Consider the following 555,250-nt stretch of genomic DNA (forward strand, 5'->3'; position numbering starts at 1 on the left):
AAGTAAACCCACGCCTGATCATTTACCGCGACTTTCCCTGAAGGCGCCACCTAAGGAGAAGGAGGGAGCAGCCCAAACCCTCGGCAAGCGGTGACCCCCGCAGCCCTGAGGGCGAGGACACCGCCACGCGGGACAGCCACTGGCGAAAAAGAGGAGCAATTGACCACAACACAGTCCGCGTCGGCTACCACCCCCAACGCACGCGTTGGCTAGGGGGAGGGGGTGGAACGGCCTGACTCCCGCAGCCAATAAAAGGGGTAGGTTCCTGGTCCGATCCCCGGCGTGCCCCGCCATTGGTCGCCGTCCGGGTCTCGGCCCACCGAACCTTTGCGACCCCAGCCAATCGCGAGCCGGAGGGGCGACCCCCACCCCACCCCCCCGCACCAGCCCCTTCTCCAACCCGGCTCCCTGGGAGCGGGCGGTAGCCGCGGGCGCAGGCCAGGCGTGCAGTGGGTGGCGGTGACAGGCAGCGCGCTCCGTCCCGGAGGCCACCGTCCGAGCGGCGCGATGGAACCCGCCGTGTCCCTGGCCGTGTGCGCGCTGCTCTTCCTGCTGTGGATCCGTGTGAAGGGGCTGGAGTTCGTGCTCATCCACCAGCGCTGGGTTTTCGTATGCCTCTTCCTCCTGCCGCTCTCGCTCATCTTCGACATCTACTACTACGTGCGCGCCTGGGTGGTGTTCAAGCTCAGCAGCGCGCCGCGGCTGCACGAGCAGCGGGTGCGGGACATCCAGAAGCAGGTGAGCGCGCCCAGATCTGGGCTCCCGGGGCTAGCGGGGGTGATTGGAGCACGTGCGTTAATAGCGGAATGCGACGCGGAGGATGGAGAGTACAGCGGCGCGAGAACCCGCTAAGGAGGCGACACTTCACGGAGGAAGTGGTGTTTCAGGGGGCTGTGAACTACAAACATGGTGGGGGTGGAAGGGCTCCCAGGGGGAGGGAACGGAATAAGCAAAGGTAGGGAAGGGACAAACCATTTCTCAGATGTTTATGGAGTGCCTTCTACGTGCAGAGAATCAAAAGATAGCAGATGAGCAACACCCATATAATGGGGCCTGAAGCCGGGCAGGCAAAAGTTGAGAAGAGGGAAGGCTTCCTGGAGCTGGAGCTGGGTTTGAAGATTGGGAAGTGGGAGGAGTGATGGGGCGAGGGGTGGCAGATAGATGGACTGGTGTGAACGAAGGCAGGGGAGGAGAAAAGTGCAGGGCAGGTGGAGAGCAGGTTGAAAAAGTCAGTTTGGAGCTGGTTTTGGTGAGGGGGAGGCTTGATGTCCCGTTAAGGAGTCTGGAGTTTATTTTTGTAGCAGGGAGGCGCTTTTGAGGCTTTTATAATAAAGTGAGGAGCCTCCCAACCCCTGGTGACACGGCAGCCGGTCCATCTCTTTGTAACGGTATCTGCTCCCCCGTGTCAGGTCCCACAGAGTCTCGGACTCTTCGCATCCTGGTATGGGGCCGGGGCAGTGTCTTTGCTCCCGCTTCCCCTCCTTCTGTTCCTCTCAGTGGCATCAGGTTGCGAAGTGCTTATGTTTCCTCCTGCCACCTCGCTGCAGGTGTAAGCAGCCTCCATGTTCTGTTTGCTCCCAGTTGGGTACTTCAAGCAAGGGCATGAAGGAGGATGCAGTAATATCCCTACGAGGGGCTGGACCTTGGGCCCGGTGGGAGAAAGCAGTGTCTGGTAATGGCTTTGCTTTGGCTGCCCTGAGTTTTGCTGATCGCAGTCATGCCAGAGCCCTGACTAACCTGCACCTATCCCTGTACCTGCTTTCCCAGTTCTTTCCACCTTGTATTCAGTGTCTCTGATGAACTGCTCATCTCCCCCATCAGACTGGGAGCTTCTTGAAGGCAGGTACTGTGTCCCAATCACCTCTGGCCTGTGAGCACTTATTACCCTAAACTAAGCTGAAGAGCTCACTGTGATGAGAAAGACAAGGGACCCACCATATCAACTGTGGCCATATCTTGATGGCCACATGGGACCAGCCCACCACCCTGGACTTGCTGTGTGCCACACCCTGTGCCACTAACGCCCCTTATTTCCAATCCTTACATAATCCTGGTGGGTTTTGCAGCTGATTTGCAGTTGGGAAAATTGAGGCTCAGACTGTTAAGTTCTGTGCCCAAGGTGGTATAGCTAATGAATGGGACTGGGACCCAGATCTGCTGGATTTTGGAGCCCTAAATCTTAACGTTTCTTCTTTCCCAATCTTAACATTTCTTCTTTCCCATCCCTTTCCATTACCCTGTGGTCTGGCTCTCTTGTCTCCTCCCTTCTGATCTGTCGTAATAGTTGCCTGACCAGTTGCTCTTCTTCCAGGCCCTCCCCACCTCTCCTTGGCCTTGCAAGTACTCACAAAAGTGACTTACCATGGCAGAGCCTCCCCACCAAAGATCCAATCCAACCAGTGTTTCAGGCTTTTTGGCTTCCAAATTCACTTCCTGTGGCCTGGTCTCTAGCCAGAATTCTCCCATCCCCTTCTCTCTCCCTCTTCTGTTCCCGCACACCTCTGGTCTTTTAGCAAGTGCTAGGGCTACAGAATTAGGCAGGTGGCAAGGCCTGATTGGTCCCAGGAACCCACCACTCATCCCTTCACCCCCACCCCTCAGGAATCCCTTCCTCAGTAACTCCCTATCTGCCTGAATACCTCCCAGCATGGGGAACCCATCACTTCATGGGGTCCCTTGGCTCTGATCTAGCAAAGTCCTCCCCCATGCTGAGCTGTCTGAAATTCTTTCCCATGCTCAGCTGTCTACCCAATGTGCTCAAATGCGGCAAGGCTACTATTTCATTGGACTCTTGGTTCCAAGTGATAGAGACACAACTCAAACTGGCTTCAGGCACCTGAAAAGTCTAGGAATAAAGCCCATCTCCAGCTCTCCATCCATCTGCCATCTCTTGGTTCTGCTTTCCTCTAGGTTGGCTTAATTTTCAGGAAGGCTCTCTCCCCATGGTAGCTCCAACAGCTCTTGGCTTACATTAGCTGGCTTGGCAACCCCCAGGAGAATGGGCATCTCCAGAACAGGTCTCATTGGCTTGACTCTGGTCTTGGGCTCGTCTCTGAACCTGTTATCGTGGCCAGCAGGATGGAATCAGACTGAGGTCAGGTACCCACCTCCTGGAACAGAGGGAGTAGAATCAGCCTCACTTAAATCAAAGGAAGATGGAATTGCTAGAAGCAGACGAAGAGGGAATAAATGGTAGCGGATCAGAACAACAGATATCTACCTCCCCTGCCCTCTTCCATCTCAGCAAGAAGAAAAGGCTTCCTCCTCTATTCCTGGTGGGTTTGTTATCTCCTGGCCGTTTATAACTCTTGTCAGTTATAGTTGAGGTTTTGCAAATGCCCTTCTTTCTGCTAGCTAGGCAGTCTTCCCCTACCTCCTTCTCTCGCTCTCAAATTGTAATACATCAGTTAATGCCTGTAAATGCTTGGCACATACTAAACCTCAATAAATGTCAACTGTTATTCTTTTGACTGTTAATAAAAGCCCTCTGTCCTCACAAGCTTGACATGGAAGTTTCTTCCACAAACCAAAAATCAGACAGCCCTGACTGTGAATCTGGGCTCTGCCATTCGCCACTTATGTGACCTTTGGCAAGTTATTTCATCTACAAAAGGAAGTTGTTATCTTGGCCTCCTGGGGTTGTTATGAGAACTGAATGAGATAACAGGCACATGGCACGGGTGTTGGGGCACCCAGGTATGGCTATTCTTGCCATTCTAAAACCTTTTTCTGGACTTCCCAGTTGGAATTAATATTTCCCAAACACTTTGATCCTGTGTTCTAGCTCTTTCTTCGCTCTGCTTTGTGGTATAGCCACCTGTTGACTTTTCTGACACTCTTACCAGCTAGGGTATCCTCAGAGGACGAGGCCAACAGGCCTTTACATCGCCCCAGTGCCCGGCAGGATGTGGTGGCTGAATAAATGTTTGCTGAGAGGTAAAGGCGTCTTTTTCAGATCCCTCCTCCAGCAGCTGGGAGCTGCTCTGGGGCTCCCCGGCTCAGCCTCTGTCCCATGGTTGCAGGTACGGGAATGGAAGGAGCAGGGCAGCAAGACCTTCATGTGCACGGGGCGCCCTGGCTGGCTCACCGTCTCGCTGCGGGTCGGGAAATACAAGAAGACACACAAAAACATCATGATCAATCTCATGGACATCCTGGAAGTAGACACCAAGAAACAGGTGAGAGCAGTACTGTTCCTCCCTCTGGGAGCCGGTTTCTTGCCCCCGGTGGAAATGACTCACAGGAAGATGAGTCAGGGGCCTGTCGGCAGGCAGGACAGAGGCCCATGGGTATCAGGGAAGGCCCTTTGCCTTTGCCATCCTCTAAAGCCTCACAGCTGCCCAGGGGAGAGATTGACCACAGCCCCATTTCACAGGCAGGCAAACCGAGAGCTCAGGGAGATTCATAGAAAATCAGGAATGGAGAGATCATATCAAGTTTGAGGGTTAAAAGGGGACCTATTTACCCCTTTCCAATAAGGAAATTAAAAAGCAAAAAAACAAGAGCTATGGAAGTGTCCAGGAGTGGTGGCCATTGTTACAAGTTTCCTGGGGACTCTTGCCTATAGTAGCAATAATAGCCTTAGAAACGCATCTTCTTTGGTCCATCTAGTAATTCTACTTCTTGAAACCTGACTGAGGAGAAAGGAAGTAAGCCAGAATGCAATCAAAGGCGCACACACAATAATGGGAGAAACGGTATCACAATTTGATTTCTAAGTAAAGATCACACAGTATCCAATGATAGAGGATCCATTGAATATGGTATATCCTTCTGGTGGCATTTTATTGTTGTTATGAGACCTTGGCCACGTTCCTTAATCTCTTTCTACCTTTTTTATTAAGCAGCTTTATTAAGGTACACTTGCCATATAATAAACCGCACATATCTGAAGTGTACAATTTGATAATAAGTTTTGACATATTTGTACCTGTGAAACCATTACCACCCTTGAGGTAATGAATCTCCCTTAAGACAATGAATCAGGGATTCACAACGAATCACTGTGCTTGTTTGTAATACCTCCTCCCTGCCTCTCTCCCCTCATCCCCTGGCAAACAATAATGTGCTTTCTGTACTAATAGATTAGTTTGCATTTAGAGTTATATATAAATGAAATCATACTATATGTACTCCTTTTTTGTCTGGTTTCTTTTTCTGAACATAATTACTCTAAGATTTATCCATGTTAAAGTGTGTAATAGTACATTCTGTTCTTTTGCTGAGTGTTTTTTTCATTGTGTGTATATATGTATGTATATATATATGTATATCGTAGTTTGTTTATTCATTCACTTATTGACAGACACTTGGGTTGTTTCCAGTTTTTAGCCATTACAAATAAAAGCTGCTAAGAATATTTCTGTGTACGTCTTTGTATGGACAGTGTTTTCATTTCTGTTTGATAATACCTGGGAGTAGAATAGCTGAAGTATATGGTAGGTATATTTTTAACTCTTTAAGAAACTTTTAACTTTTTAAGAAATTCCCAACCTGTTTTCCAAAGTGGTTGTGCCATTTCACATTCATATCAGCAATGGGTGAGAGTTATGTTTCTCCAAATCCTTGTCAACTTGGTATGTTGGTCTTTCAATTTTAGCTATTCTAATAGGTGTGTAGAGTTGTGATTTTAATCTGTAGTTCCCTAATAACTAATGATGTTGAACATATTTTCCTGTATATATCTGCCTTTTGAGTATCTTTGCTGAAATACCTGTTTTAAATCTTTTGCCAGTTTTTTTATTGGGTTGCTTGTTTTCTCTGTATATATTCTGGGTCCAAGTTCTTTTTCAGGTACATGACCTGTAGATATTTTCTCCTAGTCTATCGTTGTCTTTTTTTTTTTTTTTTTTTTTTTTCTTTGCATGGGCAGGCACTGGGAATTGAACCCGGGTTTCCAGTATGGCAGGTAAGAACTCTGCCACTGAGCCACCATCACACCGCCCTATGGTTGTCTTTTAAAAGCAGTTTTTAATTGTGATGAAAGTTCAGTGTATTCGTTTCTTCTTTTATAGATCATGCTTGTGGTGTCTTATCTAAAAATATCTTTGTCTAATCCAATGTTACAAAAGTGTTCTCCCATGTTTTCTTCTAGAAGCTTCGTAGTTTAAGGTTTTACATTCAGAACTGTGATCCATTTTGAGATAATTTTTGTATATGGTGTAAGGTATGAGTCAAAGTTCATTTTGTTTTTTGCGTTTGGTTATCCAACAGTTCCAGCACTACTTGTCAAAAAGACTACCATCTGTCCACTGAATTTCCTTTGTACCTTTATTAAAAATCATTTGTCTATGTATATGTATGTGGGTCTATTCCTGTGCTCTTCTGTCCTTTTGATCTGTTTTTCAGTCCTTATGCCAATACCATACTGTCTTGATTACTGTAGCTTTATAACAAGTCCATAACAATAAGTTGAGAAGTATTCCTTCCTTTTCAGTTTTCTGGAAGAGTTTATATAGAGTTGATGTTATGTGTTTCTTCAGTGTTTGTCAGAATTCACCTTGGAGTTTTCTTTTTTTTTTTTTAATTTTTTATTAATTAAAAAAAATTACAAGAAACACAAACATTTCCAACACATACACTCAGCAATTCACAATATCATCACATAGTTGCATATTCATCATCATGATCATTTCCCAGAACATTAGCATCAATTCAGAAAAAGAAATAAAAAGACAACAGAAAAATATAACAAACAGAAAAAAGAAAAAAAAAATTTTACAGGCCATACCCCTTACTGATCCCTTTCATTGATCACTAGTATTTCAAACTAAATCTATTTTAACATTTGTTCCCCCTATTATTTATTTTTATTCCATATGTTCCTCTCATCTGTTGACAAGGTAGATAAAAGGAGCATCAGACACAAGCTTTTCACAGTCACACAGTCACATTGTGAAAGCTATATCATTTATACAATCATCATCAAGAAACATGGCTACTGGAACAAGCTCTCCATTTTCAGGCAGTTCCCTCCATCCTCTCCATTACATCTTGGATAACAAGGTGATATCTACTTAATGCATAAGAATAACCTCCAGGATAACCTCTTGACTCTGTTTGGAATCTCTCAGCCATTGACACTTTGTCTCATTTCACTCTTCCCCCTTTTGGTCGAGAAGGTTTTCTCAATCCCTTGATGCTGAGTCTCAGCTCATTCTAGAGTTTTTCTCAATCCCTTGATGCTGAATCTCAGCTCATTCTGGGATTTCTGTCCCACGCTGCCAGGAAGATCCACACCCCTGGTAGTCATGTCCCACGTAGACAGGGGGAGGGCAGTGAGTCTGCTTGCTGTGTTGACTAGAGAAAGAGGCCACATCTGAGCAACAAAAGAGGTTCTCTTGGGGGTGACTCTTAGGCTTTATTTTAAGTAGGCTTGACCTATCTCCTGTGGGGTTAAGTTTCATATGAACAAACCCCAAGACTGGAGGCGCAGCCTATAGCTTTGGTTGTCCACACTGCTTGTAAGAATATCAAGAATTCAACTTGGGGAAGTTGAGTTTTCCCCCGTTCTCACCATTCCCCAAAGGGGACTTTGCAAATACTTTTCCACTCACTGATCAAGTCACTCTGGGATTCGTCAGGGCATCACCTGGACAAACCAACAAAATCTCATGTCCTATACAAAGTTCCATGTACTTAAGGTGTTCAATCAACTATCTACATAAGTTATATTAGGAGATGCACTAGTCAAAGTATAGATTTGTACCAAATAAACATTTTTTGCTTTAGTCTCACACATTAGTTGAAATTTTAAGATATTAAGTATCATCTATTTTCAGCACACTGCAGTAATGACATTCTTTTGTTCTTCCTCACGCAAAAAATTTTTTTAAATTTGTACATTTAGTCACTATCATTATACACTCTAGGCATTCCTAGATTACACCATCTCAATCTTTTATCGTCTATCTTTCTTTGTGATTTCATTTATGCCCCAGCCCTCCTCCCTCTATCATTCTCATATGCAGCTTCATTCAGTGTTTTAACATAATTGTATTACAGTTAGGTAGTATTGTGCTGTCCATTTCTGAGTTTTTATATTCAGTCCTGTTGCACAATCTGTATCCCTTCAGCTCCAATTACCCAATATCTTACCCTATTTCTGTCTCCTGATGGTCTCTGTTACCAAGGAAGTATTCCAAGTTTATTAACTAATGTCAGTTCATATTAGTGAGACCATACGGTATTTGTCCTTTTGTTTCTGGCTAATCACACTCAGCATAATGTCCTTAAGGTCCATTCATGTTGTTACATACTTCATAACTTTATTCTGTCTTACAGCTGCATAATATTCCATCTTATGTAAATGTCACAGTTTGTTTAGCCACTCGTCTGTTGATGGACATTTTGGCTGTTTCCATCTCTTGGTAATTGTTAATAATGCTGCTATAAACATTGGTGTGTAAATGTCCATTTGTGTCCTTGGCCTCATGTCCTTTGAGTAGAGACAGCATATAGATGGGTCCTGTTTTTCAATCCATTCTGCCAGACTATGTCTTTTGATTGACATAGAGTTTAATCCATTAACATTCAATGTTATTACTGTATGGGTAGTACTTTCTTCTACTATTTTGCCTTCTGGATTTTATATGTCATATCTCATTTTCCTTCTTTTTACCTTTACTCATAGTCTTCATTTCTACACTCTTCTCCACACCTCTCTCTTCTGTCTTCGTATCTGTCTGTAGTGTTCCCTTTAGTATTTCTTGCAGAGCTGGTCTCTTGGTCACAAATTCTCTCAGTGACTTTTTGTCTGAGAATGTTTTAATTTCTCCCTCATTTTTGAAGGACAATTTTGCTGGATATAGGAGTCTTGATTGGCAGTTGTTCTCTTTTAGTAATTTAAATATATCATCCCACTGTCTTCTAGCTTCCATGGTTTCTGCTGAGAAATCTGCACATAGTCTTGTTGGGCTTCTCTTGTATGTGATGGATTGCTTTTCTCTTGCTGCTTTCAAGATCCTCTCTTTCTCTTTGACCTCTGACATTCTGATTATTAAGTGTCTTGGAGTATGTCTATTTGGATCTATTCTCTTTGGGGTACGCTGCACTTCTTGGATCTGTAATTTTAAGTCTTTCATAAGAGTTGGGAAATTTTCAGTGATAATTTCCTCCATTAGTTTTTCTCCTCCTTTTCCCTTCTCTTCTCCTTCTGGGACACCCACAACATGTATATTCATGCGCTTCATATTGTCTTTCAATTCCCTGAGTCCCTGCTCATATTTTTCCATTTTTTTTCCCTATTGTTTCTGTTTCTTGTCGGATTTCAGATGTTCCATCCTCCAGTTTAGAAATCCTATGTTCTGTCTCTCAAAATCTACCATTGTAGGTTTCCATTGTTTTTTCATCTCTTCTTCTGTGTCTTTCATTCCCATAAGTTCTGTGATTTGTTTTTTCAGACTTTTGGTTTCTTCTTTTTGTTCTTTCCTTGCCTTCTTTATATCCTCCCTCAATTCATTGATTTGGTTTTTGATGAGGTTTTCCATGTCTGTTCATACATTCTGAATTAATTGTTTCAGCTCCTGTATGTCATTTGAATTGTTGGTTTGTTCCTTTGACTGGGCCATATCTTCAATTTTCCTAGTGTGATTTGTTTTTTTTGCTGGCGTCTAGGCATTTAATTACCTTAATTAGTTTATTCTGGAGACCGCTTGTACTTCTTTTATCTAGGGTTGTCTTGCTGGATGAATTTGTTGTCTATCTGTTCTTTGACATTCCGTTCAGCTTTATCTGGACCTTTAGCTTAAGTTTTGTTTAACAGAGGAGAATTTTTCAACTCTTGTTTTCTTGTTTCTTGCCCTGCTTGTGTGGTGCCTTTCCCCCACACACACTTAGGAGGGTCTACTTAGATATTATAGACCCCAGCCAGATTTTCCCAGACCAAACTGACCTCCTGTCAGGAGGAAAGAGTCACCTGCGTTGGTTTTCCCTGAGGGTGAGACCCAGCAGGTTGAAAGACTTTCCTGTGAAGTCTCTGGACTCTGTTTTTCTTATCCTGCCCTGTGTGTGGCGCTTGTCTGACTGCAGTTCCCACCAGCCTAAGATGATGTGGTACCTTTAACTTTGGCAGACTCTCCCTGCTGGGGGCTTGGTGGAGACAGAGGAGAGGTTGTAGGCTGGTTTTAATGGCTTCAAATTACCAAGCCCTGGGGTCTGAATTCCTTGATGGAAGGATTCCACCTGGGTGGGGTTTCACCTCTCCCCTGGGGAAGGCACAAGCTCCAGATAAGCCCCCCAAAGAGCTCACTTCTGCCTATGCCTGGGGCAGTTGCAGCCTGAAAAGTCCTGCTGCTGTATCCAGAGGCAGTCAAGCCTTTGTAGATACACAGACACAAAAACCTCTGTTCCCTTTTTTTTCCCTCTTTTTCCATCAGTCCTGCCCCCGTGGCACCGGGGCAAAAATGAGCAACCTCTGCTTTGATCAGGTTCACCTAAGCTGGGGGCCTATTTTTAGTAGTCAGAATTTGTTAATTAGTTCCACAATTGGCGTTTGATTGTGCCCAGTCCCTGCTGCTGGTAAAGTCCTTTCCTTTCCCCTCTGGGAAGCGGCCTGTGGGGGAGGGGCGCTGGCCGCCACAGCTTTGGGAACTCACGGTTCTAGGGGGTGCTTACAGCCAGTCCAGCTGGTCCAGACTGGGGTACGCTGTGTGTCTTGTCACTATCGTGGCTCCAGGAGCTGTTCTGTACTGTTTCTGGTTATTTAGTAGTTGTTCTGGAGGGCGAACTAAAACGCGCCATCTTGACCCAGAAGTCTGTCTTTGTGAGCAAGTTTTTAACAAAACTTTTAACAGATTCAGTTTCTTTACTTAGATATAGGGTTCTTCTTGTTTATTTCTTTTTAGGTAAGCTTTGATAGTTTGTGTTTCTGAAGAAATTTTTCCATTTCACGAAGTTACCTAACTTATTCGCATAAGGTTGTTCATAATGTTCTTTCAGTGTCTTTCAATACCTTTAGAGTCTGTAGTGATGTCACCTGTATTGTTCCTGATTGTTTATTTCTCTTGAAGTTTTGTCATCTTCTGGTTCATATTTTGAAGCTCTATTATGAGTTATGTAGACCTTTACATATTAATTTATCCCTGTATTTTTCTTTTCTCTTTATTTCTTTTTTTCTGTTTATTTGCTTATTTAATTCTGCAGATTTTGTCGAGATATACTCACACAGCATATATTCTATCCAAAATAAAGTGTCTCCCAGTATCCTCACCTAGTTGTACAAGCATCATCACTCTCAATTTTAGACAATTTTCATTGCTTCAAAAAGAAAACTAATAGATAGCCACACCAAAGAAAAAACCCAAAACACCCCATAACTCTCATCTCCCCCAGTTGTTTACCTATAGTGTTATTGTGTTCTAGTGATGTATTCCTGTTAGAGATAGTCCAGAGTGCAGTAGGTAGTTTTTCCCGTATACCACTCTATTAAGTTTTTGTACAAATGTCATACCTTTAAAGTAGTTCATGCAAGAACTTATTTATATTTGTAGTGCTAAGTGGTGAGATATATAACTTTAAACAGCCCCTTTCAATCTTATTCATCTTCAGTATGTCACTGTTACTTATAATTCCACTAACATATTACCAACACCTCTCTCTATTCCCATACATTTAAGTTCAACCTTGTTAACTAGTCGGTTCATATTAGGTAACCGCTCCTCCTTCTCTAGCTTCAGTCTACCTCTAAGTCCCCTATAGCTACCTTTTAAGAGTCTGAGTTTATATTTTCTAGAGGGTTCATATTAGTGAAATCATACAGTATCTGTCCTTTTGTGTCTAGCTTATTTCACTCAGCATTTTGCCCTCAAGCTTCATCTATGTTGTCATATGCTTCAGGACTGCATTGCATAATCCTCCATTGTATGTATACACCAAAAATGTGGTGTATGCATGTCCGTCTGTTGATGGACGCTTGGATTGGTTCCATCTTTTGACAATTGTCAGTAATGCCGCAGTGAACATCAGTGTGCAAATGTCTGTTCTTGTCACTGGCTTTCAGACCTTCTTATATATCAAGTAGTCGAATTGCTGGTTTGTAGGGTAACTCGATACTTTGTTTTCTGAGGAAAATCCAAACTGTCTTCCACTGTGGCTCTATATCCCCAACAACAGTGGCCTCTGCATCTTTTTTTTTCTTTTTATTTTTTATTATTATTATTTTTTGCATGGGCAGGCACTGGGAATCTAACCTGGGTCTCCAGCATGGCAGGCAAGAACTCTGCCTGCTGAGCCACCGTGGCCCGCCCGCCTGTATCATTTCGAAGTGACCTTTTCTGTATCCCTGGTTAGATTCTTTGCTCTGAAATCTAATTTGTCTGATATTCACAAAGTCACTCCAGCTTTCTTTTGATTAATATTAGCGAATTACGTCTTTTTCCATTCTTAACTTTTAACCTAATTGTACCTCTATATTTAAAGTTATTTCTTGAAGGTAGCATAGAGTGAGATCTTATTTTTCATTTTTTTTCCAACTTGACAAATCTGCCTTTTAGTCAAGGTGGTAAGTCCATTTCCATTTAATGTTATTATTGATACAGTTTGAATTAAACCTGGTATCTTGCTGTTTGTTTTTTCATTTGTCCCATTTGTTCTCTGTTTCCTTTTTCGTGTTTTTTTTCCTTCCTTCTTTTGGATTGGTGAATAATTTTTAAGATTATTTTAGCTCCTCTGTGGGCTTCTTAGCTGTGACTCTCTGTTTTTTTATTTCAGTGTTTGCTGTAGAGTTTATAGCACACCCTTAAACTTACCACAGTCTATGTCCCAGGACCATTTCACATATAGTAAAAGAATTTTGTGATAATGTGCTTTTGTTTCTTTTCCCCCAATCTTTGTACAATTTTTGTCATGCCTTTACTTGTACTTATGTTATAAAACCCATATTGTTATTATATGTAACATTGTTTACACTATTATTTTTTAATAGTCAATTGTCTTTTAAAAAAATAAGAAAAGCATCTTATATGTTCACCCAGGTGGTTTCCATTTCCCGTGCTCTCATTCTTCATTCTGCAGATTTGAATTTCCATCTGGTTTCATTTTCCTTCTACCTGAAGAGCCTCTTTTAACATTTCTTTTATGGTGAGTTTGCTGATGATAAATTTTTGGACTTCAGTATGTCTGGAAACATACTTATTTCACCTTTATTTCTGAAAGATATTTTTACTGGGTATGAAATTCCAGGTTTGACAGTTTTTTTGTTTTTTCTTTCAATACTTTAAAGACGTCACTTCACTGTCTTCTCAGACATATTGTTTCTGACCAGAAACCTACTGTCATCTTAATTTCTGTTCCTTTGTGTATAAATGTCTTTTTATTTCTGGCTGATTTTAAGATTTCCTTTCTATCACTGGTTTTTAAGCAATTTAGTTATCATGTTTCACAGTATAGCAGTTGTTTTTTTATCCATATTTCTTGTTCTTTGGGCTTGTTGAGTTTCTTGAGTCTGTGGCATTATAATTTCTCATCAAATTTAGACATTTTCCAGCTGTTATTTTTTCAATTTTTTTTTATGTCACCTCTTGTCATTCCTTTGAGGACTCCTATTACATGCCTGTTAAGCCCCTTGTGTTTGTACAGCTCAGCTCATTGATGATTTGTTCAATTTTTAAAATTCTGTTTTTCTCTGTCTCATTCCTTGGGTAGTTTTCTTTTATTATGTGTTCAATATACTGATCTTTTCTTCTGCAAAGTTTAATCTGGCATTAATCCCACACCCGTGGTACTCTTTACCCCAGGCATTGTGGTCATTTTTAGATGTTTAATTTGGGCCTTTTTAATATGTCTCTACTTAACTTCTTGAACATAGGTATTATAACTGTTTTATTTCCCTTGTTTGGTGATACTAGTATCTGGGTTAATATAGGGTCAAGTTTGATTGACTGAGTTTTCTCTTCATTGTATGTTGTTTTTTCCTGCCTCTTGGCATTCCTGATAACCTTTGAATGGATTCTAGATTTTTAAAATTTTACCCTGTGTTCCTATAAATCTTGAGCATTGTTCTTGGATGCATTGAAGCTTCTTGGAAACAGCTTGCTCCTGTTGGATCTTAATTTTTAGGTATTTTAGGTGAGAACAGAGCAGCATCTATTCTAGGGCCAATTATTCTCTACCCCTGAGGCATGACCCTTCTGAGTCCTATACACAGTGCCCTGTGACTCATGAGGTTTTCCAGTCTGGTTTATGGGGACAGACATTATTCCCTGCCCTGTATGAACCCCTGGAATCGTGGCTGGTTATCCTTTTGGTGGTTCATTCCCTGGCCTCACATAATTTCCTCATGTGTGTGCACAACTCAGTACACAGCTGAATATCTGAAGGTCACACTCTGCATAGCTCTCTGTGGAGCTCTCTCCTTTCTAGTACTGCCCTGCCAGCTAGAGCCCCAGTGGTCTCCTGAGACCCTCATCTCCATCTGTTCCACTCAAGAAGCCTCTTGGACTCCCCCTCCCTGCACTGAGACATGGAAGCTCTCCCCAGGCAGATGGCTGGGGTTCTTAGAGCGCCCTGCCTTTGTTTCCTGTCTCTTAGGGATCACTGTCCACTATCTCAGAAACTGTTGTTTTTTATATCTTATCCATTTCTTGTTGGTGTTTTATGTTGTTTTTGTTTTTGTTTCTTTTTCCAGGCAGCAGGATAAATCCAGTCCCTGTTGTGTTATCTTGGTTAGAAACAGAAATCCACATGATGGCATATTAATATGTCCATTCAAATCATGTTTTCCAAGAATATTTAATAAGGGATAGAGGTCACTGTGTTGTGTTAGATGAGCAAATTAATGTAGATAAGCAGGACAGGAAAATGTGTATGTAGGAGGAGGGGTATTAAAATATATCAAGTAGCAATACAGGTATGCTTGCAGAAAAAAGAGAAACTGAAAGTCAATACACTCCACTATTAACATTGGAAACTCTAAAGAACTAGAATGGATGAATTTTTTTGTTTGTTTGTTTTTGTTTTTGTGTAGGCAGTCTACTGGGAATCGAACCCAAGTCTCCGGCATGGCAGGAGAGAACTCTGCCTGCCACCGTGGCCTGCCCGACGATACTTGTTTTTATCTTCATATATGCTGTATCTTCCAATTCAATATAAGTATTTCTTCTATTCTCAGAAAAATAATAAAGTAAGCATCAAGTATAAAAATAATTGAAAGCTCAACGCTAGTGAACCCAGCACCGGAAGTCACCTTTGACTGAATTGAAGGCGATGTCACATCCTAGAAAGTGCCGGGAAAGGCTGCGCCAGAATCCCTGCATTGAGAGGAAACTCTGCATGCAGGAGCCCCTGTTGGGCTGGCCGCCTCCTTGTGACCAGGGTTTCTCTGCTGTGTCAACAGATTGTCCGGGTGGAGCCCTTGGTGACCATGGGTCAGGTGACTGCCCTACTGACCTCCATTGGCTGGACTCTGCCCGTGTTGCCAGAGCTCGATGATCTCACAGTGGGTAAGGACTGCCTGTACTATTAGGATGAACAGAATTGACAGTCCTGGGAGGAGAGAGTTGGAGGCATCTTGGCCCCGCTGTCCTGCCAGTTTGACCTGTAACAGGGGTTACCCCCTTCTGCTCGCCCAGTGCCAGCCACAGAGCACTCACTGTCTACTGTGCCATCTTGGAAGAGCTCAGGTTACCAGAAGGCACTTTTTAATGTTTGCTAAACTCCGCTCTCTATAGCCTACATCCATTCCTCTTAAATTCTACCCTATAGAACACACAGAATAAGCCTCGTCTTATCTGCAGGATTCCTGGCCCCCAAAGCCAGTTTTCTTTTCTAGGGGAAACGCCTTCGATTCCTTTAGCTGTTCTTGTAGGACATGTTTCCTACCACCCAATCCCCCTCTTTTTGGTTAAGAGTCCTCTTAAAATGAATGCATACAATGTTTTGGGTTGGGTTTGGCCAAAGCTGAGAGCACCCTGGCAGGGTCTCCCCATCCAGGCAAGGTCCAGGCCTACCTCCACGTCCAGGCTTACCTCCAGGCAAGCCTTCAGGCTCCCGTGCCAGCCCTTCCTTCTCTCTCCTGCTCTTCAGATCAGCCTGTGGGAGCTCTTTCCTATGTCCACAGCCCCATTTCTTCCAGCCCTGTTCAGCCTCCCTTGTGCTATGAGCACCCCCATCCTGGAGGTGACCCGTTTGCCCAAGCCACCCCCCACCCTGCACCCTGCAGTTCTCCCTGGCTAACACTTGTGTGTGCCTCTACAGGGGGCTTGATCATGGGCACAGGCATCGAATCTTCATCCCACAAGTATGGCCTGTTCCAGCATATCTGCACAGCCTACGAGCTTATCCTGGCTGATGGCAGCTTTGTGCGGTGCACACCGGTGAGTTCAGAGATGGGGGTGTCTCCACCATCCTGCTGTGGGCATCAAGGATCCCGAGGATTGGGATGTGCCCCCCACCCCTGCCCCAGGGATGCTTCGTTTCAGATGCTTCAGGGATACGTTGAATGCCTGTTCAGCCTGGATCTGGATCTATTGACATAACAGCACCTTATATAGCCACTTATATGTGCTCAGACGCTGTCGTCAACTGTTGTAAATGTTTTAATATGTATCAAGAACCTTATGAGATAGGTATTGTTATTAACCCCATTTTCCAGATAAGAAATGAAAGCACAGATAGGTTAATACACCTATGCACACAGCTGACAAGTGGCTGAGCTGACATTCAAACCCAGGTCCTCTGGTTCCCAGATCCATTTGCCATTTGCCACTGATTATACCTTGACTTAGGAGAAGTCAAGCCTCAGCATCACAGCTCTGTGTCAGATGATGTGAGGTGTTGCAAAGTGTTAAGTGGGCCTGTTTTGTAGAAATAAAAGACAATTCTGCCAGCCAAAGTGGGGCACAAACCTGTAAAGACTTTTTACATCAACCCTCATCCCAGCTCGTGTGTTTAAGAGGCCCCTGGGATGGGAGGGACTGTCTGGTCCTTTGAACTGGATGTTTCAGAGAGTGCGGCCTCACAGCACAGAGCCCAGGGAGGGACTCCTGGCTTGGGGACCTCGGTCTGGAACGAGAGCCCCCTTTCAGGATTCCCATCAGTTCAGCACTAAACTGATCCCTAAACGCGTGCCTGTGGTTTCTTCCAGCGTCTTCTTCATGTGCAAAGTAAGGGGACAGACACTCATGTCTTACCCCCACTTCCCTGAGGCCCGGTTTCTTTGTCTGCCAGATGCGTTGTCGGGAGGAGTAAGCTGATGCCCTCTCTGCAGCTGCTGGCATAGAGCCTGGCGCAGGGGGCAGCCGCCTGTGGCCACCTGGCTCCTCACCGCCTGGTTAGGTGGTCCGTGGGGGTGGGGGGGTGGGGGGGGGTCAGGCGGCCCAGCTCTGCTGTCCCAGGGGCTTTGGCCGGTCTGCTGTGGAGCTCCCCCAGCCCGCCGCACCCCACCAGGCCCATCACCAAAGGCGGGCAGATTTAGCAGAGGCCATGCACGGCCGTCTTCTCTTGGCAAAACTAAGACAAAACTTTTTCATAAGGAGCATTATCAGAATCAAAGCGTCTGAGTTGTCTGTCTCCAAGACAGATGCCAAAAGGAAAAAATAAGGAAGTTAAAAACATTTACGGAACCAGGCGAGGTGTGGTAGGAAGAAGGCTGGATGGGGAGTCAGGCTGACTTTCTGGGGGGTGGTGCTTAGGGGAATCGTGTCATCTTCTGGAGCCTTATTTTCCTGACCTGTCCGATGGGAATTGTTAATGCTGTCTCTACCAGGGCTTTTACTGGGAGAGGTAGTGGAGTGGAGGCTGCAGGATTACACAAGCTAAGGGGCTAGAGAAAGCTTTGTGAGTTTTGGTAATGGCCCAGAAAGGAGACAATTTAATGTTTCCTAGTTACACTGACAGCTCAGTGAGGGCTCAGCACTTTTTTTTTTTTTTTTTAGCTCGACCTGGGTTCCTAGCCCATTAGTCTCCCATTTTGGGTCTTTGGGCCGTGCTGGTGGTGGCCTCTGTCCTGGCTAGCCTGTGGTCCTGGGGCTGCACCTGGGTGGAAAGGGAAGACGCTCCCTCAGTGAGGATCCCTGATATGGAGGGCTATATACGGTCAAGTACAAGGTCAGTATAAGGTCCATAGGTAGCCCCATTCCACAGAAGGGAAAACTGAGGCCCAGAAAGTGCAGTTAGTAAAGTTCCTTGTTTGGGTTTACACAGCAGGACAGCGACACACCTGGAACTTAGCCTAGGCCTCCTGATTCCCAGGCCACATGCACCTAACACCCTGTTGCCCCGACGACAGAAGGTGGGAGTTCAGGGTTCAGGCCCTCCGCACGTGTCCTCTCTGCTTCACAGTCTGAAAACTCAGACCTATTCTACGCGGTGCCCTGGTCCTGTGGGACGCTGGGCTTCCTCGTGGCCGCCGAAATCCGCATCATCCCCGCCAAGAAGTACGTCAAGCTGCGGTTTGAGCCCGTGCAGGGCCTGGAGGAGATCTACGAAAAGTTTGCCCGTGTGTCCCAGCGGCTGGAGAACCACTTCGTGGAAGGGCTGCTCTACTCCCTGGACGAGGCCGTCATTATGACGGGGGTCATGACAGACGAAGTGGAGCCCAGCAAGGTAGGGCTGCGCCTGGGTGGGGCGGGGGCGGGGCTGCATCCAGCCTGTTTCCCCGGGCCTGAGCCTGGCAGCCCCCTTGAGGCTGGTCAGCCGACCCGTGCACGAGCACTGGGCTCTACGGGCACAGCTTGCTGGGAGGGTGATAGAAACTTCCATTTACACTGCCCCTCCCACCTGCCAGGTGTGTGCTCGCCTTTAACAGGTGGTAACTCTGATCCTCCCGTAACCCAGCTCTATAGGTGACAAAACTGAGGCTCCGTGAAAGTCGTATAAACATCCACGAATGCCAAAGGCAAGAGTTGAGTAATTGACTTGTTGCCTCAGAATCCAGCTTGACCGTCTATTTCAATTATACCATGCGTGTAAATTTTTTTTTTTTTTGTATGCTCTGTGGCAGGTGTTCTAGTTTGCTAGCTGGCTGAATGTAATATACCAGAAATGGAATGGCTTTTAAAAAGGGGAATTTAATAAGTTGCTATTTTACAGTTCTAAGGCCGCGATAATGTCCCAATTAAAGCAAGTCTATAGAAATGTCCAATCAAAGATATCCAGGGAAAGATACCTTGGTTCAAGAAGGCTGATGAAGTTCAGGGTTTCTCTCTCATCCGAAAAGGCACATGGTGAACACAGTCATGGTTTCTCCCTCGGCTGGAAGGGCACATGGCAAGCACAGTGTCATCTGCTAGCTTTCTCTCCTGGCTTCCTGTTTCATGAAGCTCCCCGGGGGGCATCTTCCTTCTTCATCTCCAAAGCGCTGGCTGATGGACTCTCTGCTTCATGGTGCTGCAGCATTCTCTGCTCTCTCTGAATCTCCTTCATTCTCCAAAATGTTTCCTCTTTTATAGGACTCCAGAAACTTATCAAGATCCACCCAAATGGTTGGAGACATGTTGCTACCTAATCCAGTTTAACAGCCACTCTTGATTAAATCACATCTCCAGGGAGAGGCTCTGATTACAGTTGCAAACATAGAGTATTGATTAGGGATTATTTTACCTTTATGAAATGGGATTTTGATTAAAATATGGCTTTTCTAGGGTACATACATCCTTTCAAACAAGCACAGCGGGGGTCACATATCATTCTTTTTCCATGTGAGTATCCCGTTATTGTAGGACCATTTGTTGAATTTTTGTTTTCTTTCTTTGTTTGCTTGTTTGTTTTGGGGGGGAAGTGCATGGGCTGGAATAAGAGCCCGGATCTCCCACATAGTAGGCAAGAATTCTACCACTGACCACCCTCACACCCCTACCAGGCCATTTTTAATAGCACTTTCTTCCCCCATCTGGAAAGAATTTGTGTTTCTTTTGAGACTTGCAAAGTGTAAACAAGTGAAAGGAAAGAAAAGACTGGATCTGCTTATAAGCCTAACCCAAAGCCAGCTGTCACATCTGTATTTGTTATATTTCCTCTTTTCGTACAAATAGAATTTTTTTTACATCTTTAAATTTCAAAAGTAGTTTTAACAGTGCTGATATATTTAAAGTGAAAGTGCATCTCTTCATCCCAGCCCCCCTTCAGGGAAACCACTTGTAGTTGTTTAATTTGTACTCTTCTGGGCCTGTCTCTCTGTGTGTGTCTATGTGTGTTCATACCCTCATTTCATTTCATAGTATCCTAGTGTCAGACATAAATAATCCACTAAACCCTTGCCTACTGATGAGCATTCATTTTGCGTAAAATATTTTGCTCTTACAAGTAAGATTGCACTGGAGATTGCTTCACAGTGGCCCTTGCCCTGTGTGTAAACATTTCTGCAGGATTGAGTCAGAGCATGGAATTCTGGCCCCGGTGTTTGAGCAGAGCAAATATTGACAGAAAGGACCAAAAAACCCTCCGGAAAAGCTGTGCTTTTGTCTACTTCCAGCGAAAGTATATGAGAGCACCCTTTTCCCTCTGTACTTGTCACCACGGGATAGTATCACTCATGAATTTTTGCCAATCTGATAGGGTTAAAAATAGTATCTCATGGTTTTATTTTGCAGTTCTTGTGTTACTTACGAGCTTGAACATCTCTTTGGACAGTTGTTTAGTTGGTTTGTCTGTCGGTTGTAATCACCTCTTCAAATGTTACCCTGTTTCTCTTGTTTGTGTGATATCCATTTCCCCATGTTATTACATTGCCGTCATAAACCATCCTATTTAATGTCTGTGGAACATTCCATTGAGCACATGTCCCATCATTTACTAAACCACTGCTCCATTGTTGGCAGTTTCAGTGGCTTCCAGTTTTTCATTCTTTTAATTAATGTAGGAATGAACATCTTTTGTCTATAATTTGAACACTGGCTTAAAGTCAAATTAGTTGTGCAAAGAATAGGTACCTCTTAAGGCCCTTGAGCTATGCTTATGTACTTGCAATGTTTTAAAATCGGGAAGGACTCAAAAGTCATTGGGGATAATTCCCTTTCCAGATAAGGAAACAAGACCCAAAGAGGCAGAGACTCCTCTGAGGACTTGCAGCTAGTGCAGGGAAGATTTAAATTCCTTCTCTGACTCCTGGCTCAGCGTTCATTCTCCTCCATCTCAGCTTCTAGATTTATCATCACCGACAGCACTGATGGGGTACCCGTTCCTGTTGGAGGATGGGGATCCTGGAGCAAGGCTGGAAATGCTGGGGTTTGGGAGCCAAGTGTCTGGGTTCAAGGCCAGACCCAGCTCTGGCACTGCCCAAGCCCTGGCCCTGCCTGACCCTGGGGAGCCCACTCAGAGGGCATTAAATGGCATTCACCTAGCAAGGATGTCTTTTTTTTTTTTTTTTTAACATTTTTATTGATAAAACTTAACATACAAACATTCCATACATGGTGTACGATCAATGGCTCACAATATCACATAGTTGTGTATTCATCACCATGATCATTTTTTTGAACATTTGCATCACTCCAGAAAAAGAAAAAACTCATACACACCATACCCCTTACCTTTCCCTCTGATTGACCCCTAGGATTTCCAATTTATTTTAACCTTTGTTCCCTCTGTTATTTGTTTATTTTTTATCCATATTTTTTTACCCATTTTTCCATTCCCTAGATAAAAGGAGCATCAGACACAAGGTTTCCACAATCACACAGTCACATTGTGAAAGCTATATCATTATACAATCATCTTCAAGAAACATGGCTACCGGAACACAGCTCTACAGTTTCAGGCAGTTCCCTCCAGCCGCTCCAGTGCACCATAAACTAAAAAGGGATGTCTATATAATATGTGAGAATAACTTCCAGGATAACCTCTCAACTCTGAACTCTCTCAGCTACTGAAACTTTATTTAGCAAGGACGTCTTGACAGAAGTTTTCCATCTTACCTGAGGCATCTCCTGAGAGCTTACCAGTATTGCTGAGAGAGGGGACATAGGGGATGGGAGACCCCACCCCACCGTGCCCAAAGTGGCTCTGCTGTCATCTGTTTGATGTATTGGATGCCTCTAGAAGTTGTCCTTGGACGAGGGATTTGGACAGTTTTTCAAATGTGTGAGCACCGTGACCTGGTTCCCTTATTTCCCAAAGAGAGGACTGAGGCCCCGGTGGCCTTACCTAGAGACTCCAAGTGACTTGGCAGAGGGGCCAGACCCCAAGGCCACAGATGTTTGCCAGGTGCTGCGAAGAGCCAGACCCAGATGCCTGGTCAGAGCAGGGCTGGGGGACAGACATGATATATGCCAGAAAATTTGTGACCTTTTCATTTTAGGAACATTTCTTCCAAACATTTTTGCTTGGAAGGCTGCTCAGGAATCTGCGTGCATGCATATGTGTGTGTGTGTGTGTGTGTGTGTGTGAGTGTGACAGACCTTCCCCAGCCCTGGGAGGAGATGGCCCGCCTGTCCTACTGTGGCGGTCCAGAGAGAGAGTGGCTTGCTAAGTGTTAGGGCTGGGATGGGGGCACTTGTGGCCTCCTGGCCTCACCAGCCAAAGTGTGTTCTGGGAGATGGACGATCTGGACTCTTTACCTTCCTGGGCTTCCCTGGCACAAACAGCTCCTGATGTCCTGGCATATCGATTGCATTATGTAGCTGGTGCCATTGCCAGGTGTGTGGGCAGGCCTTGCCTGGGGTTAGATCAGGCAGCTCTGTTTTCTGTTGGGTTTCATTCTCCTTTGTGCGACTAGGTGGAAACCAGCGTGGGCTCTCTTGCCTTGCCCACACTGAACCTAACTGGAGCCAACTGATTCTTCCGCCCCAGTTCCCTGGCACGCTGGTGTTATCAGCACAGGGGACAGGCACAAGAGGGTGACACCCAGATAAGTTGCAGGTGCAGTGTGCCAGAGATCAGGGGCAGCAGGTAGAGCGGTTGGCCCGGGGAGAGATGGGCAGTAGGCACTGGGCTTGCTCTTTGTACCTTCTCTCTTTTCAACCTCCTGCCACTCCAGAGGTCAGTTAACATCCCCATTTTGCCTGTGCAGAAAACAGGCTTCAGAAAGATTACGTAGCCTGCCCAGAATCTAAATGGCAAACTGCCAAACAATACAAAGAGTGCTGTGGTCCCACTTTTATAAAAAGTGCGTGCGCGCACATATGTGTGTAGAAAATAAAGCCTAATGAATATATATCCGTTTCAGTGGTTATTCCTGGAGGGTTGGTCTGTTTCCAAGTGACTTGTCTCTCCACCATTGACAGGTGGACAATGCCTTCGGAGTCAGGAAGAAAATCAGTCCTTTGTGGGGTTTTTGTTTGTTTGTTTTCTTAAATCATGGCCACATCCCTCAGCCCACGGTTCAGGGTTCTTTGCCGTCTGACTTTGTCCTTGTGTTGCAGCATGTGCGTTTGTGTCCTCGTCCTGGCCCTGGACAGCCCTGTGTCCTCGGGCAGTCTGATCAGCCTTGACCACCCTAGCTTTCCTGCCCAGGGAGGCAGGGACAAGCCTGCCATGCCAGGCCAGGGAGGGGCTCAAGAGTCAGGGGCCGGCGATGTCTGCCCCGAGCGTGGGTGCCAATGTGACTGTGTTTGCTTCCGAGGTCTCCTCAGCCTTGCTCCCGCGGTGGCCCTGGTCCCTTGTCAGCAGACCACCTGTCCTCCGCAACCTCTTCTACTCTCTGCTTCCTCTCTGAATCTGGGTGTGAGCTCACCTTCCCCATACAAGTCAGCACCTGTCTGACATGGGGCGTACACATCTGCAGCCAGAGTGGGGACACCCCCAGCTCTGGGTGGGGCTGCCTCCTCAAGGTTGGGGTTTTGGAGTTGAGAACAAGAAGGAGCGTTCACCAGCACGAGGCTGGGTGATTGATAGATGCAAGTGGTGTGTGTGTGTGCGTATGTGTGCATGTGTGTGCACACGTGTGCAATTTCTAATAGCCACCAGAAATCTCCCTCTAAGTATATACACTTGTACTGTCATTTTGTACATGAAAAATCAGGCTCCGAGCAGTAGGAGGTGCCCAGGGTCACACAGCTGGTGGCGGCTGGGCGAGAGTTCGGCCCCAGTTGCCCAACCGAGAGGCTGTGATCTCTCCAGGAGGCCACCCTGCCTCGGAGCATCGGCTCAGAGTTCCTTTCCGGGCTGAGGAAAGGGAGGCCCAGAGAAGCCGAGCAATCCCAGGGCACATGACAAGTTAGGTCCTCGGAGCATTTTCTTGGACCGAGGAGGACGGACACCAGCTAATGTGAGGAGGAGAGGCCACAGGGTCCTGGGCCAGGGTGCCTCGGTCCATGCCCAGAGGATGGTGGTGCCCAGGTAGGGCAGCAGGGAAAATGCCGCGTGCTGTGGGCTCCAGCAAGGGGTGACGACCCCCACCCGCTAGTGAGGTGGAAGGGACTGGGAGGAAATTCATCTGCCCTGAACGCTGCACTGTGCCAGACACGGTTCAACATTTGCCCTTCATTTCTCTCCCTGAGAAGGAACACCAGGCTGGGAGTGGGGTAGGGAGCACTGAATTCTCTGGACACTCGGGAACTTGCTGATTGACCCTCTCTGTTCTCTCTGCTAGAGAATCCGTGCTGGGCTCTGCTTCACTGGGCTCTCAAGAGTCTCAGAGGCAACAAGAGACATGAAAGAGCTTTGCAGAGGCCGGGAGCGCTGAACAGACCGCGGTGTCACTGTCACAGCCTGGTGGCATTTGATGCCGGGCTGTGGGCTGACTGCCGCGCCCTCTGTCCTTTCAGTTGAATAGCATCGGCAGCTACTACAAGCCGTGGTTCTTCAAGCACGTGGAGAACTACCTGAAGACAAACCAAGAGGGCCTGGAATACATTCCCCTGAGACACTACTACCACCGCCACACGCGCAGCATTTTCTGGGAGCTGCAGGTGAGGCTCGGGTTTCCCAGGAGTCCCGGCAGAAATCCAGGTTGGTTAACGTCACAGCCACGTGCTCTCTCCTTTCTAAGGATAAAGGGCAGCTGTTGTCCTGAGGAACTAGAATGCCTTCTTAGGTAGCCACAGAGTCATTTCCTTCTGAGGGAATGGAGCCCCTGCGGGTAAAGCGGCAGGCTGTCACTGAGCACCTCCTGAGTGCCGGGTACTTTGGGGGTCACAGAGCTGCTTCTGTCGTTGAGGTTAAATCTTAACCAAGCAGACGGGTTCTGGAACTGTCAAGACCACAGGAACAAGAAGAGAGGGAATAGCTAGTTCTACCCAGGGTTTGAAGTCGGAGTCAAGGTTGGCCTTGAAAGGGTATAGAAATGTGCAGTTGTGTGTAGGGGGTGAGGGTGGGTGGAAGGATGAGGGCAAGGGCATTTCCAGTAGGAAGGTCAGGGAAGGCCTCTCAGGAGATGACCTCTGGGCAGGGACCTGAGCAGCAGGAGAACATGCCATGGAGAACTCTGGGGAGAGTGCCCAGGCAGAGGAACAGCCAGAACACAGGTCCTCCGATAGGCTGGGGGGATTAGGAAAACTGGTAAGAAGGCCCCTGAGCAAGAGCCAGTGTAAGAGTGGAGAGCGGTGGAGATGAGGTTAAACAGCAGCCGGGGGTAGACCGTGTGAGATCTCGTAGGGCAAGGAAGGCCACTAGAGTTTATGCCACGTGTGATGGGGAGCCAGTGGAAGACTGATTTTTGTTTAAAATAATGTCGCTTAAAATAACATCTACTAGAGTGGATGCAGGGTGGGGCACGGGCAGGAGTGGAAGAGTAGAAGAAATAATTTCAGCTTGTCCAGCAGTAGAGTGGCAGCAGTGGAGATGGAGAGAGATGTCAGAGCTGGGAGATAACTGTGAAGGTTGAACCAAGGGGTCCATGAGGTTTCCCATTCAGCCTGGATGTTGGTGTGAGTCCAGGATTTGGGGTCCAAGCACCTGGGTGAACAGAGCTGCCACTTGACTGCACGGGGGGATGTGGGAGGAGAGGGCTGAGGAGGGAAATCAGGAGTTTGGTGTGGGGCATATCAGTGTGAGGCATAGGGGCAGATGTCGGGGAAACAGCCGCATCAGGACAGAAGTCAGAGCTGCAGATAGAAACACAGACATCATCCACAGAGAATTGTTATTTATAGCCACGGAAGTGCATGAATGAAGAAGGAGGCAAGATCCAAGAACCGAGCCCTGGGGCCCTCCAAAGGCTAGAAGAGAAGAAGAAACCAGCAGAAGAGAAAGAGGAGCCCAGGCAGAGCGCATAAAACCAGGAGAATGTGGCGTCCCAGAAGCCAAGAACTGTCAGATGCTGCTGAGTGATTTGAGGACTGAGACTTGACCTCTGGTCTTGGCCATGAGAAGTCATTGGTGACCTTAAGTGGTAGGAGTGAAAGCCTGGCAGGAGAGGGTTCAAGAGAGAAGGAGACGGGAAAGCAGAGGATATGAAAACAGTGAGATCTGAGGAGGCTGACTATAAAGGGAAAGAGAAATAAGGTGACAGCTGGAGAGAGGGGCAGTGTAAGATCAAGAGAAGGTATTTTTGGTGAGATTGTTTTAAGAAGGGAGAGGTTTCAGGATCTTTGCGTACTTATGGGAATGATCCAGTAGAGAAAGGAAAATGACAGTGCAAGGGGAGATATATTCATAGGGTAAAGTCTTCACTGGAGATGGGCTCCTGTGCCCATCACTGGAGGAGAGATGGCCTTTTGACGAGCATATGGAAAGTTCATCCATTCCACACGAAGCAACAGGTGTAAATGGGTAGAGTTGCTACAAATAGGAGGACCATTTGGTGGTGGGAGAAGGTGGGAGTTCTCTTCTGATTCCTTCTCTTTTCTCAGTGAAATAGGAAGCAAGGATTTCAGCTGTGAGGGAGGGGGTGAGCGGGTGTTGAAGGTTTGAGGAGAGAAGAGCTGTGGAATGGATTCACTTGGAGAGATGGAGGTGAAGTAACTGGGGAGATGAAGTGGGCTTCTAGGAAGCACTGGGTCCACTGAAGCTCATGGCCCTGTATTTACAGTGAGACCAGCCATCGTGGTGCTGGGTTTTCACACATGCCATGCAGGTGGCAGCCCAGAACGGGTGAAGAGCTAGGATTAAGCAAGGTCGAAGTTTGATAATGGGTAAGAGAGAAGGTTGTTGAAACTTAAAAGGCATAATTATAATTAAATCTAAGTCAGCCAAGGAAAGGCATGAAGATGTAAGGGGCTCACAGATCCTGAAAAGGTATTAGGGCAGAATGGATGCCCCTTCGGGGTAAAGAATTGAAATTGGGGTACTAGAGGGTGTGACTTGGAAAGAGAGCCAGTCAGAAGGTGAATGCTTGAAATTGAAATTATGGAGTCCATGTGACATCCAGGGGTCAGCTAACTTTTCCTGTCCCGGGCCCGCTGGAAAATATTTTAGGCTTTGTGAGCCATAGGTCTCTGTCATAACTACTCATCTCTGCCGTTACGGTGAGAAAACAGCCATCAACAGTAAGGAAGTGAATGGGTGTGCTGTGTTCCAGTAAAACTACAGAAACAGGTTGGGGGCAACATGTGGGCAGGCTGGATCCCTGCAGGCTGTATTTGCCCCGCCCTGCTCCAGACTGTGCCATGAGAGCCAGGGCTGAGGTCGGGTGGAAGACAGGATCCCTGGAGATCGAAGAGAGAAAGCCAAGCAACTTGGAGGCCAGCAGGACAGTCTCGGCAGATATTAAAATGTCCCCAAATTATGAAAGGATTGATGTTAAAAAGGTGACAGTGAGCTGGGAATGTTGGGGGGTGGGGTGGCAAAAGGAAGGGAGGGGTTGAGCACTGCTTCAAAGTTGCTGGGGGTTTTTAGGGAAGGGGCGTGGACTGAGATGTGGAAGCCGTAAGGAGGGTCCAGGAGGACCCTTTCCTCTCGGGCAACACCCTGGGGGCAGGAGAGTTGTGGGAGAGAAAATGATATCCCTTAAGAGGGCTGGAAGCCAGCTTCCAGTTAAGAGCAGGGAGAGGAAAAGAACGTCGGGAGAAGAGATGGAGAATGGAAGGGATCTTGCTGATGTCAGGCTTTGGGAGCTTGGGGCGGGGGGGGGTGGGCGCAAGGTGAGGGGGCAGCATTGCTGCAGCCGGTTAAGGGGCCTGGATGTCCCTGGTGACTGACGGGCATGACCGGGGACCAAGGCGTGATGGCTTCACACCCGGTGCTGGAGGGGACTGATCAGCTCCTTAGGCTCGGACTCTTAGGCGGCAGGGTTGGAAGGATGGGGAAGGGGAGGTCTGCTCCAAGCAAATGTGGAAACTGAAGTGGAAAGGAAGTGAGGGAATAAGGGATGCAGGACAGGGGTGGAGAGCAAATCCTGAGTTGTGACGTAGTTGCAGCAGAGACCTCCGCCAACCCACAGGGAGCTCTAGAGCTAGGTTAGCCACCCCTCCCCCCCAGAGCTGTCCCACCTCGAGGCTCATGCCAGCACCACCACCACCTGTTGGCCAGGCCTTGGATGCCGTGTCCTCCGGTGAGCCTCCCAGCTGGGTCCCGAGTGTCTCCCTGGAGGGAGACTCTCGACATAGCACCATAGCACCCGTTGCCGTGGACCTGCACAAGCTAAGACATTCCCAGAGAGAGGGAGTGATCAACAATTTCAGATGCCTGTTTTTTTTTCCCTCTCCACTGGAGTTACTCCTTCATCCTGGCCTTGCCCCCCACGTTCCTCCCAGCTGAACCTGGCCCTTTCATCAACCAAATGTGACCTGGCCTGTGCTGAACCCCTAAGAAGCTGTATTCTAGGTGCTCGGTCCACCGCCGGCTCACCTGTGCCAGGCCTGGCTGATCTGGTCTCTTCGCCTCCCAGCATACCCAGTCAGCTGGCTGCAGAGTTTATAGGGCCCAGAACAAAAAGCAGAGAACAAGTGCCACTGAAGGTACTAAGAGCTAATGCTTTTTCCTTTCGTCCTTGAGCTCTCACTCTCTCTCTCTTTCTCCCTCTTTTTTTTTTTTTTTGCTGAGCAACTTTTTTTTAAATGTATTTTATTTATAAAACATACCAAAATACAAACGCAAACATTCTTACCATATGATCATTCCATTCTACATATATAATCAGTAATTTACAATATCATCACATAGTTGTATATTCATCATCGTGATCATTTCTTAAAACATTTGCATCAATTCAGAAAAGAAATAAAAAGAAAACAGAAAAATATTCATATATACCATACCCCTTAACCCTCCCTTTCATTGATCACTAGCATTTCAATCTACTAAATTTATTTTAACATTTGTTCCCCCTATTATTTATTCTTTTTAATCCATACGTTTTACTCATCTGTCCATAAGGTAGATAAAAGAAGTATCAGACACTTTACTTCTTTTCACAGTCACACAGTCACATTGCAAAAGCTATATCATTATACAATCATCTTCAAGAAACATGGCTACTGCTCTATATTTTCAGGCAGTTCCCTCCAGCCTCTCCATTACACCTTAACTAAAAATGTGATATCTATTTGATGCATAAGAATAACCTCCAGGATAACTTCTCGACTCTGTTTGGAATCTCTCAGCCATTGACATTTTATTTGGTATCATTTCTCTCTTCCCCCTTTCGGTAGAGGTTTTCTCAATCCCTTAATGCTGAGTCCCAACTCATTCTAGGATTTCTGTCCCACGTTGCCAGGAAGGTCCACACCCCTGGAAGTCATGTTCCACATAGAGAGGGGTAGGGTAGTGAGTTTGCTTGTCATGTTGGCTGAGAGAGAGAGGCCACATCTGAGCAACAAAAGAGATTCTCTGGGGGTGACTCTTAGGCCTAATTTTAAGTAGGCTTAGCCTGTTCTTTGCAGGGTTAAGTTTCATATGAACAGACCCCAAGATTGGGGGCTCAGCCTATTGCTTTGGTTGTCCCCACTGCTTGTGAGAATATCAAGAATTCGCTGAGCAACTTTTAATATAACTTGCTTATATAAATTGTAATTTATGAAATTACATATGAAAATTAGTAATTTATGTAACTGTAGTAATAGCAATGTGATCAAATTTTAAAATTATTCAAAACCTCTTTTTCCAGTAAAAGTAAAACAATTGAAAAATTTCTTAAAAATTATTTTTAGTGATCTTAAACCTAAAAGTTAAGTTTTGCTTGATACAAGAAAATAACTAGCTGCTAGAATATTCATTAAAATGTTATTGACATTTTTTCAGCACTTGACATAAATGATGAGTTGAATAACTTTTGTAGAGTTAAGTATAAATTTTTAGTTTAATTGTAAAAGTCCAAGTCACACATAAAAGCACTGAAGAACATAAAAATCTCCAGTAGCAAGGGGGTGCAAGGGTAGCTCAGTGGTAGAGTTCTCACCTAACACGCAGGAGACCTGGGTTCGGTTCCCAACCCGTGTACTCCCCGCCTCCCGCCCCCCAGTTCAACAAATGGTACTTCAGTAAAGGGATGGTCTGATGCAAAAAGATTGAAGCATACAAAAAATATCCAGTAAGAACACACGTCTACCTCAATGAGCTCTCTCTTGACTCGTCATAAACATTTGATATTTAATGTTGTTCTAAATCATGTAAAATTAAGAACAAATTATCAGCATGAATTTACTTTCATCTTTATGTTGTGTGATGCCAGTTTTAAATGCATATATAAGAGCATTAAGTCTTGATGCATATGTACTTCGTTCTTACCGGAACAGTGGAAATGTTGCACAAAACTAAGCCTGCTGTTTTCGTTTCACTTATTGATATGCTCACATTCTACCAACACAGATAAATTAGAAAGGCCTGAAAAGTCAGGGACGTCCGGGAAGACCTATCTTTCTTTCCCTTTCCATCTGTCATCATTTTCATTGTAAGCAGCTAGATAACACAGGGAAATATCCCCAGCAAGAAAGAAGGTGATAGGCTCCCTTCACTGCTCCTCTTTCTTAGAACACTTGCCCCAGGGCCTGACTCTGGGATTTGGGCTCCTGGCTGAGGTCACGTTCCTTGGATCTGCCATGGGTCCCTGCTGCCCAGCAGAGCAGAGGGGGCCAGTAGCGGGCTGGACACAGGCTGAGGACAAGGGCCCCTGAAGAGGAGAGGGCCGAGGAGCGGCAGGGCTGAAATGGAGTGACTCACCTGAAGGTGTTGGCAGGGTAGGGACAAGAGTGACCTTAGTGACCCAAAGTCCTAATAGGCAGGACGGTAACAGAGGCTGGGAGGGGAGGACAGGGCAAAAGTTGAAAAGGAGGACTTTCTGGGGCTGAGACTTTGGAAGTAGACTGATTTCAGCTGATACACTTAACTAACAATTGACTATTTCCGGGGGAAAGATGTAAATGGCTTTTAAACATGTCTCACTCAGAATTGAAGAGGTGTGAAGCCAGGAGTCTTATTTTTCACTTATCAGAATGACTGAGATTCAGAAAAGTGAGTATACCGGTCAGGGTGTGGGGAAACCGCATTCTCCTTTGTTGTTTGGAAGGAATTGTATCCATTTTAATTGCACACACAGTTCGAATAAGAAATTTTTCACTTCCAAGAATTTTTCACAACAGGCAAATATACCTATAAGTGGACACAGACACGCGTACCAAGGCTATTCATTGCTATAGTTTGGGAATGATCTAAATGTTTATCAGGACAGAGCTGATTAAAGAAGTGCTAGAACATCAATACAGTAGAGAAGGGGCAGCAAATGTTTTCTGTCAGGTGCCAAATAGTCAATATTTTGTGGGTCATACAGACTCTGAAAACAGATCTGCCATTGTAGCCTGTCTGTCGTCACCACGACGATAAATGAACAAATGGATGTGACTGTGTCCCGACACAATTCTGTTCAGCTGGTGGTGGGCGGGATTGGACCTGTGGGCCACACATTTGCCAACCTCATAGGACAGCGACACACCCACTTTGAGTAAAATGATGAGGCAGCACTTTGTCTAATGGCTCGGAGTGGTCTCAGGATGCAGCAATAAGCAGGACCGTAAAAGATGCTGCTGCGTGTGTGTGTGTGTGTGTGTGTGTGTGCGCGCGCGCACGCACATGTGGTGTTTGAAGATATACACTTACTATGCCTACAGTTACTAGAGTACACAAATAATCCATAACAACAAGCGTCTTTGGAGAAGGGAAAGGTTGGAATGGAAAGGGGAAACAGATGGTGGGGGGAGAATGAGGTGGGGTCAGGGCTGGGGGGCACCAAGGATGTGAAGGGAGGCTAAGCCTTTGGGCTGTTGGCATTTGTTTTTCCTCTGGGCACGTGTGACTTTTCCAAAAAGCCAAGGAAACAATAAAAAGTTGATCTCTATTGCGCTCCTGTGACCCCGTGACAGGCCAGACATTGTTGGCGGTGCTGGGACCTCCTGGCCCTCACAGAGCTGTGTCTGGTGAGTAGTGGAGGTGATTCCAGGGAGTGGTAGTGAGATTGTCTCAGGTCTCAAAGCCCAGCATATGCGAGAGCTGTCCCTGTCTGGATGACCTAGGGGAAAATTGCTTAACCTCTCTGGGTATCCCTCATTCAACAGCGTTGGGTTCTCACACACTCATGAGATGCTTCTGTGCCAGCCACTCTGCCCCCTGCCAACAAAAACAGTAATAGCAGCTCTGGTATTTTGTGCCAGGCACTATGCTACGTGCTTTCCATTTCGTATCTCGTTATCATCAGCGTGCCCTAAATAGATCATTGCAGTCCCCATTTTTCAGATAAGGAAGCTGAGCTCAGAGAAGTTAAGTATCTAGCCCAGGGTCATCATAGTTGGTGATGTGCCAGTGCAGAGCAGAGACCTACACCCAGCTGTGACTGGGAAAGTCCTGGGTGCCACTGTGCCCCGTCCAAAGCAGGAGGATTGCGCCCAGGCCACGCATGGCATAAGAGCACCTGGTCCCCGGCATGTGGCTGGCGTTCAGTCCTTGGAGTACCTTCTCTCCATCCCCATGCTTCGTCTTTCAGGACATCATCCCCTTCGGCAACAACCCTGTGTTCCGCTACCTCTTCGGCTGGATGGTACCTCCTAAGATCTCCCTCCTGAAGCTGACCCAGGGCGAGACCCTGCGCAAGCTGTATGAGCAGCATCACGTGGTGCAGGACATGCTGGTGCCCATGAGGACCCTGCCACAGGCCCTGCACACCTTCCACAATGACATCCACGTGAGCCACGGGCAGCCGGGCCCCGCCCCACCCGCAGCCTGCTCCCCTGCCCTTGCGCACAGCTGCCAGCTGGGCCTCAGTGTTCCCCACTGTAAATTGGGGGCATTGGCTCCTGTTGGCCTTCGGAGACCTCGCCCACTCAGCGGTGGCCCGATGGTAGAGAAGTCCCTGAGCTTGTGACCTGCTCTGACTGTGTCCTGTAGGGTAGCAGAGCCGGGGTGTTCTCATCCGGGGCTCAAGGCGAGGGCCAAGCTGTGTGCAGCCCATGGGCATGGGGATGGGGCCGGGGGGTTGGTCCCTAGAGAATGCTGCAGAGCCTCCCTGTGGGTGAGGAGGGCGTAGAGACAGGGCGGGCCCTCCATGAGGGTCACTTGTTGGAGAAAAAGCACCAACTCCCCACTCCCTGGTCCATGCAGGTCTACCCCATCTGGCTGTGCCCATTCATCTTGCCCAGCCAACCAGGCCTGGTGCACCCCAAAGGAGATGAGGCCGAGCTCTACGTTGACATTGGAGCCTATGGGGAACCGCGTGTGAAGCACTTTGAAGCCAGGTGTTGCATGAGGCAGTTGGAGAAGTTTGTCCGAAGCGTGCATGGGTGAGTGGCCTGGGTGCTGCTCTATGGGGTGCAGGGAAGGCAGTCAGCTCTGAGTTGAGAGCTGGGACCCCCGGGCCAGATCAGCTGTGGTTGCAGCAGTCTCTGATTCAGGAAGCAAGCTGTGAAAGATGGTGAAGAGGCAGATTTACAGGCCTTCTCGACCCCTCTCTTCCTGCATTCCCTTCTCCACATTACTCATCAGTATCCCAGAAATCCAGAGTCACCCTAAATGCTCCCCACGAGGCAGATGATGAGTTTGACTCCAGACATGTTCAGAGGTTACTGCCCACTGAAGCCTCTTCAGACTCAAAAGGCCAAAGTTCAGGACTGAGCATTGCTCAGAAAATAGCGTGGAACAAACTACTGATGAACACAACACCGACGAATCTCAAAATACTCACACTGATGGAAAGCAGCCGGAACAAAAAGAGTACAGACTGCATGAATCCATTTATATAAAATTAGAAAATGCATATGGATTTATAGTGAAAGAAAGCACTTTTTTTTTTTTTGCCTGGGGATGGCAAAAGACAATAGATACCAGAGCGGAAGAAGGAAAGCTTTGGATGTGGATGTGTTCATTATCTTGATTGTAGTGATGGTTTCACGGTTATAGAGATACATGAAGATGTACCAAGTTGTACACTTTAAGCATGCACTTTATTGAATGTCAATAAAATTTTTTAAACCCAGCCCCACCCCTCATCAGTGGGACAGCACATGTAGTGGACCGAACACTGTGGGGAGAGCCCAGGTGTCTTGAGTTCTACTCTGGACTTTGCCTCCACCGCAGAGCCACCTGCCTCCCTGAGCTCCAATTCCCCATCTGCAAAACGGGGGTAAGAATTCCTGCACTGCCCTCCACACTAGGTCGTTAGGCAGATTGACAGGATAAACCCTCCAAAAGCACCTCCTAAACTGCAAAGGCCATTGCATGTTAGGGATGGCTGGGTTTCTCTCATGTCTCCCCTCCCTTTTCTACCTCTGCAGATTCCAGATGCTGTATGCCGACTGCTACATGAACCGGGAGGAGTTCTGGGAGATGTTTGACGGCTCCCTGTACCACAAGCTGCGGAAACAGCTCAATTGCCAGGACGCTTTCCCAGAGGTGTATGACAAGATCTGCAAGGCTGCCAGGCACTGAGCTGGAGCCTGCAGGGAAGGACCTGTGGGGGGATCCTGTCTCCCTGGGCTGGTGGCATCTTCCCTTCATGCAAGCTTGGCTGCTCTCTCAGATCTAATTTTCAGAAAGAAACCCCTCCAGAAATCCCACCCACACAGCCCCAGCAGCTTCCTCTCAGCTTCGGGGCAGCCTAGTGGAACAGAAAGAACGTGGGATCTATAATCAGACCAACCTGAATCCAGTTCCCAGTTTAGCCATTCATTAGCTGTGTGCCTCTGGGCAAGTCACTGAACCCCTCTGAACTCCCAGTGCTTTCATCTGTTGAGGGGACAGTAACACCTTTCTGCAGGTTGTTGTTGTATCAGTCAAGCACCTGCCACCTTGTCGGTGCTAGATAAGTGGTAGCTATTACGATTCTTTCCCATTCAGCATTACATCCAACTAGTATGACAAGGCCCCACCTTAGGGCACGTGTGCACAGGTTTGGCTGGAATTATGAAGGGGGTACCCTGGTTGAACTCCTCAAGGGGAGAAGGAAGGTTCCTGTCCATCTCTTGGGGTCTCAGGGGGCAAAAGATGGGGTGGGCAGGCCCAAGAAGTGCTGTGCCAAAGCCATGTCCCATTCCAAAGTTCTCTTTGCAATCCTTGCTGATGTCCTTCCTGCCCCTTCCTCATTCACCCAGGGCCACTCCAGCCATTTCCGAGTCCATTCAGAGAGGACTGTGTTACTGGAGAAGATATTTCAAGGTTGATTCCCATCCAAGCCTATGTCTGGGACACCCAGGCGAACTGAGTGGTTTCCACTCAAAATTTGATCCCGGTGCTCCAACCCTCCAGGCCTTTTGTCCCCAGAGCCCACTTGATCATGGTGGGGGTGCCGCCATGCTGCTCTGTGGCACGGGGGGCAGGAGGGGGCAGTGGTGGGAGACTGGGCCACCCCAGGCAGGAGAATGGAGCCTACTCTGCTTCCTGTGTGGTCTCCTGGTGGTTCTGAGAGGAAAGAGCATCATCAGCTTTTTCTGTTTCCCCAGCTACTCGTCTCCCTTTTTCTTTTCCCTCAGCTGTAGTTTCAGTGCCTTAGCTCCAAAGCTCAGAGAAAAGCTAGCTCTGTTTCCGTTCCAGAGGGAAGTGAACCTCCCCAAGGGTCTTCCTCACTTATTATTCAAGCTTGATTGTTTATGCAACTCCATCTTAAGAACTGTCCAGCTTCAGCTAAAAACCCAGAAGCTAAGAAGGAGTTCTGTCATGTAAAGGAAGGTAAAATTAAGAGAGCTGTGCCAGGCAGTGTGACATTCGGAGAGAGCGACCACTGGACCAGGTGTCTGGAGTTTTAACCCCTGCTCTGTGGTCAGCAAGCTGTCAACTTTTTACCTCGGGCAAGTCACTTGTCCCCTGTGAGCTGCAGTTTCTCATCTGCCACATGGGTGCACACAAGAGCTTCCCAGATCCTTTTGTTGCAAGAATCTACCATGGTTGCAAAACCCATGGAAAGCCTTGTTTGGGTTGAAAGAAAATAAGAGGAAAACTGTGACCAAGGTGGATGCCTGATTGGCTGTCATTTATGGTCCTTTCACCCCCAAAGCCACCTTCCATCTCATTTTCAGAAAGATGCATTTGTGGCTTGCAGGGAAATGTGAATCTTGTCACTCTAGAGTCCCAGAATCCTCTTGTCTGAATGCTTTGTCTGAAGGATGCTCACTCATTCCACCTGGGAATTGTCATGCTGCAGTGTTTTAATGTGATCCTGTGAGTGTTGGGTACCTCCATGGCACTCAAAAGGCAAAGAACCACCCTTACCAACTTGGCCTCTGGAGGGGACATAAGAAAGAAAAAAAAGAAACCTCATTCTCTAGCTTGTATGCAAAGCACGTGCATTCTGGCATTAGCTCCTATTAGGTCCATGTGCTTCCTTGCTCGGTGCTAAACTGATGATTCTACTTGCTGTAGAGGAATGGTTAACACGAGCTAGATTAACCCTGCAAGAATGCTCCACTTCACCTGTGGAGCCTCCATCCCTAAGTCACAGGGAGTATGGCCAGATAGGCCAGCAGCTTCTGTCGCTTTTGTCCCGTAGACCAAAATCCTGCCCTTCACAGACCTCACCCCACACCCTGGGTCTTGGAAGGGAAGGTATTTGGGGTTCACACCAGCCTTGGAGGTGAATGTTTTGTTCTGGTAATATCTTGCCTGGAAAGAGGCAGTCTTCCAAACGTGGTGAGCTGAATTACCAGCACTTTCTTGTAGCCAGTCCTGGCACTGTCCATCAATGTAGTAGCTACAAGTGGAGTTAAACTTGGTGCCAGGGGCCAGTGCATGTGGGAAGTGAAAGAGCAGGCCTCTCCCCTCCAGAGCCCCGAGTTTCTTAGCTGTATGAAGGTTTTCTGTAAAATCAGGATTGCAGCCAGTTTCTTTGGCTAGAAGAATGAACCATGTAACTGATATTTCCTGAAGGGGAAGGGAGGGGTTTAGGGGATGGAAGTGGCAGTGTATGCTGTAGGGTTTTTATTTTTGTTTTTTATTTTCCTGATCAAGGGAACCGAGGAGAAAGGCACGAGACATCTCTGCCAGGCTCCTGGAATTGCAGGCATTGTGCCTCCTGTCCAGAACATATATGTCCCTGTGACTGTGTGCCTGCTGCTTCTATGAAAATAAAATAAAATATGACCTGGAAACTAGCCTTTGTCGTTTCCTGCTCTGTGGCGTGTCTCCTGGGGACCACTGAAGGCGTCTGACCTGGGCTTGAGAGAAGGCTCTGCAACTCACCAGGTCAGTTTCCCATGGCACCCCCGGGCCCACGGACAAGGGCTGAAAGAGAACATGGGGAAAGGACAAGTTTGCTGGGGTAGTGAGGTTGTGGGCTTGCCCCATTAAAAAAAAATTTCTATCACCATCACCTGCTTAGGTGTTAATAGGATCCCTCTATCTGCAAGGTAGAGAACAGACTGCAGGGGAAGAGGGTGGAAGGGTGGCCACTGAGGAGGCCATTGCAAGAGTCCAGGTGAGACGTGATGATGGCTTTTTTTTTTTTTTTGATTGTAGAACCTTAACATACAAACATACATTCTTGACATAAAAACATTTCATACATGGTCCACAATCAGCGGCTCACAGTATCACATAGTTGTCTGTTCATCACCATGATTATTTTTTGAACATTTGCATCACTCCAGCAAAAGAAAGAAAAAAGAAAAAACTCATATATGCCATACCCTTCACCCCTCCCTCTCATTGACTGCTAGTGTTTCCATCTACCCAATTTATTTTAGATGGTGGCTTGTTAAAGTGTTTTCTTTTTCTTTCTTTGATGGTGGCTTATAAAGCAGCAGACATGGTTGTCAAATTTCTGAGTATACAGCTGGAAACTGCATTTCCCAGCCTCCCTCGCAGTCCTTGTGCCAAGAGGAATGTGAGCAAAAGGAAGATGGGAGCTTCTCCTGGCTCTTTCCCTGCCTTTAGCTAGATGCAGGTGACAACCACATCATATGTGGTGGCAGAGTAACAAGGTGGAAGCAGCCTGGATCCCTGAGGCACTGTGGTGAACTGCCAAGTGAATCTGTCCTGGATTATTAGGGAACAAGAATAAGCTTTTGTTGTGTCACTACTTATTGGGACTGTCTGTTACAGCAGGTTAGCTTATCCTACAGTTACAGGGCTGTGAGGCTTAAATGAACAACAACAAAAAAAGGTTGAGTTTGGTTCAATAAAACTATGCAAACGAAAAAAAGATTCAACAAATGGCGCTGCAATAGTGGGAAAGTCACGTGGAAAAAGAATGACATGTGACCCCACCAATACAGCACCCAAAAGAAAAACTTCCATGCAAATGAATGCAGGCATGAGTATATACATAATGCACATTTTCCTAAAATGTGTGAGAGGTGGGTCCCATCCTAAAGTTATTTGAAAGACACCTTGCAATTCAGTTTGCTAAATGTGCTGGAATGCAATATACCAGAAATGGATTGGCTTTTACAAAGGGAATTTATTAGGTTACAAATTCACAGTTGTAAGGCCATGACAGTGCCCAGATTAAGGCATCAACAAGAGGATCCCTTCACTCAAGATAGGGGTTTCTCTGTCACATGGGAAGGCACGTGGTGACGTCTGCTGTCCTGCCCTCCCAACTTCTGGTTTAAGTTTCTGATGCCACGGTCCTCTTTTAGCTTCTCTGGGGCAAACTCTGGATTTTACTTCTTAACTTGGCATCTCCTGGGGGCCCTTTTCAGAAAAAGAGCCTATCACCTGGTTTCATCTCTCTGCTGTATCAGCTCTGAGCTCTCTTTGCTCTCTGTCTTTATTCTCTTCATAGAGGACTCCAGTAAGTGGATTAAGGCTCACCTTGAATTGGGTGGGCCACATCTGCATAGAAATAACATAATTCAAAGGTCCCACCTTGAATTGGGTGGGTCACATCTCCAACCTAATTAGGTGGAAACAACCTAATCAAGAGGTCCCACCCACAATAGGTCTGTTCCCACAAGATTGGATTAGGAGAATATGGCTTTTTGGGGCATGGGGGGCGGGGTGGTACATAACAGTTTCAAACCAGCACACTTTGGAAAGGAAATTCCCTTTCCAAGTGATCAGTTTTCCCAATCCGGATTTTGTGTATTAGCTTTACTTGAAGGAGGAGAAATGTCTAACATTCCTTAAAACAGTTTTTGCAGCTTAACCCTTAAATATCACCTTACATTTGAATACCACGACATAGAATATCTTGCTTAAACCCTACACCCTGGTAAGAAAAGCAGTTCCTTTTTTTTTTTTTAGCCCCATTTTACAGATAGGAAAGTGAGGCTGAAGAAAGGTAAGCAATTTGCTAAAGGCCACATTGAAACTATTAATGAGTGAAACAGAAAGACAGACTCACCATCTAGTCTTACAACAGCAAAGTGCTGAAAGGGCCTTGGCCTCAGCAGACAGTAGCAACTCCAGACCTAGAAACAGTGATGTGAGGCTCTGTGGCTGAGTACCGCATGCACGTGGCAGGTGCTCAGGTTCACTGAACTGAACTTGGCTCAGAAGGTGTTCTAGCTTGCTAGCTGCCAGAATGCAATATACCAGAATTGGAATGGCTTTTTAAAAGGGGGAATTTAGGAAGTTACAAGTTTACAGTTCTAAGGCTGAGAAAATGTCCCAATTTAAACAAGTCTATAGAAATGTCCAATCTAAGGCATCCAGGGAAAGATAAGGTTGGTTCAAGAAGGCCGATGATGTTTAGGGTTTCTCTCAGCTGGAAGGGCACGTGGCGAAGTCTCTCAGTTTTCTCTCCCAGCTTCTAGTTTCATGAAGGTCCCCGGGAGGCGTTTTCCTTCTTCATCTCCAAATGTCTCTGGCGGCATGGGTTCTCAGCCACGTGTGGTTTTGCTCGGCTCTGCTGTGGCTTTCTCGTGGCTCTAAAAAGGGACTGTCTCCAAGATGTTTCCTGTTTTAAAGGATTAATGGCTGGAGTCACATCTCCATGGAAGCTATCTGATCAAAAGTTACTACCCACAATTGGGTCGGGTCACATCGCCATGGAAACAATCAAAATGCCCTCTTGCCAGCAATACTGAATGAAGATTAAAGGACATGGCTTTTCTGGGGTCTACCACAGATTCAAACCAGCACAAGTGTTGTCTACTATACAGGCAGACCTGGGAGATATTGTGGGTTTGGTTCCAGACAACTGTAATAAAGTGAATGTTGCAATAAAATGAGTCACATTTTCTTTTGTTTCCCAAGGCATATAAAGGTTATGTCTATTAGGTGTGCCTTGTGTCTAACCAAAAACAATATATACACCTTAATTTAAAATACTTTATTGCTGGGTGATGCAACAGTGGCTCACTGGCAGAATTCTTGCCTGCCATGCCAGAGACCTGAATTTGATTCCTGGAGCCTACCCATGTGAAAAAAAAAAAAAAAACCCTCTCACAGGATTTTGGAATGGCAAATGACATTGGCTTCCACTGCAAGGCACCAGCTGCATTGGCCCCTAACAACAGAACCAGCCTGTCCTTTGAAGCTTTGAAGCCAGGCATTGACTTCTCCTGTCTAGCTATGAAAGTACTAGTTGGCGTCTTCTTCCAGTAGAAAGTTGTTCCATCTACATTGAAAGTCTGTTGTTCATCATAGCCACCTTCACAAGTATCTTAGCTAGATCTTCTGGAAAAATTGCTACAGCTTCTACATCAGCACTTGCTGCTTCACCTTGCATTTTTGTATTATAGAGATGTCTTCTTTCCTTAAATCTCATGAACAACCTCTGTTAGCTTCCAACTTTTCTTCTGCAGCTTCCTCGCCTCACTCAACTTTCAAAGAATTTAAGAGAGGGCCTTGCTCTGGATTAAGCTTGGATTTAAGGGAATGTTGCAGTTGGTTTGATCTTCTATTCAGACCACTAAAACACTCTCCATATCAGCAATAAAGATGCCGTCTATCTTATCATTTGTGTGTTCACTGAAGTAGCACTTTAAAATTCCTTCAAGAACTTTTCCTTTGCGTTCACAATTTGCCTAACTGCTTGGTGCGTGAAGCCTCGCTTTTGGCCTATTTCAGCTTTTGTCATGTCTTCCTCACTAAGCTTAATAATTTCCAAATTTTGTTTTAAAGTGAGAGACCTGCGACTCTTCCTTTCACTTGTGCACTTAGCAGCCATGATAGGATTATTAATTGACTTGATTTCAATACTGTTTTCTCTTGGGTAAAAGGGAGGCCTGAGGAGGGGGAGAGAGCCAGGGGAACAGCTAGTCGGAGCAGTCAGGGCAAACACAACACGTATCAGTTGCATTTGCCATCTCATATGAGCAGAGTTCGTGATGTCCCAGTACAATTCCAATAGTAACATCAAAGATCACTGATTGCAGATTACCATAACATATCATAAAAATGAAGGACTTTGAAATACTACAAGAATTACCAAAACATGACACAAAGACGCAAAGTGAGTACATGCTGTTGGAAAAAGTGCGCTGATAGACTTGCTCCTCACAAGGTTGCCACAAACCTTGAATTTATAAAAAATGCAATATCTTCAAAGTGCAACAAAGGAAAGAACAATAAAATAAGGTATGCATGTCTGCATAGACCCCTGTAAAACCATCACTATAATCAAGACAGTGAACCTATCCATCACCCCAAAGGTTTCCTCATGTCCCCTTCCCTTTGCCACTGTCCCCAGGCAAACACTTATCTGCTTTTTGTCACTCTAGATTAGTTTTCATTTTCTAGAGTTTTATATAAACGGGATCACAAAATATGTATTTCTTTTAGAGAGAACAGGGTTCAATTCCTGGCCATGCACTCCAAAAAAAATTGAACAAATTGTGCGTGATAATGGCATATTCACATGGAATATTCTCATTTCTTTCATTCACAACTGTTTTAAGACTCATCCATTTTTCAGTGTGTATCCATAGTTCATTCCATTTTATTGCTGTGTGGTGTTCCATTGTATGGGTATACCAAAGCTTATTCATTCATTCACCCATTGATGGACATTTAGGTTGTTTTCAGTTTTCAGTAATGACAAATGCTAGGAACATTTGTATACAAGCACATTGAAGCATACTTTCCTTTTCCTTCCATAAATACCCAGAAGCGGCATAGGTGGATCACATGGTAGGTGCAGTTCCAACTTCATAATTTGTCTAACTGTTTTCCAAAGTGGTCGTAGCATTTTATATTCCCACCAGCAGTGTGTAAGCGTTATAGTCTCCACATCCTCACCAATATTTGGTATGGTCAGTCTTATCAATTTTAGCCACTCTAAAAGGTGTATAGTGGTATCTCATTGTGGTTTTAGTATGCATTTCCCTAATATCTAATGATGTTGATCGTCTTTTCATGTGCATATTTACCATTCATACATGTTTTTGGTAAAGTACCTTTATATCTTTTGCTCATTTTTTATTGAGTGTTTGCTTATGGTTGAGTTTTTAGAGTACACACATATACATACATATGTATCTTATAGTCAGAATATGATTCAAATCTATATGTGTGTATGTACATATATGTAGATACATAATATTCTGGATATAAGTCCTTTATCAGATACATGATTTGAAAATATTTTCTCCCAGTTTGTGACTTGGTTTTCATTCCCTCAATAGCATCTTGAAAAGGGCAAACATTTTTAATTTTGATTAAGTCCAATTTAACAATTTGTTCTTTTATGGATCACATTTTGGGGTTGTATCTAAAAATTTTTTACCTAAGTCCTAAGTATTTTCTCCTCTGTTTTCTTCTAGAAGCTTTATGGTTTAAATCTTACATTTAGATCTATGATTCATTTTGAGTTAATTTTTGTATATGGTGTGTGGCATTGATCACAGCTCAATTTTTGCACATAAATATCCAATAATTCCATCACCATTTGTTGAAAAGACTATCTTTTCTCCACTGAATTACCTTTTTGAAAATCAGCTGTCTCTATATATGTGGGTCTATTTCTGGATTCTCTCTTCTGTTCCTTTGATGTATCTGCCGATCTTGACAAAATTCAACACTGTCTTGTTAGTTTTATAAGTCTGGGTATCATGTAATGATAGTCCTCCACTTTGTTCTTTTTCAAAGTCTTTTGTTTTGTTTTTTTTTGTTTGCTTTTTGGTTTTTTGTATGTCCAAGTAAGTTTTAGGATCAACTTGTCAATTTCTACAAAAATATTGGGAGTTGATTGGTCTTGCATTGAATCTACACATGAATTTGTGAAGAACTGACACCCTAACAATGTTGAATCTTTTGCTCCATGAAAGGGAGATATCTCTCCCCTTATTTAAGTGTTTAATTTCTCTCAGCAGTGTTTTACAGATTTCAGTGTCTAGATCTTATACAACTTTTGTCAAATTTAATAGTTTTGATGCTATCACAAGTGGTATTTTAAATCGTTAATTTTTGCTTGTTGCTAGTATATAGAAACAGTTTTTTATATAGTGATCATATATTCTGATACCTTCTTAACCTAATTTACTTAGATCTAGTAGCTTTTTTGTAATTCAGTAGGATTTTAACGTAGAGGATGGATCATTTTGTCTGTGACTAAAGGCGATTTTTCTAAAGGCGATTTTTCTTCCAAAACAGTCATTTTGACACATGTAGGAAAGTAAACTATTGTAAGATACTCATGCTATGAAAAAAGTGCTTGAAATTTTTTTTATCATAATGTGATTTTTGTGGCTGAGGTTGGGGCGTCCCAGCCTACCCTCCTGTTTTACTTAGCTTGGCTGCCAAAATGCAATGTACCAGAAATGGGTCGGCTTTCACAACAGGGATTTATTAGCTTACAAGCTTATGGTTTTGAAGCAGTGAAAAGTGTCCAAATCAAGGAATTACCAGGTGATAGTTTCTCCCTGAAGACCAGCTACCAATGATCTTGAATTCCTCTTTCATATGATAATGTCTGCTGGTCTCTCCCTTCTCTCTTGGGTATTGCTCAATCTGTGGCTTTTTTTCTCAGTTTTTGTGCTTCTTCTCTTCTACTGTCTCTGAATTTCCTCCTCTTATACAGGACTCCAGTAAGAGTGTTAAGACCACCCTGAAGGAGGTAGGTTATGTCTCAAGATCCTACTCACCAAAAGAGCCTACTTATAATGGATCCACACCCACAGGAAGGATTCAATTTAAGAGCACGGTTTTCTGGGGTACACACAGCTGCAAACCATCACATCCCCTTAGGGACAACCCACTCCCCTCAACCTACCCAATCTCTCATGGACAATGAGCAAAGATGCTCAGGACATTGTGGCCCACCCCTTCCCACACAGACCTGACACTAGGGGTGGAGCGATTGTCCCCAGTGGCAGGACATTGGAAGTTAGCAGCCTCCTCATGGCATCAGGCCCCACCTGCTTCCAGAATCATTCTTGAGGGGGCCCAGAGCTGCCATATGAGACATGCTACACTCTCCCACCTCTTTTTGTACTTTAATGAGCCGGGTGTCAAGCATTCTATCATTTAAATAGAAGGCATTCCACACCTTCGGTCCATCTGATGTCTGGCTCCCAGGTTGATGTTGCTGGCCAATTTGAATTTTCAGGATAATTGATTTCTTGTATCAAAAGATATCTGGCTCCAGCTGTCCCAGCAGACACACTGGCAACCAGGTAGATGATTCCAGCAAAGGTGATTCTGTCACATGTCTCCCCTCTAGCAGGCATCCTCATGTCTCCTTTCCCCTTTGGCCCTCTGTTCGCTGCTGGCATCCTTCACACACAGCTTTAAGGAGTAGGATCCGAATTGTAATCCACTGTTGAAATGCACCTCCCTTTAGTAAAAGGTGTGATCCTTTCCCTTTAAAAGACAAAGAAAGATAAAATGAAGCTGGGCCCTTGAGAAGGAGTGAGACACCCATCCCTAGAGGGCATTCACAAGAGGTAAAGAGGGCCTGCCAGACGTACATCACGGGGGACCCGACACTGGCTGAGAGGCCAAAATTGGTGACCTCCAGAACTTTCCTACAAAGCAGCCCGGTTCTAAGATGCAAATGCCTCCGCTTTGCATATGGTTCACTCATCAGAGGTCCCTAGCTGGTTTGTAAGAACTTCAAATACAAAATCTGAGCACCTAAAGTTCATCTAGCCCAACTCTGAGAGGGGGAATGAGGGCCAGCGAGAGGCAGGCGCTTGCCTGAGGTCACCCCAATGGCCAGAGGTCAAGCCCAGAGCTCCTGCCTCAGCCCAGAGTTCTACCCACTGCTCTTACTCTCTCCTGACTCTTTCCTTGCCGGCCCCTCTAGGCACTGGGAAGTCGTTTCTAAGTACCCCTTCCTATGTGTCAAACCTGGTCCACCAGCCACTACGTCACACACATTTCTGTATTTGTCTGTCTGTCTTCCCCAGCAAGATGGAAACTCTATGAAGGCAGTGACTTTGAGTTCTTCTTTAGTATTTCCCTGTGCCTAGACCATTACCTGCTGCTTAGTAGACACTGTAATACATATCTGATAAAGCACTTCTATCTAGAACATATAAGGAAATCTCAAAACGTAATAAGAGAACAAGCAACTCATTCTTTTTATTTTACTTTTTAATTGTTTCATTTTTAATATTCTTATTGAGATAATTTCACACACCATACAGTCCATTCAAAGTATACAATCATTGGCTCACAATATCATCACATGGTTGTGTATTCATCACCATGATCATTTTTAGAACATTTGCATCACTCCAGAAGAGGAAATGAAGAGAAAAACAAAACAAAATCATACATCCCATACCCCTTACCCTTCCCTCTCATTGACCACCTGTATTGCAATCTACCCAATTTTTTTTACCCCTTATCCTCCCCCTCTACTATTTATTTTTTGCTCATTTGTCCAAAGCCTGGATAAAGGAAGCATCAGCCATAAGGTTTTCACCATCACATGGTTACTCTGTAAAAGCTATAAAGTTATACAATCGTCTTTAAAAAAACAAAGCATTTTTTATTATTTTTTTATTTTATTTTTCTTTGCGTATTATTAACATATACGCAAAGAAAAAAAAGCAATGATTTTCAAAGTACACTTCAACAAGAGGTTACAGAACAGATTTCAAGTTTGTTATGGGTTACCATTCCACTATTTCAGATTTTTCCTTCTAGCTGCTCCAAAACACAGGAGGCTAGAAAAATATTTTTTTTCTTTTTTTGTGAAAAATAACATACATACAAAAAAGGTGATAAATTTCCAAGCATATCACAACAATTAGTTGTAGAACAGATTTCAGATTTCAGAGTTTGGTATGGGTTACAGTTCCACAATTTTAGGCTTTTACTTCTAACTGCTCTAAGATACTAGAGACTAAAAGAAATATCAATATAATGATTCAGCAATCATATTCATTGGTTAAACCCTATCTTCTCTGTATAACTCCACCACCAACTTTTTCTTATTGTAAAATATAACATATATACAAAGCAAAGAAAGAAAAAAGCAATAGTTTTCAAAGTACTCTTCAACAAGTAGTTACAGGACAGATCCCAGAGATTGTCATGGGCTACCGTACCATCATCTCAGATTTTTCCTTCTAGCTGCTCCAGAACATTGGAGGCTAGGAAGAATAAATATTTTTTTATCATCACAATCGATTTTTTTCTTTTTTTGTAAAAAAAATAACATATATACAAAAAAAGCTGTAAATTTCAAAGCACGGCACAATAATTGTAGAACAGATTTCAGAGTTTGGCATGGGTTACAATGTCACAAGTTTAGGTTTTTATTTCTAGCTGCTCTAAGATACTAAAGACTAAAAGAAATACCAATTTAATGATTCAGCAATCATATTTGTCTGTTAAACCCTACCTTCTCTGTATAACTCCACCATCACCTTCAATCTTCCTATCCCACTCTTCAGGGGTATTTGGGCTATGGCCATTCTAACTTTTCATGTTGGAAGGGGCTATTGTTAATATGGGGTAGGGAGGTGGAACTAGTTGATGTTCTGGAGAGGCTGGACCCTCTAGGTTTCAGGATTTACCTGGTCCAGGGACCCATCTGGAGCTTGTAGGTTTCTGGTAAGTTACCCTAGTGCATGGAACCTTTGTAGAATCTTATATATTGCCATATGTGTTCTTCAGGATTGGTGGAATGGTTTTGGTTGGGGTTTGACCAGTTATGATCAGTAGCAATGTCTAACTGAAGCTTGTATAAAAGTGACCTCCAGAATAGCCTCTCAACTCTATTTGAACTCTCTCAGCCACTGATACTTTATTTATTACACTTCTTTTCCCCCTTTTGGTCAGGATGGCACTGTTGATCCCACGGTGCCAGGGCCAGACTCATCCCTGGGAGTCATCGCCCATGCCGCCAGGGAGACTTTCACCCCTGGATATCGTGCCCCACGTAGAGGGTAGGGCAATGATTTCACTTGCAGAATGGGGCTTAGAGAGAGTGAGGCCACATCTGAGCAACAACAGAGGTCCTCCAGAACTGACTCTTAGGCATACCTGTAGGTAGGCTAAGTGTCTCCGCTACCTACATAAGCTTCACAGGAGTAAACATCAAGATCAAGGGCTTGGCCTATTGATTTGGGTGTCCCTAATGTTTGACATAGTATTAGGGTTTCCCCGGTGGTAAAGTTTGAAAGTTTCATATTTTTCTTCCCCATCCCTCAAGGGACTTTGCCAATACTTCTTGATCATCTGCTTAATATAGTCTAGGATGTATCCAGGCATTACATTAAGCTATACAGAATTAAAAGCCCTCATTCTTATTCTGAGCTCCCTGTGTTTTGAGTGTTCAAATGAACTATCCAGACAGGTTGAGTTAGATTACATGCTATGGAAAATTTAGGTTCTGGACAAATAAACCTTTCTTCTTTTGCTATCAAGGTGTACGTGCAGTTCTAAAATACAGACAATGTCTTCCTTACCCCTGTGTTTGAATTACCTTAATCCCAAACTGATTGGCTCTGCTCTTATCTTTAAATGCCAGGATATATATATTTAAAAGCCTCTCAAAATTCAGAAATAATAATTACCACTTCAGACTAAATGTGTCTGCTATAAGAGCTTACATTCTAGGCCCATTTCTTATAGGCATTTTCTAAAGGAGACCATACCACTGTTGTTCTTTCATTTTTGGCTTATTTTGCCTCACCAAATGTTCTACAGGTTCATTCACATCATTGCATGCCTCACAATTTCATTCCTTTTTGTAGCTGCACAATATTAATCATAAGTATACACCATCGTTCACCAATTTACTTCTCAGTCAGTGCATCCTTGAGCCACCGTGGACATCAAAGTGCAGTCACAGTATCTGTCCTTTTGTGTCTGGCTTTTTCACTCAGCATTGTGTCCTCAAGGCTCATCCATCTTGTCATGTGGTTCGGGACATCATTTCTTCTTACTGCTGCATAATATTCCATCATATGTATATACCACACTTCGTTAAACCACTCGTCTGTTGATGGGCATTTGGATTGTTTCTATCTTTTGGCGATTGTGAATAATGCTGCTCTGAACATCAGTGTGCAAATGTCTGTGTCGTTGCTTTCAACTCTTCTGGGTATATACCAAGTAGTGCTGTTGCAGGGTCATAGGGCAACTCGATATTTAGTTTCCTAAGGAACCACCAAACAGTCTTCCATTGCAGCTGTACCACCAGAACACATATTCCCACCAGCAGTGCATACGTGTTCCAATTTCTCCACATCCTCTCCAACATTTGTAGCTTCCTGTTTGTTTAATAGCAGCCATTCTTACAGGTGTGAGGTGATATCTCATCATAGTCTTGATCTGCATTTCCATTATAGCTAATGAAAATGAGCATCTCTTCATGTGCTTTTGAGTCATCTGTATTCGCTCTTCAGAAAAATGCCTATTCACACCTTTAGTGTATTTTATAATTGGGTTGCTTGTTCTTCTGTTGTTGAATGTCTGATTTCCTTATGTATATAGGATCCTTTGTCCGATGTGAGGTTTCCAAATATTTTCTCCCATTGAATTGGCTACATCTTCACCTTTTCTTTTTTTTTTTACATGGGCAGGCACCGGTAATCGAACCCGGGTCCTCGGGCATGGCAGGCAAGCACTCTTACCTGCTGAGCCACCGTGGCCCACCCATCTTCACCTTTTTGACAAGGTCTTTTGAAGTGCAAAAGCATTTGATTTTAAGGAGTTCCCATTTACCTATTTTTTCTGTTGTTGCTTGTGCTTTGGGTGTAGAGTTTAGGAAGCTACCTCCTATTACTAGGTCTTGAAAATATTTCCCTACATTTTCTTCTAGAAGCTTTATGGTATTAGTTCTTATATCTAGATCTTTGATCCATTTTTAGTTAATTTTTGTATAGGGTGTAAGGTAAGGGTCCTCTTTCATTCTTTTGGCTATTGATAGCCAGTTCTCCCATGCCCATTATTGGAAAGACTATTTTGTCCAGTTCAGTGAATTTGGCCTTGTCAAAAATATTTGACCATAGATTTGGTGGTCTATTTCTGCACTCTCAATTCAATTCCATTGGTTAATACTTCTCTCTTTGTGCCAGTACCATACTGTTTTGACCACTGTGGCTTTATAATAAGTTTTAAAGTCAGGAAGTGTTAATCCTTCCACTTCATTCTTCTTTTTTTTAGAGTGCTTTTAGCTATTTGGGGTCTCTTTCCCTTTCAGATGTATTTGGTAACTGGCTTTCCCAAGTCTTCAAAGTAGGTTGTTGGAATTTTAATTGGTACTACATGGAATCTGTAGACCAATTTGGGTAGAACTAAAATCTTAACTAAATTTAACCTTCCTATCCATGATCAGGGAATGTCTTTCCACCTATTTAGATCTTCTTTGATTTCTTCTAGCAATGTTATGCATCTGTGTACAAGTCCTTCACACCCCAGTTAAGTTCATTCCTAGGTACCTGATTCTTTTAGTTGCTATTTTTTTTATTTTTAACATTTTTTATTGTTAAAAATAAAAAATTCGTATACAATATGTATACAAAGCAAGAAATAAAAAAGCAATAGTTTTCAAAGCACTCTTCAACAAGAAGTTACAGGGCAGATCCCAGAGTTTGTCATCAGCTACCATACAATCCTCTCATATTTTTCCTTCTAACCGCTCCAGAATATACGAGGCTAGAGGGCTTAAATATTTTTTATCATCATAATCGACTTTTTTCTTCTTTTTTTTTTTGTAAAAAATAACATATACAAAAAAGCTATAAATTTCAAAGCACAGCACCACAATTAGTTGCAGAACATGTTTCAGAGTTTGACATAGGTTACAATGTCACAATTTTAGGATTTTACTTCTAGCTGCTCTAAAATACTAGAGAATGGAAGAGAGATCAATTTAATGATTCTGCATTCATATTCATTTGTTAAATCCTATCTTCTTTGTGTAACTCCACCATCATCTTTAATCTTTCCATCCCTCTCTTTACGGGTGTTTAGGCTATGGCAATTCTAAATTTTTTATACTGGAAGGGTCTGTCACTAATATGGGGTAGGGAGATGGAACTATCTGATGTCCTGGAGAGGCTGGGCTAGGTTTCAGGACTTATCTGGACCAGGGACCCATCTGGAGGTTGCTGGTTTCTGGAAAGTTACTCTAGTGCCTGAAACCCCTGTAGAATCTTATATATTGCCCTAGGTGTCCTTTAAGATTGGCTGGAATGGTCCTGGTTGGGGATTGGCAGATTATGATAGGTAGCAAGGTCTAAGTGAAGCTTGCATAAGAGCAACCTCCAGAGTAGACTCTCGATTCTATTTGAACTTTCTCTGCCACTCATACTTTATTAATTATAGTTCTTTTTCCCCTTTGGGAGGAAAATAGTTGTTCTTTTGAATGGAGCTGTTTCTTTAGCTGACTCCTCAGTTAGGTCACTGCTTGTGTATAGAAACATTACTGATTTTTGCACATTAATTTTATATCCCCCCACCTTGCTGAATTTGTTTATAAGCTCAAGTAACTTTGTTGTAGATTTCTCAGGATTTTCCAAGCATAGTATCATGTCATCTGCAAATAATGAAAGTTTTATTTTCTACTTTCCAATTTGGATGCCTTTATATCTTTTTCCTGCCTGGCTGCTGTAGCTAGAACTTCTAGCACAATGTTGAATAACAGTGGTGACAGAGGACATCCTTGTCTCGTTTCTGATCTTAGGGGGACTGGTACATGATGTGTGTCTGGTCACTGAAGTCCCTCCAACAGTTGTTCCATACAGTTCCTGGCTATTTACTAGCTGCCTTGGAGCACAAACTAAATTCCATACCTCACTATACCACCATCTCGCCCCAGTGCCTTTTCTTGTTCAATATCCTTAGCTTCAAGCAACTCATTTTTTAAAATGTGCAAAAGATTCTAAGCTACTTAGAAGAGATAGGGCTGAAACACATGAAAAGATGCTCAACATCATTTGTCACCGGAGAAATGCAAATTAAACCCCAATAAAATATGCCTATTAGCAATGCTAAATTTTAAAAACTAAAAAAGGTGATAATACCAAGTGCTAACAAAGATGCAGAGCAATTAGAACCTTTATACATTGATGGTGGGGATGCAAAAGAATACAGCCATTTCAGAAAGCAGTTTGGCAGTTTCCTATCAAGTTAAACACATACTTACCACATGGCCTATAAATTTCACTCCTGGATATTTACCCATGAGAAATGAAAATGCATGTCTGTGCAGAGATCTGTACATGACTTTTTATTGCAGCTTTATTCAAAATCATCAAAACTAGAAAAGCCCAAATGTCCCTCAACTAGGGAACAGAATAACAAATCGTGGCACACCCAGGCAATGGAATACAACTCAGCATTCAAAAGGAACAAAGTGATGATACTTGCAGCAATATGGGTGGATTTTAAGAACATTAAGCAAAAAAAAAATGAAAGAAGCCAGATACAAAATTTCACATATGGCATGATTTCATTTGTAAGACTTCCCAGAAAAGACAAACCTACAGGGTCAGTAATCGTATCAGTTGGCAGGGACTGCATTAGAGAAAAAAGACTGACTGTAAATGGCAAAAGGAAACTTTTTGGAGTGATGACAATATTATATCATGCATATGGTGGTGTAATCACCACTATATACATTTGTCATGATTCAGAGAACCTTATAAGTTCTAAAAAAGGGTGAATTTTCCTGTATATAAGTTATAGTATTATAAATATGACTTCTAAAAAAAAATCCTTCTATGACTTCTCACAGGCAGGATACTGTTCAAGCAGTTTAGCTCGGCATTCAAGACCTCCAAGGACTGACCCAGCCAAACCTTTTGGCCTTATTCTCTACCACTCCCCTTTACACACTCCATATCATCCAAAATGAACCATTTATTATATCCCATTCATATTCCTATATATTTTTTACTTCTTTCCCTTTGCTCATGCTCTCCCCTTTGGCCTAAATTTTTTCCTCTTTCATGGAAGAAGTAAATCTTCATAGAAAGAAAGCAGCTTTGGAGCCAGCTAGACCAGAGACCCAATCCTTCCCTGCTAATGTAGTAAACAGACAGGAAAAAAAGAGCCCACCTCCATTCCTCCTCGTATCCATGCCTTTTGCAGTGTGACCTGTAGCTTCTCACTTCAGAATGTAGAACCTACTTCTCTTCTCCTTGAGTCTGAGTGGCCCTGTGACTTGCTTTGGCCAATGCAATGTGGAGGAAGTGATGATATGCCCTTTGCAAACCTAGAACTCACGTCTCTCAAACTTCTGCTTCTTTCATGAGAACAAGCCTGGGCAGAATTGCTAGAGGGTGAGAATCCATGTAAAACACGGCCTGGTTGTCCTATCCAAGACCATCCTAGACCAGCTACCCTCAGACTCATGAACAATGACAAATGGCTACGATTTAAAGTCACTGAGTTTTGGGGTGATTTGTTATGCAGCAGGAGCTAATTGATAAAATCAGTAACTCACTGTGTGACCCTAGGAAGGTTGCTCAGTTTCCTCATCTATTACGATAAAGGTAATAATACATACCTAATAGGGGCTGGTGGGGCCCACCAGTGATGATGTTCATACAGAGCTGAGCATATGTGTCTAATGCACAGTCAACCCTTGATGAATGGTCATTATTGCCTTTTCAAGCCCAACTTTTACTTTTGAGAGCCAGTTCAAATGCTACTTATTCCAATTAGCCTTCCTTGAATATCCAGGTTAAATGTACTCTTTCCCTTCTTTGAATTCCCATGGCACTTTCTCTATCCCCCTCAATGCTCTCTATCCTCAAGCATGAGCACTTTGGAAACATAGCCATGTTCTCCCACACAGGTATTCAGTAGAGGTCAACTCGGATTGAGAAAAAGATTTGTACAGACCTGGAACAGAAAGTCTATTTTTCTGCCTCCCAGGCCATTGTTTATCCAACCTTTATACCTCTTCCCTTTCCAAGGCCATTATGTTCTGGCACATAGTTGGCACTCAATAAATGTATCTTGAACTAAGTCTGCTAGACCAAGGGTTGTACTTGTCCACTAGCGGTAATTAGAAAGGTGCAGGAGAGTGTGCAACTGCCACAAGGACTGGGGCCCGTGACTGGCACCCAGGGGGTTGACACTGGCGATGCTAAACATCCTACCATGGTCAGAGAGTCCAGCACCATGAAGAAGTGGCTCTTACAAAATACCAACAGTGTCCTGCTGAGACATGCTGGGCTCTGGGGAAGGAGCGAGGTGGCAAACCTATCTTCTAAAAGACCACAGCTTCATCATCCCCATTCTACAGCTGAGAAAATAAGAGACTTGCTTAGTAGCTAACCAAGGATCACTGAGCTAGGAGATGGCAGAGTACAGACCTACACCTTATCCCAAAACTCACAAATTTATAAGAGCCTTCAAACTGTTTCAGCCAGGTTAGGAAGTCCTGCTGATCTGAACAAGGCTGTCAGCGAGCCATACTCTACAGTGCTAAGTCCAGGCTACCCACTGGGAAACGGGATATAACTACTGAGGTCATTTGGGGAAGAAACTGTGCCTCAGGAAGGGCAGTGACTTGTCAAAGGCCACACAGCTTATAAGCAATAGAACTGCAGTCTCCTGGCCCCATTCCAGGGCTCCAATTCCATTTAAAATTGGACACACCATGCTGTGTGCGGTTTGTAGGATGGACTCTCATGTCTCAAATGTTGCACGAACCCTGAAGGGTTCCCTGCCTTAGCAACTGGTGATTCAGACATGGTGAGGCAAAGCCAAGTCCTAACCTAACAGTACATCCTCCAAGCGGCCCTTTTCAAAAGATTTCAAAAGATCTCCTACTGTGTCAATTGCAGGAGCGTTCACTCGCCATTTTATTTGCAGGTAGTTGGTGGCAAAAAGGCCAAACCCTTACGCTGAGGCACTGCCAAGCCTGCCCTGCCTGATGTGCCTTGCCTCACTTCTTGCCACATTCTTTCCCATGCCCCACCCTCCAACTTCTCACTCTCAAACAGGCTTGGCCTGTTCCGCCCACCTCCCAGCACATCTAGGCCGGCAGCCTGGGATAGCCGGCAGCCTGGGATAGCCGCCATCTCTCTGCTCCACCTCCCCAGGTGGCCTTGCGTACCTCTCCCTCTGTACCCCAGTCCCTCACAGCAGCTTGCTTAGCCCTGTGTCACGTACCTGACTCTAAAGCAATTCCCCTGCCCCTTTTGCCATGATCTTCTGAGGGCAGGAGTCCTGGCCCCTAGCAAATGTTCGCTAAATTTAACTGAATCATCAAGCATTTTGTTGTTTCCTCTCCAATGCCAACATGTCTTCCTGTGCTTTGGGGGACCAGTCCTCCAGCCCATGCAAGGAACTTGTCCCAACACCTCACAACTGCATCTCCTGCTTCTTCCTTGCTCATCATTCCAGAAGTATGCTCAAGTATCTTTCCACACCCATCCCCACCCAAAAAGAAAGGAGGGTGAAAAGGAGGGATGGATGGATGGACAGAAGGAGGGAAGGGAGGGAGGAAGGAGAACAAATAAATTGTATAGCCTTCACTCTACCTAAAGTTGGAGCTAAGGCCCTGGCCTGCCCTGACACAATGCTGTGTCTGTGGCAATCACCTGGCTTCTGTATTGCACAGGAAGTATGGGGCTGTTGTCTCCTTGCTGAACTTCCAAAGAATCCCTCTTTCCTGCCCAAACTTCCAAATCTCACCAAAAGGTCCAGGAGGAAAGAGGAAAGTGATTGGCTAGCATATAGGGAGAGGACAGAAATAGGGGTTGTGGTAAACCCTCTGCCTTTACCTTCCTAGGTTCAAAGAGCCACCCCTCCTGTTCTAGAAAGGTGTTGGGGAAAGAGTGGAGAAAACATGCTGCATGCAGACAGAGAAGTCCCACCTGCCCTCACACCTCTTCTCAGGCCGCCTGGTGACCAGGGGGAGTAGGGGGTGAGTGCTTCCCGGGAAGCTGGGAGCCACTCTGGGGCAGCAGGGCCATGCGGTTCTCATCTGCAATGCCCCACTAGCCACACAGCGCCCGGCACATGGTACGTACTCAAGTTTTGAGGAACGTGTGCATGAATGCTGTTTACTACCAGCAACTTTGGGAAATCACTTTCTCTCTCTGGATTTCAGTTAACCTAACTGAAAATCTTTGAGAATAATAATCCCCCCCTTTAAAGTTACTGCTTACTTTTTACATTGTAAACGCGCTCCGAAGATATAAGAATTCATTACTATTATTACAGAGCTTGGACATTTATGATTTTAAGTTCATATTTCTAGATAAGAAACATGGTTTTTAGTTTAAAAAAAGCTAGAGAGGTAATATGCATGCTGAAATATTTAGGGGACGTGTACTGATGTTTGCCACTTACTTTGAAATTTACCAAAAATATGAGAGGATTAATAGATGAATCGAGGGATGGAGAGGTAAAAAGATGGATCACAAGCAAGAAGAGTAAAACATTAGTGATATAATCTAAGGGATGAGTATATAGGTGTACACTGTAACATCCTTTCAACATTTCTGTATGCTTGAAAATTTTCATAATAAAATGTCGGAGGGCGGGCACTTAAAAGGAAAAAAACAAATCTCTGCCAAGTCACACTGGAAGTTTCTCACATGGACTTATCCAGGCCCTGGGCCATGTCATTAATTAACGCACTAACTCATCATTTAACAAATGTTCATTGCGCTCCTCCTGTGCTTGACAGCCGGACAGCTCTATAATAACAGTAATAAATTCTTATATCTTCAGAGTGTGTTTACAATGTAAAAAGTAAAGAGTAACTTTAAAGGGGGGTTATTATTCTCAAAGGTTTTCAATTAGGTTAACTGAAATCCAGAGAGAGAAAGTGATTTCCCAAAGTTGCTGATAGTAAACAGCATTCACACATGCATTCCTCAAAACTTGAGCACGGACCGTGTGCCAGAAAATAGAGAAATCTCGCTTGCTAGGGGTCAAAGACTTATGAAGAAAGTATTACAATACAATGGGGAAAGTGATCCAAGCAGAGGAGCACAGGAGACGGAGAATACAGACACTGCCTAGAAATTCAGGGAAGTCTTCATATTTAAGCAGAGCTGCGGAAGATGGGTAGGAGTTTCCAAACAGAAGCGAGGGGAATGTCGTCCTAAGGACAGGTGACGGTGTAGCCAAAGGACCAGCGGGCTTGGAGAACAAGGAAGTGGTGCAAAGTTCGCACGGCTGGAGCATAACATGCTCATGTCCACATGGTCAGAGGGTGGGCCAGATGGAAGTAAAAGCCAGAAAGCTGGCCAAGATGTAAAACCTGCTCCATTGGTCAACCGCATTCACAAAGCACCTACTGCAGGCACCACACTAGACAATGAAAAACAAAGGGCTACTTCCCCCATGCAGAAGGAGTTAAATCCCAGTCCTTCTGGCTAGAAGCCTGGAGTACTGTGGTTTGGCAGGAAGAAGCAGGTGAGGCTTGAGAATGAGGGGTGAGAAAGATGAACTGCAATTACATATTCGAGAAGGAGACTTTGCAACTCTCTCACACACACCCTCCCCAAAAGACTGCACACTGTGCTTTGTTGGGTTTTGCTAACACAGGCCACCCCCCAACCTGGCAAAGGAGGAGAGGTTGAAGCACAAGCCCAGAGTGACTGCCCTGCCTCTGTTTAGCTGCAAGACTGTGGGCAAGTGCCATCACCCCCAAACCCAGTTCTCCAAACCTCATTTACATATACATGTATATGTATGAGGGGGAAGAAAACTATCAATCACCCTTTGCATTTCAATAGCTCTTCTGCAGTCTGCAAAGCACCTTTACATTCACAAGCACATTGGACTATGACTACCACCGCTGGAGTGGAAGGCAGGCATGCCCCGGCATTAGCACCAGGATGTCAGCATTAAGAAGTTGGGAGGAGCCAACGAGAGCTTTTCGGTCCATCCAATCTTCATTTTTTCAATCCTTCCCTCTGGCTTTATTTTTATTTCTTTGGCCTTTTTAAAAACTTCTATAGTTGAATGATTGCTTCTTTTGTTTTCAATCTTTCTTGTGAAATAATACAGTAGTTAAAGCTGTGGATTTTCCTCTAGTAGGTGCTTTGACTATATTACATAAGTTGGGTTATATAATTTTCATTGTAATCAAGTTCTAAATAGTCTGTCATTTAAATTTGATTTTATCTTAGGCTCAAGACTTATATAGAAGATTGTTTTCCAATTTCCAAGTACTTGGTTTGGAAGTTAGCGCCTTATTTTACTTATTGTATTATGTTTATAAAAAGTGACCTAAATATCTCTACTTAGGGTTTTTAAAAATTGTCTTTTAATGAGATTTTCTCAGAGAATTAATTTTTGTATATGTTTCATGAGTATCTGGAAAAAAAATGCAAAGTCATATAAGATCGAAATACACCTATTCAAACCCTCCAAATCATCATTTTATATCCTTACCTGTTAAACTCTCAGACAGGTATATTGAGAATTCCCATTTTTATAGTGGGAGCTTGTCACTGTTATTTTGGATGTGCAAAAGTTCATGGTTATTATAATTTCTTCATGAATTTTATTGTTTATAATGATTAAATACTCATCTTTGTCACATTTAATATTTTTGCCTTGAACTCTACTTTGCTCCATATTTATATTACCACTTTCTCTTTTAGTTGTTTATATATGCTCTGAATCCTTTTGTTTCTCCTCTGTGTTGCATATGAATGATAGCTTGGTTACACAGAGAATTCTACATTCTCAATTCTTTTTCTTGAGAATTCTATGAAGTGTTTTCTGTCATTCATGTTTCAGAAGAGAAGCCCAAAACATATATCTCATTGTCTTTTCTTTAGGTTGCAAGTTACTTGCCTTCTGAAATGTTTACTTGGAAGATTTGTTTTTACCTTTAAAACGCAGACATCTCACGACATTTCCAGTGGACTGAATGCATACATTAACCTCTCTCCCTCCTAAAAATCCACCGAAACAGCAGGATAGAAAGAAAAATTAGAAAAAAAAAAAAAAAAATATATATATATATATATATACAGACAAGGACAAAAAGAAAAGGGATAAACAGAACAATAGGAAAAAATATTTTAGAAGCTGAAAAGTAGATTGAAGAATGATAACTGACTTAGCAGACCCTAGAAAATGAAGCCATAAGCCAAGGAGAGGGGAAAGCCAAGGACACTTCCCCTCGAAAGACTGAGAAATTGGCAGCACTAGGTACCTCTGGAAGAACAATTGAAGGTGGAACTAAACAGTGATTAAGAATTTGTTTAATATCTGTTTCCCTTTTCAACCTCTGAAGCCAGATAAGTATACCTCATTCAGCCCAGCAGAAGGCTGGAGGTTTATTTTCTGGAAACAGTAGGACAGGGTCTGTGTACAGGATGGCATCAGGCACAGTGGAAATCATGTGTACGATATTGAAAATAGGGAATTAAATGAAAGTTTAATCACTAAATATTGAGACCTCTAGCCATTTGCCCACCACTTAGATTTTAGAGCTCTGGCAGCCAGGCCTGGATTCCCCAGAAGTGCTTTTTCTGGCCAAGGCCAAGAGAAAAGACTTAGCCGTACTGACTTTGGGAGGTCCCCCAAATCCCCCAGCTTGATCATCTTATGGTGAAGTTCACCATCTAAAAGTGCCCCAGGGCCTTCGTAGGACTTTTTAGGGCCCCTCTTATGAACATCAGTGCAGAATCAAGGATCAACAGACCTGTGAGAAAAATCTCTGATAGGGAAGATGGGGGCCAAAATACATGCAGGGTTTGGAAAACAGGAGACCATGCCAGGCATACTTGTTTTAATCAATAACATCCTCGAAGAGATGAGAAAGCATTGCAGCATGAAATAAGGTGTTATTAAAAGGATCAATCAGAAGACAAAAAATAATTCTTAAATTTAAAATATGAAAGAAAAAATAAAAATCCAGGAAGTGAATGAGACATCATTTTTGGTCAGCTGGAAAGACTCAGCAGTTCAGAAGTGTCCAGCACAGAACCAAGCACAGAGCAGGTTTCCAAACGAGTCAATCAATGAAAGGGCTGCATAAGGGAATCCTTCTATCCCACCACACAGTCCTCCTGACCCAGAGAGCAGGTGGCGCAATCCGACACCCACAGGGACCTGCTGACTGTCTTTCATGCAGAAGCATTAATAAGCCTTAATTAAGTCTTAAAGTGTCCCTACAGGGTATAAATTATTCTCCTTTTACAGGTGGGAAAACTGAGGCCTGGAGGACAAAGGGTGACCCTTGGCTGGAGATAAGTCTAAAAGAAGAACCCATATTTATGAAGTCTGTCTCAAGAAGTCTTATCCTTCTCTAATGGTTTTTATTTTTCTGATAACAAAAATAACGTGCATTTCTAAAAATTCAAACATTTCAGAAATAAAACAAACAAGGTAGAATGTGAAAGACCCTGATTATCCCTTCCTCCAGAGGTATAACCATGGCCAACAATTTGGTGCCTAGTCCTTCTATTTTGTTATCTAAGTTTATGTCTGTTTTCATTTGCTAGGCTGCTGGACGCAATAAAATGAGTTGGCTTTTAACAATGGGAATTTATTAGCTTACGAGTTTATAGTTTTGAGCCTGTGAAAATGTCCACATCAAGGCATCATCAAAATGATGCTTTCTTCCTTTCACTCCCTTATTAGCTTAAAAATTTTTTTATTAATTCTCTTGGATTTTTAACACAAATATCATTATAAATTGTGGCAATTTTGCTCTTCCTTACTATTTATATTTCTTATTTATTTTCTCGTCTTACTGCACCGACTAGGACCTCCAAGACAATGCTGAGCAGTGTCAGTGGTGTGAGCATCTTGTCTTGTTCCTGACTTTAAGGAGACGTCTCTAGCATTCTACATATATTCAGTGATTTCTCCTCTTTCAAAACCCCCATCCTCCTCTTCAAGGCTCAAATTCCCTTCTACTTCTTCCTTCATCTCTATTCCAGAATCTCCATCTTATAGGGCTTTTGGGTCTTTGACAATCATGAATAAATTTAAGCCATTGTAGTTTCCTTTCCTGGATGGTCTGCATTTTAATATTCTGCAAAGCAAAACACAGAGCTCTGCTAAGACATAGGCAGCTGCTAAGAAAGGGTAGCTATAAAACATCATCCACAGGGCAGAACATGCTCATATGCATAATCTCTCTTGGTTCTCACAACAGACTCTGCTAGTTGGTTATTTTATATATCCTCATGTTTTCAGACAGGAAGGTCTGTTTCCAAGGATCTTGCCCCAGGTCATACCACTACGTGGTAGAGGTGGGATGCTGAGCCAGATTACAAGGAAAAATCCTGTATCCCCCAAAGGCCTGAGTGTTGGATATGATACTGGCAGTGAAATGAGAATTTTGGAACCAAGCAGGAAGTAGATATTTTAGTGGGAGAACGTTGAGGGTCTAGTAGAAATGGGACAGCCTTTCCTTCCTGAGTGCCTTTGCTGAGCATACTGCATGTAAACTGGGGATTTGCTAAAAGAGTGGCTGGGATTCCTGCAGGAACCAGGGCACGGCACTCTTCCTAACGTCCCCAAAGACTCACATGGGCACTGGTGTATGGAAAAGACCCTGTCAAGGAAGCGGGAAGGGCTGGATTCTAGGCCCAGCGCTTATCATATCACTCACCAGCTGTGTGACCTTGGGCAAGTTGCTTTCCTTTCTCCCCACGCTGGGTCTGGTTTAACACCTGTAAAACAAGGCTAACCACCTCGGAGAGAAAGGGGAAATAAATGTTTCCGTATACTAAAAATACGCCATATGACTTACAATACAACTAGGCAGATGAACACATGCGTTTATCTCTATTCCCTCTACCACACACTAAAAGAAGATAACACATGTTGGTGAGGATGTGGAAAAATAGGAACCCTCATTCATTGCTGGTGGAAATGTGAAATGGTACTGCCACTGTGGAAAACAGTCTGGCATTTACTCAAAAAGTTAAATGTAGAATTGCCGTGTAAACTGGCAATTCTACTTCTAGGAATAGATCCAAAAGGTTAAAAGGAGGGACTCAAACAGATACTCGTGTGCCAATATTCGTGGCAGCATTATTCACAATAGCCAAAAGGTGGATACAACCCAAATGTCCATAAAGAGATGAATGGACAAACAATATGTGGTATATACATAGAGTGGAATATTATTCAGACATAAAAAGGAGCAAAGTGCTGATGTATGTTACAACATGATTGAACCTTGAAAACATGTTAAGTGAAATAAGTCAGACACAAAAGGACAAATATTATAGGATTCCACTTAGATGAAATAGCTAGAATATGCAAATTTATATAGAGAGAAAGCAGACAGGGGTTACCAGGGTTGGGAGAAAGGGGAAATAGGGAGTGTAATGGTTTAAGTTCATATATCAACTTGGCTAGGTTATGGTGTCTAGTTGTTTGGTCAAGTAAGCACTGGCCTAATTGTTACTGTGAGAGTATTTTGTGGATTTATACCACCAGTAAGTTGATTGCATCTATGGTTGATTACATCTATAATCAAGTAAGGAGACCTCCTTCAGCAATGAGGGAAGTCTCATCCAATCAGTTGAAGGCCTTAAAAGGTGAACCGATGATTTCAGCTCAAAAAGAAGAATTTCCATCTCTACTTTCACCAGCCAATTTCACCTGGGGGAATTCAGAGAAGACTTTCAGTGGAGTTGCCAGCTTGCACCTTGTCCTATGGAATTTGAACTTGCCCAGCTCCATGGTCAGGTGAGCCAATTCTTATAATAAATCTCATAATATTTACATAATGCAATGTCAGATCTGTTTCCCTGAAGAACACTGATATGAGAGTTACTGCTTAATGGGTACAGAGTTTCTGTTTGAAGTGGTGAAAAGGTTTTGGAAACAGTGGCGACTGATGGTGGCACAACATTGTGGATGTAACTAATGCCATTGAATGGGACGCTTAAAATGATTAAAATGGCAAATTGTGTTTATATGTCTTTTACTACATAATATCTTTTTTAAAATAGACACAAGAAAAAGAGAGGAGACACGAGGGACATGGGATGTCTACCTGTTTTGGGAAAACAAAAGTAGAGGAAGGTATCAGCAGAACTGAGACAGCTTGCAGTAGGGGAAGCCAAGGAGAAGCTCGCCAACTCCCGCCACGAAATTCCAGAAAGACACAGGAATAGGAGGCACCAGGTATTCTAAAAAGGAGACGAAAGACCCATAGCTAAAACACGGGGGAAGTCTGACTGTCACCTTTGGCTCCCTGCCCACCCAGCAAAAGCCTGGAGTTTTAGTAGGTGGAGATGTCCCAGACAGGAGCAGGCAGGCAAAGTGGAAGGAGGACAAACAGCACTAGAGTGAAGAGGGAGGGCTTAGGCGGTCGTCCATAAACTAAATGTTGAGACCCTCCAGCCTCCTTTCCCCAAACAATAGCACCTACACTTATACCCCTAGATGGAGGAATCTTTTCTAGAGAATCTGGATGGTTCCAGAGAAAGTACCTAGAAATTATTGGCAGTCAAGAGTCTCCCAATGGAATGCCCAGTGAAGCTCCCAATTGACAAGTCCCACCCAGGCAAATAGCATTTTAGTGCTTTCCTCTTGTGAGCAAAACAAGCAAAAGGAAAAAAGTGAACTTGGAATAATAGGAGGCAACACGAGGAGTGAAAGAAAACTTAAAACTGTAACATACTTAGATAAAAGAACAGGCCAAATACATGACAAGAATTGGGGGGATTTTTTTCTAAAAAGCAGTCCATAACACAAAAGAGCAAGGTTAAATTTAAAAATATGATTTAAAAAGTCAATATATCCTAAATACTTACACCCAAAGCACGAGCATTGAAGAAAGAAAGAAAGAAATGGGAACTCCTGAAAATTAAACACTTTTGTGCATCAAACATCTTCGTTAAGAAAGTAAAAAGACAGCCTACTCAAAGGGAGACAATATTTGGAAATGATATATCAGATAAAGGTCAAGGATTCAGAATAAATAAACAGATTGTTCAGCTCAACAACAAAAAGACAGACAACTCAATTACAAAATGGGCAAAAGACAAGAACAGACACTTCTCAGAAGAAATACAAGAAATACAAATGGCCAAAAGGCACATGAAAAGATGCTCAACTTCCCTGGCTATTAGGGAAATGCAAATCAAAACCACAATGAGATATCATCTCACACCCACCAGAATGGCCATTATCAATAAAACAGAAAACGGCAAGTGCTGGAGAGGATGTGGAAAAAGAGGCACACTATCCACTGTTGGTGGGAATGTCAAATGGTACAACCGCTGTGAAAGACAGTGTGGCGGTTCCTCGGGAAGCTAAGTATAGATTTGCCATATGACCTGACAATACCATTGCTAGGTATCTACTCAGAGGACATGAGGGCAAGAACACGAATGGACATTTGCACACCAATGTTTATAGCAGCATTATTTACAATTGCCAAGAGATGGAAACAGCCAAAATGTCCATCAACAGTCAAGTGGCTACACAAGCTGTGGTATATACATACGATAGAATATTATGCAGCTGTAAGACAGAATAAAGTCATGAAGCATGTAACAACATGGATGGACCTTACGGACATTATGTTGAGTGAGATTAGCCAGAAACAAAAGGACAAATATCGTATGGTCTCACTGATATGAACTGACATTAGCAAACGAACTTGGAGAATTTCAGTTGGTAACAGAGACCATCAGGAGATAGAAATAGGGTAGATTTTGGGTAATTGGAGCTGAAGGGATACAGATTGTGCAACAGGACTGATAGCAAAAATTCAGAAATGGATAGCACAGTACTACCTAACTGTAATACAATAATGTTAGAACACTGAATGTGAGAATGATAGAGGGAGGAGGGCTGGGAGCACAAATGAAATCAGAAGGAAAGATAGACAATAAAGACTGAGATGGTATAATCTAGGAGTGCCTAGAGTGTATAACAATAGTGACTAAATGTGCAAATTTAAAAATGTTTTTGCATGAGGAAGAATAAAGGAATGTCAACAATGCAGGGTGTTGAAAATAGATGGTAATTAATATTTTAAAACTTTAACGTATGTGTGAGACAAGCAAAAATGTTTATTTGCTACAAAATTTATATTTTGACTAGTGCATTTCCTAACATAATTTATGTGGACAGCTTAATCGAACACCATAGTACTTGGAACCTTGCGTAGGGCATGAGATTTTGTAGGTTTGTCCAGAGTGATGCCCAGATAAATCCAGAGCAATCTGAACAGTGAATAGGGAAGTATTTGCAGAGTCCCCTAGGGGGAATGGTGGGAAAGAGGAAAATTCAACTTCCCCAAGTGGAGAATTCTTGATATTCTCACAGGCAATGGGGACAACCAAAGCAATAGGCAGAGCCTCCAATCTTGGGGGTTGTTCATATGAAACTTAATTCTGCTACTAAGCCTACTTAAAATTAGGCCTAAGAGTCACCCCCAAGAGAACCTCTTCTGTTGCTCAGATGTGGCCTCTCTCTCTCGGCCAACACAGCAAGCAAACTCACTGGCCTTCCCCTCTCTACATGGGACATGACTCCCAGGGGTGTGGACCTTCCTGGCAACATGGGACAGAAATCCTAGAATGAGCTGGGACTCAGCATCAAGGGATTGAGAAAATCTTCTTGACCAAAGGGGGAAGAGCGAAATGAGACAAAATAAAGTGTCAGTGGCTGAGAGATTCCAGAGTCGAGAGGTTATCCTGGAGGTTATTCTTACACATTAAATAGATATCACCTTTTAGTCAAGTTGTAATGGAGAGGCCGGAGGGAACTGCCTGAAAATGTGGAGCTGTGCGCTGGTGGTCATGTCTCTTGAAGATAATTGTATGATTATATGGATGTCGCAGTGTGACTGTGTGGTTGTGGGAGCCTTGTGCCTGATGCTCCTTTTGTCTACCTTGTAGATGGACAAGTAAAACATATGGATTAAAAGCCAATATAGAGTTAGAAGATAAGGCCAAGGAAATTTACCTTAAAATACAACAAAAAAGATAGAGATAGGAAAATAAGAAGAAAAAGAAAAAGATGAGAAAATTAGGGCATTAAACCAGAGCATCTGTCATCTGAAATGAATTCCTAAAAGAGAGAAAACAGAGGGAAAAAAATCATCAAAGGGAAAAAAAAAAAACTCAAAAAAAAAGTTTTTCCAGAATAGAAGGTTATGCTTCCAGGTGGAAAGGCTCACCAAGTCCCCAACACATGGGAGAAAACAGACCCACACTAAACCTATCAAGAAACTTTAGAACACACAGGACAAAGAGAAGGTCCTAGGAGCTTCCAGAGAGAAAAACGCAGGTCACGTACCAAGGACAGAAAGCCAGAAAGGCATCAGACTTCTCAACAATGACACTTGAAGCTAGAAGGCAATGGAGTAAAGCCTCAAAACTCTGAGGGAAAATTATTCCCAACCTAGGATTTTATTTTCAACTGAATTATTGATCAGATGTGGAGGTAGAAAAGAAAAACATCTTCAGGCATGCAATCATCAAAAATGTTAACTTCCATCATCTTTCTCAGGAAGTCACCAAAATGTGGGAGTATATATTAAAAAGGTGGAAGACACAGGATTTTTTCGATAAAAATAAAATATTAAACAAAAAACTACATTTCAAAGCTTTTTTTTTTCATGAGCAATCCCCAGAATCTGGTTTTCATCTCTCTCACTCCTCATCCTCTTTTACTTTTGTCTAAAAACAAAACAATACTGTATTTTATCCATTCTACAATATCATTTCAACATTTCTGAAATTGAGATTATATTGCGTATCTTAAATCGATAAAATTAGCAGCAGCTAATATTTGCAAGTTGTTTTACAGTTAATCACGGACTTCCATGTACATTTTCTTCCTTGGGCTTCATAACAACCTCCTGAAATGAGTTTTATCAACCCCACTGGGTCCAGTGAAAACCGAAGATTCAGTTTGGTAAAGCCACCAGGGGAGAGCCCACACTGCAGGGGGTGTGGAAGGGAGGCTGAGCACTGCTTGGGCACCTTTTTCTTACCAGCATTTTAGATAGACCATCTCATTTAAGTCTGCTCACGTGACACTGAACTGAGGCCCAGAGAGGTGACACCACGTGCTCCACCCCACAGCCAGCGCAGGCCAGAGCTGGGATCTGAACTCAAAGCCTCTCTCCACTGCCTCTGCTGTTTGGCTGGGAGTTATCCCCCCACCCCCACCCCATGTTTCCACGGAAACCAAGCCCAGCCCAGAGCAGGCCCTTCCCACCCCACCCTCTGTCTCCGGGCTCCAAGCTCCAGATGCACTCACTGCATGATTGCGTCCCGGGCCGGGTCGGAGAGGTAGCGCTTCGTTCCCCCCAGGAACAGGGATCCGTATCGCTGACGACTGTCCTTTGTGTCCTTCAGCCAGGTGTTGAGGTAGCGGCCCACACCTACGGGGTTCTGCCCCAGGGAGAGGATGACAGGCACTAACAAGCTGAACAACTTCCCCTTCTTAGATTCTTTCCTGCTCCATCCCACCTACTCCGGGGTCGGAGGACCAGAGCCATCAACAGCAGGAGATGAAACTCGCCCAAGGTCAGGGGAAGATAAAGGCGGGAGAAGAACCCAGCCATCCAAGCAGAGAGCCAGGGCTGAGGGGCAGGCTGGGGAAGTGTTAGGAGCAAGAGGCCAGGTTCCAGACCGAGGATAAGAAGCATTTGGGGAAACCTAGGCATGCAGGCAGAGGGGCTTCCTGCCCTGGCGAGAAGGGCGGGCTGGGCCCCTGCATCCGGGACCCCTCATCAGCCCTTCACCCCGTAGTCGCAGTGTATATCTAACTTGTACCTAAACATTTTACTTGGGGTCCCCAAGTGGTGACCCTCTCCCTTGTAGGGGGTGCAGGCTGGAGGTGAGAAAAGGAAGGATTTCGAGGACTGGCTAGCTGGTTCTTATGGGAATCGAGCAGTGGAGGCTGGGCACGCAGGGGACCCTGCTGTCCCTCCGGAGCGAGGGAGAGGTGGCTGGCCCGCTGCTCCCCGCAGAGGAGGGAAAGCTCAGGGTGTAGGGGTGCAGAGCGGAACAGCAGCAGCAGCACATACTGGGAAGACAGGTGAAGTTATAAGCAAAAGTTACCCAGGGAAACCCCAAGAGACCCTAAAAAAACAAAGCTGCTCAAAACCAGGCAAAGGTAGCCTATTGGAAGCCAGAAGGGGTCACCTGACTGGGATGGGGGAGAATGTGAGGGGATTCCTGGGGCGCTGGAAATGTGATATTGAGTGCTGTGGGTGGTGGTGACACCCACTTTGTGGTGAATGCACTTTGTGACAACTCACAGAGTTGTTCGCTCAGGATCCAGGCACCTTTCGGTGGATTATTACGCTCTGATAAAAAGGTGCACTTAAAAACAAGGGGGTAGGGGAAGAACAGAATAAGGTTTATGCCCCAAACCATTTGTGTACATTCAGAAGATTTGCACAAAAAAAAACCACAAGAATTTGTCTATCTTAGAACGCTAGCAAACGAAAAGTTACATCACACACAGGGGAGGGCTGCCTCTGGGGAGTGGGGAGAGAGTGAGAACAGGAAAATGACAGACTGGGATAAATGACACAGGAGAGGGCTTGCTCAATGAGGGGTGCAAAATGGGCCACCTCCACCGGCTGTCCTGGGGGTCCCAAACAAAAACAAAGAATGGAGGGAGCGTTTCTTCTGGGAAAGAAATAGAGAGTGGAATGGCTACAGGGTGATGACCCTTGGCTCAGTGGTTCTCAAGTTTGTGGTCCCTGAAGCAGCATCATGAGTACCACTGTGAACTTGTCAGAAGTGCAAATTCTAGGGTCCCATCCCAATTCCAGCCTGCTGAATTAGAAGCTCCAGCCTAGGGCCCAGCCATGTATGTTTCATCCAGCCCTCCAGACGATGCTAATGCACTTAAGCTTCAGAACCATTGTCTTAGAGAAATGAGGGGGTAGAGGCAGGTGTCAGGTCTGTTGAAGAAAGAGAGGTAGGATCCAGGCTCACTCTCATAGCATCAATTCCCGGGGGCAAGATGGGTTGGGGCTGTCCCTAGAGGCAAGGAAGTTTCCCTATCCATCGCCAGGTACCTCCCGCCCCAACCCATCCAGGCAGACCAACTCACCCAGTTTCCCAAAATCATCTGGTAGGCCTTTACGCCCGCCCGCTTGGAGGCCAAAAGGAAGGGTGGCTGGTTGGCACTTTTACACTCCTTCTCCTGTGGAAGCCACATACCAGGACCAGACGTGGCCTAGGGGTAAGGGATTACAGCTGAAATCAGGAAGAGGCTCTGGCAGTGGTGAGCCCCACCTGGACCAGACAGGCGAGGGTTCCTGGCAGAAGACCTTCCCCACCTGGTAACCCTAGACTGAGTCTAGGATGGTGAGAGGTAGCCAGCCACCTCCAACTCACCAGGGACCCATTCTCCAGGATGAAGGGGCTCTGTGGTGACCTCATGGCCCATGCCACCCACTCTAACCCCATCCATCTGCCTGACACTTCTTTCTAGGTTCCCCAGGGTCCTTCATGGGCTGGCAGGGTCCAGAGAGATGCTCCAAACCCCAGACAGGAGAGGAGAGAGTACACTGGCTTTGGATCCAGGCAGGCTAGTTTCTATCCCAGCCTCTTCTCACCTTTACTGGGGAATCTGGGCAAATCCCTTTCCATCTCTGGGCCTCAGTTTGCTTATGTTAAATACAAATGATAATCCCTCCCTTTCAGGGGCTGGAATGTGCCTAGCCCAGAGCAGACATTCAAGAAATGATGGTGTCCTTCCCTTGTACCCCACTCCTTCCCAAGCCCTTAGCCATTCTTTCCCATCTTGGGGTGGGGTGGGGTGCAGACCCTGCTTGGGGTAACCAGTTAAAGTCCAGACCACTGTTGCTGCCACCCCAGAGGACTCCCTTGACACCAGAGACGGAGACCACCATTCCTTGGGACAGAGCAGGTGAGCAGGAAGAGCTTTCTGCATACTCTTCCCTGACCCAGCTTTTCCTCTTGCCCTTTATGGGTGGGGTGGGTTTCGGGAAAGTCTGGCAGGGGGTGGGGAGTGGATGGAGCACTTCCTGCAGCCAGGCTCGATGCTACTGGCTCTGAGTACATAACCTCCTTTAATTCTCAACACTGCTTCATGAAGTAGGAGCCATTATCCTTATAGGTCAGGCATGTAACTGAGGCTCCAGGAGTGAGAGGGACTTACCCAGAGTGGCTGATACGTGCAAGACCAGGATTGGAAATCAGATCGGTCTGAGTCCCAAGACTGAGCTTTGCCCCTGAAAATAGTCACTCACCCCACCCCATCCTCCACCCCCAGAGGAGAGCAGCCTTCCAAAAGAGAGGAAGCTCATGGGGAACACTGACTAGTTTTCGGGGGCACTGGCTAAGGGTGGCCCAGTAAATCCTCTCTGAAGGGGTTTCTGGGTAACGGGGCAGTTTTGAGAAAACCCCACGCTTCTTATTGTTAGGTGAGTTAAGTTCATCCACAAAGCTCTTGAAATTCATCAGTTCCCTGGGCTTTTTATTCTGAAAAAGAGAGAGAAAGAGACCTATGACATCAGGAAAATCAAGAGGATCCTTTCTTGGTCCTCTTCAGCAATCAGGGAACAGCAAGCACGAACAGCAGTGGGCTTCACTGCCTCCCCTGCCATCACGCCGCGGGGCCGCCCCAACAGCCCTCCACCCCACAGCGGTTCCAGGCTGGAGTCCATCTAACAGAGTCTCCTGCTACCCCCACCAGTGGGCCCACACCCCACAACAGACAACTTGTGTTGGACCATTCATTCTTTTCCCTTCATTTATTATTGAATCATGAACTGTTCTAGGCAGGATCGATATTCAAAATATTTTTAAAAGCAGGGTAGTCTGGGCATTGGCCAATGAGAACAGGCCAGAAGAGGGTCCCCAAGCTCCTACTATGCTGCTCAAGGGGGGAGGTGGCGTGTGCCTCAGAAGTGCCAGAGGAAAGACCAAGTCCGAAGGCTCAGCCAGGAGCCATTTACCCACTGGTCCAAAGTATTTCAACATTTAACCACTGCCACCCCCTCTCCAGCTCCCTGGATGCCCTTTACCATAGCACTCATTCCTGCTAATGCTCTTTACTTTTCTTTTTTAATATGTCCACTGATGGTTGTGTTACTTTTTCCGTTAAAATGTAAGTTCCACAAAGGCTGGTTTCTCCAGCACCTACACTATTACCTGGCCTAACTACTCACTGAATGAATGCATGGTGGGAGCAAAATAAACAAGTAATTGGACAAATGCTTACTTCATTCCAATTGCTATGAGCATGAAGAAAGCAAAGCACAGCATAACAGGAACTTGATGGGGAAAGGAAGTGTCAAGTTAAAATCCTTCCTCAGTTTCCTCTCCTGGCTTTCCAGTGCTCTGCCTCGTTAAGAGAGCACTGCCACAAACCCAACCAGCCTGGCTGGTCTGTGATGCCTGGATGGTGTTTGCAAAAAGTCAGGACATTCAAGGACCCTGCAGCCTTATGGCCAGTCTCCCACCCAGCACTGGCATCGCACAGTATCTGCATCTCCTTGTTCACTGCCCGCCAGTGCAAAGGAGAGAGATCTAGCCCCAAAGCCAGCCAGGCTGACTCAGGTTCAAATACAAACTCTGCCCCTGACCAGCTGTTTGTAACCAGCCTCAGTTTCCTCATTTAACCCAGGGAATCACAGCCCCGCTCTTGCTGTGAGGGTGAACTGAGCAGGGTGTGGAAAGGGCCCTCGCTGTGCCTGGCACAGAGCAGAGAATCAGGCAGTATTAACTGTGCCTGCTACTAAGTGTGTCCTATCATCTTGCTGGGGAATGAAACCCCCTCTGCCCCTTGGCTCTGCCCGGGCACACACCTGCCCAGGGTAATGTCCATAGGGCTTGGGCTTGCTGCGGTCGCTGGAGAAGATGTCATAGGGGCCACGGGTTCCGACTGATTGGGCCAGGTATGTCTCGATGCCACTTTTCAAGTGGTAGGTCCCTGGCGCCAGACCGCTCCCCTAGAGCAGAGCACAGATGACAAGCCCAGCAGAAGAGCTGCTGAGGCAATTCCAAAGCCCTCTGGGGTCTCGGTCTCCCCACTTGCCCTGGAAGTTTCCCTCCAGGGCTGTGCAGGACAGTGAATGAGGCCTGGCCAGGTGAAGGGTTACCTGATGAGCCAAGGGGGGTGGCTTATTGGTCATCCTGCCCATGAGGCCCTCCGAATGGGACCGGTTCCATGCATTCTCCTCCAGCTGCGTGTAGGGATTGCCCTTCTCCCCGTAATTTCCAGGGCCCGGATAGAAGTTCTGTAGTGGGGAGTGGGGGGTGGAGGGAGTGTAGGCATAAAAGCCATCAGTCCCACTCCTTGTGCTGAGTGCATCTAAGAAAGAGACACCTGGAATCCCCCACCCCCACCCCGAGAAGGGAATGGGACTTGCAAGGCCCCTGAGTGTTAACTGCCCCCCAACACACCCCATAACTGACCTGCAAGCTCCCCCCCACTGCTCAAACCTTCAGTTTCAAGTTGAGCATTTTCAGCAGGGCCCCACTGCCTGTCCACCTTATCTCCTCCTGCTCCCTTCCTCCACCCTACACCTCGGCCCAAATGGGCTTCTCGCTGCTCCCCAAACACCTACCACCCTGTCCAACCTCTCTGTCTTTGTGTATGCTTTTGCTGCCACCTGGAATGCACTTCCGGCCTTCTTGCCCTTGGAATATTCTACTGATCCTGCAAAGTCAGCTCAAATATCATCTCTCCCAGCAATGAAACCTTCCTTCTCCTATCACCCCAGACAGGAGCTTGCTTTGACACCACAAATTCCATCCCTTACACCCCTGCATAAAGGCCTGAATTTGCACAAGTAGCTTTTTCACTCTGCTGTGAGCAGTGCTGTGACCTGGAAAGATCTGGAGTCCGGGGCTCACATCCTGGGTCCTAGCTGAGAGATGCTGGGCTTCTTTGGAGCTTCATGGTCCAGATTTGTGACTTGCGGATAATAATACTTTCCTCCAGGATAATGGAGGTGACGTTAAATTATGTCCATAAAGACCCCTGCACAGTGCTTGGCACATGGTGGACACCAAAATATAAGTCAGAGTGGGGTGGCTGTAGGGGGGTGGGGTGGGCAGGAGACTGAGAGATTGAGAACTGTGGCTGGGATCACCAGCTGGGGGCTGACTGCAGGTGAGAAGGTGGTCTTTGTACACGGAGGGAAGAGGGTGACTGCAGTGCCATTGGGTGGATGGGTAGGGATCCAGGAGGATGCTCGCCATGGTGCTGCATCTTTTAGCCACACGGGGTCACTGCCACTCCACAGATGGCTTGGTCCTACCCACTCCGGGGGCCTTGGAACCTGGCCCTGGGATGCAGCGGAGAGCCCAGCCCAGAATGGGATGTGCTGGAGGGGCCAGGGAGCTCTGCTGGGGAACCTGTTCACCCTCAAGGAACAGGATGACACGTTACCTCCTTCCAGCACCCAGGAGTCCCCAGGCGCACTGGGGAGAAAACTCGCGAGGGCAGGAAGGTGGGTTCCTGTACCATGTGTCAGGTGCTTCGCAAGCCTTATTAACATCCTAGGGGCGTCCCTATAAAATGGGGGAAAATGAAGTCAGGGCCACAGGCAATTAAGAGATGGGGAAACTGAGGCTCAGAGAGGCAAACCGCGTGGCTAAGTTCCCACCTCTGTGAAAAGGGCAGCATGAGGGTTTCAGTTCCATAATCCATGATCTTTCTGAGTCTCTACCATTTGCCAGACACTGTGGTGGACAATGAACAGCCCCCACAACACCGGGAGAAACGAGGGCTCTAACAAAGTAAGGAGAGCTGCTGCTCCTCGAGTTTACACCCCAGGCCCTGCTTGCTGGGCACTCTGCCAGCATAATCTCCTTTCTTCCTGAAAACCTTCAGGAATACCCTGGGTTGATGTGAATGCCCTTTATTTTAACCGAAAGCTATATTGCTTTTGGGTCTCAGGCAGGAGTGATTAGTTCTGGGGTTGGGGGGAGTATGGGAATGGAGCAATGGTCACTTCTAAGATTTGTATTTAGCTGGACCCTGAAGAACGAAGAGGCTCCCAAAAGATGGGTGTGGGGGAGGGTGGTATGGCAAGCAAAGGCAAAGAGGAGGGAGCAGAGTCTTTAGAGGTGGGGTTTGGGGGTGGGGGGTGGGAGGCACACGGGAAAAGAGCAGGGAGTCCTGAAGCCTAGAGCAGGGCGTGAAGGTGTTCAGGGAGGTGAGTCTGGCAAGGTCCAGGAGACCCGAAAGCGGTGAGAAGGCTCCCCACCTGTAGGCAATAGAGGTGGCCTGGCCCAGAGCAGAGACAGTGAGGACAGAGGAAAGAAGTATGTTCAAAGCTAAAGCACAGTTCCCTGTCACTGGATGCAGAGGGAGAGAGAAGAAACGAAGTGCTGCCAGGTTTCTGACTTTGGCAACTGGTGGTGCCATTTCCAGGGGGAAGAGCAGACCTGGGGAGATGCTGGCCCATGGTGCATGCAGAGTGTGAAGTGCCTGGGGGGGCCTCAGAGCAGGGGACCTGGAGGCATTCACATGGAGAAGTAGTTGGGTGCAGGAGATCTCCTCAAAGAGAGTGGGGTGAGAAGGGTAGGTGCTGGGAAAGAAGGGCCATCCAGGGAAACTGGTGGTGATGAAGAGAAAATCGTAGATTGTGGGATTCCAGACCCCAAAGCCTAGAGGCGAAAGTGCACAGAGGGAAGGGGTTTCAGCAGGGGGTGGGATTGTCTTCGCCCTGGGGTGTTGGAGGAGAGGTCTCAGTGTGGGCCCACGGCCCTGTCCTTTCTGCAGAAGGAATTGTGGGGCCCCAAAGTCATGCCTGCAGTTTTGGCATTGGCACTGGGGAAGGGCCTGTTCAGATGGCGTTTTCAGACTGGCAGCAGAGGGGGACAGCTGGTCACCAGAGACCAGAGGAAGCCATCAGTGCCCAGGTCAGGTCTCATGACCAAACAACAACTGAGCAAAACAGCAACTGGTGCAAAAGTCCAGGACTGCTTTTTGCACCCTTCAGTTGATGTTGCCTGACCATTCCTGAGACGAGCAGAACAACTCTGAGAAATCCTACAGTATCTAGCTGAGGTTACTGCAGGAGTAGATACAGGGACCAGGGAGAAGCAGCAGCAGATGGAAGGGAGGAACAAGCCACAGCACCTTCACCCCACTCAGTATTTGAGCTTGCCCTTTGCCCACTCACCCCTCCATTCATTCAACAAATATCCACAGATGCCCCAGTACTGGGGCCTGGGGACACAGGAAGTAAACAGACAGCTTCAGACTGGGCTGAGCTGTGACATTAGACCCTGTCCTCCACTCAGAGTCAAGGAACAAGATCCAAGAACTAAGCAAGCCAAACATATGGGTAAAGTGCAATGAGTATGTGGGTGGCACCTTGGATTCAGTTCCCACTTCTGGCACTTACTAGCTCTGTTCCCTTGGGCAGTTGCTTAACCTCTGTGCTCCCAGTTTTCTCATCTATAAAATGGATGCAATGACTGAGGCTACTTCATAGAGTTGCCATGATAATTAAATTAATGAGTGCACAGTGCTCAGAATATAGCTTGGCACGTGGTAAGTACTGTGTAAGTATCAGCTATTATTACCTTAGATTTGAAGGTAATGACTCATTTTTAAATGCTTCCAGGCATCCCCCGTTTCTAAGCTAAAGCTTCTGCACCTGAAGTTGCATCTACTCATCCTCTGAACGTGGCAAGAAGTAGTTTCTAGCCATCACAGAAGGTTTCACATCGGTGAGTTGCGAGGACAAGCCTGGCCTTGGAGTCGGACATTCCAGTGTTTGGATCCCAGCTTCCCAGCTTGCCAGCTGTGCAGCCTGAGGCAGTGTTTACCCTCTCTGAACCTCCAGGGCCTCACTGGAGTGGTGGTAAAGAATTAGAATGTTTTGGAGCCATTGGCACTTTGTAGGCATGCATGCACTTATTCAGTCCACAAATACTGACTGTGTGCCTACTGTGTGTCAGCCACAGCTGGGCCCTGGGGATTCCACACTGAGCAAGCCAGGCAGACATGGTCTGCCCTCAGGAGTTAATGCCCAGGAGTAGAAAAACACTACATAACTACAAGAGGGACTCCTGGGAAAGGGAGATGTCACCCAGCAGAGGGTGAGGAAAGGTTCCTGGTTGCCAGATGATTACAGGTGCTCTAGGTGAAGGGGCTGGAGGTTATGGGTGTCACTCCTGCCTGCTCCCGCATGACCTCACTGACCTTGAACCTTGGTGTGCTCTTCCTGACCCGCAGTGCTGCCACCGCAGCCTTCCAGCCAGCATCACCTCCTGCCTGAGTGTGATCCTCATCCCCACAACCAGAGTGTTCCTCTAAAAATGTAAATCAGGCTCTTCTCCTGTCAAACCCCCATACTGTCCCCCTACAGCACTTGGAATAAAACCCAAAGCCCCTACCTTGGTGGCAAGGTCCTCAGACCCAGCCACTCACTCCTCTGCCCTCTGGCTTCCCCTCACCCTCACCCACTCCTCTCCAGCCACACTGGCCTCCTGACTGCTGGTTGAAATTGCCAAGCATGTTCCCACCTCTGGGCTTTAGTCTTTGCTGTGTCCACTGCCTGGAATGCTCTCCTTGCAGTCCTGCAGGTCTCAAATGTTACCTCCTCCAAGAGGTCTTCCCTGACCACTCTCTATAGATTGCCCCTCCATCACTCTCCATCCTTTCCCTGTCTCACTTTTCCTTATTGCACTGATTAGATATGTATTTGCTTCCTTGTACTGTTGTCTCCACCACTAGGACATCAGCTCCACAAGGGCAGGGACCTTGTCCTCACCTCTGGTAGGTCCCCAGGGCCTAGAACAGCTTATGGCACTCTGCAGTGCTCATTGTTAATGTCTTGATGGATGTATAGATGGATGAAACTGTTAAGCGTGTAATGGGTGCCAGGCTCTGTGCTGGAGACTCAGAGATAAATCAGACTCACTCCTGCCTGCAGGGAGTTCCTGTTATGGTAAGAAAGACAGATGCAAGAATATATGATAGCCAGTGGGCTCAAGCTCTGGATATAGGCAGCAGAAGAGAGAATCAGAAGAAAGCCTGGGCAAGCTTGGGGAGCAGAGGGTACAAAGAAGGCTGCTTCCAGCCCACTCAGGCTGAACTCCTGCAGACAGAGAGCGGAGCTGGAGAGAGCTTCACTCCATACATAAGAACACCTACCCCAATGAGTCCTCGGAAGCGAATCTCCCCAGAACTGAGCAGTCCACGGGTGCTACAAGGTTTCTGCTGCAGCTGTTCCAAGAAGTCCTTGAAGTTGTAGGAGCCAGGCCCCAGATTTGCCTCCTGCCCAAGAAAAGAAAGGACAGAAAGTGAAAACTTTTAACTTGGGAATGAATGTCCACATGGGAAAGAGCCCAGGGGATGGTGGTCTTCCTTAAAGCATGAGATCCACCTGGACCTAGGAGGACAACACCAGTGGTCACACTGGACAGGAGGACCTGGCACCTAGAGGTAGAGAGGGGGCATGGCCACAGGGACCTTACCTGCAGTCTCTTCTCTCTTACGAGGGCCCTGTACTGGAAGTGGGGCAGCTGGGTGAGCCGGGTAGCTTCCTGGGCTTTGGCCCAGCCTGTGCCTGCCTCCTTCTTCAGCTTCTTCTTGCTGAAGCAGGTCTCCCTGGAGCTGTAGGTCCCAGGTCCTATGTGGGACTAAGTCAGAGCCGCATCAGCCTTACCCACCAGGTTCACCCATGCAGCAAGCCCCCACCAAGCTGCCGCCCCGACCTGGGGCAGGGGATAAGCAATGCCCCTCTGTGGCCCCCACCCACAGTATTGGGCCTGGCACCAAGGGCTTGATGCGCAAGGTGCACCCACGACATCTTCATCTCATCACATGACTTCCACCCTTTGCTACTCTTTTCTTTCATTCTCACAGCAATACTAGGAAGTTCCCGTTATTGACCTGATTACAGGTATGATAACTCATTCAAGGGCTTCAGCTAGTCTGTGGAAGAGCAGGGAAAGGAGCCCAGGTCTCTGTGGCCCCAATCTCATGCTGGCTCCAGTACTCCCTGTGTTTATCAAACCGTCCTGAAGCCCCGACTCTGAGCATGCTCTGTGCTGTGGGCCACACTCAAGGAGCTCACAGCTCCCCGGGGTGGGCAGAGAGGCCATCCACCACGCTAGGGGCCCTTGGAGGGGCCGCAGTTAGACTACAGGGGAGGAGTCAGAGAAGCTGGTACACTCACCACATCCACGGAAAAATGCCTGGAGTACGGGGCCTCCGTGAAGGTGCTAAACTTCTTCCGGTTGGGATACACACCGGAGACGTCAAACCTAGGCAGGGATGGAGGCCCATTGAAACCCCAAAGCCTGTCTCCAGCCTCTGGCTTGGGCAGTTCAGGGACAAGGAAGGGGAGTGGGGTGGGAGTTGACTTCCTATGACAGATGGCTTTAGAGCTGGTACACAAAGAATGAGCTGAGTTGCAGCGGCTGGGAGCATTTCAGAACAGGGCTTTTGTCTTTGCTGGTTCCCTTTACCAAGATATCCCCCCTTTTGCCTGCCTCCTCTCTCCTAAACCCTTTGCTCAAAAGTCACCTTCTCGGTGCAATCCCCACCCTCCAGAATTCCCCAGTTCTTCCTCCCAAATTATTTTTTCTCAGTAGCCCCTATCACTCTCTCACATTTTATATATTTTCCGTTTTTGTCTGTTAGCCACCCTCAGCCACCTCTTCCACAAGAGTGTAAAGTCCCTGAGAACAGAGTTTTGCTGTTTTGTACACCACTGTATGGCCAGACCTTCCAACAGTGCCTGGCACACAAAGGGTACTTAGTAATTTTTTTTTCTCTCTTAATGAATGACTGATATCCCAAACGTGACTTTTTGGCTGAGTGACCTACTATGGGCCAGGCCACTGGGCCTCTCTGAGCCTGGCCCATCCATAGTGGGTGCTCCTGAAATGGTTACAAATAACTCAAAGGAACTCGGGGCGCAGAAGAAAGAAAGTCAAACCTTCCCCTGCTTGCCGCCCCGGTCCCCTCCCACTGCAGGCCCCAGGTCGGGTGGACCCTCTCTCCCCTGCCCTGGGTGACTGGGGAGGGGGCCGGGTTCCCCGGGAGTTGAGGGAGGGCGGCGGGATAGCAAGCGGGGCAGGGGTGGCCGTGGACCCAGACGGGCTGTCCCCACCACACACACACACCCACACACACTCCCGGACACCCGCCCCACCTGGCGCTCTGCACCCCAAAGGGCGCCCCACTGAACCACTTGGTGGTCATGGCGCCGGCCGGCCCGGAGCCGGCGAAGGGCCGAGGGAGCGCCGCCTTTTCTCCCCGTCGCCGGCCTCCTCCGCGCCCAGCGCTCTGCACGGTCCGCGCCGCTGCCACGGCAACCCGGGCCTTGTGATCCGCAGGGAGCTAAGCGCGCGTCCAGGCCTACGCGGCGTCCCCTGATGGCACCCGGCTCTCCGCGCCTTCCCCTGCCTTTTAATTTTTGCACCTTTTCAGGGTTACCCTGCCTGAGATCCTTCTCTGATCCCTGCAGCTGTAATGGCCCCTCTTGGCATTTACTGTGGATGCCATTGGGTCGGGTTTTAGAGTCATCTGGTGAAGCTGTGTTTGATTTCCCGCTTTATGCCAGCGCCCGGCACGGGGTCCCGTAGAGCGAAGGCGCTGGAAGTGCCTCTTAATGTTCACCTTGTACTGACGGGAAAACTGGAGAGCACAGAGAGAGCATGCCTCAAAAGGGGCATCCTCTCAGAGCTGTAAGGAGAGCTGCAGGAAGGGGAAGAGAGATGGGGATGGGAGAGTGAAAACGCGGATGGGGCAGGAGTAAGGTTGCAAAGGATCAAATCAGACTCATCCTTTCCCCAGACACCCCCTGACACACACTCTGGGCAGATGCTGTGTGGGGTGTCCAGGACCCTGATGTGGACCCTGTCCTCCAGAGTCTTGTGGAGGAAACAGTGACCAGGCCTATAAGAGAGAGAGAGGCCTTGGACCCAGACTATGGAAGGATAAGTCAGGGAAGGCTTCCTGGAGGAGGAGACTTATGAACCCAATATATGTACAACTTTGACAGCTGAAGAGGGGAATTAAGGGTATGTGCCCCCACAGAGCAGGGTTTGCTTTCTCTTCCCTCATCTCCTCTCTGCCCTGCCCCCCACCCACACACTAGGGCCCCATGATCTTGCTATGAGATTGTCTAGTATCATCTCTCATGATCACCTTCGATCCTCCCAAAGGCCTTATAGGAGTGGGCAAGAGTGGGAAAGAAAGCCACACCCTATTCAATGATAAAACTGTAGCAAAGAGAGGCAGGACTGGAGTCCTACATCCAGCTGGTGGTGGAGCTGGACCAGAGGGACGATGGGGCTTCTTCCAGGTCCTACGCAATGCCCTCTGACACGCCATGCTGGCATTTATATATGAAATGCAGACCCCAGCACAGCTGAGAGCTAGACTCTTGAGTTCTAGGCCTAGCAGAGCATCCACACCACTCTGCTGAGCTGGTGGTCAGAGGGGTCAGACCTCAGGGACATGTGTGCAACAGAACCCCCCCCCCCCCCCCAGTCATTCAAACACTGGCCCTGCCCCTTCCCAGTTGTGTGACCTTGGACAAATCACTTCATTCTCTAAGTCTCAGCTTTCTCACCTATAAAATGGAGCTAATCCCTGTCTCTCTAGATTGCTGAGGATTAAAAGAGATAATTTAGGAAAAGCTCTTTGTCTTATTGAGGACCTATCCCTAAATAGGTCAAAGTTGTACATATATTGGGTTCATAAGTCTCCTCCTCCAGGAAGCTTTCCCTGACTTATCCTTTCATAGTCTGGGTCCAAGGCCTCTCTCTCTCTTATAGGCCTGGTCACTGTTTCCTCCACAAGACTCTGGAGGACAGGGTCCACATCAGGGTCCTGGACACCCCACACAGCATCTGCCCAGAGTGTGTGTCAGGGGGTGTCTGGGGAAAGGATGAGTCTGATTTGATCCTTTGCAAACTTACTCCTGTCCCATCCGCGTGACCTATCCCTAAATAGGTCCTCAATAAGAGGTCACACACAGCCCTTGGAAAGGGACCTTTCAGAACACCTGAGAGCAGGATTGTGTCTCATTCACTGTGTGTGTGTGTGCATGCACGCACGCGAGCGTACAACTCCCCAGGGCCTGGTGTGGTGCCTGGCACATAGCAAATGCTCAACAAATATGTACTGAAGGACAAGTTAATAAATAAAGTAATCAAGTTCAACTTCCCTGTGATGCATAAATCCTCAAAGAGATTCTGATTTGAATCTTGGCTCTGCCATTTCCTAACCGATGGCCTTGGGCAGGTAACCCTGGCCCAAGCTTCAGCTTCCTCATCTGAACATAATGACTCAATTCCTGGAGGAGCCGTTTCCCGGTGGCGCTGAGGTGTGAATGTGTACAGTACAAAGTCCTGTGGTCTGGGGAGGCCCTTCGGCCAGCCCTGGTCTGCTCTGGGTGTTCTCAGACTGGGCCACACTGGCCTGAGCCCCTTGGTTCTAGGGCTCATGGAGGAGTGAGCAGAGAGAATAGACCAGGGTCCTTTAGGCTGGATGTTCTGGCTCTCAGACAGGCAAGAGCAGGCCAGGTGAGTCAGCCCTGCAGGAAGGCAGGCTGACCTGAGCAATTAACTCCCCCTCTCCTGTAGGTACCATGGTGACCCCTTCCTGCCCCCATTATAAAGAAGAAGAAACTGAGGCTCAGACAGAGGGAGTAACTTGCCCTGGTCACATTTTAGTGAGGTTTAGTGTCAAACAACAGATACAAGACTTAAAACTAGGTTTAGAAGCTCTGTGGCTGCAAGAGACTCCAGAGCCTACTGTTGTGTCAATGGAGGCAAATCAAGCTTTCTCAGCTGCGATTCAGGCCTCTGTGATGAGGTTTCGGTGACTGCCTCCAGCCCTCTTTTGCCATCTCTTCCTCATGTTATATAAGCTCCAGCCACATGGGGCTGCTCTGTCCCCAGGATACACCCTGCACCAGCAACCCTCTGGGCTTTTTTATATGCCTTCTCCCATGATGAAATGTCCCCCTGTCTACCCTCCCCACCCAATTCTTATTTATCTTCTCAGAGTCAGACCAAAAGCCAAGCCCTTTAGGAGTGCATTCCTGATCCTCCCAAGCAGGTGAGGGCACAAATTTCATATCAGCAGCAGCAATTTTCAGGAACAATTTTTTTATTATAAATTATTAAATTTTATTTTTAAAAAACTGACAGGTGAAAAATGGCACCAGAATGTTATTATTAAAATCAAATATTTTTCCAAGTTGACTAATTGGCTATTTTTCTCCCCTTTTTAAAATGCAGGTATATTTGGGGGCTTTCAGGAGTCCAGCCCAGGGGGAAGAGCAAGAGGGACTCGAAAGTTCAGACCTGCTACAGGACCAGGCAATCCCTGCCACAGGAGCCCAGTCCAGCCTCCAGGCCAAAGGTTAGTGGATGGACTCTGGTCCTAGCCAGGAAGACTCATAAGAGCAAGAAAACTGGATCATGGGTGGAGGGCCAGGATGCCATGGCACTGAGAGGGAGGTGTGAGAGCCGATATTTATCCAGAGGCAAAATTCATCAGGGTCACCCATGATATCTGCCCTGCCCAGGGTGGAGAGTTTTCATCATCACCTCATAGATGAGGAAAGTAAGGTACAGAGGGATGACAACTCATCCAAGGTCACAATTCATTGGAGATGGAAACAGGGATTAGAACCAGCTCACAGAACCCACAGTCTTTCCACTGCTGAGCAGAGAAGAGGCAAAGAAATCCTAATTGGGGAAGCCTGGTAAATAATGGTCAATGGAAAAGAGGAGGGAGATGGCAGGCTCTTTACAGAGGGAGAACCCTGAGGAACTGTGAAGGAGTCTGAAGGGGAGTATGGAGAGGATGGGGCAGCAGCAGGAGGGAGGGCTGCTTCTGCAGCAGGAAGGGCCATTTCTAACTCTTCTGTTAGTCAGTGAGCTCACACAGAGAGGGTAGGGCAGCGCCCACGAAGGAAAGGCCTGGCTGGGGTTCAGCAAACTGGGGATTCAGGCCTGCCTCAACACGCCCCAGCTCTGTGACTTGGGCAAGTCCTTTCTCTCCTCCGGGCCTCTCCCATCTGCTAAGCAGAAAAAGTAAAAACAAACCTTTTGCCCAAGCATCCGACTTGGCGCGCCCAGCATTTGCGAATGCACCTGTTTTTCTGGCGCACCTGGTTGTGCAAGGCAGGCGTCTAACAGCCGTTGAACAGCGAAAGCGGAAGCACCAGGGCACCCCGGTAGCCGATGCTCGGACCCACCCACCTGCGGGAGGCGGCCCGGGGACTGGAGGCGGCTACGCCCTGGGCCTCCCTGCACTGACCCTTGCGCAGCCGGGCTCCTCGGGGAGCGCCCACATCCACTGCTCTCTGCAGCCTCTGGGACCAGGGCGAGGCCCGGAGAGCGGAGGGGCGGCCATGGAGGAACCCGAGGCCGCGGCCGAGGACCTGGACGCTCTCATCGACGACCTGGACTACCTGCCCGGCCACTTCCACCTGGAGATGCAGCTGAACTTCGAGCCGCGCTCGCCGGCCCGGTTCCGCGCCCGGGACCTGAAGTTGCAGCGGGAGGGCTTGCGGCAAGAACTCGAGCTGGCTGCTGCCCCACAGCGCCCCGCCGTGCGTCACCTCCTGGGAGCCTTCGCCTTCTACCTGGAGGAGCTGGACGAGGCCCGTGAGCGCTTCCTCGAGGTGGCCCGCGAGGACCCGGGCAACCTCAACGCCTGGGCCAACCTGGCACACGTGTACGGGCAGCTGGGGCAGGAGGAAGAGGAGGAGGCTTGCGCCGGGCGGCTGGCAGGACTCATGGGCCTGGAGGCCGGTCCGGAGGCGGCCGGAGAAACGCAGCTCCGGGCGGCGCGCTGCCTGGCGGAGCAGGGCTATGCACACGGCTTCGACGTAGGCTGCGCCAGCCCGACGGAGCGCGCGCGAGTGCTGGAGGCAGGCATCGCACTCTACGATAAGGCGCTGGGCTACGGGCAGCAGGTGGGTGACCCCCTCCCAAGGCCAGGAGACCTGAAGTTGTAGGCCCTTCCGTATGCAGGGACCCCAGGTGGGCACGCCCTGCACCCCCGCCTCTCCCCAAACCCTGGCCCTTCAGCCTCCGGAATACTTTTCCTATCTGCCTCTCCTCTCCAGCGCCCCCTGTCTGGGATCAGGCCTGCAACTTCTTTTTCCTGGGTTAACAGGTGGATCAGCTTCCTAACGAGGCTACCAGCCTGGGTCTTTTCTGACAACTCCACAAACTGAACCTGGCCGACTCATCCCCTTACCTTGCTCCTCCCAGCCAGTACCGGTCTTGTGCCCGTTTACACCCACCTAAGTAAGGGCACAACCAGAGATCACCACCAGAAACTTGGGTGGCATTTCTGCCACCTTGCTCTGCCTCACCTCACTTCCTCACCCAGTCAGGCCCCAAATCCTAGCCCTTTCACTTCCTTATATCACTGAGGTCTGTCCGCATCTTCCAGACTCCCTCTACTGGCCCCACCTCCCTCATTTCCTGCCTAGGGTAGCGTAGTAGCCTTCATCTTCCTTGGCTTCCTGCCCTCCAGCTTGACCCTTTCCCTCATCCTCCACTGTGCTGCCACTGCCGTGTTGCCCAGTCTTGCTGGCCATATTCCCTCAGTGGCTCCCCAGTGCCAAGCAGATAAATCCCAGCCTTGTGTCTGGGCGTTTGAGGCCCTGGGTGGTCTGCCTCGCCACCCTCCCTCTGCCATGGTCCACCTCACCGGCCAGGCTTTTGCCACATTCTCCTTCCCCTTGTTCCCTGGTGGGCGAGTCCCCTCACAGCCTGCCTTGCCCCTTTCTTGACCTCCTCCTAAGGTACCCTTCTGCTCCACCTTTGCCCAGAAGGTTCTTCCCAGTCTCGGGTTTGTCCCAGACATTGCCTAGGCTGGGTCAGATGCCTCCCCTGGGCCCCCTTAGCTCGCTTCATTCTGTCTGTCTGCGAGTCTGACTCCCCAGCTCAATCTCAAGGTCTTCGGGAGCAGGGACAACGCCTGTCTGGTTTATCAGTATAAACTCAATACCTGGCGCAGTGCCTGGCACTCAATAAATGTATCCTGAATGAATGTACATGCAGCCTAGAGTCTCGCACTAATAAGACGAATACTTGGAGTATTTGTTATTTATTGCTGCATAACAAATTCCCCGAAACCTTAGCAGCTACAAACAAGACCTTATTATCTTAGTGTGTCTGTGGACTGGGAATCTAGGCCTAGCTTAACTGGGTGCCCTTGGGTTGTGGCCTCATCTGAAGGCTTCCTTGACTGGGGGAGGGAGGCTGTGTTTCCAGGCTTATTCAGTTGGCAGGGTCCAGCACCTCACTGGTTGCTAGCCAGAGGCCTCCCTCAGTTCTTTGCCACATGGATGGCAGCTCCCAGCGTGGCATCTGGATTCTCTCAGGGCAAGTGAGCAAAAGAGTGAATGAGAGCTGAACAAGAATAGGTGCCCAGGATGGACACTGCAGTCTGTTTTGCAACCTCATTTTGGAGGTAACATCTCCTCACTTTGCTATATCCAGTTCACCAGAACCAAGTGAGTAGGTCCAACCCACATTTGGGGATGGGGGTAGGGATTGCACAGGGCATGCACACCAGGACGCAGGCGTCACTGGGGCCATCTCAGGACCACGCTAGGCACTGGATGACAGAATGAGGGTGTGGAGACCATTTTCCTCTTGTTCCAGAAGGGGAACAAGAGGGGAACCGTGACTTTCCCATGAAGGCACAGCACCGGTGGGGTTGAGCTAATAACTATGATGTTTTAGGTTTGTAATATTTACATAGCAACAGGCCCTCACCGATGGGTAGCACGTCCCCTTCACAAAATCTGTGCACACCAGCCAGTGCTTTTCCATCAAATCTTATTGTTCCTGTAAGAGGGAAAATGGGAATCAAGACATCAGGGAGTGCGAGCTGGTGAGCATGGGCTTGACTTCAGGGTGGGCAGTGCCGGATAGAGGCTAAAAGGGTGGACTCTGGCTCAGCTGGTCCAGTCCAAATCCAATTCTCCCTTGCTCTCTTACCTCAAATTGACACTGTCTCTAAGCTTCAGTTTCCCTGTCTATAAAATGGGGAGGACAACGGAACTGGTGTCATAGAGTAATTGTGAAGAGCCAATGAGCTGATTTACAAAGAGACCCAAAGCCAGGCCTGGGATGGGAAGCTTCCATATGCGGTAATATTATTAGGACTCATTATTGTAGTTCCAGAGACTCTGCAAGGCTGAAAGTGTTGTTTGCATTCATCCTCTCAGTAGAGTTGAGATTCACCTTTACGTATCATCTCATTATGTTCTCCTAACAGCAGCATTATTAATGGTGCATGGAGGAGGTGGCTTATTTCCCGGTTGAGAGCATTGGTTCTGCAGCCAGGGTCTTCACTATATGATCCTGGGCAATTGTAGAAAACTTTCGGAGCCTCAGCTTCCTCATCTATAAAATGGGGCCATCCCTCATTTGGCTGTCATCATAATTAAGGGTTAAGATTTGTAAAGCACCTAGAACAGCACCTGCACAGTGATGAGCAGGAAATCAGAGACCAACCCCCCACCCCCACCCCCGGCTGTGGCTGTAAGATCCCTTCAGTACTGCCTGGGAGAGCCTCCACTGCTCCAAAGCTGAGTGTGCATGTGGCCATCAAGTGAGACCCGACAGGGACCAGGGCTCCTCTTTTAAATCCTGAGCTCAGGGCCTTGATGGCCAGGCCACCCTCAGGAGGCCTGGGTTCTCATATCAGCTGCAACAGTGGCCCGCTGTGGTCCTGCTCTTCTCAGGGCTGTGCTCTCCCCATCAGTAAAATGGGTTGGGGGATGGACTGTATGGTCTCCAAGACCCCTTCCTGCTTTCAGGGTGGGGACTATTGGGGAAGGCTTCCTGGAGGAGGTGAGCAGGAAGGCTGAGTCTTAGGGACTAGGGATCAGACACAGGCTGGCTCCCTCCCTGCCACTAGTCAGCATAGCTTCAGTAGGTGACACTCATTTTGAGGAGGCGCCAAGCAAGGCACTGCCCTGATGCCCCAGGGAGAGGGGCCGATGATTCAGGTAAGTAGAGGCTGTGGGCTCTGTGCTAGGTCCTGGGGCTTTGCCCAGCAGCTGCTCCCAGCTCTGGACAGAGCAGCCTTCGTCAGCCCCCACACAAACCCCAGGAGAAAGTTGGGGATTTGGAGCCCATCATCTGAAAAATGGTATTACAGTGTCTGTTCTACATCTTATTAGATAAGATCATATTATAAAGTCTTTGGCACAGAATATGTGCTCAAGAAACAATAGTTGCAGTCAGTATGGCGTTTCATTATAGTTAGACCAGGAAGCTTGTGTTCCAACACCCAGCTCTGTTATTACTTTGTTGTGTGACTGTGGACAAATCGCTTGTGTCTCTGGGCCTAAATGTCTGCTTCATAAACCTCACATTATAATGTTCTCTGCCTCAGGTTTACTGTAAATAGCCAATCAAACTTTGGGGGGAAAGTGCCCATAAACTGGTAAATTTTGGACATGTCTGAGTGGCATTTACTCAACATCTTAACATTTATTGAGCACCTATTGCATGCCAGCCTCTGTGTTTAAGAAGTTACTGCCTTTAAGAAGCTTGAGAACAAAGGGAGAAGCAAAGCATTTGCTTAACTAGCTAAGCAACTAGTCTTACCTGAGCCACTCTCCTGGCAGCAGAAAGCAAGGGAAAATGCTATCAGAGTCATGTCCACACCGGCTGAAGTCACAGGCATTCTTTACATGGCTTGTGTTATGTGATGAGCATCTCTGAGTGTCACAGGCCCAGAGACCAAATTTTCTAAACCAAAAACCAGGGCTCCAGAAGTGGACAATAGAAATACACTTTGGGGACATCTGACCAAATGTTGGAGTCAGCTCTAACTGGGATAGTGACAGTGACTGAGTTTCAGGGAAATGCTCCCTTCAGCAGAAGTGACTGAGGGAGATTCATGGAAGAGGCAGGAGTGCACTGGCAGGAATAAGGGAGGGGGTATTTCTTATCTCGAGGTAGGATCTTGCAGGCACTAGAGCCTCAGTGATAGCTGAACTGGAGGAGGGGGTGAGTCTGGAAGGAGGGCAGCCAGAAGCTTGACTGGGAAGAAACTTCAGTGCCACAGGATGGCTCTGAGCTGCTGCAGACAGGGACTCTGAAATCTGGTTCCCACCTTCCCCTTTAGCCACGTTTCCTCTTCCCTGTTGCACCTTACTTCCCAGAAATTCCAAACTACTTCCAGTTCTCCAAACATGCCTTGCTGTTTTATGTCTCCCTATGCAGGTACTGTTCCCTCTACCTAAAAAACAAATTCTGACCCACCCATCAAAACCCTGCTCAAATATCACCTCCTCCTTGAAGCCTTCCTTCCTACAACACCCCAATAATATTAATGATTTGTCTTTTCTGGGCACCTTCCAGACCTTATCTTAGTCCTCACAAGAACCCTATGATCCCATTTTACAGATGTGGGAACTGAGGCATACCAAAGTTAGGGGACTCGTCCAAGGTCACAGAGCTAGTAAGTGGCAATTGAAATCCATTCCACTCTGCCTGCCTTCAAAGCCTTTGCTCTTTCTGGAGAGGTCTGAGAAGTGGGGATGCGGTAGATGTAGCACAGATGGCTGGTAGGGTGATGGAGGGAGACCTCTTGCAGGTGGCCTCCTGGAAATCTAGGAAGTAGGAAGCGTCAAGACAAGGAGGGGGTTGCCATATATAAGGGAGAGGATGAGAGCAAGAATCAGAGTCAGAGGCAGGGCCAGCAGGGAAGGAGGAGTGGGGCAGTGGAGGCAACAATCCTAGGACCTCTCCCCACCATAGGGAAGATCACTAACAGGAGCACAGCTCGGGGTGGCTGGTGCTCTGGCCCCCCCCCCCCCCCCCCCCCGGGCTGCAGCTTTACTCCCAGCTCCAGGCTGGGATGGTCCTTAGCCTGGAAGAGCCTCTGAGCTCAAAGGATAAAAAGCTTCTAAAGAACCATAATCAGCAGTTCATCTAACTAAAACTTATAGAAGTAAACATAATAAAAGCTAATAATTCAGCCCATAATCCAAAAATAGGCAGGGTGTTTGTGTGTGGGTGTCTGAGTCTTTGTGACTTCCTTTCTGTGCTCTCCTGCGACTCAAGGCACAGATCGCTTCCGTCTGTCATTCCTCCCTCCTCCCATCACACCCCCCGCCCCGTGCATACACATATACACACAGCCACAGATGGACTCCATGGCAAGTCTCGAGGTTCAGTGGGTCTTCAAAGCATAAGCTCTGGAACTAGAGTGATTTTAAATTGCGCTCCCTCACTGGGCGGCTGCAGGGAAATCACTTCACTTCTCTGAGCCTTAGTTTCCTCATCTGCAAAATGGGATGTTGGCATGGCTCTCACAGGGCTGCTAGGAGGACTCAGCGAGAGGACATGAAAAACTCAGGCAGGGGCTCAGTGTGGCTAGCCCTCCTTAGCCGCCACCCCACCCTCCCCTACAGCCGTTCGTTGATGCTCTGTAACAGAGCCAGCCTCTGGCTTACCTCAGAGTGATTTCTGCCTTGTCCCCAGAGGATAAGACCCCTGTCTTGGGCCTCTCTCTCTCCCCCCAACTCCCATCCCACACACATACACTTACAGGGTGTGTAGCACAAGGCTGGAAACCCAAGAGGAGCTTGTGACCATTGTTGAATTTATTATTTTTGAATAACTTCAAGGTCTTAAAATTCCTATTTTTTTTTTTAAATAAGGTAACTTGAGCTTACATTGTTCTAAATATATAATATGGGTGGCTTAACCCATGCAATGCACATGCATACTCACAGATCTGTGCCGCATACACATGCATACATGTGGATCTCCACGGCCCAGGGCAGGCCCTGGGTGCAAACCATGACCACTGTGGGTACCATCTATTCCATGCCGGTGAGCCCAGCACCGACCTCAGAATTTCATGTCTGTTTGGTCGTTATTAAAATTCGCTCTTTATTTAAATCTCACAGACACGCTGCCAGTTGGGTGTCATTATACCCATTCCACAGAAGAAGTCACTTAGGCTCAGAGAAGGGAAGGTGACTTGTTCCAGGTGACCTGGTAATCCAGGAGGGCCCATCCCCGATTTCACCAGCCAGCTCGGGCCGGCCAGGGAGGAGAGCAGTGCTGTCAGGCCTCAAACAAAGGTGTGACCATTCTGGTCGACTGCCAAGCCCAGCGGGGCGGGGACCAGCAGGAGAGGCTGTGAGTGCCAGCGGGTCAGCCGCCCAGGGTCATACCCCGCAACACTGCCACCGCTGGCGAGGCCAGCTCCAGGGACGTGGGGACAAATCCTATCCTCAAGGAGCTGTACCTCCCCTCCAATAGCTCTTCAGCCTCCCATACCCCTCCCCCACTTCGATCTTCTTTTCCTGCTCCCCCCCAGCTTTCCTCCAGAACCAGAGCTGCCCCAGCCCCTGGCGACTTAGTAACACTGAGCAGGCAGATGCACTGGTTGTGACCCCGCAGTCAGAGCATGGGTGTGGGGGTCTGCGGACTGGGGGCAGTCCCTGTTCTGTTGGCACTAGCTGGGTGATCCTCTCTGAGTGTCCGTGTCCTCCTCTGTGCAGTGGCACCAGTCTGACCCAGCTGTGGGAGGCATAGCTGTGGCCCCCAGAGAGGGAAGGGCCAGCCCGTGGCGCACCGAGGGGCACAACCCTTCTCATCTGCATCCGCATCCCCTGGGCAGCCCACAGGACCACAGATGCGAGGGAACCCCAGGAACTCTCCTTCTAAGCGTCTCCCCTCCACCCCATCTCCCCCCCACCCCGACCCACCTCCTTTCTGCAGTCTCCTTTCACCCTAGCCCAGAACCAGTCTTGGGAAAAGAATGGTGAATTAGGGAACAATCGAGGGCCAGGCTTTGCGTTCTTGTCCCAGCTCTGCTCCTGACTGACTCCCTGTGGGATGGTGTTGAGCAAGTCTCCCTGCTTCCCCGGTCCCTTTCTCCTCCTCTTTTAAATGAAAGGACTGGATATGGTGGTGGCTGAGGTCATTTCAGGGGCAGGAAGGGCTTTGAAAAGCAAAGATATGGGGAAGGAGTGAACCTCCTGGCCAAGAAAACTCTTAAGCAAACAGATGGAGGTAGGAAAGCACAGGAGCTAGGGATATAATAGAGACAGTATTTTAAAAACTTAAGAGTTGATTTCTAAATTTAACTGCAAACTTTTTGAAAGTATGGGCAAGGTTTCTCTGGGTGCTTGCGAATATCACCTCCCCTCCCATACACAGATACATACATGACTCAACAAATACGAGTGGATGAAACTGTATGGTGATCAAGGCATGTGCACTCATGTTCACTTTTCACGAATTATCTCACTTGCTCTTCATAGAAATGCTGGACAATAATAGCAGAGCTGTTATTAACCCCATCCTGCAGATGGGCAAACTGAGGCTCAGAGAGGCAGAGTGACTTGCCCAAGGGCACACAGCCATCAAGTAGCTGGCAGGAACTGAACTCAGGCCTGCCTATCATCAAAGACCTGGCTTAGGGACAGCTTCCCAAGATTCTGGCTCCAGTGTCTTCTCAGGACCTTGGGACCACTCACACTTGCATCTACCATTGCCTTCTGTTTTAAAGAGTGTGCTGCTGGCTTCTTTCTCCTTACAAGTTTGAACCCTGGTCCCCTCCTGTCTTTGTAGACACAGGACCATAGAATCAAAGCTGTCTTTAGCATCATCTGGTCTGTTTCAGATTGCTAAAGCTGCCAGAATGCAATATAACAGAAATGGGTTGGCTTTTACAATGGGAATTTATTAGTTTATAAATTTACAGTTCTAAGGCCATGAAAATGTCCACATTAAGGAATCAAGAGGAAAGTATCATCTCTAAAGAAAGGCTGCTGGCATCTAGAGTTCCTCTGCCACATGGGAGGGTACATAGCCGGCATCTGCTGGTCCTTTTTCTCTCGGGTTCCATTGCTTTCAGCTTCTGATTCCAGTGGCTTTCTCTCTGAGCTCTCTCTCTCAGTGTTTTTCTCTGAGTTCTCTCTGAGCTCTCTCTGTCCTTTTTCCTCTCATAAAGGACTCCAGTAAAAAGGATTAAGACCCAAATTTAATTGGGTTGGTCATATCTCAATTGAAGCAACCTAATAAAAGGTCCCACCCACAGTAGGTCTGCACTCACAAGAATGGATGAAAAGAACATGGCCCTCTCTGGGAGACATAACAGCTTCTAACCAGCACATGGCCCAACAGCCTCTTTTATAGAGGAAAGACAAAGTGCAGTAAGTGCTGAGCGCAGTAAGCGCTGACCCACCGGAGAGGCTGAGAAAGTTCAGCCATCACTGCTATTATAATACAGAGGGTCAGAGACCTTTTCAAACCCACCGCGCCACCACTGGTGGTAGAGTAGGATTTGAACCCAGGACTAGACAGAGGATGGCCCCTGTTTTCTAGGGACAGTAGAAAAGGGGAGTTGCTCAGCATAAGCCCAGAGGCAGAAAATCTGGGAAAACAGCAGTAGGCAAAGAAGACCCACATAGGGTCTGGCCTAGAGGAGAGGCCCGGGGACCAGAAAAGGGGTGACAAAGGGCAGCTGCAATCAATCTGCTGCTCAGAGCTTAACATCCATGCAGAACCCTGGATTTTACCCCAGACACGGCTAAAGAGATGATGTACTTTGAGCACCCATCCCTCAAATTCTCACCATATGGTGGCATTTAACCCCTTGACAACATACCTGTGAGCCAGGTAGGCCAAGAGGGATTGTTGGGTTTATAAAAGCAGTAGCTGAGGCCTGGCGTCTTGGGGATCCCTCCGAAAGTCCCTGAGAATGAACACCGGGCAGCTCGGTGAGGGAAGGAGACAGCCCCTTCCCTTGCCTTTGTTGTGCACGCCCGCACGGGTGGCAGGGCAGATGCCAGCAGGGCCACTGCCTGGTGCGGCAGGAAATAGGCCGTGTCATCACAGAGGACTTTCCAGTTGTGCAGGAAGAACCCAGTCCTTGACGCCTGCCGCCTCGTCACTTTTATTTCTGCAGTGTCAGCCTTCACAGGGACAGTGTGATGAGGCAGAAAGAACAGGGGCGTGAGAGGGAGACAGATTCGGATTTGAATCCTGGCACTTCTACCCTGGATCGTGGTGTTGGGCCACTCGCTTTTTTTTCTCAGCCTCTGTTTCCTCACCTGTAAAAGGAGGAGAAGGCATTACGCATTCTGAGGCTACTGTGAAAATTCAGGGCCAGGAGGTACCAACATACCCAGTGGCTAATCGGTGTTCGAGAAATATTCCTTCTCTTTCCTCTTTGTCATACCGTCCCCATCCCAGGAAAAGAATTAGCGCTCAAGAACTGACTCTGAAATGTCAAGTACAGCCATCATCAGGGGCAAAGTTCAAACTGCAAGGCAAACCTTTTCCTTAAGTACCAATAAGATCTCTGCACAGCCTATTCAGAAGTGTACAGATTTGTAAACCTTTGGCACATTGAAAGATCTTCTAGCAAAATCCCTTAAAATAGCCAACGTCCTCTAAAATGACCTTTTTTTTGCGGGGGGGGGGGTAGCTTTTGAAGTAAATGGAATGTGTGAAATCCATTCTTGTACCTGCCTGAGGTAGCAGATATCTGCTCCTGTGATGGCTTATCTCAATCCTAGTGTATCTGCAGATTCTGCTAAGTCACTGACCTTTGTCACTTACCTGTCCAGCTATCGGAACCTGGAGCATCCGGCTTTCCTGAGGAATCACAATTCCTGATTCCCTTACTAATTGAAAAACAAATTAGGTAGATAGATGATTCATAGATTGACCAATTGATAGAATGATATAACTAATATGCTAACATGTTAAAAGTTAGTAAATCTGGAAATCTGGATATTTGGGTAGGGGTATATTGCAACTCTCTGCATTATTTCGGTATTATTTTTGCAACGTTCCTGTAAGTTTGAAATTAATTCAAAATAAAATGTTATAGCAAAAAAGAAGATCTGCTAGCCCCTTTTTACCCCACTCTGAGCAGTGCGGTATAGGGGAGAGTCTAGTGCAGTGGTTCTCCAACTTCAGTGTGTCCTGGAAGACCCTGTTAAAACACAGATTGCGGGGTCCCACCCCCAGAGTTTTTGATGCAGTGGGTCAGGATTTTGCATTTCTATCAAGGTCCTAGCTGCTGCTAGTTAGAGACCACACCTTGAGAACCTCGGTCTAGTGTATTAGACACAAGGATTCTGGAGCTGAGCTGCTGAGACCCCAGCTCTCCTGTCTTCTAGCTGGGTCACTCTGGGCACCCTATCTTACCCCATCTGTTACCACAGTTGTTTCATCTATAAAGCTGGGTTAATAATAACCCTTACCTTTAGGGTTAATGGAAGGGTGAATGGGTTAACACATGTAAACTGTGTGCCTGGCACATAGTAAGTACTCTGTGAAATTTGCTCTTATCACTATAGCTAAAAGAGTACCATCTCCAGGGTTCAGCCCAGGCTTTCACACTAGCCATGTGACTTCGAGGACATCAGGTCATCTCACTTTTCCCATCCGTACCAACAGGGTAATGATACTCATTTTACATTCCTCATAGGATGTTCTAAGGATCAAACAGCATCTGTGTCAAATCACTTTGTAAATGGTAAATGCTGTACAAACACTAACTCCTTGCAGCCAGATGTTGTGAGCAGAACTTGAAGTCAGGTTAAGTAAGCAAGTGCCTCTGCTTCTTTGAGGCTCGGTTTTCCCATCTCTAAAATGAGGAAAATAAGAGTGATGACGTCAGAGGGGCTGGGAAATGTCTGAGCACCCCTCCCTCGCTCTGACTTGCAGCTAGTTCTAGGGTCTACGGATTTCACTTAGGGTCCGTGCTGGGGACCGGTCCTTGCCCAGTTGCCTCCCACCCATCTGCCGCCCAGCAGAGGCCTCATTTGAGGCTCCTCCAGCTTGAAGCCTGGACTGACTCACACGCTGGCCACCCCCTTCTCATACACGCCGGAATCCCCAGCTCTCGAGGTTTTGATGGGGATTCAACAAGAGAAAGCATGAGGAGTACTGCCCAGAGCCCACACCAGGGGGTCCCTCAGCAGACTCCCATCTTCTACTGGCAGAAGCCCTTTGAGCTGCCTTCCAGGCTGCCTTCAAGCACCTTGCCGCTGGGAGCCCTAAGCTCTGTAAGTGAATTCCTTGCAGCCAAAAGAGGTTTCACAGCAACTTTATTCTCCAGGAGAGAGGTAGAACAGCTCCCTCCCTTCTCCAGGAGGGGAGGGGGCATTCAGGGACTTGTTTAATTTAATTTAACACAACAGCACTCTGGCTTGCCAGGTTGCCCCTGGTAACAGCTTCAGCTGCTGCTTCAGTTACAACCAGAAGGATTTTTAAAGAGACAGACCATTTTAAGGCCAGAATTGGGCAGCAGGGTAAACAGCCTCCACCAGCCTCATCACAGGAAAAAAGGATTAAAGCCCAGGCATGGGAGACCGCAGGCCAGCTCTGTTTATACCACTAACTCCATTTCATATCCATCAACCCCATCTGCAACCACATAAGCCTTCCTGCAAATGTTACTCTTAAGTGGGATCTGATGAAGGGCTACGTTTGGGATTTGACACACAGCTGTCAGTCGGCTGTTATTTTAAAATGCAATTTTAGTCTTCAAAGTGAGGGAGAGGATAGTCTTAGGAGTTGCCCCTGTAATTCAGGAACACCGCCACGAGGTGGTGGTGTTGTTTGGTAGGGCAAACTGTAACCAGGCTCTTAACTCATTCGATGACTACTAAATGGTGAGCAGAGTGGTGGTGAAATGCCAGATTTCAAGCCCCGATGCTAAAACTAGGGTGTGGCTTTGGGTCGTACTTCCTCTCTGGTCTCAGGGTCATCAGATGTATAATGAGATTGATCAGATAACTGAGTGTTGTAGACAAAGCTTGGGGCTAGGACCATGAAGACATAAACTTAATTCTCAGCTCTGTAATGTACTGGCTGTGTGGTTTGGGGCATGTCATTTAATTTCCTGCAGCCTGAGTATCAAACAAAAGAATGGCTGGGAACACCACAGAGCCAGGGAGAGCTTGAGGACAACATATTACCCCAACACAGGGGACTGTGCAGGCAAGAAAGTGCCTGGGACCAAAAGGGGCTCTGTGGTGCTGAGAGCACAGTGGGGAATGGAGAGCAGGGCAAGGCGGGATGCCTCTGGACTCCAGGGCTGGAGACCTCGTTGCCCTACAGGGAACTGAAACATCTCAGGTCTCCATGGACCAAGCAGCCCCCTAGACAGTCCTAACCTCGCTCAGCTCTAACCCGAACCAGAAGGGATGAGACATTCATGGAGCACAAACCCTGGGTGGGGCACTGCTCTCACATCTGCAAGGCCAGCATTATTCCCTTTGCAGAGATAAAGGGTAACTCCTTCACCCAGGGCAGTCCCCCCTTATTACGGCCAGGCTTGTCAGACATGGAGCTTCTGCTCTTTGTGTAATAACCCCCAAAGTCTGCTAAGCCTGCTCCCACTTATGGCTACACCTCCACATCAAAAATATAAAGGGAAAGGAGGCTCTGTTTCTCCCCACCATGATCCAGTTTAGCCAGGCACAAAGAGGGCATGGGGACAGAGGTCATGAGATTGTACAGATATAAGTGACCAAGGAACCTCACATGGTACAGTATTAAATCTGAGTCCACTTCCTGCATCAGATAAGATTAGGTAGATAAAGTAGATAAGGTTAACCCATTCTTTTGCTTTGGTGAATGTGCTCCACTTCTCGAGGATGCCCTTTAACCCCTGGGAACTGTTCTTTAGACAGCCCTATCCTTTGCTCAAGTCCCAATATGTATATTCCCACCTAAGCGACAGGACTACCCCTTGAAGGTGAAGTGAAAGTATAGCACTGCCAGTCATAATCCCTTCCATGGCTCTCCACTGCCCTGTAGGTGAGGCTCAGGTCCTGAGCCCTCTTGACCTGCCCCTGTTGGCTCATCCCCACACCTGTAAATCCCCCACCTCGTGTTCCAGCCACACAGGGCTGCAAACATACCCTGATGTACCATGCTAGCTCACTTTTCTGGCTGAGTGATCCCTACTTACCCTTGAAGACCCTCCCCCTGCCCCTGCCCCAGCACCTCCTCTTCTGGAAAGATTTGAGGATGCCCTTGGATTGGGTAAGATTCCTCCTCTGGGCTCCTATAGCCCCTGTTATTCTTTCTACTGTAATTATGTCTTTAAGTCTGGTTTCCCACCAGACAGGGTGCCCCTGAGAGCTGGGCCTGCCTTATTCCTCTCCTGTCCCTCATGCCCAGCCCTGGATCACACAGGCTGAGGAATGCAACTAGTGGGGCTTCTTCTGGGCAGTCTGGGTTAGGTCTGGGTTCCAACCTTTGCCTTAATAATCAGTCAATACTCGATGGCTCTGACCCAATTCCTTTAAAGGCTAACTCACACAGCCCCATCCCTCATTCCCTTCACACTCCTCAGTGAGCATCCAAGGCTCCGCCAGAGCAGCCATGGCATAACCTGCCAGCATTTGCTCCCACCGGGTCTCATGCTCACCAGGCTGCCTCTTCCCACACATGCCCCATACTTCCTTGTCTATATGCTTCTGCTGAACCCTCCATCTGGAATCCCCGCCCCCTTTCTGAGATAACACTGACTATTCAAGATCATCTTAAATGTCACATCCTTTTCTGGCTGGGAGTGGTCTCTCCATTCTGCTGCACTTTTCTGCATCACTTTATGGCCTCAATCAAACTTTGCCTTGTACTATAGTTATTGGACACCCAGCATGGCGAAGGGAACATGGGCTTTGGACCTTAACAAATGGGGCGCAAATTCCAGCTCTGACACTGGCAAGTTGCCTGACCACGGGCAAGTCGCATAACCTCTCTGAGCCTCAACATGCCCATCCATAAAATAGGGATAATACTTAACCTCATAGGTTTGTTGTGAGATTAATGAAATGATGTATGTCAGGACCCTGGCACCTGGCAGGCACGCAGTCAGGTCTTTTTAATTATGCCTGGGTTGTTTCGCCCGCTGGGTTGTAAGTAAGTTTGGGTCAGGGTGCAAGACCCATTCATTGTCACATCCCCACAGCACCCACAAAAATGCTGGCTGAAGGAATGCACTCACTCCAGCTGCGGGGAGTGGGGGTGCAGGGGTGGGAGCCCTGAGCTGAGGAGGCCGTGGTGGGGGTGGGGGGAGGTGAGTGCAGAATTGAGCCTTGAGATTAACAACAGGAGATGAATGTGGAGGGAGGGGCCAGAGCCCAAGGCAGAGCTGCTGATATGCACTGGGGGTTTTATTGGTTTTCATTAAAATTCCTTCCCGAGGCAGGAGCAGCTACTCCCATAAATAACGGCATAAATATTTTATCTAGTTCCCTAGTCGGCCTAAATGCACGGCAAGGTTGGCAAGAATAATAACAGGAAAACAGGTTCAGGGGGGTCCTGGGCTTCAGCTGAACTGGACTCACTTAATATGCCCAAAGGGGCTTTCTCAGGAAGATGGAGGATGAGGGAAGGCGCCAAAGGGGAGCAGTAGTGGATGGTGGAGAAAAAGAGAGTGGCCAGCGGAATGGAGGAGGAGGGAAACGGGAGCACGGGTGGGAAAGTCAAGGGGAGGGGAGCTTAGCTTGCACAGCAGGATGGAAGGGAAGGAATTCAGGGAGGGAAATGTATTTCGCATCTGCTCTGAGATGGGCGCAGAATTGGGTTCTGGGGCATCCACTCGGGTTATCTTTTCAGAATCTCTGGGGTCAGAGAAGGGAAGTGACTAGCCCACAGTCACACAGCTATTTTCAATAGCAGAGCCAGGACTAAAATCAAGGGTGTTAATGGCTAAAGCCTGTGCCCCTTCCACTGTACTTGTACTTCTTGGGGCCACAGAGGGGGAAAGTGTGGACTCAGGTAAAACCTGAATGTATGAATGAGGGCCTGAGTACCTCACTCCCAGCAGCGTCTGTGGTTATTTCTTCCCTAGATCCCGATGGAGGAGAAAAGGGGCTGGTACTTCACCATGGCAACACTCTTCATCAGGTCAGGCCTGGGTGGCAGTGGATGGGGGGTGGAGGGTGGAGGGAGAGATTTGGCCTGGGAACCCAGGCTGGAGGGGGTGGGGGAGGTAGCTGAGCCCATCTCCATGGCAAGGGTTTCCCATGGCCCCTTCCCTGCCATCAGCCTGGAGGGGGCTCACGGCAGCCTGGGGGCAGCTGGGTGGGGCTACAGGCAAGCCACATTCCCTCTCCGTCACAGGTTAGACGGCATCTTCTTGGAGCTGGGCAGTGAGGAGCAGAAGCGGCTGCCCGCCTTCAACCGCACGCTGGCCCTGCTCCGGCAAGTCCTCAAGTCCTCGGACCCCCACCACCGAGGTAGAGGCCCTGGCGTCTGGGTAGGAGAGCAGCCGCTGCCTCAGTCTCCTGCACCCCTCACTGGGCTTGCCCGCCTCTAGCGCTAGCTCCCTTTTCTGGCCGCCGTTTCTGTTTCTCCCTTACCGTCCATCTCACACATTCATCTGCTCACCTCAGAGGCTCAGACTCATTGAACAAGTGAATATACCAACTGCAGATCTCTTGACCTGGAGTTTCAGAGATAGAGAGGACCTCCGTTTTCCCCTATTTCACCTCACCAGCCCCAGGTTTTGGTGGGGGACATGGGGGCTCCGTTGGAGAGGAGTTGAGTGATTTTCTCACAAGGCCACAGGGCTAGAACGGGGACTAGAACTATCAGAGCTGATGAAGACTTGAAGTCAAAAGTGCCACGCACTTTAAGTGAAGTCCCCTAAGTGGCAGATTAAGCACAGAGCTAAGCACTAAAAGCATGTCCATTCATTCACTCACATGTCCCTTCAACCCCCCCTCTGTCCCTGGGTTGCCCTGAGTGATTTCACATCTCTGACCCTTTCTTTGTCTTCATGGGACCCAAAAGCCTTCCGTGTAGCTCCGCCCCCCTCCCATACCCCTGCCTCCTACAGACTCCTCTCCCACTCCTCACCCGCAGCTCTGGCCTGGTGCTACCTTGGGATGCTGCTGGAGAGAAAAGAGACCTTCTCCACCACCCCCATGGGCGTCCACGACTGCGGTTACTCAGGGACTGACTCCCTGGACTGCTTCGGTAAGGTACGTGCCATACCTTTTCTCCAAACCAGGAAGGACCCTGACACCCCAGTCTCCCCTCCCAGAACCCTCTGCTTCCCTGAGTATCCTCTTCTGTCTCCATCCTTCACCATGTGCCCCGCCCAGGATGGACCCTTCCTTCAGACCTTTCTCTCCATCCTCTCTTTGTTCAAAACAAAACAAAAGTGCTCCCTTCTCATGGTTCCTTTTTGCCTATGTATAAGATCCTTCCAACCCCTAAACTGGCCCAAGTTCATTTCTCCAGCCTCATCTTCTAAGCTTGTCCCCATTCCCCAAATACACCCCAAACTTTCCCCCCTTCAAGCCTCTGTTCATACTGTTCCCTTTGTGGGGCATTCCCTCCCTTTCCTGCCCCCACTGACATAGCGGAAAGAAGATGGGAGTAGCTGGGCTCCCTTTGCCAGCTCTGCCCAATTACGGGCCATAGGACTTTGGGCAAGTCATTTGGATCTCTGATCCTCAGTTTCTGTCAGCTTATTGAGAGATTCAAAGGAGGTTATGCATGAACTATGCACTGCGAACTGTAAAGTGCTGTTCGATTATTACTGGCACCTTATTTATGTGGCAGCATCTACACTTAGCACAGTTTTGAAGTCTTTTCTGGAGGCCAAGGACAGGTGTTATTCATTCATCATAGGAATATGTATTTACCTGCATGGGGCACATTCCTTAATATCGCTGGTGGGTAGATTAATAAGCACTTTCTTGATGAAAGATCTTAGAATAGGACGGAGCAAAAAAAACATTCTGGGCGGTGCAAGGGCAGTTCAGAGGTAAAATTCTCACCTGCCATGCAGGAGACCCAGGTTCAATTCCCAGACCATGCAACTCCCCACAAAAACAAAAAAACAAAAAAAACCATTCTGGTTCATAGTTTTCCAAAAGTTATGTCCAATTCAATAAACACACTGCCTTCATGCCTCCTTGGACTCCTTCTTCACCAAAGCACAGAGATGACTAGACAAAGACCCTGCCCTGCAAGAGGTCACCATCGTCAAGGCAATAACAAACACACACCAGGCAGCAGTCAACAGATTAAGGTGATAAGTGCTGTAGCTGCATAAGTATGGGAGAGGCAGAGGTTGGTTCTGAGCTCCTCCTCCCACCTACCCTGGGAAAATGGGGGAGCACATATTGGGATGTGTCTGAGGAGGAGAGGTTCACCTGGGGTCTGAAAGGATTCACTGGATATAACCAGTGTGCGTGGCAAAGACCGTGAGAGTGAGTTGAGCTCTCAAGAGCTGAGTGCCCAAAGTGGGTCCCCTAAAACGTCTGAACTTCCCAGCAGGTGGATATGGGGAAGAATATAGCTCCATCCAAAGATGGGGTTCCTGTAGGTTAGACACCTGTTAACTAGTTGTGGCTAACCACTAGATGAATGGTGTGCTTTTCCCTCTTCCTTTCCCAGGCCATCGAGATTGCCAAGGACCATCCTCCCATCCTGAATCGCCTGGCCAAAATCTTCCACTTCCTAGGAAAGCAGGACATGGCCATTGGAACCTGCAACATGGCACTAGATGTCCTCCGAAATCCGGAACTCAACTGGCAGGCATACTGCACTCGTGCCAAGGTGGGTCAGCCCGCAGCCCATCTCATCCTAGAGGGCTGTCGCCAAAGCACAAAAGTCATGGAACCTTCATGGTAGAAGGAACTTGGGAGACATCGAGGCACCCAGTTTGTGTTCTGTAAGGCTGTTGAAAGAAAGAATAAAGGAGCCTCGCACCCACTGCAGAAATCCCTACTACAACACCCTGGTCAGTGCCCCTCCAGCCTCTGCTTACCCATGTTGGAGTCTGACTAGACTGAAATCCAATCTGGCTGAAATCTGGCCCCTCCACGTATTACTGTGGAACTTGCAGCATGCCACTTACCCCTCCAAACCTCAGGTCCCAAATCTGCAAGAATGGATAATAACACCTATTTTAAAAGACTGTCAGAAGACTAAATGAAGTGACATTGAAAGCACAGTGCTTTTGAAAAGCAGGAGAGCCTATCAGTAGTTTAATGTAGAATACCATAGTGTTGATTCTGATCATAGACAGACAGTTCAAATCCTGCTTCACCACTTAACATATCATGGCACCTTATGCAAAACACTCCTACCCAAGTTCTGAACCTCAGTTTCTTCATCTGTAGAATGGGAATAGTAGAACCTACCTCCTAGCTAGGAGAGTTAAAGTGGATTCTGTGTGTAAGCCTCAGCACCTAACACACACTAAAGCTCACTAAATGACTGCTGTTATTAGGTATATATATATTTTTAACATTTTGTTATTGTGAAATATAACATATATATAAAACAAGAAAGAAGTAACTTTCAAAGCACACTCCAACAAGTAGCTAAAGAACATATTTCATAGTTTAGAATGGGTTGCCATTCTACATTTTCAGATTTTTCCTTCTAGCTGCTCCAAAACATTGGCAGCTAAAAGAAGCATCAAAATAGTGACTCAGCCTTCATACTCATTAGTTAAATCCTATCTCCTCTGTTATAACTCCTCCTTCTCCTTTGATGTTTCTCCCACTCTATAAGGATCTTTGGGCTCTGCCTTTTCTAACACGTCCATGCTGAAAAAAGGTGTCAAAAATGCAGGATAGGGATATGGAATTAGTTGATATTCTTGGAGAGGCTGGCCCCTCTGGGTTTCAGGCTTATCTAACCTAGGAACTCTTGGAGGTAATGGGTTTCAGGAGAGTAAACTCTGTGCATGAAACTTTCATAGAGTCTCAGTTAGACCCCTGGGTATACTTTAGAGTTAACAGGCATGATATTGGTTGGGGTTTGGCAAACTGAGGTGATTAGCAGTTTCTAACTAAAGCTTGTAAAAGAGCAGCATCCAGAATCTCGATTCCATTTGAATTTTCTTAGCCTGATATCTTGTTCTGTTATCTTTCTTTTCCCCCTTTTGGTCCAGAAGGCATTATTGATCCCTCAGTGCCAGGGCCAGGCTCAACCCTGGGAGTCATAGCCCATATTTTCAGGGAGACTTTCACCCCTGAATATCATGTCCCCTGCAGCAGGAAGGGCAATGATTTTCCTTGCAGAGTTGGGCTTAGAGAGAGAGAGAGGCAACATGTGAGCAACTAAAGTGGTTTCCTGGAAACAACTCTTAGGCATAATTATAGGAAGTCTTAGCTTCTCCACAACAAAAATGTTTACACTATCATCTTTTGCCCTGTATTCTAATTTACCTTAGTCCCAACAAGATCAGCTTCATTTTAAACTCTAAGTGAAGCTTGATCTCTTTTTCTATTATCTTAACTGTTATTGTATGTAGCAATGCTGACTTTCAGAGCTGTAGATCTCCAGCTCTGAATCTTAAGTATCACAGAGGTATTCAAAGGTCCAGGAAAATACCAGCTTATACACATATAGCTATATCTCAGAATCTAGAAATACACTTACAACTTTGGACTAAGTATGGTTGCTATAAGGGTTTACAATCTAGGCTCCAAATTTCTTATAAGGATTTCCTGAAAGAGACCATAGCGTATTTATTCTTTTATTTCTGGCTTATTTTGCGCATTGTCCTCAAGGTTCATTCAGTTCGTCGCATGGCTCATGACATCATTCTTTTGTAAAGCTGCACAGTATTCCCTCATATATATATGTATAAGAGGATTAGTTAGTTTGCCTTTTGGCTTCTCAGTCATTGTACTCTTCGACCCCCTTATCCATTGGGCATCATAAGTAATGTCCAAAATAAACAAACCATGTCCTACAGTGTCCTTATCTCTTTGTACAATCATCAGCACTTTCAATTTAAGACAGTTTTCATCGGTTCAAAGAGACAAAGAACCAATAAACACAGCCCCACCAAATATCAAATCAAAACCTTCTGTTATCTCTTGTCCCCTACCCCCACCCCCAATTATTTACCCCTGGTATTGCTTGCTGTCTTCCTGTTAACTACAGGCCATAGCATGCAATATTAGCTTTCGCCCAATATTCTCTTATTAACTCCTTGTACAAAATCAAACCTTTGAAGGAGTTCATGTGAGAACTTATTTATAATTGTAGAGTTAATCAGTGGGATGCTTGACTGTATACAACCCCTTTCAATCATATTCACCTTGAATATGACAAAGTAACTTATAACCCCATGAATTAGCTACCATTACTTCTATCCATTCCCTTATATTTAGGTTCATTCTCATTTTGGGTAGTATTTCCCCTGTCTCTAGCTTCTATGTAACCCTAGGTCCCCTATATTATACATGTCAACCTTTGAGATTACCTTTACCAGAGTCATTACAGCAAAATCATACAGTGCTATCCTTTTCTGTCTACTTATTTCACTCAGCATTACGTCCTCAAGGTTCATCCATGTTGTCATATGCTTTGGGACCTCATTTCGCCTTACTGCTACATAATATTCCATTGTATGTGTATTCTACATTTTGTTTATACACTCACTTGGGCACTTGGATTGTTTTCATCTTTTGGCAATTGTGAACAGTGCCACTATGAACACAGGTGTGCAAAGGTCTGTTTGTGTCACTGCTTTCAGTCTTCTGGGTATATTCTGAGTATTGGTATTGCTGGGTCATAGGGCAACTTGATATTTAGTTTTCTGAGGAAATGCCAGACTGTTTTCCATAGTGGCTGTATCATTATATTTCTGACCAGCAGTGAATAAGTGCTCCAATTTCTCCACATCCTCTCCAACATTTGTAGTTTTCTGTTTGTTTAATAGCAATCATTCTTAGAGGTGTGAGATGATAGCTCATTATCATCTCGATTTGCATTTCCCTTATACTGATGAAGAGGAGCATCTCTTCATGTGCTTTTTAGCCATTTGTATTTGCTCTTCGAAAAAATGTCTATTCATATCCTTTGCCCATTTTATAATTGGGTTGTTCTTTTATTGTGCATTGTATAACTTCCTTATGTACACATGATATCAAACTTTCATCCAGTATGTGTTTCCCAAATATTGTCTCCCAATGAGTTGGGTGCCTCTTCACGTTTTTGACAAAGTCCTTTGAGGCACAGAAGCTTTTGATTTTAAGGGGTCCCCATTTATCTATTTTTTCTTTCTTTGCTTGTACTTTGAGTGAAAAGATTAAGAAGCTACCTCCTAATACTAGATCTTGAAGATGTTTCCCTATATTTAATTCTAGAACTTTTATGGTACTGGCTCTTATATTTAGGTCTTTAATTCTTTTTTTATTTGTTTGTCTGTTTACAATTCCACAATTTTAGGTTTTTATTTCCAGCTGCTCTAAGGTACTGGAGGCTAAAAGAAATATCAGTATAATGATTCAGCACTCACACTTATTTGTTAAATCAGATATCTCTGTATAACTCCACCATCACCTTTGATTGTTCTCCCACTCTTTAGGGATATTTGGGCTATACCCATTCTAACTTTTTCATGTTGGAAGAGGCTGTCAATAGTATGGGATAGGGGATAGACTTAGTTGATGTTCTGGAAGGGCTGGCCCTTTTACATAGGTCTTTAATCCATTTTTTAAAATTAATTTTTCTATAAGGTGTAAGGTAAGGATCTGCTTTCATTCTTCTGGCTATTGAATCCAATTCTTTCATTTATTGAAAAGACTGTTCTGTCCCAGTTCAGTTTTGGGGGCCTTATTGAAGACAATTGACCACAGATTTAGTCTTCTATCTCTATACTCTCAATATGATTCCATCGGTCAATACTTGTGTGTGCCAATACTCTGTTGTTTTGACCACTGTGGCTTTATAGTAAGCTTTAAAGTCAGGAAGTGTTAGTCCCCCCACTTCATTCTTCTTTTTTAGGGTTTCTTTAGCTATTCGAGGTCTCTTTCCCTTCCAAATAAATTTGATAATTAGCTTTTCCAAGTGTTCAAAGTAGAATATCGGAATTTTTATTGATATTTTATTGAATCTATACATCAATGTGAGTAGAAGTGACATCCTAATGACATTCGACCTTCCTATCCAGGAGCATGGAACTTGTGTCCCTCCCCTTTGTTGAATTTATTAGCTTAAGTAGCTTTGTCATAGATTTCTCAGGGTTTTCCAAATATAGCATCATATTGTCCGCAAATAACGAGTTTTACTTCTTAGTTTCCTATTTAGATGCCTTTCATTTCTTTCTCCTGCCTGATCTCTCTAGCTAGGACTTCCAGTACAATGTTGAATAATAGTGGTGACAATGGGCGTCCTTGTCTTGTACCCAATATTAGGGGGAAGGCTGTCAGTCTCTCACTGTTGAGTATGATGCTGGCTGTGGGTTTTTCATGTGTGCCCTTTATGACACTGAGGAAGTTTCCTTTGATTCCTACCTTTAGAAGTGTTTTATCAGAAAAGGATGCTGAATTTTCTTGAATGCTTTTTCAGCATCAGTTGATATAATCATGTGATTTTCCCTTTCAATTTGTTAATGTGCTGTATTATGTTAATTGATTTTCTTGTGTTGAACTACTCTTGCATTTCTGGTATAAACCCCACTTGGTCTTAATGTATATTTCTTTTAATTTGTCATTGGATTTGATTTGCTAGTTGTTTTGTTGAGAATTTTTGCATCTATGTTCATTTAGGGACAAATTACATTGGTCTGTAATTTTCCTTTCTTATAGTGTTTTTATCTGGTTTTGGTATTACAGTGATGTTAGCTTCATAAAGTGAGTTAGGTGCCATTCCTTTTTCCTCAAAATTGTGGAAGAGTTTGAGCAGGATTGGTGTTAGTTCTTTGCAATGTTTCATAAAATTCCCCTGTGAAGCCATCTAGTCCTGGGCTTTTCTTTATAGGTAGTTTTTTTGATGACTGATTGAATCTCTTTACTTGCAATTAGTTTGTTGGGATCTTCTATTTCTGTTCAAGGCAGTGTAGGTAGTTCTTGTGTTCTTATGAATTTCTCCATTTCACCTAAGTTGTCTAGTTTGTTCACATATAGTTATTCATAGTATTCTCTTATGATTTTTAAAATTTCTTCAGGACTCATGATAATGCCCAATCTCTCGTTCATGATTTTATTTACATCTTCTCTTTTTTTTCTTTGTCAGCCTAATTAGAGGTTCATCAATTTTATTGATTTTCTCAAAGAATGAACTTTTGGTTTTCTTGATTCTATTTTTTTGTGTTGTTGTTGTTCTCCAGTTTGTTAATTTCTGCTTTAATCTTTATTATTTCTCTTCTTTTATTTGCTTTAGGGTTAGTTTGCTGTTCTTTCTCTAATTTCGCCAGGTGAGCAGTTCAGTCCTTGATTTTTGCTTGTTCTTGTTTTTTAATATAGGCATTTAGGGCAATAAGTTTCCGTCTCCACACTGCCTTTGCCACATCCCATAAGTTCTGATATGCTGCATTCACATTATCTTTCATCTCCAGATATTTACCGATTTCTCTAGCAATTTCTTCTTTCGTCCACTGATTATTTAAGATTATGTATTTGTGAAAGTTCTGGTTCTTTGGTGATTATTAATTCCCAGCTTGATTCCATTGTGGTCAAAGAAAGTGTTTTGGATAATTTCAGTCATTAAATTTATAACGACTCCATTTGTGTCTCAGCATATGATCTATCCTGGAGAATGCTGCATGAGCACTAGAGAAGAATGTATATCCTGGTGTTTTGGGGTATGATGAGCTACATATTTCTACTATATCTAATTCACTTATCACATTGTTTAGGTTCTCTATTTCCTTGTTGATCCTCTGTCTGGTAATTCTATCTATAGTGGAGAATGGTGTATTGACGTCTCCCACTATCATTGTTGAAACATCTATAGCTCCCTTCAGTTTTGCCAATGTTTGTCTCATGTACTTTGGAACTCCTTGACTGGGACCATAAACTAACTTATTATTGTTGTTTCTTCTTGGTAAATTGGTCCCTCTTATTAATATATAATGTCCTTCTTTGTCTCTTATGATGTCTTTACATTTAAAGTTTTTTTTTATCTGATATCAATATAACTACTCCTGCTTTCTTTTGGTCACAGCTTGCATAGAACATTTTTGCATCTCTTATAAACAACATATAGAGGGATTATAATTTTTAACCCATTATGCCAATCTGTATCTTTTATTTGGTGAGTTTAGTCTGTTAAAATACAAAGTTATTACTGTAAAAGCATTTATTGAATCTATGACTTATCCTTTCATTTTTATTTGTCAGAGCTATATATTATTTTCCCTCTGTCTCTTTTTATCCTTTAAATCACCCTTATTGGTACTCTTCAATTTGTGCCCTCCTCCAGACCTCTCTCTCCTATCTTCCTTCTTCAGCTGACAGGACTTCCTTTCTTGTAAGGGAGGTCTCTTGTTCACTAGTTCTCTCAGTCTCTGTTTATCTTTGTAGATTTTAATCTCTCTAACAATTTTGAAGGACCAATTGGCTGAATACAGAATTCTTGACTGGAAGCTTTTCTTGTTCAGGATCTTAAGTATATCATACCACTGCCTTTTTGTCTTCATGGTGCCTATTGAGTAGTCTGAACTCAGTCTTATGTGGTTTCCCTTGTATGCAGTAGAACACTTTTTTCTTGTTGTTTTCAGGACTTTCTGCTTCTCTTCAACATTTGCCAGTCTGATCTGTATATGTTTTGGAGTAGGCCTATTTAGATTTGTTCTGTTTGGGGTTCACTGGCCCTCTTTGATTTGCATTTTTATGTCTTCTGTAAGGGTGGGGAAGTTTTCTCTGATTATATCTTCAACTAACCTTCCCCAGCCCTTTACATTTCACTTTACCTTCTGGGACACCAGTAATTTTCATATTTGTGTGCCTCTTGTTATCTATCATTTCCCTTGATCTAGTTCCAATTTTTCCATCTTTCTTGTCATTTGTTCTTTTGCATGCTCTAGTTCAATTGTTCTGTCTTCTAGCTCACTTATTCTTCCTTCTGCTTCTTCAAATCTGCTATCATGTGTTGCTAGTATATTTCTAATTTGGTCTACGGTATCTTTCATATCTATGAGATCTGCTATTTTTCTATCTAATCTTTCAAGTTCTTGTTTATGCTCTTCTAGTGTCTTCTTGATATCCTTTATTTCTTTATAAATATCCTTGAATAATTGTTCCATATTCTGTGTCCCCTCCAGTGTTTTGGTATGGTCATTTACTGGTCTATTTTTGCCTGGATCATCAGGTGCTTTGTGATTTTCTGTTGTGTTCAGGGCATTCAATTATCTTCAAGTTATTTTGCAAGTTGGTTTCCTTCACTTGTTTAAAGTTTTGTATTTACTTGAATTTGCATTGGAGGTCTCCTTTTGCATTTGGTTTCCCAGTAACTGCCCACCAAATCAAGGCCCAGAGCTCATGTCGGGGCTGTAATTCTACTTCAGCGCCTATTGAAAGCTAGGCAGGGGTGCACGGGTAGTTCAGTGGCAGAACGCCCACCTAAATTTGGGTGACCCAAACTTGACTCCTGGCCCATGCAGCCCCCGAAACAAGAAATCCAAAGCAAAACAAAAAACAAAAACACCTCAACCATAGTTAGCCCCGAAGCCAGAAGGAAATACCCCAAGACATATTGGGAGTGAACTCCGACTGGTGCCCACAGAAGATAAAGAGAAAAACATATATAATAAAAATTTTAAAATAAATTAAATTAAAATGTAGGCAAATAGGGAGTTTGCCAGTCTGCACTTACCACTTTTTCCCAGTAGATGGTACTCTTGAGCCATCTCCTCCCCTCAGTCCCACCTCACCCAGACCATAGCAGCAAGCTGGGCAAGATGGTATGTGCAGGGGGGGCTAGGTCCCAATGCATGGTGGCAGGAAAGCTAGTCCCAGCACATGAGACAGGGCAACTGATCACAACACCTGGAGGAGCAGCTGACTGCAGTGCTCAGTACAACTGCCACTCACGACACTCAATGGATGACCAGTCATGGTGCCCAGTGGAACTATCGATCCCACTGTCTGGCAGGCATGACTTTTCATGGTGGGGGGCTAGGTGTGCCTCTGGGCTCCCCATGGGTGCTGCCAGATGCTAAGCCATGCAGGAAGGCCTTCCCAAGAAGCCACTGGGGCAGGCTGGAATGGAGGGACAGTCCATTTCCTTGGATCTGCACTTCCTCGTGCACCACCACCAACCCTCAGTGGGCTCATGGCTGTACAGACTCCCCCTGCTGTCCCTATTCTGATCCCACTCCTCTCTCTACTAGGAACTTCCCATGAAATGCTGAAAACCCTCTTTGATCACTCACCGCCTGGACTGCAGTCCTGGTCATTTTTTCTGTCTTCTCTCTTATTGTCCCATGGTGCCGGTGTGAAACCAGCCTACCCTACTCAACCATCTTCCCAGAACTTCCTGTTATTAGGTATATTTTAAAAGTGACTCACTGTCTCTTGAGGCAGGACTCTACATTGTCATTCAGCTATGCACATGACATATTTAACTGAGTGCTGCCTCCTTTGAGCTTCTCTCTGGAGCCCCGACTGAAACCTTGGAGCTCCGAGTTTACTTTGCTCCAGGATGAATAGGCCCCCTGTCTTCTCCACTCCCTTTCACAGGATGTGGTGGTGAATATGCTCCACATTTTAGTCCCCATGACATAATCATTTCGCCAGCAGGCCCTAGGCAGGGAATTCCATCATTGCAGTTGATGAGGTTAAAATTGATAATAAGCATTTCTATAACTCTCTGCATTGCACCAAGATGTTCATGTTAATGGTCCAATTTAATGCTCCCAAGAATCCTATAAGAGAGGTCAGATATGCTATTCTACAGATGAGGCAACAGAGGCTTAAAGAGGAGTGAACTTACCCAAGGTCCTGCATGCAAGTAGTGGGAACTCAAACCCTGCTCTTCTCACTCCATCATTGTTTTGTGTCTTCCAGTATGCTCACTGCCTCCCTGTTACACCTCCTACTCAGATGACCAGACCAGCAGCAGGATGGGGGAGAGGGGATGGAGAGGAGGAAGGAACCAAAAAGAAGGAAACCCGCATTACCTATGTAAAAGCCTCAGCCCATGCCGTGACCCTTACGTCCTGACAGGACCTAGCCCCATGACCTCTCAATCACACATTCCTCTGCCCTCCCGTAGTCCACTCTTGCAGCCACATTGGCTACTTAGCTGTTCCTTATTTCATGGAGCAGGAGCTTGCCTCAGGATCTCTGCTAGGTTGCTCTTCTCCAGATATCTGATTGGCTTTCTCCCTCACTTCCTGTAGGTCTTGGAAAATGTCAGTTGTCAACCCCTCACCGACATTTTATATCCTCCTTTCCCAATTTACTTTTTTTTCTTAGCACTTATCACTCCCTGAACATGCCATTGACTATATTTATCATGTTTATTTGTCTCTCTCCCCCACTAAAATATAAGCTCCATGAGCACAGGGAGTTTTGTCATTTTGCTCTCTGCTGTATCCTCGGCTCCTAGCACATAGTGGGCTCTTGATGAATAGTTGGCGAATGAATGAATGAACCAAGCACTTACCATATGCTAAGTCCTGACTAGGATCTGTTCACTCACTTGTCATGGTCACTCCCCAAGAAGATATGAGTGTACTAACTTTTCACATGTGGGAAATTAGAGGTTGCACAATTCCCCACGAGGCCACATGGCTAATAGGGGAGAAGGGCACAGAGCTGGAATTCAAACCCAAGTCCAGTCAGGGCTTTCCCCACCCTATGAGGCTGTCATAACCAGAACCCACTTGATGGCTGAAAAGCAAAAATACCTGCCACATCAGTGACCTTTTTTTCTTTACTCCCTCCTGCCCACTGATCCCACTGTCCCTGAACCTCTGGAGTTCCTAAATGCTCCAAGGTGAGGAGAAAGGGTAGAAGTGAGGATGAAAGCAGGGAATCATTCATAGTTTGACAATTACAAGTTGGGACCACCTGCTATCCTTCTTGTTTATACAGACTCTCAAAAGTCCATGCTGTCATCCCATCTAAAATTACCCCTTCCTCCAGTATCTTTATCCCATTGCCGTTTATTTTTTTCAGAGCATTTATCACTTCAAATGGCACTGTTTACTTGTTTATCTCCTACTAGAATGTTAAGTTCCACCAGGACAGGGACCTCGTCTTTCTTGTTACCACTGCACCCCCAGTGACTAGCACATGGCCTGGCATACAGTAGGATCTAAATCACATTTGGTGACTGAATAAGGGAATGAAATGAAGGGCTCTTACTTCATCCAACCTACCCATTGTACAGATGGGGAAACAAAGGCCCAGTGAGGGGGAGTGGCTAGCTCAAGTTGGCACAGGACTAGTTCCTAGGCCTCCTGGCTCCCAGTTTGAAAGGCTTTCTGCTGCACCACAGAGCCTCTCTGAGTGGCAGCTGAGAACAAGATTGCTTTCATTTAAGGCAGAAAGGAGGGTGGGGGTCCTTGCTTGGCGCATCTTCCTTGAGTGGACTCTCTCTGTTGGCAGATCCACATCAGAGCCTACCTGCATGACCTGGAGCGGGCCAAGATGGGACTTGGGGGCATGCCTGACAGGAAGCACCTGGCCTGTGCCAAGGCCGACCTGGAGGAAGTGGTCAAGGTGTGCCCAGGACTTAAGACCTACCTGGACATCGGCCAGGTAAGGCAGCCTCTTGACCTGGCTAGCCCATGGCTTACTAAGAACCTATTTACTTTGTATCAGACAGGCCTGGGCACTGAGGACACAGAAAAGAACAAGGCACAATCCCCCTGTCTGATGACAGTAACCACCTCCCATAGCCATGGGGAGGATAAAATAAGAGAATAGTGTATACAGCTTTAAAACAGGGCCTGGCCCCTTCTAAGACATTAGTAAGTGCTTTCTGTGCTCAGGGATTGAGCACGAGGAGATGACATTATCACGATTTTACATATGGAGAAACTGAGTCCCAAAAGACGGACTTCCTCAAGGTCATATAGCTAAGCGTGGAGTACTGTCTCTCCTTTTTTGTTCAAGGCACCTTGCAAGGTGGCAGGGAAAAAAAATCTGCGATTAGTAACTGTAGGAGGGAGGGGAGGAAGGAGGGGGATTGAACTTAATGCATGGAATTCTTTTTTAAGTAAGTGTGGAAATGGAATGCGCCGGAAGCAGCGACTGGTGGTGGGTGGATGGAGGCTCACCCCCTGCCGTCCTGCACCCCAGGTCTACTACTACATGGGCGTGGACGCGGTGCAGGAGCTGATGGCGGTGGACGAGGGGGCCCTGAACCAGGCGCTGGTCTTCCTGGCGAAGGCTGGCGAGTCGGAGCTGGGCGCGACCCTGCCGGAGCTGCAGCTGCTGCGCGGCAAATGCCTGCGCATCAAGGGCGAGGAGGCCAATGCAGCGGCCTGCTTCAAGCGCGCTGTGGAGCTGGACGACGCGGGCTCGAGCCACACCGAGGGCTTCGGCTGCCTGCTCGAGGCGCTGCTGGCGCAGTGGAGCCAGGCGCAACTGAGCGACGGCGAGCTGGGTCACGAGGTGGACGCGTGGCTGCACCGCGCCCAGAGCAAGTACCCGGCGGCGTGCCTGCGCCAGGAGCTGCAGCGCTTGTGGCGCGGCCACACGTACGAGGTTCTGGGGCTGGCCCGAACCCTGGTGGCCCAGGGCCGACCGGCATTGGTGCGGCTGCTCTTCGAGACCATGGAGTTCATGGGTGAGAGCGCACCACGGGGTCGTCGGGCGCTCTCTTTCTGAGGCGCCAGCGCACAGGCCCGAGGCCTGGAGGAGCCGCAGCTCCATGTAATTGGACCAGGGTTCGGCGCTTGAGACCGGGCGGCCCTGCCATTGGCTGGAGTGTGAGCGGAGCCAATCAGATTCTCTCTCGGGTCCCATGAATGGGCAGTTTGAGGTGCCCGCGGAGGCTGGAGGGTTTGAGTCCGGAGAGCTGATGAGGTTGGAAAACAGGCGTGAGAGGAACTAACATGCAGAAAAGATAAGATGGCTGCTCGGCTCAGGGGAGATAGCTACCTCGTTTGTGGCAGTTTTTCTAGTCCGGGTGCTCAAACCTTGATGCCTGAGTACTATTTTTGGATTCCCATGAACCACACCCTGTCCTTCAAATAAACTCTTCTTTAAGTTGACTGGTGTGGAACTCAGGTCCTGCAACCCGGAAAGCCCTGGCTGGAAGAGAGGGCAAGGTTGTCCTGTGAGCAGGACCCGAGCATAAAGCTGGACGTTTAGGGCTCCTTCCTTCTTCTCTAGGAATTTTCGGGCAGGTCTCTAACCCTTTGCCAGCTTGGTCAGAAAGAACGCCCAAGCTCTCTGAAATGCAGCCCGTAGAGAGAACCCTTGCCTCTCTCCCCCTTCCTTGGGAGAACCTACAAGCCTGCGCCCCATTTTGAACCTTCTGCAAGAGAATGAAGCAAATCTTGAATTTTTTATCTCTTGGAATCATGGTCATAAAATTTTAGATAAGGAGTTTTCTTGCCAAAGACTTCGACACAGATTGCCACCAAATCTTACAGTGGCTAAATTGGATTCTTGTGGCCCCATTCATAAGAGCCAATTTAGCCCAAAATTCCAGATTAAGTTCTTGCCAGACTCCAGGAATATCACTTGTATGTAATTGCAAAGGCAAGAACCCCTACAATAGTTCTGTGATTTGTTTGACTTTTCCCCCCTTTCATTAAAGAATTATATCCACTGCTTTACTCAGTCCCTGATCTTCATATTTACCAGGGACGGGTCAGCCCCTCTGCATTGCATCTTGTATCTCCATTGACAGATGGGGAACAGACAAAAGTGCACTTGCCCTAGAGAGCATACCCTTCAGCCTCCTCATTGCACACATGAGAGCCACAGAAGGGAAATGGCTTGTCCTGCGATAAAGTCAAAGGACTTTATCATGAAAGCAAAACAACATCACCCATCCTCCTCACCCCGTTCCTCAGACTTACTTTCAGCATTTTTCAGGTTTGAAAAAATACTATAAACCCATTAATACTAAAGCATTAATGACTGATAAAGGTTTGTGTGTCACTTGTCACATGGGCACTCTGATATCCATTGGGACAATGCTCTAACTAAAGGTGATGTCCTATGTACCTGAGAGAGGGGAAGAAATCTGGGAGGTGAGACCATACACTGAGATCCTGCATCCCACCTCATGGACCACTTTGGGCAGTGATCCTCTCTCTCTCCCTCCTCACCTCTATTTACAAAAGAAGCTAGGAGGTGACTCAACAGCAGGCAGTAACAGCTCTGTCCACTCCTTCCCCCAACCTACTCCCATCTCTTCGCGAACCAAGACCTGCGACCTTCTCTAAATTCAGACCCTATTCCTTTCTCCTGCTTCCCCAAACAGACAAACTGAATACAAAGTGGTTGCTGGCAAAATTGGGAAGTCGTTGTGTTTATCTGGTTTCCCCCAGGCTCCTGGGTAGTTTGTTCTTTCCTGCCTTTCAGTCACCAAATTCATGCATTTCTCCCCTCTTCCCCCATGGCTTCCCCCTCCTGTCAAAACCTTTTCAATAAACTTTCTTTCTGGTAATCCATTCACACTAATGGTATAAATGACTAACAAGGACCCACTATATTTCCAACAAAAGAAAAACAGAGAAATGAGACCTCATCAAAATTAAAAATGTTGTGCCTCAAAGGACTTTATCATGAAAGCAAAACAGCAACCTACAAAATAGGAGAAAGTATTTGAAAACCACATATCCGATAAGGGTTTAATATCTAGAATATATAAAGAAATCCTTCAACTCAACAACAAAAGGACAAATAACCCAATTAAAAATGGGCAAAAGACTTGAATGGACATTTCTCCAAAGAGAACATACAAATGACCAAAAAGCATATGAAAAGATGCCCAACATCATTGGCTGTTCTAGTGTGCTAGCTGCCAGAATGCAACACACCAGAGACAGATTGGCTTTTAATAAAAGGGGATTTATTTCATTAGTTCTTCAGAGGAAAGGCAGCTAACTTTCAATTGAGGTTCTTTCTTATGTGGGAAGGCACAGGGTGATTTCTGCTGGCCTTCTCTCCAGGCCTCTGGGTTCCAACAACCTTCCCCGGGGTGATTTCTTTCTGCATCTCCAAAGGCCTGGGCTGAACTGCGAGTGCTGAGATGAGGTATGCTGAGCTGCTTGGGCTGTGCTATGTTGCAAAGCACCAGCCAATTAAGTCAAACATCATTCACTGCAGCGGGCACACCTCCTAGCCGACTGCAGATGTAATGAGTAACAGATGAGGTTCACGTACCATCGGCTCATGTCCACAGCAACAGAACTAGGTGCTATCACCTGGCCAAGTTGACAACTGAATCTAACTACCACATTGGCCCTCAGGGAACTGAGCATCAAAACCACAATAAGATATATTTCACACCCACTAGAATGGCTGCTATTTTTTAAAAATGGAAAATTACAAGTATTGGAGAAGAGGTGGAAAAATAGGAACATTCATTTTATTGCTGGTGGTAATGTAAAATGATGCAGCTGCTGTGGAAGACAGTTTTGCAATTCCTCAGAAAGTTAAGTAGAGAATTACCATATTACTTGGCAATCCCACTACTAGGTATATACCCAAAAGAATTGAAATGGGCTTGAACAGGTATTTCCACACCAATATTCATAGTAGCATAATACACAATTGCCAAAGGGGTATGTATGGAAGGAACCCAAATGTCCATCAACCGATGCATGGATAAGCACACAATGGAATATTATTCAGCTGTAAAAACAGAATTAAGTTCTCATACATGTGACCTTGAAAACATCATGTTGCATGAAATAAGCCGAACACAAAAAGACAAATATTGTATGATCTCACTGATAGGAAATAATCAGAATAACCAAACTCATGGCATCAGAATCTAGAACACAGGTTACAAGGGGAATGGGTTGGGGGCAGGAGATAGGGAGTTAAGGCTTTAAATGTACAGAATTTCCATTTGGGATGATGGAAAAGTTTTGGTAATGGATGGAGGTGATGGTAGCACAACAGCACTGAATTATATATTTGAATTTGGTAAAAAGTGGAAATGTTGGAATGATCATATATTAAGAATGTTTGTGTTTCTTTCTTGTCATGTTTTTTTAAAAATTTAAAAATTAATTTAAAAAAGAAAAAGAGGAAATATTAGGTTGTATATATATTATTAGAATTTAGAAATCTAAGAAACTGCACAACACAAATAGTGAAACCTAAATTAAACCATGGACAATAGTTAATTGTACAGTGATAAAAATGTACTTTGATCAATTGTAACAAATGGGCCATGCCAGTGCAAAGGGCTAATAATAGGGTGGTGTGCTGGTTTGAAAGGATTTATGTACCCTAGAAAAGCCATGTTTTAATCCTAATCAATCTTGTGGGAGCAACTGTTTCTTGTAATCCCTATTCAATAATGTAGGTTGGAAACTTGATTAGATTATCTCCATGGAGTCCATGGAGATGTGACTTACCCACTTGTGGGTATTAACCTTTCATTAGAGGGAGATGTGACTCCACCAGTCCAGGTGGGTCTTGATTAGTTTACTGGAATCTTTAAAAGAGGAAGCATTTTGAAGACAGCTTGAGAACCATGAGATAGCCACAAGGACTACCAGAGCCCACACAGCCAGAGACCTTTGGAGACTAAGAAGGAAACCCCCCTGGGGGAGCTTCATGAAACAAGAAGCCTGGAGAGAAAGCTAGAAGACGTCACCATGTCCGCCATGTGTCTTTCCAGTTGAGAGAGAAACCCTGAACTTTATCGGCCCTTCTTGAGTGAAGGTAACCTCTTGTTGGTGCCTTAATTTGGACATTTTTATAGACTTGCTTTAATTGGGACATTTTCATGGCCTTAGAACTGTAAACTTGCAACTTACTAAAATCCCCCTTTTCAAAGCCGCTCTGTTTCTAGTATAATTGCATTCCAGCAACTACCAAACTAGAACAGGTGGTGTTTTAGTTTCCTAGGTTGCTCAAGCAAATACCGTGAAATGGGTTAAGTTAAACAACGAGAATTTATTTGCTCAGGGTTTGAGGCTGAGAAAAAATACAAATCAAGGCATAGTGAAGGCGATGCTTTCTTCCTGAAGGCCTGGGCATTCTGGGGATGCCTACTGGCTGTCTTTGGTCCTTAACAAGCCACATGGCAAGGCACAGCCTCTCCCGCCTTCTCCATTCCCTTCCAGGTTCCCTTGATGTTCAGGTTCTGGCTGCAGCCTCTGGCTTTCCCTTCTGTCTGCATTTCATTGTGCTTATAAAGGACTCCAGTAATAGGATTAAAACCCATCCTGATTGGGCTGAAGTAACTTCATCAAAAAGATCCTACACACAATGGGTTCATGCCCACAGGAAGGGATTAGATTTGAGAATACGTCTTTCTGGAGTACATGGAGCTTCAAACCACCACAGTACTATACGAGAACCCTGTATTTTATGGATGCTTTTTCTGTAAACTCACAACTTCTCTAATTAAAAAAAAAACAAAAACCCTCTGTACCTGCTCCCAGAGTTATCTGCATATTGACCAAAAGCCAAAACCAGATAGACTCTCCACTTCCGCCACTGCTTACAGTGTGCTAGGCATATCACATATGTAGTCTCCTTGAATTCTTTCCACAGCTCTGATGGGTAGGCGCTATAATCCCCCTTTTACAGAGGAGGAATCCAAGGCACAGAACAAGATCGCAGGTGTGAATGTAAAGGGTCAGGTTCGAACCAGACCTGCCCCACGCTGTGCGGCCTCCTGAAAGCCAGCCCTGGTGGGGGCCTGCCCCTTTGGCCTGCAGTTAGGTGCCCCTGGTGCCCTGTCATCATGCGCCTTCTCTCTCACTTCACCCCGCTCCCTCCGCCGCTGTTCTACATCTCCGTGCCCCCAAACTCTCTCACCTCTGGGCTTTTGAGCATCCTGTTCCTTGACTGGCTTCTTTTCTGACATTTCTTTCCCACAATGCTCAACTCAAAGACACCTTCCCCAGGAAGTCCTGCCACATCTTCCCAGCTCCCATTAATTTTTCTCTTTTACATAAGGAGTGCTCTCATGGCATTTTGTCCCACTGCCATTGCGTTTGTTTCCTTCTCCTTGTGTCATAATTATGTCTGCGTATCTGTTTCCCCCCACCCACCCGCACCCGACTCTAGGTTCTTTAGGGCAGGATCCACATCTGATTTGACCCCATGACCCTGCAATGAACTTGGCATTGAAGACAGGCTCAGTTGGGGTAGTTGAGTTGAGTAAACTCATGGCAGTGATGTGCCACCACGATCTCACCCAGGTGACTCTACCACTAGGTTGCAAAGGCCAAGGTTGGGACCAGGTCTGCTGTTCAAGAACCCTTGAGGCCTAGAGCTGGACAGGAAAGCATGGGCTCCCCTACCACCCCCCTCCTACCTTGGGCTAATTCACCAATTCTGTAATTGAGGCCCAGAGAGCAGGGACTTTCCCAAAGTCAACCAGTGAGGCAATGATAGACAAAAACTTGAACCCCACCTCCAGTTTCATGGTTCAGTACTCTCTCTTCTCTCAGGGCTGCCTCCTTTGCCACATTTACTTCCATCAAATCCAGAAGGACTCCGGGTCTTCCATTCATTCACTCAACAAATATTGACTGAGCCCTGGCCAACTGCCAAACATAGTGCCAAGCTGTAGAGAACAAAACAGAGCCAGTCCTTGCCTTCGAGGAGCTCACACTCCAGGCTATGCTGAGCAAGTTATATAAGCCTTGGGGGCCACCATGGGGACTTTCAAAAGACCAATAGGTTTAGCCAACAGAACTGGCTACCCCAACCCCTTCATTCCAGCCTGGATGCCTACACCAGCCATAGGCATCCTGAGTCAATGGTCTTTCTGCAGCTCAGAGGGAAGAGAGCATGGCTGTCCTTGGGGCTTCGGACCTGGCCCCTGGCTGCCCCTCTTCGGTGAGCCAACTGCAAAGGCCAGGCCTGGCAGTCCCCCAGGATGGAGGGTCCAGCTGGTAGGAGGAGGCCAGTGAGTGGGTGTTCTTAATTTAATTACAGCTCTGAACACTGTGTGACACACCTGCCCATGGGGCTGCTGGGAAGACAACTGTCACATAGTGGAAGCAGCAGGAGTTCCTCGGGGAAGCACTGCAGAGTGAAAGCCATAAAACCCCATAATTAGAGTAATGAAGATGAATCACACCTTGTGCAGCCTGCCCACTCCTTCCTCTATACCCAGCAGCCAGCATCAGCCACCCAGAAACCCCTGTTTAGCTGGCATGAAGGCTTATTAAAGATCATGAAAACAGGTAAAATTTCTGTTGTAGTTTTCTAGAATCTCAGAGTTGGAAAGAACCTTTGCCATGACCTCTTCTAGCCTCCTCATCTAGAGCCATGCTCTTCTCTAAAGTGAGAGTTCTGAAAGGAGCGTCTAAACCGCTTGCATGCCTCTGGAAGACAGGCAGCTCATACCTAATGAAAGAATCAATCTGATTTGAACAGGTCTACGTCTTTTGAGTTTGTCTTGCTATTGAGTCGAAATCTTCTTTTCTGACTCAAGTTCACCTTCTGGGGCCACACAGAAAAAACCTTAATAAGAAGAGTGACCTTGAACAACTCACTTTCCTCTGACACCCCCTGCTTCCTTTCTTTCATGACACCTATTGCAGTGCATGAGATGTTCAGAGGAGTGGTTGCCTACGTCCTCAGCAGCCAGGCTGAGCTCTGACCTGACCTCCAGCTGCCAGATCCCAACCTGGGGCCAGCACAGAGTGGGTGCTAGCCGCTGAAAGCAGAATAGAAGAGGGCTTTTCCCCATCTCTAATCAGGCCCCAAGGGAGCACCCTGTGTGGATGATGGTGGCTGGATGCCAAATGAAGTGAAATATCTCCTTTTCTCAGGCTGTTAACTTTTTTTCTTGTTTAAGGAAGGGGAGGATAATGACACTTAGCACTTTACAACTCAGCAGTAAAATGAGCAGATGGTAACAGATCCCCAGCATTGCGGGCTCCCTTCCCAGTGAGCAATCCTCCCAGCTCTAGGGGCCAAAGTCACTGGCCGGGTTTGCTGATGGGGTTAGAAACCCAGCGGCTTGCGTCCTCTTTCCCACACACAACCACCACTCCAGGCAGACCTCCCTGACCTGCACTTCCCACTTCCTGGCCTTCGCTTACTCTGTTCCACATACCTAGATCACGCTTCCCACCTCCTGGGTTTGTTGGGAATACAACCCCTCTAGGATTTAGACGAGGGGAAAAGGAGGATGTTCTTGGTGAGACTGGTGAGCAAAGACGTCTGTGGAGCTGTGGAAAAGCTCACATTTGCCTCCAGGCAATCATGGAAGAATAATTGGATTGAGCAGGGAAGTTCCCGGAGGTCGTAGAAAATCATCCTCAGCAGCAGCAGCATCAAAATTGTTTACTGAGAGCTCCCCCTGGGCTAGTCACTGTGGCATGTGATTCAGTTAACCCTCAGAAACCCCGTTGGTGATGCAAAAGCCTCGTCCCCATTTCACAGATGAGGAAAATCAGGTTTAGGCAAGTTTGTAACAACCCTGAGGTCTGCCACACTGGGAAGGGCAGGTGGGTGAAGGGGTACTAACAAATGGCTTGTTAGCTATTTAGAGTTTAGGTTACTTTATCTTCTATCACCCACTTTGCTCTCTAAACTGAGCACTTAGGGATTTTTCAAGTTTCTGTTTTCAAACCAGTCGATAACTCTGTGCTGAAGCTTGTTCTGTTTTGGCTTGTCAATTGTTTCATTAAACTGCTGCTCCTGTGGGACAGAAATCCTAGAATGAGCTGAGACTCAGCATCAAGGGATTGAGAAAATCTTCTGGACCAAAAAGGGGAAGAGTGAAATGAGACAAAGTGTCAATGGCTGAGAGATTCCAAACAGAGTGGAGAGGTTATCCTGGAGGTTATTCTTACGCATTAAGTAGATATCACCTTGTTATCCAAGATGTAATGGAGAGGCTGGAGGGAACTGCCTGAAAATGTAGAGCTGTGTTCCAGTAGCCATGTTTCTGGAGGATGACTGAGTAATGATATAGCTTTCACAATGTGACTGTGTGATTGTGAAAACCTTGTGTCTGATGCTCCTTTTATCTACCTTGTCAACAGACGAGTAGAACATATGGAATAGAAATAAATAATAGGGGGGACAAATGTTAAAATAAATTTAGTTTGAAATGCTAGTGATCAATGAAAGGGAGGGGTAAGGGGTATGGTATGTATAAATTTTTTTTTCTGTTTTCATTTTATCTCTTTTTCTGAATAGATGCAAATGTTCCAAGAAATTATCATGATGATGAATATGCAACTATGTGATGATATTGTGAATTACTGATTATATATATAGAATGGAATGATTAAAATAAGAATGTTTGCATTTTGTGTCTGTTTGGTGTTTTTTGGTATTTAAAAAAAATAAATAAATTTTTTAAACATTTTCTTGTTTTTATTGTATTTTGTTTTTCCGTTTTTTGTTACATGGGCTGGGGCCGGGAATCGAACCGAGGTCCTCCGGCATAGCAGGCAAGCACTTTGCCCGCTGAGCCACCGCGGCCCGCCAATAAATTTTTTTTAATAAAAAAAAAACAAAAACTGCAGCTCCTCTGTGAGTTTGACTTGTCATCCACAAAGTGAAAGAAACAGTTAAAAGAATTCCAACTGTTTCATCTGCCCACCTCCCCTCCCTGCTGGAGGCAACTAGGGAGACCCTTCTTTGGGAGTACTCATTGCTCCTCCCCCAACCTCTGAGTGGTGTTAGAGGGCTGCCAATCAGAATATCCCACCCCCATGACCACAGAGGAGAACATCGGGCCCAGGCTGAGCCAATCAGAGTCTTTCCCCGAGAGTTTTAGGACTGGGTCCAAGAGAAAGAAAAGTGTTCCCTGTATTGCTGTTGGCACAGCTATTAGTTACGGTATCCATTGGATTAGGCTTAGCTACGAGATTCAAAGACCTGAAAAGTAGTATCTTAAACAACGTGGAGGTGTATTTATTCTGCAAGACCAGCTCGAGCATCACCTCAGTGCCCAGTCCGTATCCCCTCTGCCCTTTCCCATCAGGTACAAGCCAAAATAGTCCTACTGCAGGCACCCATCACACTGGTGCCTGAGCAGCCCAAGTGCAGAGCAGTCAGGAATAGCCTTCAGCCAATGGTGAATGAAATTGGAGGATAAATACCTCAGCCTTTTAACCCTGGGGATAGGACAAATTCTGAGGAACATTCCACACTGTCTCGCAGAGGTCTCCATCGGGATTGAGCCCCAGGTGCCTTTGGCAGTAGCCTGTGTGTATTATCATACCCTGTATTCATTCCTGTCCTGTCTCACTTCCCCACTCCCCTACCTTTGCTTCTTGGCATCACCTCTATTTGCACTTGAATCCTTGCCTCGGGGTCTGCTTCTCTGTGAACCCAGCTTTTGTAAATAAAGTTTTATTGAGACACAGCTGTGCCCATTTATTTACATATTGGCCATCACTGCTTCTATGCCTCAGCAGCAGAGCTGAGTAGTTGTGACAGATATGGCTCGCAAAGTCCAAAATATTTATAGCTGGCCCTTTACAGAAAAAGTTTGTCAAACACTGATCTAGACACTGGAGATGCTGCAGTGAACAAAACAAATGACCGTCCCTGCCCTCATAGAGGTTACCTTCTAGTGGAGGGCAGGAACAAATAAATGAAAAAATTAATAAGATAACATGTTAAGTACTGTGAAGTACTGTTAAGTACTGTTAAGTTACTGTTAAGTTACTGTTAAGTACTGTGAAGTACTGTTAAGTACTGTTAAGTTAAGTACTGTGAAGTACTGTGAAGTACTGTGAAGAAAAATAAAGTAGGCAGAAAGCATCAGGAGGACCAGAGGTGCTGGGGGCAGGGGTGGCTGTGCCCAGTGCTCTGCAGAGCTAACCCTAAGCAGGGGCTCCAAAAAGAGTTGTTAGTTGCTGGCTTAGCTACTGCTGAGTTTTGGTTGTATTGCATTTTAGCATGGATTCTTATCAATTGAGAGCATTAATTAGAAATATACCAATTTGGCAAATGTGTACTGAGATTTACTATATGCAAAACACACCGACCAGGGCTAGAGATGGATGGGACGTGGGCCCTCCCCTGTGGGAGCTCACAGTCAAGTGACGGGTGAAGGAACAGGACTTTGTGTTTGTACCAGAAGACCTACTGTGCACCAGGCATTGTGCCAGCTGGGGCACTTTCATCAACATTTGAAATGGTAATACTAGTGATCATAATAATGGTACAAAGTATTGAACCCTCATTATGTGCCAGGCACTGTACCAAGTCCTTCATTCACATGGATTAATTCATTTAATCCTCATCACCTCTCCAATAGATGGATGTCACGACTCTTTTTAAGGATAAAGAATCCAAGGTTCCCAGGGCAAAAGATGATAGTGTATGTACTCTAGAGCTTCACCTACTGTATGAGACCAAAGGCAGGGAGGTTGATTGTGTCTAGAGGTTCATTGTGTCTAAACTTTCTGTAACACACAATCTAAACCAACCTGTCTGGATAGTGCATTTAAACAACCCAAACACATGAAGACCAGAATGGAAATGAGGCCTTGTAATTCTGTATAACTTAACGTAATAACCAGAGACATCCCAGACGATGGTGAACTGATAATTTAAAAGTACTGGAGAGTCCCTTGAGGGACTGGAGAAAAAATATGAAAATATTAACTTTTACCATCTGGGTAAAATACCCCTGGTTTTCTGCAAACATTAGGGACTCCCAAGAAAATAGGTCAAGTCCTTGACTTGAGGCTTGCCCATACAAAACTTATTTCTGTAGCAGAGAAGCTAAGATTATGCCTGTTCTAGTTTGCTAGCTGCCGGAATGCAACACACCAGAGACAGATTGGCTTTTAATAAAAGGGGATTTATTTTGCTGGTTCTTCAGAGGAAAGGCAGCTAACTTTCCACTGAGGTTCTTTCTTACATGGAAGGCACAGGATGGTCTCTGCTGGTCTTCTCTCCAGGCCCCTGGGTTCGAACAACTTTCCCCAGGGTGACTTCTTTCTGCATCTCCAAAGGCCTGGGCTGAGCTGCAAGTGCTGAGATGAGGAATGCCTAACTGCTTGGCTGTGCTACATTGCGCTCTCTCATTTAAGCACCAGCCAATTAAGTCAAACGTCACTCATTGCAGCAGACACACCTCCTAGCCGACTGCAGATGTAATTAGCAACAGATGAGGTTCAGGTACCATTGGCTTGTGTCCGCAGCGACAGAACTAGGTATGCTCACCTGGCCAAGTTGACAACTGAATTTAACTAACACAATGCCTAAGAGTTGCTTCCAGGGAACCTCTTTTGTTGCTCAGTTGTAGCCTCTCTCTGTCTAAGCCCTACTCTGCAAGAAAAATTATTACCCTCCCCCCTACACAAGACATGACATCCAGGGGTGACAGGGATAAGCCTTGTCCTGGCACAGTGGGATCAACAATGCCTTCCTGGTGTCAGTGGCTAAGAGAGTTCAAATAGAATCGAGAGGCTATCCTGGAGACTACTCTTGTGCAAGCTTCAGCTAGATATTGCTAATTGCTATGGTTTGCCAAACCCCAACCAACGTCATGCCTGTTATCCCTAAAGAACACCTAGTGCTCTAACTGAGACTCTACAAAGGTTTCATGTACTCAGTTTATGTTCCTGAAACTATAGCCTCCAAAGAGTTCCTAGACTAGATAAGTCCTGAAACACAGAGGGGCCAGCCTCTCCAAGAATATCAACTAATCCCATCCCTCTATTCTATATTGTTGACACTCCTTTTCAACATGAAACAGTTAGAATGGGCATAGCCCAAAGACTTCTATACATTGGGAGTAGAAACAAAGGAAAAGGCATGGTTGTAAGAAAGAAGATAGGATTTAACAAATGACTGTGACTTCTGAGTCACTATAATATTTCTTTGAGCTTCCAGTGTTTTGAAGCAGCAAGAAGGAAAAATCTGAAAATGTGGAATGTTAACCCATACCAAACTTTGAAATCTGTTCTGAAGCTATTTGCTAAAATGTACTTTAAAAATTATTGCTTTTTTGTATATGTGTTATATTTCACAATAAAAATATTTTTAAAATTATATAACAACTTTGAAAGAGGGTCTGGACAGACTCTCATAAAACTAAACATAGTCTTATCAGATGATCCAGCAATCACAGCCAAGGTATTTACGCAGTTTAATTGAAAACTTATGTCCACACAAAAGCCTGCATGTGAGCAGATGATGGTGGCACAGTGGCAGAGTTCTCCTGCCATGCCAGAGACCTGGGTTCAATTCCCAGTGCCTGCCCACGCAAAAAAATAAATAAATAGAAATAAAAATGAAAAATAAAAAAAAACTTGCATGTGAATGTTTTTAGCAGCTTCATCCATAGTTGCCCAAAACTGAAGCAACCAAAAAGTCCTTCAGTAGATGAGTGGGTGGACTGTGATACATCCATAAAATGGAATATCATTCAGTGATGAAAAGGAATGAACTATCAAGTCATGAAAAAGAAATGGAGGAAATTTAAATACCTATTGCTAAGAGAAACAACCAGTTTGTAAAGGCTACATGCTATATGATTCCAAATATGTGATACTCTGGCAAAGGGAAAACTATAGAAACAGTGAAAAGGGTACTGTCAGGGGGTTGGGGGGAGGGGTAATGGATAGATTAAGCAAAGGGGATTTTTAAGGAGGTGAAACTAATTTATATAACACTGTAGTATATGACATTGTGCATTTGTCAAAACCCATAGAATTAATTGTACAACGCAGAATGAACCTTAATATAAATTGTGGACTTTAGTTTATAATGATGTAACAATATTGGTTCATTAATTGCAACAAATGAACACAAGATGTCAATGAGAAAGGGCCAGGGGAGGGAGTGTGAATGTGGAAACTCTATGTTCAATTTTTCTGGAAATGCAAAACCATTCACAAATAAATAAATAATGTCTCACCCGTGAAAGTATACTAAGTGGGTAGAAAGGCGGGGATTGGCAGGCAGGTGTGTTTATCCTATCGCATGTGCACATGGGACTTTAATGCACCTCAGAGTGTGAGTGGGGCCAGATGAGAGACAAAATTCTGAGGGGAGGAAAGGAACAGCCCCTCAGTGGGGGTGTCAAGGACACTTTCCACAAGGGGGCAGCATTGAGCTGGACCCTGAGGAGCCGGACAGGGGGCAGCGCCACACAGAAGGGGTCAGTTTGTTGTTCACACACTTCAGCCAGGGGTTCAAGACCTGGCTAATGCAGATAAGTTGCCATTGGAGGGTGTGAGTGCAGAGACCAGCCGTGCACCAAACAGGCCAGGGACTGAATCCTTCTTCTCCTGTTTACTGGCTGTGCTCCCCATGGACAAGCTAACCAACCTTTCTGAGCCCTGGTTGCCTCAGCTGTGCAATGGACACAATAGTATCACGGACTATAGTTAATAGTATAATTTTAATAGTGTTTCATCAACTGTAACAAATGTATGGCACGAATGTAAGGTGTCAATAATAGAGGCGGTATATGAGAACTCTGTATTTTCTGCATGATTTTTCTGTAAACCTCCAACTCTAATAAAAAAAAAATCTCAAAAAAATCAAGCATACTGATACTTATACCCATGGGGTCGTTGAAAGGATTTAATGAGACATGGGTATAAAGTGTTTAATATGGTCCCTGGCACATAGCTCGGGCTCTGTAAGCAACAAGGATGATGAAGATGAAGAGGATGATGGTGGTAATGATGATGATGATGGGCATAATCATTAGCTCTGAGGACTCTTGATCAAAACAGAGCCCCACCCTCCTGTGTCTGTCCAGGGCCTCAACAAGTGAACCAGTGGCATGTCCAGGAGAAGGGATCTCTGGAGGCTATGGGATTTGCACCCCATTTGGGGGTGGGGGGAGCGGAGAGTCCTTTGGAACCAGAAGCAGTTGCAGGCAGAATGACGGCTCTCTCCTTGCGGTGGCGAAGGGAGCCATGGGGCTCCGCAGCAGGTATGGGAGAGAAAAATAAGCATGGGGTGAGGGCCTTTGTGTGCCCGGTGCTGGGTAAGATGCTTTCAGTTGCATCTCACTGAAGCTTCACAACAACCCCACGTGGCGGTATGATTTCTGCTTACCGGTGAAGAAACGAGGACTCAGCGAGGGTGAGTCATTTGCCCAAGGCCTCCGGGACTGGGAAGCCTCCGTACCTCCAGTCCAGTCTGTCTGGGCAGAGATGGGTTAGGTGTGTGTGTTGGAGGGGCAGAGGGATAAGTCAGGAGTTCATCAGGTGGATGTCTCTGAAGCCTGACCCTCCTCTCTGCCCTACTGCCCCAATCTGTAGGAATCCCTTTCTGGCCCCATCCTCTTTCTCCTGAGGCTTTTTCAGTAGCGAAGGTGGCTTGGAGTGCCAGTTATGCTGGTTTTTGAATTCTAACCAATACGTGTTAGAAAGAGGAATGCAAAATGTCCAGGAATTTTTCTCAGAAGGGGTATTTAGCTTTGTGATAAACCTGCTAAAATGTGTGTGAGGCTGGGAGTCGCTCTTCACTGGAAAAGTCTCACTGGCCTCAAAGAAGGAGGCCAGCCTTGCAGCTCGGTCCAGCAGGCCCTGCCTCTTCTGGTGCCTGCAAGCTCTCCCGCTGTCCTGCCACAGTACCTGGGTATCCTCTGGGCTCCAGGCTGTGCAAATCTCTAGGTGTTCTTCCTTACATCCTGTAAAGAAGGCCCCTAGGCTTCTCTGCCTGAAATGTCTTTCCACACCCATTTCAGCCTGGGAAACTCCTGGTCATTCTTTAAGGCCCAATTCAATGTCACCTCTTCTGACACGCTCTCCTTGATCACATCCTCACCCCATGGCTGGATCTTCACTGCCTCCCTTCCTTTCTTTGCAGGGCTGCTCCCTTAGCACCTTGTTCTCTCCTACTCAGTGCTTCTACCTCAGTCACAGTGACCACTGCCTTGAGAAACTGCCTTCAGGAGGAAATAAGCTCCACGAGGTCAGGGGATTCACCCACAACTCTGCTTTTATTGGTTCATTCAACACGTACTTGAACCCCTCTCTGTGACAGGCACTGGGACACAAGAAGGACTCAGTGTGTCCTCAGAGGGGCTCACGATCTGAAGGGGAGACAAGCCATTTATTTATTGATTGATTGACACATTAAGAGAACAAGCGAACAAACCAATAGCAAAACCCTTTGCTGATCCCTGACACTGAGCTGGGCCCTCTGCTCAGGGTTGCAGATACAAGAAAGAGAAAAACCTGTGCCTACCCTCCAGGCTCCTGGGCTTCCAGTGACCAGTAGGCGTGCATGGGGTGTCCCCAAGGCTATGGGGCACCCAGGCAGTGGGAACCCTGTTTTGTTTTGTTGTTAAGAATTAACTAATCACCCTAGGTGGGAAAGTTTTGGAAATGGGTGGTGGTGGTGGTGGCACAACGTTGTGAGTGTAATTATTAGCACTGAATTACATAATTGAATGTGGTCAAAGGGGGAAATTTTAGATTATATACATGGTACTAAAATAAAAATTGAAAAAAAAAAAAAAACGCAAAACCATAGGGCTATACCACACAAACAGGGAACCCTAATGTAAACCCTGGATGATAATTAATAATACAATTATAATAATTTTCTTTTATCACATATAACAGATGTACCACACTAGCGCAAGATGTTAATAATGGGGGCGGTATATGGGAACTCCGTATGGGAACTCAATCATTTCTGAATGATTTTTTGGTAAACCTACAACTTCTCTAAAAATAAATTAATTTAAAATATGGGTTTTAACCATGAATGAGCTCTGTGAATCAACATGCCCAATAAATGACCGATCTGGTGATTGATTGAAATGTCACGCAGGAAGCTGCCAGCACCCACAGCTCTGGATTCTGGGACTTTTGCAATAGGGAGCAAATCTACTCTGACGGTGGTTGGCTGAGGCGGGCGCTGCTGCTCCAGGCTGTAGAGGCTCCTGCAAATTCGCAGTAAAATGCGGTGTTCTCAGCTTGCCTCCCAAGGGGGTCGTGCGCATTAATTAGTTACCATTGGTAAAGTGCTCTGAAGATATGGGGGTGTATAAACACAGCAAGTCGTTAGGCCTCTCCACAGCACTGTGCTCTCCAGCCTGGGAACTGCTAATTGAGAAATAATTAACACCTCAGGGTGCAGAGGACGATGCCTGGCTTTTCCAGGATTGGAGGGGATGTAATACATGCACGGGCTGGGGGAAGAAATAGAAAGCGACTTTGGATACATGGATCCTGAAACATGCTGAGGAGTCTCCACCCACTACTTCCCCAACAAGAGGAGGGGGGAATATAGCCCCCCCCCCCCCCCCGTTACTACCTTTGGTATTGCACTCCTTGGGGAAAGCCCTGGCCACAGTGCTGGGGTACAGCCCACTCTCACCCCATGCGAGACTCTCACGCAGTAAAGAGCTCAGATCCGCCCAGCTCTGCCTGCCTTCCCAGCTGGCGGGCAGATGCTAGTTGTGCAGATGAGAACAGGTTGTCCAGGGTCCATCTTCTAGCCCAGCAGATCCAACCCCAGGGACTACAAAAGACTGATGCCTGGGTCTCCACCCACCCCCCACCCCGATCATAACCAGCTCCTCCGAGACAGGGGCACCTGATGATCCCAGTACAGCCCAGGTGGAGAGCCACTGCTCTGGCCTGTGTGCCACGCACTGTTAGGAGCTGTGTAAAACAAAGCCGTTGTGCTGGTTTGAAAGGATATTTGCCCCCTAAGAAAGCCATGTTTTAATATAAATCCCATTTCATAAAGGTAGAATCATCCCTATTCAATACTGTATATTTGAAACTGTAATGAGATCATCTCCCTGGTTGATGTGATTTAGTTAAGAATGGTTGTTAAACTGGATTAGGGGATGACATGTCTCCACCCATTTGAGTGGGTCTTGATTAGTTTCTGAAGTCCTATAAAAGAGGAAACATTTTGGAGATTCAGAGAGATTCAGAGAGAGCAACACTACAAAGCATGGAGTCCACCAGCCAGTGACCTTTGGAGATGAAGAAGGAAGACGCCTCCTGGGGAGCTTCATGAAATAGGAAACCAGGAGAGAAAGCTAGCAGATGATGCCGTGTTCTCCATGTGCCCTTCCAGCTTAGAGAGAAGCCCTGAGTGTATTAGCCATGTGCCTTCTCACTTGAGAGAGAAACCCTGAACTTCATCGGCCTTCTTGAACCAAGGTATCTTTCCCTGGATGCCTTTGATTGGACATTACTATAGACTTGTTGTAATGGGGACATTTTCTCGGCCTTAGAACTGTAAACTAGCAACTCATTAAATCACCCCTTTTAAAAGCCATTCCGTTTCTGGTATATTGCATTCTGGCAGCTAGCAAACTAGAACAGCCGTAAACCCCAACCCTGTCTCCATGCTTCCCTCACAACGGGGCATCATTTCCTGATTCTGCGCCTCTGACTGTCCTGGTTCCCTCTGCCTAAACACTCGGCCCCGCTGCCATTCTTGTCCTGGCTGGGCCAGACAAGAGACAAAATTCTGAGGGGAAGAAAAGAAAGAGCCCTTCAGTGGGGTGTCAAGGATGCATTCCAGGAGGGGCCAGCATCGAGCTGGGCCCTGAAGAGCCTGACGGAGGGCAGCACCACACAGAAGGGGTCAGTTTGGGATGATGGTTCACTTCAGCCAGGGGTCAAGATGTGGCTGATGCAAATAAGTTGCCACTGGAGGGCATGGGTGCAGAGACCTGTCGGCCGTGCATCAAACAGCCTGGGACTGAATCCTTCCTCCCCCTTTCATTAGCTGTGCTCACCATGGAATGCTAACCAACCTTTGTGAGCCCTGGTTGCCTCATCTGTGCAACGGACATGATAGTACCATGGACTATAGTTAATAATATAACTATAATAACATTGTCTCATCAAATGCACCACACTGATGCAAGGTATTTATAATAGGGGTTTCTATGGAAACTGTGTATTTTCTGCATAATTTTTCTGTAAACCTACAACTGTTGCAGCTCTAAAGTGAGTCCCTGCCCACTGCACAGAGAGTCAGCCATTAGACATGAGGATTTTGAAAAGAGAAAAAGTTTATTTGGCAAAGGATAGCCTCGTGAAGACAGGAGGGCAGTCCTCAAATCTGCCTCTTGGAAGTGGAGAAACTTTCAGTGTTTTATAGCATTCAAAGACAGGCAGGCTTAGGACAATAGGAAAAGCAGTTTGAGTTGATGTGGTAGTTAGATTCAGGTGTCAACTTGGCCAGGTGAAGGCACCTAGTTCCTTTGCTGTGGACATGAGCCAATGTACGTGAACCTCACCTGTTGCTGATTACATCTGCAGTCAGCTAGGAGGCGTGCCTGCTGCAACGAATGACGTTTGACTTAATTGGCTGGTGCTTAAATGAGAGAGCGCAACGTAGCACAGCCTAAGCAGCTCGGCATTCCTCATCTCAGCACTCGCAGCTCAGTCCAGGCATCTGGAGATGCGGAAAGGAATCACCCCGAGGAAAGTTGTTGGAACCCAGAGGCCTGGAGAGAAGGCCAGCGGAGATCACCCTGAGCTTTCCCACGCAAGAAAGAACCTCAGATGAAAGTTAGCTGCCTTTCCTCTGAAGAACTGAAAAAATAAATCCCCTTTTATTTAAAAGCCAATCCATCTCTGGTGTGTTGCATTTCGACAGCAAGCAAACTAGAACAGATGATGAGGTCAGAGATAGTCTAATTACTGAGTATGTGTAGAGTGATTACATACCTAGGATACTGGACATGTCAGGTGTGCTGACCTCGATTAGAACTGATCTGGTTCAGCAAGATAGTTTTGGAATTTGGGGTGCTTTGTTCTGGGCTGGCATATTAATCAATAAAGTGCTATGTGCAAGGGCACTCAACTGCAGGGGCTATGTACAGAGGCACCTGACTCCAGGGGACGATGTGCAAGGGCCCCTGGCTTCAGGATTGCAAAATGAGATAAGGGGATACAAATGGGGCCAGTCACAAGTTGTTTTGTTATTGTCCAGTTACAGGGTGCGGTTTCAAAACACAGCATCAGCAAAACAAGGCACCTGGGTTACAGTTCAGTGAGTGTGATCCTTGCTATTATTAGGCAAAGTTTTCTCCTAGGTTAATCTTCTTTTTAATTATGCATATCTTGGCGGTTAAATCCAGTTAAGCCTAGCCTAGTTGGAGCTGTTGAAAACATGGATTTATCTATGAAGGGTGTAGGTGGGGATTTCCAAGAGCAGAGAAGAAAACAGAAACTTTTGCAACCTAGTCAGGGAGGGAGCCACTTCAGAAAGTGGTCCTGGTGGGCGGAAATGTGTGTGGGGGGGGGTATGAAAGATGGGTCAGGGTCTGCTACACAACTTCTCTAATGAAAAAAAAATCTAAAAATAAAATGGATATAACCGTGATATTTATACCCATGGGATTGTTATAAGGATTTAATCAGACATAATTTCAATCTCTGGCACATAACAAGGCCTCTATAAGTGTCAACAATGATGATGATGATGAGTGGCCACACTCTTCAATTCTGAGGACTCTTGATAGAACCAGAGCCCTACCCTCCCAGTGCCTGTCTGATCTCCAAGCATCCTAGACTCAGGTACTAAACAAGTGAATCAGTGGCGTGTGCTGGGTTCAAGGAGAAGGACCTCTGAAGCTTGAAGGGCTTTGCATCCCACGTGGTTGGGGGGAGTGGGGAGTCCTTTCAGAACCAGAAGCAGTGGAACCCAGGAAGATGGTTCTCTCCTTATGATGGGCGAAGGGTCTCCACGGTTGCTAGGAGAGAAAAATCACTCATCCTTCAGACCCAGCTCAAAAGTCCCCTCTTTCATGAAGCCCCTTGCCCTGTCCTCCCACACGACATTTCTCAGACCCATTACACCACTGATCACATCCTCTTGTTCCTGGAAGATCCTAGCAGGCTGTGAGCTTCTTGAAACCAGTATCAGAATCACTATTGTCTTGCATTGCATTGGCAGATTTTAGGCACTTTATAAACTATACCTGTTATTACTTAAGTAGAATTATATTATAGGCAGCTCCTGTGTTGGGAAATTTGCACTTGTTTCTCTGTCTAGAAATTCTTCCCCCAGATATCTGCAGTTTTCTCTTTTACCTGCTTCTGGTCTTTGCTGAAATGTTACCGTCTTGTTGAGGTTTTCCTGATCATCCTATTTTAAATTGCAACTACTCAACTACCACCCCACCACCCTTTCCTAGTTTATTTTTTGTTCGTAGTATTTAACACCATCTGACTGATGGATCCTGTCTTTATTTAAATTTTTGATATTTTGCTCATCATGGATTTTTAGCTCTAATTTTGTTTATTTTTCAACTACTGCATTAAAATATTATGTATCTTAATTACTGAGTGTTTTTGACAGCTTTTTAAATTTGGTACCTGAGGCAAGGTCCTCATTTGCCTCACGCTAGCCCTAATCCTAAAGATTCTAATGTAGTTTTTTTTTTACATTTTTTTATTTATTAATTTAAAAAATTAACAACAAACAAACAAAAACATTAACATATCATTCCATTCTACATATATAAACAGTAATTCTTAATATCATCACATAGTTGCATATGCATCGATTTAGAAAAAGAAACAAAAAGACAACAGAAAAAGAAATAAAACGATAACAGAAAAAAAAAAGATTATGCATACCATACCCCTTACCGCTCGCTATCATTTATCGCTAGCATTTCAAACTAAATTTATTTTAACATTTGTTCCCCCTATTATTTATTTTTATTCCATATGTTCTACTCATCTGTTGATATGGTAGATAAAAGGAGCATCAGACAAAGGTTTTCACAATCACAGAGTCACATTGTGAAAGCTATATCATTGTTCAATCATCATCAAGAAACATGGCTACTGGAACACAGTTCCCTCCAGCCTCTCCACTACATCTTGAACAACAAGGTGATATCTACTTAATGCATAAGAATAACCTCCAGGATAACCTCTTGACTCTGTTTGGAATCCCTCAGCCATTGACACTTAGTCTGATTTCACTCTTCCCCCTTTTGGTCAAGAAGATTCTCTCAATCCCTTGATGTTAAGTCTCAGCTCATTCTAGGGTGTATCTCAATCCCTTGATGCTGAGTCTCAACTCATTCCAGGATCTCCGTCCCACGTTGCCAGGAAGGTCCACACCCCTGGGAGTCATGTCCCACACAGAGAGGGGGAGGGTGGTGAGACTGCTCGTCATGTTGGCTGGAGAGAGAGGCCACATCTGAGCAACAAAAGAGGCTCTCTTGGGGGTGACTCTTAGGCCTAAATTTTAAGTAGACTTGACCTATCCCTTGTGGGGTTAAGTTTCATATGAACAAACCCCAAGACTGGGGGCTCAGCATATAGCTTTGGTTGTCCACACTGCTTGTGAGAATATCAAGAATTCAACTTGGGGAAGTTGAATTTCTCCCCATTCTCACCATTCCCTGAAGGGGGCTTTGCAAATACTTTTCCACTCACTGATCGAATCACTCTGGGATTCATTGGGGCATCACTCTGGACAAACCAGCAAAATCTCATGTCCTACCTGAGATTCCAAGTACTTATGGCGTTCAATCAGACTATCTACATAAGTTATATTAGGAAATGCACTAGTCAAAATATAAATTTTATAACAAATAAACATTTTTTGCTTTAGTCTCACACATAAGGTGACATTTTAAAATATTAATTACCATCTATTTTCAGCACCCTGCAATAATGACATTCCTTTGTTCTTCCTTATGCAAAAACATTTTTAAAATTTGTACATTGTACATTTCACTATTACTATACACTCTAGGCATTCCTAGATTATACCATCTCAATCTTTAACATCTATCTTTCTTTCTGATTTCATTTATGTCCCCAGCCCTCCTCCCTCTATCATTCTCACATGCAGCTTTATTCAGTGTTTTAACATAATTGTGTACAGTTAGGTAGTATTGTGCTGTCCATTTCTGAGTTTTTGTATCCAGTCCTGTTGCACAGTCTGTATCCCTTCAGCTCCAATAACCCAATGTTTTACCCTATTTCTATCTCATGATAGTCTCTGTTACCAACGAAATATTCCAAGTTTATTCTCTAATGTTAGTTCATATCAGTGAGACCATACAGTATTTGTCCTTTAGTTTTTGGCTAGTCTCACTCAGCATAATGTTCTCAAGGTTCATCCATGTTGTTACATACTTCATAAATTTATTCTGTCTTAAAGCTGCATAATATTCCATCATATGTATATACCACAGTTTGTTTAGGCACTCGTCTGTTGATGGACATTTTGGTTGTTTCCATCTCTTTGCAATTGTAAATAATGCTGCTATAAACATTGGTGTGCAAATGTCTGTTTGTGTCTTTGCCCTTATGTCTTCTAAGTAGATACCTAGCAGTGGTATTGCTGGGTCATGTGGCAATTCTATATTCAGCTTTTTGAGGAACCGCCAAACTGCCTTCCACAGCGGTTGCACCATTTGACATTCCCACCAACAGTGAATAAGTGTGCCTCTTTCTCCACATCCTCTCCAGCACTTGTCATTTTCTGTTTTGTTGATAATGGCCATTCTGGTGGGTGTGAGATGATATCTCATTGTGGTTTTGATTTGCATTTCTCTAATGGCCAGAGAAGTTGAGCATCTCTTCATGTGCCTTTTGGCCATTTGTATTTCCTCGTCTGAGAAGTGTCTGTTCAAGTCTTTTTCCCATTTTGTAATTGGATTGGCTGTCTTTTTGTTGTTGAGTTGAACAATCTCTTTATAAATTCTGGATACTAGACCTTTATCTGATATGTCATTTCCAAATATTGTCTCCCATTGTGTAGGCTGTCTTTTTACTTTCTTGATGAAGTTCTTTGATGCACAGAAGTGTTTAATTTTGAGGAGTTCCCATTTATTTATTTATTTCTTCAGTGCTCTTGCTTTGGGTGTATCTGATGTAGTTTTTAAAATTTCACTCCTGTATTGGTTTTCTGACTGTCTTCCCCCTCCTAAAGCAACACGGAATGCAGGAATTTTTTGTTTTGTTCACCGCAGTATTCCCAGTGTCTAGGACAGTGCCTGGAATACAAGAGCTGCTCAATAATGTATGAATTATTGATCTTGTGTCTTAAAGAACTGCCTTGGCGTAAAGATAGATATGCTAACCAGTGGAATAGAATAGAGTGTTCAGATATAGACCCTCTCATCTATGGACAATTGATCTTTGATAAGGCAGTCAAACCAACTCACCTGGGACAGAACAGTCTCTTCAATAAATGGTGCCCGGAGAACTGGATATCCATATGCAAAAGAATGAAAGAGGATCCATATCTCACACCCTATACAAAATGTAACTCAAAATGGATCAAGGACCTAAACACTAGATCTAAGAGATTAAAACTTTTAGAGGAAAATGTAGGAAAATATCTTATAAATCTTATAATAGGAGGCAGTTTTCTAGATCTTACATCCAAAGTATGAGCATTGAAGAAAGAAATAGATAAATGGGAACTCCTCAAAATTAAATACTTTTGTGCATCAAAGAACTTTGTCAAGAGAGTAAAAAGACAGCGTAAACAATGGGAAACAACATTTGGAAATGATATATCAGATAAGGGTCTAGGATCCAAAATATATAAAGAGATTGTTCAACTCAATAACAAAAAGACAATTGCAAAATGGGCAAAAGACATGAACAGAAACTTTTCAGAAGAGGAAATACAAATGGCTAAAAGGTACATGAAAGGATGTTCAACTTCCCTGGCTATTAGGGAAATGCAAAATCAAAACCAGAATGAGATATCATCTCACACCCACAAGAATGGCCATTATCAATAAAGCAGAAAATGCCAAGTGCTGGAGAGGATGTGGAGAAAGAAGCACACTTATCACTGTTGGTGGGAGGGTAAAATGGTACAACCACTGTGGAAGGCAGTTTGGCGATTCCTCAGGAAGCTAAGTATAGAATTGCCATATGACCCTGCAATACCATTGCTACTCAGAGGACATGAGGGCAAGGACACAAACAGACATTTGCACACAAATGTTTATAGCAGCATTATTTATAATTGCCAAGAGATGGACACAGCCCAAATGTCCATCAGCAGACGAGTGGCTAAACAAGCTGTGGTATATACAGATGATGGAATATTATGCAGCTGTAAGACAGAACAAATCTATGAAGTATGTAACAACATGGATGAAACTTGAGGACATTATGCTGAATGAGATTAGCAAGAAACAAAAGGACAAATACTGTATGGTCTCACTGATATGAACTAATATTGATGAATGAACTTGGAGAATTTCAATTAAGAACAGAGACCATCAGGAGATAGAAATAGGGTAGATATTGGGTAATTGGAGCTGAGAGGATACAGATTGTGCAAGAGGACTGATTGTAAAAATTCAGAAATGGATAGTGCAGTACTACCTAACTGTAGTGCAATAATGTTAGAACACTGAATGAAGTTGAATGTGAGAATGATAGAGGAAGGAGGGCTGGGGGCACAAATGAAATCTGAAGGAAAGATAGACGATAAAGTCTGACATGGTATAATCTAGGAATGCCAAGAGTTTACAATGATAGTGACTAAATGTACACATTTAAAAATGTATTGCATGAGGAAGAATATCAATATTACAGGGTATTGAAAATAGATGGTCGTTCATATTTAAAACTTTAACTGATGTATGAGACTAAAGCAAAAAATGTTTATTTGGTACAAAATTTATATTTTGACTAGTGCATCTCCTAATATAACTTATATGGACAGTTTAACTGAACACCATAAATACATGGAACCTTGAGTAGGGCATGAGATTTTGTAGGTTTGTCCAGAGTGATGCCCTGATAAATCCCCTTCGGGGAATGGTGATAACGGGGGAAAATTCAACTTCCCCAAGTTGAATTCTTGATATTCTTACAAGTAGTGTGGACAAACAAAGCTATAGGCTGAGCCCCCAGTCTTGGGGTTTGTTCATATGAAACCTAACCCCACAAAGGATAGGTCAAGCCTACTTAAAATTTGGCCTAAGAATCACACCCAAGAGAACGTCTTTTGTTGTTCAGATGTGGCCTCTCTCTCCAGCCAACACAACAAGCAAACACACTGCCCTCCCCCTGTCTACAGGGACATATTTCCAGGGGTGTGGACCTCCCTGGTGACATGGGACAGAAATCCTAGGATGAGCTGGGACTCAGCATCAAGGGATTGAGAAAACCTTCTAGGCCAAAAGGGAGAAGAGAGAAATGAGACAAAATAAAGTGTCAGCGGCTGAGAGATTTCAATAGAGTTGAGAAGTTATCCTGGAGGGTTCTTATGCATTATATAGATATCCCCTTTATAGTTTAAAGTGTATTAGAGAGGCAGAAGGAAAGTGCCTGAAACTGTACAGCTGTGTTCCAGTAGCCATGTTTCTTGAAGAGGATTGTATAATGATATAGCTTTCTCAATGTGACTGTGTGATTGTGAAAACCTTGTGTCTGATGCTCCTTTTATCTATGGTATGGACAGATGAGTAAAAAATATGGATTAAAAATAAATAATAAGGGGAATAAATGTTAAAATAAATTGGGTAGAGGGAAGTACTAGTGGTCAATAAGAGGGAGGGGAAAAGGGTATGGTATGTATGAGTTTTTCTTATTTCTTTTTCTGGAGTGATGTAAATATTCTGAGAAATGATCAGGGTAATGAATATACAACTATGTGATGATATTGTGAGCCGCTGATTGCTCACCAAGTATGGAATGTTCACACGTTAAGAATGTTCGTGTTTGTATTTTGATTGGTTTTATTAATAAAACAAACAAACCTTAAAATATTAAATAAAAAAAAAGAAATGCTTTGGGCTTTGTAATTAAGGCGACTTTTAAAAACTATTTAAATATTTTAAATTGAAAGCCAGGAAAAACTCAAACTAGATTCAAACTACATTGACCCGTGTGTTGTCATGGTTACACTATCAGGAAAGTCGTCCTAGGGGAGCTAGGGAACGCTAGACTCGAAACCATAGAGCTCGGTTTTGATCATAGAGTTGCAACTTCCTGATTCCTAGAGGGCACTTCCGGAACGCTGCTTTACTCATTGTTGCCCAGGCCAAACTTTGGTAGAATCTCTCACGTGCAGTAGAGTGGGATGGGCAAGAGCGTCCGCTACCCGGCTGTCGTGAGCACGGCTTTGTGATTGGCGAGAAGGACAGAGGCTGTACCTCCGGCTCAGGCGCGCTTGGCCTGCGCGGCGGTCGCTAGGGTGGCGTTTGTTTAACCTGCAGTTGGTGAGTGTGTATGAGAGCGTGGGACGGGTTTGGGGCGTGGGAGTGTAGAGACGGCCCACCTCTGGACGCGGAAGTCTAGGACCTGGTGCCTGTTTTCCCACGTGCGTTCCGTCCCTGAATTCGAACAGGACCACAACCCATGTACTCTTGGACAGTACTGGTGTCCTAGTCTCAGTTTCCCCCGTTGTCAGATGAAGGCAGTACTGCCTGCCTTGTCTAATTCGGGTGGTTGTGACAGTATCAGGGTGTTCCTATAGGTGCCAGTCCCTGCAAAGGACCTCAGGGATCGGCCATCCAGTGACTGGTCCAACCTTCCCATTCTATGTATGTGAAATCTGAGGTCCAGAGAGTGGAGTGATTGACCAAGGTTACCTGGTGAGTTGAAGGACAAACCAGTTCTTGGAACCAAGTCTGAGGTTCCAGTGCTACGTTATAAAGTTTTGTTCAGTTATGGAAAAGATGGACTTCCAGGTGTGGTCCTTCCTGCATTTGCTTGTCACTTGACACAAGTGACTTCTCTTTGAGCCTCCCTCTTCTGTGAGTGGGCATAATAATGACAGTAAATACTTTATGGCACTTATGTAGGAGACATTGTTCTCAGCACCTTATCTGAAGCCTGCATTGGTGGGTGATTGTGAGTCCAAGAACTTTGAGAGGCCCGTGCTGGAGGGCTGACTCCATAGCACAGAAAAGGTGCTGTGTAAAAATGTATTAATGTTTGAGTGACTGAGAGGCTCTTTGCCAGTCTAGGGTGCTGGACACATTAGTTTCTGTTTTGCTTTGGAGGTATTGTCTGTGGATAACCTTGAAAAATTGGAATATCACTAATTATTATCCTGTTTATGAAAGCTCAAGGGGTCTGAGGACAAGGACACACATGTTATCTTTCAGGGAGTAGGGGAAGGGCTTAAGGCTCTTATTTAAATTATCCAGATAATTATCTCATTGCATCCCTTCACTTTGATCTTCATTTATTAATATATTTGGCCAACAAACATTATTAATAATTGGGTAAGTATTAGGCATTGTGCCAGGCCTTGAAATCTAAAAATGTAGAAAACCTTATGAACTTATAATTTATGAACTTATAATTTAATGGAGGAATAGAGCATGAGACCTTTTTCACTCCCTATGGCTGGCGCAAAACAGTTTCTTAAATATTTTTTACAATTATCCCAGTAGAATATAATAAGTACTGTAAAGAGGTGTGTACTGTGTGCAACATGTGCAAATTGAAAAGAAGTGACTGTCTCTGCTTAGAGGAGTTGGAGAAGACTTCTTGGAATAAGTGAACCTTGAATGACGAATCAGAGTTGCTGGGGTTAAGTGGAAGGAAATCTCCCATTGTCAACTTTGGCCTATTTCAAGAATGATGAGCAATTTAAGGCATTTTAGGGGGATGATAGGATAAGTAGTTGGAAGAGGTGTGTTCAGATCAACATATGAAGAGGCTTAGGTGTCAATGGATTATAAGCAGGGGAGTGATTGGGTCAGCATTCTTTTTAGCTGTAACATGGAGACTGGACTGACAGGGACAGGAACCATTCAGTCCTTTCATTGATACAGCATTTATTGAGTGCTGCATCCAGACACTGCTGGATGCCAGGGATACAGCTTGGAATAAAGTAAAATGATTGCTGCCCTCACAGAGTTCTCAGTCTAAATCAGAGCAGGTAAACAAATAGGCCCTCACAGTGTTTATTATTATTATTATTATTATTTTGGCATGGGCAGGCTCCAGGAATCGAACCTGGGTCTCTGGCATGGAAGGCAAGAATTCTGCCACTGAACCACTGTTGCCAGCCCAAAAAGAATATTTTGTTTTTTCTAATTTTGGAATGTGCAGGCTCCTGCATATCAGACCAGAATTCTACCACTGAGCTACCCTTGCACCGTCACATTGGCTTTTAAAGTGAAATCCCTGGACCAGCAGCATCAGCATCACTGGACAACCTGTTAGAAATGCAAATTCTCGGGCCACACCCCATACCTCCGTAATCAGAAACGGGAGGTGGAGTTTTGCAAAGCCCTCTGTGGCATTTTGGTGCCCATGACGTTTGAACTCTGAGCTACTGTAAGGTAGTGAGCAGTATTGAGGGGCTAACCCAAGTTAGGGCTGGAAAGGAAGAGTTGTACTTGATAGAGATCTTGGTGCCAGATTTACTAGCTTTAGGAATTGAGGAGTCAAGGGTGAAGGAGTCTCTAGCTTGAATCAACTGGCCTAAGGGCTGACTGCAAATGATGAAACCAGATGTGAAGGCATGTGTGCTTTGTCTCCAAAGCTTGTGCTTTTCCATCCCTTCATACCAGCTCTGTGGCAGTACCTCCCAAATCTTTTCAGGTCTTATACCACAGAGAAAATGATATTTGTACTGTGCAGAGGGCTGAATGGATGAGCTTGGAGGGGACCACCTGGAGGACTTGAGGCTGCTAAAAGCTTGAGGTAAACACCTGGGGTATTCTAGGTGAGAAGAGCTGAGAAGAATCAGTAACCCATTCTCAGTACAGAGCAGGGGAACTTTGCTCTGTGGGCTATGCTGAGAAATAGGGGTGCTCGCTAAATTCGGCAATACAAATAAAGAACCTGAAAAGAGTTTATATCCTTTGATTCAGTAATTCCATTCCTATAAATCTCTTCCAAGTATATAACAAAAATGAATTTTGAAAAAAGCCTTCTGTTCATCTTAGATTGTTATTATAATAAAGAAAACAGAAAAACAATCCAGTGGTAGCATAATCATTTTTTATATAATCACTCAATGGAATGTTGTGCTGGCATTAGAAATGTGTGGTTGTGGTGCCATTCCGAGTGACAGAACAGGCAGCACTGCAGGAGTGGGTTGGCGGGGGAAGATGCTGAGTTCATTCTGAGGAGACTGAGTTTGAAGTGAGTCATGTCCCATGTAGAGAGGGGGAGGGCATTGAGTTTGTTTGCCGTGTTGGCTGAGAGATAGGCCACATCTGAGCAACAAAAGAGGTTCTCTCGGGGTGACTCTTAGGCCTAATTTTAAGTAGGCTTAGCCTATCCTTTGTAGGGATATGTTTCATATGAACAAACCCCAATATGGAGGGTTTAGCCTATTGATTTTGTTTCCCCTGGAGCGTGCATTCTTAATCACCATGTAATGGTGTCACTTGACAATATGTTCTTAGTTTTTATAATCAGGAAAATGCCAATTTTCTTTTTATGGCAGTAAGAGGTCAGATAAATAGTACTTTGATCTATAAGAAATGAAGATTTTGTAGTTGGAAGATTGTTGACTATTTTAGAAGTTTGTTGGAGACCAGACTTAGCTGGCTCTGTTTTGTGGTGTTGAAACTCATTTAATGCTTGTTTCTGCATGACTCATTCCTCCAGGCATGAGTGGTTCCCTATGCCTGGGTGTCATGTCAAGGCTGCTGACAAGATGCAGAATGTTGCCTGTCCTGGCCACCTATGGCCACCATTTCTCCAGGTACGTTCCCCGCAGGTTTTACCCTGGTGGCCCAGGAAGAAGGAAACGCTTGGTGCTGTCTCGCTTGTTCCAGCCACAGAACCCAAGGTACAACCAAGTGTTGTCCTTGGAGGACAAATCCGATAACCTGACCTGTAAGAGCCAGCAGCTGATGCTGCAGATGGGCCTGATCCACCCTGCGAGTCCCGGCTCTTACCACCTCCTGCCTTACACTGTTCGTGCCATGGAGAAGCTTGTGCAGGTAATAGACCAAGAGATGCAGGCCATCGGAGGGCAGAAGGTCAACATGCCGAGCCTCAGTTCAGCAGAGCTCTGGCGAGCCACCAAGAGATGGGACTTGATGGACAAGGAGCTGCTAAGACTTAGAGACCGACATGGCAAGGAATACTGCTTAGGACCTACCCATGAGGAAGCCGTTACAGCCCTGGTTGCCTCCCAGAAGACACTATCCTACAAGCAGTTTCCATTCCTGCTGTACCAGGTGACAAGGAAGTTTCGGGATGAGCCTAGGCCCCGCTTCGGTCTTCTCCGTGGCCGAGAGTTTTACATGAAGGACATGTACACCTTCGACTCCTCTCCAGAGGCCGCTCGGCAGACCTACAGCCTCGTTTGTGATGCCTACTGCAGTCTCTTCAGCAGACTGGGGCTTCATTTTGTCAAGGTCCAGGCAGACGTGGGCAGCATTGGGGGTACGATGTCTCATGAGTTCCAGCTACCAGTGGATATTGGAGAGGACCGGCTTGCAATCTGTCCCAGCTGCAACTTCTCAGCCAACATGGAGACACTAGACTTGTCACAAACAAACTGTCCTGCTTGCCAGGGACCACTGACCAAAACCAAAGGCATTGAAGTGGGGCACACATTTTACTTGGGCACCAAGTACTCTTCCGTCTTCAATGCCCAATTTACCAATGTCCAAGGCCAACTCTCCCTGGCTGAGATGGGGTGCTATGGCTTGGGTGTGACAAGGATCTTGGCTGCTGCCATTGAAGTTCTGTCGACAGAGGACTGCATTCGCTGGCCTGGCCTCCTGGCTCCTTACCAAGTCTGCCTCATCCCCCCTAAGAAGGGCAGTAAGGAGGAGGCGGCCACAGAGATCATGGAGAGCCTGTACGACCACATCACAGAGGTGGTGCCACAGCTTTGCGGGGAACTTCTGCTGGATGACAGGACTCATCTGACCATTGGGAACAGGCTGAAAGATGCCAACAAGCTTGGCTACCCTTTTGTAATAATTGCTGGCAAGGGGGCCCTGGAGGACCCTTCACGTTTTGAGGTTTGGTGCCAGAACACTGGCAAGGTGGTCTTCCTGACCAAAGAAGAAGTCACGAAATTACTGAATTCAGTACAGGTTGTCTAAGTGCTCCCCTAGCCTCACCCCTACTCCGTCTCACAGCCTTGGCCTACATTCTAATGCTGCATTTCCCTACATTCCTATCCCAGGCTGGTCTCTACAGAAACAGGACACCTCATGGAAAGTGAAACCATGACAGGGAAACCAATTTTTGTCTGGTCATTTGTGCACATGATTTGTATTTAAAGTTGTTGACTTGGTCTCTTTCTCTGGACTGTTCTGCCACATGCCATTTCTTTTATATTCTACTGGTGGACACTTCTCTTAGGAGGCCGAGAGGCAAGAAAGAGACCCAAGTTGTACTCTTGGCCCTGGGGCAAGTCACAATCCTCTCTCAGTTCCCATGTGTTCAACGGGAGTGGCTGGCTGCACTCTCCTGGCTGACACACTGTGACCAAGGTCTCTTGCTGCCAGTGGTCTGAGAGCAGGCTCACCGTCTTCCTCCATTGAGAAGTTGGACTGAGGGTGTAAGGAAAAGAACGAAGAGATCTGACTCTGCCACTGATTCACTGGTGACCTGGACACGTCTCCTTCCTTTCTGGGGCCTCAGTTTCTCCGACTGTCACATGAGAAAGTGGAACTAGATTTGTAAAGCCCTACACTTGCCATTGGGTGGTTTTAAGAGAGGTTCATACATGAGGAGCTAGTTCATTTAATTCCTCCACAATCTTAAGCTGCCCAGGAAATTGCTGTAATTAGCTAATGGCTCAAGCCAAAACTATCTCCAGAGACCTAGCTCTATAGAGACAGCTTAAGAACTGAGATCATGTTATATTGATTGAATAAAGTCAAACTGTTGGAATGAGCCTTGCATGTTAATTTGAAATATTGGTAACGCCTGCCATTTTTTTTAAAACAATTTTATTCATATATATTCACACACCATACAATCTATCCAAAGTATGCAATCAGTGGCTTATAGTAAGTATAACCAGGGTTGTACATTCATCACCACAATCACATTTAGAACATTTCTAATACTCCAGAAAGAAAAAACCCATACCTCTTATCCCCCCACCCCACCCCTGTAATTGACCCTTAGCATTGATGTGGTATATTTGTTTTAGTTCAGGAAAGAATATTACAATATTACTGTTAACTATATTCTGTAGTTTGCATTAGGTGTATTTTCCCTATATACCAGTCTATTCTTAACTCCTTGTGCTAGTGATGTATATTTGTTCTAGTTTATGAAAGAACATTCTTATATTTGTAATATTAACCACAGTTATGATGCACAACAGGATTCACTGTGTTATAAAAGTCCCATGTTTTATCCTCTAGATTTCCTTCTAGTGACATATATGACACTAAATTTTCCCTTTCAACCGTAATCACACATAATATTCAGTGCTGTTAATTACATTCACCATAATATGTTACCTTCACCTCTATCTATTTCCAAACATTTACAATCAACCTTATTAAAAATTCTGCACAAATTAAACATCTATTCCCTGTTCTCTATCCTCATTCAATCTCCTGGTAACCTATAGTCTAGATTTTAACTCTATAAGTTTACTTATAATTAGTTCATATTAGTGAGATCATACAATATTTGTCCTTTTGTGTCTGACTTATCGCTCAATATAATGTCCTCAAGGTCCACCCATGTTGCATGCATCATTCCTTTTTACTGCTGTAGGACATTCTGTTGTATGCATGTAGGACATTTTGTTTATCCATTCATCTGTTGATGGACACCTGGGTTTCCATCTTTTGGCAACTGCAAATAATGCTGCCGTGAACATGGGTATGCAACTGTCTGTTTGCATCCCTACCTTCAATTCTTTGACTATATACCTAGTAGCAGGATTGCTGGATCATATGGCAGTGCTATATTTAGCTTCCTAAGGAACCACCAAACTGTCTTCCACACTGGTTGTACCATTCCACATTCCCACCAGCAATGAGTCAGTGTTCCTATTTCTCATACATCTTCTCCAACACTTGTTATTTTCTGTTTAATAATGGCCATTCTAGTTGGTGTAAAATGTTACTGTGTTTTTTTTTCCTTCAATTTTATTGAGATACATTCATACACTACACAAACCATCCAAAGTATACAGTTATGGGCGGGCCATAGTGGCTCAGCAGGCAGAGTTCTCGCCTGCCATGCCAGAGACTTGGGTTCAATTCCCAGTGCCTCCTCATGCAAAATAGAAAACAAAGTATACAATTACTAGCTCACAGTATCATCACGTAGTTTTGATTTGCATTTCTCTAATAACTAGTGATGCTGAGCACCTTTTCATGTGCTTTTTAGCCAGTTGTATCTCTCCTTTGTAAAGGTGTCTATTTGGGTCTTTTGCCCATTTTTTAATTGGATTGTTTGCCCTTTTTTTGTCAAGTTGTAGGATTTCTTTATGTATTCTGGACCTGAAACCATTCTCAGATATGTGGTTTCCAAAAAAATTTTTAGTAGGCTGTATTTTCACCTTTTTGACAAAATCCTTTGATGCACAAATTTTTTTTTTTTTTTTTTTTTTGATAAATGAGGAGGTCCCATTTATCTAGTTTTTCTTTCATTGCTTGTGCTTTGGGTGTGAAGTCTAAGAAACCACCACCTACCACAAAATCTTGAAGATGCTTCCCTACATTTTATTTTAGGAGCTTCACAGTCTTGTCTCTTATATTTAGGTCCTTGATCCATTTTGAGTTAATTTTTGTATAAGGTGTGAGATAGGGATCCTGTTTCATTCTTTTGAATATAGATACCCAGTTCTCCCAGAATCATTTAAGAGGCTGTTCTGTCCCAGTTGAGTGGACTTGACAGCCTTGTCAAAAGTCAGTTGACCATAAATGTGTGTGTCTATTTCTTAACTCTGAATTCAGTTCCATTGATCAATATGTCTGTCTTTATGCCAATACCATGCTGTTTTGACCATGGTAACTTTGTAATATGTTTTAAAGTCAGGCAGTGTGAGTCTTCCTTCATCTTCTTTTTCAAGATGTTTTGGCTATTTGGGGCCCCTTACAAATAAATTTGATAACTGGCTTTTCTAAGTAGGCTGTTGGAATGTTGTTTGGGATTGCATTGAATGCAGACGTTCATAGAATCCGCTTATGATTTTTTATTTCTAAGGGGTTAGTAGTAATCGCCTCCCTCATTTCTGATCTTACTTTTTTGCATCTTCTCTCTTTTGTTTGTCAGTTTAGCTAAGGGTTTGTCAATTTTATTGATCTTCTTTCAAAGAACCAACTTTTGGTTTTGTTAATTTTAGTGGTTTTTTTTCTCTCAATTTCATTTATTTATGCTCTAATCTTTGTTTTTTATTTCCTTCTGCTTGCTTTGGGGTTAGTTTGCTATTCTTTTTCTAGTTACTGTAGGTGTACAGTTAGGGCTTTGATTATTGCTCTTTTTTGCTTTCTAATGTAAGTGTTTAGGGCTATCCACCTACTGTTTTAACAGTGCAGTGGCTTCCCCCCTTGAGCCTCTCCTTTTCTTCCTTTTTCCATGGTTTCTACACCCTACTAAAAAAAATCAAGGAAAAAAAATATGAGTGGTTGTCAAGATGTGTTTTAAACCGTTTCTTTCCAGTTATCAGGGGCAGCAAGCTTCACCCACCATTACGTTCTTGTTCTAGGTGCAGAGTTGGACCCCAGAGCCACTCATGGGTATGTGAGTGTGGATATTCATTTGCCTGGGTTCTGTGGAAGGTTAGGAGTGAACATGAGCTACCACAGCAGAGCCACTTCCTTTCCTTACTCCTGCACGCCAGATTGAAATACAAGGCGTTCCACCTTAGCCCCTACGAGTTCAGATCTGACAAGAATCTGTGGGGCTATCTCAAAATTACCACCTCCTGAAAACGTTCCTGACAGATCCTGGAAGGGGCTTTTCCTTGTGCTTCCCCCAGCACTTTCCCATAGGACACTGATCCTCCATGTCCCTTCTTGTTTCACACACAGCTCTGTGTATGGTCCAGTCCTCGTAATTAGTGGTGAGCTGCCCAGCTAAGATGCTTCCTGGCAACTTGTCTTAGCTAGAATAACCCCATTCCCAAAGCACACAACATGGGGTTTCTTAATTACATGTGTAGGCCGAGTCCGAGTGACTCAGGCTTACGATTGGAACTCTGAGCCCAAGATTCCTTTGGAATACTTTAAGTTTCAGGCCCAGAGATGTGGTTTCTGAGAATAAACCTAGAAAGGCTAGATGGTAAGGCAGGGGGCCTTACTCTTGGAATCACCTGAGTCCCACCTAGAGGTTCTGATTATGGTGATGTATATGGTCTGGGCATTGGGATTTTTAAAGCTCCCAGATGATTCTAACGTGCAGTCACAGTCAGTTGAGGGCTCCTGGTATAAGGTTGGTAACCTTTGGAGTCCACTTTGTAGTTGGGTATTTCTTTGAGTAATTTCAGTTGTGCATTATCAGACTGGTGTGAGCTCTCTCTGCTTGTGATGATCTGATCATTTATTTGTTGAGGTCCTGACATGTGCTTCGTGTTGTGAGGCTTTTTTTTTTTTACATGGGCAGGCACTGGGAATCGAACCCAGGTCCTCTGGCATCACAGGCAAGCATTCCTGCCTGCTGAGCCACCGTGGCCTGCCCCTGTGAGGCATTTTTACACGCTGTTTCCAGGCCTTACAAACTCTGCAAGGTATTCCCTTTTACAGATGATGAAACTTGAGGCTCAGTTTAAGCAGTTTTCTTAAGGAGGCACAACTGTTAAGCATCAGAGCCAGAATTGGGATCCTGACCCCAAAATATTCCTTTCCTATTACACTGCATGGTCCCTGCCCAGGCAAAAGTGAACTCAATAAATAAAACTGAATTATTTGTGTCTAATCAACTTTGCCTGAAGTTGATTAATCTTAAACTCTTCATAAATACGTGAGTTATAGACTGATTTGAGGATGAAGTAGAATCGTGGAATTTCAGAATGGGAGGAGAACTTGAAACCTGCCTGTCCAACCCTCTTTTCACAGATAGGAGACAGGCCTGGAGAGGGGATTAACCTGCGCATGCCATCTGACAAAACTCCACGTTATAGGCCAGGTACTAGTCCCTGAAATTATGCTACTGCTAGTCAGTCTTGTTGTATTGGGAGAAGATTGGCTGGATCAGTCTTTGAGCTTCATTAAAGCCTTGTAGGTTTGCTAAAACAACTGCTCATCATCTTTATTTTATAATAGGAAGACAAATACAGGGAGTACAATAATTTGCCCACGGTCAAGATGAACGGTAACTTCGGTGTCCTGATTACTTCTAGTGTTTTTCCTGGTTGCCAGAGGCAGAACGATGTGGTGGAATAATCAGAGCTTTGAAGCACAGATCCACCACTTACTAAAGATGTAGCTTTGGATCAATTACTTGCCCTTTGAGTGTCCCAGAGGCATCTGTAAAATGGTCTGAATAGTGTCCGTGTCATATAGTGCTGTGGGAGTTGAATGACCCCATTTATATGAAATGCTTTAACCCATAGTAAGCACTCAAGAAACACGTCCCTTGAGCCAGGTGACTTAGGAAATCACTCCGTTGGGAACCACAATTCTGCAATTAATTTGTTTATTTGATACCTTAATCTTGTTTTTTTGATCGGATGCTTTACACCCTTCCTGGAGAATGCCATGAGCAACCACACCTGTAGAGTGGTACTGTCTCCTTAGAGGAAAGATGGAAACATTCAAATTGTGTCCCTTACTCTCTCATTTCCAAACTTGCCAATTTTATCTCTTGCCATGAATTGATACAGTGGAGATGCTGGCAACATAACAGGCACAGGCTGTATTATCGTTGCTCATTCCTTGGGGAGATCTAGAAGCAACTGGTTGGGAAATATTTAGCAGAATTAATACTTTGGGACAAAGGCTGGTGCATAACAAAACCATCATGTAACTCAAGCTTAGAATGTAAATCAAGGGCTCCATTAATATTCTGTGTTTTAATGGAAGAAACACCTGCTGGGCTATCAATAAAGAGGCTTTGCAGAAATCTGTTGAAATTGTCATTTCCTTAACTTCTTGAGTGCCAGGCCTCTTTGCAGAGTTCCTGATAAATACTTCTAAACCAAGATGCCAGAATCCTTTTTAGAATGGATTATTAGGAATCCAAGAGTATGTAATGCTTGGTTTTAGAGTGAGGAAAATGGATTTTTAAAATTTCCTTATAAAGTGGAAAATAGAGATAAAAATATTTTTATAATGTTGCAAAGTTAAGGGTGTGATAGTTAGATTCAGTTGTCAACTTGGCCAGGTGAGCATACCTAGTTTTATTGCTGCGGACATAAGCCCATGGTACGTGAACCTCATCTGTTGCTAATTACATCTGCAGTCAGCTAGGAGGCGTGTCTGCTGCAATGAGTGACGTTTGACTTAATTGGCAGGTGCTTAAATGAGAGAACGCAATGTGGCACAGCCTAAGCAGCTGGGCATTCCTCATCTCAGCACTCACAGCTCAGCCCAGGCCTCTGGAGATGCAGAAAGAAGCCACCCCGGGGAAAGTTGTTGGAACCCAGGGGCCTGGAGAGAAGACCAGCAGAGACCATCCTGTGCCTTCCACGTAAGAAAGAGCCTCAGTGGAAAGTTAGCTGCCTTTCCTCTGAAGAACTAACAAAATCAACCCCCTTTTATTTAAAGCCAATCCGTCTCTGGTGTGTTGCATTCCCGCAGCTAGCAAACTAGAACAAGGGACATTTGAAAAAAATAAAGTGTACTTCAGGTAATTTTAAACAATTACGTACATTCTAGTGACCCAGGCTACAGACTCTGGGGTCACACTGCCTGGACCACTAACTAGCCATGTGAACCTATGCAAAATATGTCCTCATCCTCTCTGCACATCAGTTGCCCCTCTGTAAAATGGTTATGGGTAACACTGCCGGGCTCACAGCAGGTGCTCTGTAAGTGGCAGCAGCCCTTTCATTTGGCCACTTGGCCCTTTGGGTGTAGCAGGGTGGTGCAGCAGAATGCGATGGCACATTTAGACTCCCCAGGTTCAGGTGGCCTCCTGGCACAGGGATGGTGTCCATCTCTGTCAAGCCAGCAGCTCTAAAGGTTGCTGAGCTTCCACAATTAAAGCTTAATTGACCTTGGCTAATTAAAGGTGTATAGGGCCAGGAGAGTGAGGAAGAGGCACTTACCAGTTAATGGTAACTGAGGATGCCCCATTTGCAAGGGCAGAACTTGCTGCCCAAGAGCGACATGGACTAGTGGGAGTCCCTGAAGCAGGGCATCAGGTGCTGTGCGGATTTGGCTGTAGGCCTGGTAGGAGTTTGTGCAGACATTGGATTGTTCTACCCAGGCAGAGTGGTTGGGGACACTGGGTGACACAGTGAGTGCGAAGACTGCATAACCTTGGAGTGAGCAGGCAAGGGCAGCTGTGACTATTGCAAACTCCCTGAAGGCAAGGGCTGGGTCTTGTTGCTACTGATACCTCCCCTGAATTCAGGGGAGTCCTGAATTCAACTTCTGACTACTTTTCACTGGCTAGCTGACTTTGGGCAAGTTAGTTCACCTCTCTGCCACTTTTTTTTTATCAGTAAAATAGTCCTATTAAAAATAAATAGTAAAATAGTCCTATTAAAAATACTTGCTCTCTTTTTATTTCTTTTCCTGAAATTTATTAAAAATAAATCAGTAAAATAGTCCTATTAAAAATACTTGCCTCTGGGCAGGCCACGGTGGTTCAGCAGGTAGGAATGCTTGCCTGTGATGCCAGAGGACCCCGGTTTGATTCCCGGTGCCTGCCCATGTTAAAAAAATAATGATAATACTTGCCTCTCTTTTTATTTCTTTTTGTGAATTGATGCATATGTTCTAAGAAATGATCATGATGATGAATATGCAACTATGTGTTGATATTGTTAATTACTGATTATATATGTAGAACGGAATGATCATATGTTAAGAACGTTTTTGTTGCTATACTTTTAAAAAAAGATTAATAAAAAAAATCCAAAGGAAAAAATAAATAAGGTGTGACAGAAAATTTAGATTCCAGACATAATAAACCCCTCTGCATTTGGTTCTCATCCAGTAGGTGAAGGTCTAGAGTGAATATACTATCATCTTTTATCCTCACCTGTGGAGCTCACGGCCTACTTGTCTCTCAGGGGGTGGAAATAAAGCTTCCAGAAAATGGAAAGTACAATCATTACCCTCCCCGCTCCATGGGACATGACATCCAGGGGTAAAAGTCTCTGTGGCAACATAGGACATGACTCAGTTGATCCAACCTCCCCTTCCTGGGCTTGCACAGGGCTTTTGGTGCTCCTGGCCACAGCCCCACTCTGAGGGACTTCACGGCCCACTTTTCTCTCAGTAGGTGAAAATAAAGCTTCCAGAAAATGGAAAGTAACTAATTCTTAAACCAAAAACTTGGGGAACCTTGCTCAAGTTTTCTCCACACAATCTCGGCCCCACAATCCCTCTATTAGGTGCAGCCTGGGTAACCTTTGAGAATTTGTAGTTATTTCTGTTTTTAAAAGAATCTTTGAAATTCCCAATAAAGAAAAATCTAGTTCGGGGATATCAGTTGCTCTAATCTTTCCAGCTCTCTTCTCTCCCCTCACCTGTGAAAAGGCGTCAGGTCCCTGACACCTAAAACTTCATTCCTAAAATTTCTCTTTGGACAGAACTCCTGAAACTTGCAGTGAGGTGTCTAAATGAGGATAACCAACTATTTCACAACAGCCACTGTTTTGTGCAGATTTTTTTGTTGTGTCAGGGCTGCTGGGGAAGTCACTCAGCTTTCCCTGTGGCCACTTCAGGAGCACCAGCTCAAGACTCAGGAGTCAGTCTGAGAGCATTGCTAGGCTCTTACACTCTAGCAAATTCTGTTCTTAATGGTGAAGTACGTTTTCAAATTGGGCCCTTCTGCAGAGGCTTCAAGTTGTCAAATCCCATTTGGGATTCAGCTTAAGGTATCCATGTAAGGTTTGCTCTAAATGTTGCCCTTTTAAAGAAGTGTTTGTGAAGGCAAAATCCCCCTTTCCATTCATAACTTGCAATTTCTCTTTAATTTTATGAACATAATTAAACTCTCTTTTCTTTTGAAACCTAAGAGACCCTGACTTTTTGTAGAGATTTGTGATTACATTGTCAATAAGACAATTACTGTTTTATTTGCCTTACTTCCTGTATAAAAATAAATATGTCAAGTGAAATCTAAAAAAAAAAAAAAAAACTTGCCTCTAAGATGTAATAACATGAAACTGGGAGAGGAAGCATATAGGGCACTCTGTACCAGCTGCTCAATTTTTTTGTAAAACTAAAGCCGCTCTGAAAAATTAAATCTATGAAGAAAAACAAAACAGAACCCTGTTTCATAGAGTTGGGAAGATTAAATGAGCGAATCCATGTAAGGCACTTAGAATGGTGTCTGGCATATCGTCAGTGCTCAATAGATGGTAACTGTTACTACTGAGCCATGCCAGCTTAGTCGCCATGCCTGGAATATGCCCTTGCACAGCTCCTGCCTTTGCTGTGCGTGCCTCCTGCCTGGAAAGCCCTCTCACCTCATCCTACAGCCCAATTCCTTCTTCACCTTCATGGTCCAAATCCAGCTTGTGTGGTGGCTTCCACCCTGATCTATTCGGAACCATACACTCCCTCAGCTGTGCCATCAGTCAGTACTCTGCTGAGCAGAGGCTGCACTAGTCCCTGGCCTCTGACTCACAACAGGTGCTGCATTGGTCCCTGGCCCCTGACCCTCTAAGCCGACTCAGTTTCCAGAGAAGTAGGAAACCAATCAAGTAAGCAGTTACAATGCAGGGTGGTAGGTGTCATGATGGGTGCAGGTGCCATGGAAATACTTGGGATTAGGAGCCAGAGAGGATGCCCTGGAGGAGACAATAGGACCTGAATGAAGGCTAGGTATTAAATAGTGAAGGGAGGAAGAGTGAGGCCAGGGAGCAAGTCAGAGGAAAAGTATTCCAGGTTGAGGCAACAGAATTGCGCAAAGGTCCAAAGCTAGGAGAGCATGGTAAGGTTGGGAAATATAAAATACCAGGGTCACAGATTGAAGGGTTACCATAAAACAAGGTCTCTCCCATGTGCTTCACATAGATTAGCTCATATTAATCCCACAGCACCTGCGTGAGGTCGATGCTCTTATCCTGCTCACATTACAGATGAGGAAACTGAGGCACAAGGAGTCTAAGCAGAGTGCCCCGAACTATTTATCTAGTCCTTTGGAAGCCCTGTGCCCTCCTCCCTGATAAACAACCATATGCCGAGTGGCTGGGCCAAGGGAGTCAGAGAGAGAGAAAACCAGAGAGGTGGTAAGGGGCCAGGCCCTGGAGAGCCTTGAATGCCACACCGAGAGAACTGGTGAGAAGGGGGGTCCTTGAAGGCTGAGAACAGGGATATGGACAGACTTGCTTCTGGTGGCTGTATTTCCCTTCACTGGGTCAGTTCCAAGCCCAAGGCTGGTTTGGTTTATTATATCTACTCAAAAGCATGACCTTGGAGGCACTTGAACTTGATGCCCTGCCCATGGTGGGTCCCTGATAAGGAAGAGTAAGGAAGGTGGGCTCTGGAGCCAGAAGCCTGGGTTCAAATCCTGGCTCTAACACAAGCGAGTCCTAAGGGTGGCGGGAAAGGTCTGCCTCGAAAGTCAGGGATGCAGATCCTGATGCAGGTGCCTCGGCCTTGCCCTCGTCTCTCCTCCTCTCTGGACCTCCATTTCCTCATCTGTAAGATGAGAAACGGGGTTGAATCCATGAGGGGGCTTCTCACTCGGCTCTGCAGCGTGGCCCTGGAGGCACCAGACGACGACCAGGCCCTCGCCCCCCACAGGAAGCTTGAGCGTCGCCGGCCACCCACCGCAGCCGGCCCCGCCCCCGGGGGAAAGGGACGCCCAGGGCCCGTCCCCCGACCCGCCGCGCCCAGCTCTGCAGCCTCACTCCGGCTCCCGTAGGTTCGCCGCCTGCTGCAGCGGGGCCGAGGTCTGGGGGCCTGCGCACTCGGTAAGTGGGAGAGGGCGGGAATGGGGCCAAGCGGGAATGGGGCTGGGCGAACTCGGAGGGCCCCAGCGCCGCTCTGGGGTCTGGAAACCGTCCCTGGAGCCAGCCGCCGGCCCACGTGCCAGGCCTGCGCGGCCTGCGACCGTGCCTTGCCGCGCGGCTCGGAACTCTCCCAGCCCCGGGGTCTCCCCGTCCCTGCAAAATTCTAGTCGTTCCCTCCTTAGGCCCAGGTCAGGAGCCTTGCGCGGGCGAAAGTACACTGTGCCTTCTCAGTGTGCAGGAACCGGAATGCCAGGTGCGCCAGAACCACCCAGAGTCCTCTCTGCTGCTCCCAGGCCTGTGGGCTCCTGAGCCGGATCTTTGCAACCGGCTCCGCATCCAAAAAGGCTAGCAGAAATCAAAGGGGGCAGAGCCCGTGGGTGGGGAGACCATGAGCCTCAGAGAGGTACAGCAGAGGTTGGTCTTGAGCCTGTGAATGCTGTTGCTGTTGCTTGTGTGCAAGTGTGGACCTAGGAACAGAACTCTTGTTTTATTTCGTTCATTTGTTAGCTCTTCCTTCATTCAACCATTCAGCATCACACTCGCTGACCCCCTAGGTGGGTCAGGCCTAGGGCGTTCTGACCCCTGCCCACTGGGCTCACCTCAGAAAGGGAAGCACACTCTAGAAATTGGTGTGTGGTAGTCTTACAGGGGTGAGGACTGATGTTTGGAGGGTGGGATCTGCTCTGCCTAGCATTCAGGGAAAACTTCGCACTCTATGTCCCTAATGCAAACGCAGCAGGAGTTGGCTCAGGGACAGACAGGCTGCTGGAGGCAGGTACCATGCCTGCAGACAGGGAGCCCTCAGACCTCATCAAGACCCTGCATCTGGTCTTCTTCGTCACTTTCTGGGGCATGCAGATCTGGGTGACATTCATTTCAGGTGAGTCTGAAGGAAGAGACCCATGACTTCTGCTGGGTTCCTGGGTTGTTGAGTACCTGCTGCATGACTGGCACCAGGCTAAGGCACTTACAGACCGTACCTCAATGAGGCATCACAGCAACTGCACCTTCATATTTGGCAGCATATTTGCCCAATTTACAGATGAGCAAATTGAGGCTCAGAGAGGTTAAGTGATTTGCACACAGTTTTTATGTAGCAGAGCTAGAATCCATACTAGTATCTGGTGAGGGTTTATACTGCCTGCTATTTAAACAGAATGATAAGCCCTTACAAGAACACAGCACATTGCAAAATACAGTGTTTAAACAATTGTGTGAGGCAGACCATGAGTGTCCCTATTTTACAGATGGGAAAACTTAGGCTCAGTGAGGGCAGGGACTCACTAGGATCAGGCAGTTGGTCATTGGTCCTCTCAGTAGGTCCCAGGCCTCCTGCTGCCCATCCCATGGCACTCTAAAACAGGCATAACCCTTCTCAGTCTTGCTGGGCCACCAGGACCCCAGATATCTCTGGTATCTGGGGAGGTGACTCCTGAGGGCTGTACCCTCCCACAGTGGAGGGTCTCCCCAACTCTGCAAGGGGCCCTAGAGCCATGGCAGTCTCTCACCTGGGTTTGAGAAGCCAGGGGTTAAGTCAAGGCTGCCTCATCAAAGGCAAAGGACAGAGTGCCTGGTGCCCATAATAAAACAGCTACTACTACTTACCAGCACGTGCCAGCACTGTTGTAGGAGCTATACATGTTCTCTGCCATTTAATCCTAATAATAACCCTTTGAGGAGATGCTATTATAAAATCTCTACTTAAAGATGAGGAAATTGAGGCACAAGGAGATTACAAAACTTGCCCAGAGTCACACAGCTATTAAGTGAAAACAATTGAGGTCGGATCCCTGGTGCTTTGACCTGACATGCTATGCTGTTAACCAACACTCCAGCTGCCTTGTCCATGTCAGCATTTGCAGACCCTGGATGTAGATGGGCCCTGTGGGGTATGGGGGGTGATGAGGGAGGGGCCTGGGACCCACTCATCACTGCTGGCCATTGATGCCCCACCCACTCTGTCCCGCAGGCTTCGTGATGGGCAGCAGCTTACCACGGCACATGCTGGACTTCATCCAGAGCCGCCTCTTTCGCTTCTACTTCCACACTGGTTCTGTCTGTGCCTTCTGCAACCTGATGCTTTTTGCCATGTACCACCCACGCGAGCTCCTCAGCAAGGAGGAGGCCACCCAGGTACACAGGCCCCTCGCCCTCCCAGCCCAGCTTCTGGTTTGGCTGTCACACAGAGCTTTGGCTAACCTCTCTGGGCACCCCTCCCTGCTCAAAATGCATTGGTGCCTCCCCAGGGTGCATGGAATCAGGACCTTATGCCTGAGCCCAGGGATCAAGGCCATTCACCTCCTAGTCAGCTCTGTTCACCTCCTGTCACTGTACCATCTCTTTGCTGTAGCACTACTACACTGCTCACTAGTCTTAAACATACCAGTTAGGCACCCATGATACATTCTCTGAGTACATGTACTGTGCCTTGCCCTCAAAGAGCTCGGTCTTATGCTGCGCGTGGACGAGATATAGGACAGAGACCAGGGAAGGTACCTGAAGAGGATGAAAGGTCAGAAGAGGTTTCTTTGCCTTTCTATATGCTGAACCCTCTGCCAGAAATGCACTTTCTTGTTTATCAGCTTGGGCCTCTTCACCCTCTAAGTCCTAGTTCACATGCCATCTCCTCCAGGAAGCCTTTCCTAAGCTCATCTCCCGCTCTGTGAAATCAGGATCAACCAACACCTCCGCTCAGCAAAGTCATGCTGCTTGGGCCACGTTTGCACCCTAATTTCATAGTGGATGGTTCCCCCTTCTCTCCCTGATGATTTGGTTGTTCTTTGAAAGCAGAGCTCAGTGCTCAGGGTGGGGCCTAGCCCAGAGACAGCTTCCGTGAAGGTTCTGGTAGAATGATATAAGAGCTTGGGTTTTCCCAGCCCTGATGTGGCCAGAAGTGTTCAACCAACCTCCAAAAGAGTGAGTGGGATGTACTTCTAGCCTAAGAATTATAGGCTAGAGGTAGCTGCATGGGTTCTAGGTTATCTGAGACAGGGCTATGAAGCCATCTTGCAGGATTGTGCCTTGCACACCTTGCTGCTTGCACTCTCGCAAAGCCTTTTCACGTGCAGTGTCTGATTTGATAGAGGAAGGAAAGCACTATATCACTGCCATTTGTTGAATGCAGGTACCACTGCTGACTTCATTTCGCAGAATATTCTGAGGCTCAGAGTTTAAGTAACTTCACCATGGAAGTATGGATGTAAACATGGGTCTCACTGAGCTCTGTGGCTCTCACCACAGCCTGTCATGGTGGGGGCAGCAGTAGGGCCATGTCCTGACCTTTTCTTTCCTGTCCTGCTGCAGCTAGTCATCTTGTTTCTGTGTGTGGCCATGGCCATGTTGAATGCCCAGTGGTTTGGGCAGATGACTTCGGACATCATGAGTGACATGCACCTCATTGAACAGAGCTACGGCCTGGGCCATGACATTGGCCTCTTCTCCAGGAAGTCCTACACACACCTGCGGGCCACCAATCCCCGCTACCAGGCTCTCTGCAGCCAGCTCACCCGCTACCAATGCCTCTCATCCCTCTGTAACCTTGGATGCATGGTCTGTAATGGCCTGAGTTTGCTGTACCTAGCCACACACCTCTTCACGCTCTAGACCCCTCTGACAGGGGAGGGGCCATGTGGCATCTCTCAGATGAATTTCTAGCCCTAATAGGGGGGTCCCCAACCAACCTGCTGTGCATCAAAGGCCCCCAAATCTACACTCTCCCTCAAACCTGGAATGTGAGACTACAAGGGGTTGTAAGGACCAGGAGAGTTGGAGGTGCATACTGGGCCTGGCCCCAGGTCACACAGCACCTCTGTCCCATGAGGCCAATGAGGCTGGCACCTGATCTCCCCTCAACTATCCCAGGGTTTATAGTGGGCCCATTTCTAGCCACAAAGGCTTTTCCCTAGCTGCAGAAGCACTATGGATCCCTACACATCCACAACACAGTGGGGTCCTGTGCTCCATTTTCTCTGGCCTTTCTGCAATGACTGCCCACTAAGTGTTAGAAGGGGGCAGGTTCTGCTTCCTATGTCAGGTGGAGATGAAAGTGCTACAGAACCAGAGCATAGCCCACATCCAATTCTGCCTATCCATTTCCCATTTTACAGATGTTCGGAGAGGAGGAATGTCTTGTGACCTTGGTATGAGAGTGGGTCAGGGCAGCATCTCCAGGACTCCATTCTCATAAGGCCAGTAGCATTTGAACACAGAATCACATCTCAACAGGGTTGGGAATGCTTTCCTTTTCCCATCTCTGTGGTGACTTGAAGGCCTAAGGACCAGGAGGCCAACAAGCCTCAGCTACTCTCTGCACCCCCTACCATTAGGCCTAGGAAATGAGAGAAACTGGTCCTAAGTATTGTTATAGTAAATGCTCCAACTAGGGCTGGTGACCATTGTGAACCTGTCAGACTGAATAAAATTTCCCATTTTATTTTTTTGCTCTGGTAGAGTTTCTAAACCTCAGCCTATTGACAATTTGGGCCAAATAATTCACTGTTGTAGGAAAGGTGTCCTGTGCATTGTAGGCTGTTTAGTAGCATCCCTGGCCTCCACCCGCTAACTGCCTGTAGAATCCCACCAAGTTGTGACAGCTGTCTCCAGACACTACCAGATATCCCCAGGGGTTGAGGGGTAGGGGTGTCAAAATCACCCCTAGTTGAGAACCATTTGTCCAGTGCTATTGGCTTGCCTAGAAGTGCCTTGGATAAAGTTCACTTGAGTAAAGAAATATTTATTGAGTGTCCATGTGCCAGGTTCTGTATTGAGTACTCCACACAGAAGTTCCATGGACAGGCCTGAGGTAGGTACAGTGAGTCGTTTTACAGATGAGGCAGGCTTCAAGCACCGTCCCTTACCATAGTCACAGAAAGTCAGCAGCCACCAGGATCCAACCCCTGACCTAAGAGTCTTCATTCTAAGTCCCTTTTCTTCCCTTCCCCCTTCTGCCCCATACAAACTAGGGGAAGGGGACAGAGACCAAAGAGAAGGTGGAGCAGAAGCCAGCTGGTAACCGGGCCTGCCAAGAAGCTTTCTGAAAGGGCTAGAAGCTGAGGATGAAGGTCACGTAACTACCTTTCTCTGGTGCACGTACTCTTGAATGTACATCCGAAATCTCATCTCAGTCTCACAATAATGAGAAGGGGCTGGAGTAATCATTCTGAATGTTTCACAAATAAATAAGATGGCACACTGAATGTGCTGTTGGTTTCACTTCGCCCCATGAGCATGAGGTAGACTATTCTGGCTGCCACAGGGAACACTGAATGCCTCCTCAGGCTGTTGCTAACTAAATATTAAACCCTTTACACAGTTCTGAGTTCTTACAAAGAAAGACAGGTGCCCAATCATTACCTGAGGAGGGGCAAAGAATGGCCTGAGTATGGCCAAGACCAGCTTTGGGAAGGAGGCTGCACTTTATAGATTCCTGGCCACAGGCCACAGGCCACAGGCCACAGGCAGGTACCTGCACCTAGAAGGAAAGCTGCATAGTTCTTTGTAAATATTCTACAACAGAATTTTCCTCAAAAACAATGAAACACAATCAAAACCCCAAATTAGCCCATCTTAAGGACAGCAGCTGGTTTCAGTTTAATAACATATTAGTCTGCTTTGCTATAGTAACAAACAACCTCCAAATCTCAATACTTAAACATTTATTTTTTATTCATGTTACAATCAATGGCTGCAGGCCAGCTACTTCAGTTCTGTTCCATGTGTCTTATCATGCTGGGACCCAGGCTGAAGGAAGAGCCCCTGTATGGGATGTGTGTTCTTACAGCAGAGGGAAAAGAGCACAAGACTGCCATGCAATGGCTTTTCAAATTGCCATTTGAACAGGACACAAATCATGTCTGCTCACACCCCCTGGATTCAAGTGACACAGCTAAGCCCAATGTTAGTGAAGCAGAAAAGTACACTCCTCCCCTGAGAGAGAGGTGGGCACTGCAAAAAGTCAAATGCCTCCAGGGAAGGGCATATAAGATCCCCAAGTGGGGGTGGGGATGGAGTTTCAAAAAGTAGCTGCAGATAAAAAATACATCCGATGACAATAACCCAACATGTGAACAGATTTTTCCGTTTTAGAGGCATAAAATCCTAAAACGTGGAAACTGGAGAGGAACTCAGAGGCTGCTGCCCAAGTGTGTCATACTCTGCTGTCCTGAAAATTTAAGAAAACACAATTACTAGGGGCACTGGGCACTACAGAATGCCAGCTTGTATGGCATTTATAAATTATAAATGTAGAAACTGGATCTGAGTTTCCTGGCCCCATTCTTACCCCAAGGCCTCTAAGCACCTACTCACCACTCCTTCTGTGCTCATGAAATAGCTGGAGGCCAGGATCTCTTAGCCTGGCCTTCATGGGTAAAGAGTATACCTTAAGTTATATGCATAATGTGTTTATGGACAAATGTGCAATTTGAGGGGAAGCTTCTCTAAGCCATCTAACTCGACAAAGGTTCAGAACCACGTCACAGGATGCTGAGTCAGTCTCTACAGGACCATCAGTTACTCATGTCAGTTGCTGTAGTTAACTGCACTAAATGGTCCCTTTCAGAGATAGAGGCTCATAGTCCAGGGATGACACACCCAAGGCACAGAGTTTTGTGTCAAGAGAAGAGTAAAATACTATAGCCAGAGAGGCTGTAGTTTAGAGAAGTCAGCAGCTCTGCTCCAAGCACGATGCTAGGATGAATTGTCCCCAGGATGACAGAAATAAAGGCTTAGACTCCAGGCACAGGAAGGTAAGGGAGGTCATTGACCAGCCTAGCCTGGTCACTTTACCTGGTATACCTTTCTCCCCCGGAGATAATTCTTGCTAAAAGGAGAGGATCTTACACAGACCAAAAATGCTGGTGTCAGGGCTTTTACAAAGTACCTGCAGTGACCACAACAAAACATAAGAGGTTAATTTAATTATAATCTTAATCGTCCATGGACTTTTACAACAACATTCAAGGTGAACCACTGGGTGTGAGCTATCATTTAAATGCATGTTCAGCACATTTGTTTGGTTGATTATAAATCTGGCAAATTAGTATGACCATCTCCCCCTTACAACCTAGCCAGAACCTTTAGTTCAGTAACATCCTGCATGTCTTGGCTAAACATGAAATAAAACTACAAAACAGGCTTTCATTCATTCAACAAAATTTACTTAGTGCCTAGGTTAGGTCCCATGTTGAAAACACAGAGATTAAAAAGCAGACAAAAACCATTGTCCTTCCTCTCAAATTCAGTCATGGGTAAGGGAGATAAGGAACCAATGACAGCAGACCACAACCAGAGAAGCACTTGTAAGGTATGGCAGGAAGTACAGTGCTAGCCCAAGGAGGACCAATTCCTTCTGTGGGGGAATGAGAATCAGGAAAGGCTTCCTGTCAGAGCTTAGCTTTACTTTGAAAAAAACGGTGATAATGGGGAGAAGAGGGAGCAAAAGCCAAGAGGTGTGGGGAACCAGAAGCTGTTTGCTGTTGTTGGGGCATAGAGCAAAAGGAATGGCAGGCTGTGGGGAAGGGGAAAGCCTAGCCTCCCAGGTGGGGTGTGAGCAGTACCAAGGGGAACTGGTTCTGGACAGAGGGGTTGTGTCTTGGATTTATGCAATTAAGGATTTGGAATTGCTAAAAATCAGCTCTGCCTAGCTTCTTGCCTATGCCAATCATTTAAAAAGTGATCACTTCCAACAGCACTTATGTGACTTTCTGAGAAGCATGAAATTGGTTTTCTTCCACAGATCAGTCTGTTTTCTGTTACGATCCCATCCCCACCCCCACCCCCCACCATATTTTGGAGAAGTAGACCTCAGGCCTTTAAAAAATTCTGTGTAATTTGCTAACAACTGAGAAAATGAACAGCTAGAAATTTGTCTATAAACTAGAAGGGAGATTTGGGGCCAAGGGAAAACGCTGCCAAAGAGAAACCATCTGGGGAAGATCTGGGGGCATCTTCCCCTCCTCTCTGTCAAGCTAGGACATAAGCACCAAGATCACCAGGACACCCCTGCAGAGTCAGCTGTCCAGTCTACCTCTTAAACATCTATCCAATCCATCCCCTCCAACTGCAGGACTCAGTCATCAAAGAGTATACTTAAAATCTGTGCATTACTCTATATGTAAATTTCACATAAACAGACACACACCCTCTGTGGCTCCAAACTGCCATCAGGATAAAGTTTATGCTTCTTAGCAGGGCATTCAAGGCCTTCATGCATGGCCTTAACTTAGCTCTCCAGCCCCACTTCCTGCCACAACCAATCACCCTCATTACCTTAAGAAGACAGGCTCTTTTAGCCTATGTACAAAAGCATTTGCTTCTCTCTGCTCTGCTTAAGGCTTAGGGAAAAGTAATCCAGCAGTCAACTTATAAACCTACTAAGAGCATTCTCTTATAGTCTGTGGACACCTTAAGGTTACAGAAAAAGACAAGTTGTCAAATCCAAGTTGTTGTCACTGCTGAGAACAAAGATGCCCTCTTACAGTTGGGGCTTACAGTTTACCAGAGCACTTTGGTGCTTACTCTCTCAATGGCTCTCAAAATACCTGAGAAATATAGAGGCAAGAATAATTATTCCCATTCTGTAGATGAGGAAACAGCAGAGAGAAAGTTTATGCTTAGAGTCACACAGCCAGGAAATGATGATGGTCTAACTTCAAGAGCAAATGCTCTTTCCATGTAAGTATCAGGGTACATGGGCACAATTAGGAACAGAAGGGCCATCTCAGTTACCCTCAGGTACAAGAGTCAGATAGCTCTTTCCTTCTTAGACCAGCTGACTCATCTCCCCTGTGTCTGGGGGTGTCTTGGTTGCAGTTCATCAGATGGAGTCAGTCACACTGCAACCCATTTGGCCAAAAACCCAGTTTAATGGCTAGACCAGCCTCCATGGTCACCATCTCACACAGCTTTATGCCTAGGACAGAAGTGAAGGGGGCACAAGGCAATCAATCAGCAAAGCTGGCCGCCAGCAGTGGAGTGCACTGGTTGCATCACTGGGGTTGTGCCTGAGCATCTTCCCTGGTCTACTCAACTCCATGAAGGGGACTCACCTGGGGTGCTGCAGCACCTGCAGCAGGGAGCTCTTAGGAGACACTTGGTATAGTTCTGCCCTTTCCTCATCCTCAAAGTAGACCTACAAAATTCACATAGAAGCCACTGTTACAAATAAAGAAAGGAGGAAAACAAGAATAAACACTGTGGTACTAGACTGGAATTGGAGATACCAATGACACTTCGCATTTTGTGTATATGTCTTTGTGTGTGTATATATATGTGTCATGAGGACACATCAGACAAATACTCATTGAGGTACATTCCACAAAATAACTGGTCTGTAAGTTTCAAATGTGTTAAGATTAAGAATGTTGAGGAAAGACTGAGGAACTCTTCCATACTGGAGGAACCTAAAGGGACAAGACCATGAAATTCAATATATGATTCTGAACTGGATCCTTTTGCTATAAAGAACATTACTGGGACAATCTGTGAAACCTGAATAGAGCCTCAGAATTAGAGAGGAGTAGCATATCAATGTTAATTTCCTTATTTTGATGGTTGCATTGAAATTATGAAGGAAAATTCCTTGTTTGTAGGAAATACAAACTACAGTATCTGAAGCATCTGCTGGCACCTTGCTCTCCAATGGTCAGAAGAAAATAAACTCTTTGTATTATAAATTAGGACTATTATTTTTTAAAATCCTATAGAGGAACAAAGTTAAATTTCCCTTACCTCTAAATTATCGGGACAGTATTTTTGCTCCAAGTCCCAAGAGGGCGTTTCACCAAACATGACCATTAGATGATCAATAAACCTAAGGATACAACATATGTTTTCAGAAATTACTAACTCATGATCCATTTTTCCCACATCATAGTCCCTAGACACTAATTCAGAGATATATCAAGAATATATAAAACATGAAATGCAGACTTGAGCCATTTTTACTAATTTGCATATATGTATCATCTGTCCTATTATCAACCTAATAATTTTTTTTATACTGACTCAGGCTTAACATTACTTTCATTTAGCCACAAACAAGCATTACCCTATGAAGTCCACAAATTAAATGTGCTAGTTATACTTTGTCTAATAAATATAACCTTAAATTATTACCCATGTACTACCTATAACAATCTCCTATTTCACCTGTGATAAGTGAAATATCTTTGGCAAACATATGATGTTCCACTTACTAGCCCAATCTGTATGTTGGTGAGACTGGTGTCTGCTATTGCAAACCCAGTTAGTAAAGGGAAAAATAAGATAACAAACTAGACTGTGTAAAACCCTCCAAACTATTCTCTTTCCTCCTCAACCAAAAATCCACCAGAGCCTCCTTCAAGAGAGCAGGGAGAGAGCATGCATACAAGAACAGAGAGCTCTTTGGTAAGTACCTGGAGTCCTCGTGAAAAGCAGAGATGAAGTCCGACTGTGTATACTCCGGGTACAGAAAGAGCACAGGCCAGCTCAGCCTGCCCTGGTCATCTAGACTCACCCTGGCTCCACAGGGGTTCTCAGAACTGAGGCCATCCAGGAAAAGCTCACCTGGACCTTCTGAGCCTGAATCTTCATCCTCATTGGCAACTTCAGAGACTAACCTGATATTCCTAGCCTGGGTTAAAGACAGAAACACACAAACACACACACACACAAATCTTACTGTATGGGAAGATGCAAACCTTTTTCCCCGAAGTAAGGAAACCATAACACTGCAAGCTCTGTGAAGGCCTGTACTATACACAATTCCTCTTCATTATCCCTGAGCCTGTTACATAGTAAGCACCACCTGTTCAATTCACTGGGCATCTGCCACAATGCTGGACCCTGTGCTACAGAAATGAGCTAGACACAGTTCCCAGCCCCTTTGCACCGGTGGGTGCAAAGAAATCAAGTAGTACATGTACAGAAATGGCTAAGTATCAGGTTAGCTAGAACAAGGAATACTGAAAATTATGTGCATTAACTACATCTTAACTTTTTCATGGAAATAAGGGATAAATCAAAGGTCTGAATAGTAGGGTCCCTTCTCAAGTGTCTGTGTGTCTGGGTGGGAGGTCCTAATGAGGGGAAAATTATATGCAATCAAACTTACCCTTAATGATCTTCTTTAAATTAGAGGTTGGCAAACTTTTCTTTAAAGGGTCAGATAAAGAATATTTTAGGTTTTGTGGGCCAAGCAGTCCCTGTTGCAACTGTTCAACTCTGCCATTGTAATGTGAAAACAGCAATTAATGATACATAAATAAGTGGTTATACTGTGTTCCTGTCATAGTTGGTGTGGCTTTGTGTATACCACTTTTGAGAATAATTATTCTTATGTACATAGAAGTTTAAGATACAAAATTAGGGTAATGGAGGAAACAAGATATTCAAACATTCTACTTTTAAGATAATGACTAAATCCCTCACTGTGAGTGATGATTAAATGAAGAATTTGGAGTATTTCATTCTGTTTACTCTGTTAATACAGGTTAACAGACTGCTTTTAGTGGGAAGGGAAGAGTAGAGTGCTTCTTAGCAGTGTTAGGTTCTCAAAGTCACCAACTTAAGTAACTTAAATGGGTTCACAATTTAATTGCATGAAGAATGAAACCAAGAACCTACCCCACAATCTCACAGAATTATAAGCTCCCTTTTGAAGACCAAGCAAGTAAGTTCAAACAAGTGACATGCTAGGTATCAAGGTAAAGACAAGATTTGGATAAGACTGCATTCATTTCAAAATGCAGGAAACAGAGGGAAGAACGTAATGTTTTGTTGTTGTTACAGTTGAAGCAATATCCTAAAATTTCAGACTTTCTCAGGATGCACAGAGGTAAACAGCAAGAACTGACACACATTAGCTATGTAGGGTTTCTTTTGTCCCATCTAGCAAAACAGGAGTGAGAATGCCTGCCTTAGAAGGCTGCTGTGAACATTAAATGAGATAATGCTTAACTCAATATGTAGCAGAGAGTAAATACTCTGCATATGATAGTTGCTATTACCAGTTTTATTCCAGAGCTTTTGAGTCATATGTAATCTTTACAGGCAGGCCCGTGTCACCTTTCTGTTGATAATTATCCATTTAAAACTGATGCAACTCAATAGTTACACATTTGTAAAGAGCCACACCTTCATCTCACAGCAAAGGAAACGGGCTCAATGGAGTTCTGTGGCTTACCTGGGCCAAAACATGCATACAAGTGGGAAAGCTGAGCCTGAACTCAGTGGACGAAGGACTAGAGCTCCTTCGTCACACTGCTTCACCAAAGCAGAAAGAAAATGGACAAATTCACTCAGGCACAGTAGTCCAAGAAAGGTTCCCAATAAGCTTCAGGATTAATGGATTTAGCAGGACCATAACCTAAAAGCCTCAAATTTGAAAACTCACCTTGATGGCCTGGAGTAAAGCCTCATTCTGATTCTGCTCCTTCTTTTCTTTCAACTTTGCTTTCCTTATATCTCTCTGTTCAGTTCGCTGAAAATGAAATTCAGATGCATCAGCCCCAGGGAACTTGTCCAGAATCACTGTCTCTGTCTCTATCCAACCCATGCTCCTGTGTCAGGAAATACCAGGGGCAGAGTCAATTCAATATTTACAACGCACATGTGTGCCAGCCTTGTGGCAGCAGAAATTTAAAATTCTATAGTTTCGATACACAAGGAACTCACAGTCTATTGAGGGAGGGGCGGAGGGGAGGACATAAGTGAAGAGCCAGCATAGCAGGTCTGTGGGTGTTACTCTGGCAGTGTGAACCGAGTGTTATGAAACCCAGAGGAGGGAGTGACTTGTTCTGCCCAATTGAGGAGGTGGGCTTAGACAGACAAGGGAGATTACCCCAAGAGAAAGGGGATTTGCAGTATAAAGACTGACACATGGCAGACAAGTACCCTAAGGGAGAATTTCAACTTCCCTGGTGTGGCTGGAGTACAGGACAATGCACTGGAAAACTATCAGGGCAAGAATTTATTACAGGCTCTGCCTTTTGCTCAATCATAATCCATAAAAGCAAAGCACCATCAGTGTACTTAATCTGGCAAAAATATAATTAACAATTCCTTTTCTGCTAATCTACTCCAAACCAGCTGATTTTGCTCCTGCTCTCAGGGTTGTGGATTAAAAGGCGTCAGCAAACTTTCTGTATAGGACCAGACAGTAAATATTTTAGTCTTTGTGGACCATGTATGATCTCTATTTCAATATAACACTTTAAAAATGTGAAAACCGGGCAGGCCACGATGGCTCAGCAGGCAAGGATGCTTGCCTGCCATGCCAGAGGACCCGGGTTCGATTCCCGGTGCCTGCCCATGTTAAAAAAAAAAAAAAAAGTGAAAACCATTCTTAGGTCATGGAATGTACAAAAATAGCCCCTGAACTGGCTTTGGCCTGTGGGTCAGTTTGCCAGGCCCTGCTCTAAAATATATCACCTACCATCCTTCATCCTCCCAAGGGCTAGCACAGCTCTCCTTCTCTCTATAGTCTACCAAAGCTGATAATTCCTGGCCATTCTCCTCCAACCCAGTCAATCCGAGAGAGCTGTGAAAATAATTTCTGCTATCATGCAGTGTGATCACGCTATCGAGAATGCTCCACCCCCATGAATTCCACTAGCACTACCTTCACAGTTGATGAGACCAGACCACAGTGCCTGGTCCACATTAGAGAATGATTAAGGATGAACTGTACTCTGTCCCACGTTATTTTAACACGGGTCTACTCTTGGGGCAGCAATTAAGCAAAGAATAGTCAAGTATTCAAGTGGGGAGGATGTGGCTCCCTGCTCTCTCCCTTATTAATTATTAAGCATCTCACCTGAAGACTGGAACCTTTCATTAGAGAAGTTATGGGTTTATAGAACAATCATGAATAAAATACAAGATTTCCACATGCCACCCCTCATCCCCCACTAGCTGCCTGGCACTGGTGTGGAAAATTTGTTACAATTGATGATTTTTTTTTTTTTGCATGGGCAGGCACCAGGAATCGAACCTGGTCTCCGGCATGGCAAGCGAGAACTCTGCCTGCTGAACCACCATGGCCCACCCTGATGATAGCACATTTTTATAATTATATTATTAAAAGTCCATGGTTTAACTTAAGGTTAATCATTTGTGTAGTGTAGTTCCATGGATTTTTTTTTTTAATTTACTCTGTTACCATATATGCAATCTAACATTTCCCACTGAAACATATTCAGATATATATTTCAGTGCTATTAATTGTGTTCACAATGTTGTGCTACCACTGCTATCCTCCATTAGAACATTTCCATCATTCCAAATATGAACCCTGCATATTTTAATATTTTAAAGTTTAATTTAACTTCCCATTCCCTATCCCCACCCTCCTCCCTAGTAATCTATATCCTAGATTCTGAATCTATGAGTTTGCATATTCTAATAGTTTCAAACAGTGAGATAATAAAATATTTGTCCTTTTGTGCCTGGTTATTTCACCTTAATGTCTTCCAGGTTCATCGATGTTGTTACATGTATCAGGACTTGATTAATTTTTTACAGCTAAATAACATTCCATTGTATGCATATGCCACATTTTGTCAGTTCATCAACTGATGAAACACCTAAGTTGCCTCCATCATTTAGCAACTGTGAATAATACTATGAACACTGGTGTGGAAATACCTGTCCAAGTCCTTGCTTTCAATTCTTTTGGGTATATACCTCGCAGTGGGATTGCCAGATCATACGGTAGTTTTATACTCAGTTTTCTGAGGTAACACCAGACTGCTTCCACAGCAGCTACACCATTTTACATTGCCACGAGTAATGAATGAGTGGTCCTAATTCTCCAGAGCTTCTCCAACACTTACTATTTTTAATAGCAGCCATCCTAAGGGGTATGAAGTAGTGTTTCATATGCTTTTTGGCCATGTGAATATCTTCTTTGGAGTGATGTCTATCCAAGTCTTTTGCCAATTTTTTTTTTAACTGGGTTGTCATTCTGTTGTTAAGTTGAAGTATTCTTTATATATTTTGGATATTAACGCTTTACAAGATATGCGGTTCCCAACTATTTTCTATTGTGTAGGCTGTCGTTTTCCTTTACTCAAAAAGTCCTTTGAGGGGACTTCCGGAGAAGATGGCGGCTTAGTAAGACGCGCGGGTCTTAGTTCCTCCTCCAGAACAGCTACTAAAGAAATAGAAACGCCACAGAACAGCTCCCGGAGCCACGACAGACACCAAAAAGACAGCGTACCCCATTCTGGAACGGCTGAACCGGCAGGGAGAATCCACAGCACTGAGATCACCGAGGGGCGCGTGCTTCCCCGCGGCCGGAGTCACCCCCTCCCTCCTTCCCGGGCCGGCTGGAAGAATTGGACAGGCAGTCTTATCAAGCCGCGGCGGCTGGCGCCCCTCACCGGGCAGGGCCCCCCAGACCGGCTGGGAGTTGAATCAGAGGTCCCCCAAGCCACGGCGGCCGGCAACCCTCCTCACGCGGATTCCCAGGGCCGGCTGGGAGATCCGGATCGGCACTCCCCCAAGCCGCTTCGGCCAGCGACCCTCCCCTACAGCGAGAGTTTTCCAAAGTTAAAGGAGCCACAGCATCTTTTACTGGTGGGACCGGCAGACGGACGAGAGCCACGAGTGCCACCTACTGGGCAGGATAAGAAAAACAGAGCCCAGAGATTTCACAGAAAAATCTTTCAACCTGCTGGGTCCCACACCCAGGGAAATCTGATTAAATGCCCAGACGCCAGCAGAAAATAACGGATCACGCTCGGAAAATTGAAGATATGGCCCAGTCAAAGGAACAAACCAATAGTTCAAATGAGATACAGGAGCTGAGACAACTAATGCTGAACATACGAACAGAAATGGAAAACCTCTTCAAAAACCAAATCAATAAATTGAGGGAGGACATGAAGAAGACATGGGCTGAACAAAAAGAAGAAATAGAAAATCTGAAAAAACAAATCACAGAACTTATGGGAGTGAAGGACAAAGTAGAAAAGATGGAAAAAACAATGGATACCTACAATGATAGATTTAAAGAGACAGAAGCTACAATTAGTGAACTGGAGGATGGAACATTTGAATTCCAAAAAGAAACAGAAACTATAGGGAAAAGAATGGAAAAACTTGAGCAGGGGATCAGGGAACTGAATGACAATATGAAGCGCACAAATATACGTGTTGTGGGCGTCCCAGAAGGAGAAGAGAAGGGGAAAGGAGGAGAAAAACTAATGGAAGAAATTATCACTGAAAATTTCCCAACTCTTATGAAAGACCTAAATATACAGATCCAAGAAGTGCAGCGCACCCCAAAGAGAATAGACCCAAATAGGCGTTCTCCAAGACACTTACTAGTTAGAATGTCAGAGGTCAAAGAGAAAGAGAGGATCTTGAAAGCAGCGAGAGAAAAACAATCCATCACATACAAGGGAAACCCAATAAGACTATGTGTAGATTTCTCAGCAGAAACCATGGAAGCTAGAAGACAGTGGGATGATATATTTAAATTACTAAAAGAGAAAAACTGCCAACCAAGACTTCTATATCCAGCAAAATTGTCCTTCAAAAATGAGGGAGAAATTAAAACATTTTCAGACAAAAAGTCACTGAGAGAATTTGTGACCAAGAGACCAGCTCTGCAAGAAATACTAAAGGGAGCACTAGAGTCAGATACAAAAAGACAGAAGAGAGAGGTATGGAGAAGAGTGTAGAAAGAAGGAAAGTCAGATAGGATATATATAATACAAAAGGCAAAATGGTAGAGGAAAATATTATCCAAACAGTAATAACTCTAAATGTTAATGGACTGAATTCCCCAATCAAAAGACAAAGACTGGCAGAATGGATTAAAAAACAGGATCCTTCTATATGCTGTCTACAGGAAACACATCTTAGACCCAAAGATAAATATAGGTTGAAAGTGAAAGGTTGGGAAAAGATATTTCATGCAAATAACAACCAGAAAAGAGCAGGAGTGGCTATACTAATATCCAACAAATTAGACTTCAAATGTAAAACAGTTAAAAGAGACAAAGAAGGACACTATATACTAATAAAAGGAACAATTAAACAAGAAGACATAACAATCATAAATATTTACGCACCGAACCAGAATGCCCCAAAATACGTGAGGAATACACTGCAAACACTGAAAAGGGAAATAGACACATATACCATAATAGCTGGAGACTTCAATTCACCACTCTCATCAATGGACAGAACATCTAGACAGAGGATCAATAAAGAAATAGAGAATCTGAATATTACTATAAATGAGCTAGACTTAACAGACATTTATAGGACATTACATCCCACAACAGCAGGATACACGTTTTTTTCAAGTGCTCATGGATCATTCTCAAAGATAGACCATATGCTGGGTCACAAAGCAAGTCTTAACAAATTTTAAAAGATTGAAATCATACACAACACTTTCTCGGATCATAAAGGAATGAAGTTGGAAATCAATAATAGGCGGAGTGCCAGAAAATTCACAAATACATGGAGGCTCAACAACACACTCTTAAACAACAAGTGGGTCAAAGAAGAAATTGCAAGAGAAATTAGTAAATACCTAGAGGCGAATGAAAATGAAAACACAACATATCAAAACTTATGGGATGCAGCAAAGGCAGTGCTAAGAGGGAAATTTATTGCCCTAAATGCCTTTATCAGAAAAGAAGAAAAGGCAAAAATGCAGGAATTAACTGTTCAATTGGAAGAACTGGAGAAAGAACAGCAAACTAATCCCAGAGCAAGCAAAAGGAAAGAAATAACAAAGATTAGAGCAGAAATAAATGAAACTGAAAACATGAAAACAATAGAGAAAATCAATAAGACCAGAAGTTGGTTCTATGAGAAAATCAATAAGATTGATGGGCCCTTAGCAAGATTGACAAAAAGAAGAAGAGAGAGGATGCAAATAAATAAGATCAGAAATGGAAGAGGAGACATAACCACTGACCTCACAGAAATAAAGGAGGTAATAACAGGATACTATGAACAACTTTACGCTAATAAATACAACAATTTAGATGAAATGGACGGGTTCCTGGAAAGGCATGAACAACCAACTTTGACTCAGGAAGAAATAGATGACCTCAACAAACCAATCACAAGTAAAGAAATTGAATCAGTCATTCAAAAGCTTCCTAAAAAGAAAAGTCCAGGACCAGACGGCTTCACATGTGAATTCTACCAAACATTCCAGAAAGAATTAGTACCAACTCTCCTCAAACTCTTCAAAAAAATCGAAGTGGAGGGAAAGCTACCTAATTCATTCTATGAAGCCAACATCACCCTCATACCAAAACCAGGCAAAGATATTACAAAAAAAGAAAACTACAGACCAATCTTCTAACAAATATAGATGCAAAAATCCTCAACAAAATTCTAGCAAATCGAATCCAACAACACATTAAAAGAATTATATATCATGACTGAGTAGGATTCATCCCAGGTATGCAAGGATGGTTCAACATAAGAAAATCAATTAATGTAATATACCATATCAACAAATCAAAGCAGAAAAATCACATGATCATCTCAATTGATGCAGAGAAGTCATTTGACAAGATTCAACATCCTTTCCCGTTGAAAACACTTCAAAAGATAGGAATACAAGGGAACTTCCTTAAAATGATAGAGGGAATATATGAAAAACCCACAGATAATATCATCCTCAATGGGAAAAAATTGAAAACTTTCCCCCTAAGATCAGGAACAAGACAAGGATGTCCATTATCACCACTATTATTCAACATCGTGTTGGAGGTTCTAGCCAGAGCAATTAGACAAGAAAAAGAAATACAAGGCATCAAAATTGGAAAGGAAGAAGTAAAACTATCACTGTTTGCAGACGATATGATAGTACATGTCAAAAACCCGGAAAAATCCACAACAAAACTACTAGAGCTAATAAATGAGTACAGCAAAGTAGCAGGTTACAAGATCAACATTCAAAAATCTGTAGCATTTCTATACATGAGCAATGAACAAGCTGAGGGGGAAATCAAGAAACGAATCCCATTTACAATTGCAACTAAAAGAATAAAATACTTAGGAATACATTTAACTAAAGAGACAAAAGACCTATACAAAGAAAACTACAAGAAACTGTTAAAAGAAATCACAGAAGACCTAAATAGATGGAAGGGCATACCGTGTTCATGGATTGGAAGAGTAAATATAGTTAAGATGTCAATTCTACCTAAATTGATTTACAGATTCAACGCAATATCAATCAAAATCCCAACAACTTATTTTTCAGAAACTGAGAAACCAATAAGCAAATTTATCTGGAAAGGCAGGGTGCCCCGAATTGCTAAAAGTATCTTGAGGAAAAAAAACGAAGTTGGAGGTCTCGCGCTGCCTGACTTTAAGGCATATTATGAAGCCACAGTGGTCAAAACAGCATGGTATTGGCATAAAGATAGATATATCGACCAATGGAATCGAATAGAGTGCTCAGATATAGACCCTCTCATCTATGGACATTTGATCTTTGATAAGGCAGTCAAGCCAACTCACCTGGGACAGAACAGTCTCTTCAATAAATGGTGCCTAGAGAACTGGATATCCATATGCAAAAGAATGAAAGAGGACCCGTATCTCACACCCTACACAAAAGTTAACTCAAAATGGATCAAAGATCTAAACATTAGATCTAAGACCATAAAACAGAGGAAAATGTAGGAAGATATCTTATGAAACTTACAATTGGAGGTGGTTTTATGGACCTTAAACCTAAAGCAAGAGCACTGAAGAAAGAAATAAATAAATGGGAGCTCCTCAAAATTAAACACTTTTGTGCATCAAAGAACTCCAGCAAGAAAGTAGAAAGACAGCCTACACAATGGGAGACAATATTTGGAAACGACATATCAGATAAAGGTCTAGTATCCAGAATTTATAAAGAGATTGTTCAACTCAACAACAAAAAGACAGCCAACCCAATTACAAAATGGGAAAAAGACTTGAACAGACACCTCTCAGAAGAGGAAATACAAATGGCCAAAAGGCACATGAAGAGATGCTCAATGTCCCTGGCCATTAGAGAAATGCAAATCAAAACCACAATGAGATATCATCTCACACCCACCAGAATGGCCATTATCAACAAAACAGAAAATGACAAGTGCTGGAGAGGATGCGGAGAAAGAGGCACACTTATCCACTGTTGTTTGGAATGTCAAATGGTGCAACCACTGTGGAAGGCAGTTTGGCGGTTCCTCAAAAAGCTGAATATAGACTTGCCATACGACCCAGCAATACCATTGCTAGGTATCTACTCAAAGGACTTAAGGGCAAAGACACAAATGGACATTTGCACACCAATGTTTATAGGAGCATTATTTACAATTGCAAAGAGATGGAAACAGCCAAAATGTCCATCAACAGATGAGTGGCTAAACAAACTGTGGTATATACATACGATGGAATATTATGCAGCTTTAAGACAGAATAAACTTATGAAGCATGTAATAACATGGATGGACCTAGAGGACATTATGCTGAGTGAGTCTAGCCAAAAACTAAAGGACAAATACTGTATGGTCCCACTGATGTTAACCGACATTCAAGAATAAACTTGGAATATGTCATTGGTAACAGAGACCATCAGGAGTTAGAAACAGGGTGTTCTAGTTTGCTAGCTGCCGGAATGCAACACACCAGAGATGGATTGGCTTTTAATAAAAGGGGATTTATTTTGTTGGTTCTTCAGAGGAAAGGCAGCTAACTTTCCACTGAGGCTCTTTTCTTACGTGGAAGGCACAGGATGGTCTCTGCTGGTCTTCTCTCCAGGCCCCTGGGTTCCAACAACTTTCCCCGGGGTGATTTCTTTCTCCATCTCCAAGGGCCCGGGCTGAGCTGCAAGTGCTGAGATGAGGAATGCCAAGCTGCTAGACTGTGCTACATTGCGTTCTCTCATTTAAGCACAAGCCAATTAAGTTAAACGTCACTCATTGCAGCAGACACGCCTCCTAGCCGACTGCGGATGTAATTAGCAACAGATGAGATTCACCTACCATTGGCTCATGGCCACAGCAACAGAACTAGTTGCTTTCACCTGGCCAAGTTGACAACTGAATCTAACTACCACACAGGGTAAGATAATGGGTAATTGGAGCTGAAGGGATACAGACTGTGCAACAGGACTAGATACAAAAACTCAAAAATGGACAGCACAATAATACCTAATTGTAATGTAATTATGTTAAAACACTGAATGAAGCTGCATCTGAGCTATAGTTTTTTTTTGTTTGTTTGTGTCTTTTGTTTTTTTCTTTTTCCTTTTTTTCATATATATATATTTTATTTTTTATTATTATTTTTATGTTTTTCTCTATATTAACATTCTATATCTTTTTCTGTTGTTTTGCTAGTTCTTTTCCTAAATCGATGCAAATGTACTAAGAAATGATGATCATACATATATGTGATGATATTAAGAATTACTGATTGCATATGTAGAATGGAATGATTTCTAAATGTTGTGTTAATTTTTTTTTAATTAATAAAAAAAAGAAAAAGAAAAAGAAATCTAATAAGTGTTTCTTAGGAAAAAAAAAGTCCTTTGATGCACAGAAGTTTTTAATTGTGATGAAATCCCACTTGTCTTTTTCTTTTGTTGCTTGTGCTTTGGCTGTAAAGTTTAAGATATCATTGTGTGACACAAAGCCTTCAAGATGCTATGTTTTCTTCTAGGAGTTTGATAGTTCTAGCTCTTATATTAAGGTCTTTGATCCATTCTGAGTTGATTTTTGTGTGGTATAAAGCAGAAGTTAGGTCTTTGTTTTTTTACAAATGAAGATCCAATTTTCCCAACACCATTTGTTGATAAAGACCACTCTTTCCCAACTGAATGGTGATTTTGAAACTGTCAAAAATCAGCTGGCCACAAATGTGAAGGTTGACTTCTGAGCTCTCCATTGGTCTATGTCTGTCCTTGTGCCAATACCATGCTGTTTTGATTACTGTGCCAATACCATGTATTTTGATTAGTCTTCCAATCCATGAACACAGCATATCCTTCCATTTATTTAGGTCTTCTTTAATTTCAGCAATGTGTTTTAGTTTTCTGTGTATAAGACCTTTACATCCTTGGCTAGTTTTATCCCTATATATTTAATTCTTTTAGTTGCTATTATGAATGGGAATTTTTTCTTGAGTTGTTCTTCCAAATGTTCACTGTGTACAAAAATTACTACTGGTTTTTGGATGTGGACCTTGTACCCCACCACTTTGCTGAATTCAGTTATTAGCTCTAGGAGCTTTCTTGTAGATTTTTCAGGGTTTTTTATAGGACCATATTATCTGCAAATATGGCAAATTTTACTTCTCCCTTTCCAATCTGGATGCCTTTTCTTTTTCTCACTTAATTGCTCTGGCAAGAACTTCCAGTACAATGCTGAATAACAGCAGTGATAGTGGGCTTCCTTATCTTGTTCTTTATCTGAGGGGAAGCTTTCTGTCTTTCACCAGTAAGGAAGATGTTAATTGTGGGCTTTTCATATATGCCCTTAATTCTGTTCAGGAAGTTTCCTTTTATTCCTAGTGTTCTATGTTTTTATCAAGGCATTGTCAAATGCCTTTTCTGCATCAAGATGATCATGTGATTTTTTTCCCTTCATTCTGTTAATGTGTTGCACTGGTATGTTAAATGCCGCCAGAATGCATTTATCTGCATTTAAATGTAGTTTATTGTTACAAGGTGACCATTCTAAGGCCATAAAAATGTCCAAACTAAGGCATCCAGACAAAGATACCTTGTCTCAAGGAAGGCTGGTGTTTGTCATATGGGAAGGCATGTGGCTGGTGTCTGCTGGTCCTTGTTCCCAGTTCCACTGCTTCCAGCTTCTGATTACAGTGGTTTCTTCTCTAAGCGTCAGTGGGCCTTCACTTAGCTCCTCTAGGACACAACTCTGGCTTGCTTGGCTCTGCATCTCCAAATGTTCCTTTCTAAGTGTCTGTTCTCTGTTGACACTCCAAACATCTCCAAATGTCTGTGCCTCTTTTGGCTCTGAAGCAACTATCTCCCCTGAGACTTCTGCATTTCAAAATGTCAGTGTCTGCATCTGAGGTTTCTCCAAAATGCTCCCCTTCTAAAGGACTACAGTAAATTAATCAATACCTGCCTTGAAGGGATGGAGTCACATCTCCAACTAATTAAAAGTTCCCACCCACAACTGAGTGGGTCAGTCTCCCTGGAAACAAGCTAATCAAAGGTTTCCAGCCTAAACAATAGGTTTGGCCCCACAAAATTGGGTCAGGATTAACACATGGCTTTTCTGTGATACATAATAGTTTCAAACTAGCACATATGGTCTATTACACTAATTCATTTTATGCTGAACCAACCATTTATACCAGGGATAAATCCCACTTGATCATGGTGTATAATTCTTTTAATATGCTGTTGGATTCGGTCTGCTAGTATTTTGCTGAAGATTTCTGTGATGGCTTTCAAAAAAAAACAAACTTTACTGAGGTATAAATTTTAACTGAAGGAGTTCAATCAGTTTTGACAAAGGTTTACTATTGGGTATTCAACACTCCACACTCTAGTCAAGATAAGAACATTTCCATTCCTTGGGAAGTTCCCTCATGACACTTGGAATCAATCCCCTTCTCACCCCAGCTCTGTTCTGATAAGCTTATTTCTTTTTATTGTCATGTAATATTTCATTGTATAAATATACCACAATTTATTTATTCATTTTCCTGCTCTTAGACCCAAGGCTGTTTCCAATTCTAGGGCTATTATGAACAAAGCAGCTATAAACATTCTTATACAGGTCTTTCTATGAAAATATGTTTTCATTTCTCAGGCAAAATATCTAGGAATGAAACTGCTAGGTCATATGATAGATATATGTTTAACTTTATAAGAAACTGCCAAATAAATTTCCAAAGTGGTTATAACATTTATATCCCACTGGCAATGTATAAGATTTCCAGTTGTTTCACGTATTTGCCAATATTTGGTATCATCAGTCTTTGAAAATTTTCATCCATTCTATTGGATGGGAGTTGTTTTTTTAACTTTTTACGTTAAAACACTTTCAAATTACAGGTCATTTACAAAACAATACAAAAATCTATACAGAGAACTCCAACACTCCCCAGATACCCACATCCACCAACTTTAACATTCTGCCACATTTGCCACATTATTTTATTTATCCATTTATCTATCAATTCATTTTCTGAACACTTGAGTGCAGGTTATATACATTATGCTGCTTGAACACTTAATACTGTCATGTACATTTCCTAAGAACAAGAATATTTATGTAACCACCCTGAGGGCAGTTATCAAATTCAAGAAATTTGACATTGATATAAAACTTACAGTCTATGTGCCATTTTTTTTTATATGTCTCAATAAATTCCTTTGAGCCTTTTCTCTTCCCTTGTTAGATACCATCCAGGATTACATATTGCATATAATTGCCACTGTCTCTTTAGTTGCTGTTTTTTTCTTCTTCTTCAGTTTTGGAAGCATATATACAACATAAATGTTCCCATTCCTACGCACACCATTCAGTGGGATTAATAATATTCACAACGTTGGAGTATCCTCACCACCTTCCATTACTAAAACTTTCCTATCTCCCCAAACAGAAACCCTACACCCATTATGCATCAAATAGCCATTGCCCCCTGCCCTCTACCCCTGGCAACTTCTACTCTAATTTCTGTTTCTATGAGCTTGCATATTCTCTGATATCTATAACAATCTCCTTTGCTTTGACACCAACTTAAACAGTATACAAACAGTGTTTCTATACCTCTCCCCATCCTCCACCTTTATGTAGTTGTTGTCACAAATTACATGTTTATACATTATGAGTCCAAAACCACTGACTTATCAGTTTATGCATTTGCCTTTTAAATCCTGTAGAAAGTAAAAAGTTACAAAACAAAAATACAATAGTACTGCATTTATACTTAACTGTCGTTACCCTCACAGATGTTTCTTTATGCAGCTTCAATATATTGTCTATTGTCCTTTCTTTTCGAACTATAGTATTCCTTAGCATCACTTTCAGTCTAGCAGTGATGAACTCCCTCACCTTTTGTTTATCTGGGAATGTCTTAATCTCTCCCCAATTTTTCTTCCTTTCTTTATTTTTTCCCCACATTTTTGAAAGAGAGTTTTGCCACTGACATTTTAATTTGCATTTCCCTAATGATTAATGATGTTCAGCATATTTTCATGTGCTTACTGGCTATTTGTAAATCTTCTTTGAGAAGTGTCTGTTCATACAAGGAAATTTTAAAATTTGTTTTCTGCCTTTTTCTTATTGAGTAGATCTCTTTATGCATTCTGGATACAAATCCATTGCTAGACATATGTATTAAAAATATGTTTTCCCACTTTATGGCTTGCCTTTTAATTGTCTCAAGAATGTCTTTTGAAAAGCAGAATATTTGTTACAATTAAATCCCATTTATTGATTTCTTGTCTTTTATGTTTAGAATACTTTTTTGAAAAATTTTTGAGGTAAAATTCATATAACTTAAAATTGACAATTAACCGTTTTAAACTATACAAGTCAGTGGTACTTAGTACGTTTACTATGTTGTTTAACCATCCCCTCAATCTAGTTTCAAGATATTTTCATCACCCTAAAAGGAATTCCCCCATACCCATTAAGCAGTCACTATACACCTTCCCGCAGGCACTGGTAACCAATCTGCTTTCTGTCTCTACAGATTCACCTACTCTGGATTTCATATGAATGGAATCATATAACATGTGACGTTTGTATCTGAGCTTCTTTCATTTAGTATGTTTTTGAGGCTTAACTACATTACAAGCATTTATCTGAATGTAATTCTTTTTCAGCTGAATAATATTCTATTGTATGCATACACCACATTTTGTTTATCCACTTGTGTGCTGCTGGATACTTGAGCTGTTTCCACCTTTTGGCTATAATGAATAATGCAGCTTGAACACTGGCTATTATGAATAACACAGCTTGAAAATAGGTATCTGTTTGAGTCTGTTTTAATTCTTTGGGGTATATACCTAGGAGTGTAATTGCTGGGTGATATGGTAATTCTGTTTAACTTTTTGAGGAACCCACCATATTATTTTCCACACTGGCTGTGCCATTTTATATTCCTACCAGCAAATGTGTAAAGGTTCCAATTTCTCTGCATCCTCACCAACACTTATTTTCCATTTTTTAGTAACAGCCGTCCTATTAAGTGTGAAGTGGTATTTCAGGGTGGTTTTGATTTATACTGCCCTAATGACTAATAATGTTGAGTATCATTTCATATGTGTATTAGCCAAATACATCTCTTCTTTCTTTATTCAAGTTCTCTGCCCACTTTTAATTGGGTTGTCTTTCTCTGTGGAGGTGTAGTTCATTATATACTCTGGATAGTAAACCCTTATCAGATATATGATTATCATTTAAAAAACATCTCACTTTGTGTTCTGACAGTATGTGTTGCCTTGAAATCTATTTTGCCTATTAATACAGCCACATGAAGTTTGTTGCTGACATATGCCAAACACACTGGCATCCGGAATCAATTCATATACTCAGATATAAGGGACTAATTCTGCTACTTGGCAAGCCATGTCACCTAGACTTAATATCAGGTTTCTGGGCCCTAAAAGCTCCCCTTAACTGTGCTTGTGCTACAGGACCTAGAAGTTTTTATTCAGATCCATGTGATAGGTTTAATTATGTACTCCAATAAACCTATGTTCTTAATCTTAATCCACATCCCTGTGGATGTGGACCCACTGTAAATAGGATCCTTTAAAGATGTTATTTTTAGTTAAGGTGTGTCTAACTGGGAAAGGGTGGGCCTTAAAATAGCAGCTTTATAAAGAGAAGCCAAAAATCAGCAAAAGCAAGAACAGACAGAACAAGGAAGAAAAGGACACTGTTAGAAAACAGGAGGCATATATACAAGCCAAGGAACACCAAGGATTATTGGCAACCAGTACCAGCACATAGCAGACTTTCAGGAGAAAACAAGTATTAGGAATCAAATCATGTCCCCCATAAAAGCCATGTTCTGGTCCCAACCCCTGGTCCTGTGAGCACGAGCCCATTTGTAAAAAGGACCTTTGACAATTTTATAGGCTAAGGTGTGCCCAAACTGAATGAGGATAGGTCTTAATCCAATATGGCTGAAATCCTTATAAGCAAAGGAAATTGGACACAGAAGAGGAAGCCATAAGGAGCAGCCAGAAGCTGGAAGTCAACAGAACCTGGAAAAGAAAGAAGATGCCACCATGTACACTGCCATATGATGAAAAAGCCAAGGAAACCCAAAGATTATGAGCCAGCCAAGAGATCCCAAACCCAGGAAGAAGCAAGGCTTCTAGCCTTTAAAACATGAGCCAATAAATTCCTGTTGTTAAGCCATCACACAGTATAGTATTTATTCTTAAGCCATCACACAGTATAGTATTTATTCTAACAACTAGGAAACTAAACAGCAAACACTGCCAATATCGTGATTTTAAACGTCTTCTGACTTCAAAACCATGAGCTAATAAATGCTCATTATTTAAACCAATTCATTGCTTGGTATTTATCACAGCAGCCTGGCAAAATATTAACAATCTACGAAAGGGTTTTCTGTGGAAAGTCTTGGTCATGGCCTTCTATAGTAGCCCTGTAGACATTCACTCCTTTTTATACATTTAGAAATTCTGGTCCATACCCAGTGACCCAGGTTCAGAATTCTGTTATTGAGCCACATGAGTCCACAGATAATTACTTTTTCTGTCATTCCATATGAACAAAATGACCTCTGACTAATCGGTATTCCTGTTCAGGACCAGATGAAGACTCCCATGGCAACAGAAATTCCCATTTCGTAATATAAGCAGTGAAGAAACCTAGACCAGGGATTAGGAGAGCTGAAGTCTAGTTCTGGCTTTGCATTAAAACAGACATGTGGGGCAGAGTTGTACAATGGCTAAGGTCCTGGACTCTGGAGTCAAATTACCTGAATTTGAAGCCCAGATTCACCACAGTTGTGTAACTTAGACAATTTACCTGAGCATTTCTGTGCTTCAGCTGTCCTACCAATAAAAGGAAAATTAGAATAGTCTAAGTTATAGGGCTTTTGTGTAGATTAAATGGACTAATATAAGTAAAATGTTGAAGATAGCAACCAAAGCATACACACAGTGCTATAAAAATGTTGGATACTATTTGTGCCAGTGAGGTACTGTGCTATTATTATTTTTGTAATGATGCTGTTATTATATACCAGAAACGCAACACTTCATCAGCAAATTATAGATGTGTTAATGCTGGGATTTTCATACTGTTGTAGAAGCTGAAGATTTTGTTGAAATATTAACTTGTCCTTTCCCCTTTTCTCTTTCAAGAGCTTTACACAGTGTGCAGACTAGACTATGGTATGATATTTACATGCTGTTTCCCATTTATTCAGATCATAATAGCCACTCTTTATCGAGTTCTTACTACATGTCAGGAAAAGGAGCTAAGAATGCATTTATATATCTCATAAAATGCTTATAAAAACCTTTAAGGTATATGTTATCATGTTCCTTATTATCAAAAAGAGGAGACTGATTTTCAAAAAAACCAGGAAGTTGCCCAAGGTTATGCAGGTAGGCAGTGGCAAAAGCAGTATTCAAACCCAGATCTGTTGTAATATCCAACTAGGTTCCTGTCTGAAATGCTCTTCCCTCAATCCCATTCAGCCAAGAAAACTCCTGCATAGTCTTCAAGATTAGGCTCAGACATCCCCTCTCAGCAAACCTTCTCTGCACGCTATCACCATATCTACCCCTTTGCCATGGCAAAGTTAAAATACCACTTTTATATACTATATACTCTTGCTTACCTGTATCACATTACAATCGTTTATTTACTTGTTTACTTACGTGTCCCTTCTACAGAGTTCCAAAGGTAGGGATTGTATCATATCAGCTGGTTTTGGATTTTGTTTTTAAAAGGAGAAAAAGTTTACAATGACCCAAGAGCCACAGGCTGAGGAAGCCAAATGCCAATTGACTACTGATTTTGCCACCAACCTTCAGTTTGTCTGCTTTAGCCCTGGTATTCAGAAGCTTCTTCTCTTTGGCATCTATTTGCAGCCCCTCATCACACCAGTTCACAGCCTCAGCAAAGTTTCCCAGTTCCAGATGGCACAAGGCACCTGCAGAACCCAGAATTGTTAAGATCAATGTACAACATGCATGAAAAGAGCCAGTCTTAAACAGGACTCCCTATCCACACCTGAGAGCACCATAAAGGGAGAGCAGATGATAAAGTTCCATATACTGCCCTCCCTAGATAAGGACAGATATTTTTCATATCCCGGATCAGAAAGATCTCTAGGATCCCTTCAACTCAAAACTCCTCTAAACCTCTCCAGTATTATTTAAAGGACTTTTAAAGTAGGGAAGGCTACAACTAACTTGCAAAGAGCACAGGGCTTAGACTCAGACAGATACAGGTTTGAAGTCTGGCTCTGTCATTTACCAGCTTGGCCTTAGACAAAGACTGAGCATCTCTGAGCTTCCAGTTCCACATCTACAAGGGGGAAGACAAAAGCCCACCTCAGATGATTTTTTAAATGGAAACTATAAACAGAATTTGCCTCAGCCACTCATCAAGTCCTTGGCTACTCAGGTCTCTCCTAATTTTCTTTATGACTTCACTTGTTTAAACTGCCTCTCCTTTCTACAGAATTTTTTGAAAAAAGTACAATCATGTTCATTTTTCTCCAGTTAGCCTCTTCAGGCTTCATAAAGAATTTCAAAATATGAGAACTGGGAGGGCTTAAAAGTCACAGAATCCAAGTTCATCTTCCAGAGATTAGCAAATTGATACTCAGAGTGGTTAAGTCTTGTCAAAGTCACATTGTAAAGTAAAACAATTAAACAGAGGATTACAGACTTTTAGCCTGAAGTTAGTCCCACTGAACTATACTGAATTCATTTACCAATCTTTGTTCAGTTCTTTCCCTATAGCTAAGGATCTACTTACCATTTCCTAACCATGAACATCTTAAAGTGGAAGAATTCGATAAAGCACTTTAAGCTGGTCCATGGAGATGTACGGAAGATTAATATGTGATGAATAAATTAAAGTTAGCAAAGCACCTATTGGCTTTTCAAACAAAAGGTAAAGTATGATAGTAATAAAAGCACTATTATTACAAAGAGAGGTCAAACTACAACAAAAAAAGTAATCTGGGAACATCTCCACATCAGTTATCAACAAAGGTCCTATAACCTATCTTTTAATTAACAGTAACATGGCATTTGAAGACTTCATCTTTCAATCAACTAATCTGGAAAAAAAATTACTGTGGCTTTTGGAACTACTTTGTTTTAATTAATTTTACTCTTTATTAATTTAAAATGAGGACTTTCAATTTTTCTACTAATTCCTTATACATAAAGGGTTAGGTTACTCTCTGGAGAATTCTTTTAAAATGGGCATCCTGCTTTATAAGAAGCAGGAACTTAATATCAAGATGGCAAAAATAAGATGAATCTCATTAGTACTTTATCACCTTACTATCGAAGCATAAGAAGTCTCAACTTTAGGTGCAAGGGGTTCCATCTATTCCAGAATGACAATTGTACTGCAGTTCTACAGGACTTACCTCTTACTATTGCTTTGAGGTGGCAGGGTTTTAGCTTTCTGGCAGCCATCACATCATTTTGAGAAGAACGAAAATTGCCTAACAAAATACCATTTAATAAAAGAATGAACAAACTTTGAGATCAGAATGTTTCAAATTTTTGTGTATACTGACAAAGACGGTCTTGTACAATCTTGAAGAAATATAAGCCAGAACAACTATTTTTAGAAAAAATACAGTTGTGCTCATCAAGAGCCTTAAAAATGTTTATATCAGGTAACCCACAGTAACTAGAAACAGCTACTAGCACATAAAATAATTTCAAATTCACTTATGATTTGAGAAAGGAGAATTAACATGAAATCAGTAAAAACTAAAGACAGATAATATCCAGTATTGGCAAAAGTAAGGAAAAAGGGCACTCTCGGTAAATTAGAGAGCAAATTAGCATAGACCTGGTGCACACACTTTGACCCAACAACTTTCTGCCAAGAATTTATCCTTAAAAATACTTGCACAAATATACAAAAAGGAAGTTAAATGCAGCATTATTTCTAATTATGAAAAACTGGGATAACCTAAATATCCTCAATTTGGTAATGGTTAAATAAATTATGGCATATCCACACTATTGAATACTAGATAGCCATTAAAAAGAATGTGATAGATCTGCATGTAAGAGACATGATAGGACTGCTTTAAGTGACAGTTCGATTTGTATACTATGAACTTATTTCATAAAACAAACAACCCAAATATACCTCTTTTTTAAAAAAATAATCACATACACATTAGTCAAGGTGGAGGGCATGAGATAGACTTTTACTATCTAGATTTATACTATGAACACTACTTAAAAAGTTCGGCATCTACCAAATTAATTTCACTTCTAGAACTCTAGCCCAGAGGCCAGCAAACTTTTTCTATAAACAGACAGATAAGTAAATATTTTAGATCTGTGACTATATTACATGGTCTGTCATATATTCTTGCTTTTGTTTTGCTTTGATTTTATAATCCTTATAAAAAAGAAAGAAAGAAAGAATATCCTTGCCTAAAATCAAAAAATCATTTTTAGATTATGGCAGGCAAAGGGGCCAGATGTGACCTGCGGGCCACAAGTTTGCTAACTCCCGTTTTAGCCTAAAAAATAATCAGAATTATTGGAGAAACATTATGACTAACTTTATTCATTTTGCATTATTTTAAAAACCTAAAAACAGCCTATACACTCAACAGTAGTGGAACAATAAAGCAAATAATGTAAAGAGTCGTATGTCCATATGATGTGACTTTACGTAGCTATTAAAATAGTACTCACAAATAATTTTTAATGATTGATGAAAGTGTATATAAGAGATCTGAGAACTTCTAATTAAAGGTGATAGACTTGAAGATGCTTGTATAATGATACAGCTTTCACAATGTGACTGTGTGATTGTGAAAACCTTGTGTCTGATGCTCCTTTTATCTACTTTATCAACAGACAAGTAAAACATATGGAATAAAAATAAATAATGGGGGAACAAATGTTAAAATAAATTTAGATTGAAATGCTAGTGATCAGTGAAAGGGAGGGGTAAAGGGTATGGTATGTATGAATTTTTTTCTGTTGTCTTTTTATTTCTTTTTCTGAATTGATGCAAATGTTCTAAGAAATTATCATGATGATGAATATGCAACTATGTGATGATATTGTGAATTACTGATTATACATGTAGAACTGAATGATCATATGTTAAGAATGTTTATTATATTTTTTTAAAAAATTAAAAAATTAATTTAAAAAAAGGTGATAGACTGAGAACAAGTATTTAACTCACCTCCCTCTCAAAAAACCCCACTTAAAAAAAAAAAAAAAGGCTATAAACCCAGAGACAAATAAAAGAAACACAGAACAAATTTTGAATACTGGAAAAGTAAAGGACAAGGGCTAATGGGCCAAGAAAATGGAATTCTATGCTACCAGAGGGAAATCCAAAAAGCTATTTAAGTTCTACTGTGGAACCTGCAAAAGACTCAGGAACTTATGGCACCAGGTACCTATCTCAAAGTGGGGGATGAAGGTGGATTGGAAGTACATTTTAAAGCAGTCAGATCCCCATATTCCTTAGCCTGCCCCCATTCTGGCAGAACACTGGAGGTTTATTCTACACCAATGATTAAACAGAGGGTCCTTGGACTTGGGGGCACGAGGCACAGTGGTGATTCAGTGAAAAGACAAGTTAAATACTAAGCTCTTAGCCTTATGCTGCATGGCTCCCAAAACATTTGCAGCTATGATTTCTAAAAAGAGAAAACGGAGTAAGCACAAACAAGGAAAGCAACAAATAATTTTTTAAAACTTTTCCTAGAAACATAAGTTTCCCAACTTGAAACAAAAGTTTCCCAACATATAGGATCCAGATAAAGGTACACTGTTATAAAATTTTAGCACACTGGGGATACAAAGAAAATCCTAGATGCTTCCAAAGAGAAAAACAGAATGCCATTTAAAGGTTCAGGAATCAGAATAGTTCTGGACTTTTCACAATATTGGAAACTAGAAGACAATGGAGAAATGTAAATTCTGAGGGAAAATGATTCCCCATTTGAAATTCTATACTTCACCAAATTATCAATTAAGTGTGAGAGCAAACTATTTTGTATGTCTGAAGTTTTACAAAATTTCAGAAAACTTCTCTCTTAATGCCTCCTTTCTCATGGAGCTACTAAAAAATGTGTTTCACTGAAACACTGGAGTAAATAAGAAAGAGAAAATCATTGGTTCCAGGAAACCAGGCTCCAACACAAAAGAAAAGTAAATGGAATCCCCAGACAGGTGAAGAGTGATCCCTGGATGAGAGGTGTACCAAGTACAGTGAGCAACTAGTTCAGACTGGAACAAGTCAGAAAGCTCCCAGAAAGATGCTGCCTAAAAGATAAATGGCCAAAACACCTGATGTGGAGGGGAGTTAGAAAATGGGGGAGAACACAGCACTGACTTAGTGGTAAATACAGTGAAAATCAAGTAGGCAGAACAGATAATATAGTTACTCACTTAAAAAGTTGTCAGGGGACTTTCGGAGAAGATGGCGGCTTAGTAAGACGCACGGGTCTTAGTTCCTCCTCCAGAAAAGCAACTAAAGAAACAGAAACAATACAAAACAGCTCCCGGAGCCACAACAGAGAGCAAAAAGACAGCGTACCCCATTCTGGAACGGCTGAACAGGCAGGGAGAATCCGCTGCGGTGAGATACCCGAGGGGCGCGCGTTTTCCCGGCCGGGGCGGATGGCGACTGGGGTCCCCTCCACGCACGTGGCTCCCCGGTCTGACTGGGAACGTTGGATAGCGGGGCCCTCCTGCCACGCTTGGCGTCTCGGGCCAGCTGGGCAATTTGGACCGGCACTCCCCTAAGCCGCAGCAGCCGGCGACCCCCCCCTCCATGCGGTTTCCCAGGCCAACTGCGAGATTCGGATTGGCAAGTTAAAGGAGCCACAGCATCTTTTACTTGTGGGCCCCACAGACAGATGAGCGCCACGAGCGCCACCAACTGGGCAGGAAAAGAAAAACAGAGCCCAGAGATTTCACAGAAAAACCTTTCAACCAGCCGGGTCCCACACCCAGGGAAATCTGATCAAATGCCCAGACACCAGCAGAAAATAATGGATGACACTCGGAAAATTGAAGATATGGCCCAGTCAAAGGAACAAACCAATAGTTCAAATGAGATACAGGAGCTGAGACAACTAATGCTGAATATACGAACAGAAATGGAAAAACTCTTCAAAAACCAAATCAATAAATTGAGGGAGGACATGAAGAAGACATGGGCTGAACAAAAAGAAGAAATAGAAAATCTGAAAAAACAAATCACAGAACTTATGGGAGTGAAGGACAAAGAAGAAAAAATGGAAAAAACAATGGATACCTACAATGATAGATCTAAAGAGACAGAAGCTACAATTAGTGAACTGGAGGATGGAACATCTGAATTCCAAAAAGAAACAGAAACTATAGGGAAAAGAATGGAAAAACTTGAGCAGGGGATCAGGGAACTGAATGACAATATGAAGCGCACAAATATACGTGTTGTGTGTGTCCCGGAAGGAGAAGAGAAGGGAAAAAGAGAAGGGAAAAACTAATGGAAGAAATTATCACTGAAAATTTCCCAACTCTTATGAAAGACCTAAATTTACAGATCCAAGAAGTGCAGCGCACCCCAAAGAGAATAGACCCAAATAGGCATTCTCCAAGACACTTACTAGTTAGAATGTCAGAGGTCAAAGAGAAAGAGAGGATCTTGAAAGCAGCCAGAGAAAAACAATCTGTCACATACAAGGGAAACCCAATAAGACTATGTGTAGATTTCTCAGCAGAAACCATGGAAGCTAGAAGACAGTGGGATGATATATTTAAATCACTAAAAGAGAAAAACTGCCAACCAAGACTCCTATATCCAGCAAAATTGTCCTTCAAAAATGAAGGAGAAATTAAAACATTTATAGACAAAAAGTCACTGAGAGAATTTGTGACCAAGAGACCAGCTCTGCAAGAAATACTAAAGGGAGCACTAGAGTCAGATACGAAAAGACAGAAGAGAGAGGTATGGAGTAAAGTGTAGAAAGAAGGAAAATCAGATATGATATATATAATACAAAAGCCAAAATGGTAGAGGAAAATATTATCCAAACAGTAATAACACTAAAAGTTAATGGACTGAATATCCCAATCAAAAGACATAGAATGGCAGAATGGATTCAGCTTTAAGACAAGATAAACTTATGAACCATGTAATAACATGGATGGACCTAGAGAATATTATGCTGAGTGAATCCAGCCAAAAACTAAAGGACAAATACTGTATGGTCCCACTGATGTGAACGGACATTCGAGAATAAACTTGAAATATGTCATTGGTAACAGAGTTCAGCAGGAGTTAGAAACAGGGTAAGACAATGGGTAATTGAAGCTGAAGGGATACAGACTGTGCAACAGGACTAGATACAAAAACTCAAAAATGGACAGCACAATAATACCTAATTGTAAAGTAATCATGTTAAAACACTGAATGAAGCTGCATCTGAGCTATAGGTTTTTGTTTTGTTTTGTTTTGTTTTGTTTTGATTTTACTATTATTACTGTTATTTTTTTTCTCTATATTAACATTCTATATCTTTTTCGGTTATGTTGCTAGTTCTTCTAAACCAATGCAAATGTACTAAGAAATGATGATCATGCATCTATGTGATGATGTTAAGAATTAATGATTGCATGTGTAGAATGGTATGATCTCTAAATGTTGGGTTAATTTCTTTTTTTCCGTTAATTAAAAAAAAAAAAAAGAGAAGGGATAATTGGAGATGAAGGGATACAGACTGTACAACGGGACTGGATATAAAAACTCAGAAATGGACAGCACAATACTACCCAATTGTAATGCAATTATATTAAAACACTGAATGAAGCTGCATGTGAGGTATAGGTTTTTTGTTTTTGTTTTTTTTCTTTTTATTATTGTTTTAATTCTTATTCTGTTGTCTTTTTATTTCTTTTTCTAAATCGATGCAAATGTACTAAGAAATGATGAATATGCAACTATGTGATGTTATTAAGAATTACTGATTGTACATGTAGATTGGAATGATTTCTAATTGTTTTGTTAATTCTTTTTTTAATTAATAAAAAAAAAAAAAGAGTATAAAAAAAAAAAAAAAAAAAAAGTTAATGGACTGAATTTCCCAATCAAAAGACATAGAATGGCAGAATGGATTACGACCCAGCAATACCACTGTTAGGTATCTACTCAAAGGACTTAAGGGCAAAGACACAGATGGACATTTGCACACCAGTGTTTATAGCAGCATTATCTACAATTGCAAAGAGATGGAAACAGCCAAAATGTCCATCAACAGACGAGTGGCTAAACAAACTGTGGCATATACCCACGATGGAATATTATGCAGCTTTAAGACAGACTAAACTTATGAAGCATGTAATAACATGGATGGACCCAGAGAACATTATGCTGAGTGAGTCTAGCCAAAAACTAAAGGACAAATACTGTATGGTCCCACTGATGTGAACCGACATTCGAGAATCAGCTTGGAATATATCATTGATAACAGAGACCAGCAGGAGTTAGAAACAGGGTAAGATAATGGGCAATTGGAGCTGAAGGGATACAGACTGTGCAACAGGACTAGATACAAAAACTCAAGAATGGTCAGCACAATAATACCTAAGTGTAATGTAACTATGTTGGAACACTGAATGAAGCTGCACCTGAAATAGTTTTTTTGTTTGTTTGTTTGTATCTTTTATTTTTGTTTTTTTCTTTTTCCTTTTTTATATATATATATTTTATTAGTATTATTATTTTAATTCTCTTCTCTATATTAACATTCTATATCTTTTTCTGCTGTTTTGCTAGTTCTTTTCCTAAATCGATGCAAATGTACTAAGAAATGATGATCATACATCTATGTGATGATACTAAGAATTACTGAGTACATGTGTAGAATGGAATGATTTCTAAATGTTGTGTTAATTTCTTTTCTTTTTTTTAATAAAAAAAAAATTAAAAAAAAAAAAAAGTTGTCAGATGGGTTCCTAAGCCAGGTAAGTCCTGAAAGGCAGATGGGCCAGCCTTTCCAAAACATTAACCAGTTCCAACCCCTATCCCATATTACTGACAACCCCTTCCAATATGAAAGGTAGAATGGGCATAGCCCAAATACCTCCAAAGAGTGGGAGAAAGATCAAAGCTGATGGTGGAGTTATATAGAGAAGGTCAGGTTTAACAAATGAATATGAGTGCCGAATCATTATACTGCTATTTCTTTTAGCCTCCAGTACCTTAGAGCAGCTAGAAATAAAAACCTAAAATTGTGGAATTGTAACTGATACCAAACGGAAATCTGTTCTACAACTAACTGTTGAATGTACTCTGAAATTTATTGCTCTTATATATATATATATGTTATTTAAAGAGAAGGAGTATAACAGAGAAGAACGATCTAACAAATGAGTATGACTGCTGAATCATTATATTAATATTTCTGTTGGTCTCCAGTGTCTCGGAGGAGCTAGAAGAAAAAACTAAAAATTGTGGAACTGTAGCCCATACCAAACTTTAAAATCTGTCCTATAACACCTTGTTAAAAAAATGTACTTGGAGATTTACTGATTTTTTTATATATGTTATATTTCACAATTTAAAAAGTTAAAAAGTTTTATTAATAAAAAATAAAATTATTATACTATGCAATGTGGCTCAACTGTGAACATTTGCACAGTCATAAAATGTAAACAATGAATACCAAACCTACCCAAATCACACACACAAACAAGGATAAGGTGACAGGGTGACAAGATATGTGCCACTGACATAAAAGATAGACAGCAAAGTTGGTTCCATAGTAGAAATCAACAGATAATGCCTAAAACTGAAAAATTAAAGAAGATTTAACACAACCATGTTATTTAGCCATATAGAGGTATACATTAAAAGAAATGGCTTAAATACTTGGAAATGCTTGCCTCTGGGGAGTGGGAGATGGTAGGAGAAGCAGTTAAGGGACTAATGCTATTTATAACAACCCTTAAAGAACTATGTGACTAATAAATTTAACCAAAGAGGTGAAACACTTGTACACTGAAAACTATAAAACATTGCTGAAAGAAATTAAAGGCCTAAATAAATGGAAAGATAACCTGTGTTCATGGATTGGAAGACAATATAGTAAAGATGTCAATTCTGCCTAAAGTGATCTACAAATTCAATGCAATCCCTATTAAGGTTCCAGCAGCCTTTTTTGCAGAAATGGAAATCTGATCCTCAAATTTATATGGACTTGCAACGGGCCCAGAATAGTCAAAACACCTTGAAAATGAAGAACAAAGTTGAAGGATTCATATTTCCTGATTTCAAAGCTACAGTAATTAAAGCATCTGGTACTGGCATAAGGACAGACATATAGATCAATGAAATAAAATTGACAGTCCAGAGTCAAATTCATACATCTATGGCCAACTGATTTTCAACAAGGGTGCCAAGTCCATCCGATGGGAAAAGAACAGTCTCTTCAATAAATAGTACTGAGACAACTGGAAATCCACTTGCAAAAGAATGAATATGGACCCTTATCTCTCACTGTATAAAAAATTAATTCAAAATGGATCAAAGACCTAAATATAAGACCTCATACTATAAAACCCTTACATGAAAACACAGGGAAAGATCATCAGGACCATGCAACAGACAATGGAATTTGAGATTTTACACCAAAAGGTCGAGCAACAAAAGAAAAAATAGAACCTCATCAAAATTAAAAACTTTTATGCACCAAAGGACATCAGCTAGAAAAAGAAGACAATCTAAAGAATGGGAGAAAATATTTTGGAAACCATATATTTGACAACAGTTTAATATACAGACTATACAGAAAACTGAACAACAAAGATAAGCAACCCAATTTAAAACCGGACCAAAGATTTGAATAGACATTTCTCCAAAAATGATGTTTAAATGGCTAATAAATATACAAAAAGTCGCTTAACATCATTAGCCATTAGGGAAATGCAAATTAAAACAATGGGAGACTATGTCACACCCACTAGAATGGATACTATTAAAAAAAAATTGAAAATAACAAGTGTTGGTAAGAATGTAAAGAAATAGGAACCTTCATACATTGCTGCTAGAATGCAGAATTACCTGGCAATTCAACTCCTAGGTAATTTAAAACAGGAGCTTGAACAGATATTTGTACACCAGTGATCATTGTAGTATTACATACAATAGCCAAAAGGTAAAATCGACCCAAGAGTCCATCAATAGGTGAATGGATAAACAAATTATGGTATATCCATACAATGGAACATGATTCAGCAGTAAAAGAAAAAAACAAAAACAGTGAAGTGCTGGAACACACTGCAATGGATGAATCCTGACAATATTATGCTGAGTGAAATAAGCCGACATAAAAGGACAAATATTATATGGTCTCACGGATACGAAATATTTAGAATAAGCAAATCTGTAGAGACAAAAAGCAGAGTAGTGGTTACCAGGGGTAAGGGGAAGAAGCAATGGGGAGTTATTGCTAAATGAGTATAAGTTTGATTTAGGGTGGTGAAATAGTCTCAAAATAGGTGAAAGTTACACAATGTTGTCAATGTACTTAACGTCAAAGAATTGTCCACTTAAAATGGTTAAAATGATTTTTATGCTATATACACTTTACCACAATTAAAAAGACTGAAAATAATAAATAACTAAGAACTATTTGACTATTCAAATCATGCATAACTATGATGAAAACCAAGACTAAATTCAAATAAGACAGGAAGGATATATATCCAAATGTTCATAGTGTTAACTGCCTATGGAAATATGAGTGATTTTAATTTTCTTCTTTTTAACTTAACTGAATTTTTCAAAGTTGTTATAAAAAATATATTTTCTGGGCGGGCCACAGTGGCTCAGCAGGCAAGAATGCTTGCCTGCCATGCCAGAGGACCTGGGTTCAATTCCTGGTGCCTGCCCATGTAAAAAAAAAAAATATATATATATATATATATATATATATATTTACTTTTATAATTGAAAAAAAAAGTTGCTAAGATACCCAGATTTCCAAATTAGCAGGTAAAAGTTCTAGATCTTAAAAGCAGACATTCATTTATATGAAGTTACCTGTGTAGTAAAAAGTAGGAAAAAAAATTCCAATCACAAGAAGTGCCTGAATTCAGTTTTACAGATACATATGCTTTCATCACTTGGGATGGGAAATTGCCAGAAAATAATTATATTAATCTTCATCTTTCTGCTGTACTGAGATTTCCTTGACATTTTTCCTAGACATGATACTACCCTTTCCGGTTTCTCCTCATTTCTTCCCAATCAATCTTTCTCTTTAGCGGCCACTTCATCTACCACTTCCCTCTGTTTCTGCTTCCCCAAAGATTTCCTCAGCTACTAACTCTCTCTACATACAGGCTCCCTGGGGAGTTTCTGCTGGATTTCACCTGCTACCTGCACGTTGATGACTATGAATATAAATCTCCAGGCCAAACCTTTCCCCAAGTTTCACACCAATCTAGCCAACCGCTTTCATGATTTCTCCACTTGGATGTCTCAGCTACCTCAAACCTGACCTGCTCCAAAGCTTTATTACTACTACCACGACCCCTCCCTAAAATCTGCTCCCTTATCTGTAGACTACCTATTTAAGTAGTGATACTATCTTCCCACCTACCCTAGCTAGAAACCTGGAAATCATCTCCAATTCCTCCCTAATTCAACAAGCCCAATTACTTTGACCTAATTAATTTCTCCTGAATCCATCCTCTCTTCTTCTTCCTCATTATTACTGCATTCCTCAAGATTTCCCCCTTCATATTCATCTTCTTCTTATCACCTGCCAAGTGGTTCCTTCTGCAAAGCCACAGAAATCCAATTATGCCAGTTCCCTGCATAAACCCATGATGGCTCTTCACTGACGAGTGTATAAAGTTCAAGCACCTTAACATGCCAACCAGCTCCCCAGGATATGGCCCCCTGCCAACTTGTGTAACTTCATCTTGCCAGTCCCTGCTGTGTACTTTCACTTGGTAACACTGACTTCCCAGAATTTCTCTGCACAGGCTGGAATGTCCTCTCCACCTGCTTCCACCTGATAAGTGCCCACTTTCTCAGTTTCATTTCAGCTATTCCCTTCTCCAGGAAGCATTAGTGTACCTGGTATGTACTCTAAAAATATTCTCTCCATTTCTCCATCTTGGCACTTCAAGTACTATACTGTAACTGTCTTCTACTCAGTACACTTTGAATCAAACCTGATTTTGCAACCTAATCCTGTACTGTGTATCCTTAGACAAGTCATTTTACTAAAGCCTTGATTTCTTAGTCTCTTGAATAGAGATAAAGTTGCTAACCTGACCTTACCTTACATTGCTGCTATGAGATCAAGTGGAATTACGAACATGAAAGAGTTTCATAAATCATACTGGTAAAATATTCTTTAAATAATGACTCAGATTATGAATCTGTATCTCTAGTGTCGCACAAACATTTTTTTACCTGCAAGGTGCTTTCAGTCTTATTAACCCCATATATCACATTCTTCAAGTTCCGCAAGAGGGATTATGTAGATGTTGCCCACAGTGTAGGGCCCAGCGCTCAGGAAGAGCTTAATAAATATTTAGCGACTGAATAAATAAATGAATAAAACTCCTTTAGGGAAAGGGCAGGTCTTGTTTCTATGGTACCAATGCCTAGCACAGGATAAGAACTCCAGTTTGTCTGAATGAAGAAAACGTATTGCTTCACTTGAAACTGAAGATCAGGTTTTTAGTCCAGGTTCTAGGATTAACCAAAGGGTCCTCTCTGAGTCTTAATAAAATGAGGGTGTTGGGTGGCCCAAATAATACCTAAGGTTCTATATCACTCTTACTTTTAAGAATTTTATAATAAAACAGGATAAGGGGAAAACACTTCAAGCAGACTACGGGTGGCAGAAATTCAGGTCAAACAGCAGTGAGTACCAAAGACTCATTCCAGCTGCACTGCTAGGGCTGTTCTCTACCAGCCCCTCAGAAATGATCATTTCCAGGTCCTCTGGAAACCCTGTGATAAAAAAAAAATGAGTCTAAGATGACCAAGAGTAGTTACCAGCAATAATGCTACCCAAATAATCAGTGTTCTCCAAGGTCATGTCTACAGAATAGCTTTGCATGTTAAGTGTTACCTGAAAAGGAAGCCTACAAAACTTGAGAAAGACAGAAGGTTCTTTGCTGCAGATTATCTAGGAGTCTTTAACATACTAGTGTGCACACAAATCTCCAATAAAGAAGCAGCTTGTCCATGTAATCTTTTCTACTACAAGGGACCCACAAAACCCTCTTTGAGATATTCCCCCTTAGATTAATATACCTTTTCTTACCCAAGGATCCTAGTACTCCTTTTTAACATCTCTAAGAGGGGGATACAAGGTCAGAAAAAAAAACATTTTTTTAATAAGAGAAGTATTTGAGTAAATTACCAAGGTAATAGTGTGCTGCTGCCCGATTTGTATAAAGGACAACATTCAAATCAGAGTCTGCACATTTCTTCTTTAATCCTTCAGTGTATGAAATCACTGCTTTCTTGTAGTTTTTTTCTTTAAAGTAATCATTGCCCTCATCTTTATAAGTCTTGGCCTGTTCTGCAAAGAAAAAGGGAAATGATCGCTATTTCCTATTTTTTAAAAAACTCATTGATTATAGATTCTACATCATGAAATAATGCAATATATGATAAGCCAAATAGAAGAAAGCAATAGGAAAGAAAATCCAAAATTAATGCTAGAAGAAAACTAATAACAAATAGAAACAAAATCTACATACATAGTTAATGCTACAATCAATTCCAAATATCTTAAAAAGTAAATTATAAAGTGCTTCAAAATGGAGGACAGGGAGTGGGAAAATCTATGTTTATCCTGTCCCTTGAAAAAAGGGACTTTAAAAAATTAATGAAGAAACCAGGAGGAAATCATATTTCTTTTACTTGTTTTTTTCATTCTCTAGTATGCAGATTACCCTCCTCACTCTGGTAAGAGCCTACAAGATTGTAACATTCAGTTCAAATTTCAAATACATTGTGAATTCCTGCCCCTTCAGTGTTCCAACAGCACCTACTGTATAGCACCACAGTGGCACTTATCACACTTTTGTCCTGATTCTTTAGGACCCTCTTGACTACCCACTAAAGGGCAGAAACTGTCTCTTACTAAATCCCTAATGCCTAGCATTTAGTAAGTACCCAAAGAAGTATGTGTGGAATCAATAGTGGTAAGGGCACCACATGCTAACTACTACTTGACTCACCCTCTATCTCAATTCAAACAAAGGACAAACCAAAATGTGAGAGTCATTTAAGATACCTTCTGGAGATCGCTCATCATCAAAAATGATTGACTGGAGGCACGCCAAGTCGGGATTCTCTTGAGGATCAATTTCTGATGGTGTTTTCTTCATAAATAAGGGGATCTTTTCAAATTCCTGGAGCGTGTAAAAGAATGAACTATATGAACATGATTTTTCCACTGAGTAGATCCAATTCCATGACTCTACAAAATTTCCTTACTCCTGATTTGCTGTATCCTCACCACCACCCCCCATCCAGGCCATCTAACATGAGTTTAAGCAGGGTAATAACTTCTACCTATGGATTCTTTCAGTTCTCACATTCTACAACAGGGGCAGTAATTCACATTAATTGAGGCCTCCTATGTAGCCAGGCAGTTTACCCACAACTCTAAGATATCGGTGCCATCAGCAGGGCAATTTTACAGATGAGGGAACCGGCTCGGAGAAGTTTAACCGGCCCAGAATCAGAGCCACTAAGAGTCATGTCTAATGCCAAAACCCAGGCTCTTAAACGTACTGGTAGCTAAAGACGACTCTCAAAACCTCGAGGCCGATTTCTCCACACTCAAGTACAACTCTCATCCATCCAGTGATTTAGGGGGTGATGCGCGGAGGCAGCCAGGGGCCCCGGGATTCCCAACCACACCCTCACACACATGCGGAGCCCCCCGGACCGCCCACCTCCTCCCACTGGTCCTCGCGGAAGCCGCCGCTGTAATGCTGGCTTTGGAACTTTTCCAGGAATGAGTCCATGGCGTCGTCAGAGACAGTGCCGGGCTCAAGCCCCTCCATGTTAGATCCTGAACGGTCCAGCCGCCGTCCCGGGGCCGCGAACCGCGCGGCTCCTTCCGGCGGCGCCGGCGCCCTTCCCTCAAGCCTCCGGGCGGCGCGGGTCCACGCTCCTCGAGTTCCGCCGGCCTGGGGGCGTGGCCAGCCCTGCTCTCCCTCCTCCCCCCCAGCCCCTCCGCTATCCTTAATCTCCGCTCAGCTGTCGCTCACACCCCTCTGGGGCGGTGGGTAAGCACCCCACGGATGCACCAGCTCATTCATGCATTTATTCAGTCAATCCATAATTACCAAGCTCCTTCGGTGTTTCAGGCCCTGTTCTAGTAGCTGGGTTTGCAATAAAAGAAAAAGCCTAGATAAAATCTTTACCCTGAGGAGTTTTACGGGTCGTGCGGAGAAACAGATAAAGAAGATGAGGGAGGTTGTCAGGGGGTAGCAAGAGCTTTTGGAGAAAATTTTTTTAAAGGGCGGTCCGAGTGGCCGTCTTTGGGGAAATGGCATTCAAGCAAAGACTTGAGAAGCCCCGGGAGTAAACAGTCTGGTTTCTGAAGAACATTCCTGAACAGGTGGTGGCTGGGATAGAGTCCTGAGGCAGGAGAGGGTGTGTTTGGTGGGGGATGGGAGGGGTGGGAGAACTGGGGGTGGGGGTGGGGGAGGAATTGCTTGTACAGCTTCAAGGAGGCCAGTGTGACTGGAGCAGAAGGAGAAAGGGCAAATAATAGGGTGGTGTGAGAGGAGTAAAAGGGTCTTGAGGGGCCATCAGGAGGGTTTTGAAGAAATAAGTGAACTGATCTGATGTTTATTTCTGAGCTTTGCCGGTCTCCCCAGTCTTTCCCACAACCCAACAGCCAGGATGGAAACAGAATCTCCAGTTCAGGGAAAGCAGACCTGGTCTGCCTTTCTGCAGGACTTGGTAACTCAGCAAATGTTCCAGGTCTTGGAAAGATCACAGTCTGGTCTAGAGGAAAAGGAGAGGCAGGACAGCAGTCTAAACTGGTCTGGGTTCCACATCTGCACAGTGGCAGATTCAGGGAGCCTTCACAGAGGAGGTGATACCCACACTTAGAGAAGGGATGAGAAAGGTCTCTGCAGGCAGATGGGAACTAGAGGGAGGAAACTGAGCATTTTAGGCAGTAAGAAACTGTATTAGTCCGGTTTCTCCAGAGAAAGAGAACCAATAGGATATAGTGCATATGTATAATTAAGAAATTTGAGAAATTGGCTTACACAATTGTGGGGCCTGAGAAGTCCAAAATTGGTAGGGTTGGCCAGCAGACTGGAAATTCAGGTAAGAGTTGATGTGAAAGTCTTAGTCTGAAATCCATAGGGGAGGCCACAAGGCTAGAAACTCAGAAGTAGTAGATGGTGTCGTCTTGAAACTGAATTTCTTTTTTCTGGAACCCTCAATTATTTGCTCTCAAAGCCTCTAAAAGATCGGATGAGGCCTACCCATTATCTAGAGTAATCTCCTTTACTTAAAAGTCAACTGATTATGGATGCTAATCACATCTACAAAATACCTTCACAGCAATATCTAGGTCAGTTTTTTGGGCTAAATGAATGGACACAATGACCTAGCAAAGTCAAAGTATAAAATTGACTCTCACAGAACCCAGGTATAGAGAACCAAGGAGCTATGCAACAGCCTGGCATTGCACAAGAGTTAAGGGGTAAGGTCGCCAAGGTGGGCCAGGGCCAGAAGGCCTGTGCCCCATTGGCCTTTGTCCTGCAGAGGGTAGTGAGCTACTGAAAAAATCAAAGGAGAAGGAAGAACAGGAGCACATTTGCCTTAGGGTGTCTGTGCTACTAGTTGAAATGGGGTTGATGGGGGAGGCTGGGCTAAGAGATTGGCAAGGAGGCTGCTGGTGAGAGACCACAGGAGAAAGGAGGTCAGAAGAAGGAACCCAGCCAAGGACAGGGTGGAACTGGCAGGCTTGGTCATTATTTTATATGTAGTGAGGGCTAAAAATGATGCCTGGATGTCTGAGTCTTCCAGGACTGTGTCTTTTTCCTTCTAAATTGCCCATCCAGCAGAAGAACTGGTCCAAGTGTTCCCTTTTCTCCAAATCCTAACCTCCTTTTTCATACTTCCTCCTCCAGCTCTGTTCTCTTCATCATCTTTTCCCTTCTGGAACACAGAATTTAAAAAGTCTTTCGCCTCCATTTTCTCATTTGATTCCAGGGAATCCATTTTACAGATGAAAGGAGAGGCTCAGAGAGGGGAAATGACTTGCCCATTACTCTTTGCATTCTCCAACTCATAAGTAACTTAGGGGCCTTGGCCCATAACTGAGCATGTCAGCATCTACTGCGCTTCAAGGCTGCCCAAACCGAGATTATAGCAGCTGTCATTTGCCAAGACTACCCCAGTAGTCTTGTGTTCTGCCTGGGTTTGCCCAATGAAAGTGGCAGTGTCTCTGGGTGGAAAGGGCCCAGGTTTAGGAGTCAGGAGACCTCTGGAACACACACTTGCACTAATTCCCTTATGTGACCTTGGACAAGTCCCATTCCTCTTTGAACTTGTGTTCTCATCTGTAGATTATAGGCAGTTAAGATGCCCTAGGCCTTCCCCATATCCTCATATAGCAACTGTGTGCAATGCTTCTGAATATTCTTAGCAATGGAACGCTTTGCAAATGGGCTACCCATATTCCCTACATTCACTCAGCCCAGAACCCTCATGGCCTTCGCTTAACATTGTTTTGAGCTTAATTGTGTGGCCAACTGCATAATTTCTCAATCCCCAGCAAGAGCTTAAATGTAGATGCTCCTCAGGCTTACATCTCTTCCCACTTTACATACCCTCCTAGGAGACTCTCAGCCCATCTCCCATAAACAGATGAATTGCAAATCTTCCATCTGAGAGCCCCTCTGCTGAGCTCCACCCCTGTGTAGCCACCACCTTGTGGACATCTCCACTGCCAAGTCACACAGGCCCCTCAAGCTTACATGTCTAGACTGAGTGCATCCCCTCCACCTCTACCCCAAACCTGTACCTTCTTCTGGGTTCACTGCTCAGTGGGGGGCACCACTGACTCCATCATCCAACCACACCAGAGCACCATCACTGACACCTCCCTCCTTTCCCTCCATCCTGATAGACACTGGGGTCTGAAAATATTCCTTCCTCAGGACCAGCAGCCCCCTCCATCCTGCACAGCCCAGGCCACTGGTCCTTTCAGTAGCCTCTAGCCAGATCTCCCTGGTGTCTACCCCACACCCAACATTTTGCTATAGACTGAGTTTTCTTCTGCTGCCCCCCCACTATAATCAATCATTCTAATGCATTTAATGTGTATTTTCAATTTGTAGTTGTGGTAGGCTGAATTATGCACCCAATAAACACAAGTTTTTAAATCTTAATCCGCAACCCTGTGAGTGTGAAGATGTTCTTTTTAGTTAAGGTATGGCAAACTGAATTAGGGTGGGTCTTAATCCTTTTTACTTGAGGCTTTATAAGCAGAACTTGTAAATAACAGAAGCCAAAATGGAAAGGACATCACCATGTGATGGCAGGCAGAGACGTAAGCCAAGGAACTGCAAGGATTGCTGGCAGCTAGGTACAAACTCCAGGAGAAAGCAAGCCTTGCAGATACCTTGATTTTGGACTTCTAGCCTTAAAACCGTCACTCAGTAAAGTCCTGTTGTTTAGCCAAAACCAGTTTGTGGTACTTGTGATAGCAGCTCTGGCAAACTAAGACAGTAAATATTCTTGCAAAATGTGAATTCCTTTGTGTATACATTTCTGATAAACCTTTATCACTCAGCACTAGATTTTAGGTTCCATCCTTAGTGCTATGTCTATCCCCACTGCCTCTAACTGCTGTGTGGGACTCTGTGACATCCCTAACGATGGATACCGAGGCTGCCTCCTCTCCAGGCCCCATAAGTAACACTGCAGTAGGCTTCCTTTACAGACTTGGGTGCAGATTTCCCACAGAAGTTACACACAAGTGGAATTCTGGATCATGTGTGCTCATAAACTTAAGATGATTGAATAGTGACGGATTGCTATCCAGGAAGGCTGTACCCTCCAATCTACCCTCCCATCAGCAGATTCTAGGAATTCATGTATCCCCATAGGGAGGGAGCTTTCTAAATGTGCTGGTTTGAAAGGAAGTATGCCCTCTAAGAAAAGCCATGTTTTAATATAAATCCCATTTCATAAAGGTAGAATAATCTCTATTCAATACTGTATGTTTGAAACTTTGATTGGATCATCTCCCTGGTTGATGTGATTTAGTCAAGAATGGTTGTTAAACTGGATTAAGGGATGACGTGTCTCCACCCATTTGGGTGGGTCTTGATTAGTTTCTGAAGTCCTATAAAAGAGGAAACATTTTGGAGAATGAGAGATTCAGAGAGAGCAACACTACGAAGCAGAGAGTCCACCAACCAGCGACCTTTGGAGATGAAGAAGGAAAACGCCTCCCGGGGAGCTTCATGAAACCGGAAGCCAGGAGAAGAAGCTAGCAGATGATGCCGTGTTCGCCATGTGTCCTTCCAGATGAGAGAGAAAGCCCTGACTGTGTTCGCCATGTGCCATTCCAGCTGAGAGAGAAAACCTGAACTTCATCGGCCTTCTTGAACCAAGGTATCTTTATCTGGATGCCTTAGATTGGACATTTCTATAGACTTGTTTTAATTGGGACATTTTCTAGGCCTTAGAACTGTAAACCAGCAACTCATTAAATTCCCGTTGTTAAAAGCCATTCCGTTTCTGGTATATTGCATTCCAGCAGCTAGCAAACTAGAACATAAAACATATAACCACCCGTGTTTCTCCCCTTCTTAGTCCCTGGCAATGCCTTCCTGCTGCTCTCTAGATGAAGTTCACCTCCTTAACACAGCCTCCAGCCTGAGAGTCCAGCCTTTGCCCTCTCTTCCCTCCCATTCCAGGTTCCATCACACAGGCAGTTTGTCCTTGGTCCCATTGTCCTGTTGTTCTCCACAACACAACCACGTGATCATCTTTCCAAACCACCCGCAGGGGGTGTCTGTACTAGTTTGAAACTGGTATGTACCCCAGAAAAGCCATGTTCTTTTCCTCCTAATCCAATCTTATGGGGCAGACCTATTGTTCGGGTGGGATTTGAATAGGTTGTTCCCATGGAGATGTGATTAATTTACTGGAGTCCTTAAGAGAGCACACAGCAAGAGAAAGAGAATATTTGGAGATGCAGAAAGGAAATACCCCAGGGGAAAGCTGTTTGAAACCAGCAGCCAGAAGAGAAGGTCAGCCGACATCTCCCTGTGCCTTCCCATGTAACAGAGAAACCCTGAACGCCATTGGCCTTTTCTTCAGAGTCAAGGTATTTTTCTCTGGATACTTTGGTTTGGACATTTTTGTGCCCTTAGAACTGTAAATCTGTAACTTAATAAATCCCTTTTATAAAAGCCAAATCCATTTCTGGTATGTTACATTCAATCAGCTTTAGCAAGCCAAAACAGGGTTCCTGTCTGAGAAGCCCTCCCTGACACCCCAACTCCCAGCTGGGCTCCTCGGCCCCTATGTTTCCCCTCATCACAGTTCTGATCTGCTGTGCTGTTGGTGTCTTTAAATGTTTTTTAATGTCTATGATGCATCTGTTAGACCAGAGTTTCCCAACTTCAACCTATCAACAAGGTGGGACAGATAATTCTTTGTTACGGGGCGCTGTCCTGTGAATTGTAGGATGTTGAGCAGTATCCCTGGCTTCTACCCACTAGATGCCAATAGATCCCACCCTGCCCACCCTGCCCCCATCCCCTGCCAAGGTGAACAACTAAAAACATCTCCAGTCATTGCCAGAATATTCTTTGAAGTTCAGAAGACCCTGTTGAGAACCATTGCATTTTACTAGGAGCCCGGGGCTCAGTCTCATTTATGTCTGAATCACTGGTACTAGAGCAGGCCGGGTCCAGGGTAAGTACTCAATAAGTGCTGCCCTAATGAGTGGGAGTCAATCTCTGGATGAAGATCCAAGGATGGAAATCAAGTATCAGGGTTCTGGGATACACAGGATATCATGAGATAGAGGAAAGCCTCTTCCTTCCCTCCCCTTCCCTTTCCCACAAATCCCATCCAAACCATCTCCTTTTGTTCTTATAATCCCCTTGCGGGGGAGGAGGAAAAACTGACACCAGCAGCACACTTACTGCGTGGCCTTGTGCAAGCCACTTCACCTTTCGGAGCCTCAGCTGCCCCACTTATAAAATGTGGACAAGACAGTGTATGTGAGTCAGTAAATGTTGACTAAATCAATGAATGAAGACCATGGTCATCTCATAGTTTTGTTACACTGAGTGATGGCTAAGAAAGGGCTCTGCTCTCCTGCTAAACTGGGCTGGGGCCTCTCCCATGAAGGAACATTCAAGAAGGAGAGGTAAGCCACGTGGCATTTATAGTGAGAATGGCTGGGGGCTCAGGGACATCACTGCTTCAAGGACATCTTCCAGGAGCCCAGTGCCTTCATGATCCAGGAGCGCCGCTGGTGGGAGGTAGGCAGGTTCTCACAGCTAGGGTTCCAACGGTGTGTGGTGGCCGGGTCACACACCCATGTGTCCCCATGCGGCAGCGGCCAGGAGTTCCGCCAGCAGCTGGCCAGGATATGGTCCTGGGCCTGGGCTGCACAGATGCACACTGAAGCTTCTGGGTCATGTCTCAAGCTTTCCAGAGCTGGGTCATGAGGATGGGAGGAGACAACTTGTTAAGACTTGGTTCCCATGAGTGTCTCATGCCTTGTCTGTCCTTCCCACCTCTATGCCTTTACTTAAGCAATTTCCTCTGCTCAGCATCTCATCTTGCCTTTCTCTCCAGCTCTTCCAATTGTTCACGTCTTTCAAAGCCTGAATTAAAATCTGCCTCCTCCAGGGTGCCCTCATAGACTACACTTCAGCCTACCTTAATGTTTCCATTAGCTTCCCCAGTAATAAAATGCAGACAGAATCTGTCCCCTTAAAATACTAAACTACTCACTCTGCACTGATAGTTTGGACCTCATCTTCTGAACCTAGGTTCCTTAACTAGATTGTTAGCTCCCCCAGAATGGAGCTGTCATAGCATCTAACACTGTACTCGCACTTAGTAAAGACTAGCACAGCTGAACTGAGCTGAAGACCATTGCCTTGGGACATCTCCCTTCCCTCTCCCTGTTGCCCACTGTGATCCTACTCACTCTCCTGTTGCCTACTGGACTCTCACCAACCTAGGATGTGACTTACTGGCTTTAACTTCATTTAGACGATCTTCTGTCATTATGCTCTCCATGCAGGGGACCAGGGACCCTTAAGCATATTCCAAGATGTGAGTGCTTCCACCTCCTGATTCTGACCTCCACCTCAACCCCATCCTTAGCCCAGACCTCCCCACCCTCCTCCAGCCCCACAAATGAGGATGCTAAAGGAGAACTTCATTTTGACCCTGGGACTGCCTTCCCAAGAGGGATCCTGGGAGAGAGGCCAATCCAGTGGGAAGGATTGGCACCAGGGCAGGGGCAGGATCTAGAGTGCATCTGACTTCAACTCAGTGCAGTCCTCAGCTGTTTCCGATTCCAAGATGGGCTTCAGTTTCCTTATCTGTGACATGGGGAGATACTGCCACTGCTATCCACTCACCAGGGGGCTTGAGGAGCAGGAACAGGAGAGACAGAGAGGGCCTTGGACACTGTATACCTTGCACACCTGTCAGGCACAACTATAAGCAGGGCGCCTGGAAGGGCAGAGGCAGCTGTGCTGGGTCAAGAAACGGATTCTTTACAAGAGACTTGGTCCTGTGGAATCTGCTCCCAATGACTCCTCAGATGCCAGCTCAGCCCTACCCCTCCCAGCCTGTTTGCCTAGCTCCCAAAGTACCTGCAAGTCCTTGAACGAGCCAACCCCTCAGGGCTCAATGCCTTTGCTCATGCTGTTCCTTTGCCCAGAAGGCCCTTCCCTCACTCCTTTACCTTCTGATTCCCATTTACCCTTGGATAAACAATTTAATGAGTGGCTCCTCCAAGAAATCTTTCCTGACCAATCTCTTCTTCCCCAAGCTGGGTGAGATGTTCTTCTGGGTTTGCCTAGGACTGGGGACATTACTCAAGACTGGTGGGGAGCAAGGAGGGCTGCTCAGGGGCAGTTTGTTACAGAGAGTGACATCTATTTCCTAGATGCTGATATCTTTAAATCTTGCCCCAATTAACCACTTGTGTAAATGTTAGTTAGTGACCTATTTGCTTAACACCCTAGGGGTCTTCTCTGTGCCAGGGCCTGTGCTGGGGAAGCAGAGTTGTGCAGAGCGTGGATCTGTCTGCAGAGAGCTGTTGGCATAACGCAGTGATCCTTAACCTCTTTGGGGTTATGATCTTTTAGGAGACTTGGAAGAAAGATGTGAACACTTGCCTTACATGCATACGAGTTTGCATGTAAGTTTAGGATTTTCAGAGACATCCGCCTACCCCTGCCCTAGGAGATCTAAGAAGAAAAAATCTTCGACCTTGTGGGACATAGTCATAAATCACAAGTAGAATGCAACATGGTATCTACAGATAGATAGATACTCACAGACATGCCTCAGGGGGGCACCTACTCCCACGCTGCATCCCCCCCACCCCATGCCTACCATTACCATCACCTCTTGAAGAGTTCTTGTTCTTTGTTTCTCTAGCACTAAGGATCAAAAAGTGTTTTTCAAATAAACCACTGAATGAATGGATGGATGAAAAACAAGCAAATAAATTTGAGGAAAGTTACTAAAACAAACACTGCCTTAAAAAGTGGGGGCTGGGAACATCATCATCTCCAAGCCCCTTGTGACAGGATCTCTTGGTTCATGGTGAAAGGTATGTGGTCATTTTGGTAAGGGGATGGCTGGGAGGAGACCCACCCCATATACCATCAGAAGGGTTCTATGTGAGGAGAAGGTAACTAACAGTGATCAAGCACCTTGAAGAGACAGGCCTCAAGGCCAGTACCTTTTGAAAAGTATTCTCATTCAGTCTGGGAAACAGGACTTGATCCTCATCTCACATATGAGGAAACTGAGGTACAGCAGGAGTAAATGACTTAGTTGGAGCCAGAGAGAGATGGAGATGATGGAGCTATTGACCCTAACTGCTGTGCTGCTTGGCCCTCTTACTGCAATTAGCAGGAGATTTGCCTGGACTCCTGCTAGGCGTGGTTCTTGGCAGTTCTGTCACAGATGGTTGCCAAGGTGGTGGCCTGCACAAGAGTCCAGGCTGAATCCAGCTCGCAGTCCACTTCCAAAGGCATGAGCTTAGAAGGGGGATGATCTTCCTAAACTGTACTGTGGTGCTATTTGCTGACCAAGCCTTGCACCCACAGGGAGCTATCCACCCAGGTGCTGGAAGGGCTGGCAGTCTGGCAGGAAGCAAAGTGGAGAGCAGGGAGAACCCTAGCAGCAGGGTTAATTATGCCAGGGTGGGGTTACCTATGAACATGACTGAGGACTTCCGGAGGGAGGCCCGCGAGTTCTTGGCGTACTCCAGGCTCTGGCTGAGGAATTTGAAGGCACTGTCTCGGTGGGTGTTCACCTAAGTCAAAGAGAAACCCCGAAGAGTGCTGGGCCCATAGAGGAACAAATTATCCACCCACCACCCCCCGAAGCTAAGAATGATAACCCTGCTAAGCAGCCAATTCCTGACTTTCTGCCTTGTAAACATCTCTGTCACCCATCCCTCTGTCCGAGCCTCCCCCAGAGGCCAGGCCTCTTCTTGACTCTTAGCTGATTCCAACAATCACTTTGGTGATCTTCCTGCCTCTGGTATCTCCTGTTCCAAAACATTCCACTGCTGCAGCCAGAGGGAAAGCTCTAAAATGCAAACCCAGCCAGTGGTGGGAATGGACATGGCATGCAAGGGACGTGGCAAATGAGGAGACACGTCTGTCCAGGAGGGATAATTCAAGTTACAAGACAGTGGGGAATAAACTAGGTAGTTAGGAGGGTGAGAATGGAGGTCTTAAAAGTTCACTCTAAACCAACTCTGCAGGTGAGCTCACCGCCTTCCCCCCACATGGGCCATGACTCCCCGGGGGTTCAAACCCAGGAGAACACCTAACCCACCTTGGGGAAGAGGAGATTGGTCAGGAAAGATTTCTCCTGAGCATGAACCTGGACCTGGCATTGTATGATTGAGAAAGAAACTTCTTGACCAAAAAGGGGAAGAGAAGTGAAACAAAATAAAGTTTCTGTGGGAGATTTCATATAGAGTCAAGAGGTCATTCTGGAGATTATGCTTAAGTAGTATACAGATATCCCTTTTCAATTTTTGGTATATTGGAGTAACTAGGGGGAAAAACTTGAAACTGTTGAACTGTAATTCAATAACCTTCAACCTCTTGAAGTTGACTGAATACTATAGAGCTTTTAAGGTGTGACCATGTGAGGGTGAAAACCTGTGACTGACACTCCCTTTACCCAGTGTATGGACAGGTGAGTAAGAAAAAAGGAAAAAAGACAATAAATAAATAAATAATGGCATGGAGATGGGATGTTTTGGGTGTTCTTTTTCACTTTTATTTTTATTTCTCTTATTTTTATTTTTCTGAAATAATGAAAACGTTCAAAAATCAACTGTGATGATGAATGTATAGCTATATAATGATACCATGAACCACTGTACAATCTGGATGATTACATGATAGTGAATATATCATATATCTCAGTAAAATTGCATTTTAAAAAAGTCAGGGCCATGGTGGCTCAGCAGGCAAGAATGCTCGCCTGCCATGCCAGAGGACCAGGGTTCGATTCCCGGTGACTGCCCATGTGAAAAGAAAAAAAAAAAGTCAGGCAGAATAATGCATTTTCCAATTAGAAAACAGGAAACTATGTTTCATTTTTGATTGGGCTCTGCATAACAGTTTTTTGGGCAAAATAGTCTGACAGTGATATTCAGGATAGCTTTGATCAAGTAGAAACTGGAGTACAGGTGCCCATTTAACAGGCTGTTCAGGGAGATGAAAAGAAATCTGATCTGATCACTCTACTGTTGACAACCCCTGAATGTTAAGGTCTAAATTCCCAGGTGTTCTGGTTTGAAACTGTAATGTGTACAGAAAGGCCATGTTCTTTTAATCCTGATCAAATATTGTAGGGTGGAACTTCAAGATTAGTTCGCTTCCATGGAGAGGTGACTCACTCAGTTGTGGGTATAGTCTTTGATTAGGTTGTTTCCATGGAGATGTGTCACACCCAATTGTGGGTGTGACCTTGTGACTAGATGGAGATGTGACTGCCCACTCAAAATGGGTCTTAATTGGTTTACTGGAATCTTTAAGGGAGCTCATAGAGAAAGAAAGAGTCCAGATCTGACACAGACATTTGGAGATGCAAATAAAAATGCCAGAAGGACCCACAGGATTTGCAAGAGCTGTTTGAAACCAGAAGTCAGGAGAGGAGCCCAGCAGATGTTGCCACATACCTTCCCATGAGATGCTAAACGAGCCAGAACCCAGAGTTCTGCCCTAGAGAAGCTAAGTGAGGGCCCACAGAACCTTAGAGAGGAAGCCAGTGGTATCAGAAGTATAAAGGAATGAACTGGGTGCAAGGACCTCAGACACTAGCCATGTGCCTTCCCACGTGACAGAGAAACCCTGGATGGGAACTGGCCTTTCTTGAGTGACGGTATACTCCTGTTGATCCTTAATTTGGACATTTTCATGGCCTTAGAAAAGTAAGCTTGTAACTTAATACATCTCTTTTGTAAAAGTTGATCCATTTCTGGTATATTGCACTCCAGCAGCTTTAGCAATCTAAAACAGATTTTGATACTGAGAGTGGAGTGCTGCGATTTGCACATACCAAACATGTTGGAATTGCTTTTTACATGGATAGGGGGAAGATTCTGGAAGAACTGTGATTTGCTTGATAGAGAAGGTTTAGATTGTTCTGATGAGACTGTTGGTGGAAATATGGACTTTAAAGATACATCCTATGAGGCTTTTGACAGAAACGATGAATATATCATTACAAACTGGAAGGAAGGAGGCCCTTGTTTTAAAGTGGCAGAGAATTTGGCAAAATTTAGTACTGCTGTTGGATGGAAGGGGTAATTTGAAGGCAATGACCTGGGATACTTAGCTGAGGAAATTTCCAAACTAATGTGGAAAACACAGCCTGGTTTCTCCTTTCTGCCTATAGTAAAATGCAACAAGAAAAGGAAAAGCTGAGACTTAACTCCTGGATATAAAGAAATGAGAAACTGGCAGTCTGGAAAATTCTGGGCTTCCAGAAAGTGGGACCCTAGAGAATAGTGCCCTACATGAGGATTTAACCAAACATGGAACCAGTCAGCCATTTCAGAAAAACACAGAATTGAAAATGGAGTTATCTAGAAAGGATCTGTGGAAAGTCCTATTAGCTGATGGCTTTGATCCCTGTGTACTACACGGAAAACCAACACATTTCTTCCTGAGATCTGTATAAATGGAACCACTGCCAGTCTGGACTAAGAGGGACAGAAAAAGGACAAATTGAAGGAAAAATTACTTTAAAGACAGAACCATGAGCTAAAGTCTGAAGCCAAGAAATCTCAGGGCCAGGAGAACAGATTGAACCCATGCATGTAGACAGAGTGAGTTTGCCCTGAAGGCAGCAAGCAGGCCTTCTGCCTTGATGTTCAGGAAGAGTTTGGGTGCCCCAGGCCTCAGAGAGGGTGGATCACATTCCTTGGGGACTGGAGACAGCCTGGCTGCCACCCCATTGTTCTGAAGGTGTTGAACATGTGCCCCAGAGATAGCAGATAGCCTGGGTACTGCCCCAATGCTTGGAGAGGGTGGCATCAAGAAAATGGTTGTCTCCCCCACATTCCCCAAGATTTCAATCCTCATCCTAGTGTTTGGAGAGAACAGGGCATTGCATAAGCCCTTAGAGGACGGGGTAGCTGCTTTCTGAAGCCCCAGGGAAAAAGTGTCATTCTTTAGATGATTCTCAGACTTTGAAATCTGGTGGCGTTTGTCCTGCAGGTTTCTGGAACTGTTTGGGTCCAGTGACCCCTGTTTACCTTCCAATCTTCCTCTCTGGCAATGGGAATGTTTATCCTAGGACTGTTCCTCTTTTGTATATCAGCAGCAGTTAACTTGTTCTGAGTTTCACAGGTCCACAGCCAGAGGAGAATTTTTGCCTTAGGACAGACCATGCCTGTAACTGACTTTGATGAGATTTTGTACTGTTTTTTTACTTTGTATTCTATGTATATTGTTACAAAATGGTTTAAGGCTTCGGTAATATCGTGACAGAATGAATGTATTCTATATATGGAAAGAACATGTCTTATTGGGGTCCAAAGGGAGGAATGTGCTGGTTGAAACTGTTATATGCCCCAGCAAAGCCATGTTCTTTTAATCCTGGTCCAATATTGTAGGTTAGGACCTCAAGATTAGATTGTTTCCATGGAGATGGGGCACACCCAATCGTGGGAGTGACCTTTTGATGAGATGGAGATGTGATTTCAGCCATTCAAAATGGGTCTTAATAGTTTGTGGAGTATTGAAGAGAGCTCATGGAGAAAGAAAGAGTTCAGAGCTGACACAGACACAGATGTTTAGAGATGCAGAGGGAAATGCCAGAGGGACCCACAGGATCTGCAAGAGCCATCTGACACCAGAAGCCAGGAGAGGAGCCCAGAAAATGTTGCCATGTGCCTTCCCATGAGATGCTAAACAAGCCAGAACCCAAAGTTTTGCCTTGGAGAAGTTAAGTGAGGGCCCACAGACCCTTATAGAGGAAGCCACTGGAATCAGAAGCACAAAGCAATGAACTGGGAGCAAGAATCTCAGATGCCAGCCATGTGCCTTCCCATGTGACAGAGAATCTCCAGATGGGAATCAGCCTTTCTTGAGTGGAGGTATCCTCTTGTTGATACCATCATTTGGACATTTTCATGGCCTTAGAACTGTATACTTGTAACTTAATAAACCCCCTTTGTAAGAGCTGGTCCATTTCTGGTATATCATATTCTGGCAGCTTTAGCACACTAAAACACCAGGCCTGGCATCAGAGCCTTCTTGATCATGTTCTGGGTCTAATAACATTACTTCCCAACCTCATATTCCACAGCTGCTTTCACCTGCCATGCACACTCTGCTCTGGCTCAAGGACATGGCCCAACTATCCCCAGACAGTGGGCCCCTTGGCACCTGTATGGAGTGCCCATCCCTCTTTTCTTGACCTGATGCATTACCTCTCATCCTCTGAGGTTCGTTCAGAAGCCACCTCCTCCCTGAAGCCTTCCACAACCTCAGGCAGAGCTCCTATCATCACCTTGATGTTTCTGCAGCATCCTGCATATTCTTTGCCATGGCTCCTATGTCATTGTGTTGCAATTATCTATACCTGTTTTCCCCACTGGACCCAGAGCTCCCCCCAAAGAAGGGCTGTCTCACTCAGCTCAGGATCCTCAGAACCATGGGCAGGGTCTGGCATGGAGCAGGTGCCTAGAAAGTGTTAGCAGAATGGAAGGTAGGAATAGGGATAGGGATAGTGACAAGGATGGGGATAGGGATAGAGAGAGAGAAACAAAGAAAAGAAAGAAAAGGGTACTGGCCCCTTCTTAAAGCTAAGAATAGAGGTCCACCCTCACATGAGAGAAATTGTTGACAGACGAGAAGCAAAGAAGATACCGAAAACCCAGAGGGATCTAACTGGCAGTCCATGGCCACAAGGGGTCTGCAGAGTGTCCGGCACAGTGTTTGTGAGTTAAATTAATTGCTAATTAATGTCTGATAAAAATTAGGTTTCTAGCTTTTCCTGTGAGCCTGGGGGCCCTGTCAAGCATGGCCTGCCAGGCGACAGTGGCTGAGGCCCCACCATGTCCACTTCACATGAGATCATTATCTGCCCGGTCATAGGAGGCATCTCAATCGGCGACCTGGCCCAATGCTTCCTCCAGGCCTCTTTTCCCCTCTGTAAAATGTTGGCAATAGTATTAGACACTCAATTGTAGAGGTTGTGTAGAGAGTTCCAGATGATGATGGTGCCAAACGCTGGTCGCAGTGGTAGTAACGGCTGTCACTTTGAACATTTATGGCTTAGATTGGTGTGGCGGATGCTGAGGTATCCTGCCAGGTCTCCCTTTAAGTTTGAAGGATTTATTCCCCAAGCTACTGGGATTGCCTTGCCCAGGCCACACACTTTCCCAGGGTACCTGACATCCAATGACAGATGGATATGGGGTGTAAAGACCTGGCCCCTGGCCCCAGTTTGGGAAAGCTCACTATAGGGTTGGCTGAGACCTCCACTGAAACTACATGGCAGCTTAACTTCTCTCTTTGCCCACCCTGCATCTGCCCCCTTCCTTCTACAGGTGTTGCTCCCAAGGGCACTTCCTGATAAACCTCCTGCACAATCATCTCTGTCTCAGGGTCTGCTTCCCAGGGAGGGTAGATTGGGACAAGATGGCTGTGCTGGTTTGAAAATATTATGTACCCTAGAAAAGCCATGTTTTAATCCTGATTCAATACTATAGGATCGAAACCATTGAATAAATTATCTCTACTGTGCTATGGCATGCCCAACTGTGGGTGTGACCTTTTGACTGGATGGAGTTGGGACTCCATCCATTCAGGGTGGGTGATGATTAGTTTCCTGGAGTCCTTTAAAAGAGGAAATATTTTGGAGAGAGCTCAGAGCTGACAGAAAGAGAGTCAACAGAAACTTCAGAACAGAGCTGACACTTGGAAAACAGACACCTGGATGTTTGGAGATGCTTGGAGCCCAGTAGATGTTGCCATGAGATGTTAAGCAAGCTAGAACCTGGAGAGAGCCCAGGGAAGCCAAGAGATAGCCAGCCCCAGAGAAGCAAAGTCAGGAACCCCCATAGAAAAGAGGCTGAGAGCAACGGAGCCCAGAAACAAGGACCGGCAGATGCAAGCCACGTGACTTCCCAGCTGACAGAGGTGTTTCTGACCCTTCAGCCTTTCTTGAATTAAGGTATCTTCCTTTAGATGCCTTAGTTTGGACATTTTCATATACTTAGAATTGTTAATTGTAACTTATTAAATTCCCCTTTCTAAAAGCTATTTCGGATCTGGTGCATTGCATTCCGGCAACTTGCAAACTAAAACAACGGCAAAGCTTCCCAAATGTTGTGCTGAGGAGCTGGAACTGTATCCCACAGGGCAGCATTTCACAGTGTGTTTGTGAATCATGTGCCTACCTCAGTCTGTTCACAGGTGTGTCCTAGAAAGGGGATTCTTTGGTTAAGTAAGTTTGAGAACCATGCATTAAGCAATGATGAACACATTTCTTCAGCGCAGAACATCTCAGAGCCTTTAATGCATGCTGATGTCAATGCAAATCTCCAAGAGGAAGAAGTCCATACAGTATTTCCCAAATTTATCCACGTTGGGGCTTCTTTTTCCCCTGTGAGGCATATCTTGTGGGGCTGGGAATGTTGTGGTGGACAAGGGAACCAACAAAGATCTTTATGCAGGAATATAGTAGATACAGACTAGTGCTTTAAAAAGACCACTCTGGTGACATGGGTAGGAAAGGGATTAGAGGGATTAAGATTAAAGACTGGCTGACCCACTGGATGGCTGGAATCCATGGCCCACTTGAGAGATGCCCACGGCTTGAACTAAGGTAATGACAATGGGGATGGGGTGGGAAAGACAGATTCAAGTGATTTGTAGATTGATCAAATGTGGAAAGTGGGGGAGTTGAAGGAATCTAAGATAGTTTTAGATTTCTGCTTTGGGGATCCAGAGAGACAGAGAAGAATCGAAATAGAAAATCATAATTTCAGAAGAGACCTAGTGAACTTGACGTGTATGTGATTCATCCAGGGGGATGTGGCCAGTAAGCCACTGGAGAGGAAACACTAGAAGTGGGGAGAGAAGTTAGAGATGCAGACAGATATCCAGGAGGCACCAACTTTTAGGCGGTAATGGAAATTATCAGAGAGGATGCTTGTGCAAAAAAGGAAAAAGAGAAGAGGAAAGATTTCCCCACCTCCCACATACTCAACCAACCATTGTAGTCCCAGGAAACACTCACAAGGTATTTGCAAATTTTGGTCACTGCCTGCTGCTGGTGGTCCCAGGGTTTCCGGCTATAAGCTCTTTTTGGCAACTCCCAAGCCATGAAGCAAGAACAGTGGAACAGAGTCTTCACACATTTCTGGGGACCAATAGGAAGAGAATACCAGAGCTATGGAATTCCAAGAAAGCCAGAACATCTTCCAAAAAAAAAAAAAAAAAACCATTGTGTGAAAACTGGATTTTGGAAAATCGGTTCCTATTTGCAGTATACAAGCCAAGTTGGCTGTTTTGAGGCAGAATCCTGACATGGGTGCCTTTGGAAAGCATACTCTTGCTGGATATAAATAACTGCCTCCCCGTGGACTGTTCTGTGATTCTGGCTTGTTTCTGTGAAGAGAGGCACCCAATGGTCTGAGGAGGGAGTTGCGGGCCGGGGGCCCATGCTATGCTCACCTGGCCCACCGCAGCGTTGCCCTCTTGCATGATCAGTAGAAGGGGCACCAAGGTGCTGACCAGCTGCTCCTCCACGGCCGGCGTGCGTGGTACCCGCAGCTTCTGGACCACCTTCCCGTACAGGCTGATGCAGGAGGAGCGCACATCCTCTCGCGACTGGGGCAGACCAGGCAGGCTCAGGGGGCGCTCCCTCCTCTGCAGTGCTGCCCAGGCCCCTGCCCTCCTCCTGCACCTCACCCAGAGGGACTGTGGAATTCTGCTCACATTCGGGGGAAGGCAGAGGCCTCTAGGCACAAAAGGCACCAAGAGGAGAAGGTGGCCGAGACCACCCTGGGGGCTGGTCCGGAGTCAACGTCCCCCTCATCCACGCCTTGCTCCAGAGCTCTCCCTGCTCTTCCCAGCCAGGGCCCCTACTAAATCCTACTAAACCTAAAGGGCATCTTAGTGCCAAGTGGAAAAATGCCCCTTCCTCTGCTGGGACCGATAGGAAAATGCACCGCCCTCGAAGTGGACCAATCCCAATAAGATGTCCCACTCTGGGGGACTTGATAACAAAAGAGGAGCCTCCGCTGAAAGAACCAGTTAGAGAAAGGGAACCTTTTCTGGAGTGAACCAATTACAGAAAGCCATGGGCCAGCTGGAAGGAGACCCTGCCCAGGTCCCGGAGAGTAGGGACTGGGTCACAGGAGGTGGGGATAGGGAGCAGTAATAGCAGCTCCCCAGTGGAGTAAAAAGACACCCTCCACATGCAACCACCCCTCCCCGGCACCCCCACGCCACAGTGCCTCTTCCTTACATCACTGAAGTGGGGCAGCAGGACCTCCAGCAGCTGCACACAGATGGAGCTGTCCATCAGCTTGCGGTCCGGCCCCTTGAAGATGGTCTTGAGGTTGTGGGCAGCCTCCACCACCAGCAGCCCATCCACGCTCTTCAGGCCCTTCACCATGAAGGGCAGCAGGGCCTGCACCTTGGCGGTCTGCGGGGCAGGGGCATCTGGGATGGGGGCTCCTACCTGGGCTAACAGGCTGGAGACCCAGCCTCTGATTCATTCTGCTAAACCTGATGCATAAATGCGCACCTCGGGGCCTTTGCCTATGCCCACCCACCTGCCTGGAATGTCCTCCCTCCTTCCAGCTTCTGCTGTCCTCGGAAAGCCTCTGTGGTCTCACTGACTCCATCCTGGCCTGGACACCCTTTGTGTCTACCCCATTCCTTGACACAAAATCAATGGTACCCTGTATGGTTAGTTATCTTTCCGAGTCTGTATCCTGTCCCTTTGTCCTGGTTACAGCATGGGCTGCCATGGTGCTTGGTGGGGAAAAGCAAAGCCTTTTAAAATGCTACAGATGCATCAAGTATCTGGGCCTCAGCTTCCCAATCTGAAAAATAGGAATAATTATCGCACCTCCTGTCTCTCCCCCTGACCCTCATAAACATACTAGGGTCCTTGTGGAAAACCTGGACTAGATACTCTTTCAAAAAGAATAAAGAATAGAGGGGCTTAGTAAGGGATGTTCATTTTACAGATGGGGCAAATGAGGTCCCTACTGAAATGGGCTGACTGCCACCAGCATGAAAGACCATGACGCCCAAGCTCCATCCTTTTCTGGGTGGGGCTCTCCTCCCACCTGTGCTCACCTTCTCAGTCCTGCGGGCCAGGATGACCAGGCCTCGGATGGACAGCACCTTCATGATGGGGTCACGGTGGCTGAGGCCTTCTGCCATCCGCCCCAGAGAGTACTCCTCGGGGATCCGCCGCACCTGTTCCATTTGGAGGAGCTGAGGGAGCAAACAGAAGTCACCTGCTGGGCTGAGGGGAGGAGGGAGCAGCCCCAAGGTCTCCCTGGTGGGAGGAAAGTGCTCACTGGACGATCGGGAGTCTGGGTGTGGTGCACGAATGACTGCTATCACGTCTAGCACTGTCCGGTGAGAGCCACGGATGTAATTAAAAATGTTTTAGTGGCCACATTCAAAAAGTAAAAATAAACAGGGGACACTAATTTTAATAATATATCTTATTTAACCCAATACATCCAAAATATTATCATTTCCACCTGTAAGCAATATAAAAATTGTATTGCTCTAGTTTACTTTTTTTTTTAACCAAATCTTTGAAATCTGGTGTGAACTTTATACTTATAACACATTGCAATTCAAACTTCCTACATTTCAAAGGCTTCACAGACACCTGCAGCTAGTGGTCATCCCATTGGGCAGTGTGGGTCTAGTTAATAGCCACTGGACTACTCTGCCTCCACCCACACCTTCCATGATGGCCACCCCTAGGTCTGTCTTCTCTCTCTGCTCCTCCACCCCTCTGCTCTCTCTTCCTCTTGAGGTCCTTAACTCTCAGGATTTTAACTGCTGCCTATAGGTAAATAACTCACAAATCTCTGTTTCCAGTCTTAGCTTATACCCAGAGCTTCAGACTTGGAAAATCAACAGTTCACTGAACATCTCCATCCGGGCGTCCACCAGGTACTTAGTAGCAAAGCTGAACAGGCCACTCTCCAGCTCAGCACTCCCTGTGGCTCCCCACTACCTTCACCACCTGACCCCTGCTGCCTCCACGGCCTCATTCAGACCAAGACCTGCCGATAGCCTAGGCTCAACACTAGCCAACCAGCTTCTAACTAAGCTGCCTGGCTATCCCGGAATCCCTGACCCAGGCTGCTTTGTCCCTTCTTGTGCTGGGCAGGATGACCTTCTGCTGGGATGCCCACCCCACACCTTGTGTGGCTCCATCCAAAACTCAGCCCCCCTTGAAGCTATGATTGACAAGGCCCCAGCCCCTACCCTAGGCCAACTGCCCCTTCTTAGGGCCCCTGGGAGCCCTGAACATCTTCCTGAAGGGAGGACACCTTTACAGTCCTAGACACCTCTAGTGCTCCATCTGGTTATGCATCGGTCCCCCCTTATCAAACCAGAGGTTTCCTTGAGGATAAAAAACCAAGCTGGTTCCCTGTTACCTAACACAAGGCCTAGGGAGGACTTTATGTGCTTAAGGAACATTGGCTGCATGAGTTCAGATCCAGCATGACATGTGGTTCCTTTCTTCCTTAGAACTGCCCTTCCTTATGTGTGCCCCATTTCAGGGTTAGCACCACCAAACCCCCCATTGTCTGAGCCCAAAACCAAGCACGACTTCATCCCCCGCCTCACCCTCACTGCCCTCCCCTCCCACAGCAGCTGGCCGATCTTCAGTTCCTGCTGAGTCACCCTCATGAACACTTCTCCCCTCCATGCCCTTGCCTTATACTACCATGACTTCTGAGAGCGTGTATCTGGATGATGCAAAGAAAGAGCAGGAGAGGGAGAGAAGGAGGAGAGGGGGTAGGACAGTCCACCGGTGAGGAGGTCTCTGAGTAGGAGAGGAAAGGAGGTACCCCACCCCCCACCCCACTCTCCATCCATCCATCCCCACAACCAGTACTCAGGTCCACTGTGCTCCAGTTGATGGGCATTAGAGACACAGAAATGAGTAACAATCATCAGGGCCATTTGGTGGTTTGGCGCTGTATGGACCCAAAAGGCACGTGCTTAAACTTATCCGTTCCTGTGGGTGTGAGCCCACTATAAGTAGACATTTTGTTGAGGTTACTTTTGTTAAGGAGTGGCACAACCCAACGAGGATGGGTCTTAATCCTTTTACTGGAGCCTTTTATAAGCAGAATAGAATTAACACAGTTAGAGAGAAAGCCAGAGGGAGCAGCCAGAAGCTGAACATCAACAGAACCTAGAAGAGAAGTAAGGGACATCTGCCTTGTCATGTGAAAGGGGAGCCCAGAACCAAGAACCATCAGCAGCCAGCCCCACAATGCCAGCCTTCAGGGAGAAAGCATCACCTTAACGGTGCCTTGGTTTGGGCCTCTATTAGCCTCAAAACATAGGCTAATATATTCCCATTGTTTAAGCCAACCCATTGCATGGTATCTGCTTGAGCAGCCAAGGAAACCAAAACAGACAATATAGCTGCTCACAGAGAGCACTTGCCAGAGTGCCAGGTACTGTTCTAAGGGCTTAGCATGAACTCAGGTCACCCTCATCAAAACTCTATGAGGGCTGGGCCACAGTGGCTCAGCAGGCAGAGTTCTCACCTGCCATGCTGGAGACCCGGGTTCAGTTCTCAGTGCCTGCCCAAGCAAAAAATAATAATAATAATAACCTATGAGGATATCTCTGCAAAGGATAGGCTAAGCCTACTTAAAAATAGGACTAAGCGTCACCCCCAGAGAACCTCTTTTGTTGCTCAGATGTGGCCTCTCTCTCAGCCAACACAGCAAGCAAACTCACTTCCTTCCCCTTCTCTGCATGGGACATGACTCCCAGGGGTGTGGACCTCCCTGGAAAGATGGGGCAGAAATCCTAGAACGAGCTGGGACTCAGCATCAAGGTACTGAAAAAACCTTCTTGACTGAAAGGGGGAAGAGAGAAATGAGACGAAGTGTCAGTGGTTGAGAGTTTCAAATAGAGTTGAGAGGTTATCCTGGAGGTTATTCTTACGCATTATATAGATAACCCTTTTTAGTTTAAGGTGTATTAGAGAGGCTGGAGGGAAGTGCCTGAAACTATAGAGCTATGTTCCAATAGCCATCTTTCTTTAAGATGACTGTATAATGATATAGCTTTCGCAAGTGACTGTGATTGTGAAAACCTTGCTCTGATGCTGCTTTTATCTACGGTCTGGACAGATGAGTAAAAAATAAATCAAATATATCACTTAAAAATAAATAAATAATAGGGGGAACAAACATTAAAATAAATTGGGTAGTGGGAAATACTAGTGTTTAACGAGAGGGAGGAGTAATGGGTATGGTACGGGTGAGTTTTTCTTTTTTTTTTTTTAATTCTTTTTCTGGAGTGATGTAAATATTCCGAGAAATGATCATGGTGATGAATATACAACTATGTGATGATATTATGAGTCACTGATTGCATACCAAGTACGGAATGTTCATACGTTAAGACTGTTCATATTGTATGTTGATTGATTTTATTAACAAAAATTTTAAAAAAGCAAATACAAAAAACCTATGAGGAGGGCGGTTGTGCTGGTTTGAAAGGATGTATGTACCCTAGAAAAGCCATGTTTTAATCCTAATCCCATTTTGTAAAGGCAGCCGTTTCTTCTAATCCCTATTCAGCACTGTATGCCTGAAACTGTAATTAGATTATCTCCTGGAGATGTGACTCAATCAAGAGTGGTTGTTAAACTGGATTAGGTGGAGATATGTCTCCACCCATTCAGGTGGGTCTTGATTAGTTCACTGGAATCCTATAAAAAAGGGAACATTTTGGAGAAAGCTGGAGATTCAGAGAGAGAGCAGACACTGACATAGCCACAAGAAGAAGAGAGTCCACCAGCCAGCAACCTTTGGAGATGAAGAAGGAAAATGCCTTCTGGGGAGCTTCACAAAACAGGAAGCCAGAAAAAGAAACTAGCTAGAAGAAACTAGCTGTGTTCACCATGTGCCCTCCCAGCTGAGAGAGAAGCCCTGACCGTGTTCATTGTGTGCCTTTCCACTTGAGGGAGAGACCCTGAACTTCATCAGCCTTCTTGAATCAAGGTATCTCTCCCTGGATGCCTTAGATTGGACATTTCTATAGACTTACTTTAATCAGGACATTTTCTCGGCCTTAGAACTGTAAACTAGCAACTTATTAAATTCCCCTTTTTAAAAGCCATTCCGTTTCTGATATATTGCATGCCGGCAGCTAGCAAACTAGAACAGATTTTGGTACCAGGAGTGGGATGCTGCTGTGGTTTGCAGATACCAAACATGATGGAAAGGCTTTTTAAATGGATAAGGGGAAGAATTGGGAGGAGTTGTGGGAATCCTGATAAAGAAGGCCTAGAACGCTTTGAAGAGACTGTTGGTAGAAGCATGGACTGTAAAGATACTTCTGACCAGGCTCTACACAGAAATGAGGCATGTACTATCGCAGACTGTAAGGAAGGTGATCCTTGTTTTAAAATAGCAGATAATCTGGCAAAATTGACTAGTGGCTTTAGCAGGAAGGCAGATTTTAAAAGCCATGAACTTGGATATTTAGCAGAAGAGATCTCCAAATTAAATGTCAAAAGTGTAGCCTGGTTTCTCCTCACAGCTTATAGTGAAGTACAACAGGAAAGAGATAAGCTGAGAACTGAACTCTTGGATACAAAGAAACCAGAAGTTGATGTTCTGGAAAATTCTGGGCCTCCAGGAAGGGAGACCTCAGAGAATAGTGCCCTATGTGAGGATTTAACCAAATGTGGAACCAGTCAGCTATTTCAGGGAAAGCCAGGATTGGACATGGAGTTATCCAGAAAGGATTTGTGGAAATGCCTTATGTCTGATGGGCATGATCCAAGGCTAATGCATAGAAAGCCAACGAGAGTGCTGTGGGACCTGTATAAACAGAGCCGCTGCCAGTCTGGACTGGGGGGTTCAGATGGGACACACTGGAGGAAAAACAACTTCAGAGGCAAAACCATGGAGGCTGAGGTCTGAAGTCAAAAAGCCTTGGGCCAGGAGAGCAGACCCACCCAAGCCCGTGAAGAGGGTGAGTTTGCCCCAAAGGCAGACGATGGGCCTTCCACCTGGTTGCAGTGGAAGAGTCATGCCGCCTCAGGCCTTGGAGAGGGTGAAGCACACTCCTTGGGGTTTGGGGAGAGCCTGGCTGCCACCACCTGGAGGGGCTGAGCATGTGCCCTGAAGATGGCAAAGAGCCCAGGTACAGTCCCGATGCATGGAGAGGGTGGAGTTGAGAAAAAGGTGGTCTCCCTAGTGTCCCCCAAGATTGTGTTCAGAGAAAGGCAGGCCTCTGTGTAGGCCCTTGGAAAGGGTGGGACTGCCACTTTCTAAAGCCATGAAGATAATGATTCTCAGACTTTGAAACCTTATGGACTTTGCCCTGTGGGTTTTCGAAACTGTACAGGTCCAGTGACCCCTGTGTTCCTTCCTCCCTATGGAAATGTGTATATGTATCCTATGACTGTTCCTCCTTTGTATGTTGGCACCAGATAACTTGGTCTGAGTTTCACAGGTTCAGAGCCAGAGGAGAATTTTGCCTTAGAACAGATCATGCCTGTAATTAACTTTGGTAGGAGTCTGTACTGTTTCTAACTTTGTATTTCATTTGTATTGCTACTGAAATGGTTTAAGGATTTCTGGTATTGTGATGGAATTGATGTATTTTGTATATGGGAAAAACATGTCTTTTTTAGGGTCCAGAGGGTGGAATATGCTCGTTTGTAAGGATGTGTGTACCCTAGAAAAGCCATGTTTTAATCCTAATCCCATTTTGTAAAGGCAGCTGTTTCTTCTAATCCCTATTCAGTACTGTATGTTTGAAACTGTAATTAGATTATCTCCTGGAGATGTGACTCAAAGAGTGGTTGTTAAACTGGATTAGGTGGAGCTATGTCTCCACCCATTCAGGTGGGTCTTGATTAGTTTACTGGAATTCTATAAAAGAGGGAACATTTTGGAGAAAGCTAGAGATTCAGAGAGAACAGAGACTGACATAGCCATGAGAAGCAGAGAATCTACCAGCCAGCGACCTTTGGAGATGAAGAAGGAAAATGCCTCCCAGGGAGCGTCATTAAACAGGATGCTAGGAGAGAAAGCCAGCAGATGATGCTGTGTTTGCCATGTGCCTTTCCACTTGAGAAAGAAACCCTGAACTTCATCAGTCTTTCTTGAATCAAGATATCTCTCCCTGGATGCCTTAGATTGGACATTTCTATAGACTTACTTTAACCGGGAATTTTCTTTGCCTCAGAACTGTAACTAGCAACTTATTAAATTCCCCTTTTTAAAAGCCATTCCACATCTGGTACATTGCATTCTGGCAGCAAGCAAACCAGAATTGCTGTCAATGGTGGCTCAGTGGCACAGTTCTCACCTGCCATGCCAGAGACCGGGGTTCAGTTCCCAGTGCCTGCCCATGCAAAAACAAAAAACCCTATGAGAAATGATCATGGTAATTAATATACTACTATATGATGATATTGTGCTATTGATTGTACACCATATATGGAATGTTTGTATGTTGTTTTGGTTTGATAATACAAAATAAATTTAAAAAAAAACAACCTACTAAGGTGGGAAAGTCATTATCATATTACAGGTGAGGAAATTGTGACACAGACAGGTGAAGTGACATGTCCAAAGCCACACAGCACCTCTGGGGCGTTCACTGTCTATTGGGAGAAGCAAGCACACATGCAGGTGATCACAGCATAGAGGGCTCAGTCAGAGAGACATCTGAGCTAAGTCAAAGCACCACAGTAAGTATGGCAGGGTTGGTTCTGGCCAGGAGTGGGCCACCTCTTCTAGGAATGTGGGAAAGGACTGAACCCGGGTGAGGATCCTTACCCCAAGAGGGGATATCACAGCAGGGGAATGCTGGGGAGAAGGTAGGTCTAGAGCCCCTGATCTTTGGGGTAGACTAGAAAGAGTATCCCCTGAGGTCTGGTGAGGTCCAACCTCCACTCCTTCCCCCAAGAACCCTGTGGCAGCCTGTACTGGTTCGAAATGATGTATGTACCCTAGTGGGTCTTGATAAGTTTCTGAAGTCCTATAAAAGAAGAAACATTCTGAAGAATGGGAGCTTCAGAGAGAGCAGAGCAGAATGACATAGCCACGAGAAGCAGAGTCCACCAGCCAGTGACCTGTGGAGATGAAGAAGGAACATGCCTCCTGGGGGGCTTCATGAAACAGGAAGCCAGGAGAAGAAGCTAGCAGATGACACCATGCTCGCCAAGCGCCCTTCCAGATGAGAAAGGAACCCTGACCATGTTCACCATGTGCCTTTCCAAAGTGAGAGAGAAACTCTGACTGTGTTTGCCACGTGCCCTTCCACTTGAGAAAGAAACCGTGAACTTCACTGGCCTTCTTGAACCAAGGTATCTTTCCCTGGATGCCTTAGATTGGACATTTCTATAGACTTGTTTTAACTGGGACATTTTCTCGGCCTTGGAACTGTAAACTAGCATCTGATTAAATTCCCCTTTTTAAAAGCCATTCCATTTCTGGTATATTGCATTCTGACAGCTAGCAAACTAGAACACAGCCACTAACCTTGTTTACCTTTTACAGGGAGAGAAGCAGACTCAGAGGGAAATGCTCAGAAAGAGGCTGACTGGGATAGAGGAGTAAGTCAGGCAAATCTGCCTGAATCTCTCTGGACTCCCTGAGCTGTGTGAGGTAACTCACCTAAGCACGAGTGTCACCATCCCTTCTTCACAGGGTTGCTGTGCAGACTAACAGGGTGACATATGAATGAGTAGGTGGAACAGGGTGGAGGAGGAGAAAAGGAAAGACTGAGGGAGGGAGACCATGGGGCTTTATATTCAAGAGAAGTCATGTTCACAGAAAGATTTAGACAACTGTAAAGTGCTGTTCCTACCAGAGAAATGACTAGTACTGTGAACTGCGGCCCCACCCCATGCCTGCTGCTTGGTCCGTACCTCCACGAAGAAGGCGGTGGCGGTGATCTTGTGCTTCTCATCTCCTCGCTCCAGGAGCGGGATGAGCAGGTAGAGGATACGGCACAGCTCTTGGCAGGAGTAGTGCACCATGGCCCTGTGGATAAGGAAGGGGGGTGCAGTTCCCTCGGGGTCTCCAAGGCCAGGGGGACCTGCTGGAGGTCTGGCCATCACACTCAGGAAACCCTGGTCAAGTCACGGTCACTTAGACTCTTGGGTCCCCAGAATCTTCTCCCCAGATGGGATCTCACAGGCCACCTAATTTGCTTCCTTTGCAAGTGGGGGAAACTGAGGCCCAGAGCAGGGCAGCAACTTGCCTGAGAGTACTGAGACTTAGAACATGAACTGCCCAAGGTCACAGAGCTGGAGAATGGCAGAGCTGGAACCCCAACCCAGAGTTCCCCACTCCAGCTGCCTCATTTATTCTACTAAGCCAAGAGCTCTCAAAGGCTGGCCCCTGGACAGGCAGGGTCAGTATATTCTCAGGCCCCACCCCAGCCAGACTGAGCCAGAAATCTGGGGTCAGCAATAATGGTCTAACCAGCCCTGCAGGTGGTTCTGATGCATGCTCAAGTCTGAGGATCACTGCTCTAGGCTTTGATAATCAGTGAATCCAGGAATGTACTGCAGAGTCTGCAGTAAGACAGCCTGGGATTAAATCCCACCCCATAACTGGCTGTGTGTCTATGGGCAAGTCACTTAACTTCTCTGTGCTTCAGCCTCTTCATGGGTAACACAAATAACAAAGAACTATTTGTGGATTATTATTATTATCTAAAATAATCCACAAGCAGCTCTTTTCATGGCATCAAGATCATAGTAAGTGCTCAATAAAAACCACTGTATCCCAAGTCCTGGGGAGGGGACCCTCCTGGACACTCAGGGTGCAGGCCCAAGAACCAGGCTCATGCCTGCAGGAACCACATCACAGAAACCAAGGTGCCCCCTGCCAACCCCATGGAGGCTGCATGTGCTCAGGACACTAGGGTCGGTACATCATTTCCAAGCTCTGCTATTTTCTGTCTATGTGACCTTGGGTATACAACTGTCCCTCTCTGTACCTGGAGTTTATGTGCTTAAGGAACATTGGCTGCATGAGTTCAGGTTCCACATGAAATGTAGTTTTGCAAAATACTCCTTTGCAAAATGTGGACTGATAATCGCTTCCCCACAATAATGAAATAAAAGCTAACATATATTAGAGTTCTTACCATATACCAGAAGCTATTCAAGTACTTTATGCTTAAGACTTATTTAATCCTGGCCCCAATCTTCTGAGATACGTCCCAGTATTCTTCCCATTTTACTGATGATAAAACTGAGACCCAGAGAAGTGAAGTAGCTTGTCCCAGATCGTACAGCTAGTCAGTGGTGAGCTGGGATTCAAAATGCAGGCAAATGGACTCAAAGCTCACTCTCAAGTTCTCAGCTATACTGCCACGTCTGTATTAATGTGGAAATAATCACACAGTGAACAAAGGTGCTTTATAAAGCAGTGCTCTGCAACGGCCAGGAACCCTTATAAGTACAGCTTACATCTATAAAGCGGGTACATTCTTCCACATTTTTATTGTCTGCCCTCTGAAGTGGACAATATTCTCTCCATTGTAGAAAAGGGGTGGCAGACAGAGAGGGACGGTCTTGCCCAGAGAGGGATGCAAAGCCAAGTCTGTCTGAAGATCCTGGGGTTCCCCCACCCCCTCCCACTCCTGTCCTGAGCTGGTCCAGGGGCCTCACCTTGCCAGCAGAGACACTCCACGGTGGTGGTTCTCGGCCTGCTCCATGAGCTCCCATCCGCCCTGGTCCTCCAGAAAGGTGGCCTCGTAGGAGCAGCCCATCTTCAGCAGCAGGGTTTTCACCACTTTCACCACCCAGCTGCTGAGACAAGGGGGCTAAGACCTCTTGGTTCACCCTCCCCCAGACAGGTTGGACCTCCCCCCAATGGAGCTCTCCCACCATCAGCTCCCATCTGGTCCTAAAAGCATCTCTCCTGTTAGATAGGACCGGTGGTGCTCAGTGTATCCACAAGGGGTCACTTGAACAAAAATAACAATTAGCATTGAGAACAAGAGAGCAAACAGAAGGAAACTCTACCTCCCTTTGGAGACTGTGTTTTCACCCTTCCTAGTCTCCTGAGCCTCATTTTGCTGGATAAAGAGGCCGGAACTGGGCCTCCCCAGGCTCCTGGGGCCAATGCGGTATCTCGGGTTCTGTCTCATTCTCCCCGCAGCTCCCACCCTGCAGTTCTCCTCAAGCCATGACTGGCCACGGGCAGCCAGGGGACTCCCCGTAGGACAGTGCTCTGTCGTCATCTGGACCTTCTGGATCCTGGCCAGGCACTAGTCCTTCACTCCTGTGTCACTCAAGGAGTGATTCCCAAACCTGCACAGCAGAGCCCCTCCCAGGAAGCTTTTACAACTGTAGACTGAACCAGCCAAGCCCAGACCTTCATACTTTTTAAGCTTCCAGATGATTCTGACATGCACATAGAGCTTGAGAAAAAGCCTGGCTGTGGGGGAGCAGGAGGAGGGCTCTGCTGTTTATCGGCATCTGACTATGTCCCTGACCCTGCATTAGGTGTGTGTAGGTGTTTTAGTTTGCTAAATGCTGCTAGAATGCAATACACCAGAAATGGAATGGCTTTTAAAAGGGGGATTGATTAAGTTATAAGTTTACAGGTCTAAAGCCATAAAAATGTCCAAACTGGGCGGGCCACGGTGGCTCAGCAGGCAAGACTGCATGCCTGCCATGCCAGAGGACCCAGGTTCGATTCCCGGTGCCTGCCCATGATAAAATATATATATATATATATATATATATATATATATATCCAAACTAAGGCATCCAGAGAAAGATACCTTGACACAAGAAAGGCCAATGTCTGGCACATGGGAAGGTATGCGGCTTGTTTTCCAGCTTCTGGTTTCAAACAGCTTCCCCGGGGGGTGTTTTCTTTCTGCAACTCCAAACCACTGGGTCTGCTCTGAGCTTTCTCCAAAGTGTTTCCTCTTTTAAAGGACTCCAGTAAATTAATCAAGACCTGCCTTGAAGGGATGGAGTCACATCTCCATCTAATCAAAAGGTCACATCCACAATTGAGTGGGTCAGTCTCCACGGAAACAATCTAACCAGAGGTTTCCACCCTAAACAATAGGTCAGTCCCTGCAAGATTGGATCAGGATTAAAACATGGCTTTTCTTGGGTGCATAATCGCTTCAAACCAGCACAGTAGGTATGATCGTTATGTGTGTGTGTTTGTGTGTGTGATAAGAACTGACAGTGCAGAACGGAATTGACATTTAAGCCACATTTTCCAGAAACCTAATGTTCTAGTTTGCTAGCTGCTGGAATGCAATATACCAGAAACGGAATGGCTTTTAAAAGGGGGGATTTAATGAGTTGCTAGTTTGCAGTTCCAAGGCCAAGAAAATGTCCCAATTAAAACAAGTCCATGGACATGTCCAATTTAAGGCATCCAGGAAACGATACCTTGGTTTAAGAAGGCCAATTATATTCAGGGTTTCTCTCTCATCTGAAAAGGCACATGGCAAACACAGTCACAGTTTCTCTCTCAGATGGAAGGGCACATAGCGGGCAAGGCATCATCTGCTACTTTCTTTCCTGGCTTCCTGTTTCATGAAGCTCCTGGAGAGGCGTTTTCCTTGTTCATCTCCAAAGGTCGCTGGCTTGGGTGCTCTCTGCTCTCATGGCTATGTCGTTCTTATCTGCTGTCTCTGAATCTCTTTCCCCAAAATGTTTCCTCTTTTACAGGACTCCAGTAAATCAATCAAGACCCACCCAAATGGGTGGAGACATGTTGTTACCTAATCCAATTTAACAACCACTCTTGACTAAATCACATCATCCAGGGAGACCATCCAATCACAGTTTCAAACATACAGTATTGAACAGGGATTATTCTATCTTCATGAAATGGGATTTGGTTAAAACACGGATTTTCTAGGGGGCATACTTTCTTTCAAACCAGCACATCTAAACACATGCTTAAAGAGCTTACAATGAAGTTGGTAGACATACCTCAGATGATAATGGGAGCTGATAGTTCTCACATTACAAGGAAAACCATTTTGGAAGTCAGGTAATTTTTCAGGAATTTTCTCTTACTTTTCATATGTTCTGCTTTTTTAATGGATTATTGATCCAGTGTGAGAATTCAAGCTTCTCCCAAGGCCAGAGCTTTGGAATCATTCAACCCTTGTGCTGATTCACTGAAATATGTGAGTGACGGCCTCCAGGGTTCGAAGTTTAAAGGAAAGAAAGAGAGAGAGCAGCTGGCTCCATGTGCCAGCCACCCTAAGGTTATGGGGGCCCCCCTCTCTGACTCTCCCATTTCTACCCTTTTCCCTTTTTCCTGGAAGTCCAAGCCCTGGCCAAATGACTGGGCCAAGAGTTTTACATTTTCATTTGGAAAAGAAAGTTTATTCTCTTCCATTTCAAGAATTAGAAGCTTTAACTATGACAGAATGAGCCACCTGTACATCTCTCCCACGTGTCCCCAACTCCAGGAGCAGTTTTGGTCATGCTCTTACTAACTGGTTTGGGGGCCAGTCTTGAACTCAGGAGCCAGAAGGGAACGGCTTGACGTATAGGTCTTGGACATTCCCAGCCTTTACACAGACTCTCTTGGTCCTCATTTGTGCAGCCCATGATGGTTACATACTCAGGCAAATGCTTCTGCACACAGAAGCACATCATTCTCAGTTTGTCCTCCCCACTGGTTTGCCATTTCCTCAACCAGGTTCTGAATTTCTCCAAAAATGACCCTACCCATCTCCTGTCCTCCCCACTGCACCCCCAAACGGTACAACTGTTCTAGCCAAAATTGATGCTGGTGTTGTCCAGTAAAAATGCAGAGTTGACACTGTCAGGAAGAAGGCTGCGGGTGCCACAGTAGCTCCTTTGCCTTCCCCCAAACTAAAATTCTGCAAGTTTCAGCTTCCTGGGAGGCTCTTGGCTTTTCTCAACTAAGTAAAGGGAGGGTTGCCTTGAGACACTCATTCCCTTTTCATCCACTGGGATAGAGGTCTATGATCCGGGTGTGGAGCTGCTGCAGGGCACAGAGCCCAGCTGGCTCTTCACAGGCCATCTCCCTAGGTCATGTCTGTGATGTCAAGCCCAGGATCACTCCTCCCCTGCCCCTACAAACCCAAGTCGATGTGACAGGGCTTGGTAGCCGTGGCATGAATTCTTGTGTTCATCATCCATGCCTGCCTCTCCTCCCAGTAGGACAGGACAGCCTGGGTGCACTGGTCAGCCTCCTCTGAGTCCAGAGCACCAATGACCCACTAGGGTTTCAAACTCCAGTGTCTCCGTTTCCTGGGACTGCCATGGCCAAGTTCTATAAACAGGTGCCTTAAAACAGCTGAAACATATTCTCTCTCAGTTCTAACGGTAGAAGACCAAAGTCAAGGTGTCCCCAGGGCCGTGCTGACTCCGGCTCAGGGGAGGACACTTCCTTGCATCTTCCAGCTTCTGGTGGCTCCAGGTGTTCCTTAGCTTATGGCAGCGTGATTCCCATCTCTGCCTCTATCTTCAGTTGCCTTCTTCCTCTGTGCCTGTGTTTCCCCCTCTTCTAATAAGGACATCCGTTATTGGACTGATGATCCAATGTAATGGTAATCCAGGATGCTCTCACCTTGAAATCTTTCTCTTAATGACACCTGTAAAGAGCTTTTTTCCAAATAAGTTCATGTTCACAGCCCAGGGGCCACCATTCAACCCACTTGGCCTGGGCCCAGCTGTGTGGCATTTAGGATGCTCATCAATGTGGCTCTTGTTCACCTCTGTGTTTTCTGTCTCTCAGGTTGCTTTCTGTGACACAGCAGGGAGATCAGGCACCAAGCTCTCTTCTGGCTCCCTGGTGTGGTCCATGGCTGAGCGAAGCCCTCCACGTTGGGGGGTCCTGCCATTCATAGCTCAACAGTTGAGAGCTTTTCCCACGATGCTTTCCGCATTCCCCTCCTCCTCCAGCGGCTCCTCCACTCTCTCTTGCCAAGGTTCCCCTAGAGCAGGCTGGCTGGCTGTGTCACAGGTGATGCTCTCAGAGCAGGATAAAGGGCACGAGAACAGTGGCCACGGATCAGCATATTGGGTCCTCACAGCACACCTGTGGGACAGGAATTATTTCCCTCCATTTCATAGGCAAGGAGACCAAGCCAGCAAGAGTTGAAATTATAAAGCACTCAGTGATACAGCCAGGATTTGAATCCAAGGCTTCCTGACTTGACGTCCGATTGCACAACTGCTGCCCTCTGCTTCTCCAAACACACCTTTCTGAGCATAACATGCAATAAACGTCACAAAAAAAAAAAAAGACTGAGCAACTCAACTACATAATCATCCATTCTTTTTTATTTTTTTGCATGGGCAGGCACTGGGAATCGAACCCGGTCTCCAGCATGGCAGGCGAGAATTCTGCCTCTGAGCCACTGCCGCACCGCCCCACAACTCGACTACATAAAAGTTTTAAATTTCTGGATAGCAAAAGGCCATAAAACAGTTACAAGTGATGAACTGGAATACAAATCACAGAGAGTTAATTTCCTTAATATTTAAAGAGCTTTTACAAATTAATAAAAACCTCCAACAATGCTATAAAAAATGGACAAAGGGCAAGAAGAGGTTGTTCACAGAAAAGGAAACACAAATAGCATTTAGACCTATTAAAAGATGCTCAACCTCACTCATAAGAGAAATGTAAACTAAAACTGCAGTGAAATGCCATTTTTTTTTCAACTCAGATTGACAAAGATACTAAATATTTTATACTACACTATGCTGGCAAGTGGGCAGGAAAATAGACACTCTCATACACTGCTGAGGGCAGTGCCCTTTATGGGAACAATTTGACAAGGTGGGCACTTTAGGGGATATTCCACTTTACCCTCATCACTCAATGGTCAAGAACTTTCTCCACCATATAGCCCTGTTTCACTGAAACATTTAAATGCAGATGCCTTTTGATGCACCCACGCAACCTTCACGAATTCATCCTTTATATACAACCACACATGTATTAAGACATATAAAAAAGCAAATGCACTGCAGCATCGTTTGTAATTGCAAAGGGCTGGAAACTACCTAAATCAGGAGGAGCCTGGTGAAATAAATTAGGCTACATTAGAATTCTATGTGTAGGGTTACTCTGCAGCTGTTATAAGTAATGAGGCAGCTCTATATGCAATAATCCCCAACATATACTATATGATAAAAACAAAAACAGTGTGTAAAGTATGCCATCAATGGTGCAAAAATAGAAAGTTTAAACACGCATAGCAACCCTCGGGAAGGCTATTAGAGAACTTGGCTGTCTTTGGGGAGGTTAAGGAGGTAAGGGCAGGAAACAGGATTTGCTTTTTACATCTTTTGAATTCCTAACACGTGCACCTTACTTTTCCAACTTATAATTAGAAATAAAATAGTTGAACCTTAGAAACAAATTCACACAATTAATATCTCGAGGGAGGGAGGGAAGAAAAATAAAATGGTGAGTTCCTGGGTGGGGGGAAGGACTCTGGTGCTTTCCTGCACTCAAGCAGTTAAGCACAGCACCTGTAAGCACAGCACCTGAAACACACAGCAGGTGCTCAAAAATTGCTGTTAAATGAACAACTGTTGCAAAGAAAAGGGCTCCTGTTCTCTCTTCCAGTCCCAAAGCTAATTTCTGTTGGTTGACTGACCTAAAAACTTTTGGAAGGACCCTTGCCAGGGCGCACTGCTAGGGACGACGGGGTAAAGCGAGTCAGGCAGGGCATACCGGACAGGTACGAAGACAGGGGGCTGTGCATCCTTCTTGGCGTCCTTCCGGGCCGCCACCCGGCCAGGCAGGTTGAGGCCGATGTGGTAATGGACCTGAATGAGCAGGGCCAGGAGCAGCTGTGGGTAGATGCGCCGCACGCGGCCCATGCAGCTGTTGACGGACAGGAGCTCGCACAGGCCGCTGGCTGCCTGGGGGCGGAGCGGAGGCGGGTGGGGTGGGCCGGCTGGTTTCCCAGCATTCCCAGCTCTGCCCTCCCTGGGAAAGTGCAGACCCGTCCCCTGGCCCCGGCCCTGCTCTCTGGGTGGGTCCTAGCCAGGAACCATAACAACTGCCCTTCTCTTAGCTGTGGTCCAGGGTTTTGACGTTTATGAGACCCTGGAAGAATCATGGCAGCGGGATCCCTTTCACCCTCTGTAAGATGACGACCCCTGATCCTATTTTGCAGGTGAGGTGAGCTGACAAAATTTGATGCTCATTTTGGCTCCACCATCTCGCTTTGGGCCTAAGTTTCCTCCTCTGTAAAGCGGAGTCACTTATCCTCTTCTAGCCACCTCACAGGTGGAAATTAAGTGAGAGGGTGGGATGAGAATGCTTTGTAGATGAATGGTCCAGAGCTGTGCCACGAGGACCCCGTGCAGCCAGCCAAGGAAAAGCGTCTGCTTGTGAAGTGGAAGAATCCCTGTCATGTTACCTTGGAAATAAGTGATAGAATGTGGGCGAGATGGGAACGACATCTATGCAACGGGTCACGTAAACCAGGAGTTTACAGCTTAGGAAACCCTTTCACGCCCACCAGCTCACTATTCGCAACAGTTAGGTAAGAAAAACAAGGCCGGATTATTACTATCTATTTCACAGATATAAATCCCAAGGCTAGATAGGGGAAGCGATTGAGCAAGGTTATACAATGAGGCAGTGGCAGAGCTAGGACAGGCCTGTTGCACTCAAAGCTCTTGTACTCTTCACAGGTAAAACCGAAGTTTCTGACTGTATCTAAAAAGCACAGGCTGTTATGTAGAGAAAAGTCTTTAGTGGTATGCCACAAGGCTCTGCTCTTGGCTGCATCTTCTCAAACTGTCTATCGTTTATCGTAGATATTAAAAAAAAAACAACAGTCCAGACTATATCCATGCTTGAACTATACTTCTTGTTCAAGGAGCATGAAATAATATATATATCCAAGAGTTTCAACAAATTCCAAACAGGATAAACCCAAATAAACCAACACGGTAGCATATAATGAAACTGTCAAATGCCAAAGATAAAGAGAATTCTAAAAGCCACAAGAAAGAAGCAACGTGTCACGTACAAGGGAGCCTCAATAAGATTAAATGCCAATTCCTCATCAGAACCATGGAAGCAAGAAGGCAGTGGTATGACATATTTAAAGTGCTGAAACTAAAAACTTGCCTCCTAAGAAGTCTATATCCAGAAAACTTGCCTTTCAGACATGAGGGAGAGATTAAGGAATTTCCAGATAGACGAAAGCTGAGGTAGTCACCACTAGACCAGCCCTACAAGAGAAGCAAAAGAGAATTCTGAAGGTTGAAAGGAAAGGACAATAGACAATAGTTTAAAGTTGCATAAAGAAATAAAAATCTCCAGTGAGGGTAATGACTTAAGTAAATACAAATGCTAGTGCTATTGTATTTTGGGTTTGTAGCTCCATTTTATTTTTATTTCTTATAAGATCTAAAAGGAAAATGCATAAAATATAATGATAAATCAGTGGTTTGGGGCTCAAACAATACATTTGTGACATAAATGTGGGGAGATGAAGAGGTATAGGAAAATAGTTTGTATATACAAACTATTGAAGTTAAGTTAGTATCAAAGCAAATGAGATTGTTATAGATTTAGGATCTCAACTGTAACCCCCATGATAACTACAAAGAAAATATTGGAGAATATGTAAACTCATAAAGACAGAAAATAGAATACTGTTTCCCAGGTGCAGGAGTGAGGGGCAATGGGGAATGAATGCATAAGGGAAGTAGGATTTTGTTTGGGGAATTGGGAAAGTTTAGTAATGAAAGGTGGTGAGGTGCCACAGCCTGGCAAATGCGATTCATCCCACTGAACAGTATGCTTGGGAGGGGTTCAGATGGGAAAGTTTATGTTGAATACATTCCCACAATTAAAAAAAAGACAGAGAGCAATTAAAAAGACAATGACAATTGAATGTGATACATGATCCTGGCAGTATCTAACAAGGGAGGAGAAAAGGCTCAGAAGGAGTTTATTGGGGTGTAAGAAAAAAAAATGGACTATTGACTGTAGGCTTTATAGCAATGCTAAATTTCTCAAACTTGATAACCACAGGTAGGTGGTTACATAAGTGAATACCCTTGTTCTTAGGAAAGGTGCATGGCAGCACTAAGCATTCAAGGAGCAGGATTTATACAACATATGCTCAAGCGTTCAGAAGATGGATGGATAGATAGATAGATAGATGGGTGTATAGATGGATTGGTAGATAGATGGATAGACTGCTATGCCAAAGAATTTTTGGCTGCAGTGTAGGTTGGAGGGGCAGGCGTGGAAGCAGGGACGTGAGTGAGGAACAAGATATTGTCCAGCTGGCTTGGATCAGAGTGGCAGTGATGGAGGCAGACAGAAACCATCTCTCCAACCCGCTTTCCTCAGGCACCTGCTGTCTTCCAGCTCTGCCTGCCTCACCCATCAGACTGTCCGCCAGCTCCCTGCAGCCAGAGCCACTTTCCTCTGTGTTCCCAGGGCTGAGCTCTAATCCGAGCAGCAAGAAGGGCTAAAACCTTTGATCTTGCCTAAAGGAATGAATGAGTTATCCCCTTTAATCTTCACCACTGCCCTCTGTAGCAGATGTTATTATTTCTGTTTACAGAGGCAGAAACTGAGCCTCAGAGAGGTGCAGTGACTTGCCCAGGTCACAGACCAGTAACGCTGCTGACTCGGGACTCAGACTCAGGGCCACCCCTCCACCATTCCCCAGCTGCTGCTGTCACGAAAGTAGCACTCCCGTTACCATCCAGTAGATCAGAAACAAGAGCCGAGAGACAGAGCCTTGCTTACGCCCACACAGCTAGCTACTGGCAGAGGGGGAAAGCAGAAGCCAGTGTGCCCAGCTCACCAGAGGGAGGGAGGGAGAGAGGACGGGCGGGAAGGGACTGCGGTGGAGGTGGGCCGGGTGGCTGCTCACTGCTAGGGGCACGATGGAAGCCCGGCCCTTCTTAGTGACCGGCTTCTCCTTCAGGCTGGTCAGGAGCAGATCCAGCAGGTCTCGGACATCGCAGCTGGGCTTGCGCAGAATCAGCTGCCTCCACATCTCTGCTCCGTTGCTGAGATACCAGGGGCGGGATGGTTAGTGGTGGCCAGAGCAGCGGGGCCCACCCTGCCTCCAAGTGACATGGGGGCGGGGAGAGAGGAGGAAGGAAGACGCCACTGAGATGGCATCCACAGGCACACCAACAAGGAACGGTCCGGAAAACACTCCCCAAAGAGCAGGGGTGGGGGGGGTGGGGCAACAGTTATTGAAAACCCTACTTCCCAGGTATTGCGCCAGGTGCTTCACATACAATGTATTACTTCAGCAAATAGTTCTTGAGCATCTGTCCCCTGGCAAGGGGCTTCCCAGGGGACAGATCTGGCAGAAGGTCAAATCTCTAGGGAGGCAAATGTGAACAGATATTCAAGATATTCAAGGTCACCGAATTCTCTCAAAGACCCTCAAGGTGGGTGTTGCTATTCCCATTTTACAGATGCAGAATTGAGTCTGAGAGGGTTGAAATCGCTCATCCAAGACTATGCAGCAAATGAGCAGCAGAGTCACGATTTGACCAGGTCTGCTGTCTCCAAAGCCTTGCTCTTTCCTCCATACCACGCAGCTAGAATTAAGACATTTGAATGCCATCGGGCCTGGATCTTGCACTCATCACATTGATACCAGCAAGCACCGGCTCCTGCCGCTTAGAAGGCAGGAAAAAGCATCCTTACTGGACCCCACAGCAGACTGGGCAGTCCTATCATGGGAAGTTGAGAATACCGGCAGCCAGTGTGGGAAAGGGTTAACAAAACCCTTTTCCCCTTCTGCATGAGCATTTGAACCTTCCATTAACTTTCTAGCTCTGTTCCCCTGGAAACCTGATAAAGATAGTATGTCAACTATGTTGCTAGGCAACATTGCTTATGGTAAAAATGACCTGATTGGGAAATTGCATCTAGGCTGAGAAGAACTATAAATTAACTGTAAGAACCAGTTGGGGACACTAGAGCATTAAGCTTCCCAGGGTGCGGTGACTCTTATAACTGGGCTGCTGTGGGCACCCTGCAAGCAAAGCCTATAGAGTTGTTTATTATAAGAGACATTGGTCCCCCTGAGGCCTGAGCTACTGAAGCCAGGGCAGCTCCTACATCCACTCAATGAGTCTCGTTCTAGTTCTCGCTCACCTAAGCGTTCACCTGGGAGGCCCAAGAGACCAACTCCTGAGACCAACTCCGGGCCCAGGCCAGGGGGGCGGTGAGTGAGGCAAGCAGGGCACAAAATTTAAGGAAGCCCTCACTTTCAGGCTCCTGCAAGTGCAGCCTTGGAGCCAAGAGTGAGGCCTCCTTAAATTTTGCACCCAGGCAAAATTTAAGCTTGCTTCACCTCAATTGTAGCCCGATCTGGACTGCTGCATGGTTTGCTGCCAAGAATTCTGCAAAGAGGAGCCCCTGACACTGCCCTGGTCTCTATCCTGAGTGCCTTGGATGTAATGTCTGGCCACGGTGGTCTTGCGAGTCTGAATATTTAGTTGGATCCAAGAAGAAATCCGCCCCCTTGGTGGGCAGTGCCACCAGAAAGGGTTAAATTCTCCAAGAAGGAGGCCTTGGGATGTGTCCGCCTGGCCCTCACCCTGCTCACCGTTCCCCTTAGTTTCTATGAATGACAACAGCCTACAGCCCCCTTACTCTCAAACAACCATCTTAAATGTGGATCATAGGCTGCCTCATTTTATTTTCAGGGGTGTGGGGGTGTTTCCCAGACTGCTGAGACCCCTAAGCCCGCCTTCTGGCCACAGCCCCCTCTTAGATCCAAGGGCTTTGGGCATGGACATCGTCCTACACAGACCCAGGACTGAGCTGGCCCTCAGCACAGCTGACTGTGTGACTTGTCACATCCATCCCTTGGGGTAAGAATGCAGGGAGTATTTGCTCCTTTTGCCTACGAGGGAAAACTGCAGCCCAGAGAGGACAAGCATGCTACCCAAGACCACACAGCAGCTGCAGGCAGAGGTTGAACCAAAACTCAGGTGTTCTTCCTAATATTAAAGAGATCTGGGCTTGGAGTCAGTCAGACCTGAGTTTGGGTCCTGCTCCTGCTGCTCACTCACTGGGCGCCTAGGGTTTCCCAGGCACAGTTTCCTCATGTAGAACAGGGTGGTTGTGAGAATTGGGGAATGTACTAAGCATCCACGTGGTACCTGACACCCAGCAGTGCTTACAAGGTGCTTACTGGTTGTCACCAGCACCACAGATCATGGATGGGGGTGGCCACCAGGGAGGGCAAGGGGCTTCCCAGGGGACAGAAGTGGGGGTTCCCAGCCCAGAATGGGGACAGCTTCAACCCTCTAGGACCCAACAGCCAGGACACCACGCTTGGCACCTGTCCAGCGGGAGGGGACACATGAGCAGGGCCACCACCACCTCGGTCATGAAGGAGCTGGCCAGGAGAGAGACGGGCAGCAGGGCCACCTCGCGGGCCCGCGGCTCCCGGATATGGCTCAGCTGCACGTAGATGCCCTGCATGATTTCTGGAATCTGGCGCACAGCCGGGGCAGGCAGCCATGAGCAAGTTGGAGGCAGATGGTTGGGAAGGGAGAAGTAAAGGGAGGGATGGGGAAGGGGCTCAAGGGGAGATGGGAGGAGAAAAGGAGGGGACAGGGGAGAGTGTCAGGAGAGGATGGATGGGAAGGGGAGGGAAAGGAGGGAGCACAGGAGAGAAATGGGGAGAGACATGAACAGAGCACCTGCTCCTTCTCGGGGCAAGCCTGTTTGTCTCTGCTGCTCTCCCCTCAACCACCCAGCCCATCTGGTTGAGTTGTCTTGGAGTGAGAAACCTGCAGGCTGGGAGCTCCTAGAACGCGGTCACCCTACCCCCACCCACCCTGCCCCAGTGTTTGTCCAGCCCCTGCTCCACCCCCTGGCCAGGCAGCAGTGAGCAGTCCCTGTAGGGTCTCCCAAGCACCCATTGATAGCCCAGGCCCCGCCTCCAGGGGCCCTTACCACCTCCAGTGCCCTGTGCCGGTACCACTCCAGCACCGAGCTAAGCGTGACCTCCGAAGCCAGCTGCATCATCTCTCCTGAGTCCTTCCCCCGAGCCTCTGAGCCACCCTTCAGCCCTTCCAGGGCCGCCAGTAGCAGGTCCTTGACCTGCTGGGGCCCCAGGAAGTCGCCAAATTCCTGAAATGAAGGCACAGAAGTACTGACACACCTGCAAACACTTGGAGCCACTGCCAGACATGGTGAATCAGTGGCAGGGGTGGGAAGGCTGCAAAATGACGGTCCCTGCCCCTAGCAGTGGGTGGCAAGTGTCAGGGACAGTGAAGTCATGGCCCACATACTGTGGCACAGCCCAGAGGAGGAGGAGGGGGCACTTAGGATGGAAGGAGTAGGGTGGTTAGTTCAGATGAACGGAGAGTAGGAGGCATTTGGGGTGGGGGCAGTGCTGCCCCTTGCCCCCGCCCTGTCGCCTGGAAGGCCAGCATGATGAGAGACGGGGGCAGTCACCACAATCACTCGCAGGATATTCTGGCATGGGCTGACAGGGTTGTAGGGCCCCAGGAAACGCTTGTTGCTCTCATAGAGCTCCTTCTTGTCGGTGTCTTCCTTATCTCTGGCTCCTACAAGAAGAGAACTTTCTCAGCGCGGCCTGACCGCCACTCCCCTTTATTTTTATTTTATTTTTTTATTATTTTTTTTGGCATGGGCAGGCTCAGGGACTCAAACCCAGATCTCCGGCATGGCGGACAAGAGTTCTGCCACTGAGCCACCATTGCCCGCCTCCCCCCCCCCCTTTAGTTTTATTTATTATTTGTTTATTTATTTGGTGCATGGACCAGAAACTGAATCCGTGTTTCCCGCATGGAAGGTGAGCATTCTACCACTGAACCACCCATGCACCCTCCTTCATTTTCCTTTTTTTAAAATTTTTTTATGAAACATGGATATAAGCATTGCATAAGTCATAAGTAAGCAGCTTGATAAATTTTCAGGCAGTGAATAAACTCATGGAGCCAGCACCCAGATCAAGAAACCGAATATGCCCCAGAAGCCCTCTCATTCCTCCCTTCCAGTTACTTTCCCTCTGCCCTGCTCCGTGTACCTGCTGCTTCGACTTCAAAACCCATAGAATAGATTGCTTGCTTTTGAATGTTATATAAATTGGCTCATACGATATGTTATCCTCTCTGTCTGTCTCCTCTCACTCAACATTGGGTGAAATTCACCCACGCTGTCACACAGAGCATTAGTTCATTCATTCTCAGTGCTGGTTATGATATTCCATGGTATGAGTGTGCCATAATTTCTTTATCTGTTCTACTTTTGATGGATATCTGGGTTGTTTCTGGCTATTACACATAGTGCCACCATGAACATTCTAGGACATGCCTTTTGGTGGCCATGTGAACACATTTGTTAGGTGTATAATTAGGAGCAGAATTGCTGGGTCACAGGGCAGGCAAAAGCTAGGATTTGAATCGTGCACCTCATAAAAGACATGTTCACATCTTAATCTGCATTTCTGTGGGTGTGAATCCATCTGTAAATAGGACCTTTTGAAGATTGTTTTTAGTTAAGGTGTGGCCAAATTGAATCAGAGTGAGTCTTAACCCGTATGACTAGAGGCCTTATGAAGAGAGGAAATTTGGATACAGTCAGAAGTAGAAGCCAGAAATCAGAAGAAGGCAGAGAGGAGAGAGAGATTGGCATTTGCCAGAGGCAGAAATACAAGTCAATCAACCCAAGGATTGTGGCAAGCCTGCACCAGAATGTTACCGACTCTGGGAGAAAGTGAGCCATGTCAATACCTCCGTGTTGGACTTCTACACCTTCAAAACCATGAGACAAGAAACCCCTATTTTTTGAGCCACCCCCTTGTATGGTTTTTGTCATAGCAGCTTTGGAAAACTAAGAAAGAACATTGTCAGTTTCAGGAGATACTGCCTGTGGTAGATTGAATTGAGTAACGCCGTTTGAACATGTTCTGGGGTCTTGGTCTTCATTCTGGTGGATGCGGACCCACTGTAAATAACATCTCTTAAAGAGGTTACTTCAGTTAGGGTGTGTCCCAACCAAATTAGGTTGGATTTCAATCCAGATTACTGAAGTCATTTATAAGCAGGGTGAAAGTCAGAGGCATAGGGAGGTGCTAGAAGCTGGAATCAACAGAACCTGGAAGAGAGGCTGGAGAGGCCGCCATGTGCATTGACACAAGGCAGAAAAGCCAAGGATCAAGGGTTGCTGGCAGCCAGCCCCAGAATGCCACAGTCTTCGGAAGAAAGCACCGCCTTGCTGATGCCTCAACTATGGACTTCTCCTACCCTTAAAACCATGAGCCAATTAATTCCCATTATTTAAGCCAGTAATTCCCATTATTGTGGTATTTGTGATTGAAGCAGAGAAACTAAAACACTGCCAAACTCTCTTCCATAGTAGGAAGCCAATTACTCTCCCACTATCAGTATATGAGAGTTCCGGTTGCTCCATGTCCTTGCCAGCATGTGATATTGTCTGTCTTTTTCACTTTTACCTTTCTGGTAGTGTGTGGTGCCTCTTTTAAATTGTAACTCTCCTACTTCATGAGTCCCCTTTTCTTCTTTAGCACTTATACCCAACTTGCCTTATAGATAACTTTTAAAATTTGGTTCCTTGTCTGTCTTCTACAAACAAGAATATAGGCTCAACGAAGAAGGAATTTTTAACTAATCTTTCTTCACTGATGTGTTCTCAGTGCCTAGAACAGAACCTGATACATAATGGCTCCAGATTTTCTGTTGAAGGAAATACATTTCAGACACATCTCCTGAACGCTTACTGAGGCCTGTCCTGGGACCTACCTGGATCTCCTTAGAGTATAATACAAGACATGGGCAGAAGAAAAGGCCATCATGGCAGAGCGATCAGAAGGACCAAGTGTGGGAATTGTTTGAAAACGGACGAAGCTTGAGATCTGGGGTCAGGCAGACCGGGTTTGAATTCTGTTTCAACATTGTGCATTTGGCCTAGGGTTGCCAGTTAAAATATAGGATGTCCATCAGCCTATACCACATCACTAGCTCCTTGAAGCCAAATCTAGGGATATTCTCCCAATTGTAGATTTTTACCCACTCCAGATTCTAAGACCTATTCTTGATTCATTTATCATTCATAAATATTCATCAATATTCATTAAGTGCCCACCACATGTCAGTCTCAGGGCTAGGCTTTGGGAATAAAGTGGCAGATAAGACACAGCCCTGCTCTCCCCTTACTGAAGTGATAGTTTAGTGGAGAAAACAAGGAAACGTGCCCTTAGGACTATCATGTCTGGGTATGCACAATGTCATGGGAATGTGAAGCTGAAAGTCACAGATTAAGCTTGGAAGGATGAGGAAAGGCTCAGGAAAAAGGAAAGACTTGGGAAAAAGAAAAGTTGCTTCAACCAAAGCAGGTTTCTTTCTAGCCTCTGTCCCCTGGCTCTGTGGGGACTAAGGCTTCACAGTGGTCTCCCCAGACCTAATCTAATCCCATTCTGGTCTCCTCCATATCCCGCCACTGCCTTGTTGCCAAGGCCCCAGCCTGCCTTGTCCCCAGTTCCACAGCTGAGCTTCTGCTTAGCAGCCTTGCTTCAGAGCTCTCCAACATGGCTTACGCTTTTGGAGCTCCAGGATGGTGTAGAGGATGATGATGCCATCCAGAGCTTTCCGGCCAATCTCCTCATCAGGATCCCCGATGCGAAGGATGAGCCTCCCCAGAAGCAGGCCCAGCGTTGGGAACCCCGAGGACATCTGTTTGGGTCAAAATCTTAGAGCTTAAGTCATATAGGTTCAGTAATGCTATACGGTAAATGGTGACCAGAACTGGATGGTCTGGCCCTGACAGCAGAGCCCTACGAGGATGGTAAGAACCACATGGGAGTTCCTGGACATGAATAGTCTCCCTCAGGATGGGAAGATTCTCCCCAGGAGTGCCCACCCCTCTCGGGGGCAACTCACAAAGGCAGGCAGGGTCAGCAGTGTGTGGTTCAACAAGGAGACATTGCTGTTCACAGCCCGTGCTCGCTCATGAGCCTTCCCAGAGTTCATCCAGGGTCCCAGGGGCTGTGGGAACAAAGGCAGGACTCAGAGCTACATGCTGGATGTCAGCCCCTACTGCTCAAGTTGTGCAGGCTAGTCTTTGCCAGTCAGCCGTAAGCCTCCAGGAGGGCCTGAGGACTGGGGAACCCATCCTCCCACAGCCCTCCTCTACTTGGAGCTTAGGGAGGGATGGGATCTAGAAGCTGAGAATAGGGCTGATAGACAGGAGGGGAGAAGGAGGCTAGTGAGGAGAGAAATGAGAGGAGAGGAGAGTCCTGAAGACAGAAGAGAAAGTCAGGAATAAGAGTGGAGAGAGTGCAGAGATGAGCACAGCTGTAGCAGAAGGGTAGAGGATGGGGAGACCGCAAAGAGTAACAGGGCAATAACAGGGCCTCTAAGAGAGAAACAGAGGCAGAAGGCTGGCACAAGATGGCATTCTGAAGTCAAGCCACTCCTTCCTGGGTTCAGCCCCAGGCTCCTGAGCCATTTCTCCTCATCTCTCCCCCTCACTACTCCACCGTACCTCCAAGATGCTCTTCAGCCCAGCAGGAGTGGGGTCCTCCACGAAGAGGGCATTGAGCAGTGTCTGCAGGGCGTCCAGGGTCTGGTGGTAAAGTGTCTATGGGAAGAAGGAGGATCACGTCACCAGAGGGCCTCTGGGGCAGTCCCAAGTTCCATCCAGGCAACCCTTGAGGCGGGTCGGGGGAAGAGGGGTTACCTGGACCCAGGAGAACTGCTGTCTGGTCCCACCACTAAGACTAACTTTAAGATGATGTTGACAATTGCTTCCCTTCCATGGGTTGCTGTTTTCTAATTGGCACATGGGTAATGATTATCCCGACCCTTCCTGCCTCCAAGGGGCAGGACGCTGTGACCCAACATTTATTGAGAATCTACCATGGGCCAGGTGAGTGCCTAATGACTTGTACAGCCAAATCACCTTGTCCTCAAATAGTTTTTCATATTTTACAAACGAGGAGGCACTTGCACAAAGTCACAAAGCAGGGGAGTTTCACGTTGTGAGGAACAAGCAAGAGGACGGATAGGAAAGGGCCCTGGAATTAGAGCTAGATATATAGGATGGTGCTGTGATTCTTTTTTGAATTGCTAGTCCTAGACCCAAAGAGATTTTCCAAGTAGCCCGTTAAGGAAACTTCCCGGCCCTGCCCAGGTTCACTGGCCACACCACAGGCCCGGAAGTGTCTTTTGAAGGTGCAGGTATCACACACACATAAGGCTGGGCAGAGGGTTTGAGTCACGCTGGGAAGACACTCTTCCCTATCTCTCCTGCCAGCTCCCCCCCAGGTCGGTTCTTCAAGTTCTCGCAGTCTGGACTGCGCATGCCCGGGAAACTCCCTGAGTCTGCGCATGCCCAGGAATGGTGGTTCTCAGGATTACTACCACCAAGCAAGCTCCCGGACCACCCAACCTCCTCCTTCCCTCCCTCTGTGCAGCACTGACCTCTGCTGGCTAGGCTTGGTACTACAAAAAGGCCGCCCCACTCGTAACCATGAGATTAAGGATTCCCCGACTTTCCTTTGGGTCTCTCAGTAGAGGACCCGGACCCCTTCCTCTGCCCACATGCTCTGGTTCCCACCCACTCTCTAGCCTCACTCCCCAACACCCTCTCCTTGCCCTCTGCGCTTCTGCCACTCTGCCTTGTCATCTTATAGTCACGCGTTCTCTCTGTCTACAGTCTCTGCACAGGCTTCTCCTTTCATCGCCCCCTCCAGCTAAACAATTCCTCTTTAACCGCTCAGCTCCATCACGATGACCCCTCAGGGAAGCCTTCCCTGACCCCCATCTAGGCCATGCCCCCCCCCATTCCAGGCTCTTAACAGCACCAAGTACTTCTTGTTTGCAGCATTTTCCACTGTTGTAATTTTGCATTCCTTTGTAGGGTTCATTGATGACATCTTGCCCCCACCCCCTCCCCTCTCCCCTCTATAAAACCTGCATCAAGTTCGACATGGAGTTCTCAGTTAATATTTGCTGAATGAAATAATGAATGAAATGTGCCTCACCCTGAGCTGGAATCCCTCTCCCTTAACCTCTACTGACCCTAGCTTTCCCCTCCGCCCACACAAAGGGTCACCCCTGCCTGCCCCTCCTGCGATCAGGAGATGCTTGCTCGTGCCTCTGAAGTTTCTGCTTCTCCAGGCCTCAGCTCCAAGTCCCCCAGTCTCTTCATCTGCGACCTGGCTCTCAGACCCTCCCTCCCTCAATCCTGGCCACCTCCTCTGGTCATGCCAACATTTGTCCACCGCCCCCTCTCTCAAAAAATCAGACAGGACCCTCCAAATGAGGACTTGTTTGTTCTGAGGATTCTTTCATTCACCAAATATCGATGGAGGGCCTCCTCAGGCCCACTAGCAGGGACAGGAATATCCAGAAACACGTGTCAATCTGCCGGGGGACAGGCCCCTTCTCACCTGTATGGCCTCCGCCTTGGCCTCATGTTTCTCCTGCATGGCCTGCACGGAGGGCAGGGAGAACACACTCCTCACACAGGTGTCCACCAGCTCGGACTTCTCCCGCACGCCCAGGACTGGCTGGATGTAACTGGGCAGAGACAGAGAGCAAAGGCACTGAGTGAGGGGGGCAAAGAAACTGAGGACGTAGGGCTGGGATGTGGGGCCTGGCGCGGGGCTGGATGCAGTCTGAGAGGCAGACTCTACAATGGACAAGGAGGTGGGGGAGTGAAGTGGGGTGTGGAGGTCAGAGAGCCTTGGCAGGAACTGGACAAGGGGAGAGGAAAAGGCACAGGTGTAGTGGGGGCACAACCGGGGAGCCCCGTGGGATGGGGGCGGGCAGTCGCTGTGGGGCAGAGAGGGGGCCTTGGACACCTCAGCTGCGTCAGGGTCTCCATGGCCTGCAGACGTACGGAGCTCGAGAGGGAATCCAGCGGTTCCTCCTGGATCTGTCTCTAGAGAGGGGACCACAGAGGGATGGATGAGGGGACAGCACTGCTCTCCAGACTGCCAGGACAAGGCCTCAGCACAGGGACCAGGTCCCAGCAGCCCTTCAGCCTGGGCAGAGCTTCCCCTTGGCTTCATGCCCTGCCCAGCCTCCACGGGTAGAGGGCCTGCCCACTCCTCACACCCAGTTCCGAGCCCTCACCTCAAGGCCAACCAAAGACACACGTCTCCACCTCTGGGCTGCACCTCATACATAGGGCTCAACAACACTTGTTTCGGCAGCCTCTTGGTGGGGAGGTATATTTAAACCATGGACTGGCCCAAACCAAAAAGCATCATGCATGACCCTGGAAAGATGCCCAGTTGAATTCCTTTAAAATATCTTTCTAATTACCTCTCATTCCCACTTTGATCTAGCATGGGCACACAGTAGGTGTTCAATTAATGTTAGTTAAACAAAAGTGTGAAGGGCAAGGGTTTTTTTTTTTCCCACTCTCTCTTTAAGGGACCCAGAGGCAAATATAATTTTGCAAACTTCAGTGCTTATCACTGCCCCAAACCGTTCTGGTAGATAACTGAGAAGTGCCTATACTTAGCAAATTGTGAGAAAACCCGATAGAAATTCCCCAGATGTTTCCAGAGAGAGAATGCATTAAATAATAATGACCACTCCCAGGGGCACAAAATTTTACAGTTAACCATTCGGGCCATATCCTTCCAACAACCCAGTGGCACCAGCATTACGATACCCATTTACAAGATGGGAAGAGTGAGGCTCAGAGGAGAGCAGTGACTTGCCCAACCTCCCTCAGGAAGTTTGAGGTGGAGCTGAGACTCCGGTCCAGTCATCTGGCCTCATCATCCCGTCCCTTTCCCGCCTAAGCCCCCTGTCTCATCAGTGGGCAGAAACCTTGATGAGATTTCTCCTCCCCACCCCAGTGCCACAGGCACACATGTGGCTCCCGCACCATCATCTTCTTCATCAAGCTCTTCTTCTCTCCTTCTGGTTCCAGTAGATCCTGGCTTTTCCGGAGGGTGATGCCACTCTTGACCTTGGGGGAGCAGAGGGCAAATCCGCTGGGTGAGAGCCGTACCGACCCCAACTCTGTGAGTCGTGCGGGTACCACCCATGACCACCCAACAACTGGTGCTCGCTGCTAGCCACCAGCATCCGTGCAGGAGAAATGAAAACCACAAGAGGAGCTTGAGGTAGTGAAGATTTGAGAAGATCATGGTGTGGGTAGGAGTGGGATAATCCCCAAAGGCCAGCCTTTGGGGGAGAAGCAGATGTTGGAGGCTTTGTAGCATTCCCCCTTCCCTCCAGTCCAGTCAACTAAAGGAGGAGAACAGGGAAGAGCTGATAAGACAGGAAGGGTCCCAACACCTCAACCTAAAATTCCACCATTAGCATCATGGTTTGTTTGTTTTGGGGTGGGGGATGGGGTGTACATGGTCCGGGAATCAAACCTGGGTCTCCTGCATGGAAGGTGAGCATTCTACCACAGAACCACCTGTGAACCCCTTAGAGGCCTTTTAATTTACCAGTTGGGTTAAGGCATCCTGCACCTGAGAGAGGGAACATTAGTTGATGTCCAATTTTATCTATTGTTCCATTATCTCAGGATAGAAATAGACAAAATAAACATGAAATAAATAAACTAACTTCATACATAAAGAAAACAATAGGATGGAGAGTATGATAGAATTAAGATGGCCACAAGTTCTTTCCTGTCTCTCTATCAATAGGTGGAAACTATTTTCCCTTCCCTTGAATCTGCCTCACCTTACAACTTGCTTTGACCACCAGAAAGCTATAGCTGTGGTGCTGTGCCAGTCCCTGGCCTACCTCTTAGGAGAACTGGCAGCTTCCACATTTTCGTTTCCTCTAGAACCCAGCTGCCATGCTGTAAAGAAGCCAAGGCCAACATAGGAAACGATGGAAGACCACGTGGAGAGAGGCCCTGGAAGATGAGCTGTCATCTCAGATGTTTCAGCCCCCATGAGCGACCTTAGTCAACATCACGTGGAGCAGAAGAACTATCCAGCTGAGCCCAGTCAAACCTCAGAATCATGAGAAATAGGGCTGCTCCAACCCTTACCCCTCCAGCAGCCAGAGTAAACGTTTAAGTTTTCTTTGCTTTGTTAAACAGCAAAAAATAACTTAAACAGTAAAAGTGATGGTGGAGGGATGGCAAGGGATGGCTAATTTAGACAGAATGGTGGGGAAAGCCTCTCAGAGGAGTTGACATTTAGGCTGAGTCCTGAAAGACATGGAAGAGCTAAACGTGTGAAAAACTAAGGGGAAGATCTGCCTGTCTCCCCAGACAAAAACTATGAGTTTGCTGTTGGATCCCTAGTGCCTGAAACTGTGCTAAGCACATAGTAGAGGCTCAAAAACACTTGTGGGATGTCTTAGGCACCCAACGTTGTACCTTTGTGCAGGCACCATGCTTGGGGCTGTGCATATGTTATCTAACATAAACTTCACTACCAATTTATTGCACCCATTTTATAGATGAGAAGAACACTCCTGGCAGAGGAAACAGCAAGTGCAAAGGCCCTGAGGCAGGAATGAGGTTGGCATGTGTGAGCAACAGTAAGAAGGCCAGGGTGATGAGTGAGGTGGGTGACTGGGAAAATGTCATGGGATAAGGACAGGTGCTCCCCAAACGCTCAGCCTCTTCTTGGTCCTGTCACTCTCCCTCCAGCCCCAGGGACTGGAACTTATCCTTGAAGCAACCTGGGGACAGGGTCTCCCTCCTGCTGCCTAACTTCCCTGGTTTGTACTGCCCGTCTGGGTTCCCTGTCCTGTCCTGGATGGATTCCCTGGCTCTAAACTCCACCCATCTCCTGGTCTCACCCACCCTTTGAGGGTCACCAGCTGTCCACGGTCCTCCATCCTGTCCACTGCCCTCACCGAGGCCTGCAGGTGTTGTACTTCATCTGCTGAGACTTGGCCTTCTCTGGTTTCTCTTATTGCATGGCCAAGACCTGAGTTGGGCCTGACTATGTCCTGGAAAAGGTCATACCATCACTGCCCCTTTCAGAGCTCCTTCTACAGTTCTCAGTAAGCCTTATTGAGCATCTACTATATACCAGGCATTGTTCTAGATGCTTGGGATATGGCTGTGAATAAAACAGACAAAAATCTGGAGGCTATATGCTGGTGGGGGAGACTGACAACAGATAAGATGAAGAAGCAAAGTGAACAGTGCATCAGGTGGTGGTGGGTACTGCAGAGATGGGAGAAGCTGGCCAGAGGAACAGGGAAGCTGGGGCATGGGATGGTCTTGGGGGTGCCCTGGGAAAGTCAGCTGGGGTCTGGGGGCGGGGGGAAGCATACCAGAGTAATTTTGCCTCCATCTTCTTGTTTCACTGGCACCTCCTCTAGGAGTGTGGCTACGTCACTGAAGTCTCCTGCATGCCGGAGTTTCAACGAGGATAGAAGAGGGAGGGTAAAGAAGGGTTTACCTAAGGTACCATCATCTCATTTGTCCTCCTCCAATGGACTCCTCCAATCTTTAATTCCCCCGCAGCCAGACTGAACTTTTAAAAGTGTAAATTAGCTCTTGTTACCACCCCCCACTTTAAAACCCTTCCAGTGTGCCCCATTTCACTAAGCTTAAAGCCAGCATCCTCACCAGGACCTTCAGTCACCTGCATGGCCAACCCTCCCCTCTCCACCCCACCTCTCCTCCTTGCCCCACCTCCCCTCTTGCTCCTCTTTCCTGGCCACCAGGCTATGGCCACACTTGCTTCCTTTCAGTCCCAAGCATGCTCCCTGCTCAGGGCCTTTGCACATGTAGTTTCCACTCCCCTGCCACACCTTGCCCAGCTGGGGCTCCCCTCCTCCAGGCCTCTGCTTGCCTGCCACTGCACTGAGGCCTTCCCTGATGCCCAAGCTAAACAAGGCCCTGTGAGCCTCTCATGCATCACCCTTGCCCTCTTCTGTCAGCAGATATCATCATTTACAATTAACTATTTATTTGTTATGGTAGATATGTGCTCTTCTGCCAGCCCCTTCTTTTGGTTGAGTAACCACTCTCTTTCCCGTGGGCTACCCATTCCATATAGCTTGGCAAGGCTGAATTCTGCAACCCACACACATCACCCCTTTTTCACTCCGGGGTAGTCTGGAGCCCAAGCTTGGCTCATCTGAGTGCCCCACTGATTCAGCCACCAGGGTGGGCATTTGGTTGAGCTGGGCCAGTAGAGCCCCTTATTGAGGGCTGGGGGAACATTGAGGGAGAGCGGGGCTTTCTCCTTCTGAGATCAAGGTCACTAAGGCCTGTGAGAGCTAGATGTTTAAGCGCATCTTGGCCACCAGAGGCTGCCATGGAGGGATGGAACCAATAGAGAAAAGCAGGGGTGAGGGTGAGAGAGAAATTGAGTCCTGATGTCATGTGAATTTTGGGACCCAGCCTGGTATAAAGCTTGACCTTACAACATTTTGGTTATGTAAACCAATAAAGTCCCTGTTTCGTTTAAGCAACTTTGGGTTGGATTTTTATCTCTAACAGCAAAAGAGGACACTCTTGTAATGAAGAATCCCGGCATTATAGAAAATGCCTCTTCTTTTTTTCTTTTTTTTTTACTTTTTTTTTACTGTGTAATATAACATATATACAAAGCAAAGAAAGTAAAAGCGATAGTTTTCAAAGCACTCTTCAACAAGTAGTTACAGGACAGATCCCAGAGTTTGTCATGAGCTACCATATGATCCTTATAGAGAGGGTCTCTTCTAAGACCTGGGTTGGCCCTGGGTTTTATCATCTGCCCCTAAAATGATTCTTAACATGTAAATCAGATCATGTTACACCCTACTTAAAACTCTTGAATATTTATTGAATTATGTAAATCTGATCATGTTACACCCTACTTAAAACTCTTGAATATTTATTGAATTAACTAATTATTCAATGCCCAGACACTGTGTGAGGCACTGGAGAGTCAGCCATGAATTAAACAGACATCATCTTAGTTGTCATGGAGTTTACAGACTACTGGGAAAGACAGTAAATACATGTAAGCTTCAGGACCTCAAAGTGTTATACCCACACTATAAGGAGACCTACTACACATACATTACACACACAAACCCAGGGGTTTCTAGGAAATTGTCTTCATGCCGAGCAGATTGTGAGAGGAACTCGTCTTGAAAACTGTAACCACAAGCCTGAATTTTTCATGGGCTTACAGCCTAAACTCAAATCATCTGGGTGGTCTACCTGTGAATTTAGTTTAAAGTGGTCCTAGACTGGTAGTACCCCAGACACATGGCAGAAGCAAATATAAATTCCCTCTCTCAAGGATCTCCCTTTATTATAGATCTCAAAAAATTCCCATAAACAATTTTCCAGGAAAAAAATATTTTTTAAAATTACAAGAATACAAGCACCATAAGCAAAATTACTAAGTATCATGAGCTAAACCAGCAGAAATAAAATATAGCAGAACTGATTTGCAAAGACTTCAGATATTAGTCTGAATATAAATAAATAGCTAACTGTATTTTTTAAAGTAAAGAAAGGAAAAAGTAAAACTATCTCTTTGCAGATGACATGATCTTTCAATGTAGAAAATCCCAAGAATCTGCAAGAAAACTATTAGAGTTAATAAACAAATTTAGCAGTGTTGCAGAGTATGAGATCAACACATAAAGATTAGTTGTGATTCTATACATCATTGATGACAATCCAAAATGGAAATCAAGAAAACAACTCCACTGTTGGTGGGAATGTCAAATGGTGCAACCATTGTGGAAGGCAGTTTAGCGGTTCCTCAAAAAACTGAATATAGAATTGCCATACGACCCAGCAATACCATTGCTAGGTATCTACTCAAAGGACTTAAGGGCAAAGACACAAACGGACATTTGCACACCAATGTTTATAGCAGCGTTATTTACAATTGCAAAGAGATGGAAACAGCCAAAATGTCCATCAATAGACGAGTGGCTAAACAAACTGTGGTATATACATACGATGGAATATTATGCAGCTTTAAGACAGAATAAACTTATGAAGCATGTAATGACATGGATGGACCTAGAGAACATTATGCTGAGTGAGACTAGCCAAAAACTAAAGGACAAATACTGTATGGTCCCACTGATGTGAACCGACATTAGAGAATAAACTTGGAATATGTCATTGGTAACAGAGACCATCAGGAGTTAGAAATAGGGTAAGATAATGGGTAATTGGAGCTGAAGGGATACAGACTGTGCAACAGGACTGGATACAAAAACTCAAAAATGGACAGCACAATACTACCTAATTGCAATGTAATTAGGTTAAAAAACTGAATGAAGCTGCATCTGAGCTATAGTTTTCTTTGTTGTTGTTCTGTTTTTTTATATATATTTTTTGTATTTTTATTTTTATTTTTTTCTCTATATTATCATTTTATTTCTTTTTCTGTTGTCTTGCTATTTATTTTTCTAAATTGATGCAAATGTACTAAGAAATGATGATCATACATCTATGTGATGATATTAAGAATTACTGATTGCATATGTAGAATGGAATGATTTCTAAATGTTGTGTTAGTTAATTTTTTTAATTAATTAAAAAAAAAGAAAGAAAACAACTCTATTTACAATAGCATCCAAAAAAAATAAAATAAAATACCTAGGAATAAATTTAACCAAGGATGACATGTACACTAAAAACTATAAAGCACTACTGAAAGTAGTTAAAGATGACCTAAATAAAAGACAAGACCTCCTGTATTCATGGATTGGAAGACTTACTGTTGTTAAAGTGTCAATACTACCCAAAGCGATCTAGGGATTCAAAATCCCAATCTTTTTCTTTTTTTTTTTTTTTTTCAGAAATAGCAAAGCCAATCCTCAAATGTTCATGGAATCACAAGGGCCCCCAAATAGCCAAATCAATCTTGAAAAAGAAGAACAAAGTTAGAGATCTGTCATTTCCTGATCTTAAAACTTACTACAAAGCCATGATAACCAAAACAGCATGTTAGATAAGACTTGCAGGTCAATAAACAGAATCAAGAGCTCAGAAACAAATCCACATATCTATGGCCTGCTGATTTTCAACAAGAATGTCAAGTATATTAGCTGAGAAAAGAATAGTCTCTTCAAAAAACGGTGCTAGGAAAACTGGATACCCATACATGAAAGAATAGCTTCAGACCCCTATCTCACATCATAAACAAAAGTTAACTGACAATGGAGTAAGGACCTAAGCTGAAGAGAGAACCTAACCATAAAACTCTAAATATAGGAGAAAACCCTCATGAATAGGATTTGGCAATGAATTCGTAGACATGACACCAAAATCACAAGCAACAGAAGAAAAAAAAATCAATAAAATGGGCTTCATTAAAATTGAAAACTTTGGTGTATCAACAGACATTTCAAGAAAGAGAAAAGACAGCCTATAGTATGGGAGAAAATAGTTGCAAACCATATATCTGATAAGAGTTTAATTTCCAGAATGTATAAAGAAGCCTGGAATATCCTGTACAGGAAAACAAGGTAAAGAACTCAAACATAATGTGAATGTGCCAATGAAACACAAAAGCTTGCTTGATGGTGATTCCACTGCTCAAATTGGAGGAACATTGGGGATTACAAGAAATAATGATAGGAATAGATTATAGTCTATTGAATCAACCAGGAAACCATAAATCCATACTTATATAAACACAAATAAATATAAATAAATAACTTGAAAGTTTGATGAGGATTGGGATATTTACACATCTCTAAGTACCTCCCCACAAAATACTTATTACAAAGAGGGTAAATAGAAACTTCACAGTGGAGAATCTTGGCAGAAACCACCTTACTCAAGTGATCAAAGTGAGTATCAATAGTAATGGGACAAATCAAACTCATGCCCCACCTGACAGAATGCAATGAGAGAAACAGCTTCACATCTGTGATATTCCGATCATGAGGAAACATCAGACCAACCTGAATTTAGGCACATCTTACAAAATAGCTGGCCTGTAATCCTCAAATTTATGAAGGATATGAAAGTTGAGGAAAGGCTGTGGACGAAGGGAAACTAAATAGATCAGAGACCTAATTGCGACGAATATGCTGAACAGGGTCCTTTTTCTCTAAAGAACATTACTTGGCAATTAGTGACATTTGAATGGGGTCTGTGGATTGGATGGTAGCAGCATAGCAATAGAATTATCCTGATTTTTGATGGTTGTATTTTTGTAAGAAATACACACTAATATTCAGGATGACGGGGCATCATTTGGCAACTTGTTCTCAAATGGTTCGGAAAAATTTTGTACTGTACTTTCAACTGTTCTGTAAGTTTTTATAGTTTCAGAAAATTTAAAAGAACAAAGAATAGGAAGCATTTTCAGACCAAAAAAAAAAAACTGAATAACTTTGTTATTAGGAGAACTCACCAAAGGAAATTCTAAGACGTGCTTCTGGAAGAAGGAAATTAATCCAAAATAGAACGTCTGAGATGCAGTAAGCAATGAAGTACAAAGAAAGAGGCTAATATTTGGGGAAACATAAGAATATTGCATAAAATAATAATGATGTTCATGGGGATAAGAAAAAAATTAAAATACTGTGAGAGCATCCAAGTTGTGGGAAGGGAATTAAATGGGGTTCAAGTGTTCTAAAATTCTTAAATTGTGTGGGAGGAGGATAAATGTATTAATTTGATCTTTGATTGATTAAATACGCACATTGTAACTTCTAGAGAATTACTTAAACACTTAAAACAGTATTTAATTCCCACTGTAGAAAAGGAAAAAAGAAATGAGAAAAGGACAAGAAAGATAAGGAAAGGAAAACAAAAGAAAGGCAGAGTGGGACATGACTCCCAGGGGTGTGGACCTTCCTGGCAAGGTGGGACAGAGATACTGGAATGAGCTGAGACTCAGCATCAAGGGACTGAGAAAAACCCTAGAATGAGCTGAGAATTAACATCAAGGGATTGAGAGAAACTTCTCAACCAAAGGGGGAAGAGTGAAATGAGACTAAGTGTCAATGGCTGAGAGATTCCAAACAGAGTCGAGAGGTTATCCTGGAGGTTATTCTTATGCATTAAGTAGATTTCACCTTGTTGTTCAAGATGTAGCGGAGAGACTGGAGGGAACTGCCTGAAAATGTAGAGCTGTGTTCCAGTAGCCATGTTTCTTGATGATGATTGAACAATGATATAGCTTTCACAATGAGACTCTGTGAATGTGAAAACCTTATGTTTGATGCTCCTTTTAGCTACTATCTCAACAGAAGAGTAGAACATATGGAATAAAAATAAATAATAGGGGGAACAAATGTTAAAATAAATTTAGTTTGAAATGCTAGTGGTAAATGAAAGGGAGGGGTAAGGGGTATAGTATGTATAATCTTTTTTTCTCTATTATCATTTTATTTCTTTTTCTGTTTCTTTTTATTTCTTTTTCTAAATCGATGCAAATGTACTAAAATGATGAATATGCAACTATGTTAAGAAATACTGATTGTATATGTAGAATGGAATGATATCTTAATGTTTTGTTTGTTGATTTTTTTAATTAATAAAAAAAGTTTTAAAAAAAAGAAAGGCAGAGAGAGGAACATATTTGTAGGACAAATAACACAAACATAAATTAGTAAATAGATATCCAAATCATCTATTACGTATATTAAATATAAATAGACTATGGATTGGAAAACAGTATTGTAAAGTCAACAAGCAGACCTAAATTGATCTGTAGTTTCAATGAAATTCCAGTGAAAATCCCAGCCGGTTTTTATTTTATTTCATTGTGTGGAAATTGACAAGCTGTTTCTAGAATCATTTAGGAAAAGCAAAGCATCTAGAACAGACAATCTTGAAGAAGATCAAAATTGGTGGACTTACACTACAAGATATTAAGATTTACTCTAAAGCACAAGAAAAAATAAAGCTGCTAGAAGCAAATATAAGAAATTATTTTCGTGACCTTTGGACATGCAAAGATTTCTTAAATTGGAGACAAAAAGCAAGAGCCAAAAACAAGTAATTGAAAAATTGGGTTCTTTAAAAATAAAGACTTCTGTTTATCAGAAGACTTTATCAAGTCACAGACTTGCAGAAAATATTTACATTACATATATCTGTAAAGAACTTATAGCTGTATTATATAAAAACTCCAACAAATCAAATGAGCAAAAGACTTGAACAAGTTCTTCACAAAAGAGGACATCCAAATTGCCAATAATGATATGTAAACATGTTCAACATCATTCGTCATTAAGAAATGCAAATTAAAATCACGATGAAATATCACTAGACATCCACCAGGATGGCTGTAATTTTAAAAACTGACAATAACAACAGTTGGTGAGAATGCTAAACCATCGAAGCTCTCATACAGAACTTGAGGGAGGGTAGATTAATTCAACTGCTTTGAAAAACTGGCAATATCTATTACAGCTAAAATATGCTTACTTTATGACCCAGAAATTCCACTCCTAGATAAACAAGCATATCTGTGAACCAAGATAAATAAGTGTATCTCTGTACCAAAAGATGTGCACAAACATGCCTTTTGGCAATTTTGTTCTGAACAACCAAAACAGAAACAATGGATAAAACAGAAGAATGGATAAACAAATTGCGATATATTCATATAATAAAATACTACAAAGCAATAAAAAATAATCAACTACTGATAATACAACAATATGGATGAATTAGAAAGACATGACAGCAGGCTAAAGAAGCCAAAGTCAAAGTAATACATACTGTAATACTGTATGATTCCATTTATAAGAAGTTCATGAACAAGCAAAACTAATCCAGGGTGACAGAAGTCAGAGAATTGCTATGTCTGAGGCAGTAGTTCTCAAACAGGGCAATCTATCCCCCAGTGGGATATTTGACAATGTCTGGAGAGGTTTGTGTGTGCCATGGCAGGGGTGGAGGGGGGTGTGGGATTGCGCTGGAATCTGCAGGGTAGAATCCAAGATTGTATTTCACAGTGCACAGGACAGCACCCTCTCAGCAAAGAATTACCTGGCACAAAATGTCAGTAGTGCCAAAAATGAGAAACCCTGATCTAGGAGGAATATTGAGGAGAAAGGGACACAATGGCGACTTCTGGGCTGCTGGAAATTATCTATATCTTGATATAGGTGGTACTTACTGGGACACATGCATATGTAAATGTTAATCAAGTTGTATACTTGAGATTTGTAGTGTGTACACTTTACACATTTTACTGCTACAGGTTGCTACTCAAAAAAATTCTTAGAAGGCTAATGCAAACAATTTGAAAATGCATTTTTAAAATACAAATGGACAAAATGCTCCTATTAACATACAAAGATTGCCAGGATAAAAAAAACAGCAGAATCCACTATATGTTAATTACAAAAGACATCTAAAAGATAAGAATACAGCAGATTGAAAATAAAAGGATGAAAAATATATCTAACAATCTATAATCAAAAGAAGACTGGTGAAAAAATGAACTTAACCAAGGATATAAGGGACTTGTATTCTGAAAACTACAAAACATTGCTAAAATAAATCATAAAAGACCTATATAAATGGAAGGACATTCTGTGTTCATGAATTGGAAGACTAAATATTAAAATGTCACTTCTATGCATATCGATTTACAGATTCAATACTATCCCAATCAAAATATCAACAGCTTACTTTGCAGAAACAAAAAAGCCAAATATCAAATTTATTGGAAGGTAAGCTGCTCTGAATAGCTAAAAGCATCTTGAAAAAGAAAAATAAAGTTGGGAGGACTCTAACTTCCTGATTTTAAAGCATATTACAAAACTACAGTGGGAAAAAAAAGCATGGTATTGGTATAAAGATGGATATATTGATCAATAGAATTGATTTGAGAGTTCAGAAATAGACCCTCACATGTATGGTCAATTGATTTTTGACAAGACTGTCAAGTCCACCCAACTGGGACAGAGCAGTCTTTTCAACAAATGGTGCTGGGAGAACTGGATAGCCATATCTGAAAGAATGAAGAAGAATTCCTATCTCATACCTTATACAAAAATTAAATTAAAATGGACCAAAGACCTAAATATTTAGGCAGGACCATAAAACTTCTGAAAGAAAATGTAGGGAAGCAATTCAAGATCACATGGTAGGAGATGGAACATGAGCAACAAAAGAAAAAATAGATAAATGAGACCTCCTTAAAATTGATAGTTTTGTGCTTCAAAGGACTTTATCAAGAGGGTTAAATTGTAGCACACTCAATAGGAGAAAATATTTGGAACCAACATATCCAGGATATAAGGCTTTAATATCCAGGATATAAAAAGAGAGCCTACAAATCAACAATAAAAAGAGAAACAGGGAAGTGCAACGGTGGCTCAGTGGCAGAATTCTCGCATGCCATACCTGAGACACAGGCTCGAACCTAGTGCCTGCCCATACAAAAACAAACAAAAAAGACAAACAACCCAATTAAAAAGCAGGCAAAGCCTTGAATAAACAGTCTTCCAAAGAGGAACTACAAATGGCTAAAAAACACATGAAAAGATGTTCAGCATCTCTAGTCATTAGAGAAATGCAAATCAAAACTACAGTAGACTATCATTTCATGCCTACTAGAATGGCTACTATTAAAAAAACAAACCTCTACAAGTGTATTAGTTAGGATTCTCTAGAGAAACAGAATCAACAGGAAATATTCGTAAATATAAAATTTATAAAAGCGTCTCACATAACCATGGGAACGTAGAGTCCAAAATCTGTACAGCAGGCTGTGAAGGTGACGATTCCAATGGAGGGTCTGGATGAACTCCACAGGAGAGGCTCACCGGCCAAAGCAGGAAGAAAAGCCTGTCTCTTCTGAATCCTCTTTAAAAGGCTTCCAATGATTAGATTAAGCATCACTCATTAAAGAAGACACTTCCCTTGGCTGATTACAAACGGGATCAGCTGTGGATGTAGCTGATGTGATCATGATTTAATTCTATGAAATGCTTCATAGCAAAAGGCAGGCCAGCACTTGCCCAACCAGGCAAACAGGTAAAACCACTTGGCCAAGTTGACACATGAACCTGACCGTGACAGTCCACCCCTTGTCAACTTGGCAGCTGTACTCATCACCTTAAACATTACCTAATTTCTAAATACAAAACAATAAGACGCACTTTTTTTTCTCACCTAACAATACTCAACTGTCCTGCATATGACCGGAAACACATTAAATGTCTCCAGAATAGGGTGCAAGTCCTTGGGTAATATTCGTTCTTCAAGTTGATATCTTACAACATAAATAGTATAACATGAACAAAACAGCAGTATAGTTCTCTTCTCTGTAACTGATCATGTGGTCATAGTTCATATTTATCACTACATTCTTCCACTACCCATTCCATGTTCCCTTTACCCTCAGCAAGCACTTCAACTGGCTGTGATTCTTTGCCTGGTAGGGTGAACCAAACCTTCATTCCTGAAGTTTCAGAGCCATTGGTAGTCCTGCCTGGATTGAGTTGTTGCAGTTTTCCATTGATTTTAATCACAGGGTACGGTAGTGCTAAGAGATGCTCTAGAGGATTCCCTATAATCCAGGAAAATTCTTCTTTACCTCCATTGTGTAGTTGCACTCCTATGTCCCCCTGATAGTCAGGGTCAATCACCCCAGCCAGTAATGTAATCCCCTTCTTGGCTTGTTGATCCATGGGCATGAGTAGCCCAAAGTGACCAGGTGGCAGTCTTAGATTCCAGTTCAATGGAATCATTGTTTCTTCTGGTGGAAGCACTCCCCCCTTGTGAAACTAAAATTGGTAGACCAGCGGAGCTCAGGGTCACATGTATAGGAAACAAAAGTTTTCCTAGTGTATCACTAGAGGTAATAGTCAATGGTACCACTCCCATTTCCAACCCTTGGTTCCTGGACCCGTGGATCCTGGCTATAGGAGAAACAGCACCATACAGCAGATGCTAATTCAGTACATACACAGCTTCCTGGAGAACATTACCCCAGCCCTTCAAGGTATTGCCACCTAGTTGACACCATAATTGAGTTTTCAAAAGGCCATTCCACCGTTCTATCAATCCAGCTGCTTCTGGATGATGGGGAACATGGTAAGACCAGAGAATTCCACGAGCATATGCCCATTCCCACACTTCATTTGCTTTGAAATGTGTTCCTTGATCAGAAGCAATGCTGTGTGGAATACCATGACAATGGATAAGGCATTCTGTAAGCCCATGGATAGTAGTTTTGGCAGAAGCACTGCATGCAGGGAAAGCAAACCCATACCCAGAGTATATGTCTATTCCAGTAAGAACAAATTGCTTGCCCCGATGAATCCCAGAGTGATTCGATCAGTGAGTGGAAAAGTATTTGCAAAGCCCACTTCGGGGAATGGTGAGAACGGGGAGAAATTCAACTTCCCCAAGTTGAATTCTTGATATTCTCACAAGCAGTGTGGACAACCAAAGCTATATGCTGAGCCCCCAGTCTTGGGGTTTGTTCATATGAAACTTAACCCCACAAAGGATAGGTCAAGTCTACTTAAAATTTAGGCCTAAGAGTCACCCCCAGGAGAACGTCTTTTGTTGCTCAGATGTGGCCTCTCTCTCCAGCCAACATGATAAGCAGTCTCACCACCCTCCCCCTCTCTGCATGGGACATGACTCCCAGGGGTGTGGACCTTCCTGGCAACGTGGGACGGAGATCCGGGAATGAGCTGAGACTCAGCATCAAGGGATTGAGATACACCCTAGAATGAGCTGAGACTTAACATCAAGGGATTGAGAGAATCTTCTTGACCAAAAGGGGGAAGAGTGAAATCAGACTAAGTGTCAATGGCTGAGGGATTCCAAACAGAGTTGAGAGGTTATCCTGGAGGTTATTCTTATGCATTAAGTAGATATCACCTTGTTGTTCAAGATGTAGTGGAGAGGCTGGAGGGAACTGTGTTCCAGTAGCCATGTTTCTTGATGATGATTGAACAATGATATAGCTTTCACAATGTGACTCTGTGATTGTGAAAACCTTGTGTCTGATGCTCCTTTTATCTACCATATCAACAGATGAGTAGAACATATGGAATAAAAATAAATAATAGGGGGAACAAATGTTAAAATAAATTTAGTTTGAAATGCTAGTGATCAGTGAAAGCGAGGGGTAAGGGGTATGGTAGGTATAATCTTTTTTCTTTTTTCTGTTTTTGTTTTATTTCTTTTTCTATTGTCTTTTTGTTTCTTTTTCTGAATGGATGCAAATGTTCTAAGAAATGATGAATATTCAACTAGGTGATGATGTGAATTGCTGATTATATATGTTAATGTTTTATTTCATTTGTTAAATTTTTAAATTAATAAATAAATTTTAGAAAAAAAGAAGAAATCGCTGCCCCTTCCATGAAAGGAGTGGTCCTATGTAATCAACCTGCCACCATGTAGCTAGCTGGTCACCTCAGGGAATGGTGCCACATCAGGGGCTGGGTGTGGATCTCTGCTGCTGGCAGATTGGGCACTCAGCAGTGGCTGTACCCTGGTCAGCCTTGATGAATGGAAGTCCATGTTGCTGAGCCCATGCATAACCTCCATCCCTACCACCATGACCACTTTGTTCATGAGTCCATTAGGCAATGATAGGAATTGCTGGAGAAAGAGGCTAATTGGTATCCACAGAATGGGTCATCTTATCCACTTGATTATTAAAACCTTCCTATGGTGAAGTCACCCTATGGTGTGCATTCACATGGGACATAAATATCTTCATGTTTTTAACCCACTCAGAAAAGTCTATCCACATACCTCTTCCCCAGACCTCTTAGTCACCAATTTCCCAATTATGGTTTTTCCAAGTCCCTGACCATCCAGCCAAACCATTAGCAACAGCCCATGAGTCAATATACAAATGCACCTCTGGCCGGTTTTCCTTCCAAGCAAAATGAACAACCAGATGCACTGCTCGACGTTCTGGCCACTGGGAAGATTTTCCCTCACCACTGCCCTTCAAGGACACCCCAGAAAGGGGTTGTAGTGCTGCAGCTGTCCACTTTTGGGTAGTACCTGCATATCGTGCTGAATCATCTGTAAACCTGGCCTGAGTTTTCTCTTCCTCAGTCGATTCACTGTAAGGGACTCCCCAAGAGGCCATAGCTCTGGTCTGGGAAAGAGAAGGTAATGTGGCAGGAGTGCAGACCATGGGCATTTGGGCCACTTCCTCATGTAACTTACTTGTGCCTTCAGGACCTGCTCTGACCCTATCTCGTATATACCATTTCCATTTTACAATAGAGAGCTGCTGTGCATGCCCAACTTTATGGCTTGGTGGGTCAGACAACACCCAGCTCATGATAGGCAACTCGGGTCTCATGGTAACTTGGTAACCCAAGGTTAAGCGTTCAGTCTCTACTAAGACCTAGTAACAGGACAAAAGCTGTTTCTCAAAAGGAGAGTAGTTATCTGCAGCAGATGGTAAGGCTTTTCTCCAAAATTCTAAGGGTCTGTGTTGTAATTCTCCTATAGGGGCCAGCCAAAGGCTCCAAAAAGCATTTCTATTTGCCACTGACACTTCCACCACCATTGGATCTGCTGGATCATATGGTCCAAGTGGCAGAGCAGTTTGTACAGCAGCCTGGACCTGTCGCGGAGCCTCCTCTTGTTCAGGTCCTCACTCAAAATTAGCAGCTTTTCTAGTCACTCAATAAATGGACTGGAGTAGCACACCCAAATGAGGAATATGTTTTCGCCAAAATCCAAAGAGACCAATTAGGCGTTGTGCCTCTTTGTTGGTTGTAGGAGGGGTCAGATGCAGCAACTTATCCTTCACCTTAGAAGGGATATTTTTATATGCCCCACATCACTGGACACCTAGAAATTTCACTGAGGTGGAAGGCCCCTGTATTTTTGTTGGACTTATCTCCCATCTTCTGCCATGCAGATGCCTTACCAGTAAGTCTAGAATAGTTGCTACTTCTTGCTCACTAGGTCCCATCAACATGGTATCATCAATACAATGGACCAGTGTGATGTCCTGTGGGAGGGAGAAACGATCAAGTTTCCTGCGGACAAGATTATGATATAGGGCTGGAGAGTTTATATAGCCCTGAGGTAGGACAGTGAAAGTATATTGCTGACACTGTCAGCTGAAAGCAAACTGTTTCTGGTGGTCCTTACTATAGCTATTTAGAAAAAAGCATTTGCTAAATCAATAGCTGCATACCAGGTACCAGGGGATGTATTGATTTGCTCAAGCAATGATACCACATCTGGAACAGCAGCTGCAATTGGAGTTACCACCTGGTTGACCTTATGATAATCCACTGTCATCCTCCAAGACCCATCTGTTTTCTGCATAGGCCAAATAGGACAGTTGAATGAGGATGTGGTGGGAATCACCACCCCTGCATCCTTCAAGTCCTTAAGAGTGGCAGTAATCTCTGCAATCCCTCCAGGAATCCGGTATTGCTTCTGATTTACTATTTTGCTAGATAGAGGGCAGTTCTAGTGGCTTCCACTTGGCCTTTCCCACCATAATAGCCCTCATTTCATGAGTTAAAGAGCCAAGGTGGGGATTCTGCCAGTCTCTCAGTATGTCTTTACCGATTATACACTCTGGAACTGGGGAAATAACTACAGAATGGGTCCGGGGCCCCGCTGGCCCCACTGTGAGGCAGACCTGAGCTAAAACTCCATCAATCACCTGACCTCCATAAGCCCCACTCTGACTGGTGGGCCATAGTGACATTTTGGGTCCCCTGGAATTAATGTCACTTCTGAACCAGTGCCTAATAATCCCCAAAATATCTGATCATTTCCTTTTCCCTAATGCACAGTTACCTTAGTAAAAGGCTATCGGTCTCCTTGGGGAAGGCTTGGAGGAAGATTAACAGTATAAATTTCTGGCAGTGTAACAGGTTTCTCCCCCAAAGGGACCTGGCCTCCCCTTCATTCAAGGGGCTCTGGGTCTGTAAACTGTCTCAAACCTGTAAATTGATTAAGGGTCTGTGACTCTCTGTTTTTGTAATTCAAGTTAGACTTCTGTTCACTTGACCTAGAACTCTTTTGTTTATACAGCCCAAACAAGAATTTAGTAGACTGCCCATCTATTGTATTTCTAGGTACCCCATGATTTACTAGCCAATGCCACAATTCTCTGCAGGTCATATAATTTTGACTCCTGCTTTGAGTTTGTTGTCTATTATAATAGCTACATCCACCCTGTCTTTGGAGATTAAGTGCTGCCACCTGACTTCTGCCAACTCGGGATCTGGTCATCCCATTATGTTTAAGGATTCCAGCTCAGTGGCGGCAGTTCCCACTGTAATATTTGACTACAGAGAAGTGCAACCACAGAGCTCTTCAGGGATGATGGTGCTAGTCTCATAAATTTATTTCTCACTGTTCTGGTAAAAGGTCCATCCTCCGGACATTCCTGGGGTGTAAGAGCAGGCTTTGAATGATAAATCCACTCTGACATTCCAGTCTCTCTAAGCCTCTGGATCCCTTCTCTACATTATACCAGGGCAGTTCTGGCATTTCAACCTCAGTTAATATCAGTCACCTTCTGATCCATGTTTCAACCAACCATCCAAACAAACTGCTAATACCTTTTCCAACCCCTCAAGCTATAACACTGAATGCAGAATCTCTCCTTAGTGGGCCCACATCAATAAATTCAGCCTGATCCAGCCTTATATTCCTCCCACCATTATCCCATACCCTTGAAATCTATTGCCACATATATTCACCTGATTTCTGTCTATATAAATTGGAAAACTCACAAAATTCTTTTGGAGTATAATGTACCTCTTCATGTGTGATACTTTGTACTTCACCTTTAGGGGTCTGTTGGGACTTTAGTCTAGTTATAGGTCTGGAAGAAATGACGGGTGGTGAGGGTGGGTCATGAAAAGAATTAAAAGTCTCTTCCAAGCCATTTGCTTCAGGGCATTCATTTGCAGTTTCATCTGGTGAAACAAGATTAATCACTCTAGGGCTAATCCCTTCAGGTAGAGTTTGGGTGGCCAACTCCTCAAGGCAGGCTGGAGATGGGGCAGCTATGTCCTTAGGGAAGACTATTAAAGGGTTATCTAGAGAAGACTCAGCATGACCTAGGTTTTCAACCTCGCCACTGACATCATTATCCATCCATATGTCACCATCCCATTTTTCAGGGTCCCACTCCTTTCCAATCAATGCCCTTATTTAACAGCAGACACTATCCACGATTGAGATTTCAATTTACATTGTAAAGGTGCTACTCTAACAATAAGATTCTGAGTCTGCTTTTTGGAGATCTCAAGTCCACAGCTATAGGAAATAAGATTTTCCTTCAGGACACTCACAGAAATGTCTACATCTGTCAGATGGTGCTTAAGCTTCTTGTTTGAAGACTTAAGCTCATCCCTTTCACTCATTAATGTATACAGTATATCTAACAACAACCAGCCAACATCTCTGTACCTCTTATTTCCACAAAACTCCATAAAGGTGTCAAATACATTATCCCCCAGAGCCTGGCTTTGTACAAGAAAGCATTAGAAGAATCAGATGGTGATGTTTTGACTTATCTCTTTTGCCAACTCACTCCATGGATTGGGAGTGTCATTCTGATTATAGGAATCAGAGTCCTTAGTGCCTTTAAGTCCAGTCAGAGTAGAAAACCATTCATAAAAACCCATTTTTAAGATTCTGTTTCTTAAGAACCACTCCTAGTACCAAGTTGTATTAGTTAAGGTTCTCTAGAGAAACAGAATCAACAGGAAATATTCATAAATATAAAATTTATAAAAGTGTCTCATATAACTGTGGGAATGTAGAGTCCAAAATTTGTAGGGCAGGCTGTGAAGCTGACGATTCTGATGGAGGGTCTGGATGAAATCCACAGGAGAGGCTCACCGGCCGAAGTAGGCAGAGAACCTGCCTCTTCTGAATCCTCGTTAAAAGATTTCCGGTGATTAGATTAAGCATCACTTATTGCAGAAGACACTCCCCTTGGCTGATTACAAATGGAATCAGCTGTGGATGTAGCTGATGTGATCATGATTGAATTCTATGAAATGCCTCATAGCAAAAGACAGGCCAGCACTTGTCCAACCAAACAAACAGGTACCACCACTTGGGCAAGTTAACACATAAACCTGATCATGACAGCAAGTGTTGGAGAGGATGTGGAGAAATAGAAACACTTATTCACTTTTGGTGGGAATGTAGAATGGCTGCTGTGGAAGACAGCTTGATAGTTCCTCAGAAAGGTAAATATAGAACTGCTATATTATCCAGCAATTCCACTACTAAAGTATATGCTCAGAAAAACTGAAGGCAGGGATGGTAACAGACATTTGCACACCAATGTCCAAAGGGACATTATCCACAATAGCCAAAAGATGGAGAAAAAATCCCGGTGTCCATCATCCGATAAATGGATAAACAAAATGTGGTATACACATATAATGGAATACTATTCACCAGTAAGGAAAACTGAAGCTTGATGTATTTGACAACAGGAATGACCCTTGAGGACGTTATGTTCAGTGAAAAAGTCAGACACAAAGGACAAATATTGTATGACCTCATTAATATGAATGAAATATAACTAACAAACTCATGGTGTTAATATCTAAAACATAGGTCAACAGAAGATAGAATGAGGGCAGAGAATGGAGATCTAATGCTTAATTTGTGCAGAATTTGTAATAAGGTTGATTGTAAATGTTTGGAAATGGATGGTAGCACATTATAGTGAGTGAATTAACAGCTATGATATGTGGATGTGTTTGTGGTTGAAAGGGAAAGTTTAGAGTCATTTATGTCACTAGAAGGAAAGCCAGAGGATGAAATATGGGACTATATAACATAGTGAATCCTCTTGTGGTTGAAATGTTCTAGAAATGATTGTGCTGATGAAAGCACAACTTTAAATATACTACAAGACACTGATTGTACACTTAAATAGACTGTATGGTGTGTGAATTCATCTCAATAAAATGGCTTTTTAAAAAAGATAAAGATAACAGTTTTTTAAAGAAAGAAATCTTGTGGAGTTATATTAATATCAGATCAATAGCCTTTAAGGCAAAAAGCATTCCAAAAGATAAAGAGGACCGTTTTATAATGCTGCAAGATTTATTCTACCAGAAAGATAAATTTGTATTTATCTAATGGTAAAGTCTCAAAGGAAATAAAGCAAAAATTCACAGAACTACAAGGAGAAACAAATAAATTCGCAGAGATATTGGGAAAATTTAACACACTTTTCTTGGTAATTGATAGAACAAGCAGACAAAAAAAAGGTCAATAAGGATATAGAAGGTCTGAATAATATGATTAAGGAAACCCAATCTAACGAACATGAGAGGAGCACTGAACCCACATTCTTTTCAAATGCCCATGAAAAATATGCAAAAAAATTGACTATGCCAACCCATAATTCTCAAATCTAAGGATTCAAATTATCTGGACCATAATCCCAGACCATAATGTCAATAAACTAGAAATCAACATCGAGTCAAGTAGAAAAACCCATGCATTTGGAAAAGAAGAAATTATAATGGACATTACAAAACATTTGAACTGAAAAGTAACAACATTATTCCCTTTTGAAGAAGGGCTTGGTAAACGATGGGACAGGTGGAAAGGAGGAAGGGGTAAGAGAGGAGTCAGCAAGGATTTCTAGGCTTCTGGCTTAAACAACCAGGTAGAAGGAGATTTCTGTTTTGAGATAAGGAAGTACAAAAGAGAAACAAGTTATGAGGAAAGCTCAGAGGTTCCATTTTCTAGAAGCTGAGTCTGAAATGCCTGTAGCTGTGAATGATGTCAAATGAATGAAGACCAGGTAAATGTCTCATGATGAATACTTTCTTCTTAAATGCATTCACTAAATTGATATAAGTGGGGGATGGGGTGGGAGCTAGGAAAAGAAACTTTTATGTTTTTTTTTTTATAATGGCAAAAAAATCAGAAGTAAACTAAACGTCAAAAAAACAGCAAGCTGGTTGACCAAGATGGCAGTGAAACATGCTCCAGGATGCTGTTTCCCCACCCCCCCACACAGAATCTTTGAGGAACTAGCAGAAACTAACAGAGTGATCTTCCTAAACACTCCAGAAAAGAGTTAAAGGATGGCAGTAACTGGGAAAATACCAAAGCAAGGAAAAGCAGCCTGAAAAAATGATGGGAGAAGCTGATGGTGCCCTTGCTAGCTCCTCCTGCACAATGTGGAGCCAGCCTGCACTCCCACTGTGCATCCCTGGCCCAGTTCCTGAGGGGGTGGAGTAATCCATATACACGCAGTGGAGTACCTGTATGTCAATACCAAAATATCCAGGGGAAGCCTGAAGACTGAATAAAGAAATTTGTTTGGGCTCACCCTCCCAGAATTTGTCATGAAGGTAGAGAAGTAGCTTACAGACAGCTAAAGCAGTGTAAGAAACAAATAAGTTGAAGCAGCCTGGGCATAGGACTTTGTGCATTAAGTCATGCAATACTGTACCCAGGAGGGTGTGAAAGTCTTTTTCAAAGGGTGTAGAAGGGTCATTCCAGCTCCTGTAAACTGTAAGCAGGGGAATTCCTAATGCCTGGAGCAAGGACAAGTCAAGAAAAAGTAGCAAGCTCCATAACACTACACAGACTCAGATAAGAGAGAGAAGATGCTGCACTTGAGAATTGCCTCATGTGATCTTCATGAGAGCAGGGCTGAACTCTGAAGGAAATCACCAGCCAAACAGAACCAATTTTCAAAGTCAATGAAAGGTAATTTTTGCTTTCGTTTGCTTATTTTTGTTAGCTTCAGGCACTCAAGGAAATCTCTGTCATATCATACTAGTGGATACAGAGGTAAGGAACAGATAGCTCAAGGTCTAAATCACTATTAACTCTTTAAAACATTAAAATGTACAGTGTGCAAAAAAGGATTATGAAATAAACAAAGAAGCAGGAAATGATGGCCCATCCGAGGGAACAAGACAGAAATCCAGAACCATCAATAAAAAGGACCAGACTTTGGACATTTCAGACAAAGACTTTAAAAAATGATCTTCAAAAGGAAAACACGAAGAAAGAATTAAAAGATCTGAGGAAAACAATGAATTAACAAGATGAAAATATTCTTGAGATTCTCAAAAAGAACCAAACAAATCTATCAGAATTGAAGACCACAATAACTGAAATGAAAGATTTCCTAGAGGGTTTAAACAGCAGACTGGGGCCATTGGAAGAAAGAATCAGTGTTCTTGAAGCCAAGACGATCAAAATTATTCAGACTGGGGTGCAGAAAGAAAAAAGTGATTTTAAAAAAGCAAACGGAGCCTGAGAGATCTGTGGGACACAATGAAGTGTTCCAATTTATGCATTATGTTGTCCCATAAGGAAGAGAAAGAAAAAAAAGGGACAGAAGAAATATTGATAGAAATAATGGCATAAAATTTCCCATCTTTAACAAAAGACATAAACATGCACGTTTAAGAAGCCCAGCACACCTCAAACAGGATAAACTTAAAGAGAACCATGTCCTGACACACCAATCAGTCCAATGACAAAGACAAGGAGAGCATCTAACAGCTGTCAGAGAAAGGCAATGAGCATGGATAAGGGAATCCCAATAAAATTCAGTGCCAATTTCTCATCAGAATCATGGAGGTAAGAAGCAGTGGGAAAAAAATATTCAAAGTGCTGAAAGAAAACAATTGCCAGTCAAGAATTTTATATATGGCAAGACTTTCTTTTAAAAATGAGGAAGCAATTAAGACATTCCCAGATAAACAAAAGCTGACAGAGTTCATCACCACTAGATCTGCCCTACAAACAATGTTAAAGGGAGTTCTTCAGACTGAAAAGAAAGGACTACACAACGGATCAAAGTAGCATAAAGAAATAAAGCCCTCCAGTGTTTTTGTTTCCTGGTTATCAAAGCAAATACCATGCAATGGATTGGCTTGAACAATCGGATTTTGTTGGATCATGGTTTTGAGGCTAAGAGAAGTCCAAAATCAAGGCAATGCTTTGGTTCTTGGCTTTTCTGTCATGTGACAATGCACCTGGCGGCCTCTCCTGGCATCTTGGCTCCATTGACTTCTGGCTTCTGGCTGCCTATGGCTTTCTGTCTCTCTGTGTCTTCACCTATATGGCCTTCAGCAATAGGATCAAGACCCATTCTGATTCATTTTAACCACATCTTAACTGAAGTAACCTTATCAAAGATCCTACTTCCAAGGGACTACACCCACAGGAATGGGTTAAGTTTAATAATATGTTTTTCTGGGGTAAATAAGTCCAAACCACCACAACTGGTAAAGGCAACCATATGGGTCATTTAAAATGCCAATATTATTATATTTTATTTTTATTTTTTATTTTTAAAAGGTTATGAAATCCAAATGCATAAAAAGTAATGATAAATCTATGGTTCTGGAAGTAAAGTATAAAGATAACATTTGTAACAAAGACAACAAAAAGGCGAGGGCATGGAGGTGTTCCTGTGAACAGTGTATGTGTATGCTATTGAAGCCAAGTTGCTATCAAATCAAACCTGATTGTTATAGATTTAGAATGTTAAATTTTAGCCCTAGGGCAACTACAAAGAAAATATATGAAAAATATAATCAGAAAGAAATAAGAAGGGATTCAAAACGGTACAACACCAAAAAATCAAGTAAATATGAAAGTAGGCATTAATGGAAGAATTAAGGATTAAAAAAAACATAAAGCTTCAAGACAAAATTTTAAAATGGCAGAAGAAACTCCTACAATATCAATATATTTACTTTAGATGTAAATGGGTTAAACTCTCCAGCCCAAAGGTAGAGATTGGCAGAACAGATAAAAAGTGTGACTCAAGTGTATGCTATTTACAAGAGACTCACATTCATTTCAAAAACGTAAGTAGGTTGAAAGTGAATGTATGGGGAAAAAATTTGTCATGCAAGTATGAGAGAGCTAGGGTATCTATACCAATATCAGAAAAAGAAAAAAAAAGATTCAAGTAAAAAAACTATTATGGACCTAGCTTGAAGATGGCGGCTTAGTAAGGTACGCGCGTCTTAGTTCCTCCTCCAGAGCAACTACTAGGTGACCAGAAACAGTGCAGAACAGCTCCCAGGGCCATGGCAGGGAATGGACACACAGCGTACCCCAGTCTGGACTGGCTAGACCAACTGCGAGACTCTGCTGCGGTGAGATCCCCAAGCGGCGCGCGCTTCCCCGGGCGGCTGGCGGCTGGAGCTCCTCCCTCCCTCCTTCCCGGGCCGGCTGAGAGTCTTGGAGAGGCAAGTTTCCCAAGCCACGGCAGCTGGCGCCCCTCTTTCATGGGCAGCTTCCCGGACCAGCTACGAGTCTCGGATCAGCAGCCTCCCCAAGCCGCGGTGGCCGGCAACCGGTGCCCCTCCCCCATGGGCGGCTTCCCGGTCCGGCAGTGGGTCTCGAATCGGCAGCTCCCCAGGCCACAGCAGCCGGCGACCACTGCCCCTCCCCCACAGGTGGCTTCCCAGTCCGGTGGCGAGTTCTCCGGGCCACGGCGGCTGGCGACCGGCACCCCTCCCCTATAGGCAGCTGCCCGGAGGGAGAGGAGGGAGTTTCCCACAGTGGCAGGGACTGGTTCCAACCAAACACCAATAGTGGCATTAATAAAGGAGCCACAACATCTTTTGCTGGTGGGACCCGCAGACAGACAAGCACCACATACTGGGCAGGATAAGAAAAACAGAGTCCAGAGACTTCACAGGAAAATCTTTCAACCTGCTGGGTCCCACACTCAGGGAAATCTGATTAAATGTCCAGACGCCAACAAAAAATAACAAATCACACCAGGAAAATTGAAGATATGGCCCAGTCAAAGGAACAAACCAATAGTTCAAGTGAGATACAGGAGCTGAGACAACTAATTCTGAATATACGAACAGAAATGGAAAACCTCTTCAAAAACCAAATCAATAAATTGAGGGAGGACATGAAGAAGGCAAGGGATGAACAAAAAGAAGAAATGAAAAGTCTGAAAAAACAAATCACAGAACTTATGGGAATGAAAGATACAGTAGAAGAGATGAAAAAAACAATGGAAACCTACAATGGTAGATTTCAAGAGACAGAGGTTAGAATTAGTGAACTGGAGGATGGAACATCTGAAATCCAAAAAGAAACAGAAACTATAGGGAAAAGAATGGAAAATTTTGAGCAGGGGCTCAGGGAATTGAATGATAATATGAAGCGCACAAATATACATGTTGTGGGTGTCCCAGAAGGAGAAGAGAAGGGAAAAGGAGGAGAAAAACTAATGGAAGAAATTATCACTGAAAATTTCCCAACTCTTATGAAAGACCTAAAATTACAGATCCAAGAAGTGCAGCGCACCCCAAAGAGAATAGATCCAAATAGGCATTCTCCAAGACACTTACTAGTTAGAATGTCAGAGGTCAAAGAGAAAGAGAGGATCTTGAAAGCAGCAAAAGAAAAACAATCCATCACATACAAGGGAAACCCAATAAGACTATGCGTAGATTTCTCAGCAGAAACCATGGAGGCAAGAAGACAGTGGGATGATATGTTTAAATTACTAAAAGAGAAAAACTGCCAACCAAGACTCCTATATCCAGCAAAATTGTCCTTCAAAAATGAGGGAGAAATTAAAACATTTTCAGACAAAAAGTCACTGAGAGAATTTGTGACCAAGAGACCAGCTCTGCAAGAAATACTAAAGGGAGCACTAGAGTCAGATACGAAAAGACAGAAGAGAGAGGTGTGGAGAAGAGTGTAGAAAGAAGGAAAATTAGATATGATATATATATAATACAAAAGGCAAAATGGTAGAGGAAAGTATTACCCACACAGTAATAACTCTAAATGTTAACGGACTGAATTCCCCAATCAAAAGACATAGACTGGCAGAATGGATTAAAAAACAGGATCCTTCTATATGCTGTCTACAGGAAACACATCTTAGACCCAAAGATAAACATAGGTTGAAAGTGAAAGGTTGGGAAAAGATATTTCATGTAAATAACAACCAGAAAAGAGCAGGAGTAGCTATACTAATATCCAACAAATTAGACTTCAAATGTAAAACAGTTAAAAGAGACAAAGAAGGATACTATCTACTAATAAAAGGAACAATTAAACAAGAAAATATAACAAGCACAAATATTTACGCACCAAATCAGAATGCCCCAAAATACGTGAGGAATACACTACAAATACTGAAAAGGGAAATAGACACATCTACCATACTAGTTGGAGACTTCAGTTTCCCACTTTCATCAATGGACAGAACATCTAGACAGAGGATCAATAAAGAAACAGAGAATTTGAATATTACAATAAATGAGCTAGACTTAACAGACATTTATAGGACATTACACCCCACAACAGCAGGATACACCTTTTTCTCAAGTGCTCATGGATCATTCTCAAAGATAGACTATATGCTGGGTCACAAACCAAGTCTCAACAAATTTAAAAAGATTGAAATCATACACAACACTTTCTCAGATCATAAAGGAATAAAGTTGGAAATCAACAATAGACAGAGTGCCAGAAAATTCACAAATACGTGGAGGCTCAACAACACACTCTTAAACAACCAGTGGGTCAAGGAAGAAATTACAAGAGAAATTAGTAAATATCTCGAGGCGAATGAAAATGAAAACACAACATATCAAAACCTATGGGACGCAGCAAAGGCAGTGCTAAGAGGGAAATTTATTGCCCTAAATGCCTATATCAAAAAAGAAGAAAGGGCAAAAATTCGGGAATTAACTGTTCATTTGGAAGAACTGGAGAAAGAACAGCAAACTAACCCCAAAGCAAGCAAAAGGAAAGAAATAACAAAGATTAGAGCAGAAATAAATGAAATTGAGAACATGAAATCAATAGAGAAAATCAATAAGACCAGAAGTTGGTTCTATGAGAAAATCAACAAGATTAATGGGCCCTTAGCAAGACTGACAAAAAGAAGAAGAGAGAGAATGCAAATAAATAGGATCAGAAATGGAAGAGGAAACATAACCACTGACCTCACAGAAATAAAGGAGGTAATAACAGGATACTATGAACAACTTTACGCTAATAAATACAACAATGTAGATGAAATGGACAAGTTCCTAGAAAGGCATGAGCAACCAACTTTGACTCAAGAAGAAATAGATGACCTCAACAAACCAATCACAACTAAAGAAATTGAATTAGTCATTCAAAAGCTTCCTAAAAAGAAAAGTCCAGGACCAGACGGCTTCACATGTGAATTCTACGAAACATTCCAGAAAGAATTAGTACCAACTCTGCTCAAACTCTTCAAAAAAATTGAAGTGGAGGGAAAGCTACCTAATTCATTCTATGAAGCCAACATCACCCTCATACCAAAACCAGGCAAAGATATTACAAAAAAAGAAAACTACAGACCAATCTCTCTAATGAATATAGATGCAAAAATCCTCAACAAAATTCTAGCAAATCGAATCCAGCAAAACATTAAAAGAATTATACATCATGACCAAGTAGGATTCATCCCAGGTATGCAAGGATGGTTCAACATAAGAAAATCAATTAATGTAATACACCATATCAACAAATCAAAGCAGAAAAATCACATGATCATCTCAATTGATGCAGAGAAGGCATTTGACAAGATTCAACATCCTTTCCTGTTGAAAACACTTCAAAGGATAGGAATACAAGGGAGCTTCCTTAAAATGATAGAGGGAATATATGAAAAACCCACAGCTAATATCATCCTCAATGGGGAAAAATTGAAAACTTTCCCCCTAAGATCAGGAACAAGACAAGGATGTCCATTATCACCACTATTATTCAACATCATGTTGGAGGTTCTAGCCAGAGCAATTAGACAAGAAAAAGAAATACAAGGCATCAAAATTGGAAAGGAAGAAATAAAACTATCACTGTTTGCAGATGATATGATACTATACGTCGAAAACCCTGAAAAATCCACAGCAAAACTACTAGAGCTAATAAATGAGTACAGCAAAGTAGCAGGTTACAAGATCAACATTCAAAAATCTGTAGTGTTTCTATACACTAGCAATGAACAAGCTGAGGGGGAAATCAAGAAACGAATCCCATTTACAATTGCAACTAAAAGAATAAAATACTTAGGAATACATTTAACTAAAGAGACAAAAGACCTATACAAAGAAAACTACAAGAAACCGTTAAAAGAAATCACAGAAGACCTAAATAGATGGAAGGGCATACCGTGTTCATGGATTGGAAGACTAAATATAGTTAAGATGTCAATTCTACCTAAATTGATTTACAGATTCAACGCAATATCAATCAAAATCCCAACAACTTATTTTTCAGAAACTGAGAAACCAATAAGCAAATTTATCTGGAAAGGCAGGGTGCCCCGAATTGCTAAAAGTATCTTGAGGAAAAAAAACGAAGCTGGAGGTCTCGCGCTGCCTGACTTTAAGGCATATTATGAAGCCACAGTGGTCAAAACAGCATGGTACTGGCATAAAGACTGATGTATCGACCAATGGAGTCGAATAGAGTGCTCAGATATAGACCCTCTCATCTATGGACATTTGATCTTTGATAAGGCAGTCAAGCCAACTCACCTGGGACAGAACAGTCTCTTCAATACTAGAGAACTGGATATCCATATGCAAAAGAATGAAAGAGGACCCGTATCTCACACCCTATACAAAAGTTAACTCAAAATGGATCAAAGATCTAAACATTAGGTCTAAGACCATAAAACAGTTAGAGGAAAATGTAGGGAGATATCTTATGAATCTTACAACTGGAGGCGGTTTTATGGACCTTAAACCTAAAGCAAGAGCACTGAATAAATAAATAAATAAATGGAAGCTCCTCAAAATTAAACACTTTTGTGCATCAAAGAACTTCATCAAGAAAGTAGAAAGACAGCCTACACAATGGGAGACAATGTTTGGAAACGACATATCAGATAAAGGTCTAGTATCCAGAATTAATAAAGAGATTTTTCAACTCAACAACAAAAAGACAGCCAACCCAATTACAAAATGGGAAAAAGACTTGAACAGACACCTCTCAGAAGAGGAAATACAAATGGCCAAAAGGCACATGAAGAGATGCTCAATGTCCCTGGCCATTAGAGAAATGCAAACCAAAACCACAATGAGATATCATCTCATACCCACCAGAATGGCCATTATCAACAAAACAAAAAACGACAAGTGCTGGAGAGGATGCGGAGAAAGAGGCACACTTATTCACTGTTGGTGGGAATGTCAAATGGTGCAACCACTGTGGAAGGCAGTTTGGTGGTTCCTCAAAAAGCTGAATATAGAATTGCCATATGACCCAGCAATACCATTGCTAGGTATCTACTCAAAGGACTTAAGGGCAAAGACACAAACGGACATTTGCACACCAATGTTTATAGCAGCATTATTTACAATTGCAAGGAGATGGAAACAGCCAAAATGTCCATCAACAGACGAGTGGCTAAACAAACTGTGGTATATACATACGATGGAATATTATGCAGCTTTAAGACAGAATAAACTTATGAAGCATGTAATAACATGGATGGACCTAGAGAACATTATGCTGAGTGAGACTAGCCAAAAACTAAAGGACAAATACTGTATGGTCCCAGTGATGTGAACCGACATTAGAGAATAAACTTGGAATATGTCATTGGTAACAGAGACCATCAGGAGATAGAAATAGGGTAAGATAATGGGTAATTGGAGCTGAAGGGACACAGACTGTGCAACAAGACTGGATACAAAAACTCAGAAATGGACAGCACAATACTACCTATTTGTAATGTAATTAGGTTAAAACACTGAATGAAGCTGCATCTGAGGTATAGTTTTTTTTTCTTTTCTTCTTTTCTCTTTTTTTCTCTATTATCGTTTTATTTCTTTTTCTGTTGTCTTTCTATTTCTTTTTCTAAATCGACGTAAATGTACTAAGAAACGATGAATATGCATCTATGTGATGATATTAAGAATTACTGATTATATATGTAGAATGGAATGATTTCTAAATGTTGTGTTAGTTAATTTTTTTAATTAATTTAAAAAAAGGAAAAAAAAAGAAATTTTAGTCCTTTAAAAAATGCTAAACTTAGATACATTTGGGTGTTTTGTAATCTTTTCTGACATTAATAGCAATTTAGTTTGTTCCAAATAGCATACATAACACAAATTCAAAATTAAATTCATTTTCTACCCAAAAAAAAAAAAATTCCCCAAATTCCTCTGAGCAGTCAGAACTACATATAAACAGGATGCTTGCCCCAAGAATGGGTAAAACTGTAAATAGGTAAGATCAGACAAATTCCTGTAAAGAAACCCCTCACCTAATCACTCATTCTGTAAATCCAGCTTTACATTCTTCTCAATTTAAACAAGCCAATCATCTACCTTGTTTTTAACATGTCATCCTGTCTATAAAAACTGATATTAACCTTTCGTTTGAGACTCTGTCTTTCAGAGTCCCTTCTGCTGAGCCCTATAGCCATGAATGAATAAAAAACTACTTCCTGAAAAAAAAAAAAACTGTTATGTGGGACCAAGAAGGTAGCTATATACTGATAAAGGAGCTGATTCAAAAGAAGCCATAAGAATTATAAAAATATATATGGACTCCAAATATATGAAGCAATATTCGCAGATTTGTAAGGAGAAATAGATGATTCTACCGTATTAGTAGAAGATTTCAATGCAATACTTTCAACAATGGATATAACATCCAGACAAAAACCAAAAAGGAAATATAATACTTAAATGATACTCTAAACCAAATAGTCTAGCATACTTATATAGAGCACTTCCCCAAACAACAGCAGAATACACATTCTTCTTTAGAGAACATGGATCATTCTCAAGGATAGACCATAACTAAAGTCACAAAACCAGTCTCAATAAATTAAAAATTATTGAAATCTTACAATGCATATTATCCAACCACAAAGGACGGAAGCTAAAAAAAGGAAGGAAAAATTACAAATATGTGGAAATTAAACAATATACTCTTAAACAACCAATAGGTCAAAGGTAAAATTCACATGGAAAATTAGGAAATATCTTGAGGTGAATGAAAATGAAAACACAACATACCACAACTTACTTAGCAAAGTAAGTGCTGAGAGGGAAATTTATAGTCTAAATGCTTACATTCAAAAAAGAAGAGGGGTGCAAGCGTTCTTCAATGGTAGAATTCTCACCTGCCATGTGAGAGACACAGTTTTGATTCCCGGCCCATGCACTACCCCCCTCCCCGCCTCCAAATTTTTTTGTTGTTTCTGCAATAACAGGATAGTCACATGGAAAAAGAATGAAATGTGACCCACACCATATAGCATACAAAAAAAAAAAAGACCTCAAATCATACATCTAACCTCACAACTAAAATATCTAGGAAAAGAAGATCAAACTAAATCTAAAGTGAGCAGAAGGAAGGAAATAACAACAATTAGAGCAGAGATCACTGAAATTGAAAATTTTAAAAATAAAGTAGCAACAAACCCAAAAGTCAGCTCTTTGGAAAGATCAATAAAGCAAACAAAATTTTAGCTATACTGAAAAAAAAAAAAGGGGGAGAAGACTGAAATAACTAAAATCAGAAATAAAGGGGGGACATTACTACCAAACTCAGAGAAATAAAAAGGATTATAAGAGAATATTATGAACAATTGTACACTAACATATTAGATAACATCCATGAAAAGGACAAATTCCTAGAAACACACAAACTCCCTACAGTTGCTCAAGAAGAAATAGATCTCAACAGACCAATAGCTAGTAAAGAAATTGAATCAGTAATCAAAAAACCTCCCAACAAAGAAAGCCCAGGACTAGATGTCTTTACTGGTAAATTTTACCAAATATTCAAAGAAGAATTAACAGCAAACTGGCTCAAACTCTTCAAAAAATGAGGAGGAAGGAACACTCCCTAACTCATTCTATGAAATCAACATTAAGACAACGATTCCAGAAGAAAAGACCAATATCCCTTATGAATATAGATGCAAAAATCTTCAACAAAATATTAGCAAACTGAATCCAGCAATGCGTTTAAAAAATTATAAAACATTATCAAGTGAGATTTATCCCAGTTATTTGAGTATGGTTCAATATAAGGAAATCAATTCATGTATTACACCACATTAATAGAATGAAAGAGAAAACACAAGATCACTTCAATTGATGCAGAACGGGCATATGACAAAATATAACATCATTTCATGATAAAAACATTTAGAGAGATTCAGGGTTAGAGTTCTGCAGCTCTGAATGTCAGCATTACTTCATACAGCAATTGTTAAAGAAACTGAAAAGGAGATCAGCCTACAATTAGAGACGTGAATGAAATGGATCTGGTGAGGACTAAAGTAAATCAGAATACAGGACAAAGGATGATATCGTCTGTATTTTTAAACTTCAACTGTGTGAGACCAAAGGAAGAGATGTCTGGTCCAATGTTTAAATTTTCTGTAGCACACTAATTGAACCTGTCTGGTCAGTTTATTTAAACAATGTAATTACATAGACTAAGGAATGAGAGTTTATCATTTGATAAAGTTGATGTAAGACCCGAATATATTCCAGAGTATTTGGGGCAGAAAATTTAAAAAAAAAAAAAACTGTTTGCAAAGTCCCCTTGAGGGACGAGAGAAAAATGTGGAACAATTAAACCTCCCCACCTGGGGAACTCCTAATGTTCTCTTAGGCAATAGTGATTCCCAATTTAATAGCCAAATACTCAATCTTTTTTTTTTTTTTTTTTTAAGTTTTGAATATTTATTCTAGTTTTCTTTTTTTTTTTTTTTCACATGGGCAGGCACCGGGAATCGAACCCGGGTCCTTGGGCATGGCAGACAAGCATTCTTACCTGCTGAGCCACCGTGGCCGGCCCCAAATACTCAATCTTGAGGCTTGACCTTATGAAACTTTTCTACAAAGGCAAAGCTAGGCCTGCATCTAATTATGCTTAAGATTCGTCCCCAGAGAACCTCTTTTGTTGCTCAGATATGGCCTTTCTCTAAGCCAACTCTAGAGAAATAAAACCACTAACCTCCCTCCTATATGGGACATGACTCCCAGGGTGTGTGAGTCTCCCTGGTGATGTTAGAATGCCTTATTGACCAAAAGGGGGGAAAGAATTGGAACAAACTAAAGTTTCAATGGCTAAGAGATTTCAAATAGAGTCTAGAGGTCATTCTGGAGGTCACCATTATGCAAGTTTTAGCCAGATGTTGCAGATTACCACAGTATGCCAAGCCTCAACTAACAATATTCCTGAAAACCCTAGGGCATGCCCTAGGCCCTATCTAATTCTCTATAAATTTTTTCTCAATAAGTTTATTTTTCAGAAACTTAAGGCCACCAAACTGATCTGATGCCAGATAAGTCCTGAAACCAAAAGGTACCAGTCTCTCCAAGAATATCAACCAATTTCATTTCTCTATCCCATAAGGTCAACAACCCATTTCCAGCACAAAGTAGTTAAAATGGTCAGATATCCCTGAAGAGTAAGAAAATGATCAAATGAGAGGGAGGAGGTACAACTGAGAAATTGGGACTTAACAAGAGGAGGTGTAACTGAGAAATTGGGACTTAACAAATGACAGTGACTACTAACTCATATTTGATATTACTTTTTAGTGTCTAGTGTTTAAGAATAGCTGGAAGGAAATATCTGAAAGTTTTGCACTATAATCCAGTAACCCTGATCTTTGGTAATAATTGCATAACTATATTGCAAAAAAAAAAAAAAAAAGCCAGTTGCCCATGTTTGTATGGATCTATTTCCAGATGTTTTCTTCACTGACAATACCATAGTATCTTAATTAATCTACCTCTGTTGTAAGTCTTAAAATTGGGTAGAGTAAAATACTACTGGTCAATAAAAGGGAAGGTTAAGAGGTAAGGGATGTTTGGGGTTTTCTTTTTAAATTTTTATTCCTTTTTCTGGAATACTGCAAATGTTCTAAAAATGATCATGGTGATGAATGCACAACCATGTGATGACACTGTGAATTATTGATTGCATACTTTGGATGGGTTGTATGGTGTGTAAATATATCTCAATAAAATTACATTTTAAAAAGAAAGAAAAGTACTTGGCACACACACAAACCACTTAGAAAACTTGGAATAGAAGGAAACTTCTCAACATGATAAAGAGCACAGATGAAAAACTCACTGCTAACATCATACTCAGTGGTGAAATACTGAAAGTTTTCCCTCTAAGATCAGGAAAAAGGCAAGGAAGCATCCTTTGCTCCCTGTCAACATTGATATTCTGCATTGTACCGGAAGTTCTGCCAAAGCATTTAGGCAAGATAAATAAGAGGTGAAACTTTCCCTACTTATAGCTGTCATGGCCCTGCATAAAAAATCCTCCCCAAAGCTGCTAAAATTAATAAATGAATTCAACAAAGTGGTGAGGTACAATATCAATGCAAAAAAAATCAATAATATTTCTATCACAAGTAATGAACAGTCTGTAGAAGAAAGCAAGAAAATTATATTTACAAATGAAGCAAAAGAATCAAATATTCAGGAATAAATACTATATGCAGAGGACATGTAGACAGCAAAATATAAAACATTGCTAAAAATATCAAAAAGACCTAAATCAATGAAAGAACATACTGTGTTCATGGATTGGAAGACTAATTATTAAGATGTCAATTCTACCCAAAGCAATTAACAGATACAACACAATCCCAATCAAAATTCCAACAAACTTTTTGCAGAAATGGAAAAGCCATCAAATTTATATGGAAATGTAAGAGGCCCCAAATAATCAGAGCCATCTTGAAAAAGAAGAACAAAGTTGGAAGACTCACATTATCCAATCTTAAAACTTATTACAAAGCCACAGTAATTAAAGCAGCATGGCACTGGCAGAAGGAAAAGGCACAAAGATTGATTGAATTGAATCGAAAGTTCATAAATAAACCCTCACATCTATGACCAAATGATCTTCCAAGGGTGCCAAGTCCACTCAACTTGGAAATAATAGTCTCTTCAACAAATAAGGCTGGGCTAGATTCCATATGCAAAAGAATGTCTCACACTATATACAAAAATTAACTCAAAATGGATCCAAGACCTAAGTGTAAGAACCAAAACTATAAAACTCCTAGAAGAAAACATGGGAAAGAAGCTTCAGGACCTTGTGTTAGGCAATGGTTTCTTAACTTTACACCCAAAGCCCAAGCAACAATAGAAAAAAAATAGATAAATGAGACCTCATGAAAATTAAAAACTTTTGTGCTTCAACGGACTTTATAATGAAAATTAAAAAGACAACTTACAGAATTGGAGAAAATATTTGGAAACCACATATCTGGTAAGGTTTTACTATGCCGAGTATATGAAGAAATCCTACAACTCAACAACCAAAATATAAACAACTCAATATAATAATGGGCAAAAGATTTGAATAGACATTTCTCCAAAGAAGATATACAAATGGTCAAAAAAGCACATGAAGAGGTCCTCAATATCATTAGCCATTAGGGAAACACAAATCAAAACCACAGTGAGGTGCCAATTCACACCCATTTCAATGGCTACTATAAAAAATAAAAAATTATTAAGTTTGAATAAGGGCATGGAGAAATAGGACCACTCATTCATTGTTGGTGGGAATTTAAAATGATGAAGCTATGAAAGAACATTTAGTGGTTCCTCAGAAAATTAAGTATAGAATTATCATATGACTTAGCAATCCCACTTCTAGGTATATACCCCAAAAAATGGAAAGCAGGGATTCAAACAGATATTTGCTCACCAACATAGATAGTGGCATTGTTCATAGTTGCCAACAGATGGAAGCAAACAAGTATCTGTGAAAAGATTAATCGATAAATAAATGTGGTATATACACATAATGTAATATTATTCAGCTGTAAAAAGGAAGTTCTGATACATTTGGTAATGTGGATGAGCTTTAAGATACCATGTTGAATGAAATAAACCAGGCACTAAAGGACTAAGATTGTATGCTTTCACTGATATCATTAGAAAAGCAAATCCATAGTCAAAAACTAAAATACATTTCACCAGGGACTGAATTGAGTATAGGAAATGGGAAATTAATGCTAAAATTATACAGCTTCTATTTTGGGTGGTGGAAAAGTTTTGGTAATGAATGGTGGTGATGGTAGCACAACATTGTGAACATAACAGAACTGAATTATATATTTGAATATGCTTAAAGGAGAAATTTTAACTTGTACATACATTACTAGAATCAGGAAAAAGAAAGAGAGGGAAATAACAAAGGCACACAAGGATACTTTGGCAACGACTGATAGGTTTATTATCCTGATTGTGGTGATATTATGGCTGTATAGATGTGTAAAAACATTGTAAACTTTAAATACGCATGACTTACTGTATGCCAATTATATTTAATAAAGCTGTTTTTTAAAAATGGCAGTCAAAAACTTCCCTTCTGAACTTCCTCTCAAGCCCATCCTCCAAATTTTCAAGCCAAGATAGTTTTACAGGTTGATGAGTTCTACTTGACTTGCAACAATACATATTCCTTTTCTCAGATAAGCTGTTCCAGAAAATGAAAAGAGAGAAATATTTTCAACTCATTTAAGGGGCTAATGTAACTTTGAATCCAAACAGCATAGAAGAACTACAGTCCTATTTCATTTATAAAAATAGATACACATATTCTAAATAAAATAATAGCTAACCCAATCCAGCTAAACTACAGTCCTATTTCATTTATAAACATAGATACACATATTCTAAATAAAATAATAGCTAACCCAATCCAGTGGTACTATCACAGTAGAATAAGAGTTTAACAATAGAATATCTATAAATGTAATTCATTACATTAATGGAATGAAAGAGAAAAATCACATGATTATCTCAGATGCTTAAAATTCATATAAGAAAGTTCAACACTTTCTTATGATATTTTTTAAACCCTCAGAGAACTAGAAATAAAAGGAAATTTAATTTACCTGGTTAAAAGCCACACCAAAAACTCTCAACATATTCAATGGAGAAATGTTAGACAGTTTTGGTGACAGTAGATGCCTGCTATCTTTGTTACTCTCCATCATACAACTAGATGCCCTTGCCCAGGCAATAAGATGAGAAAAAATAATGAGATGTAGGAATGGAAAAAAGACAAAGCTATTCGATGATGACATCACCATCTACTTGAAAGCGCCAAAACCAAAAGAAAAGCTAGTAAAACTAATGTGAGAGTAGGGTAACATTATTGGATGCAAGATTAATTTATAAATCCTAGTTGACTTCTTTGCAGAAATTAACAAGGTGATCTTAAAATTTGCAAAGTCAAAGGACCCAGAATAGCCAAAACAGTCTTGAGAAAGGAGAGCAAGGTTGGAGTACTCATACTTCTTAATTTCAAAACTTACTACAGAGAACCAGCAGAGTTCACACAGCCAGAGACCATTGGAGGTGGAGAAAGAAAATATCCCTAGGGAAGCCATTGAAGAAACCTGGAGAGAAAGCTAAGCAGATGTTTCCCTATGCATTTTCCAGCTGAGAGAGAAACCCTGATCATCATCAGCCTTTTGAGTCAAGCAATAAATTTTAAAGTGACCCTTGTTTTAAAATGGCAGATAATCTGGCAATATTATCTGGAAGGTAGATTTTAAAAGCTATTAACTTGGATATTTAGCAGAAGAGATTTCCAAATTAAGTGTGGAAAGTGCAGACTGGTTTCTCCTTGCAGCTTATAGTGAAATGCAACAGGAAAGACATAAGCTGAAAACTGAACTCTTGGGTACAAAGAAACCAGAAATTGATGGTTTGGAGAAATTTGGGCTTCCAAAAAGGGAGATACCAGAGAATAGTACCCCAAGTGAGGATTAACCAAACATGGAACCAGCCAGCCATTTCAGAAAGAGCCAGGACTGGAGATGGAGTTGTCCAGGTAGGATTTGTGGAAAGTCCTATTTTCTGATGGTTATGACCCCAGCATACTGCATAGAAAACACAAGAGTGTTTGGGTTCTGTATAAATGGAACCACTGCCAGCCTGGACTAAAAGGGACAGAAAAAGGACAAATTGAAGGAAAAATAACTTCAAAGGCAGAGCCATGGAAGTTGAGGTCTGAAGCCAAGAAACCCTGGGTCAAGAGAGAGGACTCACCCATACACTTGGAAAGAGTGAGTTTTCCCCAAAGGCAGAGGACAGGAGTTTTGGTACCCCAGGCCTCAGAGAAGGTGGAACACATTCCATGGGGAATGCAGATAGCCTTGCTGCCACTGCATAGTTCTGAGAGTGTTGAGTGTGTGCCGCTGAGATGGCAGAGAGTCTGGGTGCTGCTCTAATGCTTGGAGAGGGTGAAGCCAAGAAAAAGGTAGTCTCCTCAATGTCCTTCAAGGTTGTAATTCTTACCCCAGCACTTGAAAAGAGCTGGGCAGCTGCATAGGCCCTTGGAAAGGGTGGGGCTGCCTCCTTCTAAAGCTCCAAGGATAAATGACTCTCAGACTTTGAAATCTAATGGAGTTTGCCCTGTAGGTTTTCAGAACTGTTTGGGTCCCATGACACTTGTGTTCCTTCCAATTTCTCCCTATGGAAATGGGAATATGTATCACATGACTGTTCTTCCTTTGTATGTTGGCAACAAATAACTTGTTCTGAGTTTTACAGGTCCAGTGTCAGAGGAGAATTTTGCCTTAGGACAAGCCATGCCTGTAGCTGACTGTGATGAGATTTTGTACTGTTTCTGACTTTGTATTGTATTTGTATTGTTACTGATATGGTTTAAGGCTTTGTAAGATTGTGATGGAATGAATGTATTTTGCATTTGAAAAAAAAAAAAACATGTCTTTTGGGGATCCAAAGGATGGAATGTGCCAGTTTGAAATTGTTATGTACCCCAGAAAAGACAAGTTCTTTAACCTTTATTCAATATTGCTGGGTGGGATCTTTTTTATTGTTTCCATGGAGATGTGACCCACCCAATTGTGAGTAGTATCTTTTGCTTAGATGGTTTCCATGGAGATGTGTCTCCACCTATTCAGAGTGGGGTCACTTACTGGAGCCCTTTAAGAGGGAACCATTTCAGAAAAAGCTTTAGAACCAACAGCCAGAGACCGTTGGAGTTGAAGAAAGACCTAGTGGAAACCACTGAAGGAGCCTAGAGAGAAAGCTAGCAGACGTCACCATGCACCTTTCTAGATGAGAGAGAAACCCCGAACATCATCAGCCTTCTTGAGCAAAGATATCAATTTCTGGATGCCTTAGTTTGGACATTTTTATAGCCTTGCCTTAATTTGACATTTTCACAGCTTTAGAACTGTAAACTTGCAACTTAATAAATTCCCTTTTAAAAATTTTTACTACAAAGCTACAGTAGTCAAGTTTGTGTGGTACAGGCATAAAGATTAACATATAGATCAACATAATTAAGTCCAGAGACTTGTATTTTAGGCAATGTTTATTTCACAAGGCTGCCCATAAATTCAGTGGGGAAAGAACAGTCTTTTCAACAAATGATGCTGAGGCAACTAGATATCCACAAGCCAATGAGTGAAGTTGGGCCCCTACCCCACATCAAATAAAATAACTGACTCAAAATGGATAAAGACATAAATGCAAGAATCAAAACGATAAAATTTTAGAAGAAAACAGACATAAATATTCATGACCTTGGATTAGGCAATGGTTTTATAGATGTGACACCAAAAGCACAAGCAACAAATGAAAAAAATAGATAAATTGGACATTATCAATCTTAAATAAAATTTTTATGCTTCAAAGGGTACTATCGAGAAAGTAAAATGACAACTGTCAGAATAGGAAAAATTCTTTGCAAATCATCTGTTTCTAGAAAATATAAAGAACACTTACAACTCAATAATAATTTCAAAATGGGCCACGGATTTGAACTGACATTCTCCAAAGAATATATACAAATGGGCAATAAGCACACAAAAAGGTATTCAACATCATTAGCCTTTAGGGAAGTGCAAATCAAAACCACAATGTGATACATCCAATAAGATGGCCATAATCAAAAAAGGGCAATAACATGTTTTGTCAAGGATATGGAGAAATTAGAGCCCTCATAAACTGCTGGTGGGAATGTTAACAGTCTGGCAGTTGCTCAAAAGATTGAACTGAGTTACTGTGTGTCTCAGGGGTTCTACTCTAAAATATGTACCCGAGAAAAATGAGAACTATCGCCACATAAAAACTTGTAAACAAATGTTCATAACAGTCAAAAGCTGGAAACAGTCCAAATGTTCATAAAATGATGAGTGGATAAAGAAAATGTGATATATTCATACAATGAAATGTTATTTGGCAATAAAAAGTAATGCAATATTTAAACATGCTACAACATGGTACAATACTTAAACATGCTACAACATGGATGACCCTTGAAAACATTATGCTAAGTTTAAAAAGCTAGTCACAAAGCACCCCATATTGGGTGATTTAATTTATATGAAATAGCCAGAATAGAAAAATCCATAAAGACAGAAAGTAGATTAGTGTTTGCCTAGGTGTGAAGAGATAGAGGGAATGGGATGGGAGACAGTGACGGCTAAAGGGTGCAGGATTTCTTTTTGGAGTGATGAAAATGTTCTAAAGTTGATTGTGGTGACGGTTGTACAACTTCTGTCACTATACTATTAAAGCCATTGAATTGTACTCTTTAATGGATGAATTGTACATGAATTATATCTCAATAAAGCTGTTTTCTTTAAAAGATCAACTTGCAGAAATGAAGTCCCACTACACCATCATACCAAATAAGAATTCTATTAGAAAATGAGACATGATTCACGATAGCAATAAATACTATAGAGTGTCTAGAAATTAACCTATCAAAGAATGCACTAGACCTTTATGGAGAATTTTTTTCCTTTGTAAAGGAAAACTTGAGTAGATGGCTAAATTAATAACATTCCAATAAATGCCAGTGAGATTTTTCAAGAACTAGACAAACTTATTTTTAAATGTGTAAGGGAGAATGAAAGTCTACTAACAGCTAAGTTAGTGTCAAGAGCAAATTTTAAAGAAAGATTCTGACTCTATCAGATGTGTCATATTGCAGAGCCATAGTAATTTTTTTTAATTACAATATGGTATCACTGCATGAACAAACAAAAATATATTAGGGGAAGATATTTATAACATCAAAATCTGAGAAGGGATTATTTTACCAAACTGCCTATCGGGAGTGAGGCACAGGCTCCAAAGGAGCCCAAGGCCTGGCTCAGAGGGGACCTCAAAGACCCAGTAGAGGTGAAGTGAGCCTGCCTTCTAACTGGAAAAACTTTGGCCTGAGACACCCAGGTCTGAAATCTATCAAGAAAGAAATTTTGTTCAGTTAAGGAAATTGAAGCTCAGAGACATTAAGTAGCTTGTCCCAAGTCACACAGCCAGCGGAAATGGAGTATTAGATCCCTTGCAGATAATTAACTAATATATTGCATGTATATTGTGTACGTCCTGTATGTCCTCTTCCTTCTCTACAAGGCTGAAATGCTGACTACTTCCAGGTCAGCACCCTCTCTGGCTCTCTGGGCATTCACCTTAGCCTTACTCACCCTCGGAGATGCCCTGGAAGGCTGTGATCTCCTTGTCCTTAGTGTTGGGAGTGGAGAACTCCAGCAGGGACTTGCACCCCTCGGCACCAGCCATCTCACTCCAGCCACCCAGATTTTCCTCCGGGGTCATGGTATGGATGCTGATGACCTCAGAATAATCCTGCTGGCTGCTCACTGTCAAGGTGGAGGTATCACTAAAGATGAGGCTGGAGCCCAGGCTCAGGGTCTCATTGGAGCCCAGGATCAGGGTCATGCATGAGGAGGGGGAGAGAGCAGAGTGGGGTACATGGCTGCTGGAGTGCTGACTGATCACATCGGTGGAGCCAGGAATCGGGGTCACAAACGAGGCCTGAGTCAGGGTCATGTTCAAATTAGACCTGGGGTGGCCATTTGAAGGCGCATTAATGGTTCCCATAGAGGTGGTATTCCAGACTGTACCAAAGGCTCCTTTCGAAATAGACCCGGTGTTATTATGTGATGCCAACGGTATGGTCTCACTCCTGCCTGGGATTAGGGTCCCCAAAGAATCTGCAGCTGCATTCACATCCAGCCTGGAGACATTTCTTGAACCCACCCTGAGCAGCTGATTGGAGTCAGAATCTGGAGTAGAATTTAAGGCTGGAACAAGGAGAGCTTTTGAACCTGGCCTGGAGAGGCTGTGACCTAGAACCAGGGCCTCTCTTGACTGGGGCTTTATAAATGGGTTTGACTCTGGCCCAGAAGGATTGGAGTTGCTCTGAGCCAAGTCCAAAATCTTGCTGGAGAGGGAATTGAAGGCCTCCTCCGAATTTAACCCAGAGTGGTTGCCTGAGCTCAGGCAAGTGGTTGCAGGAGAGCCAGGGTTTGAGGTTGGGCTGAGGGCCCCAAGTGAGTCAGGCTTTGAGACATGACTCAAATCCAGGCCCAGGGCCTCACTGGAGTGGGATCTGGTGATCTGGAGGGAGGCTGGCATCAGCGTCCTGTTCTCACCAGGTCCGAGGGTGTCGTCAGACATCAGACCAGGAGCCTCCTCCGAGACAGGACTCAGAGCTGGGTTATGGTCTGGAATGACAGCTGTGTGGGAACTCGAGGGTGGATTCAAGGTAGGAACAAGGGCCACGTTTGGGTTGGGCCCAGAAATGGGAGCCTCAGTGGAATTGCGATTTGGTGTCATCGTTGAAACTTCACGGAGTACCAGACTAGTCATTGGACTCAGGGCCATGCCCAGCCTGGAGGTCTCTCAATACCTCTGCCCTCTTTCCTCCAATCACTGACTGTTGAGCTCCCTGCAGTACTCCTGAGAGAGAGAGAGAAAGAAAGCAAATGAGACCAGGCCATACCTAGTAAACTTCTCCATGGCTCCCCGGTATCTTTAAGAAGAAGGCCCCTTCCTGTGGCTTTCGTGGCTTCCATGCCCATGCCCAGTCCACACACTGCTCTTTCCCTCGCTCTCCTGATTCCAGCCATCGCCACTGTTTGGGTCCTTTGACCACGTCCTCCCTCCTCTCAGCTCACTTCCCTTACAAATGCCTCTTGGCCTGGAACCTTCTCCCGTTGTCCTTTGCTAATTCCGCTCCTCCTGACAAAACGCAATATTCCATGGGCCGTGTACAACCAGGTACACAATAGGGAATGTTTAAATACTAGAACAAATGAGAAACCTCTCTCACTTTAAGGTGGAAAAAGGAAGGAGGAGCTTCCTCATGGGTAACCCTATTTCCAGCCACCCACGTGTGATTTGAGGACCTAAGGTCACCAACAAGAGTTGCTGAACATAGGGAGATTACGATGCTCCAAACTGGAGATGAACCCCTAAGTTACTAGAACTACTCTGTAAATGGCTGGAACACTAAATTCCCAAAGCAGCACAGACAGAGCTGCCCACCACCCTTAACAGTTTGCCTGTGCTAAGCGAGGCAGGCCGCATGGAGGAGAACCCAGGTGGTCATCATAAACAGAGCCCACCTCAGCCTAGCAATCTGACGGCTCAGCGAACTCCCTCATCCCCCACCCCACCCCACCCCGCTCCCCACACCTGGGCTACCCTCCCTGTGGGAATTGTGGAGGGCAGCTTACCTGCATGCATGGTGTTCTTAAGCAGGAGTGGGCCCCTAGGAGAAGACAGAGAAGGAGGACAAGTCATGGGAAGAGTGGCTTTTTCAACCCTTACGGGCAAAGCCTACAGGCCAGGCATGCATATCTTCTAAGCAAATCCCCCTTATGTACATACACACACACACACACACACACACACACACACACACACACATACATTAGATATTAGTGCCCTAATATATACATTATATACATGAGGAAAGAGAGGTCAAGGAGAGGCCATTCACTCATCTCATTGTCTTCAGGACAGAGTCTTCAATCCTTAGCAGGACCTCTCTGGCCCCAGCCATCTTTCCACCCTCCTGGACACTCCATCATATCCCCTTACTCCTTCCATTCTACTCTCACTCGAATCCCCCAAGAAACTAAGCTCCCTGGGTTAGGTCAAGGCCTTCCACAGGCTGGGAGCCCCTTTCTCCACCTTCCTTCCCCAGTTAATGCCTACAGCTTTAACATTTAGCTCAAATGTTGGGAGCCTTCCTGGCCCCTAGATGGCTGATATCCATTTGTACATACCCAGGCCTCCCTGTTCATTTCCCCCTTTTTAGCAAAAGCATCTATCTATCTGGCTTCCCTACTGGTCAATAAGCTCCACTAAGAGCAGGGACTGTGCCTGCCTTGCTCTCTGCCAGTTTCTAACATCTAGCTAGCACGTGCACACAGTGAATGTTCAAAAAACATTCAGGTTCATTGTCTCATCTTTTTTCTCTTCCATTGCTCCTCCATTCTTTCACTAACTCTTTTAATCACTCCTCTATTTAGTATTCATTCATACACTAACTCATTCACTAAGACATTTACATACTCCACAAAATGTGTGATGCATCTTTATAGCTTAGCTTTGAAAAGACCATAGACTTGGAGTCAGGTAGTCCTGGGTTCAAATCCCAACTCAGCCTCTTACTAGTCTGAGTGAGCTTACTAGTCAGAGGGGAAAGTCCTTTATCCTCCTCATTTCCAAGTCTGCTAACCAGAGCAGTTGTAGTTTCAGTGTCTGGCACGGTGCACATGGTCCTTTGAAGGTCTGATACCTACTCAGTCCATTACTTTCTGCCAGACACTGCAGCATAATGGCAGGCACAGACTTTCTGCCAGAGACTTTCTAAGAGAAAGCTAGCTCTCCCATTAAGAGCTGCCTTCTTTCCAAGCAAGTGGTTCATGCACCGGTTTGCATCCTGTGGAGCAGGGAGTGTTCAGTTACCATCAGCACCAAAGGCGATTTTACCCTGAAGCTCATGAAATTTTAAACTTTAGGGTTCTTTGCTTGCGAAATCTCTTTCCAAAGTCCTGTACCAATTCTGAATTCATAATTTTGCCTTCTTTGACTTAAAGAGGAGCCTCAAAATTATATAAAGTTTCAGCCTTCAAAAGATGCAGATCCTCCTTGGTTAACATCACCCACCCCCAACACGCACACACACAAACCACATGCACACTCACAGAGTGGTCATAGCTACCAAAATGACGGATTTTGGAAAAATACAGGTCTGATGCAGCCCACGAGGCAGTTAGTAGGATCTTAGGAGACCCAGCTGGTTGGGGCAGGGGGAGAGTGTGATAATCTTGACTCCACTGGCCCAGCTGATGCACAAACCAGGACACTGGGCAGAAGGCTTCAGGTCAAACCTGGCTGACCCTCCCCTCTTCCACGAGAAAAGAGCAAAAGATCACCCCCACTTTCTCCTGTTCCCTATACCTGAGACAGACAGACAAAGCTACAGAGCATCCTCCAGTGACCTCCACTGTCTTACCCTGCACCAAGGGGGGAACTGGGCAATGAGGAGAGGGCTGGCTGCTAAGGGGCTTTGGCTAAAATTGGTCCTTGGAGTTTGGGGCCCATTACTAACTCAGCAACCACAAGCTGTCTGAGGCCCCAAATGAAGAGATCAGAGCATAGCCATAAAACAGCTAGTCCTGTCCAAGACTGAAGACTCATTGACTGATTGCAGTTCCCCCTCTTCCACCTGAGTGAACTTTCCAGCCTTTGAGCAGTGTTGCTGGAACCCTCAAAGGGTGGAACCATCAGTGAATTTTCCCATTCCTTGTTGAGAAAACATTTACCAGGCAAATTGGCACAGAATATGTTAGGTGCTCTAGTATATGCACATGGACATACACACACACTCACACACACACACACTCACACACACATATACATTTGGAATTTGAGCACCTCAGACTCTGAGCATTCAAAACAGAATTCCCCATCTTTCCCCCAAATCAGACCCTCCTATTCTCCATCAGAAGGAACTGGCATCACCATCAAAGCCAGAAAAAGCATCATCCTAAACTCCTACCTACCTCATTTTGTGCATACAACTGTTGTCCAAATTCTGCCAATTCTGGATCCAGAACTACTCTCAAATCTCTTCCCATCCCCACATCACCATTGCCCGTTCCTTAGTCCAGTGCCTATTGCCTTGCAACTGGATCTTGGAATAGTTCTCTCAGTAGGGGTCTGCTCATCCAGGCCTGCTCCCACCAAACAGTCTCCAAACTGAGCCACAAATATTTTCCTTTAAAAAATACATGCAGCAAACAAGAGGGCATAGACTAATTTTTTCTTGCTTCTCCCCTCTAAATGCAATTGAATATCCTGGAAATAATTCAGCAGACAACTATAAACTTATCCCAAACACTGAAAAGAAAATGGCAGATTGGCTAGGACCTCAGGACTTGAGGAACAACACTATGATGTGTTACTTGGAATTTTCTTTTTATCCCCCACATATCCCAGAGTGGGCACTAAGAGAGGCCTGCAACACAGAACTGCCAACAGGTATATACACATACACACAAAAACAAAACCTACTCTCTCTGACCAAAGGACTAGGAAATGAGAAACCCAACTGTGGTAGTTAGATTCAGTTGGCAACTTGGCCAGGTGAAGGTGCCAAGATTTATTGCTGTGGACATGAGTCAATGGCATGTGAACCTCATCTGTTGCTGATTACACCCACAGTCAGCTAGGAGGCGTGCCTGCTGCAATGAATGGTGATTGATTTAATTGGCTGGTGCTTAAATGAGAGCACTCAATGTAGCACAGCCCAAGCAGCTCAGCATACCTCATCTCAGTACTTGCAGCTCAGCCCAGGCCTCTGGAGATGCAGAAAGAAATCACTCCAGGGAAAGTCGTTGGAACCCAGAGGCCTGGAGAGAAGGCCAGCAGAGATCGCCCTGTGCCTTCCCATGTAAGAAAGAACCTCAGTGGAAAGTGAGCTGCCTTTCCTCTGAAGAACTAACGAAATAAATCCCCTTTTGTTAAAAGCCAATCCGTCTCTGGTATGTTGCATTCCGGCAGCTAGCACACGAGAACACCAACAGAGACCTAATTGGAAGCCCCACTGGGGAGCCACAACCCCTAATCTACACCTAGGTGGCGGTGAACCAATCTGCTCACAAAGGCAGCAGTGAAGCCCCAGCAAGCCAACCCAACCCCGCCTCCAAATTCAGAATAGCAGCGAGCAGGTCTGCCAGCAGCAGCCATGTCAGCAGAGCCCTTTGTCTTCTGGCCTCCACCCCAGGCATAAGAAGATCCGGGTCTCTGTAGCTCCTGGTCTCCCCTCCTCCAGCAACAACCGGCAGTCCAGAAAAGCATCTTCTACCTCTTCAGGCAGCAGCAATGAGCAAATGCCTTAGCAGTGCCAAAGGAACAAAGCAAACAGGGGCTCTGAAAACTAAAATGCCTTAAGAACTATGGTCCAGAAAAGTACACCAGGGCCTAAATACTAAACCTAAACAGGGTAACTGTCAACTAATATAGAAGATTTAAATAGGATTGATGGTCTCCTAACATAATAGCCAAAATGTCAATGATATAATAAAAGGTTACTCATACCAACTACCAGGAAAATATCAATTTGAATGAGAAAATACAATCAACCAATGCCAGTGGTGAAATGAATCAAATGTTGGAATTTCTAACAAGGATTTTGAAGCAGTAATCACAAAAAAATTTCAATAAGCAATTACAAATTCCTTGAAACAATGAAAAAGAAAAGCTCACAAAGAAATAGAATTTATATTTTTAAGAAAACTGAATGGAAATTATAGAGCTGAAAAATACAATAACCAAAATTAAAAACTTGGTGCATGGGCTCAATAATAGAGTGGAGATGACAGAGGACATAATCAATGAACTTGAGGACAGATCAGTAAAATGTACTTACACTGAATGACAGAAAATCAACTGGAAAAAAAAATGAACAAGCCTCAAGAGTCTGTGAATAACAGCAAAATATCTAACGTTCATATTATCAGAGTCCTGGAAAGAAAGAAGAAAGAGTCTGGGGCTGAAAAAGGATTCAAAGGAAAAATGGTTAATAACTCTCAAATTCAGTGAAAGTCATACATGTATAAATGGGACTGATTCAAAGAAATCCATGCCAAAACACATCAAAATTAAACTTCTGAAAACTAAACAGAAAGAAAAGAATCTTAAAAGCAACCAGAGAGACACAATGCATTACCTATAAGAAAACACCAATTTGAATGATAGCAGATTTCTCATCTGAAACCATGGAAGCCAGAAGGAAGTAGCATACGTTAGACAAATACTCAAAGGAAAGAATTGTCAAATGTGAATTCTATATATAGCAAAACTATCCTTCAGGAATTAAGGGGAAATAATGACATTCTTAGATGAAGGGAAAATGCATGAAATCTAACCCTGCCATTCCCCACTTACAACCCCTCTGTGGCTTCTCATGGGTTCTCAGACTATGGGGTAGAGGCAAGGGTAAGGCTTACATATTTTTAAAAGGCAGATTCCCAGTCTCACCCTCAGAATCTCCACTTTACAGCCCTAAGGGAGCCAAAGAATCAGCATTTATTAAACTCTCCCTGTTTCCTACCAAGTGAATATCATATAGCTAGTGAGAAGACACCAAGTTCTGAGGGCCGATGTGTTTCTTTTACCAGGGCTCTCAGCCTGCAGGCCTTACCCTCCACCTCTCCAGCTACCCCTTTTCCACTCCCCAGACTTGCACTCCATACTCAAATGCTCTCAACTTCTCCCATGCCTCAAATGTGTTGGGTTCCCTCTTGGGCCTTTGCAAATACTTTCTACATGACCACCCTCCTAAACGTCAAACACTTCTCCTGGCTGCTCATATTTGCAATACCAGCTTAGATGTCCTTTCCTTCAGGAAGTTTTCCCAGGAACCCCCAAATGCGGGTGAGGCACCGTTCTCATATGATCAGTGTAGCAGGATTCCCGGTTTTTCCGTCTCTACTCTAGAATGTGAGCTTGGTGCCTGGCTGTCTTGTTACCCCAGTTTTCCCACCACATAGCAGTGTGCCTGGTATACAGGGGAAGCTCAGAAAACATTCACAAAGTGAGGGAATGAATGAAGGCATGAGTGACAACTCTTCAAGGTAGGTATCATTATCCTATTTACTGACAAGTAAATTCAGACTATTTGGGAGGCTAAAGTGACTTTTGCAAAGTCCCTAGTAAGAGGCAGAGGAAGGATTCAAACCCAGGTCCTCCCAATTCACACATTTCCCCACAACGTCACAGAGCTTCCTGAGAAGCGCATCACTCAGTGGGGCCATATCTTTCTGTTTCCCATTTTCTATTCTTTCTGCCCCTCTTAGGCCCCTACCCTAGAGGAAAAGTTCAGTAAGAACAATGCAACTCTCCCGATACCCAATTATAATGCAAATATCCAGGTCTTTGGGGTGGGCCTGAATTAGAAACCTGCACTGTCTCTCTCCAGCTGTATGAGCCTAAGCATATGGTTTTACCATGCTGAGCATCCATCTTAAAACTCAATCCATAAATTTATTGTAAGGAAGAAAATGGGAAAATGCAGATGAAGTGATGATCCCAGTGCCTGGCCCACAGTAGGACCTCAGTAAATGTTCATCTGCACCATCCCTCTACACTCTACCCCCTAGAGTGATGGATGGACTTCCAGGTTCTCTGTCCGCTCTTTCCCCCAGTCTGTGGTATTCCCTCCCTGGGTTTCTCAATCTTACCCCCACAGGGCCCCCCTCCTCCTGCCCACTGCCCTCTCAGGCCTTGATAGTATCAATTCTTTATGCCTGAGCCTTGAGCTGCTGATACAAAGTTCAATGTGTTACCTCCTGGGGCATCCACATGGTAACAGAAAATTCAGCGTTAAGTCAAAGGTATAAAGTTCTAACTGTGGAATTACAGCCAGGGGGGTGGGGTCAAGGTGATCACTGAGGCTGCCCCCACCCCTAGGACTTTCCCAGAGCCATCCTCCAGCTTACCTCGGCTCCCCCCAGGCCCAGGACGGTGTTATGGTCTTTGTGAGGTCACCATGACCCAGATGTCACCCAGCCAATGAGGCCCCTGCTCCTGACTCCATGGTGGGGAGGATCATGGAAAGTGTCCCCGTGAATAAGGAATTATCTTCACAGTTTCCATAACTGCCTAGAAATGGCCTCACTTGAAATGAAGACTGAATCCTCTGCGTGCATTCAAGGCTCCCCATAAAAGTCCCTCACCCTGTGACTTCATGCCTCCATTTATCTTGGAGAGATAGCCCAGTTCCAAGGAACATCTCGGGATTAGGGGTGCAGCAGATCAAGGATGGAGCCATTTGGGTAGTGTGGTGTGTGCAGAGGGCTTTAGATACAGGCCGGGCTGTGTCAAAGCCCAAGCCCACTCCTGGGAAAACCACTCTAGCTTTCTGGAGAGCCATTCCATGGACTCCCCTCTGAAGCCCTCCTTCTGGGGGTCCTTGAACTGATCTCTGGTACCCTCAGAGGATGGCACTCAGGGCTGGTCATAGGAAGGCAGGCGATGGGCAGGGACTGCCACTCCCAGCTTTCAGGCCTCCGTTTCTCTTTCCATAGTGATAAGTCACAGAGTTCATCAACTAGAATACTTGTGGGCCCCACTCCTTGCCAGGCCCTGTTCTAGGCACTAAGACTTGGACATAAATTCACTCCTTGGGGATCTCATCTAGCCTCATTTAGTTGCCATCTTGACACTGAGCTTATTATTTCCCCCAGCCCAGTCCTCTCCCCTCCACTCCAGACACGTCCACCCTCTCAGCTGCTTCCCATCACTTTGAGCATCCTCCCCACCCCCCAAACCTGCCCCTCTTGTTTTCTTCTGCATGTCAGCAAAAGGCAGGTTCATGTGTTCAGCTGTCCAGGTTAAAAACATTGCTGACACTCTCCCATCCCACCCATGACCCATCAGCAAACCCTGCTGGTGCTACCCTCCAAAAGAAATCTGAATCCAAGCCCTTCTCAGAAGCTGCCTTTCTCCCCACATCCCTTCTCACTGGAATAGTGCAATAGCCCCTGACCCCCTGCAGCCTCTTCAGGGCTGCAAGTAAATTGAAGCATGTCAGTCTTGCACACACGAACCTCCAATGGCACCCATCTCACTTGGAGGGCCTCATCTCATTCTTAGAACTGAAATCCTCACAGTGGCCTTAGATGCTTACAAGATCTGGACCGCAGCACTGTGGCCTCCTTTCCTCCTGCTCACTCCCTCATTCACCCCCTCCCATCTCAGAGGCCTCCCCAGTATTACTGGAACCAGACAAACTCCCACTCTGGGGCACTGCATTTGCTGTTCCTCTGTCTGGGACTCTCCTTCCCGACACCCACGTATCTCACTCGGTTACCCCTTTAGTCTCTGCTCAAGTGTCCCCTGGTTCAAGGCCTTCCCTGGGCACCCTGATTCAAGCAGCAACATCACCCCTACCTGGCACTTCCTAACCTCTCCCTGCTTTGTCTGTCTCCATGGCTCTCTTACATCTGACATATGTCACAGCGTACTTGTCTATTTATTTATCGTCTGAGTTAGCCCATTAGAAAGGAAGCTTCATGAGGGCAGGGATTTTTGGCAATTGCCGTTCCCACTGTGACTCCAGACCTCTGCAGGACTTGGCACATTGCAGGCCTGCAGCAGTGTTGTTTGAACAAATGGCACATGCCCCCTGCCTAATGCTTCTCACAGTTCAGGGACAGGGTGGGGAGCAGACAGATAATCAAATGACCCAAAATGAGTTCTGTTGGAAGGAAACCCAAGGGTGTGGGAGAGTAGAGGTGGCCCAAGAACCGGGACTGGCAGTCAGGGAGGCTTCCTGGAGGAGGAATGAAACAGGTGGCTGGTGTTGAGCTTAAAGGCCATACTAAACCTAAGTTTTCCTCACACTCCTCTGCTGCCTACAACAGCCTCACCCTGACCTTTTGCAGGGTGCCAGGGTAGCACCTAAGTGGCCTCCTGGAATAGAGCTGTATTGAATAAGTGTTGGTCTTTCCTCTAGAGTCTTGCCCCACTCCTGTTAAATGCCATCTTGTTGGATTTTGCCGTGATATTTTTAGATCCTGATTCTACTTCAACTTTAAGATGTGGTGGTTGAGGATCTTGGCTTTAAATCCAGATCTGTCATTTCTTAGCTGTGTGACCTTTAGCACACTGCGTGGCCTCTCTGAGCCTCATCTTCATGTGCAAAATATTGATAGTCACTCCTATCTCACAGGATTGCTAAGTGAAATGAAATAGGCAGATGTGCCTAGAACTGTGCCTGGCATAGGGGAGGAACTTGAAAATGGCTGGCTTCCCCTGCCAGCTGTGTCTTTCTTCAGAACTATTAAGGTGAAGCGAAACTGATATCTGTTACAAGTTGAATTGTGTTCACATTCTAAGTCCTAACCCCTGGCTCCTGCGAATGTGACGTTATTTGGAAATACGACCTTTGAAGAGGTTACTAGTTAAGATGAGGCAAAACTGGGCTAGGATTGGCATTAATGCAGTATGACTGATGTCTTTATAAGAAGGGAAGAACTAGACACAGACAAACTGCAAAGGAGAATGCCATGACAACTGAAGCAGAGGTTGAAGCCAAAGGATTGCCCACAACCCACCAGAAGCCAGAAAGAGGCAAGGAAAGCTTCTCCTCTAAAGATTTTGGACTTCCAGCCTCTAGAACCAAGATGATACATTTCTCTTGCTTTAAGGCATCCCATCTGTGGTACTTAGCTACGGCAGCCCTGGGAATCAAAGATGGCATCTGTCGAACTCCGACCGTGGCTTAGGTGGATACCACAGCAAAGATGAGAAAACAGAAGCCCATAGTGGGGGGAATGCTTGCCCAGTGTCATAGCTAGGACACCTGCTTGTGCTTCTAAATCCCTGATCTTTTCCCTGGTTGCTCTCTGACAGCACCCTCTCTGACAGAGTTCAGTGAGCACTGTTGAGCAGGGCAGGGGTAACGGCCAGGCCACGAGTTCCAGTCATGTATAACCTAGATCCTGTGATAAGGAAATGAGAACACTGTGCTTACTAAAGAAAATCTTTCTGGTGATGAGCAGCAACCAGAGCTAATTAATAGTACCAGTGCCTAGATAGAAAAACTTCACAGGGCACGTGTGGTAGTTTGGAACTGTTCTGAAAATGCCATATTATTTGTTCCCCCATTCACTTTTTTAAAATTATTTTTTTTAATTTTTTAAAAATGTAACAACAAACACAAATATTCTTAACATATGATCGTTCCTTTCTACATATATATAATCAGTAATTCACAATATCATCACATAGTTGTATATTCATCATCATGATCATTTCTTAGAACATTTACATCAATTCAGAAAGAGAAATAAAAAGAAAACAGAAAAAAATTCATACATACCATACCCCTTACCCCTTCCTTTCATTGATCCCTAGCATTTCAATCTACTGAATTTATTCTAACATTTGCCATGTTCTTTTAAGCTATTCTTGTGGGTGGGACATTTTGATTAGGTTGTTTCCATGGAGATGTGACCCACCCCTTTCAATACGGGTCTTAATCCTTTACTGGAGTCCCTTATGAGAGGATAAAAGGCAGAAACACTGTGATAGCTGGTTTCATGGGTCAGCTTGGCCAGATTTAATCCAATCAGTTAAATACTTGAAGGGAGAAGAGAGAACTTTCATTTCTTCTTCAACCGGTTAACTTCTTCTGGAGAGTTCATCAACGACCTTCATTGGAGATGCCAGCTTGTGGGCTGCCCTACAGAATTTGGACTAAATCTCATATTTACAGATATCTGCTTGGTTCTGTTTCTCTAAAGAACCCTAATACAGCTTGATACCGGGAGTGGTTGTTGAGAAACAGAATCTTAAAAATGGGTTTTTACAATTGGTTTTCTACTCTGACTAGATTCAAAGGCATGAATGACTCTATTTCCAACAATCAAATGGCACTGACAGTCCATGATGTCAGTTGGCATCATTTGATTCTCCTAATCATACTCTTATATGAGGCAAGGCTCTGGATGACTATTTTTGACACCTTAACAGAGTTTTGTGGAGTTAAGAGGTATAAGGATGCTGGCTGGTTGTTCTCAGATACACTGGATATGGTTATGAAAGAAAAGGATGAACTGAAGGCTTCAAATTTGCAATGTAAATGCTGTATGAAAGATGCAAAAGTTTCTATGTGTGCCGTGAAAGAAAATCTTATTTCCTGTGGTCGCAGACTTGAGATTTCTGAAAACCAGATCCAGAGTCTCTTTGTGTGAGTAACAGATTTACAACATAAGCTAAAATCTCAAATTTGCAGGGTGGCTTCTGTTAAAGTGAGGGCTTTGACCAGAAAAAAAACGAGATCCTGAAAATTGGGATGGGGACATACAGGTTGATACTGACAGCACTGCGAACATTAAAACCATGGATTCTGTTGTGTCTTTGCTAGATACACTATTAATGGTCTGTCCTGAGGAAACAGCTGCCCCACCTCCAGCCTGCTCTGAGGAAACAGCTTCCCAACGTCCTGCCTCCTTGAAGAAACAGCTTCCTGGCCTGGAGTTCTCCTAGGGATCTATTCCATCCAACCTCCATTGAGAGATGAACCCTTCAGTGCCTGGTAAACCTGCAACCACTTCCCCTCAGGAAAACAGCCCTCACTCCTCTGTCTGGAAAGATTAATCCTGTTTCACCAGATGGAACTACAGAAGAATGACGTAAGGTACTCAGCTTGAAAGACACTTCTAGTTCTTTTCATGCTCTACCCCTACCACTGTTCTTTTTTTCAAGGCCTACAACAAGATTAAAAGTCCTGGAAGGCCCCAAAAAGTGAGATACAAAGTCTGACCCATAAAGAGGTATGCTATATTCTGAAAGAACTGCATAGGTTTTCCAATTCATATAGACAGAAATCAGAGGAATATGTGTGGGAATGGATATTAGGGATGTGGGATAATAGTGAAGGAATATGAAGTTGGATCAGGCTGAATTTATTGATATGGGCACTAAGCAGAGATTCTGCATTCAGTGTTGTAGCTTGAGGGGTTAGAAAGGGGATTAGCAGTTTGTTTCCATGGTTAGTTGAAACATGGAGTAAAAGGTGGCCAACATTACCTGAGGTCAAAATGCCTGAATGCCCTGGTATAATATAGATGAGGGGGATCCAAAGCCTTAGAAAGACAGGAATGTTAGAGTGGATTTATCATGGAAGACCTGCTCACTCACCCCAGGAATGTCCAGAGGACACATCTTTCGCAAGAACCTTGTAAAATAAATCTGTGAGACTAGCTCCATCAAGAGCTCTCTAGTTGCCCTTCTCTGTAGGTCAGATATTACTGTGGGAACTGATATCACTGAGCTGGAATCCTGAAACACAATGGGGATTTCTGGATACCAAGTTAACAGAAGCCATGTGGCAAGAGTGAATCGCCACAGACAAGGTAGGCGTGGCCACAATAATGGACAGCAGACTCAAAGCAGCAGTCAAAATAATCTCACAACACTCATGGCATTGTCTAGTAGATCATGAGGTAGCTACAAGTAAAATAGATGGGAAGTCTACTAAATTCTTGTTTGGGCTGTATAAGCAGAAGACTTCTAGGTCAAGTGAGCAAAAGTCTAACTTGAATTACAAAAACAGAGAGCCACGGCCACTTAATCAATTCCCAGACTTGAGAGAGTTTACAGACCCAGAGCCCCTTGAGTGAGGGCAAGGCCAGGTACCCTTGGGGAAGGACTCTGTTACTCTGCCAAAAATGTACACTGTTAAACTTCCTCCCAGCCTTCCCCAAGGAGACCTATGGCCTTTTACCATAGTAACTGTGCACTGGGGAAAAGGAAATGATCAAATATTTTGTGAATTACTAGACACTGGTTCAGAAGTGACACTAATTCCAGGAGACCCAAGTGTCACGCCAGTCCACAAGTCAGAGTAGGGGCTTATGGAGGTCAGATAATCAGTGGAGTGTTAGCTCAGGTCCATTTCACAACGTTCCAGTGGGTCCCTGGATCCATTCTGCGGTCATTTCTCCTGAAATGCATAATTATAATAGACATACTCAGCAACTGACAGAATCCCCACCTTGGTTCCATGACTCATGCAGTGAGGGCTATTATCATAGGAAAGGCAACATGGAAACCACTAGAACTGCTCCTACTTAGTAAAATGGTAAATCAGAAGCAATACTGGATTTCTGGAGGAATTGCAGAGATTAATGCCACTCTTAAGAACTTGAATGATGCAGGGGTGGTGATTCCTACAATATCCCATTCAACTCTCCTATTTGGCCTGAGCAGAAAACAGATGGGTCTTTGAGGATAACAGTGAATTATCCTCCAAGACTTAACCAGGTGGTAACTCCAAATGCAGCTGCTATTCCAGGTGTGGTATCATTGCTTGCACTAATCAATACATCCCCTGGTGCCTGGTAAGTATCTGTTGATCTAGCAAGTGTTTTTTTTCTCAATAGCTGTGAGTAAGGACCACCAGAAACAGTTTGCATTCAGTTGTCAAGGGCAGCAGTATACCTTCACTGTCCTACCTCTCTAGCCCTATATTATAATCTAGTCTACAGGGAGCTTGATCATTTCTCCCTCCCACAAAACATTATACTGGTCCATTATACCGATATCATGTTGCTTGGACTTAGTGAGCAAGAAGTAACAACTACTCTAGACATTGGTAAGGCATTTGCATGTCAAGGGGTGGGAGATAAATCTAACAAAAATACAGTTACATAAGGAAATGGACCAAATGCCCATGGCCCCCACTTCTGCCACATTACCTCTTCTTTCCCAGACCAGAACTATGACCTCTTGGGGAGTTCTTTACAATCAGTTGACTGACTTGGGCCTGGTTCATAGAATGTTCTGCACCATATGCAGGTACCACCCGAAAGTGGACAGCTGCAGCACTAACCCCTTTCTAGGGTGTCCTTGAAGGACAGTGGTGAGGGTAAGTCCTCCCAGTGGGCAGAACTTCAAGCAGTGCACCTGGTTGTTCATTTTGCTTGGAAGGAGAACTGGCCAGAGGTGCATTTGTACACTGACTCATGAGCTGTTGCTAATGGTTTGGCTGGATGGTTAGGGAATTGGAAGAGGCATGATTGGAAATTTGGGGACAAAGAAGTCTGGAGAAGAGGTATGTGGGTAAACCTTTCTGAGTGAGAAAAAAACTGAAAATATTTATATCCCATGCATATGCTTACCAGAGGGTGGCTTCAGCAGAGGAAGGTTTTAATAATCAAGAAGATAAGATGCCCTATTCTGTGGATAACTGTCAGCCTCTTTTCCCAGCCACTCCAGCCATTGCCCAATGGGCTCATGAACAAAGTGGTCATGGTGGTAGGGATGTAGTTTATGCATGGGCTCAGCAACATGGACTTCCATCCACAAAGGCCAACCTAGCTACAGCCACTGCTGTGTGCCCAGTCTGCCATCAGCAGAGACCCACATCCACCCTGATACAGCACCATTCCCCAAGGTGATCAGCCTGCTACCTCGTGGCAGGTTGATTATTTTGGACCACTTCCATCAAGGAAAGGACAGCAATTTGTTCTAACTGGAATAGAGACATACTCCAGATATGAGCTTGCCTTCCCTGCACACAATGCTTCTGCTAAAAATACCATCTGTGAACTTACAGAATGCCTTATTCACCATCATGGTATTCCACACAGCATTGCTTCTGACCAAAGAACCCACTTCATAGCAAATATAGTGATATTCCCCATCACCCAGAGGCAGGTGGGTTGATAGAATGGTGGAATGTCCTTTTGAAGACCCAATTACAGTGTCAACTAGGTGGCAGTACCTTGCAGAGCTGGGGCAATGTTCTCCAAGAGCTTGTTTATACTCTGAATCAGTGTCCACTTTATGGTGCTGTTTCTTCCATAGCCAGGACTCAAGGGGTAGAAATGAGAATGGCAGCACTCCCTATCACCTCTAGTGATCCACTAGAAAAAAATTTGCTTCCTGTCCCTGAAATCTTAAGCTCTGCTAGTCTACAGGTCTTAGTTCCTGTTCTAGTTCGCTAGGTGCTGGAATGCAATATACCAGAAACAGAATGGCTTTTAAAATGGGGAATTTAATAAGTTGCGAGTTTACAGTTCTAAGGCCAAGATAATGTCCCAATTAAAGCAAGTCTATTGAAGTGTCCAATCTAAGGCATCCAGGGAAAGATACCTTGGTTCAAGAAGGCCAATGAAGTTCAGGGTTTCTCTCTCAAGTGAGAAGGCACATGGCGAACAGTTAAGATTTATCTCTCATCTGGAAAGGCACATGGTGAACAGGGTCATCTGCTAGCTTCTCTCCTGGTTTCCTGTTTCATGAAGCTCCCCAGGAGGCCTTTTCCTTCTTCATCTCCAAAGGTCGCTGGCTGGTAAACTCTCTACTTCTCATGGCTATGTCATTCTGCTCTCTTAGAGTCTCTCACATTCTCCAAAATGTTTCCTCTTTTATAGGATTCCAATAAACTAATCAAGACCCACCTAAATGGGTGGAGACACGCCTCCACCTAATTCAGCTTAACAACCACCCTTGATTAAATCACACCCCCAGGGAGATGATCTAATTACAGCTTCAAACATACAATACTGAATAGTGATTAGAAGAAATGGCTATCTTTACAACATGGGATTAGGATTAAACATGGGTTTTCTAGGGTAAATACATCATTTCAAACCAGCACAGTTCCAAAAGGAAGAGTGCTCCTACCAAAAACACAGCAATAATTCCATTGAACTGGAAGTTAACACTGCCACCTGGCCACTTTGGGCTCCTCATGCCTCTGAATAATAGGCAAGGAAGGGGATTACTGTACTGGCTGGGGTGACTTATCCTGACTATCAAGGGGAAATAGGACTGCAACTACACAATGAGGGTAAAGAAGGGTTTTCCTGGAATAAAGGAGATCTCTAGGGCATCTCTTAGTACTACCATACCCCATGGTTAAAGTCAATGGAAAACTGCAACAACCCAATTCATGCAGGACTACCAATGGTTCAGAAGTTTCAGAAATGAAGGTTTGGGTCACCCCAACCAGACAAAGAAACATGGCCAGTTAAAGTGCTTGCTGAGGGTAAAGGAAACATGGAATAAATAGTGGAAGCAGGTAGTGATAAATATGAACTATGAGCACATGAATATATCCTCCTTGATTTGTTATGAGTATGTTTGCAGTTGTACCTAAAACAAATATCTTGTTTTCTTATCATAAGTTGTATTGTTTATTTAATATTATTTAACTTATAGGATAACAAGTTTAAGAGTGAATGTTTAGTGATGAATAAACAACTTTGTGATGATATTGTGAGCCATTAATTGCATTCTTTGGATGGACTCTGTACTGGGTTGAATCTGTGGTGGACCACAGAAAAGCCATGTCCTTTAATCCTTATTCAGTACTGCTGGCTGGGAGCTTTTTGGTTGTTCCCATGGAGATGTGACCCACCCAATTGTGAGTGGTAACTTTTGATTAGATGACTTCCATGGAGTTGTGATTCCACCCATTCCAGATATGTCTTGATTAGTTAACTGGAATCCTTTAAAAGAGGAAGCATTTTGTAAAGGGTCCCTTTTGAGAATGCTAAGAGCCACAAGACCAAGAGCTACAGAGTCCACCAGCCTGCAACCTTTGGAGATGAAGAAGAACGCCCCTGGGGGAGCTTCACGAAGCAAGAGGCCTGGAGAGGAAGCTAATGGACGTCATATGCCTTTCCAGTTGAGAGAGAAACGCTGAACATCATCAGCCTTCTGGAATCAAGGTATCTTTCCCTGAATGTCTAAGCTTGGATATTTCTATAGACTTGGTTTGATTGGAACATTTTTAATGGTCTTAGAACTGTAAACTTGTAACTTATTAAATTCCCTTTTGGGTGGGCAAAAGTGGCTCAGTGGCAGAATTCTCACCTGCCGTGCCAGAGATCTGCGTTCAATTCCCAGAGCCTGCCCGTGCCAAAAAAAAAAAAAAAAAAACCCACAAATTCCCCTTTTTAAAAACCATTCTGTTTCTGGTATATTGCATTCCAGCAGCGAGCAAACTAGAACAGAGTGTATGTGTGTGAAGATCTCTCAATAAAATACTTTTAAAAATTTAATTTAATTTAATTTTAAAGATTAAACAAAATACTATCCACAACACTAGCACAATACCTGTCCCATTAAAAAAAAAAAGAGCAGGGCCACGGTGGCTCAGCAGGCAAGAATGCTCGCCTGCCATGCCAGAGGACCCGGGTTCAATTCCCAGTGCCTGCCCATGTGAAAAAAAAAAAAGCAAATGTTACCTCAGGACTTGCACCCTGTTCTGGAGAGATTTAGTGCATTTCCAGTTGTACACAAGACAGTTGTGTATTGTTAGGTGAAATATGTATCTGTTATTGTGCTCTATATAGAGATTAAGTATGGTTTAAGGTGATGTATATAGCCGACAAGGGGTGGACTGTGATGGTTAGATTCATGTGTCCACTTAGCCAGGTGATGGTTCCCAGTTGTCTGGTTAAGCAAGCACTGGCCTAACCATTACTGCAATGACATTTTGTGGCTTGTTAATAATCCAGAAGGTGGCTTATTAAATTATCAGTCAGTTGGTTGCCTCTATAGCTGATTACATCTATGATCAACAAAGGGAGTTTCTTCCTCAATGAGCAAATCCAGTCAGTTGGGTTTAATCCAATCAGTTGACAATTTTTAAGGGAGAAGAGGGAACTTTCATTTCTTCTTCAGTCAGACTATCCTGGAGAACCCATCAGTGACCTTCATTGATATTACTAGCTAGCAGTCTGCCCTATGAAATTTGGGTTCATGCATCCCCACAGTTGCATTAGACACTGTTATAAAATCTCATATTTACAGATTTCCTGTTGGTTCTGTTTCTCTAGAGAACCCTGACTAATAGAAACACAGAGAAAGACAGCTATTAAAACTGGAACCCATGACAGAAGGACCAGCACATGGAGCCATGTGCCTTCCCATGTGAGAGAGGATCCCTGAGTGCCACAGCCTTTCCCCAGAGAAGTTAACTCCCTCTTGATGCCTTAATTTGGACATTTTCATGGCTTTAGAACTATAAATTTGTAAGCTAATAAATAACCATTGAAAAGCCAACTCATTTCTGATTTATTGCATTCCAGCAGCTTTGGCAAACAAAAACAGCCCCATTTACAAATTATGGAAGTGTCCAACAAGCTTTATTTCCATTTACCCAGGTCAGCAAATCTCAGTCATCTAATGTAGTCATAAAATCAGATCTGAGTTTAGCTTCACAGAAATCACGCTCATCACCCGGCCCAGTCCCCGCTGTCTAGCCTGTCAGTTCTTGGCAGTAACGTCGTGGTAGCAGCAGATGCAGCTGAGGTGCATACTCTTGAATTCCCTCCTGTCTACCTCAAAGGTCACCTTTTCTGTCACCCACAGCTTCTTCCTTCCCCGATCCTGTCCACACCACCTGCTTCCTTCTGCTTTTCCCGGGGCTTTGTGTCATTGATAATTCCTACTCCACTTGCTTCTCAAGCCTGCATCTTCCCCCAGTGCCCTCACTTGCTCTTCAGCTACAGTGACAACCTCCTCCCAATAGTCCTTTCTAACTCTTCCCTCTTCTGTACATAATGAGCTACCAAGTCCTTCCCATTTTTCCTCCAAATCTTTCCTGTTCCTCCAACTCCACACCATCAGTCCTGGCTCAGAGCGTCATCATCTGAAACCCAGAGTCTGATTACAGCTTCCTAAATGACTTCCCACTGGATAGGCTGTCCCATCTCCTGGACCCCACTGTCCTTCAGCCAGGGAGCTTTCCTGGGAACCCATCTCCCCTTAACACCTTCCATGTCTCCCCGGACATGTCCACTCTCATTTGCCTGGCATCAGTACCCCTTCACAGTCTGCTCCCTACCTACCTGTCCACCTTATCTCTGCTTCCTTTTTTACTTTTAAATTTGTACTGGAGTATCATATATATACAGAAAAATGCAGATATTCAGATTAAGTACATCTTAATGAATTTTTGCAGAGTAAACACATTCATAGAAACAGCACCCAGATCTAGAAATAGAACATTACTAGGACTCCCAGAGATCCACCTTGTGCCCCCCAACTCACTGACTTCCCCAAAGATGATCATTATAGTTTAATTTTCCTGTTTTTGTACTTTATATAAATGTATGTATACAGTGCACACTATTTGGTTTCTGACTTGTTTGGCTCAATATTATGTTTGTGAGATTTAGTCATATTTTTACATGTCGTAGTAGTTCATTCTCACAGTAGTGAGAATAAGACATAGAACATTATGTTCCATTGAGAGAGAATATTACCATCACCCCAAGACAAAGTTCCCATATGTGACCCTTCAAAGGCAATTCCCACCACTTCCCTGAAGCAAATTTTTTTCACTATAAATTAGTGTTCAATGTTTTGGAACTCCAGGCAAATGAAATCACTTGGTCTGTATACTTTTGTAAAGTTTCTTAAACTCAGAGAATATTTTTGAGATTCACCCACGTTGTTACATGTGTCTGTAGCTTATCCCTTTTCATTGGACAGTAATATTTCATTGTATGAACACATATCATAGAATTTTTACCCTTTCTTCTGTTGATGAACACTCAGGATGTTCCAAGTTTTTGGTTATTATGAATAAAGCTGCTATTAACATTCTTATACAAATCTTTGCATAGACATGTGCTTGAATTTATCTTGGGTAAATACCAAGGGTGTAATTGCTGGGTCATAGGGTAAGGATATGTTTAGTTTTATAAGAAACTGATGTAACTTTTCCCAAAGTGGTTGTACCATTTTACACTCTCATCAACCATGTATAAAGTTCCAGCTGCTCAGCATCCTTGCCAAATTTGATGCTGTCAGTCTTTTAAATTATACTTAATCTAGTAGGTGTGTGGTGGTAAAACTATAAATTTCTTTTTAAGTGCTTCTTTAGCAGTTTCCCACAAATTTGACAAGCTGCTTTTTTATATTGTCATTCAGTTAAAAATATTTTCTAATTTTCTTTCTGGTTTCTTCTTTGACCAATAGGTTATTTAGAAGTATGTTTCTTTTTTTTTAATATTTATTTATTTTTTTTTTCATTACATGGGCAGGCACCGGGAATCAAACCCGGGTCCTCGGGCATGGCAGGCAAGCATTCTTACCTGCTGAGCCACCGTGGCCCAGAAGTGTGTTTCTTAATTTTCAAATACTTGGGTTTTCTAGATACCTTAATGTTAAATTAAGAACCGTTGATGTTAATGGTTTCTTCTTATTTAACTTTCATTGTAGTCAGAGTACATAGTCTGCCAGTTTTAAATATTTTGAAATATATTGAGACTTGCATTATGTTTCAATATATGGTCTGTCTTGATGAATGTGCCATGTGTACTTGGAAAAAATGTGCATTGGGCAGTTTGGGAGTGCAGTGTTTTATAAATATCAATTGGGCCAAGATCATTGAAGTGTATCAAATCTTCTATGTCCTTACTGAATTTTTTCTAATTGTTTTATCAATTGCTAAGGGTCAAATATTAAAGTCTCCAACTGTGATTGTATATTTCTCTATTTTTGTTAATTGTGTCAATTTATGCTGTATGTATTTTTGATCAATACAAACATATTTATGACACATATGTCTTTATGTTGAACAGATCCTTTTCTCATTATGAAATGTCTCTCTTCCTCTTTGATAATATCCCTTGTCTTGAAGCCTACTGTACCTGATATGAAGTAGTCACCACAGACTTTTTATGCTTAGTGTTTGCATGGTATATCTTTTTACTTCATTTTATTATTAATCAAACTGTGCCTTTTATTTAAAGTGTACCTCTTCTATAAAGTGTATAATTGGGTCTTGCTTTTTAAAAAACTCCATTCTGACCATCTCTGCCTTTTAATAAATTTTAATCCATTTATATTTAATGTAATTATTTATATGATTACATTTGGGTCTACTATTTTGTACCTCTAGTTTTGTTTCTCTGATCTTCCTTTCCTGAATTCTTTTGGATAAATTATTTTTTTAATTCCTTTTTAATTTATTCATTGGTTGGTACACCATATAGGTATGTTTACTCTCTTCCATCTTTTATCCTATAGTTGTCATGTGTATTAAATCTACATACATTATTAGCTCCACTAGACATTATAATTTTTGCTTAAAATAGTCACATGTTTGAATGGTGCTCTTCACTTCTTTCTGAAGATCCAGTTTTCCAGCTGGTATAATTTCCCTTCAGTCTGATGAACTTTCTTTAGAATTTATTGTGGTGAAGGTTTCCTAACAACAAATTCTTTTAATTACTGTTTATCTGACAATGTCTTCATTTTGTCTTCATTGCGAAGGATATTTTTGCTGAGTATTGATATTTTATTTGTATTTTTATTTCAGTGGTTTAAAGATGTTGGTCTCCTGTCTCATATTTCCAATATTTCTGATGAGGAGCCAGTGATTATTTGTATTGTTTTCTTGTATATACTGTGCTGTTTTTCTATTACTCCTTTCAAGATTTTGTTTTAATCTTTGATATTCAGCAGTGACTATGACATGCCCAGATATGGTTTTCTATGTATTTTTACTATTTAGGTTTCACTGAGCTTCCTGAATCTTTTAATTTAGGTCTTTAACCCAATCTGCAAATTCTTTTTTAATGCTGTATGGTGGGGGTCACAACTCATTCTTTTTCCATGTGAGTATCCCACTATTGCAGCACCATTTGTTGACTTTTTAGGAAAGGGGAAATGCATGGGCTGGAAATCAAACCTGGGTCTTCCATAAGGCAGGTGAGAATTTTGCTACTGAACTACCCTTGCAAATTCTTGATCATTAGTTCTTCCAATATTTTTCAGTCATGATCTCTGTATCCTCTCCTTCTGGACTCCAAAAAACTCATATATTAGGCCCATTTTTTTTCAATTTTATCTAAAAATATATTATATTAATCTATCTTCAAGTTTATTGGCTTTTTTCTCTCATCTCCATGCTGCTGTTAAACCTATCCAGTGATTTTTTTTTAACATTTCATACACTATATTTCTCATTTCTGGAATTTCCATTTTTTTAATAGTTTCTCTTTCTCTGCTGATGTATCCTATTGGTTCATTTATTACTGGCATAATTTCCTTTACATCCTTTAGTATAGTTATAATGGCTGCTTTTAAATCTTTACCTGATAATTCAGCATCTGGGTCATCTTGGAATGGATCTCCATTGATTGTATCTTCTCTTCAGTATAAGTCATGTTTTCTGATGCTTCATATATCTAGAATTTTGTATTATATCCTAAATATTATAAATGGTACATTGTATAGACTTTAGATTGTGTTGTATTCTTCTAATTAGTTTACTTTTTTGTTTAACAGATAATTTACTTGACTGGACTCATACTTTAAGTTCTGTATTTCCTGTATTTACTGCTTGCTTTCCAGTAAGCAGTACTGAAATTTCTTTTTAGTTCTTTTAGCCAGAATTGGGTTGCTTATAGTTTGCTTACTGCATTGCTCAAGAGTCAGCCAGAGATTTGGGTATTTAAAGAATCTTGGCTCTCACCTCCACTGCTTTTTTCTTTCTGGATTTCCTTCCTCACTTTCAAGTTGTTGTCACCACCCAAAACTCTATCCTTAAGATCTTAAAGCCAGAAAAACTATTATTTTTCTGCTGAGTTTTAGTCATCTTGTACAGAATGAACTGTGGCTTGATCTAAGTTTTCACCTGGAGAAAGAGGGAATTTTTGTACAGTAACTTCTTCCAAATTTTTGATGCCCTCTAATTTCTTCCCAATTTCAGTTTATTTCCAGAGGCTTCAGGGAGTTGTTTTCATATTTTGTCTGTAGTTTATAATTGTTACCTGTAGGAGAGTTGGTCTCATGGGAGATAGTTTGCCATTACCAAAAGAAGAACATCTTCTTTTTTTATTTATATTTTACATTTTTTCTCCTTTCTTAATTTCTTTTGGGTTACTGAATATTTCTCCCTTTTCTCATTAATTTCAACCTCTCTACTTGTTTGGAAAATATATATTCTAAGTCTATTCATTAGGGTTGGTCTAGCCATTTTAACATGCATATTTTATTTTGCAACACCTAAAATTAATTAATACTGTTATCCTTCTCCCCCCACCCCCCCAAAAAAGAGCCATATTTTTATCCCTTTGTTTGTCTTAAATAAATTCCATATAATATTTTCAGAACTTCTCTTCCAAGCCTCTAATTCTGAAATCAAATGTTTCTGACCTAATGTTAAACCCTTGCATTGAATTTTTATTTTAATTATTACAATTATTCCTTTCTAGAAGTTCTGTTTGGTTGTTTCTCAAATCTGCTTGGTCATTCTGTATAGTCCACAGTCCATTTGTTCATATTTTCAAGTTCTTCATTTATTCAAATATAGTAAGTGTACTTACTTTATGCCTGACAATATTTAAGTCTAAAGGATTTGTGGATCTGATTCTCTATTTACACTTTCTCTCAGTAATCACTCAGGGTGCCTTATTTTCTTGTACATTTTAGGATTTTTAACTATGAGCTGCTCATTTTCCACAAAACTTTGCTGGAAATTCTTTATGGCTTGAATTGAAGTATGCTCCTTTTGAGAAGGCTTGTTTGTACTTCTGGTCATCTTGTGACATCACCTACACTGGACTACTTTAAATTACATTCCACCATTTTTTAACCACCCAGGTACTATGAATTTTGGGCAAATATCTATTTGAGGGATAGCTTATGGTTATTAATTCTCAGAGGAAATTTTTTTAGCCAACCAAGTGCCAATACCAATGCAGGCAAATGGATTTACTAACCCTTATGAGGGTGCAGACTTTAAATTACCATCTCTGTGGAAGTGTATTCTACATGAGTTCTCACTCTGAAGGAGGCTGTAGACTTTATCTCCTTCCCCATGACTGAGAAATCAGGGTTTAATGGATGATTTTGACTACTGAATCATTATATAGATATTTCTTTTTGCTTTCTGGTATATTGGAGAAGACGGAGGGTAATTCCCGAAATTTTAAAATTGTGATCCAGCTGTCTTGCTCTCTGATAATGACTGTACAGCTCTTATCTTCTGCCCCTGTGATTGTAATAACCTTGTGTAAAAACCTTCATTTTACCCAGTTATCCAGGTTTTAAACTTCAGAGTCTTGAAATCACTAAAGACAACCCCTAATGTTTATTAATGAAGGGTCTGGGTCAGCTTAGAATGAACCCACCCCATGTCCAAAGTAATCTTGATAACTGAGAATGGATCTAACCAAAGCGGGCCCGCCTGCCATGAGCAGGAGCTTAGACTTTTACCTACAGGTCACCTCTACCTCATCCCACACGTTCTGTGACTAACCATGTAATCAATCTGCACATACTCAATAACTACATCATCTCTAATGACATCATCTGTGGTCACTGTGCTCATTATCCTAAACCCTCCCATCTTTTCTGTAATAAAATCATTAGAACTACTGCAGTTCTAGGAGACAGACTTTGGGCTTCTAGGCCATCTGCTGTTCTACTATCTGTCTTTGAAACTACAGTGTTTCAGGAATTGGGTATTGAGCACATCAGGTAAAAGAATCCATGGCCTTTGTCCGGTAACACCCCTATAACCTGTGTAGACACCACAGTGGAAGCTCAGGGTCTCCAGGGTTTGACAAAAATCCTCGGGATAATAGTCAGCCTTAAGAGTTGTGTACCTCTCAGGGATCCTATTTTCATTTAATATTTCGCTTCTGTGAATTCTGTACTGTTCTATAAGCTTAGTAATACATTTTAAAAGATCATTTTCATCTTATCAGCGTTTTAGTTGTTTTCATCATAGAGGTTTGCTCTGTTCCTAGTTTGTTATACCGCTGGAATTATTCCCCAGCCTCATCTCCTCCCATTTCCTCCTACACAATTTCTGCATCAGCAACATACACAACTCATGGCTCCCCATATTCACTGTGAGGTTTCTTGCCTTTCCTCACAATGTTTCCCCCACCAGAATGCCCTTTCCCTTCTGTTCTTTTCCACTTTACTTGTATAACTCCTAACATCCTTAAAATCCAAGAAGTGAATGGAGGAGATAGCATTTAACCAAGCCCCAGGATGCTGTTCCCCACAGAATTTTTGGATAATTAGCAAAACCTGGCAAATCCATCTTCCTCAAAACCCCAGAAAATAGTTACAGGGTTTCAGTAACTGGGAAAGTGCCAAATTAATTAGAATACATAGCTTTGAAAGCAGCAGGAGAAGCCTGTGGAGCCCTTAGTGGTCCCTTCCCAAGCCCTCCCAGGTGCAATATCAAGCTTACCTCCAATCCCATTGTTCTAGTTTGCTAGCTGCTGGAATGCAACATATCTGAAACAGGACGGCGTTTGAAAAGGGAATTTATTAAGTTGCAGGTTTACAGTTCTAAAGCCATGAAAATGTCTAATCATAGAAATGTCCAATCTAAGGCATCCAGGGAAAGATACCTTGGTTCAAGAAGGCCAATGATATTCAGAGTTTCTCTCTCAACTGGAAAGGCACAGACAAACATGGCAAAGTATGCTAGCTTTCTCTCCAGGCTTCTTGTTTCATGAAGCTCCTCTGGGACATTTTCCTTCTTAATCTCCAAAGGTCTCTGGCTGCATGGGCTCTCATGGTTCTGAAGCTTTTCCCAAAATATTTCCTCTTTTAATGGATTCCAATGAACTAATCAAGATCCACCTGGAACGGGTGGAGTCACGTCTCCCTCTAATCAAATGTTAATATCCACAATTAGGCACATCACATTGCTGTGAAGATAATCTAATCAAGCCCCCAACCTACAGTTTTGAGTAGGGATTAAAAGAAATGGCTGCCTCGATCTGGTCAGGATAAGGTAATTCAGAACACAGGGGAATGGAAGACATTGTCTATATTTTAGAACCTCACCTACTCTTTGAGACCAAAAGAAAAAAGGTTTATTTTGTCCAGAACCTAAATTTCCTATAACACATAATCTAACTCAGCCTATCCAGATAGCTCATTTAAACAATCAAAACACAGGAAGCCCAGAATAAGAATGAGGTCCTGACTAAAGAGACTTTAGAGCTAAGATGGCAGCTTAGTGAGGTGTGGGATTTAGTTCACCCTCCAGAGCAGCTAGTAAATAACCAGCAACAGTGCAGAATAATTGCAGGGGCCATGTCAGAACCAGACACACAGCACACCCCAGTCTGGACCAGCTGAACCCCTGCTCCACAGGTTGTTTCCCAGAGGGGAAAGGAGAGGGACGTTACTAGCAGCAAGGGCTGAGCACAACAAAACTCCAATTGTGGAATTAATTAACAAATTCTGACTACTAAAAATAGGCCCCCAGTGCAACTGCACCTTGAGTAAAAGTGGAGGTCACTAGTTTTTGCCCTGGCACAGAGGGGCCAGAGCTAACAGAAAAAGAAAAAAAAAAAAAAAACAGAGGTTTTTTGGATCTGAAAAGGTCTGGGCCCTGTAAGAAAGGAGAGGGCACATGGAGATACACAGAGCAATGTACCAACTTAAGCTCTTGATTGGCAAACATAGAATGGGATCCTGCTCTGAAAAGGATTTTTCTTTTTCTCTTTTGTGGCTGTGTTTCTATGGATTGATTACTCTTTGGATATAGCTGCAAAGCTTCTTGGGCTCCACTGCCCCAGACATAGGCAGAATTGAGCTTGTTTGAGAGCTTGTCTGGAGTCTGTGCCTTCGCCAGGAGAGGGTGGGTCCCAGCTCAGGTGGAATCCCTCCCTCAAGGAATTCAGACCCCAGGGTCTGGAAAAGTGAAGCGATTGAAGCCAGCCTACAACCTCTCCTCTGTCTCCATCATGCCCCCAGCAAGGAGCATCTGCTGAAGTTAAAGGTGCTGCATCACCTTATGCTGGCAGGACCTGCAGGCAGAAAAGTGCCACATACCAGGCAGGACAGGAAAAACAGAGAGCCTACAGGCTTCATAGGAGAGCCCAGAGGCTTCACAGGAAAGCCTTTCAATGTGCTGGGGCTCACCCTCAGGGAAAACTGATACAGGTGACTCTTTCCTCCTGAGAGGAGACCAGTTGGGTCTGGGAAAGTCTGATTGGGGTCTATAATACCTAAATAGACCCTACTAAGGGGTAGGGGAAAGGCAACATACAGGCAGGGCAAGAAACAAAACACCAAGAACTGAAAAATTCTGATCTATTAAACAAAACCTAAGCTAGAGGACTAGAATAAGCTGAAATGAATGTCAAAGAACAGATAGACACAAAGTCATCCAGCAAGAAAATCTTAGGAAGAAAAAAAGTGAAAACAATCTCCAGAATAAACTAATTAAAGTAATTACATGCTAGACGCCAGCAAAAAATAAGAAATCATACTAGGAAAATTGAAGAAATGGCCCAGTCAAAGGAACAAACCAACAATTCCAATGAGAAACAGGAGTTGAAACAATTAATTCTGAATGTTCGAACAAACATGGAAAACCTCAACAAAAATCAAACCAGTGAATTAAGGGAAGATATAAAGAAGGCAAGGAATGAACAAAAAGAAGAAATTGAAAGTCTGGAAAAATCACAGAACTTATGAGAATGAAAGGCACAGTAGAAGAAATGAAAAAAAATGGAAACTTACAATGTCAGATTTCAAGAGACAGAAGATAGGATTAGTGAACTGGAGGATGGGGCATCTGAAATCCAACAAGCAAAAGAAAATATAAGGAAAATAATGGAAAAATATGAGCAGGGACTCAAGGAATTGAATGGCAACATGAAGCACATGAATATATGTGTTGTGGGTGTCCCAGAAGGAGAAGAGAAAGGAAAAGGAGGAGAAAAACTAATGGAAGTAATTATCACTGAAAATTTCCCAACTCTTATTAAAGACTTAAAATTACAGATCCAACAACTGCAGTGTACCCCAAACAGAATAGATCCAAATAAACATACTCCAAGATATTTACAAATCAGAATGTCAGCTGTCAAAGAGAAAGAGAATCTTGAAAGCAGCAAGAGAAAAGCAATTCATCACATACAAGGGAAGCCAAATAAGACTATGTGTAGATTTCTAAGCACAAAGCATAGAGGCCAGAAGACAGTGGGATGATATATTTAAGATACTAAAAGAAAAAACTACCAACCAAGATTCTATATCCAGCAAACTGTCCTTCAAAAATGAGGGGGAAATTAAAACATTTGTAGACAAAAATTCAGAGAAAATCTGTGACCAAGAGACCGGCTTTCCAATAAATACTAAAGTGAGAACTAGAGACAGATATGAAAAGACAGGACAGAGAGGCGTGGAGAAAAGTATAGAAATAAAGACTATCAGTAAAGGGAAAAAGAAGAAAAATTAGATATGACATATAAAATCCAAAAGGTAGAAGAAAGTACTGTGCATAAAGAATTAACACTAAATGTTAATGGATTAAGCTCCCCAATCAAAAGACATGACTGGCAGAAAGGATTAAAAAACAGGACCCATCTATATGCTGTCTATAGGAAACACATCTTAGACCCAAGGAAAAACATAGGTTGAAAGTGAAAGGTTGGGAAAAGATATTTCATGCAAATAATAATCAGAAAAGAACAGGAGTAGCTATACTAATATCCAACAAATTAGACTTCAAAGGTAAAACAGGTAAAAGAGACAAAGAAGGACACTACCTATTAACAAAATGAACAATTCCACAAAAAGACATAACAATCGTAAATATTTATGCACCAAGCCAGAATTTCACAAAATTCATGAGGTAAACACTGAAAAGAGAAATAGGCACATCCACCATAATAATTGGAGAATTCATTCCCCACTCTCATCAATGGACAGAACATCTAGACAGAAGATCAATAAAGAAACAGAATTTGAATAAAATATAATAAATAAGCTAGACTTAACAAACATACATAGAACATTACACCCCACAACAGCAGGATACATCTTTTTCTCAAGTGCTCATGGATCATTCTCGAGGATAGACCATATGCTGGGCCACAAAGCAAGTCTCAAAAAATTTAAAAAGATTGAAATCATACAAAACACTTTCTCAGATCATAAGGGAATGAAGCTGGAAATCAATAATAGGCAGAGTGCCAGAAAATTCACAAATATATGGACGCTCAACAACACACTTTTAAACTGCCAATGAGACAAGGAAGAAATTACAAGAGAAATCAGTAAATATCTCGAAGCAAATGAAAATGAAAACACAACATATCAAAATTTATGGGGGGCAGGCCCCGGTGGCTCAGCAGGCAAAAATGCTTGCCTGCCATGACAGAGGACCCGGGTTCAATTCCCGGTGCCTGACCATGTAAAAAAAAAAAATTAAAAAAATTTATGGGATGCAGAAAAGGCAGTACTAAGAGGGATACTTATTGCTCTAAATGCCTATATCAAAAAAGAAGAAAGAGCAAAAAATCAAGCAATTTACTGTCCACTTGGAAGAACTAGAGAAAGAACAGCAAATTAACCCCAAAGCAAGCAAAAGAAATAATGAACATTAGATCAGAAATAAATGAAATTGAGGACATGAAAACAATCAAGAAAATCAACAAAACCAGAAGTTGATTCTATGAGAAAATCAATAAGATTGATGAACCCTTAGCAAGGTTGACAAAAAGAAGAAGAGAGAAGATGCAAATAATATCAGAAATGGAAGAGGAAACATAACCACTGACCCTAGAGAAATAAAGGAAGTAATGAGAGGATACTATGAACAAATTTATGCTAATAAACTAGACAATGTAGATGAAATGGGCAACTTCCTAGACAGGCATAAACAACCAATATTGACTCAAGAAGAAATAGATGAACTCGACAAACCAATCACAAGTAAAGAAATTGAATCAGTCATTAAGAAGCTCTCCAAAAAGAAAAGTCCAGGACCAGATGGCTTCACAGGAAATTCTACCAAACATTCAAGAAAGCATTAGTACAAATCCTGCTCAAACTCTTCACAAAAATGGAAAAGGAGGGAAAGCTACCTAACTCACTCTACGAAGCCATCACCCTCATACCAAAGCCAGACAAAGACATTACAAAAAAAAGAAAACTACAGACCAATCTCTTTAATGAATATAGATGTAAAAATCCTCAACAACATTCTTGCAAATTTAATCCAGCAGCACATTAAAAAACTATACACTGTAACCAAGTAGGAGTCATCCCAGGTATGAAAGGATGGTTCAACATAAGAAAATCAATTAATGTAATACACCAGATCAACAAGTCAAAGCAGAAAAACCACATAATCATCTCAATTGATGCAGAAAAGGCATTTGACAAAATTCAACATTCTTTCCTGTTGAAAAGATTTCAAAGGATAGGAATACAAGGGAACTTCCTCAGCATGATAAGGGGAATATATGAAAAACCCACAGCTAACATCATCCTCAATGGGCAAAAACTGAAAACTTTCCCCCTAAGATCAGGAACAAGACAAGGATGTCCACTATCACCACTGTTATTCAACATTGTGTTGGAAGTTCTAGCCAGAGCAATGAGACAAGAAAAAGAAATACAAGGCATCAAAATTGGAAAGGAAGAAGTAAAACTATCACTGTTTGCAGGTGATATGATACTATATGTTGAAAACTCCGAAAAATCCACAGCAAAACTACTAGAAGTAATAAATGAGTACAGCAGAGTGGCAGGTTACAAGATCAACATTCAAAACTCTGTAGTGTTTCTCTACACTAGTGATGAACAATCTGAGGGGGAAATCAAGAAAAAAATTCCATTTACAATTGCAACCAAAAGAATAAAATATTTAGGAATAAATTTAACTAAAGAGACAAAAGACCTATACAAACAAATCTACAAGAAATTGTCGAAAGAAATCACAGAAGACCTAAATAGATGCAAGGGGATACTGTGTTCATGGATCGGAAGACTAAATATAGTTATATCAATCCTACCTAAATTGACTTACAGATTCAATGTAATGTCAATTAAAATCCCAAAAACGTACTTTTCAGAAATAGAAAAACCAATAACCAAATTTATATGGAAGAACAGGGTGCCCTGAATAACTAAAAATATCCTGTGAAAGAAAAATGAAGTTGTAGGCCTCACACTACCTGACTTTAAGGCATATTATGAAGCTACAGTGGTCAAAACAGCATGGTACTGGCATAAAGATAGATATACTGACCAATGGAATCAAACAGAGTGTTCAGATATAGACCCTCTCATCTATGCACAATTGATCTTTGATAAGGCAGTCAAGCCAACTCACCTGGGGCAGAACAGTCTCTTCAGTAAATGGTGCCTAGAGGACTGGATATCCACATGGAAAAGAATGAAACAGAATCCATATCTCATACCCTATACAAAAATTAACTCAAAATGGATCAAAGATTTAAACATTAGATCTAAGACCATAAAACTTTTAGAGGAAAATATCTTATAAATCTTATAACAGGAGGCGGTTTCCTAGACCTTACACCCAAAGCACTGAAGAAAGAAAGAAAGAAATGGGAACTTCTCAAAATTAAACACTTTAGTGCATCAAACATCATCACCAAGAAAGTAAAAACATAGCCTGCATAATGGGAAACAATATTTGGAAATGATATATCAGATAAAGTATCTATATTCTAGTATCCAGAATACATAAAGAGATTGTTCAACTCAGCAACAAAAAGACAGACAACCCAATTACAAAATGGGCAAAAGACATGAACAGATACTTCTCAGAAGAGGAAATACAAATGATAAAAAGGCACATGAAAAGATGCTCAACTTCACTGGCTATTAGGGAAATGCAAATCAAAACCACAATGAGATATCAGCTCAGACCCACCAGAATGGCCATTATCAATAAAACAGAAAATGACAATTGCTGGAGAGGATGTGGAGAAAGAGGCACACTTATCCACTGTTAGTGGGAATGTCAAATAGTACAACTGCTGTGGAAGGCAGTTTGGTGGTTCCTTGGGAAGCTAAGTATAGAATTGCCATATGATCTGGCAATACCATTGCTAGGTCATCTACTCAGAGGACATGAGGGCAAGAACACAAACAGACATTTGCACACCAATGTTTATAGCAGCATTATTTACAATTGCCAAGAGATGGAAACAGCCAAAATGTCCATCAACAGACGAGTGGCTAAGCAAGCTGTGGTATATACATACGATGGAATATTATGCAGCTGTAAGACAGAATAAAGTCATGAAGCATGTAACAACATGGATGGACCTTAAGGACATTATGCTGAGTGAGATTAGCCAGAAACAAAAGGACAAGTACTGTATTGTCTCACTGATATGAATTGACATTAGCGAATGAACCTGGAGAATTTCAGTTGGTAACAGAGACAATCAGGAGATAGAAATAGGGTAGACATTGGGTAATTGGAGCTGAAGAGATACAGATTGTGCGACAGGACTGATTGCAAAAATTCAGAAATGGATAGCACAATACTACCTAACTGTAATACAATAATGTTATAACACTGAATGAAGTTGAATGTGAGAATGATAGAAGGCGGAGGCCTGGGGGCACAAATGAAATCAGAAGGAAAGACAGACAATAAAGACTGAGATGGCATAATCTAGGAAAAAAAGAAAAAAGTATGAGATTCTTTAATTCTGTATAGCTTAATGTAATGTCTGGATACATCCTAGAAGATATTAAGAAGATAATCAAAAAGTATTGGCAAATACTTGAAGGATGGGAGAAAAAATACGGAACTATTAAACTTTACCACCAGAGAAACCCTGATATCATGTCAAACATAGTGCACCCAAACCAATAGGCCAAGTCCTTGATCTTGAGGCTTGCTTTTGTGAAGCTTATGTAGGTAGTGGAGAAGCTTAGCCTACGATAGGTATGCCTCCTAAGAGTCACCTCCAGAGGAGGTGTTGCTCAGATGTGGCCTCTCTCTTTAATTCCAACTCTGCAAATAAAACCATCGCCCTCCCCCCTACATGGGACATGACAATCAGGGATGGAAGTCTCCCTGGTGGTATGAGAGATGACTCCCAGGGATGAATCTGGCCCTGAAACTGTGGATCAACAATGCCATCTTGACAAAAAGTGGGGAAAGAAGTATAATAATTAAGGTATTAGTGGCTGAGATAGTTCAAATGGAGTCAAGAGGCTACTCTGGAGGTCACTTACACATGCTTCTGCTAGACATTGCAAACTATAACTGCCAAACCCCAACCAAAACCATTCCTGTCAAACCTAAAGAACACCTAGGGCATTAGATAAGATTCATTATATAAGGTTTCATGCACTAAGGCAACTTTCCAGAAATCTACAACCTCCAGATGGGTCCTTGGACCAGGTAAGTCCTGAAATGCAGAGGGACCAGCCTCTACAGAACATCAACTAGTTCCATCCCCTTTGACCATATTATCAACAGCCCCTTCCAACATCAATGTTAGAATGAGCATAGCACAAATAGAAACTAGTAAAAGAAAGATCAAAGGTGATAGTGGAGTTATACAGAAAAGGTAATATTTAACAAATGAGTATGAGTGCTCAATCAGTATATTGATTTTTTTTTAGTCTCTAGTACCTCAGAGCAGCTAGACATAAAAACTTAAAATTGTGAAATTGTAACTTATACCAAACTCTGGAATCTTTCTACAACTAATTATTACAATGTACTTTGAAATCTATTGGGTTTTTGTATATATGTTGTTTTTTCACAAAAAAAAGAAAATGAAAGAGAAGGAGGACCAAAATAGAGAAGATAGGACTTAACGAATGAATATGACTGCTGAATCAATATATTGATATGTCTTTTGGTCTCCAGTGTCTTGGAACAATTAAAAGAAAAAATGAAAAATCATGGAACTGTAACCCATACCAAACTTTAAAATCTATTGAATAACTACTTGTTAAAATGTACTCAGAAATTTGTTGGTTTTTTGTATATGTATTATTTTTGCACAATAAAAAAAAGTTAAACAGTGTGGTGCAACAGTGGCTCAGTGGCAGAATTCTCACCTGCTGTGATGGAGACCTGGGTTTGATTCCCAGAGTCTACCCATTCTAAAAAAAAAAGTTAACATAGTAGATTACAGGATATCAGAGCCCAGGAAATGAGAAGGGGGAATTATTGCATAGGTGGTGCAGATTTTCTGTTTGAGGAGATGAAATTTTGGCATAATGGTCATTGATGATGGTAGCACCATATTGTGAATGTCATTAATACCTTTTGAATTGTCAACCTGAAATTGCTTAAAATGGAAAATTTTGATTTTTATATATGTTACTACTATAACAATTTTTTAATTTAAAAAAATGGCTACCTCCACAAGATGAATCAGGATTAAAACATGGCTTTTCTAGGGAACATAATGCTTTCAAATTTGCACACCCATTATGGGACCCTGGCTCTTTTCTGGATGGAGCAGTGTCACCCCTACATGCATACTTGGATGCCTGCATGTCAATGGCAATCTAACAGGTGGCAGCCTGAAAGACTGTGCCAAGAAACTCATCCCTGGCTCACCCTCCCAGAACTTGCCCTGCAGGCAGAAGCACCTTGTAGACAGCTAAAGCAATATAAGAAATAATTAAGTCCAAGTAGTCTGGGAAAAAGATTACCTACTTTAAGCCATACAATAGAATGGGGAGGGGGAGGTGCAGTTTATTTGAAAAAAAGTGGAGGGAGTATTTAAATTATTGTAAACAGGGGAGTTACTAAGGCCATGTACAAGCACAAATTCATGAGAAGACACAGTCTCAGAAAAGACAGAGAGAACCCTGTGCTTCACACTCACCTTGGGCTGAGGTTTTTAACAGGAGAGTTGAACTCTGAAAGAAAGCACCAGTCAAAAAAAGAACCAATTTGCAAGGATTGTGAAAAGTTTTGTGCTTCTTTGTTTTTGTTTTTTGCATTTTTTTTTGTTTGTATTTATTAGCTCTGACACTCAAAGAAATCTCTGTCATATTACTAACTGGAATTAAGGAACAAATAGCTCATGGACTAAATCCCAGAGTTAACACTTTAAAATATTAAAATATACATTGTGAAACAAAAGACTGCAAGCCAAAAAAAGAAGTAGGAAATGATGGGACAACCAAGGAACAGGATAAAAACTCAGAAACCATCAATGAAGATGATCAGACTTTGGACATACCAGATAAAGACTTTTTCAAAAATGTCCTCAACATGATCAAGGAGATAAGGGAAGACACAGAGAAAGGATTAAAGGATATTAGGAAAATAATGGGTGGACAATATGAGAATCTCAATCAAGAGATAGAAATTTTAATCTCAATAAAGAGATAGAAATAACTCCGATGAGAAATACTGGAGTTGAAGACCAGAATAACTGAAAGAAAAAAATTCCTAGAGGTTTTCAAAAGACATTGTAGCTCACAGAAGAATCAGTGAACTCAAATACAAAATAATTGAAATGATTCAGACTGAGAAGCAGAAGAGAATGTAAGAAAAACAAGTGGACAGTGCCTAAGAAACCTGTGGGACGCCATCAAGCATACCAATATTTTCACTATGGGAGTCCTAGAAGGAGAAGAAAGAAAAGTGGTAGAATGAATATACAGAGAAATAGTGACATAAAACTTCTCTAATTTAATGAATGACATGAATATGCAATTTAAGAATCTCAGTGAACCCCAAACATGATTAACTCAAGGAGAGCCATGGCCAGTCACAGAGCAGTCAAATTGTTGAAAACCAAGTCCAAGGAAGGAATTCAGAGAACTATAAGATAAAAGCAAAGCATTATGTACAAGGGAGTCCCAGTAAGATTAAGTGCTGATTTCTCATCAGAAAACAGAAAAGAAGTGGTATGAAATATTTCAAATGCTGAAAGAAAACAATTGCCAACAAGGATTTTATATCAGGCAAACTGTCTTTCAAAAATGAAGGTGAGATTAAGACATTCCCAGGTCAACAAAAACAGGAGTTTATCACCACTAGACCTGAGCTACATGAAAGGCTAAAGGGAGTTCTTCAGACTGAAAGGAAGGCATACTAGACAGTGGACTGAAGTAGCAAAATTAAATAAAGGCCTCCAGCAAAGGTAATTCTATAGGTAATTATAAATGCCAATATTATTGTATTATATTTCTTGATATGTAACTTGAGTATTTTCATTTCTCATAGATTTAAAAATGCAAATGCATAAAATGTAATGATAGGATTTCTAGGAAGGTGGCAAAATAGGATATACTGAGTTCACCTCTGCTCCAAGGAACAGAAAAATGATCAAGATAGCAATTCTAGGGTGCAAATGACCTGAGAGGGTCCTCTATGCCAGAGAGGCCCTGGATGAAAAAGCTGAGGAACTGAGACACAGAGAACCAGGTGAGTGCGCTCCATCAGGACTCCACTGGGGACAAGAGGCCAGATCCAAGAAAGTGCCTGCAACCGCAGATAGCTTGGGATATCAACTCCTTCAGCTCTACAGCCTGGAACTCCCTTGGGGAACATGAAAGGCAGTAAATGAGCTTTCCCTGCTAATAGAGACCATCCAAATAGTGCACTGACCTTACCGCATGCTGCCAAACGAAGACCCAGAGCCATCAGGAGTGGGACAAAGAAATGAGCCAAGCTGCACCCCTTGACTGCCCCAAATCCAATTGCACCACACTCCTCAACCACAATGTGCACCCTGACCCTGAATCCTATCTCCCCATCCCCTAAGTGCTCAAGCCCTGCCCAACTGCCCCCAAAGCAACTGAGCCCCAACTGCCCATGACCCAAGAATCCATATCCCACCATGCCCCAAGACCCCTGCACCCAATCCCCCAGTGCCCCACACAGGCATGCACCCACACCACCATGCCCCACCCATACACACACCTTTGACACACAACCCCATGCCCTGTGCATGCCTGCACCCACACCTTGCCCACCCTGATGACCTATACACCTGCTTCTCACCTCCCCAACCCCTGCACCATGCCCTGCACATGGATGCACCTGCACTCCACCCCTTGTCTCCACACATGCATGTTTCTCCATCCCATGCCCTATGTACCCACACAGCCCCTGCAATCAAGTTCCCACCATTCCCTGCCTCCGTGTTCCCACACCCTATGCCCCTGGGCACCAGTGTAGTGACCCTGCTCTGTCCCTAGGCCTCTGCTATGACCTGTCACCACACCATTGTGGGCCACCTCAAATCTCATGCCCCACCCCATACCCATCCTATAATTACAAAACCTTAAATGGCTGAGAGGAATCAAATTCCCAATTAAGTCTACTAGATAATTAAGTGCTTCAAGTCAACAGATAATCACAAAGCATATGAAGATGTAGACAGATATAGCCCAGTCTAATGAACAAATTATAACATGAGAGGAGACAAAGACTTTGGAACAACTAAAGATGTTCATACAACTCTACTAAATAAATTGAGTGAGTCAGCTAATTAACATAAAGGATATCAAAAAATAAACATTAGAAGAGCATAAAGAAGAATTTGAAAGTATAAGTAGAAAATTAGCAGAGATCACAGAGATGAATATACTGTAGACCAAATAAAAAATACACTAGAGATACACAACAGCAGATTTGAAGAGGTAGAAGAAAGAATAAGCTAACCAGAAGACAAGACAATTGAATTTGAACACACAAAAGAAGAGATGTACAAAAAGATGGAAAAAATTTGAACTGGATCTCAAGGAAATGGTGGACAACATGAAGAACAAATATAAGAATCATTGGTGTCCCAGAAGGAGAAGAGAAGAGTATAGGTCTAAGAAGATTAGTTGAGGAAATAATGAGGGAAAACTTCTCAACCCTTATAAAAGACATAAATATGCAAATCAAAGAAGACCAACGAACCCCAAATAAAATAAATCCAAATAGGCCTACTCCAAGACACTTACTAATCAATCTGTCAAATGTTGAAGAGAAGCAGAAAATCCTGAAAACCACAAGAGAAAAGTGACTCACCACATGCAAGGGAAACCATATAAGACTGAGTTTGGACTATTTAACAGGCATCATAGAAATAAGAAGGCAGTGGCATGATATATTTAAGATCCTGAAAGAGAAAGATTTCCAGCCAGGAATTCTGTATCCAGCCAAATTGCCCTTCAAATTTGAAGGAGAGATTAAAATTTGCGCAGACAAAGTCTGAGAGAATTTTTCAAGGAGAGACTGGCCCTACAAGAAATACTAAAGGGAGTTCTGTCACTGAAAAAAAAAAAGACAGGAGAGGGAGGTCTGGAGGAGAGCACAGAATTAAAGAATACCAGTAAAAGTAACTTAAAGGATAAAAAGAGAAGGAAGGATAAGAATATGTAGGTATGACAGATAAAAACCAAAAGATAAGATGGAAGATCCAAAGACTGCTTTTACAGTAATAACTTTCAATGTTAATGGATTAAATTGATCATTAAAAGAATCAGATTGGCAAAATAGATCAGTAAATATGATCCATGTAGATCCTGTTTACAAGAGACTCATCTTAGACCCAAATATATAAATAGATTGAAAGCGAAAGCATGGAAAAAGATATTCCATGAAAGTTGTAACCAAAAGAAAACAGGAGTAGCTATATTAATATCAGACAAAACAGACTTTAAATGTAAAGACATCTGTGCCAGTTTGAATCTGTGGTGGATCTCAGAAAATCCATGTCCTTTAATCCTTGTTCTAGTTTTCTAGCTGCCGGAATGCAATATACCAGAAACAGAATGGATTTTAAAAAGGGGAATTTAATGAGTTGCTGGTTTACAGTTCTAAGGCTGAGAAAATGTCCCAATTAAAACAAGTCTATAGAAATGTCCAATTTAAGGTATCCGGGGAAAGATACCTTGGTTCAAGAAGGCCGACGACATTCAACATTTCTCTCTCATCTGGAAGGGTACATGGCAAACATGTTGGCATCTGCTGGCTTTCTCGTGGCTCTACCAAGAAGGGACTCTCTTGAAAATGTTTCCTTTTTTAGAGGATTCTAGCAAGCAAGTCCACCTTCAGTGGGTGGAGACAAACCTCCATGGAAATCATCTAATCAAAAATTACCACCCACAATTGGGTGGGTCACATCTTCATGGAAACAATCAAAATGCTCCCACCCAGCAATACTGAATTAGGATCAAAGGGCATGGCTTTTCTGGGGTCTACCACAGATTCAGACTGGCACAATCCTCATTCAATATAGCTGGGTGGGAGCTTTTTGATTGTTCCCATGGAGATGTGAGCCACCCAATTGTGGGCAGTAACTTTTGATTAGAAGATGTGACTCTGACCATTCCAGGTGGACCTTGACTGGAATCCTTTAAAAGAGGAAACATTTAGAGAAAGTCCCTTTTTTAGAGCCATGAAAATGGTAAGAGACAGAGCCCACACCACCAGAGAACTTTGGAGATGAAGAAGGAATACATCACCAGGAGAGCATTATGAAACAAGAAGCCTGGAGAGAAAGCTAGCAGATGCCATGTTTGGCATGTACCTTTCCAGTTGAAAGAGAAACTCTGAACTTCATCGGCCTTTCTCGAGTGAAGGTAACCTCTTCTGGTGCCTTAATTTGAACATTTTTATAGACTTGCTTCAATTGAGATGTTTTCACAGCCTTAAAATTGCAAACTGGCAACTTACTAAAATCCCATTTTTGAAAGTTATTCCAGTTCTGGTATATCACATTCCAGCAGCTAGCAAACTAGAACAACATCGTAAGAGACAAAGAAGGACACTACATATTACTAAAAGGGACAATTCACTAAGAAGTAATAATAATTATAAATGTTTATGCTCCCAGTCAAGCAGGTCCAAAGTACATGAAGCATGCATTGGCAAAACTGAAGGGAGAAATACGTTTCAACAATAATAGTGGTGGATTTCTGTACACCACTCTTCACTAGGGATAGAACAACCAGTGAGAAGATCAAAAAAGAAATAAAGAACTTAAACAGTTTGATAAATGAATTAGACCTAACAAACATATATATATTGTAACCCTCCAAAACACCAGGATATAATTCTTCTCTAGCACTCATGGAATGTTCTCCAGGATAGATCATATGCTGGGGCAGAAAAAAGCTCTCTATAAATTTTAAAAGACTGAAATTATTCAAATCACTTTCTCTGACCACAGTGGATAAAGCTGGAAATCAATAACGACCAAAGAACTAGAACTTTCACAAATATATGGAGATTAAATAACACATGCTTAAACAACCAGTGGGTCAAAAAAAAAGTGCTAGAGAAATCAGGAAATATCTTGAGATGAGTGAAAATAAAACTACAAAATATCAGAACATATGGGAGGCAGCAAAGGCAGTGTTGAGAGGAAAATTTATTGCCCTAAAGGCCAATACTAAAAAAGAAGAAAGAAAAAATGGAAGCTTAAATGCTCACTTGGAGGAATTAGAGAAAGAACAGCAAACTAACCTTAAAGCAAATAGAAGAGAAATAACAAAGATTAAAGCAGATCTAATGAATTGAAGAGCAAAATAACAATAGAAAGAATCAATAAAACAAAAGTTGATTAATTGAGAAAATCAATAAAATTGATGGACCCCTAGCTAGGCTGACAGAGAAAAAAAGAGAGAAGATGTAAGTAAACAAAATCAGAATGAGAGGGGGGTCTTTATCCCAGACCCTAGAGAAATAAAAACAATCATAAGAAGAGACTATGAAAAACTATATGCCAATACACTAAACAACTTAGAGGAAATGCACAAATTCCTAGAAACACATGAACAAGCCACACTGGCTTGAGAAGAAAGAAAAGATCTCAACAATCCAATCACAAGTAAAAAGATACAATCAGTAATCAAAAATTTTCCTATGCAGAAAAGCCCAAAAAGCTTCATAGGGGAATTTTATTAAATACTACAAAAAGAACTAACACCAATCCTGCTCAAACACTTCCCAAAACTTGAGGAAAGAGGAACACTACCTAACTCATTGTATGAAGCTAACATCACTCTAATACCAAAAACCTGGTAAAGATGCTATTAAAAAGAGGAAAACTATAAGCTAATCTCCTTAATGAATATAAATGCAAAAATTCTCAACAAAATACTAGCAAATTGAATCCAACGACACATTAACAGAATTATACACCGCAAACAAGTAGGGTTTATACCAGGAATGGAAGGGTAGTTCAACAAAAGAAAATTAATCAATGTAATACAGCACATTAACAAATTGAAGGGGAAAAATCACATAATCATCTCAATTGATGTTGAGAAAGAATTCAACAAACTTTAGAATCTTTTCTGATTTAAAAAAAAAAAACACTTCAAAAGGTAGGAATCACAGGAAACTTCCTCAACATGATAAAGGGCATATATGAAAAAACCATAAAAACTTCGTATTCAATGGTGAGAGACTGAAAGCTTTCCCCCTAAGATTGGAACAAGACAAGAATGTCTTCTGCCACCACTACTATTCAACATTGTACTAGAAGTTCTAGCTAGGGCAATCAGGCAGGAAAAAGAAATAAGAGACATTCAAATAGGAAAGGAAAAAGTAAAACTTTCATTATCTGCAGATGACTGATACCACATTTGCAAAATCCTCTGAAATCTATGACAAAGCTATTTGAACTAACAAATGAATTTAGCAAAATGGCAGGATATAAGATTAATGTGCAAAAATCAGTAATGTTTTTATACACAAGCAATGACATAGCAGAGGAGACAATTAAGGGAAAAAAATTATGGTCAAAATAGCAACTAAAAGAATCAAGTATCAGGCAGGTCACAGTGACTCAGTGGCAGAGTTCTCACCTATCATGCCGGAGATCCAGGTTCGATTCCTGATGCCTGCCTATACAAAAAAAAAAAAAAAAAAAAAAGAATCAAGTATCTAGGAATTAATTTAACCAGGGATGTAAGAACTTGTACATAGAAAATGACATAACATTGCTAAAAGAAATCAAAGAAGATCAAAATAGGTGGAAAGACATTCCAAGTTCATGGATAGGAAGGTTTAATGTAGATAAGATGTCAATTCTACCCAAATTGATCTAAAGATTCAATGCAATACCAATCAAAACTCCAACAACCTACTTGAAAGACTTGGAAAAGCTAGCTATTAAATTTTCTGGGAAGGGAAAGAGGCTTCAAACATATACATATGTTCAAATATTGCATATATATATATTCAGAAAAGAAGAATGAAGTAGGAGGATTAACAGCTCCTGATTTTAAAGCTTATTATAAAGCCACAGTGGTCAAAACAGCATGGTACTAGCACAAGGATAGAAGGATTGACCAATGGAATCAAATTGAGAGTATGTAAATAGACCACTCAATCTTTGATCAACTGATCTTCGTCGATGCTCCCAAATCCACTGAACTGGGACTAAACAGTCTTTTCAATAAATGGGCATGGCAGAGCTGGATATCAATAGCCAAAAGAATGAAAGAGGACCCTACTTTACACACTATGTGAAAATTAATTCAAAGTGGATCAAAGACCTAAATATAAGAGCCAGTACCATAAAAGTCCTAGAAGAAAATATAGGAAAATAGCTTCAAGATCTAGTAATAAGAGGTAGCTTCTTAAACTTTATACCCAAAGCAGAAACAATGAAAAAAAAATAGATAACTGGGAACTCCTCAAAATCAAAAGCTTCTGTATGTCAAAACACTTTGTCAAAGAAGGTGAACAGGCAGCCAACTCCACAGGAGAAAATATCGGGAAATCACATATCAGATAAGGGTTTGATATTCTGCATACATAAATAAACCATATAACTCACAACAAAAAAACAAACAACCCAATTATAAAATGGGCTAAACATTTTTCTAAAAAGCAAATACAGATGGCTAAATATTACATGAAAAGATGCTCATTTTCATTAACTATAAGGGAAATGCTGATCAAGTCTACAATGAGCTATCACCTCACACCTGTTAGAATGGCTGCTAGCCAACAAAAAAGGAAACTGCAACTGTTGGAGAGGATGTGGAGAAATTGGAACACTTTTGCATTGCTGGTGGGAATGTATAATGGTACAGCCGCTATGGAAAACAGCTTGGCAGTTCATTAGAAAACTATATATCAAATTGTCCTATGACCCAGCAATACTACTACTCAGTATATACCCAGAGAGCTGAAAGCAATGACACAAACAGATATTTGCACACTGATGTTTATAGTAGCATTTTTCACAATTGCCAAAAGATGGAAATAATCCAGGTGCCCATCAACAGACAAGTGTATAAACAAATTGTGGTATATACATACAATGGAATATTATGCAGCAGTAAAATGAAATGAGGTCCTGAAGCAAATGACAACATGTATGAACCTTGAGCACATACTGCTGAGTGAAATAAACTGGACACAAAAGGACAGATACTGTATGATTTTGTAGAATTTAGGGGACATAGACATACAAAGAAGCTAGAGATGGTTGAACGGATAGTTAATGAGGTTGAACTTAGATGTAAGGGAATGGATAGAAATAAAGGCAATTCACTAGATGGTCTTTAAGTAACAATGTCATATTGAAGGTGAACTTGAATGAAAGGGGTTGTGTAGATCCATGTAATCCACCCATTAACATCACAAATATAAAAAAGTTCTTGCATGAACTACTTCAAAGGTATTAACCTTGTTCAGAGAGTAAATAATATCAGAGTATAGGGAAAACTACTATTGCATTGCATGCTATGGTCTACTGTTTTTCAACTTTTTTCATTGTGAAATATAATATATATATATATATATATATATATATACACTACAAATTTCCAAGTACATTTTAACAAGTAATTATAAAAACAGACTTTGGTTTGGGTTACAGTTCCATGATTTTTAGTTTTTTCTTCTAGCTGCTCCAATACACTGGAGACCAAATGAAATATCAATATAATAATTTCACAGTCATACTCATTTGTTAAATCCTATCTAGACAATGGATTATCTAGACAATGAAAATTCTCTAAAATCGAGAGGGTTGATAACTATACAACTAAGTGAGGGTAATGCAAGACATGAATTGTTGACTTTGAACATTATGCATGATCCCCAATGGATAGAGGTGGCTGCAGGATACACTGACTGAGGAGTAGAATGGCAAACTGTGGTATGATTTCACAGTCGTACTCATTTGTTAAATCCTACCTTCTCTGTTATACTCCTCCTCTTTTTTTCTTTTTAATGAAAAATAACATATATACAAAAAAAGCAACAAATTTCAAAGTACATCTCAACAGTTAGTTATAGAACAGATTTCAGAGTTTGATAAGGGTTACAATTCCACAATTTTAGGAACTCTAGATACTCTACGGTACTGGAGACTAAAATAAATATAAATATGATTCAGCGCTGATACTTCTTTGTTAAACCCTACCTTCTCTCATAACTCTACCATCACCTTTGCTCCTTCTCCCACTCTTTAGGGGTTTTTGGACTATGCCCATTCTAACTTTTTCATGCTGGTAAGGGCTGTCTATAATATGGGATGGGGGATGGAACTAGCTGATGTTCTGGAGAGACTCTGCATTTCAGGACTCATCTTGTCCAGGGATCCATCTGAAGGTTGTAGGTTTCTGTAAAGTTATCCTAGTGCATCAAACCTTTGTAGAATCTTATATAATGCCCTAAGTATTCTTTAGGATTGTCAGGAATGGTTGCTATTGGGGTATGGTCTATTTTTAACAGGAAGACATCAACAGTACCACAGCAATACCAAGGGTAAATAATTTGGAGGAAGGAGAAAAATTAAGGGGAGGTTTGGATTTTCTATTTGGTGAGGGTGGGTTTATTAGTTATTTTTCTCTTGGGAGCAATGAAAATTGTCTAAAATCTAGAGAGTTGATGACTGCACAACTAAGTAAGGGTAATGTGAGACATGGATTGTTGACTTTGAACATTATACATGATGCCCAATGGATAGATGTGGCTGCAGGATACACTGACTGAGGAGTAGAATGGCAAACTGTGGTGTATACATATGATTAAATATTGTGCTGCTACAGAAGGAACAAGTTGTGAGGCATGCAGTGAATGAAACTGGGAGATATTATGTGATGAAAAATAAGCCAGAAACAAAAGAGCAAATATTGTACGGTCTCTTTTAGAAAATAGTTATAAGAAAATTGGGGCCTAGATTGTAAGCAGTCACATTTAGTCCAGAGCTATAATTGTTATTTCTAGATTTTTGAGAAGCTGTGCAATATATGTATAACCTGGCATTTCTTTGGAACTTTAGGTACCTGTGTGACACCTACTCAGAGGAGTTTTGTAGGTCTGAAAGTCAGCATTGCCACATACAACTGTTAAAAAAATGAAAAAGAAGCTGATCTGGTTGGGACTAAGGTAAATCAGAATGCAGGGATAGGAAGACACTGTCTGCATTTTATAACTCCATCTACCCAATGAGACAAAAGAAAGAGAGTTTTATTTCATCCAAAATCTAAATTTTCTATAGCACATAATCTAACTCAACTTCTCTGGATAGATCCTTTAAACAACCCAAAGACATGGAGCCCAGAATGGGAAAGAGGGCTTGTAATTCTGATAGCTTAATGTAATGCCTGAATACATCTCATAGTATGTTGAGCAGATAATTAAAAAGTATTGGCAAAGTTTCTTTTTTTTAAATTTTTTATTAATTAAAAAAAAATACAAGAAAGAAACACAAACATTCCCAACACGTAATTGTGAATTGCTGAGTAGCAATTCACAATATCTCACATAGTTGCATATTCATCATCATGACCATTTCTTAGAACATTTGCATCAATTCAGAAAAAGAAATAAAAAGACAACAGAATTATAAAACAAAAACAGCATAAAAAATTTTACATACTATACCCCTTACCCCTCCCTTTCATTGATCACTAGCATTTCAAACTAAATTTATTTTAACACTTGTTCTCCCTATTATTTATTTTTATTCCGTATGTTCCTCTCATCTCTTGACAAGGTAGATAAAAGGAGCATCAGACGCAAGGTTTTCACAATCACACAGTCACATTGTGAAAGCTATATCATTATACAATCATCTTCAAGACACATGGCTACTGGAACACAGCTCTACATTTTCGGGCAGTTCCCTCCAGCCTCTCCATTACATCTTGGTTAACAAGGTGATATCTACTTAATGTGTAAGAATAACCTCCAGGATAACCTCTCAACTCTGTTTCGAATCTCTCAGCCATTGACACTTTGTCACATTTCACTCTTCCCCCTTTTAGTCGAGAAGTTTTTCTCAATCTGTTGAAGCTGGGTCTAAGCTCATTCTAGAGTTTTTCTCAATCCCTTGATGCTGAATCTCAGCTCATTCTGGGATTTCTGTCCCACGTTGCCAAGAAGATCCACACCCCTGGGAGTCATGTCCCAGGTAGACAGGGGGAAGGTGGTGAGTTTGCTTGCTGTGTTGGCTGGAGAGAGAGGCCACATCTGAGCAAAGAGGTTCTCCTGGGGGTGGCCCTTAGGCCTAACTTCAAGTGGGCTTGACCTATCCCCTGTGAGGTTAAGTTTCATATGAACAAACCCCAAGACTGGGGGCTCTGCCTATAGCTTTGGTTGCCCACACTGCTTGTGAGAACATCAAGAATTCAACTTGGGGAAGTTGAGTTTTCTCCTGTTCTAACCATTCCCCAAAGGGGACTTTGCAAATATTTTTCCACTCACTGATCAAATCACTCTGGGATTTATTAGGGCATCACCTGTACAAACCAACAAAATCTCATTTCCTATACAAAGTTCCATGTACTTAAGGTGTTCAACCAACTATCTACATAAATTATATTAGGAGATGCACTAGTCAAAGTATAAATTTGTACCAAATAAACATCTTTTGCTTTAGTCTCACATATAAGTTGAAATTTTGAAATATTAATTACCATCTATTTTCAGCCCACTGCGTTAATGACATTCTTTTGTTCTTCCTCGTACAAAAACATTTTTTTAATTTGTACATTTAGTCACTATCATTGTATACTCTAGGCATTCCTAGATTACACCATCTCAATCTTTATCGTCTATCTTTTCTTCTGATTTCATTTATGCCCCAGCCCTCCTCCCTCTATCATTCTCATATGCAGCTTCATCCAGTGTTTTAACATAATTGTATTACAGTTAGGTAGTGTTGTGCTGTTCATTTCTGAGTTTTTATATTCAGTCCTGTTGCACAAGCTGTATCCCTTCAGCTCCAATTACCCAATATCTTACCCCGTTTCTATCTCCTGATGGTCTCTGTTACCAAGGAAATATTCCAAGTTTATTCACTAATTTCAGTTCATATCAGTGAGACCATACAGTATTTGTCCTTTTGTTTCTGGCTAATCACACTCAGCATAATGTCCTTAAGGTCCATTCATGTTGTTACATACTTCATGACTTTATTCTGTCTTACAGCTGCATAATATTCCATCATATGCCTATACCACAGACTGTTAACCACTTGTCTGTTGATGGACATTTAGGCTGTTTCCATCTCTTGGCAATTGTAAATAATGCTGCTATAAGCATTGGTGTGTAAATGTCCATTTGTGTCCTTGCCCTCATGTCCTTTGAGTAGAAACAGCATATAGATGGGTCCTGTTTTTTTATCCATTCTGCCAGACTATGTCTTTTGATTGGAGAGTTTAATCCATTAACATTCAGTGTTATTACTGCATGGGTAGTACTTTCTTCTACTATTTTGCCTTCTGGGTTTTATATGTCATATCTAATTTAACTTCTTTTTACCTTTACTCATAGTCTTCCTTTCTACACTCTTCTCCACACCTCTCTCTTCTGTCTTCGTATCTGTCTCTAGTGCTCCCTTTAGTATTTCTTGCAAAGCTGGTCTCTTGGTCACAAATTCTCTCAGTGATTTTTTGTCTGAAAATGTTTTAATTTCTCCCTCATTTTTGAAGGACAATTTTGCTGGATAAAGAATTCTTGGTTGGCAGTTTTTCTCTTTTAATAGTTTAAATTTTTCATCCCACTGTCTTCTCGCCTCCATGGTTTCTGCTGAGATCTGCGCATAGTCTTGTTGGGCCTCCCTTGTATGTGGTGGATTGCTTTTCTCTTGCTGCTTTCAAGATTTTCTCTTTCTCTTTGACTTCTGACATTCTGATTATTAAATGTCTTGGAGTATGTCTATTTGGATCTATTCTCTTTGGGGTATGCTGCACTTCTTGGATCTGTAATTTTAAGTCTTTCATAAGAGTTGGGAAATTTTCAGTGATAATTTCCTCCATTAGTTTTTCTCCTCCTTTTCCCTTCTCTTCTCCTTCTGGGATACCCACAACACGTATACTTGTGTGCTTCATATTGTCTTTCAATTCCCTGAGTCCCTGCTCATATTTTTCCATTTTTTCCCCTATATTTTCTTTCTCTTGCCAGATTTCAGATGTTCCGTCCTCCAGTTCACTAATCCTATGTTCTGTCTCTTGAAATCTACCATTGTAGGTTTCCATTGTTTTTTAATCTCTTCTACCTTGCCTTTCATTCCCATAAGTTCTGTGATTTGTTTTTTCAGACTTTCAATTTCTGCTTTTTGTTCATTCCCTGCCTTCTTTGTATCCTCCTTCAATTCATTGATTTGGTTTTTGATGAGGTTTTCCATGTCTGTTCATATATTCTGAATTAATTGTTTCAGCTCCTGTATGTCATTTGAATTGTTGGTTTGTTCTTTTGACTGGGTCATATCTTCAATTTTCCTAGTGTGATTTGTTATTTTTTGCTGGTGTCTAGGCAATTAATTACCTTAATTAGTTTATTCTGGAGATTGCTTTCACTTCTCTTACCTAGGGTTTTCTTGCTGGGTGAATTTGTTGTCTATCTGTTCTTTGACATTCAGTTCAGCTTTATCTGAACCTCTGGCTTAAGTTTTGTTTAACAGAGGAGAATTTTTCAGCTCTTGTTTTCTTGTTTCTTTTCTAGTTTCTTTCTAGTTTCTTGAGGGGCATGAGAAAAAATCTGAATCTATTCAGCTTTACCACCAGGGAAACCCCTGATACTAAACCACGTCATTAGACCAAGCCCTTGATCTTGTGAAGGCTATTTATGTAGTAGAGAAGCAAAGCCTGCTTATTGTTATGCCTAAGAGTTACTCCAGAAGACCTCTTCTGTTGTGTGGCCTCTCTCTCTCTCTCTAAGCCCAACTCTGTAAGGAAAATCATTACCCAGCCCAGTAAGTGGGACATGACAACCAGGAGTAAGTCTTCCTAGCAACATGGGATATGAATCCTAGGGATGAGCCTGGCCCTGGACATGGGATTGACAATGCCTGCCTGACCATATGGGGGGAAAGAATTGTTAACAAAATAAGGAATCAGTGACTGAGAGAGTTCAAATAGAATTGAGAGGCTATTCTAGAGGCTACTCTTATGCAAGCTTCAGGTAGATATTACTATTTACCATGTTTTGCCAAACCCCAACTTAAGACATTCCTGTCAGTCCTAAAGAACACCTATGGCTCTGAGATTTTACAAAACTTCTGTGTACTGTGATTACTTTTCAGAATCTTACAACCTCCAGATGGATTTGTAGGCCAGATACATCCTGAAACCCAGAGGGGCCAGCCTCTCCAGAACATCAACTAGTTCCATTCCCTTATCCCATACCATTGACAGCCCTTCTCAACATGAAAAATTAGAATGGGCATAGTTCAAATACCCCTAAAGAGTGGGAGAAGGTTCAAAGAAGAAGAAGCAGTTATAACAGAAAAGATAAGGTTTAATAAATAGTATGACTGTTGAATCATTTTATCAGTATTTCTTTTAGTCTCCAGTGTCTTGAGCAGCTAGAACAAAAAACCTAAAATTGTGGAACTGTAACCCATACCAAACTCTGAAATCTGTTCATAACTAATTGTTGTGGTGTACCTTGAAATTTTTGCTCTTTTGGATATATGTTATACTTCACAATAAAGAGAATTAGTTAAAAAAAAAAAAAAGTAATGATAAATCTATGATTTTGGACATACAATATATAAAGATGTGATTTGTAACAAGTCCAACAAAAAGTGGGTACAAGAGGAGTATAGGAACAGTGTGTGTATGCCATGGAAGCTAAATTAGTGTCAAATCAAATGTGACTGTTAAAGATTTAGCATATTACATTTAAGTCCCATTATAACCATAAAGAAAATATATTAAAAACACATACAGAAAAAAATGAGAAAGGATTCAAATGTTACAATAACAAAAAAATCAAATAAATATGAAAGCAGATATTAACAGAAGAATCAAGTCAAAAAGCTATAGGACTTATGAAGACCAAATAGAAAAATGGCAGAAAAAAGTTCTCCATTAGCAGCTGTTGCTTAAATGTAAATGGGTTAAACTTCCCAGTAAAAGGCAGTAATTGGCTAAATGGTTTAAAGAATATGACCATAACTATATGCTGTTTATGAGACTCACCTTAAATTTAAAAACGCATGTAGGTTGAAAGTAAACAGATGGAAAATATATACCATGCAAGTAGTAACCAAAAGAGAGTTAGGGTAGCTAGACTAATACCCAATAAAATAGACTTTAAGTCAATAACTGTTGTGAACAAAAAAAAGATGACTATATACTGATAAAGGAGTCAATTCAACAAGAAAACATTACATTTTTAAATATATATGCACCTAACGACAGAGCTCCGAAATATAAGAAGCAAGTACTGACAGATTTTAAGGGGGAAAAATGGTTCTGAATTAATAGTAGGAGAATTCAATATACCACTTTAAATACTGGGTAAAGCAGCTAGGCAGCAGAGCAATAAGGAAATAGAAGACTTGAATGACACTATAAACCAGTTAGACCTACCAGGCATATATAGAACACTTCACCCAACAGTAGCAAAATACATATTCTTATCTAGTGCATGTGGACCATTCTCCAGGGTAGATCATTGTGCTGGTTTGAAAATATTATTTACCCCAGAAAAGCCATGTTTTAATCCTGATCCAATCTTGTGGAAGCAGCTGTTTCTTCTAATCCCGATTCAATACTATAGGTTGGGAATTTTTGTTAGATTATTTCTACAGAGATATGGCACACCCAATTGTAACTGTGACCTTTTGATTAGACAGGAATATGGCTCCACCCATTCCAGGTGGGTCTTGATTAGTTTACTGGAATCCTTTAAAAGAAGAAATATTTTGGAGAGAACCAGCAATGACAGCCAACAAAAACTTCAGCACAGAGCTGACACAGATGCCAACATTTGGAGAACAAAGACAGATGTTTGGAGATGTGTGGAGCCCAGAAGACATTGCCATGGGATCTTAAGCAAGCCAGAACGTGGACAGAGCCAAGGGAAGCCAAGAGATGAAAGCCAGCCCTGGAGAAGTAAAGTGAGGAACTTCCACAGGAACAGAGACTGAAAGCAACAGAGCCCAGGAACAAGGGACCAGTAGATGCAAGCTGCATAACTTCTCAGCTGACAGAGGTGTTCTACACCCATCAGCCTTCCTTGAGTTAAAGTATCTTTCCCTGGATGCCTTAGTTTGGACATTTTTATAGGCTTAGAACTATAAACCTGTAACTTATTAATTTCCCTTTTTAAAAGCTGTTCCATTTCTGTTAGGTTGCATTCTGGCAGCTTGCAAACTAATACAAGCATACATTAGCTCACAAAATGAAACTCAAAGAACTCAAAAAACTGAAACCATACAATGTATCTTCTCCAACAACAAAGGAATGAAGTTAGAAATCAATAGGAGAACTGGAAAACTCACAAATATGTGGAAATTAAGCAATGCATGCTTAAACAACAAATGGGTCAAAGAACAAATCACAAGAGAAGTTAAGAAATATCTTGAAGTGAATGAAAATGAAAACAGAACACATCACAATTTATGGGATGCAGGAAAGGCAGAGCTAAGAGAGGAATTTAACACAACATTAAACAAGAAAGATCTCAAATCAAAGACCTAAACTCACAAATGAAGTATCTAGAAAAGGAAGGGCAAATTAACCCAAAGTTGAGTGTGCTGATCAGAAAGGATTATGTACCTAGAAAAGCCATGTTTTAATCCTGATCTATCAGGTGGAGGCAGCTGTTTCTTTTAATCATGATTCAGCACTGTAGGTTGGAAACTTGATCAGATTATCTCGGCAGAGAAGTGGCTCACCCAATTTTGGGTGTTAACCTTTGATTAGAGGAAGAGGGGACTCCACCCATTTCAGGTGGGTCTTGATTAGTTTACTGGAATCCTTTAAAAGAGGAAACATTTTGGAGAGAGTCCCTTGTAGAGCCATGAGAACCACAGGAGCCCACACAGCCAGAGACCTTTGGAGATGAAGAAGGAATCCATCTCAGGAGGAGTTTCAAAAACAAGAAGCCTAGAGAGAAAGCTAGCAGATGTCGCCATGTTCACCATGTGCCTTTCCAGTTGAGAGAGAAACCCTGAACTTCATTGGCCTTTCTGGAGTGAAGGTAACCTCTTGTAGATAGCTTTTTGGACATTTTTATAAACTTGTTTTAATTGGGACATTTTCATGGCCTTAGAATTGTAAACTTGCAACTTAATAAATTTCCCCCCTTTAAAAGGCATTTAGTTTCTGGTATATCACATTCCAGCAGCTAGCAAACTAGAACAGTCAGCAAAAGAAAGAAAATAGCAAAGATTATAGTTGAGATAAAAGATACAAAGGTTTTTTTAATAGAGAGAATCAACAAAACTAAAAAATGATTATTTGAAAAGATCAACAAAAAGACATTTAGCTAGACTGACTAAAAATAGAGATGTAAATAACTGAAATCAGAAATGAAAGGGGGTACATTACTAATGACCCCACAGAAATAAAAAAAATTATAAAAAGATATGATGAACAACTGTATGCCAACAAATTAGACAACCTAAATGAAATGGGCAAATTCCTAGAAACATACAAGCAACCTACACTGACTCTAGAAGAAATTCAAGATCTCAACAGACCAGAAACCAGTAAAGAAATTGAATCAGTAATAATGAACTTCCCAAACAAAAAAAAAAGTCCAGGACCAGATGGCTTCACTGGTGAAGTTTACCAAATATTCAAAAAATAATTAACATCAACCCTGCTCAAACTATTTTCTAAAAGATTGAAGAGGAGGGAATACTTCTTAATTCATATAATGAAGCCAACATCACCCCAATATGAAAGTCAGGTAAAGGTACTGCAAGAGAGGAAAACTACAGACTAATATCCTTTATGAATATAGATACAAAAATCCTCAGCAAAATTCCAGCAAACTGAATCCAATGGCACCTTAAAAAAATTATACACCATGATCAAGTAGGATTTATCCCAGATACGGAAGGAATGTTCAACAAAAAAACAGTTAATGTAATGTAATGTAATGTCCACATTAGTAGAACAAAAGGGAAAACAACACATGGTCATCTTAATAGAGGTAGAAAAGGCACTTAACAAAATACATTATTTCATGATAAAAATACTTAGAAAAGTAGTAATAGAAGGAAGTTTCTATCAACATGATAAAGGGTGTAAATGAAAAGCCCACAGATAACATTATACACAATGGTGAAAAACTAAAGCTTTCCCTCTATAATAAAGAACAAGACAAAGATGCCCACTGTCACCACTGTTATTCAATATTGTTCTAGAAGTTCTCCGAGAGCATTTAAGCAAGAGAAAGAAATAAAAGGCACCCAAACTGGAATTGAAAAAGCAAAACTTTCCCTACTGCAGATGACATTTCCTAAATATAGAAAATCTAGAAAAAATCTAAAAGAAAGCTACTTGAGCTAATAAATGAATTCAGCAAAGTGGCAGGGTACATGATCAGTATGCAAAAATGAGTAGTGTTTCTATATACTAGTAATAAACAATCTGAAGAGAAAATCAAGAAAAAAAATTCTGCTTACAATAGAAACTAAAAGAATCAGATATCTTAGAATAAATTTAATCAAATACGTAAGGGGCTTAACACAGGAAGCATTGCTAAAAGAAAGCAAAGACCTAAATAAATGGAAGGACATTAAATGTTTATCAATTGCGAAACTAAATATTGTTAAGGTGTCAATTCAACCCAAAGTGATTTATAGATACAACACATTCCCAATAAAAATTCCAACAGCCTTCTTTGTAGAAATGGAAAAACCAATCATCAAATTTATATGGAATGGTAAGGATCCCCAAATAGCCAAAAACAGCTTCAGAAAAAAAGGAACAAAGTTGTAGAACTCATGCTTCCCAATTTTTAAATTTATTACAAAGCCATAGTAATCAAAAAAGTATGATACTGGCATTAAGACAGACAGTAGACCAATGTAATTGAATTGAGTGTTCAAAAATAAGCCCTCAAATCTATGGCGAAAAGACTTTTGACAAGAATTCCAAGACCACTCAATTGAGAAAGAATAGTCTCTTCAACAAATGGTACTGGGAAAATTGGATATCCAAATGCAAAATAATGAAGGTGAATCCTTATCTCACACCATATATAAAAAGTAACTCAAAAAGGATTAAAGACCTAAATATAAGAACCAAAACTATAAAATTCCTAGAAGTAAACACAGGGAAGCTTCTTTAGGACCTGTGTTAACAATCATGTCTTAAACTTTATATCCGAAGCACAAGTAACAAAAGAAAAAAATAGATAAATAGGACTTCATCAAAATTAAAAACTTTTGTGTATAAAAGGACTTCATCATGAAAGTAAAAAGACAGCCTACAGAGTAGGGGATAATATTTGGAAACCATGTGTGCCAGTTTGATTCTGTTGTGTACCCCAGAAAAGCCAAGTTCTTTAATCCTCATTCATATTTAATCCTCCACTGCATGGGTGGGATCTTCTTTATTGTTTCCAGGGAGATGTGACCCATCCAATAGTGGGTGTTAACCTTTTTTTTGCAGTTTTGCAAAAATTTTATTTTTTATGGTAAAATAAATGGATTTTCAGTTTTAAAAAGCACATTAACATAAAATTTATCTCAACCCCAATGTTTTAGGATAACTTTTTTTCTGTTCATGATGATTTATGTATTCTCTAAGGTGACAGAAACTTTCTCTACAGCTTTTACTTATTTTCATTATTTTTAACTTTTTTGTTGAATAGTATAACATATATACAAAGCAAAGAAATAAAAAAGCAATAGTTTTCAAAGCACTCTTCAACAAGTAGTTACAGGACAGATCCCAGAGTTTGTCATGGGCTACCATACGATCCTCTCATATTTTTCCTTCTAGCTGCTCCAGAATATAGGAGGCTAGAGGGCTTAAATATTTTTTTTATCATCACAAATGACTTTTTTCTTCTTCTTTTGTGAAAAAAACAAACCATATATACAAAAAAGCTATAAATTTCAAAGCACAGCACCACAATTAGTTATAGAACATATTTCAGAGTTTGACATGGGCTATGATTTCAAATTTTAGGTTTTTACTTCTAGCTGCTCCAAAATACTGGAGACCAAAAGAGATACCAATTTAATGATTCAGCATTCATATTCATTTGTTACATCTTCTTTGTATAACTCCACCATCTCCTTTGATCTTTCCATCCTTCTTTTGTGGAATCTTATATATTACCCTAGGTGTTCTTTAGGATTGGCTGGAGTGCTCCTGGTTGGGGGTTGGCAGCTTATGATAGATAGCAAGGTCTAACTGAAGCTCGTGTAAGAGCAACCTCCAGAGTAGCCTCTTGTCTCAATTTGAATTCTTTCTGCCACTGATACTTTATTAATTACACTTTTTTCCCACTTTTGGTCAGAATGGAATTGTTGATACTATGGTGCCAGGTCTGGATTCATCCCTGGGAGTCATCTCCCATGTCACCAGGAAGACTTTCACCCCTGGATGGCATGTCTGTGGGTATTAACTTCTGATTAGATAGTTTCCATGGAGATGTGTCTTCACCCATTCAAGGTGTGGTTGCTTACTGGAGTCCTTTAAGAGGGAACCATTTTGGAAAAAGCTTTAGAGCCAAGAGAACCAACAAGCCCATACTGCCAGAGAACCTTTGGAGATGCATAAAGAAAATGCCAAGCTGAAAACCTGGGCTCAATTCCCAGAGCGTGCCCATGCAAAAAAAAAAAAAAAAAAAAAAGAAGGAAAAAAATACATACTATATAAGCTACAGTGGTTAAAATAGCATGTTACTGGCATAAAGATAGATATACTGACCAATGGAATCTAATAGAGTGTTCAGAATAGACTCTCTCATCTATGGACAATTGATTTTTGATAAGGCAGTCAGATCAATACACCTGGGACAGAGCAGCCTCCTCAATAAATGGTGCTTGGAGAACTGGCTATCCATATGCAAAAAGAAAAAAAAAATGATAGAGGATCCATATCTCACACCCTAGACCAAAATTAACTCAGAATGGATCAAATACCTAAATATTAGAGCTAAGACCATAAAACTTTTAGGCGAAAATTAGGAAATATCTTATAAAACTTGTAATAGGAGGCAGTTTCTTAGACCTTACACCCAAAGCACAAGCACTGAAAAAAGAAATAGACAAATGGGAGCTCCTCAAAATTAAACACTTTGTCAAGAAAGTAAAAAGGCAGCCTACACAATGGGAAACAATATTTGGAAACCATATATCAGATAAGGGTTTAGTATCCACAATATATAAAGAGATTCTTCAACTCAACAACAAAAAGATAAACAATCCAATTTTAAAATGGGCAAAAGACATGAACAGACATTTCTCAGATGAGGAAATACAAATGGCTAAAAGGCACATGAAAAATGCTCAATTTCACTGGCTTTTAGGGAAATGCAAATCAAAACCACAATGAGATGTCATCTGACACCCATTAGAATGGCCATTATTAAAAAAAAGAAAATGACAAGTGCTAGAGAGGATGTGGAGAAAGAGACATGCTTATCCACTTTTGATGGGAATGCACAACCACTCTGGAAGGCAGCTTGACAGTTCCTCAGGAAGCTAAGTATAGAATTGTCATATGAACCAGCAATCCCATTACTAAGTATATATTCAGAGGCATAGGGCAAGGACACAAATCGACATTTTCACACTGATGTTTATAGCAGCATTATTTATGATTGCCAAGACATGGAAACAGCCCAAATATCCATCAATGGACAAGTGACTAAACAAGCTGTGGTATAGACACACAACAGAATATTACATTCCATTGTGTAAGACAGAATAAAGTCATGAAGCACTTAACAATATGGATGAACCTTGAGGACATGATGTTGAGTGAAATTAGCCAAAAACAAAAGGACAAATACTGTATGGTTTCATTAATATGAACTAACATTAATGAGTGAACTCTGAGAATTGAAGTTAAGAAAACAGGTTGTCAAGAGACAGAAATAGGGTAGAGATTGGGTAATTGGTGCTGAAGGAATACAGATTGTGCAAAAGGACTGATTATAGAAATTCAGAAATGGATAGCACAATGTTACCTGATTGTAGCACAATAATATAAGTACACTGAATGAAGCTGAATGTGAGTATGATTGAGGGGGAATGGCTGGGGGCACATATGAGATCAAAAGGAAAGATAAAGGATAAAGAATGAGACGGTATAATTTAGGAGTGCCCAGAGTGGACAATGATGGTGATTAAATGTACAAATAAAAAAAAGTGTTTGCAAGAGGGAGAACAAATGAATGTCAACATTGCAGGGTGCTGAAAACAGATGGCATATGGGAAAAAGTACAATCAGTGCAAACTAGTGTCTGTAGTCAATAGTAACGTTGTAATTTGCTTCCACTGAGTGTAACAAAGGCATTATACCAAAACTAAATGTTAAAAGGGAGGGGGCATGGGGGAGGGGCATGGATTCTTTGTGGAAGAAAAGGAAATGTCTTCATATAGAACATGAGAGTGAAGGCATAGCTATATACTTAGGTTGAGCTGTATGATGTGTGGATAAAACTAAAAATGAGCAGAGATGGAGTGCAAGGAAGTTCAGTGGTAAAATTTTCACCTGCCATCCAGGAGACCTGGGTTTGACTTCCCACCCATACTCTTCCCCCCCCCCCAAAAAAACAAACAAACAAGCAAACAAACAAAAAAATTCAACAAATGGTGCTGCTATAACGGAATACTCACATGGAAAAAGAATGAAATGTGACCTGGGTCATACAGCATACAAAAAAAAATGAACACAGAGAAACAAGTGCTAGAGATAATGTGGAGAAAGAGATGTACCTATTCCCTGTTGGTAGGGAAACTGAGAGGTGCAGCCCCTTGGAGGGCAGTGTGGTGGTTCCATGGGCAAGTAGGGGTGGGGTTGCCCTATGATCCTGCAAACCGTTGCTCAGTATATACCTGGAGAATCTGAGTGTGGGGACAGGAATGGACATTTGCACACTGGTGTTTCTTACAGCAGCATTTGTGACCCACAATGGATGGAGGTGGCCTAAGGGTACAACAACGGAGGAGTGGAAGGTGGAACTATGGTGTGTACAGACATTGGACTGAGTGGCCACAAGAAGGAATGAAATTGTGAGGCATGCAGCTAGATGAATGAACCTTAAGGACTGTATATTGAATGAAATGCCAGGAACAAAAAGACAAATATCATGCCTCAATCATATGAACTAACTATAATATAAAAACTCAGTGAACTGAAGTCGAGAGCATGGGTTATAAAGTAGGGGCCTGTCGTAAAGGATCCTGGATTGTAAGCTTCTGGAGCAGCCACATGTATTCAGGAGGTGTAATTGTTATTTCTAAATTCTGACCTGATTGTTTATAACCTGGTCTTCCCAGGAACTTTGGGTATTTATGTGACACCTGAGACTCAGAATTAGAGCTCTGACTGAAGCTATGAAAGTTAGCAGTATCCCATACAGGAACTGTTTAAAAAGTTGAAAAAGTGATCAAAGTTTGAGTATAGATATGAATGAAGCTGATCTGGAGAGGACTAAGGTAAACAGAATACAGAGTAAAGGATGATATGGTCCATAGTTTAAAACTTCAACTTCCGTGTGAGACCAAAGATGTTACTTGGTGCAAAATTTTTATTTTGGGTAGTGCATTTCCTAATTTAACTTGTATGGTCAGTTCAGCTGAACACCACAAGCACATGGAGTCTTGAATAGGGTGTGAGATCTTGTGGGTTTGTCCAGGTTAATGTGATGCTCTGATGTATCCCAGAGCAATTTGGGCAGTGAATAAAGAAGTATTCGCAAGGTCCACTTGGGGGGCTTGGGAGAAAGGAGGAAATATTCTACGTCCCTATTTCAAGAATTTTTTATATTCTCGCAAGCAGTAGTGACAACCAAATCAATAGGCCAAGCCCTTCATCATGAGACTTGCCCTTTTGAAACTTATTCCTGCAAAGGACAGGCTAAGCATACTTAAAATTAGACCCAAGAGTCACCCCAGTGACTATTGGATTTGCTGTTCAAGTCCCGACTTCAAATTCTTTGGGGTATGTTTTCATTTGCTAAAGCTGATGTAATATACCAGAAATGGAGTAGCTTTTAACAATGGGGCTTTACTGGCCTACAAGTTTACAATTCTAAGGCCGTGAAAAATGCCTACACAGGATGATACCTTCTCTGAAGAGAAGCTGCTGGCATCCGAGACACATCTGTCACATGGGAAGGCACGTGGCCACATCTGCTGTTCCTTCTCTCCTGGGTTTCATTGCTTCCAGCTTCTGATTTCTGTGGCTTCATTTCTAAATTTCTCTGGGACCTTTTCCTTGAGCGTCTCTTAATTTCGTCTCTTAGCTTCTGTATATGTTTTATTCCCTTATAAAGGAATTCATTAAAAAGAATAAGACTCTCCTTGAATGAGGTGGGCCACATCTCAATTGAAATAATCTAACCAAAAGGTCCCACCCACAATAGTTTCAGTGGCTGAAAGATTTCAAAGGGAGTCAAGAGGTTATCCTGGAGGCTATTCTTATGTGTTATATAGATATCCCTTTTTAGTTTATGGTGTATTGTAGTGGCTGGAGGGAAGTACCTGAAACTGTTGAGCTGTGATGCAGTAGCCTTGATTTGTGAGGATGATTGTATAAAGACATAACTTTTACAATGTGACTGTGGGATTGTGAAAACCTTGTGTCTGTTGCTCCTTTTATCCAGGGTATGGACAGATGAGTTAAAAAAATATATGGATAAAGAATAAATAATAGGGGAGACAAAGGAAAATAAATTGGATAGATGGAAACACTAGTGGCCAATGAGAGGGAAGGATAAGGGGTATGGTATGTGTTAGCTTGGTTTATTTTTCCTTTTTATTTCTTATTCTGGAGTGATGTAAATGTTCTAAAAAATGATCATGGTGATGAATACTCAACTATGTGATGATATTGTGAGCCACTGAATATACACCATGTATGGAATGTATCTGTGTGAAGATTTAGCAATAAACATATTTTAAAAGAACACAATGAGATATCATTTCACATCCAGTAGAATGGCCACCATTTAAAAAAAAACATAAAACAAGTGTTGGAGAAGATATGGAGAGATAAGAGTACTTCTTCATTGTTAGTGGGAACGTAAAATGGTGCAGCTGCAGTACAAGACAGTTTGGTGGTTCCTCAGAAACTTAAGTATAGAATTATCATAGGACTCATCAATCCTGCTGCTAGGTACATACCCTGTGGTAATTTGAAGCTGTTGTGTACCCCAGAAAAGGCCATGTTCTTTTAATTCCTTCCTGTGGGTGCAGACCTATTGTGGGTGGGACCTTTTGGTTAGATTATTTCAATTGAGATGTGACCCACCTCATTCAAGAAGGGCCTTATTCTTTTTAATGAATTCCTTTATAAGGGAATAAAACATATACAGAAGCTAAGAGACGAAATTAAGAGAAGCTCAAGGAAAAGGTCCCAGAGAAATTTAGAAATGAAGCCACAGAAATCAGAAGCTGGAAGCAATGAAACCCAGGAGAGAAGGAACAGCAGATGTGGCCACGTGCCTTCCCATGTGACAGATGTGTCTCGGATGCCAGCAGCTTCTCTTCAGAGAAGGTATCATCCTGTGTAGGCATTTTTCACGGCCTTAGAATTGTAAACTTGTAGGCCAGTAAAGCCCCATTGTTAAAAGCTACTCCATTTCTGGTATATTACATCAGCTTTAGCAAATGAAAACATACCTCAAAGAATCTGAAGTCGGGACTTGAACAGCAAATCCAATAGAATATAATTCAGCTATAAAGAGAAGTGAAATTTTGATACATCCTGCAACACAAATGAAAACATCATGCTGAGTGAAGGAAGCCAGACGCAAATGGCCAAATATGATATCTCACTGTCATGAAATAACCAGAATAAGCAAATTCAGGGTCAGAAACTAGAATGCTGGTTACCGGGGGCTGGGGTAGGTATAGGGAGTGGGGGTTAATGTTTAATTGGTATAGAATTTTTGTTTGAGGTGATGGAAAATTTTGGTAATGAATGGTGGTGATAGTAGCATATTATAAATGTAATTAACTTCACTGAACTATATATTTGAATGTGGTTAAAAGGGGAAATTTTAAGTAGTATATATGTCACTAGAAAAAATTTTTTTGAATAGAAAACCTATAGAATTGTACAATACAAACAGGGAACCCTAATGTAAACCATGAAGTATAGTTAATGGGAGAATTATAATATTGTTTCATCAGTTTTAACAAGGGCACCATGCTAATGTGAAATGTTAATAAAAGGGACAACTGTGTGTGTGAGAAAAAGTGAGGTATGTGGAAACTCTATCTTCTGCATGATTTTTCTGTAACTCTACAACTTCTTTAATAAAAATAAACAACCCAATAGATGCCATCTCTGGGACATCCTCCATGTTCCCCGCCCTCACAGCTGGGTTTAGGGTTTCTCCTGTGCTCTCCTAAGTATCTATCAGAGCACTTATAACAGTGTACTGTAATTTCCTGGTTACTTGCCTATTTCCTTTATTAAACTGAGAATGTTTTAAGAGCATAAATTATGTCTTATTCAAATCTGCATGTCTCGTACCCAAGTCCTGGCACATACCTGATACCCAAGCGCCTCAATAAGAATTCGCTGAAGAAATGAGTCTTGTTCTAACTCTGGCCTCCCCTGCCTCACTCCCTGCTCCCTACTCAAACACATGCAGTCTGGTCCTGCCACCTCCCCCTACCTCTGAGAATATTACCTTGTAATCTCCCCATCCAATGGCTTGAACTCAGTTTCATTCTTCTTCCCTCTCCGGAGCATCCATTGACTGTTCCAAACTTCTTAAGACTCTGGGCACGACACTCTCACGGTTCTCTTTCTGCCCCAGATTCTTCTTCTCTGTCCCTTGCTGTTTCCCTTTTCTCTTCCCACTTCCTACATCTTGTATTTCCCAAACTTTTGGCCTTGAGTCTCCTCTGATGTAGGACTTCTTCCATTCCCCTTGCTTTACTTATGACATCAGTGGATGGTTATATCCATTGCAGATGGTCCCTGGGTCAGTCAGTCCAACATGGAAGGCAGAAAGCATGCTAAGTATTTAAAAATGGGAGAATGGGAGAATAAATGGGAGAATTTATTCCAGGGAATTGATTACACAATGATGGAAGAGCTGAGAAGCCAAACAGATGATGAAATAATTCAGAAATTAGCCCCAAGGCAAAGCCACTATCATTCCTAGGCTGGAAGGATTAAAATGGGAGTTATAGTTTCCAGATTCTAGATACCTGGGTCACCTGGTGGGAGCTGGAGCTATGGGGGATACACGGCCATCACTGGAGATTCCCACTGATGAAATACTCTGGCTCTCCCCTTCTCCCACCCTCTGTACTCCTGCCGTGGCCTCCCATTGGCTGAAACCAACTAGAAACCAGCTGAAAAGTGAAACTGGGAAATCCAATCTGCAGGATTTGGCCCTGCAATTCAGTGCATTGGAAGTGAAGAGTGAGAAGTGGCTCTAAAGACACACAAGCCCAGGACCAACACAGCTTCTACATCTACACTTCCATCCCCAAGCTTGTTCATTCTCTCCATACATTACAACTTCCGGGACACCACCAAGTGAGTGGCCCTCTAGGGATCCAGCTCAGCAGGACTCAGACTCCTTCCCTCAACACATGTTCCCCCTCCCAACTCCTTTATTATTATGAATGGTTCTTGATTCTCACAGAGAAGCTGAAAACCTCCAGCAAGGCTCATCGACTCCTGCCTCCCCTTCCTCTCACCTCCACGTGCTGTGAAATTCCAGGTCCAAAAACATCTTTCCTGAAAATGAGTCACACCCATTTCCCCTTTCCATTCTCACGGCTCCCACGGAATTCAGGCCTCCTCCTCTCTCTGCCTGGCCTCTAGTAAGAGCCTGTTCACTGGCTCTGTTCACTTCCCATGTTGTTTTCCCCTGATTCATCCCACATCCTGACCGATTCATCCTCCCAAAGCACAGACCTAACCATGCCATTAATTTGCTTTAAAAACCTGCCTTTCACTGGCTGAATCAAACATGACTCACCCATGGTTTGGACCACTGCCTGTCTCCCAGTCTCATCTCCCACAGTTTGCTCATCCAGACCTCACAATTCAACCAAACCAAGCCTTCTCCCTGTTTCCTTCTTGGGCAGCCCCGGTGTTTTCTCACCCCAAACTTTTGGTGGCCCTGCCCATTGTATGTATCAGCTCTGCCTCTTTCCACCTCCCCCCACTCAGCCCTGCCAGGGGCTATAAGTTCATGCAAACCTCCTGGAAAAAAAAATTTGGCAGCAGATTTCAAGACTTGAAAACGCATTTATCTTTTGACCCAGTGAGTCCATTTTTGAAGTCCTCATCTAAGAAAATAGGAATGTATACAGAAAATCTCACTGCAGCATTTGCTTAATAAGGATTACTAACAATCCAGGTGTTTCACATGTGGGCAACAGTTCAATAAGCAGAGGCCGCGTCTGGCTCACCGTGGTCCATGGGGCTGGTGAGAACCTGGACAACGGAGAAAGGAGAGAGAGAGAGAGTCTCTTCTGGTATCCTCAAGTCACCCGGTTGTGAGGTGTCCAGTGTTGGATGGGTATTTCGAAGCGTCAGGGTGGAGCTGGGGGTGGGGGGGGTGGGGGGGTGCAGATTACCAGGATGTGGTAGGTTGAGCAGGAAATGCAGAGAGAGGAGGGCAAAGAGAAAAACCCTGAACAGATGGAACTTCGTTCCATCTTCCAGTCTGATAAATGAAATTGTTAAGATTGCGGAGTATTTAATAATTAAAAGTCCCTTGCTCTGGCCATTGTGGATCGTTGTCTAGTTTATATTGCAGCCAGACAGTGTTACAATAAAATATGAGCCACTTAGGTCGAATTTGATTTCTGTAAGGTTTTGTATTGTTTAAGCAGGCACCCGGGGTGGGGGGTGGGGGTGGGGTCGCTGAGGGAAGGGAGGCCCCGCGCCCAGGTCGCCAGCGTAAGAGAAGAAAAGGTTTCCTTAAAGTTGGGCACTTCCCAACTTAAAACGGACCTGGCAAAAGTCTCCTCTAGAGCCGGGCATCCCCAAGCTCGAAAGGAACCGGACAGATTAGAGCGATCCCTCAGAGAGAAGCCGGCGTCCCAGGTTCAATCTGGAGGGAGGGGCACCCTCGCCGGAGGGATTCCCGGTACCGGGGCCTTTTGAGAACAAGACGAGTCGGACAAAGCGGATAGGGGCTGGGTGGCAACGCCGGTAGGCAGGGTGGACTTACAGTTTTGGTTCCGGCAGTTTGGCAAGCCGGGGTGGGTGAAGTTACAGTTTCCTTTACGGGCGGCGTGGTCATCGTCAGAGGTGGCGTGTGTAAGGTGAGTCCAGAGGGGTGCTGTAGGATTTTGTTCGCCAGGATTGGGGATTAAACCCAGGACGAGCTGCCGCTGCCTGCTGCTTCCCCAGATGCAAGGCCGAATGAATCCAGGAGTCCCTTGCCTCGCCAATCAATCGCTGGGAGAGACTCAGAAGGGGACTGCACCCAGGACCCACCCACAAGGACTGGGGAGAAAGCCCGGGACAAACTGCCCCTACCCACGCTTCCCTGGTTGCAAGGCCGGGGGAGCTGGGGGTCGCCTCGCTCTGAGTCCTGGGTTGGGCAACAGGTGAAAGACAAACTCGGCAGACTCACCAAAGATGAGACGAAGAAGTTCAGGCAGTTTTATTTCAGGAAGAAATAGAGCTGCCCGGGCAGCACTTTAAGAGAGGAAGAAACAGCCGCCTCCAGGTTGCAGAGGATAGGGTTTTTATGGCTTGCCAGGTAGGGAGTTGGGGGTAGAGATGAGGCGGGTTTCCATTGAAGTTTAAAATTTAAATGCTGCCTTAGTTGTGCAGGGTTATAACTGTCAGAGGGTAGAGGTTGAGTCGGGGAAGTTTACTGCAGGAATGCATCTGCCCGAGGGTGGAGGTTAAGTAGGGGGAGGTTATTGCAAGAATGCATTGCCTGAGGATGGAGGTTGAGAAAGGGGAGTTTTATCTCCAGAGGGCAACTCTGGAGGGTGGGATGGCGTGGACTGGGGTGGGAGAGGCTTTCTGAAATATTTGCCAGGGGTCGGTCACATCCTGGGGGAAGGGGTCCTGTCCTCTAACAAGGCTGGCCTGGGTGTTAGGGATAGGCTGGCCTTCTCCAGCCACTTCTTGATACCAGCTTTCAGAATCACCTTCCAAAATGCAAAGACCACTGCGCAGCTTTTCCTGCTTTTCTGTGGTTGAAGATGGCCCATCTCCTCAAGGATGACGTCAAGCTCTTTATCAAGGAGACCTACTTACCCCCACCCACCTCCACCCCCAGTTTTATCTCCCACCTGGTGTTCTGGTCACACTGCGCTCCTCAGATCCCCTGAACACGCCCTTCTCCCACACGCCTTTGCACACTCTGCTTGCTTGGTGGGAAATATCTCTCCCTAGCTCCCTGGACTGGGTCAAATAATGTCTCCCCAATATTCATGTCGACCTGAAAACTCAAAATGTGACCTTATTTGGAAATCAGATCTTGGCAGATGTGATTAGTTATGCCAAGATGAGGTCATACTGAACAAGGGTAGGCCCTAACTAATGTCCTTACAAAAAGAGAAAAAAAGCACAGAGACACACAGCCGGGAGACAGCCATGCAAAGACAGAGCAGAGGTTGGAGTCACAAGCCAAGGAACGCTTGGGGCTTCCAGAAGCTGGAAAAGACAAGGAAGAATCCATTCCAAGAATGGATTTTGAAGGGAGAGGAGCCCTACCCAAACCTTGATTTCAGACATCTAGCCTCCAGAACCATAAAGAATAAATCTGTGTCTTTTTAAGCCACCTAGTGGCAGTATTTTCCTAGGCAGCCCCCATGCCTCATGGTTCTCCAAGGCAGCCCAGGACACGTCTTCTGAAAGCCTCCAGGTGAGCCTCCTTAGGGCTCCTCCTCTGTGCTCCTAACCAGCCTGTGTCTCCTCCATCCAGCAATGCTCAGCCTTGGTGGGGGGACCCTGCCATTGCCACTTTCCAGATCTAACATCCTTATAAACTTTGAGCTCCCTGAACTCCTACAGGACTGTGACACTGTCCCACACCCCCTGAAGTGCCAGCTCGAAAAAAGACTGTCCCACATCTGAAATGCTGGAGCCCCTGACAACTCCTGGTTTCTTCTCTCCTACAATATGTCATGGGGTAGGGGTGGGATAAATCCCAGTGCCTGGCCCAGAGCGGTGCCCAGTAACTCAATTAGTTATTTATATCTCACAAAAAAGTGTCACAGGCGCTGGTGGGACCCTTTGCAGCTTGGAGGCCAGCCCAGAGCTGTTCCTTCTGCCAAAAGCCGGAGCTGGATAGAGTCTCTCTTTCCCGGAGACCCACCCTGCGTTGCCCTCGGAGACGAGCGTGAGGTAGCAAATCACAGCACCTCAAAGACCAATTATAGTCTGGATTCTTGGATCTGGAATGGATGGCCTGAGAGAGCAAAATGCGGACAGAACAAAACATGTTCCTGCTTGCCCGTGGTCCTCTTACATTCTCACACTGTCTGCCAAGAGGCTGAAGGCCTCGAAGGCAGAGACCCCATCCCATTTGGGCCTGGATCCCTGACACCCAGCCAAGTCCCAGACCGGGACAGCTACTCAAAAAGGGTTTGCTGTTTTGATTTGAGGAGTGAGCCTGAGACCCAGATAGAAAAGAACGTCCTTTTCCAGAGCCCAAGGCAACTGGGAATCCACAGCTTGAGGTCCCAGGGCCAGCTCTGTCTCTGAGCCTCCCCCCATGGCCTCAGGTTTCTCCAAATGGACAATGCAGTAAAGGGTATGCTGGATGGGATCATCTGAATTCAGAGTCCGGACTGCCTTGCAGTCCATAGTTCTGGGTATCCCCAGATCTGTGTCATTCTGCCACACGCCACGGCCAGCTGCCGCCTTCCAGAACCTTCCCTCTCCTCAGACCTCTGGCCCTCCATCCCCCTTCACCATATCACCTCACCTCACCTCCCTCCCTCCCAACACCCACAAATTCACAACTCACTGTGCCCACCATTCCACAGTCTTGGAGGAAGTGGGGTCTCTCCTGCCCAGACAGCACCCCCCACCTGGGCTTGGGGTCCTCCTCCCACCCCATCCTCACACTATCCCTTCTCCCTTCCTGTACGCTCATCCCCTCCTCTCCTGACTTCTAAGCAAGCTCTGCTTGCCCCTCAGTGGTCCCCAGAGGTTTGCCTCGACCCCTTCCCTCTTCACCTTGTACAGCAAATTGTAACCAAGTATTAAGAATTAACAAATGATTATAATTACTGAATCATTATATAGATGTTTCTTTTTCTTTCTATATTGTAGAATGCCAAAAGCTAATACCTGAAATTACTGAAACCATCTAGTCTCAGCTCTGTTTATACTTGCTATTGAAAGGGTAATTCTAACCTAGCCTAAGTACCGTTTATACTTGCTATTGAAATGATTATTGAACCTGGTCTCAGTCCTGTTTATACTTTCTATTAAAATGGTTATTCTAACCTAGCCTCTGACCTGTTTACTCTTTCTCTTAAAATGGTACTTCTAGGGTGGGCCACGATGGCTCAGCAGGCAGAGCTCTCACCTGCCATGCCGGAGACCCAGGTTAGATTCCCGGTGCCTGCCCTTGCCAAAAAAAAAAGGTTAGTCTAGCCTAGGCTCAGCCCTGCTTGCATTTTCTATTGAAAAATGGTTATTCTAACCTAGCCCCTGCCCTGCTTATACTTTCTATTGAAATGATTATTGAACCTGGTCTCAGCCCTGTTTATGCTTTCTATTGAGATGGTTATTCCAGACTATTCTCAGACCTGTCTGTACTTCCTGGCCATTCTTGCCTAGCTCAGCCCTCTTTATACTTGATTATTACAACCCTGAACTTCTCAGACTCTGGGAAGAGACTTTTGTGCCAATAAGCCATCTGATCTCCTGCTCCCCACGTAGCAAGTTCCTCTCTTTGAAACCCCAGTGCCATGGATTGGCTGTTACGTGCATCGGGCAGACAGCCCTGCATTTGTTTGGTATCAAGCTCGTGCCCACGTCCTCATCGTTGGCCCCAATCTCATGCCTGAGCCCAGGTGTTGATGTCCAGCTGCCTCCTGGGCGGCGGCTCAGGGGTGACCCCCTCACCCCCATGATTCAAGCTTGCCTGAAACAAACCCTCTCCTGACCTGCTCCTCCACCCCCCAGCACTTCTGCCCTTCTGCCCTTCTGTCTACCTGGGCCTCATTCTAGACACTTTCATGCATACACCCCAAACACCTCAGGCACCAAGTACTCTCCTGGGCTTTTCTGTGAGCCTCTAAGCCAAAGTCCAGGTGACTACTGGACTCCTTTAAATTCTAGGGTCTCTGGAATAGGGCTAGTCCGTAGTCTCCTTCCCACACTGGAGCAGGTGGTGACTCACCATGCCCCTAATGGACTCCCTGCCCAGGGAGTGCCCTGCATCGATTATCAGGGAGATAATCCAGACACAACCCTGGAAGGAAGAGCAGATCTAATCTGTCCTTGTCACCAACCCTTGTCTGGCCTGCTAATCTCCCAGGGACAAGGCAGAAAGCCCTAGAATTAGAAGAGAAAAGGTCATTACAGACCACCCAGTCAAGCCATTTCCTTTTACATAGCAGGGGTCGGGTGGGGGTGGAAGCAAGGCCCAGAGAGGGCAATATACTTGTTCAAGGTCTCCAGCAAAGCGAGGCAGAAATGGGATGAGATCCCAGATCTCCCGACTCTCAGGCGGGGCAGGTGGGGGCAGGGGGAGCTCAGTCCAACATCCTCATCCTCTGCTGCTTCTTCCTTTGCTCAAAGGTCATTTTGGGGATGGGTAGGATTTTCTGCTTGACCTGTTAAGAACCTGGGAGGCTGAGGGGAGGAGTCGAAGGGAGAGGGAGGAATGGGCTCCACCCCTGAGACCTTAGAGCTTTAAGAGCCGACCAGGTCTGGGGGAGAAGTCCGTGCTGCTGGGAGCTCCTGCCTCCCACTTGATGCCAGCTGCAAGGAGGCTCAGGGGACACCGGGCCATAAGGAGTTGAAGGAGGCATTCCCAAGAGGGATCAGCATGGGCTGTAAGAGGAAGTGGGCGCTTGTCGGCGGAGCTGGCGTGGCTCTGGTGTTGGTCACTGTGACCGTGCTGAGCATCACCCTGCAGCAGCGCGTCCAACCAGGTGGGAGCCTCGCCTTCACCCAGCCTGATCAGCTTCCCCTATCGCCCAGGCCTCATCCGCACTTAGAATCTGCCATCCAGGGCCCTACTGCCTCTCCCCATCCCCCAATCCTACTAGGACTTTTCTCTCCAGCTGAGGAAGAAGGTTGGCTTTCTTCCCCCTCCTCCTTCATTTGTCTTAAGACCACCAAATCTCCGTCCAGCCCAGACCCCCCTCTGAGTATGCCCTTGGGTAGACATTTCATCTCGGGGGTTCCATGGCCCAGCACACTGAGTCCATTCGCTCAGAAGCCCAACAAACACCTTCAGACCCCTGTACTCAGTCCCCAAGCCTGGAGGGCTGGGCCTCTGACTTCCTTTCTCATCCCTTACTCTCCATCCCCGCTGGCCCTGCCCTACTGGGGCTCCCCACACTGTGTCTCCTATACCCCCCGCCATGGCATCCTCTGCCTCTGACCTGCCCTCTCCAGCCCAGGCTTGCTCAGCAGCCAACGAGACCTTTGTAGATACAAACCTCACTGGTCGCCCTCAGCCCAAACTCCTTTGGTGTTCAAGGCCATTTACAATCTGATCACATCCCTCTTTTCCAATCGTGCCTGATTCCATTTCTTTCCATTCCATCCGAACCAGGCCAATGGCCACTCCTTTGCTTATAAACGCTCTTTCTGGAATAACCAATTCCCCCTTTCCTGTCAAATTTATACCCATCCTTCAAGGGCCCTTACATGCTCACTTCTCCGTGAGCTTCCCCCGCTGCCTGACCTCCCCAGGTCCACCCTCTCTTGCAGCACTGATGGCTCAGGGCCTCACGGTCTCTCCTGGGCACGCGCTGGGAGCCCAGGGAGGGTCGTTCAGTGGCAAGTGCCGACAGATGGGGGAGCGTGTGGAGGTGGAGTGGGGACTGACGCTAACAGCCCCCTGCATTCATTCCAGGCTGTAAGCAAGCTGCAGCCTGCAGCCCCGAAGCGGACATGCTGGACTACTTGCTGAGCCTGGGCCGGATCAGCAGCCGGGACGGCCTGCTGGTCACCTGGTACCACGCTGCCAACAGCCGGGAGAACCTGGAGGCTGCTCTGCAGAGTGAGTCCAGGCGCCAGGACGGGCGGTGGGGGAGGCGGGTGGGTCCAGGAGGTGGAAGGAGAGGAACTGCCCAGGCAGCGGCTCCGGAGGGGTGATTCTTGTCCTATGCACCCCCTGAGCAAATGGGGTCACAGGGGTGTTAAGTGAGAGGCTCAAGGTTGCAAAACTAATGCGCTCGGAGCCCAGCATTTGAACATGGCACGGCCCACCCTTCCAACTGCCCCTCCCATGACCTATCAGATGACAGCTGCCCCAGCGAAGGAGACCTTTGCCCTCCAAGCCTAAACAAATCAAAAGATCAGAGTTGGAGGCCCTGGCTTGACCAAAAATGAGTTGTGAACATCTGAGCAAATCTGTAACTCCTGTGAGCTTCTCAGATTCAAATTTATTATGAATAAATAATAAACATATTATTTAATTTAATAATTAAATTATTTAATGGACAGCTGTCCATTACATGTGGGTGCATCTGTGATTGCCTGCAACCCGTTTCAAGGGTACTCTTTCAAAGAGGAGAATACTGAGGCTCAGAAACAGCTGATTTACCTAAGGTGCTACTGCAGAAAGTGGTTCAGCCAAGGCAGGAGCTTTAAATCACTACATCCTGCCCCACCCTCAGCTAGCCCTCCTTCAGGACTGTGGCGAAGCTCAGCTAGAGAATGTGCATGAATGTGCTTGTAAACTGCAAAGTGGTGACTATAAAAAAAAAAAGGAATGGTCCTCAAATGTGAGCCTGCACCCAAAGACAGGATTGCTGACCCCACCCTCAGAGTTTCTAATTCAGTCAGTCTGGGCAGGGGCCCGAACATTTGCACTTCTAACAACTTGCCAGTAATGCTGATGCGGCTGGCCCCAGACCACCCGCTGAGAACCACTGCTCAAGCACAAAACCCTCAATGTCAGGTTTCGGCCAAGATCACCCCGTAGGTTTGAGGCAGAGCAAGGGCTCCAGCTCTGATTCCCGCAGGGTCACCACACCAGAGGGCCTGGGAGCAAGCGCCTGGGAAAGGCTTACTGAATGAATGAATGGGTGGTTAAGGAGGACTTCCTGGAGGAGGCAGACCAGGTGGGCCCAGGCTGCTGCTGTTTTAAGAAGCTCCTCTGATTGAGAACTGGGTGATGAGGAGGCTTGGAGAATCCTTTTCCCTGAGCTGGGACCCAGGCCAGAGAGGGAGGAATCTTATCTGGGAGATAAGGCCTGGTAGAAGGCAAAGAGGGCCTGCCACCCTCCTCATCCCAGGGTCAGTCCAAAGCAGTAGAGGAGGGATGGGGACTCGACTGAGCCCTGTCCTGGTCAAGAAGAAAGTTAAGGGCCCCACCCCCAACCGGGCAGCTCTCCACAGCTGGGAGCAGGGAGAGTGGCCCTTAGCATAGCTCCAGTGGTCCAGAGAGAATCCCAGCCTGGTTTCCTCCCTGCGGGTCCTGCCAGGGCTCTGTGAGGAAGGTGGAGACCCCAAGGGGGAGATGGTGGTGGGGTTCAACTGGTGAAGTCAGAAGAGGAGCGGCCAGAGCCCAGGCCTGGTGAACAGAAAGAAATGGGTTCAAATTTTACCTGAGCCATTTACCAGTAGATTCGGGGCAAGTGTCTGCCTCCCTGCAGCACAGATTTCCCTCTGTAAAAGGCGATGATAATAATACCCCCTTTGCTTAAGAAGAGGGAATGCAAACCCGGTCACTTTTGATAGTGGGATGTCATTAATTATGCTGGGATAACAGACATGAACCAGGCTGTGCCAGGCAAATGGGGACACAGAGTCACCTTGTTTTTAAACAGATACTCCAGGTAAGTAGTTAACAGTTTGTGAATGCCTATCAAGGTATATTGTAGCATTGAATTCTTGTAGATGAGGAAAGTGAGGTGCAGAGAGGTCAAGTAACCCACCCAGCTTATAAGTGATAGGGCTGGGACTGGAAGCCACAGGTCTGGGTCCCAGGATGCTCTGCCACCGTGCTCACCTGCCTGCACAGGTAAAACTCCTGGCACATGGCGGGGGTCTGTAACTGCATGTCCCTCACACTGGAGTTCTGCTGTGAACTGGTCCTCCCTTCGTTATTTGTTCCTTCTTCATCCCCCAGCCCCCCCCTCAAGCAAGCCAGCCCCCATATTCAGCATCTGGAAGGCAAGTAACAACCTTTTCTGATGAAGGAGAAGACGTCTAGGAAAAAAGCTGGGCCCGGGTAGCCTCACAGGGAGGCAGATTATTCCCAGAATGCAATTCCATGGGTTTTTAGTCCAATTCACTGAGCGTCTGAGCAGCCCCTGCTCTGCGGCAAGCTCAGAAGGATGGTTTAGAAACGATAAGGCATGTCTCCTGGTTTTGAGGAACTCACAGCACAAATCAAGCCATTGGACTAGGCAGCAGCACGGGGGAGGGGTGCGGGGGTGGGGTGGGAGAGCTCACCGGGATTCAGACACCGGGATTCCAGCCCTGGCTCCATCCCAACCTACCCCCCTCCCCACCTCCCTAGTTAAATGGGGAAGTAGATTCTGAGCATCTGTTTTCTTGAGTCACCTTCTCCTCTGCAAGGTTTCCCTCTCAGTCTTGTCTCCTCTGGGCCTCGCTGGGCCCCAAACCCTTCCGACCTCTCTGCCTCTCTCTGCACCCCTAACAAGAAAGGACTTTGTGTTCAAGTCATAATAACAAAGGTTACATTCGTAAAGCTCTTCACGGTTTATAAAGTGCCTTTACGTGCGTGTTCAGTGTTCGCTGCCCTGGGAGGTTCATGTATATCTTTGCAATGAGAAAAAACAGTGAGTCCTAACTTCTCAGCTCAGTTTATAACACGAGGATGAAGCAGCAGCGGGGCCTGGGTGTCAGCTTCCTTCTCCCTCCTGGGAATCCAGAGACCTGGGTTGTAGTTCCGCAGCTGCTAAAATCCTGGGTGACTTTGGGTGAGCTCTTCACCTTTCAGGGCCTTAACTGGTTGCTCTTGATTTTTCTGTCATTAATTCTTTCCAATAGTCATCACTCAACAGCCACTTATGAAGCATTTCTTTTATGTCCTGTACCATCTAGGTACTGGGGATTCAGTGAGGAGTGAGATGGGCCCATTTCCCTGACCTCAGGGAGCTTCTTTGCAGGAAGGCTGGTGCTGAGCGAGTGATTACGTAGGGGCTGAGTTCTCAAAGGAGGAGCATCGATTCCTCTGAAAGCGGGAAATGAGGGGCCTAATTTAGGGAGGTAAGGTTCAGAGATGACCTCCTCGAGGAAGTGGTATTTTAAGCCAAGACTGACGTAGGAGTAGGAGCCGGAGGGGGCTTAATAAAGCTGTGGAAGGAAGAGCGTTGCCAGGCAACAGCCACGTGTGAGGCGTGGAGATGGGGAAGCAAGTCAGAGCATCGCTACGAGTGTGGTGCAAGCGCCGGCAGCATCCACCTCACGGGGAGCTCGTTATAAATGCAGAATCTCGGGCCCCACCCTGGACCTACTGATCAGACTGTGCATTTTAACACAGTCCCTGGGGGATCTGTGTACACATTAAAAGTTTGCAAAGCTGGAGCGGCTGGAACTAGAGAGTGAGAGGGATGGGATAATTTGGCAGGGCCTCATTTTTGCAGGACCACAAAGACCATGGTAAGGAGTTTGGATTTGATTCTCAGGGCAGTGGGTCTGTTTTTTGTTTATTTGGACTTTTTCTTTTCTTTTCTTTTTTTGCATGGGCAGGCACTGGGAATCGAACCCGGGTCTCCGGCATGGCAGGCAAGAACTGTGCCTGCTGAGCTACTGTGGCCCGCCCCGTTTATTTTTTAACACAGGAGGTAGGTCGCATGGTCAGACATGTATTTTGAAGACTAGAGTGGTTGTGTAGGGAATGGAATTGGAGGGGAGCAGGGCTAGAGGTGAGAATAGTCAGGAGTCTGTGGGTGTAAGCCAGGAGCCAAGTCCCCTTCTAACTGTGATACTATGTGAGCCGACAGTGACCCTTCCCTCCTCTAAACTCCCCAAAGGCTGAGTGCCCTCGTGTGGCCTTCCAGTGCCAGTTTCCCACGAGAGGGCTCTCAGCTCCATGCTAAACTGAACTAGGGCAGGACTCAGAGGACGTCCACCTGGCTGAACTAAGTGAATGAATTACAAAGATAGAAAAAGAACAGTGAGGGCAGGCCACGGTGGCTCAGCAGGCAGAGTGCTCGCCTGCCACGCAGGAGACCCGGGTTCAATTCCTGGTGCCTGCTCATGCAAAATAAATAACAATGAGCAGTGCCGATCCAGGTGCAGGGAGATGGAAACATGAATCAGAACAACTTTACTAGAAAGAATTATTGATAATATGAACGTTACAAATGACCCTGTGCTGTCCTGACTCAACTTCCACAAGTAGGAATCAGAAATCATCAGAAAACCAGACTGAAATATGCATCCTTATTTATTAGTAGCAAAAAAAATTAGGTACTACTAAAATGTCTCAAGACAGTTGTTTGACGAAACCACAGTGAACACAGTCAATGAGGGCTTTTGCAGCCACGCTTTTAAAAATGAGGTGTATGAAAGACTTTGAAAATGTTGAAATAGTTGGCAAAATTATGAACACAGCATGGATTCAGTTGCGTAAAAAGTATGTTGGATGGTGGGTTGAATAGTGCTCTCCTCCCAATTCATATCCAGATGGAACCTAAAAATGTGACCCTATTTGGAAATAGTGTCTTTGCAGATGTAATAGGTTGAGATGAGGTCATTCTATAGGGGACCCTGAATCCAATATGACTGGTGTCCTGATAAGAAGAGGGAAATTTGGACACAGACAGAGGATGGCCATCTGAAGACAGATGGGATTCCTGCTGCCCCAAACTCAGGAAGGCCAAGTGTTGCCAGTAACTGCCAGAAATTAGAGGAGGCAAGAAAGGACCCTTCTCTAGAGCAGGGCCCTGACACCTTGACTTCAGACCTTTGGCCTCCAGATCTGCGAGAATAAATTTCCATTGTCTTAAGCTACCCAGTTTGTGGTCATTTGTTACAGCAGCCACGAGAAACTAATACACTAGGCATAGGCAGAGGGAAGGTAATATATCAAAATACAAACTGTGATGGAAATGTGGGTAAATTTTTCTCTCTTCCAAATGTTCCATAATAAATTTTATTCTTTTCTGATGAGAAAAGTTGCTGTTTAAACACAAACCTGACTTGAGTTCTGCCTTCCGCACAGCTGACACCATGGTGCTGGAGGCGGATATCACCGTGGAAGGGCTCAACACCGTCAACGAGACGGGGATACCCATCATGGCGCACCCCCCAAACATCTACAGCGACAACACGCTGCAGCAGTGGCTGGAGGCCGTGCTGACCTCTTCCCAGAAGGGTAGGGGCACCCTGAAGCACCCTCCCCTCCGCAGACGCGAAAGTGCACACAGGGTCAGGGTGTTCGCTCCTGGATACAACATGTTCAAAGACAAACTCCACCCTTACCTCCCACCCCAACTCCCTTTGTCAGAATCGAGGCCTCATCCTAACACCTCCCTCATCTTTATCCCCACGTCCACTTGGCCACTACTCCCCACCAATTCTAATCCCACCACTTTTTTCCTCCACCCTAGCTCCAGCTGCATCCTCTCTCTCCTGGACAAATCTAACACTTCCTTCTTCATTGGCTGTAGCCCCTAAACTTAAGCTTCTTTAATCTTCTCCCAGACCACCACCACCACCACAAACACACCTGAGTGATCCTTCCAAAATGCCAATTTCATCAGGCCACCCTCCCGCTTTAACCCTCCAGGGCTCCCCATTGCCCTCAGGACAAAGTGTGATCTCCTTGGGCTGCCTCTAACATCCTTCCATAACTTGCCAGCCTCACCTCCTGCCATTCCCTTCATCCCCCTCTCCTCACCATCCTGAATACAATAGCTGTGGGCCCAGCACTGGGTCTTGGATCATGCTGAGCCCTTCCCTACTGTGGGAAACCCTCTTCTACTTAAACATCCATTCCCAAAGTCCAAATGACCTCCCCACATTCTGGGCTGGCTTAGGACCCTCTGACATGCCCTGTCCAAGACTCACAGCCTCTTTTTCTCAGGGGCTCGACTCTCTCCGACAATAGCCCCACTAAATCCTTAGCTGGCCTCTGGGGATGGTGGCCCCTTCCACTCTGGGATAGCTCTTCCTATCTGAAAGCCTCTCCTCAAACCCAGCCAGGATCGGGTCCCTGTCCCTGCACACCCTTCCCCCCCAAACACACACCATATCTGACCTCTGTGCCCCAGGAATTACATCTTCCTTCTTCCCTGAATAGAAGGGGCATTAACCCAAGCCCTTGCCCTCCTCCCCACAGGCATCAAGCTGGATTTCAAGAGCATCAAGGCCGTGGGTCCCTCCCTGGACCTCCTGAGGCAGCTGACAGAGCAGGGGCGAGTCCAGAGGCCCGTGTGGATCAATGCTGACATCCTGAAAGGGCCCAATGTGCCCATCTCAATCGAGGTCAATGCCACGCGGTGAGTGTTTGCTCTGCCCTGGCCATGTTCAGCCATCTGCCTTCAACCCAGGAGGTGCTCCGGGGCCCTTTGCTGAGGTTGCCTCCAGCCCCACCAGGCAGCTGCACCCGTGAGCCTCTGTGCATGCTGTTCCCTCTGCCTCAAATGCTTTTCCTCCATTTTCTGATGAACCTCTGGCCCCCACACTTTCCTTTTAACACACTGGGTTGCCACTGTTGGTTTACAAGTTTTTCCACTCCTACATACCAGACTCCTTGAGGGCAAATGGGGCTGAGCCCTCTCTGGAGACTGAGGGACCCGCATAGGACCTGGCTTGCTAGAAAAGTCAGAAGTGTTGAGTCCCTCTTCAGGCCCTGACAGCACTCACACATACTAGCTGCTCGGTGCCCTATTATTGTTTACAAAAAAGGAGAGAATTTATCTGATTTGACTCTTACATAGCACTGCCACGTGAGGCATCTGTTTATTCTCTCCCCATTTTACAGACGAAAAAGCTGAGAATAATTGTGTTTAATATTTATTGTGTGTCCCAGGCACTGTTTTAAGCACTTTACAGGCAGTATACCATTTAATTCTTACAACAAGAATGAGGTAGGTACTCTGATCTTTATTTTATGAATACAGGAACTAGCTCATAGATGTAATCTGCCTCAGTCTAGTAAGTGGCAGAGAAAAGATTTGAAGCCGGGGCTTTGTTTTTTTTTTTTTTTACATGGGCAGGCACCGGAAATCGAACCCAGGTCCTCGGGCATGGCAGGCAAGCACTCTTACCTGCTGAGCCACCGTGGCCCGCCCCAAAGCTGGGGCTTTCTGATTCTAAGCCCCATCTATCCATCTGGCCACCTGTCCAACCCACCAGCCGACAATCCATCCATCCGATATTTATTGTGCTCCTCAAACCAAGGTGTCTGTGGAAAGCAGCAGTTCGAAAAATATAGTTAACGGCCCAAGATAAACTTGACTAGTCTTCTTGTAACTGTTGATTTGACTTATTAGGACAACTGAGACGGGGTGGGGGGTAGGTAACATTAATTTCCTATTAAAATTCAGGTCAGGACAAAAATTTCAGTGAAATATAACATGAAACTTCAGAGACTCTCACAGCTCTGAATTCTGTCTTCTCTATGGAGCCTTTGAAGCACTCTGCCCTGCCTAAGGCTATGACGCCTTTGAGAGGTAAAGAGGGTAAGTGACTCACCCAAGGTCACGGGCAGGACCTCCACCCAGGCCTCCTTGACTCCAAAGTCACTGCCCTATTTGCGGGAGCTTGAACAAGCCACTTTGGTTCTTGAGGACTCTGCTTCTACCCTATGTCACAGCTGGACACCTGCCTACTTCCCAGAACTACAATGGGAATCCAAGAGGTAAGGAAGGGGCCAGCATGGCCCCGGAAGACACGTGTCTCTGATTCTCCACAGGTTCCTGGGTCTGATCCAGGAGAAGTATCCCAAGGTCACCCTGTCTCCGGGCTGGACTACCCTCTATGTGCCCAGTGCCCAAACCAATGCATACACCCGTGCCATGGTGGAGAAGATGCAGGGACTGGTCAGAGCACTGCCGCAGAAGGTCACCTTCCCTGTGCGCGCGTCCATGGTGCGACCCGCCTGGCCCCACTTCAGCTGGCTGCTGGACCAATCCGAGAGGTAAAAAAAACTCCCAGACCCCTGCTGTAGCCCTTGTTTCCTCAAACCCACCCCCGGGACCGATGCCTCCAGGAAGATCCCAGGCACTCATGGCTGGAAGGGTCTCCCACGAGATCATCTGCTGCAGCCCCCACTGGTGCTCACAGTTTCTGTAAGGTCCCACCTTTCTGCTTGCACATCTCTGGGGACAGACCACTCATTACCTCACGAGGCAGAGGTTGTACTGGGAGAGAACACTCTACCTGCTGAAGAGTGCTTATCGTGAGACACAGTTTGCCTCCCCGCAGCTTCCTCTTATGCGGAGCCAGCTGTGGTCCTGGGACTGCACAGATTTCACCTGCAAGCTGTGCCCCAGGACAACCCCTGCAGAGACCGAGGCTCTTTTTCAACCCACGCCGTTCAAAGCCGCCCCCTCCTTTTCCTGCCTGACCTCCCTTCCCCTGGTACCCTTTCTCCTTCTGTCCTTTTCCTAAGACAGAGCCCAGAAGTAGACACACTCTAAGTCAGGAAGTAGATAAGACCAGGCCCTCCTGCCTCCTGAGCCCCCTGCTCAGGGACAAGTGGCTGTTTGAAGCTGTGAGACAGGTGCCCTGCCCCTGCTCTGGGCTGACAGGGGTCCAGTTCCGAGTGCCGGGAAGGAGCTGAGGGCCTGCTGGGCCGGGCAGGTGGCTGAGCCCGCTCTCTGGCCCCAGGTACAGCCTGACGCTGTGGCAGGCCGCCACGGACCCCATGTCAGTGGATGACCTCCTCTACGTCCGGGACAACTGCGCCACCCACCAAGCCTACTTTGACCTCTTCGAGCCTATCGCGTCGCAGTTCAGGCAGCTCGCCAGTAGGGAGCGGGTCTACGGAGGGCAAGGAAGGGTGGTGTGGGCTCGAGTCAGCCCAGGGTCGGCATCTGGAGGACAGCAGAGCAGAGCTGGGGGTGGGGAGGAGGGGCGGGCAGGGACATAGGAAGGGGAAATCATGAGTGGAACAGGAAGAAGGAATTATTTTGCACACCTACTGTCTGCCCGACCCTGGGCTGCTCACTGCTATGTATGGTATGTTACCAAAGCTTCACATATCCATGAAGCAGGGGTTCCATTTTACGGGTAGGGAAACTGAGGGGCAGAACAGTCAAGTAACTTATAACAGACTCATTTGGCTTTGTATACATTGGAGCCCACCTCAGACTGGAACCCAGCAAAGTCCACATTTCCCCTGCAGGGTACTTAACAGTTTCAGAGAAGCAGCCCCCTCCACCATGCCGACTGATCAGCAATCAGATGCTGTCTGATCCTTTGTCCAAACCCCTCATCCCCTTGACCCTGAACCTGCAGCTAAGTCACCTCAAATGAGCTCCACTGGACTCAACATTCCAGCAGTGGGGGCCATCTAGGTGAGGGAGGGGGATCCAACTTTGAGGGCCTGCAGACCTGGTTGCATCAGGTTCCAATCCCGGTGACTCACCCATGTCACTTTTTGCAATCTATAAAATGGGGGGAGTAGCAGCTTCTTGGCAGGTTGCTGGGAGGGTGAGAGAGTATGTGGAGAGCCTGGCACACGGGAGTTGCTCTGCATAGGTGGCCACGTCACCTTGGCAATTTGGTGTCCCACAGTGAATACCACGCGAAAGCAAGTCTACTATTCCGGGGGCAGCCTGATCCCCTCCTTGCAGCTCCCCGGGGCTGATGGTCTGAGCGTAGAGTGGCTGCTTCCCGAAGTCCAGGGCAGCGGAAAGACAGCAGCGGTTCCTCTTCCAGGTGAGGTCTGCCTGCAGCCGGCATGCTTTCAGCTAAACTGCAGGGTTCCCTTTGCTTGAGGTAGGTTCCTTGGGCCTGTTACCATGGCAATATGAGTCCATTCAAGCCGCAGGCTGGAAAGAAGGTGGAGAGAGGTAGGAAGGGTACAGCGGTGTCAGGAGCATGGGCTCTTGGTCTTCAGACCTGTGCCCCTGAATCGTCAGCCACACAGAGCTGCAGGTCCCAGGGCCGGGTCCCAGCTAGAGGCCAAGGGCTGAGCTAGCATTTTTATCTTGTCGTTCTGATGAGCACCCAGCACAATTTGTAAAGCCACTCTTCCACCTGCAGCCCAGAGCCAGTTGACAGATCCCAGACAGTGAGGCACCAGCTGCTCCTCCTTGACTATACCCCTGACCCCCCAATACCCCTTTAACAAGAGCCACGGGTACCCCCATGATAAACTAACCACAGACACTGCTGCCTCGCTGCCTCTTCCAGACAGAGAAGGCATGATCCTGCTGAACGTCAGTCTCGGGGGGCCTGCAGCCGGAGACCCCGTACCCATCGTGGGTGTCCCAGGTGGCCCCGCTCAGACACTGGAATCGTACCTGATGCAGCTCGCCGCACGCCCGGGACGCTGGGGCGTCCACCTGCACATAGCAGAGCCTGTAGCCCTCCAGCCAGCCCTGGCCACACTGGCCCACCTCTCTACCCTTGGCCACCTGCCCCGGCCCGTGTGGGTGGGGGCCACCATCTCCCACGGGAGTTTTGGGGTCCCTGGCTACTTGGCAGGCAGGGAGTTGCTTATGGCTGTGGACCAGGTTTTCCCCCACGTGACCGTGGCACCAGGCTGGCCTGAGGAGGTGCTGGACGGTGGCTACAGAGAACAGCTGCTCACAGATATGCTGGAGCTGTGCCACGGGCTCTGGCAGCCGGTGTCCTTCCAGCTGCAGGCCAGGCCGCTGGGCCACAGCACGGCCGGAGCCGTGGCCAGGCTGCTGGGCTCCTCCCCCAGGGCCACCGTCACGGTGGGGCACAGCCCTGGGCAGGGCAGCTACGCAGCTGGGCGGGCAGGACTGCTGGCAGCCAGGGCTGTGGACAGAACCCGAGTGTACTACAGGCTGCCCGAGGACTACCGCAAGGACCTGCTAGCGGACGTTGGCAGAAACTGACAGCCCCGTGGTGCTGGGTCAGCGGATCCCAGAGTCGAGGCTTCCCGTGAGAGAGGCAGGAAGGAATAAATGCCTCTGTCTTCGTCCACGCGCTTGCTTGGGCGTCCTTGGGGGCAGGATGGAGTGAGTGGGCCCGAGGTGGCTGCACACCGCACCCTAGAGGGTCTGGAGGCTGGGGGCCAGGTCATTCCGGTTGGCCAAGAGGAACTGCTCGCAAGCCTTGAAGGTGGTGTAGAACTCAGAGGACAGGCCGGCCACATCGGTGGTCACGTAGTTGAGAAAGCCTGTGGTGGCCTGGTTGTAGTAGGATACCTGCAGGGCAGGACACCACCCTCAGGAGGCAGGGACCGTCGCAGGGGGTCGGAGCCCCGCAGGCGCAGGCACGAGGCAGGCTGGAGTCAGCCGCACTTGCCTTGTGGGAGGGGAGCAAATGCAACCCAGCATCCTGGAGTCTTAGAGGGCGTTTGGAAGCCTGCAGGATTGGCAAGGGTAACCCCCGAGTGTAACCCTGGGTGCTGACGGCCCTGGCTTCCCTCTGTCTCCCAACACTGCACTAACACACCGAGTTTTCCTCTGCCAGCTGTGGGGGGGGGAGGGGGTGGCGACCCTGGAGGGCAGGGGCAGGGTCTGACCAGTCTCTAGAACGGGTCCCATTTAAATGAATTTATTTCTGTGGCTGCAATTTAGACCTGAGCGCCACCCTCACTTTAAGCATATTAATTTAGCAAACAGGCTGAGCTCCCAGGCCAGGCTCTGAGGGCGGCGTGGCCCTCAGAGAAGCTCTGAGCCCAAGACCGGAACTCGTCTCACCTCCCCGAACCCCTCACTTTCTCTCAGCCTCCTCCCACGTTTTCAATGAACACTCGCTGCCCTGCGGAGTTTTATGGATCCTCAGAGCCATATAAAGCCTTCCTAGACAAGAAGGGGTATACGAGTAAATAAATAATGAGATGGAATTTTAGATCAGAACACAAGCCTTCTGCCTTCGGTGGTCGGGGCTTCGTCCAGCCCTGGCAGCAGCCTCCCACTTATCTCCGCATAGATTAGGTCTCAGTAGAGGTTCACTGGGGCAGCCCCTGACTCGCTCTGGTCTGCCCAAGCTGGAAGAGGGAGCCTGCTGGAGGTGAGCCCTGGGCTGTGGGACTGTCTCAGCCCATCAGTATGGGGCTGGGGTGGGGCGGGTGGGAGGGAGGTGGGGGTGCGGCCTCACCTTGGTCATCTGGTCCCCCTCACGCCACAGGCAGAAGCCTGAGCAGAGGGTCTCCCCGCGGCTGTACTCAGGCATCTCGCGGTGGGTGGGCAGCGTGACCGACCTCAGTGCAATCACATACGGGTCCCTGGAGTCGGGGAAGGGCGGGAAGGAGGGGGACAGCGGTTGGCCACAGGAGGAGAAGGTAGAGGCTCGTTTTGCCCAGCCAAGGTCCAGGCCCTGCCCCCATCCCCAATGTCCAGAGCTCCACCCCCCCACCACCACCTCTGGTACTGAGGCCCTCATGGGGGTGGGAGGAGGTGTCTTAAATCACACAAACCCTCAGAGCCCTGGCCCCCGGCTCAGGGCCAGGCTCCCGAGAGGAGGCACCTGTGGGTCAGCAGCACCAAATTTACCAGGAGCCAATGAGGCTCCATGTGGGTTTCCTGGAGAAGCCCCTTCACTGTAGATGCTCAGAAGAAGGGTTATGCATATTAGTTTTCTGCTCCATCTCTAACTAAGAAATGCTGCCTGGACTGGCATCCCCACCTATGGCCAGCAGCTCGCCATCCTCCAGCCAAATGGGGCTTTCAGAGAACAGAGGCCAAGAGGAGGGCATGTGAGAAAAGCCCCATCCATGGCGGGGGCGAGGCAGCCTTGCCTTGTTCTAAAGGGTCTGCTTTAGAACAGGAGTGACCGGAGGGGAGGTATGTGCCCTTGTCCCCATTTTCTCTATGTAAAACCACAGCAGCTCAGCAGAGGGCAAGCATGGTGCTTAGGGGCCCAGGGCCAATGGGGAAATTGAGTTGAAGTCCCCCCCTAGGGAGGAGATGAGCCGTCCCTACCCTGCTGCACCCTGCTGGGAGACGGGTGCTCACCCATTGTCACAAGGCTTCCGCCGTGAGGCCAGGATCACAAAGTCCAGGGGCTTGGTGTCGCTGTTCAGGGCGGAGCTGATGACGTGGTAGATGGCATCGTCCTCATCCACCTGCTGTACTAGCTCCACACTCCTGCAGCAAGCCAAGAGCTCAGGGCCCTGGGGAGTCACTCCGGCTCCCTGGGGGAGGCGCAGGCCTGGCCTGCCTCCCTGAGCAGCTCGTGCAGTGGACATTCTGTCCCCTGCACTGTTCAATGGGGACCAATAGGAGAACAGGGAGTCCCAGCCAAGGCGGACACACACAGGCATCCACACACACATCCCTAGGGAGAGGCATGCACACACATGCGTGCATGCATGCACAGACACAGACAGTGGCACACATGGCCCATCCGTGTCCGTATATGCCTGTGCAGGTGTACACACACTGCACAGATGTGTGACAATTTATTCATTGAGTGCCAACTATGTGCCAGGAGCTCGTCTAAGCATGACCTCATTTAATCTCTGCAACAGCTCCGTGTGGTGGGTACTCTTCTTATTCCCATTTAACAGCTAACGGAGCTGAGACTCAGGGAAGTAACCTGCCCAGGACCAAACAGCTAATAAGGAAGTAGAGCTGGGCCTTGTGTCAGGCTATCAGGTCCCAGAGCTGTGGCCCCCAGGCCTGGCACACGGCATACACGTGTTCAGGTGCACTCAGACAGGCTTACACCAACACAGTGCACAAAGATAAAAGGACATCGACACAGAGATATGTGCAACCCAAGCCCAGTCCCACTGCTTCTCCCTGCTCTCCTCTCTTCCTACCCTCCCTCTGGAAGGGGACTTCTGGAGCAAAACAGCTGTGGCAGGGTGTGGGGGCAGCCAGCCAAGGGCTCCCTTTCCCCTCAGGCTACCCCCCTCCTATCCCATCAAGAGTCAAGAACTGATTTGGCCTTCAAGACCCACATAAGCCCACCTCCTCCAAGAAGCCTTCCTACCCACCCCCAGCCCCAATCCCTTCAGGCTCTTAGTCTAGTTCAGCTACCAGGACCCAGGGGTCACCTACCCCAGGGCCTTTTTGCAAAGAAACCTTAGGCAGAAAGCCCATGCATATACACTTGTGCAGCTGGCCTGCACAAGGGAGACGAGTCGGGATAGGAAGAAGGAAGCCAATCTGCCAAAAATTAACTCGCCAAATGACCAGCTCACTGAGTTTCCAAATACACAGAACCCCCTTACAGATATACTCAGGGATATGGTCTCTTCATAATAAGACACTGCAGAAATTATCAAAGAACCCCCAAAAGTGAGGGTGCTGGCATAACAGAAAATGATTTTTAAAGGGATTCAGATAAAAATATCAGTTTAAACTTAAATATTCCCATATTAAACAAAAATTTTGGCTGTTTTCCTAAGAACATATTTATCATCCCTGATTAAATTCAAGGAGATATTTATATGAAAAATCATTAGATTTGGGGAACAAATGTATTCATCGACTACATTCCAAAATAGCATATCCATGTACATGATCGTAAGAAGAATTCGCACATTTGGTAAACACAGCAAACTGGCCATTCTGTCAATTGGCATGAAACTGGGCTGGTGGTCCAAGAGCCCTGCCGGCCTCTCAGCTTTCCACCCTGGTGCCTAAGCAGTTCCCAAGCATGTCTGTCTGGAAACTTAGGGCTCCACAAAACACAAGTTGAAAAGCACTGCTCTATCCCCTAGGTCCAATCCAAAACCTACCCCCATGTACCCATTTTAAGAGAAGGAAAACTGAAGCCCAGAGAGGAAATTACTTCCCCAGGGCACACAGGCTTCGGGTCAGAAACAGGACTTAAAACCAAGCCTTCAACTGCAATACCCATGACCCTGACCCCCGCCTAACACATGACTTCCACAGGCCATCGGGGCAAGAGGGCCTCACGAGGCCAGCTGGGCAGGTCCCCTCCTCCCAGGCTTTAGAAGAGCCCCTGCACCTCACCGGTAGTGCTTGTCCCACTCAGGTCTCCGGGACAGGTCTGAGAGCAGGAGGAAGGCCTGGGCTGCATCCACATGGACCACCAGCTCCACATGGAAGGACAGGAACTTGTCGTCCTCCAGGGTGTAAAGGCAGACCTGCGTGGGGCAGAGGGCAGCCTCATTCCCGTGCCCCCTCCCCAGAATATGCTGGGTGCTAGGGTGGGTTGACTGGAGGTTGGGACTAGAAGCTCGGGGTTGCCACGGACTCGCCACTGCCAAGCCACGCCACCTCTCTGAGCCTCGGTTACATCCCCTCGAAATGGGGCTGTTGAGCGAATTCAGCACAGTGGACAGGAAGTAGCCTGGAGAAGTAGGGACTGATGCACCCATGCCATGGATGCCCAGAACTGAGGACCCACCTAACCCCCCCAGTGTCACAGCAGGGGGAAAATGGCAGAGCTCAAGTCCTCTCTCAGCCAGGGCTTTGCTACTGGCCTCTTCCCCTCGATCCGAACTGTAGAAGGAACAGAGAGGAGGAAGCAGCTGGGCAGAGAACAGACGCGATGAGAGACTGGAGGCAAGAAGGTGGAAGGGTAAGGAGAGAAAGAACTTTCTAGCTCTCCACTGCAGGTCCCTCGGGGAATGTCTATATTTCTGTAGGTGGGTTGGTTCCACGATCTCACCCAATTCCTTTGCAGAAATCCCCCTCTGACATGAGTCAAACATGAGTTTGAGAGAATTTCTGTTCCTGGCACACCGCCCCCTCCGACCAAGACAAAGGGCTGGTTGCTCAGACAAGAAAGGACAGATGGGAGATGGGGTGGGGGTCAGCTACCTGATTGATCTCTGAAGACAGCACCCAGTTGTCCTTGGCCACGAGCATCTTCAGGGAGGAGACGTTGTTGTAGCTCAGGTACACCTGGGCAGAGCCAAGAGCGAAGTTACGCCTCACGCCGTCCTTGGCGGCCCCTGGGCCGAGGCCACCCTGGGATGGGGGAAGGGAATGTGGCTGGCAAATGAGGGGTGGGGGCGGCTGTGGAAAGAGCTCTGGGCTTTGGGAAAGGAGGTCTAGGCTTGGCTAGACCTGGACAAGGCGGGCCTCCTCTCAGGGCCTCAGCTCCCTCCTGCCCAGCAGGGGGAACACAGGAAAGCCCTTCGCCAAGTGTAGTAGTCATGAGGCATTCCTCTCAGGGACTGGGGAACCCCCGTGGCCCCGAGGACCGTCCCCGCTGAGCAGTGGGCTTTACCTGGTTGCTAGGGTCCCAGGGGACAGAGAGGGGCACCTCCGTCTGCTTACAGGACACGATGTACTTCCTGGGAGAGAGGGAAGATGACACGCTCGGTCCCTTGGAAGCCCCATTCCTTTCAGCAGGCTTCACCGCAGGCCTACTATGTGCCAGGCCTTGGGCTCAGCCAAGCAGGGTGGGAGAGGCTGTCCTGCCTGGTTAGGGAGACTGGATGGACACACAGGAAACAACAGCCAAGAAGATACAAGCTCAGCCCAGAGGCAGGGGACAAGCGAGGGAGGAGGGAACCAGGATTTAGGGCTTGGTTCCCCCACCTCCTTGCTGAATGACTCTGGCTAGAGTTAGTTCACCCTCAAACCTCAGCATCCCGAACTGCCAAATGGGATGAGCAGTCGTACCTGCCCCATGGGGTCACCATAAGGAGAACACAGCTTGGCACACAGTAAATGCTCCGTAAATGCACCCTGTTCTTATTAACAAAGGTTCACAAGCCCCAAGATGTGCACAGCACTTTAAAGTCTGTTAGCACTTTAAAGTCTGTAAAGCGCTTTCACAGTAGAGGCAGACACCTGGGTTTGTCTCTTGAGCAAGTTTCATTCCCTCTCTGAGCCTTTCTTTCTTCAGCTGCCAAATGGGCATCAGAGTCCATGGAAAGAATACGGGAGTTTAATCTGGCCAGACCAGCCAGGTTCAAACACTGACACTGAGATCCCTCCTTCCTGTGTGGTGCTAGACAAGACATTTGTCCTCTCTGTGCTCAATGTCCTCATCTGTGCAGTGGCCAGAAAACCTGCGGAGTGATGAGGCCAGCCCAGAGGCTGTATGGACACCACATGGGTAGTGCTGAAGAGATGTGAATGCCCTGAGGCCAGGGAGGCAGGACAGCCCTGGGTCTGTCCCCTTCTGCCACCCAGCCCCCAACTCACCTGTCCAGGCGAATCTTCTTCCTGGCACTGGCCTCTCGGTACCGCCGCTCGCCATCCTGGGGAGGGAGGCAGGGGCAGGCAGTGCTGGAGGTGGGATCACCTGCCGTCCTACCCCCTACCTCCCATCTAAGGCCCAAGGAGACCTAAAGTGATTTCAGGTCTCACCTGGGCAGCCGGAGGCAAACCAGCCCGGCTGGGAAAGTGCCAGGGAAGTGAGCTCCAGCCCCGGTTCCCCTCAGAATCTCCAAATGGCCCTAGGGAGGGACCCTCCCAGCACTGGACCTCAGTTTCATCCTCTGTAGAGTGGGGATCCTTAGAGGACGCTTCCAACAGAATAAGAACCAGCACACACTGCGTGCTCATCATGCACCAGCCACTCTTCTAAAAGTGCTGTCCGTGCATGATTTCATCAAAGCCTCACAACGACCTCTGAGGTCGGTGCTATTCCTATCCCCGTCTGACGGAGCAGGGGCTGAGGTGCAGAAGGGTTAGATGTCAGCACCGGTAGGTGGGGAGCCTACCCCCTTTACCACCCTCTTCACCACCGCTCCAGGGTCTCTCCCTGTTCATGAGCAGTAAATGGCAGAAGGTCTGTGAAAAGCTCCTTGTAAACTAACTGTCCCTGCCACCTGCCAGGGCTCCCCAGTACTCCACACCCCCCCCACCCCTCTCTTGACTCCTGAACTCCTAGTGCAGACCAGTAGGTTTTTCACAGCCCATACATGGCCTCACGAGGGCGGGTGCCCCCCTTCCCAACCCCCCAGAGAGAGGGAAAGACCCCTCCAAAGGGCAAAGCCAGCTGATCCCCTAGAAGCCAGCCCAGGGCCAGGCACATGGGAGCCTATCTTAAGAGGCAGCCTTCCACCCCAGATCCCTGACTCTCGTCCCAGTGCTCCTTCCTCCTGTATCATCTTCATCGTAACCAGTCACTACTTTCTGGGTGCTTTCGGAGCTTAACCAGGCACCATGCTGAGCCTTAGGGTGAGTACAAAACGTATCCCCAACAGCCCCGTGGGGCAGGGACTGCCATCACGCCTATTTTATAGATGGGGGCTGGAAACTCAGCTAGAATATGGCAGAGGGGAGGTTCCCGTCCACATCTGACTCCAGAGGCTGGGCTCCCCCAGCTCTACAGGCCTGTGAACACCCACTGACACCCCACTATAGGCCAGGCCCCCACACAGGCTCTGGGCTCTTCCAGACAGAATGAGGTGCCTGCCTTCCACAAAAGGGGCATTTCCAGGGGTCTCCACCAGGGCACTCGAAGCAGAGGGTCAGGCTGGACCCCTCACTCCCCTGGCCTGTCACGGACCATAGGCCCCACCACCACCGGGCAGAGAGGGACAGGAGCCGGCGGGTGCCACAGGGTGCTGTCCTCACTCACCCCAGGCTGGGGCCGAATCCAGGGCAGCATCAGGGGCTGGTCAGCCGCGTCCAGGACCACGAAGGTCATGAAGGCACTGTTGATGTGCCGCCGGTGAGTCTCGGCCTCCTGGCGGTAGGCCTCCACGCACACGCCCACTTCCATGCTGTGGGGAGCGGGGCTGTGTCCACGCTGGGCAGACGTTCCCGAGGCCACGCTCCCCCCGCCCCCAACACACGCATGCCCACTCGCACACACGTGCACACTCGCTCCTGCACATCTTCCACAGACCAGATCAGAGGCCTCGTGGCAGGAAACCCAGAACTGCTCCGTCCCAGCCCTTCCCTCCCAGCAACGTAACAGGGAGCCACCTACTGTGCGCCCGGCCCTGGGGTAGGCACCAGGACACAGAAGTGAACAAACCTGTGCAGTCCATGTCCTCATGGGCTAGCAGCTGGGGCAGGCGGAACAAAACAAGTAAGCAAAGAGCTCAATAAGTAACTACACGCTGCCAACGTTTATGAAAAGAAATAAGCAGAGAGGTAGCAGAAAGGCAAAGGAGAAAAATGCTCATTACACACAGACATTCTCAGGCATCGCAGCAGCTGTGTTCCTCACAGCTTGGTTGCCACTGCTGATGTATCGGTTACTGTCTTTATTAATTATTAAATAGCAGCCACGACCTTCCCCCTTGCTGAGGAAATTGTATAGGATTTCAGAGTGTGGACGTCACACAGGTGGGGAAACCAGGACCCAGAACGGGGCGGTACCTGGTCCACAGTCACAGCACCAGGCAGGAAGAGAACCTGAACTAGAAGCCAGGCCTCAAGGCTCCTGGTTAGGGGTTTTCCCACTGCCAGCCATAAGCTGGGCACTGGACAGGGGGCACTGGATAGGCTGCAGAGAATAAGGATAATTACAGCAGCAGCAGCAGAACATTCTGGCACTCCGCTGTAACACCTGATTGAAACCTCATGACTAGGAGGTTAGTTGTTCTGAGTCCCATGTTACAGATGAGAAAACTAGTGCTTTGAGGGGTTAAGTAACTAGCCCAAGGTCACACAGCAGTGAAAGGCGGATCCAAAATGTGAACCCAGGCAGCCTTCCTTTTGACAACTAAACTGTGATCTTTAAGATCACCAGGAGAGATTTTCTTACTTAAAGCGAGCTTTCATGAGAGTAGAGATAAGAATTCATTCCAAACATCTTTGGGGGCTAAGTGTTGTTGTGTAAGGAATGGGTGGGAAAGGGCTAAACAGGACCCTGGCGTGAGGTGGCCCCGTGATCTGAGCAGCTGCCCTACGAGGCCCAAAGGCAGGGACCAGAGAGCGGCAGAGACACACGGAGCACACGGCATCGCGCAAGACAGCAGGAGGCGCAGGGGTGGGAGGAGGCCAGAGGAGGGGTCCCAGCCTGGGGCGGGCAGAGTAGGGGGGTGAATCTTAGAGATAGGGAAGGGACCCAGCAGCCAGGCAGGAGTTTAGACGTCAGCTGCACGATGGCAGGCTCCTGGCGGATTTGCAGCCAGGGGAGGGCCCTCCTTGGATCAGGAGGAGTCCTGGCCCCGGGGGCCCCGCCCTGTCCAGCCCAGCCTCTCACCTGTTCTTGAAGGCGTTGTTCACAATGGCCTTGAGCACCAGTCGGTCCCCGACCTGGGACGGGCCCCGGAAGTGGAACATCTCGATGGCCTTCAGCGTCGGGTGGGCACGGCACAGCCGGCTGGAGGAAGGCCAAGGGAAAGGCGCCTGGTGCTCCAGCCGGTGGCCCGGGCCAGCCTCCCTCCCGGGCCCTCAGACCCAGACCCGACCCTCCGGCCCACCCACTCCCACCGAACGAAGTGATGCTTCTGCCCAGAGCAACAGAGATGAAGGCCCATTTCACAGTTAGAAGGTTAAGGACTATGTACATGGCTAGAAAGAAGCTGAATTAAGATAACAGGAAAGCCTAGAGTATGCCTTAGGGTAAAACCTTTCTTCCCTATTCCTTCCAACCTTTACCACTTTAGCACCTGCTGTTCCCACTACCTGGAAGTCCTCCTTCGACCCAAAGCTACTTGTCATTCAAGGCCCAGCTCAAATGTCCCTCCTCCAGGAAGCCTTCCCTGACCATCCAGAATCTCACCCTCCTCTGAGATCTGCCCAAAATAGCACTGCTTATGCATTGTCGCTCACAATTAAAACACAGAAAAGGGGTCATGTGAGCTCTAAGGGATGAAGAGGAGTTTCCCTGGCTGAAGAAAGCATGGTTTGGAGAGGGCACTCCTAGCAGAGGGAGTATGTACAAAATCACAGAGATGTAAGGGTGCTAGGGAGTGAATGTCAGTTATCCTAGGTCTAAAAAAAAAAGCCTGATGTTGAGGGCAAAAATAGCCCCAGATAGGTACAAAAGGTCAAAGGAGGAGGAAGGAGTTATTTTTTTACTGGAAGTAGGGAACCCTCAATGGCTTCGTGGAGGAGATAGGTAGAATTTCAGAGACAAAAAATAGAGGAAATGGTGGGGCAGGAGGTCAGACCATGAGCAAAGGCAGAGAGGAACAGGGAGAATGGGGAAGGGCGATGGTGACCAGCTTGCTTTGAAGGGAGTAAAACACAGGGAGAGAACAGGCTGGGCCAGGTCAATGGCAAGACCCAGAGCCAGGCCAAGGGGCTTGGTGCTCACCACGCAGGTGACAGGGTCCGTGGATGGCTTTTTAAGTCAAGGAAGGAAGGGTCAGCTCCCAGAAAACTGCTTCCCTCTGGCTGTCTGGGTCTGAAAACTCTGGCTTACCCTAAGAGTACATGAAGCATCAAATGCCAACTTCTCACCCAAAGGGAGCTGGCTGAGGGAAGGAGGGAAGGAGAGAGGGGAGGCCAAGGTGGGCCACTCTCCACCTCACCTGGCTGCGATGGTGGCCACGTTCTCCATCCAGGCCATGATCTGGCCCCCGAAGGTGTTGCCCTGGTGATTGGCGTGGGGAGGCAGGACCAGCTCCACGCTTTCCACACGGGTCTTCTCAGCTGGCACCATGTGGCTACAGTCTCTGTTCTCCAGATCTGAACAGAGGGGCGTGGGGAGGGACATGGGTGACCGTGGGAAAGTCCCCAAGGGCAGTCCCAGGAATGCCACCCTCCTACCCTACCCACATCTTTTCATTTCCTCAGCACCAAGTGTGCACAGATTCAACCCAGAAGAGAACGGGAGGAAAGAGGGAGGCACCCGTCACAGGGCGGTGGACAGGACACCAGCTTTGGAGCCAAGACGCACCTGGGTTTGACCTGGGTCTGCATCTCAGCTCCACCCCATGTCGGCCGTATGGCTTTGAGAGAGGTCACCTAACCTCTCTGCACCTCCATGTTCTCATCTATAAAGGGCAACTGTCAAACCCAACCCAATAGGACTGTTTGAAGAAGAAACGTGATCTTGGCGATAAAGCGCCTGGCACCAGACCCAATAGGCAGGTGCTCAGAAGGGACACGTCTTCCCCTCCTGCTGCCCTGACGATGCTCTGTCCCTTGGGGACAGTGGCATTAGAATATCCTCAGTGGGAGAGGCCGGAGTGTGTCAGGGCCTTGGGAGTCAGGGGTGCAGATACTGACAAACCCCACCCGACCCACCACCAGCCAGGGCCCACCAGGGAGGTGGCATTTTGCTTGGCTTGCAGGCTACTCAGAGATGCCACAGGCAGAGCACGGACAGAGAGGAAGGGCGGCTGAGGATGGCCGAGCCTGGGAGAGTGATCCCAGGGAGCAGCGAGGCCTTTGGCTCAGCTGGAATTGAGATGGGGCAAAGCTGCCAGGCTAAGACAAAAGGGAGCTGCAGGAGAGCTTCAGGAGAGGACAGACCTAGGAGAGCTGCAGGGAGACAGACAGTTCCAAGGAGACTTCGGTGTTTGTAGGAAGAGCCAGGCATCGCCAGCCACGACCTCCAAGGCCTGGCATAAACGTGGCACGCAGAATTCGGTTAGTGCAGCAAACCGCCATCACTAGGCTAACACGTTCCACCTGCTCTCTCCACCCAGGGAAGATGGGCTACCTTTGCTTGTTTGTTTGCTTGTTTGCATGGGCAGGCACCAGGAATTGAACCAGGTCTCTGTCACGGCAGGCAAGAACTCTGCCTGCTGAGCCACCATGGCCCACCCCGGGTTACCTTTTATTTGTCCTAAAATTGCCTCCTTTAGGTTCAAGGAAGGACCCTGCATTCTAAAATTCTGAAGGTTGGCAAACAAATCCAAGGTCACCCTTCTGGGCCTTTGCCCTCGGTCAGGAACACCTCTCCTCATCTCTCCCAGTCAAAATCCTACCCACCGGGTAGGACTGCAGGCAACTAGGTGAATGAAACTTGAGGACAGTAAGTCAAATGAAATAAGCCAGAAACAAAAAGACAAATATTATAATGCCTCACTAATATGGACTAACCATAATGCGTGAGCCCTGAGAATTGAATCCAAGAGCATAAAGTTATCAAAAGCAAGAGCCTATTGTAAAGGTTCTGGATTGTAAGCTCCTACAGTAGTCACATCTACTCTGGAGTTGTAACTTAACTTCTAAATTCTGAGATGCTGAGCTCTTTGTGTATAACCTCATTATTCCATGGAACTTTGGGTATTTGTGTAACACCTGAGACTCAGAGTTAGAGCTCTGAAGTTACAAAAGTCAGCTTTATCCCAGCAATGATAAAAACACTGAAAAAGAGATCAGACTTCAATTAGAGACATGAATGAAGCTGATCTAGGTAGGACTAAGGTAAAGCAGAAAAGGGGTAAAGGATGATATTGACTATATTTTAAAACTTCCACTTCTGTGTGAGACCAAAGGAAGGGATGCTTATTTGGTACAAAATTTATATTTTCTGTAACCCACTATCTAAGTTGACTTATGGTCAGCTTATCAAATACCATAATTACATGGAACCTTGAATAGGGAGTAAGAACTTGTTGGTTTGTACAGGGTGGTGTGATGCCCTGATATATCCCAGAGTAATTTGGGCAGAAGATTTAAACGTATTGGCAAAGTCCCTTTGAGGGACTGGGGGAAAAGGTAGAAATAATAAACAGCCCCACCTGGGGAATTCCTGATATTCTCACAAGCATTGGGGACAACCACTTTGATGGACCAGGCTCTTGAGCCTGGGGCTTGCCCTTATGAAACTTATTCCTGCAAAGGAGAAGCCAAGCCTACTTATGATTATGCCTAAGAGTCACCCCTAGAGAACCTCTTTTGTTGCTCAGAGGTGGCCTCTCTTTCTAAGCCAACTCAGCAGGTGAACTCACTGTCCTTCCTGCAACATGAGACATGACTCCCAGGGGTGTAAATCTCCCTCACAATGTGGGACAGGACACCCAGGGATGAGCCTGGCCCTGCCATCATGGGACTGAGAAAGACTTCTTGACCAAAAGAGGGAAGAGAAATGAAACAGAATAAAATTTCAGTGGCTGAGAGATTTCAAATAGAGCTGAGAGGTCCTACTAGAGGTTATTCTTATACAATAAACCGATATTCCTTTTCAGTTTTTGATGTATTGGCGTAACTAGAGGGAAATACCTGAAACTGTTGAACTATAATCCAATAGCCTTGATTCCCGAAGATGACTGAATAACTATAGAACTTTTAAGGTGTGGCTATGTGGTGGTGAAAACCTTGTGATTGACACTCCCTTTATCCAATGTATGGATGATAAATTTAAAAAAGAGACAAAAATAAATAAACAACAAGGGTGATTGTGGGGGATAGGATGTTTTGGGTGTTCTTTTTTACTTTTATTTATTTATTTATTTTTGCATGGGCTGGCACTGGAAATTGAACCCAGGTCTCCAGCATGGCAGGTGAGAACTCTGCCTGCTGAGCCACTGCGGCCCGCCCATGTACTTTTATTTTTATACTTATTTTTATTGCTTATGGAATAATGAAAATGTTCAAAAACCTATTGAAATGATGAATGCACAACTATATGAAGATACTCTGAACCACTGATTGTACACTTTGGATGATTATATGGTATGCAAATATATACCTCAATAAAAAAAAAATCATAAAACTCCTATGGAGTCTTCAAGGCCCAGCTCTATACTACCTTCCCAGAAAGGGTTCCTAAGGACTCCCAGATGCCCAAATGTGTTTTGCGGACAATGAAGGGTTCTCCTTACATCCTAACTCCATCCTCATGGTTCCTGGGAGCTGGGCAAGAGGCCAAACCCTCCCTTTTCCTGGACGAGACGAGCGGAGAGGGCCAGGCAGGCCTAGGGCCAGGCGTTGGTGCACAATCCAAGGAGACTCACCCTCCCTCCATGCAGTGGGGGCCCAGGGTGCAGGAGGACATGCAGGCACCAGCGTCCCTCCCCGCCGTGGCCGGCTACTGCTCACCATCCTGAATGACACAGTTGGCCAGGAGGTCCTTGATGGTGTCCGCATAGACCAGCCGCATGCGCCTGCGCTCAGCAGCCACGCTGTGCTCCATCTTCTCCTCCTCTGTCTGGGGCACGATCTGCTTCAGCTTCACCTGTCAGCCAGGGGATGAGGTGGTCAGGGGCCTGCCTCCCCACGTCTCTTCTCATGCCTGGGGCTGGCATAGAGTAGGCCCGAGGTTGCTGGTTGGTGACAAGTCTTCCTCTCCCCCTTCTCTGCCTTCCTCCTGCCTCCCAGTTGCACTGATAAATCATAAACATCTTTCCAACATACCCAGGCCCCCTGCTTGAGCAAAAGAGGACCAAGACGAGGAGTTGGAGAGTGTCACTGCAGGGCACGCAAGGGAAAGGTGAGGTGTGAACAATCCTCGTGCGGGGTGCACAGCAAGAGGTGGGGGGAAGGAGTGAGGGAAGGCGGCTGAGATCAGAGTGCAGCAGGGGGTGTCTCCTCCTCAACCCCTCTGCCAATCCCCTGCCTCGCTCCCCTGGGTCCAGTCCCTTCCTCACAGTCCATGCCCCATGGGCAGATGCAGTGCCCACCTTGGAGAGCTCCCGGTATGCCACGAAGGTGGCCAAGGCCTTGCAGACGCTCCATTGCTTCTCAGAGCACAGGTCCTCCGAAGTGACCTGGATGCCCACCTGGAGAGTAGGAGGCACATGGGAGAGTGAGGAGAGGAGAGACAGAACTCACCCACCTAAGACTCCAGGGCTCAGCAGGGCAGGAAGTCCCACTCCAGGCCAGGCCTTGGTATGTGTCTCACCTCCCAGGTCTTGGAGGCCCGAGACCCGGGGCAGCTTTCAATCCTGCTCCCTGGCTTCCCAGGAAACCTGGGGCAAGTCACTCTCCCTCTCTGGGTTTTGGTTTCTTTATCTGTAAGGTGGGGGTGATCATACCTACCCTCACTGAGTTACGGAGAGGACTAAAATGAGACTATGTCTTTGAAAGGGCTTTAAAAATAGGTAAGGTGAGAAAAGGGGAAAATTCAAGTTCCCCAAGTTGAATTCTTGATATTCTCACAAGCAGTGGGGACAACCAAAGCTATAGGCTGAGCCCCCAGTCTTGAGGTTTGTTTATATGAAACTTAGCCCCACAAAGGATAGATCAAGCCTACTTATAATTAGGCCTAAGATCCACCCCCAAGAGAACCTCTTTTGTTGCTCAGATGTGGCCTCTCTCTCCAGCCAACACAACAAGCGAACTCATTGCCCTCCCCCGGTCTACGTGGGACATGACTCCCAGGGGCGTGGACCTTCCTGGCAACATGGGACAGAAATCCTGGAATGAGCTGAGACTCAGCATCAGGGGATTGAGTAAACCTTCTCGACCAAAACTGGGAAAAGTGAAATGAGACAAAATAAAGTGTCAATGGCTGAGAGATTCCAAACAGAGTCAAGAGGTTATCCTGGAGGTTATTCTTATGCATTAAATAGATATCACCTTGTTAGTCAAGATGTAGTGGAGAGGCTTGAGGGAACTGACTGAAAATGTAGAGCTGTGTTTCAGTAGCCATGTTTCTTGAAGATGACTGTATAATATAGATTTCACAATGTGACTGTGTGATTGTGAAAACCTTGTGTCTGATGCTCCTTTTATCTACTTTATCAATAGACGAGTAAAACTTATGGAATAAAGATGAATAATAGGGGCAACAAATGTTAAAGTAACTTTAGATTGAAATGCTGGTGATCAATGAGGGGAGGGGTAGGGGGTGAGGTATGTATGAATTTTTTTCTGTTTTCTTTTTATTTCTTTTTCTGAATAGATGTAAATGTTCCAAGAAATTATCATGATGATGAATATGCAACTATGTGATGATATTGTGAATTACTGATTATATATGTGGAACGGAATGATCAAAAGTTAAGAATGTTTGCATTTGTTTGGCGCTTTTTGGTATCTTAAAAAAATAATAAATTAAAAATAAATAAATAAATAAATAAAATAAAAATAGGTAAAAAGTCTTGGCTAAATTGAAAGGATGGATTTGTTAGTGCCCCAGGGGGCATACAGGCATTTATGGGTACCCCAGGGGTGCAGACAGGACTCAGCCAAGCCAGATTCAGGATGAGGCCCCTTGGAACCACTGGGTAAGTCAAGTCGCTGAGGCCTGTAGCCCACAGGTAGGAAACAAGAGCTCCTACCCCAGAGTTCACAGAGCTCTGTGCATGGTAATGTTCCTCCCATTAAACCTGCAACAGCCCTGCAACACAGAAATCATTTTCCCCTTCTACAGATGGGGAAACAGGCTGTGGGAGGTCTACTAATGGGCCAGACCATTAGTCTCGCACTCTTCCTGCCCTCACCCAGCTGCCTCGGGGCAGGCACAGCTGCCATCTTTCTCCATTCCCAGGACCACCTGGCTTCCAGAGAGCAGGAGGCTTAGTGGGAAGAGTCTGAAGATTAGTAGTGAAGTCCCAGATTGGAATCTCTGGAGCTCATGACCTAGAGCAAGTCCCCTCCCCTCCATGGGCCTCAGTTTCCCTTCTGTGTCATGGACTATTGGCCAGGAGATCCTTAGGGTCCCTGCAGCCCGGCCTGCCTTTCCAGAACTCTGTTGCCTCGGCCAGGGCTCTAAGTGTGAGCATGCCTGAGCTGGGGGCCGAGGATGGAGAGGAGGCAGAAACTACGCACACATACACACATACGCATGTGCATTCAGGAAGTGCCCACCCCACTTACCTCCATGCTAGAGTTAAAGGCCCGGTTCACCTTGGCCTTGATATTCACCATTTGCCCAACACTGGGGAAAGAAAAGCAGGAGGTGAGCCTTCCAGAGGGGACAGGAGGCCTCGGACATTGGCAGGGCCTCTTCTGGGGGAGAGTAGCAGGACTTTGCAGCCTGCAGAGCATATTCACTAAGTCCTCAAAGCAAACTGGAGGACAGGGTCAGCACCTGTTACAGGTAGGATGCTGAGGCTGAAAGGGGTGGCAGGAGAACACTTATAACCCCTATTTGCCCTACTCCCCTCTGCCCCATTAATACTTGAGCTTTTTTCTTGTTCTCGACTGTCTCCTCTTCTGAGAAGCTCTTTCTGCCCAGATCAGACCCCTGTGAGGCTCACTCTGATATCACTTCTCCCAGCACATTGACCTCTGCCACCCCCCACAATTCTTAAACTCCCCTGCGACAAAGCCAGGTCTGTTTCACTCATCACATCACTAGCTCATCACATCGCTAGCATATGGCACAGGGTAGGTCCTCAATAAACAGCGGCTGACTGAATTAATGGATTCCATATCTATTGATTCCTCCTAAGCACATGGGACTTAGAAGATAGGAGAGGAACCAGGTATGATAACTATGCATGATCATCACAACTACTCTATAAAACTAAGACTATTCTAAAATTTAAAGTTTCTTTAAAAAAAAAAAAGATGACACCACAGAATTGAATACTTGAATGAAGCTAAAATGGGAAATTTTATGTTGCATATATGGCACCACCATAAAAATTTAAAAATAAAGCCTCTGATAAGCACCCACAGGCCAGAGGTCATCATTACATGGAACTTACCTCTCTGAATTGAAATTATGTGCAGACATCTGCCTCCCCTGCAGACTGGGGACTCCCAAGCAACAGAGACTCTGTGCTCTAGCTAACTATGGACACAAAACCTAGCAGGGGGCCTGGTCCAGAGTTGGTGCTCAACTAATAGTAAGGAAGGAATGAATGAATACAGGGACTAGCCAAGATTTTCCATAACTGTGACATACTGGGCACCCAGGAAGCCCTGAATAAACTCTTGGTACTTGCCATCCTCGGTACTGATGGCAAGTTTAGGGGCAGGTCCAGACACAAGAGAAATATATGCAGCCCCTGCAGCCTATCCTGGGCCAAGGCGTGCTCCATGGGTCCCAGAAGCTGAGAACAGGGACCAATGTGGAAAGTTACAGGGAGACGAAGTTCCCACCCACAGCATAATGAAGAGCTCTCAAACCAATAGGGCCATTCAAAGAAAATTAAAAAAAAGGCTCTACCCTGAGAGCTCCTCATCCTTGGAGGGATGGAGGGATGTGAGCAGAGGTTGAATACCCAAGGCTTCTGGCTCAGGTTTTGCTGAGACACAACTAGAGGCCTCCCTATAGTCCAGTGACTAATGACCCATACAGAGATTCAGCATGAGGTCTGCACTAAAAAGGCATCCACAGATTGAGTTTAAACCTTTCCATGTTGCAGACAAGACAACTGAGTTCCAGAGAGAGCATCCCACAATGCTCTCTCAGCAACATCCCACTCCAAACCTGAAACTCCTTCCTCGTAACCCACACCACAGGGCCCAGCAGCAGCCAGCAGCTGGCCCACCCCTGTCCCAGCCACAGACCCTACAGCCTCCCCCAGAGGCTGCCTCCACCCCACCATCAAAGGCCCTCGATCAGTCCAGCCAGGCTCTGCACAGCGCAGCAGGCTGACCAGGCAGGGAGACAGGGCAGCAGGCAGTGGGGCTCTCTGTGGGGAGACCAGAAGGCCTACGAGTGGGAGGTGCCACTTACCTAATGGTGTGCTCAAAATAGATGTCGTCCATGGAGACCGTGACGCAGGGGCAGCCAGCGTGCCTCTCCGCTGGCATCAGGAGAAGAAAGCCACGTTAGCAGCCTCCCCGGGACCTGTGCTCCCTCCCACCTTCAGTCTTTGCCCAAAGGTCACCTCTTCCAGAGGCTTCTTCTATTTTATAAATCCGAGCCTGGTCTTGTCTGTCAATTGCCTTTCTCTTCTGCTAGACTGCGAATTAAATGACGGCAAGGATTTTTTTCTATCTTGGACATGTGTTGCACCCCAGTCCCCAGAACTATGTGCCTGGCACATAGCTGAAACTCAATAAATAACTGTTGAATGAAATGAATGTTCTTGCCAGGCTGTCCCCTGCTTCCCAGCCTTCTACCCAGTCAAGTTTACCCACCTTCGTTCCCTTGGCCAAACTCCACTCAGGTGATTCAGTCCCTCTGGGGACCCTCTCCTGCCCCCCAAGGCCAGGTCAGGGCTTCTCGTCTACTCTCATACAGCCCCACTTCCACCCCCTTTCCCAGCCTGCATCAAACAGTACTGGAGGTCAGTCCGGTCACCTGCTCACAACCCCTGCCAGAGTGTCACCTCCCTGCGTTTTGGTGAATGCTAGTAAAACAAAAGGACTGAATGTGCTCAATGCTACTCAACCCAACGCAATCAGAGAGCACAGTGAGGAAGACACACTGCTGCGCTTATCTGGGAACAGCCACGTGTAAGGCTGTGCTGTGTCCCAACAGGGGCCTAAGAGAAAGGAGGGTTTCAGTGGAGAGAGGGACAGGCCCGAGCTGAGCACTGAGAAGACGAGAGGAGGGCCTTTCAGGCAGGTGGACCAGCACGGGCAGAGGCCAGGAAGAGGACCTAGCCTGGTGCTCAGAGGAAACGGCGGCCAGCTCCAAGTTGGAGGCCCCTGCTCTGGGCCCGTGAGATCAAGTGACGCGAGTCGGGCTGTGCCCAGGGTGGCCTCACCGGAGAGGCAGGCCGTGGTGTCGATCCACTTGAGCAGCTGCCCGACGCTCAGGTCGCCGCGCTGGTTGGTGTGACAGGGCAGCACCAGCTGGCTCATCTGCACCTCCGTGGGGTTCCGGTAAGCATCGTCTGACATGGCGCCGTCGGCGCTCTCCGTGCGGGTTCGTGCGCCTGACTTCCGGGATATGCGGCCCGAGAACACAGAGGAGAGGCCCTGGGGAACGAGAAGGGACAGAGAGGTCGGTTCGGGTCACTGCAGGGTCTCCCATATCTGTCCACCCTCCAGACCTTTAGAGTCTGGGTGAGGGAGAGGAGAGAGCACCCCAGGGTCACCCCACAACCACCAGTCCCTAGCCTGGCCACCACCCTTAGACTCCCCCGGGGGCCTCTCTCAATACCACTTTGGCCAACAACTCCACAGGAACGCAGCCCTGGATTCAAGGGATGGGCAGGGCTCAGAGAATTCAGTTATCCTGGCTTCAGCTTGTCGATCAGCTTTTTAAAGTTTTGTATCTGATTTATCTTCATCCTTAAAAGATTCTCCCTCTCCATGCAAAGATGCCTTGCTGGCCCTCTAGCAGTCAAGCCCAGGGACTTGTTCCTAGGAAAGTGCTTCAAGAAGCAGCTCGGATTTCATTCCCAAAGGGCCCATTCTAGGGGCTCTTATGCCCTTCAGATGCCATCCGAAGGAGTGGCTCTGTTGAGTACTAGTCTGTCTTCAGTACTTGGCTCTATTGTCTGGGAGGGCTCTGGGCAGTCACTGACCAAGCTGTCCAAGCCAGGTCAGGGCTGCGGCAGCTGCCAGTTAAAGAACAAGCAGAGAAAATCCTCAAAGTCAAGATTCAGATGTAGGGTTTCTGCTCATGGCCCCAGGGAGAAGAGGTGAGGAGTGTTTGTCAGTCCCTCGGGCCTGGGATGGGGGAAGGAAGAGCCATCCTGCCAGCCGGTCTCTCTGACCTGCTTTTCCTGATGAGACTATCAATAAAAGCTGCCTACCCTTGAATGTGTGAGAAAAACAAAAGGGGGAACAGACACATAGCTTCTACTTCTCATGATGGAGGCCAATTGTGCAAGCAGGATGTTCTAACAGTCAGCATTTACATAGCACTCATTATGTAACAAATATTCTCCAGAGTACATTCCATGTATTAACTGAATGTTATCCACAGTGGGTCCGTACATTACGTTTCTCATTTTATAGGTGAGGAAACTGTGTCCCAAGTAAGTGGCAAAGCTGTGAAGCCAGAGGTCCAGCTGCAGTCTGAGGCCCTACTCACCACCCAACACTGCTTGGTAGGGTCTCCTGGGCAGAGAAGAGGAGTCCAGAGCCCCAGGCTTGGATTCAGCAGCAAAGAGCAAGACCCATTGGCAACACTGTCACAGCTGCAGGATGGGAACAATGACGAATCTGGTGCTGGAGGTCTATGGTTCCAGGCAGGTCCCCCCACAAGGGTCCCATGGCTAATGGCTGGCTCAAGGTCACTGACCCCTAAGGGATTTGAACTAGACCTATCTGACCCAGAATGGCTTGTGCATTCCCAGAGATGTGACTCATCTCCAAGAGCCCTTGGGTTGCCAGGCACAGTGCTGGCACAGGGCGGTGAGGGAGGAGGGCAGTCTCCCCAGGAGCTCTCAGCCAGAGCACAGACCTGCAGGGTGCAAGCTGCCCTGGCTTGCAGGCTCCTGCTGGCTGGCAAGCCACCGCGGTCCAAGCAGCAGGGCCCGTTGTCATGGCAACCGCTGCCAAGGCATTTCCGGCCCGGTTGTGCATTGGGGACCTACATGGATGTGGATGCGGGTGGCTGGCTTTCTGGGGATGGGAGCAGATAGAGGGAGGAGGCAAACAGACTCCATTTGCCCAGACCTTTCTCAAACCCCTCCCACAGCTCGGGGTTCTGGATAGAACCTTCCAGAAAGAAGCTGCAGGGCAAGCTAGGAAAATATGGAAGACAAGATACAGAGGGCAAGCAAGCAGAAGGGAGAGAGCAGACTGTGCAGGGTTACTGAGCAGTTCTGGAATTGTACACAGGGAAGCCCCATGCGCACTGCCCCCTGCTTTATGAGCTTATTCACAGTCACTGCCTTGCTGGATCCTCACGAAAAAGGCAGAGGGTGAGTACTACTGACCTCCTTTTACAGACAGGGAAACAGCTTGGAAAAGATCCTGGTCAGGCATCAGGACACTTGAGCTCTACTCCTCTCTTTGCTTCCCGCCTGGGCAACCCCCGCTCCCCCACGGGTTTCCTATTTCCTGTTCCCTACCTTCCCAGTAGACTATATACCTGGAGGTAGGATCCTTGTTCATTCTTTCACCAAGCACCGCCTCTGTACTGGGCCTGGGCCAAGCACTAAGGATATAAAAATAAACTGGATCCAGGACTCACCTTTGAGAGGCTCCTACTCAAGAACTTGTGCACACAGTAGGAGCTCATCAAAGGTTGGTAGAGAGACCAGCAGAGACAGACTTGAGTTCAAATCATAGTCCATGTTATTTCATGCACTGCAACAAATGTAACACACTAATGCAAGGTGTTATTAATAGAGTGGTATATAGCACTCTGTAATTTATGCATGATTTTTCTGTAAACTTACAACTACTCTAATTTAAAAAATCATATCCTGGACCTTCAGGTGCTATTTAATCTTCAGAAAATTTCTCTCCTCCTGAGCATCATCTGTCACTCACGGGGGTAGGGTAGGGGACTGTCAATTCCCAAGGTATGCCCCAGCCCTGATTCCAGAATTCTGGGGTCCAGACCCCCCTACAGGCTGTGCTGAGATAATGAGGAAGCCATAGAGCCCCATCACCCTATCAGACAGGAAATGCTGGGCTCCTCCCAGCAGGGCTCCCTGAAGCAAGCTGACCTTCAGGCCCCACTGTCCTTCACCAGTCCTTCACCTGTCCTTTGAAAAGAGTGGTCCGGAGCCCCAGGCCAGATTAGCACAAGCAGCCCCAGGCACAGGCTCCAACTCCTTCCACGGGCTCTAAGGCAGCCTGCCCACATCAGAGTAGGCAGGGCCAGGCCTCCTCCTGGTACCAAGGTGGCAGGCAGCCAGCCTGGGAGGCAGGGGCGTGTGCAACCCAGTGGGATTTAGCCAATGGGGCCCCAGAGCCGGGTCACTCCTCCCAGACCCGGGTCACTCCTCCCAGACCCAGTCAGGGGGAAGGCAGAGCCCCGGATAGCGTCAGGGCCTGGGGCAGCCAGGCCGGCTGAGCCAAGACAGCTGACAGGGAGGGCAGAGCCTGCTGCAAGGGTGGAAGGGGTAACTGGAGGTCAGAGAAGATAATGTTCTGAGCCTGGGCTCGAGAGGCGCCCCCTCAGACAGCAGCCATGCCAGGTGCTGGTCGCAGGCCAACAGCAGGCCTGGCCAGATTCGCTCATCCTAGGCTAGGTCCCACTGGCTCCCCTGTGGGCTCTGTGCCTCTCCTCCTGGAGCAGAGTCATGTCAGAGACCTGCTCTATCAGAGCAGGAGAGACCACCTCACCCAATCCCTTCTCAGCAAGGGAAACTGAGGCACATAGAGGGAAAGTTCAGGGTGACACAGCTAAAGCAGCCAGGATTAGCCCTCCCAGGCCAGGCTCCTTCCACAGACAGCCTAGCAGACGACTCAGTAACAGGCCCCACACCAGCAGATTCAATTTCCTTCCTCCCCCAACCATCCAAATCCATTGACTCAAACTCCTTAAATGACCCCACTGCCCTGACTTGCTCAGACCTCTGTACTGCTAGCTCACTGCACTCCTTTCAGAGCCCATTCCCTGGCCTCCAGTCTCTCTACCTTCTCCAGTCTCCACACAGCACCAGTGGGATCTTTCCAAAAACCAAATCCACTGACTCAACAACCACAACTTAGTGAGTCCTGCTTTGAAGGGACACCAGGTCAATCCTTTTAACTCCTACCAACCACAGGACTTAGTTCTATACCTTAGGACCTCACAGAGCTTTCTAAAAAGGAAGCCTGACCAGGCACCTCCCCTGCTCAAGAATCTTCAATGGCTCTCTATTTCTTCCAGGATGAAGTCCTAGCCTTTAGCCTGAGCCTTATTCTGCCACCACCCCCAGCAGTCGACTTTCCCAGCCCCAGACCACATGCAGTTCCTGAGAGCACCATTCTCACACCCCTCCACGTCTCTCCTATGTGGGTGCTGCTTCTGCTCTCTCTGCTAAGTGACCCTTCCTCCTTCCTCTCCGGTACCCACCCCCCATGCCAGCCTCTTCCCCAGGGAGAATTTGGGCCTCCCCAGGCCCCTCCAGCCTCGCCTATCTCCACCACAGCACTGACCGAGCTGTGTGATCCCTGTCTGTTTTTATAGCTGCATCCCCATCAGATAGGTTTTCTCACAGGACAAAAACTCAGGTCTGGCCCAGAATGGGTGCCGAATAAATGCCTGGGGAACAGAGAAAGAAAGGAAGAGGCTGATGGCATGGGCAGCCTGGGAGCTGAGACTCGAAGGACAGGAAGGCCATAGCGGTGAAAAGAGTAAGGAACAGCAGAAAGAAGAAAGCAGGATGGTGGTGGTTCGGGTGATGCAAATGGGCAGGGCCAAGGGAAGCAGGTGGAACAGTGCTTGGTGTACCTGCCTGGATGGAGATGGGGGTCGGATGGGTGGGGTGGGGGAGGCTTGGAGGCTAGGCAGAGGAGTTCCCAAAAAGGAAGTCTCCTGGAGAGGGGCTTGACCTATAGTGAAGAGTCAGAAAACAGGGACACTAGCCAGCTGAGTGATAATAGGGGCTGCAAGCACCATCCAGAAGAGCAGCCCTGGGTCAGAGGAGGCACACCCACACTGGCGTGGAGGAGCAGGCCAGGGTGACCTCTCAAGTAAGCCACCATGACACAAGGGCGTACACAGGCTTTGGGGGTTTGACCTGGCCTGGGTTCAAGTTTGGTCCCACAACTAACTTGTGTGACCTCGGGCAAGCTCCTTAACCCCTCTGAGCCTCAGTTTTCTCATCTGTAAACGGGTTTATACTCCCTACCTCCAAGTATCACTGTGAGGATGAAATTAAATGAGATTGGTCTTTGAGGTTCCCAGCACAGGGCCTAACCCATGGCTGACATTTACTGAGGGTGCAGTTACCATTATAGAGCCGAATTTGGGCTTCCTACAGAAATACCCAGAAGAGACCCCAACACAGTTCACATTGGCCTGTGTACTCCGTACTGGTTATATAAGAGCATCCATGAGCTCGCAGACCCTCGCAGCAACACTGTGAAGAGGGGGCAAGACTGTTTTTCCATTGACAGGTTCAACAAGAGGTTAGGTGGTCACTTGAGTTCAAAAGGCCAATGGAGGTGGACCACGGGTTCAAGCCCAGAGTGCGAACCGGCAAAGCCCATGTACTGCCCACTTTCCCTGGCCAGGAGCAGGGACTGCAAAGCAGGTCCCTGATGGGGACAGGAAGAAGTAGCCCCAGCTCAAACATTACTGACCAGGCCCCATGAAAATCCTCACTGATGAACCAGGCCACATGGAGCTATGTCTGAGAGCTGCCCTAACTGGATGTCCCGTCCCCACAAAGACCGCCCAGCTCCCCCCAAGCAAGGCAGCATTTGCCAATGTTCCTAAAATTCCCTTCAGGCCCATTCCTTACCTTCTTCCCAAAAAAGGCTCTGAGGAGCCTACACACGCACCGCAACAGAGATGCAAACAGAGATGAGGAACCAAATAAGGAGGAAAGGATTATGTTAGGAATCTGGCTGCAGAAAACGCCGCCATAGAGAATGCATTTGGCCTTGAGATTCCATCAGACAAGACAAAACAGGGTAGCAGCAGGTACCGAACCCTTCAGTAAAAAGGGGGAGCGCATGTGTGCGAAACCAGCTTCAGAGCTGGGCAAGAAGATGCCAATGGGCCAGCCCACAGGTTTCTGGCTGTCATATAATATCAGATCATCTCTTCATTTGAGAAGATAAATAATGGTCCCCAGTACCCTATACAAACACCCTCATTTTACTTCTAGCTGTAGAGTATGTTGGCTTTTAACAATTTTCAAGATCTGGGGATGGGAAGGGTAGGTGGAGGTTAGAACCAATATTTTTTTTATTAATCACTTTCCTATATGCCACTCATTTGGTGAATATGTACCCAGTACCTACTACATATCTGGCACTGTGTGAGGTACTTTCACAGGATTTATCTCATTCATTCTTTTTTTTTTTTTTAAGTTAAGGTGAAACTCACATAGCATAAAACTAACCATTCTAAAGTGTACAATTCAATGGCATCTGGTACATTCACAGTGTTGTGCAATCACTGCTTGTATCAAGTTCCAAAACATTCCCATCACCTCAGAAGAAACTCTGTACCTACCAAGCAGTCACTCCCCATCCCCTTCTCCCCCTCAACCCCTGGCAAACACCACTCTGCTTTCTGTCTCGATGGATTCACCCATTCTGAATATTTCATATAAATGGAATCATATACTATAGGACCTTTCATGTCTGGCTTCTTTCACTTAGCATGTTTTCAAGGTTGGTCCACATTGTAGCATGTATCAGCACCTAATTCCTTTTTTATGGCTGAATAATATTCCACTGTATAACTATTTTGTTTATCCATTCCTCTTTGATGGGCATTTGGGTTGCGTCCACTTTTGACTTTTGTGAATAGTGCTACTTACTAATTCTTAAATCTACCCTGCAAGGAAGGCATGGTTATTCTTCCCATTTTCCTGATGAGAAAATCAAGGCTGAGAGAGGGTATGTTGCTTTGAGCAGCTGTGAAGTGGTGGAGTTTAAATCAATCTCCAACCCACCATCCAAAGACCATGTTTACATCTCTATAGCACTTCCACTCTAGCCTTGGAGGTGATGAAGGTGAAAGAAGTTCTTCCCATCTGAGACTCAGAGAGGGGAAGTAAACTGTGCTAAGTCACACAGTCGGTCAGTGACCAAGGAGATCCAGAGCCTTGAATTCCAATCAAGTCTTCACGACCTGGCAAAAGTTGACCAAGAGTTGCTGGAAAAGAGGTAGGCTTTCCCCTTCTTCTGACAGCCAGCATGGGGAGGAGAAGGGTATGTGAGGGCTTCTCACCCACTGACTCTGCCCCAGGCCACAGCCTGCAGAGGAAAGGAGGAGGGTAAGGAGGCATAATTGAAACCCTGCAGTAAGGATAAGACTTCCTCCATCCAGTCCCCCATTTCCCTTTCTTGAGCAGAGCTTCCTGGGGCATTTTCAGTCCAACTGCCTTCCTGTAAAGCCGAATATAAATGGAGCTTTTATCAGCCCATCAGCCCCAAGAGACCCTGGGCAAGTTATTTTAATCTCTCTATGCCTCATTTTCACATCTGTCAGATGGGAACAATGTAAAAAAAAAACAACAACAACAACTGGGGTTATAATGAGGATTATAAAAGACAGTGAAAGCAGGGAAAATTTAGCACAGCACTTGGCATCTGGTGAGTGTGGAAGTGGTAGGTTTTATTAGCAGTTCTCTGGGCCTCGGTTTGCTCATCTGTCAAATGGAGCACTTAACAAGAGAATCTCCAGGACCCTTCCCAGTTGTGAAGCGTTTGGCTTACGGGAGGAACTCGGAAAGGCCCATGAAGCCCCACACGGTCTGTCCGCCCACAGCCCCAGTCCTGCCCACACCCGGCATCCCCTCTCTCCAAGGGCAGCCACGCCAGCCTCCTTCCAGTTCCCCTCCTCATGCATACTGCCTCTCAGCACCAGGCCTTTGCCAATGCCATTCCCTCTTCCCAGGCCTCTCCACCTCTGTAATGCCTACTCATCCCTCAGTTCTGTTATCTCACCCCCCATCCTCAGTGTTCTTGGCACGAAATACCATACCTCTGTAGTGGTCATCACCATGATTGGGAGAGTATCTGACTGACCCCAGACCCTAAGATCCACGAGGGCATTAGCCCTCCCTCGCCACTTACGGTACCCACAGGGCTTAGCAGTGGAGCCCGGCTCCTTGTGGAGCATACAAATGAGTTTGTTCAGTGGGTCCCCACTACTGTCACCCCAAGTGGGCAGGGAGAATGCAGACCATGGGGTCAGTCAAGGTTCCCCTCCTAGAAGCCCCACTAGCATCCCTACACCGTCATCCTGCAATGGTAAAAATAGCCTTGTCCGAAATCTGACACCAGCCCTCTGATGGGTCATCTTGAGAACTGCCCTTGCCCTACAGTGGGGCCTGCCAGGGAGCCAGCGGGTGTGGGGAGGGCATTTCCTGAATGCTTTCCCATCAGTATCTCATCTGAACTGGGCAAATTTTGGAGGTGATACCATTGGCCATGGACCCAGGGCACCCCAGACCAGAGAAGTGCGTCCCATTCAAGGTCGCACAGGTCTGAACCACAGAGGCAGGGTGTGCGTGCAGGCCTCCTGACCCTGAACCACAGCCCAGTCCTCAGTTCCACAAGAGTGAGGAGGGACCTCGGAGATTGAGCATAACTGACTTGTTATATAAAAGGGGAAACTGAGACACAGGGAGGGTTCTCTGTTCAAGATATTAAGCAAACTAACTCAGAGTCAGGCAGACCTTATTGAGAAGTCTTTTCTTCCTCTAAAAAATCAAGCAAGGGTGTATGGGTAGTTCAGTGGTTAGAATGCCCGTCTTTCATTCAGGGGACCCGGGTTCGATTCCCGGACCATGCTCCCCCACCCTGCCCCCCCCCCAAAAAAAATCAGGCAAATACTCCCAGCCCATCTCTATCTGAGAGTAGCATAGGGTTCAGAGGAGATTACAAAATGAAATGCACTAGGCTAACTGTGAAGCGCTGTGCACACGTGAGGAAGCACTGTTTCAAGGAGGCTGAGCAACTGGCTCAGTCTAGCTTTGCTGTGCCACCTTGGTCAAGTCACACTCCTGCTCTCCTAGGAGGATGCCCACGCACAGGGCTCTGCCACCATGTGGGGACTGACCCACAGACCCCGCCCGCAGCTCTCCAGGGACAGGGAGCTTGCCACTGTCTATGGGACCAAGGATGGGAGGGTCCTTGGTGAGCAGCCCACGGGAGGGTGGGGGCGGCATCTGGGATTCAGCTTGGCACTGTCCCTTTACCCTGCCTGAGCTCTGGGGCTTGTCTGCATAACTAGGAGAGGCAAAGAAGAGAACTTGCGGGAAGCAGGAAAGAGAGCAGAAAAAGAAGAAAGAAGGAAAACAGGCCTCGGTGACCGCAGGAGAACCAGTCAGGGGGAAGCGCCTCTGCAGAGGTGGGCAGCCCGGCCCAGGAAACAGAGCCCCTGCCAGGACCCTCCTCTGATGACTCCCAGTCGGGAACTCATGCTCACAGGTGATCACTCCCCGTGCTGGAGCCCTGGCAATGGGGTGGACCATGAAGAACAGGTCCCGTTTCTCCCAGAGGAGCCCTTCAGGTCCTCCCTGCCAGGCAGCCAAGGCTGCTGTCTTTCCCTCGCTGGGTCACCATGGCAACAGGCACCAGGCAAGGGGCCCAGGCCCTGCCGTCCCACACGCCACCCAGTTTACCTCGGGCTGGGTGCACCACGGTGGGTACAAATCCCTTCCAGGAGGGCCAGGGAGAGAGAGCAAAAACACAGGAAAGGCAGAAAGGAGGGAGGAGAGGAGAGAGCGGTTACAGCTAGAAGGAAAGAGAACAGAGAGCGTGGGCGAAAGCAAAAAGGGAAGAAGACAGACAGGGAAAGAAAGGGAGAAAGAAAAAGAGGGATAAAAAATAGTGGCAGGAGGGTCCAGAGCAAGTAAAACGGGAGATTCGTGCTGGCACACACAGAGCAGAGAGAGAAGTAAGAGAGGGGAGAAAGGAGCCCCCTCCCGGCCTCCTGGCCTCCTGGCTGCCCACACCCCTCAGGCCCCAGCCGCTCTCAGCCCGTGGGAGTCTGGCAGCAGCTGGGACTTCCTATCCCAGGAAGCTGGGGGCCCGGTGGGCCCAGGGCGGCCCTTCCAGGCCCCCGGCTGCTTCTTCAGCCCCCTGCACCCCCCTTCTGCTGAGGGCTGGTGTCCCTGCCCTCCCCTCCCCCTTCTCCGCCCCTGGGGCAGCAGTTCCAGGTTCCACATCACCCAAGGCCCCGGCAGTCCCCAGTTCTGCCATCCTCTCACTCTCCACCTCACCCAGCTTCCCCTGGCACAATACGCTAACTTTTTTTTTTTTAATTGCCAAACTGTCCAAGTAACCATTCCTAAGCACAGCAGAGTTTTAGGAGTAGGAGTTGGGCTTTTCTCCACTGAGCTCATTCCCCCTCAGCAGACAGGAGTTGAACAGGCCTAGCAAGGGGACACCAATACCTGAGGGGCTGCTTCTAAGGCATGAGACCTCCCAACTCTGAGTCCCCAAATCTAAACATAAGGAGATACGGAGCTAGACCAGGCCTGGTCTCTGGCAGAGGCTGCTGAGCTGAGCAGGTGAGCCAGCACTCCTTCCTGGGCAGGTACTGGGCACCTGGGACTCCCCTGGGCCTCTGCTACAAGATGACCTAATCCTACCTGTCTTACTGTGCTCCCCCTCCCCACCCCACCCCCATATTCCCTACATGACTCAGAGGAATTTGAGTCTACAAAAAGGTCTGTTAAAGAAACGATGAGCAGGGCAGAGAGGGAGCAGAATAAAAACAGGAAGGCACCAACGGCTGGCAAGATGAAGGCGGCAAGGTCCAGTGGACTTAAATAAGTGTTGGCCCCTGGTCCCTGCCCCTGTCTACCTGATGACCCTAAGCCCTTTACTTAAGCCACTCTGAACCTCACTTTCCACATCTATAAAATGAGAATGATAATATAACATAGCGAGGGTTACATGGGATTATATGTGTGACGTGCTGGGAACAGGATCTGACCCATAGAAAGTGGTCAGAGTATCAGCTCTCCGTGTTGTTAAAACATCCAGGCACTGCCAGATGACACGGGAATTCGTCTTTGCCCCAAAAGTCCACATGGCCTGCACGGGACCCTGGGGGTCAGAGGCATCCCCTGTGCCTGGCCAGGCAGCCCTCACAGAGCCCAGACCAAGCTTGAGGACCGGGGCCCAAGCATCAGATCCACAAGGAGAGGCCTGCTAATCCTGGTAACAAGACCTGACGACTGCTGGGAAACCTCACTTCCCAGGTCCTTAAAAGGCTCAAGAGTCCTGATGAAAGAAATGGATTCTTGGAAGGGAAGGTGGCAATTCCTCGAAATCAGCTCGTGTTCTCTGAGAACAAGGCATTCCAGGCACAAGGGACGAGACCAGCCAGCCAGGAAGGACACAGACCCATAAGAGTAGAAGTGCTCCACACACGTGTTCAATTGACCCTGGGGAGTCCCGGATGGAGTGCCACCTGTGTCTGGGACATTCAGCATGGATCGAACAGCCTGAACGAAGCTACACCTGGTCATAGATGACCACCTGAAAGGTTGTTGCTATGGCCCCCAAACAAGCAGATGAAAATGAACAGGGTTCATACGTCTGCATTTAAAATGTTTCCATTGCCGCCACTTTAAGTTGAATGCATCCTGCGGTGGCTCTAGCTTAATTATTTTTTATGCAAAAACAGCCTTATGATTTTATGTGTCCACAAACTCAACAGTGACCAGCTGGGTTCCCTATGGCTGCTTAAGGCTCCATGAAGGGGAATGGGGGGAAGACATGCTTAATGCTAAGGAATGACGCAGCAGCAGCGAGGAGGCAGCCCCCTCTGGGACAGCACAGACAGCAAGAGGACCAGCCCTAGGAAGAGGGTGAACAAAAGGGAACAGGGCGTGACAGAGGACAGGTGACCAGGTCACAGGAGGGACAGCCAGGGGCCAGACTCTATGTAGGGCTTATGGCTGCATGTTAGAGGGCTGGCTGGGTCAGAGGACAGATAGGGTCCTGGGAAGGTATAAAACCAAGGACAGAGAGGGGGGACAAGGTGAGGAAGAGGAAAGGGTTAATTCTGTCTGGGGATCAACAGCAATCATTTTTTAAATTCCCACTCACTCTTCAAGGTACTGGGGATACAACATTGAATCACATACAGAATCTCTTCTCTCATAGACAGACAATAAACAAATAAAGCAAAAAAATAATTTTAGAGAGTGAAAACTGCTATTAAAAAAAAAAAACAGGAGGGTGCTAAAGAGAGAGGGTGATGGACAGGAAGGAGCTAACTTAGATTGGGTAATAAAGAAGGCTTGGTAGCCAAGATCTGAATGACAAGGTGCAGTTGTGCAATGCTCTGGGGGTGAAGGGTTCTGGGCAGGAGGAAGAGAAGGTGCAAAGATCCCCAGGAGGGGGCCAAGTTTGGTGTTCGGAGGAGCAAAGCAGGCAGAGTGGCCTGAGTGGCATAGGGGAGGGGAGCGCAGTAAGAAATAGTCAGGGAGCTCCTGCAGTCCCAGGGAAAGATGACACTGGCTTGGTCCAGGTAGCAACGGTGGAGACAGAGAGAGCTGGACGGACCCAGGATGTACTGGGGAAGTAGAGCCAGCCCAACTTGCTGAGGGATTCAAGGTTTGTGGATGAGTGAAAGGGAGGACCCAGGCTTTGAACAAGTTACTAGTGGCTGGTGGTACTATTTACTAAGTTGGTGGAAAACCAGGAAAGAAATAAGTAGTAGATGGAATCAAGAATTTTTGAGATCCTATTAAACATTTAAAGTAAGATGTCAAAGAGGTGACTGAAGTTCAAATTTGGAGCTTACTGGAGAGGAAGAGGGTATACAAGGAAACACAAGTGTATAGGCTATTTAAGAGTCACAGTACTCTGCAACCTTGAGACTAGATCATGAGAAGCCTTGCAACTTCTACCCAAGCCTCCTGGAACTCTTGCTCTGGTGGAAGCCAGCTTCTAGGCAGGGAAGTCTTGACTGCCCTGAGACCACCATGCTAAAGAAGCCAAGGGTGGGGGGCTCTGACTGACCGTCTCAACTAAGCCCTGACTTTCAGTCATTCCCACCAAGGTCCCAGACACCAGTGCAACCATCTTGGACCCCCCATTCCAGTCCACCCACCAGCTAAAGACCACCAGTAACCTCCATCAATGCCACATGGAGCAGAAGAACCACCCAGCCAAGCCCTGCCTAAATTCCTACCCCATAAAATCGCAAGATATAAAATGGCTGTATTAAGCCACTACACTGGGGAGAAATTTGCTACACGGCTATAGTAACTAGAGTGAATGCCATCCAGGGAGCGAATGTAGGCAGAGATGTGAACATCCCACTATTTAGAGGTTGAATGGGAAAGGAGACTACAAAGGAAGGGTCAGCGAGGTGGGAGAGTCACAGGAGGGCGTGACTCTCCAGAAGAAGGGGGTACCTACTGGCCTGGTGCCACTGAGCAGTCAAAGCAATGGGGAGAAAAGCCATCACTGCACTGGAACACAGGAAGAGAGGGGAGGAGAGGGGGGAGAGGGAAGTCTAATTCGAGTGAATTAGGGAAAGGATGAGTGAGGAAGAAGTGGAGTCGGGATCACAGAAAACTCACTTTCAGCAATTCTTGCAGAGAGGGGAGCAAAGAAATGAGGTGTTACTTGGAAGGGAATATGGGGACAGGAGAGGGGTCTTGTCTGTTTAGGGGCTGAGAGATATTAGAGCTCATGTCTCCGCTAATGGGACAGAACCAGTGAAACAGGTGCCACTGAGCCAGAGAGGAATGGGGGCTGCCCAAGAATTGTCCCCTCAGAAGCTCAAGGATCCCTCTTTAGAAATCTATGGCTGTCATGAGTGGAAAAAAAATAGATAAAAAATAATTAATAGGGAGGATAAATGGTAAAATAAATTGGGCAGATGTAAATATTAGTGGTCAATGAGAGGGAAAAGTAAGGAGTATGGGATGCATGAGTTTTTTCTTCTTTTTTCTTTTTCTGGAGTAATGCAAATATTCTAAAAAAAAATGATCATGGTGATGAATATCCAACTACGTGATGATATTGTGAGTCAATTGATTGTACTCCATTGTGACAAATGTGTGTGAAGATTTGTCAATAAAAGTATTAAAGAAAAAAATCTATGGCTGTCATTTATCGCGCACCTACTGGGTGCCAGGCCTAGTCCTGGGGTGGGGGTGGGGGCTCTTTCATTCTCAGTTCCATTCTGAAGCAGGAATCTTCTTCATTTTACAAGTGAGGAAAAAGAAACTCAGAAATGGAACATGATGTGCCCAATGATACAAAGTAAAGGGCAGAGGGGAAGTGGGATTTGGGATTTTCCGATTCTAGACAGAGCCTGGCAGGGGTGCGGCAGAGGGGACACCAGCCCTGGGAGGAGATGTGGTGACCCAGCCCATGGGCCTTCTGAGACAGAGCCTGGCAGGGGTGCGGCAGAGGGGACACCAGCCCTGGAAGGAGATGCGGTGACCCAGCCCATGGGCCTTCTGAGACAGAGCCTGGCAGGGGTGCTGCAGAGGGGACACCAGCCCTGGGAGGAGATGTGGTGACCCAGCCCATGGGCCTTCTGAGACAGAGCCTGGCAGGGGTGCGGCAGAGGGGACACCAGCCCTGGAAGGAGATGCGGTGACCCAGCCCATGGGCCTTCTGAGACAGAGCCTGGCAGGGGTGCTGCAGAGGGGACACCAGCCCTGGGAGGAGATGTGGTGACCCAGCCCATGGGCCTTCTGAGACAGAGCCTGGCAGGGGTGCTGCAGAGGGGACACCAGCCCTGGGAGGAGATGTGGTGACCCAGCCCATGGGCCTTCTGAGACAGAGCCTGGCAGGGGTGCGGCAGAGGGGACACCAGCCCTGGAAGGAGATGCGGTGACCCAGCCCATGGGCCTTCTGAGACAGAGCCTGGCAGGGGTGCGGCAGAGGGGACATCAGCCCTGGGAGGAGATGTGGTGACCCAGCCCATGGGCCTTCTGAGACAGAGCCTGGCAGGGGTGCGGCAGAGGGGACATCAGCCCTGGGAGGAGATGTGGTGACCCAGCCCATGGGCCTTCTGAGACAGAGCCTGGCACTTTGGATACCCTCCCAGCTCTCCTGCCTTCCAGGCGACACAGTGAAGGAAGTGGCTAGGAAGATGGTCTCTAACCAGTCGATCCCACCTCATTTCTTCCAGCCTCTGGTGGGCTGCAGGAAACTCTGATGGACACCGAGCCATCACCATCACCTCCACCACTCCCCAACCAGAGGGCTTAGCAGGCTCAGCAGTCCCCTCCCAGCCTCTGTTGTTTGCCCAGCTGAAAACCAGTTTATGCAGTGAAACTCTTAAGAGGCATCTCTTAGCTTTTATGCCTGGAATCTCCACTTTTATCTTCAAAAACAAGGAGAGGGTGGGGACCGAGTAAACTCAGAATCCTAGGAGGCCCTCAGGTGGGGGTGAGGGGTGCTAGGAGGTGCTCTTCCCCTTGCCCCAAAGTCACTTAATCCACAGGCCCCTTTCCCTTCTGGGGCACAGCCTTTCCCACAGACTCCACTGCTTCTCCCAGCCCCACTCCATTCAATCTCTTAAAACTTGTCTTCTGTTGTAAATCCCAGCATGGTGTTAACCTGCCTGGCACAAAGCAAGCTCAAGTGGCAGGAACTATAATTACCCCGTGTCTTCATGTCACAGATGAGGAAACTGAGGCTGGGAAAGGGGAACCCACTAGCATGAGGTTACTCCAAGAACCTGACAGCATCTTCTGACTCCAGCCCTCCCACTTGTCCCTCCTGCAGCTCTCGGTAAAAATAAAGAAACACTGGGTTTCTCCACACCTTCCCTAAGGGATCAGAAAGTAATTCAGACCTACCTGGTTCAACTCAGCCCTGGAGGGTGCTGGAGACCAGAAGCTGCTTTAGGGGGCCATACCTCTTCCTGACTTCTGACCAGATTTCCATGCAGAGCTCCACCTGGGCACCGGGGCACACCTGGGGCCAGGCTACACTCCCCCAGGGCAGAAACCCTGTGAGGTCCAATGATCCCACTTGCACAGAAAAGGGGTCGGTTATCTAAGGGACATACTTGCCCAAGGGAACCCTGCTAGTGAGAGATGCAGCTGGGATTTTGTTTTTCTCACTACCAACGCTTTTCCTATCCATTGGGCTCCTCTCCAAAGGAGACGCTTGACAGCAATGTCTACTGGCATTAATTAATTAATACTTTGCTCAGAGCAAATTATAAGTATTGAAGAAGCCCCAGGCAGTATCTACATATTACATGGATAAGGGAGCCCAGGGGAGTCTCTTTTAAGGAATCACTACCAAATTTTCTCACCATTTCCTTGTGTTACTGGCTCTTTCACACCTCTCATGTGCAGGGGCCTCTTGCTAACCTGAGAAGCTTTTAAGGGCAAACTAACCCATCACCTCTTCCAGGAAGCCTGCCCTGACCTGTAGTTCTGCTGAGGGGCCACCTCTGGGCTTCCCTCTGACACCACCTGGACATGCCGTGCTGTCATCGCTGGTTTATACATCTCTCTGCCTCCCTACCAGCTGGGGGCACCTGAGGACAGGTCCAGTCTGACTCATCCCTGTGTCCCCAAAGCTCTGGACTCTGGTTCTTTCCATCACTGCCCTGATGCCATTTCTTACCCACAAGGAAGCCGTTCCTGGGAAACAGCGGGGAGCATGCCGGCCTGCAGCCAGGGAGCTGGCAGAGCACCCAGACAGCAGTACGGTCTGTCCTCTGGAACCACAAGACAGAGCAGGCACGAGGCCGAAGCGTCAGTTCCTCCCTCAGCCAAGTCAGCCCAGGACAAGGAGAAACGAGCCACCGGGCCTGGGGCCCCTGCCAGGCTGAAGCTGAGGCTCAGAGAAGATCTGGAATTCTCTAACGAGCCCTGGGTCCTGGTTAACGTTCTAATGCCCAACCTTGGGCCTTGGTTTGTTATGCTCCTGGAGCCTTGGTTTTCAGACCGGTAAAGCCAGAGGAATCCCAACAGCCTTGCAGAGCTGTCAGGAAGCTTAAACGTGCCTAACATATAGGAGGCACTCAAGGAACAGTAGCTTTTACCATCTCATCCGACCAACCTGTCATGTTTGGAACTGTGAGGACCACACTCATTCCATTCGAAACCACGCAGGCCTCCGTTCGGTGTCTCAAATGCACCAAGCTACCTCCCACCTTGGGGCCTGCCATAAACACTTTACCCCCAGCTCCTTCCATGGCTGCCTCCTCCTCAGGCATCAGGTCTCTGCTCACTTGTCACCTCCGCACAAAGGTCTCCTCTGACTTCCCTCATTCTCTCAGGGTACCTGTTCTCCAGAGGATCTAAATTTGAATCCCAGCAGTGCCACCTACTAGCCGTGTGACCTTGGGCAAGTTACTTAACCTCTCTGTGTCTGTTTCATCTTTAATACGGGCACAAAAAATAGTATCAGCTTCAGAGTTAGGAACTTGTAAGGCATTTATCATTATTTTATGTTTATTTTTAATAAAGTATATTATGTTTTATAAATGTATTTTTTCTACTATTATTGCTATTAACCCTATTATCATTACTATTCACCAGACTTACCAAGAAATTTCATTGTGTATTTATTTGACTACTTGCTCACTGTGTCTCCCTCACTAGCTATGGGCTCCAAGCAATAGCCTGGGTCATTTGCTAAGGTCTACCCAGCATCCACCACATGCTAATCAGAAAGTTCCTGTGGAAAGAGCAATTAAAGTCAGTACAAAGTCCCGAGGAGACACTAATTAACTCTGGGGCAGGGCAGGATGGGGATTCAAAGGGGAAAACGGATGGCTGAGCCTGGGATTTGTACATGGCTCGGGAACAGGCTGAAGTGTTCGAACCTTGCCTCTTCCTCCAGGAAGCCTTCTGGGACCACTTCAGTCCTCTTCTGAGCTCCCTTTATCACTCAGTCATTCAACAGTTTTTGAGCATCTACTCAACAGCAGATATACCAAATGTCTGATGTCTCACCTCCACTGCTACACAGCAAGGCTCCTTGTGGGAGACCAGCCCCTGCCTTTCATGTCTGGATCTACCTCAAGGTGGTGCACAAACCCTTCACCAATGTCCAGCCCCCACAAGGCCCAGATGGGGAGCACCTGGCCCAAGGACACACAGTAAGTAATGGGGTGAAGATAAGATCCTAATTCAAGGGCTGCCGACTCCAAATACTATGCCCTAAACCTCCCACCCTCCCATGCTAGACCTCTAACAGGGCTGAGGGTGGGGTGGGAAAAGAGCCTCTCCAGCTGTCCTCAGGTTCAGGATAAAATAGGGGGATCACAGTCGGGGAAGGGGGCTGAGGTGCGTGGAGCAGTGTGTAGGGTTGAGGGTGCATGAGCACACACACAGATGCTCGTGGCTGTTTCTAATCTTATGCAAGCACAGAATTGCTTAGGGGAACTGGGACAAATCACCCCTTCACCATTTCCAGAGCTTCCCTGGGGGCTGACCTGCACCAAACTAGAATTGAGGCTGACAGAAGTTGCCAGACTTCCAGGTCGCAGCCCAGGAGTGTGAAAGATTAGCACCTTCGATAGCGGAAGGAGAAGCATTCTGCACTGAGAAAGGCAGGGACTGAGACAGAGGTCAGGACACCTCTCTAGCAGTGCCCCTTTCCCCTCTCCCCAGCTGGGGAGCAGCTTACTCACAGGTGCCTACTGCTAAGGGGGTACCCGGCAGTGGGTGAGAGCCAGACTTGTTCGACTCCGAAAGTACTCTGTCTGAAACACCACAGGTTACTTTAAGGGGCCTCCAAACCACTGGTGAAGTGGGGCTTGTCAATTATTCATCTGTTCCCAGTTTCACCTGCCCTTCTTTCTTCCCCAATGAAGAAGTTTGGTGTTCTGTTTTTCGGTTTGCTTGTTTTAAATCAAAAATATTTTTGGTAAAAAGCCATCTCCAAACCATCCTGGGTTCCAGGGAAATGGAGAATTCAGAAGGGACAAGGAAAGTCCAAGGAGGTCCTAGAGCCACATGGTGCGAAAGTGGTGCTCAAACCCGGGGTGGTCTAAACCAGGAGGAGGTGGCCTGTGTCCACCTGAGGGCCAGGCTTCCACACCCCACACCTCCACGCCCAGGCTCGGGGCGGCGGGGCTGAGTGGAATGCCCGCTGGGCTCGGAGTCCAGGAACGGGGGCCCGGAGTCGGGCCAGGTGGGTTGGCATCCCACTTCCGTCCTTCATCAGGCTGAGCCTCAGGTTCCTTCGAAGCCCAAACTCTGGAGTCAAATGGCTCAATTTCAAATCCCACTTCTGCTACCTCCTACTAATGTGATCTTGGGCAAGTCACTTACCCTTTCTGAAGTGACTTTTCTCTTTCGAATATGAGGATGACAGCTGTACCTACCTCACAGAGCACTGAATGAGTTAATAGGTGCAAAAGGCTTCACGTAGTACTTCATGCACAGTCAGCATCATATAAGGATTTCCTACTTTTGCTATCACTATAAAATGGTGATATGGCCCTCCCCCACTTCCTTACCCCCAATTACTGATAAGGATTAATGGTGAGCGAGGAAAGGAAAAGAGTCACAAAGGGTTAACTACGAGAGAGCTCAGGAGAAGACAACCACAACCAACAGCCCCTTTCTCTCTCTTTCACACACATACTCTTGCAAAGGTTCTGCCCACCTGGAAGATGCTCTCTGCCCTGTGCTAAGGGGACAGGGGCAAGAGGCCCTGCTGCTTGAGTCTCACCCTTGGCCTCAGTGAGAAGCTGCCCATCCCCATTCATTCATTATGCATTCACTGGGGCTCTGGCCCAAGCCTAACCTTGTGCTGGGCACACAGAGAGCAGCCTCATGGAGCTCATGGCTGGTGGGGGAGATCACATGCATGTCAACCACATAATCCAGTGTGATGAGCTGCTAACAGAGAGGCTCACGACGCAGTGAGAAATCTAGGAAGGCTTTCCAGAGGAGGCAACGTTTGAGCTGAGATCTGAAAACTCAAAAGGAACTTTCCTGGGGGGTATATTAGTGGGGGAGGGGTACATGGGGTGAGGATAATTCCATCAGAAGGTAGTCTGTACAATAGCACAGAAGAGAGAACAAATATGCTGCACCCAGGCAGTGGCCAGCAGTTCAGTATGACTGTCACAGAGAATGCTGAAAATGCCTCAAAAGTGGAGACAATAGAGGATGAGGAGGAAGAGACCAGGCAGGGGCCAGAGTCCCAAAATCCCTTTTTTTTTTTTAATCAAGTAAGGAATGTGACTGTCATATTGAAGGCAACAGTCTGAGCAGGGGAAAAATTATCACTTTTACCTTTTAGAACCATCCCTCCAATAGGGGTTGGAGGGAGCTGGACATGGCACAGGTTGAGAGCTGGGCTGAGGGGTGGCTCTGCAGAGGGAGGGGAGGGGATGCATAAGAGATTTTTGTATTTGCCTCCATCCTTTTGAAAAAGGCTTTTCCTCAAAAACATCCTCAGAGGACACCCACCCTGCACCCAGCACGACCCCTGTCAGTCTCTCCTGAACCTTCCTCCGTGTTCTTGGGGAGATCAAAGGCCCCTCCAGGCACCGCTGAGCACTTGGGTCTGTTTATATCAGCATCTAATCTCTGTTCCAAAGTCCCCGGAAAGAGGTTCTGGGGAAAAGTTTTCTGTGAGGTCACCTTTGACAGACCTTTCTAGGTCCTGCACCTGCTCTCCAGAGGAGGTGAGTGTCCCCGAAAAACCCCAGCCTCATCCGGTCACACTCACTCACTCGCACCCACATCCCTCACCCCGTAACTCCCACCAGCCCCGAGCCCTGACCCTTGAGAGTTAAACACCACAGACCCACGCAACTTGTTGTCCAGCACAGAACTGCATGGAGTGAAACACACACACACACACACACACACACCAGAATGGAATCCCAGGCACAGAGAACTTGCTGAAAATGATTCTACTCAACAGAGCCAGCCCTCTGGGGATCTAACAGCTCCTGGAGCTTAGTTTGGGGTTGTCGTTTGTAATAAACCAACTCAGGGGTTCTGTGATTTCTCCTTTCAAAAAGAACTAGAAAACGGCCCGTCAACAGTGAGAGAGAAAATGCAGTGCTCCTGAGTGAAAATGGAAACTTCAGTCCTCTTTCTGGATCCCCCACCTCCAATCCCCCCTCCCCTTTGCCTCCCACCCGCCCCAGCCCACCCTCCATACCCTTCGTAGGTGATTTCCGACATTCTGGATCATCACGGCAGAGTCCTGGCTAGCAGTGTCCCCGCTAGCTGTGCCGGCACTGTTAGCGGGAAGCAGCCCTGTCCAGCCCTGTCCGGAGAGTCACTGGTCACCTGAGCACCAGCCAGCTCCGGCTCCAAATGAAGCACTTCGGCGGCCTCTCTTCCAGCTCCTCCTCCGAGCTCCAGCCCCTCCCGAGCCCAGCTGTTGTCACTGACTGCCCTCTGTCCCCCTTCTCCTAGAAAACCCCCGCACAGGAGGTTCCTGTGTCCCACTCAGTGGAGAGAAGAGAGGGTGCCAGCTGGGCCACTGCCACGTCAGGGGGCCCTGGGCCTGCCCACTGGGCACCTAGCCGGACACTCACTTTGCCTCCAGCCACAGTCAAACATCAGTCACCCCCATTTCCACCCCCCACCATCCTCTCCACAGGGCCCCTTGGCTCTGAGCTGCTTCTAGGGTCAAGGAAGGGGTGGCTTCAGCTGCCCAGGTCCAGCTAGTCAGCCTGGTAAAACAGGTGCCAGGTTTCCACCGTCCTCAAGGAGTCATGCCAGAAAGTGGCAGGTGATCAGGGAGCTGCCAGGAGCTCCAGAGAGATACCAGCCCCACCTGCTCGGACTCTTCACCCTTGGGAGCGCCGCCTACCTGCTCCACTGCTCCCAGGCTGCCGGCATCCAGCAGCTGATGGCTGAAGACAAGGTACGCCCCCTCACTTCCTTAAAATAGTCTGCATGACTTTTCTAAAAGTGGCACCAAATTCCGCCTGATGGCAACACAGAGTTCAACCCCCTGGGCACCTGCCCCAGGCCCTCTTGCGGCCACTACCAACGGAAAGAACAACAGGATGTGCCCTTCTCCCTCTGATTTCCACAAGGGGCTTGATGAGGACGTTTTGACACTTACCTTGGGCTTCTCAAAATAGGCCCGGGTGGGGGTGGAGGGGGGCGGGCGGGCAGGGTGGAGGAGGAGGGGCGGGTGGGGGTGGGGAATGGGGGGAGGGGCGGGGAGAGACTCGGGCCCCAGTTGCCAGGATGGACAAGTGGCTCAGGAATAATAACCAAGCACCTCCTGGGTGCCACCTCGTGTAGTTCTCCAGTCCATCCTCACTGGAAGGCCCCCCGGGGAGCTACGGAGTGGCAGAGCCGTATGGGAACAGCCCGATTCCGAGGCCTCTGCCCTTTCCTTGGTACCTCATGGCCTCTCATTCATTCACCATGGACGTAATAAACGTCTCCTCCTGATCATGTCCTAAGAGTTCCGGGTTCTGGATCTGGTTCTCACTGACGTGCCCTGGGACTTTGAGCGAGTCTTCTCCTCTCTCTGGGCATCTCTGCCCCAAGGATTCTAATGTCCACCCTGGGAGCTCAGGTTTTGCCCTCAAAGGGCTCACGGTCTGACTAGCAGTTCAGTGTCCATAAGCAAGAAATGAAATTGACACCTTCAAGGCCAAAAGCTGGTCCAAGGGTGGCACTGAGGTTTGGACCAATCCGGAGGCTTCCTGTATTGCCCTGAAGATTGACTGGGCTCGGATAGGCTGAGGAGAGGAATGAGGCGGAACGCCTAACAGGAACAGAACAGGCTGCTGGCACAGACAGTAAGGCGCCTCTGCATGCAGGAAAAAAGATGGAACCCCATCATGGAGGGCTTCAAACGTCGGGCAAGGGGATCAGGCATCCGGGACTTCACGTGAGAATGAACAACATTCTCAGCTGTCACAAGACCCCCTCCATTGGTCATGAGAACAGCCAAGAGAGGGGACAACTCATTCCACTGAATCCTCAGGATAACTCTGACCAGCAGGCAGCCAACGTAATTTCACTATGCAGATGACGGAATGGAAGCCCAAAAGGGCTTCCAACCAAGACCACACAAGAAATCAGAAACAAGCCACGGACCATGGGAGGGTCACCTGGCCCCCAATCCAACCCGCCAGAAGACCATAATGTCGCAGTCTCACCAGACTCAGAGCCCAAGAATAGAGCCCTCAGATAAACTAGTCCAGTCCTCCCGTTTTACAGATAGAGAAATTGAGGCCCAGGGATGGGAAGTGGGCCACACAAGGCCATACAATGAGGAAGTTGTCCAGAATCACCCATCTTGGCCTCAAATCCACAGCTCTGTCCACCCCACCCCAACAAGGCAGAAAATGCAAAGGCTTCCCTGAGACTTATGAGAGGACTTCCATGGAGGCTGAATCAACCTTACTGTCAGGAACAAGCAACAGAGGGCTAGCTCTTTCTGCCCACAGAGGGCCCTCTCTTCCCTGTGCTATCTGGTATAGCACTGATTCCTGAGTCACTTCAGAAGCTCTGTACAGTCCATTACTCCAAGGGAATATTTTCATGGGTAGCTGTCTCCCCTTTCCAACTTGCCTGGGAGCCCCCTGAGGGCTGGGACCACATCTTCTTCACCTCGGTGCCCCCACCAGCCCCCAGCCCAGGGCCCAGAATGCACAAAGCCTGAAAATATAATCCTATAATGGTAGATGAAGAAGAGATCTGCAGGATCACTACGTCTATGGTTCTCACATTTCCATTCTGTACCTGAATCATCTGACTTGTCAAAATACTGATTGCTGGACCCCATCCTCAGAACTTTTCATTCCATGGATCTGAGCCCAAGAATGTGCATTTCTAACAAGTTCCCAGGTGCTGCTGATGCTGCTGGTCCAGTAGTCCTCAAAGTTTGGGAACTACTGAGCTAGGTCAGATCTCCCATTTTGCAGCTGGGGAGAATGAGTTGTGCAGAGATTTTTTTTTTTTTTTTGCAAGGGCAGGCACCGGGAATCAAACTCAGGTCTCCGGCATGGAAGGCAAGAATTCTGCCTGCTGAGCCACCATGGCCCGCCCTGTGCAGAGATTTTAAAGGCGGCACAGATAGTATCACTGTCATCACCATCACCATCATCACCATCATCGTCATTATAGCTTCCATTTATTGAGCTTTTCTTACTTGCCCAGTACCTTGCAAGCATTTTTACCTTTGGGCCCCAATGACAGCTCTAAGAGGAGGGTACTATGATTATTACGCCCTTACAGAGGAGTAAACAGAAAAAGAGTATTGAATCATTTGTCCAAAGTCACATAGCTGGTAAGAGTCAGCTACTTTGGACTTTGTAACTAAGCCCAAAGCCCACAAGTTCATCTACCACTCTATATTGCCTGCTTATGCCTTATGCTGACCTGTCAAGAAGCAAGGCTCAAACTTCTGAATCTAGTAGGCTCATGGCTCTATGTGGGATGGGCTTGTGGTGCCTTCAGTCCAAAGGCCCAGCCCTCGCCTTGGTCTCTGTGGCATCCCCTGCCTAGAGAAAACTGGCCTTTAAGCCCTGTGAATACAGTATTTTCACCAACAAACATTCCTTTTCCCACATTACTTCCTTTTTTCACCTGGCCCCATTGATCAGGTCTTCCTGACTAGAGGATAAATGGCTGCGTTAATTCTTCAGGCCCACATCCCAACTCGACCCCCAGTGAAAAAAAGCAATGAAATAATCACCATATATATTCCCTTGTGATATGAATTGTCACTGCCAGGCAGGGGAACTTTGCCCCCATCAAACTGGGTGCGTACAAGGGTAGGGGCCTCATCTGAGTCCTCATCTGAGTCTGCCCAGAAAGAGCAGAGGCTCAGTGACTGATGAATGAATGAATGAATGAATGGGTAGAGATGCAAATGAGGGAATGAATGAGTGAATAAATACCCAAACTCCCAGGAATTTCCTCTGCTGAGTCTCTTAGCCTTCCCACATGGGACCGCACATCTTCTGGCAAGAAGAGACCTCAGACATCACTCCAACTCCAATTCTCAGCACTGTTGTATTCTGCGGGCCAAAACTTACAGCAGGCTCCCTCCCCAGCAGCATCCCAGCCACCATTTACATACCTCTGGGATTGGACAGCTCACTCCATCCAAGACTACAATTAAAGAACTCTGATAGCTAGATGGGTCTTGCCACCATCCCTTGACCTCCATCCACAGTCCTGGATCGGGGCCACCCAGAAAGTATGCTCCCCTGGCTAGTGACAGCCAGAAGAGATGTGGGAGCACATGTCCAGTTCTCGTCTGGCCCTGGCCTCTCTGTCCATACTTATTTCTTCTAATCCTCTCCAGCCATAAACGAATTTACCATGGTTACCTCATACATCTGGGATTTCCTCTGTTCTTGCTATTCCCTCCATCCTGATGCCCTTCCAGTCACTCTAGGTCCAAACCTAATCTGCCATCCAGACCCAGCTCAAATACCACCACTGTCTTCTTGGTGCCTCCTAAGTAGAAATTACATCTTCTTCCTCTGTACTCCAACACACACACATATACAAACACACACACACACACTATTCACAGATCTTCACTTTTTCCTCAGAGTTCTTTCTCTTAAATTGTACTGATTTGTACCAATTTCTCCTTTTTGACCTTGAGCAACCTGGTAGCAGGGATGAGGCTGATTCATCAGAGTATCAAGCCTCCTTCCTTCCCACTCTGTACTCAGAGCCTTGAACATAGCAGGTGCTCAATAAATGTCCAGGGAATGAATGGATGAGCAACTGAATGCAAAAGTACCAATTTCTCCTTTTTGACCTTGAGCAACCTGGTAGCAGGGATGAGGCTGATTCATCAGAGTATCAAGCCTCCTTCCTTCCCACTCTGTACTCAGAGCCTTGAACATAGCAGGTGCTCAATAAATGTCCAGGGAATGAATGGATGAGCAACTGAATGCAAAAGAATAAGGGAATATGTGAGAAATGGAAGTAAATGTGTATGTAAATGAAAGATTGAATGAATGAATCAAGAATGTTGTCATCCCCTCCTATTTTCCAAGCTAAAGACTCCCAGCCCCTCTGGGCATGGCACAGCAGAATAAAGGAAGTTGTGGGATAAAATGGAGGGGTAAGGAGAGGTGGGGGTGGGGGACAAAGGAAGGAGGTAGTGATAGCAGCAGGAGAGGAGGTCACTTCAACAAAAGCCACATGCCCATCAGAACCACAGTCCTTCATGAGAAAAAGCTAGGTGCAGGGAGAGCAATGAGAAGACGGTTAAATAGTCCAGGAGAAGGAAGACACAGTTGGTGGTGTTGAAGAGGGCGGAATGCCAACAGGTCATGGAAACCAGATTTGCGAAGGATGAGCAGAATACAGGCCCTGTCCAGCCCTACCTACCTGGGACCCAAATATACCCTCTCCCAAGCCCCTTAATTTCTCCAGCTCTTGCTGGCGCCCTTTCCCTAGCCCAGCCGCTGAGGATATGGAAGCAGCCTGACTTCCTGGGTCCTCAATGCCCTGGATTTGGCCCTTGCCTTGCCCAGAGCTGACTCAGAACACATGCCAGTGTTCCCCCGCCCCCTAGGGAGTCAGCCTTGGCAGCACCCGCTGGACTGTGGGGCCCGTGCCCCTGAGTCCCGCCCAGGGCCTCTGCTGCCTGCTGGGTCTCCCCAGCCCTTAGTGAGAGGCCCGCCCCTCCTAGCTCGAGTCCCAGGATGCTTCCTGCCCCAGTATGCCCACGCAAGACTGGGCCAGGCACCACCCGGCCTTGTCTGGAGCCCAGTCCCGGGGCAGGGGCAGATCTGCCTGGAGATCTGGTGAAGGTCTTGGGGCTGAAAAGCTCGGATTAGAGAATCCCCGGGACCCGGGCCTTTCCGGGACTGGATGTGGGGGTGGGGCAGGCGGGTGCCGGTGGAGGGGGGCGGTTCTTACCCAAGTGTGGGACTGCAGACACAACAGGTTGCAGGGCCGAGGGCGGGGGCGCCTGGTGGGGACGTCGGAGAAGCGCGTCCGGGGGAAGAAGATCAGAAACAGGCACTTGAGGTCCAGCGCCCAGCCAGACCGGGGAAGCTGCGGGGAGCCTGAAGGGAGGCGCAGGAAGCGGCCGGGCAGCCGCAGAGGCAACGGCGGGACCGGCCGGGCGAGTTCCTGGACGCGCCTGGTTCCCTCCCCTCGGTGTTGCGAGTGGGACGGCCGCTGAGCCGAGACTGCGGATCACAAAGGGCCGGGCCGCCCCGGGCCGGCGCCAAACCCTCCACGGGGAGAGGCGGCAAGCCTGGGCGCCGGGCAAAGGCGGAAACGCCGGCGGGGCCGGGCGCGGTGGGAGGTGCCGCGGGGGAGGCTTCGGGTGCAGGGGCGCAAAAGCCGTGCTCCCTGTTATTGCTAAATCAGCCCTCATAGTCTTCAGAAATAATACCCGTTACTCGTTCACACCTTTATTGAGCACCTATTATGTGCCAAACACTGCTGGATGGCGGGGTGGTGTTCTGAGTAGCACGTACCGTCCTTGCCCTATGGGTATTGCTTAGAATTAAAAAATAAAAAGGACTGCTCAGAAAAGCACACCAAGAAATGAATACCGCCCTGATCCCTTCACTCAGAGAGAATCTCTTAATATTTGGGGGTTATGTGCAGACACGCTGACAGGGGAAGATGGAGGCTCCCTCCCCACCACATCTGTATGTATATATGTTACATTACATAATATGATATGAGACATGGTATATGATACGGTCCTAGGTATAGAGATGCCACGGAGGAAGACTCTCCATCAGCGCTCATGTTTGGGATGCTGGCACACCTGGCAAACTTTGAAGGAACGGGGACCTGAAAGAAACCAGAGGACAGGTCTGGCGGTAGGATCCAGGAATTAGAGAGGATTCGTTGTTCAAGGAATCCCAAGGAGGCAGGTACTCGGACTCATCCTGCCCCAACCACTCTAGGGAGAAAAGGATGATCTGTAAACAAAGAGAGCTGCTTCGCGGAGCTGGGCCACACTTGGAGCAGGCAACCTCCCTGTGGGGCCCTCTGGTGGTACACCAAAGTCCGGGGCCTTCTGCTTGGCGGGTCACTGAGGCCAAGTCCTCCGGGCACCAGGAGGCTGAGAACTTTAGAGGTGGGAATGATGAGCCTCCCCGGTGTGCAGCTTTGGTGGCCCCAGCAGGATGAACGTAAGTACAGCTCTGACTCAGCTGGCAGCTCTGTTGGTGGAGCCTTAGCCCAGCAGAAGCCCAGGTGTTAGTAACAGCAAACGACCTTCGAGATGGCTTTCCAGGTGCAGGTGAGACACATTTGGGGACTTCCAGAAACGCATGGGCCAGGTGAATTGCAGGGAAGGGGAATTTCCACCTTGACAGGCTAGTCTAGGCTGGCGTAAACCATATGTGACATTGTAACCAACCGGTGAATCCAGGGAATATTTAGATTATCAAAAATAAAGTGAACAAATAAATAATAGAGGGGGTAAGGGGTGAAATAAATTGGGTAGACCGAAACAGTAGTAGTCCATGAGAGGGAGGGGTAAGGGGTATGGGATGTATGAGTTTTTTCTTTTTATTTCTTTTAATGAAGTGATGCAAATGTTCTAAAAAATAATCACGGGGATGAATACAACTCTGTGATGATATTATGAGCCATTGATTGACACCATGTATGGACTGTATGTATGTGAAGATTTGTCAATAAAAATATTTTAAATAAATAAATAAAATGAACATCTTGACATACTTTTGGAATCTGGTCTGTGTGTGTGTGTGTGTGCTTCTGTCTCAGCAACTATCATAAATATTTTTCCACAATTTTCATTGCTAAATAGTGTTTCTCTTCATGGATCTCCTGAATGTATCTAACCAATCTCTTTCATTTTGCTTTTGTTTTTATAGCTTTATTGAAATACAATTTACACACAATAAACTACACAACTTTAAAAAGTACAATTTGATGGGTTTTGACATACTTACCTGTGAATACATCATCAAGGTAAAAATCACCATCAAAAGAAAGTTTCCTCATACCTCTTGGTAATTCCTCGGTCCTGCATCAGCCCCTCTGTCCCCAGCCAAACAATGATCTGTTTTCTGTCACTCTAAATGAGTATGCTTTTTCCAGAATTCTATCTAAAATGGATTCATGTAGTTTGTATTCTTTTATGTCTGACTCATTTCACTCAGCATAATTATTTTGCAATTCATATATCTTTTTCATAATTTTTTATTGTGAAAAAAACAAATATAACAAAAAACAAGAAATTTCCAAGTACATTTTGACAAGCAGTTATAGAACAGATTTTAAAGTTTTTGGTATGGATTACAGTTCCATGAGTTTTCATTTTTTTTCTTCTAGCTGCTCCAAAACACTGGAGACCAGCAGAAATATCAATATAGTGATTCAGCAGTCATACCCATTTGTTAAATCCTGTCTTCTCTGTTATACTGTATCAAGGACTTACTTTTTTTTTTCATATATATTGTTGCATGTGTCAATAATCAGTTCCTTGTCACAGCTGAGTAATATACCATTGTTTGGATGTTATAGTTATCCATTTACTTATTAATGGACTTTGGATTTTTTTTCTAGTTACTATTATACAAATAAAGCTGATATGAGCCTTCAAGTTCAAATATACATGTGAACATACTCTTCTTTTTTTCTCAAATAAATACCTGGGAGTGGAGTGGCTAAGTCATGTGATAGAGACAGGCCTACCTGTTTTAAACTGCCAAAATTTTTCCAGATTGATGTTCTAGTTTGCTAGCTGCCGGAATGCAATATACCAGAAACGGAATGGCTTTTAACAAGGGGAATTTAATAAGTTGCTAGTTTACAGTTCTAAGGCAGAGAAAATGTCCCAATTAAAACCAGTCTATTGAAATGTCCAATCAAAGGCATCCAGGGAAAGATACCTTGGTTCAAGAATGCCGATGAAGTTCAGGTTCTCTCTCTAGAGTGAGAAGGCACATGGTGAACACGGTCAGGGTTCCTCTCTCATCTAAAGGGCACATGGCGGACACAGCGACATCTGCTAGTTCTCTCCCGACTTCCAATATCATGAAGCTCCCCAGGAGGTGTTTTCCTTCTTCATCTCCAAAGGTCTCTGGCTCGTGGACTCTCTGCTTCATGGTGCTGCAGCATTCTCTGCTCTCTCCGAACCGCTTGTCTCCAAAATGTTTCCTCTTTTATAGGACTTCAGAAATTAATCAAGACTACCCAAATGGGTGGAGACATGTCATCACCTAATCCAGTTTAATAACCACTCTTGATTACATCACATCTCCAGGGAGATGATCTAAATAGGGATTAGAAGAAATGGCTACCTTTACATAATGGGACTAGGATTAAAACATGGCTCTCTAGGGGACACACATCCTTTCAAACCAGCACAGTACCATTTTACATTCCCACTGGCAGTGTATGAGAATTCCAGTTATTCCGCATCCTTGCCAACAGCTGCTATTGTCAATCAATAATTTTAAGTATCCTAGTGATTTGTAGTGGTTTATTATTATGGGTTCAAATTATATTTTCCTACTCAATGATGATATTAAGCATGTTCTTGTGTACTTACTTGCCATGATCTGTGTATCCTCCTTGGTAAATTGTCTATTTAATTTCCCTGTTTGGGGGGGTTCATCCTTTTATTATTGTCATAAAAGTCCTTTACCTATTCTAATACAAATACTTTATTGGATATGTGTTTTGCAAATATTTTCTCCCAATCTGCACTTCCTCTTTTCTTTTTCATATTAATGTCTTTTGAAGAGCAAATTTTTCTTATTTTAATCAAGTCCAATTTATCAGTTTTTTTTAATTTACAAGTATGGGCTTTTTGTGTCCTATTTAAGAAATCTTTGCCAAACCCAAAGTTGCTAAGATTTTCTCCTTTGTTTTTTTCTAGAAGTTTTATAGTTTTAGCTCTTACATTTAGATTACAAGCTATTTGAGTTAATTTTTGTATTTGATGTGAAATAAGGATCAAGGTTCATTTTTTAAACATATGGCTATCCATAAGCTGATCCTTTCCCCCACTGAATTTCCTTGGCATGTTTGCCAAAAGTCAATTGACTATATATGTGCAGGTCCATTTTTGGACTCTCTACTTTGTTCTGTTGAACTATTGATCTATTTTTATGCCAATACTATATTTTCCTGATTAATGTAGCATTTAAGAAGTCTTGAGATCAAGTAGTATAATTCTTCTAACTTTATTCTTTTTTCAAAGTTCTTTTGGCTATTTATGTCCTTTGCATTTCAATGTACATTTTAGAATCAGCTTGTCAATTTCTACCAAAAAAAAAAAAAGCCTATTGGATTTTTATTGGGATTTGTGAAATCTATAGATTAGTTTGGAAGGAATTAACATTTTAATAATATTGAGTCTTTTAACCCATAGACACAAGTATATCTCTCCATCTACTTAGGTTTCTTTTAATTTCTCTCTGCAATGTTTTGTCATTTTCAACTACAGGTCTTGCACATGTTTTGTCTAATTTATCCATAAGTATTTCACCAACTTAAAGTATTATAAATGAATTTTTAAAATTACAATCAGAGGGGTCCATAGGTGGTTCAGTGGTAGAATGCTCGCTTTTCATGTGGGAGACCCAGGTTCGATTCCCCGACTGTGCAACCCCCCAAAAAAATTACAATCAGAATGTTGTTAGCATGTAGAAAGGAAATTGATTTTTACATGTTGATGTTTCATTCTGACACCTTACTAAATTCATTAATTCTAGTGGCAATTTTTGTAGATTCTTTAGAATTTTCTTCATAGAAGATCTTGTTGTCTGCACATTAAGACAGCTTTACTTGTTTCCTATATATATACGCCTTTATTTCTTTGGCTTGCCTTATTGCTCTGATTAGAAACCCCAGCATGATGTTGAATAGAAGTGGCAAGAGTGGAATATCTCTACCTTGCTCTTAGGGAGATGCATTCACTCTTTCACCATTAAGTATGATGTTCAGTGTAGGTTTTTCTTAGATGTCCTTTATCAAGTTGATGAAGTTCCTTTCCTTCTATCCCTAGTTTGCTGCAAGCTTTTATCATGAGTGAACATTGGATTTTGTCAATTGTTTTTTCTGCATCTATTGAGATGATCATACAGTTTATCCTATTTAGTCTGTTAATACCGTGAATTACATTGATTAATTTTCAAAATTTTAACTTCACATTTCTGGGATAATGTAGTTTAAAGAGATGAATCTTATTTTTATATATTGTTTTTAATTTGTTAAAGTCGCTAAAGAATTTTTGCATCTATGTTCATTATGGATATTATTTGGCAGATTTCTTTCCTTGTAATATATTTATCTGATTGTGGTATCAGGATAATGTTGGCTTCATGAATGAGTTAGGAAGTTTTCCCTTTTCCTCAATTATCCAGAAGAGTTGTGATTTGTTATTATTTCTTCCTTAAATCTTTGGTAGAATTCACCTTGGAGCCATTAATACATAAAGTTGCCTTTGTAGAAGGCTTTTAAACTATACACTCAACTTCTTTAATAGATATAACCCTATTCAAGTTATCTTTTCTTTAATGAGCTTTGGTACTTTGTATGTTTCTCCATTTCATAAAAAATTTTCAAATTCATTGACATGAAATTATGTCTTCTCTATCTTTACTGATCTGTGTAACTAGAAGTTAATCAATTTTACTAATCTTCTCAAAGTATTACATTTTTGCTTCATTGACTTTTTCTAATGTTTTTCTGTTTCCTATTCATTAATTTCTGTTCTTGCCTTTATTATTTTCCTTCATTTGTTTACTTTGGGCTCAGTTTGCTTTTCTCTGGTGGAAACATAGCTAATTTATGAAAGATCTTTCTTTTTGCTAATATAAGTGTTTAATGCTTCAAATTTCCCTCAAGCACTGCTTTGTCTGCTTCCCACAAAATTTAATACTATGTTTTAATTTCTATTCAGATCAAAATAGTTTCTAATTTGTCTTGCAATTTTTTCTTGATCTATGGGTTATTTAGAAGTCCACTGTTTTGGCTTCAAATACTTTGGGAATTTTTCAAATAGCTTTCTGTTATTGATTTCTAATCTAATTCCATGTATCTAGAGAACAAAATTCATATTGTTAGATTTCTTTTAAATTCGATACTTTTCTTATTGCTTAGAATACACTCTATTTGATAATGTTACATCTGCCCTTGAAAAAAATATTTAACCTGCTATTTTGGGTGGAATATTCTATAAATGTCTATTAGTTTAATGTGGTTGATAATGTTATTCAAATCTTCTATATCCTTATTTAGTTTTTATGTAGGTGTTTTATCAAATATTGAAAGAGGGATGTTCAAATCTCTGACTTTAATTGTGGATTTGTCCATTTCTCTTTGGAGTTCTATCAATTTTTGATGCTCTTTAATTGTTTGTTTATAATTGTTATGGATTAATGATGAACTGACCCCTTTATCATTATGTAATTATCCTCTGTATCCTTCATAATATTCTTTACTCCTAAATCTATTTTCTTTTGATTATTGCTGGCATAGTATGTCTTTCTCTCCTCTTTTACCTTTCATATATTTCTACCCTTACAATTAAGGTGAATGTCTTGTAAACAGCACATATTTAGGTCTTGCTTTTCTTATCCAATCTTACAACCTCTGCCCTTTAATTTGGATGTTTAGACCATTTACATGTAATGTGATTACTGATATAGTTATGTAAATCTACCATTTTGCTGTATTTTTTATTTGTCTTATCTGCTATTTTTTTTCGTTTTCCTGCCTTCTTTTGAATTAGTTGAACATTTATTTTTATTCCACTCCTACTATACTAGAATGACTAACAATAACCTAACTTTATTAAATGTAGTCCCAACTCAGCTTTTCTTTAACCATATCACAAAAGGCCACAGCCATTTCAACACTCCCCAACACAAGTGGAAGTTTTATGAAGAGGAAATCAAAGTAGAAAGAGACAGGAGTTTCAATGTTTGTGGTTAAAATAGCCTCCCCTTGCAAATTTTACAAAAATCTCATGATCACGTAACCACACTGCATTATAATGATTGGTTGAAGTGTCTGTTTTCCTGCACTAGATTGTGTATAACTTACAAAAAGTGTAAGGACTTATTCATCTTGGCTCTAGTACCTGGCCCCATATCCAGTCCAAAGTGGTTGCTCAGTAAATGTTTGTTGAATAGCTTGTTTGACCAAGTGGTCAGAGGAGTAGGATAACAAGCTCTAAACTGAGAGTCAAAGGATTTAGGTTTGAGTTCAGGTCTGTCACTATCTCTAACCTTGAGCTTAAATTCCTTGATTTGGTTTCCTCATTTATTCGTAGAAGCCCTTTCTAAAATATAATTGCATTTTAATGATATTTTTATCTAAGAAGTATATGCACATGGTTTGAAAGCTAAATAATCCTGAAAGATTTATAATGAAAAGCAATATACTACCCATTCCTTCCTGACCTCCAGTCCTGCGTCCAAGAGACAACTGTTTTTTAACTGTTTTAGCTATTTCCTCTAGATATCTTCATTATCCTAAATGCATGAATATTCTAAATAATATGCTTATACAACAATTTCTTAATCTGCAAATTTTAGACATTATCTATAAATGACCTTCCATGCTAGGTGATGAATTAACACATGCAACCACCATAACTCTTCCCTCCCCACCCCAACAATATTGTGTCAATGTTTTTACTTCCTCTATGGTTATCTTTGTAAAGTAAAAGTGTAACATAAGTACACTTTTTTTTACTTATTCCTTAACTAGAAACAGTAGTACTTGTTCCCCACTTTGTAAGATGAGGATATTAGGGTTTCTTCCCTCCCCTTTAGTTCCCCTTCCCCTCCTTCTACCTCTCAGTTTACCTTATCTGAACTTTTAAATGATGAAGTTTATTTATATTAAATTATGTTCTATGACCATAAATAAATCCTCAAAGCTTTGACTATAGATTGATACTAATATGCAGTATTTGCACTATTATTAGCTATAGAAATATTATTTCTTTTAGAGCCAGGTTGGGTGAAATCATTACATTTCCTTTCTTATGTGGTTGTTTGTTTTTCCTGGAGCTTCTAATTACTTTTTGCTTGTACTGTTTTCCTTTATTGTATCCTCACTCACCAGATCATGACAAGTCCACTTCTCCGTGCTTCTAAAATACTTGTAGTTATCTCTGTCACTGCTCTGTCATATCATGTGATCTATCAGATCCCTTTTCTTTCTTCTCAGTGCCCTTCACCCTATACCAGTATGGTTTGGTTGCTTTCTGGGTTTACTGCTACTGTGGCCATTTGTGCTGTTCACAAATATTCTGATTCTTCACCCAGAAATATGATAGGATTGTACATTCCTACACCCTTTGAAGTTAGGAAAGACTATGTAACTTGCTTTGGTCAAGTTACATATTTCACTTCCAGTTGGAGGATTTAACAGCAGTGCATGATTTACCTTTTCTTTTTATCTCTCTACTTGCACCAAGTTGACAGAAAACAAGTATATGAATCAACCATTTTGAAACTCTGGAGTCTAATGGAATGCTACACAGCATCTAAGGAGAAAGAAGCTTGTAAATTGTGGTAAATATCAGTGAGTTACACCCTCTGAGCAGCAGCTACCATTCCTCATCCCTCAATAATGTGGAAAGCATTGAATCTGCCTAATTTTCATTTCAATTACTGTTTTGTGTAACTCCAAAATATGTTTGATTCCTTTTTATAATTTTTCTCTCTTTATTTTGTTCAGACAATGTTTTCCTATTTTCCTTTAGTTCTTCATAATATATGGGTTCCTGTAGCTAAACATTTCTAAGACAGTTTATTTAAAATCTTTGACCAATAATAACAAAGTGTGAGCTTCCTCAGGGATGATTTATGGCAAATTCTTTTTTTATGTGAGCGGCCACACATTCCTATTTCTTTGTCTGTTTTGTGGGCATTCTGCATATTGTGTTGTTGTTACCATATAATCCCACTCCTGTAGGATTAAGTATGGTATTTTGTTTGTTTGTATGACAAATTAGAAAACCTAGATGAAATGGACAAATTCCATGAAACATACAAATTACTTAATATGACTCAAGAAAAAATAGAAATCTCAACAGACCTATAATAAGTAAAAAGATTGAATCAATAATTAAAAGCCTCCCAACAAAGAAAAATCCAGGACCAGCTGGTTTTCTGTTGAATTATACCAAGTTTTTGTTTGTTTGTTTGTTTTTTTAACATGGGCAGGCACCGGGAATATAACCCGGGTCCTCTGGCATGGCAGGCAAGCATTCTTGCCTGCTGAGCCACCGTGGCCCGCCCCCTACCAAGTGTTAAAGAAGATTTAACACCAGTTTTTCTAAAACTCTTCAAAAAAAAAAATAGAAGAGGAGTGATTACTTTTTTATTCATTTTATGTGTCCAGCATACCCTAATACCAAAGTCAGATAAAAACAGCACAAGAAAAGAAAATTACAGATCAACATCCCTTATGAATATAGATGGAAAAATCTTCCACAAAATATTGCCAAACAGAATCTACTGAAAGGATTATATACCATGACCCAGTGGTGTCTATTTCAGTAATGCCAGGATGGTTCAATATAAGGAAATCAATCAATGTAATATATCCCATTAATAGAATGAGGGACAAAAAACTACATGATCATCTCAATTAATGCAGAAAAGGATATGACAAAATCCAATATCATTTCATGATAAAACCTGCAGAAAACTAGGAATAGCATGGAACTTTTTCAACATGATAAAGGGCATTTATGAAAAAACCCACAGCAAGACTCATACTTAGTGGTGAAAGTCTGAAAGCTTTAACCCCCACCCCCAAGATTAGGAATAAGTCAATGACGCCCACTGTCACCAGTATTATTCAACTATAGTCAGAGCAATCAGACAAGAGAAAGAAATAAAAGGTATCCAAATTGCAAAGGAAGAAATCAAATGATCCCTATTAACAGATGGCATGATCCTATATACAGAAAATTACAAAGGACCCACAAGAAAGTTACTTGAACTAATAAAGAATTCAGCAAAATTGCAAGATAGCCCTATGTGAGACTTGGCTCCCATGGGTGTAAATCTCTCTGGCAACGTGGGACAGGACTCCCAGGACAAGCTGGGACCTGGCATTATGGGATTAAGAAAGCCTGCTTGACCAAAAGGGGGAAGAGAGAAATGAGGCAAAATAAAGTTTAAGTGGCTGAGAGATTTCAAACAGATTCGATAGGTTATCCTGGAGGTTTTTCTTATGCATTATGTAGATATCTTTTTTTAGCTTATAGTATTTGGAGTAGCTAACTGGGAGTATCTGAAACTGTTGAACTGCACCTGAGTAGCCTTGATTCTTGAAGACAATTGCATGACTATATAGATTTTACAATGTGACCATGTGATTGTGAAAACCTTGTCTCTCATGCTCCTTTTATCCAGGGTATGGACAGAGAGTAAAAAATTAGGACAAAAAATAAATAAATAATAGGGAGCATAAGGCCCAAAAAAAATGGGTAGATTTAAATACTAATGGTCAATGAGAAGGAAGGTTATGGAGTATGGGATGTATGAGGTTTTTTTTTATTTCTCTTTCTGGAATGATTGCAAACATTCTAAAAATGACCATGATGATGAATACACAACTATGTGATGATATTGTGAGCCATTGATTGTATACTTTGGATGGACTGTGTATGTGTGAAGAGGTCTCAATAAAAATATATTTTTTAAGTTGCAGGTAGAAGATAAAAATGCAGAAGTCAGTTGGGTTACTAAATACCAGTACTGAACAATCTGAAAAGGAAATCAAGAAAACAATTCCATTTACAATATCATATAAATGTATAAAATACCCAGGGATGATTTTTTTTCGTCAATGAGTTTTTTATTGAGATATAATCATCCAAAGTGTGCAGTGGTTCACAGTATCATCATAAAGCTGTGCATTCATCATTACAATTGATTTTTGAACATTTCATTACTGAAAAAAATAATAAAAATAAGAATAAAATAAAAATAAAAGTAAAAAAGAACACCCAAAACATCCCATAGCCCCCATACTCCTCTATTGTTAACCATTTTATTTTTTTTTTCTTACTCATCTATCTATATACTGGATAAAGGGAGTGCCAGTCACAAGGTTTTCACAATCACACGGTCACACCTTAAAAGCTCATTAGTTATTGAATCATCTTTAAGAATCAAGGCTATTGGATTACAGTTCAACAGTTTCAGATATTTCCCTCTAGCTACTCCAATACACTAAAAACTGAAAGGGATATCTATATACTGCATAAGTATAACATCCAGAATGACCTCTTGGCTCTATTTGAAATCACTCAGCCACTGAAACTTTATTTTGTTTCATTTATCGTCACCTTTTTCGTCAAGAAGGCTTTCTTGCTCTCACGATGCCAGGTTCAGGCTCATCCCCAGGAATCATGTCCCATGTTGCCATGGAAATGTATACCCCTGGGAATCATGCCCCAGTAAGCTCACCTGCAGAGCTGGCTTAGAGAGAGAGGCCACATCTGAGCAACAAAAGAGGTTCTCTGGGGTGACTCTTGGGCATAATCATATGTAAGCTTAGCTTCCCCTTTGCATAAAGAAATTTCATAAGGACAATCCCCATGATCAAGGGCCTGACCCACCAAATTGGCAGTCCCCAATGCTTCTGAGAATATCAGATCTTCCCCCGGTGGGGATGTTTATTATTTCCACCTTATTCTCCAGTTCCTCAAGGGGACTTAGCAAATAATTTTTTGTCTTCTACCCAGCTTACTCTGAGATGTTTCAGGACATCACATGAATAAATTTAAGTAAAGAGCTGTGGTGGTTTTAAGCTAGTATGTACCCCAGAAAATCATGTTTTCAAAGCTAATTCATTCTTATGGGTGCAGACCCATTGTAAGTAAGATTTTTTGGTAAGTTCTTAAGATGTGACAACTTCATTCAGGATGGATCTTAATCCTCTTATTTGGGTCCTTTATAAGAGAATGAAATTCAGACAAAGAAAGAAAGCCACAGAAGTGGAGAGAAAGCCATGGAAGCAAGGAGCTGAAAACAATGAAACCTGGAAGAGAAGGTAGAGACCAGTAGATGCCACCATGTACTTTGCCATGTGACAGAGGAGTCTAGGATCACCAAATGGCTTGATTTGGACATTTTCATGTAAAATTTACATTTTGTGTAAACTCATAAACTAACAAATCCCCATTGTAAAAGCCAACCCATTTCTAGTATATTTCACTTTAAAGCCTAGTGGACTAAACTAAAAGCTGAAAGACTAAAAATACAGAAAATTATAAAATATTGCTGGAAGAAATTAAAGAAGACTTAAATAAATGGAAAGACATCCGTGTTCATAGAGAAGGGACTTAATATTAAGATGTCAGTACTGTTCAGACTGATCTACAAATTTAATGCAATTCCTATCAAAATTCCAGCAGCTTTCCTGCAGAAATAGAAGTTAATCCACAAATGCACAAAATTGCAAGAAGCCCTAAATAGCAAAACAACCTTGTAAAAGAAAAACAAAGTTGGAGGACTCATAGTTCCTGATTTCAAATTAACTACAAATCTATGGTAGTTAAAAGAATGTAGTACTGGGTGGGCCACGGTGGCTCAGCAGGTAAGAGTGCTTGCCTGGCATGCCCAAGGCCCCAAGTTCGATTCCCAGTGCCTGCCCATGTGAAAAAAAAGAACGTGATACTATCAAATCTTGAATAGGGTGTGAGATTTTGTTGGTTTGTCCAGGTTAATGAGATGCCCTGATATATCTCAGAGTAATTTGGGCAGTGAATAAAGAAGTATTTGCAAAGTTTCCCTAGGGGGACTGGGGGGAAAGGAGGAAACAGTCATCTTCCCTGTTTGGAGACCTTCTGATATTCCCGCAAGCAGTAGGGACAACCATATCAATAGGCTGAGCCCTTGATCTTGGGGTTTGCCCCTATGAAACTTATTCCTACAAAGGATAGGCTAAGCCTACTTAAAATTAGGCCTAAGAGTTGCCCCCAGAGAATCTCTGTTGTTGTTCAGATGTGGCCTCTCTCTCTAAGCCAACTCGGCAAGTGAACTCATTGCCCTCCCTTCTACGTAGGACATGACTCCTAGGGGTGTAAATCTTTCTGGCAATGTGGGACAAAAATCCCAGTATGAGCTGGGACCTGGCTTCCTGACAAAAGGGGAAAGAGACAAATGAGACAAAATAAAGTTTCAGTGGCTGAGAGATTTCAGAGTCAAGAGATTATCGTGGAGGTTATTTTTATGTATTGTACAGATACCCCTTTTTAGTTTATGGTGTTTTGGAGTGGCTGGAGGGAAGTACCTGAAACCGTTGAGCTTTGTCCCAGTAACCTTGATTCTTGAAGATTATTGTATAAAGATATAGTTTTTATCATGTGAAAAGAAATGTGGTACTGAGATAAGAATAGACATACAGGCAAATGGAATAGAATTGAGAGTCCATAGATAAATCCACGCATCTATGGCCTGCTGATTTTCAGCAAGGGTGCCAAATTCATCCAATAGGTTAAAAAAGGGAAATGTGGGCGTGGGCTGGACGGCTGTGGCGTCGAGTCCCGCTGAGCGGGCTCTGGGGCTTCACCTGTAAGGCAGGTCCTCAGGTCAGGGCCGGGGGCATCAAGGCAGATGGGGAAGCGGGCCGGCAGGCGGGGCAGGCCCCGCCGGAGACCCACGCTTCCCGCCTCAAGCCCCAGGGATGTGGCCGAGTATCAGCCGAGGTGATCGAGCACCTGGAACGTCTGGCGCTTGTGGACTTCGGCAGCCGGGAGGCTGTGACGCGGCTGGAGAAAGCCATCGCCTTTGCCGACCGGCTCCACGCCATTGACACGGACGGAGTGGAGCCCATGGAGTCGGTACTAGAGGACAGATGCCTATACCTGAGAGTTGATAATGTGATAGAAGGCAACTGTGCTGAAGAACTACTACAAAATTCCCGTCGGGTTGTGGAAGAGTATTTTGTGCCGCCCCCCCCCCCCCCCCCAGGTAATATCTCTTTGCCAAAGTTGGATGAACAAGAGCCCTTCCCACAAGGCTGCGTAACTATTCTTGGGAGTATTCAGTGCACAACTGGTGCACAATTTTTAGTAACTGACTCTTCCTGAAGACAAAATTGGAAAAGACCAGACCAGATCAAGGCAATGAGTTTCTGGTGTTAATGGAAATAAAGGGCATTGTCAGCTTCCCAGGAAATGGGAAGTATTCACTTATAGACCTATTTGCTATGAAAGACTATAATCTATGGACAGTTATTTGGCCTACTGTTTGATCATCTCTCTTCTGAGTTTATCCTAAAAGACTATCAAGCTGCATTTTGTGATAACAACAGAAGTTACATTTTTCTAACCAAACTGCCAGAGTTGGTTTTAGCTAAGAATTTTCCAATGTTTGTGCAGCTACCCATCAAAAAAGACTATTTTCTTCCCATTCCCTTCCTCTATCTGCTGTGCTGCCTTAAAATCAGCTTAATTTATAAACTTGGCCTTGAATTATAAGAGAACCTTGAACCTGCCCTTGGGAGTGAAGATCTCAAACCACCATCAGACCAACTACCTTTATCCCTGAATAAAGTTATCCACTCCTGCTCAAAAAAAAATAGGTTAAAAAAAATAGTCCTTTCAACAAATGGTGCTGGGACAACTGGGAATCCACATATTTATGTGGCATTTGTACCTGTGTTAGCTTGCAAACTGCAAGAATGCAGTATACTCCCAAGATGATTCAATGGGGAAAGAATAGTCTCCTCAACAAATGGTGCTGGGACAACTGGAAATCCACATATAAAAGAATGAAGGTGGATCTCTACCTCTCATCATACACAAAAATGAATTTAAAATGGATCATCGACCTAAATATAAGAGTTAATACTATATGTCTTACAAGAAAACATAGGGAAATATCTTCAGGGCCTTTTAGTAGGCAATGGATTTTTAGATTTTATACCAAAACTATAAGGAACAACAACAACAAAATAGATAAAATGGACTTCATCAAAGTTTAAAACTTTTGTTCATCAAAGGACATTATCAAGAAAGTGAAAAGGCAACCTACAGAATGGGAGAAAACACTTGCAAACCATAATCTGACAAGGGTTTAATATCCAGAATATGTAAAGAACTCCTACTAAACAACAAAAAGACAAGCCAACTGAAAAAATGGGCTTTGAACAGACATTTTTCCAAAGAAGATATTCAGATGATATGGAAAGATGCTCAAAATTATTTGCCATTAGAAAATGCAAATGAAAACTGTGAGATATCATTTCACACCTACTAGAAAGGCTATTATTAAAAATGACAACAAGAAGAGGTGATAACAAGTGTTGGCAAGGATGCAGAGAAATAGGAACCCACAAACTTTGTTAGTGGGAGTGTAAAACTGTGCAAACAGTGGGAAACTGTTTGGTGGTTCCTCAGAAAGTGAAACACAGAATTACCATATGATCCAGCAGTCTTCCACTCCTAGGTATACACCCCAAAGAACTGAGAGCAGAAACTCAGACAGATATTTGCACACCGGTACTCATCGCAATGTGAATCACAATAGCCAAGGGTCCATCAGCAGTGAATGGGTCATCCAAATGTAGTCTATTCCTAAAATGGAATAGTATTCAGCCATAAAAAAGAAATGAAAGGCTGGTACTGCACTTCAAGGTTCAACATGGACGAACCTTGAAGACATTATGTTGAGTGAAGTAAGTCAGACACAAAAGGACAAATATTGTGTGATTTCTTGCACATGGAATACATAGAATAAGCAAATTCATAGAGGCAGAAAGCAGAACAGTGGTTACTAGAGGTGAGGGCAGGGGCGAATGGGGATTTATTGCCAACTGAGTATGAGTTTGGGTTTAGGATGATGAAAATTGTCCGGAAATAGATAACAGTGAAAGTTACACAGTACTGTCAATTTATATTTTGTTTGGCATGGGCAGGCTCCGGGAATAGAACCCAGGTCTCCCACATGGCAGGCGAGAATTCTGAGCTACCATTGCACTGCCCTGTCAATATATTTAATATCAAGGAATTGTTCACTTAAAGTGGTTAAAATGATTTTTATATTATCTATAGTTTACCACAATTAAAAATCTTGCATGTTACTAAAAAAAAAAAAAAAAAAAAAAAAGAAAGAATGCAATATACCAGAACCGGAACAACTTTTAAAAAGGGGAATTTAATAAGTTACAACTTTACAGTTCTAAGCCTATGGAAAAATCAAAACTAAGGCACCCTGAGAAAGATACCTTAATTCAAGAATGGCCAATGCATCTGGAATGCTTCTGTCAGCTGGGAAGGCATGCTGGCCTTTTCCTGGTCCCTTGTCCGTGGGCTCCATTGCTTTCAGCCTCTGCTCCTGTGAGGGTTCCTTACATTGCTTCTTTGGGGCTTACTTTCATTTCTTGGCTTCTTTGGTTCTCTTCAAGTTCTGGCTTAACATCTCATAGCGATGTCTGCTGGGATCCAAGCATCTCCAAACATCCATGTCTCTGTTTGGTGAAGGAAGATTCTCTAAACGTTTCTCTAAAACGTTTCCTCTTTTAAAGGACTCCGGTAAACTAATCAAGACTCATCTGGATTGTGGCCTCACGTCTCCATCTAATCAAAAGGTCACACCCACAATTGGGCATACCACACCTCCATGGAGATAATCTAATCAAAGGTTTCTGTCCTGGAATCAGGATTAAAAGAAACAACTGTTTCCACAAGATTGGATCAGGATTAAAGCATGGCTTCTCTAGGGTACATAATAGTTTCAAACTGGCACTGTACCATATGCAAAAATTAATTCAAAATGGATAAAAGATCTAAATATAGCAGTTGATATTATAAAACATAAGAAAACATAGGGAAATACTTTCAGGAAATTGTTGTATACAGTGGATTTTTAGATTTTACACCAAAAGCACAAGTAACAAAAGAAAAACTAGGTACAATGGACTTCATCAAAATCTAATTTTGTGTGTTCAAGTACATTATCAAGGAATTTGGAAAAAGCTCAGAGCCAACAGAGCTGATAGAACCAACAGAGCCAACACAGACAGAGATCATTGGAGATACAGAAAGAAAATGACTCTAGGGGGATTATTAGATACTGGCTCAGAAGTGACACTAATTCCAGGAAACCCAAAACATCATTCTGGTCCACCAATCAGAGAAGGAGTTTATGGAGGTGATTGATGGAGTTTAACTCAGGTCCATCTCACAGTGGGCCCATAGGTCTCCCAACCCATTCTGTGCTTATTTCTAGAATGCGTAATTGGAATCAACATACCTAGCAATTGGCAGAATCCCTACCTTGGTTCCCTGACTCATTGAGTGAGGGCTATTATGGTGGGAAAGGCCAAGTGGAAGCCACTAGAACTGCCCCTATCTAGCAAAATAGTAAATCAGAAGCAATATCAGATTCCTGGAGGGATTGCAGACATTAGTGCCACTCTTAAGGACTTGAAGGATGCAAGGGTGGTAATTCCCACCACATCCCCATTCAACTTTCTTACTTGACCTGTGCAGAAAACAGATGAATCTTGGAGCATGACAGTGGATTACTGTAAACTTAACCAAGTGGTGACTCCAATCACAGCTGCTGTTCCAGATGTGGTATCATTGTTTGAGCAAATCAACGCATCCCCTGGTACATGGAATGCAGCTATTGATCTGGCAAGTGCTTTTTTCCTCAATAGCTGAGAGTAAGGACCACCAGAAACAGTTTGCATTCAGCTGGCATGGTCAGAAATATGCCCTCACTGTCCTACCTAAGGAATATATCAACTCTAGCCCTATGCCATAATCTTGTCTGCAGGGAACTTGATCATTTCTCCCTCTCACCAGATATTGCACTGGTCCATTATACTGATGTCATGTTGATTGGGCCTAGTGAACAAGAAGTACCAACTACTCTAGACTTATTGGTAAGGCATTTGTCTGTCAAAGGATGGGAGATAAATTCAACAAAAATATTATAGGGGTCCTCCACCTTAGGGAAATCTCTAGTGTCCAATGGGACATGTGGAGATATCCATTCTAAGTTGAAGGATAAACTGTTGCATCTGGCCTCTCCTACAACCAAAAAAAGAGGCACAATGCCTAGTTGGCTTCTTTGGACTTTGGAGACAACATATTCCTCATTTGGGTGTGCTACTCTGGCCCATTTACTGAGCTAGTTTTGAGTGGGACTGGAAAAAGAGGGGGCACTGTGACAGGTCCAGGCTGCTGTGCAGGATGCACTGTCATTTGGGCCATATGATGCAGCAGATTCAATGGTGCTGGAAGTGTCAGTGGCAATAGAGATGTTGTCTGGAGCCTTTGGCAGGTCCCTATAGAAAAATCACAAAACAGACCCTTAGGATTTTGGAGCAAAGCCTTACCATCTTCTGCAGATAACTAGTCTCCTTTTGCAAAACAGCTTTTGGCCTGCTATTGGCCTTAGTAGAGACTAAACACTTAATCATTGGGCCACCAATTTACCAAAAGACCTGAATTGACGATCATGAGCTGGGTATTGTCTGACTCATCAAGCCATAAAGTTGGGCATGTATAACAGCACTCTATCATAAAATGGAAATGGTATATAAGGGATAGGGGTTGAAACACTGCAAGTGAAACCACTGCCCTCCCCCCTACATAGGACATGACATCCAGGGGCGAAAATCTCCCTGCTGGCAGGGGAGATGACTTTCAGGGATGAGCCTATGTCTGATACTGTGGGATCAACAATGCCATCGTGAGCAAAAGACGGGAGAGAATTATAGCAAATAAGGTATCAGTGGCTGAGAGACTTCAAATAGAATTGAGAGGCTACTCTGGAGGTCACTCTTAAACAAGCTTCAGTTAGACATTGTTACCTATCATAACTTGCCAAACCCCAACCAAAATCATTCCCGCCAATCCTAAAGAATACCTAGGGCATTATATAAGATTCCACAAATTTTTCATGCACTATGATTACTTTCCAGAAATCCACAGCCTCCAGGTGGGTCCCTGGACAAGATTGCCCTGTAATGCAGAGGGGCCAGCCTTTCTAGAACATCAGCTAGTTCCATCCCTCTATCCCATATCATTGACAGTCCCTTCCAACATGAAAAAGGTAGAATGGGCATAGTCCAAATTCCCTTTAAAAAGGGGGAGAAAGATCAAAGGTGGTGGTGGAGTTATACAAAGAAGGTAGGGTTTAACAAATAAGTATGAGTGCTGAATCATTATTTTGATGTTCCTTTAAGCCTCCAGCACCTTAGAGCAACTAGAAGTAAAAACCTAAAATTGTGGAACTGTAACCCGTACCAAACTTTGAAATCTGTTCTATAACTAATTGTTGTGATGTACTTTGAAATTTATTGCTTTTTTGTATATATGTTATTTTTCACAAAGAAAAAGGGAAGGATGAGTATAACAGAGAAGAAAGGATTTAACAAATAAGTATGACTGCTGAATCATTATATTTGTATTTCTTTCATCTCCAGTGTCTTGGAGAAGCTGGAAGAAAAAATGAAAAATCATGGAACTGCAACCCATACCAAACTTTAAAATCTGTTCTATAACTACTTGTTAAAATGTACTTGGAATAGGTGATGGGTGGTTCAGTGGTGGAATGCTCACCTTCCATGTGGGAGATCCAGGTTTGGTTCCTGGGCCATGCACCTCTCCCCCCGAAAAATGTACTTGGAAATGTATTGTTTTTTATATATATGTGTTATATTTCACAATTAAAAAAATGTTAAAAAAAAAAAAAAAGAAAGAAAGAGAAAGAGATAGGGATTGAACAGGTCCTGAAGGCACAAGTAAGTTACATGAAGAAGTGGCCCAAATGCCCATGGCCCCCACTTTTCCCACATTACCTTCTCTTTCCCAGACAAGAAATATGGCCTCTTGGGTAGTTCCTTATAGTCAGCTGACTGGAAGAGAAAACTCGAACCAGGTTCACAGATGGTTCTGCACAACATGCAGGTACCACCCAAAAGTGGACAGCTGCAGAACTACAGCCCCTTTCAAGGACATCCTTGAAGGACAGTGGTGAGGGGAAATCCTCCCAGTGGGTGGAACTTTGAGCCATGCACCTGGTCGTTCATTTTACTTGGAAGGAGAAGTAGGCAGAGGTGCATTTGTATATCGACTCATGGGCTGTTGCTAATTGTTTGGCTGGACAGTCAGGGACTCGAAGGAGCAGGATTGGAATGTTGGTGACAAAGCTATGGGGAAGAAATATGTGATTAGACCTTTCTGAGTGGGCAAAAAAGCATGAAAATAAGTGTGTCCCATGTGAATGCTCACCAAAGGGTGACTTCGGCAAAGGAAGGTTTTAATAATCAAGTAGATAAGATGACCGATTCTGTGAATACAAGTCATCCTCTTTTCCCAGCCACTCCTTTCCAATTAGCTCATGAACAAAGTGGGCATGGTGGTAGGGATGGAAGTTATGCATAGGATTAGCAACCTGGACTTCTACTCATCAAGGCTAACCTGCCTACAGCTTCTACTGAGTGCCCAATCTGCCAGCAGCAGAAACCCACAATTGGTCCCCATTATGGCATCATTCTTTGAGGTGATCAGCTTGCTACCTGGTAGCAGGTTGATGACATTGAACCACTTCACCAAGGAAAGGCCAGAGATTTGTTCTAACTGGAATAGACACATAATCCAGATATGAGTTTGCCTTCCCTGCATGCAATGCTTCTGCAAAAACTTCCATCTGAAATTACAGAATGCCTTATCCATCATCATGGCATTTCAGACAGCATTGCTTCTGACCAAGGAACCCGCTTCACAGCAAATGAAGTGTGGGAATGAACACAAATTCATGGAATTCTCTGTTCTTACCATCTTCCCTATCATCCAGAAGCAGCTGGGTTGATAGAGCAGTGGAATGGCTATAGCTTTCACAATGTGACTGTGTGATTGTGAAAACCTTGTGTCTGATGCTCCTTTTATCTACCCTATCAACCAGCGAGTAAAACATGTGGAATAAAAATAAATAATAGGGGGAACAAATGTTAAAATAAATTTACATTGAAATGTTATTGATCAATGAAAGGGAGGGGCATGGGGTATGGTATGTGTGAATTTTTTTCTGTTGCCTTTTTATTTCCTTTTTCTGAATTGATGCAAATGTTCTAAGAAATGATCATGATGATGAATATGTAACTATGTGATGATACTGTGAATTACTGATTATATATGTAGAATGGAATGATCATAAGTTAAGAATGTTTGTGTTTGTTATATATTTTTTTTAATTTTAAAAATTAATAAAAAAATAAAACAAGTGTAAGACCCAATTATGGTGCCAACTGGGTAGCAATACCATTTCCGGGCTAGAGTAAAGTTCTCCAGGAGGCTGTGTGTGCTCTTAATCAGCATCCACTCTATGGTACTGTTTCTCCCATAGCCAGGATTTAAGGGTCCTGGTATAAAGGGGTGGAAATGGGAGTAGCACCACTCACTATCACCCCTAGGGATCCACTAGAAAAAACTGTGCTTCCTTCCCCTGAAATCTTTTTTTTTTTATTTTTTATTAATAAAACCAATCAACATTGTTCTAGTTTGAAAGGATGTATGGACCCTAGAAAAGCCTTGTTTTAATCTAAATCCCACTTCACAAAGGCAGAATAATCCCTATTCAATACTGTATGTTTGAAACTGCAATCAGATCATCTCCCTGGGGGTGTGATTTAATCAAGAGTGATTGTTAAGCTGGATTAGGTGATGACATGTCTCTACCAATTTGGGTGGGTCTTGATAAGTTTCTGGAATCCTATAAAAGAGGAGACATTTTGGAGAATGAAGGAGATTCAGAACATGCAGAGAACGCTGCAGCACCACGAAGCAGAAAGTTCACAAGCCAGCAACCTTTGGAGATGAAGAAGGAAAACACCTCCCCAGGAGCTTCATGAAACAGGAAACCAGGAGAGAAAGCTAGCAGATGACACCGTGTTCGCCATGTACCCCTCCAGCTGAGAGAAAAGCCCTGACTGTGTTCGCCATGTACTTTCTCACTTGAGAGAGAAACCCTAAACTTCATCAGCTTTCTTGAACCAAGGTATCTTTCCCTGGATGCCTTTGATTGGACATTTCTATAGACTTGTTTTAATTGGGACATTTTCTCAGCCTTAGAATTGTAAACTAGCATCTGATTAAATTCCCCTTTTAAAAAGCCACTCTGTTTCTGGTATATTGCATTATGGCAGCTAGCAAACTACAACAAACATACAATATGAACACTCTTTTTTTTTCATCACATAGTTGTATATTCATCATCATGATCATTTCTTAGAATGTTTGCATCAATTCAGAAAAAGGAAATAAAAAGACAACAGAAAAAAATCATACATATCATACCCCTTACCCCTCCCTTTCATTCATTGCTAGCATATCAATCTACTACATTTATTTTAACATTTGTTCTCCCTATTTTTTGTTTATCTTTAATCCATATGTTTTACTCATCTGTCCATAAGGTAGATAAAAGAAGCATCTGACACAAGGTTTTCACAATCACACAGTCACATTGCAAAAACTACATCATTATACAATCATCTTCAAGAAACATGGCTACTGGAACATAGCTCTACATTTTCAGGCACTTCCCTCCAGTCTCTCTGTTATGCCTTAACTAAAAAGGTGATATCTATTTAATGTGTAAAAATAACCTCCAGGATAACCTCTTGACTCTGTTTGGAATCTCTCAGCCATTGATGCTTATTTTGTCTCATTTCCCTCTTCCCCATTTTGGTCAAGAAGGTTTTCTCAATCCCGTGACGCTGAGTCCCAACTCATTCTAGGATTTCTGTCCCACATTGTCAGGAAGGTCCACACCCCTGGGAGTCATGTCCCACATAGAGAGGGGGAGCTGTCCCTGAAATCTTAAGCTCTGCTGGTCTACAGGTCTTCATTTCAAAAGGAGGATTGCTCCTACCAGGAGACACAACAGTGATTCCATTGAACTGGAAGTTAAGACTGCTACCTGGCCACTCATGCCTCTGATAAACAGGCAAGGAAAGGGATTACTGTACTGGCTGGAATGATTGATCCTGACTGTCAAGGGGAAATAGAACTGCAACTACACAATGGAGATACAAAAGAGTTTTCCTAGAATATAGGAGATCCCCTAGGGCATGTCTTAGTACTACCATATCTTGTGATTAAAGTCAATGGAAAACTACAACAACCCAATCCAGAAAGGACTACCAATGACCCAGAAACTTCAAGAATGAAGGTTTGAGTCACCCAACCTGGCAACAAACCACGGCTAGCTGAAGTGCTTGGTGAGGGTAAAAAGAACATGGAATGGGGAGTGAAAGAAGGTAGCGATAAACATGAACTATGAGACATGACACATTACAGAAATGAAGACTGAGACGGTATGAATATTTACTCCTTGTTTTCTTAGGAATATGTTTGCATTTGCACATAAAGCAAATACCTTGTTTTCTTCTCATCATATGACATAAGTTGTATTGATCATGTTATATTATTTAAGTTACAGGATATCAAGTTTAAGAGTGGATGTTTCGTGATGAATACACAACTAAGTGATGATATTGTGAGCCACTGATTGTACACCAAGTATGGACAGTGTGTGTGTGAAGATTTTTCAATAAAAATATTTTTTTAAAAAAGAGTGAATGTTACCTAAGGACTTGTACCCTATTCTGAAGAGATTTAGTGCATTTCCAATTGTACGCAGGACAGTTGAATACTGTTAGGTGAAATATATGTCTACTGTGTTCTAGAAATAAAGCAAGTTTTAAAGTGATGTATATAGCTGCCAAGTTGACAAGGGGTGGACCGTGATGGTTAGATTCTGGTGTCAACCTGGCCATGTGATAATGCCCAGTTGTCTGGTCAGGCAAGCACTGGCCTAACCATTAACTGCAGGAATATTTCATGGCTATTTGATAAACCAGAAGGCTGGTTTATTAAATCTTCAGTCAGCTGATTGCAGTTGTGCCTGATTACATCTACAATCAACTAAGGGTGTGTCTCCCACAAAAGAGATTATCCAATGCATTGGATTTGATCCAGTCAGTTGAAGAATATTTAGGAAGAGAGAAATTTCACTGCATCTTAAGCCAGCGAGCCTCTCCTGAAGAGTTTGTTGAGACCCTTCATCAGAGTTGCCAGCCTCACAGCCTGCCCTGTGGATTTTAGACTCTTGCATTCCAATGGTTGTGTGAAACACTTTTATAAATCTTATATTTATAGATATCTTCTCTTGGTTCTTGTTCTGGAGAAAACCCTGGCTAATACAAATGGCTATTATTTTAAAGGTTGAAAATGACAAGGATGCAGGGAAATAGGAATTCTGCTACATTATTAGTAGGAACGTAAAATGAAGCAGCCATTAAGAAAACCATGTGTGAGGATCCATATCTCACACCCTATACAAAAATTAACTCAAAATGGATCAACCTAAACATTAGATCTAAGACCACAAATCTTTTAGAAGAAAATACAAGGAGATATCTTACAAATCTTATAAAAGGAGGTGGTTTCCTAGACCTTACACCCAAGGCACAAGCATTGAAGAAAGAAAGAAATGGAAACACCTCAAAATTAAACACTTTTGTGCATCAAAGAACTTCGTCATGAAAATAAAAAGCAGCCTACATAATGGGAGACACTATTTGGAAATGGTATATCAGATAAAGGTCTAGTAACCAGAATATATAAACAGATTCTTCAATTCAACAACAAAAACAGAAAACCCAACTGCAAAATGGGCAAAAGACTGGAACAGACACTTCTCAGAAGAAGAAATGCAAATGGCCAAAAGGCACATGAAAAGTTGTTCAACTTCCCTGACTATTAGGGAAATGCAAATCAAAACCACAATGAGATATCATCTCACATCCACCAGAATGGCCATTATCAATACAACAGAAAATGACAAGTGCTGGAGAGGATGTTGTGAAAGAGGCACACTTATCCATTGTTCTTGGGAATATCAAATGGTACAATTGCTGTGGAAAGCAGTTTGGCAGTTCCTCAGGAAGCCAAGTATAGAACTGTCATATGACCCAGCAATACCATTGCTAGGTATCTACTCAGAGGACATGAGGGCAAGAACACAAATGGACATTTGCACACCAATGTTTATAGCAGCATTATTTACAATTGCCAAGAGATGGAAACAGCCAAAAATGTTCATCAACAGACGAGTAGCTAAATAAGCTGTGGTATATACATACTATGGAATACTATGCAGCTGTAAGACAGAATAAAGTTATGAAGTATGTAACAACATGGATGGACCTAAAGGACATTATGCTGAGTGAGAATAGCCAGAAACAAAAGGACAAATACTGTATGGTCTCATTGATATGAACTAACATTAATGAAAGAACTTGGATAATTTCAGTTAAGAACAGAGGTCATGAGGAGATAGAAATAGGGTAGATATTGGTTAATTAGAGCTGAAAGGATACAGATTGTGCAACGGGACTGATTGTAAAAATTCAGAAATGGATAGCACAACACTGCCTAATTGTAGCACAATAATGTTAGAACACTGAATGAAGCTGAATGTGAGAATGATAGAGGGAAGAGGGCTGGGAGCACAAATGAAATCAGAAGGAAAGATATACTAAAAAGAAGACTGAGATGGAATAATCTAGGAATGACTACAGTGTATAATGATAGTGACTAAATGTACAAATTTAAGAAATTGTTTTTGCATGAGGAAGAACAAAGGAATGTCAATAATGCAGGGTGTTGAAAACAGATGGCAATTAATATTTTAAAATTTTAACTTATGTGTGAGACTAAAGCAAAAAATGTTTATTTGGTACAAAATTTATATTTTGACTGTTGCATTTCCTAATATAACTTATGTGGGCAGCTTAATTGAACACCATAATCACATGGAACCTTGAGTAGGGCATGAGATTTTGCTGGTTTGTCCAGAGTGATGCCCCAATACATCCCAGAGTGATTTGAACAGTGAATAAAAAAGTACTTGCAAAGTCCCCTTGGGGGAATGGTGAGAAAGGGGGGAAATTCAACTTCCCCAGGTTGAATTCTTTATATTCTCACAAGCAGTGTGGACAACCAAAACTATAGGCTGAGCCCCCAATCTTGGAATTTGTTCATATGAAACTTAACCCAACAAAGGATAGGTCAAGCCTACTTAAAATTAGGCCCAAGAGTCACCCCCAAGAGAACCTCTTTTGTTGCCCAGATGTGGCCTCTCTCTCTCTCCAGCCAACACAACAAGCAAACTCACAGTCCTCCCCCTGTCTACGTGGGACATGACTCCCAGGGGTGTGGAACTTCCTGGCAATGTGGGACAGAAATCCTAGAATGAGCTGGGACTCAGCGTCACAGGATTGAGAAAACCTTCTCGACCAAAAGGGGGAAGAGAGAAATGAGACAAAATAAGCATCAATGGCTGAGAGATTCCAAACAGAGTCAAGAGGTTATCCTGGAGGTAATTCTTACGCATTAAATAGATATCACCATGTTAGTCAAGATGTAATGGAGAGGCTGGAGGGAACTGCCTGAAAATGTAGAGCTGTGTTCCAGTAGCCATGTTTCTTGAAGATGATTATATAATGGTAGAGCTTTCACAATGTGACTGTGTGATTGTGAAAACTTTGTGTCTGATGCTCCTTTTATCTACTTTATCGACAGATGAGTAAAATATATGGATTAAAGATAAACAAAAAATAGGGAGAACAAATGTTAAAATAAATGTAGTAGATTGAAATGCTAGCAATGAATGAAAGGGAGGGGTCAGGGGTATGATATGTATGAATTTTTTTCTGTTTTCTTTTCATTTCTTTTTCTGAACAGATGCAAATGTTCTAAGAAATGATCATGATGATGAATATGCAACCATGTGATATTGCGAATTACTGATTATACATGTAGAATGGAATGGTCATATGTTAAGTATATTTGTGTTTGTCGTTATATTTTTTAAAAATTAAAAAATCTATAATAAATAAATAAATAAAATTTAGTAGATTGAAAAAAAAGAAAACCATGTGCTGGTTCCTCAGAAACTTACGCATAGAATTGCCATATGACCTGGCAATTTCACTCTTAGGTATATACCCAAAAGAATTAAAAGCAGGGACTTGTACAAATATTTGTACACTAATAATCATTGCAGCATTATTCACAATAGCCAAAAAGTAGAAGCAACCGAAGTGTCCATCAACAGATGAACGGAGAAACAAAACGCAGTATATCCATACAACGGAATATTATTCAGCGGTAAAAAAAAAAAGTTACTGGAATATGCTGTAACATGGATGAACCTTGATGATATCATGTTAACTGAAATAAGCCAGACATAAGAGGAGAGATATTATATGACTTCTCTTAAATGAAATACTTAGAATAAACACATTTATAGAGACAGAAAGCAGAACTGTGTTTACCAGAAGCGGGGGAAGGAGAGAACGGGGAGCTATTTCTAAGTGAGTGTGGGTTTTGGTTTGGGATGATGAAAATAGTCTAGAAATAACCTAGGGCTTTATCTGAGATTCTACAAAGGATCCATGCACTATGATTACTTTGACAGAAACCTGCATCCTCCAGATGGATGCATAGGCCAGATAAGTCCTGAAATGCAGAGGCACCAGCCTCTCTAGAATATCAACTAGCTCCGTCTCCCATCCCATATTACCGACAATCCCTTCCAACATGAAAAAGTTAGAATGGGCATAGCCCAAATACCCCTAAAGAGTGGGAGAAAGATCAAGGATGATGGTGGAGTTATACAGAGAAGGTCAAGTTTAACAAATGAGTATGAGTGCTGCATTGTTATATTGACATTTCTTTTAGTTCCCAGTGTCTTGGCACAGCTAAAAGGAAAAACCTAAAATAGGGTAGAGCTATAACCCACACCAAATTCTGAAATCTGTTCTATTACTGATTGTTGCCATGTGCTTTGAAATTTATTGCTTTTTTTATACATGTTATTTTTCACAATAAAAAAGGTCTGGAAATAGGTAGGGGTGAAAGTTACACAGTATGGTCAATGTACTTAATGTCAAGGAATTGTCCACTTACAACAATTAAAATGATTTTTTGTTATGTATATTTTATCATAATTAAAAATAAATAAATTATTAGTTTTGAAAAAGCAGTAGGCTGTTGAGGCACCATGGCTACCCCCTTCCCACTCCTCCCTGGCTCTGCACAGAACTGCTCTGCAGTCCCAGTGCGGATACCCTAGTCCCAATTCTAAAGGAGCAGAGTGATCCTCCTGCACATGCTGGGAGCATCTTCGTCTGGCCCAGTCTGTTCAGTGGTGGCCTAAGGAGCTTACTGCACCAGAAGTGCCCCGCATGCAGAAGGTCCTCAGAGGCCTCCTGCAGAACACTGTGGGAGAGCATTCAAGTTGTGCCACATGAGGCAAGAGATTTCTGGCTGTACAACACACAGTTCAGTGTCCAGAACTGTGAGGAAACTGTTTCCTAGGGAAGAGGGGACATTCGTATATGGCAAAATTCCTAGTGCCATAGGTACCTGCCCAAGATAAGACACCCATGCAGAAAAGATCAGGGAGGCCTCTGTGTTTTGGCCTGGATCTATTGTCCAAACTCATTGGATGCTTAAGCCCTGAGAGAGGGCACTTGCAGAAGGCAATGTGCAAAGACTGGGGAAGGTGTTTTCTTCTTTAGTTCCTTTCTTTTTTGTTAACTCCTGGTATTCAAGGAAAGCTTGTTCATAATACCAGCTGGATACAAGCTTAATGAATAGACACCACAGAGGCTAAATTTCAGATATAACATATTAAAATATCAAAATGTCCATGTTTCAACAAAAGGTTAAAAACATACAAAGGAACAAGAAGCAATAGCCTAGGCAAAGGAGAAGATTAAAGCATAAAAACTATCAATGAGGAGGATAGACCTGGAACATTCCGACACAGATTGAAAATAATGGTGTTAAATATGTTCATAGAACTAAAGGAAAACAGGGACAAAGAGCTAAGGGAAATCAGGAAAATGATAGGTCTACAAAGAGAGGAACCAAACAGAGCTGAAGACCACAGTAACAGAAATTAAAAATTCCCTCGGGGGATACAACAGTAGATTGAAGCTGGCAAAAAAAGGAATCAGTGAACTTGAAGTTAAGGCCATTGAAATCATACAATCTGAGGAACAGAAAGAAAAAAGGATTTTAAATGAACAGAGCCTGAGAACCTGTGGGACACCATCAAGCATAGGTGCTTGATGCATTGTGGATTGTGGGAGTCCCAGAAGGAGAAGAAAGAGGGAAAGGGGCAGAGAGAATATTCAAGGAAATTGAGTTAGTTAGATTCAGTTGTCAACTTGGCCAGGTGAGCATACCTAGTCTTGTTGCTGCGGACATAAGTCAATGGTACATGAACCTCATCTGTTGCTAATTACATCTGCAGTCGGCTAGGAGGCGTGTCTGCTGCAATGAGTGACGTTTGACTTAATTGGCTGGTGCTTAAATGAGAGATCACAATGTAGCACAGCTAAGCAGCTCGGCATTCCTCATCTCAGCACTTGCAGCTCAGCCCAGGCCTTTGGAGATGCAGAAAGAAGTCACCCCAGGGAAAGTTGTTAGAACCCAGGGGCCTGGAAAGAAGACCAGCAGAGACCATCCTGTGCCTTCCACATAAGAAAGAACCTCAGTGGAAAGTTAGCTGCCTTTCCTCTGAAGAACCAACAAAATAAATCCCCTTTTATTAAAAGCCAATCCATCTCTGGTGTGTTGCATTTTGGCAGCTAGCAAACTAGAACAGAAATAATGGCTGAAATTTTCCCAAATTCAACTAAAGACATGAACATACACACCCAAGATGTTCAATGAACTCCAAACAGGATTAATCTAAATAGATCTGCATCACAGCATTTTATAATCAAACTGACGAAGATAAAGAGAATTAGAAAGACACAAGAAAGAAGCAACCTGTCACATACAAGAGTGCCTCAATTAGGTTAAATGCTAACTTCTCATCAGAAACCGTTCATGGGTTGAGAACTTCCTTTGGGCATCAATGGAAAAACCAAGCCACATGGAGAGACCACGTGTAGGTGCTTCTGTCGATAGTCCCAGCTGAGCTCTGAGATGGCAGCCAGCACCGACTACCAGTCATGTGGGGGAGCCATCGTGGACAGACCACCTAGTGGAGCTTCTAGCTGACTGTAGCCCCAGCCAGCATCTGACCACATTCACGGAAGGAATTCCAAACAAGGTCTACAAAGTGCTCCTCAATCAGCCCAGAAAACCAAGAGATATGGGATTTTTTTAACCATAATATATGCATAGAATAATCTATAAAAAGAAAGAAAGGAAGGAAAGAAGGAAGAAGGAAAGAGAGAAAGAGAGAGAGGCCAAGATGGTGGCTTAGTGAGGTGTGGGATTTAGTTCATCCTCCAGAACAGCTAATAAATAGCCAGGAACAGTAAAAAAAAAACAACTGCTGAGACCACATCAGTGACAGTACACACAGCGTACCCCAGTCTGGACAAGCTGGACCGGCTGCGAGACCCCCAGAACCGTGACTTCCCCAAGCCATGGCGACCAGTGCCCCTCCCCCACAGGTTGCTTCCCATAGGGGAAAGTAAAGGGGCTTTACCAGCAGCAGGGGCTGAGTGCAACCAAAGGCCAATTGTGAAATTAAGTAACAAATTCTGACTACTAAAAATAGGTGCCCAGCTCAGCTGAACCTCAAGTAAAAGCAGAGGTCACTGGTTTTTGCCCTGGGTTTTGCCCAGGCCGGAGGGGACTGGGCTGACAGAAAAAGAAAAAAAAAAAGAAGATTTTTTTTTTCTTTTTTTTGAATTTGAAAAGGTCTGGGCCCTAAACGAAAGGAGGGAGCACATAGGACCTGGAGATATACAGAGCAACGTACCAACTTAAGCTCTTGATTGGCAAACCCACGGAATGGGGGTCCTGTTCTGAAAAGGATTTTTCTCTTTTGTTTTGGTGGCTGTGTTTCTATGGCTTGGCTGCTCTTTGGATACAGCTGCAAGACTTCTCGGGCTCCACTGCCCCAGGCATAGGCAGAATTAAGCTTGTTTGAGTGTCTGTCTGGAGCCTGTGCCTTCCCCAGGAGAGGGGTAGGGCCCAGCTCAGGTGAAACCCCTCCCTCAAGGAGTTCAGACCCCAGGGTCTGGAAAAGTGAGGTGATTAAAGCCAGCCTACAACCTTCTCTCTGTCTCCACCACGCCCCCAGCAGGGAGAGTCTGCTGAAGGTAAAGGTACCACATCACTTTATGCTGGTGGGACCTGCAGGCAGACAAGTACCACATACTGGGCAGGACAGGAGAAACGCAGAGTCCAGAGACTTCATAGGAAAGCCTTTCAACCTGCTGGGTCTCACCCTCAAGAAAAGCTGACACAGATAACTCTTTCCTCCTGACAGGAGGCCAATTTGGTCTGGGAGAATCTGGCTGGGGTCTATAATACCTAAGTAGACTCTTCTAAGGAGGGAAGAAAAGGCACCATACAGGCAGGGCAAGAAACAAGAAAACAAAAACTGAAAAATTCTGCTCTGTTAAACAAAACCTAAGCTTGTGGTCCAGAATAAGCTGAACTGAATGTCAAAGAACAGATAGAAAACAAAGACATCCAGCAAGAAAATCCTAGGGAAAAAAAGTGAAAACAATCTCCAGAATTAACTAATTAAGGTAATTAAATACCTAGATGCCAGCAAAAAATAACAAATCATACTAAGAAAATTGAAGAAATGACCCAGTCAAAGGAACAAACCAAAAATTCAAATGAGATACAGGAGCTGAAACAATAAATTCAGAATGTTCAAAGAAACATGGAAAACCTCATCAAAAATCAAATCAGTGAATTGAGGGAGGATATAAAGAAGGCAAGTAGCAAACAAAAAGAATAAATCAAAAGTCTGAAAAAACAAATCACAGAACTTAAAGGAATGAAAGCCACAGTAGAAGAGATGAAAAAAAAACAGTGGAAACCTACAATGTCAGATTTCAAGAGGCAGAAGATAGGATTAGTGAACTGGAGGATGGGGCATCTGAAATCTGACAAGCAAAAGAAAATACAGGGAAAAGAATGGAAAAATATGAGCAGGAACTCAGGGAATTGAATGACAACATGAAGCACATGAATATGCATGTTGTGGGTGTCCCAGAAAGAGAAGAGAAAGGAAATGGAGGAGAAAAACTAATGGAGGAAATTATCACTGAAAATTTCCCAACTGTTATGAAAGACTTAAAATTACAGATAGGGGGAACAAATGTTAAAATAAATTTAGTTTGAAATGCTTGTGGTAAATGAAAGCGAGGGGTAAGGGGTATGGTATATATAACTTTTTTCTCTATTATCATTTTATTTCTTTTTCTGTTGTCTTTTTTCTTTTTTTAATTTATTATTAATTAAAAAATAAAGAAACAAAACAACATACATAATCAGTAATTCACAATATCATCACTTAGTTGCATATTCATCATTTCTTAGAACATTTGCATTCATTCAGAAAAAGAAATAAAAAGACAATAGAAAAAGAAATAAAACAAACACAGGAAAGAAAAAAAAAAGATTATACCTACCATACCCCTTACCCCTTGCTTTCGTTGATCACTAGCATTTAAACTAAATTTATTTTAGCATTTGTTCCCCCTATTGTTTATTTTTATTCCATCTGTTCTACTCCTTTGTTGACAAGGTAGATAAAAGGAGCATCAGACACAAGGTTTTCACAATCACACAGTCACATTGTGACAGCTGTATCATTATTCAATCATCCTCAAGAAACATGGCTACTGGAACACAGCTCTACATTTTCAGGCAGTTCCCTCCAGCCTCTCCATTACATCTTGAATAACAAGATGATATCTACTTGATGCATAAGAATAACCTCCAGGATAACCTCTCGACTCTGTTTGGAATCTCTCAGCCATTGACACTTTGTCTCATTTCCCTCTTACCCCTTTTGGTGGAGAAGGTTTTCTCAATTCCTTGATGCTAAATCTCAGCTCGTTCTAGGATTTTTCCAATCCCTTGATGCTGAATCTCCGTTCATTCCAAGATCTCTGTCCCACGTTGCCAGGAAGGTCCACACCCCTGGGGGTCATGTCCCACATAGAGAGGGGTAGGGTGGTGAGACTGCTTGTTGTGTTGGCTGGAGAGAGGGGCCACATCTGATCAACAAAAGAGGCTCTCTTGGGGGTGACTCTTAGGTCTAAATTTTAAGTAGGCTTGACCTATCCTTTGTGGGGTTAAGTTTCATATGAACAAACCCCAAGACTGGGGACTTAGCCTATAGCTTTGGTTGTCCACACTGCTTGTGAGAATATCAAGAATTCAACTTGCGGAAGTTGAATTTCTCCTTGTTCTCACCACTCCCCGAAAGGGGCTTTGCAGATACTTTTCCACTCACTGATCGAATCACTCTGGGATTCATTTTCTGTTGTCTTTTTATTTCTTTTTCTAAATTGATGCAAATGTTCTAAGAAATGATGAATATGCAACTATGTGATGATATTAAGAATTACTGATTATATATATAGAATGGAATGATATCTTATTGTTTTGTTTGTTTGTTGTTAATTTTTTTAATTAATAAAAAAATTACAGATCTAAGAAGTGCAGTGTACCCCAAACAGAATTGATCCAAATAGACATACTCCAAGAGCCTTACTAATCAGAATGTCAGATGTCAAAGAAAAAGAGAGAAGCTTGGAAGCAGCAAGAAAAAAGCAATCCATCACATGTAAGGGAAGCCCAATAAGACTACATGTAGATTTCTCAGCAGAAACCATGGAGGCAAGAAGACAGTGGGATGATATATCTAAATTACTACAAGAGAAAAACTGCCAGCCAAGAATTCTATATCCAGCAAACAGTCCTTCAAAAATGAGGGGGAACTCTCTGCGTGGGACATGACTCCCAGGGGTGTAGACCTTCCTGGCAATGTGGGACAGAGATCCTGGAATGAGCTGAGACTCAGCATCAAGGGACTGAGAAAAACCCTAGAATGAGCTGAGAATTAACATCAAGGGATTGAGAGAAACTTCTCGACCAAATGGGGGGAGAGTGAAATGAGACTAAGTGTCAATGGCTGAGAGATTCCAGAGTTGAGAGGTTATCCTGGAGGTTATTCTTATGCATTAAGTAGATATCACCTTGTTGTTCAAGATGTAGCAGAGAGGCTGAGGGAACTGCCTGAAAATGTAGAGCTGTGTTCCAGTAGCCATGTTTCTTGATGATGATTGAACAATGAAATAGCTTTCACAATGAGACTCTGTGAATGTGAAAACCTTGTGTCTGATGCTCCTTTTAGCTAGTATAGCAACAGAAGAGTAGAACATATGAATAAAAATAAATAATAGGGGGAACAAATGTTAAAATAAATTTAGTTTGAAATGCTAGTGGTAAATGAAAGCAAGGGGTAAGGGGTATGCTATGTATAATCTTTTTTTTTCTCTGTTATCATTTTATTTCTTTTTCTATTGTCCTTTTATTTCTTTTTCTAAATCGATGCAAATGTTCTAAGAAATTATGAATATGCAACTATGTGATGATATTAAGAATTACTGATTGTATATGTAGAATGGAATGATATCTTAATGTTTTGTATGTTAATTTTTTTAATTAATAAAAAACGTTTTTTTAAAATGAGGGGGAAGTTAAAACATTTTCAGACAAAAAATACTTGAGAGAATTTGTGGCCAAAGACCAGCTCTGCAAGAAATACTAAAGGGAGCACTAGAGATAGGAATGAAAAAAAAACAGGAGAGAGAGGTGTAGAGAAGAGTCTAGAAATGAAGACTATCGGTAAAGGTAAAAAGAAGGAAAATTTGATATGACATATAAAATCCAAAAGGCAAAATGATAGAAGAAAGTACTGCCCTTACAGTAACAACACTAAATGTTAATGGATTAAACTCCCCAATCAAAAGACACAGATTGGCAGAATGGATTAAATAACAGGACCCATCTATATGCTGTCTACAAGGAAACACATCTTAGACCCAAGGATAGACATAATTTGAAAGTGAAAGGTTGGGAAAAGATATTCCACACAAATAATGATCAGGAAAGAGCAGGAGTAGCTATATTAATATCCAACAAATTAGACTTCAAATGTAAAACAGTTAAAAGAGACAAAGAAGGACACTATGTATTAATAAAAGGAACAATTCAATAAGAAGACATAACAATCATAAATATTTATGCACTGAGGCAAAATGCTCCAAAATATATGAGGCAAACACTGAAAAGAGAAATAGACACACCTACCATAACAGTTGGAGACCTCAATTCCCCACTCTCATCAATGGACAGAACATCTAGACAGAGGATCAATAAAGAAACAGAGAATTTGAATAATACAATAAATGAGCTAGACTTAATAGACATTTATAGAACATTACACCCCCAACAGCAGGATATACCTTTTTCTCAAGTGCTCATAGATCATTCTCAAGGATAGACCATATGCTGGGTCACAAAGTGAGTCTCAATAAATTTAAAAAGATTGAAATCATACAAAACAGTTACCCAGATCATAAAGAAATGAAGTTGGAAATCAATAGTAGGCAGAGGGCCAGAAAATTCACATATATATGGAGGCTCAACAACACACTCTTAAATAACCAGTGGGTCAAGTAATAAATTACAAGAGAAATCAGTAAATATCTTGAGGCACATGAAAATGAAAACATGACATATCAAAATTTATGGGATGCAGCAAAGGCAGTGCTAAGAGGGGAAATTATTGTCCTAAATGTCTATATCAAAAAAGAAGAAAGAACAAAAATTGAGGAATTAACTGTCCACTTAGAAAAAATAGACAAAGAACAGCAAATTAACCTCCAAAGCAAGCAAAAGGAAAGAAATAATGAAAATTAGAGCAGAAATAAATGAAATTGAGAACATGAAAACAACTGAGAAAAAAACAGAAGTTGGTTCTATGAGAAAGTCAATAAGATTGATGGGCCCTTAGCAAGGTTGACCAAAAAAAGAAGAGAGAGAATGCAAATAAATAAATTCAGAAATGACATAGGAGACATAACCACCGACCCCACAGAAATAAAGGAAGTAATGAGAGGATACTATGAATAAATTTATGCTAATAAACTAGACAATGTAGATGAAATAGACAACTTCCTAGAAAGGCATGAACAAACAACATTGACTCAAGAGAAATAGATGACCTCAACAAACCAATCACAAGTAAAGAAATTGAATCATTCATTAAAAAGCTCCCCCAGGGTGGGCCATGGTGGCTCAGCAGGTAAGAGTGCTTGCCTGCCATGCCCAAGGACCCGGGTTCGATTCCCGGTGCCTGCCCATTAAAAAAAAAAAAATGCTCCCCCAAAAGAAAAATCCAGGACCAGATGGGTTCACACGTGAATTTTACCATACATTCAAGAAAGAATTAGTACCAACCCTGCTCAAACTCTTCAAAAAAATTGAAGAGGAGGGAAACCTACCTAACTCATTCTACAAAGCCAACATCACCCTCATACCAAAACGAGACAAAGAAATTACAAAAAAAGAAAACTATAGGCCAATCTCTCTTATAAATATAAATGCAAAAATCCTCAACAAAATTCTAGTAAATCAAACCCAGCAGCATATTAAAAGTATTATACCCCATGACCAAGTAGAATTCATCCCGGGTATGCAAGGATGGTTCAACATAAGAAAATCAATTAATGTAATGCACCATATCAACAAATCAAAGCAGAAAAACCACATGATCATCTCGATTGATGTAGAAAAGGCATTTGACAAAATTCAACATCCTTTCCTGTTGAAAATACTTCAAAAGATAGGAATAGAAAGGAACTTCCTCAAAATGATAAAGGGGATATATAAAAAACCCACAGCTAACATCATCCTCAATGGGGAAAAACTGAAAACTTTCCTCCTAAGATCAGGAACAAGACAAGGATGTCCACTATCACCACTTTTATTCAACATTGTGTTGGAAGTTCTAGCCTGAGCAATTAGACAAGAAAAAGAAATACGAGTCATCAAAATTGCAAAGGAAGAAGTAAAACTCTCACTGTTTGCAGATGATATGATACTATATGTTGAAAACCCCAAAAAATCCACAGCAAAACTACTAGAGCTAATAAATGAGTACAGCAAAGTGGCAGGTTACAAGATCAACACTCAAAAATCTGTAGTGTTTCTATACACTAGTAATGAACAATTTGAGGGGGAAATCATGAAAAAAATCCATTTACAATTGCAACCAAAAGAATAAAATATTTAGGAATAAATTTAACTAAAGAGACAAAAGACCTATACAGAGAAAGTTATGTGAAATTGTTCAAAGAAATCACAGAATACCTAAATAAATGGAAGGGCATACCGTATTCATGAATTGGAAGACTTAATATAGTTAAGATGTCGATTCTACCTAAGTTGATTTACAGATTCAGTGCAATACCAATTAAAATCCCAAAACTTACTTTTTGGAAATAGAAAAACCAATAGCCAAATTTATCTGGAAGGGTAGGGTGTCCCGAATAGCTAAAAGTATCCTGTGAAAGAAAAATGAAGTCAGAGGTCTCACGCTATCTGACTTTAAGGCACATTACGAAGCTACAGTGGTCAAAATACCATGGTATTGGCATAAAGATAGATATACTGACCAATGGTATCGAATAGAGTGCTCAGATATAGACCCTCTCATCTATGGACATTTGATCTTTGATAAGGCAGTCAAGCCAACTCTCCTGGGACAGAACAGTCTCTTCAATAAATGGTGCCTAGAGAACTGGATATTCATTCGCAATAGAATGAAAGAGGATCCATATTGCACACCCTATACAAAAATTAACTCAAAATGGATCAAAAACCTAAACATTAGATCTAAGAACATAAAACTGTTAGAAGAAAATGTAGGGAAATAGCTTATAAATCTTATAATAGGAGGCAGTTTCCTCGACCTTACACCCAAAGCACAAGCACTGAAGAAAGAAAGAAAGAAATGGGAACTCCTCAGAACGAAACACTTTTGTGCATCAAACAACTTTGTCAAGAAGTAAAATGACAGCCTACACAATGGGAGACAATATTTGGAAACAATATATCAGATAAAGGTCTGGTATCCAGAATATATAAAGAGATTCTTCAACTCAGCAACAAAAAGACAACCCAATTACAAGATGGGCAAAAAACTTAAACAGACACTTCTCAGAAGAGGAAATACAAATGGCCAAAAGGCATATGAAAATTTGTTCAACTTCCCTGATTATTAGGGAAATACAAATCAAAACCACGATGAGATATCATCTCACACCCACCAGAATGGCCATTATCAATACAGCAGAAAACAACAAGTGCTGGAGAGGATGTTGGGAAAGAGGCACACTTATCCACTGTTGGTGGGAATGTCAAGTGGTACAATTGCTGTGGAAGGCAGTTTGGCAGTTCCTGAGGAAGCTAAGTATAGAATTGCCATATGACCCAGCAATACCATTGCTAGGTATCCACTCAGAGGACATGAGGGCAAAGACACAACTGGACATTTGCACACCAATGTTTATAGCAGCATTATTTACAATTGCCAAGACATGGAAACAGCCCAAACGTCCATCAATGAACGAGTGGCTAAATAAGTTGTGGTATATACATATGATGGACTATTATGCAGCTGTAAGAATAAAGTTATGAAGTATGTAACAGCATGGATAGACCTTAAGGACATTATGCTGAGTGAGATTAGCCAGAAACAAAAGGACAAATACTGTATGGTCTCATTGATATGAGTTAACATTAATGAATGAATTTGGATAATTTCAGTTAATAACAGTGGTCATCAGGAGATAGAAATAGGGTAGATATCGGGTAATTGGAGCTGAAAGGTTACAGATTGTGCAATGGGACAGATTGTAAAAATTCAGAAATAAATAGCACAATACTACCTAATTGTAGCACAATAATGTTAGAACACTGAATGAAGCTGAATGTGAGAATGACAGAGGGAAGAGGGCTGAGGGCACAAATGAAATCAGAAGGAAAGATAAACGATAGAGACTGAGATGGTATAATCTAGGAATGCCTAGAGTGTATAATGATAGTGACTAAATGTACAAATTTTAAAAATTGTTTTTGCATGAGAAAGAACATAGGAATATCATTACTGAAGGGTGTTGAAAATTGATAGCAATTAATATTTTAAATTTTTAACTTATGTGTGAGACTAAAGCAAAAAAATTTTATTTGGTACAAAATTTATATTTTGACTAGTGCACTTTCTAATATAACTTACGTGGGCAGCTTAATTGAACACCATAAGCACATGGAACCTTGAGTAGGGCATGAAATTTTGTAGGTTTCTCCAGAGTGATGCTTTGATAATCCCAAAAGGATTTGTTCAGTGAATAAAAAAGTATTTGCAAAGTCTCCTTGGGGGAATGATGAGAAAGGGGGAAAATTCAATTTACCCAAGTGCAGAATTCTTGATATTCTCACAAACAGTGGGGACAACCAACGCAATAGGCTGAGCCCCCAGTCTTGGGGTTTGTTCATATGAAACTTAACCCTGCCAAGGATAGACTAAGCCTACTTAAAGTTAGGCCTGAGAGTTACCCCCAAGAGAACCTCTTTTGTAGCTCAGATGTGGCCTCTCTGAGCCAACACAACAAGCAAACTCACTGACCTCCCCCTCTCTACATGGGACATGACTCCCAGGATTGTGGACCTTTCTGGCAACATGGAACAGAAATCCTAGAATGAGTTGCGACTCAGCACCAAGAGATTGAGAAAACCTTCTCGACCAAAAGGGGGAAGAGAGAAACAAGACAAAATAGAGTGTCAATGGCTGAGAGATTCCAAACAGAGTCGAGAGGTTATCCTGGGGGTTATTCTTACGCATTAAATAGATATCACCTTTTTAGTTAAGGCATAACAGAAAGGCTGGAGGGAACTGCCTAAAAATGTAGAGCTGTGTTCCAGTAGCCATGTTTCTTGAAGATGATTGCATAATGATATAGCTTTCACAAGGGGACTGTGTGATTGTGAAAACCTTGTGTCTGATGCTTCTTTTATCTACCTATAGACAGATGAGTAAAACATATGGATTAAAAATAAACAAATTATGGGGGAACAAATGTCAAAATAAATTTGGTAGATTGAAGTACTAGTGATCAATGAAAGGGAGTGGTAAGGGGTATGGTACGTATGAGGTTTTTTTCTGTTTTCTTTTTATTTCTTTTTCTGAATTGATGCAAATGTTCTAAGAAATTATCATGATGATGAATATACAACTATGTGATGAAAATAGAATGTTCATATTGTATGTTGATTGATTTAATTAACAAAAATTTTTTTAAAAGAGAGAAAGAAAAGAAGGAAGAACGAAGGAAGAAGAAAGAAAGAAACCATCAGGGGGGTGGCATATTTAAAAAACTGAAACAAAAAAATTACCACCTTAGAATTCTATATCTGACTAAACTGTCTTACAAAAATAAGGGAGAAATTAAGACATTACCTGATAAACAAACCTGGAAGTTTGTCACCACTAGACAGGCCCTACAGGAGATATGAAGCGAAAAAGCATTCTGCAGGTTGAAAGAAAGACAATAGACAATAGATCAAAACCATATAAAGAAATAAAGATCTCCAGTAAAATGACATGGGTGAAATAACTGCCAGTACTGTCTTTTGGTTATAACTCTGGAGGGTTATAGGAACATAGTTTGTGTATGTTATTGAGATTAAGTTCATATCAAAGCAAACATGATATAGATTTAGGATGTTAGATTTAAACTTCATGGTAACTACAAAGAAAATATTGGAGAATATGCAAGCCCATAGAAACAGAAACTAGAGGACAGGTTGCTAGGACCAGGGGGCAGTGGAAATGGGAAGTTAGTGCATAATGGGTGTAGGGTGCTGATTTGGGAGATGAGAAAAATTTAGAAATGGAAAGTGATGAGAGTAACACAACATTGTGGATGTAATTAATTCCACTGAATGGTGTGCTTTGGAGTGATTGAGATGGGAAAGTTTATGTTGTAAAAGTGTATGCACAATTTAAAGAAGGAAGGAAGAAAGTAAAGAAGGAAGGACAACCAAATAGTCAAAAACAAATGCAATACTGTATGTGATCCTGGATGGGATCTAAAAAGGAAGGAGAATAGACTCAAAGGGACATTAGTGGGACATATGAGAAAATAGGAATATAGACTGTTAGCTTTATATCAATATTAAATTGCTTGAATCTGATAACTATACTTAAGGTGGTTAAATAGTGAATATCCTTGTTCATAGGAAATGTACACAGCGGTATTGAGTGTTCAAGGAGCATGATATATATAACCTACACTCATATGTTCACAAAATAGATAGATGGATAGATAGAATAATAAGGTAAATGTGGCAGAAAGTTAAAATTGTTGCATCTGGATATCTGGGTAGTGGTAGTGGTGTGTTGGAGTTCACTGTATGGGGTTGTATTACTTTGTACCTCCCCTATAAATTTGAATGTATTTTAAAATAAAAAGTTAAAAAAAAAAAAAGAGCTATTGTCATCACCCCACTGTTAAAATTTCTAAATGGGTTATGATGTCGCAGAGTAAGATTTCAGATAAGAGTATGGCACCCAGTAAATCTTTCAATTGGACCAAATTACTCAGGAAAAAAGAGCAAAGGATGTGGCTTTTCCACTGTATCAATTTGAGTCCATGCAGAAAATATCAGGAACCATGCTAGATGACTCAGGAAGAGGGGATTTAATTTAGGGATTTGGTCACACTGATGTTGAAAGTCTGAAAGAAAAAGCGGCAAGCAGATAAAGGATAAGCTAAGCTTATTTAAAATTAGGCCTAAGAGTCATCCCCAGAGAACTTCTTTTGTTGCTCAGATGTGGCCTCTCTCTCTAAGCCAACTAGGTAGGTGAACTCACTGCCCTCCCCCGCCTAGGTGAGACATGGCTCCCAGGGGTGTAAATCTCTCTGGCAACATGGGACAGAAATCCTGGGAATAAGCTGGGACCCAGCATCAAGGGACTGAGAAAACCTTCTCAAGCAAAATGGGGAAGAGAGAAATGAGACAAAATAAAGTTTCAGTGGCTGAGAGACTTCAAACAGAGTTGAGAGGTTATCCTGAAGGTTATTCTTATGCATTATATATATATATCCCCTTTTTAGTTTATGGTGTATTGGAGTGGCTAGAAGGAAGCGCCTGAAACTGTAGAGCTGTGTTCCAGTAGCTTTGATTCTTGAAGATGATTATATAATTATACAGCTTTTACAATGTGACTGTGTGATTGTGAAAACCTTGTGTCTGATGCTCCTTTTAGCTAAGGTATGGACAGACAAGTAAGAAATACAGATAAAAAAATAAACAATAGGGGAAACATAGGTTAAAATAAACTGAGTAGATTGAAATACTAGTGAGAGGGGTAAGAGGGAGAGGGAGGAGTAAGAGGTATGGTATGTATGAGTTTTTTTCTTTTTTCTCTTTTCTTTCTTTGCTGTAATAATGCAAATGTTTAAAAAAATGATCATGGTGATTAATACACACCCATGTGATGATATTGTAAGCCATTGATTGTACACCATGTGTGAAATGTTTGTATGTTTTTACAATAAAATTATTAAAATCAGGAAAAAATATTTGTATGTTTGCATGTTTAGTTTTATCAATAAAAATACTTTTTAAAGGGTATAATCAATAAAGGAAGGGGTATATTTTTCTTCATATTTGAAAAAAATGGTAGGCAGGGGTGCTAACATAACCCAGAAGCTACGATCATCCTAGGGCTGAGGTAATCAGATACTAGTTATTGTCAAAAGCAACCACTATCTATAGGGCTGCAGCACAAAAGGTAAGAGGTGTGGCTACCAGAATCTAAGGGCTTGGGAGCCCAGCTCTGAGGGAGTCCCCCATAGCTGGTGATTGGACATCTGGGTAGGGCACCAAGTGGTTAGTGACTGGACTTCTGAGAGATTGATCTCCACACCACTAAGAGATGTGGCTGGCAGGTGCTAACACTGATGAAGGCACAGAATGTGTCTGGTGATGAGAGTGCAAAGGAAGCTGGCGTCTGGAGTCATATACCTGTCCTTTGCTGCTGGTGGGATGCTGATCAGTGCTGAAACAGGGAATAAATTTCTCCTCCCTTCTTGCCACCTTCTAGTCACCTGCCAATGCCTCCTGTTGGAAGAACCTAGCAGGAAGCCAACTGGCAAGGATGCCTGAAAAGCAGTGGTTTGCAGAGTTCCAATCAACACAGACCAGAATATAAGATGGTGGGCTTAGAACTAAGAGACAACAGGAAAACAATTGGCACACTCACCAAAGCCTGCTGGCTCAAAGTATCCACATTTAAATCAGAAGCTATGGGGGTAACCCAGAGAACCTCTTTTGTTGCTTAGATATGGTCTCTTTCTCTCTCAGTCAACTCAGCAGGTGAGGTCACTGCCCTTCCCCCTATGTGGGACATGACTCCCTTGTGTCTGATGCTCCTTTTGTCCAGGATATGGACAGATGAGTTAAAAAAAAAAAAAAGATAAAAAGATATAAATAAAAAATAAATAATAGGGGGAGATAAAGAATAAAAATTGGGTACATTGAAATACTGTGGGCCAATGAGAGGGAAGGGTAAGGGGTATGGGATGTTTGAGTTCTTTTTTTTTCTTTTTATTTCTTTTTCTGGAGTGATGCAAATGCTCTAAAAATAATAATGGTGAAGAGTACACAACCATGCGATGATATTGTGAACCACTGATTGTATAACATGGTTGGAATGTACATGTATGGATATTTCTCAATAAAAATATTTTTAAAAAAAAGCTATGAGAGTGAGAAAGAAAAGAAATAAAAAGAAATATAGCAATCTAAGAAAAGTATTGTTCTACTTTGTAAAAGCTGCCAGAATACAATATACCAGAAACAGAATGGCGTTTTAAAAGGGGAATTTATTAAGTTGCAAGTTTACAGTTCTAAGACTATGAAAAAATCCAAATTAAGGCAAGCCTATAAAAATGTCCAAATTAAGGCATTCAGGGAATTATACCTCAGTTCAAGAAGCCCAATGATGTTCCAGGTTTCTCTCTCAGCTGGAAAGGCACATGACAATGCCTGCTAGTCTTCTCTCCAGGCTTCTTCAATGGATGCCCCGGGGGCGTTTTCTTTCTTCATCTCAATGGTCTGGCTGTGCGGGCTCTGTTGGCTCTATAGATTTTTCCAAAATGGTTTCCTCTTAAAGGGCTCCAGTAAGCAACCCCACCTTGAATGGGTGGAGACACATCTCCATAGAAACTATCTAATCAAAAGTTACCACCCATGAGACAATGTGTCAATGGCTGACAGATTCCAAACAGAGTCGAGAGGTTATCCTGGGGGTTATTCTTATGCATTAAGTAGATATCACCTTGTTAGTCAAGATGTAATGGAGAGGCTGGAGGGAACTGCCTGAAAATGTAGGGCTGTGTTCCAGTAGCCATGTTTCTTGAGGATGACTGAATAATGATATAGTTTTCACAATGTGACTGTGTGATTGTGGAAAAAAAAAAAAGTTACCACCCACAATTGGGTAGGTCACATCTCCACGGAGACAATAAAAAGACCCCACCTAACAATATTGAATGAGGATTAAAGGACATGGCTTTTCTGGGGTCCATAATAGCTTCATACCAGCGCAAGTTGTCTAGAGGAGAACTGTGGGTGAGGCTTATTGGCATTTGGGACTGACCAGAAACAAATAAGACAACTATATTTTCAAGAGAATTCTTTTCTCAAGAAGACTACCAGGTTGGGTTAAGAAGTTTTGACTATTCAAGTTACAAAATAGTCCTTGAGTCCCTTGCCATCTATGGGCAGAGAGTAGACTGAGAAAATGGCTCAATTCCCAATTCAGGTATGTATCATGAGCATTCTTTTCAGATGTGGCCAAGGAAGACAACGGAAAAGGAAGACTCTCCCGCAGACAGATTCCTGTAAGGGCCACAGGAGACAATGCACAAGGGAGCCAGTAAGTACAATCTCGGCCTACCCAAAGTATATTTCTTGCCTCTGTGAAAGGGCCTTCTAAAAAATGTCTGTCTAATGGGATTTCAGAACTGCTGGGAACCACAATCTGCTGTGGAGTTCCCATCCTTGTTTGTTTGTTTGCTCTCCCTTTCCAAATAAGAGTGATTATTGCCGTCATCATGTTCCAGCCCCACCACCGCACATTGCGGGTGGTGGAGCAGCTGATTATTTGTCTCCTTAGTTCATTTCTCCTGATTAAAGTGAGACACGTCTGGACCTGATTTAGACACCTCTATGTATCACCCAGAAATCCTGGGTTTAAACTTCATGCTGTCACTGAAAGGGAATTATGGACTGTCGGACTCAGGGAGGAGGTTCAATGCTTTGTTTGCAGGGGTGAGTGGGCCAAATTTTGGAGAGCAGAGAGGTGGACTGATATTTTTTACGACTAGTCACAAATATTTCAGTTCTTCACCTTCCAGACACATGGAGTATATTCCCCACCACCTTTGAAGTTAAGCAAAGCCAGGTAACTTGCTTTAGCCAGCAATATGTGAGTGGCCTTCCCACTGTTTCATGTCAAAGTTGGAGCCTCCAACTTAAAAAATAATAAACTAAAATAGTTGGAGCTCCATCAGCCCGGCTCTCTGAGAGACTACCTCTTATTGACATTAAATGGACATACAGAATGAGTAAAGCATAAGCCTTGTCCTTTTTCTTTTTTAACTTTATGTGGTAAAATAAATACAACTTAAAATTTGCCACTTTCACCATTTTTATGTGCACATTTCAGTGGCATTAATTATATTCACGTATAGTACAACCATCACCACTTACCTATTTTCAAATTTTTTTCATTACCCCAAACAGAAACTCTGTACCCATTAAGCAATAACCCCATTCCACCCCCACTCCTCCCTTCCCCAACCCCTGGTAAACTCTAATCTGCTCTCTGTCTCTATGAATTTGCCTATTCTAAATATTTCATATAAATGGACTCATACAAGATTTGTCCTTTGGTACTTGGCTTATTTCACTTAGCATAATAGCATGACATTTTAAAGATTCATCCATGTCATAGTATGTATCAGAGCTTTAGTCCTTTAATGGCTGAAAAGATTCTTATTGTATGTGTACATCCTATTTTGTTTATCCATTCATCTGTTGATGACACTGGAGCTGTTTGCACATTTTGGTTACTGCAAATAATGCTGCTATGAGCACTGATGTACAAGTATCTGTATGAGTCCCTGTTTTAACTCATGGGGGTAAATACCTAGGAGTGAAATTGCTGAGTCATATGGTAATTCTATGTTTAACTTTTTGAGGAACTGCCCAACTGCTTTCCACAACAGTCAACTGACTTTTCACATCCTCACCAATACTCATTTTCTGTTTCTTTTTTTTATTATTATTAGCTATCCTGCTGAGTGTGAAGTGGTATCTCATTGTGGTTTTGATTTGCGTTTCCTTAATGACTAATGATTCTGAGCATCTTTCACGTGCTTATTGGCATTTCTCTTTTGAAAAACATCTCTTCGAGTCTTCAAGTCCTTTGCCTACTTTCTTTTCTGTATTTTAATATTAGAAAAGCTGTAGGTTTACAGAAAAATCATGCAGAAAATTCAGAGTTCCCTTATACCACCCCCTCACACACACAGTTTTGCCTATTATTAATACTTGGCATTAGTGGAATGTGTTTGTTACAATTCATGAAAGAATATTATAATTATACTATTAACTATAACCCATCGTTTTTCTTTAGGATTCACTGTGTTGTACAGTTCTAAGGGCTTAATTTTTTTTTTTATTCTAGGAGCACATTGTGGTAGTTTGGAAGCTGTTATGTACCCCAGAAAAGGTCATGTTCTTTTAATCCATTCCTATGGGTGCAGACTTGTTGTAGGTGGGACTTTTGGTTTGGTTATTTCAATTGAGATATGATCCAGCAGATTAAAGTGGGTCTTAATCTTTTTACTGGAGTCCTTTAAGAGAGATCAAATTAAGAGAAAAGGGTTGGCCACGGTGACTCAGCAGGTAAGAATGCTTGCCTGCCATGCCCCAGGACCTGGGTTCGATTTCCGGTGCCTGCCCATGTAAAAAAAAAAAAAAGAAAAGAAATTAAGAGAAAAGCCCCAGAGAAGCTGAGAGAGGACCCACAGAAACTCAGACAGGAGGCTACTGGAACCAAAAGCTGAAAGCAAAGAGACCTGAGACAGAAGGACCAGCAGACACCGGCCACGTGCCTGCCCATGTGACAGAGGTGTCCCAGATGCCAACAGCCTGTCTTCAGAGTCCGGGTATCATTCTGTTGTTGACCTGAGATGGACATTTTCAGGGCCTAAGAACTGTAATTTTTGAGTTAATATATCCCCATTATAAAAGCCAACCCATTTCTGCTATATTGCATTCCAGCAGCTTTAGCTAACTGAAACACACATCCAACCTAAAAATTCCCCCTTTAACCACATTCAAATATATAATTCAGTGGTGTTAATTATATTCACAATGTTGTGCTACAATTACCACCATCCATTACCAAAACTTGGGTTGTTTGCCTTTTTTTCATTGAGCTGTAAGTGTCCTTTATATCTTCTGGATATTAATCTCTTACCAAAGATACGACTTGCAAATAAATTCTTCTATCTGTCGGTTGTCTTTTCATGTTCTTGATATTGTCCTTCGAAGTTTTTAATTTTGACGAAGTCCAATTTATCTATTTTCTCTTCTGTCGTTCATGTTTTAGGAAAGGTAAAGAATCCCGCAACAAATTCAGGGTCATAAAGATTTACTCCTGTCTTTTCGTCTAAGAGTTTTATGGGTTTTGTTCTTATATCTGGGTCGTTGATCCAGTTCGAATTTTTTTTTTCAAGTTGGTATTTTTATTGCAAACTCACGGAGTAACTGGGGATTGTGATAGGCAGACATATTCTTAGGCTCTGTATGGAAAACTGGCCCAGTTTCACATTTGCCAAATCAATACTGTTGGCCTACACCACATCTACACACTATTAAGAGAGCAAAATGCATGTACAATACACATTTAAGCAATTCTCAAAAATACCAAAAACAAAACATACTAGATTAAGTTCTATCTTGTTCTGTGTCGTAAGCCTACCTAACATGAAAGTAAAAGCTATTTACTTCACTTCAGAGGCCACTTTTCCATTATTAAACTAACATAGTCATACAAACCTCTTCAAAGTACACCATAGATGTTCAAATATTACTGACAAATTAAACATCTCACTCTTTCAAATTTAAAAGTAACTCTGGAAGACCAAATGTGCTAATACTCTAAGTAAAAGTTAAGCCAGGGGCTTCAAAAATGTCTTTCAGTATTGAGCTTTTCCTGGCTGTTCTGAAGATCAGCACACAGACATTATGAATAATTTGTACACAATTCTTAATGTATGTACCCACAAATCTAAAAAGCCATGTAGTTGCAATTCTTTTCTAAAGTTATTCCAGTGACTTTCCATCTTAACATTTGGAGGCAAGTTTTCCCTACAAGGATTAAGTTGACATCCAAGACAGTCAAAACCTCCCATAAGTCAATATTCCCCTATTTTATGGTTGCATCAAAAAATTAAAAAACAGCAAATGATTTCCCCTCTAAAAAAAAAAATTACACTTTAGAAATGGGATGAGGTGGGATTTCAATCTCCTTAAAAATGTCTCTTCTAGAGCTACTGAAAAACTTACATTTACAAAATAGTTAATAAAAGGATTCCTCTGGATTGTACAAGAAGGGAGAAACAGGAATCACTGATAAGACATGGTATATGATATTAATCAGACTTGTCTTCTTTCTCTCCTGCTTCATCAGAGGCCGGACTCTCGTCATTTTTAGTTTCTCCATTTTCTGCAAGTAAATCTTTAGTTTCTTGGTTAGCCACTTCAGATTGTTTTCCCTTTACTCCCCTTTTCCCTTTAGGTTGCACTTCTTTGTCTAAAGATATCCTTTCCCACCGCCTTTTCTGGCTTGGTTTCCACTTCCGTTGCAGCAGGTTTCGCTGACTACCTCGTGGGCTCCTCCTTCCCTATCCCTTACGCCCAGCGGACTTCGTTTTGGGCATTGTAGCGGCGGTGCAGGCGCGTGCAGGGTGCTAGGAGCCGCTGGGCAACGAGAGCCTTCGTGAAGCTAGGCTGCTCTGAATTAATTTTTGTATGAAGTGAGGTAGAGCTCAAATTTCATTCTTATGCGTATGAAAACCCACTTTCCCCCCACATCATTTGTTGAAGAGATTATTCTTTCCCCATTAAAGAGACTTTGCACCCTTGTCAAAATCAATTAACCACGCTCGCTTCAGCAGCACATATGCTAAAATTAGAAAGATACAGAGATTAGCATGGCCCCTGCGCAAAAATGACACGCAAATTCGTGAAGCGTTCCATTTAAAAAAAAAATAATAAAAATTAAAAAATCAATTGACCACAGGTTGTTCAATGATAGAATGCTCACCTGCCATGTGGGAGACCAGGTTCCATTTCTGGTCCATGCATCTCGCCCCTCAAAAATCAAGTGAGGGTGTATGAGTCTTATTTTAAACCACTGAGATTTGGGGGGTTGCTTGTTACTGCAATGAAACTGAGCCCATCCTGACTAATACAGCTATTTAGTCTTTCTCTTCACCATTCTTCTCAATTGAAGCCCCTCTTTCATGATTATTTTTCTTTTTTGATTTACTTCCTTATTTTCCTGGAACACCTCTTCAATAACTAAATAAGAAAGCTTATATAGGAATTTCTAAGTCCTTGCATACATGACACTATTTTACCCTCACATTTGTCTGTAGGTTAGGCTAGGTATAGAGTTGAGTTGTATTCCCCTTCCCAGTTTTGAAGGCGTTGTTAATTTTTTAAATTATACATTCTGACTCTTGTTCCTTTGTAGATGCAGCAGGGACTTCTATTGATACTATTTTTCTTCCTCAGTTTTTGTAACCCTGAATTTCAACTGGGTACATGGCAACTCAGAACAAAGACTGTGTATGTGTGCCTCCAATGCAAATAAGCATGGCCCCATGACTAAGTTCTGACCAGTAGAATATAGATAGAAGTGGTGGATTTAAGTTCTGGGATGTGTTCTTAAAGGGGAAGGGAGGCATGCCTTCTCCCCTGCTGCCTCCTTCCTGCTGACTGGAATGTAAACATGTCGACAGGAGCTCAAGCAGCCATCCTGTTTTGAGCCTTCTAGAGTTAGGTAGAAGCAGCATATGAGGCTTTGGGAAAAACATCACATCTCATTTACTTTTTCTTTTTAGAAGTCTTTGGGTTTTCTCTTTTTGCTAGGTTTTCTGAAATCTTCTTTGGTGCTTTTAGTACATCTCATTTTATTCATTTTGCTGAGCACTTGGAGGGCCCTTTGAATCTACAGACTTATTTCTGGGAAATTCTCTTATATTATTTCTTAGATATCTCCCTTTGTTCCATCTCTGATAAACCTATTGGTTGCAATAGAACTTTCCACTGCTATTTCAATTATTGTCTTACTTTACTTTCTGAAACATTTTATTTTAATTACCCAACACTTTTATTTTTCTATGTTGGAAATCATAATTTCACTTTTTAATAATGCTTTCTTAGTTTTTGTTGTTATGGTGGTCTTTTAGCTTGCTTCTTTCTCAAAGTACTCTATTTTTGTTTTGAGAATCCAATATAGCTTTGAATTTCTCAGAGGATACTATGCAGAGAATTTTAAAGTTCTCCTCTAGCCCCTGAATTAGCTCTATTTCCTCTAGGATTGTTTCTGAATTATGTCATATTCGCAGGCTTTCCTCAAATGTCTACCAATGAGTGGTCAGTTCATTTTTAAGAAGGAGGCAATAGAAAGCCAACTGGAATGCTACCCATACCAAACTCTGAAACCTGTTCTACAACTAATTGTTGTGATGTGCTTTGAAACTTATTGCTTTTTTTGTATATATGTCATTTTTCACACACAAAATATATATAGTGGTTCACTGGTAAAATGCTCACCTTCCATGCGGGATACCTGGGTTCCATTCCCAAACCATGCACCCCCACCTCAAAAAAGAAAGAAAAAATATATATTTCTTCTAGCTTCCAGTATTTTGGAGCAGCTAGAAGGAAAAATCCGAAACAGTGGAATGGTAACCCATAACAAACTCAGAAATCTGTTCTTGTAACTACCTGTTGAAGAGTACTTTAATAATCATTGTTTTTTCTTTCTTTTCTTTGTATATATGTTATATCTAGCAATTAAAAAAATATTTAAAAGGGGATGTGAGGGTAGTTCAGTGGTAGAATTCTTGCCTGCCATATAGGAGACCCGGGTTTGATTCCTGGCCCATGCATTTCCCAAATAAATAAGCAAACAAATGAAAAACCAAAGAAAACAAAAATTCAACAAATGGTGCTGCAATAAGGGGATATTCACATGGAAAAAGAATGAAATGTGACCCCGCCATACCACATACAAAGAAAAAATACATATATTTTTTAAAAAGGGAAGCCAATGGACATGGGTGGGCCTTACTGATAGGCAGATTTTACATCAGAATTTTGAGTAGGGGCAAGTTGTAATGCCCAATTTGAAAAAGTTCAGGGCTGCCCAATTTCTTTAAAGGCTTAAAATGTTTTGCCTGGGTAGCAAATATCTAGCTTCTGGGCAGTCTGCTGCAACCTAACTTTCATTTAATTCCTCATTTTCTGCCCAAGTCTTATACCCACCTTGAGTCATACCTGGCATTTCTGAACCCTGTGCCTCTGTTGGGTTCTGCAAGACATATCCGCTTCTTTCCTTGCCTATGTCCATTCCCATGATACCCTGCGCTACAGCTTCCTCCTTTATCTGTTTTATGTCTTTTATATTGATCAGTTGCCAAAATGTGTTGATATATTTGCTGACACCCTTCTCTTCCAACCTCCTCATTATTGTACCTTTTTCATTCCTTTACTGTCATTTTAGTGAAGTCTAAAGGAGAGCAGATTTTTTTATTAATTAAAAAAAATTAACAAACAAAACATTAAGATATCATTCCATTCTACATATACAATCAGTAATTCTTAATATCATCCCGTAGTTGCATATTCATCATTTCTTAGAACATTTGCATCGATTTAGAAAAAGAAATAAAAAGACAACAGAAAAAGGAATAAAATGATAACAGAGAAAAAAAGATTATACATACCATACCCCTTACCCCTCGCTTTCATTTACCACTAGCATTTCAAACTAAATTTATTTTAACATTTGTTCCCCCTATTATTTATTTTTATTCCATATGTTCTACTCGTCTGTTGATATGGTAGATAAAAGGAGCATCAGACACAAGGTTTTCACAATCACACAGTCACATTGTGAAAGCTATATCATTGTTCAATCATCATCAAGGAACATGGCTACTGGAACACAGCTCTACATTTTCAGGCAGTTACCTCCAGCCTCTCCACTACATCTTGAACAACAAGGTGATATCTACTTAATGCGTAAGAATAACCTCCAGGATAACCTCTCGACTCTGTTTGGAATCTCTCAGCCATTGACACTTAGTCTCATTTCACTCTTCCCCCTTTTGGTCAAGAGGTTCTCTCAATCCCTTGATGTTAATTCTCAGCTCATTTAAGGGTTTTTCTCAATTCCTTGATGCTGAGTCTCAGCTCATTCCAGGATCTCTGTCTCACGTTGCCAGGGAGGTCCACACCCCTGGGAGTCATGTCCCATGCAGAGAGGGGGAGGGTGGTGAGACTGCTTGTCGTGTTGGCTGGAGAGAGAGGCCACATCTGAGCAACAAAAGAGGCTCAAGGAGAGCAGATTTTTTTAAGAAATAAATATGGTCTGTCCACCATCTCAAACCCAAACTTAGTAATAATATTATTAAAACAGTCTAAGACTATGTTTCCGTTACCATTGGGAAACATGGCATTTCACTGTTGTTGCTTTTTGAGTTTGCAGCCAGCAAAAACTCCTAGAATTATTCCCATACAAATTCCTATTAATCTCCACATTTTATTTGTGCAATTGATATCTGGGTATAAACCATATGACTTTACTTTTAGCCAGTTAAATTTCACCATGGTAGACTTGTCTGCATTCTAGTCTAGGAAACTATTTGTCTTCCATTTATTTGGTTGTTGTTTTTTTATATGACTCTGAGATGCACAGAACTGGATTAATCATAATCCTTCTAGGTGAATGAACCTTGAGGACAGTATGTTGAATGAAATAAGCCAGAAACAAAAAGACCAATATTATTACGCCTCACTAATATCGACTAATTATAATGTGCAAACTCTGATAATTGAATTCAAGAGCGTAGGTTATCAGGCGAAGGCCTAATATAAAGGTTCCTAGACTTTTACAGCAGTCACATCTATTCAGAGTTGTGTTATTTCTAAATTCTGAGCTGCTGAGCTCTCTGTGTACAACCTGGTTGTTCCCTGGAACTTTGGGTATTTGGAGACCTGAGACTCAGAACTAGAGTTCTGTAGCTACAAAAGTCAGCATTAACAGGGCTGTGCAATGGTGACTCAGTGGTAGAATTCTCGCCTGCCATGCCAGAGCCCCGGGTGTGATTCCCAGAGCCTTTTGTCCATGCAAAAAAAAAGGTCAACATTACCCCATACAGCAACATTAAAAATAAAATAAAACACTGAAAAAACTTCAACTAGATATGAATGAAGCTGATCTGAATAGGACTAAGGTAAATCAGACTAAAGGGTAAAGGATGATCCTGACTGCATTTTAAAACTTCAACTTCTGTGTGAGACAAAAGGAAGAGATGTTTATTTGGTGCAAAATTTCTATATTCTGTAGTACGCTATCTAATCTAAGTTGTATGGTCAGCTTATTCAAACACCATAATTACATGGAACCTTGAACAGGGAGTGAGAGCTTGTTGGTTTGTACAGATTGATGGGATGCCCCAGTACATCCCAGAGTAATCTGGGCAGAAGATTAGAAAGTATTTGCAAAGTCCCCTTGAGGGACTGGGGGAAAAGATGGAAATAATAAACTTTCCCATCTGGGGAAGACCTGATATTCTCACAAGCATTGAGGACAGCCAATTTGATGGGACAGACCCTTGATCTTGGAGCTTGCCCTTATGAAACTTATTTCTGCAGGAGAGAAGCTAAGCCTACTTATGATTATGCCTAAAAGTCATTGTTGCTCAGATGTGGCCTCTCTCTCTAAGCCAGTTCCACAGGTAAATTCACTGCCCTCTACCCTACGTGGGACATGACTCCCAGGGATGTAAATCTCCCTGGCAACGTGGACATGACTCCAGGGGGCGAGTCTGGCCCTGGTATCATGGGATTGAGAAAGACTTCTTGACCAAAAGGGGGAAGATAAATGAAACAAAATAAAGTTTCAGTGGCTGAGAAATTTCAGATAGAGTCGAGAGGACATTATGGAGGTTATTCTTATGAAAGGGTATATAGATATCCCCTTTCCGTTTTCGTATTTTCAAGTAGCTAGAGAGAAGTACCTGAAACTGTTGAACTGTAATCCAATAGCCTTGATTCTAGAAGATGACTGAAGAACTGTAGAGGTTTTAAGGTGTGACCGTGTCATTGTGAAAATCTTATGACTGATACTCCTTTTATCCAATGTATGGACAGATGAGAAAGAACAGAAAAAAAGACAAAAAATAAATAAAGAATAGGAGGACTATGGGTGTTCTTTTTTACTTTTATTTTTATTCTTATTTTTATTTTTTTTTAGGAGAACTGAAAATGTTCAAAAATCTACTGTGGGTGGGCCACGGTTCTCAGCAGGCAGACTTCTTGCCTGCCATGCCAGAGACCCGTGTTTAATTCCCGGTGCCTGCCCATGCAAAAAAAAAAAAAAAAAAATCGATTGTGATGACGAATGCACAACTGTATGATGATACTGTGACCACTGATTGTACACTTTGGATGATTATATGGTATGTGAATATATAATATATCTCAATAAAATTGCATATAAAAATCATAATACTTGGCTCAAGATACCCATGGCTACCTTTATATTTATTGAATATTCATCTATTCTTCATTTGTTCATTCATTTGTTTTTTACAGTATGATGAAAACCTGTAGGCCCACCACCAAATTTTAGAGCATTAAGATAACTTTCATCTATCTATATCCTCCTTCCCATCCCATGGCCCTTCTCCATCTTGTCTCCAGGAAATTGCAATCCTGAATTTTGAACGTATCAATCCCTTGCTTTGTAAAAATAGTTCTAACACATTTGGGATGGAGGGGAGAAGGTTGGGGTTGACACTCAGTGTCTCTCAGTGTCCTCAACTATAAAATGTAGATAATTGTTTCCTTCTTATAGTTTATTACAAGCATATAATGAACTCTATGTACGCAAGTTATTTATGGTAGCTCGGTGAGGAAAGAGGGACTATTTAATGAATGAAAGTGGAAATCTTGGTTATAGATATGGAAAAAATGAAAATGGAATTCTACCCAACCTTTTACCAAAGAGTCAACTTCAAACAGGATAAGTACTTTAAAGAACAATTTGAAATGTTTAGTGGAAAGTATAAGTGAAGCTCTTTCTGACTTTATAGTAGTTCTCAAAAAAGGAGCTCAAAAGTGTTAACCATTAAAGATGGATCTCAATCCCTTGCTTTGTAAAAATAGTTCTAACACATTTGGAGAGGGTTGTTTTTGCTTTTAGTGGTTTTGCCATTGCAAATTGTTAACTATGGATATTCTTATACATGACTCCTGGTGTTTCCCTTGCTTATATATCTAAGAGTGAAATTGCTGGAGTGTAAGGTACAAAAATGTCCAATGTTACAGATAACAATAAATTGATTCTCAAAGTGATTGTATCAGCATTTACTCCAACCAGCTACGTATAAGTAATCCCATTGATGCACAACCTCTCCAAATGTCAGACTTCTAAATTTTGGCCAACCAAATGCAAAATTATATATCATCCTTGTCTTGCTTTGCGTTTCCCTGATTACTAGTGAATTGAGCAGCTCTTCATATGCTTGTTGGCCATACATACATTGCCCAGAAATGCCTGGTCATTTTCCCCATATTTTGGTTAGGCTAGTTATCCTATCTCACCGATTTTATATATCTTTAATACTTATCTTTTATCAATTATACGCATTGCAAATATCTTCTTGTGTCTGTAGTGGTTTTACTTTCTTTGAGATTCCTTTTGAGAAAAAGAAGTTCTGGATTTTAATGTAGTCAAATTTATCCATCTTTAATGGTTAACGCTTTTGAGGTCTTCTTTTGAGAACTACTACAAAGTCAGAAAGATCTTCACGTATTCTTTCCACTAAACATTTCAAAGTGTTGCTTTTGACATTAAAGTACTTAACCCATTTGAAGCTGACTCTTTGGTAAAAGGTTGGGTGGAATTCCATTTTCATTTTTCCATATCTATAACCAAGATTTCCAGTTTCATTTATCAAATAGTCCCTCTTTCCTCACCGAGCTACCATAAATAGCTTGCTTACACAGAGTTCATTATATGCTTGTAATAAACTACAAGAAGGAAACAATTATCTACATTTTATAATTGAGGACACTTGAGAGACACTGAGTAACTTGCCCAAGGTCACGCAGCTAGTAAGCCATGATTCAAAGCCAGCAGACCAGCTCCAGAATCTACCATAGATTGAACCATTCTGCTATTTATTCTGCATGCCAGGTAAATTAAATGCAGAGCACTGTGGTGGGCTCTCAATTCTATTCCACTGGTTAGTTTGTCCATTCCTGTGCCAACCCTACACTGTTTTGACACTTAAGGCTCTACAATAAATCCTAATAGTTGATAATGCAAGTCTACCAGCTTTATTCTTCTTTAGAAGTGTCTGAGCTGTATTTTTTATCTTTATTCAAATATGGTAATAAGCTTGTCAGAATCAGTATAATACATTTCATAGAAAATTACTGCTGGAATATTTAGATCAGAGTTGCATTAAATCTATAAATTAATTTAGGGAGAATGTCTTTATCAATGTTAAGCCTTTCTCACTGTTTTATTTAATGTCCCTCAGATAAGGGTTATAGGTCTCTCCATGGTGGTCTTGTACATTTTTTACTCCTTAGAAACTTCTTTTGCTGCTATTATAAATAGGGTCCTTTTTTATTGATATATATTCACATACCGTGTAACCATCCAAAGTATACAATCAATGATTCACAATACCATCATATAACTGTGCATTTATCAACACAATCAACTCTTTTTGTGAAAAATAACATTTATACAAAAAAGCAATAAATTTCAAAGCACATTGCAACAAATAACTGTAGAACAGATTTCAGTGTTTGGTTTGGGTTACAATTTCAGTTTTAGGTTTTTACTTCTAGCTGCTCTAAGATACTGGAAACTAAAAGAAATTTTAATATAATGATTCAACAATCATACTCACTTGTTAAATCTTACCTTCTCTGTATATCTCCACCATCATCTTTGATCTTTCTCCCACTCTTTAGGGGTATTTGGGCTAAGCCCATTCTGGCTTTTTCATGATAAATAGGGTCCTTTTATTACATTTTCTTAACCCAGGGTCCATGGTTCCCAAGGCATCCGTGGCTGGACGCCAGGCATTCTGTGAACCTTCTGAAACCATATGTGCATTTTATGGAGGAGGAGATCTGTGCTGCCATCAGATTCTCAAATAACTGCCAACAAACAGTACTAGATGCTCCTCATGGCTGGGGCTAGCGACGCCCCTGAGCACTTTACAAGCCCCACAACCAAACTGGAGTATAGATGAAGTTATTTTCCCATTTTACAGATGAGGACACTAATGCTCAGAGAGGTTAAGTTCTTCGCCTAGAGCTACACAGCTAAGAAATTAACATACAGCATTAGAGCCCGGGCTGTCTGACCCAGAAGCCTGTATATAATTAACCTCCTAAACAATTAGCCAAGGCACCTAACATCTTTCATTTGTAAAACGGGAAAATGAGAATTACTGCCCCGCCGACCTCTCAGGACTGTTGGGAGTGTCAACTGAGGACAAGTATGGGAAAGGTGCTCTGTAAACTGTAAAGGGCAGCATGTGAGGTGGCAGGGGTGTCTCTCCCACCTCTCCCCCCACCACTGCCAGCTCCCCAGGCCACCTCTTCCCAGGAGATGGAGGACACCCAGGCCGAGCTGGGGAGGGGCTGTCCTGCCTGAGTACCTTCTGTACCAGGTCCTGTGCTGTGAAAGGCAAGGACTCAGAATCAGATATTGCCATAACCAAGAATGCCCACACCTGATGCAGCCCCACCCTAACAGGTGATGCCATCAAGGGATGAAAATGCCATGGCAGAGTCGTGCCTGGGGGGATGTCAGGAGTACAGAGAGGTGCATCTCCAGCCTAGGGAAATCAGAGAAAGCTTCCAGGAAGAGGCAACCCTTGTGCTCCCCTCAGACTTCCCTTAGATGACCACCTCCCGGCTTCCCTTAGGGTCTCCTCCAGTCTACCACTGAGGGGTCATATCACCCTCTAAAGATGTGTGTCAACCTCCTAGAACCCCTCAATGACTTCTATCACTCTTCCAACAAAATCCAGAGCCTACCCCCATGGTCTCTGAATCAGGCCTCTGCCCCTCTCTCCCACCTCAGTTCCTACCTCACTCCCCCGCTCGTCACGCTCCAATCCTCTCTGCATATCCCCTCGCTGAAAGTTATCTTAATGCTCTAAAATGTGGTGGTAGGCTTACAGGCTTTCATCATATTATAAAAAGGAAATGAATGAACAAATGAAGAATAGCCGAATATTAAATAAATAAACATAAAGGTGGTCATGGGTGTCTTGATCCAAGGATTATGATTTTTTCATGCAATTTTATTGAGCTATATTATATATTCACATACATGTAATCATCCAAAGCGTACAATCCATGGATTTTCTTTAGTCTCACCAAGCTCTTTCCTGCCTCTGGACCTTGACATGTGCTGGGCCCTCTCCCTGGAGTGCCCCTCCCCACCCCTCTCTCCCTAGTGGGCTTTTTCTCATCCCTTGGGTCTCAGTTCATCCCTCAGACACTTCATCTGACCACTCCATCTACAGGTCTCCCTCAAGCTTTTTATTCTCTGTCTAGCTCCTCGCTGATTTATTGCATAGCTCTTGTGATAGCTTCCCATTATTTTATCTATTGTTTTTCTCTCTCCTCCCTCTCTAATCCTTTCCTATTATAAATGCTCCATGAAGATGTTTCTCAATAGCTTGTTCTTAATAATTTCTTCAGTGCCTCGCCACAGCAGGGACTCAATAAATAATTGTTGAATGAATGAATGAACTGGATCTTAACGGATCTAGAGCTGCGCTGTCCAATATGGAGCCACTACCTCAAGTAGCTACGTACATTTAAATTAATCGAAGGTCAACAAATTTAAAATGCAGTTCCTCTCTTGTACTAGCCATTTCTCAGGCACTCCCATGTCACATGTGTCTGGTGACTTACCATATGGGACAGCACAAATGTAGATCACTTCCCTCATTTCAGAACATTCTATTGGACAGCACTGATCTAGACAATCCTAAAAACAGAGAAGGTGGACATCTGGAGCAGTGAGTACAGCGTGTACAAAAGCCTACAGGTGTGAGAGAGCATGGGGACAGTGTGTTCCAGGATAAAGAAAGGGGACACATCACTCCATCTTTAACAGCCCTGTTTGTTGTCAGGAAGTTTAGCTTAAGGAAAGGAAGAATGCCAGAGCTGAGAGAGACCAGCTAATCCCATCCGTCCCTTAGAGGGGAAGACTACAGCCCAGAGAGGGGCAGGTACTTACCTAAGGTCACACAGCAAGTTGCATGAATGGGACTAGAACCCAGGCCTCCTGACTCCCAGCCGAGGTCTCCGTCACCACCCTCCCTTCCTCACCACCTCCCAAGCCTCAGGCCAGTGCAGTAGGAGTCCACTTTTCCACGCCAAGCTCAGGAGCATTCCCCCACCCCCACCACCCACGGAGCTCAGCCATCGGCATCTCAGAGCCCCCCAGGCCGGTCCTCAGCACTCACACTGGCTGGTCTTATTTACTCCCTAAAGCACCCCCCAGCATCTGACCCCAAGAAATTTTAGACATCCCAAGGAGAATAGCTGCTTATATCCATTTGCTAATTACACGTATGGATGTCAATTAATTCATTTAGCTAATTAGCCACTCGATGAGCACCACGCACCAAAGAACTGTAAAAGACAGGCATATGGTGAGAAAGGGGGGTGGTCGGGGTGCTCGTGCCCCGTGCAGGGACGGAGGCAGGTGGGCGGGCAGCTCCAGCTCCTCCCCAACCCCAGATGAGTAGAGGGAGGCAACTTAATGGATGGTGGAGCAGAGCTGCTGCTGCAGCCATAAAGCATAATTACAGCATTTCACTAATAGTGCTGAGGAAACACACTCACTCACACGCACATTCACTCATGCACACAGATGAGCACCCATACTGATACATGCATCCCTGTTTGCACATATCTACGCTCAGGTGCATGCAAACGTGGCATGCATATATCCATAAGCACAGGTGTAGAGACACATGCGTACACATGGCCATGTGGGGCCATGTGGGATCAATCCCCAGAAAATTCCTTAATCAAATCCTACCCTCTGGCAGAGGCTAGAGGAAGGGAATTCTCTTTCATTGCCGTCAACTTTGTACTAAGCACTGTGCTTCCACATCTGTCCTTCCACATATGCTATTTCCTGCAAGCTTCACATAAATCGCCCAAAGAATAAATTATCCTCATTTTACAGATAAAGAAACCGGGGCTCAAAGAAGCCAAGACACTTACTCGAGGCCACACATCTCACCATTCTGTGGGCCAGGAATTCAGGAAGCCTCAGCTGGGCAGTTTTAATTTGGGTTCGCTCACAACTTTACACCCTGCAGTCGGCCGGGGATGCAATCATCTGAAGTCTTGGTCAGGCCTGAGGATCCGCTTCTAAGGGGCCTCACACACAAGGCTGGCAGCTGCGTGCTAGCTGCCAGCTGAGGGCCTCAGCTCCTCTCCCGGGGGCTCCACCACAGGGCTGCTTGAACGTCCTCACAGCATGGCAGCTGGTCTCCCCCTGAGCAAAGATCCAAGAATCCAAAGCAGAAGCTTCAAAGCCTTTTGTGATCCACTCTTCAGAGTCATACCTTCATTTCAGAAAATATCAGTTTGGGAGCACAAGGGCGTGAATACAGGAGGTAGGGACCAGCAGGGCCATCTTGGAGGTGGGCTACCGCAAAGGTTTAATCTGAGCCACCCCCAGACAGTCCACACTGCCTGCTCCCTCGTGCCGCCTGAGCTCCCCACTGCACCCATCCCAGCTGCGGCCATTCTCTCACCAATTTGCCAGGCCCCAGCCTGACACACCCTCTCCCTCCACCACTACCCCAAGTCCTAACTAATACAAGATTGCTGTGTGTGGTAGTCTACCAAGAAATCAGGGTACCCCTGTTAAAATCCATTATTCAGGGTGGGCCACGGTGGCTCAGCAGGCAGAGTTCTCACCTGCCATGCCGGAGACCCGGGTTTGATTCCTGGTGCCTGCCCATGTAGAAAGAAAAAAAAAATCCATTATTCAAAACAGCTGAGATCCACATCTCTATGGGAATGATAGCCATGTTGATAATTTAAACAAGTTTTACATTTACAAGGAAATGCAGTCATCTGAAGGCTTGGCCGGGCCTGAGGATCCACTTCTAAGGTGACTCGCAAGGCTGGGAACAAGGGAAAAAAAATTTTCCAAGTTACAAAAAGGGAAAAAGTCCACCTCACCCGCCAGAGAGCGTATTTCTGTTTTTTGTTATTATAAAATTATTTTTCCTTTGAGAAGGAAACTGCAAGACATTTCTGAAATATAAACATCAAGAGAGATAGCACCCAAATGTTCTAAGAAGTGATCATGATGATGAATACGCAGCTATGTGATGACATTGTGAATTACTGATTATATATGTAGAACGGAATGATCAAAATAAGAATGTGTGCGTTTATCTGGTGTTTTTTGTATTAAAAAATAAAAATTAAAAAAATTTTTAAAATGGAAAAAAAAAGTGTGAGCCAATAAATTCCAGCTGTTTAAGTTAAAAAAAGAGAGAGAGAGAGAGAGAGAGATACAGCACCCTTCTCTCAATTCTTTAGGAGTTTATTTTAGGGTCCAGCTCCATAACTACCCTCTGGTATGTTTTTTATTCCTTTGGATAGAGGCAATTAGCAAAGGCCCACCCCCATGACCAGGTAAATTTAACATGAACTATGACAAATGGTGCCAAGTCCCCTCACGTGCTGTAAGGGGCTGTATCTGCTTGGTTATATAAATGAGTTAGATTTCATTCCATCCTTGCACTCTTTGGCAGATTGCCTGTGATTTATCACCTTCTGCTTACGTACTTGTTGAATAATAAAATCGTTTTGCTTCGTCTTACAAGAAAAAAACAGTTCAGGAGGGCAGAGGCACATGGACCCAGGGCAGGACACAGAGCCCCTCTCTCCAGCCATGCTCCTCTCCTGAGCCCCCAGGACTCCTGACTCCTCTCTTCCCTTCCTTGTTGGCAGGGAGGGGATCCCCAGGCGCTTACCCTGCTGTCTCCCAGGAGGGTCAGAGGGGAGAGTCAGCTTTATTTCTGCAGCGAGTTACCCCTCGTTATTGACACAGGCACCACAGGATGAGAGTCACCCACTCCCCAACAGCAACACAACTCAGAAAAGGAGAGAATCTTCCCTAGAGGCTGCCTGCCTTCCAGCTGAGAAAGCAAGAACTGCCTGGGGGAGCCCTTCCCAAATTCCTGATGCACAATATCTATAAGCAGAATTCATAATTGCTTTGTACCACTGAATTTCGGGGTAACTGATTGCACAGCATTAAATAACCAGGCATAAACCTCCAAACACGCCACATTTTAAAGTGGTGAGTGCCCTGGGGCAAGCAGGCCTAAGCATGTCAAGCTCCCCCGGAAACTATCCTTCCAGTGGGTCACTCCTCCTTCTCTCTTGGGAGCAAGCAACAGGAGTCGGAGAGAGAGGCCAAAAGTGTTCGTTCCAATACATTTTCAATCACAGGCCAAGACGGGAAAATGGAGACAGAAGGAGCCACGCCTGCAGCCCATACCCGCACACCTGTTCCTTGTGTTCCTCCTCCCCTCTGCACAGCTGCCCATGCACAAACCCCCAAGGCCTGTTGCTTTTTCATGCAACGGAGGTCTTCTGCCTTCTGTTCCCCCAACCCCTCACAGCCGGCATCTGTAAACACAAATGCTCATACGTAAATACAGAGCCTTCGGAACTTTGGTTTCCACTTGTAGCCACACAAAGCACGGGCCGAAGCTAGGACACTGCAGTTTGTTCGTGCACGTATCTTGAACCAAAGTGCCAGGCGAGCACCAACTGAACAAACCCCAGCGGGTAGGTGGGACGGTGGGCAGAGAGGGGTTCCTGTGGCTTGAGCTTGGCCATGCCTGGAAGGAAAAGCATCAAACTATTTTTAAGCAAAATAGGAGGCGTTCTTGGGAGTCACCAGGGTAGCCCACAGAATGGAAGGATTCGTAGCAGGAACCAGGAAGGTAACTCCAGGAACTCAGGACCTGGGACAGAAGCCAGACTTTTAACGTGGCTGTGTCTGGGGAGTGGGAGCGTGGAAGACATCCTTCCTCCATACTGTTGGGTTTTTTTCTCAGTAATCATGTTTCATTAACAATAAGGACATTTCCATTTAGAGAGTGAAAAAAGTAGCTACTCTGGTTAAAGCAAGGGGGTGGGGGGCAGGTTGCTTGCCACCCCCTCAGTCTGCACCACAGGGTTCCTTGGGGCACCTCCGCTGGATTTCTCAAGATCTCCCAGCTCAGACCTATTAAACTCTATGGAGTCTGGGCCCGTGCAGGGTCCAGCTCAGCCTCACGTGCCCTGCCCTGCCCTGCCCCAGCCCCGGACAGCAACTAGCACCTCCGGGCCCACCAGCACCCCGGTGGAGACCTGGGCCCCGACTGCTGATCTTCTGCCTGCTGACAAATGGCTCTGACTTCCCCACGAGCTGTGACTCCCAGCCCATTCATCAGCCACCCAGCCAGAGCAATCGGAGTTTAATGATGTCATGACAGGAGTGATTAAAATTGCTAATTACTTTCGAGCTATCGGCAACTTCTGCAGGGCTTCAGCCTTGGGGTGGGGGCACAGGCACCCCGTGTCTACACAGACCTCTTTCGGCCTCATCAGCCACCCTGCTGTGCTCCCAAATGCCCCAGGAGGCAAGGATGGACATTTCTGTGGGACCAGCAAGGCACCAGCATCACCTCCAGGCCCTGATATTCTGAAGGACTGAGTGATTTTCTGCCCCTTATTTAGTTTACAGAACCCACGCTGGAAGAGTCCTATACGGAAATACCAACCACATCACTCTCCTGCTCAAAAACAGTCAATGCTGTGTGACTGTGAAAACCCTGTGTCTGATGCTCCTTTTATCTGTCGTATCAACAGAGGAGTAAAACATACGGATGAAAAATTAATAAAGAACAGGGGGAACAAATGTTAAAATAAATTTAGTTGATTTTAATGCTGGTGATCGGGGAGGGGGAGGGGGTACGGTATGTACAAAGTTTTTACTTTTTTTCTTTTCCTTTTTTTTCTGGATTAATGCAAATGTTCTGAGAGGTGATCGTGCTAATGAATGTACAACTATGTGATGATATTGTGAGTTATTGTTTATATAACAAGAATGGAATGATCTTGTGGTAAGAATGTCCGTGTTTACAAGTGGTTATGTTCAAATCAACAAAACAGTCAATGGCTCCCCATTGCCACAGCATAAAGTGCAAACACCTCAGCTTGGCAATTAAGACATTACCTGATGTGGTCTGTGCCTTCCTCTAGTTTCATCTATTGCTCACGTCCATGCACACTGCTAACAGAACTGCCTGCTGTCTCCAGCCATACCTCACACGTTCCCACCTTCATGTTTTTGTCCATGCTGCCGCCTCTACCAGGAAAGCCCTTCATCCATAACTACACAGGTTCAACTCCTACCCGTTCTTCTAGGCCTGCATCCAATGCTGATTCTGCAGAATACAGCCCAGATTTTCTCTCCTACCCCATGTAAATTTGGCCTCCTCCCATACTCCTCCCAGAATTTCATCTAACCTCTCTTCTTTCTTAAGCTGGTTCCTGTTAAATGTAGCAAAATGGAGGATTTTATTCTTCCAAACACATTTGGAACAAATACCATAAGTGCTTGGAAGAAATACTTTGAAGACACCTTGGAGGGTGCAGCGGGGGTGTGCGGGTAGGTGAACAATCCAGAGGCTTGTCCACATTCCACAAGACGGTGGGGAGGCTGCCCTCTGGGAGGCAGGTGAGAGCAACCTGTGCTGCAAAAAGCAGTCTGGCAGAGGCTGCTCTGGAGGTCACTCTTATGCATGCTTCAGTTTGACCCTGCTACCTACCATAACTTGCCAACCCCCAACCAAAACCATTCCAGCCAATCCTAAAGAACACCTAGGGCATTATATAAGATTCTACAAAGGTTCCATGCACTAGGGTAACATTCCAGAAATCACCAACTTCCAGATGGGTCCCTGGTCCAGATAAGTCCTGAAATGCAGAGGGGTCAGCCTCTCTAGAACATCAAATAGTTGCACCCCCCTATCCCATATTATCGACAGCCCCTTCCAACGTGAAAAAGTTAGAATGGGCTTAGCTCAAATACCCCTAAAGAGTGGGAGAAAGATCAAAGGTGATGATGGAGTTATACAGAGAAGGTAGGGTTTAACAAACGAGGATGACTGCTGAATCATTAAATTGATATCTCTTTTAGTCGCCAGTATCTTAGAGCAGCTGGAAGTAAAAACCTGAAATTGTGGAATTGTAACCCAAACCGAACACTGAAATCTGCTCTACAACTAATTGTTGTGATGTGCTTTGAAATTTATTGCATTTTTGTATAAATATTATTTTTCACAAAAATAAAAAAATATCTATTTTGTCAAGGAAAAATCTGAAATAGTGGAATGGTAACCCATAACAACCTCTGAAATCTGTTCTGTATCTACTTGTTGAGGGGTACTTTGAAAATCATTGCTTTTTTTTTTCTTTGCTTTGTATACATGTTATATTTAACAAAAAAAAAAATTAAAAAAAAAAAAAAAAGCAGTCTGGCGTGGAGGTTCCAGAGAACCAGCTGTCTCAATTCCAACCCAGTTCTGCTACTTATCGGCTGTGCAATCCCGGCTCAGTTATATGTAGCTGTGGCCTCCTCATCTGTAAAGTGGGTATGATAATAACAATTGTACCTACTTCAAGAGGTTGTTGTAGAGAATTAAGTGAGTTTTTATAGAGAAAGCACTTAATACTGCCTTTTAAATAGCAAACATCTGACTAGTGTTAGCAAAGTGAGAAAAGTGGATCTGTTCACTTATATTCCCTGTTAACTGCGGTGCTGAGATAAATTTGAGGCCAGAAGTTAGGGCAGAATTGAATTTGAGAAGAAAGAAATTTAAAGTGGATTTATTCATCACTAAGGTCCAGGTGGTATTTTAGGGACAAGGCAGCCAGAGCCCCTGCTCTCACAGAGGTGGAGACAGAGAATAAGCAAGATAGTTTTTGATGACTGCTAGAAGACAATCCAACTCGGTAAAGTGATGGCTGGAGAGCTTCTCAGGAAAGGCCTCTAGAGGAGGTGACCTTGCATGAAATGCTCAAAAGTACCAGCCATGCAGATATTTGAGGGAAGAGCCTCCAGGAAGGAACAGCATGTGCAAAGGCCAGAGGAGTGAGGGAGTAGAAGATGTTTAGGTTCTCTGCTATAGGACATGAACAGAAATGGCCTCTTCTATCACTGCTTCAAATCTTCCATTTACCTCTTGCTCTTTAAGGCTTTTGTGTGGCTCAGTTCTCTTTGTGGGGAGTAGAGGTGGTAGGGGTGGGGGATGTAAAGATTCTGAATCCAGCAAGGAACAAAAATGTAGATAACAAGTGCAAGTATCCTATAGGATCCCAGGCAGGTCCCTCCATGTCCCTTCTACTCCAAACTTCCTAAAAACAGTCCACAAATTCCACATCTGCCCTGTGCACAAGGGTGGTTAACCCCCTGCAAGAAAGAAGCTGAGAGAATTCACTTTTCTGCCAAGGATGCACTGAAGCCCAGGAGGCTCCCTCAGTGACCCTGAGTGAGGCGGGCAAGGAGCACTGGTTTGGGAGTCAAGTAGGCTGAGTTTCAATCTTTGCACTGCCATTTATGTCCTGGAGCCTGGGCAAGTCACTCAACTGCTCTGCTCTGTGAAGGAAAGGCAAGGGGCACCTTGTGCCCCATGTGAGGGGTTGTGGGTCTCAAAGAACCCATGTCAGTGGTCTTCTCTCCCCTCCTAAGGATGGGTCTGGTGGGACACTGTCTTCTCTGTTATGCAGAGCAGTGAGCATTGCCTTTTGATGACAGCCTTCTAGGTATTAGGCACGTATTTACAAAAATAATAATAAAGACTAAAGACCAAAGAAAGAGCACTGAGTGGAACCATTTTACTGCCCAGGAAGCCACCCACTCCAGCACATTCCCCCAGTCCAAGCTCTGGGGGAATGAGATTTTGGCAAAGAGAAACGAGGTAGATCTTTTAAGGTCAGAATACTGAGTACTGTCCCTGCCTCATGTACAGAAGGCAAAGTCTGTGAACCTAGTGATACCTGAGTTTGTCAATAGGCAAGTACTGGGCACCTGGAGGGGTGACCATCTCAGGATCAGGGTGTCCAGGTGCCCCTCCCGGGCACAGAGCGGACGGGCCGGGGGACCTGGGTCACGTCACCCAGTGGGTCTGTCCTGAGGTGAGCAGGGTGGGCAGGGCAGCCAAAGGCAGGGCTTAGAGCTTTAGCTAGAGCTCTGCATGTGTCATCACTGGTCCTCAGGACAGCCCACAAAATACATTGTCTTCCCATCCCCAATTTAGAAAGGGAAACTGAGGCCCAGGGATGCCCAGGGATCTGGGATTTGAACTTAGATCTGTCAAACTGCAAAGAATAGATCTGTCACATCAAACCCCCGAGATGTCCCATCTGGGAGGATAACAAGCAAGCACCAGGCAGGCTGAGCTCAGCATCCTCATAAGTTTGAGGAAAAGAGGGGTGTAGAGAAGGAGCCAGGCCAGAATTCTAGGGCCAGATTTCCTCTGAACCCATGGATTTGGTGGGAAGGTGGGCAAGGGTGCAGCAGGGAGAAAATTCGGATTCATTCCCAGCCTGTGCTGCCCCTCCACCTCCCCTCCCAGGCACCCGCCCCCACCAGGGGGATGATTTTTCAACAGACTTCCCAACCTCACCCCACCCCAGCCCTCCCTGGGCAGCCAGACGCTCCCCAGCCCCCCAGCAGACCGCCCACCCGCCTGCCCTGCCTCCCTCCAGAGCCACCGGAAGCCCGCAGTCGCTCTGCAGACATCCCCTGGTGGAAACAGCTCATTACAGGATGGGGAAGATGTGCTAGAACATTAGCTTAATAAATCAACCGCTCCGGGAGCCCGCAGCCGCCGCCGCCGGGCGAGGCGGGGCCGCGGAGCCCGCCCCCGCTGGGCCGGGGCGGGGGTGCGGGAGCCCAGAACCGCCGCCCCAGTCCTGCACAGCCTCCCTCCCTCCCTCCCTCCTACCCTGCGCGGCCCGGCCTCTGCACGCCCCCGCCATCCGCTCCCCCAGCCGCCTCCCCCACGGAGCCCGAGAAGCCCCGGTGGGCTGGCAGTCCCGGACCGCCAGGGTTTGAATCCCAGCGCTGCTGCACGAACGAGGGCCATCCGTCTTCCGAGCCTCCGGGTCCTCGTCAACGAGACAACGGACACTATTGACTGGGGGCCACCTAAGAACCCAGTGCCTGCCATAACTCAGCGAAACCCCCTGAGATCCACGGAACTCCACCGAAATGTCAGCAGGGTTCGTTCCAAGCCGGGCCACCCTCATCCAACGTCAGCACTGACCTGATGGCCCCCACCTCCACCCCTAGAGGGCGCTCTACGTGAGGAAAGACCTGCAGGGTAGCCAGGTCCTGCAGACCATCGGGCTTATAGGACTCAGCGGAACGGGGGCCTCCGACCACCTCCATTCCCCTCCCAGCCAACGAACCCCAAACCAGTTGCCCTGGAAGAGGGGCTGCCTCCTGCCAGGAGCCCCAGATTTCCTGCATCCCTGCTACACAAGCAAGCGTTCCCAGTCCCTGCTCCCTAAACCCTCCTGGGGCTGCTAAAGGGCTGGCTGGGTGGTCTTTCCCTTCTAAACCTAGCTTGAGACCCAACCCATTGAATGCCTGAAGCAAAATTTCTCCCCTCTCTGGGCCTCAGTTTCCCCCTCTGTACAAAGCCTCGTCCTAGAGGATCCTAAGAGGGTTCCTGCTTGAAATCCCCTCTCCTCCCGGCTGGTGTAGATGGGAAAAGGGATGCTACCATCTGAGCCCCTTAAGCAGAGAAAGCTGTGGTCTAAGAGTTAATTCCTCTTGCTCTCTGGGGGGCGGAGAGAGGGTGAGAGAAAAAAAAAATTCAATTACCAGACCATCTATTTGTCAACTCCTCCCTCTCCATTGACTTAATTTTCTCCAGTCAAATCCAGAGTCAAAGGAGGGAGGGGGAGTGAGCCTGCAAGCCCAGAGAGAAAGAGAAAAGAGAGCGAGAATAGGGATGGAGAAGGGAGATCCCCAAAGATGGACATGGGGTTGGGCCTGTTGGACATACAGCAGGCCAGGAAGCTGCATTTGGGTTAAAAGGAAACTAGCAGCGCCCAGCCCTGTCCAAGGCCCTGAGACTAGAGAGACTCGGAGCAGAATCGCTTCCTCCAGGAAGCCCTTCTCTCTCAGGATAGATCACGGTCCTCCTGATTTACTCTGTTAACTGTCATTCATTTATACACAAATATTTTGCGGAACACCTACTGCATTCTAGGTTAAATGCTGGGAATAGAACAGAAGACAAGAACTGACTACAATCTGCCAGGAAGACTACTGACAGATATAAACCTGTCTAGGTTCTCCATGGCTGTGTAACAAATCATCCCAAACCTTCATGGCTGAAAATAACCATCATTTTCTTACCTCTCATGATTTCTGTGGGTAAGGAATTTGGAAAGGGCTTGACAGTGCCAGCTCTGGCTCTCGGGTGCAGCTACAGTCAGACAACAGCTGGTGATGAAACAGTGGAGGGCTGGAGGAGCTGTGCAGTGGCTGGGCACCTCTCTCTTCATTTAGTCTCAGAACTTCTCCATGTAAACTAGTTTCAGCTTCCTCACAACGTGGAGGTTCTAGAGAAATCGGACTGCTTGCATGGCTTCCTCCAGAGTGAAAGTTTCAAGAGAACAAAACAGAAGTGCATGCATGGCATTTTTATATCTCAGCCTTAGTCATCTATGTCACACTCTACTGGTCCAGACAGTCTTAAAGTTCTGCCCAAGTTCAAAAGGAGTGGATAGAGTGCTACCTCTCAATGGGAAGAAAATAAAATCACCTTGAAAGAAAAGCATGTGAGATGGAAGGTATTATTGCAACCATTTTTGGAAAACACAATCTGCTTCAAAACCCAACCCATTTAAATCTAGATAACAAATATTTACAAATCCTCCATCTCCATTCTCCTCTCTCCCCTTTCCCTCTTTCCTCTTCAACTGCCCCCACCCCAAACCCTGCTTCTCCCTAACCACACCTCTAAACCAAATTTTTGTCAGCTAACTTCACATTTCTGCAAATTCTCAGAGGCTGGCTTACATTTCCATGATCAGTGTGGTTTCAAATTTCTGCTGCTTCTGTATTGGATCAATTTTTGAATGATCTCACTGGCTTAGGGTTGCTAACTCTGTCATAAGCCATGAGACCGCAACAAAACTAAACCCCTTCCTCAATGTCTACAAACCACTCACAGAAGGTAAGTGAGGATATGGTAGGCTTTGCTGAGGATTTGAGATGACAGAAGAGCAACTCAAGTGACTTGAAATTCCACTTTAGTCCTTCCTGCTCATGCCTGAGGTTTATGCCTATACCTCCACATACTTCACTGTATCTCTTATCTCTTCCCTCTCCCCTTGTTCCCTTTCGCTCTTATCCTCAACTGCCACCTGGACTCACCACCTCATTCCTGCTTCCTCCCAGCTCCACTTCCAATCCAATTTTTTTTTTCAACTAAGCTAAGCAGTTCTCCAGGAGCCCTGGCCCTAAATTCAGCCCCAGATACCCTTCAGGGCCTTCCAAGGAGGGAGCCACCTTCCTTAGAAGATTGGCACAACCATTGATGTTTTCCTCCATTACTCAGGCCAGGACCTGGGAAGTTCTGGAGTCTGTCTTCCTCACTGCACTGTGAGTTCGTAGAAGCGGGAGCTTGGTGAGTCATTTTGAGACCGTGGGGCCCATACAACAAGGCCCTTCCAGCCAACCTTGCCAGCCAACCCCAGAGGCTGTGCCTGCTCGCTGTCATTTGCCTTAAGCTGCCCTCACAGGTGATTGTGGAGCACCAAACAGGAAACCCAACAGAAAAATGGGCAAAGGGCAGACCAGGCAATTCATAGAAGGAATGCCTAAATGGCTAACAAGTGCATGAAGAGCTGCTCACACCTACTAACAATCCAAGAAAGATGAATCGATGTGTTAGCATTTTACCCATCATACTGGCAAAAGAACAGTGGATAATACCAAGTATTGGCAGGTTTGTAGGGAGATGGGTACTCTCATGTACTGCTGGTGGGAGCACAAAGTGGTTCAGACATTCTAGAAATCAACTTAAAAATATTTAGTAAAATTAAGTTTGCATATTGTATCCACGTTGCCATACTAAAAAAAATTTTTTTTTAAAGTGCGAATCCCATAACCTAGCAATTGCCACCTGGATATTCCAGGGAAACTCTCACACAGGTCCACAAGGGGCGACACTTACATGACATGTACAAGGATGTCTTGTCAAGGAATTATCTTGAGAGGAGGAAATTAAAAGCAGCATCGTTGTCCATCGCTGGGAGAATGGATGAGTAAAATGAGATGGACATGCATTCTGGAAACTATAGAGCAGCTGGGAACAACACAGAGAGGTCTTCAATAGGTGAAAAAAATCAAACATGAAGGAAACACAATGAGACTTCTAACATCCCAAACAACACTATATATTTACAAAGATACATGCATACTTCATGTGGTAGATAAAATTTGTTGTTACAGATGCTCATGGAAAGAGGAGACTGGAAAAGGGGTCTGGGATGGGTAGGAGAGCAGAGCACAGGGTGGAGTGAAATTAAGAAGAAAAAAATCCCAACATGAATTCCATACTTACTAGGAGCCAGGCACAGTACTTATGAGGCACATACCATTAATATCTCCATCACTATCAATGAGAAAACACAGGCTTAGGAAGGTTGTCACATTATCCAAGGTCACCCAGCCTGTGAGTGGAAGTGCCACAGTTGGATCCCAGGTCTTGGCCACCATGCTTGTCTCCTCCCTGCCCGAGCTCACCCTGACCCTAGCTTTACTGAACTATGATCTCGGTTCCATGACCTGGCTTTGCTCCTCCACTTGGTGCTGTGGCTTTGGTGTGTCCACTGGGGCTGCTGGTATTCAAGCCCCAGCTTCTTCCTCATATCCCACCTTTCCTCTGTATCTCCATGCCCTGTCCTGGTCCTTCACTCTGGCCCCTCCAAACCCAACCCAACACTGGCCAGGTCAGTCAAACATCTCCCCAACCCAAGTGACCCTTGTCACACAGAGAATCCATTCCTCCAGAAGCAGCTCAGGTCAATGCTCTATGGGAGTCAATGGCTCCCATCTGCCTGTAAGGTAAGTTCAGTTCTTCCCAGGCATTCAAAGACCTCTGCGATGGGGTCCAGCTGATTTGTGGTGTCATCTCCCATCAGTCCCCTTCATGCTTCCGATGCTCTACATCAGAGGAAGCTTCTTGCCTTAAGGGCTGTGAACTTCCACACCTGCCCTGAATGCCTTCTTTCACTCCTCTTCTGCTAGTGGGAACCCCACATCCTGACAGAACCTCCTTGTCTGGGAAGCCTTCTTGGGGTCCTCCAGACAGCTTAGTGGACTAGCGTGAGACAGGATCCACAAGGGTCTTGGGTCAGATTCTGTCCCTGCCCTTTCACCAACCGTGCCTCCTCTTTTTTTTTTTTTTTTTTTTTTTTTTTTTTTTTTTTTTTTGTAGTACCAAAATAGTTTCTTAGAGTTTTTCAGACTTGGAAATATGTGCTATGGTCATTTTCCTGCCTGAGTTTTTCTTCCTAAAAATTGAGGTATAATTTATACGTGCAAATCTTAAGTGTACAGTCCAGTGGGTTTTGACAAATACTTACATCATGTGAGTAACCGTTTCCCTGTCTTTAGATTTTGTGAAATGGGATAATAGGGACCTTATAGGGTGGTAAGAAAGAAAAATAACAACACAGGACAGAGCCTGGTACAGAGCAGGCAGTCGCTAAATGTCTGTTACTATGACTATTGGCAAGCAACTTGTACACAATCTTCAACAACTTAGCATCTACTCAGACTCAACAACCTGCAGGAAACACAGGGGTGAATCAGAGATGTGGGCTGCCTAACTCCTAAAGACTGTTAAACTATGCTCTGATGGGTGCCGTGATAAAAGGAAGCACAAGACTGAGGACATTAAAAGGAAGAAACCAATCCAGCTTTGGAAGTCAAGGAGGGCTTCCTGGAGGGAGTGATGCCTGAGCCTCATCTTGAAAAAAACAAGTTAGATGAAGTAAGGGCAAGAGGTCAGGGTGCTAGGCACAGGATTCCAGGCAGTGCAAAGAGCAGGGGCAGAGAGCTGATGGTTAGCACTGGGTAGCCAGGGTAGAGCTTAAAGCATGGATTAACAAGGCCACGGGCATTTGTTTTAGAACGTTCTCTCTGTGCTTTCTTCATTCTGCCTTGGCCTAGTTTATTATCTCCCCCAGTCTGTGTACTCCTTGAAGGCAAGAGCCTTGTCTAATTCTTCTGTAGTGCCACTTCAGATCCTTTATGGAATGAAGCAGAAAGGTAGATTATTGGGTGAATAAAAATAGCCAGGGCCTGGTTGCAAGAAAGAGTGTGTTCCCAACACGCAGCCCAGACCAGCACTCATAAGCCTCCCGTGGGTCCCCACTAGCACACATGGAAGTCCCAGCTCTAAGCTAAGGTCAGCACACAAGGACCACTTTGATCTGGTTTTCTCTCCAGACTCATCTTCCCCTTGTCCTGTGGCTTTAACCTTCAGCTATACTGTCTTACTGGTCCTTTGCAGGTCATGCTCTTTCACAATTTTGTGCCAGCCCATGCTGTTCCCTCAATCTGGACTGTCTTCCCCCTTGACTTCTGTGTGTCTGACCAATTCCTATACAAGCATCACCTCCTCCAGGGAGCCTACCCTGACTTCCCCCAGGCTTGTTGGTAGTCACTGTCTGGTTAAGAGCCTGTCTCCCCCACTGGTCTGTGGTCTGTGAGCTCTCTGCAGGGATGGGTTGTTTTCTTCCCCTCAGTGTCTCCAAGGCCTGGCAGGACCTGACATAGAATGACGACATGTGAGAGCCCAGGGAGTATGATAGGCTCCTGATACCGCATGCAGTGTCAATAGGACACAGAGTGTGCATCAGACACGGGTGCAAGATGAAATGGGCAAGGTGGGCAGGCCCAGGTCACAGAGAGTCTCACCAGCCATGTGGGGGTGCAAAAAGGGGCACGGCAGAGTTTGAAGCAGAGGGTGATTCTCTTTGTGGTTCTGAAAGCTGGGTGAGGCAGCAGTAAGGAGGAAGGCCCAGAGGGTGACGAAGGGCTAGGAAGATGTTCAAGGAGAGGCAGGAGAGAAAGGACCAGGCTTGGTGCCTGATGGTTCGTAGGCAGTAAGGAAGAGGGAGGAGTCAGGATGACTCCCAACAGGGCTCCCCTGTCTCTAGGGAGAGAGGAGGGAGGCTGGCAGCCAGTTCGGACACCAGTTACCTTGGACACAAATAACCCCCAGGGACCTTGCCCCCACCAGCACCAGAGCTGCAGCCTCTGACAGCAGCAGCCTCAGCGGCAGTCAGCACTCCCCACCCCATCTCCCAAGGGGTTGACTTAACGCTCTGCTGGCTCCATGCCCACCACCGCTCCCTCCCGCAGTCAGCTCTGTGCCTGCCAACTGGGGAGGGGAGGGGAGGCCGCAGGAGCCCTGCAGGGAGGGAGAGAGGGAGGGAGAGAGGATGGGAGGAAGCCAGCCCAGCAGACCCGAACTGCACAGAGAAGCAAGGGAGAGCAGAGGGTGGGGCGGGGGAGGTGTGACAGACAAAAGAGGAGGAGCAGGAGAACAGTGTCACCCACCACTGGGGGTGCAAAATGCCTTCTGGATCCCTGGATCCTCTTGCCCACCCTCCATTCTAGAGTTGGGGAAACTGAGGCCTGGAGAATGGCAGCTGTTTAGGGTCCTAGAACACAGGATTTAGCAAACCCACATCCACTTGTGAGATCCCAGCCTGCGGCAGCCACCTCCACCCTCGTCCGTCAGGTATGGGGGGGGGGGGACACCAGAGAGGCCACAGCAGAGAGCCATGGTCTACCTGGCTCCTGAAGTCCCTGTGGTATAGAGGATTGGACTGGAAGACAGGGTACTAGAGTTATCCCTCAGCTGTGTGACCGTGCACATCAAGTGGTCTCCGCTTTCTCATTTGTGAGAGGAGAATTATATCCCAAGAGAGATGGAAACCAGGAGGACTGGGTTCAAGCCCCATGTCCCTGAGCAAACTGCTCCCTTCTTTGAGCCTCATTTTCCCCAAATGCACAAAGCACATATGAAATCCAAAGATCTTAAAGTTCCATTTCACCTCTGGGATCTTGTGGGATGCACCCAACCTAATGCTGCTTTCTATAGCCAACACTCAACCCCCTCCACCGTATCTTTCAACCCTCCCCCGCCCCCCGAATTGGCATTTGGAGGCCCCCTGCCCCCTGACCATGGATCACTTTAGTCCCTGCCCCAGGTAGGTAGGGCTCGCAAACGCGGCTGGGAGAGTACCGTGGCCCCAGGACTGAACACACAAACCTCAAGGCTCTTCCGCCGCCCCGGCGGCAAACCTCGGGAGGCGGCCCCTAGGGGGCAGTGTTGCCCCGACCGTGAACCGCTGCCGCCGCTGCCCCCGCCCGATCAGCGCCCAGAGAATGCTCGAGTTCTGGGAATGTTTGACACCCCCAGCACACACGACGTCCCCCGCTGCTGGCCCCAGCGCTGGGGCTCCCGCGCCACGCTCAGCCCGCCGGGTGCGGGCTTGCTGTTGGCTCCCTGCCTCTCCAAAGAGAATACACTTTGCGGGGTCGGAGTTGTTGTTGTTGTTGTTGTTTGCTAGGGGGCGGGGGGCGGAGGGGGCGTTGTAAGGACGGAGGCATTCAGTTCAGTCTTCTCCCAAACTGGGATGTCTGTGCTCAAAGGTCGGAGGGAGAAATTTGAGGGGTCGGGGGAGCTTGGTCTACCAAAAACCTACCTGCTCCTTCCCCGCCACCTCCTTAGCCCTTCGACTCCCCCGACGTTTGACGGGCGCCCACACCGCACCACCTCCCCGAGATCCACCCCCAGGATCCCCCAACCCTTCCAGGAGGCGCCCCGGGGGGCCCCTGCAGTGTCCTAGGTTCCCGACTCCACTACTAGCCTCGCCTTCCCCAGCTCAAGCCCAGGCCCTAGGGCCGGGACCCAGCCACGATAAGATATAGGAGGGGCTGGGGGCGAGGGGGGGGGCGACTCCTGCTGCGAATTCCGACCTCCCCCCCACCCCCGACTGTGAGCAGCAAAGTCAGGGCAGGAGTGAAGACGGCAAAGGGGAAACGGAGGGAAAACCCCATTCAAGTTTGGTGCAACGGTTTAATGTTGGTGGGAGGTGGGGTGGGGGGCGTACAAGAAGAATTTTAAAGCCCCCGAACCCACAAAGCAGACTTTCTAAAAAATTATAATTGAAAACATCTCGAAGTAAGGGCAGCCAGAAGAGGGCCAGCTCCCCCCGCCCCATCCCCCTCTCCTGCTCCCGGGAGTCCGATGAAGTCATGATAACTAGGCAGCAGGAAAAAAAAAAAAAGTGGGGAGGGGGGGTTGGGGGCACAGGGGTCCCAGGCAGGGGCCCCGCGCGGACACGGTTTGGATACTATGGTTACGCGATCCGACCCAAACAGCGAAGGCGGACAACAATAGCGGCCGCCAGAGGAGGAAATTCCTTCCGGGGTGGACGGCGCGGGGGGAGGGGCGCCTGGCTGGAACGCCGAGGCGGCGGCTCGGCCAATCAGCGCGCGGCCGCCGGCGGTTTCAAGGTGCCCCGCGCCGCGCGCTACTCCCCCCTCCTCCTTCCTCTGCCCCCCGCGCGCTCCGCTCGGGCGCTGGAATTGCTGAGACGTTTCCCTGCACGCGCCCGGGTAACCCTGCGGGGGCTGCTGCCCAGGCCGAACCTCCCCCCCCAGCTCCTCCCCCCCACTTCCCTCACCCGAGCCCACCGCCCTGGGAAGGCCGGTGGTTCTGCTGCTTGAGTTGTCCTGCACTTGAGGGAGGTGGGGAAAAAAATCCTTACAAATCACCTCTTTCTATGGGGTTGGTTCCTGCACAAGCCTGTTTTCTATTTTAAAGCATATCTCAAGAAAAAAATAAAAATGAGAAAGAGAGATTCACTCCGAACTCAAGCCTGGGAGGATCTGACCCCTGCATCCTGGCCTCAGGGGCTGTTATATAATCAGTTGGGTTGTTGATATTACCGGGCTTGGCCGGGCATCTGGGATGCAGAGGTCCAAGGGCAAAACTGGCATTTGGAAGCCCCTTGTCCCGGAGTTAATTTTACTTGCCTTGTAATGGGCCGGGAAAACCTGGGGCTCCCTTGAGCCGGCGTCTGAGTTAATGTGGTACCGGGTGGTGTGAGAGTGCCGGTTTCTTCCCACCTGCCAGGGATCCTGTGCCCCAAGTTCCCCTCTTTTAGAAACCTTGGACTGGCCCCCAAGTCCCTTTCCCTGCGGCCAGGCCCTCCACGGGGTCCCCTGCTTCTGACAACTAACCGAAGCAGGCATGCTGGGCACTGAGCTCCCAGAAGGTCGGTCCGTTCCTTTTTTTCAGCTCTAGAAACCAGGTTTCTGTTTTCTGGTGCCTCCGGGCAGAGTACCACTTCCATGAGGAGTAGATGTCTTTTTATTCAATGCATACTAAGAAATTCACTTCTCTGGAAGGATCTAACATTCAAAAAGTATTCGCCTCTCTCCCACTCTTCCTCTCCTGTTCCCTTCATATATGATGGGGATAGCCCTAATTCTCCAGTTCCTCGTGTATCTCTTTATAAATAAATAATGAGATTTTATTAATTATGCACGTACAGTATCTGCAAGCAGATTGCTATGTCTCTTGATGCTTAATAAAAAAAAAAAGGAAAAACCCTCCACACTGAGGCTGGGGGTTTTTCCTGCAAGCAAACAAAAACTTCAAGGGGCCATATGTCCTCTAAGAAGGGAGAGAAAAGGCAGAAGTTGGGGAAAGCATGGGGGGAGGGAGGGATTAAAGGGGGGTTCCTCTGCAGGTTTCCAAGATAGCTGAAGGCAAATTTCAAGAGTTGCAGGCTTCACATTTGTGATTGAGTTGGTCTGAAAACATACCAAGGTTGGCTTTGGGCGTTTGTGCACTAGGCGGGATGGGCAGCTGTTAATAGTAAACAGGAAACCAGTGAGAAGAGAGCTGGCGGCAGCCCAGGCCCTCTCTCAATTCCGTGCCCCTCCTCAGAGTCCCTGAGCCCCCACACTTTCAAAACACACTTGGGTTCTGGGCATTTGTGCATCAAATGTTTCCTGAGTGCCCAGCACAATGCCTGGCACATAGTAAGGCTCAACAAATATTTGCTTGCTGAATAAACGGAGCCTGGAAATACAACGAGGGTGGGGAATGATTGGAAAAGTGGCCAGGAGCTAGGTCTTAGGGAGGTGCTGGAACTGGGGTTTGATCGCTCAGACAATTGGGGGGGAGAGGAGGGAGGGGAGACAGGGTGTCCCTGAAGCTTTCTAGCTGAGGAAGTGACAGAGCAGACCTGAGCCTTGAAAGGCTAATCTGGAGGGAGAGACCAGAAAGGTGCAGGAATACTGAGGATATTAGGGGGGACTCAGACTGGCTGGAGACAAGGACAGACACAAATCAGGTGCTAATGGGGGTGGGGAGTGTCAGTACTTTAGCATATGGAGATGGAGTGGGAGGGGTCATAGGTGAGCTTTGATTGAAAACCGCTGGGAATCACAAGTGTGCATGGAAATAGGGATTTGGGGATGCTGGAGAAGATGGCATGCTTGGACTCCTCCAGGACAGGCACAGGGGCCCCACCTTAGACTGAAATTTTTAAAGCAGAAAAGAATAGCAATGTCAGAGGAGTCACATGCAGAGCCCATAGGGCCATTTGTCCAGTTAGAGCCCAGAAGCCCTCAGAGGATCTGGGGCCAGTGTGGGGGGAGGGGGCCAGCAAGGCGGTGGTGTAGCTGACACATCACCTCCAGGCTTTGTGCCTCCATCTCAAGTACTCTGTAGATACCCACCTCACTGGAGAGGAACACTTTTCTCACTCAGCCTGGGGCAAACCCAGCTTCCTGACAAAAGGGTTAATTAAGCTGGGCGTGTGTTGCGCAAGTTCAAAACTATTTTTTTTTTTTTTAAGGGAGAAGTTCTGGATGCCATTGCTTCTGCCTGTGAGAGGTTTATATATCACCGAGGAGTTAAAACATAAAAATAAAATTGTGCTGGCTGTGGTTACCACAAAGCTGTCAAGCCAGGTCTTGTTGCAGGAGCCTTGGCATCTGCTGTGTAATTTGGGGAGCACTTTAGTCTCCCAACCATGGGTGGGGGCAGCCGTCTTGACTTCTCTCTTTGTAGCTTCCTGATTAAACAGGGCCATGATCCCTTTCCACGTGTGTTGAAGAACATCTCTTGAGCTGAGTTAAAACAAGGAGATGCAGATGCTAGAGGCCCGGGTGATTTGGAGAGAGGGTATCAGGTTCCAAAAGGAGCCCACCTCCGGGACAAGGACAAGTCATGACCTGCTGTGTGACCTTGAGCAAGGCCCTCAGTTTGCACACAGATGAAGTGAGGAATGGGGGCTGGTTGAGGATCAAGTATCCTCCTTGCTCTGTGGATGTAAGATGTGGATTCTCCAGGGCCTCTGGGGTGGTCTGTTGGCATGGAACCTCTGCCCCCATGCAGCCATTTTGCCCGGATCCTGCCCCTGGTTCCTGTTTGAGTCAAGGTCCAAAAACATAAACCACCTTTGGACCACAAAGCTCCCCAAATTACAGAAATGCCCAAGCTCAGAATTACCCCCTTACACACAACATATGGCAAAACTCTAAGGTCAGAAACTGTTCAGGCTTAGAGGTCATGAAGCCCAGCTCACCTCAGTTGCGCACAAGCCCTCTATAACATCGTAGCTACTGTTTGTCCAGCCCCTCCTTGAATGCCACAGGTGACAGGAATCTCACTACCATTTATGAACTTTACTGCGGTATATCCTAACCTACTGTACCTGTCCACCAGGATTGTGCTACTGGTATTTCAAAACCAGCAGGTCCAAAATTGAACTCTTGATTTTGTCCTCAGTAGACCCGCTCCTCCTCCCCTTCCTCCTGCGTGTTCTGGCTCAGGAAACTGGCACCACAAGCTAGAAACTTAGGAGTTATTCTTCACTTCCCACTCCACCTCCAGTCAGTCTCCACGTCTTGCTGTTCCACCTTCTTACTCTCTCTCTCCAGTCAATCCCTGCCTCTTTAACCCCATTGCCTCATCATCGGCACTCCCCTGTATTATTGCATCAGCTTCCTAACTTCCCTGCCCCCAGATTAGCCCCTGTTAAATTATCTTCCCTGCTGCCTACCCGAGGGCTCTTCTAAAGCCTTACCCTGAGCACACCCCTGCCTCCATTTATAAATAACCAACGACCTGCACTGCCCACGTAACTGAAGCCCAAATTCCTTAGCACATTATTCGAGGCCTTTCTCGAGCTGGCTCTCCAGATGCACACACAATCTCATTGTTCCCTCCCCCATCCCAACCCCAGCTGATCTGCTGTTCCTTGAATATGCTTCATTCCTTCATGCTCCTGTGTCTCTGTACGTGCCTCTTCCTAGGACACCCTCCTAGGCACTGAAGGAAGAGCTGAAAAACTCAGGTTCCCTGCCCTAGAGGAACCCACAGCCTAGAGCTGCACTGTGCAGTGATGTCGCCACTCATCACGTACTGAGCTCATCCAACCTAAGATATGCACTAAAGCTAAAATGCACACCAGATTTCGAAGACTTCGTACTGAAAAAAGGATACAAAATATCTTATTAATAATTTGGTTATCTGGATTACAGGCTGAAATGATAATATGTTGGATATATTGGATTTCATAAAATATATTCTTAAAATTAATTTCTCCTTCTTTTCACTGTTCAAAATATGGCTATTAGAGAATTTAAAGTGACAGCTGTGGCTCATATTTGCGACTTGCGTTCTGTTTCTATGGGATAGCACTGCGAGGATATCCATGAAAACAAGCAGTAATAATTTATAATTTGACGAGAGCAGGGATGAAGGGAAACGCGTAGTGTGAGAGGCACAGAGCAGGGAAGTTACCCGGGCCCAGTGGTGGCCTAGGCCAGTCCCGGGTCCAGGTGGCATGCAATGGCAAGTACCGGTTGAAGTGCATGCATAAAGGAAGGTCAGGTGTCCATTTAGATCTCAGCTCAACTGTCACCCGGTCACTTTCTCTGGGCGGTCATCCCTGGCCATCCTGCTTCCAGCCTGAGTTAGACCCTCCTGGGGGCTCACAAGCTTCGTCTGCTTTGCTGTCCCACCAGTGAGTTGTCATCACCTTTCATGCAGGGTGCTGCCCATCTTGGGCATCGGTCCAATCACCACCTGCCCACCCCTCCCCCAGACTCTGCAGCCGTTTCCTCCCAGTGGTATCCCAGGGTTTGGTGCACAGGAGACCGCTCTGTAAATGTTTGTTGAAAGTTGAATGAATTCCTTCATTCAACAAACATCTATTGACCCTGAGGGACCTTTTCAACTACATCCTTCCACAATCCCACACATTGTCAAACATGCCTTCCACCAACTTTCTGTCCCCAGTTTACAGCCCGTAATAGTCATAGCGCCTGGGTTTCATTTATTGAGCACCTACCACGGGCCACCCGGTTTGAAGTACTTTTGTGGGTTACCTTGTTTAATCTTCTCCATAGCCCTTCACAGATTCCCTACTTTTGTACAACTGGGGAACTTGAGGCTCAGAGAGGTGAAGTGACTTGCCCAAGGTCACACAGTAGGTATGGACCTACTGTCTGCGTGGTCTGAGACAGGGCTAGCCCAGGATTGTCCTGGAAGTATCCCAGTCGACCACTTCTCATTCTCTCCCCTCTTGCTTTCTTGTCTTTCTCTTCTATCCCTCTCCAATCTGTGAAAAGGTGGAGTTTTAACTTAAATCCCAGCCGCAAGGAAGGCCTCTTACTCCACACCGGGGCAGCTGCAGGGGAAGCGCCCCCTCCCCCAAATGCTGCCTCAGGCGGAGCACCCCGCCCCCAGCCAGGGAAGGGAGGAGGGAGGGAAAGAGAAACCCACCAGGGCCTCTGGGGCACAGCCCTTGAGGAGCCCTGGTGTTTGGTTTCAATTAGGAGGACAAATTCCAGGAAGCCAGGCCAGTGCTGGGGGGGATGGGGGGTGCACAGAGCGGGGCTCTGAACAAGGAGGCTCCTGGAATCTGGCCTCAGGAAGGGGCTCCCGTAGGGCTGAGGGGCCGCTGGGGAAGAAGCCTGAGCGCGGAAGTCCGCGGGGCTCCGTTTCAACACCCAGTTCACCATTACCAACTTAGAACACGCCTGTCAGGGTGGCAGAGAATATGGGCCAGTCGCCTGGCACACAGTAGGCTCTCGTGGCTCGGTAAATGGTGGCCAGCACTGCTTCTGTTTGTGCTCACAGTATTGTATAAATCCCCGCTCTGCAGATGGGGAGCGGTGCCGAGTGGTTGTCAGTGCAACCTGCTTTATAGCAAGTTGAGGGCTGGGCACTAGAGCACCAAGATGATTGAAGCCTGGAGCTCCTGCCCAGTCCAGGAGGGCCAGGTCCAAACAAATGACTGTTCCCAGGCGTGGCCAGCGTGGGTTACATCAACAGGAGCTGGGTTCTGGCTGAATGGAAGATCCAAGAGGAAAGGAACCTTGTCTGTCCTGTTCATTCTGGTCAGAGGAAGCACTCGGTAGATATTTGTGGAATTCGTGGGGGTTGAACTCTTGTTGCAAATTTCAGGGAAAGCTTGTTAGAAGAGGTGTGCATCTAAGCAGGGTTTTACGAGATGAATACAAGTTTAGAGACCAAGAAAGGGAGAAACAGCCTTCCAAGCAAAGGGGATGGCTGATGCAAAGGAGAGTGGAGGCAGTGTGGAGCGTGTGGTCAAGTATTCATTTATTCAACAAATACTGACGCTGTGGCTGGACTGAGAGAGGAGGCACTGGGGGGATAGGCAGGGACCAGATCCTGGTGGGGGTGGGGAATGGGCTGGCGTGTCTTGCAAAGGAGACTGGACTCTGCCTTGCAAGCCACTCGGAGGCCCTGAGGGGTTTATATCTTCTGGGAAATAATCACCACAGTATAGAACTAGAAGTTCAGAGAGGAGGGGCCTCAGAACCGTGGGCTTCTCATACTGAGGGGGAACCTGAGGCTCAACTATGTTGGGACTTGCTCAAGGACACCTCTGTAGGAAAGGAAGCGGAGCTGGGGTTACAGCTCGCAGGCCATGGGCACTTCCTTTACCAGCATCCTCTGCTTGGGTTCAGTCCCACCTTCTCTTCAACCAGCTCCCACCACCCTCAGTCAGAAACCCTGGTGTCCTGGCAGGCACTGACCACTCCCTTACTGGGTGATACACCTTCTCCCCAATCTAGATCAAAGGCTTGGACTGAGGCAGGGTCTCCCAAAGTATGGGACAGGATATATCCAGTGGGATTAGAGGTGAGGTCAAGGAGAGTCCACAGACCTGGCCACCGTACATAACATGGGACCTCAGCTTCATCTGAAAAAAGTTGTTCCTTTTCAGTTCCCTTTTTTTTCTGATTAAGACAAGGAGAAGGGGGAAGGCTCAGTTTGGGGGCTGATATGTCTTAAACTCCTTACACTCATTAATCTTCCTTTTGAACAAAGAGAGGGGCCTTCTGGCTGGCCAGAGTAGCTAAGCTAGAATTACTTGGTTTTCATTGAATTTACGTTTGTATTTACCTTCTGTTTTTGAAAAAGGATAGCAGTTTTCCATTTAGTCCACGGAAAAGAAAAGTTTCTTTTGTCAACAGTTTTTTTAAGGTTTTGTAAAAGTGAGTGAATTTGATGAAAAAGCTAAGTAGATAAATAGTGCCTGAAGTAAGCAGATTCAGGAAAGATTATGGATTTAGATCAAATGACCAGACTTTGAGGAAATCTTGGGTGGGGCACTACAGCTCTTTAGTTCTAAGTTCAGCCATTTTTCTAGGAAATTGACTTGGATTCTAGGCGCTGATATTTATCTTTTTTTTTTTTTTAAAAGGGAGAGCCATAGGAATTTCACAGGGCATTTAATGACAGAATCCACTCTATTTTCCCAAGGAATTCCCTTTCGCAAATTTCAGTGCCAACTGCAATACCTTGGCCACACTCTCTCTGAAAGCGGCAATGAGGAAGGAATCCCAAGCGGGGTGTTACCTCATTCTCCTACTTCTAGGGTTGCTCTGGAGCTTCCACACGTCCAGAGTCCAGAGCAGCTTTCAGGAAGGCCCTAAGCAGGATGTCTGACCTTCTGCCCATTTGGGGAATCGGGCTGGTAAAACCAAAGTACACCCTAAACCCCCTTTACTCCGGGAACACAGATCAAGGTCATTGTGTGGCACTCAAGATTCTTTAGCATCTGCTCCAGACTCTCTTTCCCATATGCCCAGCCTACCGGACTGGTTCCTAAGAGCTTCCTTGTCACCACTTTTAGCGAACCCTTTCTCAACCGCCTACCCTCCCCCATGTGAGTCAAGGCTTCCTGTGGGATCCTTGCTTCCCTCCCTCCCAGCCCCAAGCACCCTGGGTCTACATTGCCTGCTTGTCTGTCTGTCTCCCCACAGTTGGGGAAACAGTGTCTGTTTCATTCTATATCCCAGCACCCAGCACAGGGCCTGGCACCAAGGAAGTGCTAGCTAAAGCTTTGCTTAATTGGAGAGGGTACATTTCAATGCACATTTTAGTGACATCAGTTCTGATCCCTCTGGGACCTTGCTTTCATAAGCTTTCTCTTCCTCCACTGTGTCTTACTTAGGTGAAGGTGCCTATGAAGTGTTTGTGGAGCAGGCAAAAGAGCGAGATTTAATATCAGTTGGATGTGGGTTCAAATCCTGTTTAGCTGTTCAATTAGTGTTTAACTGATACAGCTGAACCAGAGTGTTCTCATGCATTAAATGAGGATCCTGATCCCTACTACACAGGCAGATGGGGTGTGATGAATAAATGAGAAATGTGAGAAAACCACATCCAAAGGTCAGGTACACATTTGCTTGTTAAATCATGCAAGTGTTCAGACTGTAGAAAGCACAAAAGGCCCAGGTGCCTCAGGGTGGGAGGAACTCATTCTGTCCAAGGGACTGAGATGAGAAAAGCTTTCCATGGGAGGGGACTTTTGAGTTGGGCTTTAAAGGGTAAATAGGAGTTCCCCATGAGTCTGCCATGAGACTTAAGAAATAAAGTATGGTAAGAGGAAAAATTCAAATGAGAAGTCTAAGGGTCATACAAGGAGAGGACTCTACATGGAATTACAGCAAGAAAATTTGGGGTTAGGTAGAAAGAACTTCTCAGCCCAGAGCTTTGAGCAGAATTCTAGTTCAGGATTTGGCTAAAGGTGTAAGGTTTAAGAAGAGTAAAGGGCCCTTTCATTGAATTAAGTCAAAACATCAATGATCCATCCCTCTGTAGTGGGGCTACCCTACTAGTTTTGTCCTTAAATCTGCTTCCTTTGTGCCAGATCTGAATCCCACCTTGAAGCATTAGGAGAGGAAAGGGGAGGTTCCACCCCATCCATTCTTGGGTTTGTGTCCAACAGGCTGGACCCAGGGCCAAGCAGCCCATTTCCCTCCCTCTACAAAAGCCCTGACCCTCACCTCTGCCCAGGCCTCCCATTTCTCGGCAGTGATGCCAATGAGAAAATAAGGCCCCTTCCTTGGGCCTGGGAAGGACAGAACGAGACAGGGCCCATTTTCTAGGTCAGAACTCCTGCCCTTCCTCCCATTTGCCCATGTTTCTCAAAACTAGACCTTGGAGAGAAAGGAAGACGCAGAGAGTGTGGATGCTTCTGTGTGTGACTGAGTGTAGATATCTGTATGGAGAGAGTGGGGGAGAGAGCAAGGCCTGGGAGTGTGTGTGGCTCTGTGATTGCGTGACTCTGCAAGAGAGAGAGTCTATGGTGTGTGTGTGTATATGTGCGCGTGTTGGTGTGTGTGTGTGTGTGTGTGTGTGTGTGTGTAGCTCCAGCAGCCTTAAAGGCACAGAATCTGCCTTCACCCTGGTCCCCTCTGCTCCACCCCCAGCTAGAACCACCTCCCTACTACCCTCAGCTGGAAACCAGAGTGGGCTGGTCCCCAGTGACTCTGCCTGAGGGAAGAGAAGCAAGCTCAGCCTTCCCAGCCCCCGCCTCCACAACTGAGGACTCAGAAATGGGTCCTACAGGAGGAAGAAGGAGAAAGGGGCTTTATTTGTGAGGAAAGCGGTCCTCCCAGAGAACTGGAGCTGGTGAGGGGAGGAGGTTCAGCTCCGGGGTGGGAAGGCAAGCTCTTCCCTTGCTAAGGACGCGGCCAGTGGAGGTCACAGCCTACACGCCACTTTTGCAGGGCTGGACAGTCCAGGAGAGGCTATGCATGGAAGAGAGTTCTGTCACCGATGGAGACCATGAACTCGAAAGTGCTGGCAGGACAGCCACCAGGGTCTCTGTGGCAGGCAGGAAGCCCTTGCCTCAGGTCTGTGCTTTGGGGCAGGCAGCTGTCCTGCCATCTTGGCTGCTGGAGGTTGCAGAACAGAGAACGGGGGCTTCCTCTCCTTCCCACAGCAAACTGCCCCTCCCCCACTCTCATACCCAGTTGCAGCTCCTAGCTGGGTGGCGTTAGTGGAGCACTAGGAGACTCTCATCCAGCCCCTGCCCTCCACTGGCTGTGTTACCCTGGCTAGGTTCCTCACCCTCTTAGGGCTGCTGCCCTGTGTACAACAGACAGGATGGATGGGGAAACTCTGGACGGCTCTTCTAGCTCTAACATTCTCTGGTTCTGGGGTCCTAAGATGGATGCCATTTGATGAGAAAATTCTTTCATCTAGGATGAGGAAAAGAAATTATGCACCCCTGAATCCTCCCGTCCTGTCCAGAGCTATAAAGTAGCATGCACTGGGAAACTTCCCGGAAATCTCTTGCTTCTTCCATTTCACAGTTGAGGGTGATAGGGAGGGTGGCTGGGTGGGGGTGGCTGGAGAGGAGAAGGTGGTGAGATGCACAGCAAGTCAGAGCCAAAGCCAGGATTGGAGACCTCGTCCCCTACCCCCGGAATACTCCTGACCAGCGACAGGGCCGGGGTGGCAGGGAGGGAGCAGCCAGGCTGCGAAGCCAGGAGCAGGAGGAGGAGGAGGGGCTGGGGGCGCGCCCTGCGGCCCCGGCCCCCTGTGGCCCCTTCCGGCCCTTCCCCCAGCCTGCGCACCGTCCTGCCACCTGCTCCCCCGCCCGCCGGGCCACGGCCGCCGCCCCCACCCCCGTTTCCATGGTAACGCGCGGCCCCCGCCAACTGGCCGGGCCTCCAAGCCGCAGCGCAGCCCATCTGGCCCCAAGCCCGCCGCAGCAGGGCCGCCCGAGGCCCGGCCCGACGGGGGCCCTCTCAGCCCCGCAGAAGTCCGAGAGAAGAGCAGGCTGCACCCGGCGCGAGGAACCTACCCGCGCCAGGGCGTGGGCTGGCTGCGGGACTATTGAGATGGGTCAGAAGGCACCCTGTCCTTGGGGAGTTCTGCCGTCTGGTCAGGGAGGCAGAGAACCCCAAGTGTCCAGTACTGCAGGAGGAAGCAGCTCCTAGGATTAAAGGCCAACTTTGCAAAGCCAGCCTGCTTGGGTTCCCATCCCTAAGAAGTGTGACCCTGAGCAATTTCTTTAACCTTTTGCCCATCTGAAAAATGGGGATGATCATAGAACCTGCCTCCTGGGGTGGGTGTGAGGATTACATAGGTCAATAAAGAAAAATGCTGGAGTGGCCTTTCAATAAATAAATTGGGATTACATAGCATGGCATGTGCTGCGGAAGAAACTGCAGGAGCCCAGGGGCAGGGCCCTAACCGCACCTGGGGGAGAGGCGGCAGTGGGGAAGGCTTCCTACAGGAAGGTAAGACCTGGATGGAGTCTTAGAAACTAGCAGCTAGCCAGGCAGCCAAGGGTAGGAAGGAACAGCATCAGCAAAAGTATAGAAGGAAGGGGAGGTAGGAGACCTTCAAAGCACCTCTGTGTTGCTGGAGTGTGGCCGAGCTAGGCCTTTAGATAGAGGGCACAGGGACACAGTGGCCACTAAAGGGTTTTGAACAGAGGCCTGATGTGCTCTCTTGTTTTCTGAGAGATCTCTTTGGCTGCCATACACAGGATGCCTTGGAGGGGCAAGTCATCCTTTGAGAGATTACTTGAAGACTATACAAGGGAAGGTGCAAGGTCAGTGGAAGGTGGGGGCAGAGTTACAAGATATTAAGAAGGTAGGCATGGCAGGATGTTGTCCTATGGGTTGGATGTGATAGGCAGAGTCAAGGATAGATGATAGATGGACAGGGCTTGTCTTGGGCATGGGAGGTGGCAAGTCTGGAGGAGGGACAGGTGTGGGGGTAAAGAGGATACCCTCTGTCCCTCCCTGGGGACCAAGTGGAATTTGTCCCAAAAGAAATTCAGAAATTTTGACACAAACTCTCTACGAGGGCCGTTTTCTTTCTCTGAAGTTTTAGATGATGGTTTAGGGTAAGGGAGGAGCAGAACAGCATATTCTGCTGACCTATCCCAGGTCTGCCATTTACCAGCTGCCACATTTTAGGCGAGTCTTCTCCCTCGAGCTTCAGTCCCTCATTGATATCTACTTTCCAAGGTTATTGTAAGAATTCAATGGGATGCTGCTGGACGCAAATCTCCCAGCAGGACCTCTGGCCCAAGGAAAGACTCTGAAACATTCAAATCCCAGCATCATCCCCAAGATCCAGAATTTCCAGGGGTGGACTTTGGGAATCTGCAGGTAAAATGGGCTCAGGACTAGATCCAAGCCTCCAACCACCAGCCTGTGACTCCTCTGGCACCTGTACCTCCACAAGGCAGCCCACCCCTAACATTTGCAGCCTAGCATGAGAACACAAAGAGGTCCCCTACCACGTTCTCCTCCTTTTCCCCTAGGATCTATCCCTGTCTGCAAGAGTCCTTGCAAGCATGCTAGTGGATTCTGGCCTCATGTCCAAGCACCCAGGTAAATCTGCCCCCATAAACAGCCTACCTTTTCCACCCCTTGGGCTAGGGTTGGCCTACCTACAATCCAGTCCACTGGGAAGACAGACTCAGCTTATGCTCCCCACCAGTCCTGAGCCCACTCCCAGAACCAGTGGTGATCTGCAATGATGAGCTTGGCCTCCGGGCGGGCACCTACCCTCAAACCCATACACAGTCTGCTGTATGGGGAGGGCCGGGCCTGCAGGAAGCCATCGGGGACCCATAAGAGAGCTCTGCTGCCCAGGTCTAAGGACTGCCCTGCCTCTGTTCCACCAACGCCCTCTGGCCAGCCCACTGGTTCCCAGCAGCCATATTGTCCATCTGCCTGGCTGCCCATCTGCCTGGCTGTCTGCCCAGCTGAAGTCACTGCAGCCTTTACCGTCAGCCATGCGTGGCCTCTGCTGGCACTTGGGAAAATGGGATACTGAGGCCTCCCATACAACCCCTCCTGGGCAATCACAGCCCATGTGCCCAGTCTTTCATTTGTGAAGAGGGTTAATATGATGTCTCCTTTTTTTTTTTTTTTTTTTGCACGGCAGGCACTGGGAATCAAACCCAGGTCTCTGGCACAGTGAGAACTCTGCCACTGAGCCACTGTTGCACTGTCCATAATTCTTTTTGGCATAGGCAGATACCAGGAATCGAACCTGGGTCTCCGGCATGGCAGGTGAGAACTCTGCCCTCCATAAGTCTCCTTGTAAAACAAGGAAAGAGACACCCTGAGAGGGTAATGGAGGAGCTAGCATTATAGAAAACCTACCTGCTCCAGCCCCTTTCCTCCTCCCTGGAGCCCTGCCCGCCTCCTTGCTGACTCTGGTCTCTCTCCAGTCTCAGATCCTCCACCTCCACTCAATCCAGCCAGGATTGGGTTGCCAGACGCAGCAAATAAAAACAGGATGCCCAGTTAAATGTGAATTTCAGATACACAACGAATCATTTTTTTTTCTTTAGTATAAAGAAATGCCAAGCACTGAGGTGCATGTTTTTTAAAGATGTGACCGCAAACACCCTAGACAGTTTGTCAGAATCCTCCCCAATTTACAGGGGAGGCCCTTGTGGCTCCAGGAGGAAAAACTTGCCCAGGGACCACCCCGTCCCAGTAGGAAGCAGAGTCAGAATTCAAACTCAGGCCAGCTCCAGGAACCCATAGCTGGCTTTCAAGATGTCACCAAAAGGAGCTGAGAGACTGAAGATTTGCCCTGTCCATCTCCTGCCAGGGCCATGGAATGTGAGGAATGTCCCCACCCCCCCTCCAGGTCAGGGCCCTGGGCGAGGTGACCTTTGGGGAGATAACGCTGAATTCCTATAGGAACTCAGAAGGGAGCTTGTAAGAGCCCTTGGGTGGTATTGCCAGGGACTGGACCCACTGCAGCCCGGTGCCTGCCCCGCAAACTCTTCCCTGAGCTGGTGGTTAAAACTGGGGCATGCGGTAGGGGTGCTGGGAGGAGAGAACACTGCACCTTGGTCCCTGCTGTTCCCTGGCCTGGAATGTCCTTTCCTCCACTCTCCGCTGATGACACATCAGCTACTGTGCCTCTAACCCTGTCCCCATCTGTCACCTGAACATTTTCACTTGGAGAGCCCTGGAGAACCTCAGCCAAAACCAGTCTAGAACTAGACCCGCCTATCCACCCTCCATTAGTATCCTCCCTGGGGATGCCACTTTCATGCCCCCAATTGACCACACAGAAGTTGAGGTGCTATCCTTGTTTCTTCATTATCCCTGTCACCTTATCCAAACTCAATCTTTTAATGTATCTAGGACCGATCAGTTTTCATCAGGCCCCATGGCCACCACCCTGCTCCAGCCCTTTTCCTCTTCCCGGGAGCCCTGCCTTCCTCTTTGCTGACTCTGGTCTCCCTCCAGTCTCAGACCTTCCACCTCCACCTCCACATGGCAGCCAGGATTGGGTTGCCAGACATAGAAAATAAAAACAGGATGCCCAGTTACATTTCAATTTCAGATAAATAACAAATATATATATATATATATTTTTAGGATAAGTATGTCCCAAATATTGCATGAGACATACTTACACTAAAAAATCATTTGTTGCTATTCTATTTTATTTGGCACTCTAAGCCAGAGTGCACTTATCATTTAAAACTCTTCAGCTGTTCCCTGGGGGCAAGGACAGAGGGTGGTGGAGAAAATATCTATACTTGGAACATTCTTCCCAAATGGGTCCTTCTCTACCACTTTTTTTTGTTGTTGTTCGTTTGCTTGTTTTGCATGGGCGGGCACTGGGAATCAAAGCTGGGTCTCCAGTGTGGCAGGTGAGAACCCTGCCTGCTGAGCCACTGCAACCCGCCCCACTTTTTTTTTTTAATGCGATTTTATTGAGATATATTATATACTCACATATCATAAAATCATCCAGATTGTGCGATCAGTGGTTCACAGTATCATCATATAGGGCGCATTCATCATCACAATAGATTTTTGAACTTTTTTATTACTGCAAAAATAATAAAAATAAGAATAAAAGTAAAAATTAAAGTTAAAAAGAACACCCAAAACCTCCCATGCCCCTCCCCCATTATTTATTTTTGTGTGTCTTTTTTTTTTTTCTTACTCATCTGTCCATATACTGGATAAAGAGAGTGTCGGTCCCAAGGTTTTCACAGTCACGTGGGCACACCTAAAGAGTTCTGTCGTTATTCAATCATCTTCAAGAATCGAGGTTATTGGTTTACAGTTCAAAGTTGCAGTATTTCCCCCCAGCCGTGCCAGTACCCTTAAAACTGAAAAGGGAAATCTGTGTACTGCTTAAGAATAACCTCCCAAATGGCTCCTCCACTCTATTTGAAATCTCTCTAAAGTCATTGAAACTTTATTTTGCTTCATGTATCTTTCCTCTTTTGGTCAAGAAGTCTTTCCTAATCCCATGTCAGGGCCAGGCTCATCCCCGAGGGTCATGTCCCATACTGCCAGGGAGATTTACACCCCTGGGAGTCATGTCCCACGTAGGGGAGAGTCCTGCCACCTTTTGATTCTCAGACATGGCCTCTCTCAGGAAGTCTGCTATAACTGCCATAAGCTGGGTTAGGAGCTATTCCATGCTCTTGGAGATCCCCATACTTCTCTTACCAGAACCCTAAGATCCCTGGACTGTTGGCCTTCTCCCTCAGAAGAGCTCTAAAGAGCATTTTGTCTTTGGTTCACTGAGATTCCCCAGCCCCCAGTTTTCCCACTTTGCGTGGCACTTAGTAGGTGCTCAATAAATATTCAGCAAATGGTGAATGACTTGCTGTGGGATCATAGATAAGCCCATTGCCTTCTCTGGGCCTCAGTCCCTCATCCTTATGAGAAAGGGTAGTCCAAAGTGGTCTGTGAGCCACTTTCAGCTCTGATGCTTGCTTATTTCAGTCCAATCCTGCATTTTCACCCTCGGGATCCTGAGTTTGTGCCCCGACGAGGCATGAGGATAAGACTCCACTCCCCCAAGGGAGGTGTCCCCAGCCAGGTGAGCACCTCAGGAAAGACATGGAATCATGGGTCATAGGAAAGAAACCCCAGCTCAGCTTGGAAGACCTGAGGGCAAGCCCCAGCTCTGCCTCTGTGTGACCTCCGCCTAGTTCCCCCACCCCCACCCCACTCTCTCTGCCTCACTTTTCTGCTCTGTAAAAATGGGGATCATAATATCTGGTGAATGAAATAACAGAGGTTCGTCACGCAGCACAGTGCCGGGCACACAAGGAGCCCTCGAAGAATACAAGATTCCTGCCTGCTCTTCCTACTCAAACATTTAAGTGGCCAAAAGGGGCTCAGGCAGCAGGGGCTGCAAGAGCTCCCAAAGGAGAAGAGAGGGAGAAGCCAGGCTGGGAGCATTCAGGCAAGACTTTAAATCTGGTCTTCGATTTATATATATATTTATTTTTAAAGGGCCTGAGCATCTTCCTTGGGAGAACCCAGGAATCAATCCAGTCAGCCAGAGAGAGGCAACCTGGGGTTAATTGCCCCTCATTTGGGGAGGTTTAATTTTTAAGCCATAGTGGAGGGGAGGGGAACATGTAGAGGAAGTAGACTCGGAAGGCCAGGGTCCCAGAAGACACCAAGGTGGGGGGGCTCTGGAGGAGCCTTAACCCACCCCCATATTCTCCAACAGACTCCCCAAGCCACCCCAAATAAACATGCAGCTTCAATGGGAATAGGGTGTTCACCACCCAAAAAGGGCTTCAAGACAAGCTCCTACTACCACCCCCTTCCCCAGCTGTCCCCTTCCTGCCAGGCCTCCCCTCTGTGACCGCTGTTCCGGTGCTTGGACAAGGCTCTGATTTGGTCTCCTCACCTGGAAAATTGGGACTGAGGAGGGGGATGTCTTTCCAGGACAGAGCGTCTAAGGTTCTGGAAGGTGAGACTGGAGTGAATAGTGCTGTGAGCCCCCAGGAAGTGAATTCTTGCTTCTGAGTGGAGATCTGGGGACCAGGCTCTCTCCCCCCCCCCTTCTGCCCTTCTTTCAGCTCTTCTGTCCCATTCTACCTCCGACTCCCCTTCTTCTGTCTTCCCAAGCCCAGGCTCAGTGAGCTTCCTGTTGGCCCATCAGTCTGCCCTGACCTGACCCAAAGGCCAAAGAGGAGGGAGAGAGGAAGAAAAAGGAGGAAGAAAGGGAGGGCATTAGCACTCACTGAGCACCAGATCAGGCTAGTCACCTTCCCCCATAATCTCCCCATAGAGTTCCCACAGCCACTTTGCAAGGCAGGTCCTATTTTCCAGAGGAGGGAAGCTCAGTCTCCAAGAGCATAGATTTCTTAGCCGCAGTTGATAAGGAGCAGCTTTCAGGCTTTCTCTCCTCGCTCCAGGGCTCCAGGGTAAAATCCAGAAGCTTAAACTGACCCTGCAGGAAGAAGAGAGCTCTCCACACCCTGAGGCTGGGAATCCTACAGAAGGTCATTTGGAGACTGAAGCCAGTGTCCCAAACAGGCGGTGTGACCTGAGGTAACTCACTTCACCTGCTGAGGAGCCATTTCTCCAGTTAAAAAAATGGTACGGAGTGACTTTTGCCATGGGGACAAGGTGGTAAGTGCAGGGGCTTTGGAGCTAGACTTGGTTTCCAATTTCTACTCTGTTCCTCCCTAGTTGAGTGGCCGGAGACTAGTCATTGGAGAGATAAGGCACCTACAAAGGTCAGCACCGTTCTGGGCACTTTGGAGGACTCCAAAAATAATGGGTGAGGAGTGGAGAAACTCAATGAGAAAGCACATGACGTGGGCTGCAGGACGGAAGTCTACAAGTTCCCACCACCCGGTTGGGGACGAGGAAGTGGCTTCCCCTCTCCAGGGCCTTGGGAATCTGGGAGGTCAGAGGTGAGACCCATATCTCTTAGACCCTCAGAGGGTGAACCCATGCCCCATTCTACCTCATCCTGATTGAGAGCGTCCATCCCCATCTCACCTCTACTCTCCCAGACCATTTCCTTTCCCTTGAGAACAAAAGGGACAGTTGACGGGTTCTTTATCCCTGTGCAGATTCATTCCGAGTACAGGAATCACCAGGCTAGGCGGCTGGGACTTACCATCCGCCCCCCCACCCCCACCCCAATCCTGGCTCTGCTCTCAGGGGAGGCTTTGCACAGGAGGAGAGGGAAGGAGGGGGTCTTAAAGGAGAAGAGCTCTTTTTCCGAAAACCTTCCCCTTGTCCAGGATCATAATTGGCAGGAAGGAAACCAGAAGTGGAGAGGACCAGAGGGACCTAAGGAGATTGCAGTCATGTGACTTACTGAGATTGGGATGGGGGCTGAGTTGGGGCTAAAACATACTCTCCCAGCTCCTGGCCTGGCAAGGGCTCTTTTCATTAACTGGTTTCTCACTATATATTTGAGGAAACTGGTCCCAACCCTGCCCTGACTTGCTGTGTGATCTTGGGTGAATCCCTTTCCCTCTCTGGGCCTTGGCCTCCTTTACGTAAAATGAAGGGGGAACGACTGGAGCATCTCTTACATGAGAGATTTCCTGAGCCACACATATAGGACACCAGAGACAAGCCACACTCGCAAAATCCAGTTCTAGGATTTCATCAGGAAAGCACAGAGCGATGCTTGAGGTAAAAGTAATATGTTTCCATTAAAGGAGGACACACAAAAATGGTACAGGAGAATTAGCCTCCCCACCCTCAAATTGGTACAGTCCTCTCCACCCTCAAATTGGTATAGTACAATTTATAAAACTCTTATCCTCTTCATCTGCCAACAAACTTGAGAAACAGACAAGACCAAATGTTGTCCTTGTTTTACAAAAAAAAAAACAGGCACCCAGAGGAGGCCCCAACCTGCCCTGGGAGTGGGAGGTGTCTGGGAAGTGATGCCCAAGCTGAATGGGGAAAGATGGGAACCATTCAGCCTGCATCATAAAGGCAATAGACATCCTGGTCAAGGCACCCCCATGAGCAAGGAAAGGGGCAGAGAAAAAGCCTGCGGTGGGTCAGTCCGACTGGAGCGTGGGGTCTACCTGAGGGGAGGCGAGAGAGGAGGTTGGCCCTATCTGACCGTGTCCATCCTATAGGTGCTGGGCGGTGTTTATCCACTACTGTGGCAGTAAAGGGAATGAGTGGTGGGGGCCGCGGCAGAGACCATGGAAGCCTGGGCAGCTGTACACACAGGTACCTCTGACAAAGGGGCCACGGAGTGTCAGCATGCGGTGGGGGAGGGGGATGAGATCCGCGGTGGAGCCGAGCAATTCCTCCCGGGAAAGAGGGGAAGTGAGCGGGGAGATGAAGCAGGGGAGAGGAAATGAAAGATTAAGTGCATAAAGGCCATAAAGCTCAGGAACGTCTAGGCCGGATGGATTCCCGGTTTATGGACACATTTATGTTCAAGGATGCCCAGCCGGGCCTGATATCCCCAGCAAGAGCAGCCACCCAGGGAGGCAGAGGGGACCCCGGACCAGACAGGACCTCCGGTGCCCTCCCAGTCCTCGTGGTGCCCACCCCCTCTGTCCCCGCCTACCCCCAATTCCTCCTGGCTGGCTGACAGCCCAGCTGGAAGCAATTGTGGGAGCCCCCAGCCTGGAGAGCTGCATCCCACAAAGGGCCCTGGTAAATAGCAGCCCACACCCCAGACGGCCTGAAGTACCCCTCCCCTCCCTTGCAGCCCCCTGCCCGGAAATTTAAAACAACTGCTCCACACAGTCTTAAATCCTCCAGGAAGGAGCTTGGGTTGGCAGGCGGGAAGCAAGAGTCTGGCCAGGGCCCTGCCTGGAACTCTCTCCCCAGCCCCCCACCCTGGACTCCCCTGATATACACCCCACCCCACCCCACCCCAAGTCTTGCCATGGTTTCTTCCCAGCCCCTGGGCTTCCAATGTTAACTCTCACTGCAGGGCACCCTGCAGCTGCAGCTTCTCTGAATTGCCATGTATATACTAGGCGCTCAGGAAGCCCAGGGAGCACTGGGGGGTGTTTCCTGCATGGGGTTTGACACAGGGCAAATGCACGGTGTGCAGGTTAGAATGAACATAATCAAATGACCCAGGCATCACTCCGTTCCCTCACCTATCAAATGGGCATGACAACTTTTACCCAGCCTACTTCCTTGAGTTGGAAGAGCTTAATGAGAACTTTTGTCCCAGCGTTGCATTAATCACAAAGCTCGTGGGTCATGATTCCTGTCCACCTGCCCTCAGTTTGCTCATCTGTAAAATGACGGCCTGAGTTAGGGGCTGGCCGGGGTCTCTCCCACTTTGATATGTTGAGGCTTTAGTCCGACCTGAGGATGCCCAAGTTGCCAGATTTCCGAGGCACCTTAAATACCAGCTGGGCAGTGGGAGTTGAGCAGAGGATTTCAAGGAATCCTCCAGGTCAAGGAAAGCACCCTGCCCAGGAGGCCAAAGGCCACTATTTTAATCCCAGCATGATACCCTGACTGTCTGTGCAATCTTCATGGGGCCTCAGTTTGCTTTGCAAAATGGGTGTGGGGGGGCCCAAGATGCTTGAAGTGACCTCTGGCATTCAAGTGCTGTGATCTCAGGACGTTACCCACTGGACAGTGGGGAGCTCCCAGAAGAAGATCAGCATGATCAGAGATATGTTTCAGAACCCTCCCTCTGGCAGTGGGGTGGGTGTGGCTAGGAGGGCGAGAAGACTGGAGGCTGGAGACCGGGAAGGGGGCGTCTCCTTGGCCCAGGCAGCAGAAGAGGTCCCTGCGCCTTGGCTCATGCTGAGCCCCACCTGGGTTGCCCAGCCTCTTCCCAATATCTCCGGCTTTTAAAAACGTACCCATCTTTAAGACAGAGTTTGGGGGCCACCTCCTCCATAAAGCCTTCCCAGAGTACCTCTGATGGAGTGACTGGCCTCTTTCTCTGCTATTCGCTTTAGCAGCTGTGTAAAGTGGGATCCACTTTGTATCACTATTGGTTGTGTGTGTATGTGTGTGTGTGTGTGTGTGCGTGGACTCTCCTGGGCTCCAGAGGTCAGAGTGAGGAGGGCCCCACCTATCCCCATGTCACCAGCATTTGGCCTGGCCCAGAGGTGGTGCCCAGGACCTGTTGGCTGAGTACTGAGGATGTCTGAATCCACCTGGGAGGCAGGAGGCTGGGCTGCAGCCCCAGCTTGACGGCTAATAGTCATGTGACCTTAGGCGAGTGACTTGCCCTCTCTGGACAAGGTCATTTTTGACCATGTAGGAATTATCTGTATTATTCGTTTTCAGATCAAGACTCTGAAGGACTTCTTCAAGGCGCCCCACCCTCACCCTAACAGCATTCCCTTTTCTGTGAGCTGTTGTTACAAGGACCACTCCCAGCCAGAACCTGAGCTCACCAAGAAATTCAGCCCTGGGTCCTGCTCAGCTGAGGGGCCCTGAAAAAGGCCTGTATTTTGAGAGACTTGTCCACTCCCAGGCTCTGAGAGATGGAGCCAAGTAGAGTGATGTGCCGTCAAACGAACAGCTTTGCAAGAGACAGGGCGCGTTCACCGCCCAAGCCAGGCCCCAGCCCTGCCTGTGTCCCTCCACCCTCCTCCCAGCCTCCCAGCCATCCCCGTGGGGTTAGTCGGGTCCCACCCTGAGAGAGGTGAGGAGGGGAGAGGGTGCTCGCGGCCCCTGGAGCAGATGGATCTTCAGCCTGCAGTATTCAGCCCCAGGCAAGACCTGCCCAGGCCAGAACCTCCCTCCTGCTTCCCCTCCCGGCCTCCCCCCCCCCACCCCCCCCCATCCCACCCCCACCCCGCCCCGCCTTGGGCCGGGACAACCTCAGCCAGCAGGCCTCCCAGCTTTGATCAATACAGGGCATGCAGCCAAGGCGGCTGCAGGCTCCATCCTCCCAGGAGGCCTCAGCTCAGCCCCGGTCACTGGGGGGGAGGGGCCCCTGCCTGGCTCCGGGGCTCCCGGGGGTGGGGCAGGGCAGGGGGGCACCGGAATAGCAGGCATCACTCACGCAGTCATTCGTTCTTTTACCCACACAATCATTCACACGCTTGTTCAGTCAACAAATATTTGTAGAGTGCCAACAATGCACCAGGCCCTGGGGATACAGCAGAGGACAAGTTAGCAGCAACTTAGTAGTGGAAAGAGCCAGTATGAACAAACAAAGATAAGAGAGTGTCTCAAAAGGTTGATAAAAATAGAGTAGGGTGATTAGGCCGATGCAGGAGGTGGGCCCACGGTGGGTGCAGCACCCCATGGCAGGCGGGGAGGGAGTGAGATACCCACCAGGCTGGCTCCGTGAGGCTCCCGGAAGCAGACGCTAAGGTCACTAAGGTTGAGATTTGCATGCAGGAAATGTATTGGGGAGGGCTCTCTCCCTCTCACTCTTGGGGTCCATACCCGTGGGGAGTCAGGGAAGCAGGACAGGGGAAAGGGAGAAGTTGGGCTGACTTGCGGTCACAATAAAGCCCTCAACTGAACCCCAGGGTGGCCCAAGCAATGGTCTGGGCCTTTGTGTCCCCTCACTGGCCAGTCATGGGATGTGGCTGCCCCCAGGAAGGGGCGAGACTTTGAGCAAGCCAGCTGTTTTCAGCAGAGTCCTTCCCACAGAGCATCTCCTCTGAATCTGGTTGCCACCCGTACTCCCAGCAGCTGGGGCAATGGGTACCTCAGTCCTGAAGGGGGATTTGGGTGGCACAGCCCCGCATCCTCTACACATGCTAAGGTCTGGTGGAGGACAATTCCAGCCAGAAGGAACAGCATGTGCAAAATCCCCGAGGCCAGAATGAGCTTGCCTCTTTGTGGCACAGAAAGAAGGCACAGTGTGAACGAGGGGAGGGTCAGAGGAGGGCAGTTGGAGAGGCCAGTCCAGAAGCGCCAAGCGAACCGTGGGATTTTGTTCTAAGTGTAATGGGCCACCCTGTGAGGGCTTTGAGAAAGAGTGAGCCCATAATTACCTACAACACATCGTCCTGGGAGAATGGATAGTGGAGATAGGTAGGGAAAGGGAGAGCAGTTGGGAGGCTGGGGAGGATTCAGGCCAGAGATGGTGGTGGTTTCACCTTGGTGTGGAGAGTCATGACATGTCCCATAGTTACTGAGATGAGGGAAGCCAGAGATGCTATAGGAGCCCAGCGAGAGGGTTTGGATGAATCTGGGCTCTCACAGGGTATTGTAGAGATGCTTGCAGCAACCCATGGAGGGTATTCAACCAAATATTTGATTTTTCTCAAGCTTAAGATTCTGGAATTTTGTGGTTTAAGGAAGGAACCTCAGAGACTCCTGGCTCCTCTCCCCCACCTGGGCAGGAATCCCTTCTACAGCACTGGTGACTTATGATCATGCAACCCTTTTTTTTTTATAATTATATTATTTTATTTTTTAAATAACAAAAAAAACTCCACCAAATAAACATAAACATTCCTGTTTTGATCATTCCGTTCTACATATACAAGCAGTAATTCACAATATCATCATATAGTTGCATATTCATCATCAATCATGCAACCCTTTTACCTCATGGGGGGATCGGAAGCTTACTCCCCTCATGGATCTGAGCCTTGGGGCTGGAAAGGCCTCTAAAGGACTAACCTACCCCCACTGCTCCATGCCACCTGCGCTGCAATGCTGAACGTTGTCGATGTCCAGAGTTTGTACACCTCCAGTCACAGGGACCTCACTACCTTATTGGACAGCTCTTACTATTAGTAAGTTCTTCAGCTAAAATTCTGTGATTCTGTAAGTAATATGGAAACTCTTGTCTTCTCTGTGTCACTGTTCACATTGTGGTAGGTTGACTTATGTATTTTAAAGGGGAAAACCATATACTTTCTTCATCTCAATCCATTTCTGTGGGTGTGAACCCATTGTGAATAGGACCTTTCAAAAATGTTATTTTTAGTTAAGGTGTGTGGTAGTTAGATTCAGGTGTCAACTTGGCCAGGCAAAGGTGCCTAGTTCTGTTGCTGTGGGCATGAGCCAATGGCATGTGAACCTCATCTGTTGCTGATTATATCTGCAGTCCGCTAGGAGGTGTGCCTGCTGCAATGAATGATATTTGATTTAATTGGCTGGTGCTTAATGAGCGAGCTCAACGTAGCACAGCCCAAGCAGCTCAGCATACCTCATCTCAGCACTTGCAGCTCAGCCCAGGCCTTTGGAGATGCAGAAAGGAATCACCCTGGGGAAAGTTGTTGGAACCCGGAGGCCTGGAGAGAAGGCCAGCAGAGATCACCCTGTGCCTTCCCACGTAAGAAGGAACCTCAGCTGAAAGTGAGCTGCCTTTTCTCTGAAGAATTATATGTCAACTAAATAAATCCCCTTTTACTGAAAGCCAATCTGCCTCTGGTGTGTTGCATCCCAGCAGCTAGCAAACTAGAACAAGGTGTGACCCATCTTGTGGCCAACTCAGTCAAGATGGGTCTTAATCCTGTGGCTGGAAGCCTTATAGACAAGGCTCTGAGGAAAAAGCCACTGGAAGGAGCTAGAATCCGGAAATCAGCGGAACCCAGAAGAGATAGGAAATGACCTCGCCACACAATGCGAAAGCCGAGGAACCCAAGGATTGCCAGCCAGAGAACTACTGAGTCTAGGACAAAGTAAGCCTGCTAGCCTCTGAAACCATGCACCAATAAACAATAAATTGTTAAATCAACCCATTGTGTGGTATTTGTCACAGCAGCTGGGAAACTAAGACATTCATTCAACAATATTTGTTGAGCCTCCATCAAATGAAGCAAGGGCATTTATAGCCAAATGATAGAGCAAAATCATAATGATAAAGGTAGTTCATCTTGTTGAGCCTTTGCTATGTCCCAGCCCCATTCTGAGCACTGTACCAACTCATTTAATAATCATAGCAATTCTGTGATTACATAGATAGATAGATAGATAGATAGGTAGGTAGGTAGGTAGGTAGATAGATAATATTTATATTATTGACTCCCAGCTTACAAATGGGAAACTGAGGGTTAGAAAGGGTGTAAGTCAGGCTCCCAGTAGAAAACAGAAACTGAAAGGGCTTCCTAACGAGAGTTTAATAAAGGGACTATTTTACAGAAGTAAGCAAAGGGTGAAGGGAATCTAAAAGGGATGGCACAGCACCCTGGGGTTAGCCAGCCATTACCACCCATAGGTCTGAAGGGGGAAGGGGTAGGAAGATTGTCACTAAAACAAGTGAGAGCTGGATCTCTGCAGAGAGGCCCCCTAACAGGAGCTGTGGCTGCAGAGAGTGGGGGTGAGAGGCTGGGCATGGATACCTCTTCCTCTCTTTCCTGCTGGTGCCTCCCATTGGCTGAATCCCCAGGAAACCAGAAGGCAAGGTTTCCCAGGTGATGCAGCCCACAGAGGTCAGCTTCCTGGGACCCAGAACAAGGAGGAGAAGGATAAAGAATAAATCTGGTGGGGTGGAGGTGGATTGTAAACTGAGAACAACCAAGCCAGAGAGTTAGGTAATTCGCCTAAGGTCTCAAAGTCAGTGAGTTGTGGAGACAGAAAAATAAAGACAAAATGATAAATGCTGTATTCAAGCATAAAGGAGGGAGCTGTGGGAAGGTTTAGGGAAGAACCCACACGCGCAAAAAAGAGGATTATAGGCAGGAGTATGTCAGACAGAGAAAGGAGAAAGGACATTCCAGGACACCACGCAAAGGCTAGAGAGGTGCAAGAACAGTCTGTTGGGCAAGGGTGAACAACTCTGCAGAGCTGGAGAGTCCTGGGAAGGTGCCAGAACTGCAGGAGGAGAGACTGGAGAGGAAGCTGAGAAGTGCTGGTGTTGGAACAAGATAAAGCCGCTACTCATTCATTAATTTATTAAAAATATATATTGATTGAGTACCTGCTCTTTGCCAGGGACTGTGCTGGGAGGTGGGATTACAGTTGTGGAAAGTGCAATCATGCTTCCAATCTCATGGAGACTATGGTCTAATGGGGAGCATGGGGAGGGAGTGAATGGTAGAAGTCAAACGATGAACTAATTACAGTTAGGATGTGTGCTCTGAAGAAAAATCCGGATTTCCCTCCAGTTAGCAATGGGGAGACATTGACAGACATTGAGGATTTAAATTTAGGACATGCTCAAGTCTGTTTCTTGCTTTTTAAATTGAGGATTAACTAACAAACAGTATATTGCCCACATTTTAAATGTACAGCTTCATGAATTACGACCACCACTCAAATCAAGTTCAGAACCTTTCCAGAGCTCCAGAAGGTTCTCTCTTGCTTCATCCCAGGAAACCCCTGTATGCAATAACCATTATTTTGACTTTTATTACTCTGACTTTGTTTTGCACGTTTTCAAACTCCATATAAATGGAATCATATAACATGTACTTGTCTGTTTCTGGCTTCTTTTGCTTAGCATTATGTTCAAGAGATTAGTCTGGGTTTCCATGTGTAGCAATTGTCCGTTCTTTCTCATGGCCATATAATACTCCACCGTACGAATGCCCTATATTTTATTTATCCATTGTACTGTTGGATATTTAGGTTGTTCCAATTGTTAGCTATTATAAATAATGCTGCAATGAACATTCCTGTATATTTATTTTAGTGGACATATACACATACTCACTTCCGTTGGGTATATACCCAGAAGCAGAGTTCTTAAGACATAGTATACATATGTTTAGCTTTGGTAGATTTCCAAAGTATACCACTTTGGTAGTTTTCCAAATGTGGTATAAATTTATACTCCTACAATATATAATAAGTTCCCCTTGCACTAAATCCTTATAAACACTTGATAATGTCAATCCTTCTCTTTTTTAGCCAGTTTGGTAGGTGAATAGTAGTGTCTCATCAAGGTTTTAATTTGCATTTCACTAATGACTAGCAATGTGGAGCACATTTTCATATGCTTATTAATGATTTGTGAAATGTCTGTTCAAGTTTTAAATAATTGCGTTTCCTCATTTTGTTTTACTGATATATAAGATTTCTTTAAGTATTCTGGATATGAATTATTTGTTGGATATATATATTACAATGTCTTCTCCCAAATTGAGCATTGCCTTTTCAGTTTCTTATTGGTGTCTCTTGATAAATACAAGTTCTTAGTATTAATGAACTCCATTTTCTTTATCTTTTTAAACTTTTCATTTAAGGTTGATTTTGTGTGTGTGTGTATGCTGTGCTTAAAAAATCTTTGTCCACCTCAAAGAAAGTCTTAAGAGAGTTTCTTAAGTTTTCTTCTAGAGCTTTCTAGTTTTACCTTTATCACTTAGAACTCTAATCCATCATGAATTAGCATTTAGTTGGCATGAGGTAGGAGCAAGGATTCATTTCTTTCCCATACATTCGTCCAGAATCACTAATTGAAAGACCATTTGCCCCCCACACAGTGAATTTTAGTAGCCCTTTTCTTATAATCAGCCAAATCATATATGTATGAGTCTATTTTTGGGTTCACTGTTCTGTGTCATTGGTCTGTTTATTTACCCCATACCAGTACTATATTGCCTTCATTATTGCAGTTTTGTTTGGTAATCTAAGTCCTCAGGCTCTGTTCTTCTCCAGAATTGCACTGTCCATCCTAGCTTTTTTGAATTTTCATATAAATTTTAGAATCAGCTTGTTAACTTAAAAAAAGAACTTTTGGAATTTTGATTGCCACTGCATTGAGTCTATAGGTCAATTTGAGAAGAATTTACACTTTAACAATACTGAGTCTTCCAATTCACAAATGTGGTCTCTCCGTCCGTTTATTTAGGTCTTCTTTTATTTCCTGCAGCAATAATTTGAAGTTTTCAGTTTGAGGATGTCATATATATATTTCATTGCACTTATTACTGAGTATTTGCTATTTTATGCTTTTTGGTTTTGATTTGTGCTGTGTGTGTGTGTGTGTACATTTCTTAAAACTGGAAGGACATTTTGTGTATAAACATATCCTGTGACTCGGGGTGGGGTGAGGCAGCAGTGACTGGATTTGATTTGAAGGCTCTAGAATCCAGAGATTCCACCATTAAATCTCCCTCAAGGCCTGGGGCAAGCTATTTCTTCCCATTTCTGGACTGCAGTTGTTTGAAATGCAAGAAAGGTGGTTGTCTCCTTTACTTCTCCCACAGTGCTCTGGGGATCAGATGCAGTAGATGATGGGGCCTAGGGGATGGAGTAGTTGGTGGGCCCCAGGGGATAGAGTAGATGATGGGGCCTAGAGGTTGGATTCTCTGCCTCAGCTCCCTGATACTTGCAGGCTTCCTGGCTGAGACCTTGATGGATCAGGCTCTCTACAAACGACACCAAACCCAGACATCTTCATCTCCAATGAGGCCACTTGGACTCTGTGGTCTTGGGTTGAGCCTGGCCCCCTCTCCATTTCTGCTCTTCCTCATTATCCCTTTTCCTGGATAATGTCTCTGGATGCTCTTTAGCAAGAGGAGCAGGAGTGGTTTTGAGCGTGTTACACAAGCAGAGAGAAGAAGGATGGGAGAATCTCTCCTTTGAGCTGGGACAGTCTGGCCTAGGGCACCAGATAGACTGACATGATGCCTTCCCTGAGATGTCAAAAGTGGGAGCAGATTGGAGCAGCTAGAAGAAAAAATGAAAAATTGTGGGCGGGCCACAGTGGCTCAGTAGGTAAGAATGCTTGCCTGCCAAGACCGAGGACCCGGGTTCGATTCCCGGTGCCTGCCCATGTTAAAAAAAAAAAAAAAAAAATCGTGGAACTGTAACCCATACCAAGCTTTAAAATCTGTTTTATAACTACTTATTAAAATGTACTTGGAAATTTATTTTGTACATATGCTATATTTCACTATTAACAAAAAAAAATGTGGGAGCACCACACATGGCTGGGCTCCCTGCTCTACAGGAAGGGATGATGGGGGTTTCCCAGAAACAGAAGCATTGATTCAATATCACATGTAGCACCTTTCCCATCAGGTGGCATTTTTTAAAATGCCATTATAAATGGCATTACTTTCAAATTTCATTTTCTAGTTGTGTGTTACTAATATACAAATATGCCATTATTTTGTATGTTGTGCTTGTATCTAGCAACCTTGCTAAATTCACTTGTGAATTCCAAAACTTCTTTTGTATATATTTTTAATCCCATATTCACAATCACTTCAGAAAATGACAGTTTAGCTTCTTTTTTGATCTTTATAACTTTTCTTGCTTTTTCTTATCTCATTTGCCTAGTTAGGCCACTGGTACAATGATTGAACAAAATTAGTAAGAGTGGACATTCTTGCCTTCTTCCTGATATCAAGGGGAAATGGTTCAACATTGGAAGTTAAGTATGATCTTGCTTTTTTGTGTATAAACCTTCTCAGATTAAACAAGTTTCCTTTTTATCTGAGTTTGCTGAGAGTTTTTTTTTTTTTTTTAACATGAATTGGTATTGAATTTTATCAGGTATCTTTTTCTCCATCTATTGAAAGGATCATCTTTCTCCTTTAGTCTATGATTTTGATAAATTATATTGATTGATTTAGGATGATAAACTAAATTTGTATTTCTGGAATAATCCCGATTTGGTCATACCTGTTGTTCTGGTTTGCTAGCTGCTGGAATGCAACACACCAGAGAAGGATTGGCTTTTAATAAAAGGGGGTTTATTTTGTTAGTTCTTCAGAGGAAAGACAGCTAACTTTCCACTGATGTTCTTTCTTATGTGGGAAGGCACAGGATGGTCTCTGCTGGCCTTCTCTCCAGGCCCCTGGGTTCCAACCACTTTCCCTGGGGTGACTTCTTTCTGCATCTCCAAAGGCCTGGGCTGAGCTGAAAGTGCTGAGATGATGTATGCTGAGCTGCTTGGGCTGTGCTATGTTGGGCTCTCTCATTTAAGCACCAGCCAATTAAGTCAAACGTCATTCATTGCAGCAGGCACGCCTCCTAGCCAACTGCAAATGTAATCAGCAACAGATAAGGTTCACGTACCATTGGCTCATGTTCCCAGCAACAGAACTAGGTGCCTTCACCTGGCCAAGTTGACAACTGAATCTAACTACCACACCTGTATACTATTATATGGCATGGATTGGAAGGGGGAAGACTGGAGTAGGGAAGCCAGTAAGGAGGCTGGTGCAGAGGGTCGGGTAAGAGAGGAAGAGGGTGTGGGCTGGGGTCCAGGTGGTTGTGGGAAAAATGAATTGGGAAGGACTCAGGAGAGCTGGAGCTCACAGAGAACAAGGGCTTTTGATCTGGGCATCTAAGGGGATGATAACTGGTGTGAGTGGCCCTCAGGGAAGAGAGCTGTGGGTCTGGAGCTAGTTCTGTATTGGATGTATTCAGTCTATCAGATGGAGCCTTCCAGGAGACAGGTGGCCAGTGGGGCTGGAGCTCAGAGGAGGAGCTCAGGTAGAGCTGTCAATGTGGAATTCTTCTAATTGGAGGAGGTGATAGAAACCTTCAGAACAGAAGTCCAGGAACAGAGGGTAGAGTAAAGAGAAGAGAGGCCCAGAACAGGCCCCAAGGCTCACATTAAGAGGTTGGTTGAAGATGAAATGCCAGGGGAAAAATGAAAACAAAGCAGCCAGAGAAGATGAAAGAAACCCAGGTTCCTGCAGTGTCAAGGAGACCAAGGAAGACCATATTCCAAGGAAGTTGCAGTCAGCTGTGTCAAACAGAGATCAGGTGATGGAAAGACCCAGGTTGGATTTAGCTCCATATCTACCTGCAGGGACAGAGACAAAGGCAGATCTGAGTGGCCCTGGGTCAGGGAGAAGAGCTGGCTCACAAGGAAGCAGGAGCCTCATATCTCATACATCAGAGACTGAAACTCGTGAGAGGAGACATCTTGTTCAAGGTCATTCATCACAGTTGTGGCAAAGCAAGGACCACAAACCTGTCACCTTAAATCCTAGGCCTAAACTCTTTCGGTATTGTTCCCAATAACAATACCGAACACTTACTACATTAAGCGTTTTACCTATATTAACTAATTTAATCCTCATAACATGAGCTAGGTACTATGATTTCCCATTTCACAGATGAGGAAACTGAGGCATAGCACATGGACAATGTCTATATTCTTAACCATTTCTCTATCCTCCCTCTGTCGAACTTAAAAGCTGTGATTTTGGAATTTATACCCGTATTTCCGTTGGCCTCTACAAAGTAATGCCCAGGGACCATCACTCCTCTCCTTAGATCCTTCTATAAGCTCCCCATTGCCTATATCCTAACTCCAAGCCTGACCCTGACCCTCCATGACCTGGCTCAGACTACCTCCCTTTCCTCATCATCCACCACAGCAATTCACCCCCTCTGTGGTTCAGCCGGGATTTTCAATAGCCAGCAACAGAATCCACTCAAGTCAGTTTAAGCAGAAATGGATTTTGGTATGGAATATGAGGCAGTTCAGAGACTCATCAGAAGGGTGAGAGGAGCAGACTTTACAATAAGCTTCGAGGAACAAGGCCCCAACGAAACTGCAGAACTTGCCAGCTGAGAATCGCTGCCACCACCACCAACATGACCCAACACCAAAAGACAGGACCTCAACTTCAATAGCAGTTGCTGATGCCACAGGCACCAATACCATGTCTATGTCAGGGACTCCACCTTGCAACATCTGCTGCACCCTAAAACCAGTTGCAGTTCCCCTACCTGCATGAGCAGTGGGGCAATCTCTACTAGAGCCTGCGCCCTCATGTTGCTGCCCTGCCAAATCATAGCCCTGGGCTGGTGCCTCTGATTGGCAGCGCCTATGCCACATGTCTGCAAGGGAAGCTGAGAATTAGACCTCTGTCTTGGGGAGCTGGGACTCAGGAGAGGGAATCATCCGAAATTCAGAAAGACTACTCAGAAGAAGATGGACAGTCATAAATATGGCAAATGTCCGCTACATAATTCTTCAGCCTGGAATGCCCCTTTTATCATTCTGTACCTAGCAAACTACAACTACTCTTCAAAGTTATCCCAAAGTGTTACATCTTCCAGGAAGCCTTCCCTAACCCCCATCCAGCCCCTACCCGAGTTAAATTGTTCCATAGACCTTGCAGCAACAATCACAACATGCTAACGCTCTGATTTCCACTCCACTCTGGATTATAAACTCCCTGAGGGCAGGAACTGTCTCACTGGGCTCTTGCCACAAGCCCCACATCAATAGAAGCTTAGTGAGATGAATGAATGGGCATACAATTAAGGAAATAAATAAATGAAGAGGATCAGTACTTCTCTACCTGGACCTTGGCAGCATCAGGGATTCCCCCCAAAGAACCAAGAGGGAAACTAAGATACAGAAAGAGACATGCAGTCCAGGGTTGGTAGGTGGCACGCAGAAGTGAGCAAGGGAGAGAAGAGGCTGCCAATATATCAAACCAGATATTACAAATTGGGCTGTCCACACTGTTAAAAAATTGTAGTCTCCTAGTTGGCATAAGCTGCTGTAGAAAGAAATATCTGGAGAGGGCTGGACTGGAGATAGAAGTTCAAGTTCCTGAAGTTTGGAACCTGATGGGGTCATTTGTGAGTTCCTGAGCCAGTAAGATGGAGAAAATATGTCAGACAGATCTGGCTTTGAATGCATTTTCTACTACTGGTTCCCCAAGAGGCTTTGACAGGCAATCATCTTTCCTGTGCCAGAGTGCCTTTATTTATAAAATTGGGATAATAATGCCTCATACCTCCTGAGTGGGTATGAGGCTACGTGAAGTCAATTTGTGGAAGTATCTGGTGTATAATTGGCTCTCAGTAAATTGGCCCCTTCTTGCTCTCAGGCCAGAAACTAATCTTTCCCACTAGGACTCCCCTGACACCTTTTACCCCCACCCAGTCCATTCCTCCTTCTCTCTTTCTCTCTCTCTTTTTTTTTTTTTTTGCATGGGCAGGCACAGGAATCGAACTCAGGTCCCTGGTATGGCAGGCGAGAATTCTGCCTGCTGAGCCACTGTGGCCTGCCCCCTCCTTCTCTTTTATGGAAACTTTTTCTGGGCTTCTAAAAATGTTTACTTAATGCATTAAAACCAGCTCACTGGTATGAAGTGATGTCAGTGTGAGTAGCTGGGCAAGGGGCATTCCGAAACTCTCAGGTCACATTTCCTGGCCCAGCCTCCCAGGGTTGCCCACACCATACGCATGCAAGCCATGGGTCCCACCAAGATAAAAGAAAAATGCTATGGGCAAGAAGGCTGTGTCCCCCTCTTTACAGGCACCTTTGAAAAGCAAGTTTATAACTTGTTTAGTAAACAGAATAGTCTTCTAGAAATACCAAGATGGGGGTGGGGGTGGGGGGTGGGGGGTGATTACTACCAGTTAGTACTTTGCTCAGTACTCATTCTCCCTTCTTTGGTGACAAAGTCTGCTTTTCCTTCAGGATCCTGACCTGCCCTCCTTTTGGGTCCAGTGAGGCTGATCTCGGAGGAGTCTGGCAGATCAGAATGTGCCACCACTTTGAGCACAGGGATCGGCCCTGAGGCGGTCACATGATCCAAGGCAGGCCTACAGGAGGAAGCTAGGATTCAGGCGGAGCTACTGGAAGCTGGACGCTGCCTTTCCATTGGGGTTACCAAGCGGGGGGATTTTCAGCCTGGAACCATCAGGGGCCATCTTCAGAGTTCTCTGGAGAGCCTGCCTGGAAATGAAACGAACACCAAATAAAGCAGGGCCAAGAGTTAGAAACATATATTCAATGGTGTCGTGTGAGGTCCTGGACCCAACCAAACCTGAAGCCACTCTGCTGCTGGGCTTTTCAGCCACCGAAGACAAAACACTTTCCTGTTTTCCTCATGCAAAAATTAACCCAGAGTGGATCAGGGTCCTAAATATAAAAGTTAGGGCCATAAGACCTCTCGAAGAAAATGTAGGGAGGTATCTTCAAGATCTGGTGGTAGGAGGTGGTTCTCAGATCTTACACTCAAAGTGCAAGCAGCAAAAGAAGAAGTAGGTAAATGAGATCTTCTCAAAACTGAATACTTTTTTGCTTCAAAGGACTTTGTCAAGAAAGTGAAAAGGCAGCCCACTCAATGGGAGAAGATGTTTGGAAAACACATATCTGTTAAAGGTTTAATATCCAGAATATATAAAGAAATCCTACGACTCAATAATAAAAAGACAAACAACTGGCAGGCCACGGTGGCGCAGCAAGCAGAGTTCTTGCCTGCCATGCCGGAGACCCAGGTTCAATTTCTTATGCCTTCCATGCAAAAAAAAAAAAAAGAAAAAGAAAACAACCCAGTTATAAAACGGGTAAAAGAACTGAAGAGACATCTTTCCAAAGAGGAAATACAAATGGGTAAAAAGCACATGAAAATGTCTCAAAATCACTATATCTCAAAACCACAGTGAGATATCATTTCACACCTACTAGAATGGCCAGTATGGGAGAAAAAAAATCCCACAGAAAACTACAGGTGTTAGCGAGGATGTAGAAAAACAAGAGCACTTATTCACTGCTGGTGGAAATGTAGAATGATAGAGCTGCTGTGGAAGACAGTTTGGTGATTGCCATATCATCTGGCAATCCCCCTACTGGGTACGTACTCAGAAAACCTGAAAGCAGGGACAGGAATAGGCATCTACACACTGATGTTTACAGCAGCATTATTCACAATTGTATAAAGACAGAAATAACCCATGTCCTTAACTGTTGAATGGAATATTATTCAGCTGTAAAAAGGAATAAATTCCTGAAGCATGTGACAACATGGATGAACCTCGAGGACATTATGTTGAGTGAAATAAGCCAGACGTAAAAGAACAAATATTGTATGATTTCACTAATATGGACTAATTATAATGAGCAAACTCTCGCAGCTAAAATCTACAGTACAGATTACTAGGAGATAGAAAGAGGATAGAGAATGGAGAACTGATGTTTCATATGTACAGAATTTTTAATAAGACTGATTATAAAAGTTTGGAAAAGGATAGAGATGATGGTAGCACATTAATGTAAGGGTAACTGTTCTAGTTTGCAAGCTGCTAGGATGTGATATACCAGAAACAGAACAGGTTTTAAAAGGGGGAATTTATTAAGTTGCAGGTTTACAGCTCTAAGGCTCTGAAAATGTCCAAATTAAAGCTAAGCTATAGAAATGTCCAATCTAAGGCATCCAGGGAAAAAGATACCTTGGTTCAAGAAGGCCGATGATATTCAGAGTTTCTCTTTTAACTGGAAAAGCACATGGCAAACATTGCGACGTCTGCTACCTAGAAAGGTAGCAGGCTCCTTGTTTCATGAAATTCCCCTGGGGGCATTTTTCTTCATCATCTCCAAAGGTCTGGCTGTGTGGGCTCTCGTGGCTCTGAAGCTTTTTCCAAAATGGTTCCCTCTTAAAGGGCTCCAGTAAGCAAACCTACTTTGAATGGGTGGAGACACATCTCCATGGAAACCATCTAATCAAAAGTTACCACCCACAATTGGGTAGGTCCTGTCTCCATGGATAATCAAAAATCTCCCAGCCAGCAATGTTGAATAAGGATTAAAGAACTTGGCTTTTCTGGGGTATGCAACAGATTCAGCAAGTAACAGCACTGAGTTATGGTGGAAAGGGGAAGTGTAGAGTTGTGCCTGTCACTAGAAGGAAAGCTAGAGGTTAAAACATGGGACTGTATAACATAGAGAACTCTGTTGTGAACGATGACTGTTGTGAATTGTACAAATACAAGAAGGTTCTTTCGTGAACTAGAACAAATGTATGTCAGTATTACAAGATGTTAATAATGGGGTAGTATATGGGGAAAATACAACTAACGCAAACTATGGACTATACTATGTGGACTATATGATGTCCAGTCCAGTATGGGCTATACAATGTTAACAGTAGCATTGTAATATTCTTGTATCAATTGTAACAAAGGTACTATACCAATGCTAAGTCCAATAAAAGAGGGTTTAAGGGCTATGGGCTTTTTTTTTTTTTTTTTTTGAGAAATAAGAATGTTCTCAAATTGATTGGTGGTGATGAATGCACAACTCTGATAATATCGAGAGTACGCTTTGGATGGATTGCATGGTGTATGAATAAAACTGTTTTTAAAATAAAATAATAGCCAGTATTGGAAAATAATGTGGAGAAATAGGACCAATCATCCATTGCCGGTAGGAATGTAAAATGGTGTGACCCCTGGAGAAGACGGTTTGGCAGTGCCTCAGAAAGTTAAGTATAAAATTCCCATTTAAGCCAATAATCCCACTTCTAGATCTAGTCCCCAAAGAATTGATAAGAGGGACTCAAGCAGATATTTGCATGCCAGTGTTCATACTGGCAGTTTTTTCACAATTACTGGCAGTTTGTTCACAATTGCCAAAAGATAGATGCAACTTAAGTGTTCCATCTACCGATAAGTGGACAAACAAAATATGGTACATACGTGTAATGGAATATTATTTAGCCATAAAAGGAATGAAGTGCTGACATGTGGCAGCACAGATGAACCTTGAAGATAACATGATTTGTGAAATAAGCCAGACACAAAAGAACACATACTGTACGATATCACCGATATGAAATCCTTAGAAGAGGCAAATTCGTTGAGTGAAAACTAAAATACACGTTGCCAGGGATTGGGTTCGAGGTAGAGAATGGGGAGTTAATGCTTAATTTGTCCAGAGTTTCTATTTGGGCTGATGGAAAGTTTTGGTAATGGATGGTGGTGACGGCAGCACAGCATTCTGAGTGTAACCGACACCACTGAATTATACATTTAAATTTGGTTAAAAGTGGAAAATTTAGGTTGTATATATATATATATATTACCAGAATAAAGTTTTTAAAGAAAAACTTGAAAAAAAAATTGGACTATATACAATGCAAACAATGAACTCTAATGTAAACTGTGGACTACAGTTAGCAATATAATTATTAAAAATATTGTTACTGCCATGTAACAAAGATACTACACTAATGCAAAGTGTTAACAATAGGGGAAAACTCCATGCGTGAGTCGGGGTGGGGGTGGTATATAGAAACTGTATTTTCTGCATTTTTTTTTTTAACCTACTTCTTCTCTTAAAGAAAAAGAAAAAAAACAAAAAGTTCTGTGATTAGGCTGTGATCTTTCTATCTGGTTTCACACACCAAAGAACGGCCATATAACTATCCACTGGGGAGGGAACAGGCCTCATTAAAACTTCTGCAATTTGAGCGTCATAAGTACTTGGAATCTCAGGTAGGACATGAGATTTTGTTGGTTTGTCCAGAGTGATGCCCCGATGAATCCCAGAGTGATTTGATCAGTGAGTGGAAAAGTATTTGCAAGCCCCCTTCGGGGAATGGTGAGAGTAGGGAGAAATTCAACCTCCCCAAGTCAAATTCTTGATATTCTCATAAGCAGTGTGGACAACCAAATCTACAGGCTGAGCTCCCAGTCTTGGGGTTTGTTCATATGTAACTTAACCCCACAAAGGATAGGTCAAGTCTACTTAAAATTTAGGCCTAAGAGTCACCCCCAAGAGAGCCTCTTTTGTTGCTCCCAGCCAACATGACGAGCAGTCTCACCACCCTCCCCGTCTCTGCGTGGGACATGACTCCCAGGGGTGTGGACCTTCCTGGCAACGTGGGACAGAGATCCTGGAATGAGCTGAGACTCAGCATCAAGGGATTGAGAAAAACCCTAGAATGAGCTGAGAATTAACATCAAGGGATTGAGAGAATCTTCTCTCGACCAAAAGGGGGAAGAGTGAAATGAGACTAAGTGTCAATGGCTGAGAGATTCCAAACAGAGTTGAGAGATTATCCTGGAGGTTATTCTTACGCATTAAGTAGATATCACCTTGTTGTTCAAGATGTAGCGGAGAGGCTGGAGGGAACTGCCTGAAAATGTAGAGCTGTGTTCCAGTAGCCATGTTTCTTGAGGATGATTGAACAATGATATAGCTTTCACAATGTGACTCTGTGAATGTGAAATCCTTGTGTCTGATGCTCCTTTTATCTACCATATCAACAAAAGAGTAGAACATATGGAATAAAAATAAATAATAGGGGGAACAAACATTAAAATAAATTTAGTTTGAAATGTTAGTGGTAAATGAAAGCAAGGGGTAAGGGGTATGGTATGTATAACTCTTTTTTCTCTATTATCGTGTTATTTCTTTTTCTGTTGTATTTTTATTTCTTTTTCTAATCGATGCAAATGTTCTAAGAAATGATGAATATGCAACTATGTGATGATATTAAGAATTACTGATTATATATGTAGAATGGAATGACACCTTATTGTTTTGTTTGTTTGTTGTTAATTTTTTTAATTATTAACAATAAATTATATTTATTTTTATATTTATTGTTATTTATATTTATTGTTAATAATTTTAAAAAATAATTTTTTCTGCAATTTATTGTTAATCTCACATTTAAAAATTTCTATTTCTGTCTATATTTTATCATATATAATTTGCCTATGTAACATAAATAAATATACAGATCTTGAATTGCATAAACCAATTTGAGTTACTTTCTGTTAGACCCAGATTAAATTGCTAGGTGTGGAAAATCTTTTTCTATCTCAAAGATCACAGGAGGAAAAGCAACTTAGTGGACTGGTAATTGTGAAGGCCTCCCCAAAGTGTCCCCGAGTGCTAGTGGGACAGACCTGGCCGGAGACACACTTACTCCATATGTACATATTTTTTGACCATTAGGATATATTTTCTGTAAAACTTCAATTGTCTACATTCAAATAATATAACTTAGCATGTAAAGAATAATAGAAATAGTGTTCACTCAACCTAAACATTTATTTATTTATTTTATTATTATTGTAATTATTTTTCATAGGTAGGCACTGGGAATCCAACCTGGGTCTCCGGCGTGGCCAGTGAGAACTCTGCCACTGCGCCACCATTGCCTGCCCCTAAACATTTATTTTTTCATCATGTTATATCATTTTAGACAATTTGGAAAATATCAAGATACTATTGAAAAATAAAAGTATCTGTAACCTCTCCCTCATTGGCATTTTAAGACATTTTTTTCCTGATTTTTCAAGTGTTTTTCATATTTATGTCATACAATTTTATTTGATCCCTACAGCAACTCTATGAGGTATCATCCATGTTCCCATTTTACAGAGGAGAAAACTGAGACGTGTAGAGGAAAAGTAACTTGCTCAAATTGAGATTTACTAACTGCTATCTATATCACACAGACAGACACATCACACGTGTACAGTTTGTAAAAAAATATCTTTTACAGCATGTTTGTATTCTTACGCTTTCCACTTAAAATTCTATCATAAACATTCACCCATGGCCTTGAGTATTTAAAACACAATCATTAATGGCTGTAAAATATTCTCTGATATGACTGAAATATCATTAATTTATTGAATCATAACCTATTGCTATTATAACTGTTTTGACTTTTTCATTATTATTAATTTTGTAGTGATACATACTCTTCTGTGTAAATATTCACATTTCTGCTTATTTTTTCAGGTTAATCCCACGGTGCAGACTTACTAGGTCAGAGAACATGAGCTCTCCCCACACAGGGTGCCATCCTGCCCTGCAGAAAAGCTGGACACAGATAGTCCCGGAAGCATCTGTGACTATGTCCAGACCATATCCTCACAAGCATTGGTCTCTGGTTACCTCACCTATCCACTCCTTCCCCTTTCTATATCATAATGAGAGTCCACATTGGCACTTGCCCCTTCTGTGCAGAATGTAAAAGGGTCTCAGCTATGGATAGGATAGCAGGCTTCAGAATTTCCTGCCACCTTTGTCTTTATCACTTTCAGTTTGTTCACAGGACCTCATTATGAACCTTCCCCAAACCTTGGGAATGGAAGACTCTCTCTTGGCAAAGAAAATACAAACATGAATAAGCAAATGGAAGAAGTATTTGTGGGTGTAGGGGACCATGAAGAGAGCAAAGATGAACATATCTAAATTAAATTCCAGAAAGAGTCAAGATTTAAACCTAAATGATGAATCATTAAAGTGCTGGAGGAAAACATTGATGAATTATTTCATAACCTTGAAATGGGTAAAGACTTTTGGGCATGACATTAACCTAGAAGCTATAAAAGAAAAATATGATCAATTTGAGAACCTAAAACTTTAAATTTCCACATGGCAAAAAGCATTATAAAAAAGTCAAATGATAATTAATATAGGTGGGGAAACTATTGCAATATATCTTATAAACAAAAGTCTAATTTCATGAAAATCCAAAGAATTTTCATAAATTAATAAGCCTACAGACAGACATAAAGGTAGTTAAAGGATACAAATGGTTCATATAAAAATAAATACAAATGGCCAATAAACATAGTAAAAAGAGGAGCACTCGCACTCAAAATTAAATGAATGAAAATTGAAACGATGAGATACCATCTTCAGCTATCGGATTGTCAAGTTTGATAGAACGCTGACAAGGGGGTAGGCTAATTGGAACATTCACACATGCTTAGTGACTGTACAGATGAGCATAATTTGGAAGGGTAATTTGTTTATATCTACTATACTATACTAGTCTATAAAATACTATGAAACTGTTAAAAAGAATGAGAGATATCTATATGTAAGATGAAAAGATATTCAAAATACATTGCTAGGTGAAAAAGGCAAGCTCCAGAACAGTATATATAACATGAACTCACATGTTAAAAGTAAAATTATACAGTGGGCAACGATGGCTCAGTGGCAGAGTTCTTGCCTAACATGCCGGAGACCCGGGTTTGATTCCCGATGCCTGCCCATGTTAAAAAATAAATAAATAAAATGAAAAATAAAATTATATGTCATAAAATGTGTTTGGCTATATACACAAAATATTTGAAGGGATATATGAGAAGCTGGTAACAAAGGGATTTAGGTGGGTGAAATCATAGAAAATGTACTTTCTACTTTTTCTGTACTATTTGCATTATTTTTTCTCTATTTACATCACACAGATATTTTACTTAAAAATACGTGAAGCATGCCTACAAGAAGTTCATTACACAAATGAAATCCTCAATAACTTCCCTTTCCTCCAGGGTCAAGTCCAAGCTCCTCAGTACCTCTCTACCATTATCTTTTTCCATATCCCTAATGTGCCTTATTGTTTCAGGGCCCTGTGATTTGCCTATGCTGACTCCTTGTCTACCATTCCCCATTCCCCTGTCGTCTGCCTGGAAACTCCTCCTCATTCTTTAAAACCCACACCAGCACTTCCTCCCTGGACAGTCTTTCCAAATTTTTCATAATAAAATAGTCACTTACTCCCTTGTGCTACATTGTGTGTCCTTGTGAGACAGGTCAAGACTGAGATTCCAAGGAAAGCATTTAGTTGGCTAGGCTTGGATCATCGGGAACCCTTTGGCCAGACTGATGGCAAATCTCACTGTATCATTGCCAGCAATGCAGAACCAACTGGATGTGTGTGTGTGTGTGTGTGTGTAAATAAATTTATTTTAAGGAATTGCTCATATGATTCTGAGGGGTAAGAAGTCTGAAATCTATAGGTCAAGACAGCAAGCTGGAAACTCAGGCAAGAACTGACATTGTAGTCTGTTATGGATTGAATCACATCCCCCACAAGAACATGTTCAATAGTCCTAACCCCTGGTTCTGTGGATGTGAAATCATTTGTAAATAGGATCTTTGAAGAGTCTATAAAGGTGAGACCAAAGTGAGTCAGGGTGGCTCTTAATCCAATATGACTGGAGTCTTTATAAGTGGAGGACATTTGAACACAGTAGGACGGGAGAGATGGCCATTTGATGGAGGTGGGGACTGAGTCCTGGATTGCCCCCAAGCCACCACCAGAATGCTACAGTCTTCAGGGAAAGTACAATCCTGCCGACACCTTGATTTTGAGCTTCTAGACTCCAAGACTGCAAGATAACCAATTCCTTTTGTTTAAGCCAACTAGACTGTGGTACTTTGTTAGAGATGCCCTGGTAACTAAGACATAGTCTTCAGGAAGAATTTCTTCTTCTCTGGGAAAACTCAGAGAAGACAGAGGCCTTCAGCTGAGTAAGGCCTTCAACAAGTTGAATGAGATTCATCCAAATTTTCAAGGGTACTCTTAAGTCAACTGATTATAGATGCTAGTCACACCTACAAAATGTCTTCACAGCAACATCTATACTCATGTTTGATTGAATAACTGGGCACCATAACCTACACAAGTTGACACATAAAATTAGCCACCGCAGTCCCCAAGACTCTATTCATTGGTGGAGGCCCTGTCCACTCCTTGTTCAGACTGATGACAGTCCATCTAAGACTCTTTCCAATGGTGGACAGAGTTTCCCAAAGCAATTCAAGACAGTTATCAGAAGAAAGGGGATAGATGCTAGGTAGGAAAAGACTTTAGGTGTAGGGATACCCTCAAACATACCATAAAACTCTGTTTCTCACACAAATCTTTTATGGCATTGCCTTTTTCGGTCTCTGGCACCCACCCCCCCACCCCCCATTTGACCAAGCCCAAAACTTAGGAGTGAGCCTTTTCTCTTCTCTCTTCACCACCACATCATGTTGGTCACAACTTCAACTACTGCCCTCTTCATTCACATCTGGCGGATTGACTTCAGAACTCAACTTAAGGTTTATTTTCTCTGGAAAGCCACTAAAGAGAAACATCCCTCTTCTGTGCTCCCAAAGCACCTTGTTCATGGACGCATTACCATTTGGAATGTTTGACTCATGTGTCTGTTTGCCCTACCAGACTGTGAACTCTTTGTCAGTAAGAAGCTACTTCTTATTCTTATCCTAATTTCTAGTGCTTAACTCAGGGCTGGCACACAGGAGAAATTAAAATAATATTGAATATTTCTATAATTTTTAAAATTTCCACCTTGAAATTATTTAAAACTTACAAGGGAGTTACAAAAATAATACAAAATCAACACAGAGAACTCTAATACTCCTCCTAACCAGATATCCAGATTTACCAACTTTCTTTTTAATTAAACATTTTTTTCATCTTGAAATACCTTCAAACCCAGAGGATAGTTGCAAAAATAATAAAAATCCCATCCAGAGAGCTCCAAGACACCAAAATCTTCCCCAGACACCAAAATCCATCAACCTCATTATTCTGCCACATTTACCTTATCATTCCAACCATCAATTCATCAGTCTATCAACCCATCTACCTGCCTTGCCATCCATCTATCTGTCTGTGCATCTATTTATCAATCCATTTTCTGAACACTTAGGTGTAGGTTGTATACATCACATTTCTTGGACACTTATTACTGCCATGTACATTTCTTAAGAACAAGGATATTCACTTAGGTAACCACCATTAGGCAGCTATCTAGTTCAGGAAGTTTAACATTGACATTAAGCTTACAATCTATATTCCAATTTATAGTTAAAAAAAAGAAGTTCTTTTAGTCCCTTTCTCCTCCATCATTAGATCCTTCCACGATCTGTATTGCATTTAATTTTCATTGTTTCCTTAGTTGCCTTTGTCTTTCTTCCTTCCTTCCTTCCTTTCTTTCTTTCTTCCTGTCTCTCACTCTCCCTTCCTCCCTCCCTCCTTCCTTCCCTCTCTCCCTCTCCTCCCCCCATTTGTCTTTTTTAATTGTGAGAACATGTATACAATATAAAGTTCCCATTTCAACCATGACCAGGCAAACCATTCAATGGGATGAATCTCATTCACAGTGTTGCAGTACCCTCATCACCTTTCGTTGATTTCCCACCTACCCAAAAAGATACCCAACACCCACGTTTTGGTTTCTAAAGCTGCCGGAATGCAACATACCAGAAATGAAACAGCTTTTATAAAGGGAATGTATTAAGTTGCAAGTTTACAGTTCTAAGACCATAAAAATGTCCAAACTAAGGCATCCAAGTAAAGATACCTTGACTCAAGGAAGGGCTGATGACATCTGGGTTTTCTCTCCCAGCTGGGAAGACACATGGACATATTTGTTAGCTTTCTCTTTCACTTCTTCAAACAGCTTCCCTGGGGGCATTTTCTTTCTGCATCTCCAAAGGGCTCTGACTGTGCGGGCTCCATCAACTCTTTTCCAAAATGGCTACCTCTTAAAGGTTTCCAGTAGATAGATTAAGATCCTCCTTGTATGGGTGGAGATACATCTCCGTGGAGACAATCTAATCAAATGGTCCCATCATAAACAATATTGAATCAGAATTAAGGAACATGGCTTTTCTGCGGCACACAATAGTTTCAAACTGACACAACTCATTATGCATTCAGTCCCCATTCTCACTGTCCCTTGCCCTTTGCAACCTGTACTGTATCTTCTGGCTCTGTGGGCTTGCATATTCTCCAATATTTTCTTTGTAGTTACCATAGGGCTTAAATTTAACATCTTAAATCTATAATATCCTGTTTGCTTCGAGACCAACTTAATTTCAATAATACATATAAGCTATGTTCCTATACCACTTGGGCCCCCCCCTTATGTAGTCATAAATTACATGTTTACACATTAAGAGTCTAAAGCCATTACTTTCTCATTACATTTTATGTGTTTGCCTTTTAGATCCTGTAGGAAATAAAAAGTGGAATTACAAACCAAAATACAACATACAGGCATTTATGTTTACTCATGTTATTATCTTTATTGGAGATCTTTATTTCTTCATATAGCTTTGATCTATTGTCTATTGTCCTTTATTTCAACCTGCAGAACTCTCTTTAGCATCTCTTATAGGATTAGTCTAGTGGTGACAAATTCCTCAGTTTTTGTTTATCAGGTAGTCTTACTCTCTCTCTCATTTTTGAAAGACAGTTTTGCTGGATATAGAATTCTTGGCTGGCATTTTTTTGCTTTTAGCACATTATGTATGGCATCCCTCTACAGCCTTGTCTCCACAGTTTCCAATGAAAAACGAGTACTTGATTTTTATTGAGGCTCCCTTGAGTCCCTCTTGCAGCTTTCAGAATTATCTCTTTATAATTAGCATTCAACAGTTCAATAATAATGTGTTAATGATTTATTTGGTTTTATCCTATTTGGAGTTCATTGAGCATGTTGGATGTATATACTGATGTCTTTTGTTAAATTTGGGAAGTTTTCAGCTGTTATTTCCCAGAATATTCTCTCTTCCATTTTCTCTCTTCTCCTGGGATTTCCCCAGTGTGTATATTCATAAACTGTGGGAATTCATAGTGTCCCACAGATTCCTTAGGCTCTGTTCACTTTTCTTCATTCTTTCTTTTTTCTGCTCCTTAGACTGGATGATTTCAGTAGTCTTATATTCAGATTTACTGACTCTTCTGCCAGCTCCAATCTGTTGCTGAGCTCTTTATAAGGGAATTTAAATTTTCTGTTACTGTGTTCTTCATCTCTGCTCAGTTCTGTGTCATAACTTCCATTTCTCTATAGATACTCTCTTTGTGTTTATGTTTTATCTTCCTGATTTGTTTAGTTCTTTGTCCATGTTTGCCTTTAGCTCTTTGAATACATTAGGACCTTTTTCTTAAAAAAATAACTTTCTCTGATATATTCCAGATTTCTAATCAAACCAGGCTTGATGGTTCCTAATGTTTTAACTTTCTCCTTTGCCTGGGCCAATGCTTTCTATTTCTTTGTATGTTTTGTTGAAATCTGGGCATTTTGATATTTTAACATATTTATTACTAGAATTTAGATTCTGAGGCATCTGTCCTTGAAGTTGTCTCTGGCTAGTGTTATGACACAGCTTTCCTTGAATGCTAGGAGCTAACAGAAGAAGAAGGAGAAGGAAAAGGAGAAGGAAAAGAGGAGAAGAAGGAGGAGGAGGCAGCCACTTGGCTGCTCTCCCACAGTGTTCTGTAAGAGATCTCTGTGAACTGTCTTTTACATGCAGACACAGTTCTGGAAAAACGAGTCCTTCAAGCCACCACTAGACAGATGGGGCTGGACCAACATACTCCTAGTATATGCACAAGGGTGCTCTGTTCCTTCTGGTACCAGGAATGGGGAGACACACTGAGGGTGTGAACTGGTGAGATGATGGGGGATTGGTCATCCAGGGCGCTACGAGATCCTATTGCTTTTGCATAGCCTTTTTCTTGATTCAGTGCTCATCCTGTTACTGGAGGGTTACTAGAGGGTACTGCAGGGTTACTGACTGTTTTCTGGAGTTTTGGGAAAGATGCTTCTGTGAGTTCTTGTTGGTTGTTCACAGTCTTCGTTGAGGGACAGAACCCTGAAGCATTTCACTCTTGATTGAGGTGGGCTCTTTATTATTTTAAAAAACACACTTTGTTTTTCTTTTTCTTTTTTTTGCATGGGCAAGCACCGGGAAATGAATCTGGGACTCTGGAATGGCAGGAGAGAACTCTGCCTGTTGAGCCACCATGGCCCGTCCCAAACTTTGTTCTTTAAAGTAAAATTTCTCTTACCATAATTCTGAAATGCAACTAGCTTTTTCCATTTAACAATAGTTTAAAAAATCTTTCTGTTATATTGTGCCATCGTTTTAACAGCTACATTTCATGTTCTCGACACATTGTCCCACAAATTATTATAACCAGCCCATATGCATTGTTGGTCATTTAGATGGTTTTCAATTTTTCAGCACTATAAATAATACCACCATAAATGTTCTTCTACATAGCTCTTAGATATTTGTGTTAAAAAAAAAAGATGGCTACCAAACCTTGACATTCTTCCCATCAAGAGGTGTGGTCTATGTCCCATCCTCGGAAAGCTGGATGAAGTTGGGCTGCTTCAACTTCCACAGTACAGCCACAGGAGTGGCAATCAGTAACTTTACAGATTGGTCACAAAAGTTCATGCAACTTCCACCTTGGTCTCTTGGAATGTACCCTCTTATGACTCTCCCTCTCAAAACCCAGCCAACATGTGACATGTTAGCAGAATGCCCAAGCTCCTTGAAGAAGCCACATGTTGGTTCTAGGCAGGGGCAACTTTCCAGTTATTTAATCCCAGGCACCACATATATGAGTGAAAGAACCACCAGAGGATTCTGGTTCCTAGCTATTGGGGTATTCCTAGCAGAAGCCTCACCACCATAGAGCAGAGAACATCTCGGTTATGCCCTGCCCAAATCTCTGGCCCATGGGATCACTGAACATAATGAAGTGGCTCTTTTACTCCATGAAGTTTGGGTGATTGGTTATGTAACAATAGTACCTGGAACAAAGAGAATTTCCCTTATAAAGCAGATACACATTTTAGACCTTTTGATTTGCTATTAAATACTCAATTAAAATTTTATAATTTAATGCAATAGAACTTCTGCCTCCTTTGAGAAGCTGTTTTCTGTGACACTATGGGGACTGTATATGTCTGGGCTCTTAACCTTGAGCAGTTCATCGGCATATCTGCATTTACACTGGATCCCCCTGGAAAATAACTTTGACTCTGAAAGTTGTGGCAGGGAGGTACTCTTGGGAGATATACCTGTCAGGAAGTGAGGAAGGCAGGACTGGGAAGAAGGGAGAAAGTGAACAGCAACCTGGGTGCAATTGAGACTTGAGTTCAGCTGTGGCCCCTGGATGGTCTTTCTTAAGTGTCCCAACTTGTAGCAAGGCAGCCAGGCATTGTAGCTCCATCTTAGACAGTCACTGGCTATGGGCCACTCCTGGGAGGGGATCATAATCTTGGGCAAGGTAGTTCCCTACAGCTGAGGAGGCAATTCCCTGTGAGATATAGCTGTGAGCCATGTTCCAAGTAGGTTAGGATGGAGGAGTCAGGTCTGCAGAAGGAACCTCAGTGGAGGAGCAGAGTATCCACACAGTCCACTCTTCAGACTACTCTGACCCACTTGGTTCTATTAAGTTTGACCCACAGGGAGCTGGAACATCTCTCCCACCACCCATTTTAGAGCGCTCTGACATTCTACTAGACTCTTTACTGATCTGTGTGACTTGCCTATTGAGGATCCAGAGCCTAAACCCTGAAATGTGTGTACCCCTGATTACAATGCGCTTCTCTGGCCATGTATGCTTGACTTGCCCATTTACCATTAAATCCAGATATGGCAGAATCAAAGTATGCCCCAGTGGATTACCTCAACATGATACATATTCTTCTCTGGTCCTGTTTAGCCACACTGACCTAGCTTCTCCTGCTGATCAGAATCAATAATCTCTGCCGGTATGGTAATTTCTTTCTTTACCTAGTGGTCTCTTTACATGAGAAGCTCAAACTAACTATGCAATAACCATAGCTTAAAGTTCAATGGGACTGTTACTGTTCCCCCTGATGGGAACAATCCCCCTTTGGGACCTCTACTGAGCCTAATGTTGCAGAGATAGGCAGTTCCCCTTGATGGAAGTACAAGTGGGTAAAGCAGTTCTCTGCAGCCAAAGGCAATTCTCAGTTAGCAGCCAATATACCCAGAAGCTGAGGGATGGGAGTGTTGGCCCTGGAAAAGGGGGTCTCAATGGAATACCACTATAATACCTGAAATTCACCTTCTATCCATAAAATAGGGATAACAGTGGTTTTGTGGCATGGGTGTTAGGAAGAAAACGAGTTAATGCATGTTAAAGATCCCAGTGCAGGTTGTTCCCAAGAAAGATTAGTTTCTATCCCTTTTATATCAAGCACTCCATCAGTGATCATATTTCTCTTTTTGGCTTGGCCAGTAGGGAGCTTATACCTTCATCTGGTGCTCAGTCACAGCAGATGTATCACTCATTTTCAATCATTTCTTATTTCCTTGATCTTGGTTTCTTTCTTCTCTTTAACTAACCTTGCACACCTTTCCTTTGTTACAATCTCTTTTAACTAGAGTTCTGTTCAGAGAATGACAAGGGATAAATAAATGCTTAACAGAGAAACTTGCTACTCTGAAGTCAGTTCATTTTCCAAAACAGTGACTGTGCCTCTTCTAAAATATTGTTCCAATCCCTTGTTCAAACTTAGTCAAGCACTTTGCTAGTACTTTGATTTGTTTGGCATCTGCCCACCCACCAACATCTAGGCGTGGGAGCCCCTCTGCTTACAGGGTGACTCACAGCTCTGACAAGTTGGAAAAATTGCAGAGCAGGTACTGAAAATGGAGGGAAGGGGGATTAATATTACCAGTCACTCCCATCAGCCAAAGACACTGCTGGTAATCTCTGCTCCCACCCTCTTTCCAAAGGACCCGCCCCTATCCCTTCCATCCACCCCCAGATGGCTCATTTAGCAATCCAAACCTGGTATTCAAATTGGGCCATTTAGGGACAGAATGGGGCATATGTGGCCCAGATGTTGTGGCTGAACTGATTCCTCCCATTCCAAGCTGCCCATTGGTTTTGTGCCTGACCTCAAGGCATTTGAGGGACTTGGTCATGTAATCAGCAGACTCCAGGTATGCCCAGCTAGTTTCTCTGCCTTGAGATCCCTTCACTTTCTCCAGGAGAATCCTGTGAGTTCCCTCTCTCCATTGGAGGCCTCAGTGTGTTCGTGAGGTGCTATACCCACTATTCTTGTTTCCATGCCAATGTATAAGATGAACCACACTCATGAATAACACTTCCCTGAAAATCATGTTAGCTGGTACTCTTTGGCTGAAGGGCTTTGAATGTCCCATTTTTTATGGCTCCTGGGTCCTTCTACCCCTTCTTCCACCATTTGTAGGTCAATGACAAGTTCAAGAGCTTGGTATGTTGTGATGGTTAGGTTCATGTATCAGATTAGCCAGGGGATGGTGCCCAGTTGTCTGGTCAAGCAAGCACTGGACTTAAGATATCAGTAAATTGATTGCATCTATGGTTGATTACTTCTATAATCGGCTAAGGGGTGTGTCCTCCATAATGAGACAAATTTAAGCCAATTAGTTGAAGGCTTTTAAAGAAGAAGTGATAACTTCAATAGCTGGAAGAGAGAATTTTTATCTCTACTTCATTCAGCAAACCTCTCTTGGGGAATTCATTGAACACCTTCATTGGAATTGCCAGCTTGCAGCTTACCCTATGGAATTTGGATGTGTACATCACCACAGTTGCAAGACAATTTTATAAAATCTTATATTTACAGATTTCTTTGGTTGGTTCTGTTTCCGTAGAGAACCCTGACTAATACATGTGTTCTGGATGGAGTTGGGTATTTGGCCTCCCAGGCTGGGGCGTCTTGGTCTCACAACTCATTGCCTCTTGTGACTGCATCATTGCCTGGTGAGAGGAAGCACATGAGAGTGTTCATGGAAGACTATAGGCTGGGTTTGGCTTCTGAGCTTCCTGGAGGCTCTGGGAGGTAGAGAGAAGGTTAAAACACTGACAATGACGAGTAAGAGGCTGTAGTCAGGATGCCCAGATTGCAATCCTAACCCTGCTTCCTGCTAGCTGGGTGACCTGGTAAATCACTCCACCTTTCAGCTTCCTCCTCTGGAAAATGGATGCAATAATACCTACTTTTTGGATTGTTGTAACAGTCAATGCTATGATTTGGAAAACTAGTACACCTGGCCAGGTACTTGGCTAAGCAGTTTATATCTATTGTTCATCTATTCTTCCAACAAACCTAAAGAGCTGGTATGACAACCCCTATTTAACAGATGAGGAAACCAAAGCTTAAAGAAGCTCAATGATAAGGCAGTAAGTGGCAGAACCAGGATGCACAATTAAGCCTCTCTGACCCCTCTCTTAACCACCACACTAGACTGCTATTCAGTGTAAGCACAGGGTCCTGGCACAGTGAAGATATTTAATAAATATTTAACCCATTTTCCCTGTCAAATAATATGCATTGCATATTAGTTACGGCTCTCTAGAGAAACAGAATCAACAGGAGACATCTGTAAATATAAAATTCATAAAACTGTCTCATATAACCGTGGGAACACAGAACCCAAAATCCATAGGGCAAGCTGTGAAGCTGACGACTCCAATGGAGGGTATGGACAAACTCCACAGGAGACACTTGCTGGCTGAAGCAGGAAGAGAGCCTCTTCTGAATCCTCCTTAAAAGGCTTCCAATGATTAGATTAAGCATCACTCATTCCAGAAGACACTCCCCTTGGCTGATTACAAATGGAATCAGCTGTGGATGTAGCCAATGTGATCATGATTTAACTCTATGAAACGTCCTTATAGTAACCGACAAGCCAGTACTTGCCCAGACAAACAGGTACCACCACCTGGCCAAGTTGACACATGAACCTGACCATGACACATTGACAGAGAAATTAAAAATATCATTCATGGATCATTTACTATGTGAAAAATGCTTTATACACCTTGCTTTAAATCTCACCCCAAAGGGATGGCATCATGACCCCATTTTTCAAGCAAGGAAACTAAGGTTCAGAGAGGTTAAATAGCTTGCCTAAGGTCACATAGCAAGTAAGGAGTAGAGCTGAGGTTTGCACAATGTCTTTGTTGAACTCTACATTCATCATTACATCATGCTGCTGCTCGAGTAAGGAGCTGTCTACAAGGTTGGTTTTAGGGGGTCTGCCACCTCTTTAACGGAAACTTCCAAATACTACCCACTTTTGCTTCTAGGGGCCTAAAACTCTGCTGAGGGCAAAGCCCTTTATCCTCACTATAAGAAACCTTTAGACCTAAACTTCTGGACCTGAACAAGTCCGATGGTGACTAGAGTTTCACTAGCGTGGTGGCTGGTCTCAGAACTTTCTCCTAGAGCAGACGAGAAGAAAGGGCAGCCTTTTGGCCCTGGGGCCCTGCTGTTCGAGAGGGGCCCTGGAAAGTGGAGATTGGTGACTCAGGAACCAGCTGAATGCTGTTGATGTCTCAGTTTTGCTGTGGGGTATACCAGTGCCTGGTCCTGTTATAATGGTAATTTGGGGGCTGGGAGTGGGGGATATGTGTGGGAGGATCTCTGAGGGTTGGAGAGCCTCAAATCCTCACCAACTTAGGAAACCTTTATGGGAAAGAATGCCACAGATGGTTCATGTGTGTGTGCATGCAAGTGTAAGGGAGAGGTTGACAGAGACAGAAAGGCAGAGCGAGGAAGAGAGAGAATGAGATAAGAGCCTAACAAAGAAAAAGAAATGGAAAAGCAAAAGTCAAAAGATACATAAAACAGCAGCTGAGGTCAAGAAAGAGGACAGAGATAAGTGAGGACAAAGATATGGAGGAAGGGGCAGAGAGGGAGAGAGGGAAAGATTTCATTCAACAGATGCTTATTGAACACTTACTCCATTTCAGGTGCTGTCCTAAGGACTGGGGATGCAACAAATAAGCAAAACAGACACAATTTCTGTCCTCGGGGGTCTTCCATTCTAGTGGGAGAATGGAGAAATCCAGAGGGAAAGGTAAAAACCCAGAGAGAAGCCCTCAGAAAGAGTGAGGAGGAACTGTTTGGAGAGATGGAGAGATAGAGATGGGCCAGGATATAGAGACAGAAGAGGTGGCGACAGATAGGGATGCAGAGTTAGAGAGGGATGGACCACAAGACAGAAGACAGAGCAGAGAGAGAACACGGTGGAGACAGCAGCTGTATCGAGGTTCCCGAGGCAGAGAGAGGCAGAGCCCAATGGACAATGCATACAGTAGCCCCTTTCCTGCAAGCTTGCTCAACGCCAGATCAGGGATTGTGGGAGAACCAAGCCCTCTCATTCCCTTCTCCCAGTGTCCTCTGAGGCAGGACCCCAGTCTCCAGTGACTAGGAAGGGAGTCTTGAGGTCTTGGTTTCCAGCAACATCAGCCTTGGAGGGAAAGTTTGTGGAGGCTGTTCTAGGGTCAAGCTCCTAAACCAAGCACTGTCCCCTCCACCCACCTGTAATCACTGTTCTGGGCTCCCCATGCTGAGCTGGCAGGACTCTGAGAGACTTCAGGTATAATACTATCTCCTCATTATACGGATGGGTAAACTGAGGTCCTGGCCTAACAGGTCAGGACGGCTGCCTGTGTCTCCCAGGTGGGGGGCAGTAAGCAGCCAAGGATAGAGCATTGACCTGGGGGCCAGGACCCTGTGTTCTAGTCCTGGCCTTGCCCTTCAATGCCCTGATGCCCCTCCTCACATCACAACGGAGGGTGGGGTGCTCTTTTTTTTTTTTTTTTGAGTGTTCAGCAAATCTGTGAGTTTCTTTGAAAAGTGCAGCCAACCACCGTCTATACATTGCATTTCACTGACTCTAGATGCACATTTTTTTCACATCTTACCATCTCTGAAATCAGGATGTCTTAAAAATCAGTGGCATCTTAAGTTGTAATTTGCAGCATTTTTTCTTGCATAGTGGCATGCAAAATTATGGTGTATCACTTAGATTCAGTAAGATACGGTATATAGGTATACTACTGTATATGGGTATATGTATACATATGCGCATACTCACGGGAAGAGTTACAGAAAATACAAGTCATTTTACTTCAATATAAAATCACATTAAGAAAGTTATGTTAGCAAAATAAAATATTCACTAAATAACAGTGAAATCACCAGTGGAATGTCAACACCCTACTTTCCTTCATTATTTCCCCCTCTGCCTTCTGGCAGGTGTGCGTTGCCTCTACATGTTAGAGACAGAGCTGTCTGCGGGTGCACGTGAGAACAGGAGAGACCGTCTGAGTAGTTCATGGTGGGAGTGGGTGGGAAGCGGCTCGCGGCCTCTTCCTTCTGCTTTCTTGATTTCTTTGTGCCTCTCCCCCTGCCTGGGCCAGACCTTCAGAGGGTATCCCAGTTCTGCAGCCCAAGGTACAATTATCCCTAGAGCAGCTCTTCTCCCCAGATGGCATGAGGGGGAAGGAGGAGCTGGCACAGTGCATGCGTACAGGGTGGGGTGCTCTTTAAGGCTCCTCCAGCCCCGACGACCCAGGATTCTATGAATCACATGAGAGTAAGTTTTGGAAGAGCACTATGTTTGAAAGCTGGGACTCTGACGTTTGCCGATGTCTGTTTCCGTGGAAACTGGAATTGGAATCGGAGAATGAGCCTGCAAGCTCTGCTCCCGATGCCCCAGATAGCTAGGGTGAGGGGTGTGCTGACTGGCAAACTCCTTCATCCGGGTGTCTCTGGAGTCCTCTCAGCCCCCGCGATGGGCTGACGGAAGGGCTCCATCCCCGCAGAAAGGGTGGCCAGAAGGAGGTTTTGAACATGGGGCTCCGCAGGGACATAGCTGACATTAACCGAGCACTCACTGCCCGCTTGGTCCCCACCCTGCAGAGCCTGGCACAAGGCAGTGATGGAATGAATGACCTCGGTGAGGAAACCTTGCCATCTCCATGACATTCCTCTAGACAGAATTATTCTGTCAAATTTTGTGCAGAACATGGATCCTTCCTTTACTGAACACACCTGCCCCCAGGTACTGGGCAATACAGAGAAGAACAAGCAATAGTTCTTGGCTGCTACTCAGGATCCAAAGGTGCCTGGGCTGGGCTCAGAGAGCACAGACGTACATGAAGTTAGATGCAGAACGGTTGGAAAGCTCCGTGGTTTACTCCGCACCCTTCCCTGTGCCCCGTGCACCACCCCTGAACCTCTAACTTGTTGGCTGCTTCCTGCCTCTGTACCTTTACTCCTGCTGTTCCTTCAGCCTGGGATCCCCTTCTACTGCCAGGGCTGCCTAGCAAATTCCTATACATCCTTTAAAGCTGCAGCTCCAAGTTCACTTCTGAGAAGCCTGCCACCCTGCCCTCAACCGAATCTCTGCATTCACAGGGAAGGCTGAAGGCATCTCTTGATTTGTATTCAGAGTCCTTTCCGTTCCCATCTTCTTAGGGACTTCACTCAAGCATCATCTTCTACTTCCATCCAGTACCTTCAGCCTCTCTCTCTACTGGCTCCTTCCAGTTAGCATTTACACAGTTCTAGTCTGTCTCCATCTTCAACCCAAACACGGCAAAGCTCCTTACCCACGGGCCACTCATCTCCCTCTCATACCCTCTCATGGCTAAATTTCTTGAAAGAGCTGTCTACATTTGCTGTCTCCCTTGGTCTCCTCTCCTACTCCTCCACTCGCTGCCATCTGGCTTCTGCCCCCATGGCTCCCCTAAAACTGCTCTCCCTGGGCCAACCATGCCATCCACTGAGCTCAACCGAAAGCCATGTTCATGTTCTCAGCTACCCAACAGCTCTTTGGAGCTCAGAGAGTACTTACATGAAGCACTCTCTTCCCTGGGCTTCTGAGCACGAGCCTCTCCTGCATTTCCCGCCCCCTGACCGCTTCAGGCAGTCCTCCCCAGCCTCCTTCACGGTTCCTCTTCTACTAGACTTGTGGTGCTTCTCTGAGCCTGGTCCCCCATTTCTCCCTGAGAGAGCGCATCCACCTCATTATAGCCCAAGGAGGGCCACCTCCTCTGGGCTTCACAACAGGGGCCCACACCCTCCCTCGGAACACTTGTCACGTTGGATTATAATCACTGATGCAGTTACCTGTTTCTGCCATGGGCTACAGACACCCAGAGAACAGGGACCACTGCTCTCTCGTCCAGGCATCCAGCCCCAGTGCCTAGGGTAAGCCCTGGGAAGCAGTGCCTGAGGAAGGGGATGGGGGCCAGATCACAAAGGATCCTGACATTTTTTGGGAAAGAACATGCCAGACAGACTCTGTCCTTCAGCTTGGGTCTGAGAATGAGAGATGCATGGAGCAGACCTGAACTCAACCTGCCTTCTGAAGTATGGCTGTCCCAGTTGACCAAAGATCTGCGAATTAGAAATAGCCATGTATTATTAGAAGCCACTGCAATTTTTTTTTTTTTTAAATATGGAACGCTTCGCGAATTTGGGTGTCATCCTTGCGCAGGGGCCAGGCTAATCTTCTCTGTATCATTTCAATTTTAGTATATGTGCTGCCAAAGCGAGCACACCACTGCAATTTTTGAGGGTTGCTTCTTATTCAACATTGTATCAGCAATAGCTTGGCTAAAAACTATCTATGAGGCAGCTGTAGAAACAAGAAGGCTTTACAGCTTTAAAGAATAACAGGAATAATGGTCGGAGGGGAAGGTGGAAAATCAGAGGAGAGTGGAGCCCCTAAAACTGTGGGAGGAGAGAGTATCAGGAAGAAACCTTCCCCAGCTGCCTCTGCCTACAGTTCAGAGGCTGTCATCCTCCAGTGTACTGCACCACGCCCATGTGTATTCTTTCTCACACACTCTGCTTGAGTCATCTTAACTACCCCCAGGGCTTGAATCCAAACCCCCCAGACTAGGCCTCCAGGCTCCACACTTTTCTCCCAAGCTCCAGACCCATCGACTACCTCTCCTGGATGTCTCCACATGGATATCTAACGAGCTTCTCAACCTCACCATGCCCCCCACCCTCAGATCAGCTGCCCCTTCTGGGTTCCTGCACTGAATGGCACCATTGTCACCTAAGCCACCAGTCTTGGAATCATTTTTGATTGATGCTCTCACATCCCATCAGTTTAGGAAATTCTCAGGTCCATAACTGCTCTCCATCCCACTCAGCCCCAGGACCTCTCACTGTGCCTGCTGCTGCAGCTCCCTAACTGCTCTCCAGCCTTGCCTCTTCCACAGTGACTCCCAGAGTGATCTTTCTGAATCACAAATAGGTCACTCTCCTATTTAGACTCTTCAGCCTGCAGGACAAAGACTAACTTCTAAGCATGACACACAAGGCCCTGAATAGCCCAGGTTCAATTGAATACACTGATTAATGCAGTTCCTTCTGTCTGAAACACTCTCCCCTCCCTGCCCAAGCTGGGGTTTAGCCACTTCCCACTCAAACTTCAGTTTAGACTCGACCTCTTTCAGGAAGCTTTCTCTGACCACCTGCCACTCCACACCACCTCTGCCAGGCTAGTCTACGTGCCCCCACTGAAGATCCATGACATTCTTTGTCAGATACTTCTTGTGCCCCACCTCATAGCTCCCAACCCAGCTTTGACTCAGCCATTGCTGCAGTAACCTGCTTCCCATGGTGGGACCTGACAGCATCTCCCCTCAGCTGGTCCAACAAGCTTTTCTTGCCTTCTGTCCTGGGGTTTCTCTGATATCCCGGCATGGGACACCTGTGGAACCACTGGGCACTCTGCTTATACTACAAGGACCAGATATCAGTAAATCTATCTAGTAGGGACCCTCCCTGTTGCTGAGACTTTCCTCCTCTTCCTGGAACAACCCCCCTCCCCTTTGCCTGGTTAATTCCCATACATCCTTTAAGGCTCAAGTGTTACCTACTCAGGGAAGCCTTCCCTGACTTGTCCCCCACCCAATCAGTCTTGCTGTTATTTGCTCTCTCAGCATTTTCTGCTTCCTGTTTGCAGCACTTAAGCGAGCATAGTTTGTAACGACATATTTATCTATGTGATTATTGAATTAACCCTTGTCTTTCCCGCTGGGCTATAAGTTCCACAAGGAAGGAGACTGTGACTGTTTTGCTCACCATTGTATTCTCAGCACCTTTCATGATACCCAGCTCATACCAGATGTTCAGGAAGCATTTGTTAAATACATTATTTTATTCCACGTTTAACAAATTTTTATTGCACACGGGTGCTAAAAGTGGTGATAAAATCCCCAGAGTGCTTAATTTCTAATGAGGGAAAAAGGTAAGAAAAAAAAAAAACATATAATATATCAGGTGGTGATGGTAGCTATGGGGAAAAATAGAACAAGATAAGGGGGGGTATATGCAATTCTACCCAGGTCCATTTAGGAGAGGCTCTGGTGGTGTTTGACGAGAGACCTAGAGGAAGTGAGGGAGGGAGTGATGTCCATATCTGCAGGAAGACTGTCCCAGGTGGAGGGAAGAGCAGGAGCCAAGGTGTGGTAGGTGTGGGATTACAGAGCCTTGCTGGCCCAAGGCAGGTAGAGTATGTGTCTGGTAAAGGAATGCCAGGGGGAATGGTACCCCAGTACTGGGACATTACAGGAGGTTTCATGGAGGGGTGGGATGTGGGCGAATGCAGAGGCTTGGACACACCATACCAGAGGAGGAGAGGAGGGGCAGCAGTGATCTGGGGAGGAGCCCAATGAGGGCCAATTTCCTTTTCTCAGCTCCCCTTGTCAGGATCTTGCCTTGTATTTTCTTGTACTTCCCAGGGATCCTGGCTTAAGCCATAACAGGTACCTTCTATATTGAACTAATCCTATCCTACAAATTGCCTAAGACCCATTTTGTTACGGCAAGTTGGCTCAAGACAAGTATATGTCCACTGGAAGATATTCCTAACAAAGCACGTTTGACTTTGAATTTAAATCTATTCCTTCCTCCCTAGCAGCTCTCTGTTTGCTGGCTCTGTTATGCTAATAACATCAGGAGTAATCACATTTTTTTGTTTACAAAATGCTTCTTTAATTATTATCTCTCCTGAGCCTCCAAATACCTTTTTCAAGCAGCTACTCTCCACTGTACAAAGGCTTTGGAAGCTTGGGCTCAGCCAACGCTGACTGACAGCCTGGTGGTCATCTCGTGTCAGTTCCCTCATTTTGTCTTTTGACATAAATATCAAGATCCCCACTTCACACATGAGGACACTGAGACTCAGTAAGGTGAGTTCACTTTCCCAGGCCCACCAGCCAGGCAGGGGAGGCCAGGTCTTGAAGCCAGGTCTCTGGGCTTGGAATTTTGCACTCCCCCTGCTGTGGCCTGATCTCCTTGGTGAAACTTCTGCTAAGACCAGGGCTGAGCAGTCTGGGCCTGAGCCACACTTAGCAGAGCAGCCCAAGCTTTTGATCAAAGTGTCTCCAGAAGTGCTGGGGCAGGAGGGGGATGGACAGGATGTACAGCTTCCTTCCAAACAGAGGAGCCCCTGTCTTTCCAGCAGCTACAAACAACACCAAAACAGAACCTATGAACCACGGAAAGGAAACAAGATCCTCTGGCATCCTTGGTGAACACAATCTTGTGGTTGAGCCCATGGGCCTGAGGTCACTCTCCTTTAAGTGCCACCTTCTGGAGGCCTGGCTCTGGCCAACTGATCCCAGAGTCCAGGATTTCTGCCATCCCAGTTTTTGGCAGCTGAGAGAGGTAGGAGTAGGCATTTGAATGTAAGCCAGGAATTTGTCTCTCCTCCCTCGCAGCTTCCACCTGTCCTTTCTGTCCCTCTATTTAGAGGTGAAGGACACAGTTCCCTGATGTTCTTGTGGGGCCAATGCACACATGGATTACTCTATGGTGGATCACAACCACACAGTGTGGCCAACACTAATTCATCCTGGTCCAGGAAGGCCCAGAGGCCCAGAGCAGGACCTAGACTGGAAACTCAGAGAGTCTTCTTGGGAAGGCTCTCTGGAAGAGGCAATACCTGCCCAAGCTGGAGTTTAGAAGAATTAGTAGATCAGGAGGAGTCTGTCACAGGAAGAGGCTTTGGGGCAGAGGATTTCTCAACTATGTAAGCTCCATGGAGTGAGGATATTTGTCTGGTTTATCACCCAGAGCCTACAGCAGAGAGTAGTTGGTATTCAGTGGGGGTTTAATAATAAACATGTCCTAGAAGGAAGGAAGGGTGGGAGGACGGAAGGAAAGAAATGAGTGAGTGAAGGAAGGAAAAAGGGGTTAAGAATTAATGCTGGAACAGCCTGAGTCTAGGATAGATGTATAAGATGACTTGGTGCATTCTGGGAACTGAAAGTACAGTACTTCCAGGTGGCAATAGCTTAGTGGGGTGGAGTTGTATTGGGGGAATGGTCTTATCTAACCCTATTGTTGTTGTTGTGTGTTTCTTATCTTCCCATTTTGTTGGGGAAGGGCTACTTTGGGGATGGGACTGTTATTTTCCTCTCTTGGGCCCCCAGAGCCTCTGGTGCTACACTGAATGTTAATACTCAATGCACAGGCATCAGACCTGCAATAGGAACTGTGCTGGGATCACACAGATGGCTCAGACTTTCCTGCCCTTCCTGTCTAGTGGGGGAGGCAGTAAACAACTGCAACAATGAGTAGAAGGAACGAAGAGCCATTATGGGGCTTCCAGTAAAATCAGACAGCAGAGGCATAGGAGGATGACTTCTGCTCAGGAAGTGAAATACAGGGAGGTTTAGTGGAGAGGTGGCATTGGAGGGGAGGTTAGTCTTTAAGAAGGGTTGAAGAAGGTGGTTGGGGCAGGCTGACTTCCAGGCAGAGGTACCAGGCCCAGAGATGTGGTCCAGGATAGATGGGGCCTGGAGCATCCAGTGAGGAAAGTAGGTTGGGTCCCAGAGTGCCATTCTTGGATATTTGGACTTATTTCCAATCCTACCGCATTTTGGTTAATTGTGCCAGTACTCACACACCTAGGCAGGGCTGAGGGGTCCTGCTTCTTGGGATTCATCTGCTCGTTTCTTGCCAGCAGGGTGGGTGGGGTGGGGGCTAAGACATCCTTCTTGCTTTCTCTGCCTGGACCTTCCCACTGTCTGTTTTAGTTTCAGCATGAACCAATGGGGAACCTCATTTTGCAAAGGGCAGACCACAAGGACAGGGTGCCTGGCATAGGTTCCCGAAACACCACTGCTCTTGGCCATCCTCATATGCTCTAGAAAGAGGTGCTGGTCCTTTTTCCAGGCTAGGGATGGAGACAGAAAAATATATAGAAGGGAAATCTTAGCATCATAGAACATCAGACTCTCTAGAGATGTGAAAGATCTTCTGAACCCCCTTTCTC

General features: G+C 44.4%; 8 protein-coding genes, 2 long non-coding RNA genes, 1 other non-coding gene and 2 pseudogenes across 38 annotated transcripts; 7 read left to right on the forward strand and 6 right to left on the reverse strand.

The window, feature by feature from the left end:
* Positions 1-390: 390 nt before the first annotated feature.
* DHCR24 (24-dehydrocholesterol reductase) lies at positions 391-37,313 on the forward strand. The gene is made up of 9 exons (XM_077149529.1): positions 391-738; positions 4,023-4,178; positions 15,332-15,437; positions 16,192-16,310; positions 18,277-18,540; positions 24,639-24,782; positions 32,723-32,920; positions 33,337-33,515; positions 34,506-37,313. Exons 1-9 carry the CDS (start codon positions 508-510, stop codon positions 34,657-34,659), a joined length of 1,551 nt encoding a protein of 516 aa, XP_077005644.1. The 5' UTR covers positions 391-507; the 3' UTR covers positions 34,660-37,313.
* Positions 37,314-37,715: 402 nt separating this feature from the next.
* On the reverse strand, positions 37,716-78,684 carry CIMAP2 (ciliary microtubule associated protein 2). Of its 6 annotated transcripts, none has more exons than XR_013170944.1 (13): positions 78,551-78,684; positions 77,570-77,657; positions 76,866-77,030; positions 76,543-76,665; positions 71,525-71,662; positions 71,231-71,374; positions 69,741-69,902; positions 68,506-68,631; positions 66,694-66,827; positions 62,465-62,600; positions 61,067-61,148; positions 44,531-44,910; positions 37,716-40,063 (listed from the first exon to the last, which is right to left on the reverse strand). XR_013170944.1 is itself a non-coding variant. In XM_077149531.1 (12 exons), the coding sequence occupies exons 1-12, from the start codon at positions 78,598-78,600 to the stop codon at positions 44,780-44,782; spliced, it is 1,479 nt and encodes a 492-aa protein (XP_077005646.1). In that variant the 5' UTR covers positions 78,601-78,684; the 3' UTR covers positions 43,876-44,779. The 6 variants fall into 6 exon arrangements, 2 of the variants coding, with proteins under 2 accessions (XP_077005646.1, XP_077005647.1); XR_013170945.1 differs by lacking the exon at positions 37,716-40,063 and adding an exon at positions 43,876-44,155 and having other exon boundaries at positions 44,597-44,910; XR_013170943.1 differs by lacking the exon at positions 37,716-40,063 and adding an exon at positions 43,876-44,155.
* A 2,970-nt stretch (positions 78,685-81,654) lies between these two features.
* Positions 81,655-114,741, forward strand: TTC22 (tetratricopeptide repeat domain 22). Its single transcript, XM_077149530.1, has 8 exons — positions 81,655-81,774; positions 82,730-83,338; positions 98,248-98,303; positions 98,520-98,635; positions 99,264-99,382; positions 100,809-100,970; positions 111,716-111,868; positions 112,412-114,741. The coding sequence occupies exons 2-8, from the start codon at positions 82,772-82,774 to the stop codon at positions 112,940-112,942; spliced, it is 1,704 nt and encodes a 567-aa protein (XP_077005645.1). The 5' UTR covers positions 81,655-81,774; positions 82,730-82,771; the 3' UTR covers positions 112,943-114,741.
* A 24,448-nt stretch (positions 114,742-139,189) lies between these two features.
* On the forward strand, positions 139,190-160,075 carry PARS2 (prolyl-tRNA synthetase 2, mitochondrial). 5 transcript variants are annotated; one of them, XM_077149545.1, is made up of 6 exons: positions 139,190-139,367; positions 154,923-155,092; positions 155,314-155,384; positions 155,868-156,011; positions 157,101-157,264; positions 158,435-160,075. In XM_077149545.1, exons 3-6 carry the CDS (start codon positions 155,378-155,380, stop codon positions 158,732-158,734), a joined length of 615 nt encoding a protein of 204 aa, XP_077005660.1. In that variant the 5' UTR covers positions 139,190-139,367; positions 154,923-155,092; positions 155,314-155,377; the 3' UTR covers positions 158,735-160,075. The 5 variants fall into 5 exon arrangements, with proteins under 5 accessions (XP_077005660.1, XP_077005661.1, XP_077005662.1 ...); XM_077149546.1 differs by lacking the exon at positions 155,314-155,384; XM_077149547.1 differs by lacking the exons at positions 154,923-155,092; positions 155,314-155,384.
* Positions 160,076-160,770: 695 nt separating this feature from the next.
* Positions 160,771-199,473, reverse strand: TTC4 (tetratricopeptide repeat domain 4). 2 transcript variants are annotated; one of them, XM_077149548.1, is made up of 11 exons: positions 199,281-199,473; positions 198,614-198,731; positions 197,732-197,893; positions 185,726-185,803; positions 184,143-184,267; positions 167,508-167,594; positions 165,529-165,746; positions 164,861-164,942; positions 164,179-164,261; positions 161,918-162,011; positions 160,771-161,291 (listed from the first exon to the last, which is right to left on the reverse strand). In XM_077149548.1, the coding sequence occupies exons 1-11, from the start codon at positions 199,389-199,391 to the stop codon at positions 161,277-161,279; spliced, it is 1,173 nt and encodes a 390-aa protein (XP_077005663.1). In that variant the 5' UTR covers positions 199,392-199,473; the 3' UTR covers positions 160,771-161,276. The 2 variants fall into 2 exon arrangements, with proteins under 2 accessions (XP_077005663.1, XP_077005664.1); XM_077149549.1 differs by lacking the exon at positions 160,771-161,291 and having other exon boundaries at positions 161,909-162,011.
* A 6,272-nt stretch (positions 199,474-205,745) lies between these two features.
* Positions 205,746-353,117, reverse strand: MROH7 (maestro heat like repeat family member 7). Of its 10 annotated transcripts, none has more exons than XM_077149536.1 (24): positions 352,874-353,117; positions 291,774-291,808; positions 289,719-290,994; positions 250,609-250,682; positions 248,234-248,317; positions 247,194-247,273; positions 246,780-246,909; positions 244,871-244,966; positions 244,267-244,371; positions 243,924-244,059; positions 240,800-240,912; positions 240,296-240,472; positions 239,676-239,830; positions 237,234-237,372; positions 234,053-234,243; positions 228,013-228,153; positions 226,258-226,372; positions 218,439-218,579; positions 217,597-217,776; positions 216,801-216,956; positions 216,364-216,486; positions 208,795-208,897; positions 206,589-206,651; positions 205,746-206,043 (listed from the first exon to the last, which is right to left on the reverse strand). In XM_077149536.1, exons 3-24 carry the CDS (start codon positions 290,917-290,919, stop codon positions 205,799-205,801), a joined length of 3,948 nt encoding a protein of 1,315 aa, XP_077005651.1. In that variant the 5' UTR covers positions 290,920-290,994; positions 291,774-291,808; positions 352,874-353,117; the 3' UTR covers positions 205,746-205,798. The 10 variants fall into 10 exon arrangements, 8 of the variants coding, with proteins under 8 accessions (XP_077005651.1, XP_077005655.1, XP_077005654.1 ...); XM_077149540.1 differs by lacking the exon at positions 352,874-353,117 and adding an exon at positions 298,053-298,116 and having other exon boundaries at positions 228,013-228,150; positions 234,053-234,147; XM_077149539.1 differs by lacking the exon at positions 352,874-353,117 and adding an exon at positions 298,053-298,116 and having other exon boundaries at positions 234,053-234,147.
* Positions 353,118-360,018: 6,901 nt separating this feature from the next.
* On the forward strand, positions 360,019-372,409 carry FAM151A (family with sequence similarity 151 member A). Its single transcript, XM_077149553.1, has 8 exons — positions 360,019-360,290; positions 361,223-361,369; positions 366,512-366,664; positions 367,631-367,790; positions 369,209-369,433; positions 370,126-370,265; positions 371,035-371,178; positions 371,656-372,409. Exons 1-8 carry the CDS (start codon positions 360,185-360,187, stop codon positions 372,327-372,329), a joined length of 1,749 nt encoding a protein of 582 aa, XP_077005668.1. The 5' UTR covers positions 360,019-360,184; the 3' UTR covers positions 372,330-372,409.
* ACOT11 (acyl-CoA thioesterase 11) lies at positions 365,575-413,490 on the reverse strand. Of its 2 annotated transcripts, none has more exons than XM_077149552.1 (16): positions 412,629-413,490; positions 391,733-391,946; positions 390,754-390,823; positions 388,941-389,001; positions 386,801-386,899; positions 386,220-386,355; positions 382,757-382,913; positions 381,481-381,600; positions 379,903-380,047; positions 378,519-378,574; positions 377,593-377,659; positions 377,181-377,264; positions 376,368-376,501; positions 374,397-374,528; positions 373,540-373,666; positions 365,575-372,641 (listed from the first exon to the last, which is right to left on the reverse strand). In XM_077149552.1, exons 1-16 carry the CDS (start codon positions 412,659-412,661, stop codon positions 372,486-372,488), a joined length of 1,791 nt encoding a protein of 596 aa, XP_077005667.1. In that variant the 5' UTR covers positions 412,662-413,490; the 3' UTR covers positions 365,575-372,485. The 2 variants fall into 2 exon arrangements, with proteins under 2 accessions (XP_077005667.1, XP_077005665.1); XM_077149550.1 differs by lacking the exon at positions 412,629-413,490 and adding an exon at positions 394,117-394,839.
* Positions 413,491-431,909: 18,419 nt separating this feature from the next.
* LOC143657817 (glutamyl-tRNA(Gln) amidotransferase subunit C, mitochondrial pseudogene) lies at positions 431,910-432,491 on the forward strand (annotated as a pseudogene).
* A 35,093-nt stretch (positions 432,492-467,584) lies between these two features.
* Positions 467,585-467,684, forward strand: LOC143675296 (U6 spliceosomal RNA; annotated as a pseudogene).
* Positions 467,685-478,962: 11,278 nt separating this feature from the next.
* On the reverse strand, positions 478,963-498,848 carry LOC143662990 (uncharacterized). Of its 8 annotated transcripts, none has more exons than XR_013165692.1 (6): positions 498,642-498,848; positions 490,058-490,210; positions 488,233-488,468; positions 479,849-479,914; positions 479,706-479,741; positions 478,963-479,277 (listed from the first exon to the last, which is right to left on the reverse strand). It is a non-coding gene; the product is annotated as an uncharacterized LOC143662990 (long non-coding RNA). The 8 variants fall into 8 exon arrangements; XR_013165693.1 differs by having other exon boundaries at positions 478,963-479,347; XR_013165691.1 differs by having other exon boundaries at positions 478,963-479,347; positions 479,843-479,914.
* Positions 498,849-514,001: 15,153 nt separating this feature from the next.
* Positions 514,002-516,695, forward strand: LOC143663012 (uncharacterized). The gene is made up of 3 exons (XR_013165702.1): positions 514,002-514,044; positions 514,131-514,227; positions 516,274-516,695. It is a non-coding gene; the product is annotated as an uncharacterized LOC143663012 (long non-coding RNA).
* A 33,707-nt stretch (positions 516,696-550,402) lies between these two features.
* Positions 550,403-550,509, reverse strand: LOC143675169 (U6 spliceosomal RNA). The gene has a single exon (XR_013171413.1). It is a non-coding gene; the product is annotated as a U6 spliceosomal RNA (small nuclear RNA).
* Positions 550,510-555,250: the final 4,741 nt, after the last annotated feature.

Source organism: Tamandua tetradactyla, chromosome 2 (genome assembly GCF_023851605.1).
Source record: "Tamandua tetradactyla isolate mTamTet1 chromosome 2, mTamTet1.pri, whole genome shotgun sequence".
NCBI classification, from domain to species: domain Eukaryota; kingdom Metazoa; phylum Chordata; class Mammalia; order Pilosa; family Myrmecophagidae; genus Tamandua; species Tamandua tetradactyla.

Excerpts from the sequence above, each read along its gene's own strand:
- DHCR24 (XM_077149529.1), top strand. The coding sequence starts at position 508 with ATGGAACCCGCCGTGTCCCTGGCCGTGTGCGCGCTGCTCTTCCTGCTG. Across the intron at positions 4,179-15,331 it reads AAGTAGACACCAAGAAACAG|ATTGTCCGGGTGGAGCCCTT; the intron begins GTGAGAGCAGTA and ends CTGTGTCAACAG. Across the intron at positions 33,516-34,505 it reads TTTGTCCGAAGCGTGCATGG|ATTCCAGATGCTGTATGCCG; the intron begins GTGAGTGGCCTG and ends CTACCTCTGCAG.
- CIMAP2 (XM_077149531.1), bottom strand. The coding sequence starts at position 78,600 with ATGACCACCAAGTGGTTCAGTGGGGCGCCCTTTGGGGTGCAGAGCGCC. Across the intron at positions 71,663-76,542 it reads GCTTCCGAGGACTCATTGGG|AACTTCTATCCGGGCCCTGG; the intron begins GTAGGTGTTCTT and ends TCCCCACTACAG. Across the intron at positions 44,911-61,066 it reads TGCCCAAGGTCACACAGCTG|GGAAAGGATCACACCTTTTA; the intron begins GTGAGTGATATG and ends TGTCTTTTAAAG.
- TTC22 (XM_077149530.1), top strand. The coding sequence starts at position 82,772 with ATGGAGGAACCCGAGGCCGCGGCCGAGGACCTGGACGCTCTCATCGAC. Across the intron at positions 98,304-98,519 it reads ATGGCAACACTCTTCATCAG|GTTAGACGGCATCTTCTTGG; the intron begins GTCAGGCCTGGG and ends TCTCCGTCACAG. Across the intron at positions 99,383-100,808 it reads CCCTGGACTGCTTCGGTAAG|GCCATCGAGATTGCCAAGGA; the intron begins GTACGTGCCATA and ends TTCCTTTCCCAG.
- PARS2 (XM_077149543.1), top strand. The coding sequence starts at position 142,728 with ATGAGTGGTTCCCTATGCCTGGGTGTCATGTCAAGGCTGCTGACAAGA.
- TTC4 (XM_077149548.1), bottom strand. The coding sequence starts at position 199,391 with ATGGAGGGGCTTGAGCCCGGCACTGTCTCTGACGACGCCATGGACTCA. Across the intron at positions 165,747-167,507 it reads CTTTACTCCAGGCCATCAAG|GCTAGGAATATCAGGTTAGT; the intron begins GTGAGTTTTCAA and ends TCTTTAACCCAG. Across the intron at positions 162,012-164,178 it reads CAGGTGCTGCAGCACCCCAG|GTACTTTGTAAAAGCCCTGA; the intron begins GTGAGTCCCCTT and ends TGGTCACTGCAG.
- MROH7 (XM_077149536.1), bottom strand. The coding sequence starts at position 290,919 with ATGGCCCTGAGTCCAATGACTAGTCTGGTACTCCGTGAAGTTTCAACG. Across the intron at positions 240,473-240,799 it reads ATATCCTGCGAGTGATTGTG|GAATTTGGCGACTTCCTGGG; the intron begins GTGACTGCCCCC and ends CCTTCATTTCAG. Across the intron at positions 216,957-217,596 it reads TGCTGCCCCACTTCAGTGAT|TCGCGAGAGGATGTGCGCTC; the intron begins GTAAGGAAGAGG and ends GGTCTGCCCCAG.
- FAM151A (XM_077149553.1), top strand. The coding sequence starts at position 360,185 with ATGGGCTGTAAGAGGAAGTGGGCGCTTGTCGGCGGAGCTGGCGTGGCT. Across the intron at positions 360,291-361,222 it reads GCAGCAGCGCGTCCAACCAG|GCTGTAAGCAAGCTGCAGCC; the intron begins GTGGGAGCCTCG and ends CATTCATTCCAG. Across the intron at positions 369,434-370,125 it reads CTGCTGGACCAATCCGAGAG|GTACAGCCTGACGCTGTGGC; the intron begins GTAAAAAAAACT and ends CTCTGGCCCCAG.
- ACOT11 (XM_077149550.1), bottom strand. The coding sequence starts at position 394,164 with ATGAGCTCCTACTGTGTGCACAAGTTCTTGAGTAGGAGCCTCTCAAAG. Across the intron at positions 386,356-386,800 it reads CATACCGGGAGCTCTCCAAG|GTGAAGCTGAAGCAGATCGT; the intron begins GTGGGCACTGCA and ends CCTGGCTGACAG. Across the intron at positions 382,914-386,219 it reads CAACTGTGTCATTCAGGATG|ATCTGGAGAACAGAGACTGT; the intron begins GTGAGCAGTAGC and ends CCCTCTGTTCAG.